A 526,325-nucleotide genomic window follows, 5' to 3' on the forward strand; every position below is an offset into this window, starting at 1 on the left:
TTAGGTTAAATTTATTGTCTAATACATAGGGCAATATATATATATATATATATATATATATATATATATATACATATCTCATATATCTCACTGTAATAATCTTTATCAAAGCATTTCACTCATTTTGCATTAAACGGTTGTTTGTTTAAGGTATTGAAAAATCTAATCAATTAATTTGTTTGGAAACAGATTTAATTAAACAAAAATGTGGTTGTGATTTTACATTAACGTGGCGTATAGAGCACGATTTACAATTTTGGGGAAATCTCGTGTAAGAAAAGATGTGTTCATTTTGTTTTGTGTATATATACATTAGTAAGATACCATGTTTTAGCATAGTTATACATTTTTGTTTATTTATTCGTAAATACTATTCTGATCTTTATATATTGGAAGACTAAAAGCTGATATTTTTCAGTAAAATAAAAATGTGATATGAATATTTTTTCTAATTGATAATTAAGTTACACGGTGTGGTTTGTTTAATAAAATGTTTAGCTAGAGTAATGTATTATTTTGTGATTTATTTCGATCTTTATGTCGATTAGTAATATATTATTTTATTTACGACTTTTGGATTTAATTTTTTCTATTTGCGGAAATTTTATATATTTCTGGGAAACAAGGAGTGCGTTTATTTCACAAGAGATCAGAAGAAAGAAGAAAGTTCTTCTAACCAACGGCTAATCATTCCACAACATTCAAAACGCAAAGCGATCAACAATGCGATGAACAACAGAACTCAAAGGGATCTTTTCAGAGCCAACTTTGGCGAGTGTTAGCCTAAATATAGAGGGACTAACGAAGAACAAGTTGCGCATTCTCGCCGGACTCAGTAGAACCAAGAACCGAGACATTTTATGTCTCCAGGAAACACAGAAAATGGAAGTGCATGCAGGCCAAAGATATATGAAATGCGTCCTATCCTAGAGGCGCCACATCCAAAGTACGGTAGTGCAGTTTTTGCAAGACCATGCATGACGGTGCTGTCAGCAGACAGAACAACACAAAATGCAATTGAAGTGTTAATCATCTATGGTGGTGAGAATACAGTAACATCAGTACACAAACTACCACGAGAAAAGTTTAGCTTCTCGCAGACCCATAATTTCGGAATTCAGACAACACAGTTCGTCGTTGTGGATTTCAATAGCCACAGCACCTCTTGGTGGTGTAGTGAAATGGGTAAAATGTACAATTGGTGGAGGAGTGGGCAGAAGCTAATATCTTGCAGCACTGTTACATGACCAAAAGTGCCCTACTCCGTCGTGAACAAAATCTAAAGGCGAGATTATATCACAGATAATTTCTCCATAAGCTCCAACATCCGGATATTTTTTGCTATATTGGACAAATTTTGACTACGACTGCAATTGGCTGGAAGTGTACTCTTCAACCAAGCACATGTGCTTAAAACAATATTAAATTTAAATTAAAGTAAATTATTATTCATGCGGAGTTTTTATCAAAAAAATTAAACTGCATCAATTAAAACAAAGATCTATATGTTTATTTTTGAATTTTTAGTCAATTATAAATATTATTTATAAATAAACAGTTTTTATTCAAAATTAATAAGTAGGCATTTTTATTATTCAAGATTTTTATTCAAAATAATTTGGTTAAATTTTTGCCGACTAGAAGTGACTACACGTGAAGCAGCTTTCTGATTGAATACTCTTGTACAAAACTGCATAAACCAACGAAGGGGTATATTCATCATATTTCTCTATTATGAAAAAACGTTCGACACCGTAAAATACGATGCAATATTAAAAATGTTACACAACGCTAACATTGACGAGAAAGATATAAGAGTAATCCAAAATCTCTATTGAAATCAAAAAGCACGAGTGAAGCTGAACAAATCAATGAACACAGAGGAATTTTAAGAGGGGTGCGAGAGGGTTGTATTTTGTCTCCTGTGCTGTTCAACCTTTATGTGGAGACTGTTTTTGCAGAGGCACTCGAAGGCTCTAATTGTAGTATAAACGACAACGTGTACCCGATAAATAACATTCGTTACCGCTACGGCACCGCTATAATCACAGACAACGGACATGATATGCAGTTGATGCTAAATACAATAAATACCGTAGTAAAAATATAGAAATATACTGTGTGTCCGTAAAGTATGGAATAAATTCGATATTTCCCAAATAAAAAGCGTTTTTAGAAAAATCTAAAACACGTCGATTTTTAAATTTAATGTTCTACATTTTACAATATAATTTCTTTATACAAGGTGATACACATTACAGTGATGACGTCATCGGCTCTGTTTTTAAATGTAACACCTTGTATCTTAGGACATTTTTAGATCGATAAAAATCAGCTGATTCCAAAAAAAACTTTACGTAAAACCTGCTTATGGTTGATCTTCCTTGCCTAAATCCTGTCTGATATTCTCCGATAACCTTCCCTGCGAGAGGTTGTAGTCTATGGTTAAGGATACTGCTAAATATTTTATATCCATAACACATCAAGGAGATTCCCCCATAGTTTTGACAAAGGATATTCTGTGTATTTACAGAATACACAGAATGTCTTCATATTCTAGGTATGACCTCATATATCCTTTTCGTTATTTTCCTTCCTCCCAGCTTGAACGATTATGTGGGTATTCCATCACATCCAGGGGCCTTATCATGTTTCTTTAGTTTTATTGCCCTTTCAATCTCTTCTACCATTGGTGGTTTTATTATCTCATTCTCTTTATTTTCTGCCTCTTCCAATAACTCATATTCTGTGTATTCTACAGCGTCGTTGTGAGAATTTGTCGGTCAGTAGATCTTCCGGTAGCACTCAATAATACCATAACCGAAAAACTGATCTATTCGAGTGAGATATATTATCCAGAAATATTCTGGAATGCATAGACTTGTATCTTATCTAATGCATATTTCCTCAATATAATTTATGTGGGTATCGTTTAGGTTTGCTTGATTTTTTCCACACTCATGGTTATGTTCAATTGGACCTGGCATATGTCTTTTATGTCTTCTAGTCAATTATTAAAAATATTTTTATTATTCATTCCCTTTTGAGCTTATTACTTAAATAATTTAGGCAATAAAATTCATTTTAATTTGTTTTATTTATAAAAATATTTATTGGATTATAACTTGTAACCGAACACTTTAAATTAAACTATTAAATTACTGTACATGTGACATTTACATATTTAAATATACAACTATATGACAATAGTTCACAGTTCTAAATAATTCATAATAATTTTTTCAAGTTAATTTTTTCTTTTTAGAAAACAGTATTATTATCTCGAATTGTTTTACTTTGTTCTGCTATTGCGATTAGATTTTTTGCCGTTGATTTGCCTGTTTGCATAACTAGAGAATGGAAAACACCATTGATATTTTGTAAAAGAGTAAAAGGATGATCAAACTCTACAGCTTTTCCAGCATCCATCACTAGAACTTTATCCGAATCCATAATAGTATTCAATCTGTGAGCGATTGTTAATACCGTACAATTAGCAAACTTCTTTCTGATTGTTTTTTGAATTAAAGCATCTGTGTATGGATCAACGTTTGCAGTTGCTTCATCAAGGACTAAAATTTTGTTGTTGCCAACTATAGCTCTTGCTAGACAGACCAATTGTCTTTGTCCTACACTGAAATTAGTACCTCCTTCAGCCATTTTATTGGCTAAACCTGCTGGTAGTTCGTCTACTGCTTGCTTTAATTCCACCTCTTCCAATGCGTTCCATAGGGCCTAAAATATAAATTTAAAAATGAATTTCCTTACTAAACATGATTTAACTACAGAAACTTATTCGAAATTAAAATATTATTGTCGTACCGCCTTAGAATTCAACATCATCTTACAATATATTCCAATGACATCTTACAATATATTCCAGTAACATCTTACAACATCTCCTTACAAAATCTTCTTACAACAAAGTAATTACTATTTAAATGGGAATAAGCCACAATTAAAGGTTAGAGTAAGTTTATTGACGTTTCAATTTTCACTTCGGAAATCGTTCTCAAAATACAAACATTAGTAAATTAGTCAATTTAGTAATGTTTGTATTTTGAGAACGATTTCCGAGAGAATTGGAAATTGAAACGTCAATAAACTTACTTTAACCTTTAATTGTGGCTTATTCCCATTTAAATAGTAATTACTTTAAAATACCACAACAAAATAGCTTCAGAACAATATCTTCTTACATCATCTTAAAATATCATCATACAACATCATCTCACACTATCATCTTACACCATCTTACAATATTAGCATAAAATATCGTCGTACAAAATCATTTTACATCATCTTATAACGTCATTTTCAACACCATCTTACATCATCATCTAACAACACCATCGTACATCATCTTACATCTTACAACATCATCTTATATCATTTTACAACATCATCTTACAACATCTTATAACATGTTCGGAGAACATCATCTTACATCTTACAACATCATCTTATATCATGTTACAACATCATCTTACAATATCTTATAACATCTTCAGAGAAGATCTTCTTACAACTTCTTCTTATAACATCGTCTTCCAACATCGTTTTACAACATCTTATAACATCGTCTTACAACATCTTATTACAACATCTTCTAATAACAGCGTCTTACAACATCTTGCAATATCTTCTTATAACATTTTTTACAACATCTTCTTACAATGTTGCATGAGGCTTAGAATTATCGTGCAGTACCAAAAAAGTTTGGCCAATATAAGGACCAAACGGAATCACATGATCCAGAATAATATTCTAAATGTAGCGCTCACCAAGTCTGTGCATGCTGTTAATGAGATACCTTCCCCACGCCATAAGCTAGCCTTCACCAAATGCAATGACATTCGTTGTGTTATATTATACATGTCATTAATTTGGTCTTCGAAAAACACCAAGTCGTCAATCACTTGCATGCAAAGCAAAAGCGTGATTCATCTGTCTACAGAACTCGTTTCCAGTCGGCTTCTTCTTAACTCACATACTCTCTGCCAAAATTTGGTCGTACTGCCCGTACTCTACAATAACCTCTGGTAACCGCTGGACCTTAGGCAGAAATGCGTGGATTTAAATTTTCTTCTAGAAGATGGTGTCGAACTGTTTCCTGGGTTATTATGTGTTTTGAAGCCCAGTTTGCAACTGTCACAGGGTTGTTACAAATCGTTGTGTTAGAGCGGAAAACCTTAACAAACGATCTTGAGCAGGGGGTCGTGACATGGTTTTTCCCTCGCATAGCTCTTCTGATATTCTCACCAGTTGCTCTTTATCGTTTAATCATTCGTGGTAATGATGTACCTATGGGACACACAGAATCTTTCACCTATTCGGAGATAACTCCGATCTTTTTCATGTAATAAAATGGCTTAAGCATATTCCTCAGGGGTTATATTTTGTGAATTCTTCTTGCATCTTAACTGTTTAAAAAAAATATTTTGAAACGCGTAAAAATCAAACCTTAAATTGACTTAAAACTTAATTTACCATTAGCGGAATTGAAAAAATGTTAACGATAAATATATAAATTCAACAGCAAACAATTTTCAGCGCCGTTTAAAACGTCTTTTGTTGTTAAAAACAATATTATACAGGGGACTTTCAAAATATAGTAAAATACTGTACAATTGGCGATCATTTTCTAAAAATATTAATTGGGGCGTTAATTTCTTTTCCACTTTTTTAAACTTTTCTCTTTTGGAGTCCACGTTTATAGTCAATTCATTTTTACCAATATCTGTGTCACCAACAGGCGATCATTGCATCTGTGGAAGCCATTATTTTGATGCTGTCTTTTTGAGGATTCGATGGAATGCACATTTTGAAGTGGCAGCGACTCCAGAATCCACCAACATTTCACTAACACCAGTGTTAGTACCAATCTTTTATTATGTCATATGGTCCATAACATTTAGAAAATTTTACTGATAGGTACAATGACATTATCCATTTTTCTCTTTTCTCTATCATCTGGATTATCGAAACGCAGTGAAATGAGTAAAATTTTAAATCGTTTTCTAGACATGGTTGATAATAATATAAAAATCTGTCAGTATGTACCATCTATTTGCAAATAGGTTTCTTGCATATTCGTTTCATTTGGTTTTAAATATCTACAGTCGGTGTTCACTAAACTGTAACTCAGTCAAAATCAAATTAAAATGAGTAAAATTTCAACACATGCATTTTCCTCTGAATATTGGAAAATTCTAAAGACCAGAGTCACTGTCAATTTCGATTGTGGTCGTAATTATCTGCAGGTTTTATGACTTCTACATTTGACTTAATCAGCTGGACTATATGCCCAATATCTATGTGTGCCTTTAACCATAAAATCGGATTTCTTTTCCAACCGATTCAATGTAAATTATGTGACTTAGTTAGTTGAATATTTTGGCTGCATAATTTTAATCTCTTGAAGTTAGAATGGCGAATTTAAAATGGTGAATTAATGTAGCTAGCTCATCATAACATTGTTTTAAAGATGCACAACAATGAAGAGTTTTTTTCTTCAATAAATAGTACTCAGATTCAGAATATGAAGGTGAAACAAATTTTTATAAATAATAAAACCTGTTTAAAAACTTATGAATTATGATATTTTAATATTTTTTAAAAGTTTTTACTGTTATAAAACTTGGATTTTCCAAATAACTTTTAGTTCAATGCTTTTCTAGAAATGAAGACATAAATACGGCTTATAATTTGGCTTACCTCATCAGTATACTCGTCGAAAGGATCCAAATTATTTCTTAAAGTTCCAGAAAATAATACTGGTTCTTGAGGTATAATTGAAATTTTAGATCTAAGCATCTTTAAGGATATTTTCTTGGTATCAATATCGTCCACCAAAATCCTGCCTTCGATATGGGTCAATCGGAAGAGAGCTTGAATTAAAGATGACTTTCCTGCCCCGGTTCTTCCTACAATACCAATTTTTTCTGAAGGGTTGATAGTAAAATTGAGATTTTTAAGTACAGGAGGATCGTCAGGTGTATAATAAAGCGACATATTATCAAATTGTATTTCTCCAGCATGTGGCCAAGTTTTCGGTGGTTCAATGCTATGCTCATCGTCTTCCTGTTTTAGGTCTGCGTATTCCTGAACTCTTTCAACGGATGTCATTTGGTTCTCAAGCTCACTCCATTGACGCATGCCCCATTGGAACATTCCAGTGAGTCCTAATGTTTGGGTGAGTGCTAGACCCATATTACCACCATATTGTTCTAAAATATATTATTAATTAGTTTCATGACTAGCAAGGAGTGTTGAAGGCAGAATGGCTTGCCGACATCAATTTTTGCAATAAAAATCTGAGAAATGCTCACTGGTTCCTAACAAATTGGAGGACTCGGAGGAAATTTCTCCTCTGATGTCCTCAAAGACACAATATGTCGCGTACAATGGTTATGAGACAGTCGTTAGTATGACTAAGAATAAAGGAGAAATAAAATGAAATAAAAAGAGAAAAGTCAATAAAAAAGAGCAAAAGCTAGAGTGTCTGATCACGTCACTACAGACATAAAACTGAAATATTTTGAAAAACTAGCCGAAGCACTTTTGGAAGTGAGAGAGAAATTCCTACTGGGTGAGTTTAACGGACGAGTTGCAAAAAAAGTAAGTGCAATGGTATGAGAACATGAAAAAGCGTAACTTTTAGAGAAACATACAGGCATTCTTGCGTTATGATGTGCAATAATATTAATAACACTAATAAAAGTGATATTTTCGTTATATAAGTATATAATTGGGGATATCTGCAATTTATAAAAAAGACAACAAAGACAACTACGAAAACTACCGAGGATTTTCTATTATCAGTACCTTCAGTAGAATATATAGAAACATTATTAAGCAGCAGGTAGGATTTATAGGTAGATCCACAGTTGACCACCTATATAATATTAGTCAAATAATTAAAAAAAAACTGCTTTTAGTCAGGGAATATGTATGATATTTGTAAATTTGCAAAAAGCCTATGATAGCATACTATTAAATGAATTATGAAAAACATAAAAAGAACAGCTATATGTATATAAGGGGATAATAAAAGCATTTAAACGACTATACGAAGGAACAACTGCCAAAGTAAAAATAAAAGGGAGATTGTCTCAGTAAATAAAGGACTCAATCAAGGAACTATTTTTAACATTTGCTTAGAATAAAATGGCTCAAGATTATGACGATTTAAACTATATGGCACGAAAATTAATTGAAGAGATATATGATATATGGGGTCTAGAAGTCAATTAACAGAAAACTGAACACCTGTGCATTGGAGTAGAATAAAAAGATCTCATATTCGACGATAACACCACGATAAAGCACTGCTGTGACTACAAATATCTAGGTATGTATCACTATTTCACAAGATGGAACATTAGACAAAGCCATAAGAGAGAGAAATACGTCAGGGAGAAAAACCATGGTCTGGTTCGGACACATACAAAGAATAGATGAACAACGAATACCAAAAAAAAAATAATAAAATGGCAACCAGAAGGAAAGAGAAAACGAGGTAGACCGAGAAAAAGTTGGAGCAAAGGAATAAATAAAGAACTGAGGGAGGGGACCATAGAAGAAGACATATGGAACAATCGGACTAAGTGGCGATTGGAAGTCGGAAAACGGCGGAGAACGTTATAAACCGACAAGTAGTAGTAGTAGTAATAGCTTAGAATAAACCCTCAAAACGTAACAAATATGCAGTGGAATGGAGATACACCTAACCAACAATAAGACAGTATATACTCGTACTATGCTTTGCAGAGGACCAGGTAGTATAAGCGCAGGACCACAATGACCTGGAATGACAAGAAAAATAATAGAAGGATATCGAAAATGGGATCTGGAAGTCAAAATAGGAAAGACAAAAAAATATGTATAGAAGGAGACGGCGAAAATATAATATGGACGATGGAGGAGAAATTGAATATTGTCCATGACCAGAATATAAGTACCTATGCCTAGAGATAACTAAAGACGGAATACCCAACAAGGCCATGAAAGAAAGAAATACGGAGGGCAAACAAATCACCTCTATGTTTAATAGTATCCTTTGGGCCCAGGACAGTTAAAAAGAAAATGAAAAAAGAATCTACAACTACATTATCACTAGTTTAATAACATATGGAAGCTTAGTATGGCAGATCAATATAAAACAGAAAAGATAATTACAGCTACAGAGATGTATTTCTGTAAAAAGATGAAGAGAAAGCATATACAAAGAAATGGAAACCAGAGAGTTAACTGATAATATGTGAGTTGCCAGAGATCAGTGACAATTAGGGTATATATTATATATTGTAATACTTACCACTCTTTACAAAAACTAACGCTACTATGACCAAACCAACGTATATAACGCATATGAAATCTAACCAAAAACCAAAAGTTCTATTCGCCGCAAGATACATAAAGAATGCAGCACTGTGTAAGTTTTGATATCTATCAAATTCTTCTTTAAGGATATCTTGTGCCCGAAATGCTCTAATGGTGGTTAATCCCTGCAAGGAAGCTGTAAGGTGGGTATAAATTGGACTTCGAGCTAAAAAAAATATATATTAGCTCAAGAGAAGTAAAGATTGTTTCACCATAACAGGTTTGAGAAATTTTTCATTTTCTTTACTGATTATTATTGTTTTAGTTTTCAAATTTTTTTACTCTTATGTAAAATGTTAAAGTTAATTTCACGTTATCAAATGAACTATGCTTCCATAAAGCGATCCTAGGACCGCAACTCAAAAATATTGACAATATCATTTTAAAGTTAAATTACTTATTAGTATTATAACTCAAAATAAACATATTTTCAACTAAAATATTGGTTATTGCAATACTTTACGTTTCATTACGTTTATTTTCGAGTTGGTTCGAGTTAAAGATAAAAAAGTTTTAAAACTAGTATTTATTAAACAAAAGGAAAATACTCACTAACTGATTCGACTCGTTTTACGTCACGACTTGTTTCTAAGAAAATTACCCTCAAAAAGTAGAAGAAAACTGCTATGGCCACTGTGGGTATCATAATCCAATATGTAAGACTTCCTATTACAGCAGTAATAGCCACCACAGACAGAGCTATCTGCAAAATAAAGCATACCAACATCAATGGAAAAAGTACAAAAAATTGTTTTTATAGAGTATGTGTATAAATGCGACCATCTCTAGTTTGCAATCTGGGCTTCCGGGGTCTCGGTCTCCTGAGCCCCCAGACACTACTACACTGATCAATAATCAATGCATTACTAGTACTGAGAATAGAGGATGGGGCATTTATACCGTCGATGGTGACGTGGCTTGGGTGGAGGTTGGCGTGGGGGCCAGTGGGGATTGGGCGGAGGTTGGCGCAATCATTTCTGACAACAGAATTTAGATTGACGGGTGTAGTGGACGGTATTTTTTATGAGAGGTTTTTAAGTCGAAGGTAACCGTATGCGGTCATCTCTTTTATTGAGACATTTTGGCCTTTTTTAAATTTCTATGGCTTCTCGGATAATTCTTGGTTTATAGAAGCGGATGGGGGCTATGGTTCTGGAGTGTTCAAAATCAATTTTGTGACCTGTATGAAGATGGTGTTGACCTAGAGCTGAAATTGAGTTGGAATTGCGAACAGAAATGGAATGTTCATAAAACTTATTTTGAATTCTACGATTTGTTTGACCTATATAGAACCGGGGCAGTCTGTTACCAGGAATTTGTTAAACTCTGAGTTGTTCATTTGGAATTTCGTCTTTGATTGATAGAACAAGTGATGAAAGTTTTTGTTGGGGGTAAATATTGTCTTTATTCCTCTTGATTTTAGAATTTTGTCGACTTTGTCAGTAACAGCTTTGATGTAAGGAAAAAAGCTTTCATATGATGAGGGTTTGAGTCATTGGGTTAAAATTGAGTGGGAGATTGATGTCTGTGGATGCTCCTATTGATGTGATTTTCACAGTAACCGTTATGAATGAGGGCTTGTTTTAAACTAAAGAGCTTAGCGAGTATACTTGCATCATCGCAAAAGCGTATTGATCTGGAGACAAGCGTATTAATAACTGAATTAATTTGTCAAAAGGGATGATGTGAGTTGGCATGCAAGTAAAGATTGGTAGGGGTTTATTTTTGATAAACAGAGTGATTAGGAGGATTGAGATAAACCTTGGGAGGATTGGTTTTTCTTTATGATAACGTCAAGAAACGGTAGGGATGAATCAGTTTCCATCTCCATCTTGAACTGGATACTAGGATGTCTACTATTCAGATGGGTTTGAAAAGACACCAAAGCATCTCTGCCATGGGGCCAAATGACGAATGTATCGTCAATATATCGTAGCCAACATGTGGGTTTGAGCATTGATGTGGATAGTGCTCCTGTCTCCAGGTCTTTCATAAAGATATTGGCAATCTTTGGAGATAGTGGGGAGCTCATTAGGGCACCATTTATTTGTCTGTAGAATTGATTTTGGAAGATGAAATAAGTGTTGGACATACAATGTTTAATGAGAGATAAGTGGTCTTGATGGATACCGTATTTAGTTTTGAGAATGTTTAGAGTTTCGTCTATAGAAATGTTTGTAAAGAGTGAAACGATATCGAAACTTACTAGAATGTCTGACGGTGAGATAAGGTATTATTTAAGAAGTTCGATGAAATGAAAAGAATTTTTGACGAAGGATGAAGCATTTTCGACAAGAGGTTGTAGAGTTTTGGCCAAGTACTTGGCCAATGGTGGTGTAGGGCAGTTGTATGCACTAACAATGGGACGTAGAGGAATATAGGGTTTGTGAATTTTGGGTAGGCTATATATTCGAGGTGTTCTGAAAGACTTTTCACGGAGAATTAGAGATTGTTTTATGTCAACTTAAAGAGAGGTTTTATTGATAATTTCTTTTGTTGTTTTCTCCAGATAGGTTGTTGGATTATTAGGAATTGGTCTGTACTCTGGAGTATTAATGAGATTTTCGAGTTTATTAATATAAGAAGAAGTGTTTAGGAAGACGGTGGCATTGCCTTTATCGGCGGGAAGAATGACTAGATTTATAATTGAAACCTTTTGCTAAAGCTTGAGTGGCAATGGTCGAAATAGGAGTATCAGAAAAGTTATGAACCACTGTAGTGGTTCCAGACTACAGAGAAATTTCAAACTTTTTGGGTTTGTGGTCAGGACAACAGCTGAGTTTTCTGCCATTAAGCTTGGGCATCGAGGGTTGGCTGAGCAAGTGGAAGCTGCGACACACGATCAACTACAGGCAGATCAGTGGAGAGGCTCGCGATATTAACAAAAACGTAACAAATGATTGACTAGAAAACGTGTGGCCTGGACTGAAGGCACGATATGCGTCAGACGACATTTTCAATGCTGATAAGACTGGATTGTTTTTTAAAATGCACCAAACAGAACTTTAAACTTTAAATCGGAAAAGTGCGTTGGTGGAAAGCTCTCTAAGGAACGCATTACGGTTTTAGTGACCGCCAACGTAACAGGTTCACTGAAGAGAAAATTGTTAGTGATAGGGAAGTCGGAAAACCTACGTTGCTTTAAAAACATCAAAAATCTACCCGCGACCTACAAAGCAAACAAGAGTGCGTGGATGACTTCGGAAATTTTTGAAGAAGCGGTAAGAAAATGGGATGTCGAGCTTAAAGGAAAAAAATTCTTCTGCGTTTAGACAATTGTCCTGCTCATCCTGTACTGTGCGATCTCCAAAACATTGAACTTTGTTTCCTACAAGCAAACACAACGAGTGCTCTTTAGCCCATGGACCAAAGTGTCATCAAGAGTTTGAAAAGCCTTTTGATGGAATTTTTTGAGATCAATGGCGATCTCAAACTAAACGTTTTTGACGCCATCCTAATGATTAGTAAATGCTTCGACGAGGTGACGAGCAATACGATAAAAACTTCCTTCAAACACGCAGGATGGCTGGAAGATAAGGGATTGACTGAGGATGAAGATGACCTGCCGTTAGCTGTTTGAACTGACTATCACCTACCGACCGGAAAAGCTAGCAGATTTCGAAGAATTTCGTCCACACTTGTCGACTTTATCCAACAACGAATTTGGTATAATTAATTATAAAAATTAAAAACCTAATTTTCGGACCCCAAAAATTACGGGCCCTAGGCACGTGCCTAGGTTGCCTTGACCTTAGTCCGCCCCTGGTTATAGAACAATTATTGCAAAAAAAATAAGGAAAATGGCCCAAAAATGGTGTGAGTGGCGAACTTTGAAAAATCGTATCTCGAATACTGTGACTCCTATAAAGACTACTACCAAATGTCATTTTGAAGAGAAAGGACAAAAGGTTTTTTTGTAAAGCAATGCTTATACCTATACCCTCGCGGACAAAAGTTATGGGGCATAAAAGAAAAATTGCGTGTGTTTTTTTTTGCTTCATTTTTTGAATATCATTTTGCCAAAAAAAATTACTAGAAGGTGACATTTCGATAGGACATTTAATTTTTAACAACTTTTCTGTATATGTATATGCACGAAAACTGCATAGAATTCATCAAAATGCACCCTAGTACATAGGGACAAACTCACCCCTTTCTCATAAAACCTTTAAATGGTGAAACTCTGTGGTTTTTTCATATTTGAGGGTCCATTGACCATACGAAACAATAAAACCCCTTCAACGTTGTAGTTCATTTCTAAAGTACATAATCAATAGCCTACTAATCAGCTCTTTCGTTACCTGCAATGCCAATGTGGGATGGTATCCACATCAATCAGATTCGTCTAGAGTTTTCTTGAGCCTGCATGAGCTTGAATTTTATGTAATTACTATTTAAATGGGAATAAGCCACAATTAAAGGTTAAAGTACTTTTATTGACGTTTCAATTTCCACTTTGGAAATCGTTCTCAAAATACAAACATTAGTAAATTTACTACTAATGTTTGTATTTTGAGAACGATTTCCGAAGTGGAAATTGAAACGTCAATAAACGTACTTTAACCTTTAATTGTGGCTTGTTCCCATTTAAATAGTAATTACTTCAACATGCCACAAGAAAATAGCTTCAGAACAATATGAATTTTATGTTTCTCAATACAGGCTAAGAGGATAGATCTGTTTAACGGTTTGAAGGGTACTTAGTGAGTTACATAGAATAATTGAATTAGGAATGCCATTAACATTGATCGTGAAATATATTTGGCAACACCGCATTCGCTCATAGTAAGGCTTGTGTTTGGTACTATTGGTGAAGATATTTATATATTTATTAGTGACTGTGTTATTAAATATAGATTTGTTTGTGTTTGAACCTATTGACATTGTGTGTGATAGCATTAAAAAACTTTAAATTAATTTATTTAAAACTATAAAGTTAAATTGAAATAAAAACAGCTAAAATTTATGTTTTAAACATACTTCCCACTTACTTGTACTGTATCCAATAAAGTCGTTGGTAACACCTCATCCACTGAACCGATATCTTTAGAAAATCTGTTAAGTATTCTTCCAGATGGATTAGTATTAAAAAATCTCATTGGGCTATATACTATATTCATGAACATCTTATTGTGCATTTTTGTTGATGCAGATATACACCACAAATAAAAACTTAGTGATCTAATGTTAACAATAATAACGACTGATCCTACAAGGATGGTATAAAAATATACAGTATTCTTGGAAGTGAACAAAGGAGTCAGCCACCAATTTTCAAATGAGTGATAGATTTCTGCATCTGGATCTGTTGAATTTATTATAATCTTTGTTGAGTTCCATTGTTGGATATTTACCCTAGAAATCAAGTATTAAATATTATTTTTATTGCAATTAGCATAATCAGGATTGTTAAATGATAGTTATTGGGTATAATTGATCAACATGCGTTTCAACGTTCCTTTTAACATTCAATTCAACATGCGTCAACGCATGCATAGACGCATGCATTTTCCCTGTCCACATGTAGGTTTCCGAAAGAGAACGATTTCCGAAGTGGAAATTGAAACGTCAATAAACTTACTTTAACCTTTAATTGCGACTCATTCCCATTTAAATCGTAATTAGGCTATAACCATTGCAAATATATCTCTATCTTCGACTTTTCTCCTTAAAAGCGCTAGTCTACCAGGACCCCGTTTTTCTTCGATTTTACCCTTCATAATCAGCTGCAACAACTCGTACTTATCATTTCTAAGTATGTGTTCCAAATATGCTATCTTTCTCCTTTTAATGGTGGTCAAAAGTTCTCTGTCTCTTCCCATTATGTGCAACACCATTCCGTTCATAATATGATATGTCCTTGGTATTTTTAAAAGTCTCTTAAGAAACCACATCTCAAAAACTTCCAGCTTTTTCAATAAGTCAAAATTAACAGTAGAACCATAAAGAAGAATAAAGCGGATAGGTATAACATTTTACCATCCGAAATCAGATTTGTAGATTGAGTTTTTGGTAACTCAGAAATTTCCTCATCTTCAAAAAGGCTGGTCTTCATTACTCTATTCTTAATCCAATATTATCGAATAGGATTTGTGGTTCTTGATTCAGATCTTCAGTAATCCAGTCTCCTAAGTATTTTTTCCATTTGTTCAATATCTTAATTTTTTATCTGGATTCTTGTTTTAACTTTACCTCTTACTAATGGTAAGATAGAACCATGGTTTTTTGTTTCTTTATGTTTATCGTTAAACCAAACAGTCCCCCAATATCGCAAATTGTGATAAGTAGTATCTGCCGGTCTTTCTTATTTTCAGCTATAATGACTGTATTGTCAGTTTACACTGTATATTATAGACTGCGGGTCAGCCAAATGGAATAAATGAGGGAGTATTCGAAAAAACGGTCGAACACGTCGATTAGTATTTATAGTAGCGCATTTTTTTCCATAAAAACTTTTTATACGGGGTGTATCAGATAACAGTGGCCAATACCAACTTGCTTATTTTAAATAGAACACCCTGTATATTGATTAATTTTTAGGTTCCTCAGATCATTTTAGACATTTTTTGAATACAATGTCCTATAGGTACAACCCCATTGTATGCAGATATCTCGTGATTGGCGTATGTCCAGTAAGAAATTAAACCTACTGAGCCTGAGCCAAAGAAGCTTATTATAATTCCTGCTTGTTTCTTAAACCAAACTGTGTTTCACCTAATTGTATTTCTATTTTGTTGTAAATTCTCGAGTGCAGTATTCTTAAGAAAATTTTCAGTACAAGTATCATCAGCGTGATAGTGCGATGATCGCTACATTGTTTGGCGTTTATTTTTTTGGTATCATTCGAAATGTTGACAGTAGCCATTCTGTAAGTATACGCCCTGTTTCGTATATTTTATTAAAGATGTTTAAAAGAGAATATTTACCTTTATCTTCGAGTAGTTTGATTATTTCGCTGGGAATTTTATCTGGCTCAGTTACTTTCCTATTCTTTGATAGTTTTATAGCTCTTTCCATTTCAGCGAAGGTTATGTTTGGATCAGTCGATATATTTTTCATTTAAATTTCTGGTCCTTCGTCATCAAACAAAACATCTCGCTTATCCCAACAACTGGTATATTGAGCCTTATCATCTCACCTATTGTGTTTTGTGTCTTACCGGGCTCGTAGGAACTACTCACATTCCATGTATTTATTTTTATGCCTGATTGTAGTCTTATTTATTTTATATTGTCACAGGATCTCGCTGGATTACGGCCTGGGAATCCCTGTGTGCTTCTCTTCTCCTGTCTGATAAAATAAAAAGTCCAATTTATTTTCTAATGTCTAGTTCATTCATAATGTCAGTGTTATTATGAATGAACTAGGGGATAATAATGGGGTGGTTTCCCGTTGCCTTTCCCATCACAGTACCACAACCATTTAAACTGTTCCAGTCATGCTTGTGGTAGTCTAGTTTCAAGCCGATTCACGATGATTTCCTCTGCGCTTTGAGCTGGTTTTCGCTACTGCAATTCACCAGGAAGGGGTAGGAAAAAATCTACTAGATTTTGGAAGGATAAAGGGATGGGCCATGTTTTCCCCCAGTAAGGAGTTAAGAGGGGCAAAGCAAGGCTTGCGTGGGCAGTTCTAAATATAGAATATAAAATCAATCTAGCTTTTAAAGCATCCTCTTGTTTTTGTACTCTCTGTGTAAATGTAAATTTTATAATAGAATTTATAATTTTAAGAACTTTAAAAGAACTTTTAAGAAAAAGAATCCGTTTTTTTATGGCTTTACTTACTGACTTTGGTATAATATTTATTTTTACTCTAATTCTCAACCTTTTTGATTTTTCACTTTAGAAATTCATAAGGTCATAAGTATTCCAATGTATATGAGATTGTCGTGCAATATCGCCAAACGACCGATTACATATCTACTGCTTTTTAAATGGGTGATAATGCTATTAAAAACAGCATCGACTTTTTAGATACTTTTTATCTTCATAATACAAAATATTCTACGTTTATGTTAAATAAATAAAGTATGAGGGATAAAAAGACGGATGTAAATATTGTATTACTTACCAGAAAGTTACAAAATAATCCGATAAACTATCCAAAGCCTGGCCAAGGAAAAACAAGAAGATCAACAGAAACACCTTAATTAGATTTCCTCCCGCTCTGGCATAACTCATATAAACGTGATCAGATATATTACCACTTCCTGTACCTTCACGTTTTAAAACCTGGATAGCACCTTCTTTCTCGGTTTTTTCAGATTTAGTTTCAGCAACCCGCTGAGATTTTCTTCTGATTTCTTCTTCCTCCTCTTCTATTTCAGCTAATAATTTACTGTATTCTGTATTAGACTCTCTTATATCAGAGTAAGATCCCGATACTGCTATCTTACCGTTTGTCATTAAGTAGATCTTATCAATATTCTTTAAATGTTGCAATTGATGCGTTACTAATACGACACACTTATTACCCAGATATCCACAAATACATTCTTCAAAGAGATGTTTGCCTACATGAGTGTCAACGGCTGAGAGGGGATCATCTAATAAATATATATCAGCTTCTTTATAGACCGCTCGAGCTAAGTTTATTCTTGCTCGTTGTCCACCACTAAGAGTAACTCCCCTTTCTCCTGCTAAAGTTCTATCTCCGTGCGGAAATAATGTGAAATCTCTTTGTAAAGCACATACTTTAACTACTTCATCGTATTTTTCCTGATCGAATTGTTCTCCAAAAAGAATGTTTTGCCTTATGCTGCCACCAAATAACCATGGTTCTTGGGAAGCATAAGACACTGTACCAGTTATATCTACAGAACCACTTTGAAGTTCTAATTCTTTCATGATTATGTGCAATAACGTTGATTTTCCGCTGCCTACAGATCCAACAACAGCTACAACGTCGCCCGCTGTAACATCCATATTAATCTTTTCTAAATTATTGTCTGGTTGTGATTTTAGCCATTTTGCCGATGCTTTTTTAATATGAATACTTCCATTTGACGTTTGTAAAACTTTTTCAGTAATAGAATTATATCGTTTTTTGTCGTCCTTCAATTCTTTCCCAGGTTCAAAATGTTTGTCAGCCTTTAGTTCGTCAAACAGTAAAAAGCTTTGAATTCTCTTCATTGAGATGAACATTTCGGAACCTTGAGATACGGCTTGGGGGAACCACATGGTTATAGATCCTAGAAGTCGATAGTAAGAAGCTACTGTGTAGGCGTATGAAGCAGTTAGGGTATTTCCTGAAATTACGTAAGTAATTATGCTGATTGCAACAGCACCTTTATTTAATACTGTGGCCATAGACATGAGAAGCCCTCGAATTACAGACGTTTTTCGGATATACTTCATTTCCATCCTAAAACAAAAAATTAGGTAGGTATATTTAAAACTATGATGAAAATAATATGTACATCCTCGAATAAGGTAAGCATAGCACCATGTTAAATGGAGTAGTAAAGTCATATTTCCAAGCTTTGGCTGGTATTTGTTTGATGATAAGAGTATATCAATTTTGCCTAAATCATACATGATATTTCCCGATTATATTTTAGAAGATTTTTGTAAGTATTTTGTACCCCGAATAAAATAGCCTCTATAATTCTGACATAATAATTTTTCTCCTTTTTTATAAATAGATCGGATTATACTTTTGTTCTACTGTTTAGGGATTTTTTCTCCATGTTTCTTGTAATACCTAGTACATCTGTTTTGCCAAATTTAATGCTTAGTGTGCACTGAAACAGTAATCCTGTCAAAAATAAAATCAGAGATGAAAGCATTCTAAGCATGGCAAGAATATTTCCAAGAGCTACTAAATCATGAGGACCAGTTTAATCACCCATATATGGGATGATGAAACAATTCTTAAAGAATGGAAATGGGGCATTATACATCCTATTCAAAAGAAAGGCAACATGCTCCAACTATAGAGGAATTATGGTATTAAACTTATCATAAAAATTGTTTTCTTCTCTCTTATATACCAAACTGACGCCCTTTGCGGAAGAGATTATTTGTGACTACCGTTACGGATTTCGGCCAAACCGATCTACTAGTGATCACGTACACATGCTGAGGTAAGTGTTAAACAGAACCACAAATACAAAATCGACATCAACAGTCTACTTATTGATTTCAAACAAGCTTTTGACACTATAAACAAGAAAAAACTTGTAACGATATGCATCGCCTCGGTCCCGTCAGGCCAGGCCAACCGCAACCTGCTAGAGTATGGATCTAGTGGCAGTTCCGTACCCGTTCTTGGAGTATTAATCTGAGGCAGAACTATTCTTTCTTGTGATCGAGTACTGATTGGTGACCGTCCGTTCCTCGCTGAGCCAAGTGTTGATTGGCCCGTTCCATCTCTATTCCTTCAACCCGTTCCTTCTCGTTTGTGTATATTAACACACCGTAATTGCCGTTTAATACCGTAATAAAAAACAAAGATGGAGACATTACTACTGATAGAACCAAAATCCTTGAGGTTGTCGATTCCTTTTATAGCGAAATGTATGAGAGCACTGACGAAAGGCAAGATCAGCCCCTGCCCAAAAGCACAAACCAGGGATCAGAATGAATGCCAGAAATAACTCAATACGAAATCAAAACGGCACTTTTAGAAATGAAAAATAACAAATCCCCTGGCGACGATGGAGTAGTTATCGAAGCGATCAAACTAGGTGGACATAAAATTATCCAGGCTTTGGCCAAGCTTTTCACCGAATGCATCTACCAAGGAAAAACTCCTTCTCAATGGAAAATGCAGTCATTACTTTATTACACAAGCAAGCAGATTTAAAAAACTACCGTCCTATCAGTTTGCTTTCGCACATATATAAACTTTTCACAAAAATTATCAAAAAAAGACAGGACGCTAAATTAGACTTCTATCAGCCTAGAGAACAAGCTGGATTTAGATCGGGATACAGCACTAACGACCACTTACTAGTGATAAATAACCTAATAGAAAAGTCTGCACAATACAATAAACCATTGGCACTGATATTTGATATTCAGAAAATGTTAAAAGAATTGACAGAATGTGGAATAGACCATCGCTACACAAACATAATAAAATGCCACAGCTAGCGTAAGACTATCTGAACAAGAATCAAATAAATTCTGTATACATCGAGAAGTACGGCAAGTTGACACAGTCTCTCCAAAACTATTCACGACGCTTTTAGAACATACTTGTAAGAAGGCACATCTGCACGAGCATGGTATCAACATAAATGGAGAGAAGCTTAGTCATTTGAGATCTTCAGATGGCATCGTCCTTATAGCCGATCGTATGGATGATGCAATAATAATGTTTGAAAAATCTCGCTTCCTTGGAGGTCGGACTAAAGATTAATATGATCAAAACGCAAATAATGACTCATCTGGTGCTAAATCGAAATATTGCTGTTGATGGAAAGGATATTGTGCAGACTACATCGTATAAGTACCTAGGACATTAAATTCGGTTGGGCAGAGATAACCAGACATGTGAGCTCCCACGTCTCATAGGGTTAGCCTGGGCAGCGTTTGGTAAATTAAACTATGTATTTAAATCGGATCTACCCATATACCTTAAAAGGAAAATCATTGACCAATGTGTGTTACCTGTACTCACTTAAGGAGCGAAAACATTAACACTCACAAAAAAGGTAGGTAATAAAATTCGCGTGACTCAGATGGCTATGGAGCGCCAGATGTTAGGTGTCTCTCTGAGAGACCGAATCCCAAATGAAGAAATACGCCGTAGAACAAAAACAACAAACACTATCGAAAAAATAGCGTCGTTAAAATGGAATTGGGCAGGACACGTCGTCAGATTATCAAACAACCGATGGACAAAACGTATTGTCTAGTGGAGACCCAGACAAGAAGCACTACGGAGTAGAGGACGCCTACCAACCAGATGGATTGACGACCTGAAGGGTGTTAGCAGTAACTGGATGCAAGCCGCACAAGAGAGAGACAGATGGAAAGAGCTGAGCTGGACCTGTATGTGTCTAGCAGTGGACACATACAGGTTGATGATGTTGATGATGATGATGAATTGCCGTTTAGATGTTATGTCATTAATTTAAAACTATATAAAAGCTTGTTACTTATGGGAATACCCAAAGCAGCTGTAGTAATACAAAATATGAAGACTGACAACTTTGAGATCAATAACGGTATAAGAAAAGGAGGCGGTCCTCTCTCAGGTCATGTTTAATCTCTTGCAGCATGTAGAAATATCCAAAGTTTACATCTGCGGGAACCTTATATGACGTCATAATACTTAGTCGTAATGCGACAGCATTTCAGGAGACTTTCGAAGATCTTGAGAAAACGACGCGAGGTCTAGAATTGAGGATAAATTATAATAAAAACAAATATACATATATTTTCGTAAATGGCAAGACGAACCAATAGAAACTTCTCCCAAACAGGCCTCTACAGCTTTGAAAATGTAACATATTTCACGTACATAGGATCCCTAGTAACCGAAAGTAATGATGAAAGCACAGAAATAAAGAACAGAATACGCAAAGGAAATAAGGCTACGACACAAATAAAAAACTGCTTATTTCCAAAATACTAGGGCAGAATTTGAGATGAAATTATATAAAACACTAATAAGATCCTGCTTACAGGGAAGGCATTTCACCCTGCTGAAGAAAGACGATGATAATGATGATCGAATATTTGTCATTTCTATTAAAATTTTCATTTAGGCACCTCTAGTAAATTATATGGATTTACTTTATATTTATATACTTACTTTCTTACATATTCTACTAATTTTGCAAAGGAATACTCCCAAGTGTACATTTTAATGACCTGGATTCCAGAGATAATTTCGTTCATTAGTCTTACTCTTTCATCTGTACGTGTAGCAGTTTTTAATCTAAATTGTGATGTCTTTTTACCCAACCATGCTAAAAAAAGTTTTTAATTATAGTTTAGATATTTCTGTAGTATGGCAAAAAAAGTTTATGCCGGAATTTAAGAAAAACGGATTTTTTACTTGTCATGTCATTGATTAACATAATTTCGTACATAAATACATAAATATACTAAATAAATACAGAAATTAGAGTCACTAAAAAATTTTTTTACTTGTTTAAGTTTAATTACAAGACTTGAAATAAGAACCAAAAATTCAATGAACATTGCAATGTACCAAAAATTCTTTGGGAACTTCTTGCCTTCGTTTTTTGACTTCGTTTTTACACAGTTCTTTGAGGCCATGACCTTCCACAGGTATGAACAGAATGATACAGTAGTAACATCTACAAAAAGGGTGACAGAAAAAAATGTGAAAATTAAAGATGCTTAAGCGTAATAAACCCACTATTTAGAGTCTACAGGAAAATAATTAATAATAATCGAAAAAGAGATAAAAGAAGTCGAAAAACAAAAGACTTTAGAGCGGTAAAATCTTATATGAATAGCATGTTTACCTTGAAACAAATAGTAGAAAAAATGTTGGAATACGATCTACAGACTCACTTGGTATTTGTTGACCTAACTAAGGCTTATGATAGCGTGTCGCTTTCTAAACTGTGACCGCCATGGACAATCAAGCCATAAGCCCCAAAATATAAAGAAGCTGTAAAGAAACTGTACAGAGGTATGACGCCATACATTAAAATCGGAGGTAAACTAAGCGGTAAAATTACTATCAAAAAGGGTCTAGATCTAAAGCAACGCTGGTACATAGCTTTTACTTTGTTTAAACTTTATTTCAATGAAACTTTGACCACTTAGCGAAAAAAGTGCTAACAATAAAAAGCGACTTGAAAAGGGTACATCTCGCAATTATTAGCTGCTTTGTTTTGGATAATTATGCAATTAAAATACGATAAATATTATGTTTTTAACATTGTACCCCAGTTTAAAAAAAGAAAGAGCAAATTTAGTCCAACAGAACTCGAGATATGTCATTTTTTTCCGAACGCTTTATCTTGAAACTACTTGGATTTTTTTAGGAGCGCGGCTGGCCCTTTAGTTAACCCCTTTAATTAACGTAGCAGTGATTAATTTAAAAAAGTAACTGTCTTGGCTCATAAAGGTCGTGGGACCTCTTTTTTTAAGTTGTATTTTTTAACCAGCTTTCCGAATATTTTATGCCAGTTAATTTGATCTATATTCTATGGAGTTATTGTACCCGTCTATACTGTTGTGTCGAGCAAAAATTTAACTTAATTGGCTTAATAGTCTTGTATTTTCGTCCATATCTTTGGTCCTATTTGTTAATTTGTTACAATAGGTAATGCTTAATTAGACGAACAAATTGGCTTTCGTTCAGGCAGATCCTGTATGCACAACATATTTTCTCAGAATATTGAGGAAAGATATCTCCACAACCTTTTAACTCATATAGTCTTTATAGATCTGACAAAGACACACGATAGTGTACCATTTTCAATGCTCTGAGAAGCAATGGAAAAACAAGAAATAAACAAAAAACATGTAAAATACTTGGTCCAAATATCGTCAAAAGCAGGGAGTAACGAAGAAATACATTCCAGGATTGGCCAAGCAAGATCAGCCACTAGAGAGCTACATGGACTATTGTGGAATAATAAAATAAACAAAAGAAAATAAAAGCAGGATTATTAAAGCTATAGAAAGTATTGGCTTGTACTGAGCCGAATTCTGGGAAATCAATCAAAGAAACAAATCAAAAACTATTTGAGACGATGTTGCCAGCTCACTAGACTTAATAATGTGAGGAACGAAGATATTAGGAGAGAAATTGAAATTGATTTAAACATAATAGACACAATTGAAGCCAAAAAACTAAACTGGTAATGAACACCTGCAGAGAATGCCTGAAAGTAGATAGAAAAAAAAGATAGAAAAATGGATGTCAACTAGAAGAAAACAAGGTAGACCAAGATGGTCCTGGAGAGAAGATGTCGAAGATGCAATGAAAGCAAGAAATTTGGAAACTGTATATTACTTCCACAGAAAACGCTGGAAATTAGGATGCGAGAAATGGCGCCAGCTGTAGAAGACTCGGCTATTATTATTATATTTGATTTGATTTTATTTATACTTACATTGAAGTGGTATGGAGAGTAACAAGAATACAGTTCCGAGTAGTGCTGTCCATCCAACAACAAGATATAATAGCACCATCACGATGGTTGTCTGTATGGGTGCCAAATAAAAATGATGAAGGTGATGTGTTGCTTGATCGAATCTTCCTACATCATTTGATAATAAATTTACCATTTGACCTATTGTAGTCTCTGCTAAAGCTGATTTGCTAAGCTTTAAAGACTTTCTATAGATTATCGAGCAGGATGCTATTCTCATCTTCATTCCTATTTGCATTACAGCCAAATTAAATCTATGTATTAGGATAACATTAAGAAATGAAGTAACTATGATTAAACCAGCGTACAAATAAATGTCGTTCATGCTCTCTTCTGTTGGTACTTCTTCATATACTTTTAGTAGCTTTGAAATCAGGAACGGTTGAGACATTCTGAAAAATAAGTATGTATAAATATTAAAACGATACGTGTAGGCCAACACGTACAAAAACGTACACGTTACAAAACCATGTAATTCCATATTAAATGAATCTGATAAAAGGACAAAAAAAATTGAACCATGCCGTATTAGTAGAACTATAGTTACCCAAGTTTAAAGTTGTATTTAACTGAAAGGTTGACGTTTGAACCTTTAGGTTTTGAAATTGCAATAAGGGCTTGCTGTTTTTGCAACTGGACGGTCAGTCATAACTAAACTATGTAAAGGTACTAAACTATTGTATTGAAAAAGGAATAATTATTTTTGCATCTGGCAGCAACACATTAACGCCAAAAAACACAGCTCAATATAAAATTAAAAAAATAAATTGGTTACTTGGCAATAAGACACAACTGTCATTGGAGAATCAAATACTGCTTTACAAAGTCATACTAATACCAATATGGACTTACGTCGTAAAACTTTGGCGATGTAGCAAGTATGTAAATACAAAAATTTTGAAGACTTTCCAATCAAAAATATTGCGTATGATAACTAACGTCCCTTGGTATGTGAGCAATACAACCATCCACAATGATCTAGGAGCACCAACCGTAAAAGATGTCATATCACTCCACTCCAAAATTCGTAATTCAACGCACTACAGCCAAATTATTAGTAAATTATATCAGCCAGCAATGGAGGAACAAAGACTGAAGAAATCTTAGCCAGAAGACCTGGTTACATGCGTGAAAATGAAGAACACAACACAACACAGGTTGAATACAAGATAATATTTTCATCAAATTTACGAATTACTTAATGTAATATTTATGAGTAGATTGTAAATATGAATTTAAAAATAAAAAAAGAATAAATATATAAAGAGTTAGAATCGAAAACACCCGAAATTAACCTAAACGAAGAAGTTAAAAAACACACACAAGAAGTTCAAAAATCACTTTAAAAACAAGAACAGAAAAGCTGCAGGTAAAGACCGAATATCAAGCGAACTATTGAAATATTGTGGATCAGCAATGATATAACTTCTAGTATAAAAAAGGGCAGAAAAACTAAGCTATATAAACTTGTTAGATATTACCATGTGTAGAACTAAACTTTTGCAAGATCTAATAAATCAAAGGGTAAACTTAGTAGATGAACAAACCAGGTTTTCGTACTGGAAGATCATGAACTAATACATTATTTTTCATAAAGCAAATTATAGAGGAATAGTTCTTTCTGGTATCTTATACCCCGCCTTTCTATGTCTGATTGACTTGAAGAAAGCAGTTAACAGAGTAAGACTCAAAGATGTAATCTATCTTCTATATAATAGAGAAGTTCCCATAGATGTGGCGTAAAAAAAACGCCAAGTGACATTCGATGACCCAATAAGCATAGCGACCACTTAACGGTTATGTTTTATAACGTATCGTATACGTGTACGAATAGTTATGATGAGTTCCCACATATTTGATAATGGATACCAAACTCTTGTCGGTTGATATTCTTTTTCATATATTTTCTCCTAAAATTTTTTTAGAGAAATTCAAACAAAATTTTATTGTACTTTACCTTATACCTTCAGTTGTAAAAGCCAATATATTTAATAAAAATATTTCGCAAAAAAATGTTCCCATGAGTACTTTCCAGTAAGCTGGGTTTTTGTTATTTTGAATGTGTTTGTTCCATCTTCGCTCCAGTTTTGCACCCAGCGATCCTGAATCATGTTCAGATCTATGTTTGTACATATCATCTTCAGTTAGATCTCTTTTATAACCTTTGGCAAAGTAAGGAATGAGCCAGCTAAAACAGAAGAAAATATTTTAATTACAAAGATAATAATATTCCAAAAAATACATAATACAACTAAATATTCCTCAGCCTTACCATTGAACTGATTTAATAATGTTTCTATATTTATCTAAATTTGTTTGCAAAAATTATTCTTTTTTCATCAAAATAATCTCCTAGAGACATTTCTAATTTTTCAATGCCGTCCTAGTAAAATTATTTATTATAGCCTTCTAAATGGGCTTCAGTTTCGGCGATTACTGCCCCATCGGAGCGATATCTCCTGCCACGGAACATTTTTTTAGATCGAAGAAAAGATGTTAGTTACTGGGGGGCCAGATCTGAACTATACAGTAAGTGCAGAAGCAATACAAAGCCCAATTCGTACATTTTTACCATCATTTTCATCGACTTGTGACACGGCGCTTTTTCTAGATAAAAAAACCATTTTTACTTCATCAAATAATGCCTTTTCTTTCGATCGTCAAACGCTCGAAAGTAGTTGTTCTTTCGTAGCAGTCGCTGTTGACTATTTCTCCAAGTTTCAAACAGTCAATGAAAATAATTTCTTACGGATTCCAAAATACGGAGGCCATAACCTTTAGGGTGGTTTGTTGCGTCTTTGGTCTCTTTAGACGACTTTTTCCGAGTGTTTTCCACTCAGATGACTACCGATTTGATTCCGTAGTGAAGTAAAGGATCCATAAGGTAAAAGAAATAATAAATTAGACTTACTCACAATCAATTTAATTTAACTATCAGACGACCGGTTTCGCTTTCTACAATATGCAAAGCATCTTCAGGTCACGATACAAATTAATTAAATGCTGAAAATAATAAACCCATATTAGGGTGTTGTCTAATAAAGGTAAAACAAAGATAGGTGATATAAATTATATAAATTACAGTAATTATGCCAATATTACATGTCTGTGGTTTTTAAAAATGAATAAAATGTTTAAGCAGACAAGGTAAGACCCACAAATTGGTGAAATAGTCTATTAAACTGTAATGAATTAATAAATAAAACATTACTTACATGCCGGTACTCTATTAATTGATGGTTGAAAGAACATGGTTCAAACTATCTTGTATTGTTGAACATGTTATTGAACATGAATGAATTTTATTCATTTTTAAAAACCACAGACATGTAATATTGGCATAATTACTGTAATTTATATAATTTATATCACCTATCTTTGTTTTACCTTTATTAGACAACACCCTAATATGGGTTTATTATTTTCAGCATTTAATTAACTTTGTATCGTGACCTGAAGATGCTTTGCATATTGTAGAAAGCGAAACCGGTCGTCTGATAGTTAAATTAAATTGATTGTGAGTAAGTCTAATTTATTATTTCTTTTACCTTTTGAAATGGACTCACACAAGCAACACATTCATGATTTAAAGGATCCATGTTTTATCTATGGTGATATATCGACACAAAAACTCCGACTTATCCGATTAAATATGTCCAAACAGCGCCGATACTCATCAATTCGTTGTTGTTATTGCTCTGGTGTGAGAAAACGCGGCACCCATTTGAAAAACAGATTTCCCATACCCAAATGTTCGTGAATAATAGTAAAAACTCTACCCTTTGATAACTTTAGAGCGTCAGCTATCTCTTGCAACTTCACTTTACGGTTTTCCATAATAATTTTCAGTGTTTTTTATATTTTCGGAATAACTGCCTCAGTTGACTTTCCAGAGTGCTCAGCATCATTGCTGTCGGTACGGCCGCGTTTGAATTCAGCAAACCGTCGTTTAATGGTTGTAATCGATGAAGTAAACTAACACTTTTTGAGCTATTGCTCAGTTTGGACGGTCTTTTCTCCCATAAAATAGCAGTGATCAATCAACACAAGAAATTGCTTTGAATCCATTGTTTACAAAAATCACAAAAGTAGCGCCACTTCAAGCACTTTAACTCGGTAATTAATAACTCGAATGACATGAAATTTTGAAAGTAAGCTTTAGAAGGTTGATACTACCGAAATTTCATGTGAATAATTTATTAAAGTTCCTATCTCATGGTTAGGGATTTATTGACCGACGAATTAGTCTTGATTCTCAGGTATCAGAACTGCATAAAATACTATGTGTATTTGCTTTTTACTACTTGGTATGTCTTTTTATTTTTACTTATTTTATCAGCTAGGCCAATATTAGATTATAAAATAGTAGAGTAGTGGAATAATTCCGAAAACGCCACAGCTGAAAAATAACAGATGATGAAGGCAATCTTGGCATATTCCATAACCAAAGAAGATAAAAAGAAAGTATGGGAAGAATACTTGGAGAAACTTTTCCACGACGTTAGAACAATACAAGAACCCACAATTGAAGAAAATTCAGGCCCTGAAATCCTATCAAGAGAAATAACGGCAGCCGTCATACAAATGAAGGATGAAAAGGCACCGGGACTTGATGAAATTCCTGTAGAACTGAGGAAGCTATTAGATGCAGAACAAATTAAAATAATAACTGAAATATTTAATGAAATATACAAGACAGGAAAAATACCAGTAGAGTGACTCAAATCGGAGTTCGTACCATTGCCCAAAAAACCAGGAGCAATAGTTTGTGAAGACTATAGGACCTTAAGCCTAATGAGCCATCTGCTGAAGCTGTTTTTAAAAGTCATCCACAAAAGAATTTACCGGAAATGCGAGGAACAAATTGCGCCCAACCAGTTTGAATTTGTGAATGCCGTTGGTACGAGGGAAGCTTTATTTAGCGTGCAGGTATTGTTTCAGAAATGTAGAGATGTCAGCTGTGATGTTTTGCACGTCTGATTGACTACAAGAAGGCTTTCGATGGAGTCAGGCATTAACAAATAATGGAAGTGCTGAAGAGGTCAGGGATTAACGGAAGAGACCTAAAAATAGTAGCTAACCTGTATTGGAATCGATCGATCAGCGGTGCTCCTAATAGATGGAGAATATACAGATCAGGTCTAAATCTTAAGGGGAGTGTGACAGGGGGCGCATAATTTCAAGACTGATATTCAATTTGTACTCGGAACACATTTTTAAAGAGGCTCTAAAATATATTGATGAAGGCATCTCAATAAATGGAATCAAGCTCAATAACCTGCGGTATGCAAATGATACAATAGTGTTTTCCAATACCATAGAAGGGCTGCAAAACTTAATGAACAAAATAACGGAAACAAGTAGAACGTATGGACTGGATATAAACACCAGCAAAAGCAAGCTAATGATCATAAGCAAGGAAAACATAACTGGAGCAAATTTGTATGTGAACCAAATGAGAATTGACTTGGGAATATATAACTACTTGGGAACTATAATCAATGAGTCGTGGGACAATACCCCAAGAGATTTGTCTCATCGGAAAGGCAAAAAGTGCATTATTATGAGCTCCGTATACAAGAGCCATGACCTCATCCTAGAAACAAAAATAAAACTCCTTAAATGTTGCGTGTACTCAGTGCTTGTGTACGGAGTAAAAACGTGGACATTGAAGGCGGAAACTCTATCAAAACTTCAGGCTTTTGAGCTATGGTTATACAGAAGGATCCTAAAGATGCCATGGACAGACAAAGTCACCAATGAAGAAGTACTACGGAGGATGAACACAACCGCGGATTTGGTCAACATCGCGAAGGGCCGTAAGCTGTAATACTTGGGACATATAAAGAGAAATCAAGGCAGATATGAGCTACTCCAATGCATTTTGCAAGGTAAAATTGAAGGAAAAAGGACCCCAGGACGAAGAAGAATATCCTGACTTGCTAACGAGAGAACATGGTATAGAAAGACCTCAATACATCTATACTGTATAGCAACCAGTCATCGTAGCAAGAATGATCGACAACACAACGGACAGGCACCCTAAGAAGAAGCAGTGGAAAAGTGGAGTTGAGAGTGGTCCTGTCTAATCCTAGTTTATATTTCAATAGTTTTTCCCTTTCTCTAATTTACACTGATCATTCTCATAGGGTATGTTATAGATTGTTACAAATCACGTTATGAACGACAATAACTCTGTCTCCCCTACCAATTCTATCTACAAGTGCAGGACAGTATCATGTCTAATTTAATGGAAAGTGACTCATTCTTGTTAGTACCCATGGGCGCCCATATATCAAAATCCAGGGGGGGGGGGGCAAGTCAACTCAAATTTTTATTTTGATCCATACAACTTAATAAAAACTAAAATAGCCGATTGCAAAAATGCAAAAATATAAACATGAATTAAAAACAGTAAAGAAATACCAGAAAAGTAAAAGTAATCTTAAACAAAAAGTTATTAACAACATATTTTATGGTATGACTTTAGGTATGCATACAAATTTTATTATACAAAATTTACAGATATTGATAAGAGGATTTAAATTATCAATTGAAATTCTATTGTGGTATTTCTTATGCGAATAGGCCACTATACCAAATATTTAAGTCAAACAAGTAAAAACGTGTAGCATTTATTAAGCGGATATTTTTTTGTGAGTGTAAATTTTGCATTTGACATGGGACGAAATAAAGTTTAAAATTGTTGGTACAGGTACACTTTCTACCAATTAAGGCTTGATACCTACGACATCTCAAAATCCCTCTTTGCATTGTACAATATTATTATGGTAGGTAGCTACATTCGAGGCATTGTTAAGGAAGTACCTACCGCATTTCTCGGTATTTCGCTAGATTAGTTTCCAGTTGTTTGCTGTTTTGAGGTATTGTTGCAAGTTTCTCGCCACAATATGCGTAAATAATGTATTTTTTTTTTAAATATACTTACATACATACTGACGTTGAGTCATGGACGTTGAAAAAGATTGATACCAAAAAATTAGAGGCATTTGAACTGTGGATGTATCGCAGAATCCTGAGAATATCATGGACCGAGAGAGTCACAAATGTCGAGGTCTTGAGAAGAATGAATAAAGAAAAGGAAGTCATATTTACGATCAAAAAACGAAAACTGCAATACTTGGGACACATTACAAGAGGCGAAAGATATGAACTGCTTCGAATAATTATGCAAGGGAAAATAGCAGGAAAAAGGTCCATAGGAAGAAGACGAAACTCCTGGCTAAAGAATCTACGGGAATGGTATAGCTGTAGCAGCAACGAATTGTTTCGGTCAGCAGTTTCGAAAATACGTATAGCCCTGATGATCGCCAACCTTCGGAACGAAGATGGCACTTGAAGAAGAAGACATACATACTAGACACGACCTACTATTAGAACGTTTGCAAGAAGTCGGTTTAGATGGAAAAGACATCAAATTCTTAAAAAACTTGTACTGGAACCAAAACGCCAGAGTTAGGATCGAAAGTTCCACATCCGCAGAAGTAGAAATTAGGAGGGGAGTTAGACAAGGATGTGTTCTGTCGCCTCTGCTGTTTAATCTTTACTCCGATTTTCTATTTAAAGAAGCATTGGAGGATTCCAAGGATGGAGTCAAGGTGAATGGCGTAAATATCAACAGTATCAGATACGTCGATGATACAGTGTTAATTGCGGATTCCGACGTAGGTCTACAACGACTCATCGACAAGACCAACTCGACCTGTGAGCAATTTGGTATGAAAATAAACATTAAAAAAACCAAAGTGATGTCAATCCGAAAAAACCAAAACGTACCTCAACCTTGCACGATAAATGGGCACATTTTAGAACAGGTCAATAGATTTAAGTACCTGGGATGTTGGATCGATAGCAGCCTAAATCCTGATCTAGAAATAAGATCGAGAATGGAACAGGCCAGAAAATCTTTCGAAAAAATAAAAAAAATTGCTCTGTGATTCTCGAATAAAACTCGAAATTCGACTACGTTTATCAAAATGCTACGTCTGGTCAACTCTTCTATATGCAGTTGAAACGTGGACCCTAAAAACATCAACCGTAAATAAATTGGAGGCCTTTGAAATGTGGATCTACCGGAGAATGCTCAAAATTTCATGGACATCGCATACCTCAAACGAAGAAGTGCTGCATAGAATGGGCAAGGAAAGAGAATTTTTTAACACAGTAAAAGTTAGAAAAACATCATACCTAGGCCACATACTGAGAAATATTAAGTACCAATATGCCCAACTTATAGTGAAAGGAAAAATCGAGGGAAAGAGAGGCCTAGGAAGGAAAAGACTATCGTGGCTCAGAAACATCCGACAATGGACAGGGCTAAATTTTGAAAAGCTAATAAGAACAGCTGAAGATAGAGAAGATTTTAAAATTGTAGTAGCCAACCTCCATTGAGGAGAGGGCACTTTAAGAAGAAGAACATACATACTGATTTTTTAAATAATATTACTAATGATAGGGGGGGCAACTGCCCCCTCTTGCCCCCCCCCTATGGGCGCCCATGTTAGTACCTTAAGTTATGATATTGTTTATAAAAAAAATGGATAAGTGGACGTTTTGGTCCGTTTTATTTGTCAAAGCGGCTTCATCAAATATACTTAGTTGTTTAAATAGTCCTGATACATTTTGATATGTATGTGCCTGCTACTCACTAATTCGTAAAAAGCAAAATGTTATACCGTTTGTTAGGAGCACATAAAAAGATATTTTGAAATTTCTCTAAAATGCTTCGCGATTGGACTAAAGGAAAACGAAAGCGTTTGCTTTTCGGGAAAGCCATGTTCTGGCGACTATTGTTCGTCAATGCTAGGAACGACTTTCTGCCTATCTGCGCAGGGAGTAGACAGAGAAAGTATTCGGGGAGAAAAAAGTGGATGACCGCCGGGACTCATCTACGTGATTTTTAAACGTAGGTACTTTACAGTTTAAGTTTACTTCTTTTACTAAGATACTTTCCGGTAATTTTACTGCGCTTCTACTGGGCATGCCGATTGTAGAATTTTCAAAGTCGTTAATAGTTTTGACAAACTGTAATCGTCTAATGATACTAATGGTCAAACACGTACTACAATGAAATAATTTTTTTTACTGTTCACCCGTATGGATACATACTTTCCTTTAAAATCAACGATTTTTTTGAGAAATCAGATTTCTGTTATTACATTTTCTTTTTATCCATTAGGTTAAAACATAGCACAGGGATCTGGTAATATAATTACAGGTCATAGTTTTCGATTTCAAATACAAATGTGTTCCCACTAATTTAATAATTAAATCATTGTTGTTATATACCTAATTGGGTGGACACAAACAAAAATTTGATTTTTGTAGTTTATGGAAAACATGTCTGGCACTAAACCTATTAAATACAAGTAGCAAATATTGTTAGTATTCTAATTACATTTTGTTTGTTTACCAAATTATTCCATATGTTCTTCGCTAATTACTTACCAAAAAAATAGTCTAGATATTACATTTGTTCTTTCAATTGGATTCAATTTTTTCGGAGGCTGATCATGTCTTATTTCCTCCATTTTTAGTGCCTACCTGAAATAAATGTTACAGATAATAAGTATATAATACAGCCATGATGTAAGAAAAAGGCTAAATATGGTAATTTCAGCCCAGAACACAGAAATAATAGTCATCAGCAAAAAACCGACAAGATGTAAAATAGAAATTGACGGAATCAATATTGAACACATTATGGAAATCAATTATTTAGGCCAAATAGAAATTTGCGCTCTACAGGAAACTAAAAAGAAAGGAAAAGGACAATCAAAAAAATTAGGTGAAATATACTAATCTACAGTGGAGTAGCAAAAGAAAACAGGGCCAAAGAAAAAACGTCTTTTTTCGTTCGTTCTTGAAAAAACTCAAAAAAACTGCTTTTTTCCAAGTATAAAGCGGGAAAACCAAACATAGGATTTTGTTAATTTTTTTACAGCATCAATATATGATAATAAGAAATACTTATGAATTTTTTGACAATTTTTGAATTTACAGTTTTGTTCCAATAGGAAAAAATAATATGTTTCGGCTTATAATAAAGTTTTTTTTAAAAATTTAAAAATTTTTTAATAACAACATATATAAAACTGTAAAAGTGGAAAATATTTGCAATAAAACGTTAAATATTTTTTCCTAAACATATGAAAAATCTCGTTAAACAAGAATTATGTCTTGAACTGCCGCCTTCAAATTGTAATATAGGGAGATGGCTCCATCTGAAGCAATGGTAGTATTTATCATCGATAGATAGCATTACATTCGGCTTCGAAACGCTTCAACGAAACGTCACACTAATAGGGTTGCCATATCAATGACTTTGTACAACACTTTGGCAGATAACAACAAAATTTAATAGGAATGTTATCGGTTTGAACTTTGAACCGGTCATGCTGAAACTTACAGAGTTACAGAGTAGTAGATACTGCAACTTTTATTTTGAAAGTAGGATATCATAAAATTTACACTCTATAAGAAATATATCTATAAAAAAAGCTATTTAGTTTTAAAAACCCATTTAGGCGTTTTTAGTTAATTATTTTAGTATTTATAAAAATAGTGTTTCTTGCATAACCAGTGGCGTACACAGAATTTGTCTGAGGGGGGTGGTTTAAAAATTTTCTATGCTACCTCCATTTTGTGTCCCTAAAATTTGGTTTTTAGTTTAATATAAAATACTAAAGATAGCAGTGGCAAAGATTCAGGTATCTATTATCCTGCCTACCAACTAAAACCACCCTCTCTTACTTGTGTGCATTTGACTGTCGCACGTACCGTACTCTGAAAGTGGGGTGAAGACATTTTTGGAACACTCCCTTCTCTTATCTAAATCTTATCTATTGTTCCGAAACTATTTTCTTGTGGCTTTTAAAGTAATTACTATTTTAATGGGAATAAGCCAACTTGTAAATACAATACAATTTGGAGACGGCTATCGCCGTATTCCCGTTCTTCTCCGCCAATCTTGCCGGTTTAAGGCATGCTCCTCCTCCAAACCTTTCAAATCCATCGCTCTTATAATTCCTTCATTCCATGATCGTCAAGTTCTACCTCTTTTCTTCTTCCAGGGGGTTTCCATTTGTGAAGTTTTTGGGGCCAACGTTTATCAGGCATTCTCAATAGGTGTCCAAACCAATTTGAACCTCTTTTTTTCTATTCTGTCAATGACCGTTTCTGTAGCGTTGGTCTTCCTTTCCTGCCTTGATGTTCTAGCACTTCTTCTCAATTTTCTCAAAACTTCTGATTTTGGTGTTACGGTCAACCAAACATTAAGTTGGTCTACTCAAACAGCAAAAATAGTTAGTAAAGCGAACTCTGCTTTATACTTTATATCAAAAGCTTTTCATAGAATGTCTCCGGACAAAAACACCATCCTCGAAGTGCAGTAGAAAGAACGACATTACTGCAGTATTTCGGAGGACGAGGACTTATGGATATAAGTGGGCAACTCGAAAAACAAATTACTAATTTAAGAACTTATTTTCAGGTGCAGGCTGAGACATCTACTTTACATTGCGTGATTTGTGCAGTAGATCATACAACACCGATCAAACTGAGGGAACCAGAAATGCGCATAAACCATCTTATTAAGGACGAAAAAATGCGCACCTCGATGGGTAAACCTCTGCACGGGCGACATCCCAATGAGGTCAGTCAAGACCATGTCGACAATATAGCGTCGAACTATTGGCTGACATCAGGAAAGATGTTCCCTGAAAGAGAAGGTTCACTACTGGCCATTCAGGATTAGGTTATACCAACCAAAAATTACCTGAAATATATCGTCAAAGACCTTCAGGTCCAGAATGACAAATGCCAATATGGATGTTAAGCTCAGGAAACTATCCAACATCTTACCGGGGCTGTCAGACATTTGCTGCAACTGAATATAAGGAACGGCACGACTCAGTAAGAAAGATCATTCATCAAGAGATAGCTATCAAACTGGGACTTCTTCAAACAAACCATCTTCCATATTATCAATACGTTCCTGAGAGTATACTTGACAATGACAACTACAAGCTATACTGGGACCGCACTGTGCTCACAGACCAAACAGTGGCACATAATAGACCAGATCTCATACTAGTTAATAAACTAAAGAGACAAACAACATTAATTGATATGGCGATACCTAACAACAATAATCTTCGTGTTAAACAGAACGAAAAAATCGCCAAGTACAGGGATCTGGAAATTAAAATACGAAGACAGTGGAGAATGGAAAGTACCCAGACAATACCTATTATTCTCTCTACTACTGGAGTCATTCCAAAGAACCTCCTAGAAAACATAAAAAAGCTAGGTCTGAATAAACATATCTACAAGACTATGCAGAAAGCTGTACTACTCTCAACGTCCAGATGTGTACGAAAATTTTTGGGAGATACTCCAACATACCAAGTCACCTAGGGCTCGATAACACGGAAAGAGTCCCACCAGAGCTCAATCCTTTTGATACCGTAGATATCTGGGATAAGTGAATTTTCCCCTTAGATGGAGTGTGAGCCGTATGACTAAATCTGGGATAATAATACTCAAAAGCAAACTTAATTCCAAGCACATAGTAAAAGCAATAAACACATACGCAATACCACTTTTCGCATACTCATTTGGCTTTATAAAATGGTCGAATACGGAAACTGAAGAACTAATTAGACCAAATAGAACCGTGATAACTAAATAGGCATCAACTACCCCAAATCGTACATCCAACGCATGACACTACCACGCACACAAGGCGAGAGAAGAATATCGTGTTTTGGAAATATCACCCACTACTTAAAGATAAAAAACAGCAAAAAACAAAGACAAAAATATATAGAGCAGCAATTAGACCGGTGATAGCATACGGAGCGAAAGTAATATGTCTTACGAAAATAGATATAAAGAAAATAAAAATATAAATAAAAAGTAAAATATAAAGAAAAAGTAAGAATTATTAAAAGCAAAATGATTAGAATAAACAGCCCAATAAAGCCCGAACAAGGAGAATATAGAAGACTAATGAAGCATGAAATAAGAAATAGAAATATAACCGAAGGGGAAGGCATAGTGAAATTTATTAATCCACAAAGACTAAGGTGGTTTGGACTCATACAAAGAAGAGAAAAAGACGCACTAATAAGGAAGATAACAAACCTGAAACCTATCAACAAAAATCTAATATATGATTGCATGTATAAATTTAATGGTAATACGATATTCACAGATAGCGCCGCTAAGTACCTCTTTGTCGATAAAAATATTTAGATAATAAATATGTATCATTTTTCAATGATATGTGTGGATGAAATGCGTAACTTTAATATATTCCGATTGACACAGCGGAGCAGTAAAATATTATACATAAAGATGTTATTAAAGATATCTTTGCTTACTTGGTCTACTAGGTATTTGATAAAATTACTGTCGACACAACTTGGCAACTCAGCCAATGGATATAATGATAGAAAACTGTAATTTATATTAGGGTTTGAAAATATTACAGAGTCATCATGTAGAAATCTACAAATAAGTTAAAAAATTTACCAGAGCTCATGCAGCAGTAGAGCCATCTCTAGGATCAGAAACAAATTAATTGTGGGTGAAGATCAACACTAAAATTAACAAACAATGTGATAACAAATATACTGAATGAGATTATAACACTACCAGAAGAACAATAAGGATTTATGTCAGGAAGATCAGCTATATTTATAATGAGGCAAGTGCAAGAGAAATCATTAGAATACAAAAAATCAACATATCTATTTTTCGTAGACCTTAAGAAGGCATTTGACCTTATTAAATTAAAGGACGTTATCCACTTATTGTACGCAAACCTCTGGGAATAATCCAAAACGATCGAAAATATCTACCAAAATAACACAATAAAAGTAAAAGTAGAAGAAGAACTAACTGACCCTATTGAAACTGGGAATGAAATAAGACAGAGCCCTGAGGGCTCTATTGTTCAACCTCATTATGGATGAAATAATAAAAAATTAAGAACTAAAAAAGGATACCAAATGGAACAAACGCAACTTAAAATAATCTACTATGCAGACGTTGCAATACTAGCCTCTCAAAGTAAAGATGATTTACAACGTATGCTGCACCAATTTAATATAACTGCCAGAAAATTTAACAAGTTAATTTCACCAAATAAACAAAATGCATGGTTATAACCATGGTTATCTTGGAAGTGTCATAACAGAAAACGGAGGTACAGAAGACGATATTCGTATGAGGATACGAAAAGCCCAACAAGCTTTCAGCACGCTCAACCCTGTTTGGAAATCTGGCGAGTATACTACAAGGACAAAGATCCGAATATTCCGATCAAATGTCATGTCTGTTCTACTCTACGGATGTGAAACCTGGAAAGTGACAAACACCCTCACAGACAACCTGCAGGTCTTTGTTAACAAATGTCTAAGAAGAATTGTTCGTATATTCTGGCCTAACACCATCAGAAACGACGATCTGCTACACCTGACCGAACAAAAGAGGGTACAAAATGAAATTAAGTCCAGAAAGTGGGGTTGGATCGGTCACACACTCCGAAAAAATAGTTGCAGTATCGCAAAGACTGCCCTAGAGTGGAATCCCCAAGGGAAAAGAAAAAGAGGTCGCCCAGTACAAACTTGGAGAAGATCCATCATGGACGAGATAAGAGGCCAAGGAAAGTCTTGGAATGAGGTGAAGGCCTTAGCGCAAAATAGAACCCGATGGCGCGTTTTCACTGAAGCTCTATGCTCCACTTAGGAGTTCAAGAACCTTATATATATATATATATATATATATATATATATATATATATATATATATATATATATATATATATATATATATATATATATATGGTTATAACACCAAATTTACTAAGATGTAAATTTGAGCTGGAAGGTCAGATAATGGAACAAGTGATGGATTTTAAATATCTAGGCATCACATTATCTAGCTACGGAAATCTCGAAACAGAAGTAGAAGATCAAGTAAATAGTTTGCCTGAATGAAACAATATGGAGAAATAAAAATATCGGGAAACCCATGAATGAATGGTTACCCATTTTCTGGCGGTTATATTAAATTAGTGCAGCATACGTTGTAAATCGTCTTCACTTTGAGAGAGTAGTATTGCGTCGTCTGCATAGCAGATTATTTTAAGTTATTTTCTCCCATTTGGTATTTTTTTTTAGTTCTTGCTTTTTTTATTATTTCATCGATAATCGGTTAGTTCTTCTTTCACTTTTACTTTTGTGTTGTTTTTGTAGATATTTTCGATCGTTTTGATTCTTCCTAGAGGTATCTCTCTTGCGTACAATAAGTGGATAACGTCCTTTAATTTGACCCCGTCAAATGCCTTCTTAAGGTCCACGAAAACAAGTCCATCTGAATAAGTTGGCCGCCTTTGAATTTTGGTGTTACAGAAGCATCCTACGAATATCATGGATTCAAAGAATGTCAAACGTGGAAGTAACTAGAAGGATAGGAAATGAGGCGGAAATAATATTAACTATCAAAAGACGAAAACTTGAGTACTTGTGATGAGAGGGCAAAAATACGCATTATTACAATTTATTATGCAAGGCAAAATCAGAGAAAAGCGAAATGTGGGAAGACGAAGAATATTATCCTGGCTTAAGAACTTAAGTGAATGGTTTGAATGCAGTAGTGCAGAACTTTTTAGAGCGGCAGTCAACAGACTCCGCATAGCCATGATGATTTCCAACCTTCGATAGAAGATGGAACTTTAAGAAGAAGAATATCTCTGTTGGTTATAACATAATCTATCATAGCTCCTTGTCCACGGGTGTTATTAAATTTATATTTGTGTTGGTCTGTGTGGTCAAAAAATGTGTTGTTTATTCTATTCTATCTGATTCTGAAAGACTACTTTATCAGCTTTCGAGATCTGAAAGAATTTTTAATCTGAAACCGATACGGCTCTGAGCGCTAAAATTCTGGATTAATTAGCTATATTGCTCGCCAGTGTATATTAGCAATACCTAAATAAATCAAAAGTATTAATTCTTATTTATTTATTTTTCCAACTATATTAGATTGGAAAAAAAATTAATGTAAGTCGCTTGCGATGATCGATGCAAGATTGCTAGCACTCCAATAATTTTCGTAATATTTAGGACGGGAATAGGTAGCTATATTATACTGATAATTTTTTCCTTGCTCGCGATCGACTGACCTAGGGGCCGCGATCGCAATCGACGGGTTGGCCTCTCCTGCGGCATGAAGTGCATGGCGCCCATATCTATACGTACCTGTATAGAGCGGCTTTACTCATGGCCGTTGTATTCATCTGTTATTACCATGGTTTTTTCTTAGTAATATTATAGTTTTCTGTTACCTCCCTAGATTGTATAGTAAAAAGAAAATAGTAAAAAGAAAATACCTCCCAATCTAGGGAGGTAACAGAAAACTATAATATTACTAAAAAAAACCATGGTAATAACACATGAATACAACGGCCATGAGTAAAGCCGCTCTATAAAGGTACGTATAGATATGGGCGCCATGCACTTCATGCCATGTGTGCGCCGAGCGTTCGTGGCGCGTTCAATGTTTGTTCAAATTTCTCATTTTGATGAACCTTCCGCAATCCAAAGAAAACTTACGAACATTTAGTAATTGAACATAATCATGTCTCTGTCGCACGATAAAACTTACGCCATTTCTTTGATTAATGATAAAGGACTTTTTTCTATCCCTTCTTCAGAGTCAGAAGACAGTCTATTCATTTTGTCTAACGCTCACTGTTTAGTTTTTTAGTTCCTGTAACTTCTCAGCAATTAATTCTTGATTGTATTCTTTCGCTGATTTTTAACTCCATCATCGTATACACCCAGTTCCATAAATCTAGCCAGAGAAACAATATCCTTCACTAAGGAAGAGCCACACATTTCTCCAAGCAGTATTATTTATAATTGATGAATTCGACCGTTACTTGATGGAAATTCATTTTATGTAACAATTAAAACACTGAAAACTTTGTTTTCAAAACTACCACAAAATTTATTATAGAATCTTATCACTACAGCTGTTTCTGCAGAGTGCCTTTCTTAAGTGATCTATTTTTGGCATGCGCTTACACTTTATAGTCTTTAATGAAATATATTGAGGAGGAGAGAACTGTTTGTCTCAAGTTGGTCATTTAGAATTTATTATATTTGTGTTTTTTAATTTGTTAATTTCCATAGATTCTAACAAAGATAGCTTAAGGCCTTTATTTTGAATGTGAAGAATTTGAAATTCGTCATTAAATGACGAATGACGTATGTAGAATCTCTTTTTCTATTATTGAAAGCCCTTTTATGTTCTGCTATTCGTTTATTAAAATTTCTACCAGTTTGACCGATATAAGTTTTTGGGCAGTCGCCACATTTAAGTTTGTATACACCACTGTGTAAGTGTTTTTTATTTTGGCTCTTGTTGTTTTTAATATATTTGCCTAAGTTGTTATTTGTTCTGAAAGCTGGTGTTATTCCTTTCTTTTTTATGTGTTTGGCTATTTTTGTTGATATTTAGTCTGTATATGTAATTGAGCAGAAGGTACTGCGTTTTTTTCTCTGGTGGTGGAAATACAAATTTGAGGGCTTTCTTGTGTAGTTTTTGATTTAAAATTTTATTAACTGTTTGTTCGTTGTATCCATTGTTTACTGCTATCTGCTTAATGATATTTAATTCTGTCTCAAAGTTGTATTTTGACATCGGAATTTCTGTTAATCTATGTAACATACTATGATAGGCTGCCAGTTTATGTTGTGTGGGTAGGGATGATGAATTGTGTATAGACGTGTCAGTATGGGTAGGTTTATGAAATATGGAGAAGTCGTGTTTGTTTTTAAGTGTGATAATTTTTAAATCTAAAAAATTTATGGATTGATTTTATTCTGTTTCTATTGTAAATTCAATATGACTATGTACATGACGTATGACGTATAACCTATTTCATTATAGACTATAAAATGTAAACGCATGCCAAAAATAGATCACTTGTGAAAGGCACTCTGCCGAAACAGCTGTAGTGATAAGATTCTATAATAAATTTTGTGGAAGTTTGGAAAACAAAGTTTTCAGGCATTATTTATGATATAGAATGTACGATACTAAAATCACTTTTTCAGAAATCTTTAATTAAGTTAATTCAGTCTTAGAGTTTACTTGAAGGCATTTCTGGAACAAAACTAGAATAAAACTTTTTTGATGAGAAAACTCGTATTAGGTAAAAGGAACTGTATAAAATAAAGTCCTGCTTAAGCAAGCCATGTCCTTTAAGATTAGTAAATGAGCAGAAGCAGAGAAAATTCTTTAAGCATAGCTTATATTTATATATACAAGCTATACGATCCCCAAGAAGCTAAACCTGTTTTCATTTGAAGATCAGTTTTGTGGGTTTGGTTTTACAGTTGCTGCTGTGACTTCGCCATTTTCACTACTTTTCTCCATTCTTATCACTCTTTGATTGTCCTTTATATATTGCTAATTTCCATACTCCTTAAGTCTTCTTCCACTTGTTGTCTCCATCTCAGTTTAGGTCTGCCTCTGGTTGTTTTACCTGGTGATATCTATTCCGTTATAACTCTTAACGGGATGCTTCTCTCTTTTTATTATGTGTTCATACCATCTAATTCTTTGTGCTTTTATTGCTCTAAGTATGTTGTATTGACCCATCCGTTCTTGTATTTCGTGATTCATTCATTGTCTTGTATCCTCTTCGTTTTCCCTCTTTGGTCCCAGTATTTTTCTGATAATCTTCCTCTCAAAAACTTTTAATTGCTCTTCTTCTCTTCCTGTTAATGTATATGTTTCTGCAGCATATACTACTATTGGTCTTATGGTCGTTTTGTAGATTTTCATTTTTGTGTTTCGGTTTATCTTCTCATCTCTAAACATTTTTTTATTTCTATAAAACGCTGTACTTTCCGCTTGAATTCTTCTTTTTATATCTACACTTTCATTTCTTCTGTTGACTAGCACTCCCAATTCCAGTCCTCTCAGTTTGGCTTCGTTTTCTATTTCTTGGAAGGTTTTCTTTAATGCCTTTTTATCTGTTGCTACTATGGTTATATCGTCTGCATATTCTATTATTTGTACTGCATTCTTTTTTACAGTGGCGCACCCAGAATTTGTCTTAGGGGGGGGTTTGAAATTTGTTTATGCTACCTCCATTTTGAGTCCTTAAAATTTGGGTTTTAGTTTAATTTAAAGTACTAAAGATAGCAATAGTGTCAAAGATTCAGGTATCTATTATCCTGCCTACCAACTAAAACCACCCTCTTTTACTTGTGCTCAGTTGACTGTCGCACGTACAGTACTCCGAAAGTGGGGTGACCGTTTCGGCATTTTTGGAACACTCCCTTCTCTTATCTAGATCTTATCTATTGTTCTGAGAAACTATTTTCTTGTGGTATTTTAAAGTAATTTCTATTTTAATGGGAATAAGTGACAATTGAAAGTTAAAATAAGTTTTTTGACGTTTGATATTATTCCAACTTGTAAATACAATACATTTTGGAGACGGCTATCGCCGTATTCCCGTTCTCCTCCGCCAATCCTCCCGGTCCAAGGCATACTCCTCCTCCAAACCTCTCGATTCCATCGCTCTTCTGTTCTAATTCCTTCATTCCATGAGCGTCGAGGTCTACCTCTTTTTCTTCTTCCAGGGGCCTTCCATTTGTGAAGTTTTTGGAGCCAACGTTTGTCAGGCATTCTCAATAGGTGTCCAAACCATTTTGAACCTCTTCTTTCTATTTTGTCAATGACCGTTTCTGTAGCATTCATGTTATTTCTTATAGATTTGTTGGTCTTCCTTTCCTGCCTTGATGTTCTAGCACTTCTTCTCAAATAATCCATTTCAACTGCCAACAATCTTCTCTTCAGGTCTGCATTAATTGTCCATACTTCAGAGCCATAACAAAGAACTGATTCAACCATGGTTTGCCCTATTGTTTTTGTTCCTTTTGGAAATGTTGCGATTCCACCATAAGAAGTTCAGACATCCTACAATTTTACGTCCTTGATTAATTCGGTGTTTAATTTCGGTTTCTCCCAAGTCGTTATTAGCAATGAGTGCACCTAAATAATTAAATTTTTCCACTTGTTTGATTTTCACGTCCTCGTCTATCAACTTTCAAACCTTGCATCTGAATTGATAACTTAATATTCTGTTTTCTTCATGCTGACTTGTAACCCCCATTTTAAATATTCTCTATATAGACGCTTTATCATAAATTCTAGATCATAAGAATCTTGAGCTAGGACGACTTGGTAATCCGCAAAGTTCAGGGAACAAAACAGTACGTCATTTCCTATGGAGATTTCCATTCCCTGGCACTGGTTTTTCCAATTTTGGAGGGCTGCCTGAATATATAAATTAAACAGTAACGGTAACATACTGCATCCTTGTTTTAGTCCTTTAGTTACTTTTATTGGCTCTGATGGCCTATTTCCGATTTTTAGGTAAGTAGTGTTATCCCTGTATACTTCTGTGATTATTCCTAAAAGGTATGAACTAATGTCGAGTTGTTGTAAAGCTTGCCACAATTGAAGTCTTAGAACTGTATCATATGCCTTTTCTAGGTCGATGAAGGCTAGATGTACTTGGGTACCAACCGCTATTCTTTTTTCTACTAATTGTTGGAGTATAAACAAGTTATCAGTACAAGATCAAAGATCAAAAATTCAAACGTCAATAAACTTATTCTAACCTTCAATTGCGGCTTATTCCCATTAAAATAGTAATTAGATCCTATCTCTGTCGTTGGCCCGGTTGGTGTTTCTCTTCTTCTTCTTTTTTTTTAATGACTGCTCTGATGTAATTGTGAACACTATTCCATCCCTCTGTACTTCCCGTCATCTTAACGATCATCTCTCTTACGGTCACAGCGTTCATACCTATTTCTTTATACATTCTGTTTCTCTCCACTATACATCTATTACACTCCAGCATTGTGTGAGTAACAATGTCGGAATATTCGCAGTATAGTCATTTATCTGTATCTGTCTTTCTGAACCTATGAAGATACGCCCTAAAACAGACAATCTACCCAGTTCCTTAGGATCGGGATCAGCATCTTGGTCCACTGGGCAACATCTTCTTTGTTGTTCCACTCTTCTTGTCATCTTTCCATTGATCTTTCCCTTTCTTCTTTTTTTTATGGCTGTTGTCAAATGCTCTCTTCTCTCATAGAGATGTCTCTTTTCTACTGCTAACACATGCAGAGAAACACAACCCATGATAGCCCACAAGGCCGTCGCAGATACAGACCTGTAGGCGCATGCGACTCGCAACAGACTCGTTTTGTCTACTTTTTCATAAACCTAATATTAGGTATCTATATCTAAATATAATGAAAAATAATATTAATTATTGTGTATTTATACAATAATTATTGTGTTCTACATATTTAAAGTGGTAATTTAATTATTCAATTAGCGTTTTGGATTTTTTGTATTGTGTGTGAAATACAAGTTACATTTTCCTACTATTTTTTATATATTTTTTACTTTATATGCTCTGGGGGGGTTTAACCCCCAAAACCCCCCGCCCCCTGGGTGCGCCACAGCTTGTTTACAGTTCCTGCGTTTGACAGCTTTTTTATTATCTTGTCTAGTGAAAGAATAAATAGTACCGTTAAGAGCTCATCTCCTTGTCTTACTCCATTTTTTATTTTCATTATCTCTGTAATTTCTATCATTCTTATAATTCTATTTGATATGTTACTCTCTTGTAAGTCTTGGAATATTTTTATTCTGTTTAGTTTGTCTCTATTTAAAGTCTAGGAAAAGTATATGTGTTTTTCCATCGTACTCGTATGTTTTCTCTAACACTTGTTTTAGTCTATGTATAGCGTCTATCGTGGATCTTCCTTTTCTTAAACCGTACTGGTAATTCCCTATGCTTTGTTCTGTATATATTATTAGTCTGTCTCTAATTATTCCAGTCATTACTTTATATGTTACATTCAGTAAATTAATTGCTCGGTAGTTTTTGCACATTCTATGGTCTCCTTGTTTTGGAATTGCCACTATAATTTCCTTTGCTCCATATATTCTGTGTTAGTTCATAACTCTGTCTGTATAGTGCCTCCCCACCGTATTTTATGAGTTCTGCACATATTTCGTCTTCTCCCGCTGCTTTCCCATAGCGGAACATAGCATGGTACTCTTGACCTAAACACAACATTAGACCAATAAATGAAATATTTCATCTTTACCTAAACTTTGTTAGTTGGTCTCTACAGAACAAACAGCTGATAATTTTAGACTCTATATTTATAAAATGCCCTCGGGTTTTCAGAATGATAGATCAATAAAGACATCATCTTTAGAATCCTAGCTGGCATTGCCACACAACATAAGAGTTCGTTGGCTTATGTGTTTTACTAAATTATTAAGTATGTATATATTCTATCTATATGATATAGATCATGTTTGACATTTTCTTCCGAAAATATATAGGTTTATCACAATTGGAAATATTCCTTATTCTAACTCGGGACGTTTACCGAGGGTATCGAGGTACTCTAATTACGAATATCTATGATATTTATAGATTTAAAAAATTATACTTTTAATAATACTTATTAACAAATGTAATAAAACTATATTGCTTACCGGATTTTGCTGCAATCATTCAAATATTTAACGTGTGTGCACTATCCAAATTTATCATTAATTTACACCGCTTTTGGCAATCACAATGCAATGTCTGATATACTGAAGGATTCAGTTATTTACATTACTTTATCACTTATATAATTTTTTTCAGTTGGTGTTTCATACCTATTCTTTACTAGATTAGAGTAGTAAACAAATTTAAGTCTCAAGGACTAGATACTGACATATAATATAAACTACTTACATAAATATCTTAATTGCACAAGAGTATCTAAATGTTTTTCTAAATTCAAATGTTTATGAGAATATAAATCGGAAATTGAATTCAGGATTCAGCCTAAATATGTGTTTTCTAAACGTTGCAAAGCAAGCAGACGACAAATGTACTGGCATGGTGATTTATAATTGTGTCCATGTCATGCCAATTTGTCAAGGCAGAAATTCCTTCGTGAAAACCATTTCCTAATACTGCATACTAGAGTAAAATAATAAAAATAAAATAGACGGTTTAGGTTTGATTTAGTTACAGCGTACCACCATTCGCTGATATGCATATTTTAGCTTCTTGGCTTCTTCAGAGCGAACTCATGGCAAGCTCTTGGCATGAGCGAAGTCATGTCATGAGCTCACTCTTAAGAAGCTAAGAGGCTGAAATATGCATATCAGAGAATGGTGGTATGCTGTAACTAAATCAAACCTAAACCGTCTATTTTATTTTCAAATGTTTATATTTAGTATTATATTTTCTCATAAATATATCCTATATAAAGTATCCAAGTGGCGGGATAAGGACAACAACACCTTGCCTTGCAAGGTAGTCTTTACAGTAGTGGGGATCCAGGTTTGTACATAAAAATGTAAGCGAGTGTGGCATAATACTGCACTTTCGTTGAATTGCCAAATCGTGCAGAACCTGATTCTGATAGAAAAGCATTCAGACATCAAATTACCGAAAATATTTTCTTATTCTTCTTCTTCGTCTTCCTCTTTATAAACAATTCTGCTCTGTGTAAACAATTCTAATTTTTGTATTTTCACCACAGAGTAACCGTGATAAACCATCAGCATTATTAATTGCTGTGCCTTTTTTATACTGAATATCGTATTGATAACCCAAAGAGTGATAGCCCATCTTGTGATTCTTGCAGCCACTGAAATTGGAATTCCTTTCCAAATTACTATAATTTTTTTCCGTATTAGATAGTGTACTTGATGCAAACATGAAAGATTTCTCTACATGACCAATTTTATGACTTACGACACAACCAACACCATAACTACTTGCATCACATGTAACATAAATTGGAAGAGACGGACTGTAATGTGTAATGACACTTTTAGATGTTAATCACTTCTTACTTTCTTGAAATACTTTATCATATTCAGGTGAAGTTCATATACTGGTTTTCGTTTTGAAGATAACATCGGAATAAACTTTCCGTAGTAATTTAGAAATTCCAAAACTGGAAGGGCAAATGGACCTGATGAGGTTCCTACTGAATTGCTAAAGCTCTTGAATAATGACTCAATAGGTATAATATTGCACTTATTTAACACAATATACAAAACTGATATTATACCTCAAGAGTGGCTGTTGTCTACATTCGTTACACTGCCAAAGAAATCCAATGCAAAAGAATGTTCAGAACATCGATTAATATCTTTTGAGCCATCTACTAAAGATATTTCTAAAAGTCATCCACAACCGAGTTTATCAAAAGTTGGATTCAGATATTAGTGATACACAGATGGGGTTCAGAAAGGGATTAGGTACTCGAGAAGCTCTCTTCGGTTTGAATGTTCTTACACAAAGATGCCTAGACGTTAATCACATGCATGTTTTATCGATTTTGAAAAAGCGTTTGACAGAGTACGCCATGATAAGCTAAAATACATTCTTGAAAGAAAGGACATAGATAATAAAGATCTGCGAATAATTCTCAATCTATATTGGAATCAGAAAGCTAACATCAAAATAGAAAATGAGATATCACAAGCGATAGAAATGCGTAGAGGAGTACGACAGGGATGCATTTTGTCACCGCTGCTATTAAATGTTTATAGTGAAAGCATCTGCCAGGAAACCCTTTTGCAAGCAAACGAAGGAATCGTAATCAATGGAGAGGTTGTAAATAATATTCGATACGCAGACGACACTGTACTAGTTGCAAGAACAGTAGAAGAATTACAACGATTACTTACAAATATAAATATTACCTGCAACAATTATGGCATAAGTATCAATATCAAAAAAAGTAAGTATATGGTCTTCAGTAAGAACATGACACAACCAACACATATTAATATAAACGGCATTCAAATTGAAAAAGTATCAAGTTACAAATACTTGGGTACTTCAATAAACGAAACTGGAGACCAAAACAATGAAATAAAAAGACGTATCGAAATTGCCAGGGCCACTTTCATAAAGATGAGGAAATTCTTCTGCAACAGAGATATAAGCATCCCTCTCCAATTAAGAATGCTAAGGGGCTACGTATTTAACACACTATTATACGGTGTAGAGGCCTGGACTCTCAAGCAGAACAATATAAAAAATATTGAAAGTTTCGAGATGTGGTGCTACCGTCGAATGCTGAAGATAAGTTGGGTTGAAAGAGTTACAAATTTTGAAGTAATGCGAAGGATAGGAAAAGACCCACAAATTTTGTCAACGATCAAAAGAAAACTAGAATATTTGGGTCACGTGATGAGAGGACATAAATACGCATTACTTCAAAATATAATGCAAGGAAAAATAGAAGGAAAACGGAATCCAGGCCGTAGAAGAATGTCATGGCTGCGTAATTTGAGAGAGTGGTTTGGCTGTACCACTAATGAACTCTTTAGGTCAGCTGTAAACAAGGTCAGGACAACCTTGATGATTTCCAATCTCCGATAGGGGTGGCACAAGAAGAAGAAGAAGAAGTAATTTAGCAAACCTAAATATGACTTTAATTCAGTTATATTTTTTTGGTGTTGGAGCTGAAATAATTGCTACGATCTTTTCTTAAGTAGGATGTATTTCTTTGGCATCTATGACATGACCCAAAAATTCTACTTTAGTTTAAAAAAACTTACACTTATTGACATTATTTTTTACATTTTTCATATTTTTACATCATATTTTTACATCATAGTCATGTAAATGTTTCAACACTTTTCTGACATTCTCGTAACAATCTATAAGCGACCCATTATATATTAAAATATCATCTAAGTAACATTTAATATTTTTTATACCATACTTGGTGCTGAGCTGATACCATATGTTAGTCTAGTAAAGGCAAACAAGTCTATATGGGTGTTTATTACTAACATTTTTTCTGGTAGTGATCACTATCTAAGACTTTGTTTAATGTTTTTTTAAAATCTACACAAATTCTTAGTTCCTTAGATGCTTTTTTTTGGAACTAATACTATAGGACTGGCCCAATTACTATAACTGACTTTTTGTAAACTTCCTAACTCCACTAGTTTTTTTAATTCTTATTCGACTTTATCTTTTCGGACAAAAGGCATATCATAGGCTCTATGAAAGTTTTCTTCTAACTTGTTCTTTTGACAATGCTATCTCATAAGCTCTTTCAAAGGAAATATCAGCTTCTGCCAGGAGTTTACGTTTTATTATGACTGATCGTACACGACTTACAAGTCTGTCTCTGAGAGATTCTTTAAAAAATTTACCAAATCTACATTTACAATATTGAGCCACACTTTTTAGATTTGACACAAAACTGTTAATATCCACCTGCGGTTCTTGATTTGTGTTGTAAAATTTATACCTTTCAGCGATAACTAACCGCTTTGGACTATAATATTCAGTGAGAACTCTTTTTAACTCCTCAAATGTTTTTGAACTTGGTAGTTCTGGTGCTAATAAGTCTTTTAAGATACTGTAAACTAACTGTCTAACCAATTAGAGTAATCAATAATGGAACTTCCTTGTCTTCTTCCACTACATTACATAAAAACAACTGCTCAAATCTCTCTAGATAAGACGTGACATCACTTTAAGCAGGATCAAATTGTTCAATAGCCCCAATTATTGATATTTTTTGACTTTTACGTGGATTCTTTCTGTGACTCGTCGTCAAATATGTTGTGTATTTAATGAAACACAGACTAGCAAAACATAACTATTTATTTACTTATAAAACGGTTACATATAATTCAATCAATCATAGCAGTGTGGACATTCGGAGCTACTCATCGACATAACATAACCTCACCCAAGCCTGTCTAATTTTTCCGAAGTGTCCACTGTTCCGATGCAGGATTAATATATAACACTTTTCAGTACTGTCATCTCTGCCGTTTCCAGTAGCCTTTGTGTTGTGGCTGTTTCTGGTCTTGTTTCTGAGACATATGTCATTGTTGGTCTTACACTGGCTTTATAAATTCTTGACTTCATCTCAGAGTTAATGTAGCTGTTTTGCCATATAGTGTGATTAAGGCATCCTGCCAGTGTATTTGCTTTTTGTACTTGATCTCTCTTAATATTACTTGTTGAATACTGATGTTATCAATTTCTATTTTACATCTGATTGGTTCTTTGCTGATTTCTATTGTTTTAGTTTTCTGGAATGAGATTGCCATATTAAATTCTTTTGCTCTTATGTTAAATCTGTGGACCAGTCTTTGCAGACTATCTTCATCTTAGGCTATTATTGCAATTTCCAATTCTGTATAATCTTCCTTTGTTGACTCTTTTGATGATTTCATTCATAATTAAATTAAAGAGCATAAGGCTCAATGAGTCCCCCTGTCTTATTCCGCTGCCTATTTCTATCTTCTTCAGCCTTAAGTAATCCCACTTTGAACATAGGCCTCATCCAAATCAATCCAGTGTTTTTTATTTTGCGCCACTTGCTTCCAGTTGTGTCCTCCGATCTTCTTAATATCATCAGCTTATCTCATTTGTGGTCTTCCTCTGCTTCTCTTTCCTAATCATGGTCTCCATTGTTGTATTTCGTGATTCCATCCCTTAACCTTTAGTCGGGTATTGTGTCCTGCGAAGCTCCATTTTAATTTGGCAGCATGTTCTCCTGCGTCTTTTACTTCGGTTTTACTTCTAATCCATTTGTTTGTTTTTTTTTGTCTATAAGTCTCACCCCCAGCATTGATCTTTCCATCGCTCTTTGTGCTTTTACTATTTTATCCATATTAGACTTGATGAGTGTCCACGTCTGTGAACCATACGTGAGTATAGGGAAAATATACTGATCGTAAAATTTGGTTTTCAAATATTCTTCTATTTTAGTGCTTTTCAAGATCCAACTCAGTTTTCTAAATCCTGTCCATGCTAACCTTATTCTTCTGGTAATTTCGGCAGTTTGATTTTCTTTGTTAACTTTAATTATCTGTCCCAGGTAGATGTATTTGCTTACTGTTTCTAAATTTATGTCGTTCAACGTTATTTCTCTAATGTTCGGTGTATTTGTCATTATTTTTGTGTTTTCCAAGTTCATCTTAAGACCTACTTTTTCCGAAGCTTGAAATAGTTGCGTCATCATGGTCGGTAGTTCTTCAAAACTTGTAGCGAATATTACAATGTCATCAGCGTATCTCAAATGACTCAGTTTTCTTCCATTAACATGTATTCCTTTATCTACCCAGTTAATGTCTTTGCACACGTCTTCCAGTCCAAGTGTGAATAGCTTTGGTGAGATAACATCTCCTTGGCGAACTCCTCTGTTGATCGGTATAGCTTTGGTTTTCGCATCTATTTGTATTTTAATTGTAGCTTTCTTGTAAATATTATGTATGCGCATTCTGTATCGGGAGTCTATCCTGCAGTTATTCATAGCTCTCTGTATTGCCCAAAGTTCTATGGAGTCGAATGCCTTTTCATAATCAACAAAGCCAATGTATAAGTTCACATGATATTAATTGGCTTTCTCTATTAGCGTTCTGACTGTAAGAAGATTATCCGCTGTACTGTAACCCTTTCGGAATCCTGCCTGCTCTACAGGTTGATAGCTATCGAGTTTCGACGTTAATCTGTGAGTTATTACTCTCATAAACAGTTTGTACATTTGGGGCAGCAGGGAGATTGGCCTATAGTTCTTCAGATCACCCCTGTATCCCTTTTTGAAGAGAAGTATTGTCAAACTTTCATTCCAATCATCTGGTACTTCTCCTCTGTGAAGACATTCGTTGAAAAAAATTTTCAATTCTTCGAGAATAATTTCACTCCCCTCCTTCAACATTTCTACAAGTATTCCATCTGGGCCCGGAGCCTTATTGTTCTTTAGTTGTGCCCTAGCTTTTCCATCAACCGTTTTGTTCTGTCACTTATTCTGTCTTCTTTATTTTTCGTTTTCTTTGCAACAGTCAGTCCTGCTTTCAAGAGCTTTCGTTGCATTTCTTTATTAATGGTGTTCATGTCGGAGTTTTCTTGTTGATCATATTCTACAAATTATTTTCTTAAGACTTCTCTGTACTCATCTTCCTTCTGTCGTATTTTAGTTTGATCTATCTGATTACAATAATTATGTGCCCTGTTCCTACTAGTTTTCGTCTGTTTAATATGAATCCTTGCTCTTAAAAGGCGATGATCGCTGCCAGTTGTGAATCGATTGAGAGCAGTTATAACTTCAAAAATGTCTTTGTTCCCACACAAGAAGTAATCGATCTCGTTTTTCGTCTTTTTCGAAAAAACCACATCTCAAAGGCTTCTATACGCCTTATACTTGTAATTCCGAGAGTCCATGTTTCCACTCCGTATAGCAATATGGAATAAATAAACGTTTTTACAAATTGGTATCGGATATCCAACGATAACGTAGAGTTTATTAGGAATTTTTTCAAATGCGGACCTAGCATATTCTATACGAGAACGTATTTCGACCTCGTGGTCAAGATCGTTTGTTATCCAGCAACCAAGATACTGGAATCTTTGTACTGGTTCTAAATGTTTGTTATAGATACAAATATTAATGTCGACATTTGGTGCACGTGTAATAGCCATTACTTTTGTTTTATTTGTGTTTATATTTAGTCCCAAGCTATCTCCCTCTCTGGTTATGACATTCAAAAGTCGTTGTAAACCCTCAGCACTGTCCGCAGTAATGACGGGGTCGTCTGCGTATCTTAAGTTGTTTACGTATTCTCCGTTGATTCATTAGTTCTTGTAAAATTTTAGTTGTAAGTTTTAGGGTAGTATTTAAAGAGTTTGGACCTACCTCTGCAGTTTTCTGGCTGTTTTTTATCTTCTTTCTTGATTAGTAGAATTAGTTCGCTCGTTCTCCATTCTTCCGGTATTTTATTCTGTTTTTTTTCTCCCTGTATGTTTATAAAAAATTATTAATTTGAGACAATTTCTGGTGTTTCCAGTTCTAGCGTCGTTTCTTCTTCCTGAAAATCTTTTCAGGCGATAATAATGAGAAGACCTCGAATATAACAAAAATGATACTGAAATGATGGCATTTCCTGATATAAAATGTGCCGGAAGAAAATTGAGTCTCTTGGGAGATATTTAGTTGTTTGTACTACATAGTTCTGTTAAAAAGATTCCCATTTTTATTTCTAACATACTCATTGAATCATTGTTTTATTTCTGGGGTAATATCTTTACCAATTTGAGTATTAAAGTGGCCCAAAATAATCATATACTCGTTTGCTGGAGTGTCATTTATCGTTATTTGTAGATTAGAGAAGTTCTTCCCTTAAACTATTTTCTTATCAGTAAGTTATGAACTACATGAAAGTGACCATAACAATTTGAACTTATTAATTGACTCGAAATACAACGAAACACCGTACACAGGACAGGAGATTTCGATAGACGAATTACAAGCTTTAAAACAAATGAAAAATCGAAAAGCAGCTGGATCGGACACCATCAACATAGATCTCATAAAATATGGTGAGCTACTGTCTAATGCTTGTCTTCTTTGAACCATTCTATCCTGCAATGCGGTATTTAAAAATATAGCTGCATTTCATGAAGAGCCCACTAGTATAAGTAAATTTTGTTTATTAGCAACCAAAATTAGTAAACACGACATTTAGTAAATTCAAGACAATCATAATTTAACCACACAAAAATGCTCACTAGATTAAATTTTTTTTAACATAGGATAAACAGAGTAAAAGTATAACAAACAGTAACAATTTAACGTTCTAATTTTACTCTAGAGTAACAATTTAACGGAGTAAAAATAATTACATTATACCGGTTCTATAATTCTAAAAATTAAACATTTAGTGACATCTTTCTAATTCGTTACGAATCATCCCTAACCTAGGCGAATTTAAAACGCAACCTTTTTCGAATGGTAGTTGGCTACATACCACCAGAAAGTTTATTCCACACACGAGGTGCAATGTAAGGTTAAGTGGCAATTATGCCTGAATTTCTTGAAAGTGAGTAGATATTTTAAAATGTTAATAATATTATTTTAATTAATACATACATACAAATGTTTTATAATGTTTAAAAAGTTGAACGGTTTATTAGATACAATCTAACAATTGTTAGGTTAACAAAAAAATAATATTACCATCAATATTAAAAAAAGATCTTGTTAATCACATTATTCAGTTAGAAAAATGTTTTATGGTCTAACTCGATCCTTATTTTTTGTTATCGTTTTATAGGCGTAAAATTTTCAAACGTCCAAATCAATTTGAATTTCCCGCCAACTCTCATTTTTGTTCAAAAAACTTAAAGTTTAAAAAAATCTATAAAAAGTAAGCGAAATATGGCCAAAAAACGATTTTTGACGTTTTATGGAATTTTGAGGTTATGTAACAATATTTTGGACTAAAAATTGGTGAATCTTCATCTTTTGTGATGACGAACATTACCCCAAAATTCCTGCAGAACGCCAAAATACCTAACCACCAGTTTGGATTCAAACAACAATATGTCACCACTGAGCAAATACATAGAGTATGTAATTTTATTCATAAAGCTCTAGAAGAAAGAAAGGCTTGTTGGATATTTCTCAAGCATTTGATAGAGTTTGGCACACTGGTCTACTCTACAAACTTAGAGAAGTCCCTCCCTTAAATTATTTCCTTATCCTCAAGTCGTACCTCTGTGATCGGTATGTCCTAGTAAGATATTACGATCAGTACAAAAGTCTACTTAAAATCAAAGCAGGGGTTCCACAGGGTAGTGTTCTGGGACCTGTTCTTTACCTGATATTTATAGGTGATCTACCTACGAGCAACGATCTCATCATCAGACGACAAAGCAATTTTATATTCACACTAAAACCTTAACGTTGCTTCTCAGCTACTACAGAGCTAAAAATACAAATTTGGCTGAGACAGTGGTGAATAACAATAAACGAGGGCAAGTTAACCCATAAAACATTCACTAATAGAAAAATCACGTGGCCACCAGTGTCTTTAAATAACCAAGAGTTGTATCAAAAAGATCAAGTCAAAAAACTGGGTATTCATCTCGACAGGGGCAACATGAGAGGAGCATATATGCATGAAAAGAAAAACAAATGGACCTTAAGCTTAGCAGACTTTACTGATTACTGGGTAAAAGATCACAACTATCTCTACATAATAAGGTATTCGTATATAAATTAGTCATAAAACCAGTATGGAGTTATGAGATCCAGCTGTGAGGATTTCAGGTCTAATGTAGAGTAGAGTAGAGTATTTATTTATCTACATAACAAATACAAATGTTGTTTGTAGCAAGTCAAAAAAATATATAGTATATAAAAAAGAAATATAAAACGTAACTTAAATATATACAAACAAGAACACACATTAAACAGAAAAATATTTATGCAAAGTTACGGTAAGCACATCAGTGGATGTTCTGCAATGAGTGATATATTCTTCTGAGCAGTAAAAACAATATTTAGAAGATATTTGTTTACAACTTTATCGAAACTCTTACAGCTTAGCTGTTTAATACTTTTTGGTAAAATATTGTAATAGTTATAGTTAAGACAATTTTTTTCTGAAAGACTTAATCTACATTTATGTATTCGTAGGTAGTGACAGTTTTGCGTATTGTGAACGTGGACATCAGACTGCTTTATTAAATGGGCATGTTTCTGAATTTGATAAAGTTTGGCAGTTTTCTAGCTAGATAACTAACCCCTGCTAAAATCCTGATAGCTTTCTTTTGCATTTTAAAAATTTGAAGTGGATTTGTTGATATATGATTACACCATAGTTTAGGTGAGAGTGGAATAAAGAAAAATATGTCATTTTTAATATTTCAAAGTTGACAACCCTTGCTAGTTGGCGAATAATAAATAATGAACTTGATAGCTTTTTCTTAAGTTGTGAAATATGAGCCGACCAGTTCAGTCAATTATCTATGGTTATTCCCAATAGTTTAACAGTCTCTTTGTTATATGGATCATTGCGTAAATTACTTGCACATATAACCAAATTTTGCGTTTTATCGGAGTTAAGTTTTAAAATAGAAACTTGCTCATGAGACATTTTTTTCTCATTATTATTTTGCTCATTATTTTTTTCCTAATATAACGTATGTCGTATCATTTGCGAATTGTATGGTTTTGTACGGAGATATGAATTTAGGCAAATCGTTGACATAAATAATAAACAAAAGAGGTCCTAAGACCTAACTTTGTGGGACTCCATGTTTTACGGATAGAAAATCGGAGAGATGACTTTTAGATACTACCGCCTGGTGTCTGCCACATAGATAAGAAGTTATAAGCTTAAGAGGGATAGCTCTGATTCCATAGTAATTTAATTTGTGGAGCAAAATGTCGTGTGAAACGCAATCAAAAGCCTTCGACAAGTCGCAAAGAGAAATTGCTCACCTCGCTCACAACATTAAAGATCGCGTTCGTAGTAGAACGACCACTTCTGAATTCTGAATCCATAATATGAGTTGTTAAAGTAATTATTTGACTCGAAATAGCAATAAAATTGTTGTTTGATAACCTTTTCAATCACTTTCATTAAAGTAGAAACAATGCTTATGGGTCTGTAATTGTCAGCTTGTGAGGAATTACCTTTTTTTGTAGATTGGTAGTACTTTTGAGTATTTTAGTACTTCTGGAAATACTCCAGTTGATAGAATTAAATTCATAAGATGAGAGAAAGGTGTTAAAACTATTTGGTAAGTTTCTTTTAAAATTTTGGTATTAATTTCGTGAACGTCCCCACAATTTGAATTACCAAGAGACTTTATTATTTGAGAAACCTCTTCTTCCACAACGGGACGAAAAAAAGGACTTGCTCGGAGAAGGATAATTTCTATAATTAAAGAGGACATCGACATTAATAGTGGTAAGAGATGTGATTATGTTCTCTGCAATTGTAGTAAAAAATTGATTTATTTCGTCTGGAAGTAGATCAGGTTGTACCGAACTGCATCTTGTGTTGTTTCTTTACAAATTTACTATTTTCCAGCAGTCTCTAGACTTATTATTGGAATTAGTAATAAAATTACAGTAAGCTGACTTTTTAGCAATTTGTAATTGCCGATTATATTCAAATTTTTGTTGTTTATATACATTGAACAATTCGGCATCCTTAGTGGCATCTGCAATGTATTTAATAAGAGAAAGATTAGATCTGTAAGACCTTAATTCATTATTAAACCATTGTACGGGTCATTTTTCAGCAGTTTGCTTACTTTTTTTTTTGGTGGAAAATGCTTTAATATTAAATTGGTGTAAGTTTCGGTAAGAAAGACTGTCAAAAAATCAGGATCATTATTAATATCATAGAAAAAGTCCATATTCGTACTAGTTAGCGCACGTTTAAGCTTCTGTATATCAGAAGAAGTAATTAACTGTTGAAATGTTTGATTAGTGTCAACAACTTTATGCTCAGAGTCAATAAATAAAAATTGAGCTCGATGGTCAGAAAAACAAGGTTCAAATTTACTTTAAACCAAAAGATATTACTTAATAGATTTTGAACATAAAAAAAGAGTCAGATTCAATTTTAAATTTTATATTAAAATCACCAAGTATGATAAGTAGATGTATTGGAAAATTATATCGAAGTGGTTTTAATCAAAAGTCCTACGTGTCATTACAAATGCACCATGGTATGTACCTAACAAACTTGCAACGAACCTTATGAGGCCACTACCAAATCGAAGACTAAAGCGATACACTCCCAGTGATCTTTCAACAAGATTTCTAAACTGTGTATTTTTATATTTTTTGTGTAGATCCCAAATTTACAAATATTTTTTGTTAAAATTAAAATATAAATAGGAAATTTTCAGGGGACAACTTCTTGCATGCTACTTGTAAATTAATTAAATAATTTGCTTATTGTAATATTATTACAGATTGTAAATAAATGGGAAGTCAAAAAAAATAACCATGTTAATAGGCCTATCGGAAGAAGAAGAGGCAACCTAAACTCAGATATCTGGACGATGTGCGGGAATATTTAAGAGAGATTGGAATGGAAGGCAAAGATAAAACAATGTTTTAAGGCAGGTCAATGCTCACGAAAGGCTCTAGCGTCAACTGATGATGATGATGTCCATAAATAGCACTAAGTTCAATTTATCGTTACAGTATATACATGCTCTGTACATTCCAAATATCTATTTGTCCTTATAGGACCATCTATAGAGTGTCTGGGACGGGGGAACATAGCTTTCCCTTGCTTTACTAATATGGATTCAGCTGCTTTTGACATAAGGAACCGTCACTGTTTGCAGCTCATACTACGGACCTGGCGACATAATGCTAGTTGTGGTTAATCCCAAAGTTTCCTTGGTACCACTCATATATTTTTGCCACTTGGGGAGATGCCTATAGATCTAGCAACCCCACACGAGTCAATAGATCTTTAATCATATTTTTATAAAGCCCTAGCTAGGGCTGTGAAAGTTCTGAGCATTTATGTTTTATGTTTCCATCCTATAAATTAGCTTATGGAATATGTAGCATTTGTGTATTTTGATTTTTCTTCGTTCGTAGGCTGTGTGCAACAATTTTTACTCTTAAGAAAATAACTATTGTCTTTTCTGTTCGGAACTACTTTCTTGGAACTAGAGTATACGGAGAGAAACCAAGGCTAAGCCTTAGTGAAAGTATAAGGTAATTACTCCATTATTTTCCAAGCGGAAACTCATGCTATAGAGATCTGCCTGCAGGAACTACAGGGACAGATCTATAAAAATTATATCTGATAACCATTGATTCCAAATGAGTTTGGAACAAAGTAAGTTTACTCTGGGTGACTGGACAAACTGTATTTAAGGAAAAGAAAAAAACGAACCTACTTGCCAGAAGAGAGGCAAAAGAAAAATTTATTAGCTCAGAAACTTTTGTTGACATAGCATAAAGCGCAGTGAAAAGAAAAATATCGAACAGATTGGAACGGATGAAGCGTTAAGACTGGTACAAACAAATGGGTCTTTTTGAAACATTAAAATGCTTTTATACATGAACCTTCGAAAAAGAGATCCAAAGATCTACTAGACATGAATAGGAATTATCTGCAAATTAGCGTAGGTCTCATAACAGGACACTGTCGCCCCAAAGGGCACATGAACAAAATCGGACTGCCAGAAAGTGCGAATTTCATATTGTGTCAGGCTGATGACAGCTGATGCGGAGTCCTACGACTTTGTAGAAGTGTCAGCTAAGGTTATAATAGACTTTGTTAAAAAAGCTGGGCTGAAAGGAAAACTTTAACCTAGAGATGAGCCGCAATAACCTGACCTAACCTAACCTATAGTGCCGAAGTATACCTTTTAGCCTTTCAATGCATGCAAACTAGTTTCCATAAAACATAACATAATATAATTATAAAGGAGATAATACACTGGCCAAAGTGGGAGATCTACAGGGTAAGCACTTATTTATAAAATAAGAATTAGATATAATTTAAAAGTTATTATTAAAATGATATTTACATTATAAATTGCATAAGACATGCACTGAACAAACTACCACAATGTCAGCATTTAAGATCATTTATTTTTATCTATGTACTTAAGTTAAAAAGATAAGAATAGTCTACTCCTTTTAAGTTCTTAGAAGTAATGTAATTGTTTCTTATCAATTACAGAATAAATATTTCTAAAATTACATAGATATAATACTTAAGATCCTTATAGTTCGATGACGATTAATCTAATTTTTAGTTATAGTATTAATTGAATAGCATGCTTTTTACTGCTGTAATCCTACTATACACCTCGGTCCAATTGCCGCACAAAGTATATAAATATAATCACGTGCATACACTCTTAAATGGAGATGGACTAATTCTCTTCCGAAAGCGCTGGTGAAAATCCTGTCAAATCATGTTTTGAAAGATTTATGACGTAGCAATATTCCGATATAAATTTATCCCACTCTTGGTTACCCTCCACTTATGTAGCTATCATTGTTTCCAGTACCTTCACAGCATAAGGAACATTTGTATCTATTCTGTGGTACCTTGTTAGTTTTTTCTACTGGATTATATTGTGGAAAGTAAGTTCGAGTACGGACGTGATTTATATTGTATGTTTTTAGGAATTGTTACTTGTGAATTGAGAACCGTTGTCCGAGATGACTTTCTTTGGTATTCCGAACTGCATAAATACTTTTGAGTGCAGAGTATCGATGTAAACCGGTCTTGGATGACTATCCAGTTCCGTTTTGTAGATCTTGGGAATGGTCCCATTAAATCGATTGACACAGAATGCCAAGGTTTTTCTACAATCTGCTGGTTGCATCTGTGACGGTTTATACTGAACGCACTTCCTATGGGCTCTAACATAGTCTACAATTTATTTAAACATTTTAGGCCAGTAGTATTTTAGCTATTTTTGCGCCATTCGCCAAATTGTTTTCGCAATTCCTAAGTGGCCTGTAGTCCTGTAGTGATTCTCTTTTAAAAGTTTTTTCCTTTTATACCCTGGTATGCATAAGTTTTATGGATGGTTAAATTTTGGGTCTGCTAAATTTCGGCTACTCCAAATATGTTTCTACAGTATGCCGTCTAATTTTTGTCCGTCTAAATCCGGAAATCTGTCTGGGTTTTGGAGGACATCTCTGTATAAATTATCGTTCTGTGGTTCTCTGGTTCTTCTCCACGAGTTTCTTGTGTGTGCATGGATAAAGCTTCTGCTACCTTGTTGAGGGCTTCTTTTCTGTATATTACCTCAAAGTCGTACTGGTATAGGTTTAAACTCTACCTAGCTAATCGATACGAAGGATTTTTGAGGTTCTTCAGTCATTTCAAGGTCTGGTGGTCTGAGAAGACCTTAAAATTATGTCCAATGTATGGCCGCATTTGTTTTATTCCGTATATGATCGACAGACAGTCTTTTTCGTTTTTTTTTTGTCACAGCCGGTGTGAGAGTTCGACTGGCATTTGCGATCACTTTATCTTATCCGTCATACTTCTGCGTTAATGCAACACCAAGTCCACAGTTTGACGCATCTGTTTGCAGGTAAAATGTTTTTGAAAAATCTGAGTATGCTTAAACTGGGCTGATATAAGTTTCGATTTAAACTCTTTAAAAGCTTGTTCTTATTTATCGGTCCATTTCCATTTTATTCTCTTTTTCGGAAGCCTGTTTAGTGGTTCTGTTCCACATTTTTCGATGCCGTAAGTTCAGTTATAGCGCTGGTTTTTTCTGGATCGGTTTTTATTTCTTCTGTCCCAACAATGTGTCCCAAGTATCTGAGGTCCGGTTGGCAAAATTGCTTTTTTCAAAGTTTAGTTGTAATCTAGCCCCTCTCAGTCTTCGAAAGACTTCTTGTAGATGATTTAAAGGCTCTTGAAATATCTTTGATATTACCACGATATCATCTAAGCAGGTAAATGCGAAATCTATATCGGGAGATATTACTTTATCCAGTAGGCGTTGGAAAGTTGCTCCACCGGAGTTCAGGCCAAATGGAGCAGACCTAAATTGAAAGTGGCTTTTTCCGGGTACGTCAAATGCTGTTACTGGTCGACTTGTCTCTTCCAGAGCTATTTGGAAATAACCTTTTTTTAGATTAAGGGTTGAAATGAAATTTGCCTCTTTAAGTCGATCCAGAATTTCCGATATTCTGGGTAACGAATATGAGCCTTTATCTGATAGCTCGTTGACCTTTCGAAAATCGATACAAAATGTCTTTTTCTCTAACTAGTACAATCGACAGGATTCGATAGTTCCTTCCTTTAACATCTTGTCCACTTCTTGGTTGATGATTTGTAACATTGCGGGCTTGTGTCGTCTATACTGCTGCTTGACGGGGTCGCATCTCTTCAACTTTATTTCGTGTTTTATTAAGTTGGTTGGTCCTGTTACTTTGTCGAATTCCCTTAATTCTTTTTTTAGGAATCTTTCTAGCTTCGTATTATAAGAAATTCGACTACGAGTATAGCATCTTCTGTTAATCCGGGCATTATTATGAATGTTTCTCTTCTTCTTTTTCTTCTTCTTCTTCTACTTTATAAGCAATTCTGCTTGTTCCATCGATAATTCTTTTGCATATTGGTGATTTGTTTATTCCATTCTTTTTTTCTATTTTGTGTCCATTCATTTATACACTGTACGTTACATTTTCTTCTAATGTCTTCACTTTTCTTTCGATTGCTGAACGTATTTCCTGTAATTCTTCTCAGTACTCTCATCTCTGCCGTTTCCAGTAGCCTTTGCGTTGTGGCCGTGTCGGGTCTTGTTTCTGAAGGGTATGTCATTATTGGTCTTACACTGGCTTTATAAATTCTTGACTTCATCTCAGTCGTAATGTGTATGTTTCGCCATATAGTGCTTCCTGCAATATTGCGTCGTCTGCGTAACAGAGTATTTTTATAGTAAGTTGTCCATCTATTCTGACCTCCATTTTGTTGTTTTGGTAGATGTTTTCGATAGTTTTACTAATATTTAGGGGAACTTATCTATTATACAGAAGATGGATTACATATTTAAGTCTTACTCTGTCAAACGCATTCTTTAGGTCAATCAAACACAGACATACTGGTGTATTATACTCTAGTTATTTCTCAGTAAACTAAATCCTAAACTTATCCTCTGATTTATTAGCACTTGTAAAATTTTAGTTGTAAGTTTTAGGGTAATATTTAATAAGTTTATACCTGTTTAATTGTTCTGCCATTGCTGCTCCACAATATTTCAGTAATTCGTTTGGTATCCCGTCATTACCTGCTGCGTTTTTGTTCTCGGGTCTATAAATTATCGATCTCACAGTCGATGGCTAATTTCTTATTTAGTTCCATCGATGAACCGTTTGCTAGTTTTGTTCGTCCGCTATAGTTTTCTAGAGAGTCCTTGTATGTCTGTGCTATTGTGTCTTCGGCATAACTTTTATTAGTCCCTGCTTGGTTTTAGTTTTTATTAAAACAAAGACCTTTGTACTGTGGTCTGATAATATGGCATGTATTGTAGGCCTCGAAACCAGTAGCTTACAATTTAATTACAATACAACTACCTAAGATTGTAAGAATTGACTATCTCCTATACATCAGTTTCTGATTATACTACAGAATGGAAAATTTTTCTTCATTTCTACACACAGGAAGAAAATTTTAAAAATGTATCATTGTGATCCTATAGCCGCTTATTTATGTGTCTTTAAAACCTTTTTAAAATTTCATAGTTCTATTACTGGCCTAAAATAAGATCTTTTGTAGTAAACTATGTTCATAAATTTAAAGTTTGTGCTTCTTGTAAGCCTAGTAACTTGAATCCAACTGGTCTTATGGAACAATATTGTAATATCAATTTTCCTTTTCAATTGTTATGTGCTGAATTGCTTGGTCCGTATCCTAGATCTAAAAGTAGAAGTCGTTTTCTTTTAGTTATTGTCGACTAGTTTACAAAGTACATTTTTGCACATCATTTGGCTAATGCTACTTTATTGTCAAATTCATTGAAACTCAAGTTTTTATAATTTTCGGTCTGGGTACCACAGATCTTTGTAGTTAATAATGGAACACAATTGGTTTCTAAATATTTAAAAATTTTAATGAAAAAATAAAAGTTACCAAAAATTTGGTACAATTCTAAGTACTTTCCAGAGATTAATCCTACTAAACGAGTTAATAAAACGATTGTTACTGCAATCAAATTGTTTATTCAAAATAATTATAAAAATTGGGACAGGGAAATTTTTAAAATAGCTCAAGCTATTTCTCTACCTAAATATGAAGTTACACAGTTTTCTCCTTTATTTTTAACATTTGCTAGATACATTACTATGGTGGAATGAAAAGGACTCTAATTTCTTTAGGAGAATTATTTCCTTTGGTTTTCTCCCAAGCGGCTTGATGAATATTTTTTTACAAGATGTTGGACTTCTTGATTTAGTTGCCCCTCCAATCTCAAAAGAACCGAAAGGTCAATTTGTGTTTAAGGTAAAACTTTGCCAGTCTGTTCGTTTGTTGACTCGACTTAAATGAGATGTATTGTGATATCACATTATCACTCAGTGTAAGAAGAATGGAAGATTGATCTGAGTCCATATTCTAAAAATTCTTCCATTTTATAGATACATTTTTAATTATCCTCCTCCTCCTAAGTGCCTTCTCTGTTGAGGTTGGCGATCAATATGGCAAACTTATCTCTATTCTGGGCTTGATGAATTAATTCATTTCCTTTTGCGTGGGTCCAATCTCTGATGTTTCGTAGCCAAGATTTTTTCTTTCGTCCTATGCCCCTTTTACCTTCAATCTTGCCTTCTAATATTACTTGGAGCTGCTCAAATTCTCTATGGCGCATTATGTGTCCTAGATATGACGTCGTTCTAATTTTGATAGTATTGACCAGATGAGGGCTTGTGTTCATTGCTCTCAGTACTTCTTCATTCGTAGTTCTGCTGGTCCAGCTTATTCTTAGCATTCGGCGGTACATCCACATTTCAAATGAATTTAATTTGTTGATGTCATACTGTTTTAATGTCCAGGTCTCACAGCCATATAGTAATAGAGACCACACATAACACTTTAGTGTTCTCAATCTTATTGAGACTGATATCTTGGGGTTACAGAGCATTTTAAGCATATTTATGAAACCAGATCTTGCTATTTCAATGCGTCTTCTAATTTCTTTTGAGTGGTCTAGTTGACTATTTAGTTCTCTGCCCAGGTATATGAAGCTTTGGGAACTCTGAAGGGTGATACCATTTATTTGTATGTTAGGTGTAACTTTTTCATGGGGTTTTTTGTGGAATACCAGAATTTTGGTTTTGAAAAAGTTAATGTACAAGCCAAGCCTGTGACTTTCTTCTGATAATATGTTCATCAATATATTTAGTTGGTCTTCTGTTTCTGCTAATACTACGGTATCATCGGCATATCTTATATTGTTAATGATGATTCCATTGGCTCTATCACCTTCAGGGCGATCTTTAAGAAAAGCTCTGATTATATGTTCGGCATATACATTAAATAATAGGGGGGATAAAATGCACCCTTGACGCACTCCTCGTTCTATGTTGATGTACTTTTGTTGGTGTACTACTGTTGGTGTTTTTTTTTGGATTGAATTTTTAATTATAAAGACATCTATAAGATCAGGAATTTTATTCGGGCTTGTGAGCCAATATGTGAGCTTTTCAGCTGATAGGGTCTGACATTTGAGATTATCTGCCTCTTTTTTAAGTGCCGTTTCAAAATCGGAGGTTGGATATTATCATCACTATCTTTTTCATCATCATGACACTTTCCTTCTTCTTATAATTCTTCTTTGTCTTATTTGAGATTATATGACCCTATTAATTTCCATTATTTCTGATCTCATTTACTTTGTCTCTTTCAGCCTTATAATACCTATTTTATAACAGGTGATTCATTGAAATGGCACGATTTGACAACGCTACTGGGGAAAAATAGGGGAACCGCAGGCTTTCGACTTAAACGTTGTGAATCTAGAGAGTGGAAACTTTAGTTATCATGGAGAAGTGGTCAGGTAAATAACTCGCATTTGATGTGAAAGCTTATTACAAAAATGGTGAAAGTTTTGTGTATGTACAGCGAGCGTCTCGTTTACACTACCATTTGCCGCCCCACGCTCCAGTTCCACCTAAGAAGGCTATTCAAACCTGGGTTAGGAACTTTAAAAGTAGTGGTTCAACATTGCAGAAAAGAAGTAGCAGTGTCAGAACTGCTAGTTATTACACGCGAGTACTCGAAGCTTAAATCTGGGATTAAGCTACACCACTATGAGCAGAATTTTGCATATAGATCTCCAGTATCATCCATACAAAATCTAGATTAAGCAAGCTCTTAACGTTCGAGATTATCTCACCCGACGAGGGTTTTGTGAACAAATGTTGAAGCGTATTAATAAAAACGATAACTTGCTGCATAATCTTTGGATGAGTGATGAAGCCCACTTTCATCTAAGAAAATGTCCGCTATTAATCCGACAATAATCCGCTGCAATTACACAAAAGACCCCTATATTCAGAAAATGTAACCGTGTGGTGTGCAATTTCTTTTTAAAGGATAATCGGGCCTTATTTTTTTTAGTACGAGGATGGGCATGCAGTAACAGTAGGTAAACTCTGTTCTCGCTACATGCACATGTTACATAATTTTTTCTTTCGTCAATCAAGAATTACAGACATGAATACCTTTCAACAGGATGGTGCAACATGCCACACAAGACAAGTGTCAATGGATTTACTAAGATCGTTCCCCAGTCGGCTTATGAGTAAAAACGACGATATTACTTGGTCAGCTCATAATCCGGACCGCTTCCTATGCGACAACTTTCTTTGGGGGTATCTAACGTCGTAAGTGTTTGAAAGTAACCCCTTTAAGAACTATCGAGGCTTTGAAACAACGAATATGAGAAAAAGTGGAAGCAATACCTCAATAAATGTTACTCAATGTCAAAAACAGCTTTGTACCACGGCTGCAAGAATGTGTCCCGACAAAATGGAGATCTCCTTTCCAATATCATCTTCAAAAACTGAATAGTTCTTTACTCACCCATTAATTTACCTCTGTATAGTATACCACTTTTTTAGGAGAGACCGAGGTTAGTTGTTACACGGGGCAGGTTGTTACATCTAATTTTTAATCAACTTAACGAGATGACAGCACCTTTAACTCGACGTAGCCAATGCGGTGCATATCTCACTACATCTTAACGAACTTTGGTTAGTGTGGTTTAAGGCTCTGACGTAGACCGACCATTTTTGTGTTTTTAGTAGCACTCAGTAATTTTTCCGACATTGTTTAAATTTTTGCTGGTTCTATATTTACCAGGCAAGGTAACTTATTGTTTTCATAGCATGTTTTATTGACTGTTAGATTTATTATTGTCTATACGTACAAGATTAAATGTTTTAGATTGATTAATAGGGACGTTTTTACTGATGAAGATTTTCTGCCATCATCCATTACAGATAGACCTGAGCTGCAAGAAAATATGGAGCTTCAGTCACAAGCAGCTACACAAAATATACGAACACCACCAACTACGCCAACACAAGTTATAAACAAGGAACCAGACCAAGATCCACAACCTTCAACTTCTCGCGCTTTAGTTACAGGACTTATTATTCCTTCCTAAAGATATTGGTCCTATACCTAAAGCTCAACCCAGAAAAAATACTGCACAAAGCTAATACATAAAAAAGGAAAACAAAAAGTCAAAAGGACAATTGTTTTAAAAGAAAGCGATGAAGAAATTGAAGAATGTTTCTGAATTATATGTTGTGATTCGTACACTAACAAAATCAAAAGAGAAATGAGTGCAATGTGAACTTTGCAGTAAGGGTTTTCCAATTTTGTATGCATACATTGCCAGTCTGATTAGTATAATAACTATCTTAATAATTTTTAAAAATGTCGCACAATAGTTTGTATTTTAATAAAAAATAAATAAATAAAGTTCGTTTAAAGTTTTTTCATTAAGAAAATTAAAATATTCTTTGAAAAGTATGAAAGTTACTAGTGTAACAATTTGCCCCTGCCATGTAACAACTTACCCAATTGGGGGGTAATTTCATATAATTTTATAATTTGCAAGACTAAACAAATATATTGTTTTTTCTAAAAGTGGCAAGTTTCTTGTAAATCTAATATTTATAATAATTATATCGAAGTGAATGCTTTTTACACCAATTTTTATGAAGTGATTATTTTACATATTGAATGCACAAAAAAATAAAATGTAAAAATTGTAGCAACTAACCCCGGTCTCCCCTACTAAATTTAATAAAAATACATTTTTTCAGTTTTTTTTGTTTGATTAAAATCGTACCGTTTCATTGAATCAGCTCGCTACCAATTCTTTCATGTCTTCTTCATAAATAGTAAATAGTCAAGGAAATAACTAGATGGGATGAATGTCAAATGTAAATCATAACAAACTAACATAGTTTAAATTTTTTTATTGTTTTTTTTATATTGTTTACTATCATTAACACAAACTTGACTACATCTAAAACATCGTTTTCTATTATGAACTTACGTTCTGTCATATTTAAATAGATTTATGTATTGAAGAGAAACGTATTAGTTGACCCAAAAACCAGTAAGAATTCTAAAGACAATAAGATATTCAGACGTTTGGACTAACTAATAGTTACTGAAGGTTTTGTTTTGAACATTGTGTTACATTTACATCTAAACAAAAATGTTTGGTGTACACTAACATTGGTCTGTAACAAAAAAACATTTATATATATTCTTTGCTACAATAGAACAATATATCCTATTTACATGTATCACAGTGATAGTAAGACTTTGTATAATATATTCTGTGGTAGCTAGGAAAATGCCAAAAGTGCAAATTTCAAGTTCTAAATATTTTGGAGTTTGTATTGAATTTTGAAACATCGACTTACAGTAACAGTTCAAGTATTTGTTTATTGCATAAACTTGTATTTTATTATTTTATTACCATGATGATGTTGTCATTATAAGTTTTAAAATATTCTGTTCATTGCCTTTTACTAAAATTAGCAACATTAAATAAAAGTAATACGAAAACCCTCGATTGAGATGAATGTTGGGTGGATCGAGAAGCCTTACAGTCATTTTTGCTGGTTCCAAGTCCGGATAAATGAGGGGGGGTGTAGTGGCAGGCGATTTCTGTGTTAAACAGCCTTACCAAAGCATTGGGCTAGCCTAGAAATTTTAAGACGAACTAAGACACGAAGAAGAATTGTATATGGAATGTCCAAGGTAACTTAAGGAAAATAAGTGAAGTTATAAATGAAGTAAAAAATTGAATGTATTGCAGTCCTAACATAAACCAAGAAAAATAACTAAAGACCAGGAAAATACGATCGTTTCTTTTGTGGAACATCTAAAGAAAACATAGAAAACCAAGGAGTATCAATCAGCATATAGAAAAATTAGTATACTGCGAGTATATATTTTGCATACAACAACAATATACTCAACGATAAATGGACGGGGACTATATATTATTATTTAAATGATAGTGTGAATGCTGGACAAAACAAAACCGTTCTCCGTAAATCTTGTTTTTACCCCATCTATAGATATAGATTTATCGGCGACTTTAAGACAATGTAATGTAAGTAATGCAAGTAAGTAAGACCAGATGGTCTGGGTCTGGTCAAATCGAAATTGACAGAGAAAAAATGTTCTTCTTTTTAGAGTGCCGTCTCTTGAATCTTTCCCTGTATTATGAGTCTCAAAATATCATATTTTGGTCCAGTAGGCATTCCAGTTTTCTTGTTTGTATAGTGATGATTAGTTCTGCTTCTTTACCAACCCTCTCGAATACTTCTTTATTTGTAATTCTATCAGTCCATGATATTTTTAATAGTCTGCGGTATAACCAGGGTTCGAAAGCCTCGGTTCTTTTTAAATTGCATGTTTTTAATGTCCAAGTCTTAGCTCCATATAATAATATTAAAAATATAGTACTCTGCAGATGTAGACGCACATCATTACTGATGGTAGCTTCTTTTAAGCTGTGACCGGTTTTGTTCCTATATCAAATTTATTGATAATGATAACAGCTCAGATAGCATGAATAACCCTTAATATTATCTAAGTATAATGTCCCCACTGCTTGCAAAGAAAAAGGTCAAATAAAAACCTGCTATAACGACATAAAAAAGCACTGGATACTACCAATCACAGGGTTTATAAGATAACAATGGAGGATTTCAATGCTAAATTAGGAGAAAGTAAATTTCAAGATGTAATTGGTGGGTTAGAACTGGGAAGCAGAAACGAAAAAGGGGACAGATTGGCGGAATGTTATCAGGAATTTGGTATATTTATGGTATGGTTGTAGATTATATACGTGGAAGTCAACTGCGGATGCTAAAAAAAATATTAGAAATCAAATAGACTATAATACTGATTAATAAGAGATACCGTAATTTTATCAAATCGGCAAAAATATATCCGTGGTATCAGATCATAATCCAGTAATAACAAAATTTGAATCTGTCTAAAGAAAATAAAAGTAAAGTAAAATACACAACAAATCTGTTCTCTTCTAAACCATCCAACAATAAACGAAGAACTAACGAAGAATTAAGAAAAAATATGCACATCAAAAATTAAAATTTTAACAAAAACTGGAAAACCCTTAAACATAATAATAAGCTCAAATAAGAGAGTTTGAATAAACGTAAGATCGGCATTTCTAAAACACCATGGATGACAGATGAAACATTATAATTAATGGAAACGCGAAGATTGTGTAAAAACAATAATGTGAGCAGATACAAATCTATAAAGAAAGATATCAGATCAAAAATACGAACAGCAAAAAAATTGTACAGCGATAAATGTTAAGAAATAGAAGAATATCAACGAAACCATGCCAATTTTAATAGGCACAAAAAAATTAAACAGCTAGCAGCCATAAGACGATTAAACAGCAGTAATATCTTATTTGATTCCAACAGCAAAATAATACCCGACGTCAAAGAAAAATTAAACAGATAGAAAGACAATATGAAAGTATGGACAATTATCAGGAATGTGATATAGTGTAAAATATAACAACAGTTATCAAAATCCAATAAGGCCACTGGACCTGACAGACTTCCAGCTGAAATAATTAAAGTAATATCAGAAGATCACTCAGGTGTGTTGGTAGACCTGTATAATACTATATAAAATAAAAGCAATATTCCTAAGGAATGGAATAAATCAACATTTATTATATTACCGTAAAAAACCTAATGCAAAGAAATGTAGTAACAATAAAGGGGCTAGGACAATTCTAGACCAAAATAGGTCATTTTCCCTTGTAAATCTCCATAAGGAATGCTAAGGTTCACTCTGGTCATTTTTGACGCTTTTCTTGGAGGAGGCGCAACAGCTCGACGGATCGTGACGTATGAGGTCTCGTTGGAAAGGAGAGAGGGTAACTGGTACAATGACAGAAAAAACAAAAACATGGCGGCATTGCCAAAAGGGCATTACATCATATCTCCGTTTTTATTGGTCCGATTGGAGCGGATTGGAGTGTGATGCGTTAAATGAAAGGGGAGGGGATAAAGATTATATTAAAATAAAACAAAAAACAAGGCGTCTATCAAAAATGTCACTACATAGTATCTTCATTATTGAACGTTACATACGAGATAATGTCATAGGACACTATGGATGAAAATAAACTATAAGACAAATTTTGATTTATTGACTTAAAGAAGGCCTCTGGCTGAGACAAAATAAACAACTGATCGAATCCTAACATGCGACATAGCAAGTGAAACGTGAGAATATAAAAAATAAAGTATGTGCCAATGCCAATAGTGCATTATGTCGTATATTCGCTGCTGTTAAGCCGATAGTGACATATAAGGTATCATATTATAGAATTTAATGAGTAGCTTACAACTTGATAGAAAAAACAAACATGACGTCATTATCAAAGGAGCCTTAAGGTTGTAGCGCCTTAGCCATTGACATATTTTTTCTTTTTCTTTTCGCTGTTTAACGATTTGAATCCAGACTTTGTCAATGTACATATATTAAACCTGTAATGTAACAATGCAGAAATTTAACCGTAACGAGTTGCATACTATATTTTATCTACGTGCAATAAGTAATTTATTGTTTTAAGATTTTAAGGTAAAGTAATAAGACATCTAAGTATATTATATAAAATATATATAATATATATTTATATATAAAGTAGGTCTACTGGAAATGCTCCAACTATGATAAAAAACCAACGTGGCGCAACCCCACTTCCTTTCTTTTAAGGATAAAGTAGTGTGGAAATGAGTAAATTATATCTTTCAATCAATACTTCAACCAGAATTAATCTTAAAATTTTTTGCGGAGAGTTACATGGGAAAATGACCTATTTTGGTCTAGAACTGTCTTAGTCCCTTTACTAATCACTTAAAATATTACTCAAAATTATACCTTTAAGAGTATATAGATAAATGGAACAACACATTGGTGAATCCCAATTTGCGTTTAGGAATGCTACGGGCACACGAGAAGCATTATTTTGGTTTAACATATTGATTCAACGATGTATGGATGTCAATTAACTACTGATATAATTGATAACGGAGATATTGGAATAATAACTCATCTGTATTTTAATCAGACTGTCAACGTTAAAGTGGGAATATATTTCTCTGAAGAAATAACGAATAGTTTAATTTGTATTCGGAAAAAATTATTCAAAAATCACTCGAAGAAACTACAATCAGAATAAAAGTTAACGACAGATGTATTAATAACATTAGATATGTAGAGGACACTGTGCCAATAGCAGAGAAGACTTACGAACACGTTTAGATCGGACGGTACATGTTAGCGATGAAAATGGACTAATAGTGAATGTTACAAAGACTAAATTACTCGCAATTACAAAAACACAAAACAAGACACTTTAAATATAAGAGAAACAATGATAGAAAAAGTAAATAAACATAGATATCTGGTTACGATTTTTAACGAGGATAACGACTATATAGAAAAAATAAGAATGAGAATTGGAGCAGCAAGTTCAACGTTTAATAAAATCAGAAAAGTGCTGTGCAGCAGTAACTTTAGCTTATAATTGAAAATAATAATATAATGCTCCTATGTGTTTTCCGTGTTGCTCTATGGAATGGAGACCTGGAACTTAAAGACAGAAATTGGTGATCGATTAGAAGCTTTTGAGATGTGATGCTACAGAAGGATGTTAAAAATGAAGAAAGAAATGGAAATAATGAATACAATTAAGATAAAAAATTGCAATATCTCAGTCATGTGATGACAGGAGATAATATTTCTTGTTACATATGAAATACAGTGTAAAATTCAATGAAAGAAGAGTATTGGAAGAAAGCGTATTTCCTGGTTAAATAATTTGAGGAAGTGGTATAAATGCAGTTCTGTAGATTTATTCAGAGCTGCAGTATCAAAAGTGACAAAACCGGGATGATTACCAACCTCCTAACAGGAGACGGTACCAAAAGAAGAAGACTACTAGGCTTTAAAGTTTCGTTAAACAGACAGAATTTGTTTGTTTTAACTGAATCACAAATTATTCTCATGTCATTATTTAAGACTATCACTTGGTAACTTATATTTTAAAATGGAAAGAAAGTTTTTTTACTATGCATAAGTTAAAAAGTGTTAAATGTTATGCTCTCAAATTTTGTACTTATAGACTTTTTCCCATCACCACAGATATTGTATTCATAATAATACTTGAACTTGTGTTTATGAACAGCCATAAAGTGGCACTAGTTTTTTTTTATTTAAGCACATCAAATAAGTATATTTATTATATATTTGTGTATAGTTTAGATATGAGTAAGTCTAGTTGGATAATATTTGTTAGGTTTTCTGTTGCTTTCTTGGATTTTAACCTAGGAAACCAAGATTTTCTAGGGTAGGTATAAACTATTATTATGAGGTATGTGCATTGAACAGTGAGTTAATATTACTATACATATTTTTAAAACATCAATCACAGATTTAGTTTAAGTTACTCCTAGTAAAACTATATTATGAGAATAGGTTTCTCGTTATACATATTTAATAAATGAAGATCAACAAAAACGCGAATTACATATAAAACCTAAAAGTTGGTAAAAACTAATTGATTAGAGAAAGGCATTGGAAAGAGGCGAAATGCAGTAACTACAATGCTGCAATAAATATCTTTCATTCCAGACTTTATCTTGTCAAATTAGAACAATTTTAGACTGGAATACGATAGTGTATTGGATCAACCTATGGATGAGCAGTATGGCAAGAGATAAGAGATAATTGCGTCTCGGTTTACTGTTCCATAGATCTTTACCGGAAGAGCGGGTTTTCTTCTTCCTGTGCCTTGCTCGATTATCGTGCGTTTGCTATCAATTTGGCTATACTAATTTTGTTGACAATAGCTCAGAAAAGAGATGCAGAGGATTTGTTAAGTAATTCCCTCAGGTTTCTAAACTATCACATTCTTCTTCGACCTGACCTTCTTCTTCCGTCTGTCTTCTTTTTCTTCTTATTTGGCTGTCTCCTTTCAAAGGTTGGCGATCGAAATGGCAATTGCAGCTTTTGAAACTGCTGCACGAAAGATTTCTGTGGATGAGTGGTCAAATCATCTCCTCAGGTCTTTCAGCCATGAGTTCTGGCGTCTTCCAACTGATATTTTGCTCTGCACTTTACCTTCCAATATGATTTGGAGTAATTCATATCTTTCACCTCTCAACACATAACCTAAGTATTGAATTTTTCTCTCTTTGATTATGCCTAGTAATTCTTTTTGTTTACTCATGCGCTGAAGTACCTCACCATTGGTAACTTTTAGTATTCATGGAATTCTCAGCACTCGTCTGTATATCTATATTTCAAAGGCATCTATTATTTTTTCTCTGTTTCAGAGTCCATTGTCCAACTTTTACAGCCATACAGCAAATCGAGAAAACCGTCTATTTTGCCTTGTATTATTAAATTAAGTATATTATAACTCTGCCTGGGGGTTATGAGCGCGAGGACTGGGTGGATTAAGTAGCTCGGAAGCCGCGTTCATGCCCACAGTCGGTCCCAAGCCCGGTTAAAATAGGAGTTAGCATCCTACCCATTGTAAAAGAAAACAAGGCTCAAAGAACCGATATAAAGCCTCGGAAACAGACGAAACATAAGATGACGAACTATGCAAAGAAAAGGAAAACCAGACGGAAAAATAAGCCCACTGGTTAATTTCCTGGGAGGTAGATTGCCAACTATCCCTCCATCTTTTAGATGGTCTTCCTTTAGGTCTTGAACCGGGCGGGTTATTTTCTAGGACAATTTTTGGGAGTCTATTCTCATCCATTCGTCTTACATGACTATACCACATCCTTTCACGCTGCCTTCCCTATCTTACAATATCTTGAATTTAGTACTGCTCTCTAACGTTTGTATTTCTCACCCTGTCTCTTCTTGTTTGGCCACTATTACTCTTAGGATTTTCATCTCGGCAACCCGTAGCATCTGTTTCGTTTTGTTGGTATCTTCGCGCACTTCTATGCCATATGTCATGATCGGTCGTACGCAAGTCTTGTAGATTCTAATTTTACTATCTGTGCGCATATACGGATTTGACCAGACTATCTCCCGCAGACATCCCGACAATGCGGATGCTTTGTTGATCTGACTCCTTAGGTCCTTTACTGGGTCGTGTCTGCTTGATATATCTATGCCCAGATATCTGAATTGCATCACCTGTTCTATGGGGTTGTTCTCAACCACTAACTTACATCTGAGCGGATCTTTTGCTATTGTCATACATTTAGTTTTGTTGGTAGACGTGGTCATATTTAGTTGGCGGCTTATTTGAAAGAACTGAAAGAGCTGTCTCTGAAGATCATCTTCTGATTCGGCAATAATTGCTGCATCATCTGCGTAACACACCATACCAATTCTTTTGTTGCCCATTTTGTATCCGAGATTGAGAGATGTTACTTTGTTTATAATTTTGCCCATGAGTAGGTTAAACAAGAAGGGGCTTAAACTGTCGCCTTGTCTAATTCCTCCCGGTGTTAGAATATTTTCAGTGAATTGGTCTCCTGCTCTAACTTTGGTTACATTGTTGTTATTTAGATTATGGACTATCTTTGTTATGTTGGTCGGCGTTTTATTTTCTATTAATATATTTAGAATGTCTCCCAGGCGAACCCTGTCAAACGCCTTCGTCAGATCAATGAAGCAAATATACGATGGCATGCCGCACTCTATAGCTTTTTCTTTTATTTATTTTATTATGAATAGATTCTAGATATCCGAATCTTAAACTCAGCCGACGCAGGGAGTGAACACAAACTAGTACTAGTAATTTAACCCTAGAGACAACTTATACAAAAACTAATATTGCACTGCAAGATACCAGACGCATGGAGAAACAGCATAATGATACCAATGTTCAACAAAGGAGATAAAGAAGACCCCAACAATTATAAAGGTATAAATCTACTGAACACCGCACTTAAGCTTACCACAAAAGTCCTAACCAACAAAATCAATAAAATAATAACTTTATCAAGTGAACAACAAGGGTTCAGATCCGAAGATCCTGCGTAGACGCCGTATTTGTACTAAGACAAATCACAGAAAAGGCCATCGAGTACAATAAATCGGCATATCTATGTTTTATAGACCTGACAAAGAGTTTCGAGAAGTAAGACAATAAAGCTTAAAAGCAAGTAAAGCGGCGGGATCTCTTAATGACACAATTTGGAAGAACAAACACCTAAGACAAGACACAAAAACAAGAATCTATCAAGCAGAAATTAAACCTATATTAACATACACACCGGAGACAAGACCTGACACATCTAAAACGAGACGACTACTAGAAACAACAGAGATGAAACTACTTCGAAGAATATCAGGGAAAAGTCTGTTGGATAGGGAACATAAAAAGAGCATGCAATATAAAAGACATAAATGGATGAGTGACAAAACGGAAACAAGAGTCGAACGAACACAGTAGTAGAATGGCAGAGGACATGATAGGACGAATAGCACGAGATAAGTCACCAAATGGACGAAGAAGTATTGGCAGACCAAGAAAAAGATGGTGCGATCATTTAAACAATTTAAAAGGCTAATATTGAAGAAGAAACAGGCTTTAAAGCCTACATACAAGAAGGAAGAAGAAGCAGATATCTCTCTGCGTGATGTATAAGATAGCGAAAATATTGCAGTTTGCGATTTTTTACTGTTCTGACCACTTCCGTAACTTTTCCCATCCGCTGCAAAACAGCCTCATTACGAACTCTATCTACACAAATTATTCGCAGAACTCTCTGATACACCCAGTTTTTAAAAGATTTAAATTTTCTTAGAACCGTATCAGTTAAAATCCAACCTTCAGCACCATATAAAAGGATAGAGAACACAAAACATCTTACTAATTTAATTTTCAGTTTCAAAGTAAAATTGCCTCCACATAAAATTGCCTTTTCCTCATCTCTAAAAATGGAGCTATGGCCTTCCCTTTACGTATTTCAATTTTCCTATGTCCCAGTTCTCATTTAGATTACAGCGAAGATAAGTGATACTGTTGGTTCTTTCCAGTTGTTCTCCATAAGCTGTTACCACTTCTATTGTAGGTTGTATTGTCGTTTCAAGACAACCATTACCTTTGTCTTTGTGGTATTAAGCTTCATTCCATATTCATCACACGTTGTAGTAATTCTATTATTCAGATGTTGAAGTTCTTCGGAATTATTTGCAATTAACACTGTGTCATCCGCTTATCTCAAATTATCAATATTGATGCCATTAATTTTGACTCCACATTGAACACTATCCAATGTTTTATTGAAAGCGAACTCCGAATAAATGTTAAATATTAATGGGGACAAAATGCATCATTTTCTTACTCCTCTTCGTATATTCTGGCAAATCCTAATATTTGCACGTTGATTAAAATAAATATGTATTTTTAATGTTAAGTAAGTTTTTATCCTCAATACCTACCTGCTAAAGAATTTCAGTGTGTTTTACTCGATCGAAGGCATTCTTAAAGTAAATAAAATACATATAAACTGTAGGCCCGACATTTCTGCATCTCTGTACCATAACCTGAATATTAAATAGTGCTTCTCTGGTTCCAAGATTGTTGCGGAATCCAAACTACGTGTCACTAAGTTGTTCTTCTATTTTTTGTACATCGTTAAGTGCAAAATTCAAAGAAATATTTTAAAACCTGGCTCATCAAGCTGATAGTTCGGTAGTCCCTACATCTTTTTGCATTTGCTTTTTTAGGTATTGCCACAAAAGCCGACAACAGCCAATCGATTGGTATATAGCCAGTTTCATAAATTTTATTAAAAAGATGAAGAAGAGGTCTTTTACCTGAACTTTTGAAGAGCTTTATTATTTCACTTGGTATTCCATCTGGTCCCTTCGCTTTTCTGGTCTTTCTAATCTTATTGCTCGTTCATTTTTGTCCATAGTTATATCAGCTCCTGTCACTACTTCTTTAATTTCAAGATCGGACATTTTATCATCAAACAGTGTACTCTTTTCATCTGACTATTTAATTCAAATTAGTAATAATTATTTTGCTGTCTCTAAGTCTCTATCAACGATGTTATTTGTATTTTTTTTTGTACTGAGCCGTTACTTTTTTTATTTTTTTATACATATTGTAGCATTTGTATTTTCTTTCGTATGTATTAAAAATCACTATGTATGTATTAAAACACCGAAATAATATTTCAATCCTTTTACATCGCTGGAATTGAAAATAAACACATTTTAAAGTTTGTTTATATATCACGGACGCGTATTCCTTTGGTACTTCTTTGATCGTTTCCGCTTTATTGCGCGTTAAATAAATATCCACTTAGATCGCTGAGAAGGTATTGCGGGGAAGAGAATTACATCACCATCGGTAAGGCCGCTGTTAAAGGCGTTTAGTTTTATTGGAGTCCGAATTTTTCTTTAAATTCGTAATGTTTTTGTTTTTCGTCTTTTGTCATGGACAAATGTGCAGTATAGTAGCAGTGTGAGTTTCAGTGCAGTTAATGAGGTTGGATTCAGTTTAAAAGATGTCCACATGTTTTCGAGAAGTTTTGAAAAGTTAAGCTTTGAAGATTGTAGTTACTCGAAGCCCGATGATCCAGTGCCCAGCTTCCATCCTCATTTTGTTGCCCCTGGTCATTCCAGACCATTTTTGCAGCTTTTGAGACGCATTTATTTGTTTTGGAGTGAGTTTTGTGTCCAGTTCCAACCCCAGAAATTTTAAAGGAGATATATTATTCAGTGAAAGCAAGAAAGAAAAGCCCATATTTCCATCCAACGGGAAGATTATTGTAAGCGGCGTCCATTTTAAATAGCTTAGGAACCTTCTTGTGTTGTGTTGTCCAGGAATTCCATGTAAGTACCCTTTTAAAGTTACCTAATTCCAGTCCCGTTGTTATTCACTTATCTACGACCCAGCTCTTCAAAAAAAACAAGAGTAGCCGTTCGCAAATGTTCCGGTTTGTTTTGCTTACCCTATCCCCAGCCCAGCAACTTCTGTATTATATTAAATGCATCATGTTTTCACTGTAACTCTTCAATTTCCAAACATTTATTTTCGAGTATGTTTTAAGTTATTAGTTGAGCTGTTTGTAATCGTTTTGATTTGGTTCCAATAACCCTCGATGGATTTGCTTTCTAGATAGATTTTCTAGAATTGTTGTTTTTAATAAAATCCATATTCAGTTCGTTAGAGCGGCTACGCTTAGAAAGTCACTGTCTTGATTCCAGTACAATGCCCATATCCATATCATGAATCCCAAGACAACAAAAAGCTTATTTATGATGAAGTCATGATCTAACAAAGATAAATATTCATCTACATTTTACCCCACAACGACGAAGAGTATTTGACGGCTATCAATGTCTTGTCCGTGAAACGATTAATGATCGTTTTAATTCTACAATCTATAATTTTCAACAGGAGATAAATATCGTTATCGATGTAATAAAAATATTTAAGTAATTGCAATAATATCTTAAGTATTCTGGTTACCTAGGTGTCATTTATATCCCGTAAAAATCAGTTACTTCTGTTTCTTGTATAATTTAAAATAAAAAAACTTGTACTTCAGTATATAGTTAAATAGATAAGTATATAGATATTCTTGAACTAGTTCATTTCTTGAAGATTTTGACATTTTAAAAAACCTATGTTATTTTAGAGGTAGTTACAAGCAACCTAATTTTAATCGCCGTACAGAATACAGTGATTTAGTGTACCTTTCGTTGAATACAACTTCTTTAAACTAACTTTAACTCAGCTGGAACTGCCCAACTCAACTATTTCATACCTCTTTGCAAGGCTCTTTATATTAGGCTTAAGTGGGCTTTATATTCGTAGATGCAAATTCTTTCGGGTCAATAAGTCTGGCCTTTGCTTTAGCATAAACAATCACAAAATTTGTTCGGAAATATAATATCCCAATTTTTTAGGTACAAAACCCCTTTTAAACCCCCATTTGTAAAAGATTATTTAAGAATCCGGAATTCACATATACACAAATAAATGTATTACAAATAAATAAGGTACATCTTAACAATTGACCTGCAATAAGTTTATGGCAATTTATACCCTCAATTCATATAAATCGATATTGTATGTCCGAACAGACTATACCTGATAAATTCACCTGTCTTATGAGTAAATACAAATACAAAAAGCTAATATAAATATATATATTTCCTTTTCTTGTTTTATATTTTAAACATAATTTAAATATTTCTTGTTCCCCTCCCCATTCACGTTGTAGACTCATTTACATTGGAAATAAATAATTTTCAAAAAAATGCTATTTAAAATGCTCTAGGTTCGACTACAAAAACGTATCGTAATATGTCCTGAAAATTTGAATTAGAGAACGGAGGGTATTGCCGTACGGCGGCTAATTCCGTACAAGTAAGTTTTAAAGGAACAAAATGACAAGCCCTTGTTACACGCCAAGGGTTTGATGAGTTAGCTGTCACGGCAACCGTTCGTGGTAGTCTATGTTAAAACATTGTGGAAGGTCGAAGTGTGTTTTTGTCATCGAGGATATAACCTTTTACCTTGAGAAATCCAAATGTAAGTACTTTATTGTAAATATATCTGTAGTTTTTACTGTTCAAATAGTATCACAATATAGTTATTTAATTAACATTAAATTGAGTCTAAAAAGAAGTGTTCTTGGTTGCTCAGAAAAATGAAACGTATCATAACGGCATTGGTATTCCTGTTATGACTAAATCTGATTACTTAAAAAGGGGCAGCTGTGATATATCATTTCGCATTGTTAGAAAGCCTGTTTTCTCAAATGAACAGGAGACAGAAATTAGAGATCAAATATTGCTTCGCAAGGTTGTTTTATGGATTGATACGACAAGCATTAAAGGTTGCAGTATTTGCATATGCTGAGTCTAATAAATTACAAATACTTTCAATAAAGGTAAAAAGAAACTGGTAAAGACTTATTCTATGAATTTTTAAAAAGAAATCCTAAAATAAGTGTCGCGCCCGGAACCTACCAGTAATAATCGAGTACCAGCGAATTACAGACTGAACGTTCTTTCATAATCTGGCCTCAACATACGACAAATACAAAAATCGTTCTCATCAAATATTTAATGTGGAGAAAGCAGGCATCAATGCAGTTCACAAATCTGACAAAATATTTGCTTCTAATGGCATTAAACAAGTAGGGGCTGCCACCAGTGGGGGATGTGGGAAGAACATAACTGTCTGTAGCTGTATCAGTCCAACCGGACAGTATGTTTCACCACTAATTATATATCCACGGCCTGCAAATTTAGCAGCACCCAGTTTATTAAAAATTACTATGAATTTTAATGAGTCTTTGGTACCTACAAATACAGGATCAACTGAGTTCATTGACAATGCACGTCCATCAACATCAGGAATACAAAATTCACTACTTCTGAAAACCCAGAACTAGATAAGGTTAATAATCCACTTCCATCGACGTCAAGAACCACTTCTGCAACTCAGGTAGAAATTCAGCACGGCAAACGACAAATTTTTGTGATTTCCGAGAAAAATAAAACACCTGACCGCACAATACCTTTCAGTGAAATATTCCCAGCATCTGAAAAGAAGAATATATCAAAAGGGAAGGGGAAAGGTAAAAGGACAAAACAGCATTCAAAAATTATTGTCTCAACACCTATATATGCGTTAAAAGAAGGTGAAAAGAAAAAACGAGCTGCCAAAAAGATTAAACCAGAAAAACGGACTAAGACTAGTACAAAAGGTATTAAAAAGAGAAAAAATAATAATAATATAAAAAAAATTACCAAGGAGAGTTCATCAACTGAGTCTGAGGAAGGACAAAACGTTTTATGTGACGATGAAGAAAATACTGAAGATTTTGTTGAAGGAAGGGGAGGTGAGACTGGTGTTGAGGAACTGGGCGTCATTTGTGATGATTTCGGTAAAGATAAAGAACTATCGTATGGGTGTGTCAACTGTAGAAGCTCGTAGCATGCTGTGTGTTCTGGATATGATTCTGTCGATAATTATTGTTGAAACTTAATTTGAAGCTTATTTCAATTTTATTTTTTATATTTTAATTAATACCTTTATGCAATAAGGACATTTTAAAGTTATGTGTGCAGCAATACCCTCGATTTCCCTAACCTTTTAAATTGTATTCCTTAATATTAAAAACAAAATTGATTAAAAATTTTAAATTTTGCAGTTTTTGCATTTTTCCAATTTAAATGGGTCACACTCTATAAGGTCTTACTTCTTTTTACATAGGTTAGTGGTAATGCCCAATGCACCGTTTTCTGCTTAACACCAAAAAATAGACGGTGATCAGAATAACATAGTCTGCGAGTAACTACTTCTGCCCAGCTTGGGTTTGCTTTTTTTAAAACATACATTAATCATTGAAACTGTTCGTCTAACGGGTTATCGAAAGCCTTTATCCGGTAATATCACTGGACGACACCCATTTAAAAAAAAAGAACAAGTTAGAATTAAGTTTAGTAGGTAATGACATTAATAATTTCTTTTATATAATAATTAGGTACGAGTCCACTCGTATCTATACTTTAAATAATTATAAATTTCTTCTTAACCTTATAATCTTTTTTTATTATCTAACTATATCATTGCATTACAAGATTAAATTATTTTTATGAACACGTGTGTAGAAGAAAACGAACATATAACTGAAGGAACTCTTCACGTTCGATCATGATCACTAACAATATCAAGCATTGATTTTCACACATCTGAAGACGTAGAGTCAGTCCATACCTGATGCGGAGTTGTAAACTAATAAACATGGAAAAACGTATAATAAATTTGTCTTTTCATGTTCATATACCCAATTCTTTTTTTCTGCCTTCCGTTCACTTACTGCAATTAATTTTTTTTTCTGCCTTTTGGCAAATGTCTGCTCAATTTTTTAAGTTAAAAAATCTAATCCATTTACAGTACCGTATTAGAATAAAAACTACATATAATAGTTTATTAACCAGTAGTGCGAACAAATATTATTGATTAATTTAATAAAACTATTTCGGCAGAAGTTTAACACCTTCAGCGGCAAGTCCTATCCTTAAATGCCAAGAATTTTCGATAATTTTTTCTAATATTTGCATTTTGAAACTTTTTATAAAAAAATTAAATATTTTTCGACATTTTTTGTTAATATTTTTACATTTATTAACTATGTATCTTTTTTAATACACTGGTCTACGGAATAGATTTTGAGGGTTATACTGGTATATCCCACAGACCATGTGTATCTTAGATGATACACATAATATTTTTTATCTTTGTTTTCAGGTTGATAAACGGAATTACAATAGAGGAAAATTCGTAAAGGATAGCATTAGGGGTTTAGATAAAACAATTTTAGCGTTTTACTAAATCCCTTGTATGGTTTTTGTGGGGTGTGCAACATTAGAAAAACTTCTTGAGGTAAGAAAACCAGAAAAAGCCAGAAAAAAATCGTGTGTGATAGACTGAACAGCTTAGATAAAACAATTTTATTGTTTTTACTAAATCCTTCCTCTCTCTTATCTGTAAATAGGACTAGGTGTTTACAAAAAATGACAGACTATAATACTTAGTGATGACTCTGTTACACATCCAAACTTTCACCTTAAAGTTTATTCATTTAGCAAATTCCCATCTGTAAACATGAGCACATGTTGATATTCGCCCTCTCATTTGTCAAGAGGTTATTAAATAAATATAATTTATTGCCTTAAGCCAGACGGATTCCCATATTACAAATCCAAACTTGCCAGTCTGTTTAAATTCAAATTGGAAAATTGGAAAAAGTCTACGAATTTGCTCGTAAAAGTTTGAAGCTTCAAAGTGATAAAGCCAAGGCCAGGCTCGATATGCATGCTATTGGTACAACTTTCGAAAGAGGTGACCCAGTATGGTTATACTCGTACAAACCAACACATAAGAAATGACTTTGTCCGAAACTTCAACGTAACTGACAACGGTCGTACACCTTCCTGCAGAAAATAAATGATCTAATCTACCGCATCCAGTTTTCAGCTAGAAGTAAACCTAAGGTAGTTCATATCGCGAGACTAGCTGCTTACCATTGAACTGATCCACCCTGTTGGCTTCAATCGATGCCTGATAGTCCAGTTATTCGAGGCGAACAAACCAACACATAAGAAATGACTTTGTCCGAAACTTCAACGTAACTGAAAACGGTCGTACACCTTCCTGCAGAAAATAAATGATCTAATCTACCGCATCCAGTTTTCAGCTAGAAGTAAACCTAAGGTAGTTCATATCGCGAGACTAGCTGCTTACCATTGAACTGATCCACCCTGTTGGCTTCAATCGATGCCTGATAGTCCAGTTATTCGAGGCGAATAACTATAAAGGAGAGAGCAGTGAAATTTATTTCATATAGAAAAAGTCCCTTGGCAAAAAAGAAGAAGTAATGAAGAAGTCTAGAATTTTCGAGATGTCATCGAAAATTCCTGAATGTGTCTAGTGAAGTGTAAAACGTCAGAAAATAATTGTAAACAAGTATTGTAATATTGTTCCTGTTATAATAAAGTTATTTTAAAGAAGTGTAACAGTATTATAGAATACAATGAGGGCAAGTTGTCTATTGGTCCTAGCGACCACATGGCAAAATACGGATTTATTTTACGTCGTTGTAAATAGTGGTACCTCAAACTTGCTTTTGAAGTTACGCGAAGAACAAGTTTGATAAATGCTAATTTTTGGATAATGAAATAACAACTAACAAGAAGTTGACCATCACAGAATTTCAGGAGCAAGTAATTATTGGAATCAAGCAATAAAACACTAAAAACTTCTGTTTTCAACACTTGTTAGTGCGAAATTAATTAATATTTACTTTTTGATAACTACCTCAATGAAGCGTATCCCCCGAGATCGACGGTTTAGTCCACTAGTGCTGCCGGTAAAAATTTAAGTAAGTTGTGTAATTTATACAATGAAAAAAATTCCAACACAACTTCGTTAGACTACTTCATAGTAAAATTACCACGATGCTGGCCGTACCTGGAAGGGTTGGAGTGGTAAGTACGTGCTATAAATCAGCTTCCAATTTCCTTTGAACCGTGTTAATTTCTCCACAAGCGACGGGACTGTATTTTTGCTCTATCCCAGCGATCGTAAACCACAAATACTGTGGTAAAAACGGTATTTCACGTTACGTTGGTTCCCATTTTTATATTGTGTCTTTTTCGATTATGTAGTTCCTGTTTCTCTTCGTCGATAAAGAACGCTGCTCCACGTTCTGTCAGATCGCAGCTTTTAATGATATATGCCATATAAAACATATCATTAGAGTATTTTTTTATACACAGTTTTTTTACAGTATGCATCTAAAAAGATGCACATGGCGCTAAACGCATTAATGGTGTGATACAATTAATAAAATGTTAGATTTCGAAAAAAGTTAAAAATAGTTTTATTCTGGGCATTTCATTTTTTTAAGGTATTGTATTTGAAGGGCACGCATCCATTCTACCTGATGATAGAGCCACCACAGTATTTTAGGCTCATCATTCTTAATCTGAATTAGCCAGTACATATGTTAGACTCTGTGTCTCAATCTTTAATTAATACATAATTTTAATAATTACTAAATAAAGGAAATACTGTTACCAGAAAAAACAACAAAAACAAAATTAAAAAAAAAATAGTTATTTATTGATTGAAATAATTTCATATTTAAGAAACTGCAATATTCTTCTTAGTAGGTAGGTAGTAGGTACTAGTGGGATATACAAAAATTTTAATCATTTTGCAACTAATCCCCGATGATATGGTTTTATAAATGGAGCTTTACGTTAAAAATTGTAACACACTGTCCACATTTCAAAGTTGCCGTGAAAATAATTTTAGCTAAGAATATTACGATTATTAAATGTTTGTTTTCTTTTACACATCAATATTCATTTGTAGAGCTTTATAAATTCTTACGCAAGTAATTTTTTAGAGTAAAAATAGACATAGAAACGTGTTTTTGTATAGTTTCTGTTAATTTTTTAAAAAAATTAGCATTAGCTTTAAATCCAAAACAGATAAACATATATATACTCTAGACAAAATCCAATGTCTTTTTCTAAATGTTTGCAGCCATACATACTTTATTATAGGTGTGTTCTAATAAACTGTATAGGTATACGATAATTCTGCAGTGATCTAATTTTTTGATTATCATGTGCACCAACATAAACACGGTACATAAAAAGAAGAATAGAGAAGTCTAGTAGTGCATTCAACAACATGGCCAAACTTTTTAGAAGCCACAACATTTATCTGGGCATTAAAGTAAGGCTCCTGCGATATTAATATAATTATTCTTAATACTACACTGGGATGGAGGAGTTGAATCCTGGATAGATAAATCCAAAGCGAAGGAGAAGAAACTTAACAGACAAGATAACCAACGAGACTATACTATGAAGAATAAGGAAAGAAAGAGAATTGATGTACTTAAGTAAGAGACATAAATTAAAGCTGAACATAAGAAATTAAACCAAAAACTCAGAGATCGTAAGTTCTAATCCGACCGGAATGAAAATTTTTATTTTAAAAAGATCTCATCTTTGTAAGATTGGTACACAACTGAGGTATCGCATTCATTTGGATACAACAAGCGACTTTTTGTAAAAGCAATGAAACCGACTTTACTTAGTAATAAGGCATTTACTTAACACGCATTACAAATTAATCTGTATAGCACTGCCTAGTGATTTATGCTCCAAGCCATAAAAAACAATGGATCGAATTATTTTCAATAGCACACAAAAAAACAGAAAAATTGTAAAGCTAGTAACAGACGTCCTAGCCTCTGGCCACAGGAGGACAATGCTTCGTTCATAGCATTCAACCCAGTTGTATAAAAAATCAAATAAGCACGCCAAACAAGGCTGAAATTCATAAATGATAAGCAGAAAATAGATACAAATATATTAGCAGAAAACAAGTTATGAAATTTGAGTGTTAAAAAAATGAATTGCCTTATTTAGTTTTATTTTAGAAAGTTTTTATTCAACGTTAAGTTTGAATCACATATCCTCTTTTATTTTAGCAGCAGAAACTTATAATTTGCAGCAATTTACGGTTTATACTTTTTATAAACTGTGTGCAACAATTTTGTATTCTTTTTTTATAAATTTTAAGACAACTTTTTGAAGTTTTACATACTTTTTCATACTGAAACATGAGGCAAATGTTTACCAACCGTTGACCGCTTAAGAAATCAGTCTACATTGTATATTTTTCGGTAATGATCTACCTGCAGAATTGACGTGAATACAGTTTACATAGTTCTTAAAAATTATCTTCATAAAACTGTAAATTCTTAAGGTCATTTATTTCAAACGGTTAATTGTAAGTTATATTTTTTAACTAAGAATCTGCATCAACGTGCAGCAGCTTTTTCATTTTGATTAAGCTAAACCATGTCAGGGTAGCTTTTAGAAAGTTTTTCAAACATTCGAATGTGCACGAAAGAGAGTAGTTCCAAAGAAATGCGTAATATATTTAGGTTGAGTCAAAAGGTGAGATGGGGGAGCACGTGAAGGCGGTGACTCAAAAAGCTGCGGTGTGATTGACTGCGCTGGTGTGATCATGCCCAACGTCGGAGGGCCCAAATCTGAGAGGAGGCGGGTCTTTCATTCTGTTATGCTATCGATCGTCCTCTACCCGACGCCTGCCTGGTGTACTACAGTTTTAACAAATGCGTACAGAAGGCAGCTCACAAAAGCGGATAAGAAGAATCTGTTAAGGGTGGCCTTTTAAAAGAGAAGAAATAAAGACATAACAAAAGAACATTTAAAAAAAGAAGAGAGAGGTCCATTATGGTGTGGCAAGAAGAAAGGGACGAGATGAGAAGGGTGTCGCAGTGAACGAACTCGCTGATTACTAATCTGAGAAGATGGGTGGACTGCGGGGATTGGCATTTGGATTATTTCCTAACGCAGATGCTCATAGAACATGGTTGTATAACGATATAACTTTACAGATTTACCTTTACAGATTACAGGGCAGAAAGTGACAAATGCTTGTACTGTGAAATACTAGACAGTGTCTAACAGACTCTGTTGGTATGCGATAGATGGATAGCAGAAAGCAGCCTGCTTGAGGGAGAGCTAGAAAGTAGAATGCAATCAGTTACGAAACTGGTAGAGGAGATGTTTGGGTCGTCAGATCGATGGAGAACAGTTCAGAGATGTTAACAGAATGGTATAGTAAAAGGAACATGAAGAAAGGCGACCCGAAGAGAGGCAGGGTGCCCAGAAGCAAACAAGAATATAAGGTAGAATGAGAGGTGACGAGGGAGGAACAGAGGGAAAGTATCCCAATCAGTGCAATACAGCCGGTAATTCATGGTTGTGAAGAGTGTTTTTTTAGCAGGTAGCTCTCTGGCAATGACGGCGATGGTGTCCGAAGAACCATGCGTGCGGTCTCGGATATCATCGTGACCAAGCTGGAGGAATGCTGCATAACTGAGGCTGGAAAGCGGTTCTGCCCACCTTTATGTTTCGAGCATTTTAATCACCTTCCTCATTAAGACGAAAAAAAAGCTGTAGATTTTAACCATTTAATGAACAGTATACATAGGAATATAAGATGAATTATATTTTAATTGCATTGAAATCAATTCATTTTGACCGTCAGAATTTTCAGTAATTTATGAAGGTAATTTTTGGACATACATATGTACGAGTATATAAGTATAATGAGAATAGTAAACCATCTCATTCTTCTATATTTTAAAGGTAAATTTTCCAGACTTCTGTAATAAATTATGTAGGTATATCTAGATTATATTAAACGACACAATCCGTGTTATTTTTACTCTGATATTTACCGATTATTAGTACATTGTAGGTATATATTTTGGTAACGTCGGTTAAATAGATCACAGTAATAATATTTAAAAGCGTAGACAATTTGGCAATTAATTAAATCATATAAACAAAGAAACTTGCGTTTTTATTTTCAATGATACCTTTATAAAATAGGTATAATATGGCAACATTGTAATAAAATTCGCAAATTTCTCTGTTAGAATAATATATATTTACGAAGTTCGTAATCGATAAGCAAATTTATATATCGTGTACTAGGTACTACTAGGTACACATATAGTCTTTTTTACTTTTAGAATCATACAATTAATCCATCAGTTTTGTCTTTTACTGTAAGTAAGAAAGTCAGAAAAAGTAAAACTGTTTGATATTAAAAATTGTAATTCTTTACAACTATGTAACTATAGATTGAAGGAATAAAATATAATATAGTTATGGATAAAAATATGAATTTTATCTTAGACTGGCTTCGTGGGCATGTGTAAAAGATAAGTAAATAAAAAGACGATCTGATAAGTTCTCTGCCTCGTCTAGAGATTGTGCTTAATTTTATCACCTTATGTTGGCAGATGTGTTAGTAGACTGTCTGGTAATTTGGTTAATTGGATTGAATATACAAAACAGCTTAACCAAATGGAAATGAAGAGCGAATTCCAATTAGTAGAAGAAATGGAAAGAAAAATCGACGAAGTCACAAGGAGAATCCAACGAGCCATAGCAGACACGATCTCAAGAGAAATTACGAAAAACTGGACAGGACTGGTCATTCATAACGAGTTAAAAGAAATAATCAAGGAAACAAACAGGATCAGAAGAGCATGCCAAAAAACAAGAAGACAAAAATTCAATACGGAGATGAAGGAATAACAACAAGACTCAGAAGTCTCACCGAAAACAAGTGGCATAACAACACCATAATAGCAGAAGAAAACAACGTTTGGAAAATGATAAAGGCCAAGAAGAATGGAAAACTGAAGATGTCTCAAATAACAAACGACAAAGGAACACACTTCGAAACACAAAAAAATTTGGATACTATAGCAAGAAAAATGACAGTAATACATAAGAAAATCAAAATATGCCGGACGCACAAACCATAGAAGAGGTTAACAACGAATACGAGAGAATAAAAAGAAGAAACGAATTTTTAGTAGAGGAAGAAGACTACCTATATCCAACGGAAGTTGCTTAAATCATCAGAAGACTGAAAGGAAACAGAACCCCTGGAGTAGAAGGCACCCCAGGAGTTTGCCTGGAAAAACCTCATTTTTCGACCAACAGGTAACGTGCTAAAATAATCCCTCTACTAAAACCAAGGAAGAACAGAAGAAGACCAGAAAGCTACAGGCCAATAACTTTCCTGGAAATCTCAGTAAAATTTCTGGAGAAAATCTTCTAAAGAAGATTAATGAAACATGCAGAAAGAAGAAGAATCGCCAAGAAGACTAGTTCGGATTCAAAAGTGAACGAAACTGCGAACTCTAGCTTGCAATAGTCATCAGCGACACGAAGATCCGATTTAACAGAAAACAGAACACAGAAATGGCCATCCTAGATATCGAAAAAGTGTAAGTAATTAACTACTTAGTTAATATTTGTGACACATATGTAACTTATATAACATTTCAAGTTTCAGCTGACCAAAAGATGTCCAGGATGCAAGATGTCCAAGAAAGGATTCCTCAGATATATGCAAGAACAAGTACAGCCCTGTATGCAAATGACACGGACATATACAACAATATATATAACAATGACACAATATATACAACACAGGAAAGAATGACAGAAGAATTGTCCAGATACTAAAAAATCACTTTGGAAGAATTACAGATTTCACGGATAAATGGAGATTGACCGAAAAGACGCAGTTTATCATCTTCACACCCCAGCATAATCCATCAGTAGTCGAACTTACGATGAGAGATAACATCATCTAATCAGAAGCACCTAGGAGTCTACCTCGACAGCAAACTAAACTTCTCGACGAATACACAACAAATCAAGGTAAAAGCTAATGTCGCATAAAGACTAATTAAACCTCACATTTCCAGGTCCAGCCCATTATCGAAGGCCAATAAAATCCAACTTTACTAGGCCTACTTTAGATCGGTAATACTGCATGCAGTCCCAGTATGGAGCTCAACAGCAGAGACCAGCTGGAAGAAACTAGAAAGAACAGAAACACCGTGTTACAGACTAATCGACGGGTCAACATGGGAAGACAGAACGACAAATGCAACCATCAGAGAAAGGCTCCGGTACACACCACTGAGGGAGGTGGCTGGGCTAAAGACCAGGGACATCCTCGACAAAAATCGAACACAGAGGATGTACAAAGAAAAATATCGACTGATCGACCCCTGATGGGGTCTAGCCAGGTGGTTGCCGAAAACAACCAATCTACAGTAAAAGAAGCCAAGGAGTCCATGACAGAAATCAGGTACCCGAAGAGGATGCGGTTCAAATAGTAGATGGTGCAGAAGAGGAACATCAGAAGAAAGAAGGCTAAAATATGTTAGGTTGAAATATCTGAAGTGTGCAATAAACGTTTTTATTTTTTATTTTTATTTATATGTCTAATAATGTAGTAATTGCATGCAACATAGGACTGTAGGCAGACATTTAATATACCTGTGAAGTTGAAAATATGTTATTAGCGTGTAGTGATAAAATTCTCCGTAAACCGAAATTCATTTGAGACTTGTAAATGTATGTGGCGATCCTTCACCTTTAATTTCCAGAATCAAATTTCTCTGATTGGCTGACTTAAAAAAAGGTAAAACATATCTGGAGAATAAATACTTCTTTCAAGTTCTGATGGAATTTAAAAAGGAAAAAAATATCATTGCACGTGCCAACAAAAGTATTTTGGCAATGGGGAAATTTAGAGACCTGTACCTCGCTGATCAGCGATTTTCTCCTAAACAATAAACCGTTGTTGTGACCGTACAGGCAGTGGATAAAGGCATTGTAAATCGCTGGTGGAAATAGATTGATATTAGAGAACATTATGTTAAAAAATAAAACTTCTGTGATAGCAGAAATTGTCATTTTATCCAACAGGTCAAGAACTTTTCAGTCTTTCCACTTACATTATAATGCTGTATGAGGTCTATTTTCGCTTCTGAATGAAGCTTGTGTAAAATAGAGAGAAATATGTATCACGCGAAGAAAATATAATAATTTTAATATTTTATATAATGAAGGAAATTTAAGATCTATGTTTATCTAAAACTAGATTTTAAAATTTAGATGTAAAACTAAAAAGGACTGAATCATGCATGCTTGCTGATCATGAACTTCGTAAACATTTTATATTAGAAAAAACCTATATCATAGAATATCATAAGATTCGAAATAATGAATATAAAATTCTCAACTTTTTAAATATTAAAATAAATAAGAGTATTTTAAACATCATCGTTTAAAAAATAATAAGAAGATCTAATATACTTTGTAATTAAACTATTTTAGATAGAAAAATATTTGTGAGAAGGAAGAAGTAAGATTGATAATAAGATGGACTATATTCGTGTTATATAAATATATTAAAATAAAAAAATATTTTTCTTACATTATAATCTAAACGATTTTGTCTGAATATAGAATATTTTACTCACAAAATATGCTTCTTTATACAATTTGGAAAGTGATGTGTGAAATTTAATCTTACTTCTTCCTATATTATTGTAAACTATAGCATCCAAAATCAAAATTATACATTTATATTTTAAATACATTTTTTTCTAACTATGGTTAAAAAATATTAGAAAAATTCAGGATAGAAGATTACATTAATTTTAGTAGCGAACGTGGCTGTCTAGCATGTGTGTCAGCAAATTATATACGGCAGCCGAACCGTGCATTCATGCGCTGACAAAAGGGTCACAAAGTCAGACAAAAAAGGGGAGTAGTGTAGGGAAACTACAAGGTATCGAAAAGCGGAATAGGTGTACAATATTGAATCAAGAAAAAACGGGCCCAAAAGATGAACAGCGATTGGTTCCCATGCGATAGCATATTTGGTCAAAGGATCCTAAACTAGCGGCAACAAGAGTAGAAGGCGAATCACACCTTTCCTCTTTAGTCTAGGTTCACGATCTGATCACGTCTAATTATTTAGGCGTGCGTTTCTTGTTTATGAATAAATTATAGAATGGTATCAAACCACAGTTTAGTGCTTCTTTAGCCATACACTGTGATCAAACTGGAGAATTTTTAAATGAGAAACACCCCGCACAAAGAATGATGTGTTATTCGTTGCAAACCATGTTTATCCGAATGAAGGCGTATGTCTTTTGACTTTGAAACAAAACATGTTTGAGGATTTTAAACTTTTAAATCGTTAGTAGTTAATAATTCTAAGAAAACCAATTTGTTTGATAAAATTGACAGTGATCAAGATTTTATCCAGATTTACATTCAGACCACGTCAAACATATTCGAAACAATTAAAGGAATAAAATAGCAATAATAGGCATTCGTTGATGATATGAAGATTATAACTGGTACAAATAATAATAGAAATTTGAGATTGAACAATCCTGATAGATTTTTTTCTTTTCGGAAAATTTTTCTAAATATACATTTAGCTGTTTTATTAAAGGCTTTTTCATATGTATGTCCACACCAACTGAGTCTCTATTATTTTTAAATCATGATATCTGACGTTCACCAGAGTCATATATGTCTACAGTTTTTTATCTATAGATATAGACATATGTCTAATATGTCCATGATACTTTTAAGATATTGGCCTATATCATCGTCATTCTTAGCTTCACAACCCATTGTAGGTCTTAACTTGTTCCAGGATCAGTTTCGATTCCGTCCTATTCGTTGCCTTGTTTTTCCAGTTTCGTACTAGTATGTTCTTATGTTTACCCCCATTTGGTGTTTTACTTAACGCCTTCCTTCTTCTTCTTCTTCTGATCTTCGGTTTTATGTGATTTGTAGGTTTCGTCTCACTCAATCCCTCTACACGGTATACCGATCGTATTTTCTTCATTTTGATGGATGGGATAATGGCAAGTTCAATGTAGACGTGGTAGTACTCAAAGTTGTACCACCTTTGTCATATTCCATTCTACTGCACGTTTTTGTATATACATATGCTTAGGTATTTTACATTCAAAATATTCTAGAGCATCCTTTTTCATCATCGTCTATGTTTATGATGCATAGGTGAGAACGGGTATGAGCTTTATAAACCAGCAGTTTCGTTATTTTTTTGACTATACTTGTTGAAAGTTTTTTATTTCACAATAGACTCTAGCTGGTAAATATATTATTTTCTGTCAATTTCAATGTTCAATTTCAAACAATCTACTGGAGGCACCAAATAACACTCTTTCATATTATACCTGTATTGACGGTTGTATACGTACGGAGACTAATTTCTCCCATACTCGTGGCACTAGAATGGATCAAATTAAAAAACAAAAAACGAAAAACTCTAACATTGATCCAATTATTAGTTAAATTAACCAAATGACTTCCAAAAAGTATGCCCTGCAGAGTAAGAAAGAGTCACCAATCTCCACAACCTCCGGACAGAATCCCCCATTAGAGGACGATTTGCTTACTCTTACAGAAAATATAGAGAACCTTGAGCTATCTATACAGTCCTTATCCGGAGATTATCAAAGAAGGAAGCTCAGGAACATGAAGGAGCAGTGTTAGCAAAGTTAACATACCACTAAGTAAAAACACCACCAAAAAGTAGTTCGGAACCTTCAATTACTTATTGAGAGAGAACTTATTAGACACGAACTGCTAAGCGGACTGCGTCTAAAAAAAGCAAACTTGAAACGTGCTTCCCAAAAAAATTGTAGTAGTGAAATTATAAAACTGCCTTAATGGGAATCAAGACAGCAGTGACACCCAAGAACTACCCATATAAAATGGTGAATGAAATAGTTAACCAATGGACGTCCTAATAAAACTTATCGATTAATTCCATCAGCTACTTAATATCAAGGAAGTCGATTCATGGACGAGTACTTTGCTTTGATGGGTGCTGAAAAAAATTCTTTGATTTCATAAAGAACTTTCTTGAAATGATAGAGTGTGTTAGAGGAACAAACTCTAAATACAAACGAGTGTTCACGTAGGTACCTTTCACAAAAGACCACAAATTGGAATCTGAAGATGATATTAGCTTGTCTTGGTAAATCAAGGGCTCAAAGCCGGCCACCGATGAACAACTACAGATGAAGTCTCCAAATCGACGAAGAGTCGAAAGTAATATAAAACAGACTGCTTTGGAAACCCCTCTTACCAACTCCATCGCGTTAGTTTTATGATGGCAGATGTAAACAAATTTACGCAGGCTCAGGACACCAATGAACTAATTAAATGCACAAGACGGAAGAGGAGTTCATACAAATGGAAGAAACGTCATAGAGGCCATAAGCTGAATATCCAAAGGATTAGTGGACTAAAGTTTAGGGGATAGGAGATATGGACATACCATATCTTAAAATCTGAAACTATATCTTTTGTAGATCTTTCTGGCAGCTGTATTAACGATAAATGAAAAGAGAGTACAGGTGCAGTTGTCAGGAACTCCTTTAGTCTATCAAATAATCCAAAATCAAATATCCATGTCTGTATCCATAGCTACCTTTTCAGGTTTAGGAGAACACAGTCCAATCAGTGCCTTTACTGTGGTCTTTCGGATACTGTGACACACACGATATTGGAGTGTGACCGTTGGGTGGATGAAAGAGAGAAGTTGAAAGACAGTGTAACTACAGACTGTTTGATTCCGTGAGGGAAATGGCGGAGAAAATGATCAGGGATGAGTGGTGGTGGACACGGATCCACAAATTTATCAGAGAGCTGCTCTCTTCAAAAGAACGAGAGGAGAGGGAACTCACAATAGAATTCTGAAACGAGCGAGTGGCACCTCGAGGGGGTTTGGACTATCGCAGGCCGAAATAGGAGAGAATAAGAGACAGACGACGAGAGAGGGATAGCAGCCTCGCTAAGGCAGGGGGTTAAAAGTTTTTAGTGTGGTGGTGACAGGACGAAGTGTAAAAGGTCTAACTCCCTCGGACATCTTGTCCTGGCACAACTTCCTTAGAGTATTAGAAACCCAACACTACCTGGATGAGTCACAGGTGTCTGTGTGGAGATTTTCCTTTTTCTCTTTAAAGATGTCTGTGTGTCCCAGATAAACGTAAATTTATATATATATATATATATATATATATATATATATATATATATATATATATATATATATATATATATATATAATTTCTAAAATATAATGAGTCTATAAATGTATAATTTAGAAATTAGATGTTATTTACATGTTTGTAAATAGAAAAAACAAAATATTGTTCTTCACTTCTACAACACAAGAAATGTTCTATCATCTTTGTCAGTCAAAGTATGAGCTTATATCTGAACATTTTATAACACAAATATAATCTTCATATAAACTTTAAAAAACAATTTTGTTTTGGCACAATAATATTTAAACAGCCTTAAATTGAAAATAATCTATAAATGGATGAATCGTTTCATATACAATGAAGGTGCGAATAATAATGAAAAATGCAGCTACTACATATTATGACTAGATTTACAGCATATCGAAAATCAGTGAACGGATTTTCAGCAAAATAATCAACCGGTGAGTAATTTGGAGTATTATTAGGTATGAAGAAACAATTGATAATAACGATAAAAGCAAAAAATATTGTCATATGAAATGATTGGCTCCAATATAGGCCATAGGCACATACAGACAAAATTAAAACAGTTTTAAATAAGTGTATACATCTAAAAAATTATCACACGATTTTGGCACATTAATTTAGGCATGTTTTCACTTGGTAGTTAGAAAATATATTGCACTGAATATTTAATGACTTTAATGTAAATTCTAAAACCCAAAATAAAATAACCACAAATCTAGTAATATAGAATTATAATAAATAAAACGATATTGTATACAAGCATAATAGATAAATTTTAGGCCGATTTTAAAATTTTGACATATTACTTTCTAACCTGTCATATGATCCAATATTTTACTACGATTCCTTTTATTATATAGGTACCTATATGGAACTGAAGAAACCATAGGAATATAGAGAGGAAGACAGCAAATGTTCCAGAACGATTAAGAAAATCACCTCCACAACCGACGCATAGGTAAAATTTCGAACTTAATGACATTCGTTATGGGATTATGAGCTAATAAAAACGTTTCAGTATAGGACATAAAGATTTCTTGAATTCATGTTATTATTATATTGATTCCATGTATTCCTAAATGCACACCACTCTCGAGTATTAAGAGTCTGTATTTTATTTCATATTACATACGAGACCGAGAGAAGAAAACATTCGAAGGCAGAAATCTAATTACAAAACTAATTAATGATGAAAACGAGAAAATTACGAAAACAAATTGTTGAATGTCAACCATAAGCAAATAAGATAATTAGAGGCAGACCTCAAACCAGATGGACTGATGACGTCAAGTGAATGGCTGGTCCCGAATGGATGCAAAAACAATGAACAGAAAAGAATGGACACCAAAGGGAAGCCTAAATCCAACGATGGATGGAATAGCTGTTGATGATGATGACTTTATTTTATAACATTGAAAAGATCAATGCTATCTACTCGTACACAGGAGCCTAAATCCAACGATGGATGGAATAACTGTTGATGATGATGACTTTATTTCATAAAATTGAAAAGATTAATGCTATCTACTCGTACACATGAGAAATAGAACAGATTTAATGTACAGTATGGAAGTTTTCCTAATTAATTGAAAAAAATTGATTTGCCATACCGAGAACAAATCCATATAGGTATGAGTTAATGGTTAGCTCAACCGAACATTGAGTATTCAACCACAAATGAAGTTAAAGTTAAAGTCCTTGTTAAAACCATACAAGATAAAGAATAAAGGGCAGCTATTCGTGACAATAGAACGAAAAAATGTACTGACGAGGAAAACAAAAAAACTTTATAATAAGAAAAATACATTATAACAAATTAACAGGTGGTAGGTAGGTAGAAAATTATGTACTTGTCAACCAAATAAAATTGCATAATCGAAGTTGCACAACCAAAAATTCGCAGAATACAATGCATCATTTTTACTCATGTAGTCAACGTTGCTGTTGTAAATGTCTGGAAGTTATATATACTATCTACTGGATATGTTTCTACAAGCATATTAAATGAATAGGGCCCTAAATGTTTCCCGAAAAATAGGGAGAAGTGGCTAGAAAAGATAAAGTTGTTATTGTTACGTTCAATGGATGCACATCAAATGTAATTTAACTGCATTGAAAAGAAGTGTTTATAAAATTTATACAAAATTCCAAAATAATTTAGCATTTGCAAAATAGTTATCAGTTACACATTAATTATTTATATAGTTCTTTATATAATCTTGTAGTCAGCGAAGATATATGCGTAGGAACAAAATCCATAGACCAGGTAATCGCCTATAAATACCTAAGTCACGAGATTCGCATAGGAAAAGATAAAGAAACCGTTGAGCTTCTCCGTCGTATAAGATTGACTTGGGAGCTTGCGGCCAGTTGAACCACATTTTCAAATCGTCCGACATTCCAATATGCCTTAAAAAAACCTTTGATCAGTGTGTTTTGTCAGTATTGACCAACGAGCGGAAACGTTGACTATGACAAGAAGAACACTGAAAAAGATCCGTATGGCTCAAGATCGGGAGTGGCTGATGCTGTATCATCATCATCAGTGGCAGAACAATCTTCCATTTGCCCCTGTCTCTGGCAACTCTTCTCCATGCTTTAACTCCGATGGATTTTAGATCATCCTCTATGTTATCTTGATACCTAAGTTTTGGTCTTCCTCTGGCTCGTCTTCCCACTGGTCCTCTTCGGTCGAAAATTTTTCTGATCGTTGCATCTTCATCTCGCCTAATTACATGTCCTATCCATCGAAGGTGTGCCAGTTTAATACATTTTACAACGTCAGGTTCCCCAAAACTTCTATATAACTCAAAGTTGTAGCGCCTACGCCACAAACGCTGTTCTTGGATTCGTCCATATATTTTCCTTAGAATTTTTCTCTCAAAACGTTTAAGCAATTCTTGGTCGTTCTGTGTAAGTGACCACGTTTCAGGCCCGTATGTTAACACTGGCCTTATTAGTGTTTTATATATGGCAACTTTAATTTTTCTGGGTAGTTTTGGGGCCATATGTTTCCTCAAGCCATAATAGCAGTTATTGGCAAGCACTATTCTTCTTTTAATTTGTTCGCTGACATTATTGTCTTTGGTAAGCAGCGATCCCAAGTAGACGAAGGTGTCCACACCTGGTGATGCTGTATAGAGAATAGTAACAATAAAATATGATGCCTACCAAAGCTGAGGTCGTCCACCAACACGTTGGACTGACGATCTAAAACGCTGCCATAGAAATTGGATGCAAGAGGCAACCACAAGATCGAAACAGATGGAAAATTATGAGGGAGATCTATGTCCAGCAGAAGACAAGCGAAGATTGAGTGATAGTAATGATGATAGTTCTTTCAATAGAAACATTGTAATAGTATAGTAGCAATTTTTGATCCCACAAATACTATCGTACACAACTGAGTATATATATATATATATATATATATATATATATATATATATATATATATATATATATATATATATATATGTATATATATATATATAATATATATAATATATATAATATATATATAATATATATATATATATAATATATAATATAATAATATATATATAATATTTTCGAAAAAACACCTTTGGTTTAAATGGGATATTTTCTAAAAGAAACTTTATAAAAAATAATGTTAAAAATAATTGTTATATATTGTTATAAATTATTTAATAAATTTAAAAATTGTTAATGAATCGAATGCCAACTTAAACTGGTCGAATCACGCACCAAAGTGTAAAGTAAACACTATGACGATATATATATATATATATATATATATATATATATATATATATATATATATATATATATATATATATATATATATATATATATATATATTGTATACGAAATGAAAGGCAACAAAACAACAACACAACGTTTAGAATACTTTCCGTCAAATCGACAGCAACATATCTGTAAGAAAAGAAATTATCTTGATGATGAAAGCAAGAAAGGAAGATATGAATAGAGGATTTACTAAGGCTACCAAATGCCGTCAAAACCTTTTAAATGTCATTATAGAAAGTCTGCGTAAAGACAAAATTATTACAAGGCCAAAATCATATAAATTTATCGTCTTATGTAGGTATTATCATTTTAAAACGTAAAGTTAAATAACAATTAGTTAGTGATTTAGCTAAATTTTTGAAAAGTAGTTATACCTAAGAATTTAAATTATCTTTTTTATAGTTTTGAGCAAGTGAAATTATTTAATTTTATCTGTATAGCTACGAAATTTTCCTATCTACATATAAATCTATTGTATTTAAAGTTCTTCTTCTTTTTAAAAATAAAACTATATAAAAAATGAATTATTTAAGTATTTAGTATAAAAATAAAGAAATGTATTCTAGAAAAGTTATCAGACTTTCGAAATTTTTGTTTTCGTTATTTAAAGACTACGCTAATTTTTCAGGGCCGTGTCTTGGATGACAGGACCTTTTCCACTGATGCTGTAATAGACCGTGTTTCCACCAGCTAGGATGGCCCCCCACATGCCAAATGTTCCATAGTCGTAGATTGTGTGGTTGCAGGAAGCCAGTATGGTCATGTCTAAAGCAGGGGAGCTGCTGTGATGTTTTCCAGTTATATAGGCATTTTTCTTGTAATGAAAATTATCCCAACACCATTTTGAATCGTCACTGACGAAAATAAATATTGGATTGGAAAATTTTTTTTCATATAATTTCATTGCTGATTGGAAGAAAGTTTTATCGACAGTACTTGAATTATATTTTCTTTTGACATAACTAATGTAGTCAGTTCTTCTTACATGAACTCCTATGAAAGTTTCAACAGGTGCTTTTACGTACTTAACAGCTGCATGTAATATTTTTTGACTTTTTTCTACGAGACTCTTTTTAATACTAAACTCATGAATAATATCTTGGCCCCAGTTTAATAATAATGTAGGTTGCATGATGTATCTCGGCAAAATAACACTTTGATTAGTAAAATTCCATGCTTCTAAAAAAGAATCGATAGTAAATTGTGAAGCTGACGGGATGATAAAAAATTCCTTTTGCACTAGACAGTGACCGATTTCATCCAAAGTTGGCACAGATAATTTATCAAACATTGAATCCAACTTCAGCTTAATACACCGAGGAATGTACGGTTCCAAGCCGGTTTCTCTAGCTAAAGCCCAAACTGCCGCGTATTCCCATATTTGATTGCCTAGTCTACCACCTTGTTCCACTGTAATAATTCCATTTTCCGGACACTTTCCCGGTTTTAAAGGCTTCTTTTTTCGAATATCGTTTAAACAAAGGCTTTGTTCCAAATCCAAGTAAGTCCTTATAACGTTTGGACTGGTGTTTGTTTCGAATAGAGGAAATAAAAACAAATGAACACAAGATATAATGCACAATGCTAAAACGATACCTTTAAATAATAAATTGCGGTTATTACTGAACATGTTTGCTTACTTTTAATGATCTGAAGCACTTTTACTAACTCTAAATATAAGCATTTTACTAGGCGATTGCCTACAATATCTCACCCTAGACTGAAGCCACTACATTCTTTCTGTATAATTTTATATTGATTTTTGGTTTAAATTACCAAGCATGCGCTTGTGACAATAATATGAAAATAAATAAACACATAAGTTTTCTCGAAAACAACCTAAATTCAAAATAATAAATAATTAAGTAAGTAATAAACAAGTTGCGTATTTATAAAAATAATATCTAAATTTTAATTCAACGAATTTAAATTCAATGTTGGTAGGCTTGCTTTGACGACAAACGCGTAAACTTTTAGAAGCTGTACAGGAAAACTTCATAATAATTTTATTCTTTTCATGGAAGTAGACACCGAAACTTGTAAAAGTATACTTTTTTAATAAGTTTTTTTTATTGAATTAATGTTCGAAATACAGTTGATATTTTCTCTTCTACTATTATGATTTTTAAGACGGGTATATGAATTGTCTGATAAAATTTAATGCCCATTTTCTAGGCTATTTGAATTTGGCGCCTAGAATAAACATCACATTGACAGATAGAGGGCAATAACATGGGAAAGGTAATTTGCGTTGTTTTTGACTGGTGGTTGAGTGTTGTGTGAGTGAGGTGATTGGGATAAATTCCGGCTTCTTTACAGTAGAGGTCTAGCCTTAAAATCACAAATTTGTATTCCTGTAAAAACAAATGAACTTAGCGGGAAATGGCTGACGAACAGGTCTGTCTTATAAAATTTCATTACAAACTCTTACACGTATTTTAAGTACTGCATCCAGTAATAATTACGCCAATCTTACAATGTTTATCACGTTAGTTACGTCCCTTACTTTACTATTGTTCTAATCGAGACTATTTCTCATAAATATGAAATAAAATGAACAAAAAATATAAACACAAGGGTGTACTGAAGGGTACTTACTTATAGGACAATAAAAATTTTATAGGGATATTTCATAGGCGTATCCCTAAGGATATTTTTTAATTTGTAAATTACATTTAAGATAAGTCATTTATTACTAGGCAGTTTCATAATAAATCACAATTGAAAAAATTTTGGCTTATGTTAAAATTTTTCAAGTTTCTAGGTTTTTTTCTGTTATCCACAATTTATCTAGATTTAAAACAACTTATGTTATTTATTTGATAATAATTTCCTTTATCATACAATAATTGGATTTTGGAATGAACTCTACTATTTTTACCTATGTTTCAGGAGATAAGGCAATTGGAACTTCTTTGCAAACAATTGTATGAATCCCAAGACACTAGTGTAAGAGCTGAAGCTGAAAAAACTTTAGTAGTATTTCAATCAGGCCCTGATGCACTTACTAAGTGCCAAGTTCTTCTGGATAGAGGGGACTCTTGTTATGCACAGTTATTGGCTGCTACCACCTTGACCAAACTAGTGTCACGGAGTGCACAAGGCTTAAGTTTACAGCAGAGAGTGGATATTAGGAACTATGTTTTGAATTATTTAGCAACTAGACCAAAACTTCCTAATTTTGTTCTTCAGGCATTAGTTACATTATTTGCTAGAATAACAAAGCTGGGATGGTTTGATTCACACAAGGATGAGTTTGTGTTTAGAAATGTTGTGGCTGACATAGGAAAGTTTTTACAAGTGAGTTTTTATATTTTTATGTATTGATATATTTTATTGTCATAGTTATAGTTATCCCTATAAGTTATGGTCTATCTTAAACACAATGATTTTTTTACCCATTCCATTTGTTTTCTCCTGCTTTTAAATATTTTTTTTTTTTGGTTTCATTCACTTGGTATTAAAACTTGTAGATTGTTTCAAATTCACATTTAATGTCAAATGGACATTTTCCATTTATTTTATTTTGCAGTACTTATGTAGTTTTGTAGACCTGGAATCTGGAATTTACTGTAACTTAAGAGGTTGTAGTTCAAGAAAAGTAAACTAGGTACTTTCAAAAAGTAGGCCTAAGTTAACTCAGTCTGAATAAAAAATGCCTTGTGTACAACCAAGGCTAATGATGTGCAGTTGAAGTATACTTTTGGTACTTTTTTTGTATGCCCTAGGCCCAAAGATTATCAAACTAATATCTTGCGATACAATAAACTGCTCTTATGGTGTCAAAAGAATATTTTCCGTAGTATGTAGAGGTCTTATTGTTTGGAAACTATTCAACATACAATTTAAAGACATTTGATAACTGATCTATATTCTATTTTAAGAATCAGCTTAACAAATTTTTATTCCAATCAAATTTTTCTTTATATATTGCTTTCTACACTCCCTAGTAATATATATTCTAGGTACATAGCAGACTTCTTTTCCTTTTTAATATTACATTTTATTTTTGGATACTATGTTGGAATGTCCTAATATACTCTTCTGTACTAATAGAATGTTGTAATATACTCTGATATTATTTATACTTTTACAAAATATTTGTCTACCTTATAATAATAATTATTATTTTACTCTAAATAAAGATATTTAAAGATGATATTTACAGAGGAGTTTAATTTAATATGCTATAATGGCAGTAGTAAATATTTAAAATGTGACTATGCAGAAAGTTTTTTGTGATTAGTTATACTCTGTTGTTACTAATCTTTAAATAGAGGTTAGTGGTTATCAGTGACATAGCCAGGATTTTATTTCAGGGGTGTCCACTTGTTTAAGTTCACCCTTTTTCTACAAAACATTTAGAAATTCAATCCACCAATGAATTTTTTACTTTCTTTTAATAATTATTGTTATATATTTTTTTAAATAACAAGAATACTTACTCTTTTTAATACATTTTTTGAGTAAGGAGTGGTTTGTCATTAGCGAAAAAAACTTGCATAGAAAAATAATGACAACACAATGATTTTAATAAAGTATTTTTTGAATTATTTCTAGTGAATATCTAGACATGAGAAAAAGTATTTGTAAGAAAAAGAATTGATTTTTATTTTAAAAAAATTATAATTTATAAAATATGTTTTTCATGACATTAATATATTAATTTTGAAATCGTGGGGTGTCAAAAATAAGTTTAAAGTAAAATAATAATAAGTTTAAAACTAAAAGTACATGTTATTAACTCGTTCACTGCCGCTGGCTCTTATAAGAGCCAACACTGCGCATTTGCCAGTGCCAACAACTCTTAAAAGAGCCGCTGTTAAATACTGTTATTATGCGAAAAAATGATTTGGCTCTTTGCTAAAACAGTGCACGAGTTAATCAAAAATTACAACATGTTCTATTATTCATTTTGTAAGAAATGCTGAAAACCAATTGTTCGGTCAAAATATTTACAATTATATATACCATTAAACCATACATCTGGAAATATGTTTTTGCTAAGAGCAATTCTGGAGCGGTACCATACTTGTTGAAATAAATCTGTACTATTTCTCATCTAAAATCTAGCTTTGATGCATTATGGTTTTTTCTGTATAAATACCATGCATTTTTTCCTTGAACCCCAATTCGATAAGCAGCTACTCATTGGTCCATAAGATCAGTTCCCTTAATATTATTATTATAAGCTCCAAGGCAGCCATATGTATCTTTTTTCTGTCTTATAATATCTCTGAACCTGTCGTAATGGTTGGACACCAGCTTGTAGAACACATTGTCACTACTGAGTTATCCATCCAATGAACTAATAGAATACTATTATTTTTTTCAATCACTTGTTCATACTCCCATCGACCCTTTTTTTAAAACATATTTTTGCTAGTCAAAGTACATGATCAGGGTATACGATTTTCTCGTATTGTGCATACTGCTCCTTATCCTTACGAAGGTAGGAAAACAAGTTTAGGTCGGTAAACAAGTTATCTGTATGTAAAACATATAGAAAATTGGGCTCTTTAAGTTCTTGTAACATAAGATTCAATGGTGTTGACGCTTTTTTCCAAACAATTTCTCATACTCAACTTCACTAAGGATATGGATTATTTCCCCGCTACAAGTCGAAGTTAATGAAATAGCCATCGTTTGAATTTAGACACCACATTTTGTAGCCAAATCTTATCGGTTTGCCACGAATGTATTGTTTACATCCGTGACGTCCGTAGTATTTTACCATTGAGTCATAAGACAAATTCTGTACTGGTTGAAAATGTTGTAAACATCTGTCTTTGATCATGTTCATAAGCGCTCGTAACTTCCAAGCGTTATCATTTGGACTATTCTGCAAATTGTCCGCAATATGAATATATTTTTGAATTTGGATAAATCGGTTCCTACGCATAGCATCGGCCACCAATTTGTTTGTTATTTTTGTTTGCCACTCAAAATCAGAATAGCAACAAGACAACGAATTTCTCGAGAGTTTTATTTCGGGATCTAGTTGATTTTAGTGAATAGTTCGAACATATCAGCGGTAAAAAACAATTCGAACAATTGAATAGCAGACTTGAATGTCGTTATATTTGGAATAAATCGGCCTCTGGAAATAAGCGAGCCATGGAGTCTAAATTACCACTAATCCATGTAGTACAAGTTCGTTATTTATCCACTCTTTGTGCTGGTCTCCAGATTTTTCTGGTTGAGCTATTGCTGATGCAGAATGTTCTGCCAGTAGCGGTTGACTGTACCACTAATTCTGAAAAATATCCAATTCACTCTTATCAACTCCAATTCTTACATTGTTTGTTAGCTTTATTTCAGCTTCTGCCCTTAGCTGTCGCCCTAAAAATAGTAAGCAAATAATATAATATCAAATCCGTTATGGTTGATTGCTTCTTACCAGTTAAGTTATACATCATTCCCCCTTCGTCTTCGTTAGCTGAATCTTCATCTGATTCTGCATTTACTTCTGGTGGGGTTATAAATATCTCATCAACTTGCCGAACCATATCGTGATCATCATATTTGATATTTAATGCTTCGGATAGTGAAATACCTTTACTAAAAACAAAAACCATATATATTGCAACTATTATATAAACATGTCACTATTTTGTCCTAAACGCCTACAGATAACAAATTGTATCACGCTAATTTAGGGCATCATATCAAAAACAAATTAAAACTGATTCAAAATATTTATGCCCAAAACAAATCTTTGATCTATTTACGTAGTGTTTATATCAAACTTTAAAATATGCAATACTACTCGTAAATATACTTTTGCTCATCGAACATCCATAATTTCGACTGAAAATAAAAACTGTTCAGGAAAAAAATGCACACCAATAAAACACCAGTAGTCGGCTTACAAATGAGATAGTCTGTCATGTCTGCTAACCTTGAAACTGAATATTCCAACTACCACTAAAACAATTCCAGTTGCGCCTCGATAATATTGAGAGAGATTTTGATACCATATGGTATCCGTGGGCGCTAATGGGTTAATATTTGTTTATTTAATGGATTTTCATTCATTTTGTTCATATGTTGTTCCCATTTTATTCTGCATTCTTTTATTTTCTCATTGATCTAGTAATTCTATCTATCAAGTCTTTTAATACATTTTACTCTTCTGAGAAATCTCGTTTCGTTAGCTGAGATTGTAGAGTTATCTCGGTGTCATTAGCAAGCTTTTAGATCCGTACGTCAGAGTTGTTTGGCCATTATCTTATACAGTTTTAACCCTTTCTTTACCAGCGACGTATATAATACGGTTTGGGGAAAAGTGCCACTGTTCCCAGTGACGTATATATACGTTCTCAAGTGAAAACGTTTTTAATAACATGCCGTTTGTATACGGCATCAAATTTTTTTGCACCTCTGCCAGCTCCATTGCCGCATCTCTCCGGCTTGCTACAGTGTCATCAGCCCTAATCCCCGTAATCCCGTATTGGTACGTTCGAACATGCATTGTGATGAACCCACTGCCCTACTGATACGGCAGCTTCTGATACACGGCGTTTCGGTAACTGCCGGGTATGGTCGGGTTTTAGGTCTATTTTTAGCATGCGTCTTGTACCGCAAATATCACGTTAGAGTTAGCACGGACTACGCAGTATTCTGCTGTTACTGTTGCAGTGCAAGTGTATTGTGAAATTTCAAGAAAATGTCTGATTCGATAAAAAGAAGGCGCTCATGAGATACAGGTTGTTTCTGTGGACTAACGCAAAAAGAATATGATGATATACTGGCATGCTTGGATTCAGATGAAGAGCCTTTTGTAGAAAGTGAGAGCGATTATGTACCAGATAGCGATGATTCAGAAGAGAAGGAGATTATTAATATTATTTATGGGAATGATGAAGCTATTTCTGAAAATGAAGGTGCTGATAAAGACGAAGCCGAAGTTGTGGTTGCAAATACATCGAGAAATGAAACCAAAAGAGCTTTATCGGATGATTTTAGTATACAGTGGGGTAAACAGCAATTTGTTCCTGTCGTGTATGAGTTGGATGACACAAATTCAGGTGCCCATTTAGACAATATTGAGAATCCTGCCAGGGAAATAGATTGTTTTCTTTCCTTTCTAAATCCAGGTACCGTTAATTTAATTATACATGAAACAAATAATTTTGCTGCAGCGGAAATTTGCAAAAATAAAAAGAGTGCTTGGTCGCCACTTACAAAAAATTATTTTTTTACATTTATCGCTGTGCTATTGCTCGCAGCACGCCATAGAAAAGCCAAACCTACAGAAAATTGGCCAACAAAAGATTTTTTATATACACCCAGATTTTCTAGTCTAATGTTCCGGAATCGCTTTCAGTCTATACTGAGAATGTTACACTTCGGTGAAAATGCTGATTAACCTCAAGCGGATCCTTATTACAAGGTTCGATGCGTTTTTTTGCAGGTAAAAAACTCATTTGCTAATAATTTTACGCCATTCCAAAATCTGGTAATCGACGAAAGTTTGGTTCTATTCAAAGGACGGCTGCAGTTTAAACAGTTTATAAGAACCAAACGCCATCGATTTGGAATAAAATTGTTCCTTTTGTGTGACTGTGAAACGGGTTATGTGTTAGACTTTATCGTTTATGTAGACAACAAAAAATACTGGTGCAAAGACAAAAAATGGGTTTATCGTTTATTTAGGTAACAGCACCGAAATAAATCGATATGAGGATATTGGCCTCTTAGGATCTGTGGTTGCCACTCTTATGAAACCATACTTGGACAAAGATATACGTCTCCTGTCATCATCTCCCTTGTCAAGTTACCTATTTGACCATAAAACTAACTCTTGTGGAACAGTCATGGTCAACAGAAAACACATAACTAATTTAGCAGAAAAACTACAAAAAGGTGCAACTTCCTCAATGTCGAGTTGCAATATGTTGGCACTAAAATGGAAGGATCGAAGAGAGGTCACTATGCTTACTACCATGCACCAAGACAAAATGGTAGAATTGGCTAAAAAAGACAGAAAGACAAACGAATTCATTAAAAAACCAGCTTGTGTAATAGATTACAATATGAATATGGGAGCAGTGGACAGGACTGACATGTTACTAAGTTCCACAGAAAGCGTCAGGAAAACCGTCAAATGGTATAAAAAGCTCGTATTCATTTCATATTTAGTTTATAGTTAGTTATTAAAAATCGTTTCGTTTTATATTCTTTTGAACATTAAAGAGCATTTTCTGAGTTTTTCGTTGCATTTAATGAGCAACCATATATATACGTCGCTGGTACTGCTGGTACTTCAAAAACCCTGAAAACGGTGGCACTGCGTCGCTGATCAGGTCTGGTAAAGAAAGGGTTAACATTGGATCGTAAACAATATAGTGTGGTTTTTCGCATTATTTTAATTGTCTAATTATGTCAAAAATGTTGATAATATCTAAATATTGTATGTATATAGAAATTATTTTTAATTTGGGCATAAATCCCAGTTTTAATGGCATTACTTGTATTTTTTAGGGTACTGCAGAGTACTGTATGATAGGTGTACAGTTATTATCTCAACTTACTTGTGAAATGAATCAAATTTCAGAAGTTGAAGCTAATAGGTCACTTACGAAACATCGCAAGATTGCGTCCTCCTTTAGAGACACTCAACTATTCGAAATTTTTCGCCTTTCTTGTACTCTCCTAGGAAATGCGAGAGAAAATTGCAAAAGTCTCAATTTTAACGATGAAAATCAACACGGATTGATGACACAACTTTTAAGATTGGCGCAGAATTGTCTTACCTTTGATTTTATAGGTATGTTAAAACATTTATACTTTTAAAACATTGACACATATCAATGCACGCATATTTTCGTGAGTTTTAATACATATTTTTTTAATAATTAAATACCTATATCATCATACGAGGCTTGTCCAATTGAAACCCATCTTTAGTCCAGAAAAAATTTATTTGCAAATATAGCCAGAGAAGAATACTTAAACAGCACTCAAAGGAAGCAAGACAAAAGGGTCAGAAAGCATTGCTAAATTATAATAAGCTAAACATAGACGATAAAACATATACTGCAGAAAGCTAGTATATAGGAAAAAGTAGACACAAAGCGAAACTGTAAATATTAAAACACCGCAAGGAAAACCTACAGGAAGAACATATATTGAAAGATCACCAGGTGGTGACTACAATGAATCAGAAAACGTGACAAAAATAAACAAGACAACAAAAATACTGGTGCAAAGACAAAAAATGGGTTTATAAGTAAAAGTGGAACATAGAAAAGAACAAACTACTAGGATAACTAAAAACAATACCGCAAGCGAATATGGAAAATGAGTCTATGGGATTTAAAGAGACTGTAAAGAAAAGGATGATGGGAACATGATGACGACACTAGCACTGAAAGAGAACAACATAAAAAAGAGCAAAACTAGGAACCTGGAACGTTCAAACATTATTGAGACCAGGGAAAATGGAAGAGGTACCAACAGAAATGCAAAGATACAAAATCTACTTACTAGCACTACACGAAGTAAGATGGAATTCAGACGGAAATATTAAGAAGAAAAATTACACAATATACTACTCGGGGGAAAACCAACAAGGGGAAATCATACATAATTTATGGTCAACAATAAGATAAGGAATAAAGTTATAGAATTCAAAGCTATAAATGGACGGATGTCATATATAAAAATAGAAAACAAACATGCCAATATGACAATCATAAACATATTTATATGCACCCACAGAAAATGATAAAATTGAATTATATGAATAACTAGAAGAATTATATGAAAGATTACCCAGAAATGACATAGTACTAATACTTGGTGACTTCAATGCAAAAGTAGTAAAAAACAAAAATAAGGATGAAAGAAACTATCCTTGATGAGACAAACGATAACGGAAGAAAATTATGCCACCTAGCAGCTATAACAAACAGTTACATTCTAAGTACACACTTCATGCACAGAAAAGAACATAAAGTAACATGGCTGATATCTGGCACAACAGATGGCAATCAGATAGATCACATACTTATATCCAAAAAATGGAAATCAATAATTCATGACGTCAGATCATGTAGAGGTGCAAACGTGGAGACAGACCATTTTGTAGTAATAGGAATAATAAAAATGAGGGTAATTAAAACAGAAAATCACAGAACAAGGCAAATAAAAGAAGATGGAACTTGAAGAAGTTAAGAGTACAGGAACTAAGAGAACAATAAGAGACAGCATTACAGGAAAATCTAGCAAAAGCAAATAACACAGAGGAAATATGGAAAAATATAGAAGAATCCATTTTAAATTCAGAAGAGGTGCTAGAACAGATGGAAATAAAAAGAGGGAAAGAATGGTTTGATACAGAATGCCATATCAAAATCAGACAAAAAAACCAAGCAAGAATTAAATGGATATCAACGAAAGAAGAACATCATCGAAATGAATACAAAGAAAAAAAAAAGTAGCAGATCAATGTTGAAAACACAGAAAAGCTGTGGATGGAAGCATTGTTAAAGGGGACCTATGATGGAAGACATGATAGATAATGAAATAGGGATACCAACATATGATGAATATACATTAGCAAAAATAAGAGAAGTGAAGAAGTAACAAAGCGAATACTAGCAGGCAACAAAACATACTGGAGATATCATAAGTTAATGAAGGACAGTAACTTATCCAGGAATAGAAAACTGAAAATATACAGAGTGGCAATCAGACCAATAGTTACATACGCTGCTGGGACAGATAAAGGTGAAGGCAAATTAAAAATGTTCCAAAGAAAAATCCTCGGAAGAATTATGGGCCCCATAAGAATGGAAAATGGAGAAATTAGAAGAAGAATGAACCATGAACTAAGAGATATAATGAATGGAGAAGATATAGTTAGATTTATTAAAGCGCAAAGACTGAGATGGTTGGGGCACATACAGAGAAGGAAGAACTGTCTACTGACTAAGAAGGTCATCAGATGGAAGCCAGAAACTGAAAGACCAAGGGTAAGACCCAGAATGAGATAGGAGGACCAGGTCATAAGAGATATCAAAATCCTGAAAGTGAGACACTAGAGGGAACTACGCACAGATCCAAATGAGTGGTAGAAAATTGTAACGAAAGCGAAGTCATACAACAAACTTTGACAATGCATAAGAAGAATGCTTATAATGCTCAATAAGCGAATCAGAGAGCTCTAAGTAAGAGCGGCAACCATTCCATCAGGAATGGAAGGCCTCGATGATGATGATCCTAGTGTTTCACTAACAGATATATACCTTGTTTAAAGAATTCTTATGTTTGTTGATCGAAGAATTCTTTTACAGCATTTAACGCCTTTTCCAGTAGCCCAAAGATGTGAAAATCGCAAAGCGATAAATCGGGACTATATGGTGGATGCTCTAATATTTTCCATTTCTTTCACTGCAGATTTTGATAATACTGCAGATAATACTTTGGCAATATGCGGCCGATCATTGTCCTACAGGAAAATATGAAAGCTTACTGGACGTTTTCGTTTTATTGCTTGATGGAGCTTGTTCAAACATTCATTATACGGGCTTGGGTTGATATGCACTTCAGGTTCTGTGAACTCTGTGAGCAATTGTTCTTCATGGTCGAAAAAAAAAATGTTAACATCACCTTGCCTGCAGAAACTTGAAGTTTAAACTTCTTTGGTATCAAAGAATTTGCGTGTTTCCATTGTATCAATGACAGTATGGTTTAAAATATGACACCATGATTCGACGCCAGCAATTATCGATGAAAAAAGTCATTATTTAGCGTTTTGGCTGTATTCCGTGAGGTACTCTAAAGATAAATCAATTCTCAAGCTTTTTTGGTCCACTGACAAAACTTTGCTGTAACCAATTAAATTTTCGACAACATTCCTTAACACTTGGATACGCAAAACTACCTTTCTATACACTGCTTGCATTCGCGTATGAATTTGCAAAATAGTTTCAAATCTTCAGCACACAAAAATTGAATGACCGCACGCTGGAATATTTAGACTCATTGTTAACAACACACGCCATTTTTAAGTCACAATAATTAAAATCGCAGTCAAATACAAATGATAGAAACTGGTCAATGTGATGTTCACAAACATAACATCGCAGAACTTTACATGAGTGATTATAATTGTTTCCAAGGCTAACCTGACGAAAGATGTATTTCAGTTGAACAACTGTATATTTTAACTCGGAAAATAATATTTTAACCACAAAATTATCTAGGAATTGCGTCTCTTAAACGCCTATCAGAGGTCTAATATCTGTATGTATATGTATTTTTATTGGAGAATTTATATTGTGATGTATTAGATATATCGGCCTAGTTTTTCTTGCCAAGTTACTCATAATTTCTCAAAAGGTGTAGTAGCCCTTAACTCATGTATCAGTAAGCTTAGTATATTTTTGTTAGGAACAGATTTTGCTATTTTATGTCTCATCAAGTGTCAGTGCTAGTTAATCATAATCATTCAAACTTCCCTTGTCCACTACTGGACACATATCTTCCTCATAATTTTCCATATGGTTCGATTTTCTGTCTCTTGCATCGAATTTTTCTGGCAACGTTTTGGATCTTCAGTCCATCGTGTTAGTGGACAACCTTTACTACCATAGGCATTATCTTTCGGTCTCTATTCCAGTGTCCACTTTGTCCTTTATCTGTCATTCTAGCCATGTGACATGCCCATTTTCATTTCAGTGTTGCTTTCTCTCTATAGCATCAGCCACTCCTGATCTTCGTTGTAGGTTTGGGATCTTGTCCCGTAGGAAAATGCCTAACATAACAGGCTCCATCATCCTTTAGGCCAAACGGATATTTTGCACTGTTTCCCTTATCATCGTCAACGTTTCCGCTTCAAAAGTTAACACCGGCAACACACATTGATTGAAGGTTTTTCTTTTAATTAAGAAATATTGGAAAGTCGGATGATTTGAAAACATGGTTCAATTTTCCAAAGGTTATTCAAGTCAGTGGAGACACGGTTACATGATAGAGAAGCTCAACGGTTTGATTATCTTTTTCTATGTTAGTCGCGTGACCTACGTACTTATAGGTCATTATCTGGCCTATGAATCTTATTCCTACGCATATATTTTAGGTGATTACAAGATTTATCATCATCTGGGGTCTAGAAATATCGATTTACAATCTCTCTTCTAAAAAGGAAAGGTTGAGCTGATTTAGAGTTATATGGTGTCATCTATCATCAGCACAATATCTGCGAACTTTAGATGGCTAAGCTTTTCTCTATTTATACTTACGCCTTTATCGATGAGATTTGCTCTTTTACATAGTATTCCATGAGTGTAGTGATTAGTTTCGGTGATTTGGTGTCCCTCTGACGTCCTACACGTTGTATTGAGAATTTTTTAGTTTGACGATCACCCACTCTAACACTAGCTCTGACGTTTTGGTATGTGTTTTAATTATATTTGTATACCAAAAGTCAATTCGGCATTCTGTCTAGATTTGCAATATTTTTTGTTGGTTTATGGTGTCGAAGGCTTTTTCATAATCCACAAATATTAAAGTTAGTGTTTTATTATATTCAGTATATTTTTCTATAAGATTTGTTACTACCAATAGATAGCCTTTTCTAGAACCAATCTATTCTACGGGCTGGATAAACTTCCAGTTTATTTTCTAATCTTCTAAAATTTCTGTGTTATGCCATTGAGTTGGTGTTACACTTGATGTACATATGTATTGAATAATTTGGCAAGGGCAAGTTATAATTTTTTTCCAGCCACTTTCAAGCCATCCGCCACTATTTCATCACTTTCGAAAGACTTTTTCATTTCTTGCACTGACCGTCAAACTTCATTTGGTGTTATGTCCGGTGAAATTTCAGATCCCTCCATTTTCAATGATTTGTTCTTGTTCATTTCTTAGTTTTTAGATGTTTTTTATTCCAATGGACATGTTCTGTCTGAGTACTTTCAAACTTTTGTTTTCTTCTATTACTCTTGATATTTCCATCGTGTTATACCATCTCAGATCCTTTTTAACTTCATTTTTAATTTTTTATGAGGTTAGAAAGGATTTAGAGGTTATTTAGAAGGTTTTTAAAATACTCCTTACAAATTCAGTTTTTAGTAATACATAAATTAAGATGTGTATGTTATTATTGAATATTTTATTGTTTTAGGTACATCAACCGATGAATCATCGGATGATCTGTGCACCGTACAGATTCCTACCAGTTGGCGACCAGCATTTTTAGATTTTACTACCCTTAAATTGTTTTTCGACTTGTACCACTCACTCCCAACCACTTTGTCGTCTCTAGCTTTATCGTGTTTAGTTCAAATAGCATCAGTTCGACGATCTTTATTCAGCAATACTGAAAGAGCCAAGTTTTTGACTCACTTGGTCAACGGTGTGAAACACATTCTACAGAACCCTCAAGGTTTGAGCGACCCAGCCAATTATCATGAATTTTGTAGGTTGTTGGCTAGACTTAAGTCAAACTATCAGTTAGGTGAACTCGTTATGGTGGATAATTATCCTGAAGCTATTCAACTTATTGCTAAATTTACAGTGCAGAGTTTGCAGGTATGTTTTATATTTTTTTTATTTATCTTTATATGTTTTGTTGATATTTGTAAATATTTTACGTTTTGTTTCGAATGCTCGGAAGAGAAAGAACTGTTATTTATTATATGCGCAGTTATATATTTATGCTTTGAATAGTTACTGATTTAAAACTTATTTTGAGCAATATGTGAACTTTTATGCACGTGAATTTCATAGACTTTTAAGTGTAAATTGCAAAGAATGTACGAACAGGAATATTTACATCGTGTCTAATTTGTCACCCCGTTATACGTATGCCAATCACTTATAATCATCAATCACTAGATCGCGGACCGGGTAGCTCAAACGGTAGAGTGTCTGAGTGTCATTAATGAATATAGATGCTTATAGAAGGTTACATCTTATCGAAACTATGTTCTTTGTTTCAAACGTGAATAAACAAGATTTGTACCCAGTCGCTAGAGGCGCTGATAATCAAATTATTTGCGCAAGTCATACAAACTTGTGGCAATCGTTGTGAAAATAAGGTTGGTGGTAAAACGCGCAGCTGCTATGCTTAGGGATCAGGATTCTGAAACCAGAAATACATACATATATTGTATACTCATAAGAATAATAAAGGATTAGTAAATGAAGATGTAGATAATAAAGCTGTATCATAAACACGATTCATTTAATACGCACAGAAATGTTAAAGAAGCTGCAGGTTTATACAAGCCTAGAAGAGTCGCGTGTTTGACGAGCAAGCCAAATCACTATTAGGTGTAGAAAAAAGACTAGACATTTGGCAGAGATATATGGAAATAACTTTTGCAGATGAACTACATAACACTGTTAACGATATGGAATGGCTAACAGGACCCATCATTACGATCGAAGAAGTCAGATCTGCTATAAGAAATATCAAAGATGATAAAGCTGTAGGACCTGACAAGTTGTGTGTGGTATTCTTAACCTGTATAAATTTTCACAAAGCTGTTAAATTTGATATTCGTCACTACACCAAAATACCAAATGCAAAAACATGCGAAGACTATAGAATAATTAGCCTGATAAGCTATTTAGTTAAGGCATTTTTAAAAGTGATACACAGCAGGATATACAAAAAATGCGAAGAATAATTCTTCGCAAGTGTCGTGGACACAATTTGGATTCAGCGATGCTTTAAGTACACGAGAGGTTCTTTTCGCTGTACAAGTTCTGATTCAGATGCCGAGGTGTCAACTGCGACGTATATATTTGTTTTGTCGACTACAGGAAGGCATTTGATAAAGTAAAACATGATAAGCTCATAACAATCCTGAAAGAAGGGGCCTTAGATGTTAGATGCCTAAGAATCATCTCTAATATCTAGTATAACCAAACTGCCAATATTATAGTGGATGACCGGTTGACAGTCTTCGTTGTTACTTAACATATACTCTACACATATCTTCGCACAAGGGCTGTGTAGAAAATTAATTGTCTTTTCTAAAATAGTTTGTTTAATAGATAAACAATTATAATTAAAACTATTTGAATTTCCCATGTCACTACATTAAAAACTATATGATCAGCATGGCATGCCTTCTTCCTGCTGTATCATATTTCCTGCACCTGTCAGTTTTTCAGATTTTAAACTATTCAAACCCAACTACCCTTATGTCTCTTCGTCTTTGTCTTCTCAAACAGAAACACGCTAGTCAAAACTGGCTCTTTGGTTTCTCAACTAGAAACAAGTCGATCCGTTTCACGCTTCTCAAATAGAAGCAGATTTCAATAACTTTATTTTTATTAGATAGTTACCTCAGTTAAATTCAGTGTTATGTTATGTGTTATGTTATGTGTAGTGCATAAAATATGTAAATCGACAGTTTTTTATTCCAATATTTAGTAAATGCTGTCCCGACAAATTACATGGTTGCCGGATGTACAACTAAACTTTACATTTGTGCATGTTAAAAATATATTACCGATAATCTTACTTTAATTATTCCATTTTCAATTTTACTACACTATTACTAATCCGCAATTTTGTGACCTACTGGTCGCTGGTCCTTCGAGATTTATATCTATTTTTTATCTACCAAATGTAGGAAGGTGAGGATATAGTTTTACAAATATTTGCTTTTAAATCATCGAACCAGCTACCTCATCCTTGCACCTATATGCCGGAAGAGCAAGAGTAAGCATATTAGTCAACAGGGTGCATCTTAATAACACTAGATATATTGACGACGCAGTAGTTTTTGCAGATAGTTTAGATGGTTTAGAAACAATAATGTTACGTATATCAAGTGAAAAGTATGGACTGTTAATAAATGTAAATACTAAATACACAGCTTATGGTTAACCAGCAGCCAATTGACAGGATCGATACCTACATAATGTCTCAGTACCAAGATAAGCAGCCAGTGGAACCACTCCATCGACATGAAACAGCGCATAAGGAAGGCAAGATTAGCAGATCATAAGTATGAAATCTATCTTCAGGAGTTATTATTTAAAATTCAGAACCAAACCTCAGTTCTTCATCGTCAGTTTTTTTTTACCTAATTATATATAGTAGAGGCAAGGACCTTTAAACACCTCGAAGCATTCGATACGTGATGTTCATACAGACGCATCTTAAAAATTTAATGGGTAGACCCGGTGACTAATTTTGAGGCTTGTACCTAGAATTGGGTAGGAATGTGAGATCGTTCATACAATCAACGAGTGCAGATTATAATGTCTGCGTCATTATGAGAAATGAACAGATATATACCGTATTGCAACTCGTTATTCAGGGCAAGGTGAAAGGAAAAAGAGGATCAGGAAGAAGAATTTCTTGACTTCAAAATCTGAGAAAATGGTACAACACGTCTATAATTGGACTATCACAAATAGCTGAGAGTAAAGTAAGGATAGCCATGTTGATCATTAACATCCGGAACGGATGGACATCATAAGAAAATGAGATATAAAGCAATGCTATTTTAACCAATAAATACCATGAAATCTCAGCGAACTACTCCTATAATCTATCCTTAATTAATAAAACACAAATAAAAACACTTGAAAGAGACCGTTAGTTTTGGTTTTGTATTAAGAATTTAAAAAAAGCTTCGACGATGTGCATCTACCAGTAGTATTGCTTTGCAAAATATTCGTGGTATAAAATATATATGATTTTACTATCATTCAGTATGTATTTTAATAATAACGCTCATTAGATACTTGCTGTATAAATTCGCAATATAAGATTTGTTTGATTTTTTGGGTTTCATTTTTCACTATCGATAATTATCTATGATTTATAGGTGTAAACTTTTTAATTGTTACATAAAATGTACATCGTTCAATATTAATTTTGATAAAAATATCCATTGTAAGCATTCTTGTTGTTTTTGCAATAATTCAATATAAAATTCCGTGACTACTTACTTTACCTGTCCAGTTCTTTCAAATCAAATCTGTCGATCCAAAAAAGGGCGGTCTGGATGGCAGTGTCATTTAAATACAAAAGTTTTAGCTCTGTGCATGGTTTCCCCAACAGAGGGCAGATAAGTAAATGAGCTGGATCATATTCACACTGACGACCTAATTCAACAGGTAATAGGCCATGCTGGTTTTAACTTGGACACTCTGACACACAGGCAATTGAGATTTCTCCACATAGGATAGAGAAGATCGCTACCAGTTAATCTGTCGATGATCTGTTTTTTTTTCATTCCACATATCTAGCAACCTCTTTCTGATATCAGGAGGATTAGAACTGAGCGATGGCTAAGTTCTAATACATACATCCTCTAATGATTCTTGATGACTCGTGGATAGCCACACATACATGTCTATTATGTACTAATGCTTCCCACACTGATGCAGCGTATTCAGCTGCCGAAACGCGAAGTTCAAGTGCCGGTGCTCGAAGCGTGGAAGGATGTGCGCCCCACTTTTGACTGACAAGTTTGCGCAGAATATTGATTCTGGTTGTTAGTTTGCATTTTAATTTCAAATGTTTTTGAATGGCAATGTGCGATTCTCAAGATATTTAGTGGACAGATAGTGTTAAAGGGCTTAGATTTTATGAAACTAGTCACGTTATAATCATCATTTGGCAGGTCTATTGGGTGTAATGTCCCACGGTCGGTTTTTAGCTTTATTTTGTGAGTATAAATGTATATGAGACATTTTTGGATTAGTTTTTGTCTAAGTCGGAAGTAATTTCGCTGAAAGAATCAAGCCAGCAGGTCTTTTACGTTCATCAAAGTCTGTTGCAAATGAGTAGGTTGAATTCATAGAACAGGAAATAAGAACTTATCAGTATTTGCGTCATCAATGTCGATTAACTAGATTTCTTAACTAAAATGAATGTATATATATATATATATATATATATATATATATATATATATATATATATATATATATATATATATATATGAAATTAAATGAAACGACCATTATAAATTTTATAAATTACATGAAACGCATTTGATATATTAAAATTTTAATGGATATAAATCTAAATAAAACTTTCCGTTGATTTTTGTTTTGTTTTAATTTATCAAGCAGATTATTTTTTACTGTTATTGTCAAACAAATTTTATTCAGAAAAACTTCCTTATAGCCAAATCCTTTTGTTGAAATAGGATTACAAATAAATAAAAGTTGTTTGTCATATATTTTTTGTTTGCGTGTTATTGAACATTTTGTTTGTTAATTCGCAAAGAAAAAAATACGAAATTATATAAATAAATAAATCCCTTTGTATGAATGTAACTGCGGAAAGATAATAACAAACATAGGCACACAATATTGTTTTTTTTTTTATTAAATACTGGAAATACCACTAATCCAAATGTATTTAGATAAACACTTCTGAACACATATCAAACACAATTAAAGCTTGAAAATATATTTAGTAGTAACATGAATATTTAAAAAAAAATTTACAGCTTAGATCGTTCAGTTCTAAGAACTCCTAATATACTTTTAAGATTACATTCTAAGGGATATTGGTGTAGGTCCTTATTTTGCTATTACTCTATCAGCAAGTTTCTTTAATTAAATTATGATTAACAAAAAATCAAAATTAACTTAATAATAGCAAAAATTTGGCAAATTTCATTGTTCTGGTTAAAAAGTTGCTGCTCGGTTTTTTGAGTCGTTAGCACTGCGCCATTGTCAATTCCCCTTTGGAATTCGGGCCTTTAAGAGGTTTTCACACTTTTTAAGGTGAAAAGTGTCTGTGCATGCTGATCGATTGAAAGTTTTTTATCAGAAAAATCTGATACAAAAAGCCAAAGCTTATTCACACATGTGTTACCGAAATATGCGTTGAAAATGGCTTTCACTTGTCTTAAAATGAAAATATTTACTTACAATTTTAGAGCAAGCTCGACGAAATACTTTTCCTCCATCAAGCGTTAATTCAGGATATGGCTAAATCCAAGCACTTAGTTTGGACATCATGATATAAACTAATTAACGAAGTCACGAGTTACGTAATAAAATTACACTATAAATGCACTTTTAAAATTTGCCTCATTACACACGCTTACACTGTTTGACGCGAAAACCATAAATCGAACTAATGTAAATTTCAGAGATTCACACAGCTACTTATTCCTAAAAGCTTCATCGACACTTCCGCCCTTTTTGGATTTCAGAAAAATCCGTCCCACCAAAAGTGTTTATGTATGTCCCACCATTTTGTTTGTATATTAGGGTTGTTAATTGTTTACCAGTTTACCTAAAACTTTTTATTACAAAATTAGCAGGTACGCTCAAACTTATAAGAAACAAATTACGCTCTTTATTTATATTTATATTATATTCCGGTCTCTAGTTATGACAAGGATCTGCAATCGGATTTACGATATCGGCGAGTCTTTGATTTCAATTTGGTTTAGAAATATTTTAACCCATGAGGTTACTTTCTAAATCAGTTAAAACTTTTTAACAGTTACCCTTACCAGTTACTAGTTAACCTAACGTTACAACAATGTTAAGGTTAAAGGGGTCAAAAATTGATTTCGTTGTTACATAAAATGTACATCGTTTTACTATCGTTCAATATTAATTTTGATAAAAATGTTCATTGTAAGCATTCTTGTTACTTTTGCAAAAATTCAATATAAAATTCCGTGACTACTTACTTTACCTGTCCAGTTTTGTCAAAATAAATCTGTACATCCAAAAAGGGCGGTCTGGATGGCAGTGTCATTTGGATGCAAAAGTTCTAGCTTTGTGCATGGTTTCTCCAACAGAGGGCAGATAAATAAATGAGCTGGATCATATTCACAATGACGACCTAAGCCAGCAGGTAATAGTTCATGCTGGTTTTACACTTGGACACTCCGACTCACAGGCAATTGAGGTTTCTCCACATAGGATAGAGAAGATCGCTACCAGTTAAGAGTTTATCCCGATGCTCTAAATGTGGGTGGACAGTTTTTTTCCATCTGGCAAGATGAATTCTTCCTGACGTAAATAGATTGATCGGGTCAGGAAGATTTTCGTTGATTTGAGTCTTCGTGCTGTGAACTATTGATCATGGAGAGAATGCCGATGATCTGTTTTTTTTTCATTCCACATCTCTAGCAACTTCTTTCTGATATCAGGAGGATTAGAACTTAGCGATGGCTAAGTTCTAATACATACATCCACTAATGATTCTTGATGACTCGTTGATAGCCACACATACATGTCTATTATGTACTAATGCTTCCCATACTGATGGAGCATATTCTGATGCCGAAACGCGAAGTTCAAGTGCCGGTGCTCGAAGCGTAGAAGGATGTGCGCCCCGCTTTTCGTTGACAAGTTTGCGCAGAATATTGTTTCTGGTTATTAGTTTGCATTTTAGTTTCAAATAATGTTTTTTGAATGGTAAGGTGCGATTCTCAATATATTTAGTGGACAGACAGTGTTAAAGGGCTTAGATTTTATGACACTAGTCACGTTATAATCATCATTTGGCAGGTCTATTGGGTGTCCCGTCCCACGGTCGGTTTTTAGCTTTATTTTGTGAGTATAAATGTATATGAGACATTTTTGGATTAGTTTTTGTGTAAGTCGGTTAAATACAAGTAATTTCGCTGAAAGAATCAAGCCAGCATATCTTTTACGTTCATCAAAGTCTGTTGCAAATGAGTAGGTTGAATTCTTAGAACAGGAAATAAGAAGTATTAGCGTCATCAATGTCGATAAACTAGATTTCTTAACTAAAATGAATATATATATATATATATATATATATATATATATATATATATATATATATATATATATATATATGAAATTATATTAAACGACCATTATAAATTTTATAAATTACATGAAACGCATTTGATATATTAAAATTTTAATGGATATAAATCTAAATAAAACTTTCCGTTGATTTTTGTTTTGAATATTATTATTTTAATTTATCAAGCAGATTATTTTTTTACTGTTATTGTCAAACAATTTTTATTCAGAAAAACTTCCTTATAGCCAAATCCTTTTGTTTAAATAGGATTACAAATAAATAAAAGTTGTTTGCCATATATTTTTTGTTTGCGTGTTATTAAACATTTTGTGTGTTTGTGTGAATGTATTTGCGGAAAGATAATAACAAACTTACGCAAACAATATTGTTTTTTTTTGTTAAATACAAGAAATAACACAAAACCAAATATATCAAACACAACTAAAGCTTGAAAATATATTAAGTAGTATCGTGAATATTTCAAAGCTTAGATCGTTCGGTTCTGAGAACTCCTCATATGCTTTTAAAAGCGTAGGCGCAAAATTTCGGGCCAATGCTTTTTAAATGCATTCATTTTTTTCGAATCCTGAGAAAACTAATAAGTATTTTTGAAAAATTTAAACGCAGAATGAAAGATTACATAATTGTCGAGGGCCGAAAGTCCATGAAAACTTCTATAATGTTTATTTTAGTAAGTTACAGCGGTGAAAAAGAAGAGAAAATTAAGTGTGATTTTTAATTTAAAATATCTCATTCAAAAGAAACTTTTTGGTTATTCTATGGGACTTTCGGCCTTCGGTAATAATGTAATTTTTCATTCTGCGTTTAAATTTTTTTAAAATATTTATTAGTTTTCTCAGGATTCGAAAAAAATGAATGCATTTAAATAGCATTACACTCTTAAGATTGGATTCTAAGGGATATTGTTGTTGATCCTTATTTTGCTACTATCCTATCAACATTTTTTAAAATTAATTATGATTAACAAAAAATTAAAATTAACTTAATAAAAGCAAAAATATCGCAAATTTCACTGTTGAATTTTATTTTCAATGTCTTGTAAGATCCACTATGTTTCTTAGGACTGTGTATACTCTTATAAATGTTCAGAACCATTGATCGTATGAACCATTTACTACAAAGCTTGTAACGTAACTTGTCTGGATGGGGAGTGGGGGATGGAAAGAGGAGAAGAAAATCCAGGTCCAAGTTAGCTCACCGTGCAAATCGACGCTCAGGTGTTTCGAAGGACACGATGGTGAGCTTTAGAACGTGGGTCAATAGAATTAGGAAGGGGTATATTTAAAAAAATTGGCGGAATTGAAATGTACCAATGGAAATGATGGAATCTGGTACTAAAAGAAAGGGGGAAAATAAAGGGTGCCGCCTAGTCCTTTGTCGAGGGACCAGGAAAACTCGACACTTGACCTCTGAGAAGATTGGTTTAAGAAAGATAAAAAATAGGCTAAAACTCTAAAAACCAATATGCATAAATAGTCAAAGAAAGGAGCAAGCATCTTGCCTTATAATATCTATCTATCTATATTTCTATCAGATTTACCTTCTTATTAGTTACCAGAAAAACTGAAGATTATAGGGGAGCATTAAACAAAAAATTTGCTAAGTAAACATAAATAAAATAAAATAGATAAAGACTCAAAAAGACAAAAATACAAATTTAGATAAATCAGGTAATAAGTAAATAGTTCTAAACTTAGGTGGAATACCTTTATAACTGGGTAAAAACACAAAATGAATTAAAATACTAAAATTTAGCAAAAATACTTAGTCACTACCTTAGTTATAGCATAATATGATATTATAGACATTATATCTTACTATCTATAAAAAAAATTTACATAATATTAATTAGCTGAACAAAAGGGCACAACAATTCGCTTTGATCGTCAGAGCACTAACAAATAGGCTGTATTTACAAAGATTATTACGGGATACCAGAAAAAATAAATTTTGCACTGCACTGCACTAGATATGTAGGCAATAAAAGTTAATATGTGTATATCTTCAGTTGACCAAAAGAAGACATTTAGTGGTCTTGTGTCCAACATTCGGACAAGTTTTAAAATTAATTTCAACTTACATAGTGTTGCTGTTGACTTCACTGACTAATTTGCAACTAAATTAAAACTTATCACTCTATTTTATCGTTGTTTAACTGTTGTACTTTATTCGTAGTACTGCACCACATTATCGATTTTCTCATCTTTTTGCTACGTGCCCAATTGTGACACAAACAAACTAGAAACAGGCCAAACTTGAGCGGAACTCCATCGTACTCTCCGGCTGTTAAAATCGAAGTCCACGATGACAAAATCCGGACCTGTGGATAAAAGTGACCGTTTCTCAAGACTGTTCCCAGAGAAGTGAAATCATCGCCCAAAAATCATTCTCTTGTCAGCATAAGCGGAAAGATTCTTGTTTATTTCCTGCGTAGTCATCTAGGCGGAATCGAGACCAAATGAAAGAGCAATTTGTTTATTATAAATAGACTCCAAAATGTTTGTTGTCAATCTCAGAAATGCAAAAAGATTAAGAATATTTTTACGTTTTTACGATATACGGGGTGAAACAAAAATGCTACAAGCTTACGAATCTTCTCTTAAAGCCTCAGAAGAAATCAGTGGCGTCATTGGAGAGGATACCAAACTTGTTCAATCTGATTACATTCTGGCGAATGAGGAAATTACTCCGTAAGAGTAATACCAAGTTCTTCTAGAATTCACAATTGCTTCTCGGTGAAGTCAAGCGTTTTCATCCACTAATGTGGCATATCTGTAACTATTCATTGTTTGCTGACCAAAAATAAGTAGCTCCATGCACACTCCAAAGAAATTCCATTCCAAATAGTAATAGATTCTCCTAAAAATGCTACAATATGTATCACATTTTTTCGGCCATTTTATCTCAATGAGACAACGTTAAAATAGACTTTATGTGAACAAACAGGTTCACCATTATGCTGATGTTTACTTGCCCACAATAAGCGCCTTAAACGGGTGTTGGTTAACATTTGTTGCAATCTTCTGAGACTGATAGACAAACCGACGTGAATTCTAGTATGTGCCTGAAATCTAGAAGCCTATAGAATTTTTTCTGGGCGGAGCTGGATATAGACCGTCCCCGTGCTGTCTACCTCTACCAGTTTCTCGGAAACCATTCCAAGGTGGACGAATCGTACTGAGAAACGTTGATCTTTTGACCTACTTCTTGTTAAGTGCGAATACCATGTTGCACAGGGGTCACTAGGACGACAAAGTTTTCGGAAGAAAGTCTTCTTAGTGGAATATTCTAGCAGTAGACACTAGATGTTTTTCCACTAAACCTAACTGTGCTGATCTAGGGTTATTTTGGCCTCAATAGTGTCTGGTGAAACAAAGCTTCCTGCTTTCCTGGGAACTCTAAAAATCAAAGAAAAAAAAATGGAAAATTAAACACATGCTGCAATATACTTTCAAACCGACCATAACATCAATTACTAAATTATCATTAAAATTCCAAACTAAGCAAAGAATTCAATAAAATATATAAATAGACAACGAAATTTAGAGTAGTTGAGCTAAAACAAATAAAAAAAGGAAATACCGAAACACGCGATCTACATTGGATAAATAAATATAAATGAGGCAGAAAAAAATAATTAGAATCTTGTATTATTACCAAGCAACAAAACAAAATAATTGATATTGAAATGGATAATAGAAATTGAAATGCTACTTACCCAATAAATGAAAGGTAATTCTCAGACGTTGGTGAGAATGTCAAAAATAGGAAGGAGAGACAGGAATGTCTCATAGGTTATAATATTACAGACAAATTGATGATCATAATTTGGGAATAAAATGGACACGGAATCAAAGAAAAAAATTATGACCTAGAAAGTGACTTCCATTTGCGGAGTCAGCCGCTACAAGTCTCATTAACCTCAATCAAGGTCCTATAGGCAAAACTTTAGCAGAACTTACTGTTAATACGATAAGGCTCGATATCGACTTAATACTTGATACCCAGAGGCCTGGGCATACGCATCTATCGGGAGTTGGCAGAAAGCTTATTATAGCATATATATTATATATTATATTAGCAGATCTGCCTAAGTTACCAGGATTTGTATAGTTGATGGAATATATAGAATAAGCCAATTGGCTGTAGTACATCTGGTATAGAACAGACGACTTCCAGAGAAAAAAAATGACCATAATTCACATGGGTTGAATACAGACAATACAAAACAATCATGTCTAGAGGTTTTTTTCGGAATACGTCTGTTATAAAGCGGTGGTACTGCAGCCATTTTTTATTGTACATATTTTGTTTATTCATGATGTCCACTCCAGAGTTCTGCTCAGCTTGTAAAATCTTGCCATGTGCTTGACCGGGAATACTTTCCCAGTGTAATTTATGTTGTGTTAGAATGTTTTCGAAGCTTTTTTCCGATTATAGACAGTTTTTAACGATCCTAAAGCAGGCTCTCCATGTTTTTTGTAGCTTATCCTCTTCTGGAAAGTTCAGGAGCCCTTGAATTCCGTGTATTACCTGATGACTTGGAATCGATATCAGTGTGACACTATTATGTTCTGTCAGTATCGGAAGTTCTCAACATTTCCATATTTAAAGTCTACCTTATGGCTCCTGAGAAACACCATATCCGCTTTACTAGCTGTCCATATATTGATCCGCTTAAGTTCAAAAGCCCTCATGTTAATTTCTCGTCTAAATATTGCCGCAATGCAAGATTGCAAGCAGTCCATAATATCCCGTTATCATCTTACCTTTATAACGATGTGGAGGAAGTAGGTCCAGTAGGGCCTCCGTAGCAGCTGTTTGTTTGACCCTTGGAGCTCTACCAATGCGAGCAAGTTTTTACACCTCGTTTAATTTGAAGATTGGGGCCTGCGTAGCGCAAGCGGTAGGATGCTTGACTCGCAAGACCGGGGTTCGAATCCCACCGCCGGCAAGAACATCTAGACATTTTAAAAATGTCTATAGGCCCCAGGTCGACTCAGCCTGAATAAAAATGAGTACCTTGGGTAAAACCAGGGGTAATAATAGACGGTTGAAGCGTAGCACTGGCCATGTTACCTTCCTTGTATACCGTAGGCCCTAGATATAGCAGACTACCCTGCTATACTCCCAAAGCCGCGACAGCGGTATAAAACGGGAGACTATTATATTAATTTGAAGATTAATGCACCTTTGGTCACCATACCACTGATGCTTATATTATTGTTGGTTTAACCACCATGTTATAAATCCAATATAAAATGTCTGGCTTTAAATCACTCATTAATATATTCACCGCTCTCTTGGTTTTATGGCGCTACATTTTGAAATCCATTCTGTAACTACAGATAGAGACTGGTGCATTATAGATGATCAGATTCCAGAATTACTTCCAGAAGGAGGTTACAGAACCTCCAGTAACGTTGTGTATATCACACAGGTTTTCAGGATGCAATCTATCCATCTGCAACTTGTTTCGTCTATTCCTTTCACTGAAACCTTGTTATTGCTTCTTAGGAGGAGGGCTGGTAGATTCACTTTGAATTCGCCACTCGACTTGAATTTTAGTCTTGATAATTCTTAAGTTTCATTCTTAACTGAAATGGTGGTATTGTATTTGTATATTTTTTCAGATGTGGCAGTTTGCACCTAATAGCGTTCATTACTTACTCAGCCTTTGGCAGCGGATGGTAGCTTCTGTTCCCTACGTTAAGGCGACCGAACCTCACTTACTAGAAACCTACACTCCTGAAGTAACCAATGCTTACATCACCTCTCGCCTTGAGTCCGTGACGGTCGTAGTACGCGAGGGACTCGAGGACCCGCTGGACGATTTGGGAATGGTTCAGCAGCAATTAGAACAACTCTCAGTGATAGGACGGTGTGAATACCAAAAGACTTGTATGCTGTTAGTGCAGTTATTTGATCAGGCTGTGAGAAGGTATTCCGAATTGTTGGGAAACCCTAGTCAGACGTTGGAAATAACTATTCACGAAGGTAAGTTTATTGGAATTACACATAACTTTGTTTTGGTTGTAATAAAACAATTGTTCTGAAGATATTTTTTTTTTGTAAAATTTTAGTTAATGTATTTTACTTCGGATAGTTACAGAGTCAGTCGATAGATTTGAACGAATCCAATGGACTAACGATTTGATTTTGAATAATTTAGTTTACGTCATTTATAGCCTGGTTCTTTGTTGCTAAAATTGTTCGTTCACTCAACGAATTGTGATTTGTGGTTAGCAATAATGTTCGGTATAGTGGAACAGTGGGTCGACTAAATCTGGGGTAGCCATTCTGCCCTATTCGCCATTTTCGTGCTATCTCGGGATCTCATCTTTGGGATGCTGAGAGTTAAAATATATGTATCGTCTATTTTTACATCTTTATTGTTGACACTCTATTTACAATTTATGATTAATGGCTTGTGTAGTGCTTAATTGAAGATGTAAACGCGATTAACTTGAACCCTCATGGTGATGTTGTTCTCTACCCGTAACTGGGATTACGTCTGTTTTATTACGAGTTCCGACCAACTAAGAAACATTACTTTTATTGAGTGCCCCGAATTCCTCTGTTTTTTTTTTATATAACATCAAAGTTGTATTACACATTGCCGCGTTACTAGGCCAAGTATCTTCTTCTTCAAGTGCCATCTTCGTTCCGAAGGTTGGCGATCATCAGGGCTATACGTATTTTCGAAACTGCTGACCGAAACAATTCGTTGCTGCTACAGCTATACCATTCCCGTAGATTCTTTAGCCAGGAGTTTCGTCTTCTTCCTATGGCCTTCCTAGGCCAAGTATATTCATGCTAAATTTCTAACTAAAGGTTTGCTTAAAGTATAACGAAATGTTATGACACGAGACACGCATTGTACAGTATAGCCCAAAATAAACAGTACTGAACTTGTAATTATTTTATTATTTTAAAAAATACATATTATTGACACTTTATAACATGTTCTAAATGAGCTCCTCCTCTCTCAAGACTGACTTCATATGGATATTCCAGATTTCACGTAATTATATGGAATAAAGGTTGTCTCAAGTCCGTGAGGATGGCTCTAACTGCATCCTTTAACTCATTGATAGTTTGTGGTGCCCGTTTAAAAACGGCAGTTTTAGCCATGTCCCAAATGTATACGTCTGGAGATGTTAAGTGTGGAGAATGTGCAGGATAGTGGAAGTCAGTAAATCGTGAAATGAATTTGTTTGGAAAATGTCCCTGAAGAAATTCACGAACTGCGATAGCAGTATGGTAAGTTCTCGAAATGCCAAATTACGTGCACGACAAAATTGAAATTTGTATGTACCTCTGTTGATTAAGTGTGACTTGCTTACCATTTTCTTCGATAAAGTATGGACTAATGATTCCGTGTCCCGAAACTGCACACCAGACAGACACTCACTTTTACGCTATGTTAAGGAACTTCTTAAACTTCATCTGGTCTGGCAAAGCCCAGAAATCAATTTGTGCGACGATTTACATGGCCTCACAAATGAAAATGAGCTTCGTCTGAAAACCACATTTTTCAAATTTCAGGATTTTCATACTGTAATGCAAGAATTCTGGCACAATATTCCACTCTATTGTAATAATCCCTGGGATGTAATTGTTGATGTACCTGAATCACATACGAAAATGCACCCAGCTCCTTCAAGATTCTTTGCAAGGAAGTTCGTTGTAAGCCAAGTTGCAATGCTGTTCTTGTCTAGCTGGCTTTGCAGACTTGCACTATTACGTCGGCCGATTCCGTATGAGCGAAAATAATGATCCACAAGAAACACTTTCTCCTCTTTACTTAACACCATTTTTAACAATGGCCTTAATAATTAATTGTTTAAGGATTACTTGACAGGTCTATACTAGTTAATTTGAATATGACAGCGCGCACAAAGAGACATCTATGTTTCAGTTTCAGTACTGTTTATTTTGGGCAATACTGTATTTAATATGTGTGTCCCAGTTTTCTATTGAAAACAAATATTTATTGCGATACAATACCGCTTTAATACTATATCGGGAACACTTTATTAATGAGACCGTTCTTCGTTGCAACGAAATGTTAAAACTTCAGTCGAAACAAAATCAATTCATTCGATTCGCCGATAAAAATATGACCATTACCGAACTCTTCGGCGTATCGATCGTGTAACAAAGCCACTTACTTGATTGTCGTCAGTCAGTCTCATTAACTTATCGTGCACTTCCTTCTATTGTGGATTCAATGTATTGGGTCTCAGTATATCTCAATCATATTCACTTTCACCTTCCAATTCTCGATTGAATGCGTCCTTCAATTCACAATTTGGCGATGGCATTCCTAACTTAACTAAAAAACGTCTTAAATAAAAATCAAAGCCTGGTTATGTATCTCCTCATTCAACTCTAGATTGGAATTCCTTGAACTGACACGAATTCGATGCAAAATGTCATCTGTCATCCAGGTACTTTACATCGTTGGTACAACTTGATTGTACATATCTATCAACAAAAAGTTATATAGGGGTTACAATTTAAACAAAAACAATAATGTGCTGTTATCTGGTAATAATTTTTAGAACTTTATTATGGTTTAACTAAAATTAATATCTTCAGATAATTAACTATTTTGTTTAAACTGTCTCGTGTTTAGTTCAACTATTTAAGAGTTTATTATTAAAGTGTTTAAATTATATTAACAATTTTACTTCATAAACAAAAAAATAGATTTTGGATAATTAACTGAACTTTTTTTTTATATCTATAGATAACACTAACAATTATTATTATTTTTTTAATAATTAATCTGCTGAATTCCGGGCGGAGAAAATTCAGCAAATTAAGAATCATGACAATAGGTCCAGTCGTACTTGAGTAAATGGTGTAACTAACACGTTTATGACTTTCTTTTATTATAAAACATCTATTTTTTTCTGTGTTTTAGGTCAGTTAACGTGGTTGGTGTATATCATAAGTTCAGCAATAGGTGGTCGAGTTTCTTTTAACAGTAATGAAGAACATGATACTATGGACGGCGAATTAGTATGCCGTGTCTTACAATTAATGAATCTTACTGACTCCAGGCTAGTGCAAGGTGGCTGTGAAAAATTAGAATTGGCTATGTTGAGTTTCTTCGAAGCGTTTAGGAAAATCTATGTTGGCGATCAGGTGCAAAAGAATTCTAAAGTTTATAGAAGGCTATCGGAAGCTTTGGGACTGAACGACGAGCCTACGGTTCTTAGCGTATTTATTAGGAAAATGTAAGTAAAAAATTTGTTGATTATCATTTATCCGCATCCTATCGCTATCCAATTATCCAGCATTATCTAGCAACCTAATCTCGGTGTACCTCACAGAAGCCGTCTTTCTTTTATTTGCCTATACATACTCCTGCCCATCTGGCTTCAGACATGCGCTCCAGATTTCCCAACTATCTTACTTTAGCTCTGTTCGCAAGACTTTGTTCTTTATAGAGCTTGTTGACTTCTGCATTAGTAGATCGTCGCCAATTATCTTGGTCACACACGGCACCATAAATTAGCCGGAGGATTTTCCTCCTCCATTAATTTAGCTTTAATTCATCTCGTTCCATAAAAACCCATGTTTTATGTCATGTAAGATAACTGTTGTTTGTATTGTACGGTAGATTTTTTTCAGATACGTGTGAACGATCAAATCATATTACTATTGCTTTCGTTTAGGCAATTACTATTTCCTTCATGGTTTAAAAAAAAAGGCGCTCCAAATTGTCGTATGCGTATAATTAATATAATTAATTTTTATTCATAGCATTTTTGAAGCAAATTCCATGTTATGGATAAAAATTACTGTTAAAATACAACACTGGCACTCTTTTGACTTTTGATCTGCAATTAATTTTGCCAATGCCTTGCAGGTTACATTTAATAGCGAAATCTCTATCATTAGAACATTCCAAATTAGGACTTTTGTAAATTGAACTATATTTGTATATTGTATTATATTTGTTCAATGTTTGCGTGCTCTCTCTGTTGTATAAATTCCTCTCCCTATTTGAGGAGTTTGGTATTAATCAGATCTTCACCTCGGCTTTTATATTTTTTAATTATTTTTATAACTTCCCTTACTTCCTGTAGGTTTGGCGCTGGTGCCATGTTCCGTAAGATTTCCGCGGTTAGTACAATTAAACCTAGAGATAAGATTAATAATATTACAAGAATTAATATTAAACTCAACAGTCTTCCGGGTTGAACCGCGTCGATTATCATTGCGCCGAGCTTTCGACATCCTCTCTGATGTCTTCTTCAGGGCTTCAGAGGTCTCAGTCTCCCGAGCCCCCAGACACTACTACACCGATCACTAACCAATGCAATACTGGTACTGGGAACAGAGGACGGTTGATTTACACCGTCGATGGTGACATGGTTTGGGTGGAGGTTGGCGGCGTGGGGATTGACAGGGGATTGGCGCGAACATTTCTGACAGTAGTATTTTGATTGGCGGGTGGGGCGGAAGAAGCGGGTGGGGACTATGGTTCTGATTTGTGACCTGTATGAAGATGGTGTTGACCTAGAGCTGAAATTGACTAGCGGAACTGCGATTGCGAACAGAAATGGAATGTTCATAAATCCTATTTTGGATTCTACGATTTGTTTGGTCTATATAGGATCGGGGACAGTCTGTACAAGGAATTTCATAAACTCTGTGTTGTTCATTTGAAATGTTGTCTTTGATTAATCGGACAAGAGATGAAAGTTTTTGTTGGGGGGTAAATATTGTCTTTATTCCTCTTGATTTAAGAATTTTGTCGAATTTGCCAGTGACACCTTTGATGTAAGGAAGAAAAGCTTTCGTATGATGTGGGTCTTAGTCTTTGGGTTGAGATTGAGTGGGAGATTGATTTCTGTGGATTCTCCTATTGATGTGATTTTCGCGTACGTTTACTCGGTACTATATACCAAGTAAACGTACTTGATATATGCAGCAACAAGATAAATGGTGTATTGTACTTTACCCAATGAAATTATAACACCCACCGCTATAGAAAAAGAGGTCTTCAGCGACGTACAGGAACCACAAAAAGTTGATAATGGACCAACCTCCACACCCTTACTGCATTTAACGACTATCCCGGTCACAAGACCGAAGCGAAGTGTCTCAGGTACTCTTAACCAAAACGCACACACACATCTGTATGGTTTGAGAGATAAAACTCGACTATGATTTTGTAGGTGAAATTCGTCCCTTATCTCATACACACACGTCTGGTGTTATTTCACAGATGGTTCGTCTTGTAAATTAGCCTTTAATACAGCTGCACCCTTGTACATGGAATCTTGAAATTCGGGGAGAATCAAAACTACCACAACGTCTGTTAATATTATATAAATGTTTATATATCGTTGCGAAACTGCAACAGTTTGATTGATAATGACTTTTGTTGTTTTTTCCAGATAAGTGGTTGGATTAATAGGAATTGAACTGTAGTCTGAAGTATTAATGAGATTTGAGAGTTTATTAATGTAAGAAAAGATGTTTAGGATGACGGTGGCATTGCCTTTATCGGCGGGAAGAATGACTAGATTTGGATTTGTCTGAAGTTCTTTGAAGGCATTGCCTTTATCGGCGGGGAGAATGACTAGATTTAGATTTTTCTGAAGTTCTTTCAGTGCTTTTTTCTTGGATTGGCTAATGTTCGGAGCGTAGCGATGTCTTGTCTAGTTATTTTAGTATCTTCGGAAGGTAAACTGGAGATGTCTTCTTCAGTTTGACAGATGATTATCTCAATTGGAATGTGACTTGGGATAACAGTGTAATTAAAACCTTTTGCTAAAGCTTGAATGGTAATGGTCGAAATAGGGGTATCAGAAGTTTTGAACCACTGTAGCGGTTCAACCCGGAAGACTGTTAATATTAATTCTTGTAATAGTTTAATTGTACTAACCGCGGAAATCTTCCGGAACATTTTATTAGCCTCTCATCATCAGCCGTTTTGAGTCCACTGCTGGACATAGGCCTCCCGTAAATAATTCCAATGCATTCTATCTTCAGCACCCTGAATCCAGTTGTGTTGAATGCGCTTTATGTCATCTGACCACCTTGTTGGAGGACGCCCTCGATTACGATAAGCATCCTGTCTAGGTCTCCATTCCAGAATTTTCTTAGTCCACCTTCCATCTTTTAATCTGGCAACATGCCCCGCCCAGTTCCATTTCAATGTTGTAATCCTTTGAACTGCGTCAGTAACACCAGTTTTTCTCCTAATTATTGTATTTGATACTCTGTCTCTGAGGAATATATTCAGCATTGACCTATCCATCGCTCTCTGTGCCACTTGTATTTTATTGATTACTGTAGTATTAACCTCTACGGGGAGGAATTTTACCAGCTCACTAAATCATATAGCAACCTTGTTTGTGAACAGGGCAGCTCAACATTCCTTAAAGCCTGTCGAGACCCAAATTTGTAAAACTCAAACACCATACCTCTTCTTTTTCTATCTCCCAAATTCCCAGTCTCTCGCAGAGTTTTAGCATAGAAGTTAAAACTGCAATCAAAGATTTAATGTAAATTTATGGGCTATTTACGAAATTTTAATTTTAATTAATATAGAATCCAAAGCAGGAAGTGTTTGCCTAAGCTCTTTTCAAAAATTCCCTATTATTAATTTCCCCAAGTAAATAAAAAACGTAAAGAAAATCGCCATTTTCAAACCTAGCAAATCAAATGATATACCAGAGAACTTTAGACACATATCTTTACTGAGCTTTGCCTATAAACTTTTGGAGAACGTTACTTATAACAGCATCGCTAGCAGATTCTTACAGAGACTACCGTTAGAGCAAACTGGTTTTAGACAATTGAAGGTGTCTGTACTAACATGTAAAACCAATATCGAAGCCGGCTTCCTGAATTTCTTCAAAACATCTGTAGTGTTTATAATCCTAACAGTAGCTGATGATGCAGTGTAGAGAGGAAGATTCGTGTACAAGTTTCTACAAATGTGTGTGTGATAAACGATTTTAAGTTTTTATGAGTAATAAAATAAGTAAAGAAAGAAAAAAAATCACTTGCGATTAAATATAAACTTATAGAAATCACTGAAGAAACTTTATTATTAAATCTAAAAATTATACACAAAATGGAGACTGTGTCCTAGTATTAAGAAAACTGAAGTATGCTGGTTTCATCTCAATAATAAAATGGTTCACAGAAAATTAAGCATCACGTTTCAAGATCAAATAATCAGTATCATAAATACCTAGGAATTATACTAGACTGTACCCTCTTTTTTAAGAAATATCTCGAAAAAATCTCTGCCAAATTGAAAACCAGAAATAATGTTATTCAAATGTTTTGTGGGACAACTTATGATCTCCAGCTGCTACTCTGTAATGTTGAGCAATGGCTCAATAGCGGTATATTGTGCTCAAATGGTTGAACACTGAATAGAGCTTACACACATTACGTCAATACTCAACTTCACATTCCAATGTGCATGATAACAGGATCGTTAAAATGCACCCCACTTTAACAGCTTCCCTTCTTATCAGAAATAACCCCACCTGATAACCGCCGAAAAAGTGTGCTAGTAAGAGAACATAAAAATTTTAATAATCACTCGATGTCTTACCTATATACCAATATATTCCCAACTTAAGATATAAAATAAGCTAAAATCCAGATAACTGTCGCTGCTTCCAGGTCTCTAATATCAGACGACCTTGAGACCAACAAATGGCGGGAAAATATATGGGAATAAAGCACAGAACTTTACATTCATATAGTATTCCATCTTAGTCAACTGGTTTCAGCGTTTGATTTGAATCACAAGACATGGGTGACATTAAATAGAATCCGTACTGGATGAGTAGATGTGCTGACACTCTAACAACCGGGAGTAGGATTCACTCTCCAGATTGTGACTGCATGACAATCCCTACAATACCTTATTTCTGAATGTCTTCCCCGAGCATATACAGAGCCATAGAGTCACTTCCTTGAAGCAACACCTGCAGCACTAAACTGGATACATATTCTCGACATTAACTTTTAATAAATATTATGTGTAATATTTTTATTTTCATGTAAAGTTTATAATTTATAACATTTCCTTAATGTGTGTCATACTCTAAATAGATCTTCATGAAAAACTGTCATATAAATTATAACTTTCTTATATTTTAAAAATACTATTTATTTCTTTTATAAAGTAATAATTCATTTCAATTATTAAAAAAGCGTCGCAAATTTATGCACGCTATGTAATTAACGATTCTAATCATGTTAAATATATTTGCAGAATCACCAATCTGAAGTATTGGGGGCGTAGCGAACAAATAATAAGTAAAACTCTACAACTTCTAAATGACCTGTCTGTCGGCTACAGTTGTGTAAGAAAACTTGTGAAACTTGACGAAGTTCAGTTTATGTTGAACAATCATACAAGCGAGCATTTTCCTTTTCTCGGAAACTCTGTAGCCGTTACCGAAATGCGATGTAGATCCATGTTTTATACTTCTCTCGGTAGATTGCTTATGGTCGATTTAGGAGAGGATGAGGATCGATTTCATACCTTTATGTTACCCTTAACAGGTGAGTTGAAAAATGTTATGGTTAGAAAACACTTCTTTATTCCGAACCTATAAATAATATTTCATAGCATTAAGATAAAGCATAGTGTAAACAAATATGACATAAATTTTCTATATGACGAAATTAACATTGATTGGATTAACTTTATACTTTTTACTTATAAAGATAAAATAAGTAAGTAGTCCCGCTTAAATTTAATGAATAAAAGGGGTAAAATTTTGAGCGTTAATATAAAAACATGAATGATTACTTACTTGAGCATTTGCAAATAGCCACTTCCAAAACGGTATAAAAACCTTCGATTTACATTTTAAATATAAACATTTAAAATAAAACGACATAATGTCGATGATTTAATATTCAACTAAAAAAGAACGTACTGACCTCCAATTGAGTTGGAGGGTCAGGAAGTAAAATTAATAGCTGTCAAGATGACAAGGAAGTCAAGACGTGATTGATAGTTTATTTGTAAACATCAATCAAAAATTAATTTATGTGGGTTATGATTGATACCAAATTAATGTATTATTGTTTTCGTTTAAATTTAAGATAATATGATCATTTTGTTTACATTTAAATGTAAAATTATAACATTTAAAATATTAAAGGTTTTTATACCGTTTTAGAAGTGGCAATTTGCAAATGCTCAAATAAATAATCATACCACCTGTTTTTATATTAACAGTCAATATTTTAACCCTTTGGACATTAAATTTAAGTGAATAATATAATTTACTAATGTTTGTATTTTGAGAACGATTTCCGAAGTGGAAATTGAAACGTCAATAAACGTATTGTAACCTTTAATTGTGGCTTATTCCCATTTAAATAGTAATTAATTTAAAATGCCACAAGAAAATAGCTTAAGAACAATATATAAATTTAAGTGGTATTACTTACTTTTAGTTTTCACTGATGATGGTCTGATAGGATCGAAAATGTTTTAAAAATTGTAATTCTTTTGGATATTTTCATAGTTTTATCCATTGTACCAATTGAACTAGAAGTTTTTACTTTATTATAAGTTTTCTGCTCCAAATTGGCTGTCTAATCAGCGCTCTTCAATACATGTTTTTCCTTTTTTTTTTGTGGATAATTTTGTATATTTGGTCAGTGTAATCGGCGTAAAATTCATTTTTAGTTTGAGACGGTTTCTGATCGTCCGTTACAAAGCAAAGATGCCCAAAAATATTAATATAACACCACAATGGACAGTAGTATATGTATATTATTTTTCGTTGTTTTATACAGTTTGTATTTAACAGTTTGAGAAGAAACAGCTATAATGTGCTCACAACTAGTCAATAAACTTTTCAGACCGAGGTGAAATAAGTTAAATATTGTTTTATATGGGATTAAACCACAATTGATTGTAATAAGAATTACATTTTACAGTACCAGATCCAATCTGGTAATTGTTTAAAAAAAAATAAGAAACTATCAGATTTAACCTGTAAATATTTATAAATTGGCGTTGGGTGGCAACCAATGGACAGCCGGAGTGTGACGTCATGGCGGCCATATTGTTATTATTACTTTTCAAACAAAAGTTGAAATGCCCAATCTCAAGACTTTTTAATTTCTATAAAGTTAACATTTTTCTTCCTCTGCTGCTTTTTCTTTTAAGTAGGTATAGTGTTTTTTACGATAATACCATCATAATTCAGTGTTCTATTTCTATGAAATATAGTTTAAAAGTTTAAATTGAAGAAATTCTAACCTTACTTTATTGATACATGCATTTTATTGCCATTTTTATAAAACAACATGCTTTATTATTTACACAATCTTGAATTGTTGTAGTAATTATTAAAATACTTAGATATTGCAAAAAGAGGAAAGATTCTGTAAAAAAAAACTGAAAAAATAACGAAAAATACAAATTATCCACACTAAAACAACGTTTGTTTGGAAAGTGAAACTGACAGATGTCAATAAAATCTACGTCATCACTCCTGCTGTCCATTTGACAGTTGACTTACTTGGCCTCGATATTCTGGGCAAATATAGCCATAATTTGAGTGAAATTCTGAGGGTGATGTTGTACCGTCAGGTTGATATCAAATTCTGATCTTTTTTGTCCCTATATGGTTAACTATAGATGATTCTGATGTGTCTTTGATTTTTTATTAACTCGCTAATGTTGGCACATTCTTATTGCTGACTTCTTCATTGAGTGTTGGTAACCACAGCCTGCTACATTCTATTGATGATTTTGCTACGTATTTTTCTTCAGTTGGTAAGATGAGTGCTGCTTCTTTGATTTTCCTCTTTTTGCTGTTTCTTTCATGACTATTTATTCATCTTTCCATTGTAGTCTGTACTCATTGTCTCAAGCATATTTGCTTATCTGGGATCTGTCAAAGTCTCTGTTTTTAATGTGATTTTTTATCCTAACACTTGGCGGTCTTGAGGTTTCTCCCAGAAAATTGTTGCATTCGCAAGTTATTTTATAAAAGCAGTTCTTTGATATTTCCTGTGTGTTATTGGACTTGGTTTTGGAAAGAATATATCTGTGTATTGGTTGTTTTAAATGTTGTTGTGATGTATTTATTTCGTAACCTGTTTAATTTTTCTGATAAGGCCTTTTAAATATGATATTGTTACCTCCAAACGCCTTCATGTGAGAATGTCTAGATTGTTTTTGGACACATAGCCAGATGAAAGGAAGTTATGGAGAGATTGCTGGTTGAAGTAAAAGTAGAAAAGTAAAAGAACTTAAGATAGATCGCTAATTCGATCCTGAGACCAAGAAAAAAAATCAGAGTAAAAGAAGCGAGAAATTTTTTCCTAATTTAGGACTGATCGCAGACTGGATTTCAACTTGAGATACAAGGTGCTTATGTTACGTTTGACGTGTTTCATTGTACGGAATGGAAGAATGTACATTATAGACCAGATCCATTAGCAAAATTTTGAAGTATGATGCCTGAGCGAATGCTTAGAATATAGAAGAAAAGAGTTAAAAATAAGGCGGTATTACGTAAAGTTTGCATATATAATGTATACATAGTAATCATCTAAATAAATAGTACCTAAAAAATTTCATGGTTATGTACCATTCGCCAATGGATGGGAATTCAAAGCTATAAATTTCCATCCAACGTTTTTAAACCATTGTTTTTCAATTCATCGTTATAAACATAGATTGTGACCATGGTTCATTATACCAACATTGTTTATCTTTGGTGAAATGCAATTAATTGCCAGTCTAAAGTTAGCTTATTTTAAATATTTTAATATTTTATCCATATCATAATATATATTATTATCGTTCTTAACAATTTTTATATTTTTAGCATCTTTTGAAAGCATAGGAACGTTATTAGCCGCAGCTGATTCTCCGATGTTCGCCTCAGATGAAGCCAAAAAGGCCCTTATAGGATTAGCCAGGGATTTAAGGGGATTAGCCTTCTCGTTTAACACCAAAACGTCTTATATGATGCTTTTCGATTGGATGTATCCTTTTTATGATAATTATCCATATCTAACAAGATTACTGTGTAACTCAGTATAACAAGCAGATAACTGCGATTCTAAATAAATGCTTTCTGCGAAAATAAATTTTGAGTATACTAAGGTAAACAGCCTCAACAGGGTAGTGGGCAAAGTGCCTGCATTCCAAATCAAACTTTGAAGCATCGTGGTTTTGAAACGCATGACTCAAGAGAATTTAGTTTTTTAGGTTGTAAAGCGGTACTTTGTGAGAGAACTTATACCTTCTAATAGTTCATGTTTGTTTAATATTCTTTTTGGCGTTATCGCTATCAATATTAACACTGTTCGTTCATTCCAATACTGTTATGACACATTGATAGAAGGTGTTATACATTTATTTATTGTCCTCCATATCTGGTATCACAGCGATATTTTTATTACCAAACTACTCATATCAATATTTGTCAGATTTCAACAAATATTTAAAGCTCACATGAACTACAGCAATATTTAAAATCCACGAGAAAACATCATCATAAATAAGAGGCGGTCCGATAAGTACTTAGCCTTGTCGCTCGATGGCGCCACTATCTTAAGAGAAATTTACTACCGTATAATATATTCTCGTAGACGGGTACTGTCAAAATTCAGCCGAATCGGACTCTTAGTTTTGTTTTGACCGCGTGTGGAAGCGGTCGTGTCCGAGGATTTTAGAAAAATGGAAAAATAGCAATATCAGTCGGTGATTAAATTCTTATTTTTGGAAGGTACATCGCGCAGTCTAACCTAAGAGCAATTGGATGCTGTGTACGGTGCCTTCTCCTTCGATGCCGACCGTCAAAAATTGGTTTAACGAGTTTCAACATGGCCTTCGTCGGTTTTTGATGAGCCATGCTCATGAGGATAATGTGACAAAAATCCACGATCTCATATTGGCGAACCGCTGATTGAAGGTCGCGAGATAGCTGAGACAGTAGGCATCTCACAAAAGACCTCGTGGGTCATATTCTGCATGACACATTTGTGCATAAGAAAGCTGTCGGTGCCATGGGTGTCGCGTTTGCTCATTTCAGACAACAATCGTAATCATGAGACCATTTCACAGCAGTGTTTGACGCTGTTTAAGAGTCTGTAAGTATATGTTTAAGTTTTGTGTCGTTTCGTGACTGTCAACGAAACATAGATTAAGTGGTATACATCAGATACCAAGGAATAGTCGAAACAGTGGACTTCATCAGGCAAAGAGGGTCCTATCAGCCGGAATGATGATGTCAGTTTTCTGGTATTCACAAGGTATGATCTACATCAACTACCTGGAGGAGGCAAAACGAATTTCAGAAAAAACGGTGCCATTGGGCGAAGAAAAATGTGCTCTTCCACTATGAAAACGCACCAGCTCACACCTTTGCCGTGGGCACGGATAAATTGGTTGAATTAGGCTACGAACTGCTCACCGTATTCACCAGATTTGGCCCAGTGCAACTTCTTTTTGTTACCAAACTGAATAAAGTCACTCGCCGGTCAGAAATTTAAATCCAATGAGGAGGTCATCGCCGTCGCGGAGGCCTATTTTGCAGACTTCGAGAAAACTTATTTTTTTGGACTGGTTAAAGAAGTTGGAGCATTGCTGGTTCAAGTGTATCGATCTAAAAGGAGGCTATGTTGAGAAATAAATCGCCACTTTTCGAAAATCTTCGTTTTTATTTTGTAGGCTGAGAACTTATCGGACCGCCCTCGTATGCTGAACATTTACCATCACATTATCTTGGATATGTCTCATTGTGTTAACATTCATTTTACTTAATCTTGAAACAATAGGTACTGTTTTTGATTAACATCTGAGCCAGTTGAGTCACATGTGCGTTGCATATTGCAATATTTCCAATCATTGAATTTTTCATGACTCAAACGTATACTTATATTTTTCTAAAAATAATATTTCTTCGATATTCTTCATCATTTAGATGTTTAGCTATCCACACTTGGTTCTGTTACATCATTATAAAGATGAAGTCTATTTTTGTAGACATCAAATATAGATCTATAAGTATAGAAACACAACCTATGTATACCCACTGTCTACATTCTAGTACTTATTACGTGCATTGTTCAAGCACGCATTTTTCCTACCGTTTTTCTTAACAAATATTTTAGCTATCCGAATTATACACCAATATTACTTAGAGCTATAGAATTATGGTACCACGATCCTCAAGTTACAACTCCAGTTTTGAAGTTATTTGCTGAATTAGTACAAAATAGATCGCAACGGTTACAGTTTGACGTTTCCTCTCCTAATGGTATATTATTATTTAGGGAAGCTAGCAAAATTATTTGTAGTTATGGTAAGTATATTATAGTCGTTATATTTTTGTGGTCCTTTTTTATTTTTGTCCAACAGCAGTGCATCTAAAACTGCAACAGTTACAGAAAACTGATTACGGATTCAGATTCGGCATTTAAAGTTATGTGGGGGAAATCATGGAACGCTAGTTTTTACTTGCGGTTTCATAATTAGTTAAACTGTTTTCTGATTAGGCTGAGTATCTTTGGTATCGATTTTATCGATTAATATGCTTGTTTCACCTTTATCCTTTTTAATAAATAAATATAAGGTTGAATGCTCGAATAAATGAACTTTGAATCAGATAAAAGGCATATATCGAGCACAGTTTAATTAAATCTTGCCCAAGTACTTTCGATCCCTAGATCATCTTCAGGGGCATCTGAAATAAGCCAAGAAACGTTTTTTTATAACCAAAGAAATTGATTAACTTCGATAAAAACTCGAAGTTTATGGTTGATAAAGAGTTTTTATGTGATTAACGTTTATAGACTTACTTCGTCAATTGCGGCCTATCCGACAAGAACAAAATGTCATAAACATATAAATGTACATCACACTACACTACAAAAGGACAAACAAACACTTTAAAATTATTTAAGAAAGGCTACATTACTTGCAGAAGCCGGAGACAGAATGGCTCCCGATCTAACGGAAATGTTGGGGTGACATGTGACAAATGACAGCTTGGATGAGCAGTCACAATCATAGATATGTGATCTGCACCTTTTTACAATTCTATGAAACTAAGTATTGACCAAAAGTCCAACTGACACTACTATAGGAGGTCACTGATGAAATATAAAATTATATAGAATATTTTAAGTAGATTGAATAATCCAGATCTCACACTCAAACCTGTCTGTAATAATTAAGGTGTTAGTTTGAGGGCAACTGAAGTCGACGTAAAGTAAGAATGCAAGAAAAGGACTAAACAATATATTAGACAGTGGGTAGTTGACTACAATAAAATGGTCTACCAAGCACTATCTGTAATGTAGAAAGGAAGAGATCTGACTATGTAATTAAAATACTAAAAATTGAAAATCAAAATTGAAAGCAAAGTATATAAATGGGGTGTAATCCAAGTAGTTCAGTTGAACCCACAGTCAATGGTATAACTATAAAATTAATATGGATGTGCTCAGTGCAGGGAGTCTAAACAGTCGAGCTGGGTCCCCTACGAGGTGAAGCTGTAATAAAGTTTTTAAAAATAGGTTTAAATTTAGTACAATTTAAATTAATTTGAGTATTAAGACAGTGAGAGTTTTCATTTGTTTCCCTTGTAATCTCCAAATCTTCCAATAAATCCAACTCCATATAGTTTTTCTTTCTACTAATGTCATGTAAGATAGAAGAACCAGTGTTGATGTTAAAATTGTGTTTACTGGATAATAAGTGTTGACCAAAACTTGAAGAGTTTGGTCTTTTCAAATGTTCTGAAACTCTAGTGGATAACTTAAAGTGTGGTTAGTGGAAGTGTTTGTTTGTCCTTTTGTAGTGTAGTGTGATGTACATTTATATGTTTATGACATTTTGTTCTTGTCGGATAGGCCGCAATTGACGAAGTAAGTCTATAAACGTTAATCACATAAAAACTCTTTATCATCCATAAACTTCGAGTTTTTATCGAAGTTAATCAATTTCTTTGGTTATAAAAAAACGTTTCTTGGCTTATTTCAGATGCCCCTGAAGATGATCTAGGGATCGAAAGTACTTGGGCAAGATTTAATTAAACTGTGCTCGATATATGCCTTTTATCTGATTCAAAGTTTATCCTTTTTATTCACGACAAAAATATCTTGAAATTCTACCACCCTACCCCATACTTTTTGTGTCTGGTCATTGTCAAGATCTTGGCATCCATTAATGGTCACATTAATAAACTCTTTCGAATACTTCGAAGGTTTATCAGCTGTAGCCATGGAACACATTGTCATGAATACGTCGATTTTGTCCATTCTTCTGTCACTATCGGGCCTGGGTTTACAGTGTCTGTTTCTGTCTCTGATACACGTGTCATCACCCATTAGTCATCATCTATTTATTTTTTTTCTCCTAGATCATCTAATAAGAATCTCTAGAAGAAACTCTCGTCGATCCCTCTGGAAATTTCTTTGATTATTTCAGAATTCTTTTTAGAAATTTCTCTAATCTTTCATTTATTTTACTGGAAACATTTTTAAATTTCTTTCTTGACCTTTTCAAAAAATTCCATTTTTCTGGATATTTCTTTGGCTATTTCATAAGTTTCGTTGAATTTCTAATCAGTTTTTCTAGAAGTTTCTTTGATTATTTCATTGGTTTCGTAGCATTTTCTCATGATTATCTCGTCTGCTGACTGGAATTGGAAACTTTCTGGATCTTCTCCATTGTTAATGATTTTGATCCTACAATTTTTTATGATGGACTATCTTGGAACCACTGGAATTTTCATTTCGTTTCTCAAATTATTCGTTTTTAGCAGCATCGTTGTTCGAACACCCGTGATTAATTCGAAATAAGTCTTAAAAATTGTGTACCTAAAACTGAAAAACTAATACATTTATTTAAACGAATTATCATCCACTGTAACCTCCGATCTGTTTTATATACACAATTAATTTACAACTTTTATTTATTTGTATATTTTTGCTTTTTAACTTTATTTACTAACTAATAACTAAAACCATTCTTTGATATAGCAGATATAATTTCCAAAAAATCTCGATTATTCGCCGTACTGTAACTTCCATTAGTTCTCGCGCTTGTCACAATATATTAAAAATTCTATTGAGTAGATTTCATAGTAAGCGATTTTAAAAAGTCTAAAGTAGAAATTTATAGATTTTGACAATCCATTCTAGAATTTTGGCTGCTCTCATATACATACGTGTATATTGGAAAATCCGTAGCTTTTTATTCAGTGAGGTCCTAGCAAAACATGTCGCATTCGTTTTTAATACTCATCGCAACTTTTCTGTTGTTTTAACTTCCTCCATCTGTCTGTCAAAAGTTTCTCTGTCCTTAGCAGCATGGAAAAATTCTTCTACATCCATGTTTGTCCAATCGCGTTTACCCTGCATGATGACGTGTAGAAGATTGTATTTTTCATTGCGCAGAACGTGTCACAAGATATGTGATCTTATATACTTTTATTGTTCTTAACAATTTTTTGTCTCAACTCATCCTTCTCAGCACTTCCTCGTTGGTGACTCTGGCTGTCCATGGAGTTCTCAGCATTCTACGATATATCCAAAGTTCAAAGGCCTCGATTTTCTTAAATATTTATTCTTTTAACATCCATGTTTTAACCCGTACAGTAGTTGGGGTCAGACGTAACTTTCATCATCACTGCTAGTATTGGGGAGAATATGTGACTTTGACAGCAGTAAAGGAGTACTATATCCCTCAAGGAGGAGTACTATCGCCCCTGCTGTAGTCTCTGATCGTGAATGACCTTCTCACTAAATTGCATGATTGTGGTTTTAGTATCCAACGCAGATGACGTAGTTGTTACAATTAGGGGCAAACATGACCAGACTGTATCTAGTCTCTATCTCTAGTCTCATGCAAACTGCTGTTAACGAAATTAAAAGTTGGTGCTCGAAGGAGGGCTTAAATGTCAACCCCAGCAAAACGACTGTGGTACCTTTCACAAGGAGACGTAAATACAATTTACAGGCTCCAATTCCAAAGAAATAAATACCTGCGGGTAACCCTAGATCAAAAACTGTCTGGAATAGTCATATTAAAAAAATTGTATCCAGAGCCTTGGTGGCAAGTTGGACGTGCCACAAGAGGTTTCTAAATACTTTGGGTCTAAGATCGGAAATGATCGGTAATATAAAACGATTATTAGACCCAATGGTTACATACGCAGCACTTGTATGGTGGCCAAAAACACAACAAACACCAAGCTGCAGCAAGTGCAGCGGCTAACTTGTCTGGGAATCACAGGGGCAATGTCAACTCTAGAGGCGGTGCTGAACCTTCCTCCCTTGCAGTTCTGCATAAGAAAGAAGGCAGTAACTACCGTCTTAAAACTGCGAGAGACACAATTAATGAAACCTAGAGATCTAGTTGGCCACCTAAAAATCTTGGAAGAAATTCCATTGGATTCTAAGGACACGCCGACAGATGCCATGCCAGTCAAATTCAACTGAGAAACACCCTTTGAAGTTGTCATACAAAAACCACCGAATAGGTGAAGAAGTTGAACTTAAGAGGTCAGTCTAGCGCCCTCTGACAGGAAACAAGTCACTTAGGAAGCTAATCAACTTAATTAGAAGTATGTATTGGCATCCTAGAGTTCAATTAGATTAAGGTATACACAAAGATTTCTATAGGTTGAAGTGCGGTGAGGCTGAATGGATTTAACGACCTCATATAATCTAATCTCAGTCTCGGCGTAGTATTCAGATTTGATGTCCGAGCAGGATAAGTTGTTCATTATTTGTTGGACCCTTCGATATTATCATAAATTTGGACTTATCAATGTTAATTTCAAGTCCCATTTGTATGAATTCGCTATTTACTACTCTAGTAAAGTTTGCAGCTCTTCCAAATTCGTAGCCATAATTACCGTGTTATTATGTATCGTATCTATTACCGTATTAGTATAATTATTATTTCGCCCCAATTCTTATTTTCGTCTAACTTTCTACATAGATAAATTGATTCTATACCTCTTTATTCATGGCGTATTGATTACATATAACAGTTACATATACTTATAATCTTTTTTTTTTTTTTTAATAATCTTTTAGTTTGGTATACATTTTTTTAAGAAAATAGTTGTTTCCAAGCAAAGAAACAAATTATCTTTTATTTACTTTTATTTTATCTTAAACACTTAATATAATAGATATTAATTGTGTTTTTTAGGTAGTAGAATTTTAAATGTAGAAGTGCCCAAAGAACAGACGTATCCTTTGAAGTTAAAGGGTATCTCGATTTGTTTTTCGATGCTGAAAGCTGCTTTGTGTGGGAGTTACGTCAACTTTGGAGTCTTTAGGTTATATGGTGACGAAGCTTTAGATAACGCCTTGAATATTTTTGTAAAATTATTACTGTCAATATCCCAGTCAGATTTATTAGTAAGTATCACTTCATGTTAAGTTTTATAATAAAAATTTATTTTTAACGTTGATTAATGAGCGTGCCAATATGTATAGTAAAACAAATTTAACAGATTCTGTATCGTGCCAAGCTTTTACTTCATTTATCAGTGGGATTTTGTTTCAACTTGGTGGAACTCGGTCCTTTTCACTTATCCCTAGCATTGATATTTCCATATTTCTCTGCATTACATGTATTTTTTGTTGCCGGCACCACAGGTTAGGACAGGGAGTACACATCGATTGAAAACTTTCTTTTTCAGACTTCAATATGTCTTTAATTTTCCAAATGCTACCCAGATAAGACCTATTCTTCTTTTAATTTTATGTTTTATTGTCTCTTTCGATGCCTATATCATGCCCCAAGTATTTTTACCTAGTTACTTGAAATATTTATTTTCAAACCGAATATTTTCTTTAAATGATTTTTCCAACTCTTTTAACATATATTGTACTTCCTGAATATTATCTGAACTCAATACAACATTGTCCGCAAAAGATAGGTAATTAAACATTTCACCATCGATGTTGATTCCAGCAGATCTTCATTTTATGTTATTAAGCATATCTTGCAACAGCGCTACAAATATTTTTGGAGAGAGTGTATCACCATGTCTATGTTGAATTTGTTGGTGTATTGGTTGTTTGGCATTTTAACGGTTGATGTTGGTTTCTTGTAAGTACATTTGATTGTTGGTAAGTAAACACATAAAAAATGTCTAGGGAACACAAAGATTTTTTCTTATATCTACATCAATTTTGATTGGATTTTAAAAAGTGACATGCCGTTATAATGCATGATTAGTCAACAATGAATTCATCGTAATTTCAGTGTAATATAATTTCTCTATGATGAAATAATCAAACAAAAGTTAAGAAGTACTAATTTAATGAACATAAAAGTCAATATAAAACATAAAAATCTAACAACAAATGTGTTTAATAATCTGTGCTTCCTCTAGCTGCATTAATTACAGCTTAAAACCGCCTTGGCATATTTAAAATTAAATTATCAATTTCGTTTGAGGCAATAGGATCCATTCTTATGTAAGAAGATCTTGAAGACTTTGTCTAATATGCACATAGTGCAGCTGAGAATAAATCCGTCTCTGAAGCATATCCCAAATCGAAATGATTGGAGAAGCCTGTTAAAGGAGGCCAAGGCCCGATTTGGGCTGTAGTGCCATTGTATGGATGGATGAAGCATATCCCATACATACTCGATGGGTCGACCGTGCTGGCCACGGATAAAGTGTAATATCCTCATTATGAAACCAATCTCTTACTGTTGCTACAGTATGTGACTTGCATTATCATGTATGTAACGTAAATCAGGACCTGCAGCAGTAGCAAATAGAAGAACAACAGATTCTAAGACACGATCAATATATTAGTATTGATTTAAAGTGCATTTCACAAAAACGAGAACGATTTAATGACGAAAAATTATTCCAGTCCACATCTTAACTTGTAGATCACTACATGAACGAACACCCTGTATATGGCTGAGTCTCTCTTGTCGACCAGGTTTTCTCTAAACTCTCACTCTTTTTCATTCAGGACAGAGGCAATATCTAGCTTCATCTGTGAATAACACAGAACTCCATGTTTGTAAGCATGTCCACTGTTGTGCCCACCTTAATCTGAATCCACGATTTTTATGACCTAATATGGGAACCCTCAATAGAGGGATGACGTGCAGGTCATCTTCATGTAATCTATTCCTCAAAGTTTGTTCATACACAATAATTTTGTGGTTATTTTCTAAGGCCCAACAGACTTCACGTTCAGAAATTCTTGACATTCTCCTTTTATTGCTTCTATTACAAATAAAGGCAATATCTTCTGACCCCTGATTTATTTCTGTTACCTATCCGTGTAACGAATACAGTTGTTTGTAGAATAACTCGATTTTCTATAAGATCTCATTTCTGTTTGTGACAATATTTGCTTTTGAATTTTTGATCTTTTGCGCGCCTTTCCTCCCTTTTTCAGTTTTTCTGCGTAGAACCTTCACACTTTTATTTTTTTCTAGTTTATTTTTAACGTCAATTGCATTCTGCTGTCTTTTGTATTTTTCTAATCTTTTTCTCTCTCTAGTTATTGATATGTATTCCTGTGTGGTTCCTTCTGACAATTTTCTTTTTTTCCATCAACACTTTTGTTGATATTCTAACTAACCAAACTTAACCAATCAACAATTAGTTAAGAAAATTATTAATTGTATAAATAAAATATTGTAAAGAAGAAGAATATGTGATATCAAGCACTTGGTATAAACTACCTCCCAGACGATTTGCCTGGAAATCACTTAAACTAGAAAGCAGTTACGAGAAATCAAATTGATTTTGTTTTGACTAATCATGGATTTAGATCAACTCGTCCGTAGTGCATAAATAAATATTCTTACTATAAAAAATAGTCATATTCTTATTTAGATATTGCTAATTATTATTTTTTGGTTTTCAGGATTATCCAAAGCTTTCGCAGACGTATTATGTTCTACTGGAGTGCCTGGCCCAAGATCACATGAGTTTCTTGTCGACTTTGGAGCCGCAAGTCTTTTTGTACATTTTATCTTCAATATCGGAAGGATTAACTGCCTTAGGTGGGCACCTAAATCATTTTACAGGTCTGTGCAGCTCAGGGACACAGCAAAAGGCAAAGCAAAAGACACGTTTAGACAAACTTCAATGCAGACCTGAAGTATTTTTAATTTTTAATGGGGCAACCAGTGATAATAATAACATTAATATTCTCTTATAAATATCAACTACTTTGAATTAACAACATTGTAGGATTCGGTTACATAATACTTACTCATACAAGGGATATTACTTATGTTTGGCCCTTGTTAACCCTGGTAGGTTTCAGGTACTATCTGATGGTCCAATTATAATTGACATTTTTGATATAATCTTTAGAACGTTTTATTATTTAAATGCGTTTTGTGTTGTTTTTGGTCACTCTATAATTGTATCTCAGTGAAAAAATGGTAACATCACCAAAGTGATGTCAATCCGAAAAAACCAAAACGTACCTCAACCTTGCACAATAAATGGGCACATTTTAGAACAGGTCAATAGATTTAAGTACCTGGGATGTTGGATCGATAGCAGCCTAAATCCTGATCTAGAAATAAGATCGAGAATAGAACAGGCCAGAAAATCTTTCGAAAAAATAAAAAAACTGCTTTGTGATTCTCGAATAAAACTCGAAATTCGACTACGTTTATCAAAATGCTACGTTTGGTCGACTCTTCTATATGCAGTTGAAACGTGGACCCTAAAAACATCAACCGTAAATAAATTGGAGGCCTTTGAAATGTGGATCTACCGGAGAATGCTCAAAATTTCATGGACATCGCATACCTCAAACGAAGAAGTGCTGCATAGAATAGGCAAGGAAAGAGAACTTTTTAACACAGTAAAAGTTAGAAAAACATCATACCTAGGCCACATACTGAGAAATAATAAGTACCAATATGCCCAACTTATAGTGAAAGGAAAAATCGAGGGAAAGAGAGGCCTAGGAAGGAAAAGACTATCGTGGCTCAGAAACATCCGACAATGGACAGGGCTAAATTTTGAACAGCTAATAAGAACAGCTGAAGATAGAGAAGATTTTAAAATTGTAGTAGCCAACCTCCATTGAGGAGAGGGCACTTTAAGAAGAAGAAGAAAAAATGGACTTTTTCGACGTAGATTGTCAAAACATAAGTGCATTGATCTATATGAAATGCTGGAAAGTCTTAGAAGGTCGTCTAATCGGTTGTTGTGTCAGAAAATATTAATAATGTGTAACAGCTGAATAAATCATAATTATTTTGAAAAGCAATAAAGTCATTTTAAATAACAATTGACTGTTGGGCCGACATTTGCGGACTTGGGTACTCTTCTGGAAACGGCATGGAGAACTAGACTTTATTGCAGTCGGTGTCCGTGACAGAGCATATCTGTGGATATGCTCGAAAAAGGGTTTATTAAAATGCATACAATTCTTGCCACTGTGTATCAATAAATTAGCAATGTGTGTGTGTGTGTTATACCGGCGCGTTATAAAAATAAATATTACATTAATTAAACTTGTCATCAATATATTCCATATTGTAGGTGACGTAAAAATTCTAAAACTAATAATTTTTCATGTATTAAATAACAAATACATAAACTTTTTTTATGGTCCTACCATCATACCACTGCTTTAGACTGTTGTACTGTTCGGAACATGTTGAAGACTGGAGAAAACACTTTCTATTTTTTTGTTCCAGTGAATTTTTTCTCAATAAATTCAAGAATTTAAATACTTCTTGTCATGATGAAAATTGATTGTTACTTTTTTTCATGTTTTAAAAATTTTGAATGTTGTGATAAGTAATTCAGATCAGAAGAGAAGAAATGGATGGAAAGAGAAGATATGAAATAGAAAAATTGTTATATTTCCATTTCGTTCTAGTGTCATTTAATTTTCTTTATATTAAATGTTTTTCATGATATTATTGTGTCGTAGAATATTGCTGACAAATCTCATAACAGATCGTGTAGTATCTTTTATCAGAGCCAGTTCTGTACGCAATCTTTTGTATGTAGAGTTCTTGCTGTCCGTACTACTCAATGATGTAACTACTTTTGTTCATATATTGTCACTTTTTTGCAGTGACATTTACTGAGCTCTTTTGTATTTTTGGACAACGAATTTTTTGAAATTCAAGAGTTAAATGTATTAACAACTCGTTAAAGGTTAGTGTACTTCGGCCTGAACGCATCCATGAAACCACACTGTTAAATCACAAATTAAACCCTTAATTTGTAATCTTACATTAATCTTAACTTCCTATATACCTATATATTTTAAATATTTAATCATAGTAGATATTTTAATTACGAGGTTATTTACCTTCCGGTAGAATTATATCAATTGCGAAATAATTCGACAATAATTCCTTAAGTGATGGATTCAACTGTTACTTGATGGAAAGTTCACCTTTGAACATCTGAAATTTTCAAAATTGGAGGACACACTGATAGATAGACTTCATAAACTAATAACAGAAGTGCGGAACATAGAAGAAATTTCAGGAGACTTAAAAAAGCAATTATATGATTAATCCGCAATAAGAAGGACACGCTCAGTTGTAAAAACTACAGAGGCATATCCTTACTCTATATGGACTATAAGGTATTTACATAGATCATAATGGACCAGTTATTCAATGTAAAACAAATATTAGCTAAAATCTGGGATCAAGATATAGATATTTACCAATCTTCGTAGATTTTCAAGTTTATGACAAGCCTATGACAACATAAACAAAGACAAACTATATTTCGTAATGCGTCAATTTGGTATACCAAGAAAATTGGTAAAATTAGTTTATGTCCATGTCTCACATATGAGTGCAAGTAAGAGTCCAAAACCAACTGATAGATGCCTTCCAGATAACTGAAGGGCTAAAATAGGAAGACGGACTTGTTCCGACTCTGTTTAAGATTTGTATGGAATATACTATGAGAAAAATGTTAACCGTCAACATAGATAAAACTAGTACCCTAGTACAAATAAGACAACAACGAACCATGCAAAATTTGACAACAAACGATGCAAATATTGAAGTCGTAAAACAGTCGACATACCTTGTTAAAACACCTGATGACGCCCCGGCGACGGCTTGTCGCGAAGGTAAGATAAGAAGTCCCGTTACGGCATATCGGTAAGGCATCTGGCTGAAATCAACCCTCCGGTCGGAAAAAACATTCTGTTACAACATCGAACTAGCAACATGTATTAATAATATATTTGTAACATTTATTTTTATTTCATTAGTACAAACAATTAAGTTTCTTTATATTTTTACGTTTAGTTTCATTTACGGTCTTGAGTTCTTTACTAAAACCACGGGAAGTCCTAATAATATTATCCAACAATTAACTGGAAGACTTCAAGATTCCGTTTTCCATTGAACAGTTACCACAACATACTTGAGCGTACAGATAACCAGGACTGCAACGTTTTTAACTCTTCTCTTCTTAGTTAAACCATGGGTTACACCAATATTATAAAGAAACCACTATAGGAAACTATGCAAACAAACGAAGAGAGCGCGGGGCAATTTACTTTATAAGATTGGCAAGTAGCAGAACGCTTAGTCTAACTGGTTTGGCGTCGGAGAGTGGGAAAACTAAGGAGTAGATGGTTAGACGAAGTGAGCACGGATGCTAGAGGGATGTTAAGAGGAGCGCAGCCGAAGAAAGGAATGCTTGGCGACGAATGCAAGATCCGATTTGAGTTTTAGCACCATTGGAGAGAGAGAGAGGGAGAGATTTGAATATCCGTCTACTTTTATATAAGCACCCATGTTTCTTCGAATACAACTTCTTCGAAGGTTGTCTTATGTAATAACATTTCTGTAAGGGTTGATTTTTCGCAGTGAACAAGACAACAGTCCCTCTTATGTTCAGTCAAATGAGTTTGATCTTTTACGCTCAGTTTTCTTGTTCCAAGGTATACTGATCCACATCTACAGGTAATGAAATCAATTAGTGGAGTGGACAACGTTTCTCTTGGATCTTTGACCGATGTTAGACTTTGTTGTATCGTCTTTGTTAGTTTAAATAGACTTGAAATCATGTTTTGCTAAGAATTAGCCGAATATATCTAACATTTTTAGTAAGTTGTTAGTTAATATTGCACACTTGGACAAAGGGAATGCCGGAAACCAACTCACACGAATCGGTATTTGAACAACAACTCGAATCACAAACCTAAACAAGAGAGGTTTATTAACAATCTTAACGGATCGAGCTACCCGAATATATGAACCTGAATATTGGGAAAATAATTGAAATATTTAGAAAAAACGGGGCAGAACGGTTATGCCGTGTGTAGAAAATATTCCGATCAAACCTACAAGATCTTAGTAAAAAATAACGTCAAGTCCATCTTTAAACCAACGAAGAGGATACAAGAAAGTCAATGCTCGGCCAAAGATCCCACAGAACTGTTGTCCACTCCTGTAACGTACTCTATTATTTATGGTTGTGCTCAGTAAATCATCACACGGTTGTCCACGGATGTTCAGAAGATTATTGAAATTTAAAAGTTGTTAACACTATTTCTAAAGAAGAGGGTCTGCACTTAAATGGATGAAGATCTCACCGCTACGAAATATAAAACCTGTCTCTAGGTGCACCGAAATTTCCAATACTCATTCGAACCAACCGACAGATCCGGGGCAGAACACATCAGCTACAAATACCGCAGATATTCGAGGAAAGTTATCTGTGAGTGACAGGAGCGATGGAAAGAAACAATTCCAGACGACGTTCTATAAACCCCGAAAACAGTGTACCCTTACAAAACACCAGTTGCGAAAGGTTACAGCTTCACATATTCACATATTTATTGTTTTCATTTAAACTCATTTAAATAATGTATATTATTGATATTGGTTGCCTCGTATTTTTTTAATTTGACTTCTCATTTAATATTGGGTGCTCCGCAGGGATGCCAAAAGTTTGACTATTATTGTATATGTTTTTTCGTTCGTGTCAACTGAATTTATACATTAATAGCTCTACTAGCATTGACATACTTCAACAAAGCAAACTTTATTTTGATAGCTTTTAGCATAAATTTGGCCGTATTTTGTTTTTGAAAATGCTGTTTTCCTTGCTAGAAATAACATAGCATGGATAAGTAGTATTGTGCATGCTTTGAACTATTTGAGCGTATTATTAGGTCTGCATTGATATGTTTTTGACACGTTAGCGCTTATTGTTCTGCACGTGTTGCCGAATATTAGGCATTTACAACACAAAGTATTTAATAACTATTTTATTTTTTCCGTGTAGGTTACTTGATGAAGATGAGAATATGGAAATCCATATACATTAAAAATTTCCAGGTTCTTAAATAACATATTTCCATATATTAATAGGCCAATTTATTAAAACTGATCAATGTTTGCAAATTATTTGTTTTCTCAAGTATATAAGTGAATTGCGAAACACATCAAAATAAATTTAAAGCTCCTTTGTCATCTGATTTACTTTAATATCTTTCAATCTTCTTGTTTGACTCCTAAATTAAGGTCAATTTTTTTTGAAGTTCTTGGATTATTTATTTTAGCACTTTGTAACTTTTTGGATTTTAGCTATGAATATATGTCAGTATTTTCTGCTAATTTACTTTGCTTAAATTGAAACCATGTTTTGTGATTTCGGGGTAGCTTTAAGTAAATATTGGCGTTAAAATATTTGTGTAAAAGCTGCTGTGATTTGTGTCTTGGCTTTTCCCAAAAATAATATCTGTAGTTCTGTGGTCCCGAAATAGCTGACTTCAATATATCTTTTTATGGAAGTACAGTCATAAAAAAATCGATACAAGGTAGCAGCACTATAAGTAGAAATTTAGATATTCACTCTAAAAACTAAGTTATTGGAAATAACAAAGGAGGGCCGTAATAAATTTAAATTCTACAGTTATCGCGTTTAGCGATCCATCAATATTGTATTTTAACTGTGCAGTGAACTTTCTTAAGCGTTCGACACCAGTGTCGCATAAAGTGTTCATCTCATGGATGTATCTGTAGAAAATGAAATATGTAAACGTAAAATATTATACAGTCCGTTCCTCCTCAACTATTTTCTGAACTATAAAACTTATATTAATACATTTTTAGGTAACTGAACTAAGTGGCCTGTATAATAGCAACCGTTCAAATTTCAATGGCGGTTGTGTAAGGAAAGTATGGACTACTCCTAATAATTTGGTAGTGTTCAGCTTTTATAGAAAACTATTGAATCGGTTAATTTTTTTCTGTTTTACATATTCGTGTTCTCTAACGACCGTGCTGCCAACTGCTGTCAAAATAGATAACTAATAAAATAGGGATATATATAAAAAATTTGAATAAATTAGAGTTTAAAACTGGTATAAATTTCATTAAATTTTAAATATAATGAGCTTGCTTGCTATTCAACTAGGGTGTATTTTAAAATTCCCTATCAAATTTACAATGACAACAAACGATATCCCTATCCACCTAAAGTGCTGCCACCTATACTCGTTTGAGAATGCGAATACTGATAGTATTGATGTATTTATTAACACGTGTCAAAAATATGATATCATTTTTTTAAGGACAATATATATGGTAAGTAAAAGCACATAAGTTCAAATCTCTTGTGTCACTCAGTAAGTTGTTATATATTTCCGCAATTCTGCTGCACCGTTTTAAAATTGCGGCCGTTAAATTTCGGTGGTAAATATCATCATCGGTGGTATCACAGTTCATTATAAACCAAAGCCTTTTTCAGAACAATCCTCCATTCACCCCTGTCTCTAGCAACTCTTCTAAATCTGGGTCTTCCTCTTGCTCGTTGTCCCATCGGCTCTCATCGGACAAAAACTTTTTCTGTCTGTTACACTTACCTCTCGGCTGATTACAAGCCCTGTCCATCTAAGACTTGCTGCCTTAATTAGTTTTACAACGTCAGGTTCCCCAAAACTTCTATACAACTCTCAGTTGTAATGCTTGCCTGTTAGTCCATGCTTTTTAAACGAAGTATGGACTAACAATAATTTGGTAGTATTCAGCTTTTATAAGAAAAAGGTCTGAATAACTTATTTAATTTTTCCAGTTTCCCATATACTGATAGAATTGGCTTATTTATTTATTGACATCAACATTTTTCGTAAATGACATTATATGTCATCCGATACACCATTTAAAAGCTCTTATGTCACTCAGTATGTTCCTTTATCTTTGTGAGATTGTGTTGCTCCCTTTTAAAACAGCAACTTTTGAATTTTCGTAAGTGGTCTAAAAAGTATGTGAATAATTTGGTAGTATTCAGCTTTTATAAAAAAAATCGCTTGAATATGTTAATTTTTTCAGAGTCGCACATATTGATAAAATTGATTTGTATATTTACTGCCATCTGTCAAAAATATATTTTCTGAATTGATAATATGCTTTGAGTCATTCAATATGTTCCCATATTTTTGTGCTACTCTCTCTCTCTCCTTTTCAAAATGGGAACTGTTCAATTTTAGATAGCAACAGTGTAAAAAATTGTATGAACTGCGTCTAATAATTTATTAGTCTTTAGATTTTATGTGGTAAAGCTTGAACAGGTCAGTAAATTTTTCCACATTTTGATATAATTAATTCGTTTTTTATTGACATCTGTCAAAAATATGACATTATCGATATTTTTTTAAGTGGAAAATGGTACATCATTTGAAAGCTCTTGTGTCAATTAACATGTTCCTAGATTTTATGAGGAGGTGGAAGGTGGAATCAAGATTAACGGAACCGGCATAGACAACATCAGGTACACTGATGATACTGTCCTAATAGCAAGCAACGCACAAGAACTACAAAATTTAATAAATGCGGTAGTTCGCTATAGCGAAATGTATTTACATCTAAATAATGTTTCCAAAACTAAACGCCAAGGGGCAAATAATAGAATACAGGTAACTTCCATAAAATATTTGGGGGCAAATATCAACAGCCAGTGTAACCCAAAAAAAGAAATCCTGTCAAGAATCAGATTTTTTCAAAAACATGAAAACATTTTTTACAAGATCAGACGTTAGTCTAGAGCACAGAATTCGAATGATTAGATGTTACGTTTTCTCTGTTTTGCTGTATGGTCGTAAAAGTTGGACAATGGACTCTGAAACAGATAAAAGAATAGGTGCCTTTGAAATGTATATATACAGACGGATGCTGAGAATTTCATGGATACAAAAAATTACCAATGGTGAGGTACTTCGACGTATGAGTAATCAAAAAGAATTACTCAGCATAATCAAAGATGAAAGATATGAATTACTCCAAATCATATTGGAAGGTAAAGTGCAGGGCAAAAGATCAGTTGGAAGACGCCAGAACTCGTGGCTGAAAGACCGGAGGAGATGGTTTGACCGCTCATCCACAGAAATTTTTCGTGCAGAAGTTTCCAAAGCTATAATTGTCATTTGGATCGCCAACCTTCGAAAGGAGACGGTGCAATAAGAAGAAGAAGAAGATTTTATGAGATTCGGTCGCTTCTTTTCAAAATGACGACTGTTAAATTGTGAAAATTATCTTAAACCATCTCTGACTGCTTTCAGATTATGTATCAAGTGCCATATATTATCATTTAAGAAAAATGTCCATACATAATTTACTTTATCGTATCCGGAAAACTATGATTTCTGAGCCCAGTATTCTGTGTCCAATGCTAGTTGATTGCCTGTCCATAAGTCGTCTATGTTGGCAGTTTCGCAGGCTAGTAGATGTTCCATGTTCTGTACTGCTCCTCAGTCACACTTGTTTCTGTTTGTCACACTTTGTCATTTCTGTTCAGCAGATCCCATTTGATAAGGTGTGACTTGGTCGGTACTACGCCAGTTGTTCAGAGGTTTAACATGCGCCATGTTGACCAGTCTCTTGAAATCCCGCTTTGTGGAGTTTCTGCTAGTGGGTAACAGGCTGGTGGTTTATCTAGCAAGGCGCTAAGAAAGAGTTTCTTGATTTTATTTTGCCAGGTAACGGTTCGTGGCCAAAAAAGTGAATTCGTGGGCCTTTCTACGGAAGGCAGGATCCGAGAGGCCTGAAGCTTTATAGAGTTTATCCAGAGGAGTTAATCTCATGCATTCGGTAATGAGTCTTCACGTTTCGTTCAGACTTGCGTTTATTTTCTTGAGGTGTGCAGATCCCTTCCATATCCGACATAATTGCACAACAGTCTAGGAACATACTGAGTGACACAAAAGCTTGTAAGTAAGGTATTACTTGCCATATTAAATTAAAAGTAGTTTTACAAAATGGCGTCAACTCTTCATTTTGAATAATTACGTCACTAGAACACTAAAAAAAATTACAGGTGCCTTAGTTTAGTTACCCAGAAGTGTATTCATCCATAGGATGATATAGGATGATAGTATGAAGGGCATTGCATACATTTTGTCCGAATTATTTAAATTAGTTGTTTTAAATTATATTTTTAGTGGTATGGTTGCTGGTATTGAGTTAAATTTTAGTAAAGTTTGTCATATGTTTACAATTTTCGTCAAATACAGTCCAAGTGAAAGCTAACGTGTTAATGCCTAGATTGTTTTAGTGAATATGTGTCTGCTGCTGTAGTAAGGTCTCTGACTGTACAAATATATTTAAATATGTCTATGTAGGTATCTTAATGAAAGATTAAAAAGGTAAGATGGTTAAAATATTGTCAGGTACATATTTAAAAACAATAATTTCAATACTTGCATTAAACTAATATGCCCTTTATACATTATTGTATGATTTGATTTTTCATCAATATGCTAGTGAAATATTAATTGCTACTGAGTACACCTGATATTGTTTTAGATATGATTATGATAATTTTTGTCTGTTAAAAGATGTTTCTTGATAGTGGCTAATATAAAATGAAGTATACTATGCTTTAGAATAAAATGAAAACGTCAATTTTTACGGCTAAAATAAGATTAATTTAAGATTAATGTTTCGGTGACTTTTACTAGCAACACTTCTTGCTACTAATTTTATCCCAATTCAGCCTCGAACGTCCACGGAAGCGTTGAATGTAAATCTCCTCTTGTTTCCAACCCCTTATTGCATGTGCCGCTCTGGTTCAATTTTCATTTATTTGCTTTAAGTCCATCGAGTTGTTGATCGATCGACGCATCGTTTCTCCTCACACTTTCCATCTATGGGTCTCTATCTCACTGTATCTATGTCACTCTCAGTTTAGTGATGCAGTTTGAAGATGTAGTTTATGTGAACGTTTCGGTTCCGTACGCCGTACGCAGTTTTCCATATGATGCTCATCTAAGATATATTCATGTTTTTAATTCATATATTTGGATGTAAACAAAATTTCTGTGGAGTTGTTCCATTATGTTGAGACCAGGATTGAGCCTGTCTAAAGATGGATGTTCTTGGATGATAAGATAGACGGCTGCTGAAAGATGTGATCACTATGGGTACTGAAGTAGTTTAATACATGAACGTCTTTAAACTCGTTTTTTTTCTTGTTCTTCCGTTTAGGCTTTCCTATCTTCTGTTTACTTGTATGCCACTTTCCTAAAAGTGGCAAAATTGAAATATTCTTAAATTTTCTCCACATTTTCCTTATTTCATAGATACTTACAATATCTCATTTTACCTTTGAGAGCACCAATTAAATTTCTTCGAATCCTTGTTTGGTAGCAAGTGATCGAGCATTAAATGCGGCAATCGTGAGATTGATGACTTGGAGCCATTTGAGTGAGGTTGGTTTGGTTGAGTTTTTAACATTTAAACACCGCATTCTGTTGTTCCTACGAGTAGATATTGAAAACACGATACAGAAAAAACTTCCTTTTTACATATCGTGAAAATACAAATCATTAATGATGCGTTTAAATTTAGTTTACAAGGGTGATCCCAGAAGTACCCGACCCAACAAAGAAAATACAACAATTTTGGAAAAAAATGTATATATTTTTTAACATAATCTCCTTTCATCCCTAGTATACACTCTACCCAGCAAAGTTTAATAAGTTCGATACCCTTTTTATAAGAAGAAGTGTCTTGCTCCTCAAAATAGACATTAACTACCAACTTCACGGTTGGAAAATCTTTGACCTTTATTCAAGTTTTCGAACAGAATAATCTGCGGTCTATTGGAATGAATGTTGACCATTGCAATAACGGATCTGTGAGCTGGCTTCTTGATGAAGTTACACTTTCTTCTTAGCCAAATGCGGTTCGTTTTTGTTTAATCTCTTCGCTTAAACGTTGCAATAATACTTGCCGTTCATAATTTCTCCGTTTTCAAGATTGTCAATGAAAATTGTCCCATACGTATCCCAAAAAACGCCATGACCTTGTCTGCAGATAAAACGATCTTCGCCTTCTTTGGACCCGATTCTCCCTTTTGAATCCTTTATTTTGATTGTTCTTATGTTTTGGGTGGCCGTGTTTCATCCATGGTTATGCAATGGCCCAAAAATTCTGATTTGTTACTGTAAAACTATCAATTTCTGTATTTCAATAACTTTCAATGTTGTTGTAAACACTCAATTGAAACATCTGCACGACACTGTTTTAGGTCGAGTGTGGGCAAACGTGGCACCCATCTTTCACACAGCTTTCTCATGTCCAAATTTTCAGTTAATATGCGATGTAACGAACTTTTTGAAATGGCTACTATGTCTGCTAGCACGCGCACTTTCGACATCGACATTCGACGATCATCCAATACCACTTTGTGAATTTTCTTTTCTGGAGTCCTCACCTCATTTGGTCGACCACTGCCACAGTCGTTTTGGCAGCTCGTACAGCCTCGTTCAAACTCTGCTATCCAATATTTTACTTATGTAAACGAAGGAGCAGACTCATCCAGAATCGAATCCAGTTCAGCTTTTCTATTGATTGGCCTTTCAAATAAAAGTATTGTATCACATAACGATGACAATTTTCTCCATTTTCAAAAATTCACTGAAAATGTTCATTATTGACGGCTGCAAAACAAATATTAAACAACGTGGCGTCTTCAAACTTGAAACGTATGCTTTATATATTGTGTACTTTCTAATACAGTGATATTTTTCAAACAACTACCGCCATGTCTAGGTCAGGCGGGGTCTTTCTAAAAAATATATTTTATAAAAAGTATGGTACTGTCACCAGAAGAAAGTTTGTACAATATTTTAAATTACTTTAATTATTATATTGAAAAGTAAAAACTAAATACTGTCGCTTTATTTGATATTAGCTATTATCAGATCTTTTACCTGAAGGTAAAACAAAAGGAATTGAACATACAAATCACTAAATCTTTTGTTGGTTAAGCTTTTATTCATTGCGTTACAACTTATTAATTATTTAATATTAATATTATAGTAATTATCAGCTAGTAAGAACCAATGCTGCGCATCTAGTATTTCCTAATGTCACAGTTGACGGGTGATATTATTGCCGTGCCCCTTCATTATTTCTTTCCGTGCTATTCAAATTTAATGTTTTAACACGACACATTGTATATAAATATATAATATGAAATATTACTGGCCCTAACCTTCACACGTTTAAGATTTTCTACACTATAGATCCCATAGTATTAATAAAAGGCATTGACAAACTATCAACAGTGACGGATTTCCATGACTTATGGATTTTAGAAAAGCATCTGACACTGTCAATGATGAACAATTAACCAGATATTCTGCGAAAGACAGGTATTGACGACAGGGATATTCGGATTGTGATAAACCTACACTGAGGTCAAACAAGAGTAAAAATAGCTAATGAACTTACCAAAAGTGTAGAGATCACATTGGTGTAAGTTGTCACCACTCCTCTTCAATATTTTTTCAGAGGAAATAATTAAAAATTGTATGGAAAATTTACAGAGGGCGTTAATGAATAACATAGAAATTCCGATTACACGGTGATCCTTACCAGTAACATAGATGAATTACAACAGCCAATGGAAAGGTTTAACGCAGTCAGTGAGGACTAACGTCTGAGGCTCAACTTCAAGAAGACAAAATGGATGCTGATAAGCAAAAACAACAACCTGCTCGACAGTTACGACCATGTATACCTTGGTACCAACGTAAATGCAAAATGGGGACAGGCCACAGAAATTAAGGTGAAAATAGAACGAGCTAGAGCAGCATTTAACAATATGAAAAAGCTCCTCATAAGTAAGGATTTGTCTCTTCCTCTCTAACTAGGACTAGTTAAATGCAACATTTTTCGGAACTTACTACAGGATCATGAACCCGAACATGTCACCAACATAGAGGTAATCCAGCGAATTGGAATAGAGAAAGAAATTGTTAGCACAATTAATCAAAGAAAACTTGAATGTCTAGACCACATATTGAGACACCATAAGTACCGCCTACTTCAATTGATTATCCAGGGAAAAATACACACCAGGCAGGAGCCAGGCAGAAGAAGACACTCGTGGCTGCAAAATCTGCGGAAATGGTTCGGGCTCACATCCGTCGAACTATTTAGAAGCGCCGTAAGCAAGATCAGAATTGCCAAAACTACCCTGGCGTAGATGTTCCGTTTGATCACAACTTATTAGTATCCAAGTTTAAGTATTTTTTGAAAAAGGCCCAAAAAACAAGGCAAATAATAGACAATGACATTTCTAAAAGAAAACGATATAAAAAGAAATCACAACAAGAACTAAATAAACATTTTTATTCAGTTCTTGTTGTGATTTTTCAAGTTCTTGTTGTTCTTGAGTTCTCAAGAATTCAAGGCACAGAAGAAAAAAATGTTAAAGGTTTAACATTTTTTTTAAGTAACAGAAGATTCAGTCAAGATATGGATAAAAGTAATGTTGCAGGAATCCTCAAAAGTACGCAACAAACGGCAACGAAACCCGGGATGACCAAAGAGATTCTTGAGTTAATTCATGAAAGAAGATAGCGCTAGAACAAAGAAATATAAAGAGATACATAAACTGTTTAAAATTAAAGAAAACTGTGTGACGGATGCATCGAGCAAAAAGACAGAAGAGGGAATGTAAAGGTAGTGAGGGCAAAAATATTGTTAGACGGGAAGTGCCATTTTGAGAGGCCACATTAAACAAGGAAAGAGAAATCAAATTTAGTTGGGTTATGTTATTGTTTGTCCCAACTGTCACATGAAAGCTTATTTATTTTGAAGTTTTTTAACAGTTGTGTCACATTTTAGACTATTATCGTTATTATTTAATTAAAACTTTCTTGTCTAAGACACATTCTGAAAAATATTTTATAGCTACTGTTTTATGACCTTATAAAAAAACATGAAATATTTTCCTAATTAAAACAATCATTATATTAAAATGTTCAAACTTTGTCCTAATTCCGTTAGATAAATTAGAACCCCTACACCACTGTATGATTATTGTGAAGTGTCGTAAAATTTAAATTTGGCGCCTTTGCATTTCCGGATATGTCCGCCATATTAAATTAAGAGGCCACTTTTATGAATTTTGGTATACTTTTCATAAAGATTAGATTCCCTCTTTTGTCTTTTTGCTCGATGGACGGATATGTGTGAAGGACTAGAGTTTTTACAGAAAAGATGTGATGACAGAACTTATTTGGAGATAACAATACACAAAATGTAAACCAGCATTTACCTTAACAGAATGATTTATCTATACTAAAATGGTCATGAAGTATGCAATACAGAACATAAAAAATGGTAATATTTGTATAGGTAAAAATTATTGAAGAGAAAAACTTGGACATGTTCGCCCAAATCTTCAACAACTTATATAGGACAGGTAAAATTCCTAGGGAATGGGTAACATCAGCTTTTGTTTCTCTTGCAAACACTAGCAACGCAAGAAAAATGCAGCGATTTTGTATGCAGTATTTCTAAAAATTATTGACAATCGAAGATATAAAAAATGCAAGGAAGACATGGGCCCGAAGCAAATTGGATTCAGTTGCGCGCTAGGAACCCGAGAAGTATTTGTCGTTTTAATAGAGAAGTGTTAAGATGAGCAAAAATAGATCTACTTATTCTTTATCCACTAGGAGAAAACTTTTGAAGCAAAACACAACAAATTGATGAAATGTTTACAAAGGACAAATCTGTATAAAAGTGATATCACAAGACACTGGTGACATTGAAGTCATGAATATTTGTAGAGGCTTGAGACAATGTTGCGTTTTATCTTCTCTGTTATTTAATCTGTATTAAGAGGAAATCTTTACAAAAGTCAATGAGTAAATCAACAACATCCGATATGCCGACGACACTAATCGCTAAAAACGAACAAGATTTAGAAACTTGATATAGAATCGAGCAAAAAGGACAAACCTTTTTTTATCCTGAGTCAATGCAAAGACAACTAAATGGTCATTTCTAAAAATGACCTCAATAAATTAACGGGCATCCGACTACGTAGATTGAAAGATTTAAATACCTTGGCTGGCTAATCAATAAGACACTAAATCCAGATCAAGAGATAAAAAACAGGATAGGATAGACCACAAATGCTGTCCTATGAATGCGACTATTTTTTTATTGCAAATGATCATAAACTTCCGCTCAGATACCGTGTTGTAAAATGTTATACAAGTGGTATGGAAGCCAGGACGTTAAAAATTAGTACAATGCGACGAATGGAAAGTTTTGAGATATATGTATTTAATCGCTTGTTGAAAATTCCTTGGACGAACCACGTCCGAAACGAAGAAAGTCTACGACAAATGGGCGTACATCGAGAACTTTTAAACTTATGTACGAAAGATATAACGTCCTACAGCTGATAATAGAAGATATGATTGAGGACAGGCGAGATTTGTATTTTCAATTTAATTGTACTTTTACCAAAACTTTAACTTGGATCGATAAATATTCAATTTTATTTATTGATACTTGTTTTAATTTGTTAACATTTGCAACTGATTTAAACAAAATGTTTAACTATCGGCCTTAACATGACTTTGCTCCTCTTTCAGATACAATGGTTTGTACTGGATGCTGTGCAACATTAGACCACATAGTAACTTACTTATTTAAGCAATTAACTCAAAAAGGTAAGTCAACAAAGTAATTAAATAATAATATTTTTATATAAGACGCCGAATTGTATTCTTGCTTCTGGATAAATTATCTAGAAATTACGAATTTTGTAATAGAAAACAATAGTTATTTAACAAACCAGGGGATCGATAACTGCAAAATTTATACAAATCTTTCTCGACGTTGAGACAATCTCAGTAAAAGAGATGACGGCATACTATTTTCTTTGACATGGAGAGAGAGAGATTTGTCTGTATGAGTTTAATGTGTTTAGAGATTGATCGCTTTTTTGATAGGAATCGTTAGGGATTGTCTCCATAGTGATGGGAATTGTTGGGAAGACCAAAATGTTGTCAAACAGTTAAAGTATTTTCTCGTATGTATTTTGATAAAGATTTTTTAAATAGATAGACGGAGACCACATAATTTAAATAAAGTAAATGTGAGTAATCCCCGAGCACAACCTTTGGTTGTTCAGGGATTTTCTTTCGTTTTTGTTTATTTGTCTTAAACTTTTACAGTAATCTAATAATAAATTTATGTAGTGTATATAATAAGTGTATTACGATTGTAACATTTTTTGTGGAAGTAAATAAACATTATATATTGTATGTATTGCCTAATATTGTACCTCATAAGTATTGTTTTCTTAATTCTCAGATTTTTTTTCTAATTGCAACCTGTATCATATTTATTAACAAATTTAACTTGCTAATACCTGTTTTTTTTTCTAGTGTATCCTGGGAAAGAGCAACGTGTAGGAATGACAACAAACAGTGACATGTTCCTAAAAGTTTTGGAGATGCATCCGGAAATTCTTCAGCAAATCCTTAGTACCGTATTGAACGTAATAATGTTTGAAGATTGTAGAAATCAATGGTCAATGTCGCGTCCGCTACTAGGACTCATTCTACTTAACGAAGATTATTTCAATCAAATGCGAGAAAGTATAATTCGAAGCCAACCTCCCGATAAACAGGCAGCAATGGCGCAATGGTTTGAAAATCTTATGGAGGGTATAGAAAGGAATTTACTTACAAAAAATAGGGACCGGTGAGTATGAAATCAGATTACATATACTATGAAAAAAAGTAGTTTTTGTTTTACTTTAATTTAATTCGATTATGTAGAAAACTGGGCCATTATAAAAACATTATTAAAAAACTTGGAGAAAACATATATAAATTACTTAACTACAGTCGGTCCCAAACCCTTCTTTCAGTGCGTCACTAATTTTGACGTCATGTAGGATTTTATGTCGAGAATTATTGCATGACATTTTAGTTAAATTTGACAGTTGCAGGATCCTAATCTCTCTTTTTCTAATTGAAAATAATTTGATAATTTTAATATTAGTCTTTGTTCTTTCTCGATATATCTCGGCATATTTAAAATATTTTTATGACAATAAATACAAAATTAATCTAAGTTCTATGTATAATAATCACAGACTCACGTTTTTTTCTGTCACTTCTAGCTTAATGTGTTAGAGAGAATTCGATCAACTATGACGCACTTCTTGAGTACACCGTTCTTGAGTATGCATTTAAAAGACTAACGTGGCAACAGAAAGGAATATCCATCGATGGAGAAAGATTAAACCATCTACGTTTTGCGGACGATATCGTGCTTCTGTCAGATAATCTGGGAGAGATCAAAGACATGCTCCAAGAACTGAATTACATACTACAAGAAACTGGGTTGGAGATAAATTTCGAGAAAACCAAAATGATGACCAATATGGTTCCCAGCGAAGAGATACAGATCAATAACAACAAGGTAGAATTAATCGATAAATACACATACTTGGGTCATGAAATCAGAATAACCAGAGACAACCAAACCTGCGAGCTAAATAGACGAATCACGTTGGGATAGGCGGCATATGGAAGGATGAGAGACATTTTTAAAACAAATACCCCAATTCACCTGAAAAGGAAGGCATTTAACCAATGCATCTTACCAGTCTTGACCTACGGAGCGGACCCTAACTTTAACGAAAGCTACTGCCGAAAAACTGAGGGTAACACAAAGGCGAATGGAGAGATCAATGCTGGGCCTGACCTTGAAAGATCGCGTGAGAAATGAGGAGATACGCCGACGAACTGGCGTAGACGATATTATACTGCGAATCAATAAACAAAAGTGGAGGTGGGCTGGACATGTTGCTAGAATGGAAGACGGAAGATGGACGAAGAGATATTGGAGTGGAGACCAAGAGCCGACAAGCGAAGTCGAGGCGGACCACCCACCCGATGGACCGACGACCTAAGGAGAATAGAAACAAACTGGATTGCAGCAGCTAGAGATAGAGAGAACTGGAGACGTTTGGAGGAGGCCTATATCCAACAATGGATGTGAAAATGTTGCTGGATGATGATAATGATGATGATGACGCACTGAAAGAAGGGTTTGGGACGAACTATAGAGTAAAAGTGTTTAGATAAACGGAGTTAGCTAAATTAAAACACAGTGTTAAACCCAATATCTGCACATTGTTCAATCGGAAGTTGTCGTTAAATAACTACAATAAAATATGTATATTGGTGATAATACATACTAAAAAACAACCAATCTGCATTAATAATAAGACCAAAATTAAAGACCTCCCAATATATGTTATGATTTGATTCCTTTTGAGATTCCTCCAACTATTGAGGTTGATTACCATCATAGTGATTCGTATTTTAGTGGTAGCCGCTCTAAAAAGTTCTACTGAGCCGTAATTCTACCACTCTCGAAAGCCTATGGTTTTTTTCAAGGGTAAAGATCTTCCTTACATGATAAGTCTTGATACTCTATACTGATATTTCGGGTAAAATGACCTAAATATTCTCATTTTCTCAATTTGCTAGTTCTTATGACTCTCCGCACTTCGACATTTGTAACTCCCACAGAATTTTTTATTATCTACCTATATCACTACATTTCAAATGCTTTCAACCTCTTTATGTGTTCTATTTTTAGTATCCAGCTTTCCAGTGAGGAAATAACAAACATATATTTACGAAACACTATGATTTATTTTACATTTATTATACACACGAAATATTAATGAAGTGTTTATTTTAATTTCAGATTTACTCAGAACTTGTCAATGTTTAGAAGAGATATAAATGATTCTTTGAAGGGACCCAATGTAAATAGTTCGTCAGTTAGTGATATGATGACTTCATAGTGACTTAAGAGTAGCTCTAAAAATGTGAGGTTATGTGCTGTTGTATGTATTGTGACATATTGTTATTTTAGGTACACTTTGCATTTATTTTGTTTGAAAAAATGATGTCTACTAGCGAAAATGTGTACTTTTTGTTATTGCTCGGTGTATGCTGCAGATCGTTGATGACTGGATTTTTTTATAAGTTATTAGTACAGAAGAAAATAAATAAATGCATTGATTATCTATGTTCTTGTTTGTTAATGCCCATTTTTATTTTATTCGCCAAAAATCTCACTGATTCAAGTTATAAACAGAATAAGTAACCAAAATATTTAAGTTTTAAAGTTAATCTTATCCATAATAGTACACCATTATTTAAACAATGGAAGATTTGTGCTATAAATCAAGTACAACAAAGATTCCAGATCTGCGCTATTTAGCTATCTGATGCGAACGCTAAATGGTTGGAACAAGAGAAGATTAAAAACCTGTAGTTTTTAGTAGATAGGCATGGTTCTCACATCTCTTTAGACCTAAAGTAATTTTTGTGATACAAATGGTATAATTTTATACGCATTTTCACCAAACCCGACGCACATACTACAACCGGCGGATATTTCGGTGTTTAAGCCACTAAAAGTGTATTGGAAAAATGCTGTACGAAAATGCGAAAGCCAAAATGAAGGAAAAGCGTTTTTAAAACTAAATTTTTACCCAGTTTTTCGTAATTGCATCATTCTCAGATGCCAACAAATATTAAAAACGGTTTTAAGGCTTACAGCTTGTAAGCTGTAAGCTCGTTTACAGGCTGACAGTAATTAATGAAAACGTAAAGATCCAATAGTTCGAATTACTCAAAAAGATCTTAACAGTACTCTTAAAGTATTACTTTAAGAGTACCGTTATGATCTTTTATAACTTTTATAAAACAAAAATTTTCCGAAGAATGCATAAATATTACGCCCATTGTTGAAATCGTTAATTCTTTACAATTGCAGACCTATAAAACAAACCTTGAAAGTTTTACAGAAACTGAAAATGGCATTGTTAATTGTGCAGAGTATGAAGTGGCCGCCGAAGGTACTTGTAACTTATCTGTTACAAGTATGTAATCTTATCCATAATAGTACACCATTATTTAAACAATGGAAGATTTGTGCTATAAATCAAGTACAACAAAGATTCCAGATCTGCGCTATTTAGCTATCTGATGCGAACGTATATATTTTTTGAATTTGTTACCAATGCATTAATTTAATAAATGGTTGGAACAAGAGAAGATTAAAAAACCTTTAGTTTTTAGTAGATAGGTATGGTTCTCACATGTCTTTAGACCTAACGTAATTTTTGTGATACAAATGGTATAATTTTATACGCATTTTCACCAAACCCGACGCACATACCACAACCGGCGGATATTTCGGTGTTTAAGCCACTAAAAGTGTATTGGAAAAATGCTGTACGAAAATGCGAAAGCCAAAATGAAGGAAAAGCGTTTTCAAAACTAAATTTTTACCCAGTTTTTCGTAATTGCATCATTCTCAGATGCCAAAAAATATTAAAAACGGTTTTAAGGCTTACAGCTTGTAAGCTGTAAGCTCGTTTACAGGCTGAGAGTAATTAATGAAAACGTAAAGATCCAATAGTTCGAATTACTCAAAAAGATCTTAACAGTTCTCTTAAAGTACTACTTTAAAAGAACTACTTTAAGTAGTACTTTAATACTTTAGTAGTACTTTATTAAAGTACTACTTTAAGAGAACCTTAAAGTACCGTTAAGATCTTTTATAACTTTTATAAAACAAAAATTTTCTGAAGAATGCATAAATATTACGCCCATTGTTGAAATCGTTAATTCTTTACAATTGCAGACCTATAAAACAAACCTTGAAAGTTTTACAGAAACTGAAAATGGCATTGTTAATAGTGCAGAGTATGAAGTGGCCGCCGAAGGTACTTACAACATATTAATGTTGAATAAGTCAACGTCAGTAAAGTAAATAAATTGTTAGAAAGTGTTTTAAATCATTCGTTGCCTTCTGTAAGTACAGTTATAGAAATTTTTGAAGAAACACTCTGCCATTATTTTCGAATTGCACTAACAATAAGTCTACGAATAATAATTCTACGTTAAACGGTCTGAAAACTTCAAGTGCCTTGACAGTTTTACAGGAGAAAATCCTGACGTAAATATTGCTGTAACTGCAAACGAAGAATCACCATTTGCTAAACACTTAAAATATTCTCAGTCACTTAAGAAATTTTCTAGACCCTTTCGTGAACGATTTCCTAGTGCTATATCGTCAAGGGCGTGGAGGCATTATAATAAAAAAAGAAAAAGGAAAACGAGCAGAAAAATAGATTGGAGAATAGGAACTGAAAACTAAATAATAACAACAAAAATGTGGTGTTTATTTAGAAAATCTCTAAAGCGTGACTGAAAAAAATAGCGAAAAGAATGTTGGCTGTGCCTCTTGTTTAATCTGGTATCACCTAAAATGCATTAAATTCAAGGGACGTGTCTACAGTCACATCGGTCGAACTATTCAGAAGCGCCGCAAATAAGATCAGAATTGCCATGTTAATAGCCAACGTTCGCAACGGACAGGGCACTTGAAGAAGAAGAAGAAGTGTCTACAGTGAAGTGGTAGAAGAAGCTTTGTGGTGTGATGTATGTGACAAATAAAAATTATAACAAATGTATTTTTTAATTGTTTGTAGCCGCTTTTTTATCGATATTCTGTATGTATTTCATATCTTTGATAATTTGTTCATCATTTCTTTCGAGAGTAGTATGCATTTTTTTATCTGCTACAAATTATTTCTTGTTTTCTATTTTTCATAATTAAAACTAACCTAATATAGGTGAGTTTTAGAGATATTCCCTAATACCACACTGTCTGAAGAGAGTCAATAAAATAAGGGCCGACTAGTAACTTATTTCTGGACGACTATTAAAATGCACTGTCCGACTACTAATAAAATAGATATCCGTTAGTAACTATTAATAATACATATATCTTAAATTTATAATATATAGAAATATTGGGAACACTTCAAAGTCACTTTTAAAAAAAGATTTATTTACAATGTATAAAACTAACAATAATTTTGAACTACAAAAATGTAAAGATAACTTTCAAAATATAAAAATGGACACCGAGAACATGTGTCTTGCTAATTTATAATATTCCTTTGCTGTCTCTGCATTTTCCATAGGCGGCGACTATATTTCTCCTCCTTCCTTTGGTTCTGACTTCGTCCTCGAAGTCTCTTTGAATATGGTTTCTAATATCGAGATTGGGGTGGCTGTAATTTGGGTCCATAGAGCAATTTGGAAATTCTCTTCCTTTTCTTAATTACAATTGTCAATAATATTGCTAAAACAGAAATTATTAGAAATATGGCTGTGGCTCCAAGTCCTGTTGAAATCTCCGGTAGGTTTTGCAGAGGAACAATGGGTTGAATTTGGCCATGAGTTTCTGGAATTTTTAATTTTTCTATTTTCAATCGTTTATCTGGCATCAATTTAATTGGAATGACTTCGGGGCTGGTTGGAATAATATTTCAAATGATTAGGGTTATTTTTAGGATGGCTAGGCGGATTATTATTTGATTTTGGCATTTGTTGTCGTTTTAAAAAATTCATATACTGCTGTTGATTTTTATGATTGTCGTATGATATACATTTTTGAAGAGCTTCGTCTAAGGAATTTAATTGAAAGTGGGACAGGTACTCGCAGTAGGGTTCATTAATACCAGTGCAAAAGGTTTTTAGAGCAATGTTTTTAAAATATGGGGTTTTAAATTCTACCGTTTCTGGATTTTTGTGTAAAGAAATATGTTGTAATAAATCATTAAGGTTATTTAAAATTCTCTGATGATATTGATCGTAATTCTCTTGTGATTTTTGTACAGTTGTTGAAAGTTGGGTGACTATTATATCTTCTGAACGTCTCCGTATTTGGTTAAAAGTAAGAGCCTGATTTCGGTCCAAAGGGTTTTATTAGACGACTATATTTCTATATAGTTGCTAAAATTATTCAAGAATTTAAGAAAACTATTCAATTTATGCATTAAAAAATTGACATTAAACAAAACTGGTCGACCACCGGCCAAATCAACTTACTCTATTCAATCGACTCAGTCCCAACGGTCTAGTAAATTAAGTAATGACTTTTTTGCCTATGTTCATATTTTGACTTAAAGTTAATATAATATGTAGAACCAAGTACACCAAGCATCAATTAAAACAATATACCTAATACAGGTTTACATGATTATTTTTGAAATTTTATAGTCGTTTTTTTTAAAGTATATTACAGCAATCATTCACATATCCTTAAGTTAGCATATAGAAGAACATTTTTAATATTCTTCTTCTTTCAGTGCCTATTCGTTCCGAATATTGGCAATCATTCTGGCTATAATTATTTTATTGACTGATGCTTTAAATAGATTCGTTGTTGTTGTGGAGAACCATTTCCTCAGGTTCTTCAACCATGATATTCTCTTTCTCCCAATTCCTCGCTTTCTGAATACTTTACCCTGTAGGATTACCTTCAGTAATCTGTATTTAGTGCTGTTTCTCATTATATGTCCGAGATATTCCAACTTTCTCCTTTTAATGATATACATCACCTCTCTTTCTTTGCCCACTCTTCGTAATACGGTCTCGTTGGTTATCTTGTCTGTCCATGATATCCTTAGAATTCGCCTGTATAGCCACATCTCGAAGGCTTCAAGTTTTTTCTCCATTGCTTCAGTTAGTGTCCAGGATTCAACTCCGTAATACAATATTGAGAAGATATAACATCGTAGGAGCCTTACTTTTATCTCCAGATTAAGATTGTGGCTTTTAAAGAGTTTGGCCATGTTATTGAATGCACTCCTAGCCTTCTCTATTCTACATTTTATTTCCTGTGAGTGATCCCATTGTTCATTTACTATTGTTCCAAGATAGTTATACTGTTTTACTCGGTCCACTGGTGTATTATTGATAAGTAGTTGAGCGTCTCTAACTTTATTTTTGCTGATGATCATAAATTTAGTTTTTGTTATATTTACTTGAAGTCCAAATCTTTCACTTACTTCATTTACTTTGTTTATCAGTTGCTGTAAACTGTTCAAACTGTCTGCAAAAATAACGGTGTCGTCTGCATAACGGATGTTGTTTAGGCGTTCTCCATTTAGAAGTATTCCATGTTCGCATTTTTCCAAGGCTTCACTAATAGAAGGCTTCCAAGGCTTCATTTTTAATATAAAAGACATTAAATAACAGTAAAACTAGTCGAAATAATTTCGGATTTTTCAAATTATAATAATTAAATTTACAAGTGACAGTTATTATTTTGGCGAGAGCGTTTTCAACAGCTTAAATTTTGGCGAGAGCGCTAGTTTAATTTTTAGAAGTTTCAGCAATACTAAAACTGGATGTCGATACAGGTAGTGTATTACTGATTGCATAACTAATAGATGCTGGCTGTTTGGAAATTTCAAAATAGTCTCTAAATCTTAAAAGTCTCAAAAAGAAATATTCTTAATAAATAAATAAATACTATATTAAAATTTTAGAAACTCAATTTCTCTCTAAGTTTGGACATTATTCACTAGATGTCACCCAAAGGTGGTAGGTAACAGGTTGTGTAATATGGTAAATATTAACCCAATACTATAAATAATAGTAGTAACCAAATTATTCATTGGAAAAGAATACTACAATTTGTTAATAAAAATTAAACCTTTTAGAGAAAAATTCAGCAATCGCCCCACATATCCTTCAGATATTATATAAAATAATATGTAAAAAAAAATTTACTCAAAAAATAATTCTGAATTTGTTGTTATATTATAGATAACACAACTAAAATATTGAATTTATGAAGTTAATATCATCTAAAATGAAACTATACTTATAGTATATAATAAAATAATATTAATTTAGTAATTTTTCTGATCTGGTTACATTAAAGATTAAAGTGTTTTTTAATCCCTAAAATGTTTGGCTGTGTTTATTATGCAACCAGTTATATGTAAGTGTCTAGCGACAATGTTGGCCGAATTGGTATAGCATTCGCCGCATTCGAAAAAGGTATTTAATTCGCCAAAATTTAGACTGTCAAAAGCGCTCTCGCCAAACTTTTAAATATCATTTTTGTAAAAGGAATAAAATTAAATTTTTACTGTAATTTGGAAGTTGTAATTATTTCTCATAGAAACTGTTCTAATTCGACATAATGGCAAAACAGAGTAATTGTCAAATTGCTTATCATTGTATAGTGTCACATTTACAAAGTTTGTAACTATTAAAACTGTTTCATATTATTTGTGAGTTGCATATTGTTTATGTTGTGAGTTTTTACATAGTTTATGTTTTAATTGCAATATTTATTCGGACCGCTTTCGCAATATTGGAAACTTCCAAATTGATTCTAAATAAAACTGTCATGTACAATAAACCTGGATAGGTAGAAAGCAGGCTCAAAAGTTAAGCGCTTTTTTGGTTAACGTAAAAATTAACTCCAGGGAATGTCTGTTTTTGAATTTAAATTAAACTAAGAAACTAACGGCGAGTGTTGGGAATTGGGTCAACATAACTAGGCTGAGAGTACAGAAACGGTTTATTTAAAACTAAGTCAAAAAGGAAGTAAAAAAAGTTCTTTTCAACAAGAGCCTAAAAACTGGCCCACAGCCAGAATCAGAATCCTTTCCCAAACTTTCCGAGACAACTCCGTATTTATTTATTTATCGTATGGCAATTACAACACATTTAGAACAAATACACAAGCACTAGTAATATAGGTATTTGACAAACTTTAAATAGTTACAAACAAACATCAAGTGTATTTATATAATCAATTGACTCTGAAGTTGCAAACAGGAAGTCTTCAGGGCTACCATTGTAGGATCTTGAGGGACACTCTTGAATAATGTGGTCGATGGTTTGGTTCTCCCCACAGTCACATTGAGGAGACGGGTTCTTTCCCCATTTATGTAGCATGTATGCACATCTGCCATGTCTGGTTCGGATCCTATTTAGAGTGGACCATGTTTTGCGTGGAAGATCAAAACCTGGTGGCTTGTGGGTAATGCAGGCCATGTTATTTTGCCATTCGTTCCATTCTTGGGACCATGCATTCGTGATGTTGAACTCCTCATGTATCATTCTTGCCGTTTTCATTGGTGGTTTTCTAGAACGGAGACGGGTATTTCGTGCATCCTCGGTATCTTGGTGGATCGGCAGGTTTATATTGTTCATGATCTTTTTGTATTCACGTGTAAGTGCGTCGACTCGTCGTAAATGTGGAGGTGGGATGTGACTTAATACTGGAAGCCATGTCCCGTGTCCCGCGTTTACCGGTAAAAATTTAATTTCAACTTCTTCTTTAGATGCAAATCCACTAATGGATGTTAGCGATCACATTTTCCATTAATTCTCTATTTCTTGCAATATGTATCAGAGATTGTATGTCGTTAATCCCTGTCCATTGCCTTATGTTTCGGAGCCAGGACATTTTCTTGCGTCCCATTCCTCTCTTGCCTTCAATTTTACCCTCGATTATAAGTTGGAGGAACTGGTATTTTTCATTTCGCATGATGTGACCTAGATACGCCGTTTTCCTTTTCTTGATGGTTTCGAAAAGTTGGCGTTCTTGGTTTATTCTTTTAAGGACATCTATATTTGTGATTTTCGCTGTCCATGGTATTTTTAGGATACGGCGATAGAGCCACATTTCGAAAGCTTCTAATCTGTTTATATCCCTCGTTTTGAGTGTCCAGCCCTCTACGCCATATAGCAGCACTGACCACACGTAGCACTTAGTAAACCTTAGTCTCAGTTGAAGATCGAACTCTGAACAAGTCAGTACCTTCTTGAATTTTACGAAAGCTTGTCGAGCTTGCTCAATGCGACATTTTACTTCCCTGTCCGATGCCCAATCTTCAAAAAGCCACGATCCCAGGTATTTAAATTTACTCACTCTTTCAATGGACTTAGTATTCAGTGTTATGGTGGAGTTTTCAAGTGCATCCAAGTTTCTGGAGATGATCATAAATTTGGTTTTTTTGGTATTAATCTCTAATCCCATTCGCTTACTGTATTCTCCGATTATAGTGACAAGTTGTTGAAGATCGACTATGTTGTCACAAATTAAGACACCATCATCAGCATATCGTATGTTGTTGATCAGTACTCCATTCACTTTGATTCCCATCTTTGCATCCTCCAGAGACTCTTAAAATATGGCTTCCGAATAAATGTTAAATAAAAGAGGGGAAAGCACACATCCCTGTCGAACGCCCCTTCTTATATGTATGGGTTTGGATATAGAATTGTCTATTTTTAACTGTGCCGTTTGATGCCAGTACAAGTTTTCAATGCATCTTATGTCTTTTTGGTCTATATCAACTTTCGTGAGGATCTGCATTAACTTGTGGTGTTGGACACGATCAAACGCTTTTTGGTAATCCAAAAAGCATAGAAATACATCCTTCTTCTGATCGTAACAATTTTGGACCAGCACCTGTGTTGCTACTATTGCTTCTCGTGTTCCTAAACCTTGCCTAAACCCGAACTGGGAGTCACTGATGTCCCATTCACATTTTTTGTATAATCTTTGATGTAGTATTTTTAAGAATATCTTTAAAGTGTGACTCATCAGGCTAATGAGTCTGTGATCCTCACATCTTTTTGCATTGACTTTCTTGGGCAGGGGAATAAAGGTAGAGCGTAACCACTGTTGAGGATAGCAGCCAGTTTCATAAATTAAGTTAAATATTTTGTGTAGTGCTGAAATTCCCCTTTCATCCAGTAATTTGAGTATTTCTGACGGGATTTCATCTGGTCCAGGTGCCTTATTGTTTTTTGAATTTAATATTGCCTTTTCTATCTCCTCTTTGGTGATTGAAGGGCCAGTCAGCTGGTCGTCTGTATAAACTTCACTCATGGGTCTTTCGTCATGGAAGAGCTCCTGGATATAATTTTCCCATATATCAATTTTCTCCTTTTCACCCAGCACTATCTGGTTATCCTGATTAACTATGGTAGTTGGTCTTCGTTTTCTGTATATTCCAGCAGTCTCCTTAAGCTTTTTATGTAAATTACGGTCGTCGTGCTGTCGTTGTAAATGTTCTAGATCGATACATTGTTGCTTAAGCCATTCATTTTTTGCTATTCTTATTTTTGCTTTTATTTGCCTGTTAATGTTTTCATACATATTGCTGCCATCTTGTTTATTCTTGTGTCTTCGTCGTTCTTCCATTAGTAATAGTATTTCGTCTGTCATCCATTTTTGCCTCTTGTTATTTCGTTTGTTATTTCAACGCAATTTCAGAATGTTTAATATTTGGATATATTTGGATTCAAATATTATTTTAAAATATGCAGAATTAACAGAGAAATCGTAAGATAAGAAAGAAAGAACAGATGTGGTTTCGCTTAGCGGCATTTGCCAATGTAAATAAACAACTGGATTATGTTTATTCTCTTCGAAGTTCTATTTACTTAATTCTTTTATCTTTTTTTTTATTAATTTGTGGTATACATTTTTTTTTGTTTTTCCATATTATTTGAAAATATTAAAAGATTACGGTTTATTGGAAAACAACATTTAGAATTTATTAATTCCTTATAAAGTTCGTTTATGTTATTAAATCGTAAATCACATTCTAATATAATATGTGATAGATCGCTAATTTGGCACAAGTACAATTGGGAGTATTTGATAAGCCGATTCCACGCATGTAAGATGGCGCAAGAGCATGATTTGCTCTCAGCCGATTAATGGTCTTTATAAAATGTCGATTAGATTCTGTGTAAAACCATCTTCTTGAGGGTATCCTAGGGTTTCAATGATAGAAGTTTAAGCCAATCTTACATTCTCTGTAATGTATTAAATAATCTGTCGCCGGAATTAAATTTTTGTTTACTATTTCTCCGAGCATATATGCTGATTTAGCCAAATTGTCAATAATTTCATTGTCTTTTATACCCGAATTGCCCTTGATCCATGTAATTGTTACTGTTAATCCTAATTGTATATTTTCATACAGAATTTTCAGTTCAAGTGGTTTATGTGTTTGACTGTTTGAATGTTATTAAATCTGTCGACCGCGCATTTACTGTCAGTAAATATAACATAGTTGCTAGTCGGATTCAATACTGCATACCGAAGAGCAAACATTACTGCCATCATTTCTGCTGTGTATATTGAGCATTCACTGCGTAAGCTATATTGGTGATGGTAATTTTTATTTTCGTGGAACATTGCGTTCCACTTGCATCTTTTGTCCCATCAGTAAAGATGTACTGATAATTTGTCCATTTTTCTTTAATAATTATATCAAACATATTTGGGTGTAAATATGAGTTTAAGTAGCATATTTTAACCTTTTTAGAAAATAGTGTTTTTGCCATTTTGGCTTTTATAGAGAATATCGTTATATTTTACCGTACTTAGATAGCTTTCTACCAAAGGTATATATTTTTTAGTTCTCCAGTACCTATGAGTGAGGTCTAAAACTGATAGCTCATGAAGATCTTGAAGGTATTTACAATTTTTGGACATAATTCGGATTGTAAATTTGTCGCTAAGGAAGTGGAGGCGTAAATGCAATGGATGTTTCACCGCTTCAATTTCCATTATTTGGACTGGAGTGGATTTTAAATAACCTAGGCATAATCTCAGGCATTTATTTTTTTTTAACTTCAAGTTTGTTTAGATGTGTATTTACCGCTGATCCAAATAAATGACAGTTATAGTCGAAAATCGGCCTGATCATGTTCCTGTAAAACATCAAAGCAATATTTGGGTCTGCTCCCCAATTTGTTTTACAGAAAGCTCTTAATATGTTCATTGAGTTTTCTGATTTTTTAACAATTTGATGAATGTGATCTTTCCATAATAATTTCCTGTCTAGATAGGTACCAACATACTAAATACAGTTTTTTATAGGGAAATTAAATTTTCCCACATTAAGATTGCCTTGCGGGACTCTATGTTTTTGTGAAAAGTAACACACCTCAGTTTTTGTGTCAGAAATTGATAATCCTACTTCTTCATAGCACTGATTTACGATTTCTAATGTGACTTTCAAATTCATACAGGGTCAGAGTGCTAAAGACAGTGTTTTTTGGGAGACTAGATGGTAGAAGATCGGTAGACCGTCCCAGAAAAAGATGAAAGGGTGATATTGAAGCTGATTTATCTAGTAGTACGGTACAACAGTGAGAAATGAAAGCGCAAGATCATAGAAGACGGAGGGTTATAGTGGATGCGGCGAAGACTCACCCCGAGTCATAAAGCCAGTCAAGAAGAAGAAGACAATTTGCCGCGACCAAATATCAATGTAATATACGATTCAACTTATTGCGAAAGCCTAGGTTGTCGACTTGCAAATATCCCCATCGTCATAAAACTTATGTCATAGAATAATTAACAATCAGAATGGCCACTCTGCTTGTCAGACAGAATCAGCCATATTTTAAACGGAACCAGTCCTGTTCAGTGAAATTTTATCTGGTGTGCATAGAAAAATTAACCCCGTTTAATTTATTTACGGCAACCATAGACATAATATGCACTATTTTATTCGTACTTTTAGTTGAAGAAGTTAGAAGAATAGATTATTATAAAATATGGCGATCGCGTGCTGACACACTTCAAAGGCTGCATCTGAGAGTGGGCATCCTGATTGTTATTTATTCTGTGCTTATGAAGTAGGTGTATTTTGGTTTATTTGATCACGTATATCAAGAGCTTGGAAGAGTAAGGGCGAACTCGCCAAGTGGACGTTTCAAAGACAGTCTCATCTTTCTCACAAACCATTAAAGAATGCTTGTGTTCATTATAAAAGAATGTTTCGCCCACTATATTCCTAAAATAGTCCTATATTCCTAAAATAATTATATATATATATATATATATATATATATATATATATATATATATATATATATATATATATATATATATATAACAAGCGAGTCTTCTACAGCTGGCGCCGCTTCTCGCATCCTAATTTCCAGCGTTTTCTGTCGAAGCAATCTTCAGTTGTTAAATCTCTGGCGGTCATTGCATCGTCGACATCGTCTCTCCAGGATCGTCTTGGTCTACCTCGTTTTCTTCTAGTTGGCGGAGTCCATTCTTCTATTTTTTTTGGCCATCTATTTTCAGGCATTCTCTGAAGGTGTCCATACCAGTTAAGTCTTTTGGCTTCGATTGTGTCTATTATGTCTAGATCGATTTCCATTTCTCTCCGAATATCTTCGTTTCTCACCCTATCAAGTCTAGTGAGCTGGCAACATCGTCTCCAGTAGTTCATTTCCATGGCCTTAATTTTTGATTTGTTTCTTTGGTTTATTTCCCAGAGTTCGGCGACGTACAGCCCAATACTTTCTATTATTGTTTTATAGATTCTTCTTTTATTTTCTTTTGTTATTTTTTTATTCCATAATAGTCCGTGTAGCTGTCTGGTGGCTGATCTTGCTTGGCCAATCCTGGAGTGTATTTCTTCGCTACTTCCTGCTTTTGATGTTATTTGGACTCCCAAGTATTTGAAATTGTCTGTTGGTTTTATAGTTCCCATTTCGATTTGTAGGCTTTCTGGTTTTTCTCCTACAACTAAGTACTCAGTTTTTTGTATATTAATTGTGAGGCACCATTTGGTATACTCATCTTCCAGTTTTCTAAGCATGTAGCCTACATCACTCTCGTCTTCAGCTAGAATGGCTTGGTCGTCAGCGAAGTGTATCGTGTACAATATATCATCTCCGATTGGGATGCCCATATTGCAGCACTTTCTTCTCCACACTGAGAGTGCCTCATTTAGATATATTTTGAAGAGTGTAGGTGCTATGCAGCAGCCTTGCTTTAGGCCCTTACTAATAGGAATTTCTCTAGTTAATCTATTTCCAGTTTTAATGTTTGCCGTCATATTTTTGTAGAGCTGTTGTACTGCTTGTATATTTTTTTTGCTTATTCCTTGTTTTTCCATTGCTACCCAAAGCATTGAAAGTGGTACACTATCGTATGCCTTTGTCAGATCTATAAAGACTATATGAGTTGAAAGGTTGTGGGCTAATCTTAAAATTCTGTAAGAAATAATATACCAATCCATTCAAGTCAGAAACTGAACTACATAATCATCTAGAAAAGCAAGCTCGAACCCACAGGCTTTCGTTGCATTTTCGTTCAAGGTTCGCACCTTTTCCTGTGTAACCGTATCAACGCGCTGGTGTTTCTGTAGTTGGTGAGAGATAGTCTCAGATATATGCGTTGTTCTTGAATTTTTGGGTACCATAGTGTGTTTGTTATAGTTTTAATTAATCATATTTCAAGAAAAAACCGACGTTAGATTAACCTTAAAGTTGTTTTGTTTTTTTCTGATTTATTTTCCAAATGAACGCCGAGAAAAAGACAACTCGGAAGCAAAAGAAAACGGAACAATGTCTTGTTAACGTGTGGAAAACCAAACGAAACTGTGGTGAAGCGTAAGTTTCAAGAAATACAAAGAAAACTGTATCTGCTTGCACAATCAGACTGCCATGTAAGTGTCGTAAAATGTGTTTAAAAAATTGGGCATGAACAATATCAATATAATTATGATATATGATACGATAATCAAAACCAATACCTTTAAAAAAAAAGTGGTAGATTGGAATGATTGTAAAACGTCTTTAATTACTGACAGACAGAAAATGTTTGTCATCAGGCTTTTAGTAGCATCCATGGCATAACCGAAAAAAGAGTTCGAGTTATTTTAGACAAGCAGACCATCACAGGAACTGTGCTGGGTGATATCATAGTTCTTTTCGAAACTATGTGCCACCGGTTTCGTCAATTACTGGAGTATATGGAGCTTATATGGAATGGCTAAGAAACACACATCCTGAAGAACAACATGTGATAGAGTCTTACTATCGAAATATCTTTGTCAACGAATTCAATATAGGTCAGCCTCCTACTGTTGATGATTGTAATACCTGCTCTAAGATTTAAGTTGAACTTGATGGTTTAAAGACTAGCAACCCGAATTCTCCCAGAATAACTGAATTGGATACTGAACTGAAGATGCATTTAGCAAAGCAGAAAGCTTCTCAGAATATGATCAAAAGCTACGAAAGCAACTAGGATGAAAATACTGAAGTTGCATGTATTGATTTACAACAAGCATTACCTATGAAACGTACCTGCAACGTACAATACTACAAAACAAAAATGTGAACTTACAACTTAAGATTCCACAACGTTAAAACAGGAGCAGTCATAATGTATGTATGAGATGAAACCATCGCTAAAGGCGGATAGTTCGAAATAGCCAGTTTTCTTAGTCACTACTTGGAGAACTTTGTTAATAAGCATGTGAGAAAATTTATATTTATTAGTGATAACTGTGCCGGGCAAAATTAGAACATAAGCGTTGTTTTGTCTAACCTTTGCCACGTTCATGCAAATCGCTTTGATGTTATTAAGGACGTTTTTGTTAATGTCAGGGCATTCGATGATAGGATGTGATCCAGATTTTGGTTCAATTAAATTAAAGATCAAGGACTGGGAGGGTATTTTCTAAAGAACACTATTCGCGAGGAACCGCAAAGTGGGCGACGCCTGGTGGTAGATTTCAAAAGCGTCCACTTCGGGAAAACCTTGAAATTGTCATTAATTTGTATACATATTAGCGACCGGTTTATATTGTAATTAACAATGACTTCGACTTCAAAAAACTATTGCAGTGTTCCTCAATGTTCATCCTATTATAATTCACAAACAAAATTCCATACATAAAAGTTTGGCAATGCATTTTGCGAATTGGCAAACCGATAACCAAGTACATGACTGTGTGCAGTTTACATTTTACTGAGAACGATTACTTTCCAAGTAAGTGTTGATTAAAATATTTATATTTTAATATATTTATATTTAATTTACTTTATAGTATCACCTGAAACTAAATTGAGAAGACTGAAGAAAGATGCTGTTCCATCAGCTAAATTGCCCCAAAGGTCCCATGAAATTATTGGTAAAAAACGTAAGGCGTAATTTACAAAATATAACGTAGCCAGCTCCAAAAACTGCCTCATCCTCAACTAAAGATCTCTGTCGACCTTGCAACCACAAAAATAATTAAGACAATGTAAATTTTACTTTCCGTGTTTCAGACATACTGTAAAAAAACAAACATTTAGTTTTATTTTTATTCAGGTTTGGGAGTCAATTGCCGTATGTATAAACCCGAATCACAAACAAATAAACTTTGAAGAACGTACTCCAACTTTTACTTTGACAAAACACACGTGTAAATAATTTATATTAAACGTTTTATAGCTTCGAGATCAAATGACAAAATTATTTGTTTTCCCGATGTTATCGTCCATCTTTGAAATCTTGAGCGCCCCCTGTCTGAATTGGCTATCGCGAATATCCATTTCATTACACACACTAAAAAAAAGAACAAATTCCAAGTTGTTAATGTCACGAGGGAAATTGTTAGGATTTCAGTATTCTTCAAAAAGCAGCAACTAAATCTCAAATGTTGGGAGCTAACTTCAAGGATGGCAGAATATTCGAATTTTCAAAAAATTTTAAGATGGGCTTTAAAATTCAAATCACATATAACATGGATATTCCTACAATTGTCATCCTCCAAAAGGGACGAAAGAAACTTCACGATGTAATAAATTTTAACTTAGATATTATAGAACTTCCTTTCAAATACCAGGATGCTCTTAAGCTTACAGAAGAAAAGAAAAAGGACTTACAAGATCTTCTTGATTATGTACCCATGCCTCACAAGCGTGCTTTACAAGAAGCTATTAGTGGATGAATTAGTACAACTGAAATCGAAGAAACTGTAGACGATGAAAATCAAATTGATTTTAATTGAAGCATTATTTGTGAATTTTTTGCAAATTATTTTACTGCTATTAGCTTCCACATACTTTGTTAACAAAACTATGTTTATTTTTGTAGAATAAAAAATATAAAACCTCTTTTCTTTTCATTTTATAAAAATCTTGCAAATCTTGCAAAGTCCTCTTTTAATAACGGTATAGTTTTGTGGGATTAAGCCAAAATTGGATGTAATGATAATTACATTTCAAAAAAAAACTTTTTTCTTAAAAAAATAAATGTATAATTATCATTACAGCCAATTGTGGCTCCCATAAAACTATACCTTTATCAAACATGCCACAAATAAATCGCTACAGAACTTATCCTCTTTTAAGTTTTATTAATAAAATAAAACTTGTTCGCCCTTACTATTCTAACATGTTTTTAAACTTTATACTCAGTTTTCCAGAAACGTGTTTTTGCAGTTCGCCTTTACGCTTCCAAGCTCCTGAAATGTATTACACCAAATACAATTCATGTGAGAACTGGCCTACGATAGGGAGATGCCCTGTCCTGTATTCTATTCAACATCACCTTAGAGAAAATAATTAGGGAGTCAAAAGTCAACACCGGAGGAACAATAATAACAAAAAGTGTACAAATATTGGCATTTGCAGATGATGTTGATATCATAGCTAGAAGCGAAAGAGAGATGATAGAAGCATTTAATGCGATAGAAAGAGCTGCACAAAACAGTGGCCTAAACATTAATGAAATAAAAACCAAATACATGAAGGCCAGTAAATCGACAGGCCAAAGAAACCTACAGAATCTGACAATAGGAGACTATAACATCGAAAGCGTGAAAATTTTTACATACCTAGGTTCACTAGTTACCGCAGATAACAATTTCAGTGAAGGTGTTAAGAGAAGAATACGTATCGCTAATAAAACATATAATGGACTAATTAAACATCTAAGATCTAACAACATCACAAGAAAAACCAAATGCAAAATATACAAGACCCTGATAAAACCGGTCCTTGTATATGGATCAGAGACATGGACACTGTCGAAAAACGATGAAAACCTATTAGGCACATTTGAACGAAAAATCCTTAGACACATATATAAGGGGGTAAAGGAAAATGACATATGGCGCAGAAGATATAACTTTGAACTATACACAGCATACAATGAATCCGAGATCATAACATCCATAAAGATCGGACGTCTGCACTGGATGGGCCATGTTGAACGAATGTTGGAGACTGAAACACCAAAACATATTATGAGGCAAACACCAGTAGGAAGAAGGTCAAAGGGAAGACCCAAACTTAGATACATGGAACAAGTGGAACAAGATCTGAAAACACTTAAGATTACCAACTGGAAAAACAAAGCAAGGAACAGAACAGAATGGCGGAAAATCCTAGAACAAGCAAGGACCCAGAAAGGGTTGTCGAGCTACTGATGATGATGATGATGATGAATAAAATAAGACTTGTTCGCCCTTACTATTCTAACATGTTTTTAAACTTTATACTCAGTTTTCCAGAAACGTGTTTTTGCAGTTCGCCTTTACGCTTCCAAGCTCCTGAAATGTATTACACCAAAAATCGTATTTTTAACATCCGACCTAAGTATTAGTTACCAGGACAATATACTTTGTCAAATATACATGTACAAAATGTAGTTAACTATGATGTCACATTTTCTGTTAACCTAAGATTTATATGTCAAAATTTTAGTGTATTAAGATCATTCAACTCATAATTAATCATTAAAATAAAATCATAACAAAATGGATAAAACAACAACAGCTTTACATCTTATTTTAGAAAGCGGATTTCGAGTAGGAATATGGATTGTGTTTTTGTAAGTAAATTTTTAACTTAGTAATGACAAATAATTTAGGTAAACATTAGGTCTACGTTTATAAATTTTGCAAAAACAGAAAGGTATAATTCTTACGATAATGTTGTTTTTTATTTAATATTTAAAATTTTAAAGCTTGCTGCCTATTCATATAAGGCATTTCTAAATAATAATATGACCGTTAGTAGGGTAGCAATGGGTAATTACGAACACTTAAGGAAAATAATTGTTTATTCTACAGATAAAAACGTTGAAAACTCAGAAACTACTACAGAGTGGTTATAACAGTAATACAGCTATTAATTTTTCTTATTCGATAATCCGTTTCCTGTGCTCCTGTTGATGTTCTACTCATAATATTACCATCGACATAAGCGGCCAGTTGAACCGTTCGGTTGGTCAGTAGGTTTCCTCGTCCAGTTTGCATTTGCCTAACCGCATACTCCAGTGCCAGGTTGGGGCCAGCCCATCTCCCTGCTTTAATCCCTGCGAAATTTTGAAAAAGTCTGTCCGGTGGTTTTGTATTCGTACACATGCCTGAGTTTCATCCATTGTGGCTTTAATGAGTCTAATTAGCTTGTGTGGTATTGCCAATTCTGCCAATATATTGTAGAGTTTGGCCCTTTTGACTGAGTCGTATGCCTGTTTGAAGTCTACAAACACGTTGTGAACATCAATGTCATGTTCCCATAATTTACTCAAGATCTGTTTGACTGTAAATATTTGATCCCGTGTCGATCTTCCCCGTCGGAAGCCCGTCTGATACTCTCCAATAATATTTTCTGCTAGTGGTTGAAGCCGCTGGTTTATAATATACTTAAGGACTTTATATGCTGTACATAGTAGAGATATTCCATAGTAGTTTTTGCACATAGAGGTAATCCAAAGAATCGGAAAGGAGAAAGAAATCGTGAATACAATTAAACAAAGAAAGCTTGAATATCTAGGCCACATATTGAGACACGATAAGTACCGTCTACTGCAATTGATTGTCCAGGGAAAAATAGACAGTAATCGAGGACCAGGCAGGAGAAGACACTCGTGGCTCCAAAATCTGAGGAAATCGTTCGGGCTCACATCGGTCGAACAATTCAGAAGCGCCGCAAACAAGATCAGAATTGCCATGTTAATAGCCAACGTTCGCAACGGACAGGGCACTTGAAGAAGAAGAAGAAGTGTTTGCACTGCAGTTTGCCTTCTTTTATTTATAGATCGGGCATACTATACTTTTCTTCCAGTCGTTGGGTATTTTCTCTTCTTGCCATATGTCTTTGATGAGCGCGTGGATGTGAGTTGCTAGGTGGTCGCCACCTTCCTTATACAATTCTGCTATTATTTCGTCAACTCCGGGGGTTTATTGTTTTTCTGAGCCTTAATAGCTTCGAGAACTTCTTTTATGGTTGGAGCTTCTACTCCATTCTCTGCTTCATTCTCTTTTACGTAGTTCGTACCCATTTCATCTTCCATGTCTACTTGTGTATAAAGTAGGGTCTAAAAATAATGCTTCCAGGTTTCTGTGGCTTTCTGTTGGTCACTGATTATTTGCCCACTTTCATCTTTACATAAGCTTGTTTGAGGTTTATACCCACTTTTTATCTTTTTTAGGTTTTCATAAGCCCCTCTAATTTCGTTGTTTTTGAAATTTTCTAACATTTTTTCTATTTGTCCATTTTCATAGGCTTTTTTTTTATTTCTACATATCTTGTCTACTTTCCGTATTGCGACTCAAATGATGTTAGTCTTTCCCATGTTCTTCTTGTTATATACATTTTGTGTGCATTTCTTTCCTCTATTGATTGTCTGCACTCGTCATCGAACCATGCTCCTCTTCTCGCCTTTTTCTTGTTTCCCAGGGTGGACGCTGCCGCTGTCTTCTCTTTACACTCCTGAATTTTTAGTTTTTCCAGTCCAGTTTGTTTGTTCTCTGTTGTCTTTCATTTCTTTCTTTGTTAACTCTACATCTAAATTTGGTTTGGAGTAGAAGATGGTCTGATCCACAGCATGCTCCTCGTCGTGTTCTCACCTCTGAGATACTACTGGCTGCCCTTTTATCTATCAGCACATGGTCGATTTGATTGGTTGTGCTTCCATCTAGGGAAATCCATGTAATTTTGTGTATGTCTTTATTTGGGAAGCATGTGGAACTTATAACCATGTCTTTACTGGTGGCAAAATTTATCAAAAACTCCCCACTCTCGCTGTGCCATAGAACTGCGGCTCCTTGCCTATTTTAGCAATTCATATCACCCATTATAACCTTGATGTCATTTTTGGGCGCATTGTCATATACTATTTCCAGCTGTTGGTAGAAGCTTTCCTTTGTATGTTGTTCTCGTTCTTTTGTTGGGCAGTGAATGTTTATCATTGTTAGGTTGAAGAAGTGGGTGCCAATTCTGAACTTGCATATCCTTTCACTGACTGCCTGGAAGTCTATGATTTTTGACTTAAAATCATTATCCACCACAAATGCAACTCCACATTCTTTGCTTCCTTGTTCCTTACCACTATATAGAATTGTGTGCGTTTTAGTGTCCTGGCACCTTTCCCCAGCCATCTTGTCTCCTGAAGAGCAGTAATCATGAGCTTGTATCTTTTTAGTTATTACTAAGTACTTGTGTATAATAGACACCTTGGCCAAAAAAGGATAGTTCAAGGAAGACCGCAAATACAATTAGTTGATGACTTTAAAAAATTCCCTAGTCAGAGGTGGATGATTATAGCAAGAAACAGATGAGAATGGAAGAACTTTTGGAAGGCTTATGACTAATGTTGGCGAATGAGGCTGACATATATAGTGTAATATAATAATATTGTATCATGTTTGTTTACATTCTAAATTTCGTCACGATGCTGCTTCAGTTTTCGTACGTAGATTTATCAAATTGTCGTCAAAGCAACTATTGTTTATTTAGTGTTTAATCGTGTAGAGAATTTCCCGCTACGAACAGACAACAGATACATGAAAAAGACATGATTTATACTTTTAAATTGTTATTGTATATAAAGCAATAGAAACTATACAATGTATATAGGTACTTTCCTACATATATGTTTATGGTTTTATGTTAAGATGAGTATCTTTTTAAAATAAATTTACCGTTTTAGATGGTTAGAGAAATTTACTCCAGTAATTCGTCACATAGATGAAGACGAACTGTGGATGTATCGCTATCCCTCTGTTGATAGTTATTTTCCCAGAAGATATTTGTATGCTGTCATGATTTTGGTCCCATGTCTTATATATTTAGGGCACTATTTATTATATAGAAAAGACCGAGCGACGATTCCGGAAATAATCTGTAGCGTTTATGGTTTAACATTAGCATATTGTATTGATGCTTTGTTGACTTCTGTACTAAAACTAAGTGTCGGCAGACCACGACCCAATTTTTATTTCAGATGTTTTCCCGAAGGGTAAGTTTAAAAATAATATAAACTTCGAAGTATAGAAGATCTATTGTATTTCCTTTTAATCTTTCCTTGTAACTTTGATTCGGAAGATTTACCTTATTTCATTAATACTGACAGACTGATTAATATTGACACATATAACGTTATTTGCTTCGTTAAGTGCGATGTTGCCAATTAATGGCCTTCAATTAAAAATTGTTTTAGTATAGCAAGAACTAGTAAAAAAATGATCATGTCAGACGTGGAAACGAGAACTATGAGGGAAGGATAGAGATGTTAGAAGTTGTCGGAAAGAGAGGCAGAGGAATATCGAGGAGAAAATGGAAGAACTGTGTGGCAGAGGTCTTAAGGGAGAAAAGTTTAAATGAAGTAGACACAATGGACTGAAATAAGTAGAGAAAAAGAGTAAGGGACCCCTGAAAATTGAAGAGCTGAGGAAAAATAAGAATAAAAAGAACTAGTAAAAAATGTATAAAAGAACTAGTCAGAAAAGATTTTAGAATAATATATTAAAATTCCACCAGAAAACAATTATATTACTTGGAAATCAGTGGCGTTACTATAAGGTGGGAGGAGTGGCAAAATGCCACAGGGCCCCAGCCTGAGAGGGACCTTACAAGTGACCTAATATTTTTAACAAAATTTAGTAAAAAATATAAATTGTATATAACTATTTAAAATTAATTAATGTTATATACAACCAATATACAAATTCAAATAAATAATTAAGATTTAAAAGCATTCATAAGAAAAGCATCAATTTTAGAATGCATCCATTGGTTGCTTCATTTTTTCTCGCGGTACTACTACCCAGTCAAGAAAGAAAAAATCTGAAAAAATCTTATACAGTAATTACTATTTAAATGGGAATAAGCCAAAATTAAAGGTTAAAGTACGTTTATTGACGTTTCAATTTCCACTTCGGAAATCGTTCTCAAAATACAAACATTAGTACACGAATGTTCTAATGTTTGTATTGTTGTAATGTAATGCTTGTAACCTGAATTTAAAAATTGAAGGACAAACGTGATGTTTTGACATGGAGCACAAAACATATTTCAGAGCTTCTACAAGTTACCTCTGGGCGCAAACAAACGGAAAAACCGTCCACTGTTGTTGATTACAATAATCATAAAGCTTTTATTGACCTATCTGATCAGATGGAAGCTTATGCTACTTCTTTAAGACGAGGCGTGAAGTGGTATAGGAAATTAGCTGTCGAACTTCTTATTGGAACATCATTATTAGTCAATGCTTTTATACTACATCAGCAGGTTACGAATGACAAGATGACCATTACTGGGTTTAAGGAACTTGTCACGTTGGAATTACTTCAAATACAAAATACGGAGCATTATCGTCGTAATGAACCTCCATTGCCGCAGCATGTGTTAGAAGATGTTGGTCGAAATGGAAGACGCAGATGTGTTGAATGCCATTCACAAAAATTCGCTATTCACAAAATTTAGATGCAATATTTGTCAAAAAAGTTATTGCTTATCTTGTTTCTTTGCAGTTGATCAGTGTACTAAATAAATGTATTTTTTTTCGCTTAAATTTATTGTATTTTTTAATATTAATATTCTTTTTTTGTAGTACAATTCTTAATAAATAAATAAATAAATAATAAAATATGTCTCTTTGCATAAGTTTTTATTTCTATAAATAATAATATGCGTAACAAAGCCTTTTTATTTTTATATTGTTTTACAGCCATGTGACGCCACATGTTACTCTCAATTATAGAGATATTTGCATTTGCATAAATGCATTTTCTTGTTCTTACACATGTACACATTGTACACATGTTCCATAAGCATTTCACGGCGATGAATAGCATAATATGCGGCTTCACACAGCAGAAACGTATCCGCCTGTACGAGGTGCATGACTGCTTCACACGCCCAGAAAGTCAAATTTGCTGTGATGCCGCAATGGCATCTCATGGCAGCGAAGGTCTTAAGATACATTGTACATCGAATCAAGTATTAAGAATTGCAATATAAATTTGTTCTTGATATAAAAATACTAGCTAATATTTTTTTCCTTAGGTACGGTACTGATATAGATAATTGCGAGGGTGAATATCACGGACAAATGGACGGAAGGAAAAGTTTTCCCAGTGCACATGCTACTTTTATTTTTACCTGTATGGTGTATATGGTACTTCATATCCATAACCGCCTGGAGTTAAAGAAACCTCGATTTTTGAAAGGAATTGTAATCACGTTAAATAGTGGATTAATAATAATAGCATTGCTAGTGGCAGCTAGTAGAACTGCTGATTACCATCATCACTATACAGGTAATAGTAACATAAATAGTTTACAACACAATGCTTCTATTTCTCAAGTACCTATACAGGGTGGTCCTTAAGTAATTGTACAAAAAGAAACAGTAGATTCTACATTTAAAATATTACGATTTAAGCCAAATTGCTTTAATAAAATGTTGATATTAAGAAAGATACAGGGTGTTAAAGTGCAAAATTAAAATTTTATTTTTCGCTATAACTTTCATGTTTGTAAACATTTAGGGATAAAAATTTACAACTGGGTACTTTTAAATATGAGAAATTATAATTTGATGCACACTTTGATGTACCTGATAGAGGGAGCCACTTATGCCACATATGTGGTATAAATTTGCACTTAACTTTTTTGCTCTTTAAGTTACCTGTATTTGGGATAAAAAATAATAAAGATATATTATTTAAACAAAAAAAGGTATACTTGTTAATAACTTCAAAACTCAACAGTTTTCGAGATAATCGCATTTTAAAAATCAGCTGCATAATTCTGATCTAAGGCAATTTCTCCAAGCAACGAAGAAAAAATAGACAAAAACATTAATACTTCTGAATTTTGGTATAAAATACCTTTAACTAAAGTTAATAGTTAACGAAATATTAAATAAAATAAATATATCAGCAGGATAATTAATATTAGGATTTGACAAAATAAAAGAATAATAGGATTTTACATCAAACATTTTACGTTTTATGTTAAAGTCATAATCAAAACATTTTGTTTACAAACCAAATTAAGAAATAGTTAAACTAAATAACATAACTTTTTGTCAAAGTAAGTGTTCGATATGTCCACCATTTTCTTTAATTCATTTGTCAATATATTCCATAAAAGATCGTCTCATATTGAATAGCATCATTGATTCTAAGGAAACTGCTGCAGTATTTATTTCTTCCCATAGTTGGTTGCGAATATTTATGGAATTCTTATAGACACGTTGTTTTAATGCGCCCCATACACCAAAATCAAGTGGATTAAATTCGGGGTTACGTGGTGGCTATAATGTATAATGGATGAATATATTATTTTGGATACATATCTAAATCTTATGGTATATTATGGAACTACATCTTATTTGTCGCAGAAGTTAAATAATGTATTAAACTGTGATGTATCTCGTACATTGGTTACTTAAACACACATGGAATAACCTATCGATGACATTACTTATTTATATGATTACGTTACAGCTTACGAGTAACTATAATTACATCTCGAACAAATGGACTATTATGATTTACTAACGAACTATTATTATGCTGAACTAAATTGCCTGTGTGTTTACTATATTTATAACAATATCGGTTATTAGGACAACGTTGATGTTTTTGTAAAAATGCTGAGTCTTTCAGGTTAGATTTGTAGCAAAAGTATTATAAAACAGGACACATATGTATTATTCAATACCTGTGCTCTAGTTTCTATTTGTCCTAATAAAAATGGGTAAACAATTAACGTAATGAAAAGTAAGTATACTTTTCGGATTTTTTATGAATTAAATAATTATATCAATATCTCACCTCATTGCCAAGAAATATGACTACCACGACCAATCCAACGTTCAGAAAAGTTGTATTTAATTATGTTCTAACTGCCTTCTCTCTAGAATGTGGTGATGTACCATCTTGCATAAACCACATATTTTGGGTTTTTAGCATTTTACAATAGAGAAAAAGTAATACAACGCCATTATAGAAACTTAAGAAGCGATAGCAAAGGGAAATTGTAAACATGATGACGGCCAACGTCTAAAAACGGACACGGCACCTAAAGAAGAAGATGACATATCTTTTCTCTAATAAGACATTTAGTACCCATAACAAAGCATTTTGTGATGTTACATTATCATCTTTAAGTTGTTTTAATAAGAATAAATTATGAATTATGCTTATCTACCGGTATTCAGTGCTTTGCCGCAAAAATATCAAACTAAGAATTATTGTGCAGCTGACTTATAAAATGCGATTATCTCGAAAACGGTTGAATTTTGAGGTTATTAACAAGTATACCTTTTCTTTGTAAAAAAAATGTATATTTAATATTTTTTAACACAAATAGAGCTAACTTAAAGAGCAAAAAAGTTAAGCGTAAATTTATGCCACACATGTGGCATATGTGGCGCCCTCTACTAGTTACATTAAAGTAAGTATAAAATTATAATGTATCCTACTCAAAAGCATCCAACTGTAAATTTTTGTCCAAAAATATTTACAAACGTAAAAGTTATACCGAAAAATAAAATTTTAAATTTCCTTTTTAACACCCTGTATCTTTCTTAATATCAACATTTTATTAAAGCAAGTTGGCTTAAATCGTAATATTTTTAAATGCAGAATCTACTGTTTTTGTTTGTACAATTACTTAAGGACCACCCTGTATACACATTTTACAGGGTCGTTCTATATTCTACGGATAACGCTCTATACTAGAGAGCTCTGGCTAATTGATGAATTTTGATATAAGAATATGGACGTTTATATGGAAGTTTTTCTTTAACATTTCCTCTTATACAATGGAAATATTATTATTCCATTTGCCAATCTTTGAAAGTCTCCTTTCAAAGATTGGCGATCCAATAGCAATTGTAGCTTTGGAAACTGCTGCACGAAAGATTTCTGTTGATGAAAGGTCAAACCATCTCCCCAGGTCTTTCAGCCACGAGTTCTGGCGTCTTCCAACTGATCTTTTGTCCTGCACTTTACCTTTCAATATGATTTGGAGTAATTCATATCCTTCACCTCTCAACACATAACCCAAGTATTGTATCTTCCTCTCTTTGATTATGCCGAGTAATTCTGTTTGTTTACTCATGCACCGAAGTACCTCAGCATTGGTAATTTTTTGTATCCATGGAATTCTCAGCATCCATCTGTATTAAACCATAGTAAACGAAATGAGAGTGGCAATTTCCAAACTGGAGCCCCGGTTCCATAAGCTATGCTCAAAAAAGCAAGCACATCCCTCACATTAACCAGCCGGTTACATAAATATATATCCCTTTTCATTTTTGTGCCTATGTTTTGATTTCGTTCTTAATTTCTTATAAAAAATATAAATGTTCAAATAGTGTTGTTGTTATAACTATAACCTGTTACTAGGCTAGTACTAAAATTGGTAAGTATTATTGAGGGTTGGGTTGTGGGCCCGTCGCAAACAAATAGCAAAGTCCCAAGAGCGTAACAGTAGAATAAGTTTGGGAAGCCCTGGTCTATTTCATTCTTTGTTGTCCCATTTGGGCTTTGCCAGGTCTATCTTCTCTTTTCTGGTTTTTTAAAGAACGTATTGTTTATATATAGGTTGTTGTTGTGCTAGAAATCGGTTCAAACACTTTAATTTTATTTATTTATTGGTTAGTTTGGTTGTGAATATACATAGCTATTATATTAGATTACTAGCGTTATCATGAAAAACCGATTTAAGTAAACTGAAATATTATTAATCAACTGATTTTGATAAACCCTCTTAATTATATTTTATCCCTACTTTTTAGATGTTATTGGAGGTGCTATGATTGGTTCCACCACTGCTTATATTATTCACACTCTTTACGCTACAACAGATGAAATGTTACAAGAAAATATTTTAAAAATTGTACAAAGAGAGAAATAAGAGTAAGAGAGTACAGTATTTTATTAAAAAATAATAAAGCCGTCTAACAAACAATTCGTAGGTTTCATTTGTTGGTATGAACACAATTATAAAAATGCCGAGACAGCAAATTTTTAAATTTTGTCTATTGCAGCTATTTATAACTTATTACTTATTATAAATTATATAATTTATTTTTTATTTAGCGTATGGAATATTAAGAACACATACATAAAAGCAATATTTTTTTATAAAAAACGTTAAATGGAGTATTACAAACGAACATCATGTTAGATATTGAAAAATGGTCACAGGAATTTGGATTTATCTTTTCAACAACTTAAACAAAATATATAGTATTGATATGATATTTATTTAATTGTTGTCTTTATTCAATTTATAATGTCTTTATTAAAAGGTTCTTATTTTAATTTATTAAAAAGCACGATAACTTATATTAATTTATTTATCAATAAAAATACATAATTTATTTAAAGGCGAACGTAACAATTAAATCGCGACCGCGAATCTTTAAAACTAACTAACTCTCCATATAAAATTTCTCTTGTATATAAACCTCCGTTAGTTCCGGAATTCCCTATAGCAGACTCGAACATTGTTGGTGGTGTTGACAAGAATAACGGGAACGCCATCGAATAAACTAGATGGAGGTCAACAGCTAAAACCAGTTTTTCAACTGCTTGAAACCCTCGAGATGGATGACTCATCATAATTCGGGTCTAGAGGCTTCTGGTAAACAAACGCCGAAATTTCTACAACAAAACAGAATTAGTCATAATATTTAGGGTCAGAATGTATCGTAACAGTATTTTCTAAAAACAAAGTCATTACACCAATCTCATTATATCTATACAACCAATCACTACAACAAAAAGATTCGCTAAAATTGCTAGGAGTTACTTTTGACAGAAAGTTGAATTGGAAAGAACATATCAATAATATAACATGTAAATGTTACAGAAGATTAAATTTACTAAAAATTCTGGCACACAAGCATTGGGGTTCAGACAGGAGTACATCGTTAATTATATACAGAACTATTATACGATCACAGCTAGACTATGCGGCTATAGCTTACGACTCAGCACCGAAATCAGTACTTAAAAAGCTCGACACTATTCACAACACAGCACTCAGAATATGTCTGGGAGCCTTTTGTACAACACCGATTGAAGATTTACTTTGTGAATCAAATGAATTGTCGTTAAATGATAGAAGAGCTTACCTTAGTCTAACGTATGCAACAAAAATTAAGGATAATGCAAAAAATCCTCTCTATAGAAATACTTTTACTGATAATTTTCCAAACCTCAATGCAAATCACCCTTGTGTTAAACCTTTCTATAAAAGAATAAAAGACCATTTGCATCTGTTTGATATTGTCATACCTGAATGTCTTCCATACACATATGACCACAATCCACCTTGGATTCAAAACATACCATATAACTTTGAACTTACGTCATTTGACAAAAACTCTACAAATCATGATTTAATTATTTCCCATTTTAAAAAAATTCTTAGTCGTTACAAAAATCGTACCCAGATATACAATGATGATTTAAAATCATCCGAAGGTGTGGGACCGTCTGTAGTAACTCCAGAGAAGGTCCTTAAATTCAAACTATCTAATGTTAGTACTATCTATACAGCTGAACTGTATGCTCTCTATCGCGCCATAGAACTAATCAATCTGACAATAAACTGCAAATATATTATCTTAACAGATTCACTTAGTGCCATACAAAGCATCCGACAACTGTACAAAAGAACCCGCTTTTAAAAAAATTAAAACGGTCCTTCTTCAGGCTTATATCAATCATAATGAGGTAAATTTCATCTGGATCCCATCCCATATAGGAATAAAAGGCAACGAAACTGCTGACCATAGTGCGAAAGACGCGATAGTGAGTGACGTTTCCGAAATCGTAAACACATCGGTATCAACGGATATAAAAGCTTATATATAAAAAAATCAATCTTAAGTGCATGGAAAAATAAATGGAATGTGTCAAAATTAAAACAAGTGAAACCCAGCATAGAGACATGGAATGTGTTACCTACGTCAAGAAGCCAAAAAATAATAGTAACGCGCCTCAGACTCGGACATACTAGAGGTTAACGCATGATTACTTAATTAAAAAGTGCGAACCGCCACGATGTGATACGTATAATACGACACTAACAATAATGCACATACTATGTGAATGTCCCCTCTACAATCAACAACGAAGTAACAACAAGATACCAGAAACACTTCTAGAAGCTCTAGGTACAGACTGTAACTTTAACAATACTCTGAATTTATTGAAAGACATTAATAAGTACCACAATATTTAATAAACCAAATTGTAATGCAGTAATTGTACCTAATGTAATCCATTAATTTTTCGCTAATGGCCATTTGGTCGATGCGATTTTCTAAATAAAAAAAAAACGAACATCTATTATATCAATACAATCTAAAACATTTCAGGTTGCAGGCAGGAATTCCATCTTCTTAGTTTTTCTTGCTGTTCTGTCAATATATTACACTCCATACCTTTTTTATATTACTTCTTTTGTTTGAATTATTTTTTGCTTTTTTTGAGTTTCTGGTAAACATTTTTCGTCTCTATTGGCTCACTTAGATCTTGTAGTTCTTTGTTCATATTTTCTCTCTTCTTTCTGCCGTGGATTTTATTGGTGGATATTCCTCTTCTGCTTGTCGGGTTCTGTGCCATTGTTGCATCAGTAAATATGCTCTGTTTTTCCTTTCTGTTATAATCTGACATTCTTCGTCAAAACAGTCATTCGTTCTTGTTCTTCTTTGTTTACCTTCCATGCCTAGTAATTTTTCAGATGCTTCTTTCATGATGTTTCTGCACCCTTCCCACTCTTCATTTATGTTTTCATGTTTTAGTCTCTTTTCTATTTTGATGTTTATATTTTGTTTATGTTCTCTATTTTGTTTGTATTTTTGAGCTCTTCTACATTGTATTGTTCATGTTTAGAGCCTATCTCCTTTTTTAAATGTTTAAAATTCTGGCCCTTCCCTACTTTCGACCCTGTAGTGATCAGAATCCGCATTTGCTCCTCTCCTGGTGCGGAAGTTTATTATATTCGATTGGTGTCTTGAGTCTACAATAGTATGATCTATTATCTTTACTGTAAGTCCGTCTGGCGATTTCCAGGTGCCTTTGTGTATATCTTTTTGAGCGAAGTTAACATTATACAATCGATTCCAAAAAAAACACTACTATGAAAAGAAGAAGTCATTTTTGACATCAGAGTATCAAAAATATTTAAAATTCATTATTTCTCAAACACTAAATTTTGTCATTTTATTGAACTGTGTTATCATTCCTGTTCCATAGCATGTAAGTTAAACGTTACTTTGTATTCCAGTTCTTGCTTTGATGGAATTTGTAGTTTTTTATTGACGCTTATGAAATGGAAGTATTGGCTTCGTTGTCTAGTTGCACAAATCTGCTTATTTAGCTGTTGATTCAACTATTGTGTCTATATTTTCTGTTCTGTTCTGTTAGACTCAAATAGACTTCTCGGTTATTTGACAGTTAAAAAATTAAATTTTTCTCAGAAATGATCTTCGAATTTTTATAATTGCATTTCGCTCTGTTTACTGCCGTAAACGCAATACTCAGAATCAATTGCGGGGAGTATTGTAGTTGTGACAATATGATTCATATAATGCATGTCTCGATGTATAACTTTCTAAATAAACACGTTTTGGCATGTTTTAGAATGCATTATGTACATACAGACTAAACAAGCATCTTCGGTTGCTAGGACGCTTTCTATTAACAGACTAAATAATTGAATATCCTCCTGAAATAAAAAGAATATACTAATTCGACTAGTTTACATCTATACATATTAGATATATAGTCGACTTCCACTCATCCGCTCAGTCAACATATTATTAATGTGAGTAAAAACGTATTTTATAAACTGGATCTAATGTACTATTTTTGTTATTATAAGCAAAACTATAATATTCCATTGTTACAATGTAAAGTAAATAGCAAGGAAACATATTTTGTTACGCGCCGCCAATGATCAAATTCAAAATTTCCTAGAATTCATAATGGGCACGTGATTTCGGCTACATTTCACCACATACGGCAAGTGATTTCGGATAACTAATTCCATTTAATATTTGACAGAAAGGCACTATTTCTGAGAATTATCAGGTTCTAATGATTCTAGTGCTGATGATTAAGTCTTCAAAACACTTTTAGGGAGCTATGAACCAGCAAGAATGGTTGAAGACTATATAAAAGATATTTTGGACAATAAGAGGTAATGCCACATCAAAACACTTTGACAAGAATCAAATCCACGAACTGACCAGTCTACATACATACCTATTGATATTATTCTTCGTCTTTTTTTTATATGCGTAGCCGATCCTAATGTTGATGGAAGCAACTCTCAAATTTTTAAATTCGTCAGAAAATTCGTCTTCTATATAGTCCACTTTTGGTTTAAAATTTTCCTTGTAAAACCAATTAAAGCAGTTAGAGAACTATTTATTTCTCATTACTGGGAATTCAAACTAATTCGACGTTGTCTATTAAAAAAATATATCAATATACTTAATACCTATAAGAAGTTCGTCGATGCAAAATTATCTCGAAATTATTTTGTTGGCCTTATTTACTATTTAAAGTAAAAAAAACCGTCTTGAATAATTCCCACATCTCAAAGTTTTTCCCAATCGTTGGAAATAAGCGCATGTGATCAATGATTCACAAAACAGGAACAAACAGCACATTTCCACAGAACTACAGCCGAAGAGATAATAAGGTATGACATCTACCACCAATGAAAGCACAGAAGACTTAAACAACAACTGCTTGGTAATTAATAAAAACACTGTTGCTGTAAGTAACTCTGCAGTACCTTACTTCTGCTGCCATTCCACAGATGTCCATCCCTATAACTATCAAAAAATATAAAAAAAAATAAGATAAACTGACGTATGCCACTAAATTCAAAAACATTAACACAAGCAAATAGCATATGTTCAAAAAATATACTAATACAAAATAGGTAACTCTTACTGTGGTACAATTTATTCTACCACCAACGACCAGTTTCGCATACTATAATTTGCTATGCATCTTTAGGTCAACGGTACAAGGTAAACTAAATGCTGAAAATATAATAACCCGTATTAGGGTGCTGTCTGGTACAGAATACATAGCAACTATGACAATATTTTTATATGTGTGTGATTATTATTTAGTAAAATTGAAATTAAATAAATATTACTTATATTCCGATACAAGGATTATTATTAAATGTTTGAGAAAACATAGTTTAAAAATCCGTTATGGTAAACTTGTGACAGGTAATCACATGTTATTTGAAAGAAAAGTGGGATTTTTGAAAATAGTATCTTTATTTTAAACTCAGATTTTTTCAAAACTAAACCTTTTGAACCTCAGTTAAATTTCTAGAATGTAACTTTTGTATATAAATGAAGTAAATTGTAAATGAATAACGAAAAGTTTTAATCATTGTGGTTTTGGCGGGCGTGACACAAAAAATTTAAGCGGACTTTATTGTAGTTATAACTTACCTTAATTTTCATGTAAATCGCTTTTGTCACTGATCATTTTAAAGGTTTTTTAAGATCAATAAAAAAGTTTTCCATGAAAAACTTACCGTATTACGCTTATTCAACATCATATGTTTAGATTTTTCTATTCGGTGAATAAAAGTCTACTTTCGAACACATAGAACTTTATTAATAATAAGTTTACGGTAATAATAAAAAATAATTTCTTTTTTTATAAGCCTCGTTTTATGTCCAAACAGTTTTCCTGATAAAATCTGAATTTATGGATTTATTCGCGAAAACGGTTTAAAAACATGCTTTTTTAACGTGTAAATTGTGAACTTTTAGTCACGAATAACTCCAAAAATATTGAGTTTTCGAAAAACTCTAAAGAACATTTTCCTTAATCAGGTATCTGGTTTTGTTGTTTTCAGGCAACATCATCTTTATAAGGACTTAAGAGTCAATTTCTACTATATGTAGCTGTTATGTGGCAATGATATCTGTAAGCGAAAAGTCGTGTTAGTTATATAAAACTGGTGCCAACATCTAACAGTCAATAGAGATGTTAGAAAAAAATAATTTGAGTACATAGGATACCACTAGAGGGCTACGTGTAAGTGGGTGTGTCATAATTTTTATTGTCAAACGTTTTGTTAGGAGTATTATGAGGTTAGCTTTTTATTTCGTATATAAACAAAGGTTGTTTTAGTGTAATTCTGTGCTATTTTTGCTGTATATGGTAAGTAATCACATTATGTTGTTGAATAAACATCATGTAGCTCTCAGGCAACATTGTCAGTTGAGTAACCGAGTTTTTTTTTCAGTATAATATTTAACTATGGAAAATTTAAATGACATATCAACTACCTCCATTGTGGAAGAAAGTTAAAAATATCGTGTATTGTTCCTGTCGACCCTAATCTCTCCGATTTGTCTAACACAGAGAAAAGTAAATATGCCATGCCCAAATCTAATCACTCAATACAATAAACACATGGGTGGAGTGGATAAAGCAAACTTTTTATTGGGTCTTTACACAAGTAGTGGTAAAAGATGGTATTTTCCAATAGTTAGATGGCTCTTAGATGTCTGTATTTTAAATGCATGGATATTATCTAGCTGTAAGACCTGATGATGCTACCAGAACAGATGCGTTAGGTCACTGGCTACTTTATACCGCTAAAGAAAGATGTATATCACGTAACAAAAATTGTTTTTTATCATTCCACCGTTAGAATTGGGCCTATATTTATAATTTTTTATACGTAGGCACTTTACATGTAGTCAAGTTTTTTATTAAATCAATAAAATGTCTTTAGTTAAACAGTTCTTTACATATGATTAACTAAATTTTGAGATCTTCATTAGTGAAGTTAGTACCAAATAGTGTTTCTTGACTGGCAATGTTGCTCCTAGGCATCGAATTCAAAAACCGCTTTTCCCTAGGTCCTTCCAGTTTGTTTTGTACCACAGGGTGTTGTTAAATGTTAAGTATATAAGATTAGGTACCCAATCAAATAATTTTACGACATCTATTTTTGGTGTTGCCAATTTCTTTTATAAACTTTTTTTACCCCGAGTAGAGGAAAAGCACATATTGCCATAGGGTAAATTTTGATCTTTGAACTATTTTGTATCTAGAATCAAAATTTAAAGCAAATCAATGCAAGTAAAAAAATTCAGAGGTTTTATACTAAGTATTTTTACTGTCATATCCTGGACTAAACATCTTTATTGGAAGTTTGCGAACCCCATGATAATTTTAGGATCCGTTCGATAACATCACAATTCGAATGCTTCTAATTTGTTAAACATTGTGGTTTTTAATTACCATGTCTCACAAATATATAATAGGATGTACCACACATAACATTTTAGGACCTTTTTGCGAATATGCCTAAATCTAGTCCACATGTCTTTAAATATTTCCATCTGTCTCAATAAAAGTATATAATCGGTTCACAATTTGTCGATAGCTCACTGCAAGTTTAACCCTAATTAGATAACTGAAATACAGAGAGGATCGGTAATACGATATAATAGTAAAAACCAACCTAAAACTGACGGTTTAAGATGTTTTCGACTAACCCACCTTGTATCTGAACGAATACAATACAGCAGTCAACCTTATAATCCGATTACGAAGGTATTTTGAATGGTTACAGATGACCGACCAGTGTCGTAGAGTATATGATTGAAACATTTATTTGAACTAAATAAATATATTTTTTAAATTGTACTTATGTAAATTGTATTTTTGTTTTAATAAAACTTCTTTATTTTATTCAAAAATAAAAAGTTTCTTGCCATTTGTAAAAAAAACCATTTATTTAATTAAGGGGAAAGGCGCCAAATGTCGCCTGGCAAAATTTTCAATGCGTTTAAAGGTATCCATTATTTTCGAATCCGGAGAAAACTAATAAATATTTTTCAAAAATTTAAACGCAGAATGAAAGATTACGTTATTACTGAGGACAGAAAGTCCCTGAAAACTTCTACAATGTTTATTTTAATATGTTATGTAACGTTATGTAAAGGGTAAAAATAAAAGGGAAAATATATTAAAATTTTTAATTGAAAATATTGCATGCAAAAGAAACTTTTTATTTATTCTAATAAATATTTCATTCTGCCTTTAAATTTTTCAAAAATGCTTTTTAGTTTTCTCAGGATTTGAAAAAAAAGTGGATACATTTAAAACACATTGAACATTTTGACAGGCGACATTTTGCGCCTTTCCCCTTTAACACCTTACGATTACAACTATTACTTACCTTATATAATTACGATTAGAAAACTATTCAAATTCAAAATGAATAGGATCTTACTGCATCTTTCCAGTTTTGTTCTGTAATATGTTGTAAAGACTCGTATAACAATTCACGTACAGCTGTCATCTCCTCGTGATAGTCTTTTGTGCTTTTGGACTAAAATTCCAACAAACCATGCTTAACAAATCCTTTTTCACTGCCAATATGAGAAATTATTAATCTACGGGCTTTACCAGAAGGTGGGGAGATACCAGTAGATCAACCTTCCATAAAGGCTTGCCTGGAGCTTAATATATTTTTATCTGACCAAAATTTTTTTAGAGTATGACCTGAGTTTATTCACGTTTCATCCTGGTAGAAGATTGGCCTTCCTTCAGCCCGGAATTTTCGTATGGATCTTAGATAATTTCTTCTCTAACATATTATCTCCTCCCGGTCAATCAAAAGTGATTTTCGGTCTGATTTCTTCCACTGGAAATTTAATTCTTTTAAAACTTGCCACAATTTAGTTCGTCCGATATGAGGCAAATCTGGGTCGTCTCTAACTTCTTGTAAAATTTTGTTTAGGTTTGGTATTTCTTTTTTGAAAAAAAATCCATGAATTTTCCTTCGAATACCATTTTTGGCAAATTCATCAATTTCAATAGGCTTTTTCCCTCTCTTTAAGTTTTCGTTTGTGTTTGGGTTAGCTATACTGTGTTTTTTTCTTTCTGATAGGAACCTATATATAGTTGACTCCCCTACGCCAGTCATGTTGGCACAACTTTCGACTATGTTGCGAACAGTGTTTGTGGGATTCTAAGAAACCAGAGCATCGTGAACATTCAGGACAATAGTCTTCTCTCTTGGTGAATAGACAGACTTACTGACTGTACGCAACAATACCGGTGTAAAACTTGATGATGAAGCCATCACAAACAATCCAACAAAACGAGCACGAGCGAAAGGTACGTATATGTTCGTAGGTATATGGAATAAAAAATCACTCACGCACTGCATATAATTCGCAAAAGAAATATTCAAGACGCTAATTACTGCCGTAGACGCGGAAACACCGACGAGCCGTAAATTATATGCGATCAAAAACGTGCAAAACAAAAAAATTGTTTTCGTTCGTAATAACTTCACCCTTTCAAGTTAAGTTTCGAATATAAACTGAACAGACGAGGCACGTGGCCAAAGCCGGCATCTTTATACCCATTATATTATTAAAAATCTGGGGAATTCCATCCTAATTATCTTACAACGAATAGTAACTTCGGATATGAATTCCAGGTTTTCTAGTAAAGTGATTAAACGCGAAGATTAGTATTGAAATATCCAAAGAGATAAGGTATTCCTATTTACAAAATTGTTAAAGGTTAAATTCTTATTTTTATTAATATAATATAATAACCAACATTAGCCGTCAAAGTTTCAATTGTTTTTTCTAAATAAATTAGTATTAAAACATTATTAATATTATATATAACAGTATTAAAACATTATATTATTATTTAATGAATAAACACCTCAGGAACGCCTATGATGATACAAATTTTACGACCGTTTTATGACTTTGAGGCACATTTCGTGCTCTCAACAATCTGTGAACGGAGAATAAATATTTCGAAACCTATTAACTCTAGACCTATAAAACATTACACAAATTTTTCATATTTTTAAAAAAATATGTTTAACAATGACTCAAAAATAGGATGATCCGTGTAAAAAAACTTTGGTTCATTCCGTTGTTCCGACTAACCCTGTATAATCGAAAATAATTTTATATTATAGACGACTTTGATACACATCAGTTTTTTTATAAACATTTTTTTATACCCAATAGTTTAGCAGTACTAAAAGAAAACTCGAGGTTTGGCGCACTCGGTATAATTTCAGTTGCCTCTATTATGATAGCTTTAGATTAAAATAGGGAAAAAGGTAAAATAAAATAAAAGAAAGAGAAGTAATTATATAACTAAATAACAAAATTAAGGAAAACTCATAGAAAGATAAACTGCTGATAATTGGATCTTCTTAACTGCTGTTACTTCGAAATCTCAACCGTTGATAGAGTTTTTAGTTTCCTATTTATGTGGAAGATTAATAAAATATCAAAACAAGATGTTATTTCTCTTCAACCACTTCAAATTTCATTTGCACATAATCCTTTATGCCAGCAGTAATAACATCTTTATCTTTTACTGGCCCGAAGTTAGGCGGAGCTCCTGTCAAAATAAGATCGTTTGGTTCCAATGTTATGTATTGACTTATAAAACTTATTAAATGAGCTATATTAAAGTGTACATCATAGACGAATGCATCTTGACGCAGTTTACCGTTAACAGAGCACCATATGTTCAATTTGTAAGGATCTGGAACCTCTGATTTTGGGATGAACTTGCTGACAGGAGTAGCAGTATCGAAGCCTTTTGCCAGTGTCCAAGGACCGCCACTACTTCTTGCTTCTTTCTAGAAATAAAAATTTATGTATATATATATATATATATATATATATATATATATATATATATATATATATATACATATATATATATATATATATATATATATATATATATATATATATATATATATATGTTGGGATAAGTTTCCGCGGTCAGATAAATGAAAATTACTGAGTTCTCGGGAAGAACCGCGTTGAGAATTTAAAACTCGACGTTTCGGCACCCATTTTGGAGCCATTATCAAGAGTGATACGGTTCGGTTCGAGTTCGAGGTCTCAATCTGCCTACTTCCCTCACTCGAGACGTATCAGTATCGTGTTCTATATTGCAAGAACTGTCTCTCGGCACTGAGGTCTCAATCTGCCTACTCCTCAGTGTCCTTTTTCATTTCATTGATCTTCTGAAAAACTTTTCTATTTCACCCTCAGACATACTAGTCAGTTTTGACATTGTTTCTTTATTCACCAACATTCCCATCGATGAAACCATTTCCATCTTGGACTCTAAACATCAAATTCCCCAAGACACATTATCTCTTATAAAACACTGCAGGTCTAATACATATTTCACGTTCCAAAATCATTTCTATCGTCAAATCAAAGATGCCCCAATGGGATCGTCTCTCTCTCTCTCCCGTAATAGCAGATATATACATGGAACATTTCGAAATAGTAGCCTTGTCCTCGTCAAATCTCAAACCCACCTGCTGGTTACGGTACGGTGATGACACCTTTGTCATTTGGCCCCATGGTAAAGACACATTAGATCTCTTCCTCTCCCACCTGAATGGAATACATCCCAGCATTCAATTCACGATGGAAGTTGAGTCTGAAGCGTCTTTGCCATTCCTTGATGTTCTTATTCAGAAAAATCCACCTCACAGTTTTTCCTATTCCGTGTACCGGAAACCCACTCATACAAACCGCTATCTCAATGCCCAGTCACATCATCACCCCGCCCAACTTAATTCAGTCATCAACACTCTTATTTCCCGTTCCATAAGACTTAGCGACAACAATCACAGGTCATCCGAAATCAATTCAATAAGACAAACACTCCTACAAAACGGCTACCACAAAACCCAAATCAATAGAAGCATTCAAAAACTTCTAAACCCCATTCCATCCAAAAAAGAAACCTTGCCGCCGGATCAACCCAAAATCTTTCTACCTTTCATTAAAGGTGTCACTGACAAGATCAGTAGACTCTTATCCCTCTTAATATCAAAACCATCTTTACAACTCACTCCAAATTGTCCAATCTCGTCAGATCCGTAAAAGACCAAATCCCCAATGAAGACCACGGTGTCTACGAGATACCTTGTTCCAGTTGCCCACGTACATACGTAGGACAGACAAACCGACGAAGCCATAACCGTATTTACGAACATTCTCTATCAGTCAAACATTCCGATACCACTTCAGCCCTAGCCCAACATCATATTCAGACAGGCCATAAAATAGATTTCGAAAAAGCAAAAACCATCGCTCCCATCCGCTCATTAAAAGCGAGAATAATTCGTGAAGCTATCGAAATCGAAAAACGGCCTAACAGCTTGAACACGCGCGATGACGCGAAACGATTGCCGGCAACATGGCGACCCCTGCTTCAGCGACCTCCCGCCCACACCGCTCAGGCCACGTCAGTTCAGACCACGTCAGCGCATACCGTTCCCGCGCATACAGCGAGTATAAAAGCAGCCACACAGGGTAAGACCGGTTGTCACTCGACACTGAGGAGTAGGCAGATTGAGACCTCAGTGCCGAGAGACAGTTCTTGCAATATAGAACACGATACTGGTACGTCTCGAGTGAGGGGAGTAGGCAGATTGAGACCTCGAACTCGAACCGAACCGTATCACTCTTGATAATGGCTCCAAAATGGGTGCCGAAACGTCGAGTTTTAAATTCTCAACGCGGTTCTTCCCGAGAACTCAGTAATTTTCATATATATATATATATATATATATATATATATATATATATATATATATATATATATATATATATATATATATATATATATATATTGAAAGGTGCAAACTGTAAAAGTAAAATGTCTAAATGAGCGTCTTTAAGTTTATTTGAAAAAATTAAAGTTAAAAATTGTTGAAATCGCTTCAAAATTCGATATTTCAACAAGTTGCCGCTCAGTATTATGGTTTAAAGTAATCCGAACGCATCAAACCATACTATTATCTGGAAATTTAATAAAGCAAAAGGCTCTATAATTTGCTAAAGTATTTAACTGCGATAATTTTCAAGCTACCGAAGGTTAGTTGTGTACCTGGAAAACGCGCAATGGAATTGTTTTTAAACCCAGGCCGGTGAAAAGTTAATTTTATGTAATCCAATAAAATATCCTTCAATAAAGTCGTCGTAGGAACGCACCTCAAAAATATCGATATCATTTTAAAGCTATCTACTTCTAGTTAATAGTAGTACTAATAGTTATTTATGTATCAAGGGTATTAAATAGATGTTTATGCCCAGAGGGCGACGATGTTACAAACCCGAGGGTCTCTGGCCCGAGGGCATATACATCTATTAATACTCGCGGTGCATACAAACTTTTATGTCATACTAGTTCGTTATTGGATCTACAAACAAATATGTTCTGAAAAACCCGAAAATTCGATTTCATTTTGACAATATATTTACTAGTAGACATTCTATCGTTCGTGTTATGTTGCTACGCTACGGAAATGCTGTTAAGGTGTCAAACTAAAACCGTGAAAATGCAAAGATATTTTTGAGATCCCTAACCAAATTTTAAAAAAAGCGGAAAAAGCAACGCAAAAGTTACTACCACATAAGTCGAGAGATGCCTACGACAAGGAATATGAAAAATTACTGCACTGATGATAATTGTATCATGACAGAAAACCATGTAGAACACATTAGTGAAAGTGTGCTACTTGTATACTTTGCCGATCTCGCCGAAACATTTTCTCCGAGTTCCCTGTGGTCCAAATATTCAATGGTAAAGAAGACTTTAATCGTATAAGTTATCTTTCTCTTTGTATCTTTACGCCCGCGAGGGTATAAAGTACACTATTACGTAGTTGGTAACTAAGCAATAAAAACACAATAATAAACTAGTATGACATAAAATATATAATACCTGTGTGAATTAATAAAAAATATAATAATTTGTTTAATTTGTATTTTAAGAACGATTTTCTAAATGAAATTGTAATTCATTAAATTATTTAAAATAAAAATTACGAAGTTTATTTAACCGAAAAAAAGTTTTTTAATCCAAATATAGAAACCTTTGAAAATCATTACCACTAGAATTTGTAAAAAAGTTAAAACTCTTACTATTTTGTCAGCTGCTGTCATATCAAGTGCAGCGCAATATCCGCCAACATAATCCATGGCTTTACTTTCGGATACTTTTTTCGCTCTTGTTCCAATTACTACTCCTAATTCTATTTCTTGGTTCACTGCGAAACCTTTGGGAATCTAAAAAGTTTACTATATTAATAATTGTGTTTATTGATATGTGTTATTACAAGTTGTGCACAGAAAATAATTAACTTTAGTGGCAAATTAAGACCAATAGACCAGTGACCTAGCCAGGATTTTATTTCGGGGTGTCCACTGCTTTAAGTTTACCCCCCCCCCCTCTTTCTAAAAAAAGTTTACAAATTTACAAAGGAGTAGTTTGTCATTAAAAGGAAAAAACTTGCTCACAAAAATGATAACAATACATTGGTCCTGGTAATGTATTTTTATAGGTGTATGAGAAAGAGTATTCGTAAGAAAAAGAATTTTCTTTAAAAAAAATATATAATAAAATCTTCTAATATAGTTATATTAGAAGCTATAAGGCTACAATATTTTATCGAAAGGGCTGTGCGATGATAATGGAAATCTACAACTAGACCTCGACAAAATAGTTAGAATCTAGGAAACTTATGTGGAACAACTGTTTAATGATGACCGTCCTAGTGGGTATACACTGAGCAATGATGATACTGGCCCTTCTATTCTAAAATCAGAAGTGGAGAATGCTATAAAGGGTCTTAAAAATAACAAAAGACCAGGCAACGATAACGTATACGAGGAAGTATTGAAAATGCTGTGCGAAACAAACAGTCAATTTCTAGACTCACTCGTCAGACTCTTTAACAATATTTATAACAGCGGGGAGTTTCCTGAAGACTGGCTAGAGTCAACTTTTGTTGCCATACCGAAAAAACCAAAAGCAAAGTCTTGTGATCAACATCGAATGATAAGTCTAATTAACCACATTTCAAAATCATACACCAAGGTTATTTACAACAGAATAAGCAAAAAATGCGAGGATAACATTGGAGATTCGCGAGGATAACAGAGATATGAACAAAGACGTGTACATATGCTTTATAGACTACGCAAAAGCATTCGATAACGTAAAGCACGAAAAGAAAATTGAAGTTCTCCATAAGATCGGAGTCGACTACAGGGACATTCGAACAATAGCGAGTCTCTATTGGGGTCAAACAGCTAAAGTGAAAGTAGGATCTACATTGACCAATAAAATTGAGATCAAGAAAGGGGTACGACAGGGCTGCATCTTGTCTCCTATTCTCTTTAATATATACTCAGAAGAAGTATTTAAGACAGTGCTGGAGAAAAGCACAGAAGAGAAGATAAATGGAGAAATAATTAATAACATAAGGTATGCTGATGACACTGTGATTCTAGCAAGTAGCATGGAGGAACTGAGTTGCCTAATGAGTAAGATACAAAAAACAAGTGCACAATACGGACTCAGACTAAATATCACAAAAACCAAATGGATGTTAGTAAGCAAAACCCAACAACCACCACAGCAACTGATATTAGACAATGAAAGAATTGAACACGTGGATTCGTACATCTACTTGGGAACAACAGTTAACTCAAATTGGGATCAAGCGAAGGAAATACGTATAAGAGTAGAAAAGGCGTTTTTGTATGAAGACAAAAACGCAGATTTATAAAATATTAGTGCGAAGTATTATGACATATGGGGCCGAAAATTGGATCATAAACAAGAAAAACAGCAGTAAGATAATAGCAACAGAGATGGAATGCCTGCGAAGATGCTGCAGAGTAACAAGAATGGATAGGAGAAGTAATGACGAAATAAAGCAAAGAACATCAATAGAAACAGACATACTAACATATATAGAACAAAAAAGACTAAAGTGGTATGGACATGTAAGAAGAGCTAGCGACAGCAGATGGATAAAAAGAATAACCGAATGGAGCCCCATAGGAAGGAGGAAAAGAGGACGACCCCGAAAATCCTGGAGGAACGAAGTAGACGACGCCATGAGTAAGAGAGGACTAAACGATGGAGAATGGAACAACAGAGAGAGATGGAAACGGTTGAGCGAGGGAAGGCAGTGAATACTGTAGAATCCCTAAATATATATAGTAGAAAAGGCAAGAGCATCGTTCACTAACATGAAGCAAATTTTCACCTCTAAAAGCCTCACCCTACCTCTCAAAATTCGACTTCTGAAATGTTATGTATTCCCGGTTTTGTTATATGGAATGGAGGCGTGGACAATGACCGCAACATTGATGAAAAAAGTAGAGGCCTTCGAAATGTGGGCTTACCGACGTATATTACGTATATCCTGGACTGAGCACGTGACCAACGAAGAGGTACTACGCCGGATAGATAAAGAGAGGGAGGTAGGAATAAGTATAAAGAAAAGAAAGTTGGAATACTTGGGTTACGTTATGAGACATAACGTGGCTCCAAAACTTGCGGCAATGGTTCGGATTGTCATCTGCTGAACTATTCAGATCTGCCGTAAACAAAGTCAGAATAGCCATGTTGATTGCCAACGTTCGGAACGGACACGGCACATGAAGAAGAAGAATATAGTTAAATCTTCTAGAGTAGAGATATCTTTGGTATATTTAAGAGCACTAACGAAATCATAAGAAACACTTTAAAGAAATATGGATAATGGAAGCGTAACGCTTAAGATCTTTTCACAAACCAAGAGGGAAATTAAAAAATTGAGAAATTTCTTTGAGACTTATACAAATAGGTTACAACTTAACAAAGTTCAACAAACTAGTGTGACGTACAATAAAGTTTCGCACAAGCTACTAAGCCTATTCTTTTGACAATGTGTAATGTGAACTTGAATTGCATCTTTTAGAGTCTTTCTAGCATGAGCATTTTTTCTGAAAAAATTAATTACTTGATTGGTAATATCTAAACAGTTTTTTACATTAGTCACTGATATAATAATGGACAATCCAAGATTAACTCTGACTGGCACAATGAACGTAGGTGTTCTATGACGACAGTTTAGTTGTTTGACGTGAACATTTTTTGAATAATTTTATTTAAAAATTCACTTCCTAACAGCTGCTTGGTTCGCAAATTTTTAAAGATTACTACTATATTTTTACTATGTATATTTAAAAGATTAAAAAAAAAACGGGTGTGGCAAGTTATACTTCTATACACGCGTTCGCCGTTACAAATTTATATGGGAGCCAATCTGCACAATCATTACATATTTAATGCTATAGGTAAGAGAGAGCAGAAAGAGAAAAAGAATTGGGTATATAGGTATATGGTGCATCGTTTGCTGTATATAAACATCTCACCTGTAATAGGAGTATAGTAAATGAAGGATTGTATCAATATTTTAATAAAAATATATATTTTTATTTTCATATATGTATAAAAGGAGTTGAATGCAAAAAAATTTTTTACACATACTCTGCAGTAAAATTCATTGTTTATTTTGTTATTAATATAAAAATTACAATACAATATACTGCAACATAATTCAATATAATAATACAATACAAATTAAAATGGAATATTCATAAGTATTTAAAACTGCCAATATACATAACTTACTTTACGAAGATAAAAATAAAAAACCAACAACTCGGATTATGTTGTAAATTTTCATTTTATTTTAAAAGTTAGCATTTTTGCGTATATTACATATATTTAATAACATTAACGTGAGGTTTTTAAATATTTCAAAAATAAAAAAAGGAAATTCATATTGGGATTCGAACTCACGTACACCAGCGTATGAACCAAACACGTAAAAGATTTGCCAATTCGACATGATACTAACGGATTTCAAAATTGACAGTTGTCTGTCATACAGTGATTATTTTGAAATACAAAAGCCTAAAATAATTATGAACATTTAATAAATAATACAAAACATATCACATAAATAATATTAATATATGTATATTATATATATATATATATATATATATATATATATAATATTATATATAATATAATATATTTATAATATTAACTATACATATATGTGTATATACAAAAGGAATATTTTTTTTCTCGAGAGAGGAAGAGAGAGAAAATATATCTTATGTCTCTTTCTTACTCATTATCTTACATATGTAATGGTTTCACAGATTCACTCCCGTGCAAATTTCCAACGCCGACCGTATAGAAGTATAACTTCAAAAATTAAGTTACAATTGCTTAATGTTCATATAAAACATAATCTGAAAAGTTATTTAAATACTGTCGAAAAGCAGTATCTGGATACAATTTAAATAGACCAGAGAGCTAAGGATTTTCCCGTGACATTCGTTGATACAGGTATCTAGCAACTGCTTTTAATAAATTTTGTAATAACAATATATAATAAAGAAAATATGCAAAAGAATAAACGTCATTTTTAACTTATAAACAATATATAAACAACTTAAGATCGGTATTTCATTTTAAATACTAGAGGTGAAGATTAGTAAACTATATGGAAAAAACACACCATTTTAATAAAAAAAAGCATAGAAAATCCTTTAAAAGAGGGTTTGCAAAGTTATATTTGTTAGTTTTATACTTAATTATTGCAAAAATATCAAGCTATATCAAGCTCAAGCTATATTTGATTACCTTTTGACATATTTTTCACGCACTAAGTAGTATTTTATAATTTTCGAATTTATATGCTTTGCCATTATTTTTTGATACAAGTACTTTCGCTTTCTTTTTATCGACCTTATAATTTTGAAAACCTATATTAAATCTACTTTTTTTCCAATATTTACGCAGCTTTCCCTACTCTTTTATTTTTTTCTTGGACTTCGTTTGATCATTACCATTTCTTTATTCTTAAATTTCTTTTCTGAGGGTTTTCCATGTATTTCAAATGCAATATCTCTAATAACGCAAAAAATTAAGTCAATTATACTGTGGTATAAACACTTAAAGATTTTATGTTTTAAATATAATTATGTCATTTAGTTAAATAATTTTGGGGTTCTTCTGGAAAAATATTAATTTTTGGCGGTTTTCTGAAGATATTATAATTGTACTAATTATTAATCTTCTCAGGATTTGGTATATTTAAATTGATTATTGGTAAATAAATAAATTTTCATTTATCCGGTCAATGTAAAATAAAAGTGAAGTGAAAATGTTTCCAAACAGGGAACGGACCAGGATCAAGCGATTTTCAATACGCTAAAGTGCAGTTTCCAACTGTAATGCAGAACGAGCCTACAAATCTAATATATCCGTATTATCAAGTAAGTTAAATAAATACTCAACCTCCACCACTGTGCTCAAATCAACCAACAGTAAACCAAATGATACCTCTTGATAATTATCAACAACAATATCAGGCACAGCCAATAGTTACCCAGCAAACTAACTTTTCTCATTCTACATCAAACTCTCAAGCTAACTTAAACTTAAAAAACAATCCAGAAACACAGAATGAATATGATTCGATGTCATATGAAGAACAGGAAGACTCTCAAAATAATAAACACCCATGGCAAACAATAAGATCAAAAAGAAAAGGACTTAAACGTCAAGATTCAAAAGAAGAAGAAGATCCAATTATACTCTCAAATAGATTTCAGCCACTTCCACAGGAAAACTCCGTAAATGATACAAATAAAATCCACCAATCTCAAAACCCCCTCCAATTTTTATATATGGTGTGAATGATTATAGTAAAATAATAGATAATTTAGCTCAAGCAGTAGAAGTAGAAACGTACTTCACTAAAGCCTTAATAAACAACACAATAAAAATTTTACCAAAGACACCTGAATCCTACAGAAAATCACATACCAACCTAAGGAAGACAGAGCATACAGAGCAGTTATTCGAGATCTACATCACTCCTTTCCGATAGATTAAATAAAAGCGGAAATCCAGAAAAAGCGTCATAAGGTAAGGAACGTTACAAATGTCAGACAAAAATTAAGCCGTGAACCATCACCATTATTTTTTTTGGACCTCGAGCATCAAGCAAACAGCAAAGAAATATTTAAACTACAGTATATACAACACTGTAAAATAAGGATAGAACCACCGAGAATTAAAAGAAATATACCACAATTTACACGATGTCAGGAATATGGTAAGACTAAAACGTACTGTGCAAAACCATATAATTGCGTAAAATGTGCTGGATCACACAACACAAAGGACTGCAAGAAACCAAAAAACACGCCAGCAACTTCCACTCACTACAACGGAGACCATCCTTCCGATTATAGAGGATGTTCTGTTTACCGTGAACTTCTAAATTTCAGAATCAGTTACAGAGATACTGTCATTGGAAAAATAAATGCAGATAACAAAAATAACAACAATGAATTAACAGATAAACTATCAAATTTCCTAAACGAATTCAAAAATATATCCTCTCAACTCTTAAACCAAAATAGCATGATTTTAACCATGTTAACTACAGTCATTAACAAAATAACAAAATGAATTCAAACCACATACTAGAGATATTACTGTTTTTAAAAATGTATAATATAGACATTCTATTAATATCTGAAAGTCATGCCACACAAAGAACGGTTATTAAGATACCTTACTATACTGTGTATTATGCAAACCATCAAGACGGAGGAGTAAATGCAGTCCAACCTTATATTACGTAAAAAATCCAAGCAGCAATCATTAAAATTAAAACAAACACCTCTCTCAGTGTATCATCAGTCTACAGCCCACTAAGACATTCCATTTCAAGCGAAGAGTATCATGATTTCTTACAAAATCTTGGATATAAATTCATAGTAGCAGGAGACTGGAATGCCAAACACACCATATGGGATTCCAGATTAATCACGCCTAAAGGACTGTAACGATGAGTCCAAGCCATCACCGTTAAACCAGCGTGCGCGCGAACCAACCCATGAAGTAGGAGTGTATCGACAGTAGAAAGGGCAAAGCTCCGCTATATAAACGGCAACATTTCCTCACAGAGACAGAATCGACAGGTGTTGACTGAAGGTTCTCTCTTCCCTACCCCGGCTTGCGGACGTGTTGAGTTCACAAGTTGTTTCCTTTTCTTTTACCGTCTTTACCCGAAAAGCGTGTTGAGCTTTTCACTACCCGTACTCTGAAGCAGTCGTGTTGAGATTGTCGAGGAGTGTCCTATTAACCCGAATCACTTAAGGGACGTGTTGAGTTCCTTTCCTTCCTTTATACCTATCGTCCGCTGTTATTAAAACCGTAAAATTTCAAATACACATTCGCTTGCCGATAAGACTGGTTCCATATGACAAGGTCAAACTTAATTTGAATAAATAGGCCAGGTACTGAGAAGACTAAACCAAATTGTAAATATGTATATAAGATTTTTGTCAATTTAATTTAAGGAAGGCAATAAAGTTTTATTTTTATTTTGAACTCTGTCTCTGACTGTCTAAAAGCTACCCGGATAGTGACTCCCACGAGAGGACGTCACAAATGGCGCCCGAGCAGAAAAATACGTTTTAAACAATAATACCGACCGAATTCCGAATTTTATTTTCATGAGACAGTACTACGTTTCAAATTTTAATCAAAGACAGGGTGATTCACAGTTCAAAAATGACAGACGCTCCGGAAACGTCGAAGGTTAGTTGGGTGTACCTATTAAAGAAAGACGAACTTATAGCCGAATTAACAAACAGAGAACAGCCGACGGAAGGGAATTTCAGCGAGCTAAGAGCGAGATTAGTTGCGATCATCAAGGCAGAGGAAATAGAAGAAAACCAGATGGAAGACAGACAAAGAAAGATGGAAATAGTACGCAAATGGGGGTTACACTTTGACGGTTCAAGAGACCCGATAGAATTCATAGAACGGTTGAAAGAACTCCAGACAGCTTACGGCCTACAAGACACCCACGTTTTACAAGCTCTACCAGGAACATTAAACGGGAAAGCATTACTATGGTACAGAATCAATAATAAATATTGGAACGAATTAAAAGACTTCGAACAAGATTTCCGCAATTTCTTCGTTTCCTCCGTTCTCACACAATCTCTGGAAGCTCAAATCCGGAACCGACTCCAACGAAACAACGAAGGTGTAAAAGACTACATCATTGATATTCAAACAATGATTAGAAGACATGGTGAATTCAATCACCAAGAAGAACTAAACAGGATACACACCAATATGAACCCGAAATACAAGTTGTATATAAAGAGGCAAGACGTATCGTCAACACAGGACATCATCAGACTAGCGGAAGAATATGATATGGTCCAAAAAGAAATATACAACAGAAACAATACACGGTGTGACTGGACACAGGCAAATAGTCATAACAAAATACAGAATTTCGACAGACAGACTTGTTGTTGGAGATGCGGCCGCAGAGGCCACAATAGAAGAAACTGCAGAGCTATCGCTGTACTCTTCTGCAGCCATTGCGGAACCCGAGGAACAACTTCCAATAACTGCCAATGTAGAAGCCGACCGGAAAACTCCAACAGGACTGGACAAGAAGGAGGCAACCCAGTCAGCATTTAGAGTCCTCCCTAACAACCTCCAGCTACGCACACTATACAGATCAACGACCCCACACAACGATAACGTTCAGCAACGGTAAAAAGTTAAGAGCACTAATAGACACAGGAGCCCAAAATTCGTTTATAGGACAAAAAGGTAAAAAAATATTGGAACAATGTGGAACAAAAAGCGACAGAAAAGCTTTAAAGATCACGCTGGCAGATGGAAAAACCAGCAACATAGAAATCTGTTTTACAGCAAAATGTTCCATAGACAACGTTTGGAGAAATGCCAAGCTACATTTTTTACCAAACCTAGCTTCAGAAGTAGTACTGGGAATGCATGAAATAACAAGATGGGGCCTTGATTTATCAAACATCTTAAATAGAAATCGCGTAAGAAGGAGAGAACAATACCCAACCAGTACAGAACACGGATCCAGATCGTACAATGCAGACAATAACCGAATACCGACCAATTCCAGGGTCAACGAAACACCAACCGCAAGATATCCGCTCCAACAGAGAAGCAAAATATATAACAAAACGACCCACCGACTACCGACCGATACCGCGGTCGAAGACCAGACCGAAAATATACCGACTACCGACCGATACCGCGGTCGACAACCAGACCGAAGATATACCGAACTACCGACCGATACCGCGGCCGACGACCAGACCGAAGATATTCCGTCATACATACCGGAAATTGACGAACAGTCCAATACGAGAGCAGCTCGACATCAGTACTACACTAAACAATACCGAAAAAAAACAATTACAGGAATTGTTACTAACAGAATTGGAGAAATTTAAACAAATTAAAGGAACAACACATCTAACCGAACATACAATAAAACTCAAACATAATACACCGATCAAACAAAGATACAGGCCCCGAAACCCGGCAATGCAGAAGATCATAAACGATGAGATAGATAAGATGCTAGAAGAGAACGTGATAGAAAAATCCAATAGCCCGTACAGTTCCCCCATCGTCCTAGTAAAAAAGAAGGATAACAACGGATACAGATTTTGCATCGATTTTAGGAAAATCAACGACATCTCTGAAAAAGATGCCTACCCATTACCGTACATCAATCATATCCTAGAAAAGTTAAAATCTGCAAAATATTTTACCACGTTAGATCTAAAAAATGGATATTGGCAAGTACCACTTTCCGAAGCAAGCAAACCCTTGACCGCTTTCATAGCACCAGGAAAAGGACTATTCCAGTTCAAAGTACTTCCATTCGGATTACACGCCGCCTCCGCTACTTTTCAACGATTACTAGATACAGTAATCGGCCCAGAAATGGAACCACATGCATTCGCCTATTTAGACGACATAATAGTACTGGGGAAAACGTTCGAGGAACATATGGAAAACTTAAAAGAAGTACTTCACAGACTACAGCAGGCCAAACTACGAATTAATATAGACAAATGTAAATTCTGCAAAAAAGAGACAGAGGTATCCAACCCCTGGAAACTATGCATCCCAAACCACAAGAGACAACAACTCCTGGCAGAAAACCACGAGCAACCGACCGCAGGACATCTAGGAATAGCCAAAACAATAACCCGCCTAGCTAGAAAATACTACTGGCCAGGGATGTTTAAAGACGCCGCAAAGTTCGTCAGGAACTGCAAGAACTGTCAGCAATTTAAGCCGCCACAAAGCTTAACTCCAGGCCGCATGCAATCTACACAAATTCCGCCACATCCATGGCACACCGTTTCAACCGACATCATAGGACCCCTTCCAACATCCAGCAAAGGAAACAAATATATAATGACATTCCAGGACACCTTTTCAAAATGGGTCGAAGCCATACCGATCAGAACAGCAACGGCAAAATCAGTCTGTCAGAACTTAAAAGATAAAATCATTATGAGATTCGGATCACCCAAAGAACTAATATCAGACAACGCAAGAACATACGATAACAGGGAAGTACGAAAGTTGCTAGACGAATTCCAGATTTCTAAAAGAAACATTCCGCCATATTCTCCCCAGAATAATCCAGTAGAAAGAACAAACAGAGTAATCAAAACAATGATAGCTCAGTTCTGCGATAATAACCATAAGAAATGGGACACGAGCCTTCCAGAACTACTATTCGCATATAATACAGCTAAACACGATTCAACGGGTTTCTCCCCAGCCTTCCTGAACTTTGGACACGAACTAGAAATTCCAAGTAAAGTCGTAAACACCCCAAACGACACACAACATACCGATCAAAACATAAAATGGCATAAACTACGAGAAACATTCGAATTAGTACGTACAAACCTGGCAAAAGCTTTTACAACTCAAAGCCATTACTACAACTTACGACGAAGAGAGTGGAAACCCACAATAAACGACAAAGTCATGAAAAGGGAATACCAACTCTCAAATGCCGCCAAAAATTTTAACGCCAAATTAGCACCGAAATTTTCAGGCCCATATACTATAACAAAAGTGTGTTCTAATGTAATATTCAAATTAAAACACGACGATAAAAACCGTACAATAACAGCTCATATCAAAGACCTAAAACCCGCATTTACCGATTTCCCTACTCCTTAATCAGTCCAAGCACTTACAGTCAACACCAAGTAGTGACAGTATATTTTAATACAGTTTACAGTTACCTTCAAATACAATGTCAGACACATTAGAAATATATTACAGTGACATAGAAATGGACGGCACAGTTACGCCGCCACCATACACCGTTCCAGAAGTAATATCACCATTAGGGAACACACAAAAACCTAACACCCCGGGCAAAGGCTGCGAGCCCCTGATAAAGGCTATTTCCAAATTCAAGAACCTTTTCGATGAACCAACCATGGGCATCACAAAAATTCAGAAAGTCCAGTCAATTCCAGTGTCAATCCCACTGCTCTCACTAGTTCCGCCGCAGCATAAAGGAAAAAAATACAGACTGAGACTCCCGAACCAGGTGCTGAGGATAAAAACCAATAATTGAAGCCCCACGAAGGAAGACGTTTTTTTTTTAAAGAGAGAGGAAGACGATTTTTTGTTTAAGAAGACGATATTTATATTTTTTTTTAGGGCGGACATTTTTTATTTCGATGTATTGTAAATTTTTTTTAGGGTAACCAAGTACCTGGCAAGGAATAAAAATAAAAAAAAAAATTTTGTTCCAAAATTTTTTTTTCCCCAGGAAGAGGGGGTGTAACGATGAGTCCAAGCCATCACCGTTAAACCAGCGTGCGCGCGAACCAACCCATGAAGTAGGAGTGTATCGACAGTAGAAAGGGCAAAGCTCCGCTATATAAACGGCAACATTTCCTCACAGAGACAGAATCGACAGGTGTTGACTGAAGGTTCTCTCTTCCCTACCCCGGCTTGCGGACGTGTTGAGTTCACAAGTTGTTTCCTTTTCTTTTACCGTCTTTACCCGAAAAGCGTGTTGAGCTTTTCACTACCCGTACTCTGAAGCAGTCGTGTTGAGATTGTCGAGGAGTGTCCTATTAACCCGAATCACTTAAGGGACGTGTTGAGTTCCTTTCCTTCCTTTATACCTATCGTCCGCTGTTATTAAAACCGTAAAATTTCAAATACACATTCGCTTGCCGATAAGACTGGTTCCATATGACAAGGTCAAACTTAATTTGAATAAATAGGCCAGGTACTGAGAAGACTAAACCAAATTGTAAATATGTATATAAGATTTTTGTCAATTTAATTTAAGGAAGGCAATAAAGTTTTATTTTTATTTTGAACTCTGTCTCTGACTGTCTAAAAGCTACCCGGATAGTGACTCCCACGAGAGGACGTCACAGGACGAGCATTAATAAATATCATCAAAAAAACACCTTAAGATACTTATCAACAGGAGAACCCACATACTGGTCTACCAATCCCAACAAAATCCCAGATTTGGTAGATTTTGCTGTAACAAAAGAGATAGCTGACATCCGTAGTGTAATAGAGTCAAACTTCGATTTAACATCAGATCACAGCACAATAGTAATAACTTTAAGTACACCCATAATATGGAGAACACCACCACTCAAACTCTCAACTAAAGAAACAAACTGAGATGCTTTCCAAAATTCTGTAAATACAAACATTAGACTAGATATTAGGATAAAATAAAAGCAAGATGTAGAGAAAGCAGTAGACTATTTAACAACAGTTTTACAAACAACAGAGTACATAGTACACAGTACAAACACCACAGTACCAAAGAAGTGTGTAAGAAAACCATAATATCCCTCTCCATATAAGAGAACTTGTAGCAGAAAAAATGAGAGCTCGATGCACATGGCAACAAACGAGAAATCCACTAAATGAAACGTACCTTAACAGGATAAGTCATAGACTAAATAGAGCATTATATAAAACGACTCTTTCCAGTTTTATATTTCGAACCTCTTACATGAAGACCACTCTATACGGAAAGATACAAAAAAAATTAAACCACCTACAATAACAAATTCACCTTTAAGAAAAACTTAGACATGGGCCCGCACAAACGCAGAAAAAACAACAGTATTCTCAGAGCATCTTGCAACTGTATTCGCAGCACCAGATACTAACAATGATGAAGATGATGATATAAGAATGTACCTCGAAACTCCATGTCAACTATCTCTTCCTCTGACAACATTTACTCCAACAGAGGTTCGACAACAAATAAAAATACTAAATCCTAAGAAAGCTGCTGGCTATGATTTGATAACAGGAGAATTACTTCGGAGGCTACCGAGAAAAGCAGTGGTGTTAACAATAATATACAACAGCATACTACGTCTTCGATACTTTCCAATACAATGGAAATTTGCTTAAGTTACTATGATTCCGAAACCTGGTAAGCCCGCAACGCAAGCAAATTCATGTCGTCCTATAAGCCTACTCCCAATAATATCGAAAGTATTAGAAAAGCTACTACTACATAAAATAGAGCAAGTTGTTCCCATAAACGAAATTATACCACAACACCAATTCGAATTAGACGTGAACACTCAACCATCCAACATCCAACAATGACACAGAATAGTAAATATAATTAAAACAACTCTCGAAGAGAAAAAGTTTTGCACTGGAGTGTTTCTAAATATATAACAGCCATTTGATAGAGTATGACATGAAGGTCTCCTCTACAAACTGAAATTACACCTAACAGACCAACTATACTTTATACTAAAATCGTATCTTACTGACCGTTACTTCCAAGCCAAAATTGAAGACAGCTACTCAAATTACCACGTCATACAATCTGGCGTACTTCAGGGTAGCGTTTTGGGCCCATTTCTGTATCTGATATTTACAGCAGACATTCTAACCAGCAATGATACCTTCTTACCTACTTTTGCCGATGACATGGGAATCTTGGCAGTGGATATCGACCCTAATGTAGCATCACAAAAATTACAAAATCATTTAGTGTCCAATTACAAAACTGGCTTAAGCGATGGAAGAACAGTGTTAAAGCTAGAAAATCAGTACAAAGCACTTTTACGACAAGAAAATCTACATGTCGACAAGTTTATATTAATAATACTCCCATTCCTATAAAACCAGTTGTCAAATACTTGGGATTGCATCTGGATGAAAAACTTACATGGATAACGTACATTAAAACTAAACGGAAACAACTAGATCTTAAATTAAAAAATATGAACTGGCTATTTAACAAAAGGTCTTAGTTATCTCTTGAAAATAAACTGCTTCTGTACAAAGCTATTCTCTTACCAGTTTGGGCATATGGAATAGAACTATGGGGCTGTACTAAACCTTCAAATATGAAGATACTTCAAATATTCCAATTAAAAATACTCCGTATGATAAGTAAAGCTCATTGGTATGTATCTAACCAAACACTTCACAATGATCTGGACATCCCCTTACTTAAGAAAATAATAAAAAATCACACAATAAAATATAAAAATCGCACCACTGATCACAACAACTAACTGATAAATAATTTATTCACCCAACCACTTACTGAAAAAAGGTTGAAGAGGGTATGGCCAGAAGACCTACCGCAATAATACTTAGAGAACTGTTACTGGACGGTACCTAACTCACGTTAATTTACTTACAGACTATTTACTTATTACTCTGTGTATAGAGTAGATTGTAAACATGCAATGTAACAATAAAAAAATTAAATAATTAGGAACTTACAACAATAGGTGATCCTTCAGTTAAATAAGACGTACTTGGTTTAATAAAAATCTGTGGTTCTTTTGGTGGTTCTATCTTTAGTATTTTCATAAGAGATCTGAAAATAAAAAAATATTCATATAAAAATAATCATTACACAACTAAATTATAGCAAAATATACACATTCTAGCAAAGATCCAGGCAAGAACCTCAATGACAAGGACATTGAAAATATTTCAAAAATTATATTGAAAGTATACTCATTAATTATTAAAAATATAATCAATGAAGGTGAATAAAAAACTAATAATGCAACATAAGTAGAAACAATATTCAAGATGCAACAAATAATATCCTGGAACCAGAAGGGCAGCGATATATTCCCTACTACATGTAAGAACATTACGAGAAAAAAGAACGATGCGTATAACCTTATGCAGCAAAGGAAAATCCGAGAAAACGAAGTCTTTTAATATTTTAGGAGCAAAGAGGAGGGCTCAAATGGTTGCTAGTGGATCTCCAAGGCAGTGAAGGTTGGCTGAAGTCTGAACTACTTTAAAACTTGTAGAAACGTCCACAGTTCGGCAGAACTTACATCAATGAAGGTGAATAAAAAACTAATAATGCAACATAAGTACAAACAATATTCAAGATGCAACAAATAATATCCTGGAACCAGAAGGGCAGCGATATATTCCCTACTACATGTAAGAACATTACTAGAAAAAAGAACGATGCGTATAACATGGTATAACCTTATGCAGCAAAGGAAAATCCGAGAAAACGAAGTCTTTTAATATTTTAGGAGCAAAGAGGAGGGCTCAAATGGTTGCTAGTGGATCTCCAAGGCAGTGAAGGTTGGCTGAAATCTGGACTACTTTAAAACTTGGAGAAACGTCCACAGTTCGGCAGAACTTACTCACAAATCACACTTCGACGTCCTCGTCGTGACCTCTGGGTAATGCATGATGTACAATTGATGTATATTATGTAACTAATAGAAGAGGGTGAATGAGAGAAAGGGAGAAAACCCAGACAGAAAATCCTGGTCCTCCAAGTTGGGGGTTGAAAGGATGGACCAACCCCTTATCGTTAGGAAAAAAATTTAAATGATTGAAAACTTCAATCAAGAGGATCGGAATATGAACGTATCAAAGACACGAAAATAGCAAACGGACAATGAATATGGTTATCTTAAATATACAAGATATTAATAAATTGATGTGAAAGTCTCTAAAAATTATGAACGGTTTGTTCCCACACAGATCTATTCATAATTATACGTTGTATCAACCACATAGAAATTAGAAAAGCATTATTTACTATGTGATTCAAATAAAAAATCACAGCTGATAATTAAGGACATAAGGGTACATAGATATGGATTAAATCATTTTGTGGTAAAGGCCAATATATTATTCCATATCAAATAGCCAACATCGAGCAGAGAAGAAGCTCACAGCATCAAATATAATTTGCAAAGTCTGTGACAATAATCAGTACAATTTCCTTTTAAATGGAGACTGGCTGCAAAAATTACACTATAGGTGGAAACGCGGAAACTTTATACGAGAGGTTAAATAAAGTCAATCACAGTCCAGCAAATGAAGAGGAAAACAAAAAAGGGAACGCCCATAATGGTGGTTAAGAGATTTAGTATCTATGATAGAAGACAAAAAGAAAGCCTATCAAATTTGGTTAGTTTCACAAGAAGGCAAGGAAGAAAAATATATGCCCGGTTAAATAAAGACGTGAAGGTAAAATGTCGGAAAGTAAATACACGAGTCGCCGAAGCCTGGAAAGCCCTGAAGAGATGAAGAAAAGAAACGAAAAATACTCCACTAATGTATTGTTAATAAAAATTGAAGAATGAGAAGAGCATTATAAAAATTTGCTTAATGAGGATAGAACAGAATTTATGGTAGGAAACCAATGGCACTTTTTGGCAGATGACATCAGAACGTGGTGAAGATGATTTCGGGATACCTGACGTCATGGCCATCGATTTCTTTTTTGATGAAGATTTTGACGCGGAAGACATTTTACCGATTTATTTAATACGGTACACCCCAACATTACGCCAATCACCTAATGTTTCAACTGCCTCCTCAACTCCAAATGTCATTATAAATCACATTAGCGCTGAGTTTTCTGAGGATTCAGATGATAGCGTCGCAGATCCTGACTATAAGAAAGAAGTTAGTTCATGCAAAAGATGTATTCTAACTTAAACACTTGAATCGTCTGACATGGAAAGCCATTCTGATGAAGAGATGCAGCCACTTGTCACAAAATATGACTGGATCAAAATCTTCTTACCAACCAATACAATTCACTCACGCTCAGTTTATTAGTAAAATTAGACCTACAGTTGAAATTTACACAAGCAGTCCCCTGTCAATTTTAAGTTTATGCCTAACGGAAGAATATTTACTGCAAATAGTGACCCAAAGTCATTTGTATGCTCATCAAAAAAACACCGAGTTGGAATTTTAATTACAAGAGTTAAAAGCATTTCTTGGCATGGATTTATACATGGAGTTCAATTACCTTCCTAGTATGAATCTATATTGGCCCAATGATGAAACTTCTATTCTGAAAGGATTAAAAGAATTATGCCCCTAAAGATATTTCTGAAAATTATGAGATTTATCCGCCTAAACTACAACACGAAGATGCTACATTAAGACTATAAAGGATTCGACAGATTCAAATATAGCAATAGATGAGTCAATGATTGGTTTCAAGGGACGCTCGTCAATGAAACTATACCTTCCTATGAAGCCCATTAAACTTTAATTTGATTTGAAGATTTTTAAGTTTGGGCTTGTTGTTGCGCTGAGACAGGTTTCCTTCTAGATTTTGATGTGTATACTGGAAGGGGGATAATAATAATGGAATGGGCTTAGGAAAGAAAGTTGTTCTCAAATTGTCAAAGTAGTTTCGCGGAAAAAAATATTGTCTATATTTTGATAATTTTTTAGCAGCATAAGGCTTGTTGAGAGGCATCTTTTCCTGTGGAACAATTAGACAAAGTAGAAAAGACTATCGTAAATGCCTAAAGTTTGATAAAGAAATGCACCAGGGTGATTATGACTTTACACATGCAGGTGATGTCGGAATTGTGAGGTGAAAAGACCGGGGTACTAAAAGTATTTCTGTCATATCTTCTATGCACGATTCATATGAATTGACTTCTACACTGAGTAGAAATAAAAAAAGAAAAAGGCTTCCAGTTAAATGTCCCAGGATGATAGAGGCATATAATAAGTACATGGGAGGAGTAACGTATGGTCCTAAAGTTTTGGGAAAAATTTCAAAAGCATATAACTCTAACCACAATAATCTTAAATTTTTATTAAACTATTCAACAATTTAACTTAACTATCCTTATCATAAAACAAAATTCAAATGACAGACAAGGGACCATTATTTTCGATTTGCCTAATAATTCCCCTGACACGTTGCATCATCCTTTGGACGACCTCGGCGTCAATTTCTCTAATTTTTGTATATATGCGGCGTTAACTGTTTCTGATTTTGTGCTTCCCATCCGTTATTATAGACTTTCCGACTTAATATTGCCCAGAACTCTTCAATTGGACGAGCCTGAAGTAGGTTGGGGGGATTGTCTGATTTCGGTACAAAGGTAATGTTGTTAGTTTCGTACCAGTCCCTTGTGATCCTCGCGTAATGACATGAACCAAGATCTGGCCAAAAGACTATTTGATCATTTGCATGATGTGTGTTCACAAACTGAAGCAATTTAGAGAGACATCTTTGAATATAAATATTTGCGTTTAAGGCTTCGCCTCGAACAACACCAATATAGGGCTGTGAGATAAAGCCAGCCTCAGAAATTGCACACCATACCAAAATTTTGTCCTCAAATTATTTCTTACTTTTGAATTTTATTTCATCAGGTACATTTTCGTAATAGTTCGTGTAAAACCCATCGTTACCCTTTATCTCAGAGTTGGACAAAGTAAAATATTTTTCATCGTCCATCACGATCAACTTGTTGACTAAATGCACTCGCCTTAACGCGCGGCAACATCTCGGAATTATCTCTAATTGATCCTCTGTGTATTTTGGAGCTTTCCTTCTTTTCCGGTTGATAATATTGTTACTCGATAGGGTCCTGTATACTGTAGTCTTTCCAACATGAAATCTTCTGGCCAGTTTTTACTGTGAGACCCCAATTTTGTTCTTAGCTGCTTCAATCAGTCTTGCCTCTCTTATATGGTTCAAAATCCGCGATCGGCCACTTTTACGCAAGTTAACACATGGTATCCCTTCTTCACATTCTCTGATTGTGCGATAAATTGTCGATTTGCTTATGTTTTGATCTCGATAAATATTAACAATATCTCGTTTCAACATTCGCCCAACCATATTATAAACACCTCGACGAATATCAATGTTATAAGACATTTTGCAGAGCACAAACCAAAATATTCTGCTTTGTTTATTAAATGTCAATAACTGATGACATTTTAATTCCATGGCCTTCTCAATCTTCTATACAAGATTACAATTAAAGAGGAGCGAAGAAGGTTTTATCACAACCTAAATACCGGTCAATTTTAGTCAACCAATTGATTGGTAATTTTATCTGTAGAAAGAAAATGTGGTATGTTGCAGGTGCAACAAAAGGGGGAAAACTTAAAAGTTTTAATGGGTCCACAGCTTTAGAAAATTCTGGTAGGTTTTCAAACGGAGGTCCTCATTTCATATCAAAGAGAAGTAACATGATTTGTATTAAGTGTATTGTGACTCTATGTAAGGGTTGCTTTGGACTATTTTATACATCTTAAAGCATAAAGTGGCATACAATTGCCAAGTACAAGTATTTGTGCTTTTTAATATATCATTGTATGTATAACTTTAACATTTTTCATTAGCGGGAAATTATTATCCCACTTAAACAACGTAAACAACCGTAAACAACGGTTGTTTTATATTCCTTGTAATCTCATTTCAGAATTCAAGACAAAATATCTTAAAAAATATAATTGTCAGTCTCTTGCCACCTAAAGGGCTAATTTCACAGGAGTAAAATTAGATATTTGTGCCATTTTTTTTTTGATCGAATTCACTTAATATTGCGTTTTCTTGCTATTAGTACAAAACTAACAATCCCGTACGTTATGTTTAAAGAAATAAATAGACAGAAATATAAATCTTAACGAAAAAAATTGATAATGAGAAATTTTATGACGATTGGAAACTTTAATCATCTCTAAAAAATTTGGGTGCTTCTTAATGACAATATTTTATACCTGAACAGATTATGTAGATACACACATTATTGGTTCCTTTATTAAAATAACTTTTGAGACAAGAAAATTTCAAATTTTAAAATTCTTCATCACTGTTTTATGATATTACGCTCGTCAGTTGTGTCATAAAAGCTGTACTATTATATAAATAATTTTCAAACGCAGTATAATGAAGATAAACTAGTCCATGGAATTAATTAGTTTATTTTAAAAATTAAACTCATCTCTCAGAATTTACTGATTGTCGGGGTGTCGGTAGTTGGATCATCCACGCAGTCACTTGTATCTCATAAACTGGGAAATCAGAATCATCAATTTAGTATAATATTTGATTAAAAGTGGGACGCCAATGGAATGAAATACTTACTTTACATCTCTTTTGTCAGTATTTGTAAAAATGTAATGCAATATTACATTTTTACAAATGTTAAGTTAATTATTAACTTTCAAATACAATAATCAAAGAATTACCGAAGCTTTGCTTTGGAGAAGAACTGCATCGTTTTTCAAGCGAAAATTTATGCGATACTGCAATCTGCGAAGGGAAATAATGAGAGAGCTCTTGAAAAAGAGCAGATCCATATATTTTCTGACAGTCAAGCAGCACTGAAGGTACTGGCGTGTCACGAAGTGACGTCTAGGCTGGTGTAGGACGGGATTAAAGAACTGAATAAACTGAAAGACCGGAAAAGATTGAGCTTGTCTGGGTACCAGGACATCAAGGCAAAAGACATCCCTCTTCCTATCTAAATATCTTCTTCCAATGATTGTATTGCCATTTTTACGCTGTCTTACTTATTGCATTAACGAAATTCGTGTTTAATCTCTTCTCAAATGTATCAATCAGTCCATCGGATTAAATATAGCCCTTGTCTTCTTCCCTTGAAATATATTCGCGGCTTCTAAAATTCGGTTCCTTAATTGTTCTGTATTGCTTATTTCCAGAGAACAACTGGAATTGATGAACAAGATGAAGCGAATTATCTCAGAACTATATTGTACCAAGCGGCAACAATTGAAACAGAGAACACAACATCGGAAGATATACAAATCCGACGAGGAGTGCGACAGGGTTGCGTCTTGTCACCACTATTATTTAATTTGTATTCGGAATCTATAATTAAAAAAGCATTGGACGAGGTCTAAGATGGAACCAAGATTAACGGATCCAGCATAGACAACATCAGGTGCAATCCAATATTACACTGCTTACTAAAAAGTTTTAAATATTTGGAGATTTGTTTAAAAATCTAGAAAAATCGAAAAAAACTATTTTTGCTACTTCGGTTTTATTGACCATGGGATGCTTACACAATAAAAATTTTAATAAAAAGTTATAAACCATTTTGGAGCAATATCATAAACTCTGTTTTATTTTCTAACATTAACACCCTGTAACTTTTTTGGCGCACTTTTGCATATAAGTAATTCAGGCCAAATTGACTTATTTTTATCCCTAAAATCGTGGTATAATTTATGGCCAATCTTTTTGTGATATCCTTTTTATATATTTACACACCCGAGAGCCGGACATCTAATCATATCGGAATATTTAAAAAAATTATTTTATTGATAGTGATCGATTTATTTTAGTGATAGAGGTTACTTTTTTATATCCCAAATTTAAATTTGAAGAAATTGATTTTTATTTAATACGCTAAACATCCTAAATTAGTTGTAAACAGAAAATTTTGAAATACTGTAATTAAATCACACTTACTCTGCAGTTAAATAAATTTGTATGAACACAAAAACAAAAAACATACTTATAATTAGCTGCTACGGCAACAATTTTTTTACCATGATTCGCAAATGAACTTAAATTGCACATATCTATTTGTTATACGGTTTACGGTATAATATAATTTGGTATGCACCATCGGTATGCACCTTCCGTTCATTACATAATGTCAAATTTTAAAATTCCCGCTATAACGTTACAAGTGTATAAACATAACGAATATAATTGTTTCTATTTTTTACTTCTAATAATGATTTTTTAATAGGTAGACATTTACATTTTATTTGTTTAACTTTTTGTAAAAACAACTATTTAAGTAGTCATATATCACTTTTCAATCAAACCGATAAAGCAAAAATCTATATTTGATCGGAAATTTTCGTTTACTAAGTTGGTAGTATTTGGTTACTGAACAAGGTTTTGGCAGATTGACGATGACTTTTGAGACTTCTTTCATGCCACACTTCTGCTTCGGAGGAAGAAGTGTGTTGTGATCGTCGTGAATTTGTGTATAAACGATCGTTTTAATTAGTAGATAATATAAAAATTTGTTATTAGCATAATGTGTTAGTGTAAATAGTTGTATAAACTTTATAACAAATTAGTGCTTATGTTTTTATTGTAATCGATACATCTACAAGTAATTTCTTACAATGATAAAAATGGAAACTGATAAAATTGAGGAATCAACGACCAATAACACTCAGGTAAATGCTTTAAGTTTTGTTTTTTAGCTCAAGTATCATAGTTCTTTTATATATAAACGTTTTATTAGAGACATTTGGTTTAAAAGTAAATTTATAAACTTACATTTTATTTTGTCATCTGTCATGATTATGGCCTGTCCTACATTCTCATTTTATTTTACTTATAAAACTATTTATATTTGTAATTCATTTATTGTGTAAATTGAATCGATATATCTAGCGTAAATATAAACTACTTTTGGCAATCATATCCTTATTTGAAGAATCGATTAGGAAGGTAATTCAATTATATACAGATTAATTGCCTTAAATATTCACTTGTGAAGGTTTCTAACAACTGCTAGCAAATTTTGTTTGGATTAATATGTATACAATTTTACTTGTTTTATAAAGAAAATGATGTTTATAATATATTAGTTTTTTAATATTTAATCACTTTAAAATATCTGTATACATATACAATTGTTTGAATAAACGGTATGTTGTGATTATCACTATGTATATTTAGCAAGCCAATAATATGAGTATTTTGTTGTTTTTAAACATTTTATTTTTGTTCTAATGTATAAATATTGCCGCATTTTATAATTAAATATCTGGTGTTGTGGGAATCAATAAATGGTTTCAATATTTTTTTTTGTTTAAATTTCTTCTTTTTTATAATTATTCTTTCAATTTACATATTTGGAAGTTCTTCTGCTTAAAAATATATCATTTACAAGTCATTTACAATAATTAAACTTACATTAAAACTTGTCAGAATCAGTTTTTGTATAGGAGTATTGGTTCTATCATATTTACATAATATAGTGATATAGTGTTCAAATTATAATTTAAAGGGGAAATTACATGTTTACATATGCATTAGAATACATTATAACTGTGTTTTTGTTTAATAATTATTATTTCCATGTGAAATTGGCTTCAGTCAAAAAATTACATAAAAAGGAGATTCAAGCAAAGTTGAGAATTATCCTGTCTTAAGTGTTCTCTCATCCTTCTCTAAGGTTTGGGAAAAAACTGTGTACAATAGACTCTAAAATTATTTTAGGTTAAAAATATAGGACATTTAAACTGCAAATTAAAAATAGTAATGAACTTATTGACTTTATTACAAAAATAAATGAACATTTAGAATAAAAAAATTTTAAGAGGCTTTTCTAGATAGTCTAGTTCAGTAATGATGAACATATGACAAGTTCATTTTTGGTAACAAGCATCTTCAAAGATGAAAATGTTTATTTATGTTTTGATTTTTCAAATTTTGAGAGACCAAGCTCAAAAGGTTCACCATCACTGGTCTACATACTTAATTATTTATTGCTATTAAAGCTTAAGAGTATGTAGTGAAGGGTTCACCTTTATATTACTTAGATATACCCTGTCCACTGAACCCAATTCATAGTAAATTTAGTCTGTCAAACTAAAAGGCAAGTTACTATGAAAGGAAGCACTCCTATTCATAGCCAATATTAATTATAATCTAAAATTAAAAAATGATTCACATCCAGTTTATTAACACAAATAAAACTGCATTTACATTTAATACTAAAACTAAATTTAAAAAATGTTAATTTTTCTTTTTTTTATTTATTTATAGATTAGTATGTACAAATAGAAAGTTCTTAATCAAATTTAATGACTTCCATTATTCATGATAATTTTTTTTTTATTAAAGAAGTCTGAAACAGTTTATTTTAGCTATTATAAGATGCAGTATAAATTTTTGTGTTGTATATTTCTGACAATAACTGTCAATATATTCCCAAGCTAAATGAACTCACACTTATTATTGGCAGGTATCAGAGAGTTGGCCTAGAAATAAATGGTGAGATAACACTTTTAAAGGAAGTGAACATTGAACTAGAGGCTGCCCAGGCAAGTGTCCTTGAACCATTATTATTTCTTGTTTACCTCAATGATTTGTCTGAATTTGTATGAATCTGAGTGATACTTACAAGTTGTCTAATTTGGTCCAAAACACTTGTTGAAGAGTTGTTTTTAAGAGCAGGAGAAAATCTGGAAAAGACTTGTGATCAGTTGCTGAAAATAAATTTTCAGATTGTGACAGTAGGGGATTCTTATCACCATTTATTATGTTAACTGTTTTATTCCCAGGTACATCATGGGTTATTAGTTTAGGGAAATGTAGTATGAGTTTTGAAGGTTTTTCTCATTTAAAAAAATAGTATGGGTTTTGCTTAGAATGAGTGCTGTGATTTGTGTAAAATGTAGATGTAGATGCCCAAATTTTCCTTTCCTAACAGTTATATGTTGCCCAAATTTTACTTTCCTACCAGTTATATGTTATATTTATGAATGCATAATATTTCTGTTAAACAAACAAAAATATTCAAATTTTATAAATACCTTATCAAAGTAGAGGCATATAGTTTAGTGGAAAAACTGGAGCTATTGAAGATACATAGAAAACATTAATATGATATAGCTTTTTCAACTGTATTTTGTAAAATACTGTTCTGTCTTCCCCACGAGGAGGTTTTAGGTGAAAGTCTGGGGGCAAAAGTGGTAAACTTTTTTTGCATATTTTTTGAAGTTTTAAAATTGATATTCTCAGTTAAATTCATTCATCAAATATTACAAGTATGAACTATATAATTCATAGAATGGCTTCTGCAGATGAATGAAACTATATTAACAATATGTTTCAAGTTCAGGGTAATTGTTAAATATTTCATCAATAGTTGATTCATATATATTTGTTATTTTTTACTGATTTCAATTTTAATTATTATTGCTCAGCATACAGATTAAAAAAACAAAGTACTTTGGATGTATTTGTATACAACAGCAGATATTGTAATAGTTTACTGCCCATTTAAACAAACTATTATTGAGCCATAGAAACATTTTTCATAATGAGATAAATTTCATCTGGATCCCATTCCATATAGGAATAAAAAGCAATGAAACTGCTGACCATAGTGCGAAAGACGCGATAGTGAATGACGTTTCTGAAATCATAAACGCATTGGTATCAACGGATATAAAAGCTTATATAAAAAAATCAATCTTAAGTGCGTGGAAAAATAAATGGAATGTGTCGAATTCAAAATTAAAACAAGGGAAACCCAGCATAGAGACATGGAATGTGTTACCTACGTCAAGAAGCCAAGAAATAATAGTAATGCACCTCAGACTCGGACATACGAGGTTAACACATGATTACTTAATTAAAAAGTGCGAACCGCCGCGATGTGAAATGTGTAATACGACACTAACAATAATGCACATACAATGTTCCCTCTACAATCAACAACAAACTAACGACAAGATACCAGGAACACTTCTAGAAGCTCAAGGTGCAGACTGTAACTTTAACAATACTCTGAATTTCTTGAAAGACATTAATAAGTACCACAATATTTAATAAACCAAATTTTAATGCAATAATTGTACCTAATGTAATCCATTAATTTTTCGCTAATGGCCATTTGGTCGATGTGATTTTCTAAATAAAAAAAAAGATTTTTCATTCTTATGTTGTAATTCTTCTGATATATTATCAGTTTAATATTTTCTTTTATTTTTTCTGCCCCTAAAGTGCCTATGTTCGTTTTCAATATGCCCTATAAATAGTTCATGTATGTCTAGTACTGAACTGTTTCATGGTAAGTGTACAATATGTTTATCTTCACCAATTCTTGTAATACTGTTAATATGAGTGTTTATTAATAACAAAATTTGATGAAATATTATCCAGTTAATCTTACAGTATAAATAACCACAAAACCAAACAGGATTTGTGGTATTTAAAGATAACATCTAATACTCTGTATATATACAGGTATCTAGGTTATTTCAAAAGTATTATTTCAGTGTGTTGCATACCAAGGCAATAGATTTGACATAGTGTTGAAAATGAGTCCTATTATAGGTAAGTTGAAATTAAATTAGCCCCAATAATGTTCTGAATCTGTTGCTGTCTTGAATCTCTGTTTTTTAATTATATTTCTAAGAATAATTTGCAAATTGTGAAATTAATTATTTATAACGCTTTAACTTCTTTGTTCAAAGTTGTTGATATTAATTTTAATATATATTTGCTACAACAATTGCATCACAAGCTCCTATGTTGCTCTTAAGTTGTACAAAGGATGTAAGTACAAGGATGACATGTCAGATGACATTTTACATTGAATTTGTGTCAGTTCAAGGAAATCAAATATAGAGGTGAATGAGAAGATACGTCAACAGGCTTTACTTTTGATGGAAGACATGAGTTATGTTATGTGTAACTGTTTGTTAGCCAATTTAGAGATGCCATCGCATTTCTAAATGAGAATTTACTTCTAATGAATGTATCAATATTGAACCCACAATAGAAGGAAGTGTATGATAAGTTAATGAAACTGGTGGACAACAATCAAGTAAGTTACATTTTTAAACAATCTTTCTGCTGAAGAGTTCTTCAAGCAATTGCTAGCTGTTTGTAATGGCCATATTTCTGTCGACGAATGGATTGGTTTGATTTCATTTCTGGTGAATTCTTGAGCTTTGTTTCAATGAGGGATGATGGTTTGATATTAATTTTTGCTAAATTTTTGAGCTTTGTTTCAATGAGGGACGAGCTCATTAATAAAGTGTTCCTGAAAATCATTGCTAATAACAAAAATCACAATTGGATGTGTGAACGAACAATTTTAGCAGCAAAGCACAAGGATATAAACGTAATAATTCAAAATCAAATTCTTAATGCACTACATTCCTTCGAATCTATCGACTGTGATACACACAAAGATCTGTGCTGGGCTTACCACATTGTTCATCCTCTAGCCTGGGAACAAATGTTCTCGCCGAACATTTATTAATGCGAAGTTTGTCGGATCAGCTAGTACAAAATATATCCAAAATTTTATTTAGACCAAAAAAATACAATAATAAATAGGATGTTTCATGAAAATTAACAAAGTTGATGGCAACTTCAGGTATTATCCCAACTGATTGCAAACGTAAATATTTTACAGGTATAGATTAGCTAGTTATGAAATAAATCCAATGTGTAGTCTAAGTAAATCCCGTTTATTGTAGTGATCAAAAGAATTTCCTTGCATTATCTTTAAATTTCTACTACAAGTTGTAGTAGTGAAGTGACTAGTGAGTGTAGTAGTGTCTGGGGGCTCGGAAAACTGAGACCTCGGAAGCCGTGAAAGAGACATCAGAGAGGATTTCGAAAGCTCGGCCCAATGGATATCGACGCGGTTCAACCCGGAAGACTAGTGAGTTTAATATTAATTTTTTCAATAGTATTAATCTTAGCTCTAGGTTTAATTGTACTAACCGCGGAAATCTTTCCGAATATATATATATATATATATATATATATATATATATATATATATATATATATATATATATATATATATATATATATATATATATATATATATATATATATATATTTCAATCTACCCTCATAAGTAGTACCGTTTTTAAGATGTACTGTTGTAAAATACCGATAAAGATCCTTATCGACCTCAACAATTGTCGTTTAATCCGCGAAATTATACGGAAGAATACACCTAGTGGGTGGTGAATTATATGGAACGATTCGATATAATTCTCAATAATATAGATACAGAGATGCAGTATTAGGTCAAAGAGACTAACCGCAATCTTCCTTATTGGTAAACTATGTGTGGGTTTGTTTAAATCTACTTGAGTTTAATGACAATAGTAAGTAAAAAATAAGGAAGTTGAATCATGAAACACAGTTATAGTAATTAGTTTCAACTTTAAAGAAAAAGCGAGATACACAGACATATACTTTGTTTTGTAATTATTCATGAAAGTTACTTATGATGAGTAAATTATGTACCGCTAGATACTAATATATTCGCAGTGGTAAATTTAATATCAATATACGAGGTAGGTCCCAAAATTCTTGCATCTTTGCCTTTTGTATCTGAACAGTTTCAAGATTTAAGGAAACTCGGAGAGGATTAATAATATTGATAATTGTGATTCATTGATGTCATTCAATCGCGTTTTGACGCGTTTTTCAATTTAATGAGGGCGATTGATAGGCGTTCGTAAGAGCTACATTGACTACTATATTGATAATATGTATATCAGATGAACAGCAAGATGTACATGCAAGAAATCTTATATACGTGTCGAAGCCCTTATTCTAAAAAATAACAAGTGAATTAAAACCATGAACATTACACAACCAAATCAAACAATTGAAATCAGCTTCTTCTTATTATAGTGCCGTGCACCTATAGTGCGTTGTCGAATTATCTTAAGGCCACACGTCTGTGTTTTGAGAAGGCAACTGTGGTAATGGGTAAAATTCAATATGAAAACAAAATTAAAGACCTAATGATAAACATACCTTACACAAAATTGACAAAGGATCCAACGAAGCCTTTGGAAAACAGAATATATAGAACTTTATTTAAGTTTAAAGACTATCTAACAAATTATCAAACAAGATCATTCATTTTAGTTTATCATTAATTACATCTCATTACAGCAAGACACCTCATTTTTATGGAGTACCGAAAGTTCATAAAGCGAATACACTACTTAGACCTATTTGTAGTATCATGAATTCTCCTGGTAATGAACTGTCAAATTTTTTATTAAATATTATACAACCAGTTGCAAATAAAAATGACACATTTACAAAAAATACAAATTTTTTAAATAAATGATCGAATCTTGAATTTAATTCAAATAATTTTTTATTAAGTTTTGACGTAAATAGTTTATTTACAAATGTGCCATTAAATAAGACTTAAAATATAATCCAAACTAAATTAGAGAATAATGATACATTGGCAACTAGAACAAGACTAAATGTATCAACTATAATGAAGTTATTGACATAATACCTATTTATACGTATATGTATACTGATAATACCTATTTTCAACTAAATAATTAATTATATAAACAAAGATTTTGAAAAAATTATTATTTCTAAACAGAATTTAAAACCCACAATATGGTGGAGATATGTAAATGATGTATTCTCAATAGGGCCTCATCAATCAGAGTTGTTGGGCACATTCCTGAATGATATAAACGATAAAGAAGACACAATAACATTTACCATAGAAAATTAATATAATAACAACATTCGTTTTAATCTCAAAGAAGGATACTGGATATGAGAGTCAGATGTATAGAAAACCAACACACAACAGAGATCTAAATTACAAATCAAATCACAATATCAATATTAAAAAGGTAATCATTAAATCCTTATACGATAGAGCCAAAATTACTTGTTCTAACGAAAATTCGTTCATAGAGAAGAAACATTTGTTAACATATATTTTATTAAAAAATGATTATCTCTTGTCGTTTATAAATAACGAATTTTCAAGAATCGACCGACTGGAACAGAAAAAGGTAGAACGGGATCGTACAGCATCCATAAGGAATAATACGAGGAAAATAACAATACCATACATAAAAGGATTATCATAAAAACTTAAAATGGTGGGAAATAAGTTCAACATTTCAACAACAAACATATTGAGATCTATTTGATTTAAAACTAAACCTAAAAATGTACAAGAAAGAACAAAGACTTATATTTATAAAAAACCTTGTGAATGCGATCATTGTTATTTAGGTGTATTAAGACCATTAAATGTTAGAATAAGTGAACATCAATCTTATTTTAAAAATAGAGAATTTGATAGATCGCAGATATGTAAAGACGCATGGGAAAATGAACATAGGGTTCAATGGAAAGATTCAAGTATAGTCCTAAAATAAACATGTAATGTTCTGAAGCTATTTTCTTGTGGCATGTTAAAGTAATTACTATTTAAATGTGAATAAGCCACAATTAAAGGTTAAAGTACGTCAATAAACGTACTTTAACCTTTAATTGTGGCTTATTCTCATTTAAATAGTAATTACTATAAACATGTAAAAAGAGAAAAATCAAAGAAGTCGCTCTAATTATACTGAGACAAATTGCGTCGCAAATTCCTCGGCAGAATGCAGTAGGATCTGGTTAACCATATTAAAAAAGGAAATCAATAAAAGAAAATACCACTATTAGTAAGTCAATAACATATAGAGGATACATCATTTATATTTTTAAATAACACATATAAAATCAGAGTTTTGTGTTTATTGAGAATAAACTAAATGTAAGACCAAATATTTACCATGTCGGGATAGTATTATCGTGTATTATGAGGTTTTTTTCCGGTTTTTTCCTCATGATTTATTATAGAATCATCAATAAGTTTTATTTTGTTGTATATAGGGTTGTTAATTGCTTACCATTTTACCTACAACCTTTTATTACAATAGCAGGTACGCCCAAAATGATTCAAAGAAACATAGGTTGTATTACTCGGGGAATTTGAATGAACAATTCCAAGAAAAGGTCGAGACATTCTCTTGGCATTATACATATTTTTTAAATATGCAGATGTATGGAATTTCTTGTAAAAATATAAAATTTATGCAAAATTGCATTTTGCATATATTTCGGTCTCTAGCTATAAATTCTGTGGTCTACAATTTAGGATATCGTGTGCTCACTGTACACTATTCTAATAAAATATTTCTTAATTACCGCATCTCACTTTCTGAATGATACATTTTGTAGCTAATACCTAAATACTGACAGTTTTATTATTGTTTGACGTTTTGATACAAATCTTGGTTAATTAACACATAATACATTATTTGTGTTAATTTGCAAATATTTATATAACGATTATTCTACAAATTGCATTCACTTCCTTGAAACATTAGTATCTCAGTAGGTCATCTCGTTTTTATGCAAAATTTCGTAAAAACGGATTCTCAGTTAATACAATTAACACATTAACAGTTAGTCTTTAGATTCTCATAGCTTAGTGAAATAAATGGTACATGGTAATCGTTTTATTATTTTCCAGTAATTGTTTCGAGTGAACATAAGTAACCATAGTTTGGAAATATTTTTTTGTAACGTTTATTTTCGCTGCTTCTATAAAAGTATATATTGGTATCATCAACGAGAACACTTTATACATGCCAGGCGAGTGCCGGGTAAGTTTAGTTCCACAATTCTACGAATTATTCTATCACAATATTTTCCGAGAAAAAAACTGCACATTTTTCTATATAAAACGGTTGTTATCTGCTACTTGGTATTTTTATTTTAAATATATTTTTATTTTTTATTTTTATACTTATAAGTAGCAATTTTATTATTACATTTAATTAATAATAATGCTAAAATTATTTGTCTAATTGTTTTTTAAATCTAGAATTGCTTAATAGTTATTAATATTTCATTAGTTCTTTTTTCTTTTATTATTACTCAGTGAGATTAGAAGTGTTACATCCAGAAGGAATAATTTCTTATTCTTAACTTATTTTTACATCAAGAATGAAACGATAACGTTGTCAAGAATTTTTATTAACAAATAATAAAAAAAAAAGTTAATAATGTGTTTGGCGACCCCATAGCTGAATACACTCTAGGCATTGTATACGTCTAGGCATTGACAAAATGAGATGATCGATGTCTGCTTGTGTCACCTGTTTCAAGCAACTTGAACTTCATGTATTAACTATGCCAGAGTCTTTGCAAAGCGTTTGTGCCCTCTAATTAAAGAACTGACAGGACCCTGGTCTACCTGGCCTTTCGGTTATACGAAAGTTAACGAATCCATTGGCCCTACGAGTCCGACACCAAAATGAAGGTGCCACGCCACGTATACCAGAAACGTTTCGTGAGGCTTCACCTTCCCCGTAGTACATGTGTTGCGATTACCTCACCTACCCGTTATCCCACCCACGGGCGGATAAGCGAAGCAGGCAGAGGAATTTCCATCTCGCACGTAGACAGGTCGCCGCCGAGGATCTCTCCTCTACCACTCTTGAATCTCCTGACGGGTAAGTGCCGGGGCACCCACACCACGCTTGACACAAGGCCAAGAGAGGTGTGTACGGGCCCAGCTCGTTCAACCTCGCCAGGTTCTCTTGGAATGAGAGTAGAGTGGTCCCACGAGAGTCTTGTCTCGGATACTAGGAATGTAGACCGGTGACCGTGTCGCCTAAGCGACCGTGTGCGTTTCTACAAACCCGACACCTCAAGCGACGGCTCTCTACCTCTCGATTCCTACCCATTAGTCGCCTCTTACGAGGCAGGGCCTTCTGACCTCGGCCGTATTCTTATCTCCGCAAGCCGAACGGAGGTGTGCCAGAGTCTGAGAAGGATGGTGCAAAGTGGACAGTCTCCTTCCCATCATATCCCATACATGTTCTATAGGATTTAAATCCGGAGCACGGGGCGGCCAGGGCAAAACATTAATGCCAGCTTCTTGGAGAAAGTCCATCGTTTGACGAGCAATATAGGGACGCGCGTTGTCTTGCTGGAAAAGGACATCTCGACGGCTGTCGAGATAAGGCAGTAAAGTGGTTTGTAAAATGTCATCAACATAACGCGAAGCTGTCATATTTCCTCGAATAAACACAAGTGGTGATCGGCTACCATAGGCAATAATCCCCCAAACCATTACTCCAACTGTCCTGTGTACATGCCTCTCAACAGCAATCCCGATACCTCGTGGCTCTCCACGGCGGCATCTTACCATCCTACGACCATCATGCATTTCTAAATAGAATCGTGATTCATCGCTGAATGCTACATTATGCGATTCGGTCCCCCAATGCTGCCGTTCTCTGCACCAATTCAAACGTTGATGGCAGTGGTCCGCAGTCAAAGGAAGCACTAGTCGTGGGCGGAATGAAACCAGTTCAAAGGCTCGAATGCGACGGTATAGTGTACGCATACTAACAGGTCTACCTACTACTCCAAACGATTGGTCAGCAATTTGACACGTAGTAGCAAAACGGTGTCGCAGAGTCGGTAATCTAAAGCGCCTATCTTGACGCGATTCGTGTTCCTCTACCTTCGTTTATCCACACACGACAGTCACCCATAACCGTCATCAACAAAATTTAAAGATAAAACTTATTTTTACAAAAAGTAGACAAGATAAAACATTGGTATTGTTATCATAGCATGTTTTAAATATAGTCATTCTGTTGCCAAAAAATTAAGTTCAAGAAATTATTCCGTCTGGGTGTAACACTTCTAATGTCACTGAGTATATTACTTTCATATTATATCAATTCACCTTTTTGTAGTTCTATTGTCTCTCCTGGTTTCGTTGTTTGGTTTTGTTTAGCTTTTATTCTCTACGATTTATTATTAACATATTTTCTTGAATGTGCTTTTATACATTTATTTGGTATTGAAAAGGAGAGAAAAAGGTAGAGATATATGAAGAGAATTATAAACTCCAATTACATAATAATATGCAGAAAATCCGTAAACTAATTTTCGAAACCAAATTCAGAATTTCGCTTTAATCTGTGCCTTCTAAGAATTGCAAGGCAAAACAGACGTTGATAAAGATGTTATTAGAGACATGGGGAATCTAAAAATTGCATTCCACAACATATCTCCTCAACTAAGCAAAATTCTTAGCGAATTGGTTTCTAGTATTCGTATATCGAAATAAAATAAATAAAATCGGAAAAAAATGCAGAACTTTATTTGCCTTTCTCAGCCTCTACAAATTTCGAATAAAATAGTCTATTCGTTGCATTTACACGGAATTCCGATTAAATTAATATTTTAATTGAATCTCTTACTGGAAATCCCAATTTTCCCTAAGTCCTTAAGCTAAATAACAAGAGATAAAGTAGAATTATACGTCGCTTCCCTTCTCCAACGGTATGCTTGATCGATTTTACGTTATCATCTTGCTTTATTCTTTTGGTTGCACCCTTAGAAAATATCCATGTGTTTCGTTTAAATATGTAAAAGTTGCCCCTCTTTCTTTAAATTCAGCATATTTGGTATATTTCCTGAGAAACTCAATTCTCTTGTGTTCAACAAAACTTATTTCACAAAGCGTTTTTCTGCGTTTATTTTTTTAATTTGAAACCTATGTTATATAGGACTTGCCTTGAACGTGTTTTGCCAATGTCATTAAATTTCCTTTCTTTTAATGTTAACAAAAATATTTTTTGTACTTTTTATATTAGGACCTTAGAAGTAAAGGGGTGTAAGTGACATTTTTGTAAATATTGAGAAAACTGCATCGCTGAACTCGAAATCCTTCATTCTAATTGGTGGTAAAGAGAGCTAAGCGATAAGTCCAACAGGTGCTGCTTTCTAGCGGCACGTTACTTAGCCTCCAAGCCAAGTATGAGTAGGACTTGGAATAGAAGAGATACAAGTGCACTTGTACCCCCGTTCCATTGTGTCAGACTGTTAGTTGAGTATGTTATCATTTTTGATGGGTAGTGCTATAGCTCCTCTAAAGCAATATTATTTTGTTGTTAAAGTAATACTTTAATGGAAACTGCAGCGTTTTACGTTATTATAAACTACAGTGTTTTTAAGAAGAGTTCGTTTTGGATTCGGAGGCCAGATAAATGAAAAAAAAAATAGGGCTAAAATAGCAAGAAATTTAGGTAAAGAAATCACTCCCGAACAAAATTTCTGGTAGGGAAATTGAAATAATAAAAGAGCATATTAAAGATTTCTATGTACTCAAGCCACTACACTAGAAATAAGACTCCGAATAAGAAGTATCTTCCTCAGGAGTGTAATTTGAAAATAATTTACAAACTTTATTCTGATTTCTGTTAGAAGGAAAAACAGGAAGAACTTGTAAAGGAAAGCTTTTACAGGAATATTTTTAATACTCAGTTCAACCTTAGTTTCAAAAGGGTAAGTACAGACACCTGTGATAAATGTGACATATTTCACATAAAAATAAATCATGGTTCGGCAGAAGAAAACGCTTTAGCTCAGACACAAAAAGACTTTTACTGCGTAAGGCGGAAGCCTTAAAAAAAAACGAAAATATCAAACGATTTCTACCTAGCGAAACCGAATTCAAATTTTTACCACTGTGTTTCCTAAAATTTGCGAAACAAACAGCTGGATAAATTACTCGGCAAGGGAATCTAAAATTGCATTCCACATGCCGTTCATCCTGGTCAAAATTCGTAGTGAATTCAGTTTCTGGTACTCCAAACGAAGTAAGTAATAAAACATAATGACGGTATTAGATTTTTGTTTTGATACAGGGCAGCGACAACCGCTGATACGTATTTCGACCGCCTTAGGTCTCGTCAGAACGGTATAGTCACTGCTCGCTGTCACTGTCGCTGCCCTGTATCAAAACAAAAATCTAATACCGTCATTATGTTATGAGAAAAAGATGAGTTTCATAACCTAAAGGATGCTAGCAAATTTGTGATCATCTTCGACTTTCCAAAAACTATGCTAAGTCCTAATGTGTCAACTTCTAAAGCATATTATTTAAGGCAATTATGGACGTATAACTTAGAGGTTCATAACCTACAGACTGGAACGACCTATTTCTTATGTGGCACGAAGGTCAGGCGTCACGTGGATGTCAGGAAATATCAACTTGTCTCCTAAATTATATCAGAAGCCTTCACCCATCCCCACAAGTACAAGTGCTACTTAGCACCCTTAGAATAACCTCAAAATAAGTAAAGTCAATAAAATTACGAATTTTTGTTACAAATAATAATAATAATGCCCACAGTTACTAAATTGGAAAAGAAAAACTAGCATTAAAAAATCACGGCAATTACAATGAAGGCTCAACTTAGAACGGCGTTTATTCAAAATTTACTCTTTGTCACTTAAATCCCTTTACTCCTAGGGTCCTCAGATATAGTATTACGAATTTCAAATTTTCGTCCTTCACACATATCGTTCATTTTTAGTGACGGGCGAGTTTTGTAGTGATCGTTTTCCGGCAGTTTGTTGTAAAAACGTTACCGATTTTAGAGTATTTTCTTTGTTTTTTTCCCAATAAAGTTTTAGGTTTCAAATTAGAATATCTATATCTAAAACACGTCTTGTCATTTTTAGTAAAACAGCACGAACATATTTTCACAAAATTAACAATATACTTAATATGTAACTGGAAGATATCAAATTTCTTTTCACTAATAAAATATCTTCATTTTAACTGCCCTACGTTGTGAGTAAAATGTGATTTTAATCGTTTCTTGAAATTGAACTGTTTGTATACGTACTCTTTTTTTTTAACAAATTTGACAATAATTTAGATTTTTTTGTGCTTAATGTCAAACATTTCCTAATTATGAAATTTAAATCTGTCCATTTCGTAGAATTTTTGAGTTACCAATTGCCTCTACCCACCCAAACCATCAACCTAAATATTCCTCCGGTTCGAAGGACCAATATATAAATTCGAGTATTCGAATGTCCTATGTCCGAGATCGACGATATGAAATAATTCGAAGTTATTGAGTAAATGATTTATTGGTAGCTCAAAAGAAGTACACCACTCAACGTAAACATCGAAATGGCTATACATAATGGCGGAGGCAAATATTGTACCTTGTAACTTTTACCTTTGGACTTGTGCTTACAACATATAATATTCGCACTATGAAATTATTGCCACAGAATTTAGCAATTAATCTAATTTTACGGGAAGGTAAATAACCTCGTAATTAAGTTAAAGTATAGATATCTATTACAATTATATAAGTGATATTAGGAGGTTAAGATTAATGTGAGATTACAAATTAAAGGGCTTAATTTGTGATTAAATAATTTTTTAGTTGGCCAGTTGAATAGGTGATTATTTACTTAATCCGAAACCCGTGTTAAGTTCACCAAATGAACTTTAGAAATGGATTTCTACATTTATTGTTATTACCATATAACAGGGGTGCTCAGATTTTAGTGTCTGCCATCTACCACAAAATATTTAGAAGACAAGCGATCGACTACCGACTACTAAAACTAGACTGGAGCCTAGATACTAAAATACGTAGATTTCTGAAAATACTCGTATTGTAAATGTAAATATTGTAAATGTATTGTAAATTCTAAAGTAGTAATACCAATAATTTTCTTAAATCACCAATTTGGCACTGCGTATCATCCACAAATTGTTTGTAAGACGTTGCATAATTACTAAATGCCAACCGTAAGCCTGATCTGAGATATTCGTCCATAGGTACTCATTTCGCGTTTTAAATATTGCTATTTTACTTCTTCAATCTCTATTTGTCGTAATTTAATAAAGACTGAAATACTGCTCCGTGACCGCAGCTGATTATACAAGAAACAGCTACTCGAGAAAAGTCGGTAAAATTCCCCAAATGTCGGGCGGTCACATTGCCTTACAAGCCATAAATATTTTGATCAGGACCTGAGACCTGATTAATTTTGAGTTCTTTTGCGATCGATTTCAGAAGCTGCCGCGATCGACCGGTCGATCGCGATCGACTGTTTGGGACCGCTGCCATATAACATAATATAGTCGTGCTTTCTGGTCAGATTATTGCTTAGAGTTACCGCTCTTGTTCGGATATATTAAGCGATTCTTTGTAAATCCTTTATATTATTTATATCCTTCGTACATATATTTATATTTAGATATAATATATCGACTTACGGCAACAAATTTCTATAATCATTTTCTTCTGAGAGGAAAAGATCTGCTGGTGTTTCTATAAAACTGTCTAATACCCACATTTTCTTGAAAGACATTGTCCAAATCAGTCAGAAATCTGTTTGAAATTAGATTTAATATTTTCTGCTCAAAGTACTCACCAAAACATTAGCATTCATATCTTCGTGATAATTACCGGTGTAAACAGACTGAAATGTAAATCACCATTCAAAAAGCCATCTACACTACCTATATGAGTAATAATTAGCCTTTCTTTTATCCCAGTAGATAGTCTAAAATGTCGGCTGGAAGAAGTTACTTTTTTATCCTGCCATCTCTTTCCACCTGTATAACCTTCGTTTGGCCACGTTTAGAAATCGGGTTTTCTTAACTAATTTCACCTTCAACATTATAATTTTTCCCACAAGTTTAAATTCCGTGAAATTTCCCAAATCTATCTCTTCTTATATCAGGAATTTCTTCTTTCGCTGTGTCCAAAATTTGATCTAAACTCGAAATTAGTTGTTCAAATAGAAACCACGTACTTTTCTGTTTTAAGACTTCCTGGGGATGGTTTTGATTGCTTCACGGTGTCACCCTTTCCTTCACGGATCCGGTAAAATCGATAATTTTTGCAATATTTGGCGTTGAAGTATTTTAAATGCGTTAAGCAGTTATTTTTTTCCTGTATAGATCAGGCACTTTAGTCACACATTGTTGTCATAAGACTTTCTATTTTTAATACTGCAAAAAGAACTTCATAGACGTTTGACTGTAGCATGAATTACAATGTTTTCTTGACGTAGAGACGAACTAGATTGTTTTAAAAAATGTTCTTGGGTGGGCTAATTGGCAGAGTGCTAATTAGATCATTACGGAGAAAGGAAGGGATTGATATTCCAAATTAAAAATTTCTTAGCATTACTGTTTGCCATTAAATAATTAATAATGAGGATTTTAATCTTTTAATCTGGTAATTTGCATACCAAATAAGGATAATTCCCAGTGTATCGCGGTCTTATTCTTCAAATATTTCTAGTCCAGTTTATTATTTAGTTATGCAGTTGCAGTGCATATTAGTCGAAAAAAAAAATAATATAGCAAACTTTACACCTATAAACAGATTTTAACACAAAAACAATCCTTTAAAATTATACAGCCGCTTAACGTTGTATCTTGCTTCTACATAAATATTGTAAACTAGAATACAACAAACTAACCTTGAGTTGCTGAATCTATTATTATCGACAGTGTAATTTTTCTTCTAGGTATAATCAATATATCGGTAAAATGTTAGATAAAATCCACATCGTGTAATTTTTTGTAAATATAACCGCCACTCCAGGTTATCTCTTGTATTAACTTGATTAAATCGATTTCTAGCTATTATTAACCAAAAGTAATATTAGTATAGACATCTAAATTAGTTGCTTTTTGCAATATTAACACGACGGTAATGTATTGGTGTAGACAGCTCAAAAAACCGTCATTTAGTAAGTGCTTTTTTATTACTATTTATTGTGTTCTGCGATTGATAGTGTACATGATGCCGTTAATTATTATAACCGGTCACACTGCAGCCAATTGGCTTATTGTACCCATTCACGTTATTTTTCTATTCTTTTAAGATCCATTCAACTAGCTAACAAATTTCATGGTACGTCATGCAGTTTCCAATTCTTTCCAAAAAGTGGCCTCATGCGCCTACTTACCGGTTGAATTTTATTTTAATATTTAACAATGTTAATTATAATGTGGACAAAGATATGCATCGCATTTAAAAGAACATAAGATGGAAATAAAAATTGCCAGTTTTAAATAATTTGGGTTTGCTATACCAATCTCTAAAAGTGTGCGCTGTTTTGATGATACCTAACGCAGATAGAGCTGAAAGATCTGAAAGACGATACGAACTGCTTCTTCTTCTTCACGTGCCATGTTGGCGATCACCGTTGCGAAGTCTTCTCGATCTTGTGCCACATGGAATAATTGTCCTGCATTTGCTATCCCAGTCCATTTACGAATGTTTTTTAACCAGGTAACCTGTTTTCGTCCTGCACCTCTACGGCCTTCTATTTGGCCTATGAGGATAAGTTGTAATATTCTATATCGATTTCCCCTCACTATATCGTAGATAAGACATTTTTCGGTGTTTAACAGTCTTTAACAATTTTCTATCTTTATTGACCTTCCTTAGTACTTCCTCATTAGTTTTTCTTGCTGTCCAAGGTATCTTCAGCATCCGTCTATGAATCTACATTTTCAATGCTTTAATTCTATTCATGCTTGAGGCTTTTAGTTTTAGTTTTCTGCTGTCCATATAAAAGTACAGACTAAATATAGCACTTAACCATTATTTGTGTTAGTTCTAAACTGGGATGATTATTGCAAAAAAAGTAGTTTTAGTAATTGTTATTCTTCACGAGATTTTCGTGTTTACAACCTGATAGGCCTCGTGGTATAGATATGTTTTTCCTCTCCTGTCGAATCTTGGCCTCCTTTCTCCATGATTAGTAACGTTTTGCAATTGGTGTGTCATTTCTTTGGTGATTTTCCTGAGGGTACTCTGTGAGTCTTTAATGCAGTGGTTCCTCTTTGCCTTTACATTCTTATGCCGTTGACCACTTGTTGATTCATCCGCCTTAGGGGCCGATTTCTCAGCCCTAGGACAAAAGAGAAGCCCTGCCACTTACCAACTCATCCGCCCGAAGCCGCTGGTCAGTAAGAGAAGAATTGCTTATACCGGCAATCACTTGGACGTAACAGCCTCGTTTGTTATCTAGCAGGATGTACCGGACTATAAAAACCAAGATCATCATACGGGCAGGTGAGGTTGACATTTTAATAGGAGGATACTTTGCGCATCACTGTCTCTTACACCCTACGATCTTCTTCTGCAAGTGCCATCTTCGTTCCGAAGGTTGGCGATCATCAGGGCTATACGTATTTTCGAAACTGCTGACCGAAACAATTCGTTGCTGCTACAGCTATACCATTCCCGTAGATTCTTTAGCCAGGAGATTCGTCTTCTTCCTATGGACCTTTTTCCTGCTATTTTCCCTTGCATAATTATTCGAAGCAGTTCATATCTTTCGCCTCTTGTAATGTGTCCCAAGTATTGCAGTTTTCGTTTTTTGATCGTAAATATTACTTCCTTTTCTTTATTCACCCTACGATACGAACAAGTTTCTTCATTATGATGTCTTATAGAAGATTTGGATGCTGTAAACGCAGATCCGTACGATTCTGAAGAGGATGAAGTTCTTCCCGACCAAGTCGATATCATGGCGATACTTAACGCAGGTAGAGTTGGGAAACAAAGAACAAGTGTCTTGATGATGATGTCTACCTTATAGAAGATCATATGCTGTAAAAGGAGATCAGAACGATTCTGAAGTGTATGAAGAATTACTTTGATGTTTGTGGACCCGGTGGTTTTTTCCAATACCTTCATTTAAACGTCTCAAATATGCTGGTGGATCCTGGGGCTTTGTTGTTTTTTAGTTTGAGGATATCTCTTCACATTTCTTTCACTTTAGGTTATTTTACTTTAGGTTCGTCTATTAGCTACACGTTTTGCCGCCTGGTGTCATCTACCTGCACATTTAGCTTCATCAGTAACCGAAGAATAACCTTCGTTATTCTTTTTTATTTTCAACTCTTGGTTTAAAGCAGTTTTTTTATTATTTTCCTGCTTAAAGAAATGTCCACTTCTGTTGTTCATTCTATTAGACTCTAGTTCTTCGAGATCTTTCCTCCGTGTGCCTTTTTTGGCTTTTATCGTCTTCTTGTTTTTATTCTGGCTGCTGGGTATTTCTGTATATTTCCCTTGTTTGGATGCTGCAGCATTCTTTGTCGAGCTTGGTGCCTTAACTTCAATACTCACTCACGTTTATCGTCAAGTCAGTTCTTCTTTTTAGTCTTTATTTTTTTTACGGTTGTTTGGATACTGTGAGCCAATTTTTAATTATGTTCCACATTTCTTCAGCATTATTTTGATTTGCTACGAATCGCAAAGTGGTCTGCAGTGTTGTTTATATTCTTAATGCAGGCAAAACACGATTATTTCAGGCATTTGAACAGTGTTGTTTGATATTCAGTTTCTAACAATATAGCAACCAATGTATAACAGTGTAGTTACTATCTAGATCATTGGGTGCTAATTGTTCAACAATAAAATGGCATGCCAGTCGTGTATGTAAATACAAAACGACAGCTGAGATGCCAATTTTACTGTTGGGGCTTCGACTAGCTCTGTCTCAAGTGTAGGTAGGTATTATCTTAATGTAAACTATACAATGAGAAATTTGGTATGGATAAGTAACTAATATAACTATACTACTTCTATACTCTAACTAATCATATTTATTAAATATAATGGAACAAAAAAAAGAATCAACTTTTGCCTAAGCTGTTCAAATTAATAGATATGTAAAATAATACTTATGGCAATTATATTTGTACACTGTCTCTTCTGGAGGTTAAATGCAGTCTTCTAAACGTAGTAAGTCTTCTAAATGTAGTCTTCCATGTGGTTAAATGTAGGTTTCACATGTATGAAGGTTTCAATGGAAATGCTGGAATGAGATGGAAATGCTGTAATGAGATGGAAATGCTGAGATGGTAAGCTTGCTACATATGTTGCATTAGCTTGCCACATTTGTGGTAATATAAAATCCATAGTATGAAACAGTAGCAAAGGGTTTATTATGGAAAATTCTTGTTTAAATAGATGAAGAAGATCCAGAAAAATTTTCCCCTTCTACAACTCCTTTGATTTAAAACTTGAAAATCAGAATTCAGAATTTCCAACACACAAACAAGTTTGTAACTACTTGAAAGTAGATACAGGGTGTGAATACACCGGATATACAAAGAGCAAATTAGAATATAACCGAAATAAATGAAAATTTAAATTGCGGAATAACGATCTAACAGAATATTTAGTTTAAACAACTTAAAAATTAATAAAAGCAAAAGAAATTTGGTATATAATAATTATTTGAAGGAAAATAACAAACATGTGATGTTTTTAATGTTATAAGTTATTTTTCTATGCCTTTAAAAGCTTTAGTGTTACCAAAAAAAACCTCATAGAACTGGAAAACTGCCAAAGGGGGGCGATGTGATATGCGTCCCAGAAAGAAAAGCAGTAAATTCTCAGGTCTGCGTCATTTTTTCAATAAAACTTTGTGCGGAACTTGCAAATAAATTAATTTACTAGTGTAAGTTTAAAGGTTTAATAAATATGAATAAATAATAAATTTTGTTTGTCTTTTTTTTGGTTAATTTAAAAAATATATATAAAGTGGCGATACACAGAGTCCATGGTACCATTTTCGTATTCCAGTATTTGGGCGCGGCTTTTTAAGGGTTAAGTTGTCATTCAGGTTTTATCTCTCAAGTTATTAAAAATTCTATATCTGAACATTCATTATTTTATAATTAGTTATATGCAAAACTAAGATTAAAGTCTCATTTGACATCCAACAAATAAAGGAGTTTAAAGAACATAAGTTCTGTAAGTATGTCGTAATAAAATAATTTAGCAAATATACCAAGATGTTAAGTAATTTGACCTAAAAGCATATGGTCACATGACATCAAATTAACGTGCCTCTGTATGGTTAACCGACTTTTCTTAAAGATGTTTGAAAATATAATTACGATTATCCATAAATATAGAGGTATTTTAAATATCTGTTTTCAATTAAATAATTACAGTGACATGAATAAAATTGACATTAAGCATAGAATTAAATATACAATTAAATTGACAACTTTTATACACGAACAAGATTTGCTATACCTAAAACAATACTGTGGTTATTTTCAATGGTTCATAATATACAGAATGTCCAACAAACTTTCTTTACACAAGAAAATGACATTATAGAGATCATGATTTAAATGGTAGAATGCTGATTACAAGCTTAAAAAGGGAGCTAACGAAATACTGCGCTAATATTGGTTGTTTAAATATCTAAATCACGACTAATCAAGTCGTGAAAAGGTTGAAAAGCAAGACCTAACAATTGTCGTGGGTGACTTCAACGCCACAGTTGGGACCAGCAAAACATCATCTGCAGTTAGACCATTTGGATTAGGAAACCGGATCGATCGGGGAGATACATTGGAGATTTTTGCAGAAGCAAATCAATTCGTAATAATGAACACCTGGTTTAAGCTACACCCAAGGAAACTGTACACCTGGAAATCTCCACAGGATTCTGTGGGAAGGATTGTAAGAAATCAGATTGATGCTAGTAAATAAGAGGTATAGGAACAGCTGTACACCTGTCAAAATTTCAAAGTCAGAATGAAGAAGGTTACAAGTAAGTCGATGAAGAAGTATGATGTTAGAAAAATGTTAGTAAAATTATGTTAGTAAAAGAACAACCAACACCTGAAGAAAAATACAGAGAAACGGAAATCGTGAAAAAAAAAACAAAGAAAATCTCCAAGAATATAAAAGAATATATACCATCGTCAGAAGAAAGATAAACAAAAAACAGAACAATGTCAAGAAATAGATTAGTATCAGAGTTGATATGTTAACTTTATGGGAAGAATACTTGGAGAAACTTTTCAACGACCTTAGAACAATACAAGAACCCACCATTGAAGAAAATTCAGGTCCCTATATCCTACCAGACTAAATAACGAAAGCCGTCAGACAAATAAAGGATGAAAAGGCACCGGGACTTGATGAAATTCCTGCAGAACTGCTGAAGCTATTAGATACAGAACTGTTGAAGCAATTAGATGCAGAACAAATAAAAATAATAACTGAAATATTTAATGAAATATACAAGACAGGAAAAATACCAGTAGAGTGGCTCAAATCGGAGTTCGTACCATTGCCCAAAAAACCAGGAGCAAAAGTTTGTGACGACTATAGGCCCATAAGCCTAATGAGCCATATGCTGAAGCTGTTTTTAAAAGTCATCCTCAAAGGAATTTACCGGAAATGCGAGGAACAAATTGCGCCCAATCAGTTTGGATTTGTGAACGCCGTTGGTACGAGGGAAGCTTTATTTAGTGTGCAGGTATTGTTTCGGAAATGTAGAGAAGTCAGCTGTAATGTTTTTGCATGCCTGATTGGCTACAAGAAGGCTTTCGATAGAGTCAGACATGAACAAATAATGGAAGTGCTGAAGAGGACAGGGATTGACGAAAGAGTCAAGAATCAATCAGCGGTGCTCCGTATAGATGGAGAATATACACATCAGGTCAAAATTTTAAGGGGAGTGAGACAGTAGTGCATAACTTCACAACTGATATTCAATCTGTACTCGGTACATTTTTGAAGAGGCTCTAAAAGATATTGATGAAGGCATCTCAATAAATGGAGTCAAGCTCAATAATCTGCTGTATGCAGATGATACAATAGTGTTTTCCAGTACCATAGGGCTGCAAAATTTAATGAACAAAATAACGGCAACAAGTAGAACATAATATGGACTGGATATAAACACCAGCAAAACCAAGCTAATGATCATCAGCAAGGAAAACATAACTGGAGCAATCTGTATGTGAACCAAATGAGAATTGAACGTGTCTCACAGTATAACTACTTGGGAACTATAATCAATGAGTCGTGGGACAATACCCAAGAGATTAAATGTCGCATCGGAAAGGCAAAAAGTGCATTCTTTACTATGAGCTCTGTGTTCAAGAAACACCCTAGAAACAAAAATAAGGCTCCTTAAATGTTACGTGTACTCAGTGCTTCTATACGGAGTAGAAACGTGGACATTAAAGGCGGAAACTCTATCAAAACTTCAGGCTTTTGAGCTATGGTTATACAGAAGGATCCTGAGGATACCATGGACACACAAAGTCACCAATGAAGAAGCACTACGGAGGATCAACACAACCGCAGATTTGGTCAACATCGTGAAGAGCCGTAATCTGCAGTACTTGGGACATATAATGAGAAAATCAAGTCAGATATGAGCTACTCCAATGCATTTTGCAAGGTAAAATTGAAGGAAAAAGGGCCCCAGGACGAAGAAGAATATCCTGGCTTGCTAACCTGAGAACATGATATACATGGAACACATGAAACTAATGATTATCGACAATCATGAAAGTCACTTAAGCATAACGGCAATAGATTTTACGAATGAAAATGGACTAATCCTTTTAACGTTACCTCCTCACTGCAGTCATCAGCTGCAGCCGCTAGTTCTGGCCGTGTTTGCTTCATTCAAAAAATTCTATGGTGCCGTTTGTGACAGGTGGATTGTAAATAATACAGGAATGACTATCAGCATTTATGATGTTGCCAATCTAGCAGGAGAAGCTTTCCTTCATGCTTTCACACCAAAAAATATATGCAGTGGATTTCGATCTACTGTCATAGAACCGTTTAATGATCAACTATTTTCTGATGATAACTATTTGTCATCGTATGTAACAGATAGACCAAATCCAACAGACTTCGTCAAACAGTGGTCAAATAGCAACGCCAGAAGAAAACTCTTAAACATTGCTGACTCAAGTATCTTCAATTATGGAAAAAATGTTCGTCTTCATCACTTTCAAGAACATTAAGTGGATTCAGAAACGAAATCTCCAACACAGTCGGGATTAACATTAAAGAGGCCACTTTGTCAAGCTCCAATGTCAACAATTATAACTCCCGAACAGATTGGCCCTCACCCAAAAGCTAAGCAACGCAAATCTAACGTTAGACGTAAAAAAACACAAATCTTTAATACCAACGGACACACTTAACACTCTAAAATTAGAAAAAAAAAAGTCAATCTTCTTCTTAAAGTACCCTCTCCTCAATGGAGGTTGGCTACTACAATTTTAAAATCTTCTCTATCTTCAGCTGTTCTTATTAGCTGTTCAAAATTTAGCCCTGTCCATTGTCGGATGTTTCTGAGCCACGATAGTCTTTTCCTTCCTAGGCCTCTCTTTCCCTCGATTTTTCCTTTCACTATAAGTTGGGCATATTGGTACTTATTATTTCTCAGTATGTGGCCTAGGTATGATGTTTTTCTAACTTTTACTGTGTTAAAAAGTTCTCTTTCCTTGCCTATTCTATGCAGCACTTCTTCGTTTGAGGTATGCAATGTCCATGAAATTTTGAGCATTCTCCGGTAGATCCACATTTCAAAGGCCTCCAATTTATTTACGGTTGATGTTTTTAGAGTCCACGTTTCAACTGCATATAGAAGAGTCGACCAGACGTAGCATTTTGATAAACGTAGTCGAATTTCGAGTTTTATTCGAGAATCACAAAGCAGTTTTTTTATTTTTTCGAAAGATTTTCTGGCCTGTTCTATTCTCGATCTTATTTCTAGATCAGGATTTAGGCTGCTATCGATCCAACATTCCAGGTACTTAAATCTATTGACCTGTTCTAAAATGTGCCCATTTATTGTGCAAGGTTGAGGTACGTTTTGATTTTTTCGGATTGACATCACTTTGGTTTTTTTAATGTTTATTTTCATACCAAATTGCTCACAGGTCGAGTTGGTCTTGTCGATGAGTCGTTGTAGACCTACGTCGGAATCCGCAATTAACACTGTATCATCGGCGTATCTGATACTGTTGATATTTACGCCATTCACCTTGACTCCATCCTTGGAATCCTCCAATGCTTCTTTAAATTTCTTTAAATAGAAACTCGGAGTAAAGATTAAACAGCAGAGGCGACAGAACACATCCTTGTCTAACTCCCCTCCTAATTTCTACTTCTGCGGATGTGGAACCTTCGATCCTAACTCTGGCGTTTTGGTTCCAGTACAAGTTTTTTAAGATATTGATGTCTTTTCCATCTAAACCGACAATAAAAAAATAAAAGTAAATGAAACTAAGAGACAGGTTGTAAAAAACGTGTATTTTGAGAAAGCACATCTTCCAGTAACAAAAGTGTCAGTTGCCAAGAAAGTTTCGGTTGACCAGAAGATTTTGACGATGTAGAATCAATTTAACCAAAGTTTTAAAAGGGGACTATGCTATTGCAAAAGTTTATGGCATGAATAATGCAACCTGTAGGCAATATGTTGTTCACATTGATGATAATTACCCCGGTTTTGTTCCTAATGATGACATTATTTACAAACTGCCTCTGCTAATAAAAAGTAGCAGTACCAGGTTTGCTGATATGATTTCTTTTAACATAAGCTTTGATGAATTTGATTTTACTTTATATTAGTTCAATAAAGAGTTGTTAAAAATACTTTCGTTTTTTATTTACTCTTTTTTTTTATATATCATACTGTCCAGTTAGCCTGCTTCCATGTTCCAGTTAACCTACTATGTATGTAGATGTCAAAATTGCAGATTATTACGAAAATGGTCCCCCTATTCCTATAGATATTTATTGAACGTCAAAAACCGTATTATTCTCTGTTCACAAATTGTTGAGAGCACGAAATATGCCTCAAACTCATAAAACGGTTGTAAATCATAGACGTTCCTAAAGTGTTTATTCATCAAATAATAATACAATGTTTTAATACTGTTATATATAATATTGATAATATTTTAATACTAATATATTTAGCAAAAAAACAGTTAAAACTTTCACGACTAATGTTGGTTATTATATTATATTAATAAAAATATGAATTTAACCTTTAACAATTTTGTAAATAAGAATACCTTAGATCTTTGGATATTTCAATACTAATCTTCGCGTTTAATCACTTTACTAGAAAACCTGGAATTCATATCCGAATGTACTATTCGTTGCAAGATAATTAAGATGGAATTCCCCAGATTTTTAATAATATAATTATATTCGAAACTTAACTTGAAAGGGTGAAGTTATTACGAACGAAAACAATTTTTTTGTTTAGTACGTTTTTGATCGCATGTAATTTACGGCTCATCGGTGTTTCCGCGTCTACGGCAGTAATTAGCGTCTCGAATATTTCTTTTGCGAATTATATGCAGTGCGTGAGTGATTTTTTATTCCATATACCTACGAACATATACGTACCTTTCGCTCGTACTCGTTTTGTTGGATTGTTTGTGATGTTTCATCATCAAGTTTTACACCGGTACTGTTGCGTACAGTCAGTAAGTCTGTCTATTCACCAAGAGAGAAGACTATTGTCCTGAATGTTCACGATGCTCTGGTTTCTCAGAATCCCACAAACACTGTTCGCAACATAGTCGAAAGTTATGCCAACATGACTGGCGTAGGAGAGTCAACTTTATATAGGTTCCTATCAGAAAGAAAAAAACACGGTATAGCTAACCCAAACACAAACGAAAACTTAAAGAGAGGGAAAAAGCCTATTGAAATTGATGATTTTGCCAAAAATGGTATTCGAAGCAGAATTCATGGATTTTTTTTTCAAAAAAGAAATACCAAACCTAAACAAAATTTTACAAGAAGTTAGAGACAACCCGGATTTGCCTCATATCGGACGAACTAAATTGTGGCAAGTTTTAAAAGAATTAAATTTCCGGTGGGAGAAATCAGACCGAAAATCATTTTTGATTGACCGGGAGAAGATGATGTTGGAGAAGAAATTATCTAAGATTCATACGAAAATTCCGGGCTGAAGAAAGGCCCATCTTCTACCAGGATGAAACGTGGGTAAACTCAGGTCATACTCTAAAAAAAATTTGGTCAGATAAAAATATATTAAGCTCCAGGCAAGCCTTTATGGAAGGTTGGTCTACTGGTATCTCCCCACCTTCTGCTGAAGGCAGTAGATTAATAATTTCTCACATTGGCAGTGAAAAAGGATTTGTTAAGCATGGTTTGTTGGAATTTCATTCCAAAAGCACAAAAGACTATCACGAGGAGATGACAGCTGATCTTTTCGAAGAGTATTTTGAGCAAATGATTGAACACATACCACCAAATTCAATTATAGTATTAGATAATGCACCTTATCATTCACGACTAGTAGAAAGACTTCTAACGAATGCGTGGAAGAAACAGGATATTCTTGACTGTCTGCGGAATAAGTATCTGCCTTACGAAGATGGAATGGTAAAAGCAGAACTTTTAAAAATTGCCCGGCAACACAAATCTAAGTTCAAGAAATACGTAGTTGACAAAATGGCGGAAAGGCGAAACATCACACTCTTTAGACTTCCACCCTACCACTGCGAAACAAATCCAATTGAACTCATTTGGGTACAAATGAAAAGTTATGTGGCTAGAAAAAATACGTCATATAAAATACAAGCTGTACGTGAATTGTTATACGAGTCTTTATAACATATTACAAAACAAAACTGGAAAGATGCAGTAAGACATGTAATAGAAGAAGAACAAAAAATGTGGGATCTTGATAACATAATTGATGCGACCGTAGAGATTATTAACCTAATTATTAACCCTCAAGACGACTCGGATTCCGAAGTTGATCATATTTGTTTTGAATTTGAATAGTTTTCTAATCGTAATTATATAAGGTAAGTAATAGTAGTTGTAATCGTAAGGTATTAAAGGGGAAAGGCGCAAAATGTCGCCTGTCAAAATCTTCAATGTGTTTTAAATGTATCCATTTTTTTTTCAAATCCTGAGAAAAGTAAAAAGCATTTTTGAAAAATTTAAACGCAGAATGAAATATTTTTTAGAATAAATAAAAAGTTTCGTTTGCATGCAATATTTTCAATTAAAAATTATACTATATTTTCTCTTTTATTTTCACCCCTGTTACATAACATATTAAAATAAATATTGTAGAAGTTTTCAGGGACTTTCTGCCCTGAGTAATAATGTAATCTTTCATTCTGCGTTTAAATTTTTCAAAAATATTTATTAGTTTTCTCCGGATTCGAAAATAATGGATACATTTAAAACACATTGGAAATTTTGCCAGGCGACCTTTGGCGCCTTTTTCCTTAATTAAATAAATTTATATTCTACAAATGGCAAGAAACTTTTTATTTTTGAATAAAATAAATAAGTTTTATTAAAAAATACAATTTATATAAGTACAATTTAAAAAATATATTTATTTAGTTTAAATAAATGTTTCAATTATATACTCTACGACACTGGTCGTTCATTTCTAACCATTCAAAATACCCCCGTAATAGGATTATAAGGTATTGTATTCCTTCAGATATAAGGTGGGTTAGTCGAAAACGTCTTGAACCGTCAGTTTTAGGTTGGTTTTTACTATTATATCGTATTACCTATCCTCTCTGTATTTCAGTTTTCTAATTAGGGTTAAAGTTGTAGTGAGCTATCAACAAATTGTGAACCGTGTATAAATGGTTAGTCAAATAACAAAAAAGCAAAGGATAAAAATATTGGCTTATGCTGAACCAGAATTTTATTCGAAGGATGTCGAGTTAACCTCACTCTACCCTACTGTTTATTATTATTGATATTCATGTTTAATATAGCCTAAATTACGCAATATCGGGACTTAATTTAGTCCTGTAATTTTATTATATACTGCGCAGCATAAGTTAGGGATATTGCCAATATAATGGTAATGGTACTTCACTCTGCATCAATTATTTGTAAGGAAACAATTAAAAATTATTATAGTTTTAAAAAAACATGAAAATTTGAGATCTTATAAAGAAAACAGACCAAAAAACCATTCCAAGTATTGACGAAGCACCTGTACAGCCATCTAAAAATGACCTTTGTTCTCTCAAATGAGATGCTAAAACTACTTGACCGATTGTGACGATCTTTCGCAAATGTAATACCTACATAAAAACTCACATTATGAAATGTGTTTTAAATGTTTTTATTATTTACTTTAATAATTATAAATAATTGAAAAACATGCTTACTTTCGGGTTTAATTTGCAATAACTTTTTTGTTTATAAATATTTTCCAATTTAGAAAATCTCATTTTAAAGAGCAAGTATTTTCAAGAAAGTCGTCTATTGAACGTTTTTATTTAAAATGCGTAGTTTTTTCACAATATTGAAATGAATGAAAAAAGTCGTTTTTTTTTTCTTAAATGTCGTGACGCAGTAAAAGTTTCGATAACCACGAGATAATACGCCTTTGCTATTTACTTCCCCCAGATATTTTAGAGGTGGTCTCTCACCTACACTTTTTAACATATATATTATATATCAGGCTTTGAAAAGATGGTATAGAAAATGCGGAACAATGGGCATACCAGTACAAGAGAATATATTACATTCACTACTTTTCGCAGATGATCAAGTCATTTTTGCACAAGACAGGGAGGATATGGAATATATGATAAGGAAATTAAAGGAAGAATATGAACTTTGGGGACTCAAGATAAATATGTGCAAGACCGAATACTTATGTATTGGACCCGAGGTTGCAGATTTGAACTTAAGTTTAGAAGAAGAGACTATTAAGAGTTGTAAGGCTTTTAAGTATTTAGGGTCAATGATTAGCCGAGATGGTACTTGTATGAAAGATATAGAAATGAAAATAGCACGGGGAAAACAAGCCACAAGAGCACTTCATGGAGTGATATGGAACAACACTCTAACCAAAGAAAACAAAAAGAGGATCTTTCAAAGCATAGTGATGAATATTACCCTATATGGAGCGGAAGTATGGCCAATGACAACAACAATACGAAATAAAATAAGAACAGTTGAACTGGACTTTATGAGAAGATGTCTACAAATCACAAGAGCGGATAGAATAAGAACGGAGGAAATATGGAACAGAATGGAAGTAAAATGCTCAATTACAAAAAAGTTGGAAAACAGAGCCCTGCAGTGGTACGGGCATGTACAAAGAATGCCAGAGCATAGGTGACCGAAAAGAATATTAAACTGGGACCCGCCGGGAAAAAGACGGAGAGGAAGACCTGCTACAAGATGGAAAACATACGTCGGAAATGTTATGATAGATACCTCAGAGAAGGTGACTGGGAGAATAGAGTGCTGTGGAGGACGAAAACGGCGAACTCATAATGGGAAAAGCCGAAGAAGAAGAAGATATTTTAGTTAAAAAAGTAGCGCCCAGTAATTTTTCAGTGATTTTTCGGCTTCGTTTCATGGTGTTATAAACTAGAAACAACTTATAAATTTAATTTTATTTAATTTTTGATTTCTTTGAATAAAAAAAAAACAAAAAACTAGTGTTATTTGTTGATTTAGATAAGTGAATTAATTGATTTATACAGTTGTATAGTTGTTGTATTATTGTTTATTTAATATTAAGCTATGTCCCTAACTTAAGCCTCGCAGTTTATATTATGATTTTTTTCTTTTGTCTCCCTACTTTTATGCTTCTTGTGGAGAGTAAACAGGTGCGTTGTTGGCAACTACCCTTCATTTATTCATATTGTTTTTCAATCCAGTGTATGGAATTTTTAATATTTTATTTGTATATCGATTTCTTTATACAGTACATACAACACAATTAAATTTATGTAAATTTCATGTAAGCGACATGAATAATAATTGTTTTAGACGAAAAATATAAACGCGCGTTCGTGCAACGTTACTACCCACAAACGAAGTTAATCTGTGAATATAAAAGAGTCATCACTGAGGACAAAGAAATACATAAAAAGTATTTTATTCCGGTCTTCAACTTTAAAACCAGATTTTTTTACGCGAGCCAGTTTATGATACGGATATGATTCATGAATCGGGTCAGTTCGAAACGGTGTTATACTGATTGTCTCATCGGATAAATTGTTTTAAGAAATTGCCGTACCACTCAGTGAATTCAAAAATTATCATTTTATTTTTTTTTTTTAAATTACTACGACTATTATTCTATACTAATATTCTATACACCAAATATCTGCACGGGTATAAATAATGTCTTACAGAAAGAATACTAGAACACATTATAAATAATGTCCTGATACATTTTATAGAGATATGTTAGAATAGTTATCTACTTTTTATTGCAATTATTAATTTTGTTGAAATATTCTAGCAAACAGTGACTGATATGGTCCCAAGTCAATTATGTCAGATATCTATATTAACCTATGGGACAACTTGCTAAGGGGGAGAATCAGCATAAGGGAAACATAATTGTTTTATTATTATATTGTCATTAATTTTATTAAAATGGTATTACTATGCTTTAATTTTAGAGCTTCTGATTAGTTATATATAACAGTTATCCCATAATTACTATTCTGTTAATATAACAACAATGACAATGTCTAACTTAAAAGCCAGAGTTAGATGCAGGGAGAAAATTCTCGATCCTTTGAGATTAAGGATAATATCAACAAAACGTGCCTCCAAACTCTACCTCATAGGTGGTCAGGAAAAAGTTCGATAATAAACTAATAATACCGTAGGAATGTTAACAAAATAATAAATTATATGAATAAAAACCTTCGATAATATCTCTAATGTTTTTTTATTGTAAAATGACCAGAAAAAAAAGTTATAAGGATCAAAAGAAAATTTGTTCAAAAATTTTAGTTATTTTTGTTAATAACTTTTATTTCCCATATACGATAAAACAATAATAGGAACTAAGTTGTAGATAATTTAATTTGCTACAAATAATGTTAAATACAATTTTCTGTAGGGTTACTAGTTTACGAGATACAGAACAAAAACACTTTGAACCCCTTATTCCAAGATGGCGTGTATCCAAGAACCTGGTCAAATTAGGAGCGCTGTAACACGCAGAGAAATTTATGAAATTTAACAAATTTATAGTAAAAGTTACTCTATAAAAGCTCTCTATAATATTGCTCTGATGCCATTTTATTGTAAAATGACCAAAAAAAAGTTCCAAAAAAAGGCCCAAAAGAAAATTTGTTAAAAAATTTTTAGGTATTTTTGTTTATAACATTTTTATTTTCAATTTTACGAGTAAAGTAATACAAATAAAGTTGTAGAAAATTTAATTTCCTACAAATTATGTTTTATTATTTATAAAATTGTATGTAGGGATGCTTATTTACTAGATACAGCGCAGAAACCCTTTGCCTCCCTTTTTCCATGATGGCGGCGGTAGACAACGGTGGCGACCCCAAAAACTTGAACTTAAGCTTATACTGGCCACCCCCACACATCAAAAAATAAAATTGGGTCCTCTCAAAAATGTAACTTTTCAATGGACTATTAGCATAGTACACATACATTTAAAATGTCATTAATAAAATAAATTTTAATGTGTAATAAATTATATATAAATATTATATTCAGTTAATTTGCCTTTAATAGAACAAAATCCAATATTCTTATTGAACATACAATATAGAAAATTAAATCATTTATTTTTCAAGCGATTGGGATTATTAAATCTTAAAGTCACTGTTTGAGGCCCATTGATTATCGCCTAATTAGTTATCGGCCTTCATACATGGCTTTTAGTTTAGTGGCTACTATCAATAAAACAAGCGAAGAAATTAAATGACGAATAAACCTTACAAATAGGGCATACTATGGACTCGAAAAACAATTCCACTCAAGAAATATCCAACTAAAATTATTAGGTACAAAACACTGCTGAGGCCTGTCTTCACATACGGGGCGGAAACATTGACTCATGTTTCTAACGCAGAAGGATGAAAAAATAGTTCTGGGAATATTCGAGCGTAAGATACTCCGCAAAATATTTGGAGCTATAAACGATCAAGGGCAGTGGCGCAAAAGATTTAATTTGGAATTATACCAGCTCTTTAATGAACCTGATGTCGTAACAAAAAGTGCATTCTTGACTATGAGTTTTGTGTTCAAGAGCCATGACCTCACCCTAGAAACAAAAATAAGGCTCCTTAAATGTTATGTGTACTCAGTGCTTCTGTACGGAGTAGAAACGTGGACATTGACGGCGGAAACTCTTTCGAAACTTCAGGCTTTTGAGCTATGGTCATACAAAAGGACCCTGAAGATACCATGGACAGACAAAGTTACCAATGAAGAAGTACTGCGGAGGATGAACACAACTGCGGATTTGGTCAGCATCGTGAAGAGCCGTAAGCTGAAGTACTTGGGACATATAATGCGAAATCAAGGCATATACGAGCTACTTCAATGTATTTTGCAAGATAAAATTGAAGGAAAAAGGGCCCCAGGAGGAAGAAGAATATCCTGGCTTGCTAACGTGAGAGCATGGTGTAGAAAGACCTCAACACAGCTATTTCATGTAGCAACCAACAAAATCATCATAGCAAGAATGATCACCAATGTTGTAGTGTAGAAAGACCTCAACACAGCTATTTCATGTAGCAACCAACAAAATCATCATAGCAAGAATGATCACCAATGTTCGGAACGGACAGGCACTCTAAGAAGAAGAATGTCGTACCTTTGATTAAAACACAGCTACTTAGATGGACCAGACACATAATACGAATGTCTGACAACATGATTGCTAAAAAGCTAACGATAGGAACACCTATACAAAGAAAGAGCAGAGGTCTACCGCGAATTAGGTGGTTAGATGAGTTGAGACCGACTTACGGATACTAGAGATCAATGGCAACACGTATCCAGAAACCGAACAGAATGGCAGAATGGCGACTAATCTTAGAGCAGGCCAGGATCCACAGAGGATTGTTGAGTCAAAGATGATGATGATGATGACTATTCTGTTTTGTTTTGATTTAACAAAATAACTCAGCAATGGAGATAAATGTCAAATAGCTCCATAGATCCCATATTTAGTTAACAACATGATTTCAAGATTCAACAAGAAATCTTTTTAATAATAAAGATGGTTTGGTTGATAAGAATTTTGGGTCCACGAGGAGTTGTTCGTACACGTCCATCGGATTATATTAACTTTATTGCGCTAATAAAATGACATCACCTTAACCGCTCTACCTGCACAAGCGTACGTAATAAGGGAGCTGTTGTAGGCTAAATGTGATTTTAATCGTTTCTTACTCACCCAAAGCATCAACCTAAATATTGTTTTTTTAGTTGGTCAGTTGAATTGTTGCTTATTTACTTACTTAATCCAAAACCTGTATAAATTCACCGAACAGACTTTAGTAGGTACATGTACATTAATTTATTAAACACTTTAATTGAAAAAAATATTTTGCCTCGAAAGGTTTATTATTGAGTATACTTTACATAAATTTGATCAAAATTTAGTAAACAAAGGTTTTTAATATATCGTTGGTATTATATTTCACTATTGATAAGCATAGTTTTATATAGTTTAAGTGTAAGTACTGTATTTAATTAGAATTAATTTTTAATTTCCTTAATTTTTAATTTCAGGTAAGGAAGCGAGTTATCTGTGCGGATGTTTGATTCAACGTACTCTTTCTGGATAGTCATTTCGATTCGAAACTTAATTATCTCTACATAATCGCTCGGCCGGTTGATTTCCAACAAACGGTAAATCGAGCGGTTTTCTGCAGGTCCTGAGTAAGTACTTCTACGTTGACATAAGGTATAAATATGCTGAAAAGTAGAAACTTTCTACTAACAATAAATTGTAATATTGTTTTAATTTATTGTAAAACGAGAAAAATCCTTGAATCCAAAATTTATTAAATTTTAACAATGATCCATTCATTGGATTTTTTTTGTCAATTGTTTTAGAAAATGACATTTTGTATTGGAAGAATAATGTGCCATTTTTATTTATTTTTCGATTTTAAAATCGTTGTAAATAAATAACATTCAAAATTGATCACGTTACCGGTGGTGTTAATTAAACAAACAATTTTTATTTAATTAATTTTGAATGGTGCATTTTTAGAGTACATTTTACAAAGTCTCCAATTGTTTTTTCTAAACGTCCACTCACAAAGCGAGCTCTTCTTCCTGTACCCTGCTCGATTATCGTGCGTTGACTATCAAATTGGCTATACTAATTTTGTTGACGGTAGCTCAAAAAAGGGATGCAGAAGATTTGTTAAACCGTTCCCTTAGGTTTTTGAGCCATAATGTTCTTCTTCGACCTAGCCCACTTCTTCCGTATATCTTGCGTTGTATTATTAAAGGAAACATCTCTATGGGTCACGCATAACGTGGCCAAAATATTCCAGTTTGCGATTTTTGACTGTTCTAACCACTTCCGTAACTTTTCCCATCCGCTACAAAACAACCTCGTTACGAACTCTACCTGCCCAACTTATCCGCAGGATTGTCCGGTACAGTTTTTAGCATGTTAAAAGCTAATCATCCACACATAAAAACAACCCATGTGTTCTCCGACAGTCCTGCAACGCAATATAGGCAGAAGATAAACTTTATTTTATCTGCACAAAAATATTCGAAGAGAATCGCTTTGATCGCATCACCTGGAACTTTGAACTTTTTTGAAGCAGGACACGGGAAGGGCGCGGCTGATGGTGTTGGTGGCTTTCTTAAACGAACAGCAGACCAAAAAGTTGCTTCTCGCTTAGACATCCATGATGCGGAGAATTTTTTGCTTTCTTTAAAAGACTGCAGCAAAATTCAGTTGTATTTCATAACGGTGGAGTAGATTGTTCCAAAGGATATTGTGCCTCTTCGCGGTACGATGCAGGTACATCAAGTTTTCTCGGAAACTGCTGGTAAATTGTACTACCGTGATCTAAGTTACTTTTGTCAACGGAGTCTTTGCGACTGCTTGTTACTTCAAACATATCAGCCAATTCCTAGTTCATCCAGCTCTATTGGCCAAATTTCTGAAAGAAATGACATGGACGATACTGTTAATAAAAGTCATGAAAAAAATGCTCTTGAATTTATGAACGCAGATGAAGTATTAACTGATACATCTAACATTGTGACCTATCCCAAGAAGACTTATTACGAAATGATTTATTCTCCAACTTCTAGCTCAGATGACCATGAGCCTCCTTCAAAGTTTCAACTTGAAAAACGACAAGAAGCTTCAGTTTCTAATACAGTTGATAGAAAATTAATTGAAAAGGAAAATTTACACATTTTTTTTTACAAAAACACAAAAAAGTTTCCTCCAACAAAGACTAATCATATTCTTATCTGGGTATTGCCCAAAGTGATGTTGACGACGAAGGAGATATCAAGATTATGTTTTTAAAATCAATTGACGATTCGGGAAAGAGGTTTAAACTTATAGAAAATGATGTTTCATATGAAACATATGAAAATATTACAGAACTAGTACCAAATCCTAAAATAACAATGAAGAGTACCTAATCGTGAATTTTATGAATTGGATGTGTCATTAAATATATTTGAAAATGAGACTAAACAGACAAAGACTATGACAAAAAGTATGTTTAAGATTGTTAATTTGGGAGGTTAGGATTTTTTTATTCGCAGAGAAGTTTTGTTCGATTTGATATGTTTTTTGTTTTCATTATGTTTATTGATTAATATATTTCATTCTTTTAAGGCAAAGAAAAATACCGTTATGTAAAAAGTTTTCCACTATGTTACTCATCAAAATACTGCGTTACTTTTTTGTCCTTTATTTTTGGGAGACGCTAAGAGGTGTAACTAAAACTGCTGTCTCAGATATATAAATTTTATTCGTTTTTTGATTATTTTAAATATTTGAATTGGCTCTATAAACTATAAGCTTAAACTGCTATTATTTTCTCATATTGTGAAAAATTACATCTGCTTAAATCAAAATTAGGTAACAAAATGGTAAACTTAACCATAAAAAGAGATAACAGACTAAGATTTTTTATGATTTAATGTTATAGGATTAAAGGTCTTCTATCTTAAGTTCATATGTAATAGGTTTACATTTGAGAGAAACGTTCCTAACAATAAAACTTAATTTTGTAAGAAGGTAACACACTTATTATTTTTCTGCAACCTTTGCTAATATAACAAAGAAATAAAATAAAAAATAATTGAAAAACATCGCTGCAAATTGCTGTAATATATACTTTAAACAATAATCATGTTATCACAGTATGAAATATTAATAAAAGATAACATATTTAAAAAATTTTTTTCAACTCTATTCAGCATAGGCTCCAAAATAAAATAATGGCCCACATAACAACTTACTAATCTAATTTTCAGTCTCAAAGTAATATATTTCCACATAGATCTTAAAAAGTGCAGCTCTGGCTTTCTCTATACGTATTTTAATTTCTTTGTTCATGTCTCATTTAGATTACAACCAAGTTAAGTGATACTTTTGGTTCTCTCCATAAGCTGTTACCACTTCTGGTTGTATTGGCGTTTTACTGACAACCATCACCTTTGTCTTTGTGGTGTTTAGATTTAATCCATATTCATCACCCGCGTGGCAATACTATTAATCAGATGTTGAAGTTCTTTGTAACTATTTACAATTAAACCTTGCCCTTCGCATACCTCAAATTGAACACTATCCAATGCTTTATTGAAAACGAACTCCGAAAAAATGTTAAGTGAGCACTAAAAAAATTAGCTAAACAGACTATATGTCAGGTTATGATTTGTGGACATCTGGAGGATTGGGAATTGATGGCGAGTACTAACCATTCTACTACTTCAATTGAATATTGTAGCATTTTTTATCCCCCATGAATATCATAAAAATTCCATAATGTTTTTACTCAATAGATTTATAAAAGTATTCCAAGATTTTAAACAAAATATGAGTGTATATCTAAGGACGCCAGATTCAGAAAATCGCTGTCATTTTCTTTGTCCATCTTATGAGAATTTAAAAGAATATGTGAATTATTAAGCAGAAAACGTGTTAGTAAAATCGAAAATCGATTATTATTACGTGTCAAATAAATATATGACCAATCCGAGTGGGAGTACTCAATGTCACTCAGGCCGTTAGACGCAGGTGGAGAGGGATTTTAGTTCGCTTGAGTCTAGACAGTTGAAGACTTTGGTCCTGGTGTAGTCGAAGTGTTGCATACAGGCAATTACTACAGAAGGTGCTAATGAATGTGGTTCCTTGCAAATCGCAGTCGTTAGTTTGTTAGACGAGGCATATATTACTAGAAACTAGAAAAGAAAACTTAAAAAAAAAACTTAGTTATAAACTATCATCATCATTATGGCTTTACAACCATGCGTGGGTCCTAGCCTCCTCAAGAAAGGAACCTAGTTCTGGGTCTTCCTCTTCTAGCGTTTTTCTAGCTGGGTCATTTTGTTCCATTCTCATTACATGCCCTATCCACCTCAGACGTGCTGTCTTAATATGTTTTACGATATCTGGTTCCTGCTAGATTCTATAAAGTTCGAACTTGTATCGTCTTCTCCATACTCCAGTGTCATTCACTGCTCCATAGATTCGTCTTAGTACGTTTCTTTCGAAATCTCCTAATATGTGTTCATTACTTTTTGTTAGAGTCCAAGTCTCTGACCCATATGTTAAGACAGGGCGTATTATCGTTTTGTATAGTTTTATTTTTGTATTTCTCGATATATTGTGGATTTAAGGAGGAGATTCAGCCCAAAATGGCATCTGTTGACCGTGCAAATTCTGCTGTAGTATTATTTTCAGTGTTAAGGAGCGCTCCCAGGTATACAAATTCGATCACTGCTTCGATGACGTCGTTTTCTATAACAAGTGGCCGTAGGATTTGTGGTTGCGTGCTTATTTTCATATACTTCGTTTTTTTGGTGTTTATTATTAAACCCATTTTTGCAGCTGATTCTTTTAATGCTACATACGCCTCTCGTACAGCGTTTTCCGTTCTAGTAACACTATTGATATCATCAGCATATCTGAAGGATTTGCACTGATTTATTATATATTGAACCAATGGTTGTGATTTAGGACATACGTATTACTTTTCCACAGCCCGATTAAACAGTATACAGGAGAGAAGGTCTCCCTGGCGAAGCCCGTTATTTGTTTTAAAAGGTTCAGACAGTTTCCCCTAAATTCGTACTCTACATTCAACTTTTTCAAGAGTAGTTTTGTTAAATTTACCAACTGATTTGATATTCCTAGCTCTTTCATTGCTTTGAACATTTCCCTTCTATTCACAGAGTCGTAAGCTGTTTTGTAGTCTATAAATATGTGATCAGTATCTATGCCATATTCCAGTGTTTTGTCCAAAATTTGTCTCAGGGTTGCAATTTGATGAATTGTCGATTTACCACCTCGGAAACCAGCCTGATATTTTCCTACTATCCGTTCTGGAACGATATAGTCGATATAGTACTGTGGAAAACATTTCATACCTGCATTTAGAAGCGTAATTCCTCTGTGGTTAGAGCATTCAAAGATATCTCCTTTTTTGTATATGGTGCGGAAGTATTCCAATATTCCAATCATTGGGGAGAGATTTCTGTGTCGATATTTCTTTTATAAGCTGCTGTAATGCCATAATGGTATCATGGCCACCTTCTTTATATAGTTCAGCTGGGAGATTATCTATTTCGGGTGATTTGTTTCTGGCTAGTTTGTTAACTTCATATTTAAAGAATGGTTTATGGTTCCTTTTCCTTCTCGTATGTTCCCCTTACCTCATCTTTTTCGTCTTCCAGGTTTTCTTCTTCTTGTATATTACGTCCTGGTTAAAGTATTCCACACATCTATTCAATACATATTTCCTTGTTGTTAATAGGTCGCCATTCTGACTTCCATTGACTTGTGGTTGCCTTGAATTCTTTTCTGTTGATGTTAACTTTCTTATAGAATGGTCTGAATTCTTTCTCTCTGTTCAGGTTTTCTATATATTTAAGTTCCTTATTTAAGTGGTTTCGTTTTTTTTTTCTTTTGTGTGTCCTCTTTTCTTCTCTTCCGTTTGTCTGGTAATTTTTTACAGTTGTTCTAGTTCGTAGGGTAAGCATCTGTCTGTAGGCTTCATTTTTTCTTTGGTTGCATTCTTGCATTCATTGTCAAATCAATGAATTTTCCGGGCACAAATTTCTGTTCCTATTTCATCTTTCGCTGCTGCTTCAGTTTTCTTTTATTCTGGTCCAGCAGGAGTCTATATCTGTCTGGCCTTCTTCATTTACATTTTGATTCCTTAGACTCGTGGTGATGCTTTCCAAGTACCGTTCTGCAATTGTCGCATCTCTCAGCTTTTGCACATTCTATTTTTTTTCTATCCATTTTATTTTCTTTACTGTTGTTTGAAATTTTAGCCCTCAATGTTAAGATCAGTAGGCAATGATCCGAGTCTATGTTTGCACCTCTATAACTTCAATCAATCTGACTCGTTCTTCCATCAGGAGAGGTTCAGGTTACCTTGTGTATGTTCTTGTGTTCAGAATATGTGCTATCGGCTGTCATATTTAGTGCTGCTGCTAAGTTTATCAGTCATAATCCATTATCGCTACTGGTGTTGTGAAGGCTATGCTTTCCTATCGTGGGCATCAAAAACTAGCTCTCTTCCTATTCTTGCATTAATGTCACCTAATATAATCTTAATGTCATTTCTGGGACGTCTTCTATAGGCCTGTAGGTCTTCGAAGAACTGTTCTTTTATTTCCTCTGGTTTGTCATCAGTTGGGGCATATGCATTGATCAATCTGTAATTAAATAATTTCCCTTTTAAGCGCAAATAGCACATTCTTTGACTGTAGGCTTTACAGTCAATAATAAGGCCTTTTGTTCTTTGGTTTACAGTAAATCCTACCCCATTCATGTGTTGGCTTTCATTGCAGCTATAATATATGGAATGGGTTCCCTTGTCAAGAGTGCCAGTTCCCGCCCACCGCATTTCCTGAAGTGCTAAAACATTTACTTTGAACGTGCTTACTACGTCTAGTAAAGATATGAGTGCTCCAGTTCGGTACAGGGTTCGGGCATTCCATGTTCCTAATTTCAATTCCATTTTTCGTATTCCATAAACTATTATTGTTTAAAATAAACCATCCTACTTCAATCTGTGATGTCCAAATGGGCTAGTTAGGAGGTGGACATATAATCAGTTGAGCTCTGGAAACATCGCCCGTCCGTCTGTTTGTGCGATAACCTTTGAAAGAAACTCCATATAGTGTTAAAAATTAGTCCTTAGGTTTCTCTTGGTGTAAGGAAGATTTATATTAAATATACTAGGATCTTCTTTTTGTCATGTTCTTGTGCCTTAATTTTTTGTCGATATGCCTTCTTTTTCTCATATTGTTATGCTTTTTTATCTTCTAGAAGAAAAGTTCAGGTATCTTACACCTCTTGTTGTTATGTGTTATTCTGTCCTTCTTGTGTTTTAATACTCCGTTACATTTTTTATTGTTATTTAAATTTAATTTGTTTTTGTTTTTATATAAAATTAAATTTAAAAAAAATATATAACTAGACCAATTTACAAAAGGATTTGTCACCTACAACGAGTCAAAAATGTGTTATATTTTATTTCAGGTGATGAAGATTGTTAGGAACTTTTGTTAAGTAGCTCTATGTTCGGCGACCTACTTATTTCGATCAATAAACAGATAAAAAACAGATTTTGTAAAAGTTAATATTGCCGCCCCTTTAATGTCCCGTTTTATTTTGTTGTTCTGCTATAAAATCTCGTCATTTCAAATGTCAACAGGATATTTGTGGTGCCATTGTGCCTTAGTTCGGTCCTATAATAACAAGCAAGAAGATGACAATCGTTTTACGAACTGTGACCTATAAAGTGAAATGTGAGTTTGCACAATATGGCAAATTCGTGTTTGACCCACATTTACAAATTTGTCGTCTCCAACTCCGATGCGATGTCATGTAGTACTGTCAGTGAATATTGTCGCTACGTATAAAATTTTAATGTTCAGTCTGATCGATAATAGACCTATTTTATATTTGGAGCTATTGTCTAGGAGGTTAATCTTCCTCACAGTGAATATCGTTATCGTTTATTGGCGTCCATAAAAGTTTACAAATTTTTGTTTTATGTTATTTGGTTTACATATTTATTATTCTTATATGTATATACGTTCTGATAGAAAGTAGAGTGTCATTCTTCATCGGTGAAGAGAAATAGAAAATACGTAATAGAAAAAAACAAAATATAAAAACGGGAACCAACACATCTCAATATTTGTGGTTTACGATCTCTTGAATAAAACAAAATTGTGTATTTATGGCCCGCGGGTGATGTCCCCTTGTTTGTCGGTAAATCAGCACAGTTGAAAGACAATCGGAAGCTGATGCACCGCATATCCAACCTTTCGTACGCGGCTAGGGGAGTTGTGTTGGAATTTTTATCATTATATCAGATTATCATTAGTGAATGACGTCGATAAAGTAGTTGGAACTAGCCATAGAATTATGTTAGATGGCCCTTAAATTACATAGTTATAGTAACGAACATTATAATGTTTAAGACACTAGGCCAGTGATAAGTGTCTTACTGTCTTAAGAATGATAGGATCTGATAGGATTAAAAACGTTCTGAAAATTTATAAATCCATTTTGTATAATTTTAATAAAAATTTTATACCATTTTACAAAGGAAGTTTTTATTTCATTGTAAGTTTTTTTTGACTATGGTATACAGCCAACCACTGGGAATTCCCTTTTTAAATTTTAATATCTAATATGATCATTTATAAAAAAATCAAAACAAAAGTGGCTATAGGATAATGAAGGAAATCATGGCGTAATTTTAGAATTGGAATGGATGTGCACCCAAGTAACTTGGACTGAGCAGCATTAGATAAGCTAAAACTCATTTTAATGATAAACTTTCGTCAGAACAACGAAATAGATAAGAAAAAAATTCATTCGTAAGGCTGGAAAGTTTAATTCCCCTTTACTAACTTTGTTTCATGTTATTACTTCCATTGTCACGCATTTTAAACAATATTATAATATTACATTCTCTATAATTTAGACTTTGCGTGTTTTGTAATGAACCATAATATATAACTTAATTTATTCTTGTGTAATAACACTTTTATTAAATAATACCAATTAGTATCTGCTACAAATTCGACTGGGTTTAAGGTGAAACTTTTTTTATATAAAATTTATTATTACCGATTTCAAATGTTTTAAAGATTGGGATAGGATATAGTACGATTTAATAACTTATCCAAGTCATACTGTGGATATTAAGGAACAAAGTGGTTGCTAAAAGCAAATTTTTGTTGAGTTTTTTTCTATAACTTTCTATATTACTTTATGCTTTAGTAATGTTTTGCCTTATGTTTTAGTATTTAATAGCTTAAATAAATACGGGAAGTTTTTATTTATTAACAAATGATTACCTATTTTGTAAATATTTGACTGTTTATTTGAAGTGACGTCAATCACAAAAAATTAATGTTTTTAAAATCGGATAAGAATTTATCTATACTGCGCGGCATAAGTTAGGGTATTAGTTAGGTTAATGGTACTGCATTCTGCATCAATTATTTGTATGTAAACAACTAAAAAGTATTATAGTTTTTAAACTTTATTGATTCTTATTAATTGTTTTTCAATAATTATATCAACGAAGTTTACAGGTTTTTCATTAGAACGTTGCTTAAAGTGGCATAACTCAAAATTTAGATACTACAAATCCAAATTTTCACCAAACTGAGAAAGGAGGGCATTTTTTATCTCTTGCCATGTCGAAAATTCTTTCGAGCCAATGAAATCAAGAGCTTTTCCCTCTAACCTGCTTTTTATAATAAAAGGAAAAATTTGCAATTCCGCTGGGTCAAATTTTGTAAAAATGAAATCAACAGAATCTATAAAATAATGTAATTTTGAAGAAGACCCATCAAAAACATTTATAAGCTTGATAGCTTTGTCACCATTAATATAATTATTAGAAGTGGTGGCGGAAATTATTGGCGTAGTTGCTGTTACGTTGTCAGTTGCCATTGTATTAACAGAAAATAAATTCAAACAAATAAAAAAATGCAAATACTAGATATGATAGCTTTAAAGTTTGAAAATAGCGAAACAGAGTAAATAAAAAAAATTAAAACAAATACAAAATTAATATAATTCGACTAACCTCAAGTACTTCCGTGAGAACGTGGCTTTACACCGGAACGGGTCGAAAACGTTGCAGCGTCTCAGATCAAGTGGATTTACACTGGAACGGGTAGAAGACGGGTGGAGAACGTTGTAACTTCTGGATCAAGTGGCTTTACACTGGAACTGGTCGAAATTCTAAACTGTATGTAGTCGGTATGGTAGCCGGGATGTTGTTGCTTCTTCTGTGGAAATGCTTCACCGTTTCCAGGGTCGAGTGGCTTTTCACTGAAGCTGGTTGAGAAGATTTCACGAAGTTGCTAGTTGCGCCTCCCCAGAACTTCCGAATTACTTTGTGGCTTTACACAACAAGTGGCTTTACACAACAAGTGGCCTTACACTTGTAATTCGATTAAAAAATCGATTAAAAAAAGGGTTTACTTTTTCTAATTGGAAATTCTACTGACTGCGCTACTTTTATTCTGTATGAAATGATGTGTGTTCGTTGGAGAATTAAGTAACGAATTAAGTAAGTTTATTTGTCGAACGTTTTTATCTAGAAAGCGTAGTTATTTCACAATATTAAAATGAATGAAAAACGTCCCTATTTTTTGCTTAAATGTCATGACGCAGTAAAAGTTTCGATAACCACGATATAATCCGGCCTTTCTATTGACTTCTCCCAGATATTCCAGATAAAAAATAGCGCCCAGTAATTTTTCGATTTTTCAAGTGATTTTTCGGCTTTGTTTCATGGGGTAATAAACTATAAACAACTTATAAATTTGATTTAATTTAATCATTTACTTCTCGGAATAAAAAAGTCAAAAAAAATAGTATTAATTGTTGATGTAGGTAAGTGACGTAATTGATTTATACGGTTGTATAATTGCTGTATTATTGTTTATTTACATTTAGCTGTATCCCTAACTTATGCCTCGCAGTTTAGATTTACATACCTCTTATAGATTAAGATATTTTTTTTGTTTTTTTTTCTAAACTCAAATTTCATAGGATTGTAAGGAAATCGTTTCAAAAGCAAATACGGCGGAGGAGTCTGTGACGAGAGACTCATGCAGCTCAATGGTGGCGTGTAAATTTATTATAGTCAAGGAGAAATCATTATAAGGACTCATTCGTGAGAAAAATTATGCATTATTCCATTGAGAAAAATTTTGCCATTGAGAGAAATCTGAAATTTTTATTTGTGATTATTTATTTCCAAAACAATACATAAACCAATACTATTTTTAGATAGCATTGAATATGATAATTTGTTTTTTTCATAAAATCTCTTATAAATAAATAAATTATTGACGACGTTTATTGAAGAAGTATATATTAATCATAAATATTTATGTTTTACACAATAAAACTACTTCAAATAATACTAAAAAATATAAAAAATGGTTTAAACAAATCAGATGGTTCATTTAACAATTTATTTATGTAAATAATACATATTCGTAATGTACGTAAAAAGTACACACAAATTAAAAAAGAAGCGTCGAAATCCATAAACAAGAACCACAGATACAGTTCCTTCCCCCTCCGCCGTACCTGCGAGTTCCAAAGCCGGCCGATTTTAGGACCACATTTTCAAGCTTTGTGGATGATTCCGTTAAAAGGAAATCTTTTTTTAATTTTGCACATTAAAACTTTAAAGTATGTTTTTTCAAATGACACTAATAAAATCTTTTAATTGTTATAAACATAGCTGCTGTCAAGCGCTAAAAAAAGGAATAACTTCGTCCCAAATTGTCCTAAGACAACTTTTTCTTTTTTAAATTTGTAGAAAATTGCGAGCTTTCCAAATATGAAAAAATAATTTTCCTTGAGGCTACAGATAAAAAATTATTGTACATAATTCTTTATAAGCAAGAAATTGATATTTTTTTGCAAAATAATTTTGCAATATTTAAAATCATTTTTCTTTATTTTTTTAAGTTGATAAAATGATACTTTTTCTTTCATAAGCTATCTATAGAATTACTGTAACTTCATCATTTTCTGACTTTTACTGTTGCAAAAAAGTTTATTTAATTTGGGATAAGCAAATATAACTTTTAAACAATTTTACCGATCGCTTTGAAATTAAGCGATTATCATATTTTTAGCACTACAAGATCCTACAGTCTGTGTAATATGAAGGTTCTTCTTTTTTAAAAAGATATTAATACATTAAGAGCAACAAATAAGGATAAAAACATTTAAAAACGTCATTTTGAAGGTTTTTATATGGCTTATAAGTTTATTACTCTTAAATTTGTTTCAAATGCTTCACTTTTTGCTGATAGCCTAAAAAAGTGAAAATTTACCATTTTTTGACCTTAATTTGTTATAACTAATTAATTCCAAAAAATCGACTGCAGGAAACATACAGATTTTTGTTATAGAGGTCCATCTAGGTGTGCTTATTAGTTCTTTTAGACGAACTAGTTCAAGAGAACTATTTCACAAAAATGAACTAGTTCAGTGAACTAGTTCGCGAAAGAACTATTTGTAGGACCGAAATCGAAATCCAACCCTAACATAACTGGTTGCCAGATGTTTCGTCTTATCATCACACAAGCTCGCGCCGGCCGCCCGTTTTCTTCGTCTTCTGTTTTCAGTCAGTCTTTCACTATCGTACAAGTAGTTCGGGTTTGGAACCATTTCTTTCGATCGTATTTAGGTTTAAATGTTTTAAATTTATTTCTCAAATGTTTTGCAAATAACATTTTTTTTTTATTTGCAAAAAATTATTAAGATTTGTTTTTTATTAACCGTTTTAAATATAAATATGGTTCACGTATGATTTATTTTTATATTTACGTATATTTAAACTCATAGGTATCTATAATTAGGAAATTTCTAAAAGAACCTTTACAAAAAAAAATCAGTGAATTTTCTAGGAACATTAAATAACACATTTTCATTCTCACTTTTACATAAAATTATATTTTATGTAAATGCATCAATCATTTTAACCACAACTAACAATTTTTATTTCAAAATGACAATACGAGAAACAACACAGCATAAATGCATAGGCATAAGATCCGAACCATTATGACATTAAGATAAGACTGTTTATGTTATTGTCACATTCATAAGAATTATTATCTGTTATCTGAGGCTAATCGGCATTTCTTTTTTTTAAACTAGTCAGTCCATCCCATTCACAAAATAATAAATATTATATGATCTCATTCATTCATTATTTTCTTCTTTAGAAGTTGAGACACAATTTATAATGCAAATCATTCGCAGTGAACTAGTTCCATGAAAATTAATGAACTAGTTCAGTTAAAAGAATCGTTCATTTGAACTATTTCGATGGTGAACTACACATCTCTAGACTCAAAACAACTTTCGTTTGCCTGGACGGTTCAGTGTCACAAACAGGGTACTTTTTTGCTTATTTCCCTGGCCTAATTGTATTTGTTTTGTATGTAATACGATATGGAGCTACTTCAGTTTTGTGAAAGACAAGTGAAAACAAATATATATCATCAAAAATGGATTAATTGCTTTTTAAAACACTCTTGATGAAAATCAATATATATCTTCAGCGATTAAACTCATCCATATTTCTTTTAAGGGTTGGAAAACGTTAACAACCATTATAACTTTGAGAGACGAGAATAAACAGATAACGAAGTTTGTTTAGAATGCTCGCATTGTTTATACAATCGAGCCGATGGTTCTTTGAACGGTGTATTTAGAATGAATGAACGTTTGCTTCACATGTAAACAAATTAATTGTGAACAAATTAATTTTGAATTTTAAACTTTACAAAGTATAATTTTACATTATAATTGTGTATTTTTTGATTAACATGATTTAAGTAAATCCTTCTTTGATTTGTTTTGATTTAATTCTTCATAATACCTCTAAACTAACCTATGTAAATAATTAATATCGTTTGCAATGCAATTTCTATAGATACTCATTTGGAAAGATACCTATGTAGAAATGCAAATGAGATTTTATTAAATTTAAATTTTTTATTGGTTCTCGGAAGCGTACAAAGCCTTCATCGCTAATGCTACATTAAGGTATACAAGCCCCTTCCCATATCAGTTGGCCCAACATTAGATTGATAAAAAAATTAAATTTTAGAGAACAAAAATAAAAGCGCATCATAAATTTTAGAAGTTTTAATGTATTGAACAACATTTTTGAATTTCCGAATTATAGAAAAAAATTTATAACGTAATGAAAACTATTGATTAAGCAGAATAATAATAAATTTAAAAAAAAAACGCACAGAATATGTAATATTAACAAACAAAAATGTGAAAGTTTACCACTGAGTTACATCACCTTTGCTTTTAATAACATCCACAATTCTTCGAGGCATAGAGTTTACCAAGTTCTGACAAAATTCTAATGTATACGAATTAAATATTTCTTGCAATTTTTCCTTCAATTCGTTGACGGACCTGGCAGGATGTTTTCTCAAAGCTTTTTTCATTTCGCGCCACAAAGTCTCTATCGGGGACCAGTCGGGACTTTGCAATTCTTTGTGCCCTCCAAATTTAATAATCTGCCAGGACCCTGGACTACCTGGCCTTTCGGCATACGTCCGTTAACGAAACCTCTGCCCCTACGAGTCCGACACCAAAGTGAAGGTGCCACGCCACGTATGCAAGAAACGTTTAGTGGGGCTCCACCTTCCCCTTAGTACCTGTGTTGCGAGTACCTCACCTACCCGTTATCCCGCCCCCGGGCGGATAGTTTTGGCAGGCGGAGGAATTTCCACCTCGCACGTAGACAGGTCGCCGCCGAGGATCTCTCCTCTACCACTCTTTAATCTCCCGGTAGGTACGTGCCGGGGCAGCCACACCACGCCTGACACAAGGTCAGGAGAGGTATGTACGGGCCCAGCTCGTTCAACCTCACCAGGCTCTTTTGGAATGAGAGTAGAGTGGTCCCACGAGAGTCTCGTCTCGGATACTAGGAGTGTAGACCGGTGACCGTGTCGCCGAAGCGACCGTGTGCGTTTCTACAAACCCGACACCTCAAGCGACGGCTCTCCACCTTCCAATTCCTACCCATTAGTCGCCTCTTACGACAGGCAGGGCTTTCTGACCCCGGCCGTATTCTTATCTCCTCAAGTCGGGACTGTTAGAAACCCATTCCAGAAGAAGTATGCCATGGTCTTCCATCCATTTTAAATATTTTTTTTGAGGTATGACAACCTGCGCCGTGCTGTTGGAAGACAAAATCTTTCGCTGATGTTAAACGGTGTTCCATAATCGGTAAAAGAGATTCTTCTTAAATATTCAAATATTTGTCCGTGTTTACAATCCCATCGATAACATGTAGCTTTCCCCACCTTTAGACGACATGCTGCCTCAGATCATGACAGATGCAGGAAATTTGACTTTTCTCTTCAAACAGTCGGGATGGAAAGCTTCATTTTTCTGTAAATGACGCGACTCATACTGTCTCCGACACACACTTCAAATCTGGACTCATCACTCCATTGTATTGAATCCCATTGCGACTGAATCCAATATTTATGCTCTTATTCTAGAAATGCTCTAGAAATTTATTAAAAACAATTCGTGCCAATTTTTTCAACTCTAAAACTTACTTTGTAAGTACCAAATCCTCATTTGTGGGCCTCTTGGTGACATGTTGATCTAGAAACGTGTATTTCAAGAACGTCACTCCATAAAAAGCTTAACTGCATATGATTTGCTCGTCGATTTTTCACTATAATGCGGCTGAATGCTCTTCGATCTGCTTCGGTTATTTTATTTTTTCGTACATTTCTAGATTTTGTGACGACCGAACCTGTAGTTTTGTATCTTCTGACTATATTTCTTACACTATAGCGTGACAATTGCAACATATTCGCGATTTCTCAATTGGATTTTCCAGAATTAAAAAATCTAATAATGATTGAACAAATTTTCTCATCGATAACTTTACCGCTACCCATTGTACAATCTACAAATGGCAAGAAGCTTTACAATACTACAAAATACATTTGACATTAACTGACAACATTATTGTTTTGATGTCATTTTTCCATAGCTACGTCTGGATTTAACGTATTTATGAAAAAATCAACGTAGGTATGTTGACATAAGTGAATGCATAGCCAGGGCACAGAATAATAAACAATCAGAATGCCCACTCTGCTTGAAACAATAAGTACGCACATCTCGTTCGCGCAGACGGAATTAGCCATGTTTTAAACGGAACCAGTGCTGTTCAGTGACATTTTATCTGGTGTACACAGAAAAATTAACCCGGTTTAATTTATTTACGGCAACTATAGACATAATATGCACTATTTTATTCGTACTTTTAGTTGAAGAATAGATTAAATTATTTCAAATGTACTAAATTATTATTCTCTAAAAATTTAAATTACAGTTCTGTCGTAGCTTGTCACAAATTTCTCAATTCGACTTTATGTTTCCGTTTAAAATATGGCGATCGCGTGCTGACAAACTTCAAAGGCGGCATCTAAGAGTGGGCATTCTGATTGTTATTTATTCTGTGGCCATGGTTTAGTGAATTTTTTTTGTATTGTTGAAAATAATAAAAAACCATAAGGGTAATCTTTTTAATAAATATTAATAAAAATGCCATATTAATTAATACATGCAGAGTATAGTTTGTTTATGGTAATCGACTTAAACTGCAAATTCCATAGGTGAGCCAACTGATATGGGAAGGGGCTCATAGGGTTATTGATTACAAATGGACTCCCAGTATCTTTTTTTAATACATATGGTACAGAAAATTGTTTATAGAAAAATTGTGAGTTTAAACTGAATTTTTGAATGGTATACATTATACAGGGTGGCTAAAAAAGGACAACTTGTGTTATTTGATTAAATGGATCAACCTGTATTGCATAGTATATTATACTTATTTTGTAGACCTATTTTTTCTAAGTATAAATGCAATATTTGTGATGTCTATCTGCAGTAAGACAGTAGTGAAAAATGCGCAAAATTGGATTATACTAATAATATATCTAGTAATTCAAAAAAGTAGTATAAAAACTGCTTTTTGTAAAAGGTATATTTCTGCAAAATTATCCAAATTGGATTATTTTAAATTCAATTTTGATTGAATGATCTATCTCCATTTAAGTATTACAATAATAAATATATAAGTTTTTCTATTCTTTTATCATCAATGTTTAGTGATTGTTAATGGTATATTGGACATGGAACTGAAAATCCACTTCCACTGTCACTGCGATTATCTCCATGTTTATTATTAAATCCAACCTTTTCACTTTTAAGCCACATACCTTTTTTTGACAACATTGCAAATATTTTTCCAATGTTCTACAGTGACTTCACAAACTTCATAAATTTTTTTATCACACATTGTTAATTTAAAAGTTGCGGTGCAGACAGTCACGTCGTTCTTCACCAATGCCCATACTTTTTCTATCGGGTTTAGTTCCGGATGATAGGGTGGTGGACCCAACGTGAAAATGTCATGTCTAAAAACGTAAATTTGCGTACTGCGTCGGTATGACACACACCTCTTGGTCTATACAACAAGTATAATAATTTTAGATAGTACCCTAAAAGATATTTTTTAGAAGTACCTAAACTAAAAACCTGGTAATCCTAATTCAATACTATTAATCCCCAATAATGTATCCGCCAGCAGCATAGTGTATTTGTTAGGTCTGTTTTCACTACCAAACACGTAGAGAAATGGGTTCTACATCTCGTTTAAGCTATGTTCCTCCTGTACATCAAAATTCCATTGGTAAATCTACTTTGGTCCAGCAATAGAAATAATAGCATGCGCAAGAAGAAGTGGTATTATAAAAATAAACCTACAAGAAGCAGCTAAAGCTTTTAGTTATCGTAATAGGTGTAGAAAACATTAGACTTTTGTGTGAATATTGTAGCAATTGATACGTGATTTGAGGAGTTGCTATTTAGAGGAATGCAGTTCATATCCTGCGCATGCGTTAAATTGTGTGCTGTTTGAAATGGTAATGAAAGAATAAAGTCAGCTGGGTGCAGTAAATTCTAAATGCAACAGATTTCGCACGAGCAAATAAATATAATCTAAATAGACATATGAGAGTTTTACACAAAAATGATCGTACTATACATGATTATGATAAGATAATTTATACCATTACAGCAGTTTCTTCTAATATATGGTTCAAATGTGCTATTTGAAATATTTATATCCTATTACAGTTGTAATTGTGTACTTGCATATATGCAGTTAATCGAAAATGTTGTCTTTTGAAAAACATAAGGAAGACAGGTTATTAGTAAGAAAATATTGAAAAACCACTGTTTGCTTCTGTTCATTTTCTACGAAATAACTTACGATCACTGGAATTAACATTAGTTAGACTTACTTACTTAACATTTAAGTACCAAGTATACATTTTTATTCAATTTTTTAAAGGTAGTGACTAACGGTACTACTTTGTAATTAAGCAATCCATAGGTATTTTGTAAAAGAAAATAGCTGAAGTATGACCTACATTTTGCTTATTGGCCTACAAGGTAATAAAATATGACAATCTTCAACTGTATAGTTCACTTTATTGAGTTTGATGAGCATCTCATTATTTGCTCTAGTTTGTTTATCATTGTTTTTTCGAACTTAAGATTTAAAATATTTAGTTATTGTTATGAGTTTTAGTAGAAATAAATGGAAGATTTGTTCCAAAATGGCTATATTACTACCATTTAGAACGTACTAAGTAATGTAATTAATTCCAATTCGAAGGACCATCCCCTAACGTGGTAAATAAGAACACAAGCATTAAACAATACGAAATTTAATTGTTAGCTTTGTTACTACAACTAAGTTAAGATCTTGCCAAAGTTTTAGTGCAAAGTTTTTATACCTAAACCGCCGATAACAACTTTCCAATTTACATGAGTCCGCGAAAGAACACACGAGAGCACTGTTACAGTTTAAATATGTTAGTACAGTAGAGTCCCTCTATAACGAGAACTGAAATGGCAGACTAATTACCTTGTTATAAGCGGATCTCGTTATATCCAACAACAATAATACTGTGCATACATATGAATATGTAGTTTTCTAAAACATTAACTTTCTATAGTGAAGCCATCCGGAGCAATATAAGATGCTAATAAATATTGTTTGAATGGCGTTTTTGAAAAAAAGTTGTTTACTTATATTGTCAATGAAATAACAAAAAAGAGTTGCTTACTTTTATTGTCAATGATATACGTGAAAATGAAAAATCTGTATTTTGTAAATCTGTATAAAGCGTATTTTCAAGAATAACATAAACTACTGCGTCTGCAATTGGAAGAAGTCTGTCATTTTTGACTGCTTTAAATTGTCCAGTATTCTATCTATCATATTTTCTAAAGATGTGAAACAGTTTTATGCTTCTTCATTTGCGTTTTTTCTTTGGATAAAGTTTCTGACAATCTTTAAAACACTTTGTGAATGGTCAAACCCCCTACAATGACACTTGTGAATCATAAATTGTAAATTTCCGACTAAGAATCATAAATTGTAAGAAGTTTATTGCGGACGGCAGTTAAAAAGGGTATTTATTTATAGCTGCGGTCGGGCCAAAACGTAAAAAAAAACACGTTTTTCAATCTTATTTTCTCTCGTTATAAGCAAATTTACCTCGCTATATAGGGTTTATAGTTCAATAGAAATTTCACGTTACATCTAATGTACCTCCTTATAAGCGATAAGTAATAACCGTGTTCGTTATAGAGGGAGTATACTGTAATAAAATTGTCACATGGACCAAGGATGTTTTCTTGTCTTCTTGCGTTTGTGAAACATATAGCCTTTAAGCTATAAGCTATATAACAATAACTAGGTATAATCAATACGCGAGAGTCTATAACTCAAACCAGAAATGCGTCGACTCCTTTGATCGAATTCTAAACTAACACTGACTAATATGCGAGACAAGACGCGACCAGCTAAGCTGGGATACAATGTGACGCTGACTACGTGACTACTTTCAAATTATCACTGCCTTAACAATCAGGAGTCAGGGGAAATTTCTATCAGGTAACTAAAACCCCATTTTGAATGATTGCTAACCGGGAATTTTCTAGGTACCAGTTTACAATGATTAAAAACAATTTTTGAACGCTTTATACCAGGTATTTCTTTGGAATTTGCTCGGAGAAAGTTACCACGGTAAATCTTATGAAATTAAAAATTGTTTCATACCACCCGCGTAGCAACAATATAATATGTCTGGATAAATTTCTTAAATGTTAGAAATTTATCCAAGTTTCGTCTTTTTTCTTCGTAACAAGCACAGTCCTTCAACCTTAATAATCTGCATTGTGCCTGCTCATAATCGGGAGAATTCTAGGCAACCAGTAAAACCTCTTCTGTATGACGTAGTATATTAATGTTAGCATTTCCATGTAGAATTTAGGATATTTAGAAAAAACTGTAACTATACCTATTCCTATTGATAGAGCCAAAGGAGATGCTCGAAATGTTGGATGTCATACAAGATAAAACAGTTAACGGTTTATACAGACTAGGGATGAAACACGGATCAATAAACACAATTTCTTTTTTTCTTAATTTAAGAGAATTTGCTTAATTTTGAAGATGTTCTCGAAGTTCACTTTTGTGTAAGAGAAATCAGTGCAAAAGATTCTAAGTTTTGGGGGACAAGGCTTTTTAAAATGATATTGAAATAAAAAATTCTCTTCAAAATTATGTAAATGTAAAACATCTAACGTATTGTGTATTTCTAAATGACATAATGCCTCACTATGCGGGAATAAAGACTAATTTTTTATTTAAATTACGACAATATAAAAACGCTAAACATTAAAATCAAAAAATGACGTTTGATTTAACGATCTAACAAATTATGACATTTGAATACCTGATTGGAGTTTGATTGGTCATAGTCCGATTTCATGAAATTAAATTTCGATGTTTCTCTCCTATTGACGAAAATTCTTTAGTCAAAGGCCGAAAAAATTCATTTATTTGGGTTTTGAGACTTAAGTAGAACCTGTGGATTGACTAGTCAAACCTAGGGGCGCCGGAGCATCGAGGTTTGACTATAACATTTATACTATATACATACTTAACAATAGAAATGTGTTTAATTTGGCGATTAAAAACTTTTCCTTATATAAATAATGTTTTACGCAACACCTTCGTAATGTCCGAATATTTTAGAAAATAAAATTTACGTAACGTGTATAACTGCTTCATGGTGACTACAAGGATCTATTTACGTCGAAGAGTTACAAAACAAACAATAGGAAATATATTTCGTGTATCGCCTACTTTCATAATGTTGGTTGGTTGGTCGGTTGGGTTTGAATGTAATAATGAAATGTCTGTCTGTGTATAAATAGAAGAAGCTTAAAAGACATAAATACACATATTAGTTATTCTTGTTAGACGACTGTAATTACTTGTTAGTAATAATGTCTCTTTTGCTCGTAATACATACATTTTTGTACGATCATTTATAACAAAATGCAACTATTTTTAAATCAGTCTTCAGCAACTCTGAAAATCTTATATCCCTACAATCTGAATCTTGTTATGTATAACTAGTCTTGCCATAAATATTGATGCAAGGTATTACTAAAAACCTACTTATTTGATTTGAAGAATGTTTGCACACTTTATTACTGATTTAACGAACTGCAACCTACAAAAAATTATTCAAAATGACCGCCATTTGCCTAAATACAACATGTAAATATCCAAAGCTAAATATCGCTGTAGGGACGACAACCATAAGGAAATTATTGTCCACAGCTTCGACCAAAGGTTTTTCTCACTTACTCTTAAATATGTAGATGTCTTGTACCGACCATTACCTCTAAAAATGATCACAATGTGTACTCGAGTTTCATTTAGAAAATTGTTTGAAGCATTTGATTTAGATGGAGAAAATAGTAGAAAAGTTTTTAACGGAGAGGTACGATATTAAAGCAAAAAGAACGGAGTATTTAAAACCATCAGAAAACTGCAAAGAAGAACTGTCGATTATATCTTGTAACGAAATCTATATTCACAGTTCACATATAGTACCAAAAACATGCAAGGGATGAAGCAGGATTCGTATTTGAGGCACTTTTACTATTTTTAAATTAAGAATGAAAACCAAACACTATCGCGATGAAATTAATAATGCAAATGTTAAATTGTTCAAAAAAAATTCATTCCTAATGCTCCAAAAAAATGCATATTAGTATTAAACCACACTATCATTCGACGCTAAACTCGGTAGAAAAAATATGGGCATTGGTGAAGAACAAAGTTCTTTGTATTGCCGTATTGCCAGATTCCAGTAAGAGCCTAAGAAGGTATCCATTGAATTCTGACAGGCAACGGTGGGGGAAATCTTTTTTATACATCTACGTCACGGAACAAGACACCCTGGCATCTTTCGGCCGAGTAGGATACTAGGCCATAAGACGCCAGGGTAGTGCCGGATTAACCGTGTTCCAGCTAAAACCGTAGCCACCGTTCCAGAGAGGTGGTCTTGCCACTCAATGAACAACTAAAATAAAAAACTAAAAATTTATAAATAACCATACCTATTACCGTAAATCAAAAAAGGTTTCAGACGTTAGGCCATAAACTAATAAATAATATTAACCATAAATTTCAGATCCCTGGCTCAATTTCCTCCTCTGTCCTCCTGCTCCTTTTTATTCATCACCCCAGAAATCAGACAGTGTGCTTCTCTCCATTCTTTCTCTCCTCTCAACATTATGTTTACAACGTTTCTTTTTTAGTTGTTCATTGAGTGGCAAGACCACCTCTAACTATTAATAATGTTATTATTAATAGTTAGAGTGCCCGTCGGCAAAAAAGTTTATGCTAGATACTCTCTACAAACTTTGAGTATCGCTTCATTAGGCTGAGTCTGACACGGTCTCCCTTTGCAACTTTTTTTTCTGTCAGCAAAACAGCTTTTCATATTTTCTGACAATATGAATATCCGATTTTCCTGTCTGAAGGGTGAAAGTGGTCAATTTTATGACTATCAAAAAATTTATTAACCATTTTTCCAAACATTTTTGTTTTTAAATGAAATATTTAATTTTTTTTTAATATACAATTTTTTTTATAAATAGAGATTTTTTTAATCCCATCTAATTTACAATCTCTAACAATATAATAGGCAAATGTTAATGACAATAACAAAAAATTAAGGAAAACTGTTCAGTGCCAGTTTCCTTTAACTTATATAAGGTTGGGTTTGGGAAACTAAACTATTACACAACACTGCACTATAGAGTATTAGGGTTTGAAAAATCTGACAGGCAGATCACATGGAAGATGCCTTCTTAACCTTCGCTGAACGGGACGTCTCATTAGGGGCTGAGTCAATGCGTTAGGATGATTTTCTATGTGTTCATCATACTTCTGGGAGAAGTAGGATATTTCTTCTTTGACAGATTTCATTTTAAGATCACGAGCAATAACACTGTTAGTTACGCACCATGGATCGATTACGATAATCCTAAGTAATTTGGACAGGAATCTTTGTAGGATTTCGATATTTGAATAAGATGCTGTCCCCTGAATTGAATTTCGTAGCTCCATATCGGTTTTAGGACGACTTTGTAAATTAACAATCTGTTGGTGTCTGTTAATTGTGATTAACAAACTAACATCCAGTATAATTTGCTAAGTTTTAATCCCAGTTGCTTTCTCTTAGCAAATATATGTGTTCTCCAAGTTAATCGTCGATTCAGATGGATTTCCAGATATTTTGCATCTTCTTTTTGTTGCAAGAACTGACTATTTAATGCCACAGTTGGACAGGCATCTCTTCGTAGGGTATAGGTGACTTGGATAGATTTAATTTTATTTGCCTTAATTCGCCAGGTTTTTAACCAAGAGGAAATAACATCCAAGTGAGTCTGCAAGATTTGAAAAGCAATGACAGGATCTTTGGAGATGCCATAGCAGCGGTATCATCTGCATATGTTGCAATGGATATATTTTTACTAGTACGAAGATCGGTTGTGTAGATAATATACAGGATAGGAGCAAGTACACTCCTGTGAGGCACGCCAAACATTATTGGGTATAGAGTTGTGGTTTTGTCTTAAATTTGAAAATGTCTATTTTGAAGGTAGCATTTGAGGAAAAGGAAAATGTTGTTCGGTAAGCTTTTTCTGATTTTGTATAGTAGTCCATCGTGACAAACTTTGTTGAAAACTTGGGAGATATCTAAAAAGGCAGCAGAGCAGTATTCTTGATCTTTAAAGGATTTATATAATTTTTTTATAACTCGGTGGACTTTTTCGATGGTGTTTCGCTCTAAATCCAAAGTGATGGTTAGGAATTTTTGCTTTCAGAATTGGTTCTATTTTCTCTAAAAGTAATTTTTCTAGTAACTTCACCATAGCAGGGAGTAGGCTAATAGGTCTATATAATGTTGTTGGCTCAGCAGGTTTTCCTGGCTTAGGGATTAGTATAATTTGGGCTACCTTCCACAAAAGCGGAAAGTATCCTGTCCTTAAAACAGCATTGTATATTTGTGTCAAATACCTCCGTCTCTTGTACGAAAGTCTTTTCAGAATTTTAGCACTAATTAAGTCGTATCCTGCAGATTTTTTTCGATTCAACATATTTATGGATCTTGTGAATTGGTTAACGGTAAAATTTTGAATAGGTAATTGCAGTTGATATGGGGTTTGCAGAAATGCTTTCACCTTGTCTTCAATGTCGAATATGGTTGGAAGCTTTTTCTAAGTGCTCAGCAACATTGTCTTTATCCTCATTACTTTTTGCCCATTGACCATCTTGACCACGTATACTATGGTTGCTAAATTGAGGCCTTTTTAATTTTTTTACAGTTTTCCATTAATCATAATCAATAGCTTCTGAAGCTGTTAAGTTTCTAAGATTTCTAAGATAGTTTTGAATTTCATTGTTTTTATAAATATTTAGTAACGTCTTGAGTTCTAGGGTAGCTTGATTTAATTTAGTTTTGTCTGCAGGAGCACGAGTTCTTTATCTTTGATACCTCTCGTTTTTAACAGCTGGCAACCCTAGTTTTTGACCATTTTTGCTCAGGCAAGCTTATATCATCACATTAAGAAAAAAATTAGCTTTAATTTGATATAAAAAACAGGCATATACGTCATGAGCAGCGTATTTTATTTAAAAAATAAGTGAACGAAATACGAGTTTGATAAAATACTGTATGAACGTCCTGCTGTCCTGGATCTTGTACTATAAAGGGGGATTAGATATTAATAGTACCTAATACTTAACATTTAATTTGTAAATATTGGGAATTATCAATCAGTAGTGTAATGCACCGTATTTAATAAATTGTTTATCTATTATCAAAATTTTTATTCCCAATAATACTGTAAACTTTGTTTTTTAACTTACTTCGTTTGGGCTATAATAATAATTATTTTACATAACTATCGAGTGTCAGTTTTATTTGTTAGCTATAAAATAAATAACGTTTCCCAGTTTTTATTTTGACGCGTTTTATGGCAGTCTATCGTTATTACATTACCTTGCTTAGGCGATTTTCCTCGTCAAGGAGGTTCTCCCGTTGGGCCTGTTTTTTTTTAGGAAGGAGAAGTTGAAAGATCAGGAAGTTCGTTACCAGTCAAGTGTAGAAGTTTGGCTGAAGGGAATAGATTTTTTTATGAGATTCCTGGTTAGTATGTGCCCTAGGCGATGCCAAGGAGTTTTGAGGGTCAGCTTAGCTCGGTTGTTAGCTATGCATTTTATGGGAAAAATTGTTTTTTAATACGAAAGTATATGATGTAGTGTCAAATATTTTTTTTTCTTTTCTATGATGGTTTTTGTGTGTGTCTACCAAATGTTTTAGCAAGCATATGTAATTGCTTTTTCAATTTTGTATTTGTTTGTTTTTTGTATTTGTCAATTTGTTTTTAATTTTGTACGTAGAAAATCAAGAATTCACCTTGTCACGCGATTTCTTTTATCAAAACCATTTTATTATTAAATACGCACATACCATTTTGGCTGCATGGTACCGTTACGAAAATGGATTATTATTTATACATAAATAAACAATTACACGTAAAAAAAGATATTCCAAATTACTTTTTAATGATATCAAATATTGACTCGAAACCTGGGATATGTAATTTCTTTTGTCGCACAAACAAAAATGTTACGTATTTCAACATAAAACCAGTCAGTCATCTAGAGAAAGTTTAAAATGTTCTATTATCATTTTTATTATGGCTTCAGGTTCAAAACAAGTAGCAGGTCGAGTTCAAATTTATAAATCGTTCTCGTTTCTACCGTGCCATTGTTAAATAAAAACTAGTTTTTCAAACGTCAACCATATAAACGAATATCTTATATTATTGTTGACAAAATTATAGTGTGGTTATTATTAAAGAAGTGGAGTGGCTAATAATAAAGTGTTGAAAATTATTTTTTATAGGCAAAATAAATACATAATTTATTGTTAATAATAATAATAGTCTCCCGTTTTATACCGCTGTCGCGGCTTTGGGAGTATAGCAGGGTAGTCTGCTATATCTAGGGCCTACGGTATACAAGGAAGGTAACATGGCCAGTGCTACGCTTCAACCGTCTATTATTACCCCTGGTTTTACCCAAGGTACTCATTTTTATTCAGGCTGAGTCGACCTGGGGCCTATAGACATTTTTAAAATGTCTAGATGTTCTTGCCGGCGGTGGGATTCGAACCCCGGACCACCGGCTTGCGAGTCAAGCATCCTACCGCTTGCGCTACGCAGGCCCCATGTCATTTATTGTTAATGTCATTAATAAAATAATGAACCGATTGTTGTTGTGGAAAAGGTTTAGAGAGAAAATGGAACAAGACAACAGAGGTAACCCGAAGTGATTGTACAAAGTACTGAAACCCTTTATAAAATAAAAACATTAGATATATTATAGTAAACCATATCGTGTTCTGACTGAATACGAAATCATCATGAAGAGATGTAAAACCTACTATGAGAAGCTATTAACACCTGAACATAATCAAACAGTGATGAAAATGTACACACAGAATGTACAAGAAGGACATACTATAACAAAAGACGAGGTCGCATAATGTATAAAAACGTTAAAACGAGGAAGGCAGCTGGTTACGATGGCATTAAAGCAGAAATACTAAAATACGAATATCTATGGGAGAAGCTATCCAAATATTAATATCCATTTTAAATAAAATTTGGACTGCAATTTTATTCCAAAGCTCTACATATCGACAACTGTTAATGTTATTTCGCTGGGTTAACCGATTAAGCCCTATGGCATACCTGTTTTCCTATTCGGTAACCGAATTCTGTAGCCGTTTCCTAAAGGACAGAAACAACCGAACAATATTCCAATATGTAACAATAAAACACTGAAAACTTTGTTTTCAAAACTTTCATAAAATTTCTTATAAAATCTTATCACTACAGCTGTTTCGGCTGATTGCCTTTCTCAAGTCATCTATTTTTGGCATGCTTTTACACTTTATAGTCTCTAGTGAAATAGGTTGAGGAGGGGAGAACTGTTTGTCTCAAGTTGTGTCATTCAGAATTATATCTGTGTTTTTTAATTTGTTGATTTCCATGGAAAAATTTTCTATTCCTTATTTCGTTTGCGAGTTCGTCGTAGGCTAGATAGTCCGGTTCCTTTCTTTGTAGCTCTCATAACAAAAGGGTTTTTACAGGGTTGGGTAGTTAACCTAACGCCAAACCCCTTTTTCAGAGAGCCATTTCACCCGCTCTCATCAGTTCCCGATCCAACTTTCCACCCGGGTTGGATACCGGATCTCCAGTTGGGTTTCTCGGTTTACAGGGGACACCAGCGTGAAGGTGAGAGTCGGATTTAAGTAGAAGAGGCTAATGGGAGTAAACTGGAATCAACTCCATGTTTTCGCATTCTACCAATTTATCCCCCAACTGAACTGAAGTAGTTACTAAGCAAATATAAATGTACTGTGAAAATCAAGAATTTGCGTCCAGACTTATATTGTGAGCAAAAAACTGCAATTAAAAACGAGTGGTTCACTTAAACATTATTGTCAACTGCAGTCAATTGACAATAATGCCTTATTGAAGAAGAATTTGAGCTGAAATTTTGACAGATGAAGACTTTACATGTTTTTATGTTGTTTTTGCAGGAGGAAAAATAAGAATGTGACCGAAATACTGATCCTGGAGGCAATTTGGAAAATATGTGAATAATGTACTACGAAATTTAAACCCCACAGCACGCACAGTAGTTAAGCATTTAATAAATAATATCCCTTCACAACTCCATCGAAAATACTAGGATTTCCAGTTCTCTATCCTCTGAAACAGATAATATACGTATCCGTATTGCAAAAATTGTAACAGCAGCAGGAGTACTCACACTGTTTTATAGCATAGGGCAAATGCATTGACATTCATCATTTAGTCGTTAAATGTTTAATATGTTATTAATGTTTTTTACCGTTTTTGACAAAATCCGCTAACGATAACACTTTGAGGAAAGCTCTGCATATAGTTGAGTCCATGGTTCTTTACCCTTCCGTCATCATTTAAAGCATACAAAATAAGTAATAAATTTACTCCAGGCAACAGAAAGTTGCAATCCGATCACGAATTATATTATAAAATTTGACGTTATCAAATCAATCAAATAATATAATGTAAAATGTTAGTTTTGCTTTAAAATTTTAATGGAGAATTACAGCTACATTTGAAGTAGCTTAATAATTTATTTCCCATCGACCGTCCATTTATGATCAATTTTAACACCCTCAAAATCATTGATTAATGACCCCTATTAATGAATGATTTTCTATTAATGAACGATTTCATTATAGGCAACACAACATACATTGCTTGCATAAATTAATTAAACGCTCTGTGATTGGCAGTGACCTGTGGTGTAGGCAACCAAACATATACCTATTTATATTCCCACTAAAAAATTAATTTACAATGAAGTAGCCGCTGTTAGTACTATCTGTCATTGTATGTCATTATTTACTTTATTGTTTAAAATTCTGTGTATTTGAAAAATCAAAGGATGGATATTGACGAAGAGTTTAATTTAACTTCACCAGAATTTAACTTCTTCTATCACAGAATTTACAGAGGTCCAAGAAGACTTAAATATAAATTTGTCAAAATGCTATACAGCAGATAATCATTTATCAATATCTTCCTTTAATTTCAGTAATTGTACCATTTTGAATATTAATGTTTACTATAATAAAACTACCACTAAGGAAACTTTGAATACAGTCAACGAAAGCTGAAAAAATTGTTGTTTATCGTTAAGTAAATTAAATATTTAAACTAAGGTATCTTAATTTTTAAAAAGTACGGTCGACGGAAAAGTTTTGTAGTGAACTCGTGAATTAAAATGGCGATTAACAATCTCGAACTTAACGCGCTCGCTTCGCTCACGCGTTAAAATATCTCAATTGTTAATCGTCTTTATTAATACACTTGTTGGTTAAATAACTATTAATACCATTAGTGATTAATAAATAAATAAACAATTTATAAAAAGAAATAATTAAATATACAATACTATTAACAGTGTGTTGATGTAATAGGTAAAAGCAATTATATAATAATATTATATAAAATAAAAAAGGGTGAAGTAATTTAAAAAAATAATAAAGGGATGATACGGGGGGTGAGGGTTGCCTTTCCCAGCAAGTTTAAATATGACATAATGCCTCCCCCTTCACATATTAATTGACGTGTTTTTGAGCTTTTCCTAAAAATTATAAGTTCAAAAGTTATTTAAGGTGGATAATTTTATCTGAAAAGCACTATATATACATTATTTTGTATGACACTTAGCTTCCTTAAACTTTTATTGTCAAATCGAACTTTTTGCTAGAAAATTTTAGTCTATATAATTATATTTCTATTTTATTCATTAACACAAATGCTTATGACTGGTAGACTAATATCTTTATCAATATATTACAAAGTACAAAATCTTATTTTTTTTTGGTTTCCGATGCAGTTTGTGCACTCATAAAAAAAATTAAAAACCTCGACAAATACAATTATTATCATATTTTTTTCAGCGTTTAAGTATACGATTTAGCTTTTCGGGATATTGTTGTATAACACAAATACTAATGATCACGCCAAGTTTTGAAGGTGTGCATATGATATCCATAGTGTGCTTGAAAAAAATGTATCTTAACAAAATTAATTACGAATAAGGCTGCAACGAAAACAATGTTATAGTTCGTCCCAAAACCTTCTTTCAGTGCGTCATAGTTGATCGAATTCTCTCTAACACATTAAGCTTATTATACATAGAACTTAGAAAATTATTTATCGTAAAGCTAATTTTACTTACGGATGTATAATTGGTTGGAGTTTAGAATACGCTAAATAGATATCCAATCAATGATGCGCATAAATATAATTTGACGCAAATTGTCTCGATCGTGATAGTACTTTCACAATGTCAACTGATAATTGTCATTCCAGATTAGTATTATCAGACATTTTACAGTGAAAATTTAATTTTGTATTTATTGTCATAAAAATATTTTAAATATGCCGAGATATATCGAGAAAGAACAAAGACTAATATTAAAATTATTAAATTATTTTCAATTAGAAAAAGACAGATTACGATCCTGCAACTGTCAAATTTAACTAAAATGTCATGCAATAATTCTTGACATTCTTAAAATCCTATATGACGTCAAAATTAGTGACGCACTGAAAAAAGGGTTTGGGACATACTGTACCTAGGGTTTATTCTTGATGGCACAGATTTCTACAAACCATAGATTTTTTTGTTTTTCAACAACGAATAAAATGCTGTTTGTAAAATGTTTACATCATCAACGCTGAAAATAATTTCGAAAAATGCTTTGCTTAGCTATGATATCTATCATCTGTCACAAACCATTATCATAATTAGGTAAAAATATTTCAATATTTATTTGTTTTTTTTTTTTCAAAACGTATATATTTATATAAATTCTACCTTAGTTCCTTTTGCCTATGTTTTTTTGCGTAGTCAAGAATTATATACAATACATGACAATACTTTTTACTTATTCATAATCTTAAAAATAGTTGTTTCTACTGGTTTTGAACATAACCAGGTAGACAGGTTTATAATTTGTTTACCGCAGTCATTTAAATATAACTTGTTTGATTTAACGACAAGTTAAATGTTTTAGAATGATAAATTAATGTACTTACATGACAATGTATATGTAATCAAAATATTACATTAAAAATTTACATAAAATTTAAACTACAAGATAATAATGTAACGAAGATGGTTTGTTAGATTACATGGTTTTTCTGGTACAGTAGTAAACTCTGTTTTGCGTGTTCATAGAAACATTTTAAAGGTTTGGGGATAAAAAATTCCCTTTATAACTCCTAAATAACATGTTTATATGGGATTAAGCCACAATTTAACAATTATTGGTTGTAATGAAAATCACATTTTGAACTAACTAATGTTTGGTGTCTATTTCCACTTTGGAAATCGTTTTCAAAAAAGATTTATTATACAAATTCTGGGAAATGTATAACAAAAGTTATTTGCTATTGGTTATGTCATTTCAAAATTGACAATTATGATTATGATATACTTCTTCGTGATATACTTGTTTCACATGTGTCATGATTTATCATTGTCACTCCAATAAATATGTGTGACTATAATGAATAAATTTATGTCAAAGATCACGAAATGATTCATTGTATGTGTATCAGACTGTTAATAAATCGAATAACTATCGATGTTTGCTTCTAAAGGTTGATTTCTCCTGCTTTATCTTTTATCGCGAAAATGCTCGCCTAGACCTCTGACGAACCTACACACACTACAGGTGAGCAATGCAGTAGACTTTTATAAGATGGTTCGGGTGCATTCCCAGATTTTTATATTTTTTGAACGATCATTCTTGTTATTTCTGTATAAAGCAATACAACAGTTCTATTTTGGACGTAATATTATTACCATACTATTTTATATAAAAACAATGTCAATATTGACCATATAAAGATCAACATATACGAGTAGATATAGACTGTTATTAGGCTATATCTGTCTATAACCATGTAATCTCCCTCTGGCATCTTGCTGACACACAAAGTGGTACACTAGGCGGTACTGTAGACTAACAAGCTTCATATTGTTTTCTGTATTTTTAAAATTTAATATATATTCTCTGGTTGTATTTTATGAACAAAAATCTGACAATATGATTGGTCAGCAATAATTTGGAAACTCATTCTGCGATGCTCTCAAAGCAGCTAAAGATAGAGACCAATGGAGAAAAATTGTTAGGAATATTGTAAGAAATCGCGATCCTCAATAATGGGGAAACGACAAGAGAGAGAGAGAGAGAGAGAGAGAGAGAGAGAGAGAGAGAGAGATCATGTCAGTAGAAAGAATGTTTTGGAGTTAGTAAAAAAGTGTAGGTAATAAAAAACGGGAAACTTAAGGGCTTACAGTTAACAAAGCTAGGGAAGTTGCAGTGTTAGGACATTTTCACCTAAATCCCATGTTAGGTACGAGGCAACTAGCAGCTGTATCTGGAATCAAACAAAGTAGCGTCCAAAACATTGAAGAAGAACAAATTCCATCCAAATAAAATACGCTTAGTGCAGGAACTTAATGAGGAAGATTATGACCGCCGTTTACATATTTGAAATATTGAGTGAGCGAGCCGTGACCGATCCTCAGTTTCTCTTTAATATCTTCTTCGATGACTGCATTTTTTTATAAACCGATGAACTGTGAATTGTAACAATTGTCACTATTGGTCAGAAATGGTCTTGCCGTATTAGTGGCTTCAAATCTGTAAATCCAATAGCACTGATGATGGAATAGTTATTCCGAAAACGTTCTGTCATGTAGCGCGATAGGGTTTTTACATTAATATACCTTTTATAGAGAATTTTTTTAATAAAATTTTTTTTTAAGAGTTCTTGCACTGCCTTGATTAAAGTTACGTTGATGTTTGTTTTTTCTAAAGCTTCCCATAGTTTTTGTCGTAGCATTGTCGTATGCTTTTCGAAGATCTACGTGTAGGAGGTGTATTGCTTGGTTTCGTGCCGTTTTTTTTTCTAAGTTGGGTGATCATAAAAAGATCTCACTCTTGAGATAATTCCTTGGTAGTTGTCAGATATGTCTTTAGCTTCCTTTTTATACATGGTTGATATAACCGATGTTCTACACTCCTCCGGTATATTTTTTCTTCCGTTGGGATATTACTTAGACCTGATGATTTTCCGCTTTTCAACATTTGACATACTTGTTTTACTTCTATTGTCAATCCTAAGTGGGAATGCTATTGTATTTACTTGTACATACGATTGTGTTTGTGGTGTTTGTAGATATTCTGTTCTTTCCCCCATCAGTAGTTTTTCAAAGAATTCGTCCGATTCACGTAGGCTAATAGGAGAGATATCTTTAGTCTTTTCTTTTCGAAGAGATTTAAGTACTTTCCAGCTTTCGGTACTTCTGCTACCTCCCAGGTAAATTAGAATACCTGGGACATATTATGAGAAATGAGCAGGGTAATGTTTGTTATAATCCGTTCTTCAGGTTAAGATTTATGTAAAACAGGACAAGGAAGGAAGAAGAATTTATGTGCTTTAAAACCTGAGAAAACAGTTCAACACGCTTCAACCAAACTATTTCGAGTACCTTCCAGCAAAGGAAAGCTAACATCCGGAACGGATAGACACCGTTCGAAGGAGAATCAGCTTCTCCTCGCCTCTAGTCATCGGCAAAACCAGACACTGATTACTTACGTTTAGAGCAAAGTTTCAATTCTGTTAATGTCAGGGTTCCTGATGACGACCTACAATGTACCTTACCGGTATATTCTTTTTGAACTGTCCCTTTTTCTTATTTTGTTTTATATTAAAAAAATTCTATACCTCCTTTTTCAAATTTTTTTCATTTTTTCGACTTTATTTGCTTCTTATCTTGGGTGTAACTTATTTTACATAATTACGTAATTCAACATAACATACATAACGGTCTTTAATTTGGTGCCTGAACTGACCTCTGAATTTATTTGCAAATTATAAGTAATATATGAATTTCGCAGTTTTAATTATCCCTCATATTAAACGTAACGAAATATTGTTGAATTTAAAAGCACAAAGCATGTAGTCGATAAAGAATTGCATAGCGTTCCATGTCTTCATATAACACCTGCTTACACAACACTAATGATTATTTATGAACTTTTCAATTACTATCCAGTGAAACTTAAAGTATTCAATTAAGCAATGCGTTTACCTCGTGCTGAAGACCTTGTCCTTGATGTCGATGTTTCGTTTGAAAATTATTCTTTGTTGTGTTCACCAGGAGACTCTCACTGTGTTACTAATTTGCCGAAATAGATAGGTTCAAGTTGACATATGTTTATTTATTTATAGTTTGTAGTGATAATTGGTGAGTTTCGCTCAAGCAAGAGTAATTGTTTTATTTTGTGCGAAACAGGTTTGTGCTGTATAAATACTAAATATCTAGAAAAATACTATTCATTTAATAGTATTATTGTGTTACATTGCGTAAAGTAGACCTTTTATACGATTTTGGAATTTGCGAAATGTCCTGCAGATGAGTGTCGCATACTACGCGAATATAAAAAGTATTCAGGTATGTACTCATACAATGCACTTTTTTCTACATCTTTAATTTGTCATAGATAAAGTTAATCTGTGCAATCATCAAAGGAAAACTCTTTAAATATTGTAATAATTAATTCTATAGTTGAGGAGTAATTGAGCAAAAGGAACTGAATCCAATTTTTGACATTTTTTAAGTAAAAAGTACAAAGCACTTGGTTTAGTTCAATCTACAATGTGAAATATTCATCTCAGGCAGTGTGCTTTAAATATAATTTATATGAACTATTCAAACCCAAACAAAAATTGCATTTTGTAACATTTATTTTTCACTTATACTTCATCTAATTTACTTACCGTTGCACGTCATCTGCGCCATAGCCCTTGAGATCACGACAAAATATTTAGGCGATAGGTGTGTTCTTTTTTAGAATCACTTTGCCGAGTACACTGGCATTACAGCCACTAGACATATTTTATTATATACGCGTAGAAATAATATTTGAATATTTCTATTAATGTTAACGTAAAGAAATACACAATAATATGTTTCATTTAATTTGTGTGACTGTTGTTGGCACATGCACTTTGATCAGATATATACGTTGAACAATTTTTCTTTTAATTCAATTACAGTAAAACCTCGATATAACGGACTACTTGGAGGGACGAGGTGTCCGTTAAAGCCGAAAGTATGTTATATAAAAATATGTTTATTAAAACAAATCAAAAAACTTTTTTTTGAAAATATATATGTACACTGTATTTAGATATATATAAAAAATACAAAATACAAACAAAATTCTATTTAATTGTCTTTGGACATTCGTCGTGAAGTGACGTTTCTGTTGATATCGACTCTCTTGCTGTCGTTAATGCTGTTTTGAAAAAAGGAATCAAGTTTCGTTTGCACTGTCGATGTTTGCTGTTTTTTTATGATCGACTCTCTAAAATAACGAAAATGCGCAGAATACAGTTGAATTTCGTTATCTGATGAATAATCAATAAATGTTACTAGATCGTCAAGATGCGATCTTACCTCTGATAACTTCATTTTTGGCAGTGTTGTTTTGTCGTCTTCTTCGCTATCTTTACTTCCATCCTCATTTTTAGGTTTATAACTTCATCTGCTATTTCACTTTCATTCATGATTTTATACCCAGGGTCTCCCTCATCTACTTCTAGCCATTTTAATACATCCTCAGCTACATGTTCTCCATCATTATTATGTATTGTCCTACAGAAATCAGTAACTTCCAACCCTTCTAATTCTATGTCTGCATCTTGGCCATCCAAATTCTTCCAACCATTTTTTAATGTTTGCCCTTTCACCTCCTCCCATGCTGCAGCAAAATTAAAAATTGTTGCTTTTAAATTGTAAGACCTTAAGTTTTGCAAGGTACGCTTCCCTGTGGTTGCCAAAATTATTCCCTGATCCATGGGTTGAATAAGCGATGTTGTATTGTTTGGCAAAAACATACAGCTAAAGTTGCCATCTGAACGTAGAATATTTTCGAAGGGGTTAGAAGGAGCGTTGTCTAAAAGCAATAAACATTTCACCTCGTTTGGCGGTATTCCCAATTTCTTCTCTTGAAATTTTCTTACTGAAGGTACAAATTCTATAAAAAACCAATTTTTGAAAATATGAGGCGAACCATGCCTTCTTATTATAATATAAAACGGGCAAATGATGCATTATATCTTTTAAAATTCTAGGTTTACGAGATTTGCCAACCATAACAGGAGTCAATTGATGAGATCCATTGGCGTTAGCACAAAGCAGTGCCGATATCCTTTCCTTGCTGATTTTTCTTCCAGAATTCGATTTTTTATATTAATTTGGAGGCTTGTGTGCTTTCAGGCAAAGTACGCCATAACAAACCAATTTCGTCAGCATTGTAAATCTGAGATTCTACTAGCATTTCGTTACTTATATGTTCTACAACGGTTCTACTAATTTTTAGATACATTATATTATGATAAAATATTATGTCTCTTACAAATACTTTAATTTATATATTTTTCAGCAAAAATATATACATATTACTATTAAAAACGAGTTGTGTCGATACAGTTGTATTTTATTAGATTTTTTACGTTTTTACGAGGGAGCATTGTTCGATAACTACGTGTCTTAACAAAGAAACGCACGTTTTTTCGGCAAATATATTTTATTTTAAAAAAATGTAATTTTTATTTATAATTCATTGTGGTTTATTCCTTTTAATTAAATATTCAGTGGTGGACATAATACAAGAAAATTGTTTCATTAACAATATGTAAAAAATAGGTTGTGAGTTATAAAGTAGTTTAATTCGTAAATTCTTTTTGGTATTAGTCAAATAAAATTACCATGCGTGGGTGACCCCTTACTGAATTAGATCCTCAGCTTAATAAGGAATACAACTACGTCATCTTAATTCCTATGAAGTATTAACACAAATTCGTTACGTATTAATTTAAACGATTTATTTAATTCGACAATTATTTCCAAAAATAATTGAATGACTGATACGAGTAATGAAGTATCAAGTCTAGTTTGAATAGGTACTAAAAAAGTAGAATTACCTAAAAAAATTTTAGAAAGATACCCAAAATATAAAAATTTGATAAAAGATGAAATCTTTTTTCTGTAAGTTCAGTATATTATATATATGTTCCGTCCCCCACATATATTTTTTCTTTAAGTATTTTTTAATATCATTTTCTTTTTATATTTAGTTTAATTGTGTGCATACCTTTACGTACGTAAACTAATACGGTCTTGTAGACACCGCTCCTCATGTACCTAAGAGAGGCGAAGATAATTCGGCGTGCACACACATAGCTCAGTCTTTGCTTTGTAGAAACAACGCGAGATAAACACTTCAGTTTTGTTGACAGACTCCGCCTTCGGAATCAATTTCTCAGCCTTAGGACAAAAGAGTTCCCTACCACTTACCAACTCGTCCCCTCGAATGTGGTGGTCGGCAAAAGTGAAGGAGCAGATTTAAATTTTTCCTTATACGTGATTAAGACCTTTCGGCATTTTCTAATCGCTCTATAGCTTCTAGAGCATTAGAAGACTAAATAATATCAGAGATTAGACTAACCTCAATGTAGAACGGATATTTCATGTTGCAAAGATAGGCTAGCATTTAAAGAAGTGATCAACAACCTTCGTTAGAAGCATAGACGTGTATATTAACATAGACTCGAGCTTGCCAGCAACGAGCAGTGACGACATCTTTTGTCGTTGTTCGATCTGTTTCTCTCTAGCGCATTGAAACTTCCCACTTTCTCTTTCCCGACCAAAAAGAGACGCTGCTATACTTATTTGATGTAAGACATAGACACAACTAACAAGACTACAAAATATGGTGTCTAATATATCTCGCTCTCCGCGTGCAGCTCTTTAAATTCCTTCCTTTGTAGCATGTGTTGACCATGGCACTCATAAGAATCTTAGTGCCCACCATATAGTAAAATGGGTCATATGTAGCACTTGACAACATGCAAGTTGAACATTGCGAGTTAATAGAAAATTTTAAGTTTGATAAAAATTGTTCTTGCATGATTGATTTTATTTCAGCGTAGTACCATTTTTCATTGATCGTGGCGCCCAGATATTTAAATCGTGATAGTAGCTATATATTTCCGTGGATTGTCAAGATGGTATTTATTATGAATTGTCTAGCTATTACCATAAATTTGGTAGTAGTGTAAAGTTCTAAAGGCCCTGATCGACGGGCTAGTAAAACCGCGGTTTTGTGGCTCGTCGGTAAAGCTCGCCAATGTATCACTGCAATACCGCGGTTTTATATACCGGCGAGCCTTGCTTTCAGTGGCTCGTCAGTTTGTTTTATTTTTTACTTGGCTCGTCATTTAAAACCGCGCGTGTATCACTACTGGCGAGCAAATCCGACAGTTTTCAGCGACCGTTGAAGTAAAAAGATCAGTTTTTAATCATGGATATGCGAACTCTCAGCCACGACTTTTTATTAGAATTTATATATTGTTTACCAGACTGTTTGTTTATGGAAATGTACATGGCCAGAATACAAAAACAAAACAACTCGACTTGTTAAACTTTTAAATACCCAACGTCTAGGGCGTCTCCGCTTTTTTTTTTGTAATTTCGTAAAATTTTTGGTATGCTATAGCGAGGTAACATAAAACTTCACTTTCAGTTGAACACGACATTTTAGCTGTGGACGGTTGACAATGACTGTTTTGCTCACTAGTCAATCAGCATCAACAAGCCGCGAGTAAAACCGTCGTTCTTAAAACCGTGGTATTATGGCTCGCACGTCGATCACCCACTTTACGAACACTCAGATACATAGCTCACTCGAGGTTTGCACACGGACAGGGTGGAATCGGTTTTCTGTGGTTTCCCGATCCCATTGCACAATTATACCTATCCATCGGGAGAATACAGTCACAGCTGCCATCAACGCGAACTAAATTCAACTCATAAAACTATACCATTTTTATATTCAACTCATTCATTCACTCAAATTAAATAAAAAAATTCTGAAAAGAACCGTCTTAGCATCCAAGCTCTTTCTTTTCTGACTACCCTCTGGAGTTGACCTCCTCCGCAGGACACCACCAGTAACCAATGACGTATCCAATGTCACCACCCAACCACCCAACAAATGACACCACGTCCTGAGGAGGTAACAAAAGTCACCTAAAACAAGACTCACAAACAAACCATTCGAAGAACACACAACTCCACATACCAAGATACAATGATGAAGTCCATAACGTTTACGCATGGCGTCAGTCCTATCTAATTTGTACCGAAGATCCTCTAATGTTGGTACTAGAAATGCCGTATCGTCTCAATATCGTTCTTGTATGATTCAGTTTTACAGGATTTCAGTTCTACAGTGATTCAGTATACAATTTTTGTTTGATAAAATTGGCCATAAACATGGAATTGAAAACGTATTAGACCGAATAGGTCTGTGCAGAATGCGAAACACTTGTTCAATATTTTCAAAGACCTATTTCATAAACTATTAATTCTAAGGTGACTTCTCCACCATCATATTAATATTTCCTAATAATAACACATGCCATAAATTGTATACCAAACCGAAAACCCATTGATGCTTAAAATCAACGTGCCAACGATTAAATTAATTAGTCACTGCTAAACTATCGATTATCTTCATTTGGTTTAAAGAGTAATGGTATAAACAGTGAAGACTAGCGCCTTCCTTAATCAGTGTACCTTGTAGTGGTCGGTGAAAGTAGATTTAGAAAGATGGGTTTGTTTTTAGGTCATTTCAGACATCTGACAACAACAATAACTCATCAGTTTTATATTATTCGCGGTAAATAGCAAATTGGTCCTATTTGAAAAGTGAATAGATAAATTCGTCTTATATTAGTTGTTCAATTTTCGTACATCGTTACTGTATTATTGAGAACTAAAGAATTATACAATAAAAAAGTACTCTACTGACTGGTAATATCTGTTCAAAAGTACAAACGTCAAAAAAATAATGTATGATTGACACTATTGACTGTTAGCAATATTGGTGATTACATACAATTGATTATATTCACTATACAGAAAATAAAGTAGTGCTTGTGCTTATCCTTTAGTTATTGATGTTTTGATAAAAACTGGCTTTTAGCATAGCTTATGCCTTCTATATAAAGTTACGAATACGAATGCTGCGGTGTTATGTCTTTTCTACCCTGTTGTATGGAGTAGAGGCTTGGACACTTGGCGTGGACACACAGTTGACCACAAAAAACATCGAAGCCTTCGAGATGTGGTGCTATAGGCGCATTCTCAGAATATCATGGATGGACCGCGTCACTAACACGCAAGTACTCCAAACTTTAGACAAAAGATGCGAAATTCTAAATGAGCTAAAAACTTCTTCTTCTTCTGGTTCCTATCCGTTTCGGATGTTGGAAATCATATTGGCAATCATGACCTTGCTCGCTGCGGCTCGAAACAGCTCCGTTGAGGTTTTCTTAAACCATGTTCTTAAATTCCGCAGCCATGATATTCTCCTTCTACCGGGTCCTCGCTTACCTTTGACTTTACCTTGCAATATAGACTGCAGCAGGGAGTAACGGTGCTGATTTCTCATAACGTGTCCCAGATATTGCAATTTTATGCGTTTGATCGTAAACACAATCTCTGGTTCCTTCTTCATTTTTTCTAGAACTTCCTTGTTCGTGATCCTTGCTGTCCATGATATTCTCAGCATTCTTCTATAAAGCCACATCTCAAATGCTTCAAGTTTTTTAATAGTGGTGTCTGTAAGCGTCCATGCCTCCGCCCCGTACAACAACACAGAGAAAACATAGCATCTCAAATGTCTCATTTTTGTATCCAGGGATATGTTGTGACTTTTGAAGATGGCGCTCATTTTGTTAAAGACCGTTCTTGCCTTTCCTATGCGGCACTTTATTTCCTGTACATTGCTCCACTGTTCGTTTATAATAGTTCCCAGGTAGCAATACTGTTTTACTCGCTCTATCTGCGTCCCATTAATGTATAGAATGTTTAGTCCGTACTGTTGACTGTACTCGTTTATTCTGTCCATTAGCCTCTGAAGTCCCTCTAAACTATCTGCTATCACCATGGTGTCGTCGGCATATCTAACATTGTTTACTCTTTCACCATTTAGAAGGATGCCTTCGTCTATTCCGTAAAGAGCCTCGTTAAAAATTTTTTCTGAGTACATATTAAATATCAACGGCGATAGAATACATCCCTGTCTAACTCCGCGTAGTATTTTTATGTGATCTGTTTCTTCTCCGTTAATTTTCATGTATGCGGTCTGATTCCAGTATAGTTCTGAAATTATTCTGAGGTCTTTGTCATCCAGGTCTGCTTCTTTTAAAATGTTTATCATCTTTTGATGTTGAACTCTGTCAAATGCCTTTTCATAGTCGATCAAGCACGCGTATACGTCGCAGTTAACGTCCCTGCATCTTTGAATCAGTACCTGTACTCCGAAAAGTGCCTCTCTGGTACCCACTGCGTTAATGAAGCCGAACTGTCTGTCTGATATTTGTTCCTCGCACTTCTTATAAATTCTTCCAGGCTGATTGTTCGATATTCTTCGCACTTTTTAGCCCCCTGTTTTTTAGGTATCGCTATGAATTCTGATTCTAGCCATTTATCAGGGATGATTCCTGTATTATAGATAAAAACTAGAAAGATGGAATACTTGGGGCACATTGTGAGAGGTGAAAAGTACGAACTTTTAAGAAATATCATGCAGGGCAAAATTAAGGGCAAAAGAAGTGTGGGAAGAAGAAAAATATCGTGGCTTCGTAATCTACGTGAATGGTTCGGGTGTAGTTCGATTGAACTTTTTAGGCGCGCTGCTAACAAAGTCGCAGTGGCCATGACGATTTCCAATCTCCGCTAGGAGTGGCAGGAGAAGAAGAAGAATGCCTTCTATGTTTATATGGCAAATTCGAACTATAGGTCCGATTGGTCTGGTTGCGCGGTCCTCACAAGGGCCGTTTATTTTGTTTATCATCTTTCGTTGGAAGTGTTGTTTAGTCGGGAGATCCTAAGGATTGTCTGACTGCCAGTATGTGCTAGTTCATTTAGCGTTACCCAGGGTGCACGTGTAGTATTCTACTACGGACGCGAACTAGCTCTACACCCCATATTAATACACTTGATGTTTGTTTGTAACTATTTAAAGTTTGTCAAATACCTATATTACTAGTGTTTGTGTATTTGTTCTAAATGTGTTGTAAGTGCCATACGATAAATAAATAAATAAATAGTTATTGATGTATTTTTTTGTCACCTTAAACTCCTCATTTTTTATTTAATGCAGTTCTTCCACGGTAACTCTGGTGAAATATCTACAAAGGGAAATAAAGCAAGAATAAATTATGCAGATAATTTTTCGACTGTTCTAACAACCATTCAAATTTCGTCATTTTGTGTCATGTGGAACAATTTCACCCAATCATGTCAACATTAGACTGATAATTGCATTCAGTGCAATTTTCAATCCCTATGACAACACGAGCGAGTTTGACAACTTCATCCAAATAAATTTCAAAATGTCACGTTTCGGCAATGAGAATGTTCAAAGTATAAATGCGCTAATCAAAGAAAAAATTCCCAGAAATACAACCTACAGTCACAAATATGTTGTTATGATTTTTTTTTTCGAAAAATTATCCCCCGAATATCCCTCGGACATTGATGAATGCCTCAAAATTTCATGATAAATTTCTCAAGCTCGTTGCTTGGTAACAGCTCCTTGTTACCAAGGAGCGAGCTTTCGATTGTCATGAAATTATCTCGTCTGTTATCAATGTCCTAGGGATATTACTACTGAAAATCAACTCAAAAAAATACTGTATAGTTTAGTGTTTGCTAAACGGTCAAAAATGTTAACCAGATATTGTTCTAAAGCTATTTTCTTGTGCCGTGTTAATACAATTTACTATTTTTACTGAGAATAAGCCACAATTTTAATTTAAAATAAGTTTATTTTGAGGTTTCGATTTCCACTTCGGATTTTTTAAAATATTTTATAGGAAAATAGTGGCTTATTCCCAATAAAAATAGTAAATTGTTAACCAGATAGCAAATCATAAGCTTATCAATTATAAATTAACATTCAATTGATATTCCGACCAGTTTAAAAACACTGATTATTTTTTAATAATTTTCAGTTAGTCAATATTCATAATCAGTTATAAATTTGAAAAATTAGACTCATATTAATTCTAGTCACATTTATAAACCATTATATAATAAGTATTTTAAAAATGAACCTACAACCTTGATATTGCGTGGAAAGTTGGCTAGTGTTAAAATGTGGATAAAGTTTCAGAGTGATCCATCTATTATTTTAAAAGTTATTCAATTTGTTTATACCAAACAAACGTCATATTCATAATGTACGCAGAGTACATACAAATTATAAAAAGAAACGTCAGAATCTATCAACAAGAACCGGAGATATTTTATAGCTCGAGGTTGAACTTCGTATTTCATTTTTCGATATCGCTGATTTGAAAAAAGTTACTATAACTATAGTAAAAGGTACTATAGGTATTTAACTTCGGCCAAAATAATCAATCTTAGGACAACTGTTTTTTTTTACACTTGCCACCCTTTCAAATATGAAAGATAATTTTCCTCTAGGCAATCTTCTTCTTCAAGTGCCATCTCCGCGGCGGAGGTCGGCAATCATCATAGCTATTCGGACTTTTAAGACGGCTGCTCTGAAAAGTTCATTTGATGTACATCCGTACCACTCTCTCAGGTTGCGCAGCCATGACATTCTACGCCTCCCTATGCTTCTCTTTCCTTGGATCTTTCCCTGCATAATCAGTTGGAGCAAGGTGTATCTCTTTCCACGTGTAATATGTCCGAGATATTCTAATTTTCTTGTTTTTATTGAATTTAAAATTTCCATTTCTTTGTTCATCCTTCCCAGAACCTCTTTGTTTGTGACGTGTTCTGTCCATGATATTTTCAGAATTCTTCTGTACACCCACAGCTCAAATGATTCCAGTTTTTTTATTGATGTCGCATTCAAGGTCCAAGATTCCATTCCATAAAATAAAGTCGAAAAAACATAGCACCTCGCCAACCTAACTCTTAGTTCCAGTTTTAAATCCCTGGTACATAGAACTCTTCTCATTTTGTTGAAATTTGCTCTAGCCTTTTCTATTCTTATTTTTATCTCCTGATTGTAATCATTTGTGGAGTTAATCATTGTTCCCAGGTATGCATATTTGTCCACTTGTTCGACGTTGGTTTCTTTTATTAGAAGATTCTCGTTATTTCTTTGAGTTTTCGATATTCTCATAAATTTCGTCTTCTTGACATTCATTGTTAGACCATACTCTTTTCCATACTCTGCTATTCTGTTCACCAGTCTCTGAAGATCTTCAATGTTTTCGGCTAAGATCACAGTGTTGTCCGCATATCTTATGTTGTTAATGGGAACTCCATTTACCTTTATTCCAGCTGTTTCACCCTCAAGAGCTTTTTTCAGGACCTCTTCGGAGTAGGCATTGAAAAGAATTGGCGACAATACGCATCCCTGTCTTACTCCACATCTAATTTCAATTTCTTCTGACAGCTGTTCGTTAACACGTACTTTTGCTCGCTGTTTATAGTATAAATTTGATATGATCCTGAGGTCATTGTAGTCAATCTTCTTTGATTTCAGGACATTCATTAAATGTTTATGTCGTACTTTATCGAATGCTTTATTATAGTCAATAAAACATGCGTATATATCTTGATTGACGTCCAGGCATCTTTGTATTAGTATATTAAGTGAAAAAAGAGCTTCACGTGTTCCTAGGCCTTTGCGAAAACCAAATTGTGTATTATTAACGTCTATGTCCAGTTTGTGATATATTCGGTTATGGATGACTTTAAGTAGTAACTTTAGCATATGAGACATTAAGCTAGTGGTGCGGTAATCGCTGCATTCTCTTGCGTTTTTCTTTTTAGGGAGATAAATAAAAATAGATGTTAACCACTCTTTGGGTAATACGCCTGAACTATAAATTTGGTTCAAGAGTGTCACTAAAACATCAATGTGCTTCTCATCTAGAATTTTTAGGATTTCTATAGGAAGCATATCAGGTCCAGGGCTTTTCCCACTCTTCATTGTTTTTAATGCGTGTAATATTTCTTCTTTTGTAATATATGGACCTATTTCTTCTGACGTAAGTTCTATGTGCTCCAGATCTCCTCTTTCATCATCGAACAATTTGTCGATATATTCTGCCCATCTTTGTATTTTCTCGTCCGTATGTGTTATAGCAGTACCGTGTCTATCCAGAATTGCACAAGTGGGATTTTGTTTTCTTAGTCCTGCCAGTTCTTTGACTTTCTTGTGTGGGTTAAACAGATCATATTTATTTTGAAGGTCTTCGATCTCTTTGCATTGCTATTCAAAGTATTTTTCTTTTGCCTGCTTTAGGCAATAGCAAATGTTATTTAAATCATTTATAATATATTTCTGCTACCCGTAGAATCATCGTAGGTTAATTTTTTTCTGACTTATGTTATTGCAAAAAAGTTGTTTGGGATAAACAAATTGAATAGCTTTTAAACTATTTTGAATGAATCACTCCGAAATTTTAACCACATTTTTAACACTATAAGACCAAACTTTCCACGCAAGGTTGTCGGTTCATTTTTACAATAGTTATTAACATTTATTGGCATTTAGAATTCTTAGGTTTTTTAAAGTTTTCTAAACATCAAATTTTTAATTTAAGTTACTGTTACAGTCTAGAATGCTAAAGAATGCAATTTTTTCTTTTATATTATAAAACTTTTCAAGGTTATAAATTTTTTTTTCACTTTTCGTGTATTTAAAAGATGGTGCCAAAAATTTTTCATCCAAAAATTATTGCTCCATGGCGAACAGTTACTCTCTGGAACGGTAAATCTGAAACAAAATTCGAGAACTGTTTTAATAAAGAAGTGCCCTTACGTGATAGTTTACCAGTACAAAAATTGAAAAAAAAATTTTCAACTTTTTTGAGTCACAAACTTTTTTTTTGCCAACATCTGAACCGGATAGGCACGACAAGAAGAAGAATATTTGACATTTCGATTTTCACTCCGAAAATCGTTCTCAAAAAAAGGTTTTTTTTGTACCAATTATGTAAAAATGTGTGTAACCAAACAAAGATTTTGTTATTGGTTATGTCATTTCAAAGTTGACACGCTTGGATGACAATATCTAGGTCAACTTTGAAATTACATAACCAATAACAAAATCTTTGGTTTTACACATTTTTACATAATTTGTGGCATAACCCCATAAAAACCATATTATTTGACGTGGTCTTTATGGTGTTTGTCTACTAAAAATGTTGTGAAGGGTCCTTAGACGAGAAGCAAGTGACCTCGTATGTTTCCTTATCCTATCTTCGTGTATTTGTCTGATTTAGAGAATCTATTGCAACTGGCTGAACGACTAATGTATATGCTATAAAAAAACTGGCGGAAGTTAATCTCCGGATCTAGTCGGTCGATTTTAATAAATCTTGATGCGTTTTGTTTGTTTTTAAACAGTTTACCACAATTTAAACGAAAAAAAATTAATAGTGATATGATACTATGGACTGAATTTTCTACCTCATAAATATGTAAGTTTAATTAATAAACACTATTCCACGAGATATGTCATAAAATACAGATATCAGACATAAAAAAAGAAAATAATTGATGGAACTAAATAAACGTGGTCTGATGACACTATGTAGACATATAAAGAAGAATGGAACAGAACAAACGAAAGAAAAACATTTATAAAGCAGTTAATCAAGAATCTCAATTCATAGCCTTACAACTAAAAACGCAATCATTCATAACTTTTTATTAACCATTTATTATCAAAAAAAAAATAATCTGTTTTTCGTTCAACACCTTTTGCGAGCCGTCCTTGAAAAAGAACCGCCAAGTCGAATCCATAGCTACTACTAACACTAGATTCCAATAAAAGTCAATAAAAAACATATAAAACAGCTAGATAAATTGACCGTGACTGATTATTTATACCGAGGATTCAGAAATGTAGAATAGCCAGGTACAATTTCCTGCACAGTTGCATAAAAAACGCCGGTAATTACTCGAGTGATTACTAATAGAAGCGTATCCGTAATGGTTTATTCGTGACGTATAAAAAGTATTTTTTTTAAATTTATGTAACACGAAAATCAGGCACTCGAACCAACTTAAGACGTAGAGGTGAGCTGAAGCGTTACCGGTAGCACAAATTTTTATGAAAGTAAATCCAAATTGAAATAATTACACTTTTTCTACGGTTATCTTAATAATCTTATTTTTACTGTTCTACAATTTAACTCTCCTAATAGTTATGCTTCTTTCATGTGTTTATCTTGCTATGAATCGGTATTTTTGTTTATTAGTAATACTAAAAAAGAATTTGTTTAGTTCTTCTAAGATTTCCAGATCATTTGGAGGTGATTAAATGTATCGTTGGCTGCTTCTAACATTATAATAATGATCCACTAGGAAACTAAGTTCCTGCAGCTGGCTGTATACCATGTATCACAAAAAATTTTATTTCAAATTTTTAGTAAAAGGTATAAAGAGTTGTTATCAACAGGTCCTCGAAGACACTTTGTCTCAGGACCAAGTAACCGATGTAGAGCCATACGTTGCCATGTTACCAATTCCAACGGTAACTTAAACATCCTAATTTTTAATAGTATACAGGGTGAGTCATAACTATTGGGACATAGACTAAGGACAGGTTATTTGGACTAAAATATGGCTATTGGGCCAAATATGCCTTAATAAAATGTTGCTGAGAAGAAAGATACAGGGTGTTAAAGTTAATTTTTGTTTTTCGTCTTTTGCTAATAGTTTCGCTGTATATTTATAAATTGCTATCAAAATTGGCACAGAGGCATAATCTTAGACAAGAAATAGTATTTTATTTACAATTCCACTATCAAATACCAAACTAATAAACAAAGTTGCAACTAACGTAAGGTTTCCGTTTTGATGATAAATCAAAACTAAACACACTTTAACTTAAAAGAACTCACAAAAACTCAAACTAAATGTTATACATGGTCTCCTCCGATTTCTATGCCTTTTCTAATTCTTTTTATAAAGGATTTTCGAACGTTAAAAAAAATATTATTCTGTCCCCTTATAAGATCTAGATAAGATAAGATAAGATTTTGAATGTATCTCCAAAGTTCGTCTCGTGTATTAATTTCATTGGCATAAACTAAGGACTTCATATGTCCCCAAAAATAAAAATCTAGCGGGTTGTACTCAGGACATCTTGGTGGCCATTAAAAATCACTGCCTCTGCAAATCCATCGTTGAGGAAATACGTCATTAAGATGATTTCTAACAGCTAATGAAAAATGAGGTGGCGCTCCATCCTGCATAAACCACATTTTTCTTCTTACATCCAGTGACAGATCATCTAAAATATCACTAAGAGTATTTTCCAAAAATAATAAATAAGAATCTCCATTTAAATTCGGAGGAAGAACATAAGGCCCTAGTAGTTGGTCGCCTATAATGCCGCACCAAATATTCAATTTAAACTGATGCTGAAAATGTCTAGCTTTAATAGCATGCGGGTTTTCTTCTTCCCAATAATGACTATTTCGCCAATTAAAAACCACTCGTCTGGTAAAAGTTGCTTCGTCGGTGAACATAATATTCTTGATAAAGTGTCTGTCATTGCGATGTTTATTCAGAATACGTTGGCAAAACTGTAACCGTCGTGGAAGATCTGTTGGAAGTAAATTTTGAACAGGAGTGAAGTGATAAGGATGGAGGTTCTCTTTTTTTAGAATTCTAACAATAGACAACTGACTTACCTGTCAGTTACTCCTGTTACTCAGTTACTCCTGTTGCTGCTGATAGATGTCGTGAACTTATTTCAGGATTTTCATCTACTCGAACCAAAAGTTCATCTTCTTGATCAGGTGTGATTTGTTTCGGTCGACCACCCCGATTTTTAGTGTGAAATGACCCAGTTTCACCTAAACTACGATATAATCTTGCAAAAGTTTTGTGATTTGGTTGCCTTCTGTTTGCGTATAACATTGCATACCTTCTGGCTGCCGAGCGACCGCAAAAATTTTCTTGTGCGTATACGCAAATCATATCTCGCATTTCTTCATTAGTAAAATGATTGTGACGAGGCATTTCAACCAAAAAAAGTAATGATTACTTTTAAAAAATGCAACATTATACTACACTGTCACATCAAAAATAATTTACTCTGAACAAATGACATTTACCAACAACAATTATCTGACAGTCCAAAGCATACTTTTCATAAATGAAAAAATATTTGAAATCCTTTTTTAAGACTCTAAGCAGTTCGACTGCGTTTTTATCGAAAACGGTTGAAATAATCATGTTTAAACAAGAGTACCAATTTTACGTAAAAATGATGTTTACGTCATATTTTCTAATAAAAATTACTAAAAAGTTTCATCAGAAAAAGTTTAGACTCAATTTGATCATTAGGAATGATCCACGTGGCGCCCTCTATGACAAAACGTAAAATTGTAAATAAAATACTATTTCTTCTCTAAGATTATGCCTCTGTGCCAATTTTGATAGCAATTTATAAATATACAGGGAAACTATTAGCAAAAAACGAAAAACAAAAATTAACTTTAACACCCTGTATCTTTTTTCTCAGCAATATTTTATTTAGGCATATTTGGCCCAATAGCCATATTTTGGTCCAAATAACCTGTCCTTAGTCTATGTCCCAATAGTTATGACTCACCCTGTATAATGTAACATATTTGTAAATTTATAACATTTAAAGGGTTTTCACGCATATATTTTAGTGGCTCATAGCATGTACACTTTGTTACACTGATGATGGAATTTACATTCCGAAAACGTTCTGTATTTGTGATATAGCCCGTTTGGGTATTTTATTTATAACTTTTACTAAAAATTTGAAATAAAATTTTTTTATTATAATAATGCTTGTTTATTGTAATTTCTATCATCCACCTAGAAAAAATAATTCTACAGTACAACTCAAGTCCTTCTACTTTTTAAAATCTATCTATATGCCATTGATGGCTTCTTGTTGACTTTAGCGATAATCTGTTGACATCATAAATCTGTCACAAACACAACCTTTTGACTTGTCGTTTTGGTATGTATCTTAACCATCGAGCAAAAAGACAAAAGAAGAAATCTAATCGTTATGAAAAGGAGACCAGAATTCATAAAAGTGGCTTCTTAAGATGGCGGACATATCCAGAAATGCAAAGGCGCCAAATTTAAAGTTTACGACACTTCACAATAATCATACAGTGGTGTAGGGGTTCTAATTTATCTAATGGAATTAGTACAAAGTTTGAAAATTTTAATATAATGATTGTTTTAATTAGGAAAATGTTTCATGTATTTTTAAAAGGTTATAAAACAGTAGCTATAAAATATTTTTCAGGATGTGTCTTACACGAGAAAGTTTTAATTAAATAATAACGATAATAGTCTAAAATGTGATACAGTTGCTAAAAAACTTCAATATAAATAAGATTTCATCACAGTATAGACAACTTTCATGTGACAGTTGGGACAAACAGTAACATAACTCAACTAAACTGATTTCTTAAGCAAGGAAAGAGACTCTTTCCTTGTTTAATGTGGCCTCTCAAAATGGCACTTCGCTACTTCTTCGTGCGACTAGGATTACTCCTGTTTGTCTGTCTCCTATTCTGTTTCAGTCGTTGTTGACTGTACATTATCTTTCCACCTTTTTGGTGGCCTCCTAACGGGCCTTCTGCTATACGGCTTGTTGTTTTTACAGATGTTCGCTAATCTATCTGGTCCCCTTCGGTTTACATGTTCGTTCCAGTTTTTTTTTTCTTGTTTTTATCCACCTGTTAATATTTTGAATTTTGCATTGTTCGCGTATACTTCTGTTAGTTTGTCCGTCTCTTAATGATATGTCTGCTATTGATCTTAATACTTTCATTTCGATATTGTTGATTTGTTGTTTCGTCTTTCTTGTATCGGTACTTGTTTCCGCTGCATATGTTAGGATTGGCCTAACTGTTGTCTTGTATACTTTCATTTTGCTTTCCATAGTCAGATATTTGTTTCTCCTAATGGTTTCTCGGAGGCTACCACTTACTCTTGCCGCTTTTGATGCTTGCCTTGTGGTCTCTGTTCTTATATCCCTGTCACTAGTGATCTCTACTCCTAGGTAACTGAATTTCATTACTTGTTCTACAATTTCGCCGTCTATTTCTAGTTTGCATCTACGCGGCTCTTTACTGATCACTATACATTTAGTTTTTTCTACTGATGTTCTCATATAAAGTTTGTTTGCTGTGATACTGAAGGTGTGGAGCTGCCGTTGTAGGTCATCTTCGTTATCAGCAATTAGTACTGCATCATCGGCATAGCAAAGTATCGTGATTTTATGCGCTCTCATGTGGTATCCGTGTCATTTTCTTACTTCGTGAATTATTTGATTCATCACCATATTGAATAACAATAGACGCAATTTTTATTATCAGACAAATAATAGAGAAGTCTATTGAATATGGAAAAAAAGCATACATGTGCTTTGTAGATTTAAAAAGTACTTTTGACAGGGTGAAGCGAAATGGCATCTTAAATTTATTACAAGCTGAACAAATATACCATCAGATAATAAGGACAATAATTAATGAAATTAACAAGAACAAGACCAGAGTTATAATGCCAACAAGGGAAACAGAATGCATAGAACTAAAAGGAGGAATCCGTCAAGGAGACTCGCTCAGCCCAATAGCACTTCCCGTCTAACAATATTTTGCCGCCACTACCTTTACATTCCCTCTTCTGTTTTTTTGCTCGATGATCTTAACACAGACTAATAGATTCATGTCGAATACATAATTGTTCTTAATCGTTCATGGACTCTTCTTGATCTACTAAAATGTGTATAGACATAAATTTGTTCTTGATATTTATCGTTTTGATATAGATAGATTGACTCGAATATCCCAAATAAATCCTTTTTTAAACTTTAGATATAAAAATTTCCATTATATAAATACCGTTTACCTATATAAATATATTTCCGTTACCTATAATCGTTTTTACGACATCCACAAAACTAGATCATTTAAAGTTTTTAATTGATTTTCAATGACAACCTGTTTTGGATGTTTGTTAATTTGAGGTGGTTTATTTAAAGTTACCTCTTCTTAATATGGTACTGAAACTAGAGTTTCTGATACAATTATATATTTGGATAGCATACACATGGATACAAAAATTTACCACCACACCTTCACAAGAATACATACTATCGAAACTAACTATTGAAAGATTATTGAACTAGAAAATGTACAACATTAAAACAAATTATTGTAAATCCTTAAAAGAAGATGAGTGGCCATCAGACAAAGCCGATACATTGAAATGTATCGGCCTGTACGATGGTATTGTATTTGGTTGATTTCCAGATTATTATCATTATGATCTCGGCTACTTTCCATATCTAGACATTGATAAGATATGTCAGCTTTATTATGGCTTTTCTGGGAGTTGTGTTAAATTTTCTCGGTAATATTGAATACTTTTTTGAAGTGAATACTTCTTATCGCTCGGTATGATGTTTTCTCCTATTAAATCCTATTTAGCGTGACTCGAAAAGACGAGACGGGTGTAGTAATCTTGCGGTATAGCCTAATGTGCATAATATACATACATTATGCACTTATTAAAATTTTATATAATATATTTTTTTATAGCAACTTGAGAACGACTGGATAAATTTGGCTAATTTTTATTTTAAAATATTTGTGTGAAATAAAATAAATTAAATTAAATTCAATCAAATTTAATAAAATTCAATAAAATTCAATAAAATTCAATAAAATTAAATAAAATTAAATAAAATTCAATAAAATTAAATAAAATTATAAAAAATTACATAAAATTAAAATAAATTATAAAAAATTATAGAAAATTCTAAAAAATTATAAAAAATTATAGAAAATTATAAAAAATTATAGAAAATTTTAAAAAATTATATAAAATTTTGGACATTTTTCACATTTGGTCCCGGTCAAGATAGCGTCAAATTAGCTGTCAATTAAGTTTATTAGCGTGACTCGAAAAATTGAGACAGGTGTATTAACCTTGCGGTATACCGTAATATACATACATGTAAACTTATTATAACAACTTTAAATTTTAACAAAAATTTAAACAAATTATAAAAATTATAGAAAATTTAAAAAAATTAAAACAAATTATAGATAATTATAAAAAATTTGGATATTTTTCAAGTTTGGTCCCGGTGAAGGTAGCCTCAAGTTAGCTGTCAATTAAGTTTCACAGAACGAAATATTGCGTTAGCAGTGTTGCCATGTCCTTACAATGTATAGGTTATATGATTTAAATAAACAGAGAGAAAGCTTTTAAAAAGACATTTTTATTATTTTATGGAGTCTGCAATTTTATGATTTATATAAAACACGAAGGAATTAATATTTGTTTCTTTTGATATTAATTGCAGTTAATTATTAGAACATTTTTTTGATAGGTTAGTGGATAGGCAATAAAGTCACAATCATCAAACCACTAGTTGTCATATTGCAACAGATGTCTTCTTAACTTTATTATTTATACTGACATTTTACTATTTACTTTTAAAAACTGTTTTAAAACTATTTACTTTTTCTTTTTTGGTAATTATACCAGTCGTCAGAGATTTGACCTCTAAAAATCATGCGAACAAGCTGCATTTTGCTTAGAATGTCAATTTTGGGACCCCAGAAAAGATGCAAAAAAGTTTACCACTTTTACCCCCCGTCTTCTCTCTAAAACTCCTCCTCGTAGGGGAAAAACCGGAAAAAATCGAGTTAACAAAAATCTGTACGCCGTAGAAAAAACTGTTTCAAATAAAAAATGTAGCTGAGATAATTCTAAACAAAAATGTTAATTACCACTTTTTGTGTAGAATGAACCGTTCTCTCGGAAACAACGCTTGAAGCGACCGTTGATTTTGAATGTCAGTTACGCGCGCGAAGTCAATTTTAAATAAAATTTTTATCAACTCAATAGTAAAAATTCGATACCTTTTGATCAGAGTGTCCTATCGATAAAAATCAAATTGCTTTTTAAGGGTGAAGAGTTCAGTTTTAAAGATGAAGTCCGTTTTTTAAAGGTGTTAAATAAATGGACATTGCGCGATTTTTGCTATTTTTTACGATTCTGATTGTATCAATAAAATACATCACTTCCATTGACCTGCCACTATAGAATTTTCATTGTTAAAGCCTAATCTTCAAAACCTATAACATGGAATTTCGGTTTTGCGTTTTGACAACAAATGTGAGACATTTAAAATATGCCTAAAACGCTGAATTTAAACTTTCACATTACAAACAATCTAAAACATTTAAAGTTGCTTCTTTTCGATTACACAAGTACGTTTTTCAAAACTACCCAACTTTAGCTACAAATTGCACCCAATACCGTCTTCGTAGAATCATTTACCGTGACGTGCTATGGTTTGTAATGTGAAAGTTTAAATTCTGCGTTTTTTAGGCATTTTTTAAATGTTGTCAAAACTCATACTCGAAATTTCGTTATAGATTTTCACGAGAGGGCATTTTGATGGGAACTGCAGCGTTCTGAGGGAACAGTTAATTCTACACAAAAAGTGATTTTTGTTTTTTTTTTGTTAAAAAAAAAACATTTTTGTTCAAAATTATTTCAACTACATTTTTTATTTGAAACAATCTTTTCTACGGCGTCAGATTCTTGGTAAATCGATTTTTTTTTCGCCCTTTCCCACACGTGAGGGGTTTTAGGGGGAAGCCGGGGGTAGTAGTGGTAATTTTTTTTTAATTGTTTTTGGGGTCCCAAAATTGATATTCCGCTTGTGCGTCTCGTTTTTTAGATCAAATCTCGGATGACTGGACTATAAAATAATATTAAAATAAAAAGGTATGTGATACTCAAATAAGTTTGAATAATTCTCCAAATTGCAGGTATATGGTCGCAACCTCTTAAACTTTACTGCAAAATAATACATCTCGAATAATTTCCATGTATCAGTGCATTTATATAGACGAGAGAAAGTAGCCGTTATTAAATCCTGGTTTTTACTTTTCGCTGAAATCACCATGAATAGCGATAAGAAAGTTTTTTCAGTTTCATAGGTTGCCACGCATCGATACTCTTTTACGAGATAATATAATGGTTATTATTTATGCGATATACAATATAAATAGTGTTAAAACTTATTATTCTCTGGTCAACGAACTTGCATTAATCTGAAAACGATCAGAAATCTGTTACAACCTATTTGCGATAGAAAGAAAATAGCATTATATCCGTTAGACTTAGAGCTCGGTGCTCTGTACTGTGAATTGATTATGAGATTAAGCGACATGTTTGCCAAACTATATTCGTAGACACGATCGCCTAATGGTTTCGAATATAGATAATTTGTCACTAAACATCGATCGGGGAAAAAGTATGACCTGGCTAGCAAACATCCAAATTTCCAAATGCTAACAGTTGTACAGAGCTGTATCTAGAAATTACTCTCTCGTATATGTACTTCTCAATGATAATTTCTAACGTTAAATTAACGTGTAATCAGTTTTTTTAAAGAAACATTGCCGCATCCACCAACAGGTTATTAGCGGCGTTACTCAGTAAACAAAACTTTAAATCTGATACAAAATATAATTTCCTAACCTTAGGAAATTTAATAAGTTTTTTACGTGACAGTTTTCTCCTAATAAATCTGGTAGAGTATTTGGTAAATTGTTTATTAAACGTTCTCTATGGTATTTTGGACACTCATTTAACAAAAGGACGACGGTAAGAGGCGTAGCACATATATAAGCACACATAAGCACAAATAAGAGTGTGTGATCTTAGTGTGTCCTACACGTAGGCGCATTAGAACCGTTTGAATAAACCTTGTACTACCACTAGTTTTCCACTGTCGTGTATCTGGTTTTAGCGATCTTAATTTAGATTGCGATAGAAACCATTCGCGTTGCAACTGACCAATCATTTTTGGTTAAAAAACGTTTTGGGATCTTTACATACACTCTCACGCACTAATTCAGATTCCGCACTTGTTGCTGCATCACGAGCACTACTGTCTGCCTCTTTATTGCCGATAATTCCTATATTCGATGGGATCCATATAAATTTAGGAGTTATGTGGTTCTCTTGGGTGATTTGTAGTTCAGTTTTTATTAGCTGCTCCAAGGGCTGTTTAGGATAGAGATGCTGTATTGCAAGAAGAGAGCTGAGTGAGTCGGTGAGAAACAGAGGTTTTGAAATTCTTGAGAGGTTTACATGTTTTACGGGACGGTACAAAGCAAATAGTTCAGCGGTGAAAACCTAGGCGGTAGTTTAAATTTGAAAGTAGACGTTGGAGTAACAAATACACAACCAATGCCATCATTAGATTTAGAGGCATCAGTAAAGATGTTTGTGCAGTTAAGGTAGTCTCGTTCAAGAATCTCGTTTAGTTTGTTTTTGATTAGTATGTTGTGTTATTGCATTTTTTGGAGACCTCTATTAGAGAGGTGTTGCTATTCGGGATGCTTATTAACCGTGGAGTCGGATGTTGGATGTTACAGTGAAATACATCTGGGATTGTTGTGTCAAAATTATTCAGAATTGATCTTACTCGTGTGTAATAAGGTTTTCCAGTACGAGATTTATTAAAGAGAAAGTCAAGATTATTTTTATAAAAAGTATTTTCGAAGAGTGGATGATCCTTATTAGCAGCTACAGAAGAAGCGTGTGAAAGTGGTAAAAGTGCCCACCTATACTCCAATGATGGTTCTCCAGTTTCGGAATATAAGCTTTCTATGGGTGAAGTGTGAAAAGCTTCGAGAACGATCCGAAGTGCGACAGTGTATCTAACGGTTTTAGGGTACTCTTGGTTGCGGAGGCATAAATAATTGAACCGTAATCGAGTTTGGATCTAATTAGTGTTTTATACAGTAGTGTAGAGAAGTCGGTACCACAGAAACGATTTGATACGGTTTTAGGCAAATTAAGTCTTTTGTTGCATGTTAGCGCCAAGTGTTGTAAGTGCTTTTTCCAGGAAAATTTTTGATCCAGCCACATACCAAGAAATTTCATGAAGTTTTGGAAGGGAATGATGCTGTTGTGAAAATAAATGACTGGTGTAATGGGTGATTTTTTCGTAAACACCATACCAGTTGTTATTGTAACGGAGAATTCGAAGCCTGTACTAGCTGTCCATTCATCTAGTTGGGTTAAAAATGCCTGTATTATTCTGCACATGATTCTTTTTGTGCTCCTTTAATCTACAACACTAAATCGTCGACATAGAGGCGAGCTTTGAGAGGTTTATGTAATTTGTTTAATATGTTGTTTATGGCAACTAGGTGCAATTTTTAATGATGTTGAATCTCCAACACGTGTTGAAGGCTTTCTTTAGATCGAAAAAAATAGCTATGCACATTTGCTAACGCTTCTTAGACATGACTTTGTAAGTCTACGATATTGTCAATTGCTGACCAAACACGTCTGAAGCCGTTTTGCTCTGGTAAGAAGAAATGAGATTGTTCCAGTGTCCTCATAATCCGGGCATTGACTATTTTCTCCATTAATTTAGCCATGGCACGTATTAAAGAGATGGGTCTATATGATTCTGGATCAAGTCGAGGCTTTCTGGTTTTTAAAAACGACAAAATTGTGCCCATATAGACGGATATTGTCGTTGTTGCCAAATTTGATTGAAAATTTGCAGTAGATGTTGTATTGCTAAGATTGATGATTGCTTTAGTAATACAACAGGAATATTGTCGGGTCCTGGACTTGAGTTTTTCATATCCTGTAAATAGTTATTTAGTTCTATAAAAGTAAAAGTAAGGTTGAGATGTAATCAGTTTTTGTTTTATGCAAATGTTAAATTATAATATAAAATATAAATTTTGTCATGTAAAAAAGTAAAGTACAAATCTTCGTTCAAAAGGACGTAAGTTCGTTTTATTTGTTGGTATACAGAGTCCTCGATTAGATTTGGTTCGATCTTTTATACAAGTTCAAAATTAATTTCTCATTCGAGTATAATTTGCCGCAAGTCACATGTCACATTTAAAGTAAGAAACTATTTTTCAAGTCAAACAATTATTCACTATAAGATTACTACGATATAAACTATATATACATACATATTTAATAAATACCTGTAGGATATTTATGGATACTACAAGCTGATCAACATTAATCATTAAGCAATTTTTTTCTAACCTAACTTACTACTAAAAACTAAGGACGGACTCACAATATTCCTAGTTAGTAATTTTTTACACAAATATTAGTGTATAAGATCACAGTACTCTGCTTTTCACTTCACTTAACGTAACGGTTAAAAAGGTTACCATCAAAATGTCTCATTCCAGCGAGGAGTGGCCAGTGATAGCCCCTATTGATGCCGTTCGTGTACTTTTCAGTGCTACTATGCTATTTTGAAGCGCCCTTGTCATTGTAGAAGAGGGAGACTGCACAGATCTAGACTACCGTTTTCTCAATTACAGCATTTGATCAATTGTATAAGATCACTGGTATGTTCAAGCAATATACTCATAGTTTTATGTTCAACTCTTCTGACGTTTCAGATTAATTGGAGCATATTTGGTTTCTTGCGCTAATATCCTTATTACGAACATACTTCCTTTTAGTTAATTTTTTACTTATTTATGTAGCAGACTATAGATAATATAAATAGGAATATGTACCTAAATAAAATATGGATCAACCTGTAATGCGGAAATTGCAATAAAAAGCATTTTACAATATCCGCATACGCATGACTTTCACGTAATTGATCAACAGCGAGCGTCGTTAAATAAAAATTAAATAAATCCACTTGACCTTACAGGTTCTCATCAATGGATTTACACGTACCTCTCGAATCAAAAGTACTTTAATCGGTTTCGTACAACCAGTAGCGGTTCCTGAAATGGCTAATGTACCAGTTTTCCTACTTTTTTCCATCACTGATCATTGTAATTATTGTTAATGATTTTTCAGAGAGACAAAAAGTTACTTGAAAATGTGGTTGGATTTAGTACCTACTCGCGGTGATAATAAATATCAAGGAAAATTATATTAATGAAGGATACAAATAACGCCGATTTCTAGATTAAGTAGATCAGGATATCTTGTCGGTTTTTGAATAAAACTTAATTGGTCCACTGGTTTTTAATTTTCTGACTTCATATTCTGTCTCGTACGCTAAACTTTCTTTAATCTGGCTCTAAGACTTAAAATGCCGGATTATAGAATGAATATTGCGAAAAGCAATACATATTTACATACATACTTAAGGAACCCATAAATTATATAAATACATATTAAGATTACTTATATAATTACTGACGAAGTTATTTTACCAAATTATAAAGTCCCCTATAACTGGAAAAGTGCGATATTTACTGGCGACTAGTGACTAACCCTATCTCGCTCTTATTTCTTAGTTACTTATTTTGTAGAGAACAGTAAATAAAAACTGCTACAGTTAACATAATATTATGTTAAAACTTTCGAGCATCCTCGCATACACGTCCAGGTATACACAGTTTTCTTTTCCGCCCTCCGCAAGGGACTGCAGCATGGTTACGTTCGTTGCGGACAGACGAAGTTCCAGACATTCATTCTCATAACATCAACGTTAAGACTAGGACGTTACTTTAAGTTTCTTTTGTTGCAACTCTGCAACATAATTATGTTTCGTCTGGATTTTGTTTCGAGTTGCACGTTTCATATTTGGCTTCACATTCAGGAAATGCCTGAATTTTATTTCGAGGTTCACATTTCGCTTTAGGCTACGCACCCCAAATTCGTCTGGTTATCAACCGTGTTGGACCATAGGATGCCAAATTAGAGGAAGAAGTTGGTTTTGTTTTCTTTCGTAGGATTTTGATGTGCGCTATCTTCAATATTTGTGTTATCTACCTTTATTTCCACAGTGTATGTCACTATCGGCCTTATGGCAGTTTTGTTTCCATTGAAAGTATTCGTTTCTAGATGTAGTGACATTTAGACATCCCTGTGTTCTGTTTATTTTGACAAACAATACAATATACAATTTTGTGAAAATCTATACAAACTAAAAAAAGTTTATTTGACAGACGTAGACACAGACACAGACATTTTCGTTCAGAAGAAATACACAAGTACATTTTATATTTTGTAGAAAAGAATCTCGTCTTCTTAGTGCATCCAGGGTTTCGGCAACGCATTTAAGAATTTCTATTGCTGACAGAGCATATTGGCAAATGGTCATTACTGATCTTTCTTATATCTATAGGCGGTAACTGGACAACTTCAGATCTTTTTACAGGAATTATGGGCTATTCATCTTCAGATGGGTCCGATTCTCTTGAAATAGACGCACTAGCTTGTCTCCTGCTTGTAGGCTTATCATCTACAGCTAGTGACCTTCCAACATACAGCTTAAATTTCAGTAAATCCATTACTTTTGATCTCTTATCGCCAAACGCTGCACTCTCTCTCCCATTGACTGGTTGTATTTAAAAATTGTGTTTGGGCAAGGTACCAGAATGTACTTTGAATTTTTTTTATCCCATTTTCGTACGTCAACCAATGGCAAAAAACTTGTGGATGTAGAAGCCATTGTCACAGATCTATTGTCCATCCATTTCAAAATAGATATTTATTATCATTTTTCATGGGGTCGTCGGCCTTCTTTTAGTCTTCTTCTTCTTCAAGTGCCATCTCCGCGGCTGAGGTCGGCAATCATCATAGCTATTCGAACTTTTGAGACGGCTGCACTGAAAAGTTCATTTGATGTACATCCGTACCACTCTCTCAGGTTGCGCAGCCATGACATTCTACGCCTCCCTATGCTTCTCTTTCCTTGGATCTTTCCCTGCATGATCAGTTGGAGCAAGGTGTATTTCTCTCCACGTGTAATATGTCCGAGATATTCCAATTTTTTTGTTTTTATTGAATTTAAAATTTCTATTTCTTTGTTCATCCTTCTCAGAACCTCTTTGTTTGTGACGTGTTCTGTCCATGATATTTTCAGAATTCTTCTGTACACCCACAGCTCAAATGATTTCAGTTTTTTCATTGATGTAGCATTCAAGGTCCAAGATTCCATTCCATAAAATAAGGTCGAAAAAACATAGCACCTCGCCAACCTAACTCTTAGTTCCAGTTTTAAATCCCTGGTACATAGAACTCTTCTCATTTTGTTGAAATTTGCTCTAGCCTTTTCTATTCTTATTTTTATCTCCTGATTGTAATCATTTGTGGAGTTAATCATTGTTCCCAGGTATGCATATTTGTCCACTTGTTCGACGTTCTTTTAGTAAAGCAGTCTTTTTTTATTTTGATCTTAAGTACTCGTACTACTTCCTTTTCTAATAAATAATCGAGTAAATTAATGGAGGTGAAATATCTATCAAAGTAAAGTGTTGTTCCTGGACACAAGTTCGTCGACAATTTTTTCACGGCAGAGCCTCCAATGCCCAAGGATTTGTCAGGAGCAACATCAGGCCAAGTGTTTGCACCGTGATCAATAAAGAAATCCAAGACTAGCTCTGATTTTGAAGCCAGCACAAAATTCTTACAACTCAACCTACAAACTTCAGCCTACAACTCGAGTGATCTTCGAAGATCTCGAGTTTCAATTCTTTTCATGAAATAGAGGCGTAACGCGGTAGTCCAAATATTCCTATCAAAATATGAATACCTGTTAGTTTCTTGAATTCCTCCTGAGTTGACCTTAGATTTTTCTTTTCATTTGCTTGCATAGCTCATATGTTAGTTGTTCAAGACAAGTTTTCCCAAAAATACCCAGGAAAATACTCAAAAAAATAATAAAATGGTGTCCAGAATATATTTTTATTCCATCTAATTGTTCTCTGTTGTTTCTGTTGTTTTCTGTTTTCTGTTGTTTCTCCCAACTCTGCAGTAAAGGAGTATCATCGTCAGAATCCCACTCCGAATCTACATCATTTTCTAAATTATTTTGGGCGTTATTTTCGTTTTCAGGAAAAACATTTCACTGAGGAAAAAATCGCTATCTGCCAAAATGCCAAATTCATTTATTTGGCAATTATATAATTCAAATATTATACACCACAAATACGTCTAAACATCCAGATATATAGGAAGTCCAATATGCTGCGATATAGGACGCAGCGATGCCCAACCCGAATAGTCACCGTGTAATAAATAGTAAATATTGTCCAGCTGACTACACCTGGACGTTTGGCATTATTAATGCAAAAAAAGATCAGAAAAAAATTCTGCAAGCCAAACTGTTGCCAAATATCAGAGGTTTGTATAAGGGGATGCTCAACAATGCATCCCGACCCAAATCCGGTAGAAAATCTATGGTCAAGACTGAAAGTGTTAGTATCAAGCCGGAACTTAAGTAACAAGAGAGAACTGATAGAATCTACTATTGAAAACTGGTTTATAATTTTATTATAAACCAGTATATTTTATTTGGCTCGTCTCGTGGACTCCATGCCTCTGTGCTAAAAAACGAAGATTATCCCACCGAATACTAATTTTCTTCATGATAACTCTTGAGCGATTTTTCTAAATATATCTACTAATGGTTAACGGATGTTGTTTAATTTATTTTTAAATTTTTAGGATTCGTCCTCTTAAAATAGACGTTAAATATTAAGTAGAAGCAAAAAACGATGCAATAAAATTATAGATAATCTTGTAAATAACAAGTGGTGTGAAAAAGAGAAATGCTGCTAACAACACTAAAATTGTTGTTGTTTTCAGAATTTTGGCAGCTAGTGTAGGTGTGAAATCAATCGAACTGGTTCTAGTGTGATATTCTTAGGTAAACTCATTAACTAACAGAGTGGCACAAGCAAGAATCATAGTAAGAATTAAACAAGCGCGTAAAGCCATCATTAATCACTTTCTCAATTCTCGTCTCAATCTGTCTTCCACGTTCTTTTATATAGATGCGAGGTCTGGACCCTTGATGCAGCAACAGAATATTAATTGAGGCCTTCATAATAGGCGGATTGATGTCTACAGATGAATACTTTATGTTTCATAGACATAATATACAAACAACGTGAAGATTCTTGGGAAAAAAAAAAGAAAAAAAAACGGCTTACGACCAGTACTTGGTGATATTACAAAAGGCAACCTGTATCCGATTCCTTTTCTGATAATCGAAGGGAAAGTAGGGATCAGTTGGTTGAAGAAATTCATGGCTGAAAAATGTATTTTTAGAATGTGCGTCAACAAAATTTCCTACTCGTTATTTCCCTAAGAATTTGGCTAAACCCTGCAGCTTCCTATCATCGAGTTAGCCTCCAAATATTTCAGATGTTAACCTTTTCCATAGACCCCTTCTTGCATTTGACCGTTGGCCTGCTACAATTCTTAGAAATCTATTTTATCATTCTTAGGATGTTTTTCTTATTAAGCCACTGATTTGGTTGGTCTACTCTTCGTCTCCTTCGTTTACTTTGATTTTATTTTTCAGTTCCTTGGTAGTTTAGAAAAGATTTTAGTCTCAAAAACGAACCTTACGAGTCTAATCTTTTAAATTCCACTTCGACGACCTTTGTCTTTGCGATATTTGTAACATGTTAACATTGAATTTAAATGGCAATATCTTTATAGCTAACATTTGGCAATATGTAGAAAAATTTAGTAGACATGCATACAAAAGAATTGAATGCGTACTGAATTGACTAGAACTATTCCGAACATAAAAATAGATACAATTAAAAGCGTTTATAATTGCTTTCCGTACTTGGTATTATGGAGTTATAAATAATTAGTTGATAAGTATGATCGATGCAATTCCAAGAAATGATTTGCACTGGAATTATTATTACAATAATTATAAAGTGAACAATTTTTATGACTAAATGTTTTCAAATAAACAAGTTGTGTTTTAAATGTATTAACAAAAATTTGTTTAATGTGAGATACATGCAAGCTAATTATTGTGTAGGTCCTCTTTTATTTATAATAAATAAAAACAGTTAAAAATATTATTGGGTTATAATTCTTACCATCTTAATACGTTGAAAGAACTATTAATTTCAATATTATGATTCATTATATCGTCCTCATCTTGGTTTACTATGGTTCTCAAATCGAACCTAACCACCTCATCTGGTGGTTAGGTTAAATTTGAGTGGGCGCTTAACCACCCTTCCACTCGACCTAAGAAGTCCATTGTGGCTTTCTTCTTGGGGTATCCCATCCGTTCTTGGTGCGGACAATCATCAGTACAGACTTCATTCTCTACACTGCAAAATATTCTGGCTGGCGTTGTTACAAGCCACTTGTTCAAACTAGCAAGCAAGGAAATTATTCTTCTCCCTCAATGTCTTTCTATCTTGCCCAGTATTCTACAGTATTATTTTTGGAAGCATAGCTATCTTATCGCGGGCTACAGATGGAATGCATTGATCGGTGAAAAGGATCGCGCAGAGGTGTGAAAAAATAAAAACAAAAGAAACGCGATGAAACACAATAAAACCTACTGAACGCAATGAAACGAGAGATAACGCGACCACACCCTACGTGGAGTAGTAAACGCAGTTCCATGCGTAAATAATTAATGAATTAATAAAATTAATTCATAAAATAAAAAAATGAGATGAAATATAATAAAATCGAATCGAATTAATTAGAATCTTTCTAGAATCAAATGGAATCGATTAGAATCGATTGCAATTGATTGGACTCGTGGGGAATCGATTGGAATCGAGACGAATCGAATCAAATGCTATCGAATCGAATGGAATGGAATTAAATGGAATCAAATCGAATGGAATCGAATGGAATTAAATGGATTTAAATCTATTGGAATTGAGTCGATTGGAGTAATGGAACCGAACCGTTTTTCTAGCTTTTTCTGCTATTTGTGAGTTTCTCATTTTTATTAATTTCATTGGCAGTTTATTTTTGATAAGAGTGGTCTTTTGAGTTCAGTTCGTGTTTTTTTGTTTTGAACATTAACTGCTCCATTTGATTCTGTATTTTTATCCGATAATCTTACATACGTGGACCTTAGAAACCAAGGGATTAAAACGTTAAAAAATATATGATATTAGGAGTGGTTTTATCTAATTAAACTGTAGATAGTTTTGGATCTATTGTCCACCGGAATTCGGCGCCTTGTCTTCTAAGTGTAGATCAATAATGACACTATTTTAAGAGTAAAAACCACCTATCTATATTTTTAGGAGTGAAATTAAAAATATTGTTTTATTTTTGTCAAACATAAAAACATATCTGTGTTCATATATGTTATCGTCTACATCATTTTGTTCTCTGTCGTCATATTATGTACGTCTTCATTTTGAGCTTGAGGCTGAGCACCTAGTGTTTGCAAACTCTTATAAAACTCATAAAAAGGCTGCACGAACTGTAGTAGCTCGATTAGGCTAGGTTTTAATTTTCTCCGATTTTATTATAGGCTTTGAATTTGCTGGTTGTAGAGTAAGAAGCTTAGAAGAAAGTTTTCCTGCATTTTTGGTCGCATCAAGAATTGACTATCTTGTCTCAGGCTTAAAATAAAACAAAATAAAATTAATTTAAATTAAAATAAAATAAAATTAAAATAAATTAAATTAAAAACCATCGTTCCATGTGTAGACAATAAGAAAGAGTATGCTTCTCCTCTTTGTTCAGACTCGGAGTGCCATATTCCGTTTTTGTTTTAATTCTTCTATAGCTTCAGTCTTTCTAAAGTGAAGTTCTTTTTGTTTCATTGCTAAAATATTTCTTCTTCCGAACGATGTAAGATTTCCATTTGAAGTTCGTCAAAGATAACACAGATATCGGTTTGTGGCCAATGTAAACCTAACTCGAACTTAGTATTAAAGATTTTACGATAAAAACTCTCTTTTGGCGATTTGTCTTTCTTCAAATAATTCTTCATAGAAATTATACATGATTGTCAGGTGTTTAAATTTGGATTTAGGATTTTTTTTGTTTACGTTTTGGTTGGGCATTTTTTATCTTAGTTTTTGTCCTGGGAGAATGTCTTGTATGCTTAGGAAAGCACCTAATGTGTTCTTCGATAGTTTCCCCTCTATCTTCTAGAATTTTGTTTCCAGGTTCCATTGACAGCAGACAATTCCGAGTTCCAACATCGAAGAGATTGTAATACCCATGTTCGTCCGTCTAAAGATCTGGTCTACTGGCAAGGATCGACCACACCGTAAACCGATAATCTCAACAGAAATAAGTGCTCTTGCGACAATCGTAGCGAACTGCGAATGCCTAGTAAAGTCATATTGTTTTGAGCCTTTCGACTCTCTAAACTCCTCAAGATATCGTTGCCACCTTTAACTAGAAAGGATACGGACTTAGAGGTGTTCAGGCATAATCCCACGCACCATTACCCGCTCTAGTAAGTGCGTCAATCAAATGTCCAAACCTGCGGTTCCTCTCGTACTGAGCAGGATTATTATCGCAACGATGAGTCATCAGTAGGGTAAAACTGGCCTGTCTCACGACGGTCTTTTTTTTGGAGATGGCTTTTTTCTTTTTCAATGATATTTCTTACTCTTTTATTTAAAGCATCTAGAGTTCTGAAAAAAATTCTCTGCAAACTATACACTTGGCAATTATACCCAATTGACAAATCTTACCTACTTTCAGCGATTGGTTTTCTCCTTTTAACAGGCATCAGCTTGATAACTCCATTTATGAAGGCTGATTACAGTTCCCAATCAGCTTAAAGTTCCAATATAATTGAAATACTATCATCTGCCGTTGCTCTTATGGATTTTTTCATTGTATTAATAACGGCAGTTGTGTTGCTACTTAGCACATGATCATTTAATTTAGGTCTAGGTAATCCTTGCCCGAGTTTGTTAATTTCTTAGTATTCTCTCTTTTCCAGAGTATTACTCTCCTGGTTCATTTGCTTCCAATTTACATTGGCGGTAGAATTACGTTGTGTGGCAAATCTTCTATTGGGTAAGGTTGGGTTGAAGTAAGCTTGGTTTCATGTATGGGAAACAAAACAGGAAAATAGTGTTACTGGTTTGTAAAGAGTCTTACTTTCTGAAATCAGACGACTTTCATGACTTTTAGTTTCAGTCAGCACTCTTAATAATGTAGTTAGTTTGAATTTCTGTCGTGTCGTGCCCGTCTCTAAATAAAGAAGTCTCAGTTCCATTTTTACTTGAGGGGGAGTAGGGTATTTTTCTGCGTGTGTTAAATTTTTTTATTCGATAGTATAACTCTTCAACAGTATCCAGTTTAAATTTCAGAGTAACCAAAGCAAAATTGATGAAGTTATAGGCATTTAGGAGTGAGTGAGGCGAGTGAGATAGGTGAGTGAATGAGGTGAGTGAGTAAATGAGTGAGGTGAGCGATTGAGATGAATGATTGAGGTGAGCGAGTGAGGTGAGTGAGCTTGGTGAGTGAATGAGGTGAGTGAGCACTCACATAGAAATTGGAATAAGTACAATGTCAAGTTCTCATAATTTTATACTCGCGGCAGATAACAATCAAATTACTAGAGCGGATAAAATGGCTGCAGATGTAACAGAAAAAATGCAGAGTTCGTCGAAAGCAGGAGCAAAAAAATGCTCTAGATATTTTAGCAGGAAGCACGTCGCTAATATAACAAAAATTAACAAAAAATCACTTCTAAAATTTAAAAAAACGATAAAATGAACAATATCTCGATGTTGCGACCTAGGAAAACTCAACTAACGAAATATTTTACGCTTTTTATCAACAGATGATGCAGTTACGATGAACACCGCGAAGTAACGTTTTTTCATCTTGGAAAATTAGCTGTCATTTTCTTAATTTTTAATATTTTTGTACCAAAATTTCAGATAATACTCTTGAAATGTTGTACTATAATGTACTGATGTTATAAATGAATTTACATTAAACAATTTTTCAAAAAAAATATTAAAAATATGTTTAAAATATTTTGAAAATAAACTCTACCTCCCCCACCTTAAGAATAACTCACTTTTTTATAATAACATACTATTGACAAATTAAAACTTTTATTAAATCTAAACGATAAGTATATACCAAAGTGTAATTCAATAATAACTGTTTAATAGAAGACAACAACAGCATCGACTTCACTCGCCTATTCTGGTGGAACAGGTGGAACAGCCATGTACTACTTTGCTTAGTTGGCGTAGGGGCACCCCGATAGGTAGCAGCCAGCACCTCTCAAAATTACGTTTGAATTCGTTTGGCACTCAATAGAATATTTTAACTATCTATTTTGGCATTTAATTCTTGGACCAAAAATATCACTTTGACCCCTTTGCTTTTGGGGTGGCAAGGCCACATATGCCTTGCGCAATATTTTAAAGGTTAATTGCAGGCTGCTAGTGCCTTGTTAATGTGGAAGTATAATTATTCTTGTTTTACAATCACGTATTTTACTTTTTAAATTTTGTTAAATTTTTTTTTTGTGGTGCATATTACCTATTCATGATGGCGTTTCTTGTCAAATTTGATCATTATTAATCCACAATTCTCTGTTCTTTAATACTTTTAAGGATGCAATCGCGTCGTGTCATTCAGTTTACCATTGCTGACCATCCGTCTCTCTATTGTACATGTTGTTTTATTTCCGAGCGTGAGTATGAACAGTCATGTCCTGTATTTGATCCAAGCATAGAGATGGAAGTCTTCCTCTGCATTTTTAAGGCTTAGTTTTTGTAATGTCAATGAAAACTCATCTTTTGGTGATTTTTGCCATACCTGATCTGTCCCTTGTGAGTTGTCGACATATTTCATTTCGTACCATCCAACATGGGTGATGGCGGAACCCAAGAAATTAGATTGTTTAACTACTTCGTACCTTACTACATTTACCAGTGGTGGTTGTGGTTGGTTATTTGTGTTTCTGTCATGATTATTGTTGTAATTTTTTGTGTATTTATTTTATGCCATGTTACTCAAAAAGTTTCATCCATAGAAACAACACGACTTACGAAATTTGCATTTGTTTAAATCGAGCACAGATGCTTCTACCCTTGCACGGTTCTGGTCAACATTCAAGTATTTGGGGATTAATTTTGCATACATTACTGTCATGGCCTAATCGACGTGAACTGATGGAGGCGTGCACATGAAATATTCAGTTTCTCGCATAGTCGTTTTAACCCAATTCGACGGTCTGATAAAATCGCTTTATGAAATCCGTCGATATTTACTAATAACAATGGTAATCCAACTTGATTAGTAACAAAATATTATATTTTCGACGCTACTGGTCAAAATAAGTTTCATTTCTATTCCGTTCGTGATCAGGTGCGTTTTTCCACGGATAATTTGACGTTAAACATTTCTTTCCCGTTTGACGGTCCTATCAGGTCATTGTCACTCGATTCAAGGTTCAGTAGATTCGCACTGACAGTAGGCGATCATTTATCTCAAAACAATTGAAACAATACTCGCACGTTGCGGAAATATATTGACATACGTGATTTAGGACCTTCAGTATTCTCAATTCAACCTCCTTTTCCTTTTTTTTCTGCAAGTATTTTATTGATGATGTATAATGGCAAAAACAACGACGCTGCGTGCGATGCCTTTTTTGGATATGGAGGTAATAAACAATCAAATGCGTTTGTTAAGATTGATAATTTTAGCGAATTAATGAATAACATGTAGTTGTAGTAGGTGTTCATGAGTGAGGTACTCATTTATATTAGTTTTTTATGTGATAATATGTATACAATATTTAAAACTAACACATTTTCTTCATAAGTGATGGATTCGACCGTTACTTTATGGAATGTCATTTTATATAACAATAAAACATTGAAAACCACAACATTTATTATAAATTCTTATACTATCATTTTCTTCAATTACAATACACCCAATTACTAGAATCATTTGCACCTGAAATATACTTAAAAGTAAAACGGAAGATGCATATTGCAAATTCCGAAATAACTCTAAGCAATTGAGGTGGTCATCGGTAGTATTAAAATTATTATAATGGGTTTATTGTGACCATAGTTTGTAGCATGAAACGGAATCTTGAATAACACTTTCATAATATTATGAAGGAAACACAAATCTGCTTCAAACATTCTATAAGGTAGTGACGAGATATTAAGTATTGAAAGTATATGATCATATTTATGTGTATTGCTGTCTAAAGCGGAAATCTCACAGAACTTGGAGAGACGCTCTTCTTCGGTTCACGTGGGCAAAAAAAATAGGGAATAGATAATATTCAAAAGAAAAGTGAAAGCGGTTTTCACCCCACGTTATTGTGAAATTAGTAAATACTCCCTCTTTAACGAGAACTGAAATGGCAGACTAATTACCTCGTTATAAGCGGATCTCGTTATATCCAACAACAAAAATACTGTGCATACATATGAATATGTAGTTTTCTAAAACATTAACTTTCTATAGTGAAGCCATTCGGAGCAATATAAGATGCTAATAAATATTGTTTGAATGGCGTTTTTGAAAAAAAGTTGTTTACTTTTATTGTCATTGAAATACATTAAAACAAAAAAGAGTTGTTTACTTTTATTTTCAATGATATACGTTAAAACAAAAAATCTGATTTCTGTAAATCTGTATAAAGCGTATTTTCAAGAATAACATAAACTACTGCGTCCGCAATTGGAAGAAGTCTGTCATTTTTGACTGCTTCAAATTGTCCAGTATTCTATTTATCATATTTTCTAAAGATGTGAAACAGTTTTAAGCTTCTTCATTTGCATTTTTTCTTTGGATAAAGTTTCTGACAACCTTTAAAACACTTTCCACATCTTGTCTATTAGGACCTATATTATTAGGTGTGAATGGTCAACCCCCTACAATGACACTTGTGTATCATAAATTGTAAATTTCCAACTAAGAATCATAAATTGTAAGAAGTTTATTGCGGACGGCAGTTAAAAAGGGTATTTATTTATAGCTACGGTCGGGCCAAAACGTAAAAAAACACGTTTTTTAGTCTTATTTTCTCTCGTTATAATCAAATTTACCTCTCTATAGAGGGTTATAATAGTTCAATAGAAATTTCACGTTACATCTAATGTACCCCGTTATAAGCGAAAACTCGTAATAACCGTGTTCGTTATAGAGGGAGTATACTGTATTTGCTTTTTGATACATTACTCGACCTACCCCAAAATGTTCGGTCCATTCTGATAGTGAGAGTCGAGGGTTTAGTTTAGTTTACACCACCAGTGTTGGCAGTAAAAGTTTAGTTATGTAATTTATCATCATCATCAACAGCTTGTCCATCCATTTATTTCTGTTTGTTGTTTTTTGTATCCATTCGTGACCAGCCATTCGCTTGACGTCATCAGTCCATCTGGTTTGAGGTCTGCCTCTACTTCTCTTTTTTGCTCTTGGTCTCCCCGCTCCGTATGTCAACAGTTGGAGGATGCATTGATCAAATACTTTTCTCTTCAGGCATGTGGGCAGCTCACTTTTAAAAGTTTCTCTCAATTTTCCATATGCTGCTCATCCAAGACCGATTCTTCTCTTTAGTTCATGAGTCTGATTATCCCTGCCAATCACAATTTCATACCCTAGGTATTTATATTTATCTATGAGTACTTCTTACCCACCAATAATAATGTTCTGGTTCTGGTTGGGTACCAAATTTGTCATTATTTTTGTTTTCGAGATGTTTATATTTTTTAAACCTACATTTTCTACAGGAACGAGTTCCTGTACCATCTCTCTTGCCATTCCTAAGTCCTCAGCTATTATAATTATATCATCGGCGAAACGTTTAGTTATTCTCCATCTATTTTATTCGCTTTGTCAGCTAATCCAAATTCCTAAAAGCATGTTCCAGCACAGTATTAAAAAGTGTAGGTGACATTGGGTCTCCTTAAGTTAAGAGTTGTATCTAGAGATTCGTTTGTTTGTGTAATTTATACAATAATTAAAATTATAACACAACTTCGTTAGACCACGCCTTAATAAAATTATCACGACACTGACCGTACATGTCCCTAACCTAGGTTCTAGGAGGGGGGGGGGGTGTAAGTACATACGGTGCTTCTGATCGTGCTTTGAACCATGTTGATTTACCGACAAACTACGGGACTACACGCGTCGACAATGAATAGGCAGGTTTGCACCATCCCAGAGATCGTAGATCGCAAATATGGAAGGGAAAAACGGTATTCTAGATTGTGTTGGTCCCGTCTTTAGATTTTGTTTTTTTCTATTATATATTTTCTATTTCTCTTTGTCAATAAAGAATGCCGCTACAAGTTCTGTGAGTTGACGGCTTTAGCTGTCTAATAAAACCAATACTGTAAGCACATAACCTCAAAAATATATTTTCAACTCTCTCGATACGGTAGATATCAACATATCAACATTATGAAGAAAGACAAAATGAAAGAATTATACTCCAAAACTGATTAAAGTAAACTACAATACAACAATTTTTAAAGTTTGCACTGAAAACTAATTGCCATTTTTAAGAATAAATCCAAAAAAGACAAAAAATATATAGACTTAAAGTAATTGCTTTTCAAAATATGTCCCATCAAGATCGATACACTTTTGCATATGTTCAAACCAATTGGTAAAACAGTTATTACAGTCTTTAGTTGCCACCTACAAAATCGTCTTTTAAAGGCATCGATGGCTTCTTCTGGCGACTGGAATCGCTACCTACGCATTGAATTCTTGATCTTTGGCACCGTGAAGAAGTTGGGATGATTTAACAATTCAATATTTTAAAGATCCAAAAACTCTATTGTCTTTTGGACAGTGTGAGCACTTGCATTGTCCTGATGTAGGATGATTCGCCGTTGTGTTTTGCTTTGTCGGGGTTTTGCGATAACTTCTGGTAAACAAACGGTTATATACCAGTCAGAAGTAACCGTTCTTCGATCTTCTAAAGCAGTTGTGGTCACATGACCAGATTTTGACACAAAAGTTGCGACCATTTTCTTTGAAACACTTCGAGAACGGATCACTTTTGTTGGTTTTACCTCATCGTTAAACACCCACACGGCGAGTTGGCGTTTATTAGTAGGACTAAATCCAAGATTAATCGCCACTAGCAATACTATAAACGTTTTCTCAGCTTCCTTTGTTGAACCGTTTCAATGTTTTTCGACGCCAATTGACGCGAACCGCTTTTTGCTCTTCTGTGAGCAAATGAAGGATCCAACGGGAAACCAACTTCGTAACCGCATCAATGTTTTGCTGTGTAACTGCTGTTTTGGGTGGACCTAGCCTGGATTCGCCCTCTGAGAATGTTAGTTTAGATTTAAACTCCTAGCGCCACCTAGGAAAGAAATCTGAACTACCAACTGACATTTCAAACTATGAGTCAATCATATTTTGTTCCTGAAACGATAACCTAACCTAACCTAGACCTCTGGCTGAACACAAAATAAACAACTTATCTAGACCGAACCAAATTTTATTATTTTAAAAATTTAGTGAGTGACTGATCCCGGGCAAAATCACAAATTTTTTCAAACATGATTTGAAAAAAAAGAGTATTTCTTTATTAGTTATAAGCATTTAAACAATTAAATTGTTAAAAACAAATTCCTGTCCAAAAATTTGGATTATCATCGAAGATTCGGGTGCAGCGGGTCAAAGTACATAAAAATCAGTTGTAAATTCTCATGGACCTCAATCGGCGACGAAACACCCTTTACCCCTAGACTACACCGACTGATATTACTCTTTTTCTATTTTTGCAAAATCCACGCCCGCTTCCACACGCGATCAAAACATAACTATGAGTCCGATTCGGCTGAAATTTTGACATTGTTGTGTTGGTTTTTTTTTACAGGTATTGGATCAGTCATTGGATCAGAACAGGTGATGCAATTCAGATATCTGGGCATAGATATATCAAGCACACACGACCCAGTAAAGGACCTAAGGAGTCAGATCAACAAAGCAACCGCTTTGTCGGGATGTCTGCGGGAGATAGTCTGGTTAAATCCGTATATGCGCACAGATAGTAAAATTAGAATCTACAAGACTTGCATACGACCGATCATGACATATGGCATAAAAGTGTGCGAAGATACCAACAAAACGAAACAGATGCTAAGGGTTGCCGATATGAAAACATTAAGAACAATAGTTGGCAAAATAATCAAAGAGAGACAATAGAGAGCAGTGCAAAATTCAAGATATTGTAAGATAGGGAAGGCAGCGAAAGAGGATGTGGTACAATCATGTAAGACGAATGGATGAGAATAGACTCCAAAAAATTGCCCTAGAAAACAACCCGCCCGGTTCAAGACCTCCCGGAAGACCACCTAAAAGATGGAGGGATAGTTGGCAATCTACCTCCCAGGAAATTAACCAGAGGCAGCTTCAGAATTAAACAGATAGAAAGATCTCCAAGAAGTAGAAGAAGAAGGATCGGTCATTTTATTACTCCTTTCTGTACTAATTTTGTATTTGTGTCATTTTGTCAAGTTTGGTTTTCTGACAGTCGAGAATAACATTTTTCAACCCAATTAAGGGCAGCGAAACCCTAGAACCCTTCGGTCTGTACAGAATAAAAACTTCCTACTTTTCGCATATGAAGTAATTACTACTGAAACTGTTCGTCATTAAGTGTTATTAAAATATATGTTCTCGAATATAAAACATCGTAATGAAGGAAGTACAAAATTCCTTTAATGATGTATCATATTGTACAAAATATTTGTTGTTAGTGCCGGAATTAGCAATAATCACACAGTCCTCTAATCGATGACTGGTTAGTAGATCAGATTTGTGATAATTGGCCGATTTAACTTGAATTTATACCGTGTTGTTATGTGCATCTGTTAATTGATTGAATACCTGACAGATCGTTTTCAAGGTACTTCACGGTCTGTATTTGTTAGAGATCGCTAGTGGGACATAAATAAATACAATACGATTGAAATTTATGCGCGAGCAAAAAGAGAACTCCCAGAAGACTTGCGAAAGGTCGAATTTATTAAATTCTTTGTATAAAGTTGGTCGTTACCGAGGCAGTTAGGAATATTTTGTATGTCAATTATTATAAAATTGTACACTATGAAGATATACAGTGTGGAAACCACTTATGGAATAAAATTGTTTGTGTCCTTATTTTAGAAAATAATAAAAACGTTGAGATACCTTAAATTTTAAATTTAAATGTGCGCTTTAAACATAACTTTGAATGTACAGGGTGATCCACGTAAGTCTGGCATAGTCCATAATCTGTATTTTAAATGAAACACCCTGTATATTTTTGTTTTGAAAAGCTCCTTAACAACCTGATCTCAACAAACTATTATATTATGTAGCGTCTATTATAATTAATACAAGGTGAAATTTTGAAATTAAGTATAATTTTCTTCAAGACAATTAATTCATAGAATACCCGAGGTAATTGGTTGGATTACATTAAAATAAATGCTCACATTGTTCTCCACCTTGTTGTTGGCAATAACACAGTCTGCTATAAAACGTCCCGAACTTTGTTTAAAGTTTGAGGTGAAATATTCCGTACTTTTGTAGTTATCCTTTCTTTGAGGTCTTCAATGCTAGTTGGTTGTGTTGCATATACTTTGTTCTTGAGATAACCCCACAGAAAAAAATCCAAAGGCGTAAGATCTGGCGACCTAGCTGGCCACTCAATAGTACCTCTTCGTCCAATCCATTTATTGAAGAAGATTTCATTCAAGTAATTTCTCACTATTAAAGTTGCTGGAACCAGACAGTTTCATGCGGTAGGGTTGGATCTATTGGATTGGAATATAAGTTAGCCAACTGAGGAAGAACATCGTCTCTTAGCATGCTTAAATATTTTTCCACTGTCAAATTACCATCTACAAATATAGGACCAATAATATGATCTATAATACCTGCCCAAACATTCAACTTTTGAGGATACTGAGTGTGTGTCTCACGCATCCAACGAGGATTCTCCGCTGACCAATATCTACAGTTTTGTCGGTTTACCTCTCTGTTCAATGTAAATGTTGATTCATCAGAAAAACGTTCTACTTACAGTCATTTGTGAAACATTATATCTTCGGCCAACATTTCGCAAAGACTTTCCTAATTGGTTCTTCATACTCTGAATTAATGTCTGTTCCCGAGCAGGAGTTAAAACTCTTAGTCTTCCACTTTTGGGCAAATTAAGGCATGGTATACCATTTTCGCACTCTTTAATTATCTGATAAATCGTTAACACAGAAATATTTTGAGCACTAAAAATTCTTATAATATCGCGCTTTGGTGCATGTCCAACTAAAAGATAAATACTTTGACGAATATTAAGTTTGTACGACATCTTAACGAACCGTATTTGTCAAAACTAACATTGTTTGTATCGTTTAAGTTGTTTACTAACTTTGGTTTCCAATGACAACTTGATCCAATGCTTCCTACCAATAATACTTTTAAATCTAAAATTTTCCGAAAACTTTAGGACATACGTTACTACATTTCATACATTTAATTTATGCTTACTTGTCTAGGCTCTGTATCTGAAGAAATAAAAACATTACCAGGAGTTTTCTATGCATAATTTTGTTTCATTTGATCTAGTAAACCATAATGTACCTACTACTAAAGAACTTATTGTCTACTGTAATTCCTAAATTGTTTTTTCAACTTAGTTTTTTTGTTTCAGTATCAAATGACAATTTTGCCGCCATATGATACAGCTCGAAAGAAAGAACCTTCGGCAACATTCAACACGGAGAGAGAAGCATGTCTGAAATACTTTGAGAAATGGAGCGAAACAGACCAGGTGGAATTTGTGGAAAATCTGCTGGCCAGGATGTGCCACTATCAACATGGTCACATAAACTCCTATCTCAAGCCCATGTTGCAGAGGGATTTTATTTCTCTATTGCCAAGTAAGTAAAACGTAACGTAAACTGGTTAGATATTATCAAATGCAATAATTTCTTGAATGGTTGTTGAAATTAATTTTCAACCATCTTTGTGGGAGTAGTAATGATAGCAAGTGATTTATTGTTTGATATTTAATATTTATATAATATATAATGCTATACATTCCCTTCATAAGTATTTGGTCTAGTATTTACTTGGTTCTCAATATCTACATCAAATTTTGTTTCATTTCGTACTTCATATAAAAATTAGTTTTTAATACAAATAACGAAACAACGAGCTGAAAGCGTTAAATACCTTGGAATGCACCTGGACAAAACTTTGACATATAGAACCCATATATAGTATTTTTCACAGTAAAATCATTGCACGTCACGATTTATTCAAAATGACGTCACTTGGATTTAAAATTTCGATGACATCAACCTTAAGTCTGTTTTAGACTATAACATAAAATGATATAAGAAAATGGTATACTAAGTTTTGTCATAATGTAAAACAGAAAACAAAAAATGTTATAGAAATTAGAACATGCCCTATTTCATACCAATTATTATTACACACGCATGCGCAGTTAGGTTATTTTCGTTATAGAAATGAATATAGACACATATGCGTCTATATTCTTTGGTTATACCGTCACGTTGGTTTTCTTAGGTTAACTTTGTTGTGAACTGTTTTGATCTAAAAGTTGTGTTTTGTATTTAAATCAAAATACATAATTAATAAAAATGTCTTGGTCAACGGAGAATATAATTCAGTTGATAGAAGGGTATCAATCAAATCCATGTTTGTTTAATGTTAAACACAAAGATTATCACAATAAACAGAAAAGAAATGTGGCTTTAAATCAGTTGAAATCAGAAGAAAAGTATTAGAATCGCAAAAAAGTGGCGCTGGAGTAAATGAGGTAAAATACATTACAGAATTTGTAAGTAATATGTTTATTAATCATATTTATATGTTTGCAGATATATGTCCCAAACCTATGGTACAACAATAAGCTTCAATTTTTAAATGAATAATATACCTCTGATGTCAATAATAGGCATTCAGTCACAATTCTTTGTCGCAACTCTGCAACATCTTCAGGCGAAAGATCGGGTGATCTTGCTGGCCACTCTATTGGACCCCTTCTGCCAATCCAACTCCCTGGAAAACGTTTATTCAAAATTGTCTTACACGTATATCATAATGTGGGAATGCCTGGGCCTGTTGGAAAGCCAGTTCATCCTCTAAAAGATGATTATCAGATTTCAAAGTGTCTCAGTGATCAGCGGATCAATAACGTCTTCTAACAAATTTAAATAGATTGTTCCGTTGAAATTTCCTTCAAGAAATAATGGTCCAATGACGTGATTCCCTAAAATGCCAACCCATACATTTAATTTCTGAGGTGTTTGTGTGTGTCTCCATATGAATAAATGAGGATTACTGTTACTCCAATAACGAAAATTATGTCTATTATATTCGCCATTAAACATAAAAATGCACACGTCGGAAAACAGGTATTTTACTATCGATGTTGGTTGTTAATTATGTTTTCACTAAACTCTTCACAAAATTGAAGCCGACGATCAGGATCATTTCCGTTTAATTGATGAAGTAATCGTATTTATAAGGGTGAAATTTATGGGATTTTATAATTCAATAAACACTAGATGCTGATACACCAGATGCAGGAGATAGTTATCTGATGGACTGTCGATTATCCATTTGTAAATGACCCAATACCGCCACTTCAAATGCTTCATTTCGCACTCGACGGTCTACTTCGTGCTTTGTGTTGTTAACGTCATCTGTGGCTTCAAACTTATTAGTTAAAAGTTTAACGTATTGGTGATTTATGTTTTTTTTTTCTGGATGGTTCGTATTAATGATCATTGCCGTAGCCTTAGCACACTGATTATTGCCATAGTATAGCTTAACTAGTTCTCTTCTTTCTTCCCAGATCCCATTTTTGTAAGCCTTTACAATAATATCTCTGATTAGTCGTTGACAAATCTCAAATCAAAGGTAACCTGGTAAACACTAAAGAAGATAATTAGGATTCATTATCTTTAAAAAAATTCATATGAAAAGGTTGTATTTTTACAAAAAGAAAAAAAAATATCTTCAACGCAGTGGCGTGTTAATATCGATTGGATACTGGGCAGAACATCGAAGCTGTCTATTCGTAACCAACTGTTGGTGTACAATACAATACTCAAACCGGTCTAGACAATACTCAAATCGGATCCAGCTATGGGGTACAGCAGCAAAAGCCAACTTATCGATAATAGAAAGATTTCAATTCAAAATGTGACGCTCTATAACAATATAACAAACGCCCCCTAGTTGGTGTCAAACGAAGATATTTATTGCGATCTAGAAATATCTACGATCAGTGAAGTGATAGTTCAGTGTAGTGCTCGGTTCCTAAAACGTCTAGAAAACCATCCAGATGCCCTGGCAACAAACTTGCTTGATAACAGTCAACAAACTTAAGACTAAAATATAAAAATCTATTAGACCTGATTTATAAATACATAAGTGTTCTCTCCTCCTCTATCCTTTATCCTTCGTAAGGAGAGAATGGATAACAACCATTCACCAAATAACATAACGTCACCACATCCTTATGAAGTGTTCTAACTCACCGTAATTGTGTATATATTTTAGATATATGTATTGTTTGTGAATATAAAGTGTATGTATATAGCATATTATCGAACCCCAAAGACGTTTATAAGTAATAGATTGCTGAATATACGTTGTAAAAAAAATGCCTGCACCCTTTGTACATGCTGAGATATCTGTCGTGATAAGATTTATTAGCCTTTTCACTATGAACGTAAGCTAGTGAAGAGGGTAGTTTAGAGTAAAGACCGGTATCGGTGTTTTTAACATGTTTCACATTACATTGCATTTTACATTATGTTTTCTAAACGTTCCTCAGATAATGTTCTTGCAGCCATATCGCCTAAAGGCGGGTTGACACGATCCAAGAATGCTTGGATTCCAACTTGGGCGAAGTTGACGTGTACAAGTGTACTTGTACCAAGTTGGTTGCCACGGTTAAATGACTTGGATGTCAAATAACCATTGTAAAGATAGTGAAAGTGATTGTGGAAGGTGTGGTTGCTGATATGTTGATACATGAGCTTGAAATCCACAAAAAAGGAACAAAAAAGAAAAAATGCCGCACTTCTAACATCCTTACTTTTGTATTTCTTTATCCGTAAATTCCATAATGCTTCCTCAGCTTCGTATAACTCGATGAATCTGACACTCTTTCTTTCAGACCATTTTCGTTTTGTCTTTACTTCTCGTTTTCGATTTTTCGACACAGACACCATTTTAATTTTACAATACCCTACTACTTGGATCCAAGGAAGTTGGTCAGCGTCCTACTTAACTTGGATAGAACCTGTTGATACAAGTGTACTTGAATGAACAGGTGACACTTTCAAAGTAGCATCCAAGTGTTGTGCGCAACGTTTAAAACACTTACTGGGAATGGGTCGGTTTTCAAAAGAAAACTATGTAGTATCCGAAAATCTAAAATAGTTATTTATGTATCGAGAGCATTAAGTAGATGTTTATGTCTGAGGGCGACAATTTTACAAGCGCAAGGGCCTCTGGCCCGAGTATTTGTAAGTCGTACGAGAGTATCTCTTAATACCTGTGGTACATACAAACTTTTATGTCATAGTAGTTTGTTATCGTATTCACAATCTAAATATGTTTAAAAATTCACAAAATGTATCATAGTAGAGTGAGCAATACCGTCGTTAGAGTAATGATCTCTTATATGATCATAAATGAACATCTGCGGCTGTCAAACCTAAAAAATCGAAATGTCAAATCTATCGATTACCGTATCTTCCCAGAATTGCCAGTTTTATGTGAATTCAACTAAATAGAAGAAGTTATCATTTTTTTTTGTCTTTATGCCTGTACGGGTAAAGTACACTTTATATCCGCACGGGTATCTTCTTGTAGTGCCCATCCGTTACGGATGTTGGCGACCATCATGTCAATCTGTATTTTGCAAACTGCGGCTCTGAAAAGATTTGTGGTTGTTGTGTTGAACCACGTACGTAGATTTTTCAGCCAGGAAATCCTTCTCCAAGAAATTAACGCACCACTTTGAAATATTAAAATATTTTATTAGCATTAATAAAAATTTTCATTGTAATGTTATATTTTGCAAGCCCCTTGTATATGCTATTCGTACACTCTATATTTATTGACTGTCTTTTATCGCTATAGTTTTTTTGCAACAAAACAAAAAGAAGCAAAAAATGTACTAATTCTATAAATATACTAATTTCCAAGTGTTCACGAATGTTATTCGGCTACTGTTTATTTGTTGATTATTGTTAATTGTGTTTATTTAGGAGCATCAATCACGTAATTTAATCCGAGATGAATGTGCCCAAGCAGTGATACTGTCGGAAGAAGGTTGGAGTTACCGAAGAATTGGTCGTCGGTTTAATGTGTCCCACACATCCGTCTCATGAGTTTTTGAAAGATTCCTCGAAACAGGGGATCATACTCGCAGACCAGGGCAAGGACGAAACCGGGTAACTACCCCTACATCGAAGTCTACAAATTCAGCTTCCAGACGTGCATGCTATACAAATTAGTACTGAAACTGTTCGCCAGCGACTTAGGGAATACAACTTAACACCTAGGATTGCCGCCCGAGGTCCTCTATTAACTGCAGAGCATCGAAGGGGGAGACTACATTTTGCCAGAGAACACGTTAATTGGTAAGAGGCTGACTGGGAACGAGTGCTATTTACTGATGAATCCCGATTTTGTTTGTACAATAACGAAAGACGTGTTCGTGTGTTGCGACGACCCAACGAACGATATGCTTAGTGTAACTTCTCACACACCACATTTTTGGTGGAGGATCCGTTATGGTGTGGGGTGGTATTTCTTTGACCGCACGTACGGACCTAATAGTCATACAAAATGGAACTGTTACAGCTGAAAGGTACATATTGGAGATCCTGGAGCAACATGTAGTACCATTCGCTCCTTATATCGGTGAAAATTTCTTACTAATGCAACATAATGCCAAACCTCACGCTCCACAGATCGTCAGAAATTATCTAGAAGATGTAGAAATTAACACTATGGAATGGCCAGCACATAGTCCAGATTTAAATCCGATTGAAAATCTCTGGGATATCCTTGGTAGGCGATTAAGAGCGACACCGATCCAACCAAACAACTTACAGGAAGTGGGAGAGAGGCTGATCCAGATTTGGAGAGAACTAGACCAAAATGAAATAAGGCAATTCATTTTAAGTATGGACCAACGATGTGAGGCTGTTATACGTAGTAGATAGAGGTGGAAACACTCGTTATAAAGACTTTTTTCATATTTTAGTTTACTTTTCTTATCATTATTTTTTTAGAATTTTCCGTCTTATTTTTTTCTTCTTCTGTACTTCAACATTTTCTGAGGATTAGAGAAATTGTTATAATTACTAATAAAATGTAGAATAAATCTGGTAAAGTTTTATTTTTTATTCTTTGCCTGTTTACAAATAAAATTGATTTATTGAAGTGGTGCGTTAATTTCTTGGAGAAGTGTAGTTATTTATGAACTAAGGGTGTTATTACGATGAATACGTTCGGAGAGCAACATAATCCAGCCAGAGGGCCTCTAGTCCAAGGGATGGATATTGCTCAAGGGCGTAATTATCTGCTAACACCAGTGGTACATACAAGATTTTATTTTTCACTTCACATAAAATAAAAACCAAAATTGAGACGTTTTTAATTTTTATTTTACTGCACTTACATATATGCATATTAGTAGTTTATGATAAATAAAGTGTTTGAAATAGTCTATGACCATTGCTGATATTGTGACGTTTGTTGATTATATTATGTAGTTGTCAGTTGGATTTATATTCATTTATGGATTTACCAGAACATATTCAAGAAAGTGCAATAAAGGCAACATAAAATTTATTGCCGCTTCAATCCATACCATTGTACGACAAAGAGTGCAAAATATTTATTCAATGGAAATTGAAAAATAACTAGCTGACATAATGGACAATAATATTGGCTTACTTTCAGGAATTCGTATGTTAATTTTTGTTCTTTTTTATGTTTAGTTCACGTTTCTGATTGAATTATTTTAGTCCGAAAAGTATTCTACAAATTCCTTGTGGACTAAATATTCCATTTTGAAATCCACATTAATTGTTAACGAAAATGCTGATAGTTCCCATTTTTAACATTAAAAAATGTTAGTTCTATAATATTTACTGAATGTGTTTATGGTAACCGTATCCAAGGTAAAATAAACAAATAATATGCAAGTGAAAAATAAAATATTTTATTATTATAAAAACTCTTTACTGGACACGTAGTAGGATCTTTATTCTCTTGGTCATATAATTATTAAATCATAAATTTTTTATCCTTCCCACGATTCTGTATTAAGGAGATCATCGAGCTTAGTGTACATCTATTCAATATTTAATTTTTTTAAGAGATATTAAAAAAATTTAATTCGTTTTTACATTAAAACTGATCATGTCATGAGACCATTTAATTAATAATCCTTTAACGCCTACGACGTTTTTCCAAATTTGCAGCTCTGATGATGAATATGCTATTAATTTTTTTTATTACTAACAGTTCGATTATTTAAAAGACTTCCATTTACCGGTCTATGACATAAATTCGCCATATTTAATATGTTCGTCGTTGTTACTTTTGTAGTCAAGCTGTGGGTAAAAAAAAGGGCGATTTCATGCAATAATTAGTAATTAGTTAATAATTTTTTAAACCGTTTCTGTGTTATAACCCTTTGTGACCGGAGTTAATTTTTTCTTTTTAATACTGATTTTTTTGGTTGATTTATGAACCGGTACACATAATAAGAGATATTTTTATAGAAAAAAAATTTATTTTTATTTAGTTTTTTCAAAAACATGTGGTTCCATAAAGCGACCACTAGGAAACTAGACCAAAATCAGAATCAACTCTTTTGGTGAAATTTATAAAGACAATTGTTTTTTTCACTTAAACAGAGTCCAACACGACATGTAGAACAATGCCACCTAGAACGATGTGGTTGCGCACGCGTACTGCAATGGACACAACGAACCTTATTTCCGTGGATTGGAAGATGGGCACATTTATCATATTTTATTTCAAGGGGAACTATAGTCTTAAATTTATTTGGTACACCTTGAAAACTCCTTCTGCTCTTTTTATCTGGATCTGGTTGTGCTCCAATTAATCCCAACGCTACAGCCAATCTAAAGTCTTTCAGAGAAAAACTTGTTACGTTTTCTACCCGGTCTCTATATAAAATATAACTATTTACTACAGATAGATCCAGAAAATGCCAAAACAACCTATGCCACCATTTCTTAGACTTGCGATTTATTTTGTATAAAGAAATATACATATCTGACTGGTCGACATACCCCATATGCTTGTTATAGTCTTTGACTATTTGAAGACAAGCAATGTCTTGAGAGGTACCATCTTTGTTTTTTCTGGAAACAGTTTGGATATCATTTGGGTTGTGGAAGTTACTGAGAAATAGAACTGGCTTGCTGTCCATCTACTTTAGATATACTAGACCTTCTTCAGTGATCCTTCATTCTGAAGTTCCTCTTGTCATTTTTGTTTTATCGTTGACTAAATTTGTTGGCTGATTCTTACGTTTATTTCTCATAGTTCCACATGAGTAAATGCCATCTTTCAAAAGGTCACTGGCTAACTGGATAGAATTAAAAAAATTATCAAAATATATTTTATGATGCTTGCCTAGAAGTAGACGGGTTAAATCTTTTACTACTCTGGAACCTAAACCTTCTTCGCCAGAGCCAACGTTTCTAGTATAAATCTGGAACTGCGATACAAACCCAGAACTATCTGCTCGCATCCAAATTTTATACCCCCTTTTATTGGCTTGAGAGGCATATATTGACGAAAACCTATTCTCCCTTTATATTTGACCATCGATTCATCGATACTTTTTCGATTTTACGATTTTCACCAGATTTATAGCAGTTTGCAAAAGTATGTGTTAGCCTGTCAATCATTGGTCGTAACTTGTATAGTTTATCATAGCCCTCGTCACCTTTCTGGAGTTGTACTGTATTTTCGTTCATATGCAAATTTCCCAACATCCATGAAAATCGATCCCTGGTCATGACCGATGATATAAAGTGATCCCTTACTTGAAATTTAGATGACCAATAGTCTTTATAACTAGGCTTCTTCGTAAGTCCCATCATCAAATTTATTCCAAGGAAACACTTCATTTCGGCAACATTCGTGGGAATAATACGTTCAATAAATTGCTGCGTTGCATACAGATTTGTTTGAAAAACCATGGTTTCAATTAATTCATTCGGAAATAGACATAAAAACGTATCTATAGGACTTTCAATTTGCTCAAATATGCTGGGTCCAAAACTTTCGGTAAAGGGTGCAGTTGTAGTAAAAAAAATTGCATTACTCGTCCATTTGAATTTTTGATTTGGAGCTGCCTTAATGTCAGCATTCTCGTCATTCTCGCTATTATTTGATATGACTTGAAACTCGTCATCCTCAAACTCATCTAATTCATCTTCAGATGGAGCCCCTGAAGTGACAGACTCTAAATCTGATGGTATTTCGTCAATCAAAGCATATGCCTAGTCTGAGGCCAACTTCCTAATGTCCATGACCAACATCTGAAGTAAAACAAAAACAGAGATGTAGGCATATTCCACTGACCTGGTGGTTCCATAGGAGAACCACACATTTCATTTGCAAATAGTAAATTTATGCTAAGTTTTACAAACACCAAATTATCAAATATCACAAAAGAACCGCATAACAAACAGAAATAACAAAAAACTTACCGAATAAATTGCTGATTTCAAATAAAATATATTGTTTGTCGTTCTTCACTTCACAACACTCGTGACTTATACAAAACAACTGTCGATTAGTGTGTCTGAACAATAAAATATTACGGCGGCAAGATTTGTATGAAGTGGGGATATACACAGAAATGCACTCCGACAGTGTGGTTCCAAGCAATCACTTCTAGGCCGTTAACAAAAATTATTTTATTTGTGGTGTCTTCATGGAACCACTAGGCCCCAAAGGGAACGGGCTATTTCAGGAACAACTCTCTGTAACAGCAAATTTTAGGTTATTACTTATTTATAAAACTTTGAAGGAGTAGAATATACACTTTTGAAGCAGAGCTTCTTTACTGGCGTTGTATTACTTTTTCTCTGTAGTAAAATAAACAAACTATGAAGTAAAAACTTCTTTTGTAAAATGGTATAAAATTTATTAAATTTTTTTTTAAAGATTATCCAAAATGGATCTATAAATTTTTAAAACGTTTTTAATCCTATTGGATCATCATTCTTTAAAAACCTACAAATAAGTATTACCACTTAAAAATGAGAACAAAATGTAAAATTTTGACTGTTAAATTGAAAATGTGGTTAATACTTACGTCTATAAAGTAATTGGGACTAACCACATAATAACCCATAAGTTACATAATTAAAGTAGATCGACGATAAGGAATTGCATTTTTTAAGGGAACGCAAAAATTCCCGGCGCGAACAAGGACTTGATCCTCTGAGTGGCAACAACCAACTAATGACTAAAAAAACACACTAATTTCATTATGCATAAAGGGCATGGATTTTATTATGAATGTATTATAGATTTAGAAGACGATAGTGAGATTTTCTTCCTATGAAAATTAAATTTTTTCAAGTTAAAATAGTGGGTTACTTAAAAATAACCTGTCTTATTAATATTTTTTGTCCCAAAGTATTAAAGATTTATATATACAGATAACGATATTGTTTTGTTGACCATAGGAATTAAGATTTATTGCAATCCCATCTCTAGAGTATATTTATTATAATTGTCGAGTTAGAATCTATGGAGAAGCTATGAGCATATTAACGTGTGTATTAAAAACGGCGTAGGTAGGCGTGGCTAACGATGATACCAATATGGCGGTGGGATCATGGCCGGACTCAATAATATTAAAACTACTATAAAAATATAATACTATAATAGAAGATTTAATCATAATCTAAAAAAGTGCAATACATTTTTAATAAACTATGATTTATTTATCCCGCGGTAAACACTAAAAACACGATATATTATACACAAAGATAAATTAATACAGTCAAATACTATTAATTTATTCTCTGAAGTACGGGCCATTACTTTGTTTACATATTTGTATACTAACCTGTAGAATGTTATTCCTGAAGATTTTTTATTAACATTGCTTCTGCTACTGCAACTACGTTGAGAACAAGAAACCATTATTATGCACTATTACAATATATTATTACAGTTTCTATAAAAGTATTATAAAACTAAAAATATTCGAAAAAAAAAAAAACAAACGTAAACAAACATATACGATCTGTCAAAAGTGTCAAAAAAAATCTTAACAATATGGCCGAAGTGAGGTCGTTTTATTCACGTGATGCCCTCTCCATAGATTCTAACTCGATGATTATAATGCACTAAAACTAATTTTTTGGTTATTTTGTAGCCTTAATAGCAACACAAATAAATAAGTAAGTAAATAAGTAATATGCTTTATTGTCACTGAAAATGGTACAAATTTGATGGACAAAGCTTATAACAATAAGACAAGAAAGAAAAAAAAATCAGAATAAAAATCGTTTGTACTTTTAAATTAAAAAAAAACAATAAAATTCTTCCAAACTTAAACATAAAAAATACTACCTAATTAAGAACCTACAAACTTCGTAAAATATACCTAACAAAAAATAAAAATTAGGAAAGCAGATTAATGAATTAAGGGCTCAAATATTCCACCTCATTGTGCTAAACAGTAACCAAATCTGTCATACGGATTTCTCCTTATGAATGTTATTTGCAAAAATACTTCATTAAATGAAGTATTTTTGCCCTTAATTCGACTAGGTTTGTGGGCCTTTCAAACTGATGCCTATAAATGTTTTCTTTGAGAAAACCCAAAAAAAAAGAAATATTTAGGCGCTAAGTCACAGGATCTAGCGGGCCATTTAATTGTACCACGTGTACTTATCAGTCGATCAGGAAACCTTTGATTGAGGAAGTCAATAGTTGACCTAGAGTTGTGAGACGAACACCCATCCTGTTGGAAATAAACCTGAAAATTAACGGGAAGGCGTCGAACTGCCAGAATGATCTCATTCTGTAAAAGTTGTAAATATTTGAGCCCGTTTACGTTTCCATCGATAAAAAATGGACCGACAATATGGTCGCCTAACATCCCAGTCCAAACATTTAACTTTTGCGGATGCTGCGTACGCACTGCAACACTGAGGAGCTTATTTTTCCGAGAATAATACCTTGCGTATGGATGGATTGTGTTTTTTATGTAATGAAAATCGTCAGAAAATAAAATATTTTTTAAAAAGTGTACTTTCTGTTTATCTAACATAATTTCACAAAACTCCATCCGCCTAAAGTTATCTTCCGGAAACAATTCTTGTGTTGGTTGTATCTTAAAACAGTGATACCCATTCCTTTTGAGAACTCGCTGGACAGTTCAAGTATTCACGTTAACTTCCCTAGCAATTTGTACACTATTGCAGGTTCACTAGCTTCCACAAAAGCACAAATATTAATATCCCTGTTTTGACGCTCCTCATCGACAGATCTAACACGTGGTTCATTACCTTCATGACATTTTTTACAAGTATTTACACATCCCGAAGTTTGAAAATGTGGGTCTATTTTCGAAGGCAACAATAAATAAATCAATTACATCGCGTACCGAATGACCCTGAAAGTACCATGTTACAAATTGCACTTTTTCTTGGACGGTATACAACGTAATAGGCATTTTATTAATTATTTGTTTATTCTTTCAGAACTTCGTTTGAAATTTTTATTGTCAATGTGACAATTACGACAATTCGTACCTACTGTGAAATGAATATAGAGGTGGAAACGTGTAACATGTCACAGCGATTGCCGTTGTATGGTCAATAAAACAATGTCGTGTTTTTTTAAATTATACCTTAATCCGTCCGCATCCTATCTAATGCAAAATTTGAACGAAAAAATTTTTGCAGTTCACGTGAGCTGTACTTTACACTATGTGCAGATCCGACCTTTTCGTGCAATTCAGTATGAAATTAAAATGGTAAATGTTTTTAGAATTCATTTTTTTTTCAAGCATGCGTATTTCCAAGGTTCATAAGGTTTTACACCAACACTACCAGTGGTTGTAATATTATTTTTCTTCACTATTACTATTAATTTATATCTCCATTTGGACATACATCTTCATTTATACATTGCAATATTTTATTCGCGATGGTTATGGTCATATAGGTACATGAATATTTTATTACAAGCTATAGGATAACAAGCTTCGTACAACTATTAATACTTAACTATTAATTGCAAAAGAAGTGGATTTTAGCTAAATCATTGTATGGTTTTTACTTAGGTGAGTCATTTTATTTATTTTTTGTTACAGAGAAAGGTCTGGACCACGTGGCAGAAAATATTCTGTCATACTTGGATGCAGACAGTCTCAGAAACGCACGATTAGTTTGTAAGGAATGGTTTAGAGTGATCTCGGAGGGTATGTTATGGAAAAAACTTATTGAAAGGAAAGTCAGGACGGACTCTCTATGGAGAGGATTAGCTGAAAGGCGAAATTGGTAAGTTTAATGAATTATAGATAATTCAGTCTAATCTGCGTACATTTGAAAGAAAAACACTTTAGAAATTACACAAATTCAAATAGGAAAAGCATAATATTAAGCAATAGGTATTATGTAACATTACTAATACTTCATTCCTTAATGAATTAAAATATCGGATGGTAAGAAAATTTCAACTACTGGAATACATCAACACTATAACTCTACAGAAAAAAGGGTATTCTTACGTTACTTACAAGATCGTTTACTAACAAATGAAATATTAATAAAATTGATAATGAGTATCATACACTAGTATTTATAACGTTCATTTATTTCGAAAAAACATTCGATTGTGGAGAAGGGTGGTAATAAATGAATTACAAAATAGTCGAATTGACTATAGATATACAAATCTTATAAATATGTTGTATAAACGCCATAACCATTTACTAAGAGTACATAAGAGGAATTAAACCAGTTAAATTAAGATAACGAGTTAGACAGGGAGATACTGTATCTGTAAAATTGTTCATTTAGTTTTTTAATGAAATCTTCGAGACACTATTGGAAGGTACGCGTTATTGATTCCAGAACTAAGCCCAAATTTAAAAAAAAGTATAGATAACTATGTATTCTTCTTCCAGTTAGCGCTACAGCCCAGATTGAGTATTAATCTTCTGTAATTTCTGCTCCAACATTAGCAGTTTTCACGTTTATCAAATTTTGGTACTCTACCAAAACTTCCTTTTGGTCTTCTGTTTTTCGTCTTTATTTCTTGCGTTCTTCTTAGCAATCTGTCGTCATTTATCCTATCTACATGACCAGCCCATCGACATCTATGGAGTCTAACAAATCCTGAGATAGGTTTTTCTTTAAATAGTTGGCAAAAGTTCCTGGTTATATGTAGGTATCTATGTCCCGTTTTCTTTCTCAATGGACATCTCATTCGTGTGTATTCAGCTACTTTTTAGATGTGTTATCTGACCAAAGTTTGTATGGGAAGGAATATTTAAAGTACGAGTGAACAATAAAGTATCCACCAGTTTTGAAATAAACAGCGGACTGAAGCAGGGTGAAGCTCTATCACGGCTACTTTTTAATCTCGTAGTAGAAAAGACGGTGGGAGCCGCTGAAATAACGGTTAACGGCTCAATGTTCCATCCTGCCGTAAAATTCATTCTCAATAAGGTCGAAGTAGCAACGGGAGAACGGACTGAAGAAACAGAAGTACAGAAGTAGACAAAATATCACCGTCAACACCTATAACTTCGAAAGAGTCGAACGTTTCAAATATCAAGGAGCAATAATTACGGCAGAGAACGATATCACTGAAGAACCGATTGCATTGGATAAGCTTATAAAATCGTAAAGCTTAAGGACATGAAAATCAAAATCTACAAATCCATTGTTAGACCTATAACATAACATCATCACGATGTATCCACAAATCAGTTAGAATGAGAACAAATAGAAATAAAACAAATTTATAGTGATAATGATATTGTCACATAGACACGCACATATACTTAGTAATGAAAAACTTGTAAAACTGGTGTGAGAGGAGGTTCCTACAGGAAAAAGATCAACACTGCGTGCGATATTGTGGTGAAGGGACAAAAACAACTCAGATATCCAAATAATGAATATTCCACTGAACAACAGATTGATGGAAGACCGTGCGTATTGGGAAAAAGTTGTACAGTTAGTTGTAACGTACAATAAACCTGGTTAGGATAAAAAGAACCCCAGAAGTTGGGCGTTTCGTCCAATGTTTTGGAAGACACAACGGCGATCGTTGGAAAGTGGTTCAACATATTTAGACTAGGTATACTTAAACGGTTTATGTAAATCTAAGTCAGAATTGAAAGTAGATTATAAAGAAAATCGAAATAAATAGAAAGGCCCACCTTATCTTTTCATTAATTGACTGAGAGACTAGGAAAATTTAGGATCCTAGATGTTAAATGATTAGTTTGAAAAAATATGAAAAACGAAATTAACCTTGTTCTAAACCAATGTAAAGGAAAAGAAAAAGAATCAATCACATTTACATTGTAGTCTTATTAGAATTATTTATTAATTGTCCAAGAGAAAGGAAGATTGTTAGAGAAATAAAAATAGAACATGGTTACTTACTAGCTATATTTATTACTGGTTAAACAAAAAAATCTCAGTATGATAACAAATTCGACATATCTTAAATTACATTATACAGAAAATGAAATGTCTATATAAAATAGTTTTAAAACATGTTCTCTATAATAAAACGAAAAAAATGAAGAAAAATAAAACAGTCAGAATTTCTTTTGGTCATTCTTATATCATGATATGTATGCAGCAGAATTTAACTCGTTAATATAATCTACATACACTTGTAGTACAACAATAAAAAACACTGGTTATTCGTTAATTACCAAATTTCTATACATACATAAAAAATAAAAGAATATACCCCATCCCCAAATACACTGATAGATCTCTTTAATGCTTCACTGCGGCACTGGGTATATTATCTGTTGAAAATAAAAAAATAACAAATTGTTCTGTCATTTATACCCATAGAAAATATTCATCTTAGTTAAATTTGCTTTAGTAGAAAAACAAAAATGATAAAAAAACTTATATTAATTATACTTTTACCACAAACTATAAGTTAACCGTACTGCACAAACTTTATTTTTATTTTTCGCCGGCATTTGATAAATCAGACCTTCTTTATGGCTACTGCGAAGTTTTTAAACAGAAATTCTGTTAGAAATTTGCTTCCTGCCTTTATCGGCCAGAGTAGAGCCCCTCTGGAACCACGTTTGAGTCCAGCGTTAACTGTGATTGCTCGCGATTCATTTATCGTGTTTATAATTCCAAACTGTCACAAAATATCTTTTAGGTCGCAGTGTGGAAAGGTCTACCAGGCCAAACCACCCCTTTGAAATCTACAATATCTGGCAATCTACTTGTCCCAGTTAACTACTTCAATCTGGAAGCAGTCTTCCTTTTGGTGTTAGTTCAGTGTGTACAGCTGATTAATTCCGGATAAGTCTTAGCACTACTCGTCAAATATAGCTTGAGACTTACCGATTTCTGCGTAGCAAACTATATGAGAATGCATTCGGAAGAAAAGGGATGCATAATGCGCTATCTAAAAAACAATATTTTTTGTCGCAAATTGTACAAGCACCTTACTTTCAGCGATCACGAAATAATAATAATGCATTTTTTAGCTGTGCACTGGGCATCGGAGATGGAGCCTAATATCAAAAAGACTAAGTCTCAAGCTATATTTAAGTATTTTCTTTAAGATTTTATTGTCTATCCCTGTAGCATCTAACTGAATTTGTTTTAAAAAATACTGATTTTTTTATAAACATCGTAAATTTCAAGGTTAGCAATTTTTGTAAAAACTAATTATTTACATTATCAAATTTTTTAGATGTGTTTAAAAATGGGCACAATAAATCAGAAAGCTAGGATCTTTCGAATGTCGAAGAGTTTGCTTATTTCTTATAAACTGCAGTTCCAGATTTTTGTAAATCATATATCTATTTTTTTTGTCATAACGAACTATGTGAATTATATTTTGTTACAATAAAATATTCAAAACCCCCAAATTTGCAATTCTGTATATCTCTTTAACTAAAAATCTTTAGGATTTTCTAAATTTTGGAATCCCGTACTAGGTTGTCTAAATTTGTAAAGCTTCCCGTAACTCTGAAATAATGGAACACTCAATATAGAAATAACAAATGGGCGCTCAAAATTTAGTATTATATAAAACAAAAAATCTAGATAAAAGGATTCGTTGGTAGAACAATTAGTTTTAATAATTGCTTTAGAAAGTGAAGCTCTATAAAGCAGCTAATGTAAAAATGTAGGAATAACGAAACCAACTCCCATAATATGGTATTAATTGATCTTAAGGATTCCTCCAGAGTTTCTGTGGTGAGCGCTTAATAAGAAAGAAATTTTCGGTGAATATGTTAGGTTTGCTTGCCATTATGCTAAATTCAGTACTGAATTTAGTACTAAAAATATTGTATCTACAAATTAGATGCGCGCGCCGATTCAGTACTAAAAATTAGAACATGTTCTAATTTCTTATACTAAATAAAAATGATGAAATATTAACATTAACTAGAAGTGAGGTGATTGTCAACTCAACAAGTTGCGCGCGAGCCGCGTAGTTAATTGTAAAATTTTGGCAATTATTTATAACTGTACCCTTATCCGAGTTTGGTGGTTGTTCAATAATACGTGGTGAATGGTGAGATGACGTAAACTGTACGGTGTGTTCTTTTTGAACATTGGTATTTTCAGTGTACGTAAAGGTCTGTAAATTACTTTCAATTGAATTTATAATTCTATTGGCTGTTGACGTCTTATTATTTATTGACTCATCGACATATCCTTCGGCCGTTGTTGAAGATTTCCATCCGCCATGTCGTTTAAGAGCCATTAAATCACCACTGGGATCTACCAAAATAGTGGCAGAAGTTCGTCTTGAACAGTGACCTGTGTACATTTTGGGATCTGGTAACTTTAAATATTCGGCTATTTGTTTAGGAACACCGCCTATTTTGTTTAATCCTACCTATGGCTATCGGAATGGAAATCGCTATGGCATTTCGAGTACTGCTTAACACGTGTGGTTTCCATATTATCACTACTTCCAGATATCTCAATGACGCCTGTACTGGAATTATTGGACACTGTAGTATTAGCAGTTCCAACTGGAATTTTCGACTCCACGTGAAGAGACTTCTGACTTCCTTGGACTGGATCTCAAGGAGAAGTTCCGACTTCACTCGACGAGGAGATAACCTAAACTGAACTGATCTAGAAAAGGTTCTAGAGTGGGCTGTTTGGCAGAATGATATTTAGATAATTACGGAGTGGAGAAATGATAGGAAATCCGAATTAAAAGTTTCTTAGAATTACCGTTGTATCGTATATTCCCGTATCTATTAAGAAAACCAAAGTTGAAAACCCCATCCGTCTTGAGGTTTGTGGTGTGCTAATAAAAAATTATTACCCTTTATGTTTCTTCAAATATTTATACAGTATTTAAGTAATTTATAAGTAATTTTGTTGAAATTCCTGACCATTTTTTATAAGAAATATTGACACTTTTATACACCAAATAAATTATAGAATGTTATTGGTTGTTCTAGAATTGTCAGAGATTATCCATATTTTATTTGGTGCAACAAAGTAAACTCTTATACTTGTTAACATGTTAATATTAGTTTGTATGCGGTTAATACAGCAGCTATAGTATACTGTCCGAAATCTCTTTGAAGTTGTCAATTATTATAGCGTATATAACGCGACACTAAACGCTAGTTTAGAGTGCCTACTATCCTTCAAATAGATTTGAAATGGAGTTCATGATTGCTTAACATTTAATTTAGCCATTATTCTATTGAATTATTAGGTTCGTGACAACAAAGTTGTTATTATTTTTTATTATAAGTTTGTACACGCTGAGTTATTTACTTATTTGCAATAATACTCGGCAGTTAATTACTTTGGGAAATACCAAACACGTTCAGGTGGTACAACAATCCAACAGTTTCAAGGAAGTAGCTACAATTTAAAGTGGATTTTTCGCTTTTGATTTGTTTAATTTGAACAATAATTGATGTTTTTAGTTTATTTTAAAATATTCACATAATTTGACTCATGTTATTTTTAGTTACGTGACATAATGGACTCACTTGAATTAAAATAAATTTATTTATGTATACATCGGTAATATGTATATATTTTAAAATATTATTTAACGATTTATAGTGTAAAATCATATGACTTTCGTTATGTACTTGATCTATGTGGCTGTATCTAATTTATTTATGCTCTTTAATACAATTGAGGAGGTGTCAATCAAAATCAATCATGTCCATAAAAATCAAAAAATGAGTTAGCAGCTGTTTCATAATATAAAGAGTGAATCCTATTCTATGGTGTTTTCGGTTTCGGTTAAAAAAATCATGTCCTGTTTAAAATGAATACACAATATTAGGTTCCCAAATCAAATGAAATCATGTCCACAGTTGGTTTCAATCATACCACCACATGTCCATTCAGCTAATAGGAGTGCCCCGATTTGGTCACGTGATTTGACCATGTCAACACATTGTCTGTGTTTTCCCTCTAGGTTATGTCGATAGCGAGTATTGAGTTTGTATTGCACTGTGGTTTAATTTTAATATTATTATAGTAGTTTTTATTAAATAAAATTGAAATTTTCCATGGATGAAGAAAACTTAGTGAGAGTGGGCGATGCCAATGAAGGAAAGAAGTAAAAATTAAAAGACTGTGGATAAAAAAACTAGAGCCAAGCTTAAGCGATACAGTACTCCAGTGGGATGTCGTGTGTTTATTCCATGTAAACACATGAACAAAGGTATGAAATGTGCATTAGTTAGGCCTATAGATGCTATTTTTGTTCGAAATATCCTCTACAAAATACCTGACAAAAACACGCAAGATAACACCATTGCCAGTTGGATAAATCAACGTAACATAAAGCGGCGAAGGCCTAGGCCTACCTCTGAAAAATCAAAGGCTAAAAGTTTGAGCTATGATGTCTTCACCAAACCAAGCAGTTCTAGCAGAAGCCCAGGAACCACCTTTACACATACTTTGGCAAATGTTAGCCAACAAACGTCTAATAACATACAGATCGTTTAATACAGCTATGGTTCACAAAATAGGTTTACTTTTGACAGAAAATTTAACAAATTCTTATTGGAGAATAAAAAATTCTCCTCCCCTTGCAGAATCTTTTATTGATACGAATTCATTTCAATCTTATATATTACAGCTCCCAAAATTTCCTTTTTACATACAAGACTTTGAAGTTCTGATAGACAAACCAACCATTATAATGCCCTCTTATTCAGACTTGCCAATTTTAACTAATATGATATTTAAATCCATACTAAGCAAATTAGGGGAAGATTTAACAATAATTTATACAGATGGTTCAAAAACTGTTGAAAGTACTGGTTTCGCTTTTTTTGTTTCAAACAGCAATTATGTTGAGAAATATCGAATTCCTGAATGTTGTTCTATTTTTACAGCCGAGGCTGCTGCTATACAGAAAGCACTAACTTGGTGTGTCACTAATTATTGTGAGAACATCGTAATAGTATCAGATTCTCAGGCAGTATTACAAGCTATTCGTAGCCATCCATTGGATAGTTTTCAAAACTCCATTATACTTGATATCAAAAAATTATTACATGATCTAAAATTCACAAAAAAAAACAGTTACTTTGCTCTGGGTTAAAGGACATAATGGAGTAATTGGAAACGAATTAGTGGATGGTATGGCAAAAAATACATCTGAGATATCAGAAATTACAAATTTTTACTACTTTAAAGATCTTTTTTCTATTATCAGGAGTATTGGCAGGGAAAGATGGATGTCAAAATATAAAGAGGTTCAGAAGACTTCAAGAAACCATTACTTTTCTATTCATCCATGCTTACCAAAAAATATTCCCCATTTTAATTTTAACTATAATAAAGTACATTCTTCGTTAATAACCCGGTTAAAACTTAACCATGGCCTCTTTCCAGAGCATCTGCATAGGATTGGAATCTATGAAACCCCTTTCTGTCCTTGTGATGGTAAATCTGTCGGAGATTTGAACCACTTATTTTTCGATTGTCCTAGTCATAGGGAACAGACTCGAAGCCTATATCTAGATTTAATTGATCTCAATATTAGCCTACCAGTTAACATCAGCAATCTGTTATCTTATTCTGACAAATCTATATATAATATTCTAATCAAGTTTATAAACGATTCTAAAATAAAAATTTAAACATCCTTATAACAATTTTCTGTGGCAAAAAGATTTTTTGTCTAATGCCATCTCTCTCTCTCTCTCACACACACACACACACACACACACACACACACACACACACACACACAACACCATTGCCAGTTGGATAAATCAACGTAACATAAAGCGGCGAAGGCCTAGGCCTACCTCTGAAAAATCAAAGGCTAAAAGTTTTAGTGTACAATATTCTATACTTTCATCAACCGGTAAAGTTATACCTGTATGTAGGAAACTTTTCATGCATATTACCATGGTGAAGGGAACAAGATTGACTAATATTTCTAAAAAGGTGAAAGAGGGAAAGGCTGTTAAGGATCATAGGGGTGGCGATAGGAAGAGTCACAAATCTGCTGCGAACAAGGAATCAGTCCGCCTTTTTTTGAGAAATTTAAGAGGAAAAGAAAGCCACTATAATCGAAAAAAATCGAAAAGGATTTATCTTGGTGCAGACTTAAACATTAAGAAGTTGTGGCTAATATACAATGATTCTGTACTTGATAATCTTAAAGTTAAGAAATCTATGTTTAGGAGAGTTTTCAATGAATTAAATATCGGATTTTCATCACCAGCTTCTGACGTTTGCAGTACATGCAATAAAATAGATCTTCAGCTGAAAATTGAGAAGGCTAAAGCTGTGAAAGACTTCGTAGTGGTCAACCAATTTATGATGGAGAAAAGAATACACAGATTAAGAGCTAATGCTTTTTATGGGCTCTTAAAGGAAAACAAAGAAAATGAGGTTACTTTCTGTTTTGATCTTCAGCAAATTCAAGCACTTCCCAAAACTCCTATTCAAGACGCGTTCTACAAAAGACAATTAAGTTTTTACTCTTTTTGCATTGTAGCATCAAACGCACAAAACCCCATATTTTACGTATGGACTGAAGAACTTGCAGGAAGGGGTGCGACCGAAGTTTCATCTGCACTTATAAATTTCTTGAACTCCGCTAATTTTTCAAATGTAACAAGACTGAATCTGTTCTGTGATGGGTGTGCCGGTCAAAACAAAAACAATGCCGTTGTTCACACATTAGTGTATTACTTAGGATCAGTGCAAAATGCTTTAGAGGAGATTGTTCTAACATACCCTGTTCGCGGGCATAGCTTCCTCCTCGCTGATCGGGTGTTCGGAAGGGTTGAAAAGTTACTCAGGAAGCAGCCTACCATTGCAACAAAGGAAGAGTACTACAATGTATATAGTTCTGTTGGAGAAGTACGGAAACTTGGAGAGGATTGGGGATTGATTGATGCTAAAAGTTTGGCTACACGATTTAAAAACATTGAAATGATATCTGAAAAGAAGAGGATTTTTGTGAGGAAAAAGAAAGCTGTCAACCGCAATGGACAAGAACTTACTGTTATCAAAGTGAAATCGGCACAGAATTTTAGGGTTGAAAGTGATTTTGAAACCTACAACAAGCCTCAAAAAAAAGGCTGGCATTCTGCAAGGTCGTTCTCAACTCCTGTAGAGTCACTTCCACTGCGCAATATAGTGAAAGCAGCTAAGAAGAAGGACGTGGAGACGTTACTTGTGAAAATGTATGGTGATGACTGGCAGAAACATGACTTTTTATCTTGGTATAAGACCATAATAGTGGAAGTCCAGGACGACGAAATTGATGCTGACGAAGTGGACGAATCCTGTGATTGTCTAGAACCTGACATTGGACTACACATTTAAACATTTATATTTTGTGGAAAGTGTCGTTGGTAAATGTTAGCCATTTTTCAAGATATTTTTTGTAACAATACAATAGATATTTTAAGTAGTCTAAGAGTTTTTTTATCAACCCCTTCTATCAACGTCCATGAAGTCCAATCAAATAAGAACATGTCCTTTTTTTAAAATGTATTTACAGGTTTATTTATACCTTCAGATTTGAAATATTTACTAAGAGTCAGTTAATTTCAATAAATAAAATGATATAATATGTTAATTTATCCGATTTTTCATGTAAGGTTATTTACTAATACGTTTTTTGCGATTTCCCTAAAACTTCTTAAGGTGTACATGATTGATTTTGATTGACACCTCCTCAATTAAGCTAGGTCTCTTCTCCAGTTTTTTGGTTTTTGATTTTTCCGAGTCTCGACGGCACCCAATTTAATAGCTGTTTTGGTAATTGGTCATTCTATGTATATGACAGTGCCATATCAGTTGTTTGGTCGTAATATCGCCTACAAATATTTGACCTACCTTCATTATCTGATACAGTTACTTATTATCCGTTCTCTCCTGAGCTTACCTGGAGATCTCAGCGAAAAATCCATTTTTGCGGCTTTTAACATTTGCACTGTTTTGTTCTTTATTTTCAAGACCTCACCGCCATATCTGACACGTGGAATAATGGTATTTTTTTATTTGTTGGTTTTCGATATTATCTAATCTGGTCTAACGTACTGTAATTAAACCTTTTCAGTACCGCTGTTTTTTCAGCAAACGAAAAAATATTTTTTGTCTAAAATGTGCTTGTCAGATTCCAGTAAGAGCCTAAGAAGGATAGCCATTGAATTATGACAACTGTGGGGGAAATCTTTTTTGGACATCTACGCCACGGAACAAGACACCCTGGCATCTTTAGGCCGAGTAGGATACTAGGCCAGATGATCCCAGGGTTGTGAGGGATTAACCGTGTTCTGGGTAAAACCTTAACCACCGTTCCAGAGAGGTGGTCTTGCCACTCAATGAACAACTAAAATAAAAACTAAAAATTTATAAATAACCATATCTGTTACCGTAAATCAGAAAATGTTTCAGACGTTAAGCCATAAACTAATAAATAATATTAACCATAAATTTCAGATCCCTGGCACAATTTCCTCCTCTGTCCTCCTGCTCCTTTTTCTTCATCACCCCAGAAATCAGACAGTGTACTTCTCTCCATTCTTTCTCTCCTCTCAACATTATGTTTACAACTACAACGTTTCTTTCATCCAGCCCGAAACCCATTCGCCTCCCGAAATCTCCCCTCTCATTTGCCATCTCTGGCAGTTAAAAATGTGGGCGGGAGCCTCCGGTACCACACAAAAAGTAAAGTCCGCCGAGGCAGATATGCCTGTTCTATTTGTGAAGGTGCCAAAACTACCATGTCCGGTCAGAAACTGCGTCAGGAAGTAGTCTAGTTTCCTGAACTTACATTCTCACCACGGCCTCAGATCGGAAATAAGCTCCTTCGTCCACCTTGCCTTTCCGCTATCATTCGCCCGTTCTCTCTGCCACTCTACTATCGTTCTTTCTCTCTCATTCTCATCTATATTTACATTCTCCTCGCATACACCCTCGCTCGCTCTTTGCACAACAAAAGGTCGGTATCACCGCTCCAATGACATATAGAGCCTCATTTGAAACTGTCCTGTATGTGCCATACTCTGAGGAGCATTCGCCTTTGCGAAGTCTCCATCGGCTTAGCGTATTTCACAGTGTTTAGTACGCTACACCACACGGGGGGTAGGTTACCACCGACTGGTAAACTCCATTTAACACCTTTCTTTTGGTGCTACCTGGGCCTCCAATGTTTGGTATCAGACAACCAGAGTCCCAGATACTTAATCGATTTAATCGGTGCAACCTTTCACTATAAAGCGAAGGAAGGATTTTTCCCGGCTTCCTTTGAGAACTAACACCTCAGTTTTCTGAGGCGCTAGCTGTAGATCGAGGGCTGTGTTAGCCACATTAGCCATGTCCGTTTTCTGACTCGCCTTAGCAATCAGTGCGAGATAATAGGCGTAAGCTACAAGAGTGCATCCCCTTGGCATCTGTAGCCTCAACACCCCGTCGTACAGGACATTCCAGAGGATGGTACCTATGCCTAAAAATGTACTTAAAACAGTTCATATAACACTTTTTGGACATTAAAAAAATATAACATGTCGTCTATAAAAAAATTATTTTGGGTTCATTTGTACCGAAAGGTACTTAGCAAATCTGAAAAACTAGCGCATATGAAACATAAAAAAGCAATTTTTTTTCTTTTGAGGGCACAAACGGACATGCACTTCTGACATTTTTATCTTGATTTTCCTGTATAACCAGGGTTTTTGCATTTTAAAGGTAAAGGTAGCTGTAGGTGCTCTGGAAAATGTCCAATCTTATCAAATTGCACCTCAGTAAGAGGTCTAATTTCAATGTTGTGGCGTTTTGCAGCTACTACTGGACTAGATGTATCGCTTGAAGGTCTTCCCCATTTTCAGTTATTGAAAGAGTTGACTTTTATGAGGGCTTCACCAACTTTTATTCTAAATTGTAGAAGGTTCACGATACCTTTTTGTGGAATTCTTAAACTATGCATGTCTCGTTTATACTCTAGCGAAAGGGTTTGTTAGTGCCATGTCAACTGTATGAAAGATTAGTCGAACATTTCACTTTCTGCAACGATTTTTTGTTCTGTAAAACGCAATAAGAGCATCTGTTTTATTTATACCACACATGGACTTATTATACTTTTGTATAACTTCGGGTCGACTTACGTCAATAAAATAGTTTGTTGTTTTATTCTAACGTTTTACAACATCTTCTGTACCAACTCCAACGAAGTTGGATACCATTATCACTGGCTTGTTATCTAACCATCTGGTTACTAAAATTCCATCAGAAGAGATAATTTGTTTCGTTGATCCTCTCTCGTTTTTTGAAAAATCTTTTACATCAGTTAGAGGAGGTTTAGAAAATCTATTGATCCTCTCAGTACCAGCAACATATATTGATGTTTGGTTGAGAATTTGCAAAAGGTTATAGCTCGTAAAATAATTGTCACAGTACAATGCATGCTTATTCTTCTTCTTCACGTGCCATCTCCGCGGCGGAAGTTGGCAATCATCATGGCTATTCTGATCTTAGATGCTGCTGCTCTGAATAGTTCAATTGATGTGCATCCGTATCATTCCCTCAAGTTACGCAACCATGAGATTCTTCTTCTTCCTACACTTCTCTTGCCCCGGATTTTCCCTTGTATAATCAATTGAAGTAGGTTGTATCTCTCATTACGCATAACATGCCCCAGGTATTGCAGCTTTCGTGTCTTGATGGTTTCCAATACTTCCATTCTTTTGTTGATTCTTCTCATGACTTCGTTGTTTGTTACATGCTCGGTCCATGATATCTTCAGGATTCTTCTATACACCCACATTTCAAATGCTGCATGCTTATTAGATTCAAGTATTTTTGATAATTACAATACGATAGCTGCACCCTGTCCATATTTCAAATAAGTCCCTGTCCGTATTTTATTTCTGTGGCACTACCTTAATAGATTAGAAAGTTGTAAATTAATCCACTTTCACCGCCTAATAAATACAGTTTTACTCCCCAGACAGATTGATGAATTTATCGACAAGAGGGAATCTACAATACAATTTGCATTCCACGAGCTGTCGTCCACCACGGCAAATATTCTTCGCGAATTAGTTTCTAGTACTTTGAACATGAGTAAATAAAGCAGATAGACGTTTGAGATTTAATTTTAATACAGGGCCACTGCCATCCGCTTATACGTAGTTCGATCTTCTTAGGACTCTTCAGAGCAACATATGCAGAAGCTCTGAAAATAAATCTCTCCCGTCATAAAACTATAATTATAAAAATAATTATACAGGACGTTGCAGGTAAATTCATCAATCTGTCTGGTTTACATATTGTAAAAAGAGCGGTAGACAAATATTTGAATTTTTAGTTTCGCCAAATAAGAAATCTTCGGAATTCTACTAATTTTGCTATTAGATGGCGTTGTAACGTCCCATATAATTATTTTGATAATTATACTTTTATGGGGAGAGATTTATTTTCAATCCAGAGCTTCTGCATATGTCGCTCTGAAGAGACCTAAGAAGGTCAAAAACGTGTACGCAGATGGCAGTGGCCCTGCATTGAAATTAAATCTCAAACGTCTTTCTGCTTAATATTTATGTTCTAGTGTCCATTTACTGGATTCTTCTATGAGTTTTCTTGTTATGTACTCTTAAGTAATCGTGGTCATTTCCATTTGCATATTTATAATTATTTTTCCAAGTATAAAATATTTGGAGATATACAATAACTTTGGTTCAGGTTAAATCTCCATGAAACAGCCCCATTGTATGCAGCTGTCCATTAATCTGTTGTCTGAAAATCTGTTAGGGTGCGTTCATTACGAAGACCATCGCATGGTATCCTCGCCTAGATCATAACACTGACAGTGAAGTGAACGCTCGTATTTAAAATAATGCATTTATTTTACCTGGTGATCGATACGATGGTCGGAGCAGGGGTCGGTGGTCGGCGCCTCGTAGTGTCGATCGTAGAGTACTAGTCTCGAGGATCAAAAAAATATTAAGCTTGAATACTATGGTCCAAGTCTATGGTCCGATACCTGGCTCGAGTCTGGGCGCTGCGCGTTGATAATGAACGCTGGCAGTTTTAAAATAATGCATTTATTTTACGTGGCGATGATAATATGATACCATCCTATGGTCCGATCGAGGGTCGCCGCCTCGTTATGAGCGCACACTTATGATTCTGAGGGGAGATCTGTTTGTTTTCGACAGTACTTCAGCCCTTTGAGCGCATGTCTGGCCAATATACATTTTGCCATGTGTTTGATCCAATATAATTTTCCAATGAAAGGTATGTTGTGTTATGTACGGCCGGCTTTGGACCAAAGCATTTTTAGCTGTTCCTCTTGCTTCTGCAAAGTTTCCCAACTCATTTATTTTCACGGATTCCCCGATTACCTGGCACACATAGCAGTGTGGCACTACTATATTCCACCAGTCTTCTTCTCGGCATTGCCATACAACCTTGAGCCTGCCTTAGAGCTCCTAAGAGCCCGCATATCCACTTTACTATCTGTGCATATATTGATCTGCTCTTTTGCAAGATGCAAGGATACCTTCTGACAGTTTGCTCCCTATTTTTACTATGAGTCTATGTTGTCATATCATATGGTGCTTTAATTGCATTAAGAAAGTTAATGTTGATATTACGTATCTTGATTCCTTGTGGTTTCTTTAATTACTTGGCGTTACGCATACCTGTTACCAATCTTTGTTATGTACACAAAAGGAGAAAAGATGGATAAAGGAGAAAGATAGAAATAGACGGTTTTGGGTTCATCCCTTAAGAAATACAAAGGAAATTAGTTTTTTCTATTCATTGTATCCTTATCTCAGACAAAACCCTGATAATTTTTTTAATTTTTATTTTATCATTTGATGTCCAGGTTTCTGAGGCCTTGTTATAACTGACCGAATCATTGTTCTATATATATTCGGGTCTTCGATAATCTAGATAGCATTTTTGATTTCAGATAGAAACCTCTTTTACCTTTTGATATTCAATTCCATGAGCGTCCATCACAAAACGTCTCGAGAAACTCTATCATATGCTTTTTCAAGATCAATAAATACCATCTATTATTTTGATCTGCCTCATATAAAACAGATTATCGGATATTTCCATCAATTACTGCGGTCCACTCTTCCTCATGGATACCATCTCACATTTCTTTATTTTTTAAAGTGCATAAGGATGTTTGAGATATACCTGTTTGATTTAATTATCCCAGTCCAATTGGAAATAATTTTATCAAGGACCCTTGCCTTATTTTGATTTTCTAGGTCTGCCTTTAAACCAAATCATTTTGATTTTTCTTATAATTTTCGCTTAATCATTATTCAATGTGTAAAACGACTACGGTGGATAGTGTAAAATGTACATATATATTTTTCACCTAAGAAGACCGCTTTGCAATTGCTGGTAACTTTAATACTAGCGGACCAGATAAGCCGCGATATATTTTACACTACCTTTATGAATAACATTTTACTGCTCTGTTGTTTCAATCAGCACTGCTCAACAAGTTATCGTTTATTAGTTTTAATATTTGGTTGCAATAGTACGAGTACGGAATATTTATTTAAACAGTGAATTTATTACATTATGTTAATTTTTTTTTAATTTCTTCTGACGTATCGTATAAAGTAGGTTTATCCAATAATCAAAGTTATGCCTTTACAAGAACATATTATTTGAAAAATAAGGAGTAAATACCATGTGTCATAATAATTGTAATCTCCTTTATACACACTTTAAAATTTTGTTTAGTAATGTATTTCTTAAATCCACACCATCATTGAAAAATGATTCAAGCTGTTTAAAAATATCTTTCTGTTAACGACACTCTTCACACAAGTATTGTGTGAACTCTCTAATGTTATTTCAAAACGATGGCATTTTTTAAGAAAATACATGAACAATAAAACGTCTGATAGTCCGAGGCAAGTTGTATTTTTAGATGAAACTTCGATTTTCGCTAAAGGAAATATGTCAAAATCATTCTGGCAAGATGGTACCACGAAATGTTATTCTTCTAGTCGTCCCGGTAATGGTAAACGCTACATTATACTTCATGCTGGAAATGATGAGGGTTTTATTATATTTATTATTATACGAGGTGATTACCGTGGAAATATGGATGCAAATATTTTTGAAGAATGGTTTGAAGAAAATTTGTTAAAAAAATTGGAGCGACCATCCATAATAGTGTTGGATAATGCATCCTACCACTCAAGAGTAGAAGAGAGATTTCCTTCAAGCAGCTGGACAAAAGAAAAAGTGAACTTGTGGTTGACAGAAAAGAAAATTTATCACAGTGACATATTTTTAAAAGCCGATTTACTTCAAAGGTGTGAAGAGCACAAAATTCAAAAGAAATTTGTTTCTGACCAAATGGCTCTTAAATATGGCTATGAAGTTCTTCGACTCCCACCCTACCATTGCCACTATAATGCAATTGAGTTAGTTTGTGGTATAGCCAAAAATTTTTATGATAAACATGCATCCAAAACAACAGATGACGCTAGCGTTATTAGTTTATGGAAAGAATTGCTAGAACGAATAAACGCAGAACAATGGCAAAATTGTATTAGACATACGGAAGACATAATCGTTCAGTATTTTCAAACCGAGCGAGTTATAGATTAGGTCCGGCCTCTAATTATTCGGATAGACAATTCAGATAGTGACGACTCTGATAGTGAAATATCAGACAGTGATTAGGACAAATTGTTTGCTAAAAAGAAGTAACAAAAAAGTGTTTCGGGAATTCAATTCGGACTTTGTGGTGTGTTTTAGTTAAACGATAAAGTACCTTCGGTCTAATTACTGGACTGCATACTCTCAGTAGCTTTGGTATTAATTACTGGACTACACATTTTGTTTTGCTGAAAAGTCGGAAGTGATTTAGTGCCAATTTGTTACAAGGTTATATTTAATACAGTGTCTGCAGAAAGTAAAGTCTTGGATGTATTTCATTCAAATTTGGACATACCAGCAACTTGGCAAGTATTTTCCAATTTAACTGCATGCAAAACCATTCGTATAATTTTTACTCTACGCGAAATAGAGACTTATAGAGACCTTGATGAACATTTGATGTCGACAAATAATTTCGAGTATTCCATCCCACTTCTTTTAACACGTCCTGTATATACATATATTCATTTTATTTGCGTTTGATACAGTAAAATCCAATATTATTACTAAACATAAAATACAGGAAATTATATATTTTTATTTTTCAAGCGATCGAAATTAAATATTAACGCCCCACTGTTTGAGGCCCACTGATTATATCGTAATTACATATCGGCCGTCATAGGGTACTCGTATTTGTATTAAAAAACAGTTTACTATAATATTCAAAGTTCTAAAATAAATATGTAGTAGATAAGAAAATTCAACAGATATTTTCTAATCACTTTACCAGATTAATATAGAAAATGAAACAATGTATCATTATTTTCATAAAGAAATAGTAATAACATAATTATTATTTCTTTGCTCGCTTTATTATTACAAACAGATGTTTTATATACGATTGATTGAAGACAGATGACGCCCATGATTTTATCACTGTAGGAAACAATTTGTAGAATTACATTAGATGTTTCTATGCAAATAAAAATCAAACATAAAAAGTTTAGTTTATAGAAAGTGATATCTGCAACAAGCCTAATACGAAACCAACTTGCACTAATTGAGAGTTTCTGTTTGTCTATTGATTTCTAGATCACGGAAACTTATGGATCCGGTTTTAACAGGTTGGTGGCAGATTGTTGACTGAACAATAACACGTTGATGTTTTTTTATTTTTAGTAATTTTGTTTTACTTTATTAAATGACGTAAATGTAGTCAATCCGATGCCAGTATAATTTTTTACAGCAGAACTAATCGCAATAAATGAAGCTTTATTTTATATAGCTGAACTTGATTTCGTCCATATTGTAATTTTGTCTGACTCCTTAGCAAGCAGTGTTAAAATATATTGCGAAATATGGACCTCCAAATTTAAGACTGTCCATCCATGCATATTAGAATCATATTTTAGGCCAGTGCAGAAAACAAAACTGAAAATCTTATACGGATTTTTGAAGATTCTAAAAAGTATATGAAGGATAGCTGATGACAAGTCCTTGAAGACGTACAACTAAGTTTGCTTTGTTTTTTTAAACAGTCAGAAAAAGTGAAGTAATCATTTTTTGCCTATAAAACGTTTCTTATATATTTCAGAGAAAAATGGTTCAAATAAAAGTTGAAGACCTTAAAAAGTTCTTTAATTTTGCGAGTTTCTAAATTAAATAAAATAAACAGTGCACCGTGATTATCTAATTAAAAAACCTTAATTTTTGCAGTAATTTATAAATGTTAAAAACTTTGTTTTTTGCATACTATCAGTAAATCATTATATTTTTTAGGATTTTATAAACGAACGAATAATATCTTTTGTTAATTAAAAATTTTTGTTGATTACATAAGATATAGCAAGACGAAAAGAATGGAAGAACAAGGAGACAATGAGGCCTGTAAATATGTTTAACGGATTATAAATCACACTAAGAGCTGACTGGTTCAAAGTAAAGAAATGGTTGTTTCTACGGCTTCTAGAACAACCCAACTTAGAGGCACATGTAAAATATTTTTCTAGTGCCCCAAAATTAAGTGGGTGTGTTTTGAATGTGAAACAATTTTCCCCATTCGTATTTAGCTTTGAAGATATAAACGAGATATTTACATAAAAATAAGAATTAAAATGACAATTCCTAAAACCAACTACAATGTTTTGTTTGATTAAATTAAAGTTAAATCGGTGTATAGGTATATAACCCGCATTCTGGTTACTTTGTGAACAATCAGCTAACAAAGAATGCCGCTATCGATGGTGATGGTAGTTTTAGTTACTGGTGTATGCGTGATGTGACGATAAGTCGTACCACACTGACAACACAAACGATTGGTTGAAACTGTGTACGTATGAGCTGACGAAGAGTCTGTGAAAGTACTACTGAGGGTATCAAAGCCGTTTTTTCGTTGTCCGGGTGATTTCACCTTGCCAGTGTCGTTGATGTAGGCAAAACTTTTACGTTGCATTATCGGCGTCGATTTTGGCGTTATATTGTTCGATTGACTGTTTTTGGTGTTCACAGGGTTTTAAGTGTAGGTGGGTGCGATGTTGATCTGCCAAGGATGGTCGAGCATTTCATGGATTGGCGGCCGATTTCTTGGGTCAACAATAAGGGTACTTCTGATAAAATCTATCGCAGCACTGGAAACGTCTCGAAAATGTTCCGGTTTGAAGGTGAGCGAACATTTGGAAATTCTAAGGAAAGTTTGTTGTTTATCATCGGCTCCCAAGAGGCTGAACCCCGTCAAGAGAACGTAGGCTAATACTTCTATTGACCAAATGTCGGTGCTAAGACCTATTGGTTCGTAGCTGAGAACTTCTGGAGCTACATAATCAGCAGTACCTAATATTTCTCGTACCGCTAAACCAGGCATAAGCGCCTTCGATATGCCAAAATCGCAGAGTTTTATGCCATCACAGCAGTCTTGTACAGATGCAGTGATTTGCGAACTCTACATTTGTGTGACGAAATGAGGTGAAATCAACCAGTGTACACAAGAAATATGTTGTTTAACCAACGAGAAAATTTATTGAGCCCGTTTAGTCATAAAAGAAATACGAACATTTATATCTTCTTGTTCTTCTTCTTTTTATGTAGACATGACTCTGTCTGTTTTTTTATGTGCCTCCAGTAAGTTGTCGTTCCATCGTTTTCCGGAACCGTCTCTTGCTGTCTTTACTACTCTATTTGCTGTCATTCGGCTTATATGATCGTTCCATTCTACTCTTCTATTCCTTACCCAGTCATTGATGTTCTCTACCTTGCATCTACGTCGTATATCTGTACTTCTAACTCTGTCCCATAGTGTTTTTCCATCAATTTTTCCAAGTGTTTTCATCTCTGCTGTTTCTAACATTCTTTTTGCCCCCTCTGTGTCAGGTTGTGTTTCTGCCGCGACTAATAGTTTCTGTCCTTCAGGGACGATTTTTAAAAAATAATTATTTAATTTACAAATGCGAGAGAATGAACTTTATTACGTTACTTTAACAGTTACAATGTTAAAATCAGACTTCACTGTACAAAGGTTCAAATCAGACTGAGTAATAATTAATTAAAATGAAATACATTACACATTGGAAAATAAAACAATAATTTACAAGTTGCACTTTCATTATTCAGGTCGATCATAGTTCAGGTGCTGACGCATCGGATTTAGGGTATTGGCTTATGGGGTCAACGAATATAACTCGCGTCTGTCATTATTGGTCTGATGACTATTTTGTAAATTTTGGAAATTCGTTTCTTTCTCGATATTTTTATTTTTACATATTGTTTCATTCAGGCAACCTGCGACTCTGTTTGCTCTATTCACTTAATCTTACACTTCTTACACTTTCGAGCTTTCCGTACCTAGATAATGTGTTGCTTAGATGTTTAAACAAAGTCACTTGTTCTATTATCTGACCTTCCAGCTCCAATTTACAACATAGTAAATTTGCTGTTATAACCATGCATTTGGCCTTTTTTGTGGAAATCAACATTTTAAATTTTCTGGCGGTTAAAGGAATAGAGGGCTCAGAACATTTATATAAAGAATGAAAACCAGAACACAAATGATCGAGAGTGAGTAGCAGAAGTCAATGAATTAAATTGGGACGAGATTGTGAGATGGATGAGAATCTCGATAAATGGCTTCGATTTTTATCTGTCCTGGCTACGATAATAATTAAAGTGTATGGTTTTGATGCTTCAATGCGTTTCATAGGCCTCCCTTAATCTAGAGTATGCCTTGTGGCGTGAAAAGTTGGCTTTGTTTATTTTGTTGGACATTGTAAGGTAAAAAGAACTAAGTACAAACGAAAAAGAACACAATGCAAACAGAAATTAACAAATCAACGCAAAGAAATGATCTAGATTTAAAGAAGCTAATGGACTATTTGGTTTTAAACAAAATCAATCGCAACAAACGAAGCTAGTACGAATTTTGGAGACAAGAAACGAATTAAAAAATTTGTTTTTCGAAAACTACGTGAGAGTAATAAGAAATAGTCGATTTAAAATCGGATTCAGGAACCGGCATCATATGTTGGGAAGTAATAAAGTTCTCCATGAATTTAACATATGTCTCTTTTGTTTTGTGTAAGACTTATTGAGGTCGCTGGTTTAATATTCAATTTAAAATAATGAAAATATCTGGCGTCACTCATTAATGTTATTTGTACAAAGAAAAGCACTTACCATTTGAGTAGGGTAAGCATTGTAGCTAGGGTAGAAAAATAGTGTCTCAGCCCCTTGGTCGGTAGAAAATCGACGTCGGCGTGAAAGGACGGTCGGCGTCTGCGATAAACGGGAGATGTTTACAATCCGATGTCTCGTTTCGATCTGTCTTTGTCAGGGTGTAGGGATGAACATCCGTACCTACAAATTCTCACGGGTGGCCGTACTCTAGTACATCTACAGGAAGCGTAACCACGTAACCTAATAATTCAGGGTTTTAAAACGGTCGCCTTCAGCCCTTATACGAAATTGTGTATACAATTCCGCAGAAATTTGATATTCTAAAGCGTTTTCTTTGCTTTCGAGATAATTAACAACAAGTGTATTTCTTTGAACTTAAAAACAGATTACCATGTGTTAGCCAGTTTACAAATGAGAATTTACTAAATAGAGGAAACGGAGTATAGTGTAGAATATAGTCTATGTGGAATATATAATTAAACAAGATAATATAATACAGTAATAAAAATATTAAAAGTAAAATAGATGTTAATAAATACTAAATGCTTTCCCAAACAGACATGTAATATAATTACTTGAAATTATGTCAATTAATGAGTTATTGAAGTGTTTTAAATCTAAGCTACAGTAGAAACCCTCAATTCAGAAGAGTGATTTCATAGTTTAAACGCCGAATATCCTCAAATTTAAATGTACACAGCGGCCCTCGAAAACTGCCTGTTTTCTCGATTGCAATTTGCGTTTCCTCATAAGAAATTACAGAATATATAAAGTAGTATATTTATTTGTGCTTCTCTATAGAAAAACTGACCAGGAGTTGTCGTACAGTGTAGCCAATTCTTGTTCACAAGTAGTAATTATGGTCATACAAAACCTGTATTCTTCCACGCAGCGATTATTACCGTCATAAAAATACCAAAAAATATTATTTTTTCAATAGTAAAAATTAAGTACAAAATTGTAATTAAATAAATTTTATTTATATGTTTCGTTTCGTTACATATTTAAAATTATAAAATAAAAATCGATATTTTAAAACAATATTTTTCAATCGTTTGGCAACTTTGGAATTAGCGACGGAATTCCGTTTCAATTCAGATCCACAGAAAGCCGTAAGACTAGTTTTTGTCGAGCGAGTGCCCATCAACAATAGGTTATTTACATTGGCGTTTCTGAGGGTAGGGTATTTTATGCGATAAGTTTGTGTTATTGATAAAACGTGTTATTGATAATACGAGTGTTATAGTTTGTCGTTTTATAGTAAATTTTTAGTTATATTCTGTGATTATTTGGTTTGAGTTTTATTGGAGTTGGACGAAAAACCGAGTTGTTCCAAGAGAAGACTGTAAAATTCTGATGTTGATTAAAAAAATTAAATGCCGCAAAAGAGACGGAAAATGTTAACGTCCGAAGAGAAGGTAATAATACGAAACGTTTATGAAGGAATTGTCGGCAAAAAAATGGAATTAAATGTTAGCCAAGCGGTCGACATTTGTAGCAGTTTAACAAAAGTATCCGTTAGCTGTATTTATCGTGTACTTAAAAATACATCGGAAAATAAAAAGCAAGAAAAAGGTAAAACTAGAGGTAGGAAAAGCATTGTTTTGGATGACGAGACAAGGAATATTATACGTCGAAAAATTCATTCATTTTATTTTCGGAGTGAAATTCCAACACTGAAAAATATTCTCAAGAGCTCGAAAACGATGACTCCTTACCCAAGATATCTCGTAGAGTCTTAACCAGGACCATGCGTGAAATGAACTTTCGATATGTAAAAAGTATGCTATTAGAAAAAAATAAAATTATTGTGCGGAGAAGAAAATATTTAGAAGAAATACGCAAAATTCGCAGCACTGGACGCAAAATATGTTATTTGGATGAAACCTGGACTAACCAAGGTTGGAAAAGGTCATACAGTTGGAAAAGTTTGGCAAGATTTAAATGTCAAAAGTAAACGCGAAGCATTTATAGAAGGCTGATGTACAGGATTAAAAGCTCCATCAGGAAAGGGACGGCGTTTAATCGTCACCCATATAGGAAGTGATACAGGGTTTCTTGATGATGGTTTTCTTCAATTTGAGTCCAAAAAAACAGGTGATTATTAAAGAAATTGAAAGGGAGGATTCAACAATGGCTTACAGAAAAGGGGATTGCATACGAAGAATCAATGCTCAAAATTTAGCTCCTTGACATTGCACGGTTAAGGAAAATTGAATATCTTAAATATGCTGTAGATGAAACTGCAAAAGATTATGGTGTCAAAGTTCTGCGTCTACCACCTTATCATTGCGAACTTAATCCCATTGAACTTATCTGGGAGCAAGTGAAAGGAGAAGTAGCACGCAATAACAAAACGTTCAAATTAAACGAAATTAAGAAACTTTTGATTCAAGCAATCCTCCATGTAACTCCAGAGAAATGGGCTAAATGTATAGGCCACATTAATTAAAGAAGAACATCGTATGTGGGAACTTGACACTTATATAAAAGTTTTACTAGAGCCAATTATAATTACACCAGGTGGTGAAGATAATGACAGCGATAGCAGCACTGCATCTTCAGGTTTAGACAGCGAATAATATTTTCTAATAGTTTAATAAGAACATCAGCATAAAAAAAACCAAAAACAAAAAAAAAACGAGAAGAACATAGTAAGTGTGTATAGTGTTTGTGTTTAAACACGTCAAACATTATTTTTATTTTGTTTTTATAGAATTTTATTTTGTTTTATAGGATTTTATTTTGTTTTGTTTTATACTGTTTAAGTGTTTTGTTCATTTTATTTAATAAGACAATATGGCTCTTGGCGAACACCCATTTAAAAAAAGTATCGCGCCACAAGACATACCTCTGGGGTGGTGTGGAAACTGTCTTAAAATTTGTTTTAAAAAAATTTCATTGTGTAACTCTTTAAGGACGGGTCACGTCAAAAGACGTTTTAGCGTAACTTCCGCGACAGCCGGTTGGTATCAGTAAACTTTCTGCAAAATTACTTCTTTTTTATAGCTTTTTGTTTGTGGCATTCTGTATTTTTAGGGGAATGTAGGGAATGAGCCACAAAATATTTATTCATATGTTTATTTATTGACGTTTCGATCTCTATATCCAGAGACCGTTTTCAATTATACAAATGATAGTACTATTTATTTTCTATGGCTTTTCGCTTGTCGTTCTGTATTTTTAGAAATGATGTTGGGAATAAGCCACAATATATTTATTCAAATGTTTAATTTACGGACGTTTCGATCTCTATAAAGAGACCGTTTTCAAACATACAAATGACAGATATATTTATTTTTCTATAGCTGCTTGTTTGTGGCATTCTGTATTTTTAGGGAGAAGGTTGGACATAAGCCACAATATATCTATTTACATGTTTAATACATTGACGTTTCGATCTCTATTCCGTTTTTAAAGATAGAAAAAAAAATAAACAATATAAGATTATAAAAATATATAATAATAAACAAATAAAATAAATATAACTATCATTTATATCTTTGAAAGCGGTCTTTGGATATAGAGATCGAAACGTCAGTAAAAACTTGTAAATAAATATATTGTGGCCTATTTCGAACATTAATATTTGAAAAATAAAATATAATTAACGTTAAAATAAAAGTAAGTGTACGTCACTGGATTTCCAAACAGCTTTCCGCATTTCTGGGCCTTTAAACGATGACCCACTCTCTCAAATAGTGAAATTATACCATACATTGACTAAATATTTTGTAAATTATTCAATTTGTTTTTCCCAGAGAGCGATTATTTACTTGCCCAAAAGGTGACTCTACCAATTTTAGAGTATTTAGCAGATCGCAATCGATTCTTTATGTCATATTAGCAACAATATATCATTTTAAAAAATAACTGGATAACAAACAGCATGTAATAGTTGCAGCATTTCTGGATTTCAAACGAGCCTTTGGAACTATTAATGGGAAAATTCTCTTAAAAAAATTATGTGGGTATATGGTTTACAAGATTCTTCACCGAAATTTATTCAAAACTACTTATCTAACAGAAAACAGAAGGTTACAGTTAAACATAAACATGTTTATTCTCCTGGAATTAATATTGACCCTGGTGTGCTTCAGGGTAGTGTTGTGGGACTTCGGCTCTGCATTTTACATTTAAATGATATTAAATTGTTTACAGAATCGTTTATTTTGTCAGATGTCTTGATGATGTCGCATTATTAACCTGTGTGGATATAAATATTGAAAACGCTGTTCAGAAGATGAACTCAATTCTGATGCAGGTTAATTAATAAGTTTTTAAAAAGAATGAAGTTGAAACTAAATAACTACTAAATATAAATGTCACTAACCTGATCAATTTGCATATTGAAAACCTAAAAATTGAATCTGCGAAATTCATTAAATATCTAGACAATTTATTACTCTTTAATGAATACGTTAATTATATACTTAATTATTATTATAATTTATTGACTTAATTGTCTAGTTATTGCTATTGAGACTGATGTCCTTTCCACATAATTAAGAACATGTGACTAAAAGTTTTACAATCATTTAATAAATACTTTTTTATTGCAGGATCCAATATTTGTTCAAACCGAGGCCAGGAGAAAATCATCGCCCTCCGGATTTCTATCGAGCTCTATATCCGAAGATAATTCGAGATATCGACAGCATCGAATCCAACTGGCGAAATGGAAAACACATTTTGCAACGTATCAACTGTAGATCAGAAAACAGCAAAGGAGTGTATTGTCTACAGTACGACGATCAGAAAATTGTATCTGGTTTAAGGGATAATACAATTAAAATATGGGACAGAAGTACTTTACAGTGTACCAAAGTGCTTATTGGGCATACGGGGAGTGTATTGTGTTTGCAATATGATGATAAGGTAAGATATTATTTTGTTTTTAACTCCGATGATAATTACAATATATATCCTTCTGTTAGAGATGAATTACTTTTCGTAATTAAGCAACTAAAGTCAATAGTTATGATAAACGATTCGAACAATGACTAAAATACTTGAGTTGCTCGAGATAACCCTAAAAAATGGACCCAGAGAACAGGAGAGAAGTAGGCAAACCGCAGAAGAGGTGGACGGGTGATATCAAAAATATCCTAGGCAAGCAATTGATGAGAATCGAAGGGTAGACATTAATGGAAACAAACGGAAGCGGCCTATGTCCAGCAATGGACGAACATTGGTGAAAAAGAAGAAGATATATATACTCAGGTGCAAAATATGTGCAACAGGTTAATATTGGTGAAAATTTGAGTTATATTTTATTTTTAGTCCAATTTTCATAATTCTCAGCAAACTTACCAATGTTAATTTGTATATACAGTCATTAGTTAAATGCATTTTAGTCATCATATAAGGATAATTAAAAGGATGTTGTATAACTGGTATTTTCGAGCACCCCTTGGAATAATTTCGTAAACAAATTCTTTCAAAATGCTAATTTTTGTTAAGCATGATTATCTTCCCACATTTTCTTGTTAGATTCATTCGTTCATTTATAAAAGAAAAATAATGAAATCAACAGTTCTCAAAAGTTTTTTTTTAAGGAGGCGGCTTTGCTCATTAGGTACTCCTTGTTTCCTTGTTAGTTTTATAGTGATCTTAATAAGGGTTTTAAGTCTATCATCAAAAGAGTATTCGAGGTATCCCAATAATCTGGTGGAAATTAGTAAGGCATGTGGTGGAGTATTACAGATTTCTTCACATTAAAACATTAGATCATCATTTAACATTATTTTAGGCAAGAAATCAATTTCAAGAAGACCAAAATACAAATTTTAGAGTTTGGACAGATCGCTGAAGTTTGGAAGCAATTTGATTCGAAAGCTTGTTGACTACACATGTGGACACATATTGCATCCTCGTCACCGAATACCAAGTTTGCCAGTGTACATTTACATCTGAACTTGAATAATGTACTTTTTACTGACGAATCCAGATTCTGCTTACATTCTCCAGACGACCGTAAGGAGAATATGGGAAATGACCAGAGAGAGATTCGCATGTATATAAATGTATAAAAAACAAATGTAAACAAACGAAATGTTCCCACAAAAACAATAAACAACGTGCATGTAGGTTATCTACTAATTATCGTCTCTTCCGCGACAGCCTATGTATTCTACAGAGATATGATGAATGATAGAAGATGCGAATAATCATCAAATGGTTTTGAGTCTCAGTGATAATGAAGATAGGTGGATTTGCCGTAAAGCTCCAAAAAATTGTTCTACTATTGGTCATATCCACAAATCAGGGGAGAAACTAAACAACTAATCTTACAATTTTACTCTACATTAAAAAATTTAACGGATACAAATTTAATTTTACACCGGGATTTCTTATGATCGAATGAACCGAGTATGATTCCAAATAACTGCATTAATATAAAAAAAAAAATTTAGATTTGTGGAGTGCTCGGTTGTTTCTCAGATTTACTAATATCCAGAATTTTAATTGTTTTATTTTTGACTAAAAGTTAGGGGACCACGTGTCATAATGAGTTTAACATACCTGAAAAAATTTCTATTTTGGACATAAGACGATCTATTTTTACGAGCAATTATATTGTTTCAGTACAATTAAGTCTAAGATAGAAGACGTTTACGGAAATTCCTGATAAGCACATATATGTAGAATGTGATTATCCGTGGCAAGTTCCGAACTTCTTTCTTAAATGCAAAAATACAAGCTATAGATTTTTTTATACAAAAATTAATTCACGTCATTCAAGATTTACGTCAGAACCCCACAGCGTTGCTAAAACATCAGATTAGTTGATAAGCGACGAATTTTCAAAATGTAAACTATTTAAGAATACACTATAGTACATTTGAAAATGATTGATAGCACAAGTTTTATAGCAAAAGTCTAAATACAGGTTGATCTATGCAGAAAAAACATAATAATTGTTGCCTTCTTATTTGAATTTTCACTGGACTTTAATATGACTACCCTGACAAACCTCAAATACAATACATCTTAAAATGCAAAATGAGCAAACCCTAAGGGATTAAGCAATAACGGAACGCCTCTGTGACGGAGAACATAAAATTACTTTAATATAAAAAACTAAAATGTCAATATTACGTATCCACATTAATTTTTATAAAAATACTAAATATTGGTTTAGGACATTTCCTTAAATGTAATAATAAATATTTCGTGTACTAGCGTCGTATAAACTTATAATTAGTAATATAAATATTTAATTACATACCAAAATACATAAGTTGTCTTCTTCCGATAAGGAGGCATCATCATCAGTTTCTTCATTTCCTACAGAAATAATAATTGGTTCTATTGCTTTCTCTATTAACATATCGATTTTCCAGAATGGTTCTTCCTCTGCTATGACATGTCTTATAGCTTTTTGCAAATAACATCTAGCAAGCCTTCATCAACAAATGCTTTATCTCCTTCAATATGAGTGATAATTAAATGGCGACCTTTTCAATTTGGAAATTGTATGCCCTTAGACAAACCTATAAATGCCTGACAAGCATTTGTAACCAGTTTATCTTACCAAACTTTTTTTACAAAATGCCCTTCATTTATCCATGTTTCACCTAAATAAAAAATATTTTTGCCTTCTCTCCTCAATTTTTGAATTTCTCTTAAATATTGCCTCTAACTTCCAACAAATAATTTCTTCTTTCTCTATGAGCGCAGATTTTCTATTGTTATTCTCATAAACTAATCCTAATTCACCTAAAGTTTTCGACAATTTATCTCTTTTAATGTTTGGCAAAGATTCTTCTTCATTAATGTCTACTAAAAGTTTATCCAAAGTAGGTATCTTTTTTTCGTCTATATGAATGGGTTTTCTCCCTGTTGATGTTTTAGGTGCTTCTGTAATATTTCCACTTTTTCGTTGCTTTAAAAGTCTATAAATAGTTGCTTCTCCAACTCCAGTCATATTTGAACACTTAGAAACTATACTCCGAACAGTACTTGTAAAATGTTCATGTACAAGAGCATCATGTACATTTAACACTAAATAAAGTTTTCATTGGCTCGGTTAAATGACACTTTATTTTAACAGGAGTAAAATTAGACGTTTCTGGCTTTTTTACTACACAAGTTCACTAATTACACTGCTAAACAGCTGATGAAGGGAACACCCATAGGAAGAAGAAGCAGGGAACGACCGCTAATTAGGTGGTTAGATGGAGTTGAGACCGACTTAGGGATACTAGAAATCAGAAGATTGCAGCACGTTGCTAGAAACCAAACAGAATGACGACGAATCTTAGAGCAGGCCAGGATCTACAGATGATTGTCGACCCAAAAATGATGATGATGAAGTTCACTTATTAATATCGCTTTTTATTATAGAACTAACAAATCTGCGTCTTATAATCACAGGACTTTACAAACACAAGCTTGTAGTTAAGTTTGCAACAAAATATCTTAACGGGTCTTTGAACAAGGTAATAAATTTGAACTCTAATAGAGTTTTTGGTGATGCAGATATCGTTAAAATTTAAAATAAACCGCTTAAGGTGGGTACGCTGTGTGATGCGAATGGATGGAAGTAACCCTACGAAGATAACATTGCTTAACAAGCCGGTGGGAAAGAGAAGAGGAGGACGACATAAGCTCCGATATCTGGATGATGGAAGGATTTAAGAGAAATTGGAGTTATGATATATGGAAAAGTAGCACTTAATAGGGAAGAATATTTTAAAGCAGACCAAAGCTGAAATACCACAGCGAATAGCTCTGTCTGATGAGATCAGAAGTCAGCAAAGAAAGATATAAGTATGGATAGGCAGGAAGTAGAATCGTAAAGATTTGTATATATACTTAATCAAAGACATTTAACAAAGACTTTCGTTAAATTTAAGAATCATGTCTGGTCCTTCAATATAATCTGTTATATCGGTTTATGTCTGTAATATTATTCTTAATAATGTATTCTGCACGTAATAATTAAAAACAATCCAATGTAAGAATGCATTTAATGATCATTTGTATTATATAACTGATATTAATCAACGAGTTTCCTTAGCACTGCCTGCATTTATTAAAGAATGTGTTAAAATGATTTGCAATTATATCTCGACCATATATCTTAAAATGGCTTATTTATTCAATACTCATCAATCTATTAATACAGTCAAGGTATCATTTTCTATGTATTAAACCATTGATGCTCCATAAATGGAATACCAGTTAGTTTCTATTTAAGAAAAGGTAAAGCGAGATTAAGTTTTATTATTTTTATGTTCCATTTCAGTGACAACATTCTCTGATGTTAATTCTGAAAACGTCACATACTATTTTCGATCAAATATTTGTGCGACACATTCTTCTGTTTTTCGTTCTTTGGTATTGTATGGAACTACCACGATACTAGATCTAGCAATTAACATTTTTTTATAATTTTTTATTTTTCCTCTTCAATATACCGTCCTTCCGCAACCCGTACACCGCTCTATGACAACTTTGCACTATGTGAAACAGTGCGGTAGGTCATCTTCCAACAGACTGTTGAGTAGCTGCGCCGACTTTTGTTTTACTTCCTCTGATGACTCGTAGGTTCCTTTTAAGTAGGATTTGATGAACAGATAAAAGTCGCAGGTTGTTCAGTCTGGCGAATAGGGCGGGTACTCTATGATTGTGACCTGGTTTTTGACCTGAGTTTTTGGTACTGACTCTTTGTGAGCCAGTACATTGTCGTGATGGAGGATTCAGGAATTCTTTTTTCACATTTCTGCCTCTTTGTGCAAATCTTTTCTCGGAATCTTCGTAAAATCTTTAAATCGTAAAATTGATTGAACTGTCTGACCTTGTGGTACCATTTTCATGTAAACTAATGCCCGTATATAGAAGAAATCAATCAAGACCGTACTTTGTACTTCCTTTGGAGTCCCGGAGAGTTTAGAGTCCTCCACTGCCTGGATTGCACCTGGGTTTCACAATGAAAAATCCATGTTTCGTTGTAAGTTATCTCAAAAAGCCTGAGTCTGTTTTATGCATTCCAGGTTATCAGAACAAATGACTTTACTTTACATATTCTGTTCATCCGTTAGGAGTTTGAACACAACCTTAGTACATACTTTTTTCGGCGCGAGCAATTTGTTCACCTTTCTTATTTAACGATTTCAAAGAGACTATTTAAGATGGCAAAAATATGTGCAACACCTATTAACCCCACTAATTCAGATGGTTTAATCCATCTATCACAACTAAATACTATTGTTTGGGTCTTTTAATTGTAACAAACTTAAGTTTGTTACAATTAAACCAGGATGTAGCTTTTTCTAGAATTTCCTTACTGCGCTCCGTTTTACCTCTACAGAAGAAGATTGTGTTATCTACAAAAAGGACACAGTTGGTGTTATCTAAAGAATTTGGTAAATCATTTATGTATATCGAGAATAACAGAGGTCCTAAAGCTGATCCTTGTGGTACTCCTGCTTCCTTGCAGATCCGCTTGTGATAATCTTCCTTATCAAAAGATTGCGATGGTGGAAGTTATAAAACTGCTGTAATAGGGATCAAGCTAGCAGTGATACTTAAGAACTGACCGGAAAAAATGGTTTCCGATAATAAAATAGGGTCCATAAAAGATGTCCTAACTTATCGATGGACAAGATCCAGATCTAGGATCTGAAGATGGTGATAAACAAATAAAGGACTCCAAGTGGAGCGCTGGGTAATTCTGTGCTCCAAATCGGTCGTCGCTGGAGGACCACGTGTTTGAGTCTACGGGCCGTCAAGGAATACGAGAAAATGTTGGACAGGCTACATTGGAAGACCTATTACCATCTCATTTATGCAGTTAGACAGAAACAAATCTACGCTGACTAGGGACAGTAATGAACGAAAGTAGGCAACAATAACTTCCATACAAAACCCCAAAGGGCTGCATGCAGACAGAAGAAACGTCAGAGGGGTAATAATCATCTAAAAGAACAGGGGATTAAATTGAGGGAGTGACAACTAATTATGAGAGAACCAGACACTAAAATTGGAACCTGTACCTTGTATTGATCAGGCCAGATGTCAAAAGAAATCCCTTTTAGAACTATACAAGAAGGAAAAGGTTCCTTGGTAGAAAAATAAAAAAAAACAATTTTTGAAGAATTGCGTCGTTACATTTAGTTTTTCTATGTAACTGTCGGTTCGAAAACAAAATGCTATTTACTTTTATTTTATTGTTCCCCTAAAACGTCGTATTCAAAGTCGTGTGCAACACGGTATATTTAAAATACCAAGAAGTTTCGACTTCGAGCTTGAAATCGATTAATTATCATCCAATTCACAAATACATTAATTTTTTTGAGGATAATAATATTTTAAATATTCCGTTATTAAATTGATTTATTTATTGTAGGTTATAATAAGTGGATCAAGTGATTCGACAGTAAGAGTGTGGACTGTAAATACCGGCGAAATGGTAAACACGTTGATTCATCATTGTGAGGCCGTCCTACATCTCAGGTTTAACAATGGGATGATGGTTACTTGTTCAAAGGTAAGACAATCTATTTAATATTAAGAAGTACGAGAGTTCATTATATATTGACGTGATATACATAATAATACATATTTTTTATTTTTAACATATCTGTTTGACATAAGTTTTAACAAAGAATAATGGTAGATCAAAATAAAATAAAAGTTAAAATTGTTAAGGAAATTGATGAGTCAAACATATTGGACTTTATGAATTTGATCTTAATTTATTTGGAATTTTGACGATGTATCTTAAGGACGTAGTCAAACTATAATCTGTTGTTGTTAACTAGCAAATTTGTTTTAAAAAACAACTCTAACACTTCTTTCCGACACAATTGTAAACCGCATTTGTGGTTTGGACAATTTGTAGATTTGTAGAATTGTAAAGTCTCTCCTCCAAGAAGTCCTGTGCTCTTGATAAAAGCCAACAACTTTCTGAAAGGCGTTCTTCTCATTTAATGTTTGTTTTACCGTTGTATATCCAACCATGCCACTAAACAAATCACATTTATGTGAAATGCAGTCCATGCGATAGGAATGAAAGTTTGTTCCTCCATTAACCTACACCACGGTTCATTCACACTATCTATGTCGTAAATTTTGGTAGTACAGACACCATATGTGTGACTGTCTTCAGAAAACAGATGAAAACGTAAAAATAAAAACACTGAAGAATAAAGCAAAATCAACAACGAAATCAAAAGGAAAATCCGGGTTGAAAAAGAAAAATGGTACAGCAACAAATGTCTTGAAATAGAAGAACTGCACGAACAAAAAGAATGACACGTCTAATATTTACAAAAAGGACAACAAATAACTAGATTATATATATATATATATATATATATATATATATATATATATATATACAGATTGAACCAATTAAAAACGGAACATACAATTTAATATATGTCTATTTGAACTGCATTTGAAATAGTGGACCAATATAAAACTTGGACAAAAATAAATCCATACCCGGTGATAGACATTGTATACAATATCGTTCAACTATCTGTCTCCTTTAAAGGAAAGAGGAGCTTGCCTAATAGTCGGAGAGATAGAGCCGAAATTTTGAACTGATCAGTAATATGACATTTCTCTATTGGAATATTATATTCATTGTAACTGGGTTAAGACTTTGCCTTACAGGCGGACGCCCCTCGTGGTACAGGGGGTGGCCATACAGGGATGAAGTTGTCATTTTTTTCGGAAAAATTAACGATCGATAATATGGCTGAACATTTGCCCAGAGTAAGATCTTGGTATAACTAGACGAAATCCCAAAGGGCAAACGCGAGAGTGGATACATAAGGGGTGGCGGACAGAGGTGAGGTTGCAATTTTTTGGGGAAAAATTAACGATAAGTAATATGTCCGCCATTTTCATGGCTCATTATTTAACCCCTAAAAACTCTAAATATAAAAGGGCGGACAGCTGGGTTGGTACAGAAAGCCATAAAACGGGGTCAAATGTACCACTTGCCTGCGCATTTTAGGTCTTGGTAACAATTTTTAAACTGATTTTATTATGATATTTTTATACCGATTGATTTGAAAATTTGTATGCCCACTTCTGTTACTATTCTAAAAAGCGTCAAGTAGAGTTTTCCTCAAAAATTTCCGTAAATGAAAATTTTCGTAATTTTTTGAGGTAAAATCTAATTTGTAGAATCCTTTCGATTTTCTGTCAGTTATACCATGATTTTTTTCCAAAAATTTTCAAACGATTTTTCAGATAAGAAAAAAAAATTAGAAAAACTTTAAAAATTTCGTCATTTTTCTCACTCTCATTGATATCATCACATTCATCATCTTCGTCACTTTCACTTTCAATAATATCACATTCATTATCTGCTTCATTTTCAATCACTACTTCTCGAACTGATTCTGGCATCTGAGGTCCACTAAATCATTTGAATTTATATGTTTTATCTTCAAACTCCCAACCATGTTCTTCAACAATCAATTCTGTTGGTACTTTTTTATGAGCATTTGTCCAAATATTTGAAATATAATGAGCTCGCAGTAGATGTTGGTGTAATTCATCTTGACATGGCGGTAAGCTTGAAGCATCGAAATTTTTTAGTTTTTTTTTAAGGCTCGTTCACATCATGCAACTTATACTGCCGGTTAAATAGTGAAACTCTGACATCGTTTACTTTTCTTTTTGGAATTGTTCTCGTCAGTCCTGTTCCATATAAGTAACATATGAAAGTTTCTAAGGTTTCAAGTTGAATAAAAGCATCTTGATACTTATTACATTTAGCACATGCGTCTAGAATTACTGATCTAAATGAACGCGCATCATTATTATTTTAATATTTTAAAATATTAATGATGCAAAATTAATGTCCAAACAGAATTTGTAAAATTATAATTAACTAATGAAAAAAAATTCAATCAATTTGAAAGTTAAAAAAAATATTGAAAAATCTACAAAGTAAATTTCAAAACTTAAAAAATTGATAATTCCACTATTAAATTGATTTTTATTAATAATTATTTGTAAAATGTTAAAGGAATTCTACAAATTGAATTTTACCTATTGATAAATAGAAATAATATATTTTGTAATTGATTATTAATGTAATAATAAATCAAAGTTTTCTTATATCTGAACAATCATTATTTATGCAATATAAATTTAAAAACCTTTTTATTGTAATAAAAAATAAGTAAAATTACTATTTGTTATACCAAAAATATTTAATAGTTAACATTATAAAATTACTTTAATTTAATAAAATATCAAATATCAAACATTTATTCAATTAAAAATTAATTCGTAAAATATTTATATTCAAGAAAAAAATGTGATTTGTAAAGTAAATATGACTTTAGTTTAAAAAAAAACATTATCATAATATCATTTTAAAACTACAAAATATTCTATAAAAGATTCAGACGATGACGTAGAGTTTTATCAAATGTTTTAGAAAAGTTTTTCTAAATTTTTTTTTCTTATCGGAATAATCGTTTGAATATTTTTGGAAAACAAATCATGGTATAACTTACAGAAAATCGAAACGATTCTATAAATTAGATTTTACCTCAAAAAATTACTAAAATTTTCATTTACGGAAATTTTTTTGGAAAATTTTGAGGAAAACTCTACTTGACGCTTCTCAGAATAGTAACAGAAGTGAGCATACAAATTTTCAAATCAATCGGTATAAAAATATCATAATAAAATCAGTTTGAAAATTGTTACCGAGACCTAAAATGCGCAGGCAAGTGGTACATTTGACCCCGTTTTGTGGCTCTCTGTACTAACCCAGCTATCCGCCCTTTTGGATTTAAAGTTTTTAGGGGCTAAATAATGAGCCATGAAAATGGCGGACATATTACTTATCGTTAATTTTTCCCCAAAAAATTGCAATTTCACCCCTGTCCGCCACACCTTATGTATCCACTCTCGCGTCCGCCCTTTGGGATTTCGTCTAGTTATATCAAGATCTTACTCTGGGCAAATTTTCAGCCATATTATTGATCGTTAATTTTTCCCCCCTGTACCACGAGGGGCGTCCGCCTGTAAGGCAAAGTCTTAACCCAGTTACAATGAATATATTCCAATAGAGAAATGTCATATTACTGATCAGTTCAAAATTTCGGCTCTATCTCTTGGACTATAAGGAAGCGATAAGTGGTTTGACAGCATAATAACTGCTTGTTTAGTCCAGTTTTTTCCGTGATTCTAGGCAACCTATTTGGGTGGAGTTTTGACTTGTTCTTGAATGAGTTCCGAATCCAGCAGCCCGCTGAAGTATTGGATTTTTATAATATAATTATTTGACAACCTTTTGTTGGCCAACCACCTAGAGCGGAGTTGAGCCGAAATACATTGATTTCGTATGTTCCGTTTTAAATTCGTTCAATCTGTATATATATATATATATATATATATATATATATATATATATATATATATATATATATATATATGTAGGACTTGTATAGTCTACTTGACAAACAAGAAAATAATTATAGTCAGTGAACAAGACAAATTGGAGAGGTAGAGGGAATATATCGAGGTACTGTTTGATGACGAAAAATAGAAATTCAAATGGAAAATATTTTGACTGGTCCAAACATAACCTTCGATGAAATGGCCAACGAAATAATCAAGCTACTCGATGATAAAGATAAATATTCTCTTCTTCAATAAATATATGAAATAGGGCGTATACCAACAGAGTGGCTAAATGCACATAAACAATGTAGCGATCGCACCATCAGTCTGATGAGCCATATACTGAAAACTGTACTCGAGAATATACAACAAAATAGAAGTAGAACTAAGCGAAACGCAGTTTGGTTGCAGAAACAACCTTGGAACCATTGCATTTTTCAGTCTGCAGGTCACGGTTCAAAGATCTAGGGATATAGAACAACTGGTAAATATGTGTTTTAAGGTCTTTGGCCGAATCCCCTCGACACACTGATAGGTGTTTAGCAACAGGTGGGAATTGATGACCAAGATCACCAAATTATCAAAAATTTGTACTGGCATCAATGTGAAAATATACGAATTGGTCAGAACAGTCAGAACAGAATCGATGGAAGCAGTGGAAATACAACGTGAAGTGAGACAGGGGTGAATTTATCTTTAATTTATCTATAAGGCTAAGAAGCCTTAATGAAGAGGCAGGCCTTAAAATTAATGGAATTAATTTCAACAATCTCAGGTACGACCCGGTACTGATTGCTTCCAATGAAAAATAGTTGCAACGATATAGTGTAAACAGGGTGACCGAAGCAACTGACGAATGTGGGCTAATACTTCTACGAAAAAACTTATGGTTGTCAGCAAAACGGAGTTACAACTAATTAACATCAGAGCGTATGGAATAAAGGTATTTGGGTGCTAACATTAGGGATAACTGGGATATGAGACAAGAAATAAGAATACGCATTATAAACTAAAGAAAATTCTCATTCATAGAGATATTACATTATATATATATATATATATATATATATATATATATATATATATATATATATATATATATATATATATACATAATAGGCGAGTGTTCTACAGCTGCCGCCTTTTCTCGCATCCTAATTTTCAGCGTTTTCTGTCGAAGCAATCTTCAGTTTTCAAAATCTGTGGCGGTCATTGCATCTTCGACATTTTCTCTCCATGACCGTCTTGGTCTACATCGTTTTCTTCTAGTGAGCGGAGTCCATTTTTCTATCTTTTTTGGCCATTTATTTTCAGGCATTCTCTGTAGGTGTACATACCAGTTTAATCTTCTGGCTTCGATAGTATCTATTATCTCTAGGTGAGTCTCCATTTCTCTCCTAATGTTTACGTTCCTCACCCTATCAAGTATAGTATGCCGGCAACATCGTCTCCAATAGTCCATTTACATTGATTTTGATTTACATTTTGATTTTTTTTTATTGATTTCCCAAAGTTCGGCGCCGTAAAGAGATATTACACTAAATTTTAACATATTAACACGCTGCTACATTTTCTCCACATTGCTGTATGGCATGGCGAGCTGGACCCTTACAGAGGCACTAATGAAAAAATTGGAGGGTTTTAGAATATTGATCTACCGACGAATATTACGGAGATAAGTTGGGTTGACCGAATAAAAAATGAAATAGTAAAATATTTGGGCCATATAATGAGACATACAGAGAAATATAACCTTCTATACCTCATAATACAAGGCAAGATTGCCTAAAGAAGAGGCCCAGGCCGAAGAAGAACATCCTGCATCGAAATCTCCGAGAGTTGTACCAAGAGACATTTGCTAATCTGTTTTGAGCTGCCATAAACAAAGCTATTATTGCCAATGATCGCGATAATCGGACAGGATACTGAATGATGAGAATCCACCTGTTGTAGTCACTTTACTGTTGAACAGCTTGGTTACTGTTCGCTTGTCTTGATTTCCTACTATAATCAATGTATTCTTGTCCAGAAACACGAACACGTTTTACAACGTTTCCTTTATGTTGTTCTACATTAACAACACATTTTCTCCGTTTCTGTTTCAGGCATCGTGAATGCCCGTTACTGTCACTATCACTCATTCTTGAAAAAAATTAAAATGTTTTCAAATTAACCAATGTTACCTCTAATTAACAATAATTAATTTCCAATAGTTATTCGACACTGCAGTATAACCTCAAACAACAATACTATCAGCTGGAGTAGACTAGATGCAGGTTTGCCAACTTGCTACTTTAGTGCAGAGAAGTATGCTATACGATTTATCTATTATAATAGAATGAATCGGGTCCCTTTCTTCAATAAACGATGTATTTACCATCATAGGGAATAAATACACTTTTAACAAAAAATAACAAAACTGAATCAGACTACGTTCATAACGGAGACCATCACATCGTATCCTCGCCTAGATCATAGCACTGACAGTGAACGCTCGCATTTAAAATAAAATGCATTTATTTTACCTGGCGATCGATACCATGGTCGGAGCGAGGGTCGGTTGTCGGCGTCTTGTTGTGAGCGCCCACTCAGATCCCTTTATAAAGTAAGCTGTTCTTATATACTTTCCAATTTTTATTCATTCTTTTGTTTATACTGTATTTTTTTGTTTTAGGATCGTTCGATTGCAGTATGGGATATGACATCTCAATCAGAAATAACATTACGTCGGGTGTTAGTAGGACACCGAGCGGCTGTGAATGTCGTGGACTTTGACGAAAAATACATAGTGTCCGCGTCGGGTGATAGAACTATTAAAGTGTGGAATACGTCATCGTGCGAATTTGTTCGAACTTTAAATGGGCATAAACGGGGTATTGCTTGTTTGCAATATAGGGATAGGCTAGTGGTTAGTGGTAGTTCTGACAACACCATAAGGTAAGTTTAAAATTATTAATAGTTATAAAAAACTTACTACATGTTTTACGGGTGTGTATGTGTGCGTGTTGTGGGCAGTTTATGCCTTAAGATCAGAACGCTTCCTCTATGTTTATATTGGCATTCGTAAGCAAGATTTCAAGGTTATTACCTATCATCAGACATGCGCAAACATGCCCAAACCCAAATTCAGAGATCCAATACCTACCTGATGACATATGTTCCTTATGTGGATTAAGACGACGTAATTGGCAGAGTATGTATGTATATATACATACATACATATATATATATATATATATATATATATATATATATATATATATATATATATATATATATATAGTTATATTCGGATAAATTTCCGCGGTCAGATGAATGAAAATTACTAAGTTCTCGGGAAGTGCCGCGTTGAGAATTGAAAACTCGACATTTCGGCACCCATTTTGGAGCCATTATCAAGAGTGATACGGTTCCGTTCGAGTTCGGGGTCTCAATCTGCCTACTCCCCTCACTCGTGACGTACCAGTATCTTGTTCCGTATAAATACAAGAACCGTCAAAGGGCACTGAGGTCTCAATCTGCCTATTCCTCAGTGTCGAGTGACGGCCGGTCTTACCCTGTGTGGCTGCTTTTATACTCTCAGTATGCGCGGGAACGGTATGCGCTGACGTGGTCTGAGCTGACGTGGCCTGAGCGGTGTAAGCGGGAGGTCGCTGAAGCAGGGGTCGCCATGTTGACGGTAGTCGTTTAACGTCATCGCGCGTATTTAAGCTGTTAGGCCGTTTTTCAATTTCGATAGCTTTACGGATGATTCTTGATTTTAAGGAGCGGATGGGGGCGATGGTTTTTGCTTTTTGGGAGAGGAAGCGGTCTAATTTATCTTTACCATGGGGCCAAATGACAAAGGTGTCATCAACGTACCGTAACCAGCAGGTGGGTTTGAGATTTGATGAGGACAGGGCGGCTGTTTCGAAATGTTTCATGAAAATATCAGCTATTACGGGAAAGAGAGGGGATCCCATTGGGGCACGTTTGATTTGACGATAGAAATGATTTTGGAATGAAAAATATGTATTAGACATGCAGTGTTTTATAAGAGATAGTGTGTCTTGGGGGATTTGATGTTTAGAGTCCAAGATGGAAATGGTTTCATCGATAGGAATGTTGGTGAACAAAGAAAAAATGTCAAAACTAACTAGTATATCTGATGGTGAAATAGAAATGTTTTTCAGAAGATCAATAAAATGAAAGGAGTTTTTGACAAAGGAAGAAGCTTTTTCGGCTAATGGTTGTAAGGAAAAAGCGAGATGTTTTGCCAATTTCTGAGTGGCATTTCTCATCTTCCTTCCGACCAAGCCGAAGTTTCCAGACAAGATGTCCATATGACGAATCCATAACCGTATTTACGAACAGTCAAACATTCCGATACTACTTCAGCCCTAGCCCAACATCATATTGAGACAGACCACAAAATAGATTTCGAAAAAGCAAAAACCATCGCCCCCATCCGCTCCTTAAAATCAAGAATCATCCGTAAAGCTATCGAAATTGAAAAACGGCCTAACAGCTTAAATACGTGCGATGACGCTAAACGACTACCGGCAACATGGCGACCCCTGCTTCATCAGATATATTTATATATATATATATATATATATATATATATATATATATATATATATATATATATATATATATATATATGTATATATATATATATATTTATGTTTTAATGAAACTTAGAAATATGGGATGATTGAGTTATTATTTTGAGTGGAAAATAAGCCACATTTTAACTGAATAATAATTGGTATTATTTATTTCGTAAGATGAGAGTGGTAAACCTGGCTCAAATTGTCGATGTCGGTTCTTTTGTTTATTGCAGATGGGTTCTTGAGGATCTCACACCTCCGCCAGTATTTTGGTATTTATAAAGTCAATGTGATGTTTGGTGGACATGGCGTGTTGTGCAAGGGCACAAGAGGGTTTGGAAAGTCTAATGTCGCTTTTGTGTGAAGTTATATAACTTTTAAAGTCAAATTGTGGCTTATTCCCAATAAAAATAGTAAATTGTATTAACATGCCACAAGAAAAATATTAAATGGCATCATCGCTCCAGTCTGTTATGGGTCATTGCTGTTACGAAAAGTGTATCTGTAACTAATTCAGTGTTACCTGATCATTCATGGCAGCATGTAGCGAATTAAGATTAAATTGGGTGAAAAATTACGTCTTGTAATTAAAAATAAGATATTATTTGGCATTTTACAACTAATATCTTTAAAACCATATTTTTGTTTAGCTATTTTAGAAGTAGTGGGTGTGAATTTAAAATTAGTCATATAAAAATGAAATTAAATAAAAATTAATTCCAAAACTACTGCTTAAATTAAAAATAATGTCAAACAATTAGACATTCTTAACCAAATAATCTTAGCTAATTAAATGTTCAAACAAACCAATATCTTGTACCAAACAGAAATCAAAATGTATTTACAACGCCTTTCTCATGGCGTTTAGTTCATCTGTCGATATGTTTTAACTAAGTTCGATTATCTTTTGTCTAAGTTGCTCTAAGTTGGTGGCTTTCTCGAATTCATGAGGATCATTCTAGGGGAGCTAAATCGGGTTCTTGTTCTTCATTTGGTTGAAAAGTATTTTCTAGGTGGTCAGCAAACCTGTTGGCCTTTTGTATATTGCTTTTTGCCCAGCTACGATTAGTATTTCTAATTGGTGGATTCTGTAAGATTGGCCTTTTTAATCGTTTGGTAGCCTTCCACAATGAGTAATCAGTAGCGCTATAATTTGATAGTTCACTTAGGTAGATGCTAACCGATTCGTTTTTAATTTTTTTAATTTCTCTTTTTAATTTTTGTGTGGCATTATTTAATCTAGTTTTATCAACTGGTGCTCTAAACTGATGCCACTTGCGTCTCAGTTTTCTTTTTTCGGTTATCATTTCTCTGATTTCTTTCGGGTAGTTATTCTTTCGACACTGTTCGTGCTGTTGTTCCAAGCAGCTTGTTGTACATTTTTATTGAGTAATTCTACTTCTGCCTCTAGTTGATCAACGGTTCTTAATGGAACTGAGAGGTTAATCTTCTCTTCAAGGTCTATCTGGAAACTTTTCCAGTCAGTATTTTTGTTAACAAGTCTAGGGGGCTTTCTTTTTTGATAACAGTGTCACTGAGTGTTAGTATAATTGGAGAATGGTCCGAGTTCATATCCAATGCCTCTTCTATCTCTATGTAATTTGTTGAAATATTTCTGACCACAAAGAAGTCGATAAGGTCTGGGATTTTATTTGTGTCAGTAGGCCAGTATGTTGGCTTTCCCGTTGATATTGCGTCGCATTTTATATATTTCATTGCTTCTAAAAATTCTTTCCCTTTGGTGGTAGTCAGTCGTGACCCCCAATGCGTATGTTTTGCATTGAAGTCTCCTCCAATGATAAATCTATGTCCTTGACTGGTCAGGAAATCTACATATTGATTTTTCTTGATGGCATATCTTGGCGGACTGTAAACCGCTGTGACGATTACCTCATAGTTTTTACATTTAATTTTTACTGATGTGGCCTGAAATTCTTTAGTTCTGTATCCCATTTCCTGATAGTGCAGTAATAATCAAAGAAAATATTCTTTGATTATCACTGCACTACCTCCTTTGGCTGCATTATCAGGGTGAGTAGTATGATAAGTTTTATAACCCCTAAATCTAATATATGACTCATTCGTAAAATGAGAGGCATAATAATGGGTTTCAGAAATGAGGCATAAGCCACAATTGAAGTTTAAAATAAGTTTATTGACGTGATGTTTCAATTTCCTTCTTGGAGATCTTTCGATCTGTTTAATTCTGAAGCTGCCTCTGGTTAATTTCCTGGGAGGTAGATTACCAACTATCCCTCCATCTTTTTGGTGGTCTTCCGGGAGATCTTGCCCTTGAAGGGCAATTTTTGGGATTCTATTCTCATCAATTCGTCTTACATGACTATACCACATCCTTTTACGCTGCCTTCTTCCCCATCTTACAATATCGAATTCTATACAAGTCTTGTAGATTCTAATTTTACTATCTGTGGGCATATACGGATTTAACCAGACTATCTCCCGCAGACATCCCGACAATGCGGATGCTTTGTTGATCTGACTCCTTAGGTCCTTTACTGAGTCGTGTCTGCTTGATATATCTATGCCCAGATATCTGAATTGCATCACCTGTTCTATGGGGTTGTTTTCACCCACTAACTTACATCTGAGCGGATCTTTTACGATTGTCATGCATTTAGTTTTATTGGTAGAAATGGTCATATTTAGTTGGCGGCTTATTTAAAAGAACTGAAAGAGCTGTCTCTGAAGATCATCTTCTGATTCGGCAATAATTGCTGCATCATCTGCGTAACACACGATACCAATTCTTTTGTTGTCCATTCTGTATCCGAGATTGAGAGATGTTACTTTGTTTATAATTTTGCCCATGAGTAGGTTAAACAAGAAGGGGCTTAAACTGTCGCCTTGTCTAATTCCTCCCGGTGTTAGAATATTTTCAGTGAATTGGTCTCCTGCTCTAACTGAAGAAAAAGAAGACGTGACGTTTCAATTTCCACTTCGGAAATCGTTTTCAAAATACAAACATTGATTTATGTTACAATGTTTGTATTTTAAAAACGATTTCTGAAGTGGAAATTGAAACGCCAATAAACTTATGTTAAACTTCAATTGTGGCTTATTCCCATTAAAATAGTAATTAACAAAATATCGTTCAAAAAATTATTATTTTCATTGCATTTCACCATCATAATTTCACAGAATTCCATCCGTTTAAAATTATCATCAGGAAATATTTCTTGAGTGGTCTGCACTTTGTAACAATGGTAGTTGTTTCTTTTCAAAATATTCCTCACTGTCTTTTCATTTAAGTCAACTTAATTGGCAATTTGTTTACTTAAACACGGCGTCCCTTCTGCCAATGCACAGACATGTGTTTCCCTAATTTCCCGTTCTTGACTAATTTTTTTTTCCAAGGTTGATCTAATGGACAGCAGTTTTTACATCTGCCATTAGTACAGCCAAACTTTTCAAATCGATGAGTAATGGGAAATACAGTTGTTTCTACAGGTATTGGCATATGTTCAAAAACTGTAATAAATAAATTAATAGTTTCTTGTACAGAATGACCCCCCAAAGTACCATTTTATTATTTGTACTCTTTCTGCAGTTGTGTAAACAGTCGACATATTAAATTTTGATTATCACACCTTGCTACTTCTAAAATAAATGAGAGATATACTTAAAACAGTGTAATGGGATCGGAAACAATCGGTTTTAGCTATCGTTCAGTATACCGCTATGATGACGGAGTTTCGTGCACAAAGCGACTGTCAACTTGATTACACCAGGTTAGTGTTGATGGAGAAAATACCTTACTGCACACAGATATAGGGATAGAATCTTGAGGAGAAGATATATAGAAAATAGAACGGAAAATATAATATGTCGTAGTATGATCGAAGACTTTTAGGGAGTAAAGAAAGGAATAGAGGCCGCCCTCTATAAAACGAGTTACAGAATATAGTTCTATAATATTTTGGGGTCCTGTTGCGATCTTTTATATTCGCGCCCATATTCCCATCACCTAATCAAGGTGCTTTGTAATTTAGTAAACTAAATAATTTATTTTTGATATGATATAAATAAAAATCCGAAATTTTAGATTATGGGATATAGAATGTGGAGCTTGTTTGAGAATATTAGAAGGTCACGAAGAGCTTGTTAGATGTATAAGATTTGATTCCAAACGCATCGTTAGTGGTGCTTACGATGGCAAAATTAAAGTTTGGGATCTATTGGCAGCGTTGGATCCTAGGGCGCCGACGAATTCTTTATGTTTAAGGACTTTAGTGGTAAGTAATTTTTAATCAATTGTAAATCTGTAGAAAAAATTGTTATCAGATATAAAACTAAGTTCCACCATTTTACCCGTTGTCAAAATTGCGGTCGCACAAGTCGTCCACTTTATGGTGGATTAACGATGGAACATTTTCGTACCACGTTTATTTTCCAATGGTAACACTCATCCACGGAGATAGCGTACAGAACAAGTTATTGCTGCTGTATAGGGTAGCATGGAGAGCCAGTATCAAATACCTATTCAAGGCAACACGGTCCATTTCACGCCAGCAGGAATCAACCTGTCTATCATAGTCGATTATCGCTGCATATTGCAAGCGGTCTATTTCGAGTCGTTGTCTGAGTAACTGGGAAGATACGAGAAAAAACAACTTCTACTTGATGAACGAAATTTTGTCAGATGAAGAATCATTCTGATAATCATCGGAAAGTTATGTAATTAGTGATAGTGATACCTCTTATTCTGACTATTGCTCGCCTGTAAGGAAGAAGAAAAAAGTATGTTAAATTTTAAATTTATTAATTGATCTAAAATGTCACCCACAGTGAATCAAAAATATATAATTACTCTTATAGGTAAAAAATATGGATTAGTGCATTAGGAGACACATAAATATTTTTATTTTCTACATACTTCAGACTATTCTTGTTCTTCCGTCTGCACTAATAGGATTCTGGACGATGTTAGCTTCCCCAATGGGTTTTGGACAATTGTATTTCTAGCCATGGATGTTTGGCTATTACCGTAACCGATTTTGGAATATCTCACTGTCAACTGGACCAATTACAATATCAATATAGGCTTTAACTCGAAAATACTATAAAATTTTGGAAAAATCCTATTGACTGTGCCATTTATACCAGTATTGGCGTCTTAACTCGAAATTACCATAAATTTCTGGAAAAATCCTACTGACTGCTCCTACAATATCAACCGCCGAAAACGATTTTTTAAGAAATGAATATTGTAATAAAATTTACTTGTTCGGAACGTACAATTTCAAATACAGTAACGACTGCACACTAAAAAGCTCTTAATATCATACAACAGTGAATATATAGTTTTTTCCATACTTCGTAAGCACTTTGGATATGCCAGGGTCGTAACTTTGGTAGTCATTAATATTTCCTGAAATATTTTTGTCCATGTTTATGATTTATTTACATTTCTATTTTTGTTTTCTTCATAAAATTGCTTAACGAATTTTTGTTAAAATGTAACTGAATTGTATTTTGTAGGAACACACTGGTCGTGTTTTCAGACTACAATTTGACGAATTCCAGATAGTTAGTAGTTCGCATGACGACACTATTCTCATCTGGGACTTTTTGAATTCTGTACCCGACCCCAAACCTAAAACTAGTGAGCCTAAATCTCCATCACGTAAGTATTATTTTTGATTAATTCTTCAGAATATAAACAATTATACTCATACTGTGAAGTGAATTATAAATTAGTGTAACTATAATGCATACTGTTTATACGTTTTTATATACGTTCAAACCAATTTTGGAAACATTTTCTTCTTTTTGAAGCTGACATGACGGGTATTCTGAATATTTTAGTGAAAATATTTGGCGCCATGTAGTGACCTTTAAAGAAAAACACACTGAATTGTATTCCGTGTTGTAATGCACACTAATCATTGTATTCGATTTATTTATATTTGATTTATGGGATAATTGTTTTTTTAATTTTCTATATTTTACAAAATAAACAAGATTTAGGGCTTGCTTTTCCAATGTTGTAAGTGCCATTTAACAAATTTTACAGGAAGAAGAAAGTAATAATTCCTTTATTTGTTATATATTACCTTAACTAAACAGTTTTATGAAAAAGTCCACTTATGGTCTTAAAAACAATATGAAAAGTAGTTCAGTGCCAAACAGTTCTAAGTACTATACTGCATTGTAAGTCAAAACGTTGAATGTGCCATCACAGAAATGGCATTTTTTCAGAAAAGGCAAATACCATGGAGCAAACATAATCCAGAAGAATGAGTCCAGAATTTATAAGAAACCTGTAACAAGATCTAAGATGAACATCTAATAGAAAAGAAAGAGAAGAGGATAAGTTGGGTGAATGACAGTATGCTGCAACCAGTGTGAAGAGAGATAGTTGTTGGAACAAAAACATGATACTTTACTATGCATAAAAAGGTAAAACAAGCAGCGGGTCTTAAAAAATCCAACGCAGCTAGCAAACTGCAAGAATAGTAGGGGAATCACAGATAAAAATAAAGAAATATGCATATGGAGCAAATACATACAAGAACTGTTTGATGATAATAGATCCGAACAACCTCCGTCCTACATATGTAATGACTACTTACCAATTACATCAGATGAAGTGGAAAAAGCAATATTACAACCAAAAGATGGCAAAGCTACTGAACCTGACAATGCATATGCTGAACTCATAAAGCTATTTAACACCTACGGTACTCAACGACTAAAAAATATTCAATGACATATATTTAAACGGAGAAATACCAAGATCATGGCTGAAGTCAACGTTTAGTGCTCTACCAAATAAAACAAAATCCGTATCCTTCAATGATTTCCGGACCACTAGCTTAATGAGCCACATTTTAACGTTATTTCTAAACATCATTCACCAAAGGATATATAGACTATGCGAAGAAAAAATCAGCCGTACACAGTTTGGTTTTCGGAACGCAGTGGGTACGAAAGAGCTTACAAGTGGTATTTCAACGATGTAGAGATGTGAATTGCGATATTTATGTATGCTTCATTGATTACCATAAAGCGTTCGATACAGTAAAGCATGACAAGCTGATGGAGATAATAACAAGTATTGGAATAAACACCTGTGATTAAAGAATGATTAGCAATCTTTACTGGAATCAAACATCTTCTATCCGTACAGAGGCAGGAGAATCCGATGATATCAAAATCAAACATGGCGTCCGGAATTCGAATTAACGGTGGTATTCGCTGACAGTTATAAAGCCCTACAGGAGTTAATGAATAAAATCACAGAAATAAGCAGAGATATGGTCTTTCACTAAACATTAAGAAAACAAAATGTATGATGATCTCTAAAAAGGAACAGCAAATTGGAAGAATCAGTGTGAATGGTCAATAGAAAGAGTAAAAACTTATACCTACCTTGGTACGAACGTCAATGAAAATTGGTACCATTTCCTAGAAATCAAAATATAGAGAAAGCAAGATCTGCATTTCAAAAAATGACTAAGCTATCAAAATGCCATGATTTATCAGTAACCATAAAAATCAGGTTACTAAGATGTTATATCTTTCCTGTTGTACGGAGTTAAGTTGTGGACTCTCACAGACGCTACCTGCGAGAAAGTTGAGGCTTTCGAAATGTAGTTTTATCGTCGAATCCTAAAGATATCATATACCGACCACGTTACTAACCAGGACGTTTTATTAAGAATGCAAAAAGGAAAAGAGTCGTTAACCACAAAAAAATCGAATACCTCGGTAACATCATGAGGAAAAGCGAAAGATATGGGTTGTTGCAATTAATTCTATAAGGAAAAGTAGAAGGAAAACAAGGACCAGGAAGACTTCGTGGTTCAACACAACAACCACGAATCTTTTCAGAGCAGCAGTTTGCAAAATTCAGATTGCCATAATGGTCGCCAACATCTGAAACGGATAGGTCCTACAAGAAGAAGAATGCCTCCGCCACAAGATAATTTGATCTTTTTCTATAAGAACACTGTTACTGCTTCTTTTCATATATGTGATGTTCATTTGCCCTAATGTTCGCAATAAAACACGTCGTGATATTTTGAGTATTGAATCATCGGGAATTTATTTCGACTTTAGCTTTCTTTAAGGTTGTGATTTCGTTCCGAAAAAAGAAAGCGTCGAAGTTCCTCCGAATATTTGGTGTCATCTTCAAGCTGGATGCGTTTTCTACCTCTGGTTTCAATGTTTTCAAGAGATACATTATCCGATTTGCCTTCACTTTGTTTAAAATTTTTTAGAATTCTGTATATTTTATCTTTAGTACATCGCGTTTTTAAGAGCTGGCAACAGTAATTTGCGACCATTTAAAAAAAATTAGCTTTAATTTGATATAAAAAAAAACATGCATATACGTTATGAGCAGCGCATTTTATTTCTGTAAACCGTATTTTTGCATTTTGAGAACGATTTCCGAAGTGGAAATTGAAACGTCAATAAACGTACTTTAACCTTTAATGGCGGCTTATTCCCATTTAAATAGTAATTACATGTCATAATACTTCGCACTAATGTTTTATCTGTGATTTTGTCTTCATATTTAGGCGTCCATCCAACCATACTGAGTTAAGTTGTCGGATTGCTGTTCTTGTTTGTCCTAATCTTTGCTTAATGTCTTCCTCTGTTGTTGCCATTTTCGTGATTATAAACCCCAAGTATTTGAATTTATCCTTTCCTTTGATTGTTACATTGTCGTCAATCTGTAGATCTTCTATGTCTTTTTCACTTGTAGATAGTTACTCTGTTTCACGAGGTTAATATCTAGGCCAGCTGTGGTATATTCTTCGTGTAGTTTCTTCATCATGTAACTGAGGTCTTCTTGGTCTTGTGCAATCACTACTTGATCGTCTGCAAAGCTTAACGTATATAGGTATTCGTTTCGTACCGGTACTCCCATGCCTTCGCATTTTCTTTTCCATGTAGTCAAGACTTTCACTAAGTATATTTTGAATAGGGTTGGAGATGTGGAACGACCCTGCAGGAGCCCTTTTGTTGTGGTGAAGTCTCCTGTGATTCTTGTATAAATGTCTGATTGATAAAATCCTTCCCATTTTAATGGACACTTTATTTTCTTTATACAGAGCTTTTGTAGCTTCTATGAATTCAAAAATAAATGAACGAAATAAAATTTTTGTTCAAAAATTAATTACTATTAATTGAATTAAAAATGTTTGCGGCCAGTTTTTGACTGGCAACCTATTATCAATGTATTCTTCTAATTTTAAATGTATGTAAAATGTGATTTTGATTGACTATGTTATGAACGTATTGATCTTTCAGTGGGATCTTGTACTATAACTGTTTCGTGCATAAAACCCAATATGTCCGCATTTGGCACTTACAAAGTTTTGGAAAGGCAGGCTTTATATATAAAAAGCTTTTTCTAATGTATGCATTGTTTTTTTTTTTCAGCGTTTAATTCGTACGAGTGAATCTTCAAAACAGAAACGTTAACTATGGTTGTATAGACAAATAAAATTATATTTATTCGTGATTTTCAGTGTGTCTCAAGATGGGACAACGGTCTGTAAAATGCCTGAATGAGGTCTGCAAGTAATGGTGACTATGAAACTCTTCTTGGATATACCTAAATTAATTTGAACTTAATTTTGTAGTAATCTGTACATTTTGCAATTTATGTAAATGATATATTCTTTTTGGAAAATCACTTTTTACTTTTTACCTAATTGTTTAGAAGAAGAAAAGTATTTTAAAAATGATTGTCAGTTTATAGTTGGATAGTGCTTTTAAATATCTTAATTTTATTATATGGGGCATTTTTAAGTGAGGTATATTTGAAAACCAATAAACGAAACATGCATTTCCAGTTATTTTATTCTTCCAATAGGGCTAGTAAAATAACACTGTATTGTTATTTGTTTTCAATTAGTAAATTGACCATTTTGGTGAGGATGTACCGATATTCAAAAACCGGTATGATTCGGGAACTCATACTAGATGTTCATTCTTCAGCAGTTGTAAAAAATATATAATAAATACCAAATAAATGTATTAGTAATTAATGCATTTGAGTGAAGAGGTGAGTACAGCTAAGAAATATTTACCCACCCCAATAACTAATTGGAACATTGTTTGTTCGAATATATGTAATAGTTAATGGCAAATTCTATTAGATCAGTGGAAGTTTAATAATTTTATTGAGCAATTAAAAATAAAGAAAAAGAAGCTTGATGTGGTTTTAAAATAATTTAAAATGGTAACTGTATGTTAATGGATGCGCAGAGATGTTGACTGTGAGAACTTCGAGTATGAAAGAAAAGCCGAGAAAATAAAATACAATAAAAGGATCACGTTTGTGTAGGACACAAATTGACAGTATTACGTAGAGAAAATTACTAAACAAGCCGAATCGGTGTAGAGAAAAAAGAAACAGAATGTTTGATGATTATTATTAATATAGAATGCCTCTGTTGAATATGTCTTTCTATAATATTCCGTTTAAGCGTTGATTGAATAATACTATTCAATCAACGGTTTAAGATCTCCGTTTTTCAACAAAATGTTTTTTATTTTGCTTGAACGTTTTCGTGTCTCATTTCTTATTTACTAGTTATGTCTATATTCCTAACATCGACAATTGTGATATATCAAAGGGTAAGATTTTAACGTATTATTTAACAAACAACTCATTTATAAAATACAGTGTTGCTGGTTCACTTTTTTATAAAAATTGTGGTATTAGTCCAGTCATCAGCGGTAAAATACAGAATTACTGAGACATTTTGTTACCCCAGACCGACTTTCATAAAAATTTGTGTTTAAGCTAACTTCACCTACTACCTACTTTAAAATTTACAATGTTCCGGGATGTGCTTTTTATTTTTTATAGGTGAAAACTACCCCTTATTACAAAAAATTTCAAAACAGTTGATTTTAGCAAGTAATTGGTTAAATATTTGAATGTATTATTTGTAAATCTCTTCATACTCTTAAAGAAGATTTATCTCTAAGCAGAAAGATTCAACCCCCTGTAAATCATTCTCTGAGGGTAGTAATTTTTAAAATAATTTTAAAAATATTTATTATCAGTTGAGATGATTTAAAATGGTGTCATATTAAATTTAATTAATTGTGCTTTAGTCAAATGAATTATATTATTTGTTGAAATGCTTCAGCCCTTATAAATTACTCCCTGGAGGTGCTAAATATTGAAAAATACTCTAAAAAAGAGTTTTTACGATTTAAAATGATTTAAAAGGACATTAATATCAGACGAATTATAATTTATCAGTAAAATAAAAATTATTATTTGTATAATGGTTTTTTCAACTCTTACAAATAATCTAAGAATATTAATTTAGGAAAAAATAAACGATTTTTTTACTGCTACAAATTATTTTAAATTACTGTATTAAAAATATTTCATTGTGGCGAAAAAGTTGATAAAAGTAGATAATAAAATGTTTCTCGTTGACCAATACTTAACGAAGACCACGTTGCTCAGTTTGGGAGCTTCATTGGGTGTGGGTAAGGATATAGATGATAGAAAAGTGCAGATCAGAGACAGATAGATAAACGAAAGGTAATAATTAGATAACAGTTTGAGATAAAAAAACAATAAACACGGAATACAGCTAAATTGCAAAACAAAATGGACACCAATGAGTTTTAATCTGAAACTCATGAAATTAAAAGAACTAAAAATTATATTTACATTTCTCTCAAAGGCATCAGAAAAACATCAAAGAGTAATCAACAAGAATCATGAAAATTGACATATTTACTAATAAGCTGTAAAAAGGGTTACATTTTCAATAAGATACTTTAAAAAGATTTATATCGTCTCTACAAAAATAAAATAATAAATCTCGAAAAATTGTTTATTAATACTCAAAAAAATATATATACGATTACATACTAATATCAGAAATTAACACACATGTATTTATTACTAAATACTCCAAAAAAACACATTTTAATGATGAATTTTTTCATTAATAAACAGATTACAGCTCTTGAAATAAAAAAAAATGAACATAAGTTAATTTAATAATCTTAAATAAAGTGTCTCAAAAATTAATTTTTGAAAATACTTAGCTCTTCGTTTCTGCCTAAAATATGGCACATAACACTCTTTTCATCGCATAAAAATACAAAACTTTTAATAATGAAACTAAATATGAATTAGTCAAAAACACTTTTAACATAAATGGTCAAAATAAAATATTTAAGCACTCACTTTAACAGGTCGATGACATTCGAAAATAACATCTGATACTGCGAAAACAGGTGCATTTGAGATGACCTTTTTCTAATCGCCAAACCAGCCGTCGTCTTCTGTCAAAATAAAGCGATAAAAAAATAATAAAGGACAAAGACCATATGGAACCTGACGTTGAATGTGCGGGGCGCCATTGAAAGAAAAAACGGTGTGTGAAATGAATTGCTAGTGTGAGTAAACAAAATTTAAACATCGTAAATATCAACGTCTGAATCCATATTGCTCGGAGATTAAAAACGGACTGATCCAAGAAAAGTTGTATTGTTTCTTTTTATAAGTTAGCTCTAAGCTAATTCATTTTTGGGAAGGAGGATTGTAGTTTTGTTCAAAATATTTGTTCCCTTGAGAAAATAATAACGCTTTAACTAAATTAAGCCAAAATTAATAAAATTCTAAGAGTGATTATGTAAAATCGCTTTCAAATGGACTAAATCAAGAGAGAGCCGTGCAAGTGTGCATGGAAATTTGAATATTCTAATCCCAAACATAATTTATTACGAAAAGGAAAATTTTAAGCACATACACACAACTTATTCAAAGCGATAAAATTAATAATATCTAGACAGAGGTAATTGAAAATACAGTCTCGTCAAAAGTTTTAAATTCAAGAAATTCGAGAGAAATTAGCATGTCATATCATTGGTCAAAAATTGTTATTTTCATACTGTAGAACAGGAATCTCGTGACAAAGCGGAGCTTCCAATGCGTAGAGAGAGAAAGTATTCGGCCAGAAAAGAATGGAATTTACCCGAACATTACAAACATTGTACCGATTGATAAACACTCGCTAGATATTAAAAATTTTACAATGTTGTCAAAATGTGGATGATCACAGTAATATTGGCTATTTTTAGTATGATATATAAAAAAATGAGTTTCAAATAATTGACACAACAATTTAATGACTGCAAGGATAAGGGAATGATTTTTGGTGATGTATGATATACAGTGTGTCCCAAAATTTAATACTAATGAAAAAAAAGTTTATCCTCATTTTACAAAAATAACTATTATTGGTAAAAGCTCAGCATAGAAGGAAAACAAAATAATGATTTGATTAAAATATAATATTTACCAAACAATAGATAATTAGATGTTATTACAATATAATTAAGAGACTTTAATTTGAAAATATCCTACTTAGAAAACTTCATGGTTTCACTGGTAAGTCTTTAACGTTTCAAAAGAAATATTTAAATAAATTTTAATATTTTAAATTCTTTTAATATAACAGTAACACATTCAAAGACAAACAGACAAAGCAATCGAACACAAACAGCCGATACTAAATATATCGTATAACAACGATAAGTTAAACACTGAGATTTCAAAAACTGTTCGCATGTTTTAAACAACATTTTTGCCGATTGACCATTTACCTAAAAAATGTAATTCTAATGCAAGATATTAAATAATACCAGATCATTTAATTTTTAAATATCAACAAAAATATAATAATGATGACAAGTATGAATTTGATGGTAATATAATCTTCACAGATATCGTCGAAGCATTAAAATATTTTACGTATTTCTTTGTCGATAAGAGTGTTTAACAGAATCAGGATAAATTTGAGTCTCCAGACAAAACGCTCCATGTTTTTTGATAAATCCACCATCCTTTCCAGGAAGACTGTTATTTTCGGGCAAAAAGTTTCCGGTGTAAAACTGTACTCCGAGCTGATCGCTATACACCTCTATCGATCTACCAGTAGCTGGATGTTTAGATAACATGAATAATTTTTCAATGATATGTGTGGCTGGAACATTATTTTTCTAATAACAATATGTTCTTGCAAAGGCATAACTTTGATTATTTAGTAAATCTACATTATACGTCACAAAAAATTAAACAAAAATCATTAATACGTGTTTGTTAATAAATTTAATTTAATTAGTTTTAACAGATTTCTGAAAAGATTTTTGCATAAGATTAGTAAAACTAAAATAATTAAAACAGAATACACAAATACAAAACGTAAAATCACAACAAAATCAAATTTAAATAACGCGGGTAAAAGAAATAATGCAAAAGTGTAAAAATATCCAGCGCCTCACTGCATAACGTTTACTGCAGGAATGGCTTTGTTGGACCCCCACTTTTTTATTTCACGAGATATCTAATCGACCACACATACAATATCGGAAAGCATTTAAGGTGGGTATGCACTTTGAACGGTAGGACGTGAGAGAAACCTATTTAAAACGATATGGTCATACTAGTAGGCGGAACCACCAAACCAATTCGTTTTGTAACCATGTTTCTGTAATGCAGCGTTGCCAGGTCATAAAATCGTATACCGTTGTTCAAATTATCGTGTTTTATATTACGGATGATCGTACTTACTTATATTCTATTGGACAAGAAATTAACAAAGAAGAAAAAATATTATATATAATTTTTTTTGTAAAAGAAACAAACGAAGACAAATAAACAAAAAAATGATTTAAAAGAAAAAAACTTAAAGTAAAAAAATATTAATCATTTAGTTAATGTAAACTCAACTTCTTGGAGTTCATCATCAGCTTCTTTATTGCATAAATTGGTTGTATTCACAGTTTTAACCATTATTTGTGACAGTGTCAAATTGACACAACCCTTTTGAAGATAAACTGATTAAAATGAATGCATAATACCAAATAAAGTGTATGTTACCAAGCGGTTACTGCACTTCGTCTTTATTGAATTTACTTTTAAAAATTGTCTTTCACCAAGTTGTGAATTGTTCAGAATGAGCTAAAGTTAACACAGACAATGCAGTCACTCAAATTGCCAAATAGAGGATTACCATCAAATTGTTTTATTTTATCCATTTTAAAATAGAATTCATTCGAATTTTCGAATTCTATTGGAATATTCTGGTATTGTTGAAGTTTCCTCCATTCATCATCGATCTTTCCCATCGTTTGTAGGTCTTTAGGATTAAAAATTGGGGGCAATTTTGACATTGGTTGGAAAAGCTTTGGCACTGTTAAAGCTAATTTTATTTAGAAGGTTTATCTTGCTCATGACTGGATCTGCAAAATTATTTCCTTTTTTACTTCCATACAAGCTGTAATCAAGAAACGCCTGCATTTTTCGTAAAAATCCTATTTCAATTCATCATCCAAATCATTAATATTTTGCGTCGCCCCAATTCTTAGATACATGTTGTTAATGTTTCCAAATTTTGTACTACCTTAAGGATCAATTGTTTCATCATTAATTTGTCTCACATATTGCGAGTCCACGTAAGTAAGCAATAGATCTTTATGCATTTCGATAATTTCGCTGTGCAAATTTGTCATAACTACTTCATCGCTTTGGAAAAATTTATTTAATTCCACAAATTTTAGGAACACACATTCCAAAAATAGTTAAAAAAGTTTCCATTCCAATTCACCCATTAATTTTTATTTTATTATAAAAAAAAAATTAATGGTGTGTGGGTCCACCTCTGTGTCGCCTTAGTGCTCTAACTCTATTTGGAAGACCTCTTATTAAATTATTGATGAACTGCTGCGGTATACATTCCCAAATCGCGCGTAATGTATTGGCCAACTGATCTAAGGTTTGGGGCGGTTGAAGGAGCCTGTTTTGTTGCCTAGACATTTTCCAAACATGTTCAATGCAATTCATATCAGGTGTACACGGTGGCTACTCCATTCTTGTAATGCCATGAGCTTCTATACACTAGATGACAATTCTCGCACGGTGAGAGCGAGCATTATCATCAATCACAACAAATTGTTCGCCTATTGCACCAAAAAATGGAACAACTATTGGTACTATGACTCTATCTCGATATCGTGTAGCAGTCATTGTCTCATTAATTAAGACGATAAAGTACGTGCGACCGTCAAAACATATGCCTCCCCACACGCAAACGGATCCACCACCAAAAAGAGTGGTTGGGACTCTCAGATTTTCATTGTAACGCTGTCCTCTTTCCCTCCACACCAATATTCGGCATCATTCGTATACAAACGAAATCTGGACTCATTAGTAAAGAGACAATTTCTCCAATTTTCGAAATTCCACTGATAGTGTTCCATCACCCAGCGATATCTGCATGCACGCTGCTCCCTAGTCTAGCCCTTAAATTTGATGCATGTAACCGTCTTCTACCAGTGTGACTGGAAATCACTCGTCCAGTAGCATGCCTGAAGATACTGTTAATTCTGGAAGCCGTGAATATTGGGTTTCTTCTTGCCGTCGGAACTACAAAACGATCTTGCCGACGAGTTGTAGATCGTTCTCTTCCTCCTCCATGCCTGTATGTTGCAGATCCAGTTAATACATACGGATTCCATGCACGACTTATCACACTTTGCGACACATTTAGCCTCATAGCAACCTCTTGTTGCACTAGTTCTAAACGTCTTTGCGGCATAATGTTTTTGTGATAAATAGATTTCTTGACTTATTGACAACTGGTAAAGCCAATACAAGCACTTTTATACGAATGATATATTCATGTGTGGAACAGCATGTCTCTCTTTGTACGAGATAAGGGCCGATAAGAATAGGGAGAAAAAAACCACATGCAAAAAATATTGGCAATAAAGATAGCATATAGAGTATAGTACAGGCAATTATTTTAAAAATAGTTTTATATGTTTATTTTAGGAATTTTAAAATATTATCCACTTCAATTGTTGAGTAGTGTAGTTTGATCATAGAGTCTTCGCACACACAGATCGACAAGTGTATACCTATTAGTAAAGTAAAGAACTATGACTACTACATTGACTATAAAAATATGTTAATTAATAGAAGCGAATACTAATTGTTTTGCACAATGCATTTGAAATATGATTTGGTTAAAATATCTAATTTTAGCAATAAAACTACATTTAAAATACCATTATTGTAATTGTTGTTATCTTGGTCAATAAAAAGTATGGCATTTACAGCAGTTGTAATAAAGCGGAATCGCATGTAATAATGCTTGAGGAAAGGCATGTTAAGTAATTAAGGGAAAATAGGGACACATTCTAATTTGAAAAAGTCTAAGTCTATTCTAATTTTTTAATCTAATGTAAAGTGGATCATTCAAATCACCTTAATGCTTACTCAGCAGATCGTGGTCTCAATAATCGTGGCATTTTACATTTAGAATTATAAACAATACGTATACTGCTCTTCAACACACTACACAGTAACCATTATTTACATTCTACTTTGAAAATCGATCAAAAAAACCTCATTTGACTTTGTTCTTAATTTACAATATGATTCGAATCTTCAGTTCTTCTTTAGTTGAAATCATTCAAATTAAAATTTGATTCTCAAGAAAAAACAAAACGGCTTGGTTGGACGCCATTATTTCTTTAATTTTGTAATTTAATCTGCTTTATACTGGTTACAAGGTTTTTTCTTCTTCTCAATGCACTTCCCCAAACGTTTCTCAAATTTTTTTAAGCCACCCAAAATCCGAAGATCGCCAAAATAAAATCTGTTTGGATGGTTATCTCCTCCTTTGAGGTGAATCGTTGTCTGCCGAGTAGTTTTTTTGAGTTTAAAAATATAAAAAGTCACATCCTACCAAATCAAGTAAATACGGTGGGTGGGTAATAATGAAAATTATTTCCAAAATTTTCGATATTGAAACCAAGCAGGAATTTTTTCTTTTTTAAATGACGTCTTTTTTGAATTCCTTTGCTTAATATTTATAATGACACCCATAGTAAACTCCAGTTATTGTTTTTCCTTTTCCAAGTAATCAGACACATGTCTGCTGAGAAATGATGCCAACGAATGATAATCAGTTTCTATACAACGAGAGTCATCTATTGCATTTTTTAAGTACTTGATTATAGGACCATATTTTGCAGTACCAAATACCAAATTGATCGAAAATGTTGGAAACCGGTTTTAAGCTCAAACCATTCAATCATTTGTGTGAATATTTTGTCACGACCAATGGCATGACAAAGTAAATAATCTAATATTTTACTAATTTTCCCATGTAATTTTAATCTCGTAATTATGTAATTTTGACAAGACAAGTTTGCCATAATGTGGTTCCTTCAGATGTTGTTCAAGTAACGTAACAAGGTTATAATTGGGATGATAAACTGAAAAAAGGTAAATACGAAAATACCTACGAATATACTGCATTTCTGTGTAAAAAACAATAGTGAATTATTGGTATCTGTTGTCGTTAGGAGAATCGGTGTTTTTAGTTCATTGACTCTCCTTCATGAATATTTGCCTTCTTTAAGGCGACGAAAATTGCAGATGTCACACAAATCTAAGTAAAAAATTAAACCGATGAAAGAGGTTAACTCTATTATACCCTAATAACGCGGTTTCAAAAAAGATCATTATTACATGCTAAAAAATTCATCCATGGGATATATTCAAAATTATAAACCGTCTTTCTGACCGACATTGGAGATTTTTGTGTTGCTGTGTTGCTTTATAATGAGAAAAAAAATTAAAAATATGTGATCTCTGAATTATGATAAGACTTTCTAAAATTTTACAATGGAATCTATTTACAATTTTCGAATGAATTTTATTTGTTTATAGTAATATCGTTCCTAATCAGTATTGAAATTCAAAACCCTTTAAAACCCATTTTTATTTTCTAGTAATACAAAACAGTAGTGGTTAGAAAATCATACCAAGTAAGACTAGTCTAGGTACTTTATTGTTTTTAACTTTTAGTATGTTCTTTTTAAAATGTTGTGAATTATTTCTATAATTACTTATAGAAATATATTCAACATGTCCAAGTGCCGAAATGCTAAAGTTTATAAACAATTCTTTAAATATAGCAAGAAAATAAAAGATATATATCATTTACAGTTGTTAGCTAGGTTTATATTTTCCGCTTTATGTCTATGTTGTATCCCATCTTCTATAGAATAATTATAGGCATATGTATATTAAATAATTTATTTTTGACATATTAAATTTTTTTTATTTTCTTTTTGTTATTTTATTTCTTTACTTTAGATGTATACGATACTCAAAGTGTAGTATTCAAAGACGCCATCCGTAGTTTTGTTGCGGTGTGTTAGCTGACAGACTTAATAGATCAGGTTTTTTCAAATAAAGTTTTTTCCGTGACACTGAGCCGGCCAGACAAATGACAGTTTTTTTGTGTAGTATGGACCTCTGTAACAAAAACCTATTCGTTCTGTGCAGCTGACGGGAGGGGATATACGTCAAACAATCTTGCCAGTCTGGGTGTTATGTCTTTAATATATTTTAAAGAAGTATATAAGCAATTGGTATTCGGTTCTTCGCTTGTTCGAATTGTGATTAAGACAAATGTCCAAAACGACATTTTTTCTTAATCACAATTCACAGTTGGCTGGCACACTTCTCCTTTAAAACAGTTTTTTAATTTTATCTTTTTCTTATGTGTCAGTTTATATAATTTGTCAATTTAAAAATTTTTTTACACCATGTATTTTTTAATTTTTAACTCATTTTATGAGTGGTGCGTAAAATTGTCACATGTTAGTGTAACATCCAAGAAATACTAATCTCAATAACTTAAGTAAAAAAACAACTTTTACATCTTTTAATAAAAAATATTTTTCGAGGATGTTTAACTAACACTTTATTTCAGTTTTTTCCTGACGATGAAAATAAACATTTTCGAAAGCTTGAAACTCAGTTGAAAGAGTACACTTATTTCACCGCTGCGTATTCCAATAATCCTCAAAGCTCCGTTATATATATATATATATATATATATATATATATATATATATATATATATATATATATATATATATATATATATATATATAATAATTAATATACAGAAAATATTTACGATTGATTACAAATTTTTGATTTTATTACTGCAGATTTATAAATGTTTTCAATGGTGTAAACCTTATGGTGATGATATAATAACCAGTAGAGGGTCATACTTGTTCAGATGCACAGAGCGAATATGTTTCCTGCAGTCTATTTTTAGACTTAATTAATTATTAACAATTTACTGTCAAAAAACGTTAAATTTTCACTTTTTTCGTCTATCAGTAAAAAGTGGAGCATTTGAAACATATTTAAGAGTAATAAACTTATGTCATATAAAAACCCTTAAAGTGGCGTTTCTTTTTAAATGTTTTTATCATTATTTGTTGCTTAGAAAGTTTCAAAATAAGTAGAAATTTCTGTTTCTTTAAATATTAATAACTTTTTTAAAAATGAACTTAGCACCTTCATATTACACGGAATCTTGGGTCTTGTAGTGCTTAAATGGTCAACATTTCAAAGCGATGGGTCAAATTGTTTAATGATATTTTATTTGTTTATCCCAAATTAAATTTTTTTGCTACAATAGGTCAGAAAATGATGAAGTTTCAATAATTCTACGGATACCTTATGAAAGAAGAAGGACCAGCACAAGGTAACTTGTGATCAAGTCTCGAAAACCCCTTGTTTAATTACCCAATTTGGCATTAAACTATTTACTTTTCTAAAAATTTAAATTTTTCCGCCATTTTTAATTTTGTAAAACTTTAGATTCGTGATAAAGGATCAGAAAAACCCCTATATATAGAATTTTGCAAAGTTAACTTCAGATTCGTGATCCGCGACCTTGAAAACCCTTAATATGAAACTCTAGATTGTATGTATTGTCTTGAAATTTTAAGTTTTAATGTTTTATGTCGTTAGAAATTAAATCATAATAACATAGACATATAATACAAGATAGACTGACTGCTGCAATACAGTGTCGTTCTCCCAGTGTGACAGAGAAAACTGACACAAAGCATTCTCTGCATCTCTGTCTAATGGGACGGATTTATCAACCACGTGACATTCTCATTGGTCATTTAGGTCACGTGGTTGACAAAACTGGCAAATTAGAAAGAGATGTAGGGACTGCTTTGCGTCAGTTTTCTATGTCACACTGGGGGAACCGGCTGGTATTGCAAGGATCAGTCTATCTTGTATTATATGTCTATGGATAATTGTCTCTAACGGTGGATTCCAATATGGGTCGAAATGCAAATTATATATATATATATATATATATATATATATATATATATATATATATATATATATATATATATATATATATATATATATATATATACAGTACACTCCCTCTATAACGAACACGGTTATTACGAGGGACATTAGATGTTCCGTGAAATTTCTATTGAACTATAACCCTCTATAGCGAGAGAAAATAAGATCGAGAAACGTGTTTCTTTACGTTTTTGACCCGTCCGTTGTTATAAATAAATACCCTTTTTAAATGCCCCGCAATAAACTTAACTGCCGCATATTTAGAAAATATGATGAATGATACTGGATAATTTAAAGCAGTCAAAAATGACAGACTTCTTCCAATTGCAGAAACAATAGTTTATGTTATCCTTGAAAATACGCTTTATACAGATTTACAGAATACAGATTTGTTGTTTTAACGTATATCATTGACAATAAAAGTAAACAACTTTTTTTCAAAAACGGCATTCAAACAATATTTATTCTCATCTTATAATAATATTGCTCCGAATGGTTTCACTATAGGAAGTTAATGTTTTAAAAAATTACATATTCATATGTATGCACAGTATTATCATTGTCTGATATAACGAGATCGGCTTATAACGAGGTAATTAGTCTGCCATTTCAGTTCTCGTTATAGAGGGAGTCTACTGTATATAAAATTGCGAGTGAATAATAAAAGTAAAATGTAATGGCAAGTCTCGAAAAAACGGGGGGAAAACAAAAAACAAAATAGGTATATCGATGGAAGGCAACCGTATATACGTATTTCTGACTATTGGTGGTCTTCAGTACGGTGCATCCAAGTTAGGAAAGGAGCATGTAAACTTGAGAAAGGATCACTACAGGAGAAATGCGACCAATTTGTGGCATTAGAGTTAGAAGACCCTGATAGTTTCCAGGGCAACAACTAACAATAATCACAGAGGAAGCTACAGCTATCTGAGGAAATTAATGCCAAACGTTAAAACGAGGAAGGCGATGGATAGTCAAGATTGGAGAGAAATCTGTGAGAAGGCTATGGCCTACATATGGTCGAAAAGCTTTAATGATGATGGTTGGGTCCTTAAAACAGCAATACTAGTCTGTCCAATTAAATCCCTTCAGTTGGCAATCGGCATCTTAAAAAATCCCAAAAAACAAAAATCCATTGGATTGATATCTGGACATTCATCAGGCCCACTTCCAATCCATAGTGTAGGATATTGTTGAAATAAAAATGCACTAACCTTGTCGCTATAATGGGGTGCAGCACCATCCTGCAAAAACCACATGCTTTGTCTTATTGCTAACGGTAGATCTTACAAGTACAGTCAGATCGTTTTGTAAAAATGATAATTTTCTCCGTTTAAATTATTGAGAAGAACTATTATCCCTACTAAATAATTACTGACAATTCCAGTCCAAACGTTTACTTTGGGTAGACATGATAGACATGAGTATTGTGATGATTAGTAGCTCCATTGTAAAGGTGCTGAGTCTTGGCCTGTTCTAGTATTTTTAAGGTCGTTCTATCATTTTTCTATTTGTTCACTGTATCCCAGCTTCGGTCTTCATCTTGTTTTTATTCCTACTGGCACTTATTTGCTTATTTTGTTTGGTATGTCGCCTTCTTCCATTCTTTTCACACCTACTCTCCAACACATGGTCCTATTGTAATGAATGTTACGATATCTGGATTCTGGTATATTTTGTATTGTATAGTTTAAAGTGCCTTTGTATATGTGTCGCAAATTTTTTCTTTCAAACGTGGCTAATAATCTTTCCTCACTTTTAGAGGGTGTCCAGGTTTCTAAACCATATGTGAGTACCGATCTTATCAAGTTTTTGTATATTTGGCGTATTGTTTTTCTTGTGACGTTATCCGATCTTCGTTGCTTATCCATCGTAACATTTATTGGCAATTAATATTCGCCTCCTCACTTCCTCTGCAACGTTGTTATCAGACGCAACTAGGGATCCTAAGTGTGTAAAGGTTTTTACTTCCTCAATGTTCTACTATTGTTAGGTTAGATTCTGTCGCTGCCTTATTTCTGCGTTTTTACTTGCATGCATATACTTTGTTTGGGCCTGATTAATTTTTTGCACTATTTTGTGCAGCACGTTCTATATGATTGAACGCCCGGTGAATAATATTTTCTTTATAAAATTTAAGTTCCGTCTATTTTCTTCTAAAAACCAATCACTAAATCCTATACGTTTGGGATGGTCTTGTGGAAGTAATTCTTGAACTGCTATTACATGGCAGGAGTAAAGTAACTGTTCCTTAACCGTTCTCATCACTTTCATACGACATACTCCTAATCCTGCACACAACAGCTATCACCCTCATGCTTGTTTCTGGGTGCTCATCAATACGCACGTGTTTTTGTAAAGTTCCAGTTTCTCTTAAATGGCGATCATTTGCTAGGAATATGCTCCTGTCCGGTAAATTTCTATTGTGGTACGCCTTGCTGCCACTGTACCATTCCCCTGACATCCAACTAATTAAAAATGTAGAAAAAGGTAGTCACCATCAATATTGCCGTAGTTGTTATTCTAACATAAGACTGCATATCTGTCATTTCAGAAAATTTCGTTTTAAATCAAAATAATTCAAACACAACATCAATTTGCCTATTCGAATATTAAACTTGATATTTGTGAAAATTAATATTGTATTATTTTAGCTTGACATTTAAAAAAGTGGCTGTAGCCTCTAAATTATACAGCAAGCATACAACCACTATAAACGAATCAGAAATGAAACGAATACTTTAGTTAGACAAATAAAAAAGGAACACTGGCAGAGTTTTGCAAAACAGATGGAACACAAAAAGAAATATGGAGAATAATCAGAGGACAAAGAAAAGATATGAACGAACTAATAAAAACGAAACATATTCAGAAGGAAACATGGGTAGACTACTTTCGATCCCTATTTGCTAAAGGTGACGATAATGAACCACCAACACCAGAGGTGACGACAAACGAAGAAATAAATATTGAGGAGGAGGAGGTAAAGGAAGCAGTAAGGAAATTAAAAAATAGAAAATCACCAGGAGAGGACAGAATACCGAACGAACTCCTAAAGTACGGAGGACTAGATCTAACCAAACAACTATTAAGACTAATCCAAAAAATAATAGAACAAAACAGAATTCCTCAAGAATGGAGATCATGCATCCTAATACCTCTCTTCAAAAAGGGAGACAAATCGGACCCGGAAAATTACAGAGGAATTAATTTATTAAACACAACACTAAAATGAACAACAACAAATATACTGAATAAAATTATAACACTAGCAGCAGAAGAACAACAAGGTTTTAGGTTGGGAAGATCATGCACCGACGCTATATTTATAATGAGGCAAGTGCAAGAGAAATCATTAGAATACAAAAAACCGGCATATCTATCTTTCGTGGATCTTAAGAAGTCATTTGACCGGGTCAAATTAAAAGACGTTATCCACTTATTGTACGCAAGAGAGATGCCTCTAGGAATAATCAAAACGATCGAAAATATCTACCAAAACAACACAATAAAAGTAAAAGTAGAACAAGAACTAACCGACCCTATTGAAGCTGGCAATGGGATAAGATAGTGAGATTCCCTGAGTCCTCTATTGTTTAACCTGGTTATGGGTGAAATAATAAAAAAAGTCAAAACTAAAAAAGGATACCAAATCCGAGAAAAACGACTTAAAATAATCTGCTATGCAGACGACTCAATACTACTCTCTCAAAGTGAAGATGATTTACAACGTATGCTGCACCAATTTAGATTGGTGCACCAGAAAATTTCACTTGTTAATTTCCCCAAAAAAGACAAAATGCATGGCTACAACAGCAAATTTACTAAGATGTAAATTGCAGCTGGAAGGTAAGATAATAGAACAAGTGATGGAGTTTAAATATCTAGGCATCACATTATCTAGCTACGGAAAGCTCTAAACTGAATTGGAAATCAAGAGAAGAGAGCAAACAGAGCCGCAGGCTGCCTAAATGATACAATATGGAGAAATAAAAATATCGGGAAAGAAACGAAAGGCAAAATTTACAAAACAGTCATCAGACCAATAATGACATACGTGGCAGAAACAAGACCTGACATAGAGAGGACAAAAAGAATGTTAGAAACAGCAGAGATGAAAACACTTAGAAAAATTAATGGTAAGACACTATGGGACAGAGCTAGAAGTACAGATATACCACGTAGATGCAAGGTGGAGAACATCAAGAACAGGGTAAGAAATAGAAGAGTAGAATGGAACGACCATATAAGCCGAATGACAACAAATAGAGTAGTAAAGACGGCAAGAGACGGTTCCCCAATAGGAAGACGATCAGTAGGAAGACCACGAAAACGATGGAACGACAACTTACTGGAGGCACATTGAAAAACAGACAGAGTCATGTTTATATAAAAAGAAGAAGAAGAAGCTTCTAAATTAATGATTCTACGAATAAATAATAAAAGACAAAAAAAAATTGAAAAACGGTACTTGGCTTGGCATGTTTTTATTTGCCACGGCATGCTAACACATAATATAAATTTTCATAAAAAATTTTTTGAGCAATATTAAAAAAATCGATTTTATTTGGCATATTTAACACCCCATAACTTTTTCTGGTTGCACTTTTGCATGTAGGTAAAGGTAAGTTATGACAAATTGACTTATTTTCATCCCTAAAGATCGTGCTATAATTTATGAACAATCTTCTTGTGACACTCATACAAATAATACGCAGAAGTAAAAAATAAAGAATCAGTTATATGTTAGATCACAATAGCATACCTATGTAATGAACTTAAATAAACCTACGAAATCACGATTCGTTTCTCTACTTAACTTATGGTCATTAGATTGATCTATTGCATTAGGGCATTGCAACAATCTACCATTTTTGGTCCACCGTGAGAATTATGGGCGTGTGTGCCTTATTAGGAACCGGGCTTTATTTGGCGCTACTACCTTAGTTCTAAAAATTACTGAATATACGTTTTAATTCTTTTTTGTTTTAATGTATCTTCTATTTTTTACTAAATTTGAAATACGTATTGACCAGAATTGATTCTATTTTATCCAAACAATGCATAAATGATTTGGTGAGAGAGAAAACCTTCAGTTAATTTCAAAAATGTTTAAATAGCTGCCGCTTTTAGCTAACTAGTAGTGTTTCTTTAGAAAAAAAAATAGTATATATTTAAATGAGTATAATCATTGCTGATTTTGTTACGTCTTAAAAAATGTTATAAATATTTAGCTTGGGATATGATGATAATAGAAAGTGTGGATTTGTGTAATCTGTTGCATGTTGATAGAATTGACACACATTTATTGCCAAAATAGTGTTTTAACCCTTAACCAGATATGTGAAGTTTCAAGAGAATATTATATCCTCTATTAAGCTACTAAAGTAAATGCTTAATTATCAAAACTGTTGTCTAAGCTAAAAATCGATAGTTTCGCTACTTGATAAGTCAAAATATGCAACGTTTCAAGTGAATTATAAAAAGAATTCCATATTAAAAACTCCAAAGCTATAACAATAACAATTGTATTAAAAACAGTAATTATATAGTTTTAAACTCAATAAGTAAGTTATAGTTGCGGTAAGACATATAGTAGAACGTTCAGATTTGTGGGTTTTGATAGTTCTGCTTTAAGATAGAGTGTGGAGGCTGGTTGTTTTGGTAATTATATATGTAATTTAAAATATTTATTTTTACTTAAATACATACCCCTAAATCACGACATATCGTATGTGCTAAAATAATTTTTGACCATTTTTTATTCACATTTCAACTTACTGGGATCCTCCCTCTTGTCGCATGCTTGCATTGATAATTGATATAGAATAGCTTTTGTAATTTACTCTGGTTATTGTTAGAAATATTGATACTAAAAAACTTTTAAATCTAAAATTAACGTTTCAAGTACACAATTCAAAATTTTTAAAATTTAGCAAAAAATGCAAGCATGTCGCCGCCCTTTTTTTATTTATTTCAAAAATACAAAACCTAAAAATATAACTTCTGTAAAACGAGATGAGTCTTTTCATTATTACACTTGTAATTTGTCGGAATATTAATTGCACAATTAATATTCCGACTTAAAATTATATATTAATGAAAACAATTAACAAGGAATCACTTAAAATACTTATACACTTAATTCATTTTCTTCTTCAGTATTTTGTGCGTCACTATCATCATTCATTTTAATATTAAATTTATTTCCACCATTAATGTGGAAGTGCCCAGTCTTCTTATAGACCGGGAAAATAAGATTTCTCTTGGGACCTGTGACTAATCCAGATATCTGACAATTTTTTTAGTTATTATAGGCCTATACGGGATCGGATCTACTTAACAGATTTCATTCCTTTTTTTTAATTTGTATGTACTCTTTGCGTACATTACAAATATGTAATTTGTTTATAAATTAATTAACTAATAAACAGTGTAATTTGTTTAAACAGTTCATGAAAAACATTTTTTCAAAAATCCCCTGTATACAGGGTGAGTCATAACTATTGGGACATAGACTAAGGACAGGTTATTTGGTCCAAAATATGACCATTGGGCCAAATATGCCTTAATAAAATGTTGCTGAGAAAAAAGATACAGGGTGTTAAGTTAATTTTTGTTTTTCGTTTTTTTCTAATAGTTTTCCTGTATATTTATAAATTGCTATCAAAATTGCCACCGAGGCATAATCTTAGACAAGAAATAGTATTTTATTTACAATTCCACTATCAAATACCAAACTAATAAACAAAGTTGCAACTAACGTAAGGTTTCCGTTTTGACGATAAGTCAAAACTAAACACACTTTAATAAATAATAAAATAAATATTATTCTGTCCCCTTATAATATTAACTGCATTTTGAATGTATCTCCAAAGTTCATCTCGTGTATTAATTTCATTGGCATAAACTAAGGACTTCATATGTCCCCAAAAATAAAAATCTAGCGGGTTGTACTCAGGACTTCTTGATGGCCATTGAAAATCACTGCCTCTGCCAATCCATCGTTGAGGAAATACGTCATTAAGATGATTTCTAACAGCTAATGAAAAATGAGGTGGCGCTCCATCCTGCATAAACCACATTTTTCTTCTTACATCCAGTGACAGATCATCTAAAATATCACTAAGAGTATTTTCCAAAAAGAATAAATAAGAATCTCCATTTAAATTCGGAGGAAGAACATAAGGCCCTAGTAGTTGGTCGCCTATAATGCCACACCAAATATTCAATTTAAACTCATGCTGAAAATGTCTAGCTTTAATAGCATGCGGGTTTTCTTCTTCCCAATAATGACTATTTCGCCAATTAAAAACCCCTCGTATGGTAAAAGTTGCTTCGTCGGTGAACATAATATTCTTAATAAAGTGTCTGTCATTGCGATGTTTATTCAGGATACGTTGGCAAAACTGTAACCGTCGTGGAAGAACTGTTGGAAGTAAATTTTGAACAGGAGTGAAGTGATAAGGATGGAGGTTCTCTTTTTTTAGGATTCTAACAATAGACGACTGACTTACTCCTATTGCTGCTGATAGATGTCGTGAACTTATTTCAGGATTTTCATCTACTCGAACCAAAAGTTCATCTTCTTGATTAGGTGTGATTTGTTTCGGTCGACCACCCCGATTTTTAGTGTGAAATGTCCCAGTTTCACCTAAACTACGATATAATCTTGCAAAACTTTTGTGATTTGGTTGCCTTCTGTTTGCATATAACATTCCATACCTTCTGGCTGCCGAGCGACCGCAAAAATTTTCTTGTGCGTATACGCAAATCATATCTCGCAATTTCTTCATTAGTAAAATGATTGTGACGAGGCATTTCAATCAAAAAAAGTAATGATTACTTTTAAAAAATGCAACATTACACTACACTATCACATCAAAAATAATTTACTCTGAACAAAAATGACATTTACCAACAACAATTATCTGACAGTCCAAAGCATACTTTTCATAAATGAAATAATATTTGAAATCCTTTTTTAAGACTCTAAGCAGTTCGACTGCGTTTTTATCGAAAACGGTTGAAATTATCATGTTTAAACAGGAGTACCAATTCTACGTAAAAATGATGTTTACGTCATATTTTCTAATAAAAATTACTAAAAAGTTTCATCAGAAAAAGTTTAGACTCAATTTGATCATTAGGAATGATCCACGTGGCGCCCTCTATGACAAAACGTAAAATTGTAAATAAAATACTATTTCTTGTCTAAGATTATACCTCTGTGCCAATTCTGATAGCAATTTATAAATATACAGGGAAACTATTAGCAAAAAACGAAAAACAAAAATTAACTTTAATACCCTGTATGTTTTTTCTCAGCAACATTTTATTAAGGCATATTTGGCCCAATAGCCATATTTTGGTCCAAATAACCTGTCCTTAGTCTATGTCCCAATAGTTATGACTCACCCTGTATATTATTGAAGATTTTTCCAAGGAGATCCAAGTTTTTATCTTCTAAGAGCTTTAAAATTTTACTGTGAATGTTATCGGGACCAGGTGCTTTACAAGTTTTCTGATGTGCGTATTTTATTTCTGATATTAGGATGGGTAAATTATTATCAATGTTTAAACGTCTGTTGAGATCTTGTTCCCTGTTGTCTGAGAATAGATTTTGTATATATGTTTTCCATTCGTTGTTTATTTCTTTTATGTTGTCAGGACTCTATCATCCATGCTTTTTAGTATGCCTCACTGTATATTATTTATATTTCCAGTTAGTTCCTTTATGTTCCAATGGAAAAGTTCGTGTTTTTTCTGCAAATCTTCTATCTCTTCACATGTTTCTGCAAGCCACTTCTACTTTGCCTTCACTATATTTCTTCTTATTTGTTTGTGAATTTCTTTATATTCATTCTTGTATTGTCTTCTCAAATTCATCATTTCTAATATTTCATCAGTTATTCATGATTTTTTTGTGTGTTGGTTTGTGTTTTTTAGATCGTTTTCAGTTTGTTTAATTATTGTTTTCAGTTCAGATCACAACTTGTCAGGATCTTCTCTCTCTTTCTCTCTCTCTCCCTCTCTCTTTCTCTCTCTCTCCACTTTCCATTTTTCTATTCTTAAGTTCTCGACATTTTTGATTAATATTACGTGTTATATTTTGCTTGGTTTCTTCTTTCGTCAATAAGTTCATGGCTGGTTTTGGTTCTTTCTTTTTTGTTTTGATTCTTTTTAGTTTATTTTTAAATTTAGCTACAAGCAAGATGTGGTCGGTGGGAGCATCTGCACCTGCTTATTTCATGCTTTTTCGTACGCTGCATTAAAACTTATAGATTTCTATAGAACTGTTAAATCTGAGTATCGGGTTTATCATTTGTTGGAGCATAGACTTGTAGAATATTTATGTTGATTGGGTTTCCTTACAGTTGTATCAGTAGCATATGATCTAAGTGACGGACTACATTTGTAACAAGTTTTTTCTATAGCTTCGCTTATTATGATTCCGACACCATCCCAGTGATGTTTCTGATTTTTACCTGAGTAATATATTACCTTCTTGTTAATGTTCATTTTTCCTGAATCAGGCCATCTCATCTCGCCAGTTCCGAGGATATCCATATTTAACCTGTTTATTTCTTGGGTCGTGTTGTGTATTCTACCTGTCTCGAACTAGCTTCTAATATTCCAGGTGCTGATCTGAATAATTGGCTTATTTTGAGGTTTTTCCACCTTTGGGTGTGTCCTAGCACTCTTCGTGGAGATTCTTACCACTCCCTGACTATCTAAGGTCTGCCACGGACTTGGGACCAAATATGTGTTTGTACTTTGCATAGTCATTGTTCTTGGGAGATAGTGTGGTAGTTTCCCCCTGCTTTCTACACTTTTATAGCCGGTTGAATCGATATTTGATTACCGCCTATAAATGAGTGATCTCAAACCTCTGGGAATAATTTTCCTCCAGCCTTGAATCACTAATGATATAGCTACTGCCCTATGCCATATCCTCAGTTGGTCCACGGGTGCTTATTTGGTTAGAATTTATTCCCACCGGTTCTACATATGTGTAGGACATTTAGCTGGGTCGGATACGGAGCTGCATTCTTAAGGTTGATTTACTATAGATCTTTTTAATTAGATTGATATATCGTTGATCTACTCTGGCATTTCACAAGGCAGAAATTATTGGGTTTGTTTGAATAGTATCACACGCCTTCTTGAAATCTACAAAAGCCAACCATAAAGGTATATCATTAGTAATCAGGTAATTATTTCTCTTTTCTATTATGACTGTGTGTAGCTGTTCTATTGTACTCTAATGATTTCTGAATCTTACCTGCTCTTTTGGTTGGTATAGCTCAAATTTCCATTCTAGTCTATTTCTATTACTCTCATAAAAAGCTTGTGTGTTTAAGACTTATCAGTTGGTAATTTTCCAGATCTTCTGGATCACCTTTTTGTATATCAGTATGACTAATTCTCTTCCCTATTCTTCTGGAATATTTTCTTCTGTTAGACATCTGATAAATAGATTTACCAGTTTGTTTTTTTTAGTTCCATGGTATTTTCGTTGAACATCTCAGGTAAAATCTCATCGTCCAATGCAGCTTTATTATTTTTTATTTGTTGGAATGCATGCATAATCGATTTCTTCTACTTGAATGTCGGGTATTTCTTCAGAGTTGACATTTATTTTGCATACATTTGGATTATTTTTAGCGGATATATCTTAGATAATTGTATCACGAGATATGCCACTCTCATCACAAATAGATAATCAAAAATCTGAACTCTAACAAACTTCGCAACAAGTAGGTTTCAGAAAACAATTGTGAGAAAATACAATGCATGCCGTTCATGTGCTTGTAACTATTCAGCTCTCCCAGCCGCTTCGCCTCAGCTCACTCTCTCCCTCTCTCTCTCTCTCTCTCACGGCGCTAAGACCGTAGGTATATAATAAAAGCCTAACCTTATATAGTGTATGCAGTATTGTCAATATACTTCAGTTATTAATTATCACCGAGTTATTACCACAGTAATATCTTGAAAGGCGGCATTGAATGTTACAACTAAAAATAGCATTTAACTTTAGTCTGATATATATTTATTTCCTTTAATAAACCATCATTGCATGCATATTTTCTATACAAAATAGTTTCGATGTAAAGAAAATAAAAATAATACTGTAGCCTGAATTTAAAGCTTAAAAACTCAACGTTAAAATATTGACCATAGACACCATAAAAATAAACATATATGTATGAAAATTAGGTATCAAAAACTAAAATTTACCTTTTACTGAAATAAATATTTGTAAAATATGTACTTATCCCAATAAATGAACATTTGTATTTAAAAATTAGTACTCATTTAAAGCCAATCAATAAACTATTTCCTGGGGTAGCCAGCGCGTTGACTCTTTATTAACACTCTCTATCTATATTTTAAGATAAGAGATTATAGTAGCTTAGTCGCATATTCGACACCTTTCAGGTTAAGGGTTAAAGAAGAACTTTTGATTATTTACATAGTAAAAGCTACATTGTATTAATTTTCAATGACTAAAGGAATATCTAAAAATTCTATATTGTGAGTATTAAAAAATAATCAAAGTTCTTTTTCTTATTTTTAGATATAACGAAATACCTATGAAAAAGCTTTTGTGATAATAAAAAAATCTTAAAAACAAATGAATGGACGTTTTTTTATTATGTGAATGGTTGTTTGTATTTTTGTCGTTTTTATCTCATATATGAAAGGTACTAATGATTTATCTTTAGTGGATAAATTTAAAAATGTACATATTAGTATATACGTGTAGTATTTATTATTATTATATTATAAGTATTATATTTCTGTTTAAATTTATTTAGATACATATTTTTTGTGTGTAAGAAATTCGATCCAATAAACTCCCGTTATTTCCGATGTGCCTTTTATTTCTATGAATATTACTAACATTACAAAGTTCTAATAAATTATGAGATACCTACCCAGACAACTAAGCATAGCAGCAAGGGAATAAAGTTTAGATTTAATACTGAGAATGCTGAAGATATAAATAAATGTCCGCCCCGAATAAGGTTGTAACCCTCAATATTTGTGAATCGGTGTTATTAGCGGAATAAGGTTGTAATAATTATTTCTGTTATACTGGTATACAATTTGCCGCCAAAAATCACTTCATTTCATGTTTATGAGAGCATTCAAGTCGAGCTGCGGCGAATAAGGTTGTAACACCATTAGAAATATTAGACATGGCGGATGAAACATGTGTTAATGTGAGTGTGGCCACAGAAAAACAATTAAATAAATCTCGAAAAAGAAAAATTAGGCTTAGTGAGTTAAAGGACAATCAAAGAAAAACCCTACGGGACACTGGGAAGCAACATGATACAATGAAAGAAAGTCAAATAGCTCGAATATTCGATCCTTACAGTATTCTTAATCCTGTCACTTTGATAGTGAAGACTATTAGTCAGCGTCTTTGGCTCCTTGATTTAGATTGCGATGCAACTCCACCTTTGGAAATTACTTCAAGGTGGGAACAATTTAAAATTGAACTGCCTATACTGTCTAAGTTTACTATACCTCGTCATATTTCTTTAAATGAATTATTTTCTGTGAGCTTCATGGGTTTTGTGACGCATCTTTACGTGGATCTTCTGCTGTTACATACCTTCGTGTTTGTTATGATACAGGAGTCATCAAAACTTATTTTCTTTTAGCCCGCACAAAGGTATCTCCTACCAGGGTACAAACTATTCCTCGTCTTGAGCTCAATGGAGCAGTAATTCTTAGTAAATTATTATCTTATATACTGCAGACTCTCACTATACCGTTTAGTAGAATTTACGCATGTTCAGATTCGACTGTTGTTCTTCATTGGATTAATTCACAGATATATAAATGGAAAACCTTCGTCAGTAACAGAATTTCTTATATTCAAGACAGGATAGCTTCAAAACACTGGCGATATATTCCTTCTTCATTAAATAATGCGGATCACGGATCCCGTGGACTTTTCCCTGAGGATTTCTTAAATACTCCTGCTTGGTGGGTGGGTCCGGAGTTTCTTCGCACTACTGAAGATAACTGGACATTCTCCTTGCCCGATTCTATTGAACATAACTTAGAATTAAAACAGAAGAGTTGTCTTTTATCTTTTCCATCTGATGAATTTGTCGATAATCTCTGTAATCGATTTTCTTTCTTTTCAAAATTAAAACGTATCTTTTCCTATGTTCTTAGATTCGTTGGTAACCTAAAATCAGCCAATCAACGAACAGTTGGAAGGCTTTCTATTCAGGAGCAAAGTAACGCCTCTAATCAACTAATTAGATTAGTGCAACAAAGATATTTGAAGGAAGAACTAGAACAGGTTAAGGGTAATACTATAAAATTCAAATATTTGAAAAAATTAAATCCCTTCTTCGATTCACATGATCTAAGAGTGGGCGGAAGACTTAGCCAGTCAGAATTAGCGTATGACAAGCGCTTTCCTCTTCTTTTACCTTCCAAAGGTAATTTTATCAAATTACTTCTTTCGGAAGTTCATATTGTACATCTACATGCAGGCATTCAAGGTACGCACTTCGCCTTGTCACAAAACTTTTGCTATAGAATTGGTATCTGAACTTAGTACCGAGGCATTTTTAGCCACATTCAGACGTTTTATAGCACGTCGAGAACGTTGCTCTGTTGTCTATTCTGATTGCCGAACAAATTCTGTAGGAGCAAAATCCTATTTAGAAGACATTAAGTAACATTTTGATAAAAACGACGTCATTACATGTCATTTAAATCCTCCTGCAGCTTCCCATTTTGGTGGATTGTTTGAAGCGGGTATAAAAAGCGTAAAAACACATGTGTCTAGAGTCATAGGCGAACAGGTTTTAACCTATGAAGAATTCAATACATTACTCATACAAATAGAGGTTGTCTTAAATAGTCGTCCCTTATGTCCTGTCAGTAATGATCCAAATGATTTTTCAGTTTTAACACCTGGTCATTTTCTTACACTAGAGCCTTTAAAGATAATTCCCGATCGGGACTACAGTGATGTTCATAGTTCATGTTCAATAGTCGTTGGCAATTGCTGCAACGATTACATGCAGACTTTTGGCAAAGATTGAGCAGAGAATATTTACATACTCTTCATCAACGCACGAAGTGGCATAAGAATGAGGGTAATCCTAATATAGGTACACTCGTACTAATGCGTAATGAGACCAAGCCTCCCTTACAATGGCTAATGGGTCGAATTAAAACGACATACAAACCGCGAAAGGTGAACTTCGACCTTTGGTGAAGCTATGCCCTCTGCCTTATATTGACTAAAAATGCAAATATGCATTTTGGTGGGTGGGAATGTTACGTCCCTCCACACATATTCTTATTTTTTATTAAGTGTTTATTATTTTATTTTATATTTAATTCTTTAATTGACGTGTGTGTATGTCTCATATACGTAACCATGATACGGCCCTGTACACAACCCCTATGAGACTTAAGAGAAGCGAAAGCTACAAGACGACACGCACCTCAGTCACAGTCTTGTATAGATAAGCGCGATACACTCCAGTTTTTTGTGTAAACTTAACTACGCAACTTTAAGAAGATTCTGCACCCTGAGTTCTCCCAGTGCACTGTGGAAGAAGCAGAAGTGTTAGTTCAACATCACAGGTACCGTAATTTGATTGCATATACACACAATATTAATATTAATTGATAAATTTTACATATAACTTATTTTCGTATAAAAATAATACAAACACCTAAATAAACAATTATGAACGAGTGTTTCTCTTATAGAATTTACATTTGTACAATAGGTTAGCTGATTGTTGTGTCTATGAGATGGTAAGGTAAAGACGTAAACAAAATAATTCAATCCTAAAAAAATAATGAAATAACGAAGCCGCTGGAATTGTGGAATTTTCAGTAGACAGTAGATAGCCCAAAATTTTAGTGTTGCCAGTAAGTCACTTTCTTTAATTATTCGACTATAACATTATTTTCGAGTTTAATCTTGATTTTCTCCTGTAGCATTCAATTGATATTTCTATTTTTTGTTGGTTGATATTTTAAAATTAGAAATAATACAATTAACATTTTTTCTATGAAAAATTTATTTTATATTAACAGAAATTCATAACACATTCGGTAAAAATAGCGAACTATGAAACAACACACACTAACTGATCGATTCATACATCATTCACCAAGTCTTTCACAGCATCAGTCCAATGAGGAAGTTGTATACAAGAACTTGAAATAATTTTCCAACATAAAATTGCTACATAGATGCCAAATTGCATTGTTTTAAATTGGAAAAGAAACCTCCGTCATCAAGGCTACTCAACAGGAAATCTGTACCTCCCGACGAAATAACATCACATATTTACACTAGAATGTATATAAAACTTATGGAAAATCACTAATTTAATTTTCTTTCTTTTGTTGTTCTGACTGTTGTTGTTGTTGTTCCTGTTGTTGATTGCTGCTACTGCTTGATGATTCTCTTTCAGCAGCCATCTGAAAATGAAAAAAGTATATTTACCAATCATTAATTCATAATTGGCGAATTGTTGGTACTGCAGACAATGTAATAGAATGATATTTTCATTGAAAACAAAATTTTGATTGTCAAAGTTTCATAACTTTCTTTAACATTATAATTTTATTCAATTGCACTGATGGATCATGCGTTGAAGGTGTTGTGAGTATAATCTAAATGATTTAAGACAGTTTTACATTATGCTATTTTCATGCTAGGCAAGAGCCATGCAAGACAGATCATGGAACTGCGCATGCCCACGGGCTATTTCCATGCAATTCCTGTGCTAGACGAAAAATTAGAACATGTTCTATTTTTCATGCTATTTTCTTGCAATTTATCGTTAAAATTCATGTTGCCAACATAACAATTTATAATAGATTACAGAATAAAACATAACCTTATCTCTATCTTTAGCGTATATCATTAATTGCCCTACACACAATGGGAATAAATTGAGATATAGCTGATTCTGATACTCTAAAATTGTATAGTTATTCCACTAATAATTTTCCAACATAAACATGTCTTATTCTGGTATCAAAGAGACCGCCTTTCAAATCAAGGTTGTCAGACATATTTCCTAAAATTCCTAAGGTTATATTTAAAAAATATTCTCTATTTTCTATTCGTTATTATTCAATTGCTAGTCAACGAACGACACTCTTAAAAAATAATATGAACTTATTCTCAAAAATATATATATAAATTAATTAACTAGGTACTAATATTTCCATGGACTCTTCACTAATGAATTAAAGCAACCGTGAACTTTGTATATATTACTTATATTCTAAGTAATTTTCGAATATTGGCAACATTGTAGTCTGGAGAGAATTTGAACGTTCGACGTTGCCCTGTTGGTGAATTTAGCGGTAATACTTTTATAGATATAATGATCGACTTTTAAGAAATCAGACAACTTTTAAGAATCCAAGTTCTCAAAAACGGTTTCAAGAATTGTATTATTTTTTTCCAAATTTCATTGATTTTATACCTTACCTGGAAACATGAAAAATTGCAGATATATTAATAATGGTATTAAGGTTATATTCACTAATTTTAAACTCATGCATTATGGCAACAGCGCGAAGCGCAAACCAATAAATTCTAATGAACACCTGTTGTCTGCTATGCGATACCCTAAAATATTTCCTATTGCAGAGGCGGAGGCTTATAAGGTATAGGTAATATAAGTTATAAGTAATATTATATTTTTCTAGGATGGCATTTTTTAAGATGCATCAACTTCTGTGTTATCAATAAATAATGACAATTATGTTAATGACAGCTCTGAATTAAAAAATAAAGATTTGCACGTACAATCCCAAAGAATAGTTTTAAATATGTATGAGTGTTTGAAAAAAGAAAATATTGGGATGGCTGATAATGCAATTGTTTCGAGAATTCATGTATTAAAAAAATCGGGTATAAGACGATATATACAATTATTAAATTAGGCACAGTTACAGATCATTCCTTAAAACGAAAGCGACCAAATAAAAAATTGGGTAGGATTGACACTGCTGCAAAAGACGTTATTCAGCGAACAGTTTACAATTTTACAGGCACACTGACGATTCTTTTCAGTCCTTCTAATTAATTTCTTTACAGCTATCGCGATGCATCTTGAACACTAGTATTCATTATTATACAGTGTGTCGCATTTAAGATGAAGACAACTCTATATATCAGCTACTAAAATACATACAGATTTGACATTTTGCACAGTCATACATGTTGTTAGTGCACATTTTTTTAAGATAGTCATCTGAAATTTAAATTTTAAACGCGGCTTACTGCGAATCCACAAACAGGGTAAATTTTCGATATTTTGCTTCGCGTTAGAGAAATCGGAAAAACTTATTTGGAAAAGTTGTTCCACTTATTGTAAACGCACATACCAAATTTCATGACAAAATTCGCAATTTTAGTTTTTCAGTATTATTTGTAATCTCGATCCTAAATCTACAATTGGCTGTCTAAAGATGCATCTCGGGACAGCCAACTGTCCGTTTTAGAATCCTGACTACAATTGAAGAGCTTATTTCCAAAGTGTCTTACATCCATATAATGAAATCCATGAAATTACAGATTTTCATACAAATTTAACATACAAATTATACAATTTTACAATTTTCATATGCACTTTTAAATGGTAAATAAGAAGTTGTTTTGGTACATATAACTTTATTCTAGACTTGAAGAAATCTATAAAGTTTAAAAAAAGAAAATTTAAAAAATCGAAATTTTGGATTTAAGACACTGGAAATAAGCTCTTCAATTAATGAAAAAAGTAAAAGTGCGAATTTTGACATAAAACTTTGTTATGTGGGGTTAAAATAATATTTGGAACATCTTTTCCAAATAACTTTTTCAGATATCTCTAACTCGAAGCAAAATATTGAAGATTCACCCTGTTTGTGCATTAACAGTAGGCCGTGTTTAAAAATTAAATTTCAGTTGACTATCTTAATTGCTGGATAGACAATGTTTTAAAATTTTCTGACAGAATGAGCCATTATTTACAGATAATTGTAAAAAAATATTATGGTTTATGTAAAAACTAAATAATAAGTCCAATATTCTTATAAATCACTAAAATTAACAAGCTTTAATTTGAAAGAATTAATTTGTTATTTATTCGGTGTTGTGAGCCCGCTCCCATTTGAAAAAAAAACTGATTCTGTCCTTTGAAGAGTCCTATTCAAAAATGCCCCGTTTAAACAAATCGAAGGTTGAAGGGTGCCGGACATTTTTGCCGGAAACAATTCAAATTCAAAAGATCACCTTTTTCTGCTACGGAAAATATTGCTCCGATTTCTCACCAAAATCAATGTTGATACTTTAGTTTAGATACTCTTGAATCTCAAAAATACTCATTTACATATTTTTCAAGCCTCGAAAATGCATATTAGGTATCGCATTTTTCGGATTTTAAATCGCTTATATCTCCAAAACTATTAACTTTTGAGAAAAATGACATAGATCTTATTTAGAGTCACCCAAAAACCTAAAAATATTTTTTGGAGCACAAAAGGTGATATTTTGAATTTGTTTAAAAAATTGTTTAAACAATTTCTGCCCAAAAATTGAGAAATTTTCCTGAATATAATTATGTAAAAATTAATAAAAATTATATGATTTTTCTTGAAATATGCGTTTGATAACTGATCCCTTTTCTTAATTTCCACGCCAATGGTCGGCATCGACATCAAAGAACCTCAAAAGCCGACGCTTGGCAAATTGACAATGGAAAAAGTATACATTAGAGATCGAAACGTTTCACCAGTTGCCAGATACCTTAAAGTTATAATTAATTTTGTCCTTGATGGAATGCACTGGCGAAAATTGGTATCTCTTTTCTGAATTAAGGGATTAATTTTTTCCAGGAGCTTAAGGAAAGTGGACTCGTTCATTCGAAGAAAGTTTTTAAAACTTTGAAGATCTCTAGCATCCAAGAACTCTTGGGGTAACTTCAAATTTCCCAGTCCTGCATTCAACCAAGGTTTGACCCAGCATTTTCTAGGTTTTCTTTTTTTATTATTTTTCATGATTGTTGCTACAACAGCAATATTCAACAAATAACAATGTTTGCTTTTCTTTGGTTGACATCCTTCACCCTTTTAATAACCATAAATAGTGTATATTTATTTATTATATTATTTATTTTAGTACTTAATTATATTTATTTAAAATAAAATAACCTCAAATTGATAAATATTTTCTCTGTTGGCAACAATGAAAGTGGGATCTAAAATTGCACAGAAATATCTCTGATGTAAAAAGGTCAAGCTAGGCAAGAGATGTGCCATGCAAGACGGACTTGCATAGCATGAGACTTGCATAGCCTAGATGTAAAGCTGCCTTTATAAAAAGTTGGATGATGAGTGTTCAAACTTACAAAATATAAAATTCTTACCTTTTTGTAAGCCATTTCGAACAATTTAAGTGATGATTGTTGTAAGGTGGTTGTAGCTTTGCGGATTTCTTCAGGATCTGTCTCATCTTTTTTAGTTAATAAATCTCTAACTTTAGTAATTTCTTCTTTTAACTTGTCGCATTCTTCCTTTGGTAACTGATCTTTGTATTCTTCCATCTTAGTCTCGGTTTCATGTAAAATGCCTAAAATAAAATAAAAGTATTAATCAGTATATTAAAAAAATTGTCTACTATCACTTATAAAAAAATGCTTTTTTGCCTGTCAATGACAACAAAAAGTTAATGTTTATAAATGTATCACAATAAAATCTAAAAATCGCACATCATCAACAGCAACCGCTGGCAAACATTAATTACATAAACACTTAAATTGATAGATTTAAAAGCTTGCTGAAGAATTAAGTGATTTGTTCTATTATAGACTGCAAATAGTGAAAGTGATATTCCGAGTACATCTGACATCAGAAAGTACAATGTGAGAAACAATATATGTCCAGGGCACGCTTAAAAAAAAATTGAAATGTAAATATATATCAACATCCTGACGAAAGATATTATATATATACCCTATATAAAAAATAATATTGACGAAGTCAGTTCAAAAAGTTGACTGCATTAAAAACAAGTGATTTGGATACAAGCCTAGAAAATCAGAAAGCTTTTTAAATACAGAGATGTGCAGATTTGTTTGTGAATCTTCGAATGATTTACAAACAAATAAGATCACTTTTTGTTCTTAATACAAAAGAACTATTTCAACATTATGGTCTCAGTATCTATTATTATTATTCCCTACATTGCATTAATTTAAAAAGGGATAAAAAATAGATCAATTATTTACCAAATTTCTTTTGAAACTGTAATAAGATGTGTGGATGATAATATGATTTTATATTTATTGACCACTTCATTACCTTCAGCTTGATTTACTGCTTCAACTCTATCTTTCTTGACCTTGTCCTGTTGTGCATATTGTTCAGCATTTTTGACCATATTTTCGATTTCATCCTTGCTCAAACCACCAGAAGATTGAATTACAATTTGTTGTTCTTTTCCGGTTCCCTTGTCTCTAGCTGATACGTGTACAATGCCGTTAGCGTCGATATCGAAAGTTACTTCAATTTGTGGTACACCACGAGGAGCTGGAGGAATACCGATGAGGGAGAATTGGCCAAGAAGCTTGTTGTCTGTTGCCATTTCACGTTCGCCTTGGTGGACTTTAATTTCTACTTGAGTTTGACCATCAGCAGCTGTTGAGAATACTTGACTCTTCTTGGTAGGGATTGTAGTATTTCTATAAAGCAAATAAATTTCAATTAAAAAAAATATTGGACCGGTTAACTCAGGCGGTAGAGTGCCTGACTCACACAGTATAGATATTTTTAAAATATCTACAGGCCCTAGATCGACTCAGCCTGAATAAAATGAGTACCTTAGGTAAAACCAGCGGTAATAATGGGCGGTTGAAGTGTAGCACTGGTCCTGCTAGCTTCCTTGTATACCGTAGACCCACGAGTAGCAGACTACCCCGCTATACTCCCAAGCTGCGATAGCGGTATAAAGGGAGACTATTATGATTAAATAAGTTTTTTAATAACTTAAAAACATTATCACGGTGGTGTTCATCATGTGAGCATTTCCCTCTCAAACGACAAATGCTATTAAATTTTTACAATGTTAACATATGAGGAGCCAGGGGGAAAAACAATCATAGTCCACTTTTGGTCGAAATTGAGATGACTAAGTTTTCTAGTGATGAATTATATGGAGTAATATATTACGGAGTAAAAGGGAAAAACATTTACAGTCCTTTTATTACAAATGTTAAATGAAACGGTGTACTGGGGAAGAACCATCATAGTCCGCGCACTGCGAGGGAATAACCGTTAGGGTCCGAAGGCGCCCCTCTCTGTCTGAACAGGTCGGGTCGATTTCAGCATTTCTGTGATTCTCTTTTTAAGTTTAGCGACTTCGTTGGTGTGTTCTAGTTTGCCAGTTGGTACTATTTAAACACTAGTAAAGTAGTGAGTACTTACTGATTAATAAAATGGAAAGTAGTGCTAGCGATTGTAGTGATATAGATGTGGGGATTGCTGCTAAAAAAAGAAGAAAAACAGGCCGTGTTCGTGACGTTATGAAACTTCTGAGAGCCACCACTCATGAGGTAGGGCCAGATTGCAACTGCCACCGTTTTCGTTGTTTTGGGAACGTCAATGAAGCCGAAAGGCGACGCTTTTTGACTCACTTCAATGAACTTGCTAACTACGACGATCAGAATCGGTATTTAGGTGGTCTGATAACCGTTCTCCCAGTTATACGTCGACGATTTCGAGTGGGTACAGGGACACCTAATCTTGCTTCTTATTCCTATCGTGTTAGTAGTGACCCTGATGGAGACTTTCGTGATGTGCATGTATGTTTCAAAGCATTCTTATCCATTCATGGAATTTCTGCTTTCCGAGTGTAAAGAATTCGAGAATCACTGGCCTCAACTGGCACCGTACCATTAGATGCTTCAGGAAAACACGGAAATAGGCCCCACAACATTTCTGAAGATACTATCGTCAAAGTGACAGAATTTATTGGTTCCTTGAAAAGAAGGAAAATCGCATTACTCCCGAAAAAAAAAAGTAAGAAAACTTATCTCCCTGAAGAACTCAACATAACTAAGTTACATACTATGTACTTGTGACGAATCGGTAGCAAAAAAGGGGCTGACGATGTGTGTTCGACGATTCATCACTTTGTGTATAATGTACTGTCAGGTCAGGTTCAAAATTTGATGATATTTTGTGACTCTTGTGGAGTTCAAAATAAAAATTACACAGTTTTTCGATTCCTTCATTATCTAGTTCAGACCGAACGCTTATAAGGAAACTCCGGATGATTGGGTAGAAGTCCTCCGCAACAGCAGAGTGAAACTGAAACCGTTCCAAGTGGTAGACTCTGGGAAAGATATCAAATTTCTGAATTGGACTAAGCATTTCTCCAACAAGTATCCCAAGAAATGCCCAATGCCTACGAAACCTATTCGAGTGTTGGAAATCAGGAAAAATAGCCCTCAATTTATCTTTCACAAGAATACCTATTCTGAGTTATTTGCAAGCTCGCGGTTTTAATGCAAAGTTAAACGAAACCCGAAAAGAAATTTAAGGAAAGCTCATAATATCACAACTCCGGAAGTTACTAGCCACAATCATCCCAAGCTTTTTGCAACATCCCACTTCCGGTCAAAGCTGCTAAGTTACAATATCTTGACCAAATATTTGGGAAATGTAAACTCTAGAAAGTTCTACACTGATTTACAAGGTACTGAACAGGATAAAAGCTTGGAGGAAGAAACATTTTGTGACGCAGAAGCTTGAAGGTACTGGTGAAGAACGTTCATGGTCCACCAGCACACTCAATTTTTTGTATGATGTTTAGTATTACTACACACCATTATTATTTTATTAATATTGCAGATATAAACTCAGATAATCTATTAGACCAACTTTAATAATAAAATAAAAATTATGAAACTCAATTCACACAGATAGATGTTTCTCCCTTTCAAATTTAGCACTTAGTTTTAGTATGAAAACTCAGGCATTGAAGCGAAGAAACCAAAGTAGAGATAACAAAACTGCAAAATTTATCGGCTAAATGGCTGCAAATCAAAATTGTCCTTGGATAACACAATTACACAAGTGCAACCTTAAGCCCATTTGGACTTATGCGATCCAGCTATGGGGCACCACCAGTGTCAAATATAAGCATCTTAACAGATTTCAAAATAAGGTTCTGCATGCCATAGTCAATACGCCATATTATGTCTCCAACGAGGTGATTCAGCACATCCCCTTAGAATCCGTCAAAGCCATACAAGAGGCTTCTTTGACGGAGAGCAAAATAAAAAGAAATTTAGGGAAACTGTAACATGTGATTAAGAAATTTGAGGAAATTAAGAGTATTAGGATTAATTAAGAATATTAAGAAATGTGAGGAGCAGATAGATGAAACTCAGTTTTGCTTCAGAGGAGGCATGGGTACAAGAGAGGTATTATTTGCGTTGACGGTACTCTTGCAGAAATGTCGGGAATATAACAAGAGTGCATATGTATGCTTCATAGACTTTAGGAAGGCCTTTGACCGAGTGCAGCATATGAAGTTGATAGATGAATTAAAAAACATCAATTTAGACAAAAAAGACATTGAGTTTATTAAGGCTATATACTGGAACCAGAAAGCAGTAGTAAAGGTGAACGATATAGAAACAAATAATATACCGATTGCGAGAGGGGTTAGGCAAGGATGCGTCTTGTCTCTGACGCTTTTCAACGTGTACTCACAGGTCATATTCAGAAAAGCCTTATGGGAAAGAAAAGAGGGAATAAGAATTGGTGGAGAAATCATAAACACCATGAGATTTGCAGATGACACGGTAATTATGGCTGAGAGTATAGAAGAACTACAAACTTTACTAGATGCAATAAATAGTGAATGCATTCAAATGTGACTTGACATCAACACAGATAAGACCAAATTTATAATAGTATCAAGGAGTCCAATAAATAATGAACAACTAACTCTTGGTGGACAGCAAATAGAGAAAGTGACAAAATATAAATATCTGGGAGCTTACATCAACACAGAATTAGATCCAGACCAAGAGATCAGGGTACGAATAGAAATGGCAAGAGCAGCGTTCTTAAAATTCAAGCAATTGTTCTGTGACAAAAATCTGAATACTGAGCTGAAACTGAGGTTTCTTGAATGTTGCGTCTGGTCGCAACTATTGTACGGGGTAGAAACATGGACATTAAAAGCGGTAATAGTTAAGAAGCTTGAAGCCTTTGAACTTTGGATATACCGGAGAATGTTGAGAATTCCATGGACTGCCAGGGTCACCAATGAGGAAGTGCTGAGAAGGATGGGTCGAGACAAAAAATTGTTGAGAAAAATAAAAGTACGCAAGACTGCATACCGTGGACACATACTGAGAAATGATAAATATAGTCTTCTGCAGGTCATCATGCAGGGTAGAGTCGATGGCAAAAAGGGAATAGGTAGAAAGAGGAAGTCATGGCTGCAAAATATTCGAGACTGGACAAACATGACTGTAGACGAATTATTCCACGTTGCAAAAGACAGAAAGGCTTTTAAAAATGTGGTCGCCAACCTCCGTTATTGGGGACGGCATAAGAAGAAGAAGTAACGTGTCGATTTTTTGACACATTACAATCCTAATGTGCTGACCGGACAAATGTGCACGACGTTTCTGAAGTGCATAGACTGAAAAGAATACTGCCGTCCGACTTGCCTTCAGGTCCCAATCAAACTTAATAAAGTGTATTGACTAATAAAATCTAAATTTTAATTTAGTTTACAGAGCTTACTGAAGTAACTCTATACATATCAGTATATTTAACAAAATAAATGCTTATTGTCCATGGGGACAGATTGCTGTATTCAATGGAGTTAAATAAAAAAAACTGGTATGTGTTCCCTGTACTGTACTCATGTTATAAAAATAGAAACCCCAAAAATATCTATTGCAAATGAATCAAATATTTGTATAACAAACACACATTTTATGTGCAAAGTTAATGTTATAAACCTTAATTAGTATCTCAACATGAAAAGAAAATAGTTCAATGGGTGCTTTAAATTTACGAAATTAACACTGAGCAAAATTCTCACGAGTGACAAATGTTACTTCATAAAATCTTTATCTTACCTATTAATGAGTCTAGTAAATACGCCTCCAAGAGTCTCAATACCCAAAGATAAAGGAGTTACATCTAATAGAAGGACATCTGTTACATCACCAGCCAAAACACCACCTTGGACAGCAGCGCCTACGGCTACCGCCTCATCTGGATTGACAGCTCTACTAGGTTGTTTTCCAAAGATATCTTGAACTGTACTCTGTACTTTTGGCATCCTAGTCATACCACCAACTAATAGAACTTCACCTTAAAAATAAATATTTTATTAATAAAAAAAGATATTACAAAAAATCTAGTTAACTTACCAACATCTGTTTTAGAAACCTCAGCATCCTTCAGAGCCTTTTGGCAGGGATTGATGGTTCTCTTAATTAGATCACCAACTAGACTTTCAAATTTAGATCGAGACAATTTGAGATTCATATGTTTTGGACCAGATGCATCCATTGTCAAATAGGGAAGATTAATGTCTGTTTGAAGAGAAGAAGATAATTCAATTTTAGCTTTTTCTGCAGCTTCTTTAAGTCGTTGCATTGCCATTGGATCTTTAGTTATATCAATTCCCTGTTCTTTCTTGAATTCAGAAACAAGATGGTTGACCAGGACATTGTCAAAATCTTCACCTCCAAGGAAAGTGTCTCCATTGGTTGATTTTACTTCAAAAACGCCCTTTTGGATTTCCAGGATAGATATATCGAAGGTACCACCTCCCAAATCATAAACAGCAATACTAAAATGTAGATACCATGGTTACTATATAGTACAGTATTATTATAACTCATTATACTTACACTTTATCTTCTGTTTTGTCCATGCCATAAGCTAAAGCTGCAGCTGTGGGTTCATTTATGACTCTCAAAACATTAAGGCCAGAAATTTGTCCAGCATCTTTGGTAGCCTGACGTTGTGAGTCATTGAAGTAGGCAGGTACTGTGATTACAGCATTCTTTACTTTGGTGTTTAAGTACGCTTCTGCAGTTTCCTTCATCTTAACCAAAACAAATGCTCCTATCTGACTAGGAGAATACATTTTTCCATCGCTTCCTTGTACCCAAGCATCACCATTTGATGCTTTAACTATTTTGTAGGATAAAGTTTTCCTAAAAGGAATAATATGCAATAAAATGACATTAAACGGAAATAAACTAGAAATTACAATAGATTTGAATTTTTTACAAAAAAAAAAAACACTAAACTTTTGACAAGTGCGGTAAAAACAAGAAACATAGCATATCTTCCATCCACAAATCAACTATACTAAACATACATACATATCTTTCTGTGCTATGCATGTTCTAATTAATACTTGAATGTTAAGTAAGTAAGTAAGTAAGTAAGTAAGTAAGTAATAAGTAAGAGTAAGAAAGCAGGTGTGAATATATCATTCTTTGGATATCCAGAACTTAATCTTGAGAAGAATCTGATTGAAGAACAAAAGGTGATAAGATATGGTTATACATCTACTACTTATGAATGACATCATTGAACAGAGAATAACTTGCTATAATGATAGCCCAGTTTCAGTAATAGAGGTAATACCTTAAGGAGAAGATTCTACAAAGTTGTTGCATTATTTGTAAGCAAAAAAGTTACTTACATATCTTTTTTAACTTCGTCATCTTCAAATCTTCTGCCAATCAAACGTTTAGTGGCATAAAATGTATTTGCAGAATTTGTTACAGCCTGTCTCTTAGCAGGCATACCAACTAGACGTTCATTATCCTTACTAAAAGCAACTACTGAAGGTGTTGTTCTGGAACCTTCTGCATTTTCAATAACTTTGGCTTGTTTACCTTCCATAACCGCAACACATGAGTTTGTAGTACCCAAATCAATACCAATAACAGCTCCTTTGATGCCTTCTGATCTAAAAAGTTAATAATGATTATCATGCATGTCGCCTTATTTATTAAGATATACTTACTTGTGTCGTAATTGAATGTCATATTTTGGGTTTAGTGCGTAAAGGGGAGATCTCTGTAAGTAAAAATATGCCAAATCAATATTCAAGTAAGAATAAAAACACACACTATACATATTATATAGGTATGGCGATCAAACTTTTATTTATATTACAGTATTGCCCAAAAGAAACTACTGAAACTGAAAGATAGATGTCTCTTTGTGCGCGCTGTCATATTCAAATTAACTAGTACAGACCTGTCAACTAATCCTTAAACAATTAATTATTAAGACCTAATTGTTAAAAATGGTGTTAAGTGCAGAGGAGAAAGTGTTTCTTGTGGAGCATTATTTTTGCTCATATGGAATCGGCTGACGTAATAATACGTGTGTGATCAACTCACACAACGGTTTAATAAACGTTCTCCAAGTAATGCTGTAATTTTGAAGGTTGTTGACAAGTTTAGAAATACAAGTAATGTATTGTGCCAACGAAAAGGAAACTCAGGGCGTCCCAGGACAGTTAACAACAACGATAACCATGAACATGTTTTTGAGCGAATCTTGGAAAATCCGAAAGCCAGTCAGACAAGAACAGCGTTGCATCTTGGCTTAAAACGAACTTCCTTGCAAAGAATCCTAAAGGAGCTGGGTGCATTTTCGTATGTGATTCAGGTACATCAATAATTACATCCCAGGGATTGTCACAGTAGAGTGGAATATTGTGCCAGAATTCTTGCATTACAGTATCAAAATCCTGAATTTTTGAAAAATATATGGTTTTCAGACGAAGCACATTTTCATTTGTCAGGCCATGTAAATCGTTGCACAAATCGATTTCTGGGCTTTGCCAGACCAGATGAAGTTCAAGAAGTTCCTTTACATAGTGCAAAAGTGAGTGCCTGGTGTGCAGTTTCGGGACACGGAATCATTGGTCCATACTTTATCGAAGAAAATGGTAGGCAAGACACACTTAATCAACAGAGGTACATTCAAATTTTAACACGCTTTATCCCTGATCTACGTCAATTTTGTCGTGCACGTAATTTGGCATTTCGAGACCAATTCTTCCAGCAGGATGGTGCAACTTGCCATACTGCTGTCGCAGTTTGTCAATTTCTTCAGGGACATTTTCCAAACAAATTTAGTTCACGATTTACTGACTTCCCCTATCCTGCACATTCTCCAGACTTAACATATCCAGGCGCACACATTTGGGGCATGACTAAAACTGCCGTTTTTAAACGGGCACCACAAACCATCAATGAGTTAAAGGATGTTATTAGAGCCTTCTTCGCGGACTTGAGACAACCTTTATTCCATAACATTACGAGAAATCAGGAATATTGGTATGAGGTGTGTCTTGAGAGAGAAGGAGCTCATTTAGAACATGTTATAAAGTGTCAATAATATGTATTTTTTTAAACAATAAAATAATTACAAGTTCAGTACTGTTTATTTTGGACTATACTGTATTACACAACTTTTGAAGATAACAATTCTTTTTATTTTTTTTCCATTGTCTCTTTTATTTGCTCCATGGCAGACAGTGAATCTCTGGAACGGTAAATAACTCTCGTAGACAAAAAGGAAAACAAACAAAATGCATTAAGGTTTATTAAAATCAACTGACTAGATCTGGAGATTAACAACTGTCCACCACTTTTAAAAACTTAGTTTTCCTCAAAATCTTTAATTTACGGATCTAGTCGGTTGATTTTATTAAACCTTGATGAATTTTTGTTTGTTTTGGTTTTCTCTATGATAGTTTCCCACAATTTGAACAAAAAAAAAATAATAAAATTTTTGTAACTGAAAAAATTTTTTTGTAACCTTAGCAAAAATTTTTTCTAATCTTCAAAAGTTGTTTAATAATATAAAAGAAGTTTAATTGCCATATATCATAAATAAGATACAAAAAAAAATTGTTGAAAATGTACCATTTTTTAGCATTCTAGACATTAATAATACCTTAAATATATTTGAAAATTTAACAGTTTCTATTTCATTTTGGTGTTAGTCACCTTGTACAAGGGATTCTTTTAGTTTTTTTATAATGGTGTAAAAATTGACTACAATTTTGATGAACTTTGGCAACATGTCATACAAATTTCCATTTAATTCAATATTCTCGTAATTTTTGCAAACAATCTATTTTCTTGTGATGTTTCTGATTTTATCAAATATCTTTTTGGACAAAAACAATGATTATACAATAAACTTTGTTTGACCTTCCAGCTTCTGGATATAGAAGGTAAAATGGCAAATAAAGAATTTGTATTACAATTATTGTGAGAGGTATTTGATAATTATTCTTGAACTTAACTTTTGAAATCAGTGTTTAATTAGTTTTTAATCCTTTGTGGTAATTGCTTCACACCCCTAGTCATTGACATTTATACAAAACTAGCTGTAACCTGGGTGCGTTGCTATGCCATCAACTAAAATTTGAAGGAAAGACATTTTGTTCATTTCGAAAAAATTGTGACATTGTAGCGTTTTGTTTCAATTCGATATTTATTGAAATGCTGTGAGATACACAATATTTCCTGTTTTTCCTTCTGGTTCGCAAACGAATAAATCAGTAGATTTTCCAGAGCACATAGTGAGAAAAATGGATTCTCCAAATTTAATTCACACACTTGCACCGATTGTCCTTGTGCTTTCTTTACAGTCATTGTGAAAGAGAAACATCTGTCGAATGGCATATCTGTCGAGATCATTGGGATATGTGGCAACAGTACGTCTGCACCTTTGTATTTTCCAGTAGAAATTGTCTCGATAACATCATTTTCTTGAGTGAGAGTCTGGTTCCGTTGCAAAGTCGTGGTGAATTTATGTTTCTAAGAGGAATGATGGTTACGCCAATTTTCAATGTAAGAATGTACGGTGGCATGCATGGCAAATCAAGTGAATTCAAGAATTCAGTTGTAATTTCTAGTGATGAGGTCACGAGCGATCCGTTCACAAAGATCTGATCTTTTCGAAGACCCGTGATTGATATAATCACATTCTGTGACCCTATATCGTTCGAATGACCCTATGAATTATGCCTATGAATGGCGCTGTCTAGTGTTTACGAAACGAACTGTGTGATTGCGACACGTTGCTCGGATGCTCGGTCAAATTAATGCATGAACCGCGAACCGCAAAGGATCGTTCAAACGCTGATTTCAGTTTCCAGAACGGCGAAACCCTTACGCTGCAAAACTGTAAAATTATATACATTCGAATTGTCGAGTCAATAGTCCTGTAGTCTGTTCTATTTAAAAATTTATAGGAAATAAAATCCATTTTAAATGTTGCATTATCATTCATTCATGAACATCATATAGAATTTTTAATTTTACAAGTTACTTTTTCAAGTATTTTTTTTTATATTTTAATGATTTCTGAAGATGATTTGAGAAATAAAAATCTTATTGTCAGCCTTAAACTATATTTCATTCTTAAATTTATAGTAACAATATCGAATACTACACGTAAACAACAATATAATTAAAGTCGTTCTAATGAAAGAATCTCTATGAACGGGTCCTTCATTATCATTAATTCATATACTCTCAGAAAGATTCATAAACATATCAATATTAAACTTTACACACTTGACCTTTACACAACAAATTTAATTAGTCATTCATATGAACGGCTCTTTATGAACGGATCATTTTAATGAATGACCTGGAAGACCCGGGTCACCGAAATGAACCAGGTCTTCCCATCACTAGTCATTTCGCCAGGTATTCTATTAAGAATGGTTAAGTTGATGGTGTTGACATTGATTTTTTGGCCGCTAATAGAGCGTATTGAACCACTGATGATTTTTGTTCTGTGCAATTTTTGAGAAAACTTTTTGCACCAATTCATCTATACTTTCTGTGATCTTACAGAAGTTTGCTTACAAGGTGATACACTGTGTAGATTCATCCATTTGCATTTGCCCATTTTCAATATCCATTACTTGTTTTTCAAAATTTCCAGCTGATGCATCCTGTTTTAGTTGTATACTCACGTTGGTTTTCAAAGTCAACTTCTGTAAATGACGCCATGAAACTGATGATTTGAGACATGCATTACGTTCATCATCGGGTGTTGAAAGTGATATAACCGATAGTGTTTGCCGAAAATCACCAAACAATAAAATGAGTGCGCCACCGAAGATCCGTGCGTTTTCTCTCAAATCTCGCAAGGTACGATCAAGCGCTTCCAATGCTTTCTTGTGAGACATTCTACTTTCGTCCCATATGATAATTTGACACATTTTTTTAGTACTTTTCCCATTCCAGAGTTTTTACTGATATTGCGTGTTGGTGCCTTAGTGTTCTGCAAATTCAACAGCAGTTTCAATGCTAAATGCACTGTTCAGCCACCATCCAAAAGAGCTGCCGTAATTCCAGATGATGCAATGGCCAGTGCAATATTATTTTGTGATCGTATGGTTGCCAAAATGAGGGAAAGAAGAAAAGTCTTGCCTGTACCACCTGTATGTAATTCTAGTAGTTTAACTTTTCCACTGGCGCATAACATTCCTTGCGTTTCGTTCCTAAATTTTCAAGGCGCTACAATACATGCAAATTTTATCCATTTTTCTAATGACGACACTTGGATGAAGATTATAATCATTATTACTCTCATAATAGAATGTACAAAGATTTATATCAGCGTGCAGTGTTCGTATTGATCGAGCGGTGCTTATTTGAACATTTTGCAGCCTTTTTTCCAGTTGTTCAGTTGTCTCAGACTAACGAGCCCGAGTAGTACATATTCGATCGGTTTCTAACCTCATTTCTTGTTGTTCAGATGATTCAGACCATAGACATATAATACAAGATAGACTGACTGCTACAATACAGTCGCGTTCCCCCAGTGTGACAGGGAAGAACAGATGCAAAGCAATCCCTGCATCGCTTTTTAATGGGCCAGGATTATCGACCATGTGACCTTATTGGTCATTTAGGTTACATAGTCGATAAACCTGGCAAATTAGAAAGAGATGCAGGGACTGCTTTGCGTCAGTTATCTCTGTCGCATTGGGGGAACGGGCTGGTATTGCAACGATCAGTCTATCTTGTATTATATGTCTATAACGGCATTAACTCGAAGATTTTCCAGCCTCGTTGCTCGTTTGAGGCTAGTAATGTTCTTTTCTTCCGTGCTCGAGGTGTAGATCGGCCAATTGCTTGTCGCTTTGGAGGCATAATTGTACGAGAACGACATAAAAAATGCATTTGAATTTATTAGATGTCAATCAGCAGTCTGAATCTCACAATGTATCAAATCCAATTAAACCGTCTGTTCACACACAGATAGAAACGTTAATATTGCCGGTGATCACCAATTCGCTGAAGAAAATTTGAAGTGAAAAAAAAAACAGCATTCGAGAATTGTTGAAATTGATTTAATTCCACTCATGATGATATCCAATTGAATTCAATTCGATTGAATTATTAATTAATTTAACTCAGAATGAAATGCACAAAACTAATGAAAAACATGTCAAATATAAAAATACGCACAATATTGTCTCTTCAATGCAAGCCAGACATGAATTTCACAATTTACATAAATTCTTATGTCACCCACAACTAGAAACGTCATCATTCGTTCGCTGTTGCCGTTTAAATTCAAACCAGCATGAATTGTCACGGCAATATATGAAATTCATTGGAATGACAGTGGCACCATCTGTCAAAAATTGGTTGTACCAATAAATCTCTTAACATCAGATCCACCAACTATTAGCTTGAATTATAAATTTTTTTTATGAAAATTTACTGCATGGCAGTTTCTATAAATCTGTGCAATAAATAAACTTTGGACGATTTTTGCAAGATCAAGAAAATTTATCAAATCCATTGGCCGGTCATAGTAGAATTTCTATTGTAGGCCTAATCTTTAAAGCATGTAACATGAAATTTCGATTTTGAATTTTGACAATAAATATGCGACATTTGAAATATGTCTAAAAAACACAGAATTTAAACTTTTAAAGTACAAACGATAACATGTCACGGGAAATGTATTCACGAAGGCGGTATCGAGTGGAGTTTGTAGCTGAAGTTGTGTGATTCTGAAAAACAGTTGTGTACTTCTGTAGTCGAAAAAGGAAGATTTCAACGTTTGTAATGTGAAAGTTTAAATTCAGCGTTTTTAGTCATATTTCAAATGCCTCACGTTTGTTCCAAAACTCAAAACCGAAATTTCATACTATAGGTTTCAAAGATTAGGCTCTAAAAATGGAAATTCCATAATGATCGGACAATGAAAGTGAACATTTTTATTGATCTTATGAAAATCGTAAAAGATAGCAAAAATTGTGCAACATTTATTTATTTAACACCTTTATAAAAACTGACTTTATTTGCGGCAAAATACAGCAGATACAAATTTTATTTAAAATTGATTTTGCATGCGTAATTGACATTCAAAAACGCCTGTCGCTTCAAGTGTTGTTTGTAAGAGAATGGTTCATTCTACACAAAAAGTGCTAATAAACATTTTTCTCGATAAATCGATTTTTTTTTTGGTTTCTTCTCTACGAAGGGGGGTTTTAGGAGAAAGCCCAGAGACAGGATGGTAAACTTTTTAGAATATCTTTTGGGGCCCCAAAATTGACATTCTCAGCAAAATTCAGCTTGTTCATACAATTTTTAGAGGTTCAGTGGCATTTTCATCTCTGGCGACTGGAATATATATCTACTACAGTATTTGAAAGTTCACATACTACCCTAAATAACTATTTAATACAACAATTTATTCTGTATTCATATAGTGATTTGCCACAAAGCTATATATTTTTAAATTGAATATACAAAGTTCACAAAAAGTATATTCACAAATTCATTCACATGAATTTATCATATGTTAAAACTCAGGACAAAGTAAAAACTCATATTTTTTTGGTTTTTACAAAAAAAATTGGTGAGCTATGGGTGCCATTTTCCCAGTATGTTTTTCAGCAAAATATGAAAAATGCTCTATATTTGAAAGGTTCAAGATATTTTGTCACTTTTTTTATTCAAAAGATTTCGGAAAAAATGATATTCTTAGTTTGGCAATATGTAAGTTATTTTAATACAGCCTTCCAAATAAATTTCAAAAATGCCAATCTCGATTTTTTTAAATTTTTTTAGCTCTCAGTAAAATCTGAAATACAAACATAACCTAGAACAATTTGGAAAATTCCAGATAATTTATAATTGCAATGGAATCTTCTAGAACAATCAGGAAGCTTCTAGATAATTCTGCATGTGCTTCACTTGGTCTATAAAATAGATGGGTAGTTATGTAGTTGAAATTTCACACACTGCTTGAAATCGTTTTTTTTTAATTTCTGGACTGGTTTTGGAAATTTTTACCAATGTTTTCTGACTGGAGAAACAGAATAAAGAAGGGTCTTGACTCTTTGTATATCCAGAAGAAATTGATTTATACGACTAGCGAAAAACATACTTTCTTCAGGTTGAAGACATGAGTGTTCATTTCAAGACTTTGTTTCAAAGTCAAGATGTTTCCAATGATGACTTTCTGTATTCTTAATGTTTCAACAAAATATTAACAATGGCATCAACTGAATGATTTTGTAGCTAAAGAGGAATAATTATAGTTCCTGTATCAGGCAATTATGGAGGTTGGTACTAGTCCCTAAAAGAAACCCTGGTCAATGAAGTTAAGTCATCAACTGCATTAATACTATTCACAACCACCTATTTTCTATTAGTCAATGATTTTTATAAACAAGATTTTGGATTAACCATAGGCTAACTATCCATTATTTCTGGGATTATCTCTATTGTTAGCAGATATTTTCATGGAGGAATTTGAGCAAAACATTGTATACAAACATGATCAAAAACCCACAGTATGGTGAAGATATGTAGATGTGTTCTCCATTTGGTCTCATGAACTAGAATAATTAAATAATTTTTTTATGGGCACAGTAAAGAAGAATCAATAAATTACACCATTAAAAAAAAACAACTCACTATCTTTTCTGAATGTGTTAATCACAAAGGAGGATACAGGATATGCAACCAAGTCTTCAAAAAACCAACCCACACCAATAGATACCTATTGAAATTACTCACATTACACTCACATCATGACAAATATTAAAAAAACATATTATATAATAATAAAAACCATCGGTATATCACATGAAAAATACCAAAAAAATTGAATTTCAAAATTAAGAATTGGCATATCAAAAAAAAAAAATGGATTTTCTCAACTTCCAATGCAGCAATTTTCTTCATTCTTTCATTTCATTTTTTAATCCCATGTAATATATAGATAATAAATCCCTTAAATAGAGACATCTAAGAAACGCATTACCAAATCCCAAAGATGCCTTTATAAGCCAGTCGTCAGAGACGAAAATGCCACTGAACCTCTAAAAATCATACAAAGAGGCTGAAGTTTGCAGAGAATGTTAATTTTGGGACCCCAAAATTATGCAAAAAAAGTTTACTACTTCTAACCCTCGACTTCCACCTGAAAACACCCCCCTTGTAGAAGTGAAAAACGGAAAGAACTGAGATAATTTTGAACAATGCAGTACCAATTATGCCAATGATTTGTTAAAAAAGTACTTAACATTGTGACAATTTCAGGAACTACTACAGAAAACTATTTACAGAAGACTCATAATGCATAGGTTTAATATCAAAATCTACTTTAAACAAAGACATACTGGTTCAAATCTTTCCAGAGCTACAAAAAGGTCTCAATCGTTTTGGAAATATTACTTAAATGAGTGTAAAACTTCAGTGGGTTCATTGTCTTGGCCAGTAAATTACAAATCCTTCATGTCAATTTAGGGATGCTATGTTAATTATACAATTTTAACAAATTATTCATAAAATACCAGAATGAATTTATTTATTTGGGATATTTTAAACTATTATCATTGTCATATTCAACTCGATCCATCATGTCAGAAGATGGAGATTGGATACCAATGGCTACATTAATTATAAGTAATTTGACCGAATAAAATGTATTAAACTTATTATTTGCCACCAAATAAATATAAATTTACCATTTTTAAAACTAAATTGAGGAGGAATTCAGATATCAGAATGATGTAAAAGTTGTGAAATTCTAGATTAATTAACCTCACTTTTATGATAACGTGATAAAAAATGTATCATAATTCTAATAAAACTTTTTTGTAAAAATAATAGTAATTATGCCCCTTGAAAATCATTATGTAACATCATTGTGGCACTTTATAAATTCTATATAAAAGTAAAATACTTGTCAAAATATCAACTTACATTATTTGAAAAATGGTTAAAATTTCTGTTTCCAGCTTTTTCGAAAGTGATTTTCGAGCAATCAAGGGCTTTCCTGCTAAGGGCGCGAGCGGCAGACAACATTTTACTTTTTTCTTTAAATTCTAAAACCAACACTTTGATCTTCACGTGCAAACGCACAAAATGGTTGATTCATTAAATGGAAAAGAATTAACCGGCTGTCATATGTCATACCAAAGCTGACAGCGGTGCCACGTTTCTATCTAGAAAAGAGCATTTAGTTTATGAGCATTCGAACATGTTTTAAGAAAGTTAAATAAAATGAAAGCTAATGCAATTGATATTATTTTACCATTTTTTCTCTAAGTTTCCTTTTCTTCTTCCTGCTTTCTTGATAGCCCTCTTAGATCTTATTTGACGTTTAGGTAAACCCTTTTTATTTTTCTTGGTGTTCGTATAATATTCTTCAATGATTTATCTCATGCTGTTTTTACTAGTCTGTGCTCTCCAATTTTACTTTTATGGCTGTTCGATTCCTTTTTGCAAACGACCCTTGCAAAAGTTGACGATAGTCGTACAATCGCATGGTATTCGCAAATATTGAAGTTATAAAACAGCTCACGTATCTGGGAGTACAGATAACTAAGGACAGCAGCGAAGAAGAAATACGGAGAAGGATAATGCTTGTTAACAAAGCATACTTCTCTCTGTAGCAACTGTTTGGATCCAAAGACATCCATAAAGAAATATGATTTAAAAATAAAGTTCAAAATACATAAAACAACCGCAGAAACATGGATCATGGCAGAAAGAAAAATAAAATAGTACTTTTGAAAGAAAGCTATTGAGAAAGATATTGGGACACATTTGCGACAAAAATATGTGGAAAATAAGGTTAAACCACAAGTTATACCAATATTACAAAGAACCGCTTTAAGTATAGTATAGCAAATCATGCAAAAATACAAAGATTGCGCTGAGCGCGTCACCTTATCTTCTTCTTGATGTGCCTATCCGTTACGAATGTTGGTGATCATCATGGCAATCTTTATCTTATCTGCAGCAGCGCGGAAAAGCTGCACAGATGTTGTATTGAACCAGATTTTGAGGTTCTTTAACCAAGATGTTCTTCTTCTTCCTGGACGTCGTTTTCCAAACATTTTTCATTGCATGATGACTTGAAGGAGAGCATATCTGGATTAATTTCGCATAATATGTCCGGAAGAACTGTAACTTTCGAGATTTGATGGTGGTCAGTACCTTTCGGTTCTTATTCATTCTTCTGAGGACCCCTCATTTGTGACTCTGTCAGCCCACGGAATCTTAACGTCACCTTATAAGAATGTATAATACGAGAACACCTAGTAGGACGCTTAGTGAAACTATGATGTGCCTGAGCTGATCGTCTCAGGATCAGCAATCCTCGAATTGGGAGTCTTCCGTTGTTATGCAGGGTATTTGTTAAAAACTTTACACATGACACCAACTTATTAACAAAGATGTAATAAATAGCAAATTTTGTACCGTTTTAAGGTTTTTATCCACATATTTCCATATTATCCACCTGGTAAATCCACTGATGATGGATTAGTTAGTCCAAAAATGTTCTGTTGTAATGTAGCCCGAAAGGGTTTTAATTATATACCTTTCATAAAGGAATTTTTCAATAAAATTCCTGTGATTGATGGTATACAGCCAACTACAGGAATTTTATTTTATTTGGATTTCATTCTATATTCTCTTATTCTTCTCGTTGCGTATTCTGGGATATTTGCATTATGTATGCAAAATGTGTTATACTAGTGATCTTTTTAGTAATCGTTTATTATATTTTGCCTCTAATGCAGTAATATAATAATATAAATAGTGAAGTTAGTTACAGAACTGTAAAAATATCTTCTTTATAATAATATTTAATTCTTATATCGAGTTTCCTGTTAAATATTAAAATCTGACATCTCTGTAAGGCGTTCTTACGAGAATACTAATATTGACCAATCATGAGGCGTTGAGTAACTATTCTAGAAATATCATGTACAGCGAGCGGTAAATTTAAAAGACAGGTTTTAAAATAAAATTTCCAGTTAATTAGTAGATCAGTCAGTGACATGTCGAGTTGGTACAAATAAATACAAACATCTTTTAGGTACGAAGTTCAACATAGCCTACTGTTTTTTCGTGTCATAAAATTATTAAGTGTTACTACATTTTTATGAGGTATGATTGTGTATATAGTTGAGTAAAATCATAGTTATTTCATTTTTTTTGTTTTAATGTTGTTTTTAGGGTACATAACCTAACTTTAAAATAATCTAGTTGTCAGAAAAAATGTTTTCTACTAAACAACAAGTGTATTCATGGGAAAAAACATATCAGTTGATAAAGATTAAACACGATGAAGCATTTAGGGCCATAGATCAAGCTATTAGTCTAGAGGAACAAGAGAAACAAAATGAGGTAAGTACAATCAAAAAATATATTCTTTCCTTCAGATATTATACTGGTAACAAATAAAACAGAAACATGCTATTATAACATGATTTATTTATTAGTGTCCACAAGTCTTTTATCAATTCAAATTGTCATTCAATCATTAGCATAACAGACTTATTGTATGTTATATTTCAGTGTGAATAAATGTTAAAAACTATAAGTATATATTTTCATATACCAAGGTTTACAGTTTACAAGATTAAGTAACATTGTGAAAGTGTATCATTAATATCTAGGTTTGGTAATTTTGAGTGCTCTTGCTTCTTCAAGGTAATTATTGAATTATGTTAATATTCTCCAAAAGTTTAAACATATACCCCAAATAACAATTTGAAATATGTTTTTCAGTAATTAAAAATCTTAATATTGATAGCTATTAGCTGTTTATTCTGCCCTAGAGATCTTATTTGGCTACTGTCAATATGTTCCATTCTTATAAAAGTCCATAGAAGTACCAAAGAATATAGATGCTTATAAGCTTCTATATTCTTTGGAAGTACAATTACTTACAACTTGTAACTACAAAAAATATTGTTTGCTGCCAGGGCTTCCTATACTTTCTATTATTTTCATCAATAAAAGACAACAATGTATTAGACCATTTGTTACCACTAGTTAATTTTTTGAAAAAAGTTTGGCCAACTTCTATTTTTTTTTGTAAATTTTTTTTCTTTATACCTAAGTTTCAGTTTTTACTTTCTTTATGTGACATCTTTGGTGATGTACAAAAATAAAATTGTGGTTTGGAGGTACATATATAGACAGATACATTGAGAAATGTATCAATTAACACAAGTTTGTGATGAAAAGTTTTACAATGTAAATGGTTTTTTTATTAAGTACTTTCATAGTAATATTTTAATACAAAAAAAACTATTTAATTTAGTTTTCTTTTGTAAATTTGTAATTCATTCTGTTATACTTGGTATTGGTAATTTCTTTGATCTAACACTCCATTGTTAGTTGCCTGGTGCTATGTTCTATGTAATTTGTGAAATATTTTATTTTCTGGGTTTTCATTTGTCTTTCCTATTCCTGTGTGTTCTCTATCCATTTGTTCATTGAACATCCTCATCTGTTTTTATGATTGTTCCTATATTGAATATTTCATTAATTTGAAACTGAATGTTTGTTTTAAGTACTTGATTGAATTGTGTTGTGTCTGATATTTATGTAATTGGCTTTTGAGTTCTTAATAATTGGCATAATGGTTAGCTTAGTCATTTCAAAGGGTGCATACACATAACAAATTGTTTCCAATATCTTCTTTTATTAATATTTTAAGTATGTGAGAAAATAAATAAGGGATGCTATAAAATTTAATAAGAAGTAAGTAGGTAATGCCTTGAGGAAAGTAAATATAATACTAAATATAACACTAGGTTTATTAGATCATTCTTATTTTATTTTATTTATTTATCAACGGGCAATTTTATATATTTATCATATAAAAAAAATGTAACAACAAAATATCACCCATGCCAAATTTGTATGGAACAAAGATGGTCAAGGTGTTAAAATTAAATTTTATTCTTTGGTTTTTGTTCTGTCCAATAAAAATATTTATTTTTTCAAATTGCTCTGTTTGTTTGGCCTGTTAGCAAGAAGAGATTTAAATCCTATTTAACATAGTTGGAGTGAGGTGGGAGACATTTAAAGAGACATGTGCCACCTCCAAAAAGTTCTAGAGAGCTTTGCGACATACTGTGACAGGAATGGGACAATTTTCAACAAAATGTGATCCAAAATCTGATACAAAGCATGCTTTATCATTTGCAAGAGGTTACCATTTCCAGAGGAAAGAAGTCTTTAAACTTTCTGTTGTTTCAATGAAAACTGTATGAAAGTCAATTTGTTTATTTTTATTACTTTTAATAAACTAAACAACAGTAACTTTTAGTAAATTATGTGCCCTTTCCCATGTCAGTTGGGCCAATGTTACATTGAAAAGAAAATTAAATTTTAGAGAACAAAAACAAAAGTACAGTGTAGACTTTAAAAGTTTTAATTCATTGAAAAACATTTTTGAACTTTCATAATTTAAGAAAAATTTCTTTAAATTAATGAAAACAATGAATTAAACATAATAACCACAAATGGACTAAATCTGAAATCACAATGGCGAAAGGGGGGGTAGGGGGGAGGCTATTTAAAAACCTTTCCAAACATTTCTAATTTATGTGTATTTGTCCCATAAGAAAATTAAGATATTTCACTATGAATGTTCATATTTTAAGTTATGTTATTGTAAGATTAAGACATGTCTATTGAACTGCTACATATTCACAGTTCTGCTCTACGGAATGGAAGCATGGAAACTGACTGTTGCATCTATGAATCGGCTCGAAGCTTTCGAAATGTGGTGTTATAGGCGCATCTTACGTATATCCTGGGTTGACAGAGTTACTAATGTGGAGGTCCTGCGTAGAATGGGGAAAGAATGTGAAATTGTCATGACCGTCAAAACTAAAAAGTTGGAATATCTACATCTAATGAGAAATCAAGAACGTTACGGTTTTCTCCAGCTGATTCTCCAAGGGAAAGTAAATGGTAAGAGAGGACCAGGAAGAAGACGCATTTCCTGGCTTCAAAATTTACGAAAGTGGTATAACACGACTACCACTAAACTGTTCCGCGCTGCAATAAATAAAGTAAAGATAGCCGTGATGATCGCCAACATCCGGAACGGATAGGCACTTTAAGAAGAAGAAGAAGATTAAGACTTTAATTATTTTTTTACTGTATTTCAAGGTATTTATTTATACTTCATCTAATTTACATACCGTTGCACGTCATCGGCGTCATAGCCCGTGACGTCACATGATAACAAAACGAAATATTTAGGCGGTAGGTATGTTCTTTTTTAGAATCACTTTGCCGAGTACACTGGCATTGCAGCCACTAGACATATTTTATTATATACACGTAGAACTAATACACTCGCGATCATAAAATCCGGGTCATCTTGAAAATTTCAAGTTTCTTAAAGATTTTTGCCTCTGGTGCAGTAATTACCTTTTTTTTTTGCTAATTTATTTTTTATTTGTCATCAATGTTTGTTTTGAAAGAAAAAAAAATGGTTTTTTATTGTTTTTATTGAAAAAAACAGAAAACAAATCAAATTGTTAATAAAATAGACATACGAAAAAAAAATGGAAAATACGGAACGTGGCAAAAAATCAGTGAAATTTCAATGACCGATATCGTGTATTGCCTCCCCTTGATCTAATAACCTCTTGCAGACGACGGGGCATACTCTCAATTTTTCTCCGGATTACTGTGGTATGTTATTCCACTCTCTCACTAACAGATCCTTAAGCTCCTGTGCGTTGTTAGGAGGAGGTGTATGGGTTTGAATACGTTTTTTCAAATTGTCCCAGAGATGTTCGATGGGATTCAGGTCCGGAGACCTAGCTGGCCAGGGTACCCTCGTAATTCCAACTTCGTCCAAGTATTACATACTGATCCTGGCAACGTGCGGTCGCACGTTGTCCTGCATAAAAACGGCGTTTTCTCCAAGCCCTGCCATGTTGGGCATAACATGTTCTTTCGGAATCTCCGTAATGTACCTTCGTGCAGTTAGGGACCCATTTTCGATGAAGGGTAATTCTGTGTGGAAGTCGGAAGATATACCTCCTCAAGCCATGACCGAGCCTCCACCAAATGGCATTCTTGGAGCAATGCAAGCTTGTGAAAATCGTTCACCGGTTCTCCTCCAAACTCTTACCCGTCCATCGAATCCAGTTAGGCAGAAACGGGATTCATCTGAGAATAACACTTTGCTGCAATCGTTAATTCACTAATGCGCGTATTGTCGAGCAAAAGCTAGTCGTGCAACTCGAGGCACCCGGCGCAGTGGCGGTCCTCTAGCCATTACCCGAGAAGATAGTCAAGAAGAATGAAGTCTTCTTCTGACTGTTGCAACACTAAAATTGCGATTTCGTACTTCCTCTAGACGATTTTGATGCATAACCGCAGTTGAGGTCCGGTTTCGTAAAGCCTGAAACACAAGGAAACGGTCATCTAGTGCCTTAGTCGTTCTTCTTCATCCAGAGCTAGGTCGCCTGGTTAGCAAACTTGCCTCCTGAAAGCGTTGAAGCACTCGTTGAACCGTAGAAAGGCTTACGCCAACAGTTCTTGCGACTTGCCGTTGAGTGTGACGGTCTTCCACAAGTGCAACAATTTGTGCCGTTTCAACAACAGTCAAAGGCATTTTTGTCAAAAAATAAACACTAATAATGGCACTAATAAACGTTTGTCAACTAAATAATAAATAAACGTTTGTCCGTTGCATTTGAACAGAAAGTCGAAGTACAAACGAGACATTTAAAACAAGCGGAGTTACATGTAGCGTTCATTTTGGGAAGTGTGCACTTTACCGCGAAATCGGCACTATTGGAATTCTTTGTTACAAAGCAAACCGCAACAATTCTCAGAAACATGCATTAGTTTGTATTTGTGTTATTATTATTTACGATAAAGCTCGTTAAAAATGAAATATCGGTGATTTTCAAGGTGACCCGGATTTTATGATCGCGAGTGTATTTAAAGATTTCTATTCATGTTAACTTAAAGAAATAGACAACAATATATTTAATTTAATTTGTATAAATGCATTATAAAGCGTTTTTATAAAGAACATTTGTTCAGAACACACTGTAACTGTAATTGAACGAAGGTGATATTTTGGCATAAATTGGTAACACTTATTTGACAGTTGCGGTATTGACACTTTTTGTACTTTATTATTTTAAATTTTAAAGTGAATACCTCTTGTTTTATATTTTTACCCATTTAATAAAATCTGTTCTTTTTAGAACAAAATTAGTGTGTTTTATTTAAAAAATGTTACGTAAGAATTTAAATAGTCGTTGTAAAGAGTATAATAATAATTATGTGACCTATTTGATTTAAAATGGATTCAGGATTTTTTTATACTTTGGCAACTATGTCAACTTTGATCTCTGACGTAGATAATGACGTGCAACGGTTTGTAAATTAGATGGACTGTAGGAATTTATTTACGAAGTTGAAAAATATTTGTTTTATTCTTTTTTCTTTGTCAGTGATTTAATCCTGTTAAATACTAAAGATATTCGTTTTCTCATAGTTTAAGTTGTAATAGAACATTCTGTGGAAACATTTCTATCAAATTGCCATAATGAGTGTTTAAAAAAAATGTTGTAATAGTTATTGAGTTTATGTTTTAGATCTAGGCATATAATGGCTAGTAAACATGTGTTGAAAATATCCAGTATTAATGACAACAAAACTGCTATTAACTATTTAATCTACGAGAAATCGAATATATTTAGTCTTTTAGGGGATAAAATCACTAGCACTTAAAAAAGTTTAAAACATTAATATAAATATTATTTAACTTCTTAAATAATTTTAATGATTTATTGAATAATTTTGTAATAACCCCTATAAAAACAACAACAAAATACCTTGAAATACAGTAAACAATAATTAAATTTTTAATCAAACCATAAAATATTAACATTCATATTGTTCTGAAGCTATTTTCTTGTGGCATTTTAAATTAATTTATATTTAAATGGGAATAAGCCACAATTAAAGGTTAAAATACGTTTATTGACGTTTCAATTTCTACTTCGGAAATCGTTCTCAAAATACAAACATTAGTAAATTAAACAAATTTTGTTTTTTGTTACTTAGTGAAAAAATTCTTCTAATAATTTAATTTTATCTGACTCATCTATATTGACAATTCAGACATACCTTATACATTTTAAAGTAGACGACTTTAAAATGATATTGCCAATATTGTTGAGTTGCGTTCCTGGGACGACTTTACTTATAAGATAGTTCATTCAATTACATGAAATCAACTTTAACTTGAGAATATCCGTCAGAAAAGATCATAACATGTAATTCGTCTTTAAAAAGACAAATACATGCCATGATGACAGTAAAATTCTCCTGTTAGTGATTCCATAGTAAATTATGAGGAAAAAACCAGGAAAAAAACCTCATAATACTATCCCGACATGGTAAGTATTTGATCGTGCATTTAGTTTACCTTCAATAAACACCAAATTCCGATTTTATATGTTTGTTATTTAAAAAACATAAATGATGTATTCTCTATATGTTACTGACTTACCAATACTGGTATTTTCCTTTTAATAACTTCCTCTTTCAATATGGGTAACCAGATCCTACTACATTCTGCCGAGGAATTCGCGAATTTACGATTTTTTATTTTCAACGGGCTGCTGCCCAATAACATTTACAATGTTTACAATGTATACAATAAAACAAAATAAAATATAAATATTACAAACTTAATCACGTAATTTAGTTTTATATATCAAAATGATGACTACCTATTCCACAGCCACTCAAATAAACATATGCCTGAGACCAGTAATGAATTTGGCCTTCAGGGAAAAAAAAATCTAGATCTGGGTAAATATTTGCCCATCTTAGTGCTCGAGATAAAAAATTATTATATGCATAGTTGGTTCTGTGAAGATAACATAAAAAGTTCAACCTGCTCAAGTAGCTGAGAACACAAGACTGTAGAATTAATTATGCCATAAAGCATCTTTGCATCTTTAATTAAACATCAGTTATACAATTAGAGAATATCAAGTTGGGTTTCAATTTGATCATAATTTACTTGATTTAATTCAAAAGGTATACCCTGTTTATATGCTACATATTTCAAGAACTTGTGTTGAACTGTCTCAATTTTTGATATGTAAATATTATAAGATGGTGACCATATACAAGAACAATACTCTAGATGAGGTCTAACTAAAGAACAATACAGTAATTTAATCGCTTCAATATTCTGAAAAGTCTCTAGTGAATCTTTTTATAATGCCAAGCATTTGTAAAGACTTGGAAATTATTGACATATAATGTGATTCAAATAAAAGTTAAAGTCTAAATTAATTCCCAAATCACGAATTTCGGTAACCCAGTCAACAAGAATGTTCTGTATATTATAATTATATTCCATTGGGTCTCTCGATCGTCCACAATCGTACAGCATGGCACTTGGATGCGTTCAGGGCCATGGCATTCAACACACACCACTCACTCAACTGATCAAGATTGTGTTGAAGATTAACATAATCTTCTGTATCATTGATAATTGTTTAGAACTTTAGATCGTCCACAAAAAGAAGACGTGAACTGTGCTGGAAGCAGTGGTGTATATTATTGATGAATATGTTAAATGACAAGGGTCCCAAATGAGAACCCTGGGGTACTTCTGAATTAACCTTAATCTCACTAGAAACAAAATCCTTGATACGCACCATCTGAACTCAGCCAATCAAATATGTTCTCAGACATCTAAGAAGTGGCCCATCAACATCAATTTTTTAAGTTAACAATTTAAAATATTAAATGAAAGAGGAGAACAAAACAACATTGAAGAAGAACGGAAGATCATCCAAACGACAATTACAAATATGGTAAAGGAAACATTAGGTGAAACCTCAAGCAAAAGAAACGAGGAATGATTTGACCAAGATTGCCAACAAGTAATAAATAGCAAAAATATAGCTAGACAGAAATGTCTACAAAGGAATTCCCGATCGAATAGAAGGGCATATGAAGAACTCGGAAAAGATGCAAAGAAAATATGCAGAAGGAAAAAGAGAAATGTTGAATAGAAACATACAACAAATTACAGATTATAATAACAGACGAGAGACTAGAAAATTTTAAAAGGAAACCAAGCAATGCACCCAAGGATACATGACAAGATCAACAGTTTGCAACGACAAAAATGGGGCAATTATCAGCGAGAAAGAGGAAATAATGAAAAGGTGGAAGGAGCATTTTCAAGAGCTGTTCAACCCAGAAAAAGAACAAAACGAAGATGAAGAGATAATTCACCACACAGCAGAACAACTAGTTGAGCAACCAACATTGGAAGAAACGATAAACGTCATAAAACATCTAAAAAATAACAAAGCACCTGGCACAGATGGAATAACTGCAGAACTGATAAAGAATGGTGGACATGCGCTATGGAGGCGTATCCATAAACTAATCGACCGCATATGGACACTAGAAGTCATCCCAGAAGATTGGAAAGTAGGAATCATACTTCCTATGTACAAAGGGGGAGACAAACGATTCTGTAAAAATTTTAGGGGCATAACAGTTTTAAATGTCATCTACAAGATATTATCAGGAATTATATACAGCCGCCTGGAATCGTTTTCGGAGGAGATTATTGGTGAATACCAATGTGGCTTCAGACCAAAGAGGTCAACTATAGACCAAATACATATGTTAAGAGGTATACATGAAAAATGTGTTGAATATAACATACCTATTTACAACTTGTATATCGATTTCAAACAGGCGTTTGATGGAGTAGATCGACAAAAGATGTTAAAGCAACTATCTATGTTAGGGATACCCAATAAGTTGGTCAAACTTATACGAATGACTCTGGAGGGTTCCAAAGCTATGGTGAGAATAGATGGAGATATGACGCAGGCCTTTGATATTGAAAATGGAGTTAGACAAGGGGATGCCTTATCAACAACACTTTTTAATCTAACTTTAGAAGCTGTTGTTAGAAAACTGGATATAAACGGCTGTATTAATACAATATCAATGCAAATATGCGTATATGCGGATGATGTTGCCATAATAAGCCGCAACAAAATGGTATTAAGCGAAAAAGTTATAGAACTGAAACGAGAAGCTGCTACGTTTGGTCTATATATAAATGAAAGCAAAACAAAATATATGGAGTGCACAAAATCTACCTAGGCTCAATAATAAATGACAACAACATCAGTCAAGATATACAAGCACGGATTCTTAGCGGTAATAAGTGCTTTTATGCATACAAAGACTTAATGAAAAGTAAGTTAATGAATCGTGAGTCTAAGCTGAGAATCTACAAAACAGTAATTAGACCAGTGGTCACATATGGATGTGAAACGTGGACCCTCTCAACCACTGATGAAAATCAACTGAGAATATTTGAGCGCAAAATACTAAGGAAGATATTTGGACCAACCCAATGCAGCGATGGTTCGTGGAGAATTAAAACGAACCACGAGCTGGATGAACTAATGCAGAGCGCAGATTTGTAAAGTCACAAAGACTAAACTGGCTTGGTCATCTAGAAAGAATGCCAGATAATCGAGCTGTAAAAGTAGTCCAGAGATGGAAGCCCCAAGGAAACAGAACAAGAGGAAGGCACCGTAAAAGATGGATAGACGACGTAGAGAGGGATCTTAAAACCATGAACATCAGGCAGTGGCGAAGGAAAGTATCCGACAGGGCAGAATGGAAGAACATTGTTAAGCAGGCCAAGACTCACAAAGGTTTGTAGCGCCATTAGAAGAAGATTTAAAATATTATGGTTGACCCGATCAAAGACCTTGGAGAAATTAGTGTATAGTGCATGTACCCTACAGCCCCTCTCCAAGGCCTTCCTCAGGAAGTACACAAACACTAGTATATTACATCAGTTGATCTACTCTTCCGAAATCCAAATTGTGGGTCTACTAGCTGTTTTTCAAGTAAAGCTTTAAGGGAACATAGTCAAGATAGCGAAGATAGTCACATACAAAACATTCAAATATCTTTGGTATTATGCTAATTATACTAATGAGCCTGTAATTATTCACCAATGAATTATCTCCCGCTTTAAAAATAGGCAATAAAAAAATATTTTTCCAGCATTCTGAAAATTCACCCTTATTTAAGGATATATTGAAAATGTGAAAAAGAGATCTGGATAATATAAAACAACAATTCTTGAGAAAGATGGGAGGCAATCCATCAGGACCAGGACCCTTATTCACATCCAGTTCTGATAATTTTAAATAAATACCAGATACAGCTATGTTGAAAAAAGTCAAGTTAGTAAGACCAAGTAAAGGTGAGTCACTGGGTATGTCACATATTCGAGTGGAATAGACTGAAAAAATATTCTGCAAAAAGATTTTCAATGTCTGGTCTGTAACTGGATTCAACACCAATAATATCTCAACGCAGCAGGCAATGAAGGCTTTCCCCTCTGTGAATTTACATGATTTCTGTAGTCTTCAACTTTTAACAATTTACAGTTGGCCCTCAGCTGAGAAAAACTGGACTAAAAAAACCAAGAAGGGAATCTACATTTTAAATACCTTTTTAGGAGGATAAATAATTCTATAGCTAAGTAAACTATATCATAAAAAATATTCACAATTTGATTCAGTGGTTTTCCTAAAAATAAATTATCCCAACAGAACAAAAAATCAGTTATTTTCACATAGTCAGCGGACTTAAAGTCCCTATAGAAACCATCACTAACCAAACCACTATTATTGGGGCACCTTTTGGTCATCTTTATCTCAAATTCCAGGGATGAGTGGTGCATACCATCCCTCAAAAGAGCTTCATCTGTCCTGGACACAGTTACATCAAAACAAAAATAAACAATACACTCTCTAGAAGAAGTTTATTTATTCAAAAATAGGGAAAGCCCTAATACATACAAAATTAATCAATTTATAACATTAATACATAAAATAAAAATAACAATTACACTTAAAATATAGTACCTACACTTATTAAAAATATAAATCAATAATATATAACATAAAACATGACTACATAACAACTACCTAACTAATGGTGCTTTTAATATGGTCCATTAATTTGCTTTTCAACATTTGTATAGATGAACAACTTTTAACTGTTTGAGGAAGTTTATTAAAAAGATCAAAACCCTTAAACATCAAAGAGTTTCTTGAAGCTGTCGTTTTTGTTTTCACAATGTGTAAATTGCACACTTACCTCGAGTAGGGTAATTGTGAATATCACAATTCCGTGTAATAAACTCACAAAAGTAAGCAGGGGCCAAATTATTTAGAATTTTATAAATGAAAACCATTGTAAGGTAAAAGACCCTTTGTTGAACTAAAACCCACTGCAGCATGCTAAGCATTGTTGCTATAGGTGTATATCTACTTCCACCAATAATGATTCTCATTCCTCGATTTTGTAATTTTTGCAACTGGGCCGATTGATTTAAGTTAAAGAGAAAAATAACTAACGATCAAAAATCGAAGTGATGTTGAATAATTGCATTAAAAACTGTAATTTTAGTTGAAGTTGACAAATTTTTAGATATTCTGGAAAAAAAAGTATAATTTTTTAGAAATCTCTATATTAAGAGGTTTTTATGATCTTAGCTCCGACAGGAAGACATACATTTTCATTTCATGCAGTTTGATTATTTCATATTTTCAATATTGAACCTTTAATATTTCCACATTCACAATATGGATTAGTTGCCACATTCATTTTGTTTTATGTTATGAATTTTTTGATGTCAAAGAATTTCCCGTTCTGTATATATTAATTAGTATATAGAGTCGATCCGTTAAGGTAACAATACCACTAGCCCAGTCTGGTTAAAAAAAAAGGTGGAAAAATGTTTCGCAGATATCTGAAGCTTTTAAGACATAGGTGGGGGATACTAGATGATGAATAGATGAAAAGATACTCCTAGTTTTACCTTGCGTTTTTTTAAGCAATAATTTATGGTCACAATTTGATTTTTTTTCCATAAATTTTTTCCCTTATATTTTAAATAAACAATATTTATGTCATTTTTTATGTCAAGAATATCTTTATTTTCCCGTTTTTTTAATTCAAATTGATAAACAATTTACAGAGATATTTGCAAAAAAGCAGTTTTTTTGCACTAATTTATAAATTTTATTAATTTTTTTATTAACAAAATAAAATAGTATTAATACATTTAAACATCAAGGAATTACCATCTTTTAGATTTGTGCGAAATTTTCCCCCGATCAGTCAAATATTTTATAAGTTATTTAATTTGTTTATCCCTGAGGCTAATTATTTAAACTATTGAGCTTGCCCTATGCATGATGCTAGACATATTCAGCAAATTTCATAGGATTCTTTAAGACTTAGACTATCTCAGAAGTTAAATGCATATTGAGTTTTCATCGAAATTATTTACAAAATAAACGTTTGAAAAAGGGGTATGTTTTTGACTTATAAACAATTGTAATAACTTCTATATTTTTCAAGCTACAGACTTGTACGTACAACCATTGGATAGCTGGTAAAAAAGCTCACATTAAAAAATAAAAAAGCTTCTATGACCAATAGGAACGAAGTTAGTGACTATTTTTAAAAAAATCATATCTCCATTGTTTATAAACATTAAGAAGTAAAATTTGCCAAATTTTGAATGAAAATCTAAACTCTATATTGAAACTTATAGCTATAAAATTTATCTAATTTTTCGAAACGACGGTACTTTCGAAAGATCGACATAGGAAAGTTGAGAGGATATCTGTTTCAGCTCCATTTTTTTTTTTCGGCATCGGAACTTCAAATTGCAACACGTAGGAAAAATTTACATTATCTCGACTTCCTTTGCAGCTACAAGCCTCTTTTTTTATTCTGGGGTAGCTCGTCGAAATATGAATAACTACATAGTTTTCACTGGCCGGAAAATATGGGAAAACTCGGAAAAATTGAGTCCATTTGAAATTCACCCTAAATACTTACTTTTTTTAAATTTGCTCGAAGTAGTCTGTCGCAGTATTAATAATGATGACATAATTTTTACCCCCCATAAATCTCGGAATATCCCGGAAAATCAACATATGTTTTTTCATTTTATATCAATGATGTAATAATACTTATATATTTTATAAATTAAATTTCAGGTAATTTTTTACACATTATATTATTATATTCCTTATATTAATTATAATTGTTTCTATTTTTATAATTAACAATATTGATTTTTATTCTATTTTTCTTACAAATATGATATACAATATTAATCTAATCTGCCTTACTGCTTTGATAAAATAAGTCGATTTTTTCATCACTTGCCTTATTAAATTTTGCAATGTTTATTGAAGTTTAGTTTTTTTATTTTCTTTACATACATTGGTTTAAAAGTTAAAATTTGGTTCATTTATTCGACTTCACTGTCAGGTCTGAACCTTTTTGTTGCAGGTTGTTTGTCTTCACTTATTAAGTCAGTCTTTCCATACATTAACATAATAATGGGCGATCTTAATGCCAAGGTGGGTCAAGGTAAGGTAGGAGAACAAGTAGGAAAATATGGGCTTGGAAACAGAAATGACAGAGGAGATCGATTGATTGAATTTTGCCAAAGTGAAGACTTTGTAGTAACAAATACCTTTTTCAAATTACCTCCTCGACGGTTATATACATGGACATCTCCACAACATACCAAAGAAAAAATAGTGAGAAATCAAATAGACTACATTATGATAGCAAGGAGGTATCATAATGATGTTAAATATACTAAGACGTACCCAGTAGCTGATATATGCTCAGATCATAACCCGGTAGTTACTGTGATAGAGGCGAGACCAAAAAAGATTAGAAGACCACACAGAAAGGGACTAAATTTAAATGAACTTAGAAACAAAAATATACGACAAGAAACAGGAGAAGAAATAAATGAAAACCTCCGTTCAGTGCAGCAACAAATTAACGATACAAACAATGTTAACCAAAAATTAAATTACATAAATACAGCTATACAAACAGCAGGAAAAAAACATCTTACAAAAACAACAACAAAGAATAAGGGGTGGATGACACAAGATATACTAGACTTGATGGAACAAAGAAGAAACATGAAGAATTACCCAGACAAATACAAAGAAATAAATAAACACATAAAAAAGAGAATAAAAGAAGCCAAAGAGAAGTGGATTAAAGAACAATGTGAAGAAATGGAAACCTATGAGAAAAAGTACGATGCGTTCAATATGCACAAAAAAGTAAAAGAGATAACAGGAAGCATAAACAAATGCCAAATAGGTAAACTTAAAGATAAAGATGGAAATCTTATTGTAGATCTAGAGAATAAAATAAAAAGATGGACAGAATACCTGAATGAATTATTTGAAGACGATAGAAACAACTTAACTCAGATAATCAATGCAACTGGGCCAGACATATTGAAAGAAGAAGTAGAATACGCAATAAGAAACGCTAAAAATGGAAAAGCAAATGGACCTGATGAAATTCCTACAGAATTGTTGAAGCTTTTGAATGATAAATCTGGAACCATAATATTAAATTTTGCAGCGAGGAGCTAAAACAGTTTCCCCTCCACTTTCCTATGTCGATCTTTCGAAAGTAACTTCGTTTCAAAAGGTTTTAAGTTTCGAAAAATTTGATGAATTTTATAGCTATAAAATTCAATATAAAGTTTAGATTTTCATTCAAAATTTGTGCAAATTTTACTTCTTAATGTTTATAAACAATGGAGATATAATTAACAAAAAAATTGTCGCTAACTTCGTTTCTATTGTTCATAGGTTTACTTTTTTCTTGAATGTGAGTTTTTTTACTAGCTATCTAATGGTTGTACGTACAAGTCTGTAGCTTGAAAAATATAGAAGTTATTACAATTGTTTATAAGTAAAAAACATACCCCTTTTTCAAACGTTTATTTTGTAAATAATTTCGATGAAAACTCAATATTCATTTAACTTCTGAGATAGTATAAGTCTTAAAGAATCCTATGAAATTTGTTAAATGTGTCTAGCATCATTCATAGGGCAAGTTCAATGGTTTAAATAATTATTCCCAGGGATAAACAAATTGAATAACTTTTAAACTATTTGACCAATCGGGGGGAAAGTTCGCACAAATTTAAAGGACGGTAATTCCTCAATGTTGAAATGTATTAATAACATTTTATTTTGTTAATAAAAAAATTAATTAAATTTATAAATTAGTGCAACAAAACTGCTTTTTTGCAAATATTTATCTCTGTAAATTATTTATCAATTTTAATTGAAAAAACGGGAAAATAAAGATATTTTTGATATAAAAAAATGTTATAAATATTGTTTATTTAAATTGTAAGGGAAAAAACTTATAGATAATAAATCAAATTCTGACTATAAATTATTGTTTAAAAAAAACGCAAGGTAAAAATAGGAGTATCTTTTTATCTATTCGTCATCTAGTAACCCCCACCTATGTCTTAAAAGCTTCAGATATCTGCGAAACATTTTGCCGTGAAATCGATGATTTTTGTATAACCAGACTGGGCTACACATCATTCAGGCGGTATTTAGAAGTCTCATGAAAGTAAATATTATAATTATATAGGCGGTTTATAATGTAGGCACAACAGTGTAATATTATAATAATATCCAAATTCATTTCGATTTTCTAGTAACATTAATTTTGAAGGCATCATTCACTTGTTATCATGCTTTTTGCTTTTGTTTTCATATATTAAGAAATATTTGTATCTGATTTGATTTTATTAGACGATGAAATAGGTACTATTTAATTTGCTATTTACTTTTAATATAATTACTATGGGCCTATTACTGCATTAATGGCTTATCCTATGGTTTTAATGTTTTTTGAATGTCTTTTCTTAGAATTTACTACATACATTATGAGTCTTTTAACAATCAATGTATTGTGTCGCAAATATATAGAAAATTATTATCTAGAAGAAACTATTGTTTTTCTTATCTTTAATTTAAGCACATTTATGTATTAATGGTAATTAATTAGCTTCGGTTGACAATGACTCATTTCACGACCTTTAAAATAAATATCAATACTACTTTGTTATTTAAAAACTGTTTATCTATGGCCGAAAAACAACTTTTGGCTAAGAAAAAGATATGAGCAAATCGGAATATAATATAACACCACATTTCTGCATTTGAAAAACAGTGCTTGTAATATCAGCAGAACTTTAGAAAGCATCTTGCAGAAGAATAGTATTAGAAAAGAAAATAACTGCCGATAACAACCAAGAAATTAACAAATAACCTCTACATGAATAAAACATAAAATTTTAAATTTCAAAAAGTATTTAAATAAAGTACAAAGAATAAAGTTAATGCAATACCATTAGTAAAGCTTAAAATTGTTAGTTTAGACATTCTGTTATTACTATGAGATATTACAGATTACAAAGATAATAAGAGATTACAAATCTCTTCTTATCTTTCCAATTACCGCTTTCAGGTCTGTCTCCTGCATAGCGAGATCAAGCATTTCTGTTTTGCTTAACCGTAGATATTTGGTTTATGGGTGACCCCATTTTTAATATTCTCTTCATTATATAGCTAATATTGTCATCGTCGAAATCAACCATACCTGCCAGCAAGAACATATAAAAGCAGTTCTCTCCAATTTAATTTAATTTAACAGTACCAAAGATGGTAGGCTTCTCATTACTCTAGAAAAGGATCAAGCTACCTTAAACAAAATTAAGACCACGCTAAATAAAAAGGACGGTTAGAAGAAGTTAGGGGACAAAGGAAAGTATGTTGCCCTACATATTAGCGACATGTTGGCGAACGCCACTACACAAGAAATAATAGATGCCTTCAATGAACAAGTCGGCAAGTACGAGGACACCTACAAAATAGGAGACTTAAAACGGCTACGAGGAGATACCCAGGCAACTACACTGGTAGTTTCTGTAAGGGTGGTGGAAGTTATCCTCGGTAGAGGGTATATCAGAGTGGAAATATAGTTAGATGCCAGGTTAGAAAAACGTCTGAGGCTTATTAGATACATTAAGTGCTGGGCCTATAGCAATGCAAAGATGAGTTGCAAAGGACCAGACCGTAGCTGGAAAAAAAAATCACGGCGTAAAAGGGTGTCAGGGAAAACACTGGTGTGTTCTGTGTAGTGTAGTGCAGAACACAGAACAGGAAGTATGGATTGTTCAGAATTTCTGGAAGCCCTGAAAAAGGTCTGAAATGCCAAAAGACACGGGACTAAGTTACATCCACCTCTTCCCCCTCTAGTATACCCGTACAATAAATCAGCGCGCAGGTACCCGTCGAAGAAATGAGGTCTTTGAGGACCTTCTTATGGATGAGTTCTCAAAGGCTTGCGACGAAATAAAGACTGCGCTCAGCGAGGCTCGCACACCCGGAGGCGCAAGGCAGAAGGTGGATGAATTGTTGCCTGACAGCGTCCACCGAATAATCTTGTAATAGTCACAATAGTCACCATAACCCATCTAAGTGATCTAATACGCTAGTGATAGAGACTTAAAATGGCTTAGATAGGAATAAAAAGACTAAAAATACTACGCCGGAAGAGCAAAGTCACCACACGACTTAATTTACGCAAAAGCTATAGAAATCAAAGCAGATCTCTCGATTGTCCCAGAACCTAATAAAAGATAAGCTACGCATAAAGGCTGGATATATGATAATAACGTCGACGTAGCTATAAATATATTAAACAAAAAGGTGTGCGTCAATAAAATAGTAAGAAAAGAGGACATGTAACAATGAATTGATTAAGAGAAAGATTTGTTAGTAGCCGGAGACATAAACGCTAAATCCATTTTATGGGGATCCCACGAAATGACGAGAGGGGCGAACTTTGGAACGTGAAACCACCCTGTGTAAGAGGTACATCGGAAAGTCATATATATATATATATATATATATATATATATATATATATATATATATATATATATTTATTATATATACACATATATGTATATATTACCCTAGCAAACAATGAGAATCTTTTCATCTTTCACCGGTACATCACGTATGCAATTGACACTAAGGTCACAAAATACGACAGGAAGAAGATAATTTATAAAAAAAATAAATAACCGACCAGAAGAAACTACCAACTTCAATGAGTTCCGAGAAATGATTGGAATGATTAAATCCAAAATAAACGAGGGAAATGCTTAAGATGCAAGCGAATAGCACAAGGCACAGCAAACAAGAAGAACATAAGGAGGCATATAAAAACGCAAAAAAGAACTAAGTAGAGAAATTAAAAGGGCTAAACGTACATGTTGGCAGAACTTGTACGAAAAAACAAATGCTAAACGAATGGTAACAAAAAGGGGCGCACAAACAGGAAAAGCACAGTGGATAAAGGCAATAATTCCAGATTATAAGATTATAAGATTATTCCAGTGGTATAAGTGTAGGTTTAAAAGAACAAATTCCTTTTTTGAGAGAGAGAGAGAGAGAGAGAGAGAAACAGAAGACTGCAAGACTTTTATTCCTCATTATATGGAGCAAATCATAAGAATAAATCAAATAGGTATTATAAATCAAAAGATGAACTATTCCTTCTCACTGTTGGCATTACTGACATGGAATAGAGAAAGGTTCAGCAGCGGGGCAGCCGAAGGTGCCCACGGCTAGAAATGAGGGGGTTTTAGCATGGTACAATGAATTAGTGGGTAGGCAGTCGCGTTCTCACGGTCGATTCGCTCGTCTTCGCGGCTGTCTGGATCGGGCAAGCGGACTGAATTTCGGTGGGTGCTTTTTTCTCCCCAAAAAAAGGTCTCTCTAATTTCAATGCTCATATTTCTATATTACCATAGGAAACGAAGCATTTAAAAATCGAAAGAGTGCTGTTCACTATTTTTCAACGGGAATATCTGGGAAACGTCAATAAAAAAGGCGTATCATCTCGTGGGTATCGTAATTTTTACTGCGAAATGTAAATGAAGGAGGCCAGATAGGTATAGACTCGTACAGGACCAGAATAAAGGAAGACATTAAAGCAGCAGCGAAAGATGAAATAGGAACAGAAATTTGTGCCCATAAAAATCATTGGTTTGACAATGAATGCAGAGAATGAAGAGAAAAAAAGAGGATACACAAAAGAAAACAAGGAAACCACTTAAATAAGGAACTTAAATATATATAGAAAACCTCAATAGAGAGAAAGAATTCAGAGCATTCTATAAGAAAGTTAACATCAACAGAAAAGAATTCAAGGTAACCACAAGACAATGCAGAGGTTAGAATGGCGACTTATTAACAAGAAGGAAAGATGTATTGAATAGATGGGTGGAATAGTTTAACCAGGCACTTAATATAGAGGAAGAAGAAGAAAACCTGGAAGACAAAAGAGATGAGGTAAGGGAACAGACGAGAGGAAAGAAGAACCACCAACCATTGTTGAAGTTAAAGATGCAGTTAAAAAACTAGCCAGATACAAATCACCCGGAATAGATTATCTCCCAGCTGAACTATATAAAGAAGCTTATAAAATAAATATGGACACAGAAATCCCTCCCCAATGATTGGAATATTGGAATATTTTGCACCATACACAAAAAAGGAGATATCTTCGAATGCTATAACCACAGAGGAATTACGCTTCTAAATGCAGCGTATAAAATATTTTCCACAGTACTATGTTACCGTATGGCACCATATGCATAACGGATAGTAGGAAAGTACCAAGCTGGTTTCAGAGGTGGTAAATCGACAATTCATCAGATTGCAACCCGGAAACAAATTTTAGAAAAAACATTGGAATATGGCATAGATACTCATACATATTTATAGACTACAAAGCAGCCTACGACTCTGTAAATAGAAGAGAAATGTTCAAAGCAATGAAAGAGCTAGGAATACCATAACAGTTGGTTAATTTAACAAAACTAACTCTTGAAAAAGTTTAATGTAGAGTACGAATTCAGGGGGAACTGTCTGAACCTTTTAAAACAAATAACGGGCTGCGCCAGGGAGACTTTCTCTCTCCTGTATACTGTTCAATTTGGCTCTGGAAAAAGTAATGCGTATGTCACAAATCACAACCATTGGTTCAATATATAAGAAATCAGTGTAAATCCTTGCCTACGCTGATTATATAAATATTGTTGGGAAAACGGGAAACACTGTACGAGGGTAGCAAAGTATATGAAAATAAGCACGCAACCGTAAGCAAACAATTGAAAATTAATATATTTTTTTAAAAACATAAAAACTTGAGACCTTAGGAAGAGAATGAGGACAAAAAATCCCTTTTAAGTATTGAGAAAGCATCTGTACAGCCATTTGAAAATTACCTTTTTTTTCTCAATCAAATGAGATAAACAAATAGAATTGTTTAAAAACTACTTAACTGATCGGGCCCATCTTTTGTAAGTACATAAATAAATAATTTGTTTCGACGTGTTCTTTTTAAAAAAACTTTATTATAGTTTAAAATTAACTTTACAATTAACTTAAATAATAAAGGAACACTAAAGCCGAAATACAAATATAATGTGTAACTAACACGGTTGCACAAAGATTAATACTAATACGGATACTCAGACTAACTAAGACAACTACCTCTTGTTACATTGTTTTTTATATCTTTATATATTTAAGAATTTAAAAATATTCTTCATTCTCGAGCAAAGCGTTGTTACCACAATTGCGGTACACAGGAAATTTCTGATGGAATTGGCTACATAAGTTCTCTCTTCGTAAGGTTGGAAAATACATCGGTTTATTTTGCGGTGATGCAGGATAATTTTCTTTCTGATTTTTTATATCTCTTCTTATTGTTCTATTTTCTTTTTTCTTCTGTGTTAATATTGGGTTTATAATCTTCCAATAATAGATGATTATTAACACAATTATGATAATAATTAACACACTATTGTGTGACCAATTGTGATGTTTTTTAATATTTTCTGGTTTTGATAATCGTGTATTTCTTGCCATATTTTCTAGATGCTTTATTTCTTAATGTCTATATTCTTGATATGTATTGGAACTAATGTGTAGTGAATGATTTCAGGAATTTTAAAAATTAATTCATCATGAAGTGTTTCTTCTGGTTTATATGGTTTTTGTGTATTTAAATTGCACAATTTTTTTATCACTTTTTGCACCCATAACTGTTTTTGTCGGTATGACCAGTTTATTCTTTAGATGTTAGTTTCACTTATTTTCACTTTTACACTTTCACATTCGTTTTAATCTTGTTCTTATTAATTGACTTCAACAATTTTCTGATTTTCTTAATAAGGTTTTCTTGCAATAATAGTAGTTTTCAATTTCTGAGCATTCGTTTGTTGTTGATCATTCTTCTAAAGAGCTAAGTAATAGGAATTGGTATTCAGGTATGACTATTTGGTTTTGTAGAGGTACAGGGTATAATTTAAAGTATTTATAAGAATTTAATATCAAAGGAACATTTAAAAAATTATTAAATTATTTTTTGTTGCAAATAAGTTGTGATAATTCATTAAATTATTTAGTCTAGTAATTTATAACCAATCGTATAATTTTGTTTCTATAAAATCGTATATTGTAAATTATAAGTGTTATAATAGAATTATGTAACACGCTAGTCTATCTGCGAAAAATCATTGATTTGCCTATAAAACATTTCTTATACATTTTGGGGAAAAATCATTTAAATAAAGTTCTTTAATTTGCGAGTTCTAATTTTTTTTATTGTTACATTGCATGTTTACAAACTACTCTATACAGAGAGTAATAAGTAAATAGTCTGTAAGTAAATTAACGTGAGTTAGGTACCGTCCAGTAACGGTTCTCTAAGTATTATTGCGGTAGATCTTCTGACCATACCCTCTTCAATCTTCTTTCGGCAAGTGGTTGGGTGAATAAGTATTAAAATACATAAACAATTCACCAAGATAGTAATAAAATGTAATATAACTACTCAAAATTGTGGCAGTTAATGACTTATTAAAGTATGCTAAATTTCAAATAGATCATCCAAATAATTTGTTTTTAATTTTTTTTATCCCTAAAAGCGATTATTTTAAACGACCTGCATAGGGACTCTATGGGGATTCTCTAAATCGAAATCAATTTTATGAGGGTTCGTTTTTAAGATATATTAAAAAACTGCAACATTTTATTAAATTTGTTATTAAAAAACATATTGAAAAAAGCTGACTTTCTAAGAATAACTTTGACATTTTTTGTTTTGTGTTTGTTTTGTTTTATAACAAGTGCTGGTGAAAACACACTTTCCAAAAAAAATCTTCAATGACCAATAGGAAACAAGATAGCATTTAAAAAAAAATCATATTTCCATTGCTTATTAACATTAAGAGCTAATTATTAAAAATATTTTAAACAAAGATCTAAATTTTATGATTCATTGTATAATATATGGTATATCGGTATGGAAAAAAATTATCTGGCTATAGGTCATTAAGACAACGCAACGAACTGAGAAAAAATATTGACTTGTATGTCCTAGAGAATAACATGTAAAATGTTTTAACTACATGTCTGTGATAGACGCACTATGTGCAGTCTTGTCTGTACATTATTGCCGAAAGAAAGTTTATTTTTTAGATGGTCTGGGGAAATATTTCAACGATGTGATTACAAGATTTAAAAGCAGGTTCATATTTTTTAATATAATCATAATAATATTAAGATCAGGTCGGTCAGATAGCTAAGCGGGCTGGGCGGCCGGCTTCTCATTCGCTTCACTGCGAGTGGTTCAGTGGATGTGGGTTCGGTCCCCAGCTCGGTGTACAGAAAAACAAAAAGTCTAACGCAGCAGTTTAAAATTCTAGATGAATCTGCGGCTTAGACTAGAGTATGCTGGTGTCTGATCGGCCTATGGTGGAGCAGTACGACAAGAGATAAGGGCTTGTGGCTCGATGATACTCCTCCATAGATCCCTACCGGAAGGGCGTGACGCCTAAAATACCGGGTATATATATATATATATATAATAATATTAATCATAAATCAAAAGTTTCTTTAATCTTAATTCATAAAAAATAACATAATAAATTATTAACGGCATAAATTAAAACAATTTATTCTAAAAAATAACAATTTTATAATTTTATTTAAAACTATTTTAAATTAAATTTTCAAAAAGTCCACCACGTTCAGCCAAGCAGAAGTCCAATCTATTGTATAATTGCCTGCTGGTGTTCGACAACATTTCGGGTGTTATGTTTTGAAAGACCTGAATGATTTTTTTTACGTAATTCGTCTAAATTTCCGGCACGTTCATGCTCATGTCGGTAAATTTGTTGCTTCACATAACCCCATACGAAAAAGTCCAAAAGTGCGAGATCAAGAGAGCGAGGTGGAATTTTTATGGTACCTTTTGTACTAATAACTCTATCTGGAAACGTAATGTTTAAAAAACTCCAACACTTCCCGTGCATTGTGAGCTGGACAGCCGTCTTGCTGCAACAAAATGTCATCCATATTAATAGGTAATACTCGAACTTCTGGAATTATGTGATTTCTCAGGAGATCTAGGTATTTACGACTACACAAAGTACCCACAATGAAAAAAGGGCCAAAATTACGTTGTCACCTAAAATACCAGCCCAGACGTTGACTTTTTGACGGTATTGTATTTTATAAGGAACACTTATGAGCCTATTTTCTGTAGGGTACCCTACTGTTACAGATGGATTGTGATGGCTAGTTAAAGAAAAACAAGACTCATCTGTAAACAAGATTTTTTTCATGAAATCTTTCTCACGATTAGTGTGTTTAATCAGGTCCTCACAAAACACCATCCCTTGTTTATAATCAGCTGGGAAAATTTCCTGAGTTTTTTCGAATTTGTAGCAATATTTGTTTCTTTTTAAAATATTTTGTACAGTTCTAGCACTAATACCAGTTTCTCTTGAACTTAGGGTGTTGTTATAAGGAAAATTGATTTCATCTCACTATTCATGCATTTTCTACAATTCTTGACACAACCAGTTTTCCAAATTTAATAATAATCTTGTGAATTGTAGATTTTGTTGGTACAGGGCCTTCGAATGAAAACGAAAACCTACCGAGTATATCGTCGGCACTACTTCCAGAATAATGCCATTTAAGAATTTGAGTTTTATGTTCAGTTGTAAAGGTTACCATTTTCCTAACTTGAAATATCAATTTCTTTATTCTGTTTTTTTTTGCGAATAAAACCAGAATTATTACTAATGAAAAAATAAACGTATACATACCTATTTGACGTTTTCGTTATCAACACTGAATATCACTTTGACAATAGCAATAGCAGAACAACCTCATACTTTTGTTTTCGCACTAATTATGCGTGTTATTTGCAGTTTTCAGATTACCACAACTTATACCGAGAAGGAGTAAAATGTTATTTTAACCCTTTAAAGTGATGGTACTCGTAGAGTACCTCCACGGAAAAGTGGAGTTATGAATATAAAAATATTTATACTTATTAGCTACTTATTTTTATTAAATGCAGTTAAAATAAACTGAATTATTTTATTGAAAAAAAAACTATAAAATTTAATAAAAGAAATAAATGTATGTCATTTATTTATAATAATTATATATTTATATAAATAATATACACTTATCAATAAAATTTAAATATTTTTTACGAATTAATAGTAAAATTCAAATACTTTTTTATGGAAAAATTAATTAATTTATTTTCCATGATTTTCCGAGAGGTAAAAGTAGCACAATTCTTACCACTTTGTCGAGTTACCCCAGTTTAAAAAAAGTAAAGGTTGTACGTACTATGAAAGTCAAGATATTGCAAATTTGACGAGCGCGCTTCAATTTGAAGTTCCAATCTAAAAAAAGCGAAGCTCGGACAGTTCTCTTCGTCACTTTTCCGTGGCGGTATTTTAATGAGTTATTAACTTTTTACTCTTTCACTGTAGGATAATTTTATTTATAAGTTAAATCATAAAAATTTAGATCTTCGTTTAGAATCCTTTCAATTTTCAGCTTTTAATGTTAATAAACAATGTACATATATAATTTCAAGAATAAAATGCTATCTTCGTTCCTATTGGTCATAGAAGGTTCTAATTGTTTTGAAAAGCGTGTTTTTTGACCAGCTTTTTATTGAGCCCACTTATAAGCGTGTGACAAAACATATCGAAGTTATTATAAATGTTTAAAAGCTAAAAAGTCAGCCCGTTTTCAAACTGTTTGTTAATAAAAAAATTAATAAAATTTGAAGTTTTTTAATATACCCTAAAACTGAAGACTGAAAGAATCGATTGCAATTTACAAAATACCTGTAGAGTCACTGTTTGGGCAAGTACAGTTGTTTAAATAATCGCTCTCCAGGATAAACAAATAGAATTATTTGGTCAATCTGGTTGATATTTAGCACACTATAATAACTCATTAATTGTCATAATTTCAAGTAGCTATATTACATGTCGTTATGCAAAAATAAAGTTTACAAACATTTATAAATTACTGCAAAAATAATGGTTTTTTGCAATTATCTCTGTCAATTGTTTATGTATTTTAATTTAGATCTTAAAATTACAGAAATTTTTATGATCTACAACTTTTATTTGAACCATTTTTCCCTAGAATGCATAAGAAACATTTTATCTCTAAAACATATTTTAAAAGAGATCAGAAAAAAACAAAGCAAAATCAGGTGTACGTTTGACTAATTTCTGATCAGCTACTCTTCGTATAACTTTTAGAAACTTCAAGTATTCTTATGCGATTTTTACATATGATCAGTGATTTTTTACAGTTTTTCACATTAGACCCCACCCCAGTCAAGAAAAAAAAAGCTGAAACAATCTTACACGGGTACTTAAAGGTTCTAAAAGATATATCACGGGTAGCTGATGAAATTGATGTGAAGACATATACAGCTAATTTTGCTGTATAATAAACGCTTCTTGTACATTTTAGAGAACAATTGTTTAAATAAAAGTTGTAGATCATCAAAAGTTCTTTAACAGTGATAGTTTCAAAATTACAATACACAAAAAATTGACCAAGATAATTTCAAAAACCCATATTTTTGGAGTAATTTATTACTGTTAATAACTTTGTTTTTGTATAATGACATGTAATACTACTTAAAATTGTGACAGTTAATGAGGTATTAAAGTGTGGTAAATTTTAAACGTATCAATTAAATAGTTTATACGTTGTTCAATTTGTTTATCCCGAAAAGCAATTATTTATTTCAACAACTGCACTTGCCTAAACACTCACTTTAGAGGTATTTTGTAAATCCCTATCGATTCTTTGAGGCATCATTTTTAAGGTATATTATAAAAAACCCGAGATGTTATTAAATTTGTTATTAAAAAAGAGTTTGAAAAAGGATTTTTTAGCTTATAAACATTTATAATAACTTTGAAATTTTTTGTGTCACACGCTTGAAGGTAGGCTGAATAAAAAGCTGGTATAAAATTGAAGAAGTACAAAGTTATAACCCGTTAAAGTGATGGTACTCAATGACAGTACTACCTGCAGAATTCCCTGAGACCCAATCCCTCAACCCAAGTCCGCGCTTTCCACCTTCGCGCTAAGGAAGCCAAGCGAAAACTCCAAATTGCGTGGAATGGTAATACATTAGAACACACAAACCAACCTATATATCTTGGAGTAACTCTGGACCGGTCCCTTACCTACAGACAACATTGTATAAAAACGAGAGGGAAAATAACAACTAGGAACAGCATACTCAGAAAGCTAACGGGAAGTCAATGGGGTGCACGTCCTGGCGTTTTAAGAACAACGGCAGAGGTACTGTGTTTCTCAACTGCTGAATATGCGTGCCCCGTTTGGGGCAGATCTGCCCACACCAAACAAGTTGATACTGCGCTAAATGAGACATGCAGGATAGTAACGGGGTGCACGAAACCAACGCCACTCTCAAATCTATATAAAGCAGTGGGTTTTGCAGAACCCTCAACACGCAGAGGTGTTGCCGAGCACATAGAGAAAATTAAACAGATCGCGGACGAGCGGCATGCCCTATACAAAGCTCGAACACCACGAAAGCGACTAAAATCTAGGAAAAGCTTCCTTGGAACAGTGTAGGATGAACCGCCTTCCGAGTATTTTCCTCTTCCCCAGGTTCAATGGACCGGCCAGTTCCTAGACTTTAAAACGTGGAAAGCTATGAATCGGATAAGAACGGGGGTCGCTCCAGTAAAATCAAACATGGCAAAATGGGGAAAAATCGAGCAAGATGATGTGAAATGTGACTGTGGAGAAACACAGAATATGGAACATCTTCTTACATGCAGAAACTGTCCTGATTTGTGACTCGCCAACAAAGATCTAACCGACGTAGCCCGATACTGGGCCGAAATTTTATGAATGACATGTCCGGACACGATAAAGTAAGTAAGTATGGTACTCATAAAATATCTCCACTGAAAAGTGGAGGGAAGAACTTTCCGCTGCAATATCTTGGCTTGTTTCTTATTATTGGTCATGGAAGGTAGGGTTTTTTTTTATACATGGAAAATGTAATTTTAAAAAATTAAAAAACAACATTGAATCCTCTGTTTAAATTTTTATAATTCTCGTTTTAAAATAATTTCATATAAATACAATTATTATTTTTAAACATATTTAGTTTGTATAATAATTAAATTTACTATTAAATGGTATTTAGTTGTTATATTTTATTATTAATATTTGGTTTGAATTTGACATGGTTTCTTCTAAAATTACTTTATTTAATTTTAAATATATTATTTAAATTTTAAAAATACAGAAAACATAGTATGAAGCTTCGCGCTAGTCTACAGTACCGCCTACTGTTCCACTTTTTTTCAATCTGTTTTTTAATAACAAATTTAATAAAATGTTAAAGTTTTTTTTAATATACCTTAAAAATGAAGCTTCAAAGAATCGATTGCGATTTACAAAATACATCTAAGGTGACTGTTTTGTCAAATACAGTTGTTTAAATAACTTTTATAAATTTACTATTTATAAATGCTAATAATAAAAAATAATATAAAATACTAATTTATAAATTACTACATAGTCCAGTCGTCAAGTCCTCTAAAAATCATACGAACAAGCTACATTTTGCAGAGAATATTAATTTTGGGACCCCAAAAAAGATGCAAAAAAGTTAACCACTTTTACTCCCGGGCTTCCCCCTAAAACCCCCCCGGTAGGAGGGTAAAAACCTAAAAAAATCGATTTACCAAGAATCTGCACACCGTAGAAAAAAATGTTTCAATGAAAAATAGAGCTGTAGCTGAGATAATTTAAAACAAAAATGTTTATAAGCATTTTTTGTGTATAATAAACCGTTATCTAGAAACAACTCTCGCTTGGAGCGACCGTCGATTTTGTGTCAGTTACGCGCGCGAAATCAATTTTTAATAAAATTTGTATCAGCTGGACGATAAAAATTCGATATCATTTGATCCAAATGTCCTATCGACAAAAATCAAGATGCGTTTTAAAATAAACTCAGTTATAAAAGTGTTAAATAAATTAACGTAACGTGGCGCGATGTTTGCCATTTTTACGATTCTCGTGAGATCAATAAAATTAATCACTTTAATTGACCAGTTGTAGTAAACTTTCCATTCTTAGAGATTAATCTTTTAAACCTATGACATGAAATTTGAAATATTAATAAAACATGCAGAATTTAATGTTTTACATTACAAACGATCTCACGTCACGGTAAATGCATCTAAGAAGACTGTTTTGGGTGTACATTATTGTAGTAGTTTTGTTCTTTTGAAAAACGTACTAGTGTAAGTGAAAAAAGTTTTAAATGCTTTAGATCGTTTGTTGTGTGAAAGTTTTTTCACACAACAAACGATCAACAACGAAAGAAAAGTTTTTTTTTTGAAATGAACAAATCCAACGTTTTTTAAGCATTTCAAATGCCTCACATTTGTTGCCAAAACTCAAAAATAAAATTTCATGCTATACGTTTTAAAGATTAGGCTATAGTAATCAAAACTTCATAGTGGCGAGTCAATGAAAGGAATAGCTTATATTGATCTCGTGAAAATCATAAAAAAAACGCAAAAATCGCGCCACGTTTATTTATTTAACACCTGTATAAAAAAAGTTTATTTGCGGCAAAATACAAAAACTGCATACGCAAGCTGCACTCTTGTCCTTTAAAACGCATCTTTGTTTTTGTCGATAGGTCACTTGAATCAAAAGATATCAAATTTTTACCGTCAAGCTGATACAAATTTTATTGAACATTGATTTCGCGCGCGTAACTAGCGTGCAAAATCGACGGTCGCTTCAAGCGATGGTTCTAAGAGAACGGTTCATTCTACACAAGACATGCTTATAAACATTTTTGTTTAAAATTATCTCAGCTACATTTTTTATTTGAAACATTTTTTTCTACGGTGTACAGATTCTGTGTAAATCGATTTTTTTTTGCGTTTTTACCTCCATGCGAGAGGGGTTTTAGGTGGAAGCCCGGGGATAAAAGTGGTAAACTTTTTTGGGGTCTCAAAATTAAAATACTCGGCAAAATTCAGCTTCTTCGTATGATTTTTAGAGGTTCAGTGGCATTTTGGTCTATGACGACTGGTATACAAAAATATGGGTTTTTTGTAATATTATTTCGGTCAATTATTAATTATGTATTCTAATTTGAAAACTCTGAAAAATAAAGTAGTTTTTATGATTTATAACTTTTATTTGAACCATTTTCTCTAGAATGTATAAGAAACGTTTTATAGACAAAAAATATTTTTTTCACTTTTTAAGATTCTTAAAAAAAAAGGAAAATCAGCTGTACGTCTTCACAGATTTTTCATCAGCTATACTTTATATACCTTTTAGAATCTGTATAAGACTTTTTCAGCTTTTTTTCTTACTTAGACATTAATATGGGGGTATAAGACATTTTTTTTTATTGGCTTAGACTAGGTGTCAATCAGCCAGTTACAACATGACTAATACCTTTAACATATAAATTTTATGACCCTTAAGTCCATAAAATATCAATAACGAAGAGCTGAATAATATGCATTAAGAACTAAAATTAAAATAAGGTACAAGTTAAATATAGCATCTTTTCAACATCATCAGTGTGTTCAAAAAAACATTTAATAATTTAATAAGACATTTAAGTTTGCAAATGAAATAGTGATCTCAATATTAATAATTATTACGTTTTGTATACTTTGTAATAGAAATATTAAATTCTTAATATTCGTTAAAAATTTAAAGATATGTTCTTTTTCTATTAAATCATTAAAATTGTTTGAATTTTATCGTTAATCATCTTTTGATTGGTAGAAAGTGTTTCAAAGGTCTTTTTTTTTCTGATAATTCAGTTATATCAATTTGAAATTTTGACATATATAATTTTTTTATTTTCCGTTTTTGATAAAGTGTTTAGATAATTATTAATATAATTTTTTCATCTTCTATATCTAGTGTTCCAAAAAGCCATTTTTATATTTTTCCAATGCTATTAATAAGTCCTCGTATTATTCTAATGGGCTCTATACAGAATTATATTTTGTTCATAACTAATTTACTTAAATGTATTCCATGATTTAATTTTGTATCCAATATGTTTGAGTGATTACTTTTTTCTCTTGTAATAAGTTTTAGATTATCTAATTCATAGAATATCTTAGTTGCTATATCGTAAGGGTAACTTATAGATATTTATAGGATATATAAAGGTATGCTTATCAGTAATTAATTCGCAATTTCCTAATTGCACAGGTAATATGTGATTTTTGATTTCCTTAATTTTCAGGATGAATTGTTTGTTCCACTGGAGGAATAATATTATCGTTATTAATATTAGCTTCATTGCTTCTTATATTTATTGTTTAAGCATTGGTAAATGATAAATTGTATTATCTGATTTTATTTTATTACATGTTATTAACTCTGGGATAATAATTTCTTTATAAAGTTCAGATGCTTTGTGTTCTCGTGATTCATTACATTTTTGTCTGTATAGAGGTTTATTCAAATCTATTTTTATTTCTTGAGTTTTATTTATATCTGGATTATTTCAATTTTTTGTTTGTTTCATTGTTAATTTCCTTCGTATTATATCTGATAATTGTTCCAAATTTTGTGAATGTCCATAAATATAGTTTGTCAATTTCTCATTTTCATTTTGTTCAAATGGATCTTTATAATCTAATTTTCCTCTTAATATTTGGAATGGACTAAAATCAAGACTTGAATGAATGCTATGATTATAGTTTAGAATAGCATAATTTATCAATTGCGAAATACTTAAATTAGGTTTCTGTTCTTTTAATATTCTTAATGTTTCAATAAGATTTAAATGAAATTTTTCAACTGGACTGTTACTGTTAGGATTGTAAGCAATAGTATAATGTATCTCAATGCTATGTAGTTTGCAAAAATCTTGTACGACACTGTTTTTAAATTCTGTATCATTGTCACATGTAATTTTTAATGGTAATCCGTAGTGACTAATAAAATGCATTAATTTATCTGTAATTTCAATTGCGTCGTTCGAATTTATAGGATATGCTTGTCCAAACTTCGAAAAACTGTCGACAATCGTGATAAGGTTTTGATAACCAAACTTGAATTTATCAATATATAAATGTTCCATCGAGTTTTTTCCAATATGTGTTGGTTTTAGTACTAATGGGTATGAATGTCTTTCATATTTTGATTTGTGACAACTATCGCATGTATTAATATAATTTGTTACATCTTGATCCCTTTTAGACCAATAAAAATGTGTCTTTAGAGCTGCTAAATTTTCATTTATTGCTCGATGAGCACTTTTTGTTTCATGGGAAAATTGAATTGTTTCTTGTTGCTCTGATTCTTCTGTTATATCTTTTAGAAATATGTTTGAAATCACTATGGAAAACGATTTATTCTTGAATTTTCCTGTCATATAATTAACAAATGGTATTTTCAAATTTTCATTCTTAAAGTATAAGCAATATGTAGTGTTTGGTTTTATAGTTTCTTTTATAAGATTTATCCAATTCTTTTCAGTTGAGTTCTCTGATATTTTCCATGAATGTTTTATATCATTATTTTTACTATCTCTAATTATTATCTGATTTTTATACGAATTAATATTTTTTTCAGTAAAAGCAATATTCAAAATATGATTTTCTGAATTAGAGTATACTATTTGTCAGTCACTCATTGTTATTGTTTTTTTTAGAAGGTTTAGATATTTGATCTGTATGACTTATTTCATCAGCTGGTTTTGCTAGAATATTTTGCAATATTTTTATTTCTGGTTTATCTTTCTTTTCTTCGGGTAATATTTGATCTATTAATTCTTGATTTTGATATTTTTGTCTATTATCATACCTTTGATTTGTATATTGATATCTGTGATTATATTGTCTTTGAGGAAAATAATTATTTTGACGATTTTGATTAAAATTTCTTTGTTGTTTTCTTTGGTTTGGATTAAAATTTTTATTTTTATTATCTTTAAAAAGAGAGTTTAATCTTTGTTCTCGATAATAGCATCGATTTATAATTTCACAAGCTTCATTCACATTTTTTGGTTCTTTTATGTCCAATATTGTTCTCAAATTATCATTTACATTTCCTAATAATATGTCTAGAGCATTTTCTTCATTTTGCTCTAATAAAATTGATTTTCTTTCTTGTGAGATATCAGGGTCTGAGATTATTTTCACTTCTAATCGAGATTTTAAAGATTTCATTCTATTGATGAAGTCAAATATATTTTCTTTGTTGTGTGTTCTTAAACACAAAAATTCTCTGTTTAATGTTTGTCTGTCAATTCGGTCTCCGTATTGTTCTCTTCTATAAAGAGAGTTTAATCTTTGTTCTCGATAATAGCATCGATTTATAATTTCACAAGCTTCATTCACATTTTTTGGTTCTTTTATGTCCAATATTGTTCTCAAATTATCATTTACATTTCCTAATAATATGTCTAGAGCATTTTCTTCATTTTGCTCTAACAAAATTGATTTTCTTTCTTGTGAAATATCAGGGTCTGAGGTTATTTTCACTTCTAATCGAGATTTTAAAGACTTCATTCTATTGATGAAGTCAAATATATTTTCTTTGTTATGTGTTCTTAAACACAAAAATTCTCTGTTTAATGTTTGTCTGTCAATACGATCTCCATATTGTTCTCTTAAAGCATTTCTGATTGATGGCCAAGTGTTGAGATCTGGCCGGCTCATAATAAATGTTTGTGCATTATTCCTGATTTTGGAACGTAAAACATTATATACGCAATCACTTAGAGAATTGTCTGTGGAATTTCCGAAATTATCGAAAAATTTATCGCAATTAGCTATGAAACATTCTAGTTGAGATGTATCTCCGTCAAATATAGGTAAAAATTTTGAATTATCTTTAGCTGTATGAATATTTTCTACAGACATATTAAAAAATTTTAATTTTGAATCACTTTCTATGATAAAATATTGATTATTGAAAATATATCTTTCCTTAACAAATTTGTATAAAACACTTATACATATAAAACATATTTTTTATGCGAATATAAGGTTTTCTATCAATAGATTTACTTTAAAATGAATAGAAATTGCCTTACAATATATTTTGATATCGTCTTAAATAATTTAGAAGACCATAATAAATCTATAACTCAAAATTGATATCTTTACTCAAATTATTAGTTTTTATATACTTTTACTTGTTCTTTTCTTTTTTATACACAACAGAAATGTAGCCTCAATGAAAATGCATGTAGTAATTATATCATAAAGCAATTCACAACCTAATATTTCCAGTTGTATGAATTATCAAAACTTATATATATATATATATATATTTTTCTCTAAAATAATATTTTAAATGGAAGGAATAAAAAGGAAACTCTTACGTTTCTGTAATTGTAGGTTCCAGGGACGAATGGTTGAAACCAAAGCCTCCTTCTGTTCTGGAAGACTTCCCTCGAAGAACTGCCTATTTATCAGACCTTGAGACTATTTTTCTAAATTTTTCTTCTATCTTCACTGACTGCGCCAAATAAATAATTTCTTTCGACGTGTTCTTTAAAAAAAAACTTTATTATACTTTAACATTAACTTTCACAATTAACTTATATAATAAAGGGACACTAAAGCCGAAATACAAATATAATGTGTAACTAACACCGTTGCACAAAGATTAATACTAAGAAGGATACTCAGACTAAGACGACTTCCTCTTGTTACATTGGTTTTTATACCCTTTGTATGGAAATGTACTATATAGATATATATTCTAGAATTTCAAATTTTTCCTTATTCTCGAGCGAAGCGTTGTTACCAAAATTGCGGTAAACAGGAAATTTCCGATGGGAGTGGCTACATAACTACCTAAAACTCACATTGTGAAATGTGTTTTAAATATTTTTACGATTTATTTTAATAATTGTAATCAATTGAATAAAATGCTTACTTTCGGGTTTAATTTGCAATACATTTTTGGTTTACAAACATTTTTTAATTTATAAAATCTTATTTTAAAGAGCAAGTATTTTTAAAAAATCATCTGTAGAACGTTTTTATCTACAATGCGTAGTTTTTTCATAATACAGAAATGAAATGAATGAAAAAATTGCTTTTTTTTTACATAAATGTTAATAAAAAATCATGACGCAGTAAAAATTTAGATACCCACGAGATGGTACGCATCCTATTGACATGCTCTTGTTCCGTCCCGCGTCCCGCACTTTTCCTTCTGGCCAGTCACGCGTCCCGTCCCGCAGCAATTTTCGCTGTCCCGTCCCGCGGGACTTGTAGAAAAAAATGTTTCAAATAAAAAAAGTAGATGAGATAATTTTAAACAAAAATGTTTATCAGCACTTTTTACGTAGAATGAACGTTCTCTCAGAAACAACACTTGGAGCGACCGGCGATTTTGAATATCAGTTACGCGCGCGAAATCAATTTTAAATATAATTTGTATCAGCTCGACGGTAAACTCGGTATCTTTTGATCAGGTTGTCATATCGGCAAAAATCAAAATGCGTTTTTAAGGTAAAGAGTGCAGTTTTCGTATGCAATTTTTTTTATTTTGCCGCAAGTAAAGTCAACTTTTATAAAGGTGTTAAATAAATAAACGTTGCGCAATTTTTATTATTTTTTGTGATTCTGACGTATAATCGTTTGTTTTTTATAATTCAATTTACAATCTACGCATAAACACTACATTGAGTAATTAGTATATGTGATGACGATATTGACTTGATTTGGGTGCCGTCCAGCGACAGTTCTTTATTTTCAATTGTATAACCAGGTCTTCTGGCCAAGTCCTCTTCAGTCTTCGTTCCTCCATTGGTGGCTGGTATAATGCACTGATAATTTGGCTGTGGTGCGTTGAATTAAGAATGTTGGCCTTGTTGGCTTGAAGTGATGATGACATATTTTACGTTTGGTGCTCCTAGGTCATTGTGGATGGATGCATTGCTCACATACCAAAGGGCGATAGCTATTATACACAATGTGTTTTATTGGAAGGTCTGCAAAATTTTTGTGTTTGAAGCCTTGCTACAGCCCCAGAGTTCTACGCCGTAAGTCCATATTTGTTTTAGTATGACTTTTTGAGCAGTATTTTGTTCTCCAATGACAGTTGTGACTTTCTGTCAAGTAACCAGTTCATTTGTTTTAATTTTATATTGAGTTTTTTTTTGCGTTAATGTGTTGCTTTTAGGTGAGCTTTCGGTCCAAATGCAACCCAAGATATTTCACAACGTCTCTAGCAGGAATGGGTGCATTGTTTAGACTAACTTGTGGACAAGTACGTCTTCTTATTATTATTAAAGTAATTTTACAGCTTTTCAGATGTTACGTCTGGGTCTTTGATTTAAACTAAAACGGCTGTATCATCGGCAAAAGTTGCCGCTGTGACGTCATCTGTAATAGGTATGTCAGCAGTAAAGGTTATGTACAGGAAGGACCGAGGATACTTCCCTGAGTAACTCCGGATTGAATTGAGTGATAGGTTGAGATTGATTTTTACTTGGAACGAACTTTCTTTAGTATAGGACTTCAGGATAAGGTAAAAATTGCTAGGAAGTAAAGATTTTAAACTCAAAAACAAGAATCTGGATGTGAGGGATGTAACATTGATATCAAATTTATACTACAGCCAACGATCAAATGTGAAAATTGGAAGAGAAGTGTCAGAAGAAGTGGAGATAAGGAGAGGGGTCAGGCAAGGTTGTATACTGTCGCCGTTATTGTTTAATGCTTATTCTGAAGAAATCATACAAGAAGCTTTGGTAAACGAGACAGTCGGCATAAAAGTGAACGGAAGTTTAATTAACAACATTAGGTATGCCGACGATACAGTCATAATAGCCGACAACTTGGAAGACTTAGAAAGAATAATGAACAAAATATTAAGATATAGTTGAGAATACGGACTCTCTCTTAACAACAAAAAAACCAAATTCATGAAAATTAACAATACAAACGAAATATTAACGGTAGGCGGCCAGCAGATTGAGAGAGTAAAAAGATATACTTACTTGGGAACGATAATCACGGAAAATAACGATTATACTGTAGAAATAAGAGTCAGAATTGAAAAAGCACGTGACAACTTCGTGAAAATGAAAAAGATTTTATGCAGCAAAGATCTGACATTGGCCCTCAGAATAAGGCTAATTAAATGCTATGTACACAGTGTACTCTATTATGGAGCTGAATCATGGACATTAAACCGGAATACAATAAATCGACTTAACGCGTTTGAAATGTGGACATTTAGAAGATTGTTAAGGATTCCATGGGTAGATAGAGTCACGAATACAGAAGTGTTAAGGAGAATAGGCAGAGAGAGGGAAATGGAAAATACAATAAAAGAAAGGAAATTGCAATATCTCGGACATGTGATGAGACGCGAAAGATACAACATCTTAAGACTCATAATTCAAGGAAAAGTAGAGGGTAGAAGAAACGTAGGAAGAAAACGCGTTTCCTGGTTGAAGAACCTGAGAGAGTGGTTTGGTTGCAGCTCAAGGCAATTGTTCCGAGCAGCTGCCTTGAAGGTCAGAATAGCCATGATGATTGCCAACCTTCGTCGCGGAGATGGCACTTAAAGAAGAAGAAGAAAGGTTTTAATTTATATAGCAAACCGTTGTACCAGACTTTATCAAAAGCCTGCTGAATATCGAGAACTACTGAGGCACACATAGTCTTTCTTTTTCAATCTTTCCTTGATTTTATTTAATATTCTATGATACTATTGGATTGTTGAATATTTTTGACGGAAACCAAACTGATGTTCGGGTATTATGTTCTCGAGCGGTACAGTTTCGCTGATTCTATTTACTAGGAGTTTTTCAAATATCTTAAGACACCATGGTAACAAGCTTATCGGACGATATGAAGAAGGTTCTGTAGACATTTTACCTAACTTTCCAATCATTATAATATGAGCATATTTCCACTGAGCATAATAGTAAGCATGATATTCTTGGGTAGATATTTTAGGATTCTCCCATCGATTAAATCGTATCCTGGGGCTTTGTGAGACTTGGTTATCATTATTATTCTGCAAACCTCGAATGGGGAAGAATGCTTTTATTGGAGGTGATAGTTGGCAGGATGCATCTAGATATTCGCTAGCTACATCATCATTTATGTTTTGACCTAAATTTGGAGTAAATATATTTTTTAGATTTTCTGCAAATACATTACTTTTTCATTGTCAGTCTGCGCCCAACTTCTATCAGGTTTTCTTATTAGAGGAATTGGTAGTGTCGGTTTCTTGAATTTTTTAGTTGCTTTCTATATATAGTGGTCATCTGGAGAGAGATTGTTAATATAAAAATTGAAGGTGTCATTACGAACTTGATTTAGCGCTGACGTTAGCTGATCTGTTAGTCTATTTAGCTGTGTTTTATCTAGTGGATTTCGGGACCTTTGCCATTTTGCACGCGCTCTTCTTTTTTCGGTTAGAATTTGTTTGATATGCAATGGCACATTGTTGTCTTCAGGATTACCCTGTTTACTTATCAGTAAATTTCCAAGCAGCGTTTGGTATTTCAGTCGTTAGCTTTTGTACTGCAAATTCCAGCTCATCAAATTCTTTTATTCGGTGATCTAACGGTATATTCTGGTTAATTGTGCTTTCAAATTGTTCCCAGTTTGTTTTTTTGTTAGATAGTCTTAATGGCTGTTAATTGTATATTATAGTTGTGCTTAATGGTATTATTATGGCTCTATAGCCCGAACTTAGGTCAAAACTGAGCTCTATTTTTGAATGCGTATTAGATAAACCTTTAAATATTGTAAAATCAAGAAGATCCGGAATTTTGTTGTTATCTGCTGGCCAGTATGTTGTTTGTCCATTGGATATGAAGAATGAATTGTTCTTCTGTAATGATCGATGTAGGTTTCTACCTTTTGTTATAGTTAGTCGTGATCCCCATATAGTATGTTTGGCATTCGAATGGTCTGCTGCCAGGAAGTGCGAGTCAAGGGTTTGGAAGAAGCTGTCGTATTCTTCAACTAGAGTATTGTGTCTAGGAGGTGAATAAATAGCTGCGACAATCAATCGCCACGAGAACGTTTCTATTTTCATTGAAGTGATCTGAATTTTAGGTGTGGAATAACTTTTTAAAATGTTATGTTCAACAGGAGATTTGACTATGATTGCCGATCGTGCATTCCGTCGGGATGGTGGGTAAAATATGTTGTGTTAAATGGAAGTTTGACAACTATTCTATCAGTTGAATGACTATCGGAAAGTAATAATATATCTATTTTGTTATCCTTTAAAAATAACGTAATTTCTTCGACATGATTTGTTAGGCCGTTATTCCAGGCCGCTATTCTTATATGCTTAGTCATTAATTTTTTATTTTGCTTATGACTGTTGTTATCATGCTGAGAAGCATACTGTTTTGACTAAGCAACTGATTAAATAACATTTTAAATGTATTTAGGAAGTCTGACATTAGCGTAGTTATATTTTTATTATTACTGTTTCCATTTTGTCTTTGGGGATTTTCTGAAGCGACTTGGGAATAACTACCTTTATATGTGATTGGCTGCTGCACTGTGTTTCCTGGGTTGTACGCTATATTGTAGTCTGGGTATTTTTTATGTGTTTTATTTACATTATTTCTGTTTCTGTGTTTTACTAGGTCTCTATATACAGTGCAACCTCTGTAATTGGTTGGATGTCTACATCACATAAAGCGCAAGTTGCAGGATATGCAAAAGCATCTTTAGGTTTAGTACATGTTTTTGTATCATGGGGACCACCGCATTTTATGCAATTATATGCTTTTAAGCAATATAATTTGGAGTGTCCATAGGCCTGGCATCTGGTGCACTGGATTATACTGTTCTTTTGTCTTGGAGCCTCTACGTTAATTAGAAATTCTATTTCATATGCTTTTTTATTATTTGTGTTGGGTCACATCATTTGTTGGCATCTTTTTTAAGGTCCCAAAATTGACATTCTCAGCAAAATTCAACTTGTTCGTATGATTTTTATAGGTCAAATTTGTGACGAATGGACAATAAATAAATATTTAAAAAAATATTTGTCCTTCTAAGTCAGTGTTTTGCATTTTTTTTAGTTATTTTAGTAATTTGTAGTCATTTTAGGCTATTAGTATATTTAGATATTTTAATATGAATAATTTATGTCAGAAAAACTTTGTGGACTATTTTCTATAAATTGTTTTGTGCAGCGTTTTTTTTTATTCATTTAAAATACTGGAATTAATGTTTTCACACTTAATTTAAACGTAGTATGTTTGCAGGCTATTGAAAAATATAAAGAAGGTATTAGATTGATAGACGAAGCCTTGAGTATACAAGTCCAATGTCCAGAAAACCCCGATATCACATGGGAAAAAGCACGCGTAATGATTCAAAAAATTAAAAAGACGAGAGCTGAAGTGATAACACGTATTAATTGTATTCAGGGTTCGTCCAGTGCTTATTCGAGTATTTTAAGTGAAGATCCACCATCGTACGAAGAAGCTATGTCTTCTACGGACGACGAAGGACCAGTAACATACAAAGATTTAGCTACGGCACTAAGAGATTTGAGCGTCGATCCGAATCAAAATATTCAAGAAGAAGTTGTTTATACTCATGATAATGTTAGAGTTTATTTTATTTCTCCTAATGGAGAAGTGGTTTCGACCCTACAACCGGAGGTTTTAACAATATCACTAGTGAGAGGTAAGTTTTATTCATATCTATTTCATATCAAACAACAAAATCTGGAATTCAAAGTGATAACATTGTGTACATTTATTTAATGGAATGTACCTAATCGTTTGTAGGCGAGCGGTTTACCCCTATAAGCAGAGCATCAACCGACTAAAATTCTTTTTGCATTTCTAATGCACCAAACCTTTTTTATTCGATTCTATATATTTTTCCAAGATGAAATGTATTTTTTTTTTAATTTTTACAAGTGGGCCGGCAATTGTTATTAACAAATAACTTATACAAAAAAGCAATTTCACCGAATTGTTTCGGAATCAATTTTTTTAGGTGTATCTCATCAAAGTAAACATTTTTTCTCTCCTGATAATTTTTCAAAAAATGCGTCCTTTTCGAGTTATTTGCATTTTTTTGTTGAAAAAATGCCTTAATTAGTGATTTTTGGGATTTTTTTTCTAAAAAACTACTAAATGAATTGCAATTTTACAAATAGCTTTATAATCTTTAAACCGTCGAGTACAAGTTAAAATATTTTGACAAGGATAAATGGTTTCTATCTCGCTAAAAACGTGGACCCAAATTTCTGGTGCTTTCGAACCTCGAAGTAAAGCATATGTGATAGAATATAATCCGTATTATTATTCAAATTTAGAATGTAATCACTTAGAAGCAGATACTAGGGTTATTTTTCACGCTTTTAAATTACAACAGCAGCATTTGGATAAAAAAATTCAAATTATTGTTAAATCTCCAGACACAGATATATTTATTTTACTTTTATCTCATTATCATGATTTTACAAGTGAACCACTTTTATGGTTTCACACAGGAAATATTGTAAAAAATGTGGATCGTTCTCGATATATACCTGTACATCAAATTGCAAAAGAAATTGGAAAAATAATGTGCAATAGTATCCTAATTATGCATTCTATAACAGGTTGTGATACCACAAGTTCATTTTATGATATGGGAAAAAAGAAGGCTTATAAAGCTTTGCAGAAATTAACTGATAGTCAATTGGAAAAACTAAGAAATTTGCCTACTTTACCTTTAGATGAAGGACTTACAGTTTTGACTCTATTTTTATCTAAACTGTAGGACCCTCAAAATAAGTTTAAAAAATATCAAGAATCCATAAATGAATTAAGATTTAATATTGCATTAAAAAAAATGCATCTAATGAAAAATTACCACCTTCGAAACCAGCATTATTACAACATTACTTAAGAGCAAAGTGGCAAATAAATGAATGAATTCAAGCAAAAAACAATATTATTTCATCTCTTGATCCATTAACCCATGGTTGGACAATGGAAAATAATTGTTTCGATTTTAATTATTTTGAAGGCGAAACTAGTTTAGATATGTTACAAAAGTATTTCTGCTCATGTACCGGAAAATGTTCTACGAAAAATTGTAATTGTATTTCCTATAATTTAGAATGCTGCGCAGTATGTGCATGTACACCAGATAATTGTAAAAATGTTAAAGACGACTCTATTGAAGACAATGAAATCAGCTTATTAGATGGAAATCCTGTTGCTGTTGACGAAAATTTTCAAATTATTGACAACGAAAACGATGTATAATTAATATTATATTTTAATTTTATTATATTTTTCAATGAAAATTAATTTTATTTGTTTTAATTATAATATGTCTATATAAAAATAATTAGAAATATCTTTTTTTTAATAAATTGTACGTAATATTTGTATTGAATTAATTTTTTAAATTTAAACAAATATTTCTACGCGCCGCACGCCTGTATCGCCGCAACCGCTGTACACACTTAGCGGTAGACTGCTCGAAAGGCATATTCGAAATATTTGGGTCCACGTTTTTAGCAAGATAGAAAAAAAATTATCCTTGTCAAAATATTCTAACTTGTACTCGACGGTTTAAAAATTATAAAGCTATTTGTAGAATTGCAATTCATTTTAGTAGTTTTTTAGAAAAAAAATCCCAAAAATCACTAATTAAGGCATTTTTTCAACAAAAAAATGCAAATAACTCGAAAAGGAAGCATTTTTCGAAAAATTATCAAGAAAGAAAAAGTGTTTATTTTGATGAGATACACCTAAAAAAATTAATTCCGAAGCAATTCGGTGAAATTGCTTTTTTGTATAAGTTATTTGTTAATAACAATTGCCGGCCCACTTGTAAAATTTTTAAAAAAATACATTTCATCTTGGAAAAATATATAGAATCGAATAAAAAAGGTTTGGTGCATTAGAAATGCAAAAAGAATTTTAGTCGGTATATTCTGTTTCTAAGCGTCTTTTGAGGGTAAACCGCTCGCCTATTGGCGTGAATATGGTTTTTAAATTGCAGTCATAAGCGACTCGTTTAAGAGGAGTATTGGAAATTTTTATTCATAACTTTTTTGTCTTCCAAAATTTTATTATTTTGACATAACATTGCACAAATTTAGACTTTTCATGTATCCGTGCATACATTTCCATTGACTAATAAATTTGTTTCTAATTGTGAAAGATGGTTATGGACAGGGCCGGTTCTAGGGTTTTGAGCGCCCGGCCAAAACAAAATTTGGCGTCCTTTTATACAAGAATATGCAAATTTACCTACTGAAAATTTAAATAAATAGTAAAAATAGAAAAAATCAAAATTTCACAATAAAGAACTGTATAAAAATGTATTTGTTTAAAAAATAATACAATAGGTATTTATTTACAAGTGATGCAACATATGGAATAGCATAACGAGCGCATATCAAGCGAGGAAGGAGCGAGAACTTTGAAAACTATTTTATGCTATTCCTGCTGCTTCCCAAATTGGAAATTTGGGATGATGTGGAAGTTTAGAAAGTCTACACGACTTTCCTTAAGAATTCTCTATTTTTCTGTTTTGTCTGATCCACATGCTTTCCAATTCTGTACACATTAGATCAATCAGGTATAAAGTTACTTTAACACGGTAGTTCAAGAAGATCCTGCCAAAATACACTTAAAGCCGGTTGTTCGAATGCTAATCAAAACTTGATTGTAATCAAATATTTAATTACAAGCAAATACGTCACAGCAGCTGTCAAAATTATTAGAAATTGCTTATTATTATTATTGATTTGTGAATAAAAACATGAAATTAAGATCAGAAAGAGTTTAATTATGGTTTATTTTAAATTAAAACGCAAAATAATAAAATTGAATAAAATAAATCAGTCAACATAACCTCAAAATGTGACGTATTTGATGTTAATTAAATATTTGAGTTGTGATTAGCGTTCGAACAACCGGCCCTTAAACGACCATATAGAGTTTAGTTCTTAATATATTTTGTCACACACATATTTAATCAAAAATTTGTCCCAGGCAAGCCGAATCTTCCTGACACTCAATCAAAATCTGTCCATTCAGGTTGAAAATGCCTGTTTTCTGATCCAATTTTTCTTTTCTTCTTATCTATATTGATATGAATGTAAAATATAAACAACGCTAGAACTATATAGAAAATAACACTTGAACACACAAGTACAGACAAGTAAAACAGTCTGAAAGACTATTGCATAGAAACTCGATTTCAATCCGATTCCACATCCATATACTCAATCTGTCAACTAAATGAGCCCACTCATCAGGTTTACAGTGCTGGTTATCGTTCCACCAATCATCACGATCAGGTGAGTAAACCGAGGAGGGCATGAATTCAAAGTGAGGGTTCATGCTGTCCTGCACCATGGAAAGCGCAGGATAGCACTAAGCGACCTGTTTCCAAATGTCTTATTGATTAGCCCGACTGGTCGTTTCCAACCAGTGCCCAGAACAGTTGAACTCGTATGCTTCGTACGAGTGATGGCTTAGTGATGGTGATCGGCGGCCGTGATGGCTTTGTACCCTACACAGAGGTAGACCCAACAGGATATCAAATTCCGCTGTGGAGGCTGTTCTTATGGCCTACTGACCTTTGTCAAGACCGGGTCACTACACCACACGACGGCAATATACTTCAGTATAGACCTGTCCATGTACAAATAAATTCAATGTAGAATTTTTAGCTGCAGACCTCATTTGGCCCCAAAAGCTTTTCTACACACACAGAAGGCTGCAGCGGCATTCTTTACCTTGCAGTTACATCGGTATGAAAATATCAGTGTTTCGGTAACATCGGTGTTTCGTTCTTAAATAAACAAAATGGTTAGTTTTAAACTTATAATATCAACCAACCTTTATAACCGAACTTTAGAATTTTTCTTCGAAATCTTGCTTAATTTTTTTGTATTTTCTCTCATTACCCATGTTTTGAAACCACATATTATTAATAATGGTTTTATGGATTGCTGGTATACAATTTGTGTTTTTTTGCCCTTCAGTATTTTTTTAACGTCTTTCTCTACTGCAATTTTATTCTATTTTACTTTTTTCTTACCTGTTTATTGTTTTTGTCTTTTGTATGTTTATTGTAAGTGAAATCTTCTCTGCTTCACTTTTTTATTGTTTATATATTTTCATATATCATATCCATACATCTAGGCGGCAAGATGTATTGATATGTTTGTTAGAAGATTGGCACTTTTGCTAGCACATTAGAGAGCTAGTTCAGTAGTGTCGGGGTCATCCCGTCAGCCTTTTTAACATTTAGAAGCTGTCAGTAAGTTCTTTTTGTATGTGGATACCATGTTATGTTACTAGTCGGATATATTTCCAATAAATGTTGAAGAGGTAGTGTCTTGATAACTGGCTCCTGTTGAGTGAGGTGCAGGTCTATGTGTACGTATACGTAGTTACCTTATTATTTATAACTTTTATGTTTGAAAAGTTCACAATTTCACAGTAGGGTAAGGTTTAAAATACGCTGCAAATTAATTTTTTTTTTATACATATTTTAGGTACTGAACCAAACGCACCTGCAGCGATTCTTCAAGTAGGAACATGGGTGTATCCATTGGTTCCTGGTGTATCTCCTTGTTTTAGAACCGATTATGGAGCATTTGTACTTCCGGACGTAAATGCTGATGTTCCTGGTAATTTTTTATTATTAAAAATAAAATTAAAATATCTACCAATAATAAAATGTTGTAGGTTCTTCAGTTGGGATTATTTTACCATCTGATGCCGATCAAGAGGTGTTTGACCTCTTGGAAAGCATTCTTCATGGTATTATAGGTTCCACACCATCGGCAGAAGATATTAGGAGCTGGAGAGAAAGGAGAGCAACCGCACAACCGGAAGATTATAGTAGATATATTTCTAATAAAATTGTTGACGGTAAGTTATTTACTCATCAAAATAATCTACTTTATCGACAATAAGTCATTCCAACGCTTTTCAGGCTTCCTAGACTTTAGTTTCGGCGATTACTTCCTCATTAGAGCGATATCTCTTACCACAGAGCATATTTTTAGAACGGAAAAAGGTAGTAATAGCTGGGGGCCTGATCTGGGCTACACGGTGGGTGCGGAAGTCAATTTCGTACATTTTTTGCCATCGTTTCTGTGTGTTTCTTATGTTTTGGTGAAACAACAATTTTTTATTGAACAAATTAGGCCTTTTTTTTGCTATTTCGTTCTTTAAACGCTCCAATAAACCAATATATTTCTCTATATTTCAAATAGTCAATGAAAATCATTCCTTGCGGGTCCCAAAATACAGATGCCATAACCTTTCCGGTGATTTGTTGTGTCTTTGGTCGCTTTGGACAGTTTTCCCTGAGTGCTGTCGACTCAAATGACTGCCGATTTCATTTCGAAATGAAGTGATAGATCCATGTTTCATCCACTAAAACCTACCGACGCAAAATCTTCGATTTATTCCGATTAAACATGTCCAAACAGCGCCGAGATTCAATAATTCGTTGTTGTTTTTGCTCTGGTGTGAGAAAACGCGGCACCCATTTGAAAAATAGTTTTCTCATAGCCAAATGTTCATGTATAATAGTAAAAATGCTAGCGAGTGTCAGCTATCTCTGCAATTTCACTTTGCGGTGTTGCTTAATAATTTTCAGCATTTTTTCGATGTTTTCGATGTACACAAACGCATACATAGCAATACATTTTAATATAATGTAAATTGTATATAAATAATAATAAGTAATGTAAAATTTGTGAAATTTAATTATGTAAAGAACCATGCATTCAATGTCTACAAGACCTGAGCAACTAAATAAAACATGTTAAAAATCAATCTTTATGATGGAATAACAATTAAAACAAACAAACATGTTGCCAAATATGGTTTGAAAATTTTGTTTCCTCATTATGGATATACTTAGATTCTTATAACGATTTAAGCAGAACGGTGAATTGTGGTTGCATATACAAGATGTACTCGTTATGCAATTTAAAAAATATCTCGTGTAACCAGCCTACTTATACAGACTAAACATTTTTTTTTGTAGGAGCCCATTTGGTCTCTCGAGGTCTTGTTCGGGGCGCAGAAAAGGCTGGTGATTTCTTTAACAGAACCACCCCAACAATTATTAATAAAGTACAACCAGCAACAGAACCTGCTAATGTTCCCCCTACTTTAGCTAAAACGATACATGTAGCAGAAACGGCAACAAATAAGGCAGCTAGGGTTACTGGATTTATAGGTGAGTTTTTTCCGATTGTTTATAATTTTTTGTTTTTTAAAGTGAAGGATATTTTTAATATATATATATATATATATATATATATATATATATATATATATATATATATAATATGTATATATATAATATATATATATATATATAATATATATACAAATATGTATATACACGTGATGAGTGTGTTAAGACCCGGCAAAATAACGCAAAAGATGGAAATCAGAATACGTTGTGAAATAAAAAGAGATGAAACTAGTAGAGTTGGGAAATTATCTATAGAAACCTATAATTTACGTTACATTACGTTACCACTATCGATCGATAGTTTCCCATCTTTAGACGTTAGCTTAGGAGCTAGTTGACTTCAGTCACAATTATACGTATGAAGTCGAACATAGACATTTTTTTAATTTCGCATAATTTAAAGGCAAAGCAAATGTAAATAAAAACAGTTTATGTTCACGCCTCTATCCAATTCAAGTTTATTTTATACATTTTTACAACCCGGCAACATAGTAGCGTAGGAAGATATATTAGGCCATATGTGAAGATAAGACGAGTCCCTTAAGGCACCCCAAAGACGACAGACAGCACTCAAATACGAGACGCGATCGGTGATACAGCATTCAGAGCGAGCGGACATAATACTTAATAAGCGTTTATATATTGTATTGTGTAATTCAAAATAAAGTCAGTTTTGTTTTCGCACGGAGTTTGATTATTAACCAGCGGCACAAGCGAAGTGCATATCAAGCAAATCCAGTTTAATTAGTAGTAATTTTTTAATCATTGATCAAGAATAATTTCTACCATGATTTGAGATGTCGCATACACTCTTGTCATTAAAGAAATATCGAAGCTTCGTGGTTTAGTGATAAGTGTACCATACTTTCAGGCAGTCGCTGAGGGTTCAAATCCCACATGTAGTTTTTTTATTTTTTTGTAGATTTTGCCATAGTAAAAACTATGTAGATTTTGCCGTAAACAGTATTTACCGGATTATTTTGCATTCAAAACTGATGACTCATCATGATCATCATTCTCTTTGCGTTTATCTCTATGCGGGGTCGGTTTCCTTAATTACCTTTTTCCATAAGTGTCTATCTCAGGTCATATCAATATTAATAATATGTCATTCTATTTGTACTAACTCCATCTTTAAATGAATTCCAAATACTCTGTTTTTGTCCTATTAAGTTTTATACCTTTTTCTAGGGATGGCGGTTTTTGACAAAACACCGGTTTTCGGTTATACCGGTTTTTTTTTTTTGCTTACGGTTTAACCAGTCGGTTATAACCGGCAAAAAAAAAATCGTTTCTTCCAAAAACCGGTTTTAGGTTTTTTTAATTCAATAGTTACAAAGTTACATTTACAATGCACTTTAGTTTGCGATACTTCATTCGACTCGATATCAATATGATCAAAATTAGTACTATCGAAAGAACATCAATATCAATATAAATAAAACACAATTTTTAATAAAACCATTTTATTCTATTAATTATTATATTTATTTCTTATTTTATAATTAATATATATTTAGTGATTATTATTAAATATAATATAGCGTAAGATTAATATATACATATTGCAATAATATACAATAAAAGAATATGAAGTAATATTTTAAGTAAAAAAGTATACTTTCGAAGGTTACAAATAGGTTATATTATATGAAATGGATTTAGCATTATGTTGGCCAGTATTTTTCATGAAGCCTATTGAGAAAAACTCGTTCATATATATGTTGGTCGGTTAAGCGGCTTCTCTCATCTGACACAATATCATTCAATGATGCCACCGAACTTCCGACCAACGACATGTATTTTTTTAGCTATAAAAGCCAAGCCTGGTATACGGGTTCTGTTCTGATCCCAGAATGAAAACGGATCACTTGGCAGCAAAGGCCGCTGCAGATATAGAGTCAGTTCATTTGAAAAAGAACTTTGAATCTGTGTGTCCTGAGAACTTGAACTGAAACCACTATTCACCAACTCCAGATCGTGTGAAGACCAAAGAGGATTTGATTTTAAACTCACTTTGGCTTCTTCATTCTGGAAGGAGTAGGAAGGAGAAAGTTTTCCGATTTCGGTAAGGTACGTCCTAACTTCCGAGTCTAAATTGGATGTGACTGTCTCCGCTATATACGGATTCAGATATAGTTTTTTGAACCTCGGGTCCGTGATTGTAGCATGACAAAGCAGGGGATTTCGTAAAAGCTTAGTGCCCCTCTCTTGAAGGCTAGTTATAAGCTTTTGGCATAACTTTTGAGCTGTACTAAGGTTTGGCTTGAGATTTTTTAAAAATCTTTCGATAATAGACACAAGGGGGATAACAAGGCTAGCAGTAATGTACTGGGAACCCGAGATCTCCTTTGTGGCCTCATCGAAAGGCGATAAAATGCTTACAATTTCAGTGATTAGTTTTATATCTGAACCAGAATTCATCCTTGGTGCTTTTTTAATCGAGGGATCTGCCAATATTGCAGCTATATATGGGGACATTAGTGTGAATCTTTTAAGCATATGGTAGACAGAATTCCATCTGGTTGTAGTCAGATGCAGAGAGCAGTAAACCATTACTACAAAAACCAAAATTATTATACTACTACTCAACAGAGAGCGCTAAAATAATTTAGGTTCTATTGTCAATGAATATAATGAGAGTAGAATATAATATGCAATTATTGTATTCAATTAATGATGCAAATTTAATTTACCATTTAAAAATATAATCCTCTAAAATACCGACCAATTTTCCTCTCCTCCCAAACCCACAAAATTCCCCACCCCAACCGTTTCAACTTATAAAAAAATTTCCCAGACTCTTTCAAACGGGATTTAAAAAAAATAATATCAACATAAATATTTTACTTAAAAATAAATTGAATAATGCAAGTCATCTTTTATTTTTACTACCATCAGAAAAAAAATTATCATGTATTACTTTTAACACGTTTGTATATTTGTATAATAGGTACATTTTAACTCATTTAATACTTCCTGTATGGGTGTATCGTTTTGAAAACGTAGGGAAATCCTTGGAGATTCGGTAATTCGATATTTATTATATTTATAGTCAAAACATTATTTTTGGTAATCAGAAACAGCCATTCATCCATTTTCACTGTCAAGAGTCAAGTGTGAAAAATAGATGATGTACCAAATCACTTCTTATGTAAATATTATGATTACAAATACCTTTTCAACGAAATATTATAATAAAACTTAATTGTTTCTGGCTGATGAGAGTTTGCACTTTCAGTTTGCTTCTGTATTTATAAAATAAAATAAAATTTGAATTATGGTTTTGTTTGGAATAATTACTTGAAAATAATAATTATGATTGGGATCCAAAATAATACCTAACCTAATCATAATCACCGTAAAAACCTAATAACCGGTTTTTACTTTAAAAATAAAAAACCGGTTATAACCGGGACAAAAAAACAACCGATAAAACCGGTTATTGCGAAGTAAAAAAACCGGTTTTCGTTTAAAACCGGTAGGTTTTTCCCATCCCTACCTTTTTCCTCAAGAGCTTGTCTCCACTGTTCCAGTTTTTGTTTTAAGTCGCTTTCACTACTTCCTATTATAGTAACTCTACAACATACATTCAGCACCACGGAATATTAGCCTGTCGTTTCGCTGTTATTTGATCCAGAACTAATGAGAATAAATAAGGACTAAGCACCGAGCCTTGGTGCAATCCTACTTTCACATGAAATTTATCAGTCTCTCCCACATCTGCCCTAACACTAGTTGTTACTCCCTCATACATGTCTCTCATACCGGGGACTCCTATCTTATTCCGTGCCCACCACAGAATCTCTATCATATGCTTTCTGAAGATCAATGAATACCATATGAGCGTTTGTTTCTTTATTCCTGTATTTGTCCATCAACTGCCTTATAACGAAAATTGCACCTGTTGTTGATCTGCCTTGCATAAAGCTACATAAACTGATTATCGGATATTCCGGTTTCTTGGCGTATCAGTCTGTCAATTACTGTCTCTCATATTTTCATGGTGTGACTAAGTAGTTTTATGGCCCTGTAGTTTGTACATTGTTGTACATCTCTCTGGTTTTTGTAGACAGGTACTAATACACTGCTTTTCCATTCGCATTCAAAACTGATGACTGTAGAACCGGAAATACAATAAATCAGTACATTTTAAATTTTGAATTGAATTAATTTCAGTTTCCGTTTTATTACAATGGAATGAGAATAAATTTCAAATAATGTTACCAAATATGTATCATAATTTCTATTATTTTTTAATTGTGTCCAAAAAAGGGAATCTATGGTGGGATTCCAACTCTCTAACCATTTAACCGACTCCACACATAATAGTTATTTCGGCCAGAACGTAACTTTTAGTTTAGAACAATATTTTATTTGAGTTATTTTTATTATCAGTTTGATTTATAATTTTAAAATGGCTACTAATTAATGTTTTTTACTAGCATCTGTCTTAATGTATTCATTCATTTTTTCTAACATGGGAAATTAAAATAAAATGTATTTCGACGTCTTACGTATAATTATGACTAAAGTCAACTAACCACGTATAAGAACTAGCTTTATCTCGTACTATCTCACAACTTAATCTGTCTTCCATCCTAACTTATCCTACATCTTACAATATCCTAACTTATGCCGCACAGGTTACTTCGTTAGTTATTCAGAATTTATTTTTATATTACTCACATCACCCTAAATCTGTATATTTTACTCAAACTGTAACTTCTTTTCAGCCGAAAGAGTTGGAATCGCCACCGTCCGCTTGGGTCAATACTTGGCACCTCACATCCAAAGAGGTGGTACTAAATTATTGGTTAAAGGTTTTAAGATGCCAGAACAAGAAGCTTCAAATAAGATGCAAGGAGTTCTGACAGTTGCAGCTGGCGCAGTCGAAGGCTTTAGCACTGTTTATAGAGGGCTCGAAACCTCTGCTGGGGTTCTAGGAAATAGTCTTAAAGAAAACACAGTTAAGATTGTAGAACACAAGTACGTATAGTGCAGATGTATCCTATCTGAAATTTCAAATATGTTGGTAACTTAAGTTATTGTGGGAGCAACATCGCCCTTGTAAGGACTCCTATTTTAAAGTAATAATCGTATGATTGTTTTGTAAAAAAAACATTCCACTAAAATATTGAACTATACCGTGAATAGGAGTATTTTCCAGCAATAATGTCTTGTAATTTTCGACTAGGTTTAATATACACATCAGAAAAGTATAGGGATATTTTTGTAATATAAAACTATAATATAACACACTGTAATATAACACACAATAATAAACATAAATTTAGGTAGTTATGTAATTTTTTTAATACAACTCTCCTTTATATTTTTTTTGTTGGCTAACAAAAAACCCAGTAAATGTGTTGGGGAAAAGGGCGTAAGTGGAAATCTGTTGTTTTTTAGGAGAATTTATTGAAGGTTTCATTCTTGTTGTATAAATCCATTTTTAAATTAAACTTACATTTATACTATTATAATACGATATACTAACCAAACCTATAGACAATAATAAAGGAGTTTATATCTTTTCAAATTGATGATTTTTGATTGACTTAAGTCTTTTGGATCTGACTTTGATTGCGATTGCTGACAGCCAGTGTGAACTAACATGCTAGCCATTATAGTAATAATGACAAGACTGTTATTATGGTTGAATAATGATAAGTGTGGTAATACTTTAGTATTTGAATAACATAGAAACAAAAAATAATGGATTAAGTTGTATTTGCTGAAAAAAGCAATACAAGTAAAATACATCGCTGCAAATGTTTATTACGTATGTACTCTTATAAGTCTTGATTTTCGGCGTCTGGGTCTAGGTCTTCTAAATCTCGGTCAACGTCAGCTGTTGCATTTGAATGTACAAGTTGCTCATAAAAGCTTTTGTACACATCTGGAATAAGGGGTAGTAATTCCAAGAGATCATCTTTCTTGACCTTGGAGATTGCAAGTGGCTCTGTATATTTTTTTGATAAAGAGAGTGCAACCGGACGGCCACGGCGATTTAAATTCTAAATGGAGAAGTCTTCTGTTTCTTGAAGAGATTTTTTATAATAAATCAGTCCCTGTTCCTTTTTGTATCTGAGCCATTTGCAGTCGTGCCATAGAAATTTTCGTTTTTCACTATCTTTTCTTTTTACAAAGACACTTTTCAACGAGGCTGCAAAGTCATAAAAATCATCTTGTGACATTTCAAGCACTTGGAAAGGTTTCTTTTCATTTGCTTATCGTATTAATGTCGCTCAATGATGTGGATGTGATATTTGCATACCACTTGTTTTTTTTTTGTTTTTCGATTACGGAATGATGCGCATCACATTCCATATGTGAGTCGCCTGACACAAGAAATTTGTGATCGATTTCCTCTAACGATTTTTTCATTTGAAGAACAGTTAAGAACATACTTGCTATGTAGAAATTCTTATTTTGTCAACCGCAAATATCCCAGTACAAAACCACTTTCTTTACTTGCGGTGGCAAATTCATAAGCTCATTAAAAAGACACGAAGCAATTTCGTTTGCTCCTCTCATTGCCATCGACTCGTGCCATAAATAATATGAAGAAAAACCATTTCCACAATTGTGTATTGTAAGATTGTAGGTTCAATATTTTCTTTTGTAAAATGAAACCGATGTTTCTAAAAACGGTGTCGGAAGACACTGTTGTAGTTCAAATGTATAGTACAACACTGAGTGGTCTTCCATTGCTATTTTTTTTGTCTTTACTTTTACAAGTATATGCTAAGTCGGCTTCTTCATGATGCTTTATTTGTTGTTCTTTAAATGTATTTTTGTTTTCATCATCCGTGGCGATTATTAACTCCATTTTCAAAACTTCACATTTGTGACATACATCCGTTTTTGCCCACAATTGACATATGGTGAGTGAAAACGTAACCATTTCGAGAGGGGTTAGACAGGGCTGTATTCTTTCGCCACTGCTTTTCAACCTGTATACGGAACAAATATTTCTAGAGGCACTGGAAGAGTACAACGAGGGCATCAAGATTAATGGCGTACCAATAAGTAATTTTCGATATGCAGATGATATACTGGCCGATAACATCAAAGATTTACAGATGATGCTAAATAGAGTAAATACAACTGGCAACCAATTTGAACTGAAGATCAATAGAAAGAAAACTAAATTTATGGTGATCAGTAAAAAGAACATTCAACATATCGACCTGAATATTGAAGCCGAATGTATTGAAAGAGTACACCGATATCTGGGATATACAGTAAATGATAAGTGGGACCCAGACGTAGAGATTAAGATCCGAATTGAAATAGCAAGATCCAAATTCATCAAAATGAGAAAGCTCTTAAGCAACCGCCACCTAAGCGTTAACCTCCGATGGCGCGCCACGAAATGCTACGTATCCTCCACGCTACTTTACGGAGTTGAAGGATGGACGTTAACAGCAGCAACTTTAAAGAAGTTAGCGGCTCCATAAATGTGGCTGTATCGACGCATACTGAGAATACCTTGGACAGACAGAGTGACCAAAACAGAGGTATTAAGACGAATGGGTAAAGAGTTGGAATTGTTAACAACTGTTAAAAGGAGGAAAGCGTCATACCTGGGCCGTGTGTTCCGTAATGATAAGTAAAGTCTGCTACAGCTTATCGTGGAAGGCAAGATTGAAGGTAGAAGAGGTTTGGACAGAAAGAAGAAATCCTGGCTGAGAAACTTGAGAAAATGGTTTCAAATACCAGAAGCTGCGAACATAATACATGCGGCACAAAACGGAGAAACCTATCGTTTGATGGTCGCCAACCTTCGGTAGAAGACGGCACATAAAGAAGAAGACTACCTTCTTAATCTCACGTTTTCGCTTAATTTTTCCTTTAACAGTAACATATTTTTTACCAGTGTTTCGTTTTTTCTTTCTGTTTTTAGTTTCCTCGCATCAGGCTTGAAAATCTGCAGCACGTTCTCTTGTTCGTCAATTTGCTGATTAATTTAGTTGTTACGCTGTTGTACAATATTTTTATTGAGCATGTGTGTACTAGTATTCTGAAATTTGTTACTCCTAGTGGAAGAAGCAGCTTCAAGGTCGCTGTCATCACTTTCATAATCAACATTACTTTCTTTCATTTCAAATACTGGGTCGGCATCACTATCATATCAATCACTACTATCTCGAAATTCCCATTCTTGTTGATGTCTATTATCTGAAAAGTAATATCACATTTTATAGTTAGACCTACGTTTTTGTAATATTTCTGTTTTATTTTATTAATAGTAGAATAGTAGTCGTTTATATGTGACCAGTGCACAATAAAAATAACGTAATGCTGAATTTCTTGATTAACAACTTCAAAATATTAATCTGCACACTCTGTATATAACGAATGACCACTATTTAAACAATGATTGATTTTAAGAAACACAACTAATATTACACATAAACTCAAATTTTTGCAATAAAATTTATTTTTACAGATAAAACAGTTTAAACGGTAACATACCATTATTTTTCTCCTTAATAATCTTCATAATTCTTTTACATCTTTCTGGCATTTGTACGTTCGCAAAAATACAAGTACAGTGGAACCTCGATTATCCGTCAGGGCACCGGACCAAGGGTATGACGGATAATCGAAAAGACGGTTAACAGAACATTAATAAAAAATTCATAGTATAACTCTCAAATTTTATTTGTAGGTTTTATTTAAAAATATAAGAGGGATTTATGTTAGTACAGTCGAATCAATTTGATTTAAAATATTCCGAAATCTTTGTTTGTTTTATTGTTACTTCACATTTTGCAACGGCTGAATTTCATAATCGATGTAAAATCATCAAATCTACCTTACTTGCTTCTTTTTGTCGAGAATACCACTTGATGAATTGTTGTATGTGCGATGCAGCTTCTCTAGTTTCTTTACGCAAATCTTTGTGAGTTGCAATAGCATCATCAACACCGCCACCATCAAAGTCCCTGTCAGCTTCTGAATCAGTTTCGTTCGCCTCTGTTGCCATTTTAGCGATTTCATCATCTGTCAGCAATCGATAGCCGTTTGCGTCCTTATCACAAATTAACCATTCGTTTATGTCATCTTTGGGCAACGAAAACAAAACAGTTGATTCAGCCATAACTTCATTTGTTACCGCATCACGCTCGGCTGTCCCGGGGCATTTTCATCTTGAGTTGATTCAGGCCATAATTTATTCCACGCTCTTTTCAGCGTTACTTCCGAAACATCAGCCCAAACATCCACAGCATTGTCGACTGCGTGTTTTAAATTGTATGATTTCCAGTATTCTGGCAAAGAATATTCCTCTTCTATAACTAGGTTTTGAATAATTTTTTTTCTGTATCTTCTTTTGAATGTTTTAATGACCGAATGATCCATTGGCTCTATCAATGATGTATTCGCAGGCAGAAAAGAGCACGTGATATTTTCATCGTCACTCCGCAGCATACCGGCTTCAAGATGAGCAGGTGCATTGTCCAAAATGAGAATCGCCTTTGGTGGCAAATTTTTTGCTTGCAAGTATTGTCGAACGTCCGGTATAAAAACTTAAAAAACAAGACGTTAGAAAAATAGATAAACAAATTTTGGTTTGCAGTACATACCTTTTTGAACCAGTCAGCGAATATTTCCTGGGACATCCATGCATTATTTTGTGCGTAGTAGTTAACGGAAAGCGCGTTCATATTTATTCCCTTAAAACAACGTGCTTTTTTTGCTCTACCAATCAATAATATAGGAAGGCGATGGTCACCACTTGCATTTGAACATATCATTGCTGTGATTCGTTGCTTTTGCGTTTTAAGTCGTGGTTTATATTTTTCAGACAGTGCAGCGAGTGTTTTCGTTGGCAATCCTTTGTAGTTTAAACCAGTTTTATCCACATTTAACACTTGATCGCGTGTCAAACCATATTCATCGATCATATCTTGAAACTTTCTTTTATATTCGTCAACGACTTCAATACTTGCGGCGCTCAATTTTTCACCTTCGATTTTCAGTTCTCATATACCGTGGCGATTTTTGAACTTTTCCAACCAACCGCTGCTTCCTTTGAATGAAGGATCGCCATTCAATTTCATGTTGAAAAACAACGCTTTTTTGGCAACAATTGGTCCAGATAAAGGAACACCTTCGCTTCTTTTTTGAACGAACCACAAATACAGAGTGTCGTGTCGTGCCGTGTTGAGTGATTCATTTGTGGCTTTTTTCATTGTCTAACTATGTTTCATCCGGCCATCCAACGATTCCATTTGCGAAGCATACTTTTCAATTCCATCAGCATTTTTCTTTAAATCATTGATTGTTGTTCTCGGAACATCATAGTTTTTGCTCAATACGACTAAGTGACACAATCAATGTTAGAATTTGAATCAAACTGAATTATGTTGACACACATATATTGACTGTAATAATTATTGTACTCTGCGTTTTTATTTTCGGCTTGCGATTCTAAAAATGAAACTCTAAAAACACGGTATCATTTATCATTACCTATTTAAATTGAAATTTAATCCAGAGCCCTGAATAAGAACAATAATTATTTACATAAAAAATGCGGTAGTGGCATAACTGCACGTGTATATTTCAACGAATTTCGTTTGGCTTATCGCAATGCTCAAACAAAATGAATTGATGACTAAATTTTTACTTATGTTGTCAATATAACTTATGTATGGACCCTGACGGTTAACAGAGGTGACGGATAATCGAGGTTCCACTGTAAATACAAATTTTTATCACTGATAAGCAATACGTGTTTGTTATTGTAACGGGTCATAAGGAATTAAGTCAGCCTATCCTTGGCAGGTTTAAATATACTGTTGTAATGTTGTATTGTACCGCTTGCCGCGGTAAAAAAGACTTTAGTCAACATACGTCCGTTTGTCCAAACAGAAATGGTTTTACACGACTTGCGTCTATTAGATCAATAGAGGATAAAGCTGTTAGAAATACAATAGACTTATGTCATTTGGATCACAATTAAATTGATTAAATTCCATGTCGCCAGTGTACTTAAGTCAATATAGTCAAAATTTGACTTATTCCATTTTCCTCCAACATTAGAGAAACAATATGGTATTTCCGATGTTATTCATGCTGTAAGTCTTGGAGATATGATAAATATGGAACTAAGAACGAGAGGGTACCACGTACAAACGGCGCTGTTTTTTATGGTAGTGGATGAGACATTTAGATGATAAGGGCTCCAGCAAGATGCAAGACAACAAAGATACAAGAGAAAAAAGACAAGAAAATATTAAGAGAAAGAATTCCAAAAAATATTGAATGCCACATTGCTTTCAACCAGAAAAAACAAGCAAAACTGATAACAAAAAATAAATAGTCAAAGAAATACCCAGGTCTGGAGGATAGATTTGGACTTCCAAAGCGCACCAAAGAAGATCGAATACAAATTCCAGGCCATTTTGAGCTCTTCAATTGGTCTTCCTGAGAGTCTAACTAGATTGACGTTGTTCTTGCCCGATTAATATACAAAGCAAAAATTCTTGGGCCATTTGGAAGAACTTCTAACTTGTTAGCTTCTATCAGCCGGTAACACAACAAGAAAACCACACGTTTATCGGAAATCGATTGTTAAAGATGGTTCCGCCTTCACGTCGTCAACTCTAATAGTGAACAGACTCCGAAAAATAAAAGCGTCGAGAAAAAAAAACGCACAATATTAAACTGCGTTATGTGATAACAAACTCAGTATAAAGGACAAGAAGAAATTCAAGAGTCTAGAGTAAACCTAATTAAAATAATTTATACACTGAGAATGTAAACAAATCTCTTTTAAATTGTGAGATATGCTGTTCTCTAAAATCGCATTATATTCACCGCACATGTCTTACAACTTTATGCAGGATACTTCAAAGCGCCTAAAAAACTATAAGACCGATAAATAGGAAATTTATTCTGGGCGGTAAAAAAATTTTACAAAGCTAAATTGATATGTTTGAGTATGTATATTAAAAATATTGTGTTTCGTAATGGAATGACATTAATTAATTTTTAATGATATGATCACGACTTTATATCCTCTTCAAACTGGAATTTAGCAAACTGAAATAGCTGAGATAAGTGTCAAAATTCGATTATGGTGGCGTTTTTGTAAAAGTGTAATTCACGTCAAGCGTAAAGCTGGATGGGCTACAACTGCAGCTCCAGATACATTTTCAGTTTTTACCGTTAGAGGGTAACTAACAATTACAGTACCAGAATTGATTACCAATTTTCACCTTGAATCAAATCTCAACAGCTATAAACTATTTATATGCCAAATTTTTCATAGAGACAATCGCGCTGAGAGATTACTTTTTAAAACTGCAATGAAAATTATTGGGCTGCTGTTTTATTTTCAGAAAAGAAGCCGCAATAATATCATGACGAGGAAGAATGATGGATAGCAGAACTGATCTCGTATTCCAAATCGCTTCCTATCATCTCAACAGTATCTTGATATCATTCTTCAACATATCGTTCCTGTATTTGCTGGAGCTTTTGTCCAAAACTTACACTGCACGCATATTAATCTTTGTCTATATATCATACGCGTAGTAATAAACTGGTTTACTAACCAGGAAATTAATCACAAATTAAAATGGAAAATCTAGCGGTTGGCTGTATACCATAGCTTCAAAAAACTTGACAACGAAGTAAAAATTTCTGATGTATGATGGTGCATTTTTATTAAAATTTTTAAAAAATTATCCAAACGGATTAAAATTATCTTTAAAACGTTTTCAGTCCAGTCGGATCATAATCAGTAAAACCTAGAAGTAAGTATTTCCATGTTAAAATGATTAATTTCACCCCTCAATTCTCAGTATGAAATTCATACCAATTGGTTGATAAATTTCAACTCATTAATATAAATCCTGACATTACTATCCATTGGTCTGAAATCTTTTTTAACAAGTCCATTCACTCTCATATAATTTCACCGATACTAGAAATTCTCCATTTATGTCTATCTTAAGATTTCTTTTTGTTTAACAATAAATTTTACAAACAACCTGATGTCTAGCAGTGGGCCTCTTCTAGCTGATGTCTTTATGGATCACTTAGAATCCAATTACATCATGAAAAACCCTAAAATATTACATTCGTTGCTATATGTTGATGACTGTTTAGACTTCGTTTCAGGTAATCATGACTCAGCTCACCACCTACTTCTTAACTAGAATCTTTTAATGCCATATATTTTCTATATTTGTCTATTACCAGACTCAACGACCAGTTTAACTTTGGTATATACCGCAAAACCAAAACTGACCACGTTATTCACTCTTCTACTCACCCTCTATCTCATAAATTTTCCGCTTTTAGAAGTTTTATTGATAGAATATATACTATTCCCTTATTGACTGATGAATATAATAAGGAATTAAACATTATTAAACAAATGGCAGTTAACATTGGGTATGACTCTAATATCATTGATAAACTAATCCGGAAAAGAGAATCTAAACTACTTCAGCAATCTGCTTTTCTTCCGAAATCATCTCATTCTTATACTGACATGTCATTGCCGTATCACATTTCTATTATAACGAAAAAAATCAAAACATTTTATTGAGTATTTCTGAATATACTCGCATTTCTTTCAACGAGCAATACTCTTTACACAATATTCATAATTTAAGATAAAAATACACTACACTAGAAGTTGTCATAGACATGAGGACTAGCCCCAATTACGTCAATCGTCACTCCTCCTTCAATCGTGACTTTTTCCCTATACATCGTTACCTTTTTTTTTAATATTGCAGTAATTTCCGTTTTCTCTTTACAATTCTCCTACTTCATTACCTACCTACCTTCCAAACTAAACACCTACTAATATTACCTAGAGACTTGTTCATTTTGTCATTCCTTCTCCCATATCTTTCTTTTACAACCTTCATCTCCGCCACAATATTTGATTTATTTTAACTTCCCACACCCCAGATCTAATTTTCATTTCTATGATAACTAACAACTACCCTAATTCATTTCTTCGACACTATCACTTTTGTTCTCGACTTTTTTCACAACTTTGTAATATATATATTCTCTCTCAATATCTTCTCCCTCCTTCAATTTTCTCATACATTTTAACAGTTCGTCACTATAATTCTTTCAGACTATCCTTGCACAGTCTTCAGTTCTCGACAACTTCCAAATCAAACCTTTTACTTATTTTGATTCATTCTACTCCCATACTACAACCTATAGTTCGTCCCAAACCCTTCTTTCAGTGCGTCATAGTTGATCGAATTCTCTCTAACACATTAAGCTAGAAGTGACAGAAAAAAACGTGAGTCTGTGATTATTATACATAGAACTTAGAAAATTATTTATCGTAAAGCTAATTCTACTTACGGGTGTATAATTGGTTGGAGTTTAGAATACTCTAAAAATATATCCAATCGATGATGCGCATAAATATAATTTGACGCAGAAGGTCTCGATTTTGACAGTACTTTCACAACGTCAACTGATAAAATAATTGTCATTCCAGGTTAGTATTATCAGACATTTTACAGTGAAAATTTAATTTTGTATTTATTGTCACAAAAATATTTTAAATATGCCGAGATACATCGAGAAAGAACAAAGACTAATATTAAAATTATTAAATTATTTTCAATTAGAAAAAGAGGGATTACGATCCTGCAACTGTCAAATTTAACTAAAATGACATGCAATAATTCTCGACATTCTTAAAATCCTATATTATGTTAAAATTAGTGACGCACTGAAAGAAGGGTTTGGGACAGACTGTATCTCCCATACATACATTTTCAGACACACCTAGCTATTTGGACCGTTTCGTGCTGTTCATTCAAGTGTACCTGTATCCTTCAATCAAATAATATTGCCTTTTATCGTATCAAAATTTATAATTTCGGATATATTAATTTTCGGTCTCTCTGGAATTTAATTGCTAATTCACAACCTCTGTAATTGACTTAGTATCTCTTGCACTGGTACATAGGTTACATATTAATTAATTTATCTCTCTTTGATACACACATATGTATTTACAAACTTTCTCACACACCCACCCCTCGTCAAAACCATTTTATACAGACACTACCACCACATTTAATACCATATATACATTATAGTTTTAATTTTTGCAAGCTTAACTTATAATTATATTTACAGACATTAACTTATATGATACTACATTGCCTCACAACCTTCAGACACCTCAGTCTTTCTTAGATCGTTATATTTTGTTAGTACATAATATGTACCGTTGTCTCACATAAATATGTAATTTATCCTACTACACTCTCTTTACACTCATTTATAATTCCCCACATAGGCAACCAACCTCACTAAAAATATTCTTCATCAGAATTTTGGATTCCAAAAATTTCTATGGTATATTCCATCATTTTTATATAAATATAAAATCATATGCATCATATGTATTTTATTAAAATTATAAAGTATTCTATTAAATCCGTAAAATAGTTTCGAAAGACAATTTCATTTTATTCTATTAAAGTTTGTGACGTCATTGCTCACTTGTAAAATTTTATCTTATCTTATTATTATCATTTTATATAATTTTATCTTTATCACATATTTAACTTTGAATACACCTTATTCAGATTAATTTTATTCATTTTAATAATTAAACCAATAATATAATTCATACCTAAATTTGGTTAAAAACTTGTGACTTTTAATTAAGGTACTAGTAGAGACATTGATTTAATATACTAAGGATGGAACCTATGAATAAATACTTGCGTTAAAAGTAGCTGATAACAATCAATGGCCGACTTTTGTTTCCGGAATGTCAGTGGTGTACGAAAAAATTTCTTTTGGTATAAAGTGTAACATTGTAAAATTAAAAAATTATTATTTGTATAACGTAAAAACATATAAAACATATATATTTTACGGGTATGTAGTTGGGCATCGCACGCCACTGATGTGACTGGATGCAAAATATTAAAAATTTAACGAATTTATTGATTCATCAAAAAGAAATACATCAAATTATTGACTTAACACATAATGTTACCTGTTTAACATTAAAATATCGGGTATAACTATATCCTGTCACCTGTCAAATTATCTACGTGTAACGTGTTCTATCCTTAGTATATTATATCGATGAGTACAGATTAGACGGCTAAAATTTTTTTTTTTAAATATACAATATTTAGCCTTCTAATCTCTGTACCTTAATTTTACTTCCTGATCTAATCAGTTGGCTGCTTTCAACCGTTGGACCAAGTTGTCTATTTTTCGAGTAGATATAAATATATTCCCTTAAAGTGATATCCTACAACATACACCTCATGTCACCACATTTTAAAAATCTATTGTTTTTCATTCAACGACTCTCAAGATCTAAGTCTTTACCACATGCTAATTAGTTTAAGCAGTCAAAATTTTAACTCTTTGTGTTAATCATTTTAACGTGGAAATACTTCTAGTTTTCATTGATGATGGTCCAACTCGACCGAAAACGTTTTGAAAATAATTTTAGTCCGTTTGGATAATTTTTTAAATCATACATCAGAAGTTTTTACTTAATTGTAAGTTTTGTGAGGAAATTATTGTATTATTTCCAGCACATTTCTCGAATATTAATCCAATTGGGTATATCTGGAACATGCTTGGAAAATGACTAAAAGTGCTTAAACGTATTATAGTTATAGATTAATTTATTATAGATTAAGTGATTTTCTAAAGGATTTTAAATAAAGCAGAAAATTTAGGTTATTTAATGTATTCAATAGTCAACCCTCATTACAATTTTTTTCGATGCCTCAATAATTTCCTCTTGTTTTCTTTGTAGATACCATTATTTAATTTATAAGATGAAATCTGATATATTTCGCCTAATCAAGTCTAACTTTAGTTTCTAATTTTTTGCTGTTTCTTATTTTAGATATGGATACCCTGCAAGTACTCTAACAGGTGATACTTTATCAACAGTTGGTAACGTGTATAATATTGCTCACAATGCCAGAATTATAACTCCCAAAAGTCTAGCAAAACGAACTGGGGCCGGTGTAATCTATGCTTATTCAAGTTCTTCTAAAGCTAGTACCTCTTTTGCTAACCCAGAGAACGCTGCCAACACAAGGGTGAAAAGAGAAACTGATAATGAAATTGAAGAAAAAATAACTGAGGAGAACAATGGACAGAATCCAACAAAGAAAGGCTAGATATTTTGATAAGATAATGCGGAGAGGGAACTTTAAATTAAAATCTACAGATATATGTGATAACCAAATTCGTTATTAATTTATGTATTTTATAATGATATATTTTGTATTGTACGTTTTCGTTTAAAATCATTAACTTGGTTGGAAATATCTATTAGAGTTTATCCGTAATTTGTTAAGGAACTTTTCAAGCTTAATATCATGAATACTCAATCGATTAAATCAATCTTTCAATTCCAATTCCTAGCTTTTATTTAGTATCATTTAGCATCATGGAGCGTATCAGAATGTCAGTGGAATTTCAAAAAAGAGCTTAGTCATGTGCTCAACCTATTTTCAGACAAATATTCTCATAATGCTATATTACTTCCTTCTTCTATTCATAAATATGCAAATGAAGTTCGAAGAATCTCGTTACAAACTTTTCACAATAAAAAAAGGAGTCTAGTATTAGTCTAGTGGCAAAAGGTTAAAATATTTTTCTCTCTGTCCCTTTACTTCTCTGTATATTTTTCTAAACAATTTTTTTACCGGGTTCGTAGAGAAAGAGGTAAATATTATCTCCATTGCTCTAGCGCTTTCTAGCAATTATTTCTCTTACTCTTAATCTCTCTCGCAAATCTCTCTATATCTATCTCATCTCTCTCTATCTCTAAACAATTTACCGTTTCCGCAGTGAAAGATATAAATATAACGCTTTTTGTACTTTTTGTTAGCTCTCTTCTCTCTCTCTCTCTCTCTCTCTCTCTCTCTCTCTCTCCACTCTCACTATGCTCTTTTCATTCTCGCTCTCTTTGTCCCTCTCTTAATATAATGTGTTTCTCTCACACATTTATTTGTGTTATCAAGTTATACAAATAGATTTCGGACAAATATCGTTCTTGTGAATTTTCAAGGTGGTACTCTTGTCAAGTACCGCCTTTAGTTTCTGCCAAGTTATCTGAGATTAGAATGATATTACCAACGAAGTATATCGATGTTTTTATGTTAATTCAGCCGAATATCTTAAACGCATGTACCACGATGGCTGTGACGAGTTTTAGTAACACCTTGTCGTCTTGCCTGACATCTATTTCATATTTTGTTTCCTACTCTCTGTAGCTTATAGCCGTGGTGCGTTTTTGAAGATATTGTAAATCATTTGGAAATATCTGTATACGATTCTGCAGTCATTTAACGCTTTCAGAATTAGTCTTAAGTTCCACAGTGCGAAATGCCTTCAGCAAAACTAACGAAATTTAGTACCAATAGCCCATTGTGTCCCAGAGTTTTCTCAATCACGACCTTCAGATCTTCTAAAACGTTGTTTGTTCCACACCGTGTATGGAATCTAGACAATTCTGGTGGTTAGTAGAACACTTCTTTCGAGTCTTATTCTAATAACTATTCAATTTAATGCATCTATACAAACTGTAACAGTATACAGATGATAAAGCAGATTAATGGTTTTGTAGTAGAATCGTCAGTGCATTATTCCAGTTTGAGGATATTTTATGTTGGTCTAGGCATATATTAAAAATATTGTTTTTTGAATTTAATTTAAATTTAATTTTAATGTGTCGTATTATATATGTTTTGTATTAGTCAGTTTCATTACAAAAATCCTTAGATATATTTTATATCTTTTGAATCGCTCTATAAACTAAATATTTTACTTACCAGTATTTTTATAAACTTTTAACTTTTTATTAGACGCTGCTGCTCAATTCTCTTGTTTGTATTTTTTTTTTTTTAACTCAAACAGTTGATATATTTTGAAGACTATGTTAATCTCTATATTTTTAGCTATATTATTATATATATTATATTTTAGCTATATTATTATTAGTTTTATATATAATTTTCCAAAAATCATAGCCTTAACCGACTAAAGAATGCGGAAAGTTCGGACGAATGTGATATGAAGTAACATTAATTCGGTAGATCGCTGTTTTCTATTTATTGATTCGGTTTGGGAAAATGATTTTTGGAATATCTTTTCTGTTGTGTGTTTACAATATTTACATATATAAAAGGGGTAGCTGTACATTATTCTTGAAGATTTATATTTTTTGTAATGTGATGTTTGTTACCATTTTAAAGGGTTAATAAATAATGAATTTTCTTTTCTCATCTTTATTATTTTTGGTACAGATTATAAAGTGGAAATAATGTTTTTTGTAATATCCCAAATATTCTATAAAAATACTTTTTGTAGTAATTATAGTCTGGCAAATAATAAGTGAAATAACTCATGAGCGTGATCAGTTAGGTTTTTGGTATCGTTCAGCTATCGCAATGAATGTTACCAGAAAGCGTGTCAGTAGCGGGGAAAATATGAGTATATAGTCAGTATATATTTAGTTTTCTCAGAGTTATAAGTACATTGTGTGTTAGATATACACATATGTCCAAAAGTTTGGAATATTGGAATATTCCATCTTTTTATTTATTTTGACGTGACAACGTCTTAAATTAGGTTGTGGCTCGGAGTCATTCATGAAAAAGTGTAACGCCCGCTCACGTCTGTTACAGTGAGTCACCGAACGAGAGAGAGGCCCGCCGGACCGGCGAATGCCTTGCGTCTCTCTCCCACTCAAACATGATCGGTCCGCTGCGCGCGCAGCACTAGAGAATTAGGCGCGTTGAATCGGTGCGTGCTTCCGTGCTTGTGCGATCATCGTCCTATCCTCAAGAAAATCACTCAAATAGAAATTAGTTAAGTTTAAGTTTACATGTACAATGTTTTAGTAAACAAAATATATTTCTATAGTTAAAATTTGTGCGATTCTTATTTTCATTCAATTCCTTGTTCCTATTGTGCAATTTAATAATATTCATATCAATAAATATTCTACCGAGAAAAAGACGTTGTCACGTAAAATTTTCGCCCGTAAAACCGACTTTACAGGCAACCGATTTTTTTTATATATAAACTTTTCTGAATAGTTAAACATCATTTTGTTTTAATTCTCAACAATACTCAATAAATCTCAAAACTAGATAAACGATAT

At 33.4% G+C, this 526,325-nt stretch overlaps 8 protein-coding genes across 17 annotated transcripts; 4 read left to right on the forward strand and 4 right to left on the reverse strand.

The window, feature by feature from the left end:
- Positions 1-3,084: 3,084 nt before the first annotated feature.
- On the reverse strand, positions 3,085-47,418 carry LOC140439972 (probable multidrug resistance-associated protein lethal(2)03659). Of its 4 annotated transcripts, none has more exons than XM_072530187.1 (11): positions 47,367-47,418; positions 33,944-34,039; positions 26,433-26,663; positions 24,437-24,867; positions 22,150-22,306; positions 17,455-18,747; positions 14,376-14,739; positions 9,937-10,087; positions 9,320-9,550; positions 6,718-7,229; positions 3,085-3,735 (listed from the first exon to the last, which is right to left on the reverse strand). In XM_072530187.1, exons 2-11 carry the CDS (start codon positions 34,024-34,026, stop codon positions 3,262-3,264), a joined length of 3,927 nt encoding a protein of 1,308 aa, XP_072386288.1. In that variant the 5' UTR covers positions 34,027-34,039; positions 47,367-47,418; the 3' UTR covers positions 3,085-3,261. The 4 variants fall into 4 exon arrangements, with proteins under 4 accessions (XP_072386288.1, XP_072386287.1, XP_072386289.1 ...); XM_072530186.1 differs by lacking the exon at positions 47,367-47,418 and adding an exon at positions 47,120-47,219 and having other exon boundaries at positions 33,944-34,035; XM_072530185.1 differs by lacking the exon at positions 47,367-47,418 and adding an exon at positions 47,120-47,271 and having other exon boundaries at positions 3,086-3,735.
- Positions 47,419-101,947: 54,529 nt separating this feature from the next.
- LOC140438944 (galactoside 2-alpha-L-fucosyltransferase SEC1-like) lies at positions 101,948-103,014 on the reverse strand. Its single transcript, XM_072528579.1, has one exon. It carries the CDS (start codon positions 102,959-102,961, stop codon positions 101,948-101,950), a length of 1,014 nt encoding a protein of 337 aa, XP_072384680.1. The 5' UTR covers positions 102,962-103,014.
- A 552-nt stretch (positions 103,015-103,566) lies between these two features.
- Positions 103,567-171,476, forward strand: Ranbp16 (Ran-binding protein 16). 2 transcript variants are annotated; one of them, XM_072530189.1, is made up of 14 exons: positions 103,567-103,728; positions 104,224-104,631; positions 110,818-111,103; positions 116,471-116,877; positions 129,730-130,093; positions 133,029-133,344; positions 138,366-138,658; positions 141,958-142,117; positions 144,251-144,441; positions 149,307-149,518; positions 152,009-152,171; positions 168,008-168,085; positions 168,806-169,124; positions 171,150-171,476. In XM_072530189.1, exons 1-14 carry the CDS (start codon positions 103,714-103,716, stop codon positions 171,247-171,249), a joined length of 3,312 nt encoding a protein of 1,103 aa, XP_072386290.1. In that variant the 5' UTR covers positions 103,567-103,713; the 3' UTR covers positions 171,250-171,476. The 2 variants fall into 2 exon arrangements, with proteins under 2 accessions (XP_072386290.1, XP_072386291.1); XM_072530190.1 differs by having other exon boundaries at positions 152,009-152,147.
- A 17,283-nt stretch (positions 171,477-188,759) lies between these two features.
- LOC140438391 (phospholipid phosphatase 5) lies at positions 188,760-198,314 on the forward strand. Its single transcript, XM_072528073.1, has 4 exons — positions 188,760-188,939; positions 192,045-192,353; positions 194,402-194,655; positions 198,150-198,314. Exons 1-4 carry the CDS (start codon positions 188,866-188,868, stop codon positions 198,266-198,268), a joined length of 756 nt encoding a protein of 251 aa, XP_072384174.1. The 5' UTR covers positions 188,760-188,865; the 3' UTR covers positions 198,269-198,314.
- A 10,233-nt stretch (positions 198,315-208,547) lies between these two features.
- LOC140439977 (oxaloacetate tautomerase FAHD1, mitochondrial) lies at positions 208,548-234,908 on the reverse strand. 3 transcript variants are annotated; one of them, XM_072530197.1, is made up of 4 exons: positions 234,785-234,908; positions 226,972-227,068; positions 212,382-212,525; positions 208,548-209,062 (listed from the first exon to the last, which is right to left on the reverse strand). In XM_072530197.1, exons 2-4 carry the CDS (start codon positions 227,059-227,061, stop codon positions 208,718-208,720), a joined length of 579 nt encoding a protein of 192 aa, XP_072386298.1. In that variant the 5' UTR covers positions 227,062-227,068; positions 234,785-234,908; the 3' UTR covers positions 208,548-208,717. The 3 variants fall into 3 exon arrangements, with proteins under 3 accessions (XP_072386298.1, XP_072386296.1, XP_072386297.1); XM_072530195.1 differs by lacking the exon at positions 234,785-234,908 and adding an exon at positions 234,000-234,237; XM_072530196.1 differs by lacking the exon at positions 234,785-234,908 and adding an exon at positions 233,954-234,084.
- Positions 234,413-419,013, forward strand: slmb (beta-transducin repeat containing E3 ubiquitin protein ligase slmb). Of its 4 annotated transcripts, none has more exons than XM_072530191.1 (9): positions 234,413-234,681; positions 345,487-345,715; positions 358,228-358,414; positions 384,433-384,748; positions 391,227-391,367; positions 397,935-398,197; positions 403,916-404,105; positions 405,352-405,496; positions 409,267-419,013. In XM_072530191.1, exons 1-9 carry the CDS (start codon positions 234,628-234,630, stop codon positions 409,284-409,286), a joined length of 1,545 nt encoding a protein of 514 aa, XP_072386292.1. In that variant the 5' UTR covers positions 234,413-234,627; the 3' UTR covers positions 409,287-419,013. The 4 variants fall into 4 exon arrangements, with proteins under 4 accessions (XP_072386292.1, XP_072386295.1, XP_072386294.1 ...); XM_072530194.1 differs by lacking the exon at positions 234,413-234,681 and adding an exon at positions 238,557-238,579; XM_072530193.1 differs by lacking the exon at positions 234,413-234,681 and adding an exon at positions 269,284-269,421.
- A 17,195-nt stretch (positions 419,014-436,208) lies between these two features.
- Positions 436,209-457,615, reverse strand: Hsc70-5 (Heat shock protein 70 cognate 5). Its single transcript, XM_072530198.1, has 9 exons — positions 457,429-457,615; positions 448,173-448,225; positions 447,846-448,115; positions 447,040-447,348; positions 446,554-446,978; positions 446,257-446,494; positions 441,452-441,831; positions 440,518-440,720; positions 436,209-436,573 (listed from the first exon to the last, which is right to left on the reverse strand). Exons 1-9 carry the CDS (start codon positions 457,528-457,530, stop codon positions 436,481-436,483), a joined length of 2,073 nt encoding a protein of 690 aa, XP_072386299.1. The 5' UTR covers positions 457,531-457,615; the 3' UTR covers positions 436,209-436,480.
- A 1,854-nt stretch (positions 457,616-459,469) lies between these two features.
- spartin lies at positions 459,470-525,436 on the forward strand. The gene is made up of 8 exons (XM_072530199.1): positions 459,470-459,624; positions 459,694-459,864; positions 499,165-499,591; positions 504,429-504,563; positions 504,622-504,807; positions 505,937-506,131; positions 510,889-511,141; positions 523,053-525,436. The coding sequence occupies exons 2-8, from the start codon at positions 459,736-459,738 to the stop codon at positions 523,330-523,332; spliced, it is 1,605 nt and encodes a 534-aa protein (XP_072386300.1). The 5' UTR covers positions 459,470-459,624; positions 459,694-459,735; the 3' UTR covers positions 523,333-525,436.
- The last annotated feature ends 889 nt before the right edge of the window (positions 525,437-526,325 follow it).

The sequence above is a fragment of the Diabrotica undecimpunctata genome, chromosome 4 (genome assembly GCF_040954645.1).
Source record: "Diabrotica undecimpunctata isolate CICGRU chromosome 4, icDiaUnde3, whole genome shotgun sequence".
Lineage (NCBI taxonomy): Eukaryota > Metazoa > Arthropoda > Insecta > Coleoptera > Chrysomelidae > Diabrotica > Diabrotica undecimpunctata.

Excerpts from the sequence above, each read along its gene's own strand:
- LOC140439972 (XM_072530187.1), bottom strand. The coding sequence starts at position 34,026 with ATGGAGGAAATAAGACATGATCAGCCTCCGAAAAAATTGAATCCAATT. Across the intron at positions 24,868-26,432 it reads TTTACAACTGAAGGTATAAG|AATGTCTCAACCGTTCCTGA; the intron begins GTAAAGTACAAT and ends CTTATTTTTCAG. Across the intron at positions 9,551-9,936 it reads AAAACGAGTCGAATCAGTTA|CTCGAAGTCCAATTTATACC; the intron begins GTGAGTATTTTC and ends TATTTTTTTTAG.
- LOC140438944 (XM_072528579.1), bottom strand. The coding sequence starts at position 102,961 with ATGTTCAGTAATAACCGCAATTTATTATTTAAAGGTATCGTTTTAGCA.
- Ranbp16 (XM_072530189.1), top strand. Across the intron at positions 111,104-116,470 it reads TCTTACCTTTGATTTTATAG|GTACATCAACCGATGAATCA; the intron begins GTATGTTAAAAC and ends TTATTGTTTTAG. Across the intron at positions 168,086-168,805 it reads TAAGCAATTAACTCAAAAAG|TGTATCCTGGGAAAGAGCAA; the intron begins GTAAGTCAACAA and ends TTTTTTTTCTAG.
- LOC140438391 (XM_072528073.1), top strand. The coding sequence starts at position 188,866 with ATGGATAAAACAACAACAGCTTTACATCTTATTTTAGAAAGCGGATTT. Across the intron at positions 192,354-194,401 it reads TTCAGATGTTTTCCCGAAGG|GTACGGTACTGATATAGATA; the intron begins GTAAGTTTAAAA and ends TTTTTTCCTTAG. Across the intron at positions 194,656-198,149 it reads TTACCATCATCACTATACAG|ATGTTATTGGAGGTGCTATG; the intron begins GTAATAGTAACA and ends CCTACTTTTTAG.
- LOC140439977 (XM_072530195.1), bottom strand. The coding sequence starts at position 234,064 with ATGTGCAATTTAAGTTCATTTGCGAATCATGGTAAAAAAATTGTTGCC. Across the intron at positions 227,069-233,999 it reads GCCGTAGCAGCTAATTATAA|ATCTCTTATGAAAATACTAA; the intron begins GTATGTTTTTTG and ends TTTTATTTTCAG. Across the intron at positions 209,063-212,381 it reads TGACAGCAGCTGACAAAATA|AAAGAAGCAAGAAGTAGTGG; the intron begins GTAAGAGTTTTA and ends TTTTATTTCTAG.
- slmb (XM_072530191.1), top strand. The coding sequence starts at position 234,628 with ATGATAAAAATGGAAACTGATAAAATTGAGGAATCAACGACCAATAAC. Across the intron at positions 234,682-345,486 it reads CAACGACCAATAACACTCAG|TATCAAATGACAATTTTGCC; the intron begins GTAAATGCTTTA and ends TTTTTGTTTCAG. Across the intron at positions 404,106-405,351 it reads TATGTTTAAGGACTTTAGTG|GAACACACTGGTCGTGTTTT; the intron begins GTAAGTAATTTT and ends TGTATTTTGTAG.
- Hsc70-5 (XM_072530198.1), bottom strand. The coding sequence starts at position 457,530 with ATGTTGTCTGCCGCTCGCGCCCTTAGCAGGAAAGCCCTTGATTGCTCG. Across the intron at positions 448,116-448,172 it reads GACATTCAATTACGACACAA|ATCAGAAGGCATCAAAGGAG; the intron begins GTAAGTATATCT and ends TTAACTTTTTAG. Across the intron at positions 446,979-447,039 it reads GACAAAACAGAAGATAAAGT|TATTGCTGTTTATGATTTGG; the intron begins GTAAGTATAATG and ends TCTACATTTTAG.
- spartin (XM_072530199.1), top strand. The coding sequence starts at position 459,736 with ATGTTTTCTACTAAACAACAAGTGTATTCATGGGAAAAAACATATCAG. Across the intron at positions 499,592-504,428 it reads AACAATATCACTAGTGAGAG|GTACTGAACCAAACGCACCT; the intron begins GTAAGTTTTATT and ends TACATATTTTAG. Across the intron at positions 511,142-523,052 it reads GTTAAGATTGTAGAACACAA|ATATGGATACCCTGCAAGTA; the intron begins GTACGTATAGTG and ends TTCTTATTTTAG.